Source organism: Chiroxiphia lanceolata, chromosome 7 (assembly GCF_009829145.1).
Source record: "Chiroxiphia lanceolata isolate bChiLan1 chromosome 7, bChiLan1.pri, whole genome shotgun sequence".
Taxonomy (NCBI): domain Eukaryota; kingdom Metazoa; phylum Chordata; class Aves; order Passeriformes; family Pipridae; genus Chiroxiphia; species Chiroxiphia lanceolata.
In genome coordinates, this window is record NC_045643.1 from 18,778,919 (window position 1) to 19,243,036 (window position 464,118).

General features: G+C 39.0%; 11 protein-coding genes and 3 long non-coding RNA genes across 36 annotated transcripts; 6 read left to right on the forward strand and 8 right to left on the reverse strand.

Annotated features, from left to right (window-relative positions):
• Window positions 1–4,217: 4,217 nt before the first annotated feature.
• Window positions 4,218–7,426, reverse strand: DLX1 (distal-less homeobox 1). 2 transcript variants are annotated; one of them, XM_032693274.1, is made up of 4 exons: window positions 6,924–7,426; window positions 6,217–6,416; window positions 5,705–5,858; window positions 4,218–5,409 (listed from the first exon to the last, which is right to left on the reverse strand). In XM_032693274.1, the coding sequence occupies exons 1-4, from the start codon at window positions 7,234–7,236 to the stop codon at window positions 5,339–5,341; spliced, it is 738 nt and encodes a 245-aa protein (XP_032549165.1). In that variant the 5' UTR covers window positions 7,237–7,426; the 3' UTR covers window positions 4,218–5,338. The 2 variants fall into 2 exon arrangements, with proteins under 2 accessions (XP_032549165.1, XP_032549164.1); XM_032693273.1 differs by having other exon boundaries at window positions 4,218–5,858; window positions 6,924–7,425.
• A 3,445-nt stretch (window positions 7,427–10,871) lies between these two features.
• METAP1D (methionyl aminopeptidase type 1D, mitochondrial) lies at window positions 10,872–57,211 on the reverse strand. The gene is made up of 10 exons (XM_032693272.1): window positions 57,122–57,211; window positions 32,389–32,555; window positions 29,942–30,091; window positions 26,086–26,234; window positions 25,382–25,424; window positions 21,475–21,638; window positions 12,946–13,043; window positions 12,322–12,369; window positions 11,357–11,435; window positions 10,872–11,223 (listed from the first exon to the last, which is right to left on the reverse strand). Exons 1-10 carry the CDS (start codon window positions 57,159–57,161, stop codon window positions 11,145–11,147), a joined length of 1,017 nt encoding a protein of 338 aa, XP_032549163.1. The 5' UTR covers window positions 57,162–57,211; the 3' UTR covers window positions 10,872–11,144.
• Window positions 57,212–65,635: 8,424 nt separating this feature from the next.
• HAT1 (histone acetyltransferase 1) lies at window positions 65,636–86,484 on the reverse strand. 3 transcript variants are annotated; one of them, XM_032693505.1, is made up of 11 exons: window positions 86,390–86,484; window positions 85,398–85,469; window positions 82,669–82,744; window positions 80,762–80,882; window positions 75,226–75,405; window positions 74,868–74,989; window positions 74,263–74,367; window positions 73,822–73,928; window positions 71,072–71,223; window positions 69,732–69,848; window positions 65,636–66,030 (listed from the first exon to the last, which is right to left on the reverse strand). In XM_032693505.1, exons 1-11 carry the CDS (start codon window positions 86,394–86,396, stop codon window positions 65,863–65,865), a joined length of 1,227 nt encoding a protein of 408 aa, XP_032549396.1. In that variant the 5' UTR covers window positions 86,397–86,484; the 3' UTR covers window positions 65,636–65,862. The 3 variants fall into 3 exon arrangements, with proteins under 3 accessions (XP_032549396.1, XP_032549397.1, XP_032549398.1); XM_032693506.1 differs by having other exon boundaries at window positions 65,638–66,030; window positions 86,117–86,399; XM_032693507.1 differs by lacking the exon at window positions 86,390–86,484 and adding an exon at window positions 86,347–86,367 and having other exon boundaries at window positions 65,638–66,030.
• Window positions 86,485–88,473: 1,989 nt separating this feature from the next.
• SLC25A12 (solute carrier family 25 member 12) lies at window positions 88,474–137,263 on the forward strand. 3 transcript variants are annotated; one of them, XM_032692577.1, is made up of 18 exons: window positions 88,474–88,550; window positions 89,068–89,121; window positions 93,326–93,468; window positions 98,424–98,539; window positions 107,267–107,406; window positions 110,146–110,292; window positions 111,389–111,527; window positions 112,815–112,908; window positions 113,479–113,563; window positions 119,279–119,363; window positions 119,818–119,976; window positions 123,139–123,191; window positions 123,383–123,463; window positions 131,859–131,999; window positions 133,342–133,480; window positions 135,701–135,859; window positions 136,049–136,139; window positions 136,661–137,263. In XM_032692577.1, the coding sequence occupies exons 1-18, from the start codon at window positions 88,539–88,541 to the stop codon at window positions 136,848–136,850; spliced, it is 2,028 nt and encodes a 675-aa protein (XP_032548468.1). In that variant the 5' UTR covers window positions 88,474–88,538; the 3' UTR covers window positions 136,851–137,263. The 3 variants fall into 3 exon arrangements, with proteins under 3 accessions (XP_032548468.1, XP_032548469.1, XP_032548470.1); XM_032692578.1 differs by lacking the exon at window positions 88,474–88,550 and adding an exon at window positions 88,680–88,697; XM_032692579.1 differs by lacking the exons at window positions 88,474–88,550; window positions 89,068–89,121; window positions 98,424–98,539 and having other exon boundaries at window positions 93,355–93,468.
• A 1,285-nt stretch (window positions 137,264–138,548) lies between these two features.
• Window positions 138,549–167,126, reverse strand: DYNC1I2 (dynein cytoplasmic 1 intermediate chain 2). Of its 9 annotated transcripts, none has more exons than XM_032692583.1 (18): window positions 167,106–167,126; window positions 164,661–164,778; window positions 163,120–163,234; window positions 162,223–162,294; window positions 159,751–159,841; window positions 155,697–155,756; window positions 154,343–154,458; window positions 146,368–146,457; window positions 145,980–146,142; window positions 145,794–145,893; window positions 145,168–145,293; window positions 144,088–144,234; window positions 143,674–143,787; window positions 143,190–143,323; window positions 142,060–142,204; window positions 141,097–141,237; window positions 139,994–140,119; window positions 138,554–139,326 (listed from the first exon to the last, which is right to left on the reverse strand). In XM_032692583.1, the coding sequence occupies exons 2-18, from the start codon at window positions 164,766–164,768 to the stop codon at window positions 139,213–139,215; spliced, it is 1,962 nt and encodes a 653-aa protein (XP_032548474.1). In that variant the 5' UTR covers window positions 164,769–164,778; window positions 167,106–167,126; the 3' UTR covers window positions 138,554–139,212. The 9 variants fall into 9 exon arrangements, with proteins under 9 accessions (XP_032548480.1, XP_032548474.1, XP_032548471.1 ...); XM_032692580.1 differs by lacking the exon at window positions 167,106–167,126 and adding an exon at window positions 166,471–166,646; XM_032692582.1 differs by lacking the exon at window positions 167,106–167,126 and adding an exon at window positions 166,327–166,410.
• Window positions 167,127–167,635: 509 nt separating this feature from the next.
• Window positions 167,636–248,158, forward strand: METTL8 (methyltransferase like 8). 3 transcript variants are annotated; one of them, XM_032692596.1, is made up of 10 exons: window positions 167,636–167,760; window positions 175,231–175,300; window positions 230,023–230,131; window positions 231,431–231,586; window positions 235,542–235,633; window positions 240,246–240,637; window positions 241,203–241,252; window positions 243,731–243,794; window positions 244,127–244,266; window positions 245,115–246,038. In XM_032692596.1, exons 4-10 carry the CDS (start codon window positions 231,444–231,446, stop codon window positions 245,188–245,190), a joined length of 957 nt encoding a protein of 318 aa, XP_032548487.1. In that variant the 5' UTR covers window positions 167,636–167,760; window positions 175,231–175,300; window positions 230,023–230,131; window positions 231,431–231,443; the 3' UTR covers window positions 245,191–246,038. The 3 variants fall into 3 exon arrangements, with proteins under 3 accessions (XP_032548487.1, XP_032548488.1, XP_032548486.1); XM_032692597.1 differs by lacking the exons at window positions 167,636–167,760; window positions 175,231–175,300; window positions 230,023–230,131; window positions 245,115–246,038 and adding exons at window positions 226,186–226,370; window positions 246,053–246,159; window positions 246,257–246,322; window positions 247,566–248,158; XM_032692595.1 differs by lacking the exons at window positions 167,636–167,760; window positions 175,231–175,300; window positions 245,115–246,038 and adding exons at window positions 246,053–246,159; window positions 246,257–246,322; window positions 247,566–248,158.
• On the reverse strand, window positions 186,061–226,148 carry DCAF17 (DDB1 and CUL4 associated factor 17). 5 transcript variants are annotated; one of them, XM_032692590.1, is made up of 14 exons: window positions 225,595–226,148; window positions 224,276–224,379; window positions 222,834–222,924; window positions 221,754–221,896; window positions 220,913–220,991; window positions 220,680–220,769; window positions 218,491–218,598; window positions 217,875–217,980; window positions 214,316–214,458; window positions 212,820–212,929; window positions 212,341–212,426; window positions 189,564–189,772; window positions 187,273–187,427; window positions 186,061–187,076 (listed from the first exon to the last, which is right to left on the reverse strand). In XM_032692590.1, the coding sequence occupies exons 1-14, from the start codon at window positions 225,757–225,759 to the stop codon at window positions 186,776–186,778; spliced, it is 1,890 nt and encodes a 629-aa protein (XP_032548481.1). In that variant the 5' UTR covers window positions 225,760–226,148; the 3' UTR covers window positions 186,061–186,775. The 5 variants fall into 5 exon arrangements, with proteins under 5 accessions (XP_032548481.1, XP_032548485.1, XP_032548482.1 ...); XM_032692591.1 differs by lacking the exons at window positions 186,061–187,076; window positions 187,273–187,427; window positions 189,564–189,772 and adding exons at window positions 207,647–208,372; window positions 209,133–209,288; window positions 210,693–210,788 and having other exon boundaries at window positions 212,339–212,426; window positions 225,595–226,080; XM_032692592.1 differs by lacking the exons at window positions 186,061–187,076; window positions 187,273–187,427; window positions 189,564–189,772 and adding exons at window positions 207,647–208,372; window positions 209,133–209,288; window positions 210,705–210,788 and having other exon boundaries at window positions 212,339–212,426; window positions 225,595–226,062.
• Window positions 248,159–250,416: 2,258 nt separating the features above from the next.
• On the forward strand, window positions 250,417–269,447 carry LOC116789158. Its single transcript, XR_004357921.1, has 5 exons — window positions 250,417–251,874; window positions 252,218–252,341; window positions 262,996–263,169; window positions 264,126–264,223; window positions 267,129–269,447. It is a non-coding gene; the product is annotated as an uncharacterized LOC116789158 (long non-coding RNA).
• Window positions 269,448–278,348: 8,901 nt separating this feature from the next.
• On the forward strand, window positions 278,349–347,227 carry TLK1 (tousled like kinase 1). 3 transcript variants are annotated; one of them, XM_032692538.1, is made up of 21 exons: window positions 278,349–278,411; window positions 304,324–304,442; window positions 308,025–308,096; window positions 313,624–313,699; window positions 316,224–316,270; window positions 316,631–316,717; window positions 317,823–317,912; window positions 318,758–318,850; window positions 320,066–320,176; window positions 321,909–322,045; window positions 323,295–323,483; window positions 330,171–330,237; window positions 333,958–334,055; window positions 337,120–337,201; window positions 337,478–337,569; window positions 337,656–337,745; window positions 338,259–338,428; window positions 339,552–339,687; window positions 342,061–342,172; window positions 342,468–342,575; window positions 345,474–347,227. In XM_032692538.1, exons 2-21 carry the CDS (start codon window positions 304,329–304,331, stop codon window positions 345,648–345,650), a joined length of 2,148 nt encoding a protein of 715 aa, XP_032548429.1. In that variant the 5' UTR covers window positions 278,349–278,411; window positions 304,324–304,328; the 3' UTR covers window positions 345,651–347,227. The 3 variants fall into 3 exon arrangements, with proteins under 3 accessions (XP_032548429.1, XP_032548427.1, XP_032548428.1); XM_032692536.1 differs by lacking the exon at window positions 278,349–278,411 and adding an exon at window positions 278,834–279,132; XM_032692537.1 differs by lacking the exon at window positions 278,349–278,411 and adding an exon at window positions 284,806–284,911.
• An 881-nt stretch (window positions 347,228–348,108) lies between these two features.
• Window positions 348,109–365,278, forward strand: LOC116789141. 2 transcript variants are annotated; one of them, XR_004357909.1, is made up of 6 exons: window positions 348,109–348,235; window positions 349,077–349,827; window positions 350,122–350,251; window positions 352,010–352,105; window positions 361,892–362,268; window positions 363,139–365,278. It is a non-coding gene; the product is annotated as an uncharacterized LOC116789141 (long non-coding RNA). The 2 variants fall into 2 exon arrangements; XR_004357910.1 differs by lacking the exon at window positions 350,122–350,251 and having other exon boundaries at window positions 361,892–365,278.
• A 1,028-nt stretch (window positions 365,279–366,306) lies between these two features.
• On the reverse strand, window positions 366,307–380,950 carry GORASP2 (golgi reassembly stacking protein 2). The gene is made up of 10 exons (XM_032692540.1): window positions 380,817–380,950; window positions 373,349–373,429; window positions 372,400–372,603; window positions 371,906–371,992; window positions 371,628–371,758; window positions 370,903–371,035; window positions 370,656–370,779; window positions 370,221–370,307; window positions 368,133–368,228; window positions 366,307–367,350 (listed from the first exon to the last, which is right to left on the reverse strand). The coding sequence occupies exons 1-10, from the start codon at window positions 380,877–380,879 to the stop codon at window positions 367,031–367,033; spliced, it is 1,326 nt and encodes a 441-aa protein (XP_032548431.1). The 5' UTR covers window positions 380,880–380,950; the 3' UTR covers window positions 366,307–367,030.
• Window positions 380,951–397,393: 16,443 nt separating this feature from the next.
• On the reverse strand, window positions 397,394–429,820 carry GAD1 (glutamate decarboxylase 1). The gene is made up of 17 exons (XM_032693029.1): window positions 429,272–429,820; window positions 427,983–428,128; window positions 426,203–426,265; window positions 420,814–420,975; window positions 419,867–420,109; window positions 417,092–417,182; window positions 412,437–412,549; window positions 410,905–411,020; window positions 410,723–410,802; window positions 410,465–410,519; window positions 409,276–409,392; window positions 409,053–409,117; window positions 405,633–405,711; window positions 403,890–404,039; window positions 403,539–403,646; window positions 402,740–402,829; window positions 397,394–401,134 (listed from the first exon to the last, which is right to left on the reverse strand). The coding sequence occupies exons 2-17, from the start codon at window positions 428,050–428,052 to the stop codon at window positions 400,961–400,963; spliced, it is 1,776 nt and encodes a 591-aa protein (XP_032548920.1). The 5' UTR covers window positions 428,053–428,128; window positions 429,272–429,820; the 3' UTR covers window positions 397,394–400,960.
• On the forward strand, window positions 413,184–416,665 carry LOC116789316. The gene is made up of 3 exons (XR_004357981.1): window positions 413,184–413,407; window positions 414,719–414,786; window positions 416,552–416,665. It is a non-coding gene; the product is annotated as an uncharacterized LOC116789316 (long non-coding RNA).
• A 30,551-nt stretch (window positions 429,821–460,371) lies between the features above and the next one.
• On the reverse strand, window positions 460,372–463,026 carry SP5 (Sp5 transcription factor). The gene is given in 4 exon segments (XM_032693315.1): window positions 460,372–460,383; window positions 460,999–461,813; window positions 461,815–462,095; window positions 462,616–463,026. Coding segments are annotated over 3 exon segments (1,101 nt in total). The 5' UTR covers window positions 462,667–463,026; the 3' UTR covers window positions 460,372–460,383; window positions 460,999–461,044.
• Window positions 463,027–464,118: the final 1,092 nt, after the last annotated feature.

Consider the following 464,118-nt stretch of genomic DNA (forward strand, 5'->3'; position numbering starts at 1 on the left):
GTTATTTAGTATTTTATTATATATTTATTACTATTTATTTGCTGTCTGCTAGCAGCGGTTCTCTCTGGGCTGTCTGTACCTGGTGTATGCGATGGGTTTTCCGTGTTTCAGCATCCCCGTATCTCCCTGAGCCCTTCTAGCCTTCTCATTTCGCCCACTGCTCACATCCTAAATGCAGCTCACACCGTGCTGGGGTCGGCGAAGGCAGGGGCGCGCTTCAGCTCCGCGCGTACCGCAGATGCATACGTATAGATATGTGTATGTTTGTAATCTGCTTTCTTCTTCTCTTTTCCTGTCCGACAGATGGGACAGGATCTATCTGTCCGATAGATAGGGCAGGCTCTGAGAACCATGAGCCCTCGCACAAGACACAGTGACGCGGGATTCGGCCGCCCGGGGCCGGGCAGAGCCGCGGGGAATCGGATAATCCAGGGGCGACAGCTGCCCCGGCCTCCCCAGCACTCCGAGGAGCGCTGGGAAGCGAGGAAGGGAGCCTGGTGGGGGGTCGGGACGATTCCACCCCACGTCCCAGCTCCGAGGGCCCCCCCCGTCGGGCCCGGGCTCGGCTCCCCGCGGGAGCGGCTGAGCGGGGCCGGTCCCGAGGGGGCGGCCGGGGTAAGTGACAGCTCCGCGGCCAGCCCTGTCCGGGGGGGCGGCCTGGCAGCCGCCCGGGCGAGAGGCACCCCTGCCTCCTCGGTGCACGGGCGGGGCCGGCCGGGCTTGTACCGTTGGGAGGCAATTTACTCATTTGCCCGGTGAAAAGAGAAAGCACGAGAAATTCAATTAAAGCGGCTCTGGCAAAAGGAGTTATTTGAGGCATGAATGTCTCCCCTAAAGCTGAAGCAATCATGTGGCATTAGACACTTCCGGAATCCTATAGCCAACTTGAAAAATCCCAGACCCCTTTTTTTCCCTAATTTTTGCTCTGATCTGTAATTTTATCCACATTTGCACTAGTTTGAGCATTCTGGCTCTCCCATCTGAAAGCCTGCAATTACTATATAATTCTTCGCAATTTCACATGTCCTAATATGGACTGTAATTTTTGCGCAAGACAATTTCCTGCTATTTCAAGCATCAACATTGTCAAAGTTGTATGTACATAATAAATGGGAATATCAATGCATAGTTTTTAGCATAACATCTTGACTCCTCGATAATTATATCCGTTCGGAGCCTACGCAGAATTAGCCTGAATTGCATGGTAACTGCTGCTGCTTTAAAATTTTTAAAAATTACTCATAATTTTCCCAAAGATTACCAAGATCTCGAGTGCACAATGTCATCAGCGTAATGAAGAGTAAACATTTATGCTAATAATCTGCAATTTTTTTCATCAGCTATAAAGACAGAGGCTATATAGCAGAAAATTTCAGTCATATTCTGCAAGAGCAGAGCTGCAAAAAGGCTGCTGCGCTCAGAGGCATGTGCATCTCTGGGGGATCTCAATCCACATTTGCACTCTCAGGATATTATTATTGTGCTCGGCTTCATTTTTTTTTTGCTTTCTTTCTCCCTCCCCTATCCTCTCCCTCTCTCACACACTCTCTCGCTCCTCTAACTTTCGTAGCAAAAAGCCGCGTTCGGTCCTTTGGTTTGTTGTAAAGCAAAGACTTGTGCCCAGAGCCTCAGGGACTGAGGCGGAAGGTAAGGGTGGCGACACAGGCTCCTTTCTCGCGGGGGTAGGTGAGTGCACGGGGCGCGACGTGGATGGATGCCCCGCGCGGGCCGCGAGAGGGGGGAAGCACCGGCGACGGCTCCACCGGCCCAGTCTCCCTGCAGAACTTCCCGCCGGCGGCACCAGGGCGAGGAACGGGAGCGGGGACGGCGTGCCGGGCGGCCGGGCTGCCGCGCAGAGCCGCGCCGGGGCATCCCGCGGGTCGCACCGGGGCATCCCGCGGGCCGAGCCGGGGCATCCCGCGGGCCGAGCCGCGCCAGCCGCGGAGCCAGCGCGGGCAGAGCGGCTCGGGGGCGGCGCGGGGACACTCCCTCCCGGGACCGCCGTGGTGCCGGGGGCTGCGGCGCCGGGGAGCGCTCGTTTTCGGCGGTGGTTTTGTGGTGCGCGTTTGTCGGTTCCTTGCGGAGGGGTGCGTTACTGCCCGGTCCCCAGCCGGGAGCCGGGAGGGGAAGGCGCCGACGCCCAGGGGACATGGCACTTTTGCACGGGCATGAGAGCGGCGGTGGCGGCGAGAGCGGGGCAGGTGGGCGGCGGCGGGAAGAGCGGAGAGACCGGCGGCGGGAATTTCTTATCCCCCTCTGTCAAACGAAGGGAGCAAATTCGGAACGCAAACGGGCTCTGATATTTGATTTTTTTTCTAGTTTCAGGGGCCGCTCTGTGCTCTGCAATTAGATTGACATATGTACAACATCCCCAGCCATTGAAAGGGGTTCGCAGGGACACTCCAAGGGGATTTTTTTTTCCTTTTTCTTTTTGGGTGGAAGATATTAAAGAGGTATCTGTTGTTTGGCAATTTTGCTAAGTCTGTCTTCATTACTTCAACATTGTGCATTTGCTAATTTGGAAGCCCCTTCCTATTGACAGCTCTGCTCCATACACCTGCAAGCAATTTGCAGAGCTCCAGTATAGGAGAATTGCAGAGATGGCAGCTCGCACCTATTTTATTTTTTTTTTCTTCGCTTTTCTCAATGCACAGCAAATTTGGCTTTCAGTGCGTTATCTCTTTTGTTAATGCAAAAAGATTCCCTGGGCGAAAAAATTGCTCATAATTACCAGAGAGATGGGGAAACTGCATTAGAATAAATAAACCTGAAATTACTGTAATTATGTTGTGTTTGATGGGCTCGGCTTGTAATCAAGAAGAGAATACAGTGAAATGATGCTGACCCTCTTGGGTTTGCAGCTGTACGCGCACTTTGGGGTCTTTTTTTGCAGAAAAGAGTCATTTTGATCATCATTAAGCTGTGTGTAACCTATTTCAGAAGTGTTTGAAAATGAGGGGCACTTTTTTTTTTTTCCCCAACAAGGAAAAAATATATCCCAAAATTACATTTTGCCATTTACAGACTCATCCATAAGGTTGTGTTTGCCGGGTGACAATTGGTAAAGGTATAATATTCGAAATCAGGACTTAATCATTGTAATGAGGTATTGTTTCAATATAAGCACCTTTGGATTATTCATAGTTTAATTAATATCCTCATTATGAAAATCTTCGAATCAGATATTTGATGAACTACTTGTCAGCAACAAGGCAGAATTAATTAGGCCTGTATTGAGATTAACATTTTCAAATGTACAATTATAATAGCCTCTAACTCAAGACCGCCTCGCTGAGAGAAAACTAATAATTTCTCTATTTAAACTGTTAGCAAGACGTTATTGAATTAGAAGAAGCTAATATATCTTTAAAACGCTCCGAGCTGCTTGACCACCCCGGTCCTGTCCGGTTAAAGGCATTTGTAGTCTCCGGCTGAGCCGCCGCGGGAACTGCGCGGATCCTGCGGTGCTGCGGGGACGCGGAGCCTTCCGATTCCGCTCGGGGCTTCGGGCCGATCGGGTCCGGGCTCGGGCCGTGGCACCGCGGGAAATGCAAAGATGATGAGCGTTTTCCAGGTCGGATCCAACACCCCGCGGGCCACGGCGCCGCGGGTGCGCGCCAGGGCGGGTGCTGCGCTGCCGCGCGTCGGCTGCGCTCCGGCCCCGCGCAGTGGGGAGTGGGTGCGTCTTTCGGGGTGGGTGAGCATCGCCCGCGGGGCTGCACGGCCGATCCGCCGCGGAACCTGCGCGCAGAGACGCGCACGGCCAGCCGGCCCAGCCCCGCCGCTCCCGGTTCCCTCCGCTCTGCAGCGCTTTGCTGACCCCAGCAGCGGCCCGGGCTGAGCCCGGCGCGGGGGGAGAGCGGTGACAGCGGCACGGCCTCGCCGCCGACGGGATAGGCAGCTGGCTCGGCTGTCGGGCCGGGGGCCGGGGCTGTCCCGGCCTGTCCGCATCCCTCTCCCGTCCCAGGAACTGTTCCCGGATCCCCCTCGGCCCGGAGTGATCCCCCGGCTGAGGGTCCCGCAGCCCCTCGCGGCGGCCGCCGCCGCCTAACTCGGTTCGGTGGGGCGCAAGGGGACACGCTGCCCTGTCCGGGGCGCGTCGACCCCCTTACTCTGCGTCACCTCCCGGTTACGGCCACCGCCGTCTCGCCGCGGAGCGCGGAGCCTGGCCCAGGCCCCGCTCCCGGCTGCGCTACGAGACAGGGAGCACGAGTGTCTCTTTTTCCAAACCATAATTTTACTGTCTCAAAGAAACTTTATAACTTATGTACAAAGATTTGTGTGGTTTTTTTCCATTTCCTCCCCCAGATACAAAGCAATAAGTTAACATTCTCAATATAAAACTAAACTTTGACATATAGAACACTAAACACAGCCGAGCTCAGTTTATCACATCTTCCGACTTTCACAAGTAAAATGTCAAGATCTCAGTACACAAAGCATCATGTTTTACAGCCACACGAAACAGAACAGAAATAATAATTAAAAAAGGCTAAATTTGTGCAACATGTTTACAGAACAATAATAATAATAATAAAGAATAAAATATGTACAGTGAGTAGCTCCTGCACGTCGGTTTGTGCATTTCGACTTTGGGCCGGCTTTGCGCGGGGAGGCCGCGCCGGGACTGTGCGGGTGCGCTTGCCCACCCTCCCGGCGGGTCCCCCCCGTCACCGCCTCCCTCGGGGCTCTCGTTCCGTCCTCCGCGCCTTGCTTCACCTCAGCAAAGCGCTCGGCAGCTGCTGCGATTCCACTTCAGAGTACCAAATAATGTGCATTTATTTCCTTTGTTAAATACGCGAGAAATGCAAATCATTCGGACCAAACCTCTCCACACCAGCGAAGTATAAAAGTTATCGTCAAAGTTAAAATCGCATCCTTCCCTCGTGGTGATTTATTCGAGGAGGGGCGGGGGGAACGGGACGACGGACCGTCTGTGGTTTCGTTTAAATTGTGCGTCCGAGCAGTGCACTCAGCAAGCTGAGTTTGTTTCTAGCACTCTCATAGTGGTAATTTAAATCAATAAATAAAACCCCTGTCTTCCCCTTTTAACAACAACAAAAAATATACAGATGGATAGTGAAAGGTACAGAAAATGTCGAGGGAAAGAAGCTCTGGTAAATTGTACAGCTTCCTTCCCTCTTGCAATTGAAGAGACCGTCAGATCGGGGTAGTAAATAAATGACCTACATTTCAACAGACACAGACAGACAGACAGGACAGAGGAGAGGGCTTTCCTCCCCCCCAACATCTTTTTCTGATTGTCCCACAAAGCCGCGGCCGGCGCTCGCTCTGCTCCCAGGCTGTTGTGCGGTGCTCAGGGCCGCTCCGTCAGCTGTCAGCGGTGGGAACCGGCCCGCATCACATCTGTGCTCTCCTGCACCGAGCTACCGTGCAGCGTCCTAATGGCTGGATGGGCAAGAGACCTCCTGTTTGTTTGTTTGCTTGGGTTTCTTTTGTATTTTTTTCCTCTCTCTCTCTCTTCCCCCCTCTTTTAGATTTTTTTCCCCTTTCCTTTTATTTTACTTAATTTTTTTTTCCGTGATAATTTTATTTCTTTTTGGGACGGACAGTGCTTGCATTAGGGGAAAACGTATTTATAATCACATCAGTTGCGGCTGCTGCATAGCTTCTTGGTGGGCCGAAGGATACCACGACGTGTAGCTGGGGATATAGGTGCCCGGGGTCCCCGACGAGGCCTTACCGGAGGCGGAGGTGGTATTCCACACTGGGGGCACGGGTGGCGAGCTGCCCGAGAGAGCCCTGCCGTTGGTCAAGGCGCTGCTCTCCAGGGTGGCCCCTCCTTGCTTCATCAGCTTCTTGAATTTGGAACGCTTGTTCTGAAACCAAATCTTCACCTGCGAACGGGAATGGGGCAGGGCTCAGCATCCCTCGGTACGGTCCAGCATCCCCCCATCCCTCTGGGATCCGACGGATCCCCGCAACCAGCGGCCCCCCAGCTTCTCTCCCTTATTCCCCCCGTGGCTGCTGTGTTATTTTGTGATGGCAAACCACCGAATAAGACACCCTCGCCAACCCCGGCGGGCCCCGCGGGGGCCTCCGCGCACCGGGTGCGCCTCCGCGGCGGGACAGGCGTCGCGCCGGCCCCCGTTGCCCGCGGCTGTGACCCGTCTGCATTACGCGTGAGGTCTCCCACGCCGGCTGTGGGGACAGGGAGGGGACACGGGAGAAGGCCCGGCTTAGTTGGCGCTGTACCTGGGTCTGGGTGAGTCCCAGAGATGCTGCGAGCTCGGCTCTTTCAGGGAGAGCCAGGTACTGAGTCTGCTGGAACCTCCTGTTCAAAGCCTGTAGCTGCAAACTGGAGTAAATAGTCCTGGGTTTGCGGATTTTTTTCCCTTTCCCATTAAAGCGAACTTCCCCTCCTTCTACCACAGTGCTTTTCTCCGATTCGGCCCCTATGAACAACAAACGATGCAGAATAAATAATAATAATAGCAGCAATAGCAATAATAGCAGTAACAGTAATAGCAGCAGCAGCAACAATAACAGCAACAACATCAACAATAACAATAATGAGAAGGAAGAAAAGTGAAGCTCGAGTAACGCTAACAAAGGCTCCGGGCGATTATGGCAGCCCAGGCTTCTTCCCAGAGAAAGTTTGCTATTTTTACAGGCTGCAGTTTAGGTTTAATTACCCTTAATTGCATACATTGTTTATAGCACTACGCAATAAATAATTACGAAGACTAATACGTGCACATCTGGGTTGGTTTCTTTTCCAGTCAGGCATTGTGTACTCTGTGTATTGGTCCCCTGTGATCCTCAGCTTCTCTTGACTAATATTTTGTAATTTAATTTATTTTTTTCCCCCCATAGTTTTTTTTTTTTTTAATACAAGCACCCTTCCTCCCTCCTTGCTTTCCCTCCCCCCTTCCCCTCTCCCCAAAGCCGAGTGCACCTACCTGTCTCCTCTAACCGGGTCTGAGTCAGGCTGGAGCTGTTGGGGTAGGACTGCACTGAACTGATGTAGGGGTTGGTCGAGTGGCTGCTGACCGAGTTCACATAGGGGTAGCCCAGCGGTCGGGAGAAGGACGAAGCTGTGCTGTACGAGCTGTCAGGCTGAGAGTGGCCCGCGGAGTGTAAACAGTGCATGGAATAGTGTCCGTGGGACATGGGAGAAGGAGACATTTGCTGGCTGGGCGGCCCAAACTCCATAAAGACAGCCTTCCCTGAGACGGGGCTATTTAGACTCTCTGGCATGGTGGTCATGGTCATTTCTTGTCGCTTGGTCTGTGTGTGTGTTCTCTCTTCAGCTTGCCTTTTTGGGGTCTGTTGTGTTTCTCAGGACAGGAAAGAACCCAATTTAAGCGGAACAGGGTTTTTCACTTTCCATTCATAAGAAAATGGAGTTTGTCTCTTTGAAAAGTCTAAGCATGATGCTGTAGATCTACACAAACTCGCCTAAAAGCTTTGACTCAGCCAAGTCTATGAATATTCATGAGACGGCGGAGCTGATTGGTCCGCCGTCTTGCATAATCGCTTTGGATTGGTCCCTGGCGCTCGGGGCTCGACCGGACCGCGGTGAGCGCGGAGCGCGGGTCTGGCGGCGCGTCCCCGAGCGCGGCCGCCCGACGGCACCGAGCCCCGCGCCCGCCCGGACCCGGGCAACGAGCCGCCAGGGACCCGCTCCATCGCCGGCCGCCCGCTCCCGGCCGCCCGCTCCCGAGGGCGCCGGTCCGCAGCTCGGCGGAAGGCAGCGCAACCCCCTCCGCCCTTCCCCGCCCCTCGCCGCGCAGGCGGCGCGGAGGGGCAGCGGCCGCGCTCCGCCGGCGCCGCCGGGCTGCGGCGGTTCCGCCGCTCCTGCCCCTCTCCGGCGGGACCCGCGGGCAAAGCGAGCGGCCCCCGCCCGCCCGGCCGGACACGCTGCGCGGGCGCTCAGGGGCTTCTCGGCCCCGGCCCGCGGGTCCCAGCGCCGCCCGCGCCTCCGGATCGCGCCGCCCGGCTCCTGTCGTTATTGTTTTAAAGGGAAAAAACCCAATCTAACCAAACAAAATCGCCGTAAAAGGGGCCAACGGCGCGTTTGAGCTTAAAATGAAAACTTCCGCACGCGTGAGAGGTAAATGAGGTGGGACTTGGGAGATCCTCCCCAGAAAGCCCACGATGAATCCCAAATTACTTTGCTAGATAATTAGAAAGTGTTGATAATTATTTCTTTCATAATTCTGCGGTGTGACTGTAACAGGAAAATGATCTTGTGAAAGTTCACACGTGCAGATGTATTAGTTACTGATTCATTTGATTAAATGCTAGTCTCAAGTGCTCTGATCCACAGCTGAAGGCGGCCCCATTAGCATAACACTGATGTTTAATTTTCATACGCATAATTAGCCATATATTTAACACTAATAGCAACATGCAGCCTTCCAGCATTAAACAGCCTGGGATTTGATCTGGCCTGGGCTGAACTTTCCCGGTTACACCTAGGCTGTCTAGGGTGCGCAGTTATCACGGCACCACATCTATGTAATCGAGCACATTTTGGCAAAGGGAGAACACCAATAAAAGTGAACATTCAAAACAAATCGCGGCGTTGATGTCGTTAGAGGTATTAGCGCCGGCAGCGGGGCTGGGGCACCCCCAGCAGCGCCCGCACGGTGTTCAGACTCCTCCGGGCAGCGACGCTCCGTGAAGCAGTCGGCTCCTGACTGTGCAAAGCTGGCACAACCGAGCCCCTCTGTTCCTGACTTTTTTCCCCCCCCTTTCATTAGTGGCTCTGTCGGTTTTAATTGCTCGTCTCCTGATGCCTCTCTTACTTCCTCTTTCCCTCCATTTTTTTATTTATTGTTTTATTTTTTTTGCTTTGCTCGCGATACGCTAAGTTCATTCTCACAAACTCTCCGAGGCTTGGTGCGAAACGGGCAATGGCGGTGTGTCCCCACACACACGGTGTCCCCTGGCAGCCGGCTCTGCCCCCCAGTCATGTAAGTGACGCCCCGAGGAGGGTTTGGGCGCTTGCCCGCGGAGGGGACGGGGCGCCCGGGCAGCTCCGGCACCTTCGCCGGCCTCAGCCCGACGGCTCCAGGGAGGGGAGGCTGCTCCGTGTCCGCAGGGTCTGCCGTCACCTCCTCCGGCCGGCCGGGCGCAGGCAGTCCCGAGGCGAACCACAATCCCGCCGGCCCCGCCAAAACCCCGCGGACCGGTCGGTGGGGTTCTGCTCACACCCATGCTCCGGAGCGGGGCCGCTGCCCCTCCGCGCATCGCCGGCCTCGGGTAGCGCGGCTTCAGCGGGTGCGAAGGGGCCGCGGGACGCCCTGACCCGCGATTGCCACATCGGGGCTCTCACCGTGCTGGCCCGGCAAGACTTCCTGCGTGACGGGTCTGTGCGAGGCGCTGGCTGTCCCCACACAGCCGACACATCTCTTTAGTCTCGTTCATAATTAGGATTACAAACGTGTGCCATCAATGCCTCCGCCTGGCCGCCACCGCTCTGCAGCCGACGGTAAAACCTGCAGTCCCCCCAGAGTTACCTGAGGGACTCTGGGGTGAACAGCGATTACCAGGAGCTGCCAGCAGTCCCCTTATGCTGGGCTGAAGGAGGTTCCCCCTCCCGGCTGCCCCGTTCCCGTCTCACTCCACGCCGCGGTGAGCGCAGGACAGGAGGCAGAGGGGCAGAGGATGGTGAGAAGCTTGGCACCTGTGGTGCCATCCAGGTGCTCCGGGCTTGGCCAAAATCCACGGGAGGCGTCCCTGGAATGCCTCTGGGATGCGCGGGACACAAGCTGCCCCCAGTGCCCCGCGGAGGGGGAAACGCGACGGAATGTAAGCGAACAAAATACATCCCCCTCCGGGCAGTGCCGAGGGTCGCTTGCGGTTTAATCTCTGTGTGTTTGTAAACTTGGCTGCATCGTTTGTTTTGCACGTTTTATGGCCTTTCATGCTCCTCTTGGGGAGGACAACGCTGAGCGGCTGCCCTGCGGCGTTAGCTGTGTTCAGGGAGGGGGGTCCCCGTTTTTTGAAAGGGTGCTGTTAGAAACTATTAGAGCTGAGAGCTAGCTGTACTTGAGTGAAAGCAAACAGCCGTGTAAAGCTGTAAGAAAGAGGCTTACTTCTGCCCAGGACCACTGAGGGAGCCGGTGCTGAGCTGCCCTGCTTGCCTGAATGTGCTGAGGCCAGCCCTCAGCACAGGACCGCATCCCCCTGCAATGGGGAGCAAATTATTTGTACCAAACCCCACTGCTGCTGCTTTGAGCTTGGGGAACTTCTGGAAGTCATTTATCTCCAACACTATCCTGCATTTCATAGGGCCAGGTCCTGCTCTCATAGCCTCCAAGTTCCAATGCCAGACCCATCTGGCCTGACAGGGTGGTCAGCAACTGCCTAAATTGCAAATCCAACCCTGCACCCCCCGCAGGCCCAGGACAGGACCACAGAGAGCATGGGGTCGAGAGAGACCCACATCTCCTCTGTTTCCATAAAATGCTTAAACTGCAGAGTGCCTTTCCCTTAACTAACGTGGGCACCGCAGAGCAGTGATTACCCCAAACCAGCTAATTCTTCAAGCAGGGCAATTATTGATCCCCAGAGAGGTGTGCTTCGCATCTCATTTTTAATCATTTTTTTGTGCTGTGTAAAAAGAGGCAAGAAGGGGGGGGATTGCTGCTGGGAAGGATGCGGGGAAGAGGCTGCTGCCTCTGCCTGACACCCTCGTGAAACTTTTTTCCATCCTAGTAGAAGTTACAGCCTGGGAAACAGCACTGTGCTAATCGCAGTGAAGACAAATTGACTCCACAGCTCAGCTATAAAGGGAAAATACTACGTTTCTCTGTCCTCTCAGCTGCACAAAGACTGTGTCATCTGATACCTGTTTGTCGCACATAGGATTTGGAAGAGAGAGGACCCGCTCTCTGTCCTTCACTCCAAATAACCCAAACCTTTGCACTTGCAGACTGTGCATGGCTGCTGCAAGGGTCACAAACAAACCAAGGGACTTTTATTAAATACTCACCAGGTAACACACAGAAAGGACTATGTCCAGAGTCGACCCCTCAAGCTGCTTTTTCTGTCCCCTGCAGTGACTCACACAGCACCCATACCCCCGAGAAATTACAGAAACCTCTTCTCTGTCCTGAGTGAAACTGGAAATCCCAGAAGTACAGCAAGTCCCTCCACTCCTTGCTCCATCTTTAGGTTTCTTCCACCAGTCTAGTGAGGATTTCTGCTCCTTCTGAGGTAATCACAACGGTATGTTCAAATTGTGCTGATCTGAAATGCACATTTAGCAGTTATTACGGGGTAAATGCATCCACCACGCATGAAAACTCACCCGTTTGGGTTTTTTTGTCTGTCAGTGATGAGTTCCATGGCTTAGGAAATAACAAAAAATAAAATCAGGCACCTTTTATTGTCTACAGAAATTGCCGTCCATTTATCCTTCAGAATCTTAAATTCGGGGGATCCTTCCATTATTATTGGCTCTGCAGCAAGAAAACCAAAATGTATTCTAAAGTTAGTTGCACTCCTGCGTGGATTGTGAAACAAGCAAGAAAGGAGGGGGGATGTCCCAGCAGGTCCCTGTCCACACAGGTCCTGTCCTCCCTAGGCTGGCACTCTCTTGCCACACTGAAATGTGAACTAAAAAGGAAGATGAAATATCAAGGTAGGAAGTTGCCCATTCCCTTTTGTAAAAGCAGGGAATTTTAATCAAGCTTTAATTAAGACCCCGTGGATAATAACCAAAGCGCCAACCATTTATAAACAGCAGATAGTTTTAAATATTTGAATTTTTTAAACAGGCTTAAAATGTTCATTAAATCAGCAAAACAACAATTTTCTTATTTCCCTCTAATTGCCGTGCCATTTAGCCACACAGTGAGAAAGAGGGTTTTTCCCCCAGCAGCTTTCCACGATTGGAAGTGAGCACCATCAGTGTGCCGGGCGAGGCTCCGGCTGGTTACCGCCGCCGCAGTCCCCAAACCCAACAGCAGCTCTGGCAGACAGCGAATGACTAAGTGCCACCAGGCTGCTCAGCTTCGAGGACATGATCAAATCCTTCTCACCCTCCTCAACCCAAGTGTGCTGGCAGAGTCTTTGCCTTGCCAAAAACACGTGTCAAGTATTAGAAAGATTTGTAAAAAACATTCCATTTTTTTAAATCTTGCAATTTGAAAGCTGTTTCACCCACATGGTCCCTTAGTTATAATTAAAAAAAAAATTATACTTTAGTCTGCTTCCTAAGGGGTCAGCGTCGCCAACATCCTCCTGTCTGCACAGCTATTTCTATATCCTAATAGAGAAATTTAACGGATCTGGGCTGCTCCGTGGGTGCTTTTTAACAGAAAACCATAGCAGAGAGTTACTAACCTATTGTGAACGCCATCCCCTCTTCCATTAACAAATCGCTGTCATTGGCTACAAAAGAAAATAAAAACGTGTTTATGGATCTTGGCTCTTTTTTTTTTTCTTCTTCTAATAGGAAACGCAACCAGCACTTTGTTTAAACCCCCTTTTGGTTCGCAGGTACTGTGCACGCCGGGCCCTGCTATGAGGCCGGAGCACCCGCCAAAAGCGATCCCACCCCTGCCGCAGTGGGACCTCCCCGACGGCGGCTCCGTCCAGGCTGGGGGCTTTAATTTTCAGCAGACATTTTTCTTTGCCCCGTGACAAACTTCGCGGGCGTGGTTCGGGAGCGGGCGGGATGCGGGGCCGCGGGACACGGCGGGGAAGGCGCTCCGCGGGGCTCGGCTGCGCTGAGAACTCCGTTAACGAGCGATTTGTCCTCAAAAATACTCTCAGAAAACAAGGCCGGGGATGCCTTCCAGCTTCCCAGCGAGGAAAGCTCCCCCCCGGCAATCCCCCGCCCTCCTGAGCCGGCAGAGTGCGTGGGTGTGTGGGGGCTCTGCTCGCTTTACCGCCCTCCCTCTCCCCCTCACCGCCGGCGGCGGAGCGGCGCGGGGGGAGGCGGGTCTGGCTGCGGGGGCCGCTTACCGTGGTGCCACACCTCGGGGTGCCCGTGGAAGTACGACCCGATGCCGTGGCCGACGAAAAAGGGGCAGACCTGGAAGCCACCTCGCCGCGCCACAGAGCTGCGGGGGCAAAAATGACACCGTGAGGGTGCGTGCCCAGACCACCACCTCTGCTAGACGGTCCCAGCCCTCACCACCGCATTGCCACCGACACTGGGTCACCACTTCACACCCGCTCCGAAAGACAGCAGCCACTGGAGCAAACACCGGTGAGCCATTGTTAGGTTTCACAGTAACACTCCTGGTAGCAGAGACTGGTAGCAGAGGCTGGTAGCTCCTGTCCCAGCCCTGCTGTCTAAGCAAGATGGTAGCGTGTCGTCTCCCTGTCTTTTGGAAGGTAATCTTTTCCACAGGCACACTGGGAACTAATTTTAACATGGTACAGCACAGCTAAAGTTGCCAAGTTGGGCAGCCAAGGGTCCAGCACACCACTAAACCTCAGCCTCTACCGAGTCCTCCTGAAGTGCAGATCCAGTGCTTGGACTGGGTTTCCTGAAGAGAGGAGGCTCTTGTTGCCAACAGAGAGAATTAAGAGCCCTACTGCTTAATTTTACAATACTGCAAACATTCAGTATGAAAATGTATTGAAAGTCCAGCAAATATGTTCACACTAAATAACAATGTGTTTCTAATGAATTTATCTTACAGTATTTCAGTTCTGCCTGGGAGATCTGCCCTGCCTGTCATGGCCTGCCTCAGGGAGTAGCATCTCTGAGAGCTGCCTGCAGGGCCATGGGTGGCCACTGATCCCTACCCAAGTTGAGAAAACAAATTCCTATCTCAGTTCCTAAAAAGTGGAGGACTGGAGGTATATGGGATATCCTCTGGCTGCTGGGCCACCCCATGTCTACAGGCTTCACTCTTGGGCTCCGTCTGTACTCAAGCAGTGGTGGAGGGAGTGATTTGAGGCAGCTTAGACAGGAGGGCTGCCCACATACAAGCCAGAAAAATGTAGAGATTTGGGAAGACCTGGAGATGGATTGGAAGTGACAAGGAAGCTACTCCTGGCCCTGCATATCATCCCCACACTGTTTCTAAAATCAAACAGGAGCAAGACAGGAAGGTACTTAGCCTGAAGAGATTTCACTTACATGAAAAGCTTCATTTTTTTATTTTGAATCAAGGTAGGCACTAAGAACTTCAGGTTTGCCTATATTTACACCCTAACAAATGCTCTCTGAGAGTTTCACTACAGGTGAAAAAGTTAAGAAACTCAAATAAAGGTGTAAGCTCTTATAGAAATTAAAGCATGTTAAACCCCACCGAGTAGCTCTTATTCAGGTGCAAAGTGGCCTCAGCTTGCTGTACAAAGTAATCCCTTTGCACACCAGGCTTCATAGACCCTGCAGTGCTGGTTCCAGTGCCCATGGGTCACAGTCCCAGAATTTAATGCCATTGCAATTGAGGAACATGCTGCTCCACTACAGCGAAATGGCAATGAGAGAGTAGAGCTGGGTCAATGGTTAATAATGCTGAAGTGTTCAGACCTTAGAGCATGTTTTAACAGGGTTTGTATATTAGCTTTTACCTACCCATTGCTCTGACACAAAGACTCACCACATTTCTTTATTAACTTTGGAGAAGAATGGAAATTTCAGGTGTAGCAGCCCCCAAAGTCCAAAGTACTAGGCAAAGAGGGTTACCAATAAAGCTAGAAATTCGGGCTTCATCTGTTTCTTTTCAAAATTCAGGCTTTTACCTTATACATCATTTATGTTGGAAAAAATCATGAAGGATTATGCAGTGAAAAGTCCTACTAGAGATGGAAAGTACTTTTCTTCCCTGCCTTTCTATCACATCCACCACATCTGGGTCAGAGACCTGGCCCGCTGGCTATGATGATACCGAAGGTCAAGCAAGAAGTACAGGGAATAGCAATGAGTTAGAAAGCCAGATTCCTCAGAAACATACACAAAACGAATGGAAGATCTCTCGTGACCAAGAGCAATGCAAATGATGATTCCCATATGGGTGAAGTGATTCTCTAAAGTGAGATTGGGAAAAGACATCCATGCAACGTGTGACAAAGTTTTATTTCACCTTCTTCTACAAGTCTTGTTTCAAAACCAGAAACAATTCTAATAAATATTCAGCTTTGCTGATGTCCTTACATGGCATCCCTGAAAGAACACAGTCATTTTTTGAGATGTTTTGTATTATTAGAGGATTTTTTCTACCAGCAAAATCCATCTTCTGTAGGAAGACAGAAAGCTTTTTTTTTTTTCTGTGCAGCTATTTTTCTGAGCACCATGGCTACATACTCTCCACTGGGCAGGAGAAGCTCTTGCCCCAGCACTCAGCTGCTGTCAAGGAGGGTAGCAGCAGCAGCAGCTGCATGCTGGGCAGCAGGCACACGAGCGCCAGGCACACAGAAGGCAGTGTGAAGGCAGTATCCTGTCCTCATGCAGTGAAAGAAGTGGTTCTCATGCATTTCAGTGGTGAATTCTGCCACTTTCTTGCCAAACAGCTTGAAAACAATTCTGTTGGCATCAGTACTTCAGTGGTTACTGTCTGTGATCAAAACAGGGGATCCTGGAACTCATAGGGCTTTGACATCTGCACGACAGACACCCATGCCCCTCCTCCTTCCCTCTTAAAAATGTCTACACACAGAGCCTTGGTATTCTTTACATAAAATGTAACGTGGTCAATAAACCTGAAGTGTCACACAGAAAACCTGTGGAGGAAACAAGCTGCAGGTATGAAACTCAGCTGCTTTCAATCTGGTTTTAGTATTTGCATGTCTTTCAAAAGGACCTATGGGGAATTTCTCTCCATAGCTACTAGCTTTACTTTGGAGTACTTAAAAAATCCCAGTGAGCTCTTACCTGCTTGTGGAGTTACAGTAAAAAGCCAAAGCTGCTAATCCAAACTACAACTTGCAAAGGTAACTCTGTAAATGTACGCGTTGGCTGTAACTTTGAAACAGCTCTGAGAGTGAACTGAACTGTTGGTCTTGGTTAGCCTCTCTGGTCTCCAGGATTCCCAGACTGTGGAATCTGATTAAAAAATCAGGATGACATGGAGTGGAGCATTTTTGCACACATTTGCCATTTGCTGCTGACAACATTTCAATATTTTGGTTGAGCACTGTCCAGTTCAGGATCTATCAGGGGTGGCTGTTTAAGGTTGTATTCCAGTTTTCCTGAAAGACAACCTTACAAGATTGCAGCCCCAGCTTCATCAGATGCTTCTTGTAGACAGGCAGTCCATGCTTAGGCAGCTGGAGGAGCCCTGGTTGCAAGTGGGAAAGCAGCAAAGGCAGGAGGCAGAAGTTGGCATAGCTGAGCTGGGCTGCCTGGCATCTGCTGTGGCAAAAGACGTGCCAGTCTGCCACTTCCCCTCACCCATGGGGTATGCATTTCCAGAGCAAAGGCCGGGGCAGCAGAGCCACACCACACAGACAGCATGAAGAGAAAAAAAGAAGTTTCTTCATAATAATCATTGCTAAAAATACTTATTGACAACATTTATCATCACAGACATTATTCTTTGAGCCACGTTGCATGCTTGGGCAGAGGTGAATTGGGCAGGATTAAAAGCTCAATCATTTAGTGAGCCCAGTACTTGATTTTATGTTTTGTTGCCGTGTGTTCCAGCCCAGTGGCTGCGGAGTCAAGAGTGCCTGCAGTGCTGCTCTTCTTTTGCTTGCGGCAAAGTCAGGCAAAGTGTCTGGCACTGGGATGGATCAGAAGTGGCCAAGCTGGTAAAGGAACATCACTAAGGGCCAGACTATCCACCTAAACACATTGCCAGAGCCTCTCCTGTGGTGGTATTGTGCTTCTGAGAGCAGAGACAGGAGAGACAGGTATCAGTTGCCATCTGAGCATCCTCTTCCCATGTTGCCAGACAACAGCCAATTCTCTGAAAGGAGGGATAAGTGTGGAGACAGGCACTGCTGTCCTGTCAGCAGCCGAACGGAAACTGCCACAAAGCAGGAACAGGCAAGACCAACTCTACAAAGCTCTCCCCAGTACTCAAGCCTCCCCTGAACGGAGCTCTTGGGTGATAAATCCCTGCTGTTAAGAAGCTGAAAAGCAGGTTGAAAGAATTTCCTTAGGTGGCTGCCCTGTGCAGATAGCCTCCAGAAGCATCTAAAGGAGCATTTTCTTTTCCTTTTACCAAATTTTGTCACTTTTTCCTCAAGGTAGGTCTGGTCTAGTATTCTTAGCACTCACTGAAGAAAAAAAAGTGACACAAATCCTATTTTCAGCACTGATAGCAACTGCTTCTCTGGGTTCTCTGATGGTACAATGGAAGAAAGAATTTGACTGATCAGACAAGATGGCACAGACTGCTTTGCTACCCAGGATGAGCATCCCGGTGAACTGATTCTCAGCCAGGAATGTTTCTCCCACAGAGCCAGCTTCTCTCCTCAGGGATGAAACTTTATCAAAACCAGTCCTGCAGAGCAGCATGACATGAATGGCTGAAGTTGCTAAACCAATCTGTCTTACAATTCTTGTCAGTGAACACACTTGAGAAACACATAACAGCCCTATGATAATTGTGTTCTTATGTAGGGATCGGATTTTTTTTTTTAATTACAAGTAATCACATTTTTCTTAGATATACTGTTAGCAGAATGGCCACTGAATGGCATATTTGCTTTTTAAAAAAATGTACTGAAAGCAGCATCAGCCTAAACTATATTTACTGGTGATAAAAATATCTATTTTGAATAGTACCATAGTGTCTAATTTGAGAAATCATGAAATTCTACAGGAAAAATATTCAAGTGTTTTCTTCTTAAATAGTAATCCTAGACTGAGGGAATGCACAGGTTCAGGGATTCCCTATAATGACAATAAATGTTGAGGTATAATTAGTAATATTTTTGAAAGCCAACAATTGTTTTTTGAAAGAAAGGTACATTTTAGTTTCAAACTGGAACACAAATTACTGTATTTTTCTTACAATAGTGCTGAACTTTTATTTGAGGTTCTCTGTTTCTGAAAGCAGACATGATGGATTGAAATAAAAGATAATTTATTGCAATGCTTACTTTCAAGTGGAGAGAGAAGCAGTGTAATTGTAATTTACAGTAGCTGTCAAGGAAAATCTATCACAGATGACATTAAAATGACTTATTTTGCCTGAGCCACTTATTGTTTAAATGTGCATAATCTGATAGAAACAGATTTTTTTTAAATCTGCTTTATATTGTTCTAAATTAATATCAAAACATATACTTAGGAGTTAAACATTTTAAACCATTTATTAATACTTTCATCGCTACTATTTTTTTGTAGGAGTTGGAAATTGCTTTATTTAACAAAATCGTGTTTAAGTTTTTTAGCTCTCTACACTCATAACACTTTCATGGACCTAAACTCACTGTCTAAAAAGAGATTTCAAACTAGATTTATTTATATCTGAAGCAGAAATGTCAGAAATGGTAGAAGAAAATGGACCATAGGGCCCAATTCCATTTCCACCGGAGCTGACCAATAGTTTTGACACCTCTTTCAATGGGAGTTAGCAAAGACCCAAATTTAAGCAAAGTAACTTCCATACAATCTTTTATTGCAACTTGTAGCCGATGGGAGAAGGAACTGCTATCAAGGAAGTATTCAGTGTCAGCTACTGAGCTTCCATAACAAAGACTGTATTTGAATACTGACTGCAAACTTACCTCTGAGACATAATTATTCCCAAACCTATTGTAGAAAAAAAATACTCTGATTATTTGCATGTAAGATGGATTCTGTATATCACTTGAGCACCTTTATAGAAATACTGATGAAAGAAACTTAAACACATTTCCATTCTGATGGACCTAAATGTTTTCAGTTTGTAGGTGCTTGTTCTCAGGTATTATATCTAACTCTTCTGAAACTTCAGATTTTGATGTATAAACGTATGTATTATATATTATATGTCTGTCTGCAAGCAAATGCTGAATGACAAATAATCTGAAACACAGAGTTTCACCAAGTCAAGGTGATCCTTCAGTGGAGGCAGTGTTAAAGTAGTTCTAAGCAAATCAGCACATTTAAATCGTCAACATGGTAAAATCTTGAGAAATAAAGTTAATGACCTGCTATTTCATATATAGTTTTGAATAGTTACGAGCTTCGATTAATCTGCTTTTCAGAGGGGGCGCTGACTATATATTTACACTTTGCAAGCAAACTGACCTCCGTACCAACAGAGCAAAAATCCAATGTCACATTCAACTCTGTTCTTTTTATTTCTTCTTCCTTTTTTTTTTTTTTTTTAATACAGCTAAAATTAATGTAGTGAATCTGTAATGAAATGCATTATCCTGCATGGAGATTTATCAGATTTTCCAACTGAATGCCATGCTTTACTAGCACTAGCTGGAGTTCACCTGCATGTTGGTGTGGCGTGTGGCTCTTTTTTGTAAAGAGTTAAGTTGAACACAAAAAAAGGGAACAAAGGTCAGCACCCAGCCGCCACTTGAATGTGAGATTTTTCTTTTTATTCCCCTTGATGTATACTAGGCTCTGTGTTATTAGTCTTAATGATGGAAAATTGTAGTGTTGATACAAATCTTTTTTTCAAAGTAGTAGGCGGGAGCTCCATTTGTTAGTAAGTTTTTTTGTGACTAAAAGCCATGGACAGTACATTTATGTAGCAGTAAAAGGCCTAGATGCTCTTTCCATAGCAGAGCTAATTATTCCTACTGTGACCTTACTGATCTACCCTGTTCCTAGTACATCTCATCTGCACGCCTGTTCCTCTGTGTAGATGGTGTCAGAGAATATGAAAAACCCTATAATGAAACCATTTTCATGATGGAGAAAGGCTACTGGAGTTGCACTTGCTACAAAGAGGCTCAATTATATGAGTAATTGTGATAATTTTCTACATTCATAGCCTTCAATGGGGAAAAAAGAATGAGAGCCACAAAGGAAAATTACTTTAACAAGAAAGTACAGAGAGTAAAAATGGAAGAAGAGACAAAAAGGGGGAAAAAAATAACCAGAAAAAAAGTTTAAAAAATAGATCTGGAGGGAGGAATAGCAAGACAGGGAGAACAACAGAAATGCTCAAAAAGCCTATGTGCAGCTGTGTTGCACAATTAAATTGAATTTTTTTTCTGCAGTTGATGAATGTGACTACTGCAAATGTGCCTCTGTAGTTAGCTATCATTTGTTGTTCCGTGACAGGAAAAGGATAATTACCTCTCAGAGAGAATCAAAGGCTGACATGCCCTTTAGACACAGCCATGAATGCAGAGCTCGATAGAATGCTTGAATAAGAATCCAGTGTTCTGTGCCCCCTTCTACTCAAGAATAAATTTTGTTAAAATGCAAGAGCACCACCAGTAAATTTGTTGAACCCTAGGTGTTCAAAAATATGAGGTGCATCTATCGACTCATCCCATTTGCAAAAATAAAACTACATTTTGAATTCACTTCTATTATATTCATGGACAGTAAGATAGTGAGATATGCATTAAATTTCTTTTCCCAGTAGGGGTCTGATTCAACATTTCCTATGAAAGAACAGAAAGACACTATCCTTTTTCTCCAGGCTAGTTAGCCTATAATTTAAAACTGTCAAAAACACAATTTTATACAAAGTCTTCAATAAAAGCTTCTCAGATATAACCCAAAGAGGTTTTACTAAAGTTTGATTCAGACTCCGTTACAATATTTTTAAAGCTATAAATACATCTAACTGATATTTTGCCGTTCTCTTTTTCTCTTAAAGTATTTGAAGATTTACAAAGAAAAAAAAAAGCAGCATCCTTTCAAGGTGACTAAGCCTTGCAGCTTTTAAGTAATCAAAATGAATTCAATACATGTTGGGACCATTAGCAGTCCAAAGAAGTATCGCTTAATGAAATGTATACGATATACGTCTTTTTCCTTTTTTTTTTTTTTGCAAACATTTTAAAATGATCCATAGGTACCTTCAAAAAACTAAGATGCATTTTTATTCAGAACCATCAGCAGCAGAAGAGTCATGACTGCATTTATGTGAAGGCTAGAAGAGATGCAAAATAGGGAAAAATCTCTGAATGTCAGCTCTTTTTCCCCCGTGACGTTAGCAAGCACTGCTCTTTGTAAGATCAGAAGCTCTCGAGTTAAATATTTTTGCAGTTTTTAAACAAAGAGACTTATTTATGTTGACTAATTCCTTTGTAACATTCATTATTGCTATACAACGAAAACAATGGTTTCTAACCTTCTTACATTCTTAGACAGATGAGGTGTAGTGTCACACAGAAATAAAAAATAAACTAAAGCCCATTGCAAATCAGATGTGTTAATTTAAATCTACCTTATGAATATCTTTGTCTCTTTCTACAGTTATCTTTGCTGACCCTAGTGTAATTCACTTTAAAAAAAATACCTCTTACCCAAGGAACAACATTATAGCTTGGCAGTTCACATACTGATATCAGACTGAAATGATGGTTTTGAATCATAAAACATGTCATCAGCTTTATACCAAACCACCAATAACCTTTGTCCCACTTGCCAGCCCTCCTTTTACTTGTCAATATAAGGCTTACCTGATTGTGTTTCCAATTACAGAGAAGGGAGCCCCTGGTCTGCAAGCTGCAATTGCTTCATCTCTACATTTCCTGGCAACCTCCACTAACTTTTCACCAGATTTATCCACATTGCCCACCAAAAAGGTTTCAGAAGTGTCACCATGGTAGCCATTGTAATACACCTAAACATATGCAGAAATGTAAAGACATTTTCTCATTTTGCATTCAGAAACAGATCGTCTCCTTAATTAAATCCATTCTTTCTAGGAACAAGCTGTATATCGCAACAGATAGACAGGTAAGCTGTATTTGCAAGAATGAGACTGGAAAAGCAGAACATTGCAGAGGAAAAAAAAAAAGCCTGAAAGACTGCAAGGTGCATAAGGGTTGCCAACATTGCCAATTAAAAATTCAAGACAAGCAGAAGCTGTGCATCACTGCCCAGCAGTGCACCAGGCAGTGACACTGCTCGGCTACAGGACACGAGGCTAACGGGGCTGTTTGCGAGAAGACGGGCTGGGGCTGTGCATGGGCTGAAGGGGGCCTTGGGGCTGTCAGGTGCCCACCCATCCTGGCTGCCTGTCCCTGTGGCTAGGGATCTGCCTGCACCCCAGAGGGGCAGGGCATTTCATCCCAGTGCTTGCTGTGGGCACTGGGAGAGCAGCCGGCAGCTAGACCCGTACGTCCACAGTCAGCATTCCCCACTGGAGTTTTGAGGTGGGAGCTATACCCTGCTACCAACATTCAGAGTGAACCCCAAGGAAAGAGTATGGGCCAAATCCACAGCCAGCTGTTGCAGGTTTTCTTTAATCTCATTTTTAAGCTACAATGTGGTGTTAACGTTAGATTTTACTTCTGATTTCCAGAGATGAATTCTGGGAGAATAAATGTACCACTCTGGCACTGCAAAATTTCATGTGCTGAAAATGTAACACCCTGTTGAATTAATTATGTATTGTTTTTGCTTTTCTTTTTGACATTTTGTAGGTTTTAGACCTTAGCTCTTCCAAAATTCTCTGTCGGGCACAAGAAACCCTGGCTATGCACTACAGAGCTGTGCAACATGCCATTAAAATGGGGTTTGCAGCTTTGCACCATGGCAGGCAGGCCCATAATTTTAAGACCAAGCCAAATTTTCCTACAGAAAGACAAATTATAATGGTGCACAGTTTTGATCTTCTAAAACATTTTTCTCCCCCAAACAGTGGGCAACTATGCTTCTACAACTAATTACTCACCAAGCTCGAATGACTGAACTTTTGCCACTGGCAAGCTATTTGTGAAAGACAGACTCACATTCTTTTTGGCTGATTCCCAACTAAAAAAAAAAAAAAAAGGCTACAGACAGTTTATCCCACAGCCAGGTTTGTCTTCAGGCTGAGATGTGAAGAAAATGCAGGCCATTAGGAGCAAGGGGTGTTTTAAAGAAAGGTGAGTGCCAGCAAGGGACCAACTGTGTTGCCACTGCCCCAGCAAAGAGCAGCTGCAATCCCCTGCTCTACACCTTCCTCTGCCAGTCCAGACTACCACTGAATCTCTTTTATTTTTTATTTAATGCCCATTGGGCAGGTTTTAATATACCTAGTTCATACTTAAACTGAACTAGTTTGTTTTTAGCTCTAGCAAGTACAACATACAAACCCCCAGCATTAAACATCATCATCCTGGAAAAGCAAACTCAGACTTAAAACATAGGAGAGCTTAAAAATAATAACAATAATAACAATAATAATAACAACAACAACAATAACAATATTTACTGCAGCCCATCGACTGCAATTACGTATTTTTGATGTTAATAAACTACAACCATAGTAACTGTAACACACTAACAAGTTGTAAGAACCAAGTTGTAAGAAACATTAACCTGATAACAACAGGCTGAAAACTGCACTATGTTGAGGATCCAGTCATGGCTGACCCTACTGTTTCTATCCTAAAACACATTTTAAAGTCTACATGATTCAAGCCAACAAAATTTGTATTTCATCTATAAATTGCTATTATCTTAATTGTGCTAGAATGGATTTTTTTCTTCAGTTAATTTGTACAGTGTCAGGTATTTACACTTAAGAATCTGAATATTAAGTATTTTATAGAACCTGCACACAATCATAAACGATTTGTCATGCAATATTTACTTTGATTTTTATTCTGCCCACCTGTGAAACATCCCAGTTTTGCTCATTAAAAATAATTTAAGAGATCAGCTGGTAATGCTGAAAAGTAGTATTTTTTCCCTCAGCTATTTTGGACTAAGCAATTATCAATCACAGCACAGTTTCATTTTAAGTGATAAAAAAATCTTACAAAGATAATCAGCAATTCCCACCCTTGCAGAAATCTTCACAGTCGCAGAAACATCAAGATTTATTTTACTTTATGAGAGTAAACTGAAAGCAAATAAATATATGTCTTCAAAAAGACCAGTAACATTTAGACATTTATAAAGAAAAGTGGACAAGATATGCACACTATGACAATATAAAAATGTTTCATTTATTTTGTCATGGAAAGTATCTGTGATATGAATCTACACTTTTTTTTTAATCTAAGGCATCATTATTATCCTGACAGATAAATAAAAAAGAAAATGAACCTTAACGAGATACAAAGAAATATGATGTTAAAACCTTAGCTGTTGCAAACTGATTTAGTCTAATAAAATAAGCAAAGAGACACCAGTTCACCAAAGTAAAAATGAAGGCCAAGAATAAACTTCAAAAATGACAGATTGCACTGTGTAAACCTGATAGTCAGAATTCTACAGTTAAAAAATATGGAGGTGGGGAAGAATTCAGAAAGACCAAAAAACAGACCAAACCCAGTTCTGGATCACATGTGAATATACCATGGGAAAAAGGTCACTGACCCTAATTTTAATAGAAAAAATATTTTAGAAAGCTTGAATCTCATGCTCAGAGGTAGGTCTGCTGGAGATTTCTTCACTCTGCCAGTGTGAAAATAGTATCAAATTACCAAGAGCTTCTTTAATGATTTAAAAAGCTTGTTTTTAAGAGATGTTACTCCTTTGTATGTGACATATTATTGCAAAATAATGGTGGAATTCAAAAGACATCTGTGTTCTTATTAGAAATAAACAGTACTTTGGAAAAATAAAAACACACACATCAAAAAGAAAAAAAGCTTCTGCAAGAGTCAAATACTTTTTTTTTCATAAATAAAATGAGAATTGGGCTTTCAGTTCCTGTGCTTTCTTGCTCCTAAGAAAATCCAGCCCGTGTTTATTTAAATAGCTATAATTGACGATTCTCTGGAAATATTAAATCACAGTTATATCACACTATTTCTGTTTCTGCTCAAAAGGTTCAGGGCTTTTATACCAGGAATGGAACACAACACTACCTTTGGGGATTTTAATAAATGTAGGGAACACTGCTAGCAAAAGAGTTGCTGTCCAAATAGACTGACACACACAGGCCAATGTAGCCTCTAATGACAGAGTAAGATAATGTCAGGCCCCACTCAAAATCAGCAGGAAGAGGAAGATCAATCTTGGCAGAGTGAAGGAAAAATGCTGGCTTTCTTCATGTTAGCTCATCTCATACATATCTATCTTCAGCTGCTGCCCAGTACTGTGGTGCTCTGCATTAACTACACAGTGGATCAATAACAATTACACCTTCTCAAAAACATGACACATAGCAGGATTGGGTTGACATTTCACTTAGGCCAACATTGATCTCAGTGCATCTGATTCCAGTCCTAAATTCAAGTCAGGCCTGGGTCTAGCTGGAATAAACACACAGTTAAAAACAAAAAAGGAAACCAGCTGCTTGTGCCTTGGCTCAGAAGTAAACAGCACATCCATCTGTGCATCCCCCATCTCCAATCCACTATTCTTCCTGTTGCTACTAGTGATTCTAAAGTTGATCAAAGACTATTTTTTATATGAATTACTCACCGTGACATCAATGTTGATAATATCTCCATCCTGAAGAGGTCGACTGAAACATAAACAGAAAAAAAATAAATGGTGACAGACAGCTCCCAACAAAGGGAATATAAGAATAAACACCTAATGACATACATAAAAAATCACGGGGTAGATATTTTGTGATGGAGGAAGGCAAAGGCAAACAGACTAACCATTTTTAATGTTCAGCTCTCACTACTTAGAGAACAAGTGTAGCTGAATATAAAATAATGAGAAACAACTACTAGAAAAACATATCAACACATGAAAAATCTACCATTATATTTATTCTTTTTCTCTCACTAGGGTTCATATTTTACTTTTCGAGTAGCTGAATGTATTGCAAGTATAAAAAAAGCCCACAAAAATTCAAATGTATTTATTCCTTAGCCTATACTTATTTTGTTGGATGAAAAAAAATCAGACAGCACTGTTCCCCCCCACATACTAAACTCAAAAGGCATTATGCTATTTTTTTAAGTGCCTGTACAAACAGGATAATATATTTTTTCTATTTCACATACATTGCTATAACAGCTATCAGTATTGTGTGCTAACATGTTCTGCATCTGCAGTATGTTTACGTATGACATTTAGTTCAGCTGAAGTATGTTCAATATTAAATAAAATTTATTAATTTCAGTTTAACATTTTAATTCCCGTTGGTAAAATGTATATTATTTGGGAAATACCTGTCAGGAATACCATGACATACCACGTTGTTTACAGAAGTACAAACAGATTTCGGAAAACCTCCATAGCCCAGAGGTGACGGATAGGCATTCTGTCTGATTATTTCATGATGAACAATGGAATCTATTTCTTCAGTTGTCATGCCAACCTAAAATATCAAACATAACATCCTGTTAAAAAAGCAAAGATAGTTTCTCATATTTAGTGAATATGACTGCAGCCAAGCTTCAATGAAATATTGGATGTTTCAAGTACACTGCTTTGATACAAAACACTACACTGCCTGATACACTTTATTGATATATGGACCTGGTTTTTTTGAGAGAAAAAGGTTCTAAATAAAGCATGCAGTAGAAATGAGCACTCAAGGGTTCCTAGAAACCTAAAATACTGTCTACTTCCTTTCCATCCTTTTTTCCACATTTGCTTTCTCAAAGACACCAATTTCTCATGGCTTCTTGTTTCAGTAGCTGCTATAGAAATGTCTCATTTCAATGCTTTCAGTCCTTTAAAACACAACATTATTTTCCCTTTTTATTTGTAAAATAAAGGATATTAAGTCTTTTAACTGCCCAGTACATTTGCCATAATGTAGTTGTGCATTTTATGAAGTTATTTTCCAGGTATTCTTTAATTTTATAAAATATTTGGCTTCATATTTTGAGGATATTATACTTAGAGTTGCCATAGCCTGGATGATCACAGTGAATCTACAAGCACTTATCCATCATTTTTAGAAATCTTCATTTTTATGTTTGACATTTTCTAGATTCGTCTTTTCCTCACAATTGTACATATTAAAAAAACCCCAACATTCATCCATTTTCTGAGTATCCACGCTTAAAATAACATTATTCTCGCTTTTCTTTTGGATCTGCTCTGTCTCTGAGTCAGTCTGGTTAGAGCTGAAATCTGAAATTTGGTAGGGAAACCTCTCTTATTGAAAAGTACTTTTGAGGGTTCCTCCACAAATTGATTTTGATTTGAATGAGTTCTGAGCCTCTGAAAAGCATACTTTGCACAGATATGAAGATCAGTCTTGGTAGACTGAAGGAAAATCACAGTGGCTGTGATTTTGGAGTAACACGTGGATACAGGTTAGGCTATGGTGCAGGAGACATACTTAGTCATATACTGAAACTCTGAGACCATGCACAGTGAATGCAGCGGAGTGCACTTGTGTACTGTGCTGAGATAAAACATCTGTTTACTCAGCTTGAATTTTGTTCAGCACAAAACCGTCGTTGGGCAGATGAGGAGCAATGAACCCATTCAACCAGGATTTGGGGTTACTGCACATATCCCCTGCTTTGCAGTAGCCATTGCAGCCTCTGTGCTGGGTGGCAGCCACAGCCCCGGCACGCTGCCTGTACTGGATACCGCAGCCATTGGTTCTGGATAAACACAGGTTTATTGCTCCTGCCTTTCCTCACATATCTATCATCTATAGCCCACAGACAAACTGAGCTGCTATGTACCCGACTGGATGCTGGCTGCTGCTGCTCTGCTCAAGGAATTTGATGTGGCTTTCGGATACTCAGCAGACAGATCTGTGGTCTCTGCATGACTTATACCCGGTTAAAAGTTCTGTTTTTAACACTATCTGTTTTACTTTTAAAGATGCTTTTGCCAGCTGGGCAAGGTTGGGGTGGCATCTACTGCGCACCTTGTGCGTTATTTGGATGACGTGGCAATGTGACGGTATCTAACAAAATATTTCCATGTCATACAATTCGCTGCTTTATTCCCAAATTTGTAACTCAAACCCAGGAAAGTTATCATATATAATACCATATTGTAATTTTAAGTTCCACAGGCAGTAAATAGTAATATCAGAACCATGCACCACCCAAACTGTATCCCTCTGTTTCCATGGATTATAATGCACCTTTGTGGTATTGGAAGATCTTACTGCCACTAGCTAAAGCACAGGCAAGAGCCAGTTTGGAGGACTGTGTGCGAGGTGGGTTCATCAAGACAACAGGAACAGGTAGAGGGATGGGACTCTTCAGATAAATTAGGAATGTAAAGTTTATGTTATGAGAATAGCCTAAAAGAGCTTGGTTTGTTTAGTCTGGTGCACAGCTCTATTCCTGTGTGAAGAGAAAGACTCAAGGAAAGGCAGGAAGCTGTTTAAATTAAAGAGCAGTGTTGGCGCAAGACCAGATGGGTATAAACTGACCATGTGCATCATCAGACTGGAAACCAGAAGATGCTCACTGTCCATGAGGGAGGGTTTTGGAGCATTCTCTCAGTCAGGGGAGTCTTGGACAAACTGGCGTAAAACAACGGCCACCACCAGTCTGTGACTGACCCGGGCAGTGGCCTCAGCACTGCAACTCCAAATGCCCCCTCTCTCCCAGTACACAGCTCCTGGATATGTAATTCTTATCTTATACACCTTCTTGTTCCAAAACATTAATTATGTGAGTGTAGTACTTTGCTATTATGTATGATTTGGTACATACCATGAACTGTAACATAAGCTACACCACACTGCATACATGTGTATTTACACATTACAACTAAAGAGTATTTGAGAAATACTGCTGTCATTCAAAACCCACATTGCACCTTGATCCTTCAGAAACATGTATATTCCCTTAGCTTTAAATGAGTAAGTTTTACTGTACTGGGAAATAATTGCACATTAAGAAGTTAAAAAAGCACAAAGCTATATATGATTAAAGCTTCAGGCAGTTTTATTATTGACCATCCCAGCTCCAGAATTAAACCTCTGGGAAAGAGTGATGATAGCTGGAAGAAAAATCCCCTTTTAAGCCAATGGGATTGACCTACAGTCCCCATCTATCTCTGCATCTCATAGCTACTCAACCCATTTCACCCTATCCAGTATGCTATTACATGAAATACCAAGGCAGAGCTAAGAAAGCACTTCTTCATCTGCAAAACCTGGCAGTAGGCTCCTCCCTGTACATTTTAACTTGGGAGGTGTCCCAAAAAGCATACTGTAGAAACATTTCTGGAAACCATGAGGCTTTATTATCAAGGCACTCTGGAAAATTGTGTGGAATTTGGCAGCTGTTTTTTTCCAATGGCATTTCTATGAGTTGCGCCAGATCCCGCAGGATGGCAAGGGGCTGAAGGATGGACAGGAATGGAGAACGCAGACCAGCCCATTGGGCTTGCACACATGCAGAGCTGGAAGGCACGACATATGAGGAAGATGGGCCACGAAATGAAAGGAAAAAATGCAGTGTGGGCGTTATGAGGAATTCACATCATTTGGCACAGTTGAAACAGAGGAAGACTATCATGGCCAGGCTTTGCAAACGAAGATTTAGGAAGGCTCTATCCACACTTGTTACAAGCGCGTTGGTGGCTAATAAGGCCAATACGGGATAGACGTGTCTGATTGCAAAAGGCACAGCAGAAAGACTCCTTAGGTGGTATATTCTGCAAGACACGATTCTTTGAAACAACATCTCAGCCTTGGCCATATTGATCAACATAACTGGTCTACTCTGGCCTCCAATCGGGAGGCCTGGAGACACACTGTCGACAACACTGCTGATGCCTTTGAGAACGCACGCAGGATCACTCTCGAGGAGAAAAGACAATGCAGAGGAAGACTATAGACACAGAGATATTACACCTCAGCCAGCAACTCACCCTAAGTACTACAGAGGTTCAAAATACAGAAATAATTAAACAGGCATATAACGAACTGAATCAAAAGTTAATAGATTATTATTTTTTCAGGATCTAACTTAAACCTGTTAAACTTAAAATGCACATTATGGGAAAGTTTAAAAAAAAAAGGTAGGAACAAAACCCAAATAAGTGAAAGCATAAAAGACAACCATCCTGTTATGAGACTTCTGTAATTGTTACCTTTAAGCCCTTTCCAGCCAGAAGCAGGACATGACGGGCCAACTGACAAGCTTGACGAAGCCCTTGAATCTGATCTTCATTCTTAATTTCTATGTCGTCTCCCCAGTCTGGTACAATGCCTGTCGTCACATAGTCTGGCTTCTTTATGTGCTTGGAGAAAAAGGATTGAAAATGAAGATCAGAAAACTGAGCATGACAATGGGATCATTTTCTCAGATACTGCCTCCTGCTTCATGGCAGCTTGCCCTTTCTGTCGTAGTATCGACCTTCCTAAGCCATCAGGGCAAACCCTCAAGGCTGCCTCAGAATTTCTTCCACTGCCCTTTTGAACTTAACATTGCCTGTTACTACTGACTTACACAGTCTGTTAGCCTTCCAGTGCTGAAACCCCAGATACTGCAGCCAACTTCCAGCACAGTCTAAAGTTATGAAACTGTGACAAAGACTTAAAAATTCTTCATTTTCTTCTGCAAAGAAGGACATTTTCTACAAAAGGCACCTAAACACCGGAAGTGACAGGGCAAACATACAGAATGAGGTGTTCAAAATTTAAACCTATCAAATCCTTAGTTTCTCATTCAGATAAAACTTCTATTAACTTGCATGAGATTGCTTTTTGACTAAGAACCTTAGGATTTAACTTATTTTAACTTAGCGGGTTTTACTTATTAATCTAGTTCATATGCTAAAACTCGTCCATCTACAATATTACACAAGGGTATCCTGATTCACTGTGTCAAGGAAAATGTATTAAACATCATTTTTTCCACACAAGAACATTTTTTTTTCCACACAGAGATGGCAATGCACTCTCTCAGAGAGTCCTGGGCTGTTTCACTGACTGTAGAAGAATCCCCACAGCCAGGCTGATTTTCTGCCACATTGGCCACAGGACAAGCTTTGCTCTTGACTTCACAAAATACAGACTCAAGCTGGCAGGCAGAAAAAAAAAGTAGGCACTTAGGCTGTACTCAATACAACCATACAACAACAGGGTATACGAGTACAGAAGAGTGGGGCAACTAGTAAGCTCTACTGGGACTTCAAATAGGAAGACTATTGTTACTCCTACAGGTATTTAATTTCTAATCTGATAAAAAGTGAAACTATCTTTAGTGGACTTATGTCAACAGAATTTCAGATTTCCATTTCTTTCAAATTAATGGCATATCAACCCTAACAACATCCTACTGCAGTCGTTTGGGCTTCAATTTAGAAAAAAAAAAAACAACCCACCATTTGCTGGATTAGCAACTCCACAGACAGCACCACCCTCGCTTTGCTCTTGGAGGGCATTTACCCAGTAACTGCTGAGACATGACCCTACTGACCTCTATGGTCTATTAAGGGAGAAGCCCAAAGTAGTGTACATTCAAATGTCTACGTGTACAGTTTCATACCAATATCTTAAAAAAGACCATGTTATTTTAGAGTGATTTCTGGCATACCCTGTATAAAAAAATAACTTTGTCCTCAAGTTTTCAGAGTTCATAGACATGGACTGACTTTTAGACAGCCTGAGAACTCTGATCTGGGAAGCCAATTTTTCATTATGACAATATATTTCTCCCTCTTTATCCTGAAAGAAGCATCTAAATACAGAAAATAAAGTTTGTAAATTCTATGACTTTTAAACTTTTGAAAATATATAGAGCATGTAACCCTATATTCTTGCTGCATACAGAGCTTCCACAGCCTCTACATCCAGCATTCTTATCTGCTTTCCTATCTAAAAACTTTTTAGTATTTCTGGCCCATGGAAATACTCTATATTTGGCCTAACAAATCTATAATAAAATGAAAAGCAAAATTTAAAAAAGTACTAATGCATATCCTTAAAAGCACTGTTTAGAAAGAGCACTTTGGTTTCTTTTGGATAAAGGAAAGACACTAAACGGTTAATCTGTATGCTGTAATTAAATAAGGAAAAAAAAGAAAAGAAAAAAAGGAAACCAGAAGTGGAACACATGTTAAATTTGCATTTGCATGAAAAAGTCCCTTTTGGTTCTAAAGTAAATAAAAATTAAAGTATGCTGCAAGGAAAAAAAACACTCAGGCAAAGAGAATTCAAGTTTAGAATGTGCAGTGAGGTAGCAGGGCAGCTGCTAGCAGGTATTGTATATTCCCTTCTTAAATCTGACATAATCAAATAACAAAACCTTCAGCAAAATATAAACATTTTTATAATTATCTTGCTAAAGATTTATACAGAAAAGGACTCAGATGATCATGAATGATTCCTACTGACTTCTGGTAGGACTGTCTATAATTGTCCAAAACAAGAATTTGGACCCAGAAGTACTGACAGATATTACTGCATGTTTATACTACTATAACTGAGCAAGCCCCAGGTTTGAACTCCCTAATAACAAGATACCCCAACATGGTAGACAGCTGAAAACTCTGCACTGACTGACTAACAGATTAGATAACAGAAATTGCAGTACCTTAGGAACTTGGTGAGCCGGAGAAACCACAGCTGGCCAAACTATACTATAAGCAGTGTTCCTCTGTCCCTGAAAAAAGAAGCATCTTTGCTGTTGATTGCTTGACTGCCTGTTCGGGTAGTTACGACTGAACGAAGAAAAGATTATGTGGCAGCCAGTCACAGAACCTGTCAAAAGAGAAGTTAAAAATGGTTAATGTTTTTTTCTACCTCCACATTACAAAATGGAAAGTATGTAAAAAGAAGAGCATCATGTAAAACAAAGCACAGAACTCACGTAGTTGCCAAGGGTAGTTCAAATCTTGTACTGTTACAGAAAGAGCAATAACAAGAAGAAGTGCGGACAAAAAGACGATCCCAAACAATACTTCGAAGGTTTATAAAATACCAGATTGTTTTGGTCTGATGCATTAAAAAGCAGTGTGGGTAAATTCCCCACAGTTTACAGACAGGAGTGATCCTCCAACTGGCCCCAGCTTGGAGAATTTTCATGGTCAAAAGCTGCACTGGTAAAAGTGCAGCTTGGCAAAACAGTGAATAAGGGACAAGAGCAAGAAAAGAGAAGGAAAAAAAAAAAGATTTAATGTTATTTCAGATAATATTTTGGGCTGTATTTTTGCAGAATTGGTCACAGATTTGAACATAATAAAAGTAATGTTGCTCTTTGTCTTGCTGCTCAAGACACAAGGAATGGGGTTCATTTTGTCTTGCCTAGCTGGGCAACAGAACAAACTTCAGGAAATATTTTTAATCTTGACCAAAGACAATTGAAGGGATTAAAAACTGAAATTTATCTGGAATATTTGAATTAGATTGCCATTTAATTCACATGAGAATTTGGGATGACAGTTCATCAGTTTAATTGCTCCAACTTAGTTGTTGGTCAATGACATATTTTGCCCCCTCAAAAAAGAAGAAGAAAAAAAAGAAAAAGGGGGAAAAATGGGCATTGAGGCCCAGAGGTTCTCAGAGACATCAAACCAAAATAATGTACCTCTAAAAATCATGCTAGCATCAAAACAGGGAAACTCAAAAGGATTATTAGCACTGCCCAATTACGCTACAATTACACATAGAGTATATTTCCATTACTCAAATGTTCTACAATCAAAACAGAGTTTTTTTTCTGAAACATTGTTTAACATAATAGTTGATCTGCTTCTGAAAAATGTCACTATGTACACAAACACAAGAGCAATCCTGTGGCAAGTAATCCAGATGAATAATTATTCTTCAGTAAAAAGTTTTTGTTTAAACAGAAGTAACTCAACATTTTTATATCAGAGAAATTAAGAAATTAATCTACTGCATTTTTGTAACTATCTTAAAATGATTTTTTTAAGAAGAGTTTCTTGCATATACTGCATGTTTTTATTTTATTGTACCTTCCTTCCTTTGGATGCATTTATCATGTTTAGATGCAGAAATTATCCTTCCACATGCACACTCATTCATAGACAGCCCTTTTACAGTATTCCAGGACACACAGGAAATTCAAGTTACACACTGTTTTGGAGCCCCAAAACACAGACTGAATGAAGTAGCTGCATCTGGTTGGAAGTGTTCCTGATCGTCTCTCTGCACACTGATTAGTGCTACATTTAGTTACCAGTCTCTGAAAGGTTGTAGAAACTTTTACTCAAGGCAAGCAAATTTTTACTGGTTTTTTTTTAATTGTTGATAAGAAACAAAGTGGAGCTGAAGGGTGAGGCTCAGATCAAGCTCTCAGTATAACCCAAGAACCCCAGCGGAAGTTGCCTGCTTCAGAAGGGAAGAAAGTGCCTCCCAAGGAAGTGGAGCTGCCCAGTTAACAGCGAGCTGGATGCGTTTGGTGGTGTATTAATTAGAATTTAATCAGCAGCCTCATAATCTACTGCTGTCCTAGGGTCTCCTCACAAGGAAAAAAAATCATTGTCCAATTAACAAAAAAACCCCAAACAAGAAAAAAAGAAACAGTCACCTAACCTGCACCTGTAAGTGTGCCCAAAGAACCCAAAGCATCCTACAAACTCCCTGGCTAGTTTGCACTCATTTCTGGAAGCTGGAAGCACAGAATCTGCAGCAACTTTTGGGCCATCAGAACTAGAATTCACTCTGCCAGCATAAGCTAAGGTACCTCTTTTACAGAGCGCAGTGGAAGCACCTTGCTCTTACCACAGCTAAGGGTATTATAAATACATTGAAATCCCACAGTCACTGATGTGGTCAACTAAAGTCCACGTGGACATCAATATGCGAACATCTATTTCAAATGCTCTCCTTGACATCCAGCACACTGCCCGGGCACCTTCTCTACTGTGTCAAAATTTAATCAGGGGAGAAAAGGTGTAAGTGTGCTTGTCAATTATTCACAATATGCACTCCCAAATACACACTCTTAAATACATGAAACCATATTCATGGGTGCATGCCCGTTGACTAGCCCACAGTCAGAAGGGATATCTTTTAATTTGGAATAAAATTTTTACCTCTGTTCTCCCAAAGATACACTCTAAGTGTTGTCACAAAATAACAGGAAAATGAGCTACTGTAACCTGTTGTTATTCTACTAACTACTCATTATAAACCAGATGCATACAAAAATATCTACTACTTGAACAGATGAAATACAACATGCAAATAAATATCACCATAGTATAATACAATTCCTAAATTATATCGCAGGAATTATAAACACAGGACAACTAAACCTTTATCAGAAATATAAAAAATTATAAGAGAAAACGTTCTCCTACAAAGTAAAAATAAAATTAAATAAAACGGCATTAAAATATAATGAAGTTACTGGTTTATAATGAAAATCTGGACTCCATCCATACACTTCCTTCCTTAAGAAAGCCTTCTGATGCCTCCACAGCTCCTTTTCTTTTTTAAGCTCCCATATTCACAGCTAATTCGATATAGCAACATCATCAATCACCCAAGACAGGAACAACTGTCTGTATTCTCCAAGTCTGGCTCAGAGATTCCCTCCACCCCATCCCTTACAACCATCAAAGCTTTTCTCAGTGCCTTTATTTACTTCTGCAACACTGGTGCTCGAGTACATTCTTTTTGTTAAGCTTTCTGTGTGTATTAATTACTGTAAGACAGTTCATAAACATGGCCTTAATGCATCTTCCAGCAGAAACTGCAGCCACCGGAGAGAGCTGGAGTGTGCAGCCGGGCAGCCTGGTAACAGACCAGCACAGCCAGGATGCAAAGTTGACCCTTTACATGTTTATTCTCTGCCCCAACAGCAAGGCTACGTCACCTGCCACGAGTATCAGAATATTTACTATCAGCTGCAGGGAGGAGAATTATCACCAGCACTACTGAATCCCATCAGCAGATAGAATGCAGCAAGCACAGAAATTACTGACAACTGCTCCGCTGACTCGGCAGTGAACCTCGCTGTGCAATCTCAGCGCACGCACGTCCTGCCGGAGCCGCCGGATTCCTCAGCACACCTTCCAGTCCTCTATTTGTATTAACGATATAAATGCGCACTGTGAGCTCTTGTGAATTACAGATGAATTTATCTGGTGTGGAAATTACTTTTTTTTTTTCCCCCCGTTTAAATGAGTCAGTCAGAGTGGCTGAATACGGCATTCAAAATTATGATGGGTGGGAGCATTTTTAAGTGACTGATTTCGCAGTACAATGTGCCCTATATTTATTAGCCTTTTACTCTAGGGCTATTTTAATTGTTATCTGTTCATGCATGCTACACTATATAATGAAATGCTCCCATTTCACTCATAGAGTGGAGAGTTTTTTATGTGTATCTCTATTAATGACCCTTAATTAAGTTGATTTTAGTAATTTAAATATGATTTTCCTCTGGTCAAGAAGTATTTTTAATGGGAGATATTGGAAATGAACTTTCATATAAGCCCTTTTCTAATGCCTCTTATTTAACAGTTACAGCAATTTATCAAGCTACGTTTTCAATGAACGAGGTATGGGGTAGCCATGCAAAAAACCTGTTAATTTACATGATTCATCAAATGTGATTGTTAGCAACCATTTTTTTGGTATTTATTTATAAAAGATTTCAATTTTCCAAGCAATTAGCAAAAGCGTTACCAATGGATAAACTTCATGACAGTTCTAAGCTACAATAAATACAAGGATACATCTTAGGAGACAAAAAATAAATTAATGTATTTTAAAATAATTTAGTCATAGTATCAACAGAAGCACAGTACCAAAATTATTTAGGATTACAAGAATTAACATCTAAACCATTTAGGAAATAAAATCAACTTGCTCTTGATAAAGTTAATAACATCAAAAGCATTGTTCTGTCAACTCTTTTCAAAATATGTGATTTAATCTTTTTTTAAAACTGCAAAAAAGAATGACTGTGGAGACAGCATATACCCATTTGGGGGTAAAACACTAGAGGTCTTTAATTTGGCTTGTCAAGTAATTTTAATATTCTATCATAATTTATCTTCTTGTGCAAATATTCATTTTGCTGAAACCTCAGAGGAACAAAAGTTTAAAGTGAGGTATAAAAATTATTATGGGTAACAATATGTGGAATCCAGCCAAGGCAACTAGGTAAGAATATATGGCTTTTTACTGCTAATTACCAAATGTTCCCATTTTTCAATCCAAAGTAATGGCTGTGGTTTGAAAGACCTTTACTTGTAATCGTAATTCTAACTGTCTAATAAAACACTGACTTTGTAATCCCCCTGTTGCAAAGGTATGCCCAAGCTTCAAAAATAGGATGGGAAAGATTAAAGGTTCTTTCCAGCTCTGTGTAACCTGTGTAGCAGAAGAGCAGCTCACATTTCACAAGCAATAACCTGTGCATTTGCTAAAAAAAAAAAAAAAAAAAGGAAAAAACCCAAGAACAACACAGGGAAATGCCTGAGGCAGAAGTTGAAACTGATTGGGCAAAGTAGAAGGACAAGAGCCCTTGAAATTAAACAAAAGCAAATTCATTCTGTTGACAGATGTTGATTACATCAAAGCCACAAAAGAACTTTTTTTTTTGCTTCCCTTTTTTTTCCTTTTTTGCAACTAATACCTCCACATTTTCTGTGCACTAAGGATATAACGTATCTTAATCAACATAATCCAACACATAATAATTTTCAAATTTGGTAAAAGTATATTGTAACAAGGTCTTAACAACAGGCTTCTCCAAACAAGAGTGTATTCACATGGTCATGTCTGCATACCCGTGCTGGTCACGCCATCATCAGCCCCTTACTTCCAGGGGTTAACTGCTCTGGCAGCCAAATAAAATACAGAGAGCGCTGTGTAATTATGGAGACAGTCAAAGGGCAGACTCTATTTTGAAATCTATTTGCACAGACAAGGTCTTCCAATTTCGCTTACAGGAAACAAGCTGGTAAAGGGGGTCTCCTCCTCTCCAGATGCTTTCCACACGTTTTTCCCACATCAGGAAATCGTGGACATGGACACCATGCAGCACTGTTTCCTGGATTGCAGAACTATGCCATTACAAGAAGAAGAGCAAGTCCATGCTCGTGAGAAATATTTCCTCCTAATTGGACGCATTAGGGGAAAGCAAAACCCGTAAGGACTACTGAAAATGTGACTAGCAGCAATTTGTAAACAGGACACAGCCACAGCTGTCATGATGGTACTGGAGAAGAGAAAACAGAAACGAAAGGGTAAAACCACTCTGTTTTTAATAGCATGATTGGGGAAATGAAATATTCATCAGGATAGATGTGACTTCAGTTACAACAGCAACACATTGGTGAAAACATCAACAACAGCATGCTTATGACTCTGCTCTGATAAACTGAAACATAGGCCACTATCTTGCAAACATTATATTCTAATTGGGATTGTTTTATTTAATTATTTAAATTATCTGGAAATTAATGACAATTTGTTTATTTAACAAAGGCACTAACAGAATTGCTGTTCTTGTTACCCTCCTAAGAGGCAATAAAGCAAAGGAACAGTCAAATGCCGACAGACTCCCAGGGAGCAGAATCAGCCCCTCTGCCGACATCACTGGGATTCCTCTGTGTCACTGAAAAAAGTCAATTTTGGCCCTCAGATATGCTCCCCGCTAATTACAGTTCTGCCCTTCATGCAGAGTGGAACTGGGCAATTTGTTTTGCTGTATCCCAATATAAATCCGGTTTTAAATTTGGAGTAAATTTATAAACTATATGGAAACAGATTCTTTACTTATTATGATTTAGTCTAGACTAACAGACTAAAATGATGAATCTGTGCCTTCTGGAATAGTTCCGTGCTTCTAATTCATTATTCAGTCAAACTTAGGGCCAACAAAATAGCTGTTCTACAAGTTGGTAAACTGGGAAACCACCGAGAATCAGAACCTCTTCTATTTACAGGAAGGATGGCAGCCTAAGGGTACTTCATCCCAATAATAACAACATTCAAGTACCAGTGCCCAGGTCATGACAAGCCATGACCCTCCTCATAGCTCCTTCAGGAAGCTGGCTCGGTGCCACCTTTTATCAGCAGCAACCAACAGTGCAACTTTAACAAACAAGAAGAAAAGGAAAAATTAATATTATATCATTAAAACCTCCTTTGACCAATTAAGCAGTTTGTATATATTTTTATATATATATATATATATGTATGGATGTATGTATGGATGGATATATATACACACACACAGAGAGTCACACCAAGGTAGTATAAGAAATAACTGAGTAAAATTCTGGTATCATTAAACATTACTTTCCCATCGTATTAAAGGATTTAAAGAATGAAGAGTACAATCTAACTATATCTGAATGATATTCATTAATACACCAAAGAAAATGAGTTGTCTGTTACAGAAAACAGGAGCAGGCTGTACAAGCTTAACTTTGAGAACAGGGCATTGCAGTTTTCCAATAGAGCCTTACATGCTAGTGCTATTTCTACTATATTTTCTCTCTCTGATAAAATAACACTAGTAGAAAATAAAAAGACAGTGTTGACTAAAGCAGTATTACAGTAAAATGGAACGAGTCCAGTACAAAAGCTGGACAAAGCAATATTAAGAGTTTCAATCACAGTTAATATCAAGGGAATTTAAGCTCCAGATCACAGCATCTGGCAAGTATCAACTTCTGTGACTAGCAGGAGAAACATTCCTCTTATGTTACTGCATTCCTGTATTGAGTAAATTAATTTATCATAAAGTGAATAAATTAGAATGAGAAACATAACTGTTCAGGCTTGCATATTTAAATACATTTTTCAATCACTTTCTATTTATCCCTAGGTTTTTTAAAAGATCAGAGAAATTACTTTTGCTTGAAAGATTGCTTATTGTATTAATGATTTTGATTTTTTTAGGGAAGTAACAATTATTGTAACAAGTTATGCAGTTTAAAAAAATATCAGTTTCAGACTAAAATAATAAGCTATTAAAATAGTCCTCACACACAGCACAATACCAAATCTTGTTGTTTATATGCACCCACCCACAGCTTTAACATTCATTGAATCCTACTGGGATAAAATCTTTTCAGGTGCTCTGCGAAACAACTGTTTTTCAACTAGCATGTTTATGTCCTACATACATGCCTGAATCAATATTAAATGTTAAAAATAAATCCTATTTTAACCTCTTAAATTTCCACCTGAAATGGAAAAATACGTCTGGATGACCACAAAAAACCACTTCCCACAGAAACCAAGTGGGTGAGCGACACTGCTGAAATAAGAGTAATCTTTGCACAGAAAATTTAAGAACGCTCCTGAACATTGTATCAGGATTTTCTACATAGCTTGACACACTGTAAGAGGACGGGTAGTCAGTCTTTTTCCTGCACAAAGTATAAGAATCCTTGCAGTAAGTATTTTCAATACACCTGCAGCCATATCTTTAAGGACACAAGGTGATTTCTGAATCATAAACCAGTCTTATACCAAAATTAAAAAAAAAAAAGTGCACACGGTTAGCAAGTTTGGGATGAATGGGTTAACTAATTAAGATTATATTACTACTCATTTGGTAAAAATGACAGCTAGCAGTGTTTTTTGATTTGTGTTAAAAGTTTTAATGACTTGTATTGTCCTATTTTCACATGAAAACACAAGTCACGTTAGGACAGTTAAGCCTTTACTGAGAAAACACGTATGTGTCCTTCGCTAGACTGACAAGTGTTAAGGTTAGGGAATTACATCCTATAATTCAGATATATGAGCAGAGAGGTGTAAGAGTTTACAGCTGTTTCTACTAAACTACTGTGGTGGTGGTGGAAATAAGCACCTTTTTTTTTATTTTTTTAAGAAGATGCTCTGCACCAGGAAGACGTTCCAATCAAGTGCTCGCCGCAGATAACTTGTAGCATCCTGATTAAAACATTTATTTTTAAACCTGTCAGTCATTAGTATGTGCTATTAATGCGTAACTTGGAAGCTTATTCATAAATATGTGACACTTGGGTCACTGAATGAATTATAATGATAGAATTATGGTTCAAACTTGGAAGAGTAGGATATAATGTTTGGAAGCTGTTTTAAATATCTTTAAAATACCTTTCACTTATCTTCATGCTTAACATTTACAAAGACCTCTTTCTTACCATAAAAGTCCCTGTTTATCAAACAGTGATACAGGAAGAAGTTGTTTACATTTTCAGAAGTACCAACATACATCACTTACGACAAAAAAAACCAAGCACTCCATAAGAAATGCTCAATCACTGTCAATCATACACACTAAAATATACATAAACCAAAGCATGTGGTGTGAACTGTATTAGATTCAAACTGAACACAGAATTACAACTATAACAAACAAAAAACCAAATAATTACTAGTGACTCACAGGCTGATTTACCAAACTACTGGAAAGGTAGGTAACCATAGAAACCTGTCAGCCTAAATTCAGTACTTTAAAATTTGTATTTAGTTGAAAATGCTGACAATTATGTTTCTATTTGACAAAATCCATACTTTTAAAGGCTTCACTATTTGCTTTGGTACTTAAATAAATGCTTAGAATTATTTCGTCTTTTGGTTACTAATAATTTGCCTTCTATAGCTGATTTTACCCAAGTAAAGATTGCAGTTTACTCTCTGTAATATAAAATGTTAATATATTTTAATATTGCAAATTATTTTCTAACATCTCTTTAATGACTGAAATTAAATAACAGTATAAAACAAACACTTCTGCACTTACTATTAAATGTTTTGCACATAGACTTTTCTACTGCTGCACACTAGCAAAAAAAAATTACTCAAATTAACAGTTAAAGCTGAAATGCTAATAGCCTTTCAACTTATAGTTCTTTTTCACTGACAATTACAATTTGCATAGCTTAAAATTTAATACTATGATTAGTACTAATGTCCTATATTTTACTTCATAATCTCAATGAGTAAAATATTATTTTTGTAGTTTACTGGCTCTTATACTTAGGCCGTAATGTTCAGTGTGTATTTCATTATGTAGATGAGCAATGGATGTTGTCTAACATGATCTAAATGGGTCAACGGTATTTTCCTATTCACATTAATCACCCAGACAGCCACACACAAGAAAAAAAAAGAGCCTTGAAAACTAACCTAGGAGATCTCTTTTTATCACTGACTCTTCCCACTACTCCCACAACAGCAAACACACGCAACAGGAGACGGGAGCCTCGGAAACTGGGGAGCCAAGGTGCTGCTCTCTTGCCAGTGCGCAGCTCCCGCCACAGCCGGTGCCGGCAGCGGGCAGCGCTCCCTGGGCTGCCACGGCCCCGTGCCAAGAATGATTCTCGTCCTGCGAAGTTCAATGGGAGCTGTGTGTTGACAAACTGAGCAAATTTGAATCAGCAAAATTCATTCTTGGCACGGGGACACACAACTGTGCTGAATGCAAAGGCGTGCTGCCCGCTGACGCTGCTCTGGCAGCCTGGTTGTTCCTGTGTAAATACACTTGTCGGAAAACTCCCACTAAAGTCAAAGGACACAGGATGAGGCCATTTATTGCCAATTGTTTATAAAACACATCAAAATTAAGGGTTCTGTTCTCAAGCCATGTAACTACCATCTATGGCCCATTTCATATATGGCATATTGCAAATAAAATGGCAGTTTATAAATAACACACCGCTTCTGTAGAAAGGGAAGCTGTTCTAATAAATGCTAAAGGGAAAGAACATAAGAGTAAAACAGGCAGAAAGTAACAGGATGGTTGTGTACCAAACATTCAGACTCATTTATTCAAAAAATATATTATTAAGATAAAAAAAAAAGGAAGTCATCAAAATTGCCTCAAACACCAAAGTACTGCCATGGCACAAAATTTCTGTAAAGGCAGAGATGACACATTTGATTGTATTATGGGGCAACAGGGTTGACAGAGCTTGCCTGGGAAACCCCACATTGTTTATGCCATGGAGCAGATCCTGTTGGTCATCACAGGGGAGGTCCGAGCTTCTTGGAGATGGGATGCATGGGCTGTGAGACAACAGGCAGTGTGGTGGTGGGACTCCTTACCTCCTCCCTGATCATTGCTGGACATCCAGTGACGGATGGTTAAACTTTACCAGTGACCGCCCTCTGCATCCATCCTTATATCACAATAATATCAACACAGCCATACATATTTCAGTCTGTTTTCTAGTAACAAACTTAAACTCTTGAAACTGGTCTTGGTTACCACTGAAAGTAGCTCTTATTTGTTAAACTGTATCAGTAATAGCAGCACACATAACATCTCTTCTCCAGAAACTATACTGGCCACTCGCTTGCCGCCACTTATTTGCCAACACAATCCCAAATTACTCACTTTGAGATATGAAAACCAATAATACGGCTTGGGCACTGGCCACTGACTTTCTCTGACAGCCTTCACGTTTTCTCTTCCAATCCACACATGTAAATGAAGGGGGACAGGAACTGTGCTTCAGCTTTTAAAGTAAACTAACCATATGGCAAAGCAGGAGCTTTCCAACTTTTTGGACCTCATAAGACTTAATTTGCAACACTCATGCCCTGGACAAGTGTTTCACCAGCACCTAATGAACAACTGGGTATAGCAGGCACCTTAACTGGATGCAGTAACTCATCAGTGCAGAGCTAAGGCATCCATGGGCACTGACCTGGTGGCTAATTTACTAAACAACTACCACCACTATGATGAATAAGGTTCAGTCTTTGTCATGACCTTTCCTAGCCATCAGGAACATGGAGGAGAGGTCAGCATATTTCATTGTGTAACAACCCACGTGCAGGTCAATATCTGGCACATCATTTGCCCTGCCTTGTCCCACAGGATGTACATCAGGAGGAGTTAAGACAACTGACATTCAACATCTGCAAGCTTCTAAAGCACATCTTTGGGACTGGTTCCAGCCCTGCCCATCTGGCCCTTTGCTCTTCAATGAGAAAACATCACATTTAGATCCCAAGAGTTAGCTGGGAGTCCTGAGAGGTAAGGAAGGACCTTTGGTTCTCTCCACTGCCCCACATCCCATGGTCAACACCCCAGCTGTTACTAAGGGAGATTTCCTGGAGGAAATGCAAGAAGCACTCATTAAAATAAAAACAAGAAATCACAAATTACAGCAGCTACTTAATTCCTAGAGAGAAGATCGCGCAGTCCAGTTGTACTTTAGGCAGTGTCTCTCACCTCCAGACCTTGACCTTGCTCCCTGTCACTCCTCCTGATGCACACTGTACAGGTATCAGTCACCCACATAATAGCTGCTTACTGCAGACAGTGCTCCAAGGATGGGTATGGCAAGGCCCATGACAGCCACTCCCCACACAGGCCAACTTAAAAAAAAAAACAACAACCCACCAAAAAAACTTCATTTCTAAACTATCTTCATCAGGTTGTTCACTCACTTTGTACAGTTTACTGGACTATTCCACTGTCTGATTTTCTAAGATAGATACAGTAAGCAAGGGGTCTTTGCAAGACATCAGGTCTCCCATTCCTTTTTCTAGACTGAAAAGGGTTTACATAGCTCTTTTCTGCACAGATAGTAAATCTATTAGAAGAAATAAATGTTTTGCTTTCACAGGATTATCTAACCATCTTAATATAACAGATACTTCTTCAGAGCAAGCACAGTTTCTTTGCAAAGCTGGGCAGTAACCTGTGAAATTCTCTATGAGGAGATCCACTTAAATCAATTACTAATTTGCAAACTCAACTCAGAACTTTTAGACTGTCTTGCATGATTTGTCAAACATCCACCTCAACTCTCTTTCATTGTTATTGTTACAGGTTTGTGGTTTAAATAAACAGACTTGCAACAGTATTGTACACTGCAGAGACAGACTGGTGTGGGCAGCAACCCACAACCTGGATCCACAGTTGGATCTCCCAGTTGCTCTGGCAGGAGCCAGCTGCTTGCAAGTGAGAAAAAGTTCCAATCAGAACACGTCTCAAGTATGTATTTATTTATTTGGTGCTTCAGTTAGATAGAAAGAGCTAGAGAGGCAGAACTGACACAAGAGACAAAATTTGTAAAGACATTCATTACATAGAAAGAAAAAATGTTGCTAAAATTTTCTATTCAATTTGATAAAAAAGGGGCTTTTTTTTACTCTAAGTAAAATTTAACCTGACTGGAAGAGAAGGGTGCATAGCTGTCTGTGTGTCACACAAGGTATGGGCACACAGTGCATTCCTCATGGGGAGGACTGAAAAAACAAATAAAAAATAGGTTAGTGGTAAAGCCATGCATGTGGCAAGAAGTACACATCAGTGCTATTAAAAAAGGGCAGTGATTCTGGGAGCCCCTGGTAAATGTGCTGAAAGTCACCCATAGTGACAGTGACCAAACCTGCAGACCTGCATATGGAAACATCAATGTCTCAATTTTAATTGTGATTATTTTTCTAATTAAAAAATCAGGTCAGTGAAGTTGTTCATTAAACCTCTACCCAGGTATGATTCACAACGCACTATAAATTATTCTGAGAATTATAAAATAGAGCTGGACAGAGAGACTAAATGCCTCAAGTCTGGAGAGAGTGCTGGTGCTTCCACAATGTTCTGCAGAAGCCCAGCCACACAACCAGGCAACTTCTGTGTTTGACTTCGTATTTTTGGTCTGACTCTTAAAAAACCTTGGTTCAACGCCTGATTAAATTCTGACCAGTTTTGGTTCTAAAATATATGAAAGATGTGATCACAGAAGTTACAAGTCCTTACAAAATCATAGCTGAGTCATGTACAGGAGGAGGTCTCAAATCCTTTTGACTCTAAAGTCATCTCCAAATCAGCGGATCAGTCAATTACATAATAAGAATCCTGCTGTATAATTTTATCACAGAAAATGTGAAGTCTATTTCAATCTACTTGCAAGGCCTACTGAAAAGTGATGTGACTGTGAATTTGAATTTTACAGCCCTGGCCACAACTTCATAAACATCAAGGCTCCTGATTCGCATTCAGTAAGCAAATAGCTACAGTAAAGTTGATTCTGACGTGGCTGCTCCCTTGGTAAAGGCACAGCCATCAGAGGTGACTTGCTTGTGCCTTTGCGATGCAGTGGTTGGTAGGGAATCACCACATGTCACACCACAGTGGACAGAAGAGAACCAGTGCCTTATCCCAGCAGTTTATTTTCATATGGCTGAACTTCAGCTGCCAACATCCCACCATTTGCAACCTCCATCTGGTTCCCATAGCTGGGGGTACTGTTGCAGCAAAACTTGCCAAAGTTTATCCAGCAACTATTTCAGTCCACACCTGGTTTTGTGAAGCAGCTTTTACAAAAGACAAAACAGACTCCAAATGAACAAAACCAAGACTGTCTTTATCAAGCAGGTTTTAGAAACAGCCACTTCTGCAAGCTTTGAGTTGCTCTGAAATTAAATTTTGGCAAGAAAACATGTATTAGTTAAGGAGAGTATTCTAGAACCCAAAACTCTTCGACAATATGATGATACTACTAAGAAAGCTGCTGGGACAGAGCTATAACAGCAAAACAATCCTTCCTAGTACAACTCGATCTTTTTGAGGAACTGATTTAAGCTTTCCCAGAAGTGAAATCTTCGCATGAGCTGAGCCTCTGCTGATTTAGCAGAGTGTGTCAGAGCATAAATAAACCTTTATAAACCCAGACAAGTCCCACTACTTTATTTATTTCTTTAAAGAACACCCATTTTTGCCATGACTCACAGGAAGTATGTTAATAATCAGTGCAGAACAACCAGAAATAGGTTGGAAAGGTGAGACCTGCCTAGTCACCTCACAGGTGTTAGTTCAGAAAGCACATGGCAATGACATTAACCCTTGTCACCACTTACTGATTCATCCACGATGCACAAATGTGACTTGATGCTCAGATCTGCACAAAACACTATGGGCAACACTTCTTCTCAGTGTCAAACCAGGATGTCTTTGCAAGATGACTATCCACTTTGTCCAGTGCTGAAGGACCTCAACTCAACAACTCCAGATGAGTTTACAAGCACACTCAAGAGCTGAGAACTCAAGAAGCACATAAGCAGATCTGCAGTGCCTGCAGTATTTATTACATAAAGCATCTCCATTTTACATGGAAGGAAGCTAGGAGCTCATTGTTGCTTTTGTCCAACTCCATCTTCATCTGTCTCTATCAGAAAATCTGAGACTAAACAGCTGGAATTTATGTTAGAAACAAACAATTTCTTTGCCTTTTTCTTTCAATGTTACGCCACATCTGTTGACTTTCATAATTTAAAAAAAATAGATAGGGTAGGACCTAATTTATGTACAAGAAAACACGAAACAGATAATCTGAGAAGTGTATGCATTTCTTCAGAGAGCATCTGATATGCTGTAAGTATTAATGTATAAATTCAGATTGCGTTTATTACTGCAATGGTGCAAAAGAAGCTTCATCTAAAACTGAAACATAGCTTTAAACAGGTTTTAACAATGAATACCTGGAAGTAATACCTTTAAAATGTGAAAGTTGGAGACTTCATACAGCTGGTTAGAGTGGGTGGTTATTTATAATCTAAATTCAAAAGAGAATAGTGCAACTTTCAAAAACACTCATGATAGTTTTCTCAGGCTGCACGCTACAGAGCATGTTTGCCAAAAGACCTCCAAGGAGCTTTGAGGAGCCTTTATTCTCCTTTCTAAGGCTTCCAAGCAGCAGCGTAGTTTGCTGAACACTTGGTTTCCAACATTTTTCTTTTTCTTCAGGAATTAAGAAGTATAGGGAAAGACAGCTACTGATTTGGAAAGGACAAGATCTCCAAAAGGAGAACAAACAAATTTTTCCATACTTTGTTTCTATATCATAAAACATTTTCAGCATTCTCCACTCAAATAATGTTTTCAATATGAAGTATCTTGAGGGAATTAAAAAAAAAATAAACTCAAACTTCCTTTGTCCACCAAGGAAAAGCCAGTTCTCATATGGATAAAGCCCTTCGCCAATGAACAGTTCATTTCTCCTAAATCCTTTAAAAAACAGAGCAATATAATGTAATAGCTATGACAAAATAGAGAATTCTGACACTTTTTATAAGACTAAACACAGCCACATACAATATTTTCCTGTCTGAATTGCATCCAATAAACTACAAGACCTTCCCCTGTGGTATACAGATTTTCATGCATATTCTCTCACATTTTACTCCTACAATTAAAACATGCACTATTCTGGTTACACGACACACCTGATAACGTGAAGGAGACTGCGCTTCAGTTATTATATATGAGTGTGAATCTATTAAAGATGGGGTATTTGTTTTCTGTCACATTTTTAACCCAATGCAGCAAACCAAGATTGAGGCTAAAGTGAATTTTTAATTATCCAAGCTGGATAGACTACATGGTGCTGATGCATAACAAACAATATGCAGTTGTTTTCAATTTATGATTTGACAAAACCTGGGAATTTGATAGCAAGACTTTTATTTAGAAAGCAAGTTCATTATCAGTTTGTTTTGGCTTCCTACATGGTAGCTCACATTGCCACTGGAGGATGCTTAGAAAAACCTATGCTCAAAAGCCTCGAAGAACAGCAAACCAACAGGCCTCAGACAAGCAGGTCTGCTCTCAAGCACAGAGGAGCTTTGCCCCTTTTGTGGGTGTTTTGCCTGTCTGACAGGCAATTCACTCTGACATTTACTGGAGAAGCATCCTGAAGAAGAGCACCACACCGTGCAGCACTGGCTGGCAGCGAGCACCTGAGGCAGGGGATTCCTCAGGGCAGGAGTGCAGGGGAAGCCCCAAAGTGAGGGATGGGTAGATGAAGGGCTAAGGAAATCTGTGCAACGTGGCAAGGGCCACTGAGCAGAAGTGGTACAAAGAACATGAGCTTTGACGGCAAGTGCAGAGACAGATGTAAAGGCTGGGGAGAGAAAACTTACAGCAGTTTAAAAGTGTAAGGTTCAGAAGAAGAATTTGGCAAAACAGAAAAAGGCAGAAAACCTGGGAATTTGGCAATCAAAGCTTAAGTCATATAAAGGGGGTAAGAAACAAGCAACTGAGAAAAAGATCCTTATTATAAAATATGATTTTAATGTTTTGAAACAGTTCCTTTTAAAAAATCTTTAGGAGTTTGTTTTCACTCTAGATAACACCAAAGGAAAGTGATATGACCTGAACTGCTTAACACAAAATATGAGTGACTTTTCTTAAATGGAGACTAGAATCTGACTTCATACAGTGCCTTTCATACTTAGTGTATTATAAATTGCTTTAAATACTGGCAGGCAAACAGCCATTATACACTCAAGAGCTCATACATAATAATACTTAGCATTTTTATAGTGCTTTTCATCTTCAAAGTGCTTTACAAACAACTCATTAATTTCAACCAATGCACCTGCAAGGTAGGTGAATATCTGCATTATAGGTGGAGAAAGACACAGAAAGTTCAATGACTTATCCAAAGCCATGCACACTACCAGCCCCAAATATCCCTAGCTCCTGCCTCCTAGGCCCATGAAGGACCTGAGCCCCACCCTGTGCTAAGATCGTAGGTTCTCTTCAGCCACACAGCTGTAGGAGGACCTGTTTTACTGCAAGGACAGTGGCAACCTAGCTGGAGAGCCTCCCTTCTCCAAAGCTGGTAAATTCCCAAGGACTGCTAGCTCCCTCTAGAATCACCAACCCCAGGAAGTGGGAAGTCCATGAGATGCCAAAGTGAGCCCCACAACATTGGTTCTCAAACTGATTCCCCACCAAGCAGTGAGATGAGAAAGCCGCTGCGCTGGCAAAAGCCTTTGCCTCTCTCCCTATTTATTTCTAACTGCTGCACAGACTCCAGCGCAGGAGATTCCTACAATTCAGGCAACACAGCCCTGAAAGCCTCCAATTACCACCATGATTCAAGAAAACAGCTTCACTCCTCCAGTGTTCTAGAACTATCGAAAACTTGTAACGAATTTTTGTCTATCAAGAGCAGTAACTCTCTCTCTTGCTGGTGGCTGGAAAAAAAATCTTAATGCGATTACACTGCATGATTCCAATTTTTGAGGTTTAAAAATATCTGATATGATTTTTTAAATGACTTTAAAAAAAAAACCCTTCAGAAATACCAGGAATGTCAAACCTAGAGCAGACAAGAAACCCAGAAGGTGTGAACAATATCTGTACTGTGCTACAGTAGACCTTATATTCCCTTACAGAGGGAAAAAGAATAATGAATTTTTAGTAACACTATCTTTATTTCAGATGTTTATTAGTCACTAGATTTAAATAAATAAATCTGAGAATTCTTATCTGTTCAGTCTTCACATTCATGAACTCAGAGCTGTACAAGCTCTCCAGCCACTGTAGCTCCTCCCTGGATAAACAGTTCATGTTTAAAAAACAAAACAAACTGTTACAATAATAGAAAAACAAAAAACCACTTTTTCTTAAGATATCAAAATAAAAAGGTCTCTTTACAGTAATGGTATAACATGTTAGTTAAGCAAACACAAGCAGTAAAAGATAAATGAAACGCAAAAATGTCTGTAGCTAAAAGAGTTCTGCCAGCCTGCCCAATTGACCTGGATATAAAAGCCAGATTAAGGAAGAAAGCAGCTTTTAATTACTCTTCCCCATCTACATTTTTTAAACTTGCAAAGAAAAAAATTAACAAGGTCACGTAATCCAAAACAATATGAAGAAACAACTCCTGATTGTTAAGCAGAAACTACAAGTCCCCCACATTAGAAGAATTTTAGGCTAATTATTCCATTGATTTAAAGTGGGCTTGTGTCTGACTGCCAACACCACGCTTTTTAAAAAAATACGTCAAGTTTACAACTCTCGATGAAAACAAAGGTATATAAGAGCAAACTAAAATTAAAACATACAGGAAATGCAATTAAATTTAATTACATTGAACACTAATATTCATTCTGCAATCATAAGAAAAATTCTAAAACCATTTTCTACATAAAAAAATCCACCACAATAATATTCTACAGCTAAAATAATACACAATCTTTATATAATGCAGCTTTTCCGACAGAATGAAACAGATTTGAGAGTAACATGCAAGAACAAAATTAAAATATGCAATTGTATCCAACAAACTCTGGAAGCCTAAAAGTGATGATGCAGTAAAAAACCACCAACATGGTAACACTAATGCTGCAACATTTTTTGTTATTTTGTTTAATAACTTGTCACTTTATTTGTAAGCAGTAATCAAGACATATTACAGCAAGTTCTGTCTCTGCTTGTGCTCTATTATTCTTCGCTGCTTTTGTTTTCAGTCTAGGTTAAAAAGAATCTTTTCTTCTAATCATCAACAAACTAATACTAGATTTCACTTGGGGTAAGGTATGCTACCCATCAGGACAAGGCAACACTACATAAAAACAACAAAGAAAATAAAAAAAGCAAGAGGCGAGGTCTGAACACAGTTTTCTTTCAATTCCCTTGGGAATCGTGGTTTTATAAGTCTTGAATTCCCGGGCAGAGGGGATCATGTTCATCAGTTACAGCAGCTCCTCTGGGCCTAAGTCCAGGTAGACTGCTTGTCTAAACTTGATGAAATATAGGCGCCATCAGGTAACAGCAGTGGTCAGGGAGACTCCAGAAATGTGTAACTGAAAACTGAAAAATGAAATTAAAACAAGGCTGTAGCCAAACAGCCTCTTTCTACAGGATGCAATAACTGTAAGGTAGAGAGCGTACAACGTACAGACTGCTCCTTGTATACATTCCCTCGCTTTTTCACATATATAATATGAAAGTCAGGCTGGGTACACAAGTATATTTTAATAAACACTGATTTTAAATAGAAATACTTAGGAGAAAAAAAACACTGTGACAAATACACATGGCTTGAATAGATAAAACGTAAAAAAAAGGAAAGCAATTGCCCTGTAACCCACTCCCCCTCCCACTTCATTACCTCAAAATATTTTCAAATTAAATTTTAATGCTAATAAATATTGCTAGGTCAACAGCACTGGGATGTGGTGTCTGGAAGCACTGCAAGCTACCCATCATGGCACATCATCATGTCAAACTCAAAGAGAAGGAGAGGCAGCAAGTCTCTCTCATCAGATATGAATTTCTAACTGCTATAAGAATGTGCTTGTTTGGGAGCCAGAGAGAAGGACGGAGAAAAAAAAAAAAAGGGAAAATTATACAATCCCTCATAGAGAAGATCACTGTAACTAGGGGTCCTACAGGTGGTTCAGCACAGAAAAAGCCTTTTACAGCGATGAAGCACTACTCTGAAATCAGAGATTGCAGTGGACCAGCAGACTGTTACTGAAGAACGCCCAAAAACTCCTGAGCTTTTGCTTAAATTTCCTCATGATTCACAACTGTCACAACCAGAATACTGTGTCTGCTACATCTTAATATCATGGAAAGCAAAACCAGCTTAGATTTCATGACACAGACGTCCACTGCAGATGTAGCACCAAAACAGGTTCAAAAACAGAAGTAGCCTGTCTACAAGGTGACTTCAGAAGAAATCCAGGTCTCTCCAGAATAAAAAAAAATAAAATACCATGACACTATAGAAATATTTTTGGTAGACTCAACCTTACATTCCAACTAAAGCTATACATAGGAAAGTCACACAAGAAATGAGGGGAAGTGTGCCAGACCAGCTCAGTATGGTTTCTGCTGCACAGCTTGAGAACATCCATGACACACAAATCCCAAACTTTACAGACACGTGGTACATTGTTCTTATGTGTGCCTTAAATCCAGCTTCTGGTCTAGATGGGGTAATTCGCTGCAAAAACTTGAGTAAAAGGAATTAATCATCTAAATTTAGAAAGCCACTTCACATATGTTCACCGCTAAACCGCATGTTTGCCTGGTAGCTCAGGAGCAGCAGGCATTAGGGCAGGCTCAGGCCCTGTTTCATCCTGCTGATGCTGTGCTGCCACAAGACCCTCCAGAAATTACTCCCTTGGTGCTACAGTTTCTCCATCCATCAGCTAGTGCTCACCATTTCAGTCCCTTTTGTCTGCCTTAGTTCTGCACTGTGAGCTCTCAGAAGCAAAAAAAATGTTTTATTGTATGCTCACAGGACATCTGATCCTATGACTTTGGGGAGTGAAGCTATCTGCTCTAAATGCAATGTAAGCCACAATTTGAGGTCCATAATTTCTTCAGGGATGACTTAAATCTTCATTCTTTCTCCTCAAGTGCTATATATTACAGTAAACAAGCTCAGAGTCCACCAGAGACCTGTGATACATTCTACAGCTATTCCTGATGTTTTAAGTAACAAACACGCAAGGACCAAGCAGCCAGAGACTTCATGGTTCGATCCTGCACACAGGCTAGGCAGGGTCATCTTCCAGTATAGATTTTAGGAGCCTGTATTTTTTCTTCCTTTAATTTAATCCCTAAAAATTGTGGAGTGGAATCCTTTATTTCATTTATTTGCTGTATGAGTATAGAGGAGTTTAAATCTGTCATTTTGTTCTTTGCAGAACAACACCAAGATCTGTGTGTTGGCTAACACTGCGTCGGTGAGCCCAAAGAGTAAGAGCCTGAACCAACACCTAAAGGAGAGACAAAGTTTGCCTTCTGTGCTGCCCAGAGGTAGCACTGAACTGCACATCTGGAATTAAAATCACAGACATGACTTTACATTTTAGACTTTCCACTCTGTTACATGGTATTGTAGTGAGTCTTTGCTTCTACATCTGCAGTCAGGTAAGGAAATGCCAGAGAAGGACAACAGCCTCTGGCAGGCAAGGTAGAAGTTTTGCATGCAAAGGGTCCTCACTCACAGACACCCCCGTGTCCAACTCTGAAGACAGAGAGAGCACTGAAAAATCCACTTTGGAAACTTGGCAGCAAGCCAAGTCCCCTCTGATGGAGCACCCCATTTTCTTGGTAGACATTCCCAGAGTTTTCTGGCATTTTCCTTCAGGGTCAGTGGTTTATGCAGAAAGCTGGACAAAGGCCCTTCAGCGAATCACCACACCAGGGCGGTGAGCTTCTGCAGATGACGGAAAAGTCTCAGAGCTCTGCGAGAGGAATGGAAAGAGAAAGCAGCTTTTTTCTGCTTAGGGAAAGGTCCACGTGAGCTTTAAGAAAAACTCTGCAAAATGAAAAGTGATACGCGCAAAATACATTTACAAAAAAGTTCAATTTTTGCCTGAAGGATTACAGCTAGGCTTACTTTCTGGCATGTGAAAATGTACCTGTCCAATATACTCATCACAGACTAAGCACTGGCAAACACAGGACACTGATTGGGACCCGGTTACCCAAGATATAAGGCACACAGAGCAGAGGAAGCATTCACAAAAAGCTGAAACTTAAGTACTCTTCAGGAACTTGTCACTGACTTTGTCTCTGTGTGGATTTTTGCTGTAACCACAACAGTGATGCTCCAGCATCAGGTCAATGGGCACCTTCCTAAAGAGAAGAAAAGACTTTTTACATACTAGAACAAATGGCTACAAGAGTAGGTGTGGGTCAGTAAAGCTGTTGATGTGGCAGAAAACCCTGAGTTTCAGCCACTGTCCTGGACATCTGCTAATGACTTTCCTTCATTTAAAGGCAATATTAGCTAATGATGACCAAGAAACCTAAGCTCACAGAGAAACCACACCCTGCAAATCCACCCACAGCCAGAAGTGATAGATCTTGGCAGAAAAAAAGATGCTGTGTGCTGCCAACAATACATTACCTCTCAACTGAAAGAACAATTAAACACTTTATTGAAAGGGGAATATTTTTTCTCTCATGCCTCAAACCATGAAAGTGCATGTCTCCCCCAGAGTTGCTGCACTGTTGAAATGGGAATAATTCCTTGTCTGCCTGATTATTTTCAAGACGGAGATGAAACTACCTTAGCATCATTTAAAAAATGTTGAAATTGTACTACAATCAAATGGTTTGAACTTCCACCATGCATCACTTGCAGCTCATAATGCTAATGTTAAATTCTGGAGACATGAGTCTGTCTACAAATTAATGGAAAATGTGAATTAATATTTTCTTCCAGCTAATTGCCCAGCTCATATATTGCACAGTGCAGCCAAGCACATTTGATCTTGAAAACTCTCTTGTATAAGTTTTCAATCACTTTTCTTCATCCACCCAAAAAAATAAGAATTACAGGACATATTTAATTATAAGTCTGGAATGCCAAGAAACAGTTAGTCAAGTCTCCCCAAAACTGTTATCTGTATATTCTACTGTTAATTTTTTTAAAAGCATTAACTTAGAAGTATAGAAAGTTACTACAGGTAAGAATTAATTGTTTGAGTTGTACATTTCTAAGTTTCTTTTTAATGGTGAAGAAGATACAGATGAAGACACTTCTAGCATTTGAGTATTAATAGTGCTAGGAAGTGCCCAGTACTTCTGGGCAAACTTTGAAGCTGTACTGCAACAAAATCAAACTCCAGCTACGTCCCCCTATTTTTTTTCATTTGCTTTTAAAAAAGGTTTAAAAACACATTTGTGTATCTCATCATTTTACTAAGAGGGGAAAGGAGTAACAGTCTTTGAAAAGTTTTCAAAACAACCATCTCTAAAAGTCTCTGTATTTGCAGAAGAAAAGTATCTCACACCATCTCACATACTGTGGTGCTGGAGACAGCTGTAGCTTCTCCCTGAGTGCAGTTTCCATTTAGGAGCCTGCATACAAATTCCCAGTTCTGCAAGGGGCTTAGCAAGGCACTTAAGCCCCTTACCAGCAAACAGAGAGCCTAGGAACACAAAGTACATATCTAAGAGATGTATCACACCCCATCAATCTACAGTGACTCAACTTTAAAAACCTGGCCAGTAACACGTTACATACATTATTACAGAATACTTCTTCATTGTTGGAGAAGAAAGATCAGAAATCAGCTTTATGCATATTTAACACAGTAAGTAACTCATTTTACAAGGGATGTCTTCTCATCAATTATTTTCCTGTGGCTTTAAGCCCTGGAAGTTCATTACAAGAAATTAGGGGCTTCTACTCTACAGTAATTTACCTGCTTAAAATAAAAAAATCAGACTGTGTTCTGGATGTTTCTTAGTTTTAATTCAGAAAACTGTAAACTCAATTCCCACTTCTATGCATCACCTGTGCAGCTGAACCCACTGCAAGGCCACTCAGAACCTTCTCCTTGGGTTGACAGTGTTTCAATTCTGACATGAGCAAGGCAGAGACTATAAAATAATTTTCCTATGTGACTATCAAAAAGGTACAATCTGTCTTTTTAACTCCTTTCAATCAATTTATTTTACTTTTCAAGTATGTGGAGGAAGTATACAAACACCTAAGATTTCTGCTGCTCAGATGCACTTATGTAGAAACCGCTCCATAACAAAGAAAACTTTTATCATTTATAAAAACATAACATTAGATACATTAAAAAAAAAAAAACAAACAAAAAAGAGGCTACAAAAAAGTAATTTTCCTTCAGTTTAGGTAGAACAGATACCCTTAGGTGAAGAGAAACTAATTTCAACTACTTCTATCTTTCAGTATTTGCAAATTAAATTATACTTAACTGTCCAATGCGGGGAAAATCAGATTTAGTTTAATCAGTCTTGTCTTAACTACGACAGTTTTGCTTTCTTAGTCTCTGGAAAAACATGTCCCCGAGGGAAGCTGAACAAGGTTTGACGCCTGAAGGGAAGGTAGGAAAGCTTAACGAATTTAAATTGCTTGATTCTTTTAACCGGATGACAGGCTTTGAGCTTCTAAGTGCACATGGGGCTGGAGATGGAGGTAGGGCAGGGACACACAACTTTCACTTGAGAAGGCTGACGTGGTAGAAAAGGTGCCTGTAAGAGAACCTCAGGGCACGAGGAACAACGGGACCCGAAAAGCCTTTACACACACGGATGTGCCAACAGGTAACAAGTTCTGCATTTGGACGGGCTGGTAGAAGAAACACGTGTACATGTTATGTCAGATTACTTTTTCTGTCAAACACATGGCAACAGCCAAAATCGTAACAGCAAAACCAGAGCAAAGCACTGCTGTCCGCACTGTGCGGGCCCCCGATCCCCCGCTCCTGCTGCCGTGTGCCCGCCCGGGGGGGCGGCTCCGGCCCCCGTCCGAGCACAGCGCCGGGAACACGCCTTCACGGAAGCCGAGCCTTGACAGCTGCGGGCGCTGCCGCGGGGCCCCGCCAGGGCTCGCCAGGCGCCGCCGCCACACGCCGCTCCCGCCCGCCCGCGCCTCGCCCGGCGGAGCGGTCTGTCGCTGCCCCCGGCAGGCGCGGCGCTCCCCCCGCTCGGACGGGGGCGGGACCTTTCCCTCCTCGATTTCAAAGCCAGCACCAGCTCAGCAGCGGCGCCAGGGCGGCCGGCGGAAAGGGCGAGAAGGGCGGGGAAGGGCAGAGCCCGGGCCGGGCCGGGCCCGCGCCTCCCGCCGGCGGCGCCGCGCACTCACCTGCGCTCCGCAGCGCGCGGGCGGCTCTGGGCGCCGCCATGTTGCCTATGTGAGCCGGTCACGTGCCCGGGCCCGTGTCCGTGGCGGCGGGGCGGGAGCGCCCCCTTCCCGCCCTCGCCCGGACCTGAGGGGGCGCGGGGGGATCCGCTCGCACCTGCGGGTCGGTGTTGCTCAGGCGTGCTGCCAGAGTGCTCCCCTGTACAGCCCTCAGCCTCCTTAGCTCGGCAGCATCGCTAGCGGGCTTGGAAACTGCTCCTTCCGACAGCGAAACACATAGTAGTGAGAGAGCGGTGCCCAAAGCGGGGCTCGGTCCGACAAGAGTTGCAGCCGTACTGTTTCATGAGTGCTGGAGCTATCTTAGAATTTCTTTCCATTAAAAACCAACCACACAGAAAAAAACCCCTGCCCCACAACAAACAGCAACAACAAAAAAGCCAACAATTTTTGTACTTTTGTGACTAAAAACATGAACTACTCTTTATGAACTAGGAGGGGATCTCATTAATGTATATAAATATGTCAAAGGCAGGTGCTAAGAGAATGGTGCCAGACCCTTTTCAGTGGTGCCCTTTTCAGTGACAGGACGAGAAGCAATGGCCATAAACTAAAACACAAGAAGTTTCACCTCAAGATGAGGAAGAACTTCTGTACATTGAGGGTGGCAGAGCACTGGAACAGGCTGCCCAGGGATGCCATGGTGTCTCCCTCTCTGGAGACATTCAAAACCTGGACATGTTCCTGTTTTTACCATCTGCTCTAGGTGACCCTCCTGTCTTGGCAGAGGGGTTGGACTAGATGATCTCCAGAGGTCCCTTCCAACCCTAACAATTTTGTGAACTAAGTTTTTGCTATTACATATGTTTGTAAAGGTCTATATAGAATCTGAAAGCTAATGCCTTTTCTAACTAAACTCATTATTTCATTTGCACGGCCAAACTTCATCCATTTAAAAAAGATCTAATAGAGCAAACTTTTCAGTAGAGCAGCATCTTGCCAAACTTTTTTGGTACAGGTACCACCTGACCTTAAAAAAACATCCAAAGACCATCTTAACAGTGTTGGTGTGGTAGGTTTCATTTTCGGTCAAATAAAAATCAAACTTAACTTCTAATGTCCATTTATCATTTTTATTTTCCAATGTCTTGTTTCCTTGGCTGCATTTGCCTGTATGAACAATTAAACACATTTTGAACTCATGTTCTTATGACTTATCAGAGTGTGAGAATCACTGTTACAGGACATAAACCTAACAGCTGGCAGGCAACTACTAAACCTGAGGGAATCAAATCACCAAATGAAGAAATGAATAGAATGCATGAAGGTAATCATTACAAGAGTAGAGGGAAGAAACTAAAATGTAGAAGTAATAGAAGTATCCTTTCTTACATTCTGACTCACATGTAATGGTCTTTCTCTCCTTACACACATGCACATGTACACATACACTGTTAATCGCTAGGATAAGTAAGCAAATTCTCACATGAGAACTGAGGCTGTTTATCTCCAGATTTATTTAGCTCCTGGTACAGCCATTAGTAGTTTTTAACTTCCCATGTGCAAATTTTATGATTTAGTTACAAAGAATAGACTAAAAGCACAAGGTGAGTGGGAATGCTGGCGTTATTTACCCCCCTGTACTATGGAAAAAGCCTGAAAAAAGTATGAACTTAAAAGTTACATTGCAAGCATTTCTCCCTTTAAGGAGCAAATTCCAAGAGTTCTCTGATCAAAAAAACGTGCTGTGATCCTCTCAGTGGTCCCATACAGACATCACTAGCAAAAGTGCATTACTTAATCAGCTGCCACAGCACGATAGGCAGCCATCATATAGCTTACATCCAGACCACACAGTAGGTTAAAGATCAATACAATACCTTGCACTGCCTCCAAAAAATAAAACAATCCACAGCTTATAGCTACATTCTGCATCAACTGACATGTTTCATCGTTGTTATTCAGTGAGGGGAGAATGACAGAAATTTTCCAGAAAAATAGAGATAGAAATAAATGTAGAAAAAGCATTGCTAAGCTGTTTAGTTACACCTTGTGAGCACCATTACCCTCTGCTCACCATTACCCTCACCTCTCTGGTGAGAGGTCTGCACACATTTCATTTGCAGGGCAGAAATGTGCATGTCTTCACTTGTTCCTAATTCTAAAACATAGTATGGTCTTTCATGAGTTTGAATCTCATCAGGCATCATTTTATCCTGTTTTGTATCTTGGCAAGGCTTTAGGAATGCAGACACCCAGCCATTGGTTCTATAACAATGATGTACGGTGTAAAGCAATCCACATTGTGCTGCTTGGCCTAAGCAACTACATGTGTTTTGGAGTGGATGTACTTGTGTGTGCCTAAAGAGAACAACACACTTCCCATGAAAGTACCCATGTATGATGAGTAGTACACCATCTTTTCCTGATCTGTCACTAAAGGAGAGAAACAGAGCGCCCTAATGTAGCCTGGTCTCACCTTTTCTATTTGAGTCAATAAGCATTTCCTACTCTGTGGAATGAGGCCACTGTTAGAGAAAATGAAGTGAATGCTTGGCTTTTGTCTGCAGCTGTAAGACCCAAATTCCTTATTGTAACAGGCTGGAAACTGGGTGATGGTGTAACAAAATGCAGAAACTGTCGAGACAATACTAGTTATGCTGCTACCACCTTTGTAATTATCTTGTCCTTGAGTGTCAGGCTATTTCACGAATACTTGTAGGTATTGGCTAGTGCTTAGACTGGACCAATTTTTTTGCATGTCAGAAACCAAGAGGGGATCAATCAAATTACGATCGATTACATTTCAAGTGAACTGTGTAATTTTTGCAGTTTCTGGATGAATCTTAAGCCTAACAACAGTCATTATTCAGTGGTCTCTAATTTATGCTTAGATGCAGACTTTCTCCTTTTACGAAGAAATATAAACAACAGATAGAGGTTTTAGGAGCTTTATACCAGTAAAATGGGCATGAATATCTCAGAAAAGAGATACACCACATCCTAACACAGCAAACCTGAAAAATCATACTCTGCCACATTCAAGTTTTGTCACCAAAAGAAAATACATCACTTTTTTCCTTGTGTATAATTGTCTTTTGGTTATATTTGACAAATCCTCTGAAATGTTCAAGGACATGGATGTCTAAAGCTGTACTGAGCTTTAGGTTGAGAGGCAGCTTTGGAGAAATCACTTTTCAGCCCAGGGTATTTTCAACACTTGTCTGTATGTTACGTTGTTCAAGGAGAGTCTTTCACATTCCATCTCACTTAGACTGGCTCTTTGCTGTCAGAGCCAGCATGTTCTAAATGTAGAATCTCAACTTTATTTCCTCTGAAGATTGAGCAGGCTGATATTAAAATAAGCAAAAGATGTGCTAAGGAAGACATACAGGTAGGTTTCTATATGCATGTTTGAAAGTGGCCTGTAACAGTCTGTAAGACAACAGAGTTATGCATTATACACACATGAACTCTTATGTAGAACAATATAGAAGTATGCTTCTAGTTTAAGTATAGCTGCTGGATACTACTGGGATTAGGCTTTGACTTTCCTGTCTAAAGTTGTCTTAAAAGATGATTTAGCTCCACAACAGCTTTTGCTGATGAGACTGGTGCTGTTTGCATCCTGCTCTATTCACAAATACGTGTTCTTTTTTTCAGTACTGGTGTTCATCGGACCCACGGTGAAACAGTTTGGAGTCCTGAACTTGCAAAAATGCCTAAACCTCCTACATCAGTGATACAAAATATATATAACTAGGTAAAGCTACACCAAACTTACATCACAGCTCTAGGGAAAGCAAAATGACAGTCTCTATCATATTAAATTCATTTTCTCTTTTCCACAAAACTATGAAAGTCTTAAAGACATGAACACCCCATACAGCTCAGAGAAAAGCTCAACTGGAAGAAAGAGAAGCATCTAAAAATAGCAGCTATTGAACATGAACACCTCCCTTATTGCCGTACCATTTAGAAACAAAAAAGGGGATGTCAAGCTCTTCCCATTGATCTAGATTTTCTTTATGTTCTATCTCTTCAGCTCAAACTGTGCAACAACCACAAATGGAGCACATACCTCCTGTGTGAGGAATGTTTACAGCATTACATGTTCTTTATTTACCAAAGAAAGAAGCTAGAGCTACTCTCGGAAAAAAACCAGCACACAGTACTGCTCCTGATATATAGATTTTTTGTAAAGGCCAACAGGGAATTCTGAATCCTCTTCCCAAGGCTTTGTCTTCATCGTGTCATTACCAGAGATTCCTTCAATTTGGGTGGGAGCCTTACATTTGAAATGAGCTTTGAAGAGCGGAAGTAGGACATTTCCCCCCTCCTTTCCTCTCTGCCACTACTCTGGAGAATTAAAAATATTTTGAACATGGAAATCTGCTAGATTAATGACCCTTTTTTACACTAGCTTGTTCCATTATAGATGTAAAAGGAAACTCCAATACACAGTTGGTAATCTTCTTTCTTGCAATGTGTGTTGCTGAAGGCTTTAGCATAAGGAACAAAGAACCTGGTAAGCACGTATTTGAATGAGTAGTTATGGGTAGAAACTGGTATTTGCATTATTTTTCTTTTTACATTGTAAAAAAAGATGAGCGATAGGGAGGCAAGCCCGTTCCTACAATTTTCCCACCACAGTTACAAGCTAGTAGGATAGCAGATAGCATGCCCTGCCTGAGCCGAGCTTGCATCTATTTGTTTTGCTTTGTGTAATAGCCTTCCATTTTTACTGGCTGCACTAAATTTTTAGCCTCACAGTTCCAAATACTGCCACTGGTGTGGTCAACAGCTGTTTGTAAATGAAACGTTTTAATAGAAAGAACTCAGGGTAAGATTGAAATCTTTCTGATCATTGGAGGAAGAGCTAGCAGTGTAAACCAGCTGGAATTACTGACAGCATGGGGAAAAAATATTCCCAATGACTTTAGGTTAATTTCTTTTTCAGATAATGGAAATATCGGCAAGACATACTTGCTTATGAGATACAGATTTTAATATTTTACTATGCTGTCTTTTTCAACTTCAAGTCCAAATTATCCTAGCAAGCAATATTTCACAAAGCAATAGCATTAGAGAATAACAATTTTCAATTTGAAAGCTGAAATTCCAAGGTTTTAGGTGATAGGCTTACAAATGTAACAGGTATTCTAGCCCTAACAGTTTGATACTGAAGAAATCAGGTCAGAACTGCGAGGAAAGGTAAAATGGCAAAATATGCATAAGATTTTCAAGCTTTCTGGTGTCTGACAGTCACAAAATATGATAAAGGAAAAGCATAAGGAGCAACAAAGTCTCAGTGAGAGACAAAACAGGAACTGAAAAAAATCTATATAGGCAGACACAAATCCTTCATACAGACATTATGGGCTGCTTACCCTCCTGCTGACATTGCAGAGAGAGACAATAGGTCAGACTTGAATTGCCTAAACTGCCACATAGCAGCTTTGTGTGTTGGTTCATAGGAGGCACAGACATTTACTGCCCAAGACACTCCCTTCAGCAACACACAGACCTTTATTCCCCCAACTGCAGCAGTTAGTGTCCTTAAAATCCTGCAGCCTTTGGTAGCTTGCTTTCTCAGTTCTGAAGCCATAGGTATTCTGTTGTATTTCTTGAGATTATTAGTTGTTGAGGTAGAAGTTGTTTCCTTGCACTAGGTAACTTTTATGTTTCAAAATACATAAAAGGGAACAGTTTGATGCAGGTTTCTAAATCATAAACATTTTTTCAGAGCTTTATTTACCTCTTAGGACAAAATCTTGGATTAGCACTGTTGACAATAGCTTTACATGGAAAGAAAACTTGTGTATTCCAATTGAACTAAACTCACCATTTTAGATACCCTACTGAATTTTCTTGAAGTAGATTCACTGATGCTGTGACCGGATTTGTAAGTGATGGAAGGGCAAACCAGCATCCTGATGCCAACAGCATCTACGAAGCTTTATATATGCTTACAGATCTTTATGTACATTCTAAAAAGAACAATCGAATGCAAAACAACTCTCTTAAATGCTTTATCAGTATGTTGTGCAAAGTTTCACTTGAAGTTTGAGTGAAGTAACTGAAGAACCCAGATTTAACCAAAATGTAGGAAAAAAGTCAGAGTAAATTAAATCACATAAACCTATTATTAATGAGCCTATTATTAGTGTTTCCTCTAAGTTCCTATTAGCATGTAATAACTCAAAAGAAGAACAATAGCAGCTTAAGAAACCTAGGATAACAGATTAAATATTTGAACAAAAGTATTTTTAATCCAGGATTACTTTAGTGTCATATTGTGCCCAGAGAGGGCTCTAATAGCATTCAGCTACAGCTATCCAGTTCTTACACTCCTAACATCTAGAGTTGCTACTAAGCCTCAGTGTTAATTTGTCAGCTCACAAATCCACAAAATTGAACCCTTCCAGTATCTGCTTGCAATTCCTTACAGACAGCTATTATTAGTTCACAGGTCCTATCTCAGCATGTAAAAGTCAGACAACACTAATGCTATCTATGCTATCTTCCATACCACACTACAAAGTATTTGTTTAAATACAGTAGGAGGTCCCTGTTCTTAATTATGTTAATACAGAAATATAAGCATTACACAAAGCTTACTAAACTTTTATAAACAGTATTACACTTTTTTATTTCATAAATATGACTCACTGAACAGCTGGTGTTGCTGCTGTGTGTACTTCAGAGACAAGAATCCTGCAGTTCACTTGTAGGTGAAACTTGTTATCCTCTTGAAAACCATGGAACAAAATATCCGGACTGGCAAGCTAGTATTTTGTGTAGTAGCATTCTGAAATCTGGGTATTTAGTCACTTTTACCATTAATGCACAGTCTCTAAAATGTTAGTTTGAACAGATGCCTACTGAACTAAACTGGCACATGCTCCCCAAGCAGTACCAGAAGAGCCATCGCTGTTTTCTAGCTGTCAAACGAGATTATCGCCTCTTTCTCTTTGCCAAGGGAAAGGATAGTCCAGACAGTTAAGACCACTTCAGGCAAAGTCAGCAGGGCTAGTTCAATTTGCTCATGAAGATTGCTTCAGATAATTGGCTTAATTAACTGTAATGGATTAGGGAGTACTCACATGGCCTTTCCTGGCAGCAGAGCTGCAGGATGGAAGAATTCCATCCTTGGAGTTTCTAGATGTCTGAGAGGCTGTTTATTCCTATCTTTTGTGCTGAGAATTAGCAACAAAATAGTTCCTGTAAATCAGGTCATAAGTTTTGCTGTCCACAGGCCCATCCCAACAGCTTAGAATGCTCCCAAGACCATACTGGAATGAGAAACCGTGCTTGGCTTAAGACTGCACCTCAGTAATTTCTAAAAGGGCTAACAGCCCATTAGGCAGTGCTTCTTCTTGGCAGTCCTACAGTTTCTTAAATGGCTTAAGCTTCTTCGTGAGTGGCTTGAGCCTTAGTGATGCAACAGCTCAGGGAGTGTCAGTGCAAGCTTCCCCAGAGGCATCCTGGACCTCTGTGCAGGAACCAAATTTAAGCACAATTCTTCAGTTCAGCTTTCCCACTTCTGTCTTATCACCAACATCCGAACACGTTTAATAAGAAACCAAAACCAATCTAACAAAAACAGACATACTACTACAATCAGGGAAGGTCTTCTAACAATTGTTACTATTGATTAGTATGATAGATTTGAATACTACAAAGATGTATCATATAGACTAGATATCCTAACCCAGAAAAATTAAAATTTCTAAAAAGAATAGAAAATACAACCCCCCCCCTCAGATTCTAAATATTTGAAAAATATTACATTTTCTCCACATCACATCAGTTGATCTATAAATTCCAGTTTCGGAAGCTGGACTTGAATCCCATTAGGACCATGAAACATGGTTAATAAATTTCAATGATTCTTATTCTGATTAAGTCCTCTAAAGTCTGAACTACCAGAAAAGATAACATAATTTATTCCTTTGAGGGAGGACAGACAGGATATTTAAGAATTAACCTCAAGTCTGAGAAGTAATAGATAGCAGAATAGAATCAAGGAACTATATAAAGGCATTTGCTTCCTACAGATTTATGTTTCTTCCACTAGTAGAAGAGCTATCGGAGTTCCTACAAAGTCTTAGCTGGTTCCCCAACTGTGAGGTATTTTCCTGAAAACTATGAACCTGAAAATTTGGGGGTTTGAAAAAGAATGTGCTCAAGGCACTTTAGAGGCTTAAACAGAAAGGGTCTGTTAGCTTATGGCAGCAGGATACACTTTTAGGAAGGTAAAGAGCCTGTACTCAGGAAGCACACCAGCGAGAGCACGGAACCACCCTCGTAACCTGCTTGTGTGACATTACACCCAAGAGAGCACAAGCCCTACGCTGTACAAGAGTATCCAAGCAGAACAGCCAGAGGAGAATCAAATTAGGACACATTTAAGAGATTGCTTAAATTTATATATGAACTTGCTATTCAGGTATCTATTAAGTCTTGGTGCAAAACAGAAGGGTAAAAGAAAATTCATACAACTGAAGTGACACTGTATCTGAGAATCTACTTTGTTTATTTCAGCAAGAAGTGCCCCCAAACCTAAAGTACAACATTTTAAAATCTACAACACAAAAATAGAAAGTATTCAAAATGCACAGAAACACAAGTCACCTTTAATGTGATTAAAACGTCACATGAGATTTTTTGCAGTTAAGTGGCAATTAAGGATGTGCTTTACAACACTGTATAGAAATCTGCAAGTTCCTGTCCAGGCAGGATCCTCACGCTTGTGCAAGTCGTTCTAGGACTCTTCGGTAATCTGAAACAAGCTGTTGGAAGCTCTCTTCTAACTGCTCACGTTGCATGTTTAGGTCTATTTGGTTCAACTGATTAGTCATCTCCTCTGGTCTTAGACACCTTCTCATCTTGGCAAGTTCTCTCTGTTTTTTCTAAGCAATCAAACAAATAGCAGTTTGAACACAACAATCATTATCAAGAATATGGTATTTCATTAAAATTTATTCAGTTTCAGTATCTAGTTCTTTTAAGATGTCCCTAATCCCAAGTAAAGCATTTACAGTGTCTGATTAGTACAACTCTTCTGTTAAAGCCTTATAGTTTCTGTATTACCAATGAACTAGTGAAGTGAAAAATGGTTTTGATTTTTTTTCCTTAACCGAACAGATTAGGTCTAACAATACACCTACTACTGAAGATGTATGGCATGAAAAACTTGACTGCAGAAAAATGACCAGGATATTTAGTTCTACACTGACATTAATCACACTGGTGTGCCACTATGTGGCTGTTCAGCCAACTAATTTCCCCATAACTATCAAAAATTAATTTTAAGCCTCCTGTATACAGAAAAAGCTTCACAAATTCTTACAAATTATTCAAGTAATAATTGTCAGGGACTAGCAGTAACAATGGTGAAATGAAATAAGATTATTTAAAAGCATTAAGTGTATTTGTACAGCAAGAAGATGAGTTCTCCTTGCTGTGTCACATGTGATATTTTTACCTGTTTCTTAAAAACACTTCAAAATGCTTTTGTATTTCCTTTTCCCAGATATACTTTTATACAGCTGATATCTATATCTGAATATATAGTTCTTCAGGTACTTTTAATTCTTCAGTCTTCTCTTGCTTTGTAAAAGCAGAATGTCATTCAACATATCATTAAAAAAAGACATTATGTATGCCTGGCATCTTATCAATAAATCTTTGCAATGCCTATGGAATCAAGAAAATTTCACCCAACTATTTCTACCATCAGTCTCAAAATTAATCTCCTTCTGTTCTCTAATTTTACAATTATCTCTCACAGGAGTATTTATTTTCTTTCTGTGGTTGATGCTGAGGGTCAGGAAGGAGGAGTGGAGACCACAGTAAACTGTAAATGAGTAAGATCAGAAAAGCTTTTATAATCTCCCACAGATTCCACAGATAGGCAAAGTTCAGTTCAGAAAAGGAGATTCTGTACTTAAGTCCTGATAAGGCCTCCAGGCACATTTCTGCCAACAATCAAGAAACCTTTCTTTGTAGAAACAATGTCAAAAGCAGCACAGATGTTCAAGTTTTAGATTCGTGTTAGCTCTACCTAAGCAAAATGTATAAGATACTCAAAACATGTGGTGAGTTGCCCAAATCAAAATAGAGACGAGTACCTTCTGACCAAACTTCTGTCAGTAGAAGAAAACCTTCTTATTCTAAATCTAAGTCTGCGTAATTAACAGGAATATCTGTTTAGATTGTAAGTATTAGCTCTGAAAAAAGGCTGTCAGCTTTTAAATGCCCATTACATCTGATGCTGTAGTGTTAGACCATCTCTAAGTTCCAGATTCCTGGTAAAAAGCAAGCTCCCTTTGCGTGTTTCAGATAACCAGTTGTTCCAATATCCATTTCCCTCCAAATATACTACCAGCATATCCAGGTACACAAGATTCTGAAAACTGCCATCAGTAACATTTTACATGGGCAGTTTCAAGAGGATTCTTAGGGAGCAAGTTACTGGGCTAGGCAGAAAAGTATATTCTGTTGAAGTAGCAAACCCAAAGTATCAGCACAGCAGTGGTATTTACTTCCAACAGGGATGACATGAAGAACAAAGACATGATCAGGGAGACATGTCTACCAGCACAGTCCACTAATATCAAAATCAAATCATCATCAATTAATCAAAAGCAGAGTTCTTCAGAAATGAAGAAATTTCACAAGCTGCTCACCCTCCAACTACCTTAAAGTGATGCTCTGTTCACTAATATAACAAATCTTCTATTTCCTGTATTAGTATTGCTTATACAGAGAGCAACATACCTGCTGTATCAGTCATTCCAATCTAGTGGTGCCATATATATAGAAGTCCCAGTATGTTTAGCAACCTTGCTAATGTGAAGACTTCAATGAGAATAGATATATTACATGTTTTTCCCCCTAAAGTTTCCACATATAGTTTTATTACTGCTACTGTTAGCCAGGAAATAGCTGTAAGATGCAATACCATTTCTACTAAGGTAGTGACAATTTAGAATTATTCTATTATACAGCACTATTAAAATGAAGCTATCATATGCTTCACATAATAAAATGATACCAGTATTAGAGTATGCAGTAATATTCCTGATTGTTTATTAAAGTTTGCTCTCCCTCCCTCCAAATTACCATCTATATATTAAAAGTTAGTTTAATTTTATTTCCGAAAATTTTTTGAAAACAGCACTGTAACTAAAATTTATTGGAAATTGTTTAAAATGAGTGTATGAGTAAGCTGTTTACTAGGTAGAACTATCACAAACAAGATGATTGTTTCAGAACATGAAACTTAAAATCAGGGAAAAAGGTGTTGGTTGCTTTAAGGATTCCTTTGAATCCTCATTGAAATAACAGAAAAATCAGAAATGCAATATTCTAAAGTAGTAATATTGCATATCTAGCAATAGAAAATCCATTAATTATCCGTGCATTTATTGCATGCAAAGACTGAAGTGGAAACACCTGCTGGAAGCAGTAGAATTGAAGCTGCTTATTGGGAATTTTGCATTTCCCCCACAGGACTTCAGTGCTGAGTGAATGAACTGAAACCATGTAATAGTCCTGTTTGCTGAAAAATCACCTTATTTGTAGTGGACACTCATTGAAATTTAACAAATGAGACAAGACACTCATGAAAGAGAAAATGTATTGATTAAGGTTCTGCCACTCAGCATGACATGGTGTTATCTCCAGATCAGACAAGTATTTAATACAGTGCTGGGCTCTCATTTCTGCTAACAGCCCCCATAATCCCAACATGATTACAATCAAAGTTTTGGTATTGTGGTATAACAGGGTAAGTGCTGCTTTAGGAAGGTTTGCAAGCTAATCGAGGTATTCCTCATACTCTTTTTTCAACAGGATTTTGGTTTGCTTAGCAAGTATCTAATTGATGAGAGTAGCTAATGTGCCAGTTATAGCAATAAATCTGGATTTATTTGTGGTCTTTTTTCATCAAGAGTCAAAGACTGATGCCATTAGCAACTAGGATATAATTTTTTCAACCTGTATGTCAAAGGGTCAGTTTATGCAACACAGACCAACTATACTGAAGATCCTGGAACCCATAATTAATAGGAACTAAGAAAATTACTTTGTATCTAGTTTAGTATTTGCTTGAATTTTACTGCTGAAATTACTGTATATTCCATCTGCACAGAGTTCTATGTTGATTACTTCTAGCAAGTTGTTTTGTTAAGACCTAGCTAACAAGTAGAACAGCAACCTTAATTACTACCTAGTCTGCAGTATAAACTTATTACAGCATTTACATCTTCAAATTTTTGGCTTGCCTATTTAAGATATATTTTTAGCCTTTTCAAGAAATTGACAATTTTTTCCCCTTAAACCTACATGGGCATAATGCCACTTGTAGCTAGATACCATAAGCTTAATAGCAACCTCCTGCTGGAATTGGGCAGGAAACAGTCAGGATCTTCAGCACCGCAATGTACGAATGATCTCTTCATCTGTACACGTGCCAGCTGAACACTGCATAACTAATAGTAGTTGATTGGCAACATAATTGGCATCAACTACATTTATGGAAATGAAAGTAAAATCAAGTATAATTAGCCCTGAAAAAAGTATTAAATGATACTTAAGTTATATACACCTTATAGGGGCCAATCAGTCTTCTCTTAACGTCCAACCGGTAGCTCCTGGACTGTTCCGCATCCCCCATATTTGTTGCACGCAATCGGAGAATTTCATAGACTCGTCTTGTGTGTTGCTAATGAACAGAAAGGAGAATAAAAACCACGTCTGAATGAAGAGGTCACTCAACAGAACTCAAAGTGGAGAAATATTGAAATATTAGAGTAATTCCTCAACCTATCAGAAGACAATCAGAGGCATGGACAGAGCCTCTGTCAAATCTATCCTCCTATCAGCTGGGTTAAACGAATAAACATTCTTCTTTTAACTTCAAAACCATTTTCTTCCATGCAGCCAGTGCCCGGTCTCTCTAAGTGTTGCACCAGCTGCAGAGGTGCTTCAAGGACCTACTGTTAATAAACAGCAGAAAGCCCAGAAACCAGAATCCAAAAGTACTTCAAAGAACTGAAGGACTGGAACTAGAGTGACATTAAACAATATCAAACAGTAGCTACTCTGCTAATTTTAATAATCCCCATATACCTACTGCCCTTCAGAAGGCCCCTGAAGTTCTAAATATGAAAATGAAACAAAAATATTTAAAGTTTTCTGTTTACTAGTGAAGAAAATTAATTAGTAAATGGAAAACCAGAAGTGCTTTTGGTATCACTATCTGATAGTATGACATCTGGGGAGAAAAAAACCCCACAGGTTGTATCTGTATGAAAGCAGAATTTAAGACCAAGTATAAATAAGTTGTTTTGTTTGCTATACTAGCATGTTTTTATACCATTAAAAAACCCCAAACCGAACATTTATCCTTTCAGGTTTAAAATACAGAAGGCTTACACAAACTATACCATTTTCATGAACACATCTGAATATGGCTTCACATTCCCCATCCCTCAAGCCTCAAAGTTTTCATTAAACCACATTCGAATACATTTTTTTTATTAAGCAACTCTGCCATTTCACTACTATACTCACAAACGAGTTTAATAACTTACTGAGATTACCAGCAAATTTAATTTTCAATTTACCTGTTCAGTTCTCCAAGTGTTTAGAGTTGCCTTAGTAGCAGTTGCTTACCACTTAGGTGTTTATTCCCAAAGCAACATTATTTACATAAATACACTTGAAAGACATCAAAACCATGTCAAATTCTATTAAAACAACAGACTTTTGTAAGTAAAAAAGGCATTTATCTAAAACCAATAGCTAGGTCTCTCCAGATACATCCTAAAAAACTGTCAAAATAAGCCAGAGTGTGTAAATTCCAAGTCTCCATCTCTAAGTTTATATTGTTATTCTATTATTTTGATAAGAATATGTCCAACTACAATGGTTCTGATTTAGTACCTTATTTATTTTTAATTTTTGTTGAGCTTCCGTCACCATTTCTTGACTGAAACCCTGCATTAACTTTACTGGGGAAAAGCACAGCAAATCTTGACAGAGCTTTACAAGAACAAAGTCTCTTAGCTTCACATAGTTCTCCGATGGATCTTCAGCTAGAAAGAATAAAAAAAGCCTGTCAGCATTATTTGTTTTCTCATCTCTGGAATGTAATTACAAGGAACTGTGGACAACAAAAGCAGATACAGCATTCATCAGTGTAATACCAAGGTTGTGGATTTGATCCCCTTATGGGCCATTCATTTAAGATTTGGACTCAATGATCCTTGTGGGTCCTTTCTGACTCAGATTATTCTGTGATTCTGTGATATAAGCAACTGTGTTGTTTAATTAGTTAATTTTAAGTACTGCTATCAAAGGTTTAGGTGTTTGACAGCAGACATCAAGCAGGTCACTGAAAGAGAAACTTGTAATATTTGTGTATGCAGTACTGTACAGTTTTATATTATGTGCATTTATAAGAAACTGACAACATACACGTTCAATCCCATTTAACTTCTTGGGGAAACAAGACTACTCTGTGTATAACACCTTTTTTTCTATATCCTCTGTCTATTCTATATTTGACAGAGTGGTAGAACTACTAAAACACAAATAAATTAGGTGGACAAAGAGTGGTGAAAATATCCTACTGTACAAAAATAAGCTAGCTGAAGACAGGTATTGACCACGATTTATAGTCTATGTTAGCAAGGAAGACAGGAAAAGGTAGAAAGACCCAAAGGACACGATTATCCAAAATTAAAAGGCTGGAACCACCTAAGCAAAAGCTGATCACAATTTCAAGTTACTTCCATTTTGCTTAAAATGAGAGCATAGCTATCAAAATTGTTGCTTTAAGAAAAAAACACCAAAGTTGAGAACTAGCCTCAGTTAACATCAAAGTGGTCCCATCCACATTGTTCCTATTTATGAACGACATTGTGAATATATTTCTTTCTTCCTTGTTTGTTTAGACAGGCTCACCACAAATAAGTAGCAGGGCCATGTTTCCCCTCAACCCTCATTTTCGCATGAACTAGCCTTGTTGAGTTTATTGCTAACCAGCTTATACCCCACCTGTGTTTTTCTTTAGTTTTGAGGAACACTGTAAATAGTTGAAATTTGCAGGTTTAGGATGATCAAAAAGAAAAAAAAAAGTTACCAAGGACTGGGATAGAAGTTTTTGCTATCTTTGTCCAGCACTGCACAACTATTTTTTTGGTTGGAGGATGCTTATGATGATTGTATCAGTTAACATGTTTTATGCATGACTGGCCTAATCTCATATGGCAAACCTTATAGCACTTACTCTACAAAAGATATTGGAGAAGGTGCACTAAAGTTAACTCCATTCGTTTGAGCTCAGATTAGTTAAGAGAAACATGAGGCAGTTTCTGTACAGTAAGCACTATCAGCATACATTTTGCTTGTGTCAGCATGACCAGGTATAAGCAGAACAAAATATTTGTTGTAAATGTGAAACTCGGAAGTTTTTTAATACATCCTTAGCTCTTTCAAAGAGGTAAACTCTTTTCAGAAAGGTTAAAGGCTTTACTTCTCAATTTTACATGATACATAACTAAATACCCTGCCAATGTCAGGATTGTCCAGCCGAATTTCCTGCTCAAAAGGACAATAAATAATTCTGTAAGAGCCTTGAATGACATGTAGAATATTGTAAACTTTCTCCTGCTTCATTCCATAAAAAAATTAAACCCTGTTTTAGTGCACATTTACTGGTTGCTACAACCCTGTATTTAAGGCACTGAGCCATGCATATGACAAATGATTTATGCAGTACCATGTTAAGACTTTATTCATCCTCAGTTAAAGCTCTGTACTATTAAAAGGAAAAGTAAATGCATGATGCAGATGATTTTCTGTTGCATAAACAAAGTTATACTTCCTTGGGTTCCCATGAACTGGATTAAAATTAAGAGGTGGATTACCTTTTGTTATGATTATGCTGCAAAAATGCATTATGAAGCAAGCAGTCAATTGTGTTTTAATTAGAATGGGGAGTTATTTCTAACCAAGATGAGACTGCACATAGAATTGAATGGTCAAGTTGTGCTTCAACTATATTTCTTCCTATGCTAGACTTGAAACCACAGGACAGATGTCACACTTGTGGCAATTTCTAGTGTTATTTTTGTTATGCACATCCACCCTTTATCCCCTCTGCCATTTCCTCAATAATCTTTTATTTTTAGGCATTTGTGCACACACCTCTAATATCACAGACGCCTTCAGCCAGCAATGTGTGCTCCTAGAGCACAGGTTCTCTATGGACTTTTACTGTCTGTAAAATTTCATCTTGCACACTAATATTAATATGCTATTTTAGTTAGATGAGTGTGTGCCCCCTGAAGTCTGAGTTTTGGCTAACAGAAGGAAGTTGAACAAGGAATTTGACAAAGCTTGATCTCTTGGCAAACTCAGCTGTGTATCTCACAATAAAATGGTTAATTAGCTGGTAATCCGTTCATGCTAGGGATGGAATTTTCCTGGTGTACTGTTCTCTAAGTAAAGTATTTAAGGAGCTACATTATATACACTTCTTCTGTAAACCAGGGTACTATTGATGCTGGACTGAGCAGAAGCTGAATCTTCAAAAGGCTGTGTAATTCTGACAAATGAACACAGAAGTTAGCTTGTGGGCTAACAACCTGTGAATGCTATAAGTTGCTTGTTAAAAATTTAACACAAACCTGTTATATCAAGTACTGTAGGAGAAGACATATAGTATCTATGAACTGTTTCAAGCAGCTGAGCACCATGGCCTTCTCCTTGGAATGGTGGCAAGATCAGCATCTGACTACAGACAAAGAAATGCATTTTCAGTTCAAATTATGCATTTGCAAATATAAAGTCTCAAAAACAAAATGGTATTTCATTTTAGATTAAAGTATGTGTAGCAACCTTAATGTTAAAATGTAATTTTCGACAGGGTCTTAAAACTGTTAAATATTCCAAACTTGTTTGAGATTCCCTCCGCTTCAAGAGGGAAACAATGAAATAAATCAGTGCATAGACAGCTAATAATGGGGATTTTTTTAAACAAATCAACACCATTATAAACAAGTATTGGGAACTTCAGCAGTTCCCTCTTCTGAAATAAAAGGCAAGGCACGAGTTACACCGCCAATTACCTTACACGTGGCCGGGTTTTGTCTGGGTACACATAGTAATTATAGACTGTCATGTAGCCTACGGTCGCAAAGAGCGTCGCTCCATCCTTATTATACTTCTCAAATCTGCAGATAAAACAGAAAGCCAAGCAGGTCAATTACAGTCGCGCTCCCATGCAGTGTCCATTTTCTTTTCCATTCTCCAACTGAATTTTCAGTGTCAGCAAGCTACTCTGTGAGGGCCCAATGGGTACACCTGCTATGTTCTGAATGTACAATTCACTTAATTGGTGTGCAGCAACTTGGATAAATCAGGCCTCTTTACAGCACTTCAGTGCACTTGCCTATTATAAAGATGAATAGGTGGCAAGTAAAAGAAAACACAGGCAAAGCTCATTTTACTGTTTAAGCCTACATTCAGGGCTCTAACGGACAACAGCATTTAATTCAGCTCTATTCTCAGGCTTTCCCAAAGCATAATGGAGGAAAACTCAAGCCTCATAAACAATGGTTTTTCTTTCCTGGGAAAAATATCATTATACTGCTCCAATAATTGGCCAGCCACAATTAAAATGCAGGCTTTGTGGAGGTAATAAGGTCCACTGTTGCTTTAGAACTGTACTTACACTAGAAAGTAGTTCCATCTTTCATCATCTACATCAATAAAGCTAGCAGTTTCAATAAACCACATCAAGAACGTCTGAAGCCTTTCATGATATTCTCGAAAGCCTGGACATGTCATGTCAGCCTAGGGAAAAAGCCAGGAGAAGTCAGGTGAAACCTATCACAGATGTAAGAGGAAAAAAAAATATGCAAAACCTAATTAAATTCTCGGATATAAAAAAGCATGTTTACAATGCTTAATAAATGGATAAAATGATAGTATTTATATACTATAGTTGAATCATTACAGAGAGTGCATCCTTGCAAAATGAAATTGCATTTGGTTGCTCGAAAGCAGAAGTTTAACTTAATTTTTCATACCTTGTATATCTGGTATGTTATATCTTCACCAGCTTCCTCATTATGGATAGAATATGTGTGCAGCAGCATTCCAAAGGGCTTAAAGTTGACCTCCTTCTCCAGCAGAGACACAAAGTCATCTATGTTTGTGCAAAAACCAGGCGGAATGATTTCTCTAATTTTACTTTCAACATCATCTGCCTGCAGATTACAAAAAGGGGCAGGATCAGTGGAAGATGAGAAAAAACCAGCATTGATGTCATTATTGTGCTATAAGAAATGAATATATGAGAGATGATATGGTCTACCAGTAATTAAAAAAAAAAAAAAAGAAGGGAAGCATTTCTGTTGTTTAGCAGTGACCTTCCAGCAAGTAAAGAAGCTGCACTGGTGAAATCAGAAAGGTCACAATCCAGCCACTGTAAGCATCAAAAAGCTCTTGGTTACAGCATAAGTTAATGAACACTATTATGTTTAGAGATTGCTACACTTGTCCAAGTTTGTCTAAGAGTGTTGATAGCTATTCTGTATGTGGAGCACATTCAGAAGCTAAGACATTCCAGACAGCAATTCTCCAAGACTATGCTATGCAACACAGCCTTGTAGAATTCAGGTTCCCAAACAAGCAGCTTGCAATAACTACTAGGTAATGCAGAACTAAGCAGAGAAACAGGCACAAAGATCAAAAATGTTAGCTCCCAAACAGAAAAGTGACAGCTAGCACACTCTTGCATTCTTGTGTCCCCCTGCTTGAAATGCCTGTCTACAGGATCAGCTGCAAAACACATTACAAACTCAGACAACCACATCCCCCATTCTAATAAAAGACAGTTTTGAAAACAAAGTTTGACACAAAATAGTACAATTTAAGAATACTGTCAGCAAATCTGACCTGTAGTCTAACATACTGTGGAAGACAAAATATTCTGACACCAAAATTTAATTCAGAGATTTCACTTTGGTTATCTGAAAAGTCAGAGACTATCAGCTGAGCAGACTTCATAATCCTTTTCAGACCCCCAGAAGACCACTTGATTGAATACATTTACTACTTCTTTTTAACCATGAATATTTGATGAAGTTTCACAATAACGTATTACTGCTTCTCACCAGGCAATAAAACTTAATGAATTGGTCTCAACTTAACAAAACCGTTCTCCTCAATACAACCCCTAAAAGCCTGACATTACATTCAACAAAATGAGCTTACATTCAATTCAAACTTTCCTCTAGACAATGAATCCAGGTTTTTACTTAATGGAGTTTGCCGTGAGTTCAGCTGTAATGTTTGTATTGTATCTATTTCCACAAGGACGGACACAAGAACACTTTGTGTTAACTTACTAAGCAGCTCTTTCACACCGTTTACATGCATGATGGGTATTAGTTCAAAACCAAGACCCTTGCTACTTAGCATTCAAAACAGGGAAATTAAGATGCTTAGAACAAAATACACTACAAAAGGCTAATACAACATGCTACTAATTCCTGTCCTTTCAACCACAGGCCCTTAAGTAGAAGCAATGCACCTGCAAATGAATAGCACTTTATCATTCAGTTACAGTTTTATTGTAGAGAAAGATGGATTTAGCTCAGCACAAACAAGTTTTATTCTTAATGGTTTGGTACTACCAACATTTATATTTATATTTGGAGAGAGAGCTATTAAGCAGTTAAAATACAGCTCTACAATACTTGGTGTAAGAACCAAGTTAAAACATGTACAGTCTTTACATCCATTTCATTCTCAAAACAAAGATAATTTATTGGAGCCTTTGCTATTCTTCACAGACCAATATTAACTAAAACATTTTCTTTACACTTACTGATTTAAGTGCATTACATAAAATCAGCCATTTTTTCAGAATCAATGAAATACATTAAAAAACATATTTATATGGAATACATTTTAGAAATTACTTTTTTGTTTAAACCATGCAAATGCACTGTTTAAGCAGATCTTAGTCTGCACTGCTTACAGAGCTGTAGGGAACCACAACTAAGAATCCATAGTGACTCATTTTATATAGTTGAAATAGGCATGTAAAAATAACCTAGAATTAAAACAGTATTTCCAAGCATCAGTTCAGTATCTCAGGCTATGTGGAAGCTATCTAAAAAAAGTGAACATACAGTATGAGGTACCATATAAATAATGATTAAGTAATTTTGCTTCCCTTCATATTTGTAACTTTCTTCATTAATGGTGAGCCAAACTTTCATGTGCTGAAAGCCTGTAAGATAACACATCCATCACTGGCTGCCACCAAGGAAAAATCTTACTTTCAAAAAAATAGAAAGGATTAAAAGATGAGAGAGACTTAGCAGATAAAGCACCAGATAATACTTCTTGGTTCTATATGACTAAAACATATTTTCACCTATTGCCTCCTAAAAATTCTCTCCCCTTGAAATGGGATCTGACATAATTGAAGAAATGAAAATATAGTCTTTAGTTACTTTTAGGGTTAACAGGATTTCTCAGAGCAAATCCCAGAATCCTCAGTTGGAGTGGTGGCAGAAGTTTAAGTGATCCAATTTTCAATTAGCAAGTCCTGGAATACTGGAATCTTGACATATCAACAACATAAAAAATAATGTTTCATTAACACCTGTACTTTTTAACAGAAACATTAATTACTTTGTAGGCCCTTTCCAAACCCTTCTGAGGTGCTCATAATCCAAAGACCTACCAGAATTTGTTTACTGCCTTCCCTTGTGTATTTCCTTGCTATTGTTGAGAGGTTAATTTCACTCATATCTTACCAACAGGAATGGATGCATGCAATGACACATAAGTTTCTCTTCAGAAAAACAATCCTGTTGACTACTCCAACAATGTTTAACATAGGCAAAGCCACATACAATGAAGCAATGCAAAACCCTGAATTAAGCCAGCCAAGAATTGTTGAGCTTTCGGTTCACAGAAATGCTGCCTGTAATGTATAACAACCTTCATAATCAGAATCATGTGTGGTGATGACAGGGAATTTGGTATAGGCTTGTAATTACACTTGATTTCTAGTAGGACTGTTTAAATGGGTAATGTCTTTGTACATTGCATTTGAGTCTGGATAATTTTAATATAGAGATTATTCTTGTACTAGCAGGTAGCTATGACATTTGTATACCATGTAGATGCTGTTTCAAAGTGACTGAATTTAATTATAGAAGCATATTTAAAAGCTGAATTTCTCTAACAATTACATGCAGGTATTTCAGTGGGGAGCAATGGAGTGATCAGCAGTATTACATGAAAGAAAGAAAAGTATGCCAATATTAAAATAACACTTTCATTAACTTTTGTATCAAAGTCTATAAACGTATAGACTAGTTGCAAAGCAAGATATATAGAGTTTAGTGAAATACATTTCCTCCACCCTATCATAAAATGCAGATGAAAAGGAAAATGTTGGAACAGCTGCAAATCTCAAAGCAGCAATACAGAGGTCAATGCTATTAATATTTACACTAGAAGAAAGCAGCTTCTCTTCAGATATTTGAAAGAATCAACTTCACCCAAGGGAAAATTCTGTCTATTTTCATTAAACGAAGTGCCAACTTCTGTTCAAAACACAATCATACTCTGCTGAGCCTTCCTCAATAAAGATGGAGCTAAACCATGTTCAGATGTATAAATATGACTGGAGTTCTGTCTCTTGACATTTCAGGACCGTATCTTTTCCTCATGTTCAAAAACATCTTGGAGAAAAAAAAAAAGAAGAGGTATTGGGATAAGTATTTCTGTCAGTCCCTAGCAGGGACTGTAGCAGCTGCTTTAGCAATAATCAAACCAAATTTAATATCACAGAATAAAACCACCTGCCATTGAATGGGCTTGTATGGGTATTTAGATACAAAATCCTAAGCTGTGAATAACTTTGTGGAGCATTAAAACCAACATCTTATTTGTAACCAGTTATGTTAAAGGCAGAAACTGCTGTCCTTTCCTAAACACCATCTATTCACAGCACAAAAATTATCTGTCATGCATGGTGGATAATCTGCCTCTTAGTATAATTATCCTCAAGGAGCAGAGATCAGCAAACAAACAGTTAACTCAGAAAAATAAATGTTAATGTGCATTCAAATTAACATCCTGCTGTAATGACAGCTTATGTTTTAATCTCTGCAAATGCATTCATACTTTAAGGTGGTTAAACTGATGGCAAATACAAATGAGAGCAAGATTGATTACAGCCATGTCTTTTTTTCTACACAGGTTTAGATACAGCAATATGAGCAGCCTATTTGAATGTATAGTGTTAGTAACACCAAGGAAAGCATAGAGTGAGCAACCACATTCTTCCCATCCAGTCAAAGCCTGTAAATGCTCTGAAAAGTACAGAGAAGCCTCCCTCAAAATGATCCTCTTTTTTGTCTTCACCTCAATCCCTTAATCAATTGGAGGAATAATTCTGCATAGGAAACAGGGCTTGAAAAAAGCAATGATTCTGAGCAATTAAAAGTTTCAGTATGCTTAGGACAAGACAGACCTTGTTTACCTTGCCTGTACCTCCAGAAAAGTAAAGTGGGTTTCCATTTGTACAGAAAATAGACTGTCAGTAAAAAGGTGCTATGGTGTGAATTCCTGTTGTGATAATTATGAAATTATACTGGTGAAAGGTTGGACCATTTGATTTTAATATGTTTACTACATCGCCAACAGCTTTCCTTTTTACCTTATTTCCAAAAAACTTCTTAAGATTGAAGAACATGACCTTTCACTCCTAAGATATGTTGCTCTAGCCTTGAAAGTATTTCAGATATTGTCCAGGCACTTAGCCTGTTGAACTAAGTATATTCTAAAACACCTTCAGAATAAAGAAGGACAAACCTTTAAAATTCACTTACCAAAGTAATTCCAATGTATTTCTCCCTTTACAATAGGCCTCTCCTTGCAATTATTTAAATAAACTCCAATGAACTTTGAGCTTAAATACAGCTCAGAATATTCTCAGAATATTCTGAGAGCATATAGACAGTACGAGAGAAAATAAATCTTTTCTACAGGTATTCTATAAGCTCAGAAAACCTGTAGGGAAAAATAGGAAAAACAAACAAAAAACCCTGCAGATAACTGCAGATAACTGTATATCATATTTCTTTAAGATGTAAAGCACACATGATACCTGTCCACAAGTTTATAATCTCTCTTCTGCCTTACTTGTCCTCCACATTTAAAGAGACACACATACCACATCATGAAGTGCTTACAGGAATCTCCTTTTCCTTCTTACTGAATTCTCTGGACTCAGTTAACGTGAAATACAGACTTGTCAAGTAGAGGGGTTTTCTGTGGAATTGGCTTTGGTATTAGCACTTCATGTCTCACTGTACTGCTTGACACAATTTTGATGGCACTGGAGTCAAAGAAGGGGAAAATGTACAGATGAAGTCCAAAGCTCTTTTACAGCTTAGCAACAAAGGAAGCTTTTTTGTTTACTGTTAAATTAAACCATGTTTTGGTGGTATATTACTAAACCTAGAATTCCTGTCCATGCCCAAGTAAACCTTCTAAATGTCATGTCAAAGGTAGAAGCACACCTGCACTTACCTCCACACAGTCAAACTTCTCGTTTACTTTCGATGTGTATTCAATGCGGAAGAACGTCGACAGGTTACCAGCGATGTAATACAAAAGGATCTTCAGCCCCTTGTAGCCAAAAGCAATTTCACTGAGAAAGAAGAAAAGAACAATCAGGAACTCTACACAAAGCAAAATATTCACATCACAGTGCTTTCATCTCACTGGAAGTTCACATCATCTTTCCCAGTAAGGTAAAGTAAGCTTCCCAATAGGAAAAGGGAATCAAACTGGATGTGCACTATCCAGACAGAGACAATGACTTAAACTATTGCTACTGTGTTGCTCCTCTAGTGGAGAAATACAACATGTTTCTGAACTCAGCAAGGCAATGGCTCTGCCCTTACTGTAACAGCTCAGGAGAGATACAGTTAATACCTGAAATAGCTAATACTGTGTTTATGTTTTTTCAATAGCTTTAACTCCTTAACAGGTATTTATATGAGTCGATCAATAACATTTATTAGAAATTACTTTGCAGTGTAGTATAACATTTTGGAATAAACTACTGCAATTTATACTGTACAAAACACAGATAATGAGACATAGCAATATGTGGACAGTTTTTGGTTGAGTTTCTATTTAGTTATCCAATGTCACCAGAACTGAGTAAATGCAAAAAAAAATATATATAATACAAAAGCCTTTTCTACACTTTGAAAATATGAGTTGCCTGAATACAAACCCTATATTCTTATGAAGTATAGAGAATTGTTTTTCTAGCAAAAACCTTGATAAAACAGTAGTGTTCACAAAGTAACAGGTCAATTTTTGTTATTTTAAAGCATAGCTGATTTTTTTTTTACTGGGATTTTTCTTTTATGATAGCACATTCATAATTTAAAACTTGAAATAGAAGTTCCAGAACAAGAATTTGCTTGTTAGTTATACTAACAGATTGGAGAGTTCTCCCATTACTAGAATTATAATTATTGTCAATAATAGCTGCAATAGATGTGTAATAGTGTAACTAATTTATTACAATTTATATACATAGTTAATCGTAATTGGAGTACTCAGAATGCTTTTAAAAAGGAAGTGGAAACTAAGAAACATAACTATTTCAAGAAGTCCACGGAAACATACATCTGGATTTTCCTTAGTAGGTTGGGTTTGTTGTTGTTCTTGATCTTTTTTAACTATGGTCAGATTGTTGAATATCACTCTACTGAAAATATGAAATGACACTTCAGCACTAGGGACAGAGTGGCTGACTTCCCTACAGTACTAATTAAGTCAGCATACTCTAAAAAGAAGAAACAATACTTTTCTACTTTGACTTTAGTAAGGATTTTGACACCATTTCTAAAGCATTCTTTTGGACAAACTGGCTGCTCATGGTTTGGACATGTGCACTGTTCACTGGGTAAAAACCTGGATGGATGGCCAAGCCCAAAAAGTGGTGGGGAATGGAGTTAAATCCAGCTGCAGCTGGTCACGAGTGGTGCTCCCCTGGGCTCAGTGCTAGGGACAGTCCTGTTTAGTATCTTTATCAATGACCTTAATGAGGGCATCAAGTGCCCCCTCAGTCGGTTTGCAGACAACACCAAGTTGGGTGGAATGTTGAGCTGCTGGACTTGGGTCACAACAACCCCACTACAGCACAACAGACCTGGGGAAGAGCAGCTGGAAAGCTGCCCAGCAGAAAAGGACCTGGGGGTGCTGGTCAACAGCAGCTGAACATGAGTCAGTGTGTGCCCAGGTGGGCAAGAAGGCCAACAGTGTCCTGGCCTGTACCAGCAATAGTGTGGTCAGTAGGACTAGGGCAGTGATTTTCCTCCTGTACTCAGTATAGCAGGATTTCTTGTTTTCTAACAATTTGGAAGCAACTCTTCCCTTCTGGACCTATTAATTTGACTATGGAAACTTTAACTTACTCATCTCCAAACACTTGATGGCTGTACTCTGGATTAAATGTTGTGTTGTCATCCTCCAAATCCTCAGGAAAGCGAACTGAGGAGGGGGGAAAGAAAAAAAAAAAAAAAAAAGAAAAAAAGAGCATGACCAAGTCATCAGCTTTGGTTTGTTTACCCACAGATGCCCTGGTAGCTGTTCATGCATTCTTCTGCACAGACAACTTCAGTTAAGAAACTATCTCCATTAGGCTGACACACAAATGAAATGACATCCTGTACAATTCAGGTGCATGTTGTTTGATCTGAGGATGTCAAATCATTAATCAGAATAAAACTGAGAAATTGCCACAGATGCATACATGTATATGTTTCATACATGTATCTCCTGAATATTCTTTATCTTTATCTTGAACACTGAGGACACTGCCCAGCTGGCTATTCCTGCAATAAGCACATCAATCATGTAATCAATGTTGCCTTCTTCTGTCGTTCTTCTCCTAGACGCAGGTGAGAACACTTCACTGTAGATGATTTTCATGGAGAGATGACTGGAAAGGAATGTTTATGTGCATTTATATTCATGTCAAAATTTTGGAGAATCAGCGTGGATACATACAAAACAGCTGCAACGATATTAAACTGGTACTTGTACCAATATTACCAAAACACTTAGTGATTTTTTTTCTTCCTGGTTCTTTACTTTTCTTCAAAGTCTAGTAATAAACATGGCTTTCTCTGGTAATGTAAAAACATTCACTATAATGGCATCTATTCAAACTCAGCAACTTACTGAACAAGCATTTTATTCATGCTTATGGAATTACAGCAGTTGCTCCACAGCAATTATGATAGAAGTTCTTCCATGATTAAACATATGATTTATTAGTGGATGGAATTAGAGATTAAAGTAGGATTTTCTAGGAAAAAAATTTAAAATAATGAGAAACTTGATTCCTAAACATTCTGTGTATTTGCAGTTTAAAAAAAAACGCCTAGAATTGGAAGGGCTGTAACTCTTAACTTAGGTATTAAAGATACAGTTCAGTCATGCTAACAAAGTACAAGTAGCTCAAAATAACTGTTACAGTTTTAATGCTGAATGAGTTGATATTGCATTACCATGAGTATGCAATGTTGCAAGAGTTAATATTGCTATTACAGCTTTTTTTTAAAGCATGTGGAATAATGAACTACAGCTTCATTGCTGCTTTACTCCAGTAAAACCAGAGACAAAAAGTTTTTTTCTGATAATATTAGAGAGGAATTATTCAAAGAGAAAACTGTGAATGAGGAGTGTCCAAGTGTCAAGATAAAAGTCTGACTCTCTCAAAAGCAAAGGAGATGGTTGCTTTTGCCTTCTCAGGTTTAATTCGAGAGTAACAGATTTGAGGTAAAGTAGCAAGTGTTAAAAGAAAGCAAGCAAAGGTGAAACAAAACAAAAACCAAAGATCGATTCTCAGACGAAATTAAGACCCTGAAGATGATAGTGTATGACTGCTTTTATATCCCATGAAAAACAGGTAATGAATGTTTGGTATTTTTTTAAATGGTATAACTTTGTAGCATCTCATATCTTCCTCTTAACACAATTTGTATGTGGAACATCTAAACTCCCTGGAAGAAAAAAAGTGAAAAATTTTAGCTGAAATAGGCAACGGGTACCTTAATTAAAAACCTGATATAGTAGCTCCTTGGATTTCTAGACAAATTTCACTCAGATGTCATTATCTCTAATTCTTTGTCTTTAGAAAGGTGGAAGAGAAAAATAGAACATTCAGTCTACTATTTGAAATAATGTTTCAGAGTAAGAGAAATATTCACAAATACAGTGGCTGAAAAACTTAAGTATTTTGCTTATAACAACATTTTGGCTCACAAGTCACTGTGTATTGAAAATGCTACTAAGCTGTACAGAACAGATTGCTAATAGTTCTGAAAAGTGCTTAACAAGTTTATTACTTCAACTTCCTTAATAAATTAAGGTATATGTACTGCTCAAGGGAACAAATAGTTGAGGGGTTGTAAAGATTAAAAATTAGACAGATACACCTTATTCTTCAAGTTATTACAGCTGCACGTAAGTTTAAGATATAAGCAAGTCCACCAAGAGTTCTGTAATTCTGACTGTATTTTAAGCATCCTAGTAAGCAAATTGGCTAAAGAGAGCAATAAACAGTTCTTGAAAGACTGGTATATTTTCTCTTCAGATTTTAAACAAATTTCACTAAAAATGTCTTGTGTAATCCACATGTCAACGGGGAAGGGCAGCAAAAACCCCAACCCAACAACACTTTTTAGCCTTTTATCCCCCCCCCACTTCTTATCAAAGAAAGAGGAAAGGGAAAGATGTTAAAAGTATATAATTAGATATTTGTAACCCTAAAGAAATTAGTTCTGCTGCTATGGTCACCATGAAGTCAACACATACTTAGGACTACACCATGTCACAAGGATTGCAGAAGCAAAGAATTTAACAAATGCTTCAAGAAAATAAGATGATGTAATTCCAATGCACTCTGGTAACATGGCAATAAAGTGCTGATTATCATGCAGAGATAGGATTGAATTTCTACAGTTCTACTTGTATTCCAGTAGTCTCAGCAAACTAGACCATGTATTTCTTTCTTGAGTTGCATGCTCACATTAACAAGGACATATTAATACCTGGGTGAATTTAAGTATAAGAACATTTCTTAGGAAGGTACTGATACTCCAATATCAATTGTACAGCATTTAAGAAGGGACATTACCTAGCTTCAGCTGAATTGCTTCATTTGTATTACACTTGTATTCAGCCAGCTTCTTCTCCATAGCAGTAAGTCCTGAAGAAAAAGTTGGGTTTTTTAAGGTTTAAGAGGTGTTCAGTCACTATTACTCAAAGATCATATTAGAAAAAGGGTTGTAAAAACTACAGAAAACACACAACACAAACCCACTGAACAAGTAAGATTAAGAAAAGCTACAATATGCTACAATGTGGTAACATGGAGAACATAGAGATTTATCTTAAAACACTTCTCTGGAACTATAAACAAGAACTAGAAAACAGACAAGCATCTCTCCATTTAGTTTTGAGAATTAAAGACATTACCATTAAATTAGCAAGTGTTACAAATTATTACCAATTAAACATGTATTTTAAAATGTAAGTATGAAATTAAGAATTCAATCTAACATGTTATTTAAAAGAAACTGGTTAAGTAACACGTATTAAGTGTTTGCATTAAGTCATTTTCACAAACAAGTGTTCGTGAACTGCAGTGGCATGTAAACCACCGGCAATTATTTGGCTACCACTGCTCTTCCAGAGCGGATGTGGGAGAAAAAAGCAAGCCAACTGCATTTAGTCTGTTTTCCAAAGCAGAATCCAGGACAGAAGACATTTCACTGATGGCATTTTCCAAGTGCTTTACGAACACAGCCTCCCTTCACTCCAGAAGTATCACCAGAAAGCTCTGATATAGCTTACTTCAGTCAGTGAACTTGGGAGTAAAAACAGTTTCGGGCTTTTAATTCCCTGCCCACTCCCAAGAAACTCGCGGACAAGGAGATATACTCCGGCTCAGCACTACCGAGCTCGGGGGCCATGAGCCCGAGGACGCCCCGCAGCAAGAGCACGACCAGGACAGCCGGGGGACAGAGACACGGCCGGCAGCAGAGGCAGCCGCGCTCCCCTCCCTCACACCCCGTACCGTGGACCGTCCCTGCCGCCTGCCGCCCGCCGCCCCCGTCCCTGCCTCACCCGCCATGTCCGAGCGGCCCGCGCAGCGCGAACCAACCCGCGCGCCCGCCCGCCGGAAGTAAGCGCGCGCGAACGCGCTTCCGCTTCCGCCCGCCGAAAGCGGGCCAGGAGCCAATGGCTGTGCCGCGCGGCCCGCGCGACTCGCGCGCATGCCCAGCGCTGCCTCGAGCCCTGCGCTCGCGCGCTCGCTCGCCTGCCCGGCCCCGCCTCGCCCCGCCCCGCCTCGCCCCGCCCCGAGGGAGAGCGCATGCGCAATGCTGGCGGCGCGGGCTCGCACGTGTCCCAGCCCCGGTGTGACGGGAACGTCCGCACGCTCGGCCGAGCGCCCTTCGCCTCAGCGCCTCCCGCACGCACCGAGCGCACGGCCCAGCGCCACGGGCACGCTGCAGCCGAGCAAACAACCAGAGCTTCAGCGTTAGGAAATAAATAAATAAAAACCCGTGTGCTGAACCGCTTGTTACAGCCACCGCGTAGGGGATATTTCTGCCATTTTCTTTTAAGGGATTGGTTTTTGATGCGCTTATAAACACAGATTGTTACTCTGTGTGCTGCTTTGGACTGGGATAGAACGACTACTTTTCTTCCCAGTGGCTGGTGTGGGGCCAGTGGTGGATTTGTGCTGAACACAGGGTTGATAATACAGAGTTATTTCTGTTATTGCTGAGCAGGGCTTGTGCAGAGCCAAGGCCTTTTCTGCTCTCTTGTGCTGCCACACTGGCAGGGAGGGGAGGTGTGTGCATGGGAGGCTGGGAGGAGACACAGCTGGGACAGGTGACCCCAACTGACCACAGGGATATTCCAGACCATATGGCGTGCTTGGTATAGAAAGTGGGGGAAAGAAGGAGGAAGGGGGGATGTTTGGAGTGATGATGTTTGGCTTACCAAGTGGTTATACATGGTGGGGCTCTACTTTCCTGGAGATGGCTGAACACCTGCCTGCCATGGGAAGCAGTGAATTAATTCCCTGTCTGACTTTGCTTGTGTGCATGGCTTTTGCTTTCCCTATTAAACTGCCTTTATCTCAACCCACGAGTTTTCCAGCTTTTACCCTTCCTGTTCTCCCCCCAGTCCTGCTGATGGGGAAGTGAGTGGCTCTTGTGGGGCTTGGCTGCTGGGTGGGTTAAACCACAACACTCTGCAATTAGTATATATTTATGGACTTGCTGAGCAAGACACTCTAGTGGTCAGATGCTTATCAAATGCCTATCAGATGCCTATCAAATAGGCAGATTTCTATCAAAACTGTTCTTGCTGTCAGTTGTGACATAGCATGTGAACTCTGAGTTATATTCAGAGAATTTTTGTTGACCTATAGCCAAGAAAAGTTCTGTTTTCTAGAGAAAATTAGTTGTTTTAAACTTAAGAAAAGTGACTCGTTTTGTGACCACTATTATAAACTGTCAACTACTGTATTGTAGTTTTATATCTCGCTGTGCTATTTGACGTGTACCAGAATCTGCCCTTTTTATATTTTCCAGTGGCATGTGATAAAAGACACCTTGTTGGGGCCTTGAAATAATACAGCAAGACAGAACATGTAGTATTAGTTAAGCCAGGTTTTACAAGCACTTACTGTGATGGAACTGTCCAAATGAAACATGAACTTGTCCTTTCTTGTGGCTGTGGCCTGTATGCTTTTCATTTTGAGATATAACACGAGTGTGCTCTACTGCTAAAGACCCTGTCAGAAGTTACTGAATCCCAGCCAGGACTGATAACTTTGCCTCTGGTTCCTTTGTTTGAAATACAGGGCTACTACTAATTTGCAGCCAAGCTGCCAGAACATCAGTCTATGAACTTGGAACCAACAGGTCAGCTGACCCTTGGGAGAGCAGCTGCATCTGTCACGCCAGAAATGAGATTCAGCATCGTTTACAGAAGCTCGGGTTTGCACTGTGGAAGTGCTGCCGGCAGCCCCCAGCAGGACCCGCACCCGCGGCGCTGGTGCCTCGGTGGGGGCAGACACGGCCCCCAGACGGCTCCAACGGCGGTGTCCGGCACCGGCCGCCGAGGGCAGCGGGCAGGGCCGGGCCGGGCCGGGCGCGGCGCTCCCCCCACAGCGCTGCGCTGAGGCAGCGGCTGCTGCGGCGGCGCGGCGGGCGGGCGGCTCCTCCTCCTCCCCGTCCTCCTCCTCCTCGGCGGGCGCAGCATGGCGGTCAAGGTGACTCTCCCGCTCCGCCGCTTGTGGCAGGAGGAAGCGGGCGGACCCCGCGCGGGGCCGGGGGCGGGCGGGCGGCGGGAGGAGGCGGTGGCCGCCGCCGGCGCTGAGGGAGCCGGCGGGGGCCAGGGGGAGCGGCCGGCGGTGATGGTGGGGCGGCCCGGGGGAGCGGCAGCACAGCCCGCGTTGCCTCCGCCGCCGCGGTGCCGCGGGGGGTGCGGGCCGGGGCCCCTGGAGGTGGCGGGGGTTGTGGCGGAGCCGGCCTGGCCCGCGGGCCGTGGCGGGGCCGTTCCGAGGGGCCGTTCCGGGGCCGGGGCGCCGCGGCTCTCGCAGGCAGCCCGGGGCTGACAGCTGTCACCGGCTCCGAGCCTGGTGCGGTCCCACAGCAGCACAACGCGGTCTTGGCTGGGGTTGGGCCTGTGGGTCTCAAGGGACGCCCCATGGCCGCCCTTACGGCGAGTGGTGTCGGGGCTCTGTCAGTGGCACGGCTCTCGAAGCAGTATCTTGCTTGTGTTTACAGGTGCACTCAGCCAAAAGAGCGGACCCCGCCGAACTACGAAATATTTTTTTGCAGGTAAAAAGATCTGTCTAGTGTTGTTTAAGTGACAGACTTCTGCTTTTTGCCCTCCCAGCAGTTTGCCATGGAATCAAACACATGTTGTGCTGCTGGGATACTTAAAACTTCACTTTGCAGGCACAGTGTATTGAAGAGGCTGTCAGGCATCGAGCAGAAACTGCTGGTGACACAAATCCTGATTAACCATTTCCAAATTATAATACTAAATATTTTTCTGAAGTATTTTCAAGTTTTCTATAAAATAAATAGCTATAACTAAGTAATGTTATTTTTAAAATATACTTTTCCAAGATTCAAAAAAATTATTCTGCCTGTATGTTTTATCTTTGGGGTTTATATGTGTTCCTCTCACAAATGGATGGACCGCTGGCAATGTTTTTGGAACTTAAAATTGATAACTAAAGATTTATGCATTTCATAATATTATCCCTTGTGGGGCCTTATAATTAAGATGTATATAAATAAGAGCATGAAGCTTTTTACACTCCCTTAGTTACAGTAAAGCACAGTCAGAAAGGAAAATCGAGTCAAACCTGTAACTTTGATAATAAGCTATGAATCAGGCCTATGGAATAAGAACAACAACTGTGTTTTAGGTCCATAGTTGGGGCACTGATATTTCAAAATCACTAAAATAGCTTCTTTTCCTTTTCTATTGAGTGTTAACACAGTATATTCAAGAAGGTTTTCTCTGTGAAAAAGTTAAGAATATAAAATGAATATTAAAGCTAATACTGTAAATAATAAAATCTATTATTTTTGACATGTAACTTCTGGTTCTACTGTATTATCTAATACTTTCCACATATTACAAGTAGTCAGAGAGACCTTTTTGCCTGAGAGAGAGTTGTTAGATCCCAACCCTGATTTTGGTGGATTTTTGCTTTTGTATACTGGATTACACTGGTAGTATTGCTGGAGTGCAAAAACTTAGAATGCTGGCATCAAACTGTGACATCCCAGCATTTAATTTCTAGCAAAAAGTCTTCCAACAGCCTGAGGGACAGTCTGGTTTTAAAACAGCTTCTTGGTCTTCTCCATGTCTTATCTTGTTATCTTCTAAGAAACATGCAGATTAAGTTGTGGATTGTTGCATGCTCTGAGGGATGGAAAAAATGAACACTCTTCTCTCTCCCCTTAAGTATTTGAGATTTGCAGTAAAAAGAGCATAGAAAGAAAGTTTATTTTGCATTATATTTGATTAAAATTGAGTTTGAAATTGTGTTTCTGTTTGATGGGTAGCAATTGAACTTAGTTGCAAGCTTCAGAAACATCAAAAGAGAATCATTCTTTCCAAGACTTAAGTTGTAGAGAAATACTGCTAGTGTTGCACACATCAGGGGTCAAATGTGTTGTGCTCTTTGCTGAGAGTGCTGGCCTGTCTGTGAGCTTCAGCTAAAGGTCATGCATTCCTTCCTAAATTTGGCATCCCTTGGAAATGGTTAGAAGGGAAGATGTGAACTGTAGGCCTCATCACCATCCACCTTAATCACAGAGAGTGTACTTAAATTTCCTTCTCTTCATGCATGTCTTCTAAAGAGCTATGTGCCCTCTGTCCATGTAGTTTACGTTGTATTAGTGGATTTCCAAAAGCTTGCTATATGTTTATTTTTACTATTTTTAACTGTTAAAACCCTAACATTTTACTTGCATTAAAAAGATGTGCTATTATTTCTCTGTAATCCTGTAACTATGAAATGCAGGCATTGAAATTCTTTGTCTGTGCACCATCAGGTAGCTTAGGTGTTTGCTAAACAGGCTTCAGTAACAACCATAAAAGAACATATTGGATAACAAATTATCCCTGAAGGATAAAAGAGTTAGGTAGAAACACAGCTGCTAGATTTCTTAGTGAACCTTCATTCTTTTTTCTTAGGGAAGACACAGTCAGTCTTTGGGAAATATAGTTGAATTATTCCCTGCCTGCTGAGTTCAAGTGTAACCTGTTCCAACAAGGTGAAGAAAGAAACAAAAACAAATTCCCTGTTTTAACACAGGAAACTTTCCCCACCACCGCTTAAAAATTACCTGAGTCTCTTGCTCATAGCTTAGCTTGATTTTAAAAATGTAATGTTGATAGTGCCTGTAGGTCTCTTCTGCTTTGGAACTTCTCTCTCTTCTGCCCAGATAAAATCATTGGGATAGAAAACTCCTTTAAATTGAAAACTAACCAATTTTAAAAACAAAACACTGTTTCTGAAAGTGTGGTGGGTACCTAGCATTAGATTGTACAACTAGAGTAGAGGGTTTGTGTGTTCATTTTATGGGATGAATTTTAAAAGTCTCATGCAAATTCATCAAGTGCTTACCCAAGACAGTCTATAAACGTATAGTAAGAATTTTGTGTTATAGCATTCAGGACTGAGGAAAATACAGATTTAATTGATGTGTTATATTTTACATTCATATTTAGTCATAATTTACATTTGCTTATTTTGTGCTAAAAGAGTCTTGATTTAAGTTGAATGGTGAAAAGGTAACCTGAGGACAAATGTATTTACATGCCTGGCTACTTTGTTAGGCCTTAATTTATTGGCTTGCTGCCAAGCTCTTCCAAAATACCATGACCTTCTCATATGGAGCTCAATGTATCTGTCAGTTAATTATTTTTGTCTCAAAATTTTTGTAATAAAACTTCCTGGACACATTTTTTATTGTAAAACAAATAATTGTTTATAATACAGTCAGATAAATTGTTATCTGGAGAAAAAAAGATGATGGTGTTTAGATTTTGACTGTCTTTGATATGCACCTCTGCTGTCATACAGTTGACATATTCTTGAAGATATGCTCAATACTCTGCATGTTTGATGGTCCTTCATACATAACATTTTCTTTGGATTTCATGTCTTGCAGCAGAATTGTGCTTCGTAATGCATTTTCAGTCACTTGTGTGTACGACTGGGAAGAGAACCTTTCAGAGTTGATTCAAGGAAGCCACAATTTCCTTATGCTATCATGTTGGCAGCAGTGCTGAATTAAAGGATTCCTGTCCACTGTTTTTTGTTCCTGTTTTTGTGGAAATAATCTGGTTTAGTTCTGTGTAAATTCAGTAATCTGGTTCACAGTGCAGTCTTGCAAATAGCTGTCATCACAGCTCTAGGGTGGAAGAGGGAGAGGTGATGAGGGGATGTGAGGGACTGGTATTGTGGAAGGGATACAGGAGGTGCTGAAGCAGGCACTGATGCTGGTGCAAGCTCCTTTCTGCCTAAAGTGTGTCCAGACTGAACTGGTGGTGAAACAAGTATGAGACATGAGAATGATTCCCTTTACCTTAACGGAGTGTTACACCTTAACAGGTATTGTGTGTACATCTTATTGTTAATACTGTAATTCCTGTGGGTACCTGGCAGAGTAAGCGTCTGTTTTGAGAGCTGACACTTTCATGTAAAGCTGTGTCAGCTGAATCAAGGTACTGCAGCATACAGTGGAAAAGGCCATTAGTTGAAGTTTGAATTCATTAGCATAGATGTTGCACTTTAGATATTTGGAGGCACCGCCGTTTCTTTTTCTGCAGAGAATGCTTATTTGCTAGGACTTAGAAAAGCGTAACACATTTTTACAAATAAATTAAAAATCATTACTTCTAATGCAAATCAATAATAAAATTTTAAATCTGCCTATGATTTTTATTTTAAAATTCAATGCTAGTAAAATTGAAAGAAATAACATTTCGATTTACTCAAATCCTATTTTTGTGTGTGTGAATTTTTACTTAAAATCATTTGTTTCAGGATAAAAATTAATCTGGAAGTTTATTTCTCACAAAAAGAGAAAAGAAATAATATATGTTTTCCAAAATAATTGTAGTAACTATCAAGAACAATTATTCAGAAAATATCTGCTACTAGAAATGGCAGGAAAACTTACATGCTGTGTTTTCAGCAAATGGAAAGCTACAGCATGGTTGTAATACCTGACAGTTTCTGAAAATATATAATTGTCTTTTAATTAGAAGATATTGATCGTTATGTGAACATATATATTCTGCAGGGATATCTGATTGTTGGTAGTATAAAACTAGTACAGTAACACTGTTAGTTTAATCGAGGACTTTAATTTCAGAGCAGTTATGTGCAGACAGTTGTTCAACATTTTAAGTTACATTCAGTAAAGTTACTAGTTTGTTAATCACCAATAATTAGCATTTAAATGGATTAATCTTTGTTTGTGTGGTTATGTTTTTTTATTTTTACTGTAGTATGCAAGTGTTGAGAAAGATGGTGAGCATTACATGACCCCAGAAGATTTTGTGCAGAAATATCTAGGACTTCATACAGATCCACATCACAATCCTAAAACAGTGCAGCTGTTGGCTGGAGTGGCAGATCAAACTAAGGATGGGTGAGAATTTTGCTTTCCATTTGAAACTTGTAATGCATTAGTACACGCGTGAGTCGTGAGTTGGATAACTTCATCTTCTAAAATACATTATTGATTTTATTACACTTTAAGCTTATTTAGATAAGTTTGTTTACAAGTACAGTAGACTATAGATTTGGGAAAACTGGGAAAAAAAGGTGGTGTTTAACATGGATTTTTTTTTAAGTTCAGATTTGTTTTAGTGACATTTTAATAAATACTACAAATGCCGAGGAAGTCGAACTGCAGGGAAGTTCAGCGTAGTATGATTGCCTCAGAGTTCTTTTCTTTGTGTCTATGTCCATGATTAGATACTGTATAGCATCTTCAGTACCTGTAATTGAACATGAAAATATGGAAGAGCATTCTTATTTCTGTAGTGTGCAATTCAAATCAAACCATTGAGGTCTTTTTTAAAGTGCTGACTCTTAGAAAAGAGAAACATGAATGACTCTACTCAGGAAGAAGGTGTTTGCCTAATGAAGATAAGGTCACGGCACATAAAGCTTTTCCAGTGCTACTTACAGATGATCCTGCTTGCTTCTAGACAGTTCTCTCAAATCAATTTGCAAAACATCTGCTCCGCTGAGGTAGTACCCCCTAACTCATTTGTCTTCCAAGGAGCCTTTTCTTTTGCTGTGTGTAGGCTTCTAGTTTTGGCCTTGAATTGTAGTAGGATGTATGGACATTGTTGAAGTAAATTGACAAAGTTAAAATGGATCAGAGAAGAGGTCAAGAATGCAGAAGTGAGTGGGTATTTGGTATGGAAGAAAATGCTGTTAAAATAGTAAACATTTGTAAATGTATAGATGTAACTTATTTTAAATTGAACTTAAATGTTTTTGTTTCCCTGTGTTCTGCTTTAGAATATTTTATTAATTTACTTATTGTCTTGAGCAGCTTGCTGCACAGTATCTGTGCTATACAAGTGAAATTATATATGCTATATACTTTTTACACTAAATGATGAAAGTAGGATCTTCCGTTTGATGTGTTACATGATTTTTCTTTTTATGAAGCTGCACTACTTTGCTAATACATTTGAATGTGCATGTATTTTGTAAATCTAAATAACCTGTCTCTGTTTCCAGTACATGGCTGCAGTTTGTTGCTCTGTTTCGGATTGGAAAGGATATTTTGTATGTATCTGTTGAAATAATAGTCTATTTGATGACTAGTAAACCAACAAGCTTTGTATCTTGTTCCTCTCAAAAAGCTGTTGGTTATCTTTTATGGTATGCATTTCTTCAGAAAATGTCTTATAAAAGGATCTTTCTTGCAGTAAGAAATCAATAATTTGTTTTATTGCTAGAACAGAACTTTGAGGCATCACTTTTTGTTGCTTTCCCTGTGAATTGAATATAAAGGGATTTTTTGGTTTGTTTAGTGGGGTTTTTTATTTTTTTTTTTAATCTGGGTAATATTTGAAGTGAATTAATCAAATATGGGTAAGTGTGCTTTATCGGCTTCTGTATGGGAAGAATGGGATTTTTATTCTGCACTACCATATAGTCTGCAGTGCAAAATGTTTATCTGCTTGAATACTTGTCTGAAACTTATTTTTCTAAATGTTTTAAATATTTCTCCATAATCTGTATTTCATGTGAAGAATTTGTTATACCCCCATCATCATCAGTTTATTTATTTACTTCTACATTCACATTCTTTCATTTGGGGTGAGTTTTAATATATCAAAATCCACTCACTAATAACTATATAATCTGCATAGAGAGTTTAATCTGTAGCATGAATAATTATTGTAATCTTCAACTGAATTCCAGAATGCATCGCATCTTTCCGAGGACATAAGTTATAAAGAAGTGCAAGGAAGCCCTATTCCATACATACATTTGTAAATTAAATGACAGCCCAACATCATGTAGCAAGTCATTGAGAAACTTTGGGTTCTCTTACAAGATTTCAGTTCTGTATCTACTGTCATAGTCTCTTAGCCTTGCTTGCTCTTCAAATAAATAGTCACAGTGTTCTTGCTTGCTTTCATTGTTAATATTTTTTTATGTCTTTTAGGTTTAAGTTTGGCACTTCACAAAAAAAAAAAAAAAAAGGACATTTTGGAACTGGCTCTCTGTAGGCGTGTGTTTAAAAAAAAATGGTTTTTTACTTTTTTTCTGATAGTAACCTGATCCTTATTTAACTGTTCCAGAGTACTGTTGCCTTCTCCCGTTACTGCAGTACAAGACTGGTTTTCTTTAGTGGAACTCAGTAAGGCAGTTTATAAAACAAAAGACTGTTCACTTTCAAAATGTTTATTCCTCATTGTTAAATATGCATGTTCTTAGCAATTAATGCAATGATCTCTAAATCAGAATTTCACCTAAACTTCCTTGTCTCTTGCCTGTTTAATACAGCAGGATTTCACTGATGCTGTAAACATTCCTATGTCTTCAGGCTGCTGGCACTGGTTTTGAAATTAGGATAAATACCCTCTCTGAATAATGTACTTATATATATATATGTGCCTAAACCAGTTTCTCAATTATATAAGTCAATTACCATTAGTAGGTATTGCAATTGTAAAATAAAAGATTTTTTCTCCCTTCAGGCCTTCAAAATTTCACAGTAGTAATTCAAAATTCTTCATTTTAATTGCTTGTTTCTACATACTGTTTTTGTCATCGTATCATCCTTAAATCTGGAAATACATTCTTGAGCAAAGTTCTGAAGAAAGAGTTGGTATTTCACATAGTGGAGAGTCACAGCAGAGCTATACATAATGTCTAAAAAACTGTGTTGTGTGGGGAAAAATGAACAAAGAGTTGTAGTAGGAAAAAAGGAAAGATAGAGAAGAACTGTAAACACACGGGTTACTTGGTGTGCTTTTGGAGGGTAAAAGTAGAGAGGAAATAAGAGGAAAAGAAATTTTTTAAAAAATGTTACAAATTAAATGAAAGGTGAGTGATTTGATATCGTTATGGACTCTGTAGTGCAGTGGGTTCACTGGGTGATACTTGAGTAGTGATCAGGTGGGAAGCTCCATCATTCCGTTTAATCCAGTTCCTGTTATCTCCCCGCTAATGGCTAATGGAGGATCATGGAGGATATCCCTGCTCTTAGACATTGCAAGTTGAATATATGGAAAGGCAGTTGAATGTGTCTATCTCCTTTTGCTGTAGGCACTGTTTAAGTGAGACCTCTGAAGACGTCTTCTTTCAGGTTCAGGCTTCTACGAATGCGTTCTACAGAGATCACCACTTGATTTTGTCAGTTGTAAAGCTTCCTGATTAGGAATTAATTTGTATGTCAGCTTTATGCTTTTATGTGAGGTATATTTTGAAATTATAGTATTTACAATTGTTTTAAAGGATCATCTGTTTCTTTCATACTAACCCCTTGTTTACCAAGGTCATCCTTCGGATGAGATTGACTTTGCATCCGAAGAACCATTCTCATATCTCTGATTTTTGTGGCTGAAATGCGACACATTAATACCATAATTCTGTATTTGCCAGATCTTAATTATTTTCAAAATCACTATTTTTTTCTGTATTTCCTGTGTAATATCTATATGCAAGGATGTTAACATATGTAACCTTTTTTTAACGTATCTCAATTCTGCTTCTTGTGTACTTTGATAGAGAAAGACTAGATAAAGTAATGAATAGTGTAGCTTGATTTTCTTCTGGGTTTTTTTTTTCTTTGTAGGGAACAGAATTTATACTTGACTCATTAGCACTAAGCAGTGTTGTGTGAAGTAATCACTATAAACTGATGATATCCTTTGAAGAGTACTAAATTCAGATCAATTGTGTACATTTTCTAGGAAAATGCACCATCTACAGTGATATTCTATGTTTTAATAGCATTTACTGAAATAGTAATTTTTTGTTTAATTAAAGAAATGTAATTGAAATTCTTATTGCCATTGATAATTTATTTGATGCTAAAATATATATCCCATCATTTTTTGTGCCAGCATTATCCTTTGTCTTAGCTTAAGGCTTATCTTTCTGCAACTCTTTATGCATGCGGCATTCGGACATCTTCTAAATATTTTGTTTTTCTGTTAGTCAGAATAAGCTGAGTGCCTCTAGTAAAAGTACTTATTGTTATCCTAACAAATCATCTGTGCATTCAAGTCTGAGTTTATATGTAGTGACCACAGGGACTTGGATTTCTCTGCAGTGTTGCAGAGATGATGTGGGAACCTTATCTGGGGCTATCGCTGCTTCCTTATCTTGCACAGAAACAACTTTCCTAATGCATCCTGAGTTGGCTTTTTTCTGTGTAGCAACTGTCTTGCATAAACAACTCAGAATCTTGTGATCTGCTGTTACACTGAAGTCCTTCCCTGCCTTGTCATGTCTGACTGTTCTTGTGTCCAGATGTTCCTACATTCTTTATTGTCCCCAAGTACATGACTTGGCAGTTCACATTATATTTGAGGTGTAATATTCTTTCCGTATGCGTAGTAAAGTTTAACTTTTTCTGACCCTGTTTTTTTTAATGAACGTTATACATTGTTTTAAGAAAATGTATGTTTTGTAGTATATTCCTGTACTTGAATTAAAGTATCTTTTCTTTCTCAGTAGAAATATATATAGTAATACAATGTCAGACCTGTAGATTTCATGGTAATAGAATTTCTGTGTTTTTATATCTTAATTTTTAGTGCTGTGTGCTTACATTTAGAATTACAAAAGTAATGAATTATAGGTGTTCAGTGGGAATTGATTATGTTTTGGTTTTGATGGATATGAAGAATTCAGTTGCTTTATAGAGGAAGAAAGTTGCATGAAGGTTAAGTAACTACTTAAATGTAACAAATACTTTTCAGTTTCTAGAGTCTTAATTATTTTATGTTAGAATTTTATTTTAATATGTGGATCATATAGTTTTCTAGAGTATCAAGTGCAAATGATCATTGTTATTATGAATATTTTTTTAAATCTTTGTAACTTCTGTGTTTTCCTTTGTAGGTTAATTTCGTTTCAAGAATTTTTGGCATTTGAATCTGTTTTGTGTACTCCAGATGCAATATTCATTGTTGCTTTTCAGTTATTTGACAGGAATGGCAATGGAGAAGTAACATTTGGTAAGAATACCTAAAGAAAAACAGTTTAAGAAAGTGATTATGATAGTATCAGTCATAATAATGGTTCCTGACCACAGGTGCATAGAAATGTATATTGTGCAGTACTGTACTGTTTTCCTAAGAGTTTGCATGAGTAGAACTTTTTTTTCAAGTGATACAAGCTTAAGAAGTACACAGAGACAAAATATGTTCTGCTCTGTCATCTTGAATCAAGATTTTTCATTTTCCTGAGGTAGTTTATACAATGATGTTTTGCTCAGTGTCATCCTAAGTGAAATTTTATGTCCTGGACTTTAAACTGCTTCAACAATGGGGGAGTTTTAAAATACATTCTGGATCTCCACATATCTTTGAAGAATTGTCATTAGATACAATAAGAGCTCAATATAGAAATTAAGGAGGTCTAATCTTTTGATTTCCTAGGTTAGTGTTCCTTTTCTTGAGGAGCAAATGTTTAATGTTATGAGTGTAACTTACGACTAGATCATATATTTGAAAAACTAGGAAGAAAATAATGACCTTCAGTTTTGTTACCTTTTTTCCCCTAATCACATAAATTAGTAATCAGACAAAATTCTTTAGACCAACTATACTGCTTTATGATATTGCTAAATAACTGTTATTAACATTGCAGGAGGAGTAGGCTTTATTTTTAAAACTTCATGTTTATGAAAATTAGACAAATCAATGGTAAGAATTTTAATAAAATGGATTGAGAATTAAATGTTATTTCTATCCAAAAGAATAAAGCTCTTAATAAAGAAAATACAAACTATGCTTGGATTTGTAACCACTTGCTGTTTGTACTATTTCATTCGTATGAAAAGTGTTTCAACTTGTTGAAAAAAATGCGAGGGTCGTTTTATGGAAACAAACTGCTTGACTTACGATGTCTGTTAAATTACATCGTTAACTGAAGAGTCAAATACTAAGCAATTGGGATACACAACATCTTGAAAAGAAAATCTTTTAGAATTTACGTAAAGATGAAGTCAGTAAATGCAGTCATTACGAATTGGAGAAACTACTGCAATCAGTGTGACCACGTTAATGATGATGTATTTAATAGTCTCACAAAACGGGGATTTGAACTTCGTAGCTCTCATGAGCACACTTGAAATTGCTGGTTCCATAAATGAACAAAATTGTATACATTTCAAATTTTATACAGATTGCTCAGTCAGACTGAGGATTGTTACTTTTATGAGTGTGTAATTAAATTAAAGTCTAAAAGAACAACACAAACAAGAAAAATTGTAAAACAGAAAATTGCATGTTTTTCTATATCTTGCTGAATTTTTTTAATAGGGCTGATAAATCTTGAATAGGAAATTCCTTAGGGAACTTAAAATTTACTGTTGGTTTCTTGGTTTTTTACGAAATTAATTATATTGCAGTTATTACTGTATGTTGCAACATAACATAGTACATATTTTTTGTGCTACAGTTCCCACATTTACTGCTGCTTTTTTGCCTTTTTTAATTCTTGTTTGTAACATGGGCTGTTTACTTCATATGCATAACATACAGATTAATACATGTGTGAAAAATGGCAGTGACGATATGTGATGTTCAGAATTTGGTAACCCTTCAGGCAATTTCCAAGTCAATCTTCTGGCCTTCAGAGGCTGTTTTATGCATGAGTCCTGCACTCTTTCGTTTTCATAGCACATAAACAGAAAGGCACAGAGTTTAGTTTCATGTGGAAACAGGACAATATAGAAAAATAAGTCTTAAAATTAAAAGTTTTAGTAAATTATTAGAAATGTACTGTAATGGAAGAAGTTTAGACGGTGTGAGAATTGCTGTCAGACAAGTCAAGTCTGCTACAGACTGTGTAATGTATCCAAGTCTGCAGGTAAACCATGTTGGTTATGGGAACAAACACCAGTCAAGATTTTCTAGCTCAGATGAAATGCTCTGTGGATGTGATTGCATTGATGCCAAAGCTAACTCAAACCAGTAAGTCTTGCCAGAAGCAACATGGATTTACTGAGGTTTTCCTGCACTGTGCATCTGGAGCAAGGGACAGAATTAACTTGGATCTGTCTGTTAGACCAGTAACTTGAACCCAACACTGGCCTTGTGTGACATAATGCATTTTCAAAAAATATTCTCATCTACTCAAATTTTCAGTTATCTGGAGAAAGTTAAGTATACTTGTTGAATTTTAGAACTGACTCTGTACTTGAAAGCAATTTGGTCTAGTTGGGTTCACATCTGCTATTTAGGATTTGTTTACTGACACGATTTTGGACCATGCTAAAGCACGTTAGCATTTTACAGTCCTCTTGAGCCTCAGTCTGCCACTTGTCTCTTAAAATGTTGAGCTTCCAACTCTCCAATGATGAAACTATTAATTAAATTGTATTACAGAAGAACTATCTTAGAAGAGGAGCAAGAGTTTATGATTCTTTAGAAACTGTTTTATAGAAATACTTGTCAGCTATGCTATGCTAATCAAAGTACTTGTCTGTGCAATATCATATGTTAGTTGGAATTGTTGAAACATAAAGCCTTCTGTCACTTTAATATCATCTGCTTTCTTAATGCTTTGGGACAGTTTTCCAGGAGTTTTGGACATCCAGAAACCCTGTATGAATGACTTCCATAAATATGCAGTTAGTATTCTGCAGCATTTGTATAGTAGGTTCATTGCAACGAGAAATTGTCCCTACTTAGTATGAGCAAACTGCACAGCGTACTTAGTACACTGGACTTGCTGTCAGCCTGGTGAATAAAAAGCAGTAAAATTACTATTTTAATAACCCAGTGATACAACTGATAGTGTAGTTTGTTACTTTTTAATTCATGTAGAAATAGAGAAATAGGATGTATTTTTCTGATCAAGTGATTCTACATCTTCATAAATGCTTCCTAGGTGAATATTTTATGCAAAATGTGTTGCTGATGAGCCCTTATAATAGTGCATTAACCATAAAATATTTAAAAGGTAACAGCTAAAGCTGATGAAGAAAAGTGATTTTTTTCTCATGCACTGTTTTCTTGTTACGGGTTTCTGTCTGTAGCCAGAGAAAACTGGCAAGTGCTTTGCTCTTTTGATCATGGGATGTAACTGCCTAAGCTGCTTCGAGAGTGAAATATTTGAAAACACTCCATAAAATTTATACTGTTGTACTAAGGAATATTATCTCTCTTCTGTGCAGGTCTTTTGACCTGAATTCAGGTTAAAGCACACCTGAATTTGCTCAGGCTATTTGTGTTTTTCCAGTGTTGAAGCAGATAATCCTTACTGTGGCTAAAAGATGAAATCTGTGACTATGAGTGAAACTTCTCTGAAAAACAGGTTGTCTAACTGGAAGTAAAAAGATTCTTTGTAATTTATCTCTTTGGCACACGATACAATGATCTGGACTGCATCAGTTTTTCAAGGCTTTTCCCAGCTGTTCTTCCTTGTAGACTCACCACAAAGAAAGCCATTCTCTGATAAACTGGAGAATTTCAGAGATGCTTTTTTCGTTAAGTACACATGCAGATACAGATAGAAAGATAGAGCTGAATTTGTTCGTGATTCTTGTGCACTCAGAATTATTTTGGAGATAATTGGAAAATATTTATGGAACTGAACATAAGGCTTTTAAAAACATCCTGCAGCTCAAAATCTAATTACAAATATCTTGCAGAGTATAATAGCCGTCTTCTTCAGAAGTATTGAGGAGGAGGAAAGCAATCAGATGCCTAGTAATGCAACTATTTGAAAATTATATGATATTGGTGAACTGAAATAATAAACATCAATTTAATAGTTTCAGAAGTTGGGTGTACAGTGATACTGAAGTCTTGCCCATCTATTTTCTTAAACCAGTTTTAATCTGGGAGAGAAAGTTCAGGATTCCTCTAATCAGGATGTAGAGTTTGAGAACACTGGAAGAAGATGAGCAAGAAGAACAAGAGGAAGGGGTTGAATATCTGTTGTTATTAGTGCTTTATTTTTGAGCATCAGGAAACATGGATCACTCCTAGTACTCACTTCTCCACCGTTTCTGAAAGGGCAGTTGGATTGAAAATGGTAGGATTTGGATTTAATTGTAAAAGTTCTGCATTCTAAAATATTATTTGCAACCATAAAGGCTGGAAACCTTTTATAATGTAAACAGAAAAATACAATCACATGTCTACAGAGCTGAGGATATAAGAAAAACACTGTATTTTTATTAAGTGTGCTATAAACCAGAACTGCTATTTTTTTGGCTTCCTGGTTGCTGTTAGTGCCTGTTTTCAAGGTGTCTTTTACTTAACACATGCAGATAATGTAGGAAACACCACTTCCTTTTGTCTTTTTTTTTGTTTTGGTATGATCTTTTCAGGCTTAAACCACAGTTTTAAATACATGTGAACAATGCAGGGTGGCAACTCCGTAATAATACTAAGTTCAAAACCATAGTTCAACAACAGGGAACAGAAAAGGAATTTTTTGTTAAGGCTGTCATTAATCTTAACTTTAAATAGATTCACTAATCCTTTTAAAATAAATGTAGAAATACTATGTAGCTATTTCTAATTTGGCTTTTTCATGTCAAATTAATTATTGTATTACTTTACATTTGGATCACTTTTAATATACTTCTGTGGCATCAGGTGCTACAAAAAAGTTTTTCTGCCTTTAACTGTGATTCTTTATTTTAGGCTTCAAAGTGAAAATATGCTATTTGCAGAAATAATGAAAACCAGCAACATAAATGTTAAAATGCATTATGTGCATTAGGCCTGAAATATCTACAAATGGGACAGTAGATTACTGAGTAGACAGAAGAAACTGCAAAACCACCCTGATAAACAACAAACCTTTAGTATGCTTTTGCTGCTACTTAGGACTTGCCACTTTTATATTTTTGTGTCCCTAACAAGCATGATTGATGTTTCATCGCTGGTGAGAAGCAATGGCAAACTCTGTTAACACGTTGTTGGCACTGGAATTGTGTGAGGTTTCCACTCTGCTTCTTAGGGAGCTGCTAAGTCAAAATAAATAATAGGTACTACCTCAAGGTTTACTTGGAGTACTGAGCTCATCCTTACAGTGGGCCACCAACAAGACATCGTAGTGTTTATAATTTAAAGTATTCTTTCTCCTTATATGATATGGAGTATTGCCTAGAAACTTTGTTTTTCTCCTATCATTTTTCTGAGCCTGATAGGTAAGAATGTTTGATGGAGGTTGAGCCAGCCATGTGTATGCTGCCTACAGATAGCTGCTCCAGGCATCTATAATTTGTTTAAAATGGTTGGGTGGGGAAATTCTGCAGCAATCTTGTGAGAATGTGTGTCGCCTTGGAGGTAATGTACTAGTGCACTAGAGTAGTAGGTTTATTGTTCCTGGCACTGATGGTAAGTTGAGTGTGTCATCAGGCTGCTGACTTGTATGCCCATCTGAGAAGAAAATGTGCTCCTGTAAGCCTGGAAAGAAAGTTATCAGCTCAGTAGGAAAGAATTCCACTGTGGAAAGGTGAGCAAAGAGTAGAAGACATTAGTAAATGAGCAGCATGTATTGACAGAGATGATGAAAGCATTCTGTAAAATGTCATACTAAAATGAAAGGCTTTAAAAGTGATTTGCTGTTTGCCCCCTGCAGAATAGCTCTGTTGGAAATTTGAAACATTTGTAGTTTATCTTAATTTAGAAATGTTACTAGGCTTCTGAGGGAGATAAAAAACACGGGCAAGCCCAGCATCTGTACCTTAACGTTACCTGTTTTCTTTGTTGTCAATGCTTTGCTACTACTGTGGGGGAAAAAAATAATTAAAGATTAAACATGTCTTCATAATTCAGAGTGGTGAAAATGCAGGTGATGATCACATTATGTATTATTTCTGAAACGTGATTGTCTGTTTGCTGCTTCTCATCACACAAGTTGTTAGCTGTGGTGATGGCTATTTCCTTTAGTATAAGAGAATAGCCAGCAAAATTGGATTAAAAAGGTATTCTTGATATATTGTGAAGAAAGCACCCATGCTCTTGGGTAGACACAGTAAATTTTAGCACCTGTTGAGAGGTGTTTGAGAATCTCAGATGGCTTTGGAAGATTGCGTTTAGTGTTTCTGTGGCTTTAACTGTGAGTGTGGTGTGGCACTGGCACAGGTTGCCCAGAGAAGCTGTGGCTACCCCATGCCTGGAGGTGCTCAAGGCCAGGCTGGACGGGGCTTTGAGCAATGTGATCTAGTGAAAGGTGTCCTGGCGGAGGGGGTGGAACTAGGTAATCTTTAAGGTCCCTTCCAACCTAAACCATTCTGTGATTCTATGACTGTTCAGAACAAGTACACAATTTTGTCTCTGTACTCCAAGTGTTTCATAAACAAAGCCAACATGGAATTAATTAAGCATTAGATACAAGAGCATATCTTTAAACCCAGACTACTATAGTACGTGCAGTATAAGTCACTGGGTGTAAATGCCTGTGGAAGAGAAATGGATAAGGCACTGAAATTTTCGGAGAAGCAACAGGCTAATCTGGAGACCATTTATTAAAGCTAGTTAGCCACTTCTGGAATTCTTCAAGTACTAATATGCTGAACTGTTGAATATAAATTTATTAATTTAACTTATTTTTATGTGCTGAAGCATCTTGACTTGTGATACGTTGATGACTAGTTATAAATGTTTTTATGAAGATAATAGTTTAAGATTCTTGGTTGTTTAAGTAGTACACAATTAAATGCTGGAGTGAGAGTTATGAAAACACTAGGGGCTTGAGTCTCATTAAAAGTAAGTGAAAGGTCTATATGAACATGGATGGATAAAAAAAGAAATGTTTTAAGAAAAAAGACCTTTTTTTTTTTAACCTTTGTCTAAGGTTAAAAGAAGCAGTTATCGGAAACAAGTGAAAATATGATTTAAATTCTCTGGCTGCTTCAGCACATTCTTTCCTAAGTCTTCATTAGAGGAATTTGGTGTTTATTAGAAATCAGTTATACAGACATGTAGGTAGTTGCTGCTTGACACCCTATTTGTACATTAGTAGCCAAGCCAACAGACCCAGTGAAGGAGGCCTTTCTTCTTCACTGCCCACGGTTCAGTGCTGTTTTGCAGAGTCCACAGTGAGCTGCACTGACCTGATTGTGTTTGTAGTACATGCAGACTCCAGGTAACTTGGTCAGAAGCTGCAGTGAATTAGTGGCAGGTGGGGAATTTGAACTTACAGATCTTGGTTCGTTGATAAATGAAATAGTTTAGCACTGTGTATTTGGTGCTTTATCTTTCTTTTTCTTAACCCTCACCTTGCACATTGATACTGGTGAGTAGGTATGAGTGGACAGTTACAAGTAGTCAGAATAGTTTTTTAGGTTTGTTGTTTACTCTAACAGCTCCTTTTGCCTACCTTGCATTGGAAACTGGTTTTAATTGTAGGTTTTTGACTATACTCAGTGTTTGACCTTTAAATATTTTGACCTTTGAATATGTAATCTCAGTCTAACTGCAAAGCAGATAATCTAGCCAAGGAATCCTACTTTGTATGTGCCTCTACTGAGACACATATATTCTGGACATTTACCTTCCTTTTCTCACTGAAAACATAAAAGCATATAGTGGTTTGCCTAGATTTAATCTAGAACTAGTAGAAAGGCTATTGAATTGAAACAATGAGTGAATCAAGTAGTCTTTTAGCATAGAGAAAGCAGTAGATTTGCTCCAAACAAATAGCTCTTGATAGAGTTATCAGATGAAATTAAATATCTTGTTGCATTTGGTCTTTTAGCATAACTGTTTAAACATATAAAAGGTGTGGTTTCAGCTAAAATATTTTGTACTTTGCTTTAAATTTAAGCTGTATACCACATTTTATTTTGGTTGTCATCAGGTTCTGGGTTGATAAAAACAAACCATTTCAGTTACTATGAGGTAAATTTTGAAAAGTGTTCATATGATATGAGTAGATGTCCAGTTATACAGTTTATGTGGTTGGATAATCTGCACAAAAAACAGGCTTGTTTGCAGCATGGCAATGCTGTGTATGAATAATGCACGCTGTTTTTTCAGATGAGGTTTTTGACTAAATTCAGATAATATGTTTAGCACTGGGATTTCAGTTGTACAGTATACATGTGGAGAATTCCATAATCTGAAATAGCAGGTTTTTTCTTTACTTCATTTAAAAGAGGACATCTCTATCTTCACTTATCTTAAAACATTTTAATAACTGAGACTATCAATTATGTTTTATAGGATTTGATTTTTGTGCTAAGGCCTTATCAAAAGCATCTAATAACGTGCTTTCCGCTGAGTTAATGATACGTTTTAGATGTCATTTCTTATACCTATCTTCAATAGCCATATTCAGACAGTGTGATTGTAATAATGAAGTTTCAATCAAACCATACTTAGTATGACAAATATTGCCTGAGACTGTAATGCAGGTATTCGTGCTCTTGATAAAGGGCCTAATTTGACTCCTGGCAGAGACAGAGAACCACTATTGATTTTTATATCAGAATGCAAAATAGCTCTTATTTGTCATGTATGAGAGAAATTGCTTCTTAATTAAAACAAAATAAAACACTCACTCCAAGGTTTTATGCAGTAATACAAAAAGTATCACGTTGTGTCTCAAATGTGTTCTTATAGGTCTGTAAAGGTTCAGTTAGCAATTATTCTTAACAAGCTAAAACACTTCTTAAACAGCTGCTGAAATCATCATTTGTTTGTATCCTTCCTGGAATGTTTGTAGATTTATTGTACCCCGAGGCTCACTTGTTGTTTTTCCCTCCCCCAAAGCAAATGTCAAAGAAATATTTGAACAAACTCTTACTCATCTTCAAATCCCCTTCAACTGGGACTGTGAGTTCATTCGACTGCATTTTGGACATAACAGGAAGAAGCATCTTAACTATTCAGAGTTCACTCAGTTTCTTCAGGTCAGTTATTAACCTTCTTCGAAAGTAGAACTGAAACTTCTATTAATACACTAATACCATTATAAATTTTGAGCTTATTCTGGTAGTGGTAATCCTTATCTGATACTAATCCTGGCAGTTATGATGAACTGTTATTTCTCCATTGTAAGCAGCATGTACTCATTGTGCTTTAACTTGCATACCATACTTTCAAAGAATAGGACTAAACATACTGTTTACGGAATTAACAATTTTACTGATTGTTGTTACACTGAATTTAGGGTCTACTTTTTCTGTCATAGGAGTTTAATAGCAAAATTAACCTCTACCAGAGAAACTTAGCATCCTTAATATAGCTAGTTGTTGTCAACTATATAACCTCCCATATAGAGGTTTTAGCTTCTGTAACATTTCTTTTAGTTTTATAAATGTTATCCTAATACTTTTCTTCACTCACTGGCGTGCATGCTACCACACATATATTGGGAGTTAAGTCTTAAATGCAGCCAACTTTGCAGGAGGTAAATCTGATTTCCTGAGATGTTGCTGAAACGTCCTCTAGGAATTGGGCTTTAAAGGATTTCACTTGTTGAACTGCACCTTGTGCTAAGCCAAAAAGTTAACAGTTAAAACATTATGAATTGAACATTATACTAGAAAGAAATAAAGGAAGTTGTCAGTTATAAAGGATAGAGAAAGAGGAAAGTAGGAGGAATGTGCATTATAATTCGTGGAAAAGGAGTTGATGGAATTGTAGGTAATTGCACTGAATTCCATAAATTAACATACAATGATCACCTCATTATATAATTTTCTGTCTAATAGACATGAAGAAAAATAGATCGTGCACTTCCAGAGCTGGTCCTCGGTACAAAAAAAGTTTTGTATGTACTGTCTTAAAAGTAAGGAGTGATAATGTGCTTTGACATCTGCAATTATTGTCCAGGATAAAAATAGGTATCACAGAATAGTTTGGGTTGGAAGGGGCCTTTAAAGGTCATCTAGTCCACCCCCGCCTGCAATGTGCAGGGACATCTTCAACTAGATCGGGTTGCACATAGCCCTGTTCAACCTGACCTTGAGTGTTTCTAGGAATGGGGCACCTACCACTTCTCTGGGCAACCTGTTCCAGTGTTTTACCCTCATCATAGAGAATGTCATCCTTATATCTGATCTGAGTCTACCCTTTTTTTAGTTTAAAACCATTACCCCATGCCCTACCGCAATGAGCCCTAAAAAGTGTGTCCCCATCTTTCTTATAAGCCCTCTTTTAAGTATTGAAAGGCCATAGAAAGATCTTCCAGGATCCTTCTGTTTTCATCTGTCCAGGCTGAACAGTCCCAGCTCTCTCAGCCCTTTCTCATAGGGTAGGTGCTCCAGCCCTCTGTCATTTTTATGGCCCTCCGCTGGACCTGCTCCAGCAAGTCCATGTCTTTCCTATGCTGAGATGTGTCATGGTCTAGATCAGACTCTAGAAAAACATACCTAACTGTAGGAACTGAAGTCTATATTGAAATACTGGAGTTTGGCACAGTTCTTTCAAGGCTACAGTATAACTTGATGCTTTGAAGTAACAAACTGTGTCCCATGTTTGACACTACATATTTTAAGTGATCCCAGGCACAAATCTGGGACATGAGTGCAGAAATGAGCCCCCAGATTATTAGTGAGAAGAACCCTTTTGTTGGGAACTCAGAGCAAAGTGATAAATATCTGTTCTGGTTTTATGTTTATTGTTCCAAGATACTGCCGTGTAAGATAAAGTAACCTCTTACTGTCATCATATATTAAAAACCCTTAGTAGAGAAGGCTAGTATGGGTTGCAGTAACTTCAATATGTACATGAATTGGATATTGTTATCCCTTCTTTTAGATCAGGTGGTTTTTCTCATTTGGTTTAATGGCATCTTTTGGGGTTTAGGACTTGGATCAGAGCACATTTGTTGCACCTTGATCTAGAAAACCTTGATCATGAGTTTATGAGAGTTGAGAAATTACTGCAAAGGTGGTGTAAGCCAGATGGTTTGCCCTCTTCTTGCTGTCTGTCAGAACATGGTTATTATTTTAGCAGCTTCTAGAGATCTGAATGACAGCTGAATGTGCTTTTATTGTTTGCTTGAATAGAAGGAAACAACTTTTTCTGGACATAGAATTTACAACCATCATTATTATCTTGAGGTTAGGTTACCACAGTGTGCTTTATATGAAGGTTTTTACAGTTGGTATAGGAGTTTTAAATTGCCTGAAATGAATGACTATTTCTGACATTATGGAAGATAGCTGTTTGGGGCAATCTAAATCTATATTATATAATTTTCACTGTCCTCCTGTTTATTTTCAAGTACTTTTCAATGAGTTAGTTTATAATAGCCCAGTCATATCTCATCTTGGATGTGTAAGAGATCAGCTCACTTCAAGTCTTTAAGATCAATACCAGAAGTTTCTCTAGCAGTATTTAATAAAGAGATAGCAGATAGGAGAAGGGTATATGAAGTTTATTTCTCAAATCATTTAATGAAAGTGTGTGTTTCCTTACAGTTGAATTGAGGCTTTTCTTTGAGAGAGGAATGATCTGTGGATAGAATCAGTATGCAGACTTATTGTTTTAGTTGAGCTAGTCTTGAAGTTTAAACTGTAGCTGTACTGTGGTCTATGTGCACAGACCTATTGGAGCATGAGATTGTGAAATTAGCTAAAGTTTTGTGAACAGTGAGTTACAGAATTTGTTTCTAATCTGCTGTCTCTGAATATTCATTCTAGGAGCTGCAGTCAGAACATGCAAGACAAGCCTTTGCTCTGAAGGACAAAACCAAAACTGGTCTGATAACTGGGCTGGACTTCAATGAGATCATGGTTACCATTCGCTCACATATGCTAACTCCATTTGTGGAAGAAAATTTAGTTTCTGTAAGTGTAAAAAAAAGGCCTTGAGTTCAGCGGGTTTTAGCTGTAATGCTTTAAGATGGTCCTGCTTCTCCCACTTTGTCATCTACCTGCTTGTCACTGCCTTGGTGCTAGAGATTATAAGCTTCATAATAGAGTGGTCAGGGTGAAACATGGCAGCATTCCTTGGCTGCAGTAGTGAAAAGGTTGGCAGTCTGGTTTACATGTTTGAAGTGCCATTGGAAGCAGTTTGAGTTAGTCTACTGTACTTTCCACTAGAGCAGGGTAGACTTTGCTTGGCAAAGAAAGAATTGCAGAATTGTAGAACCATTTAGGTTGGAAGAAACCCTTAAAATCACCAAGTCCCATGGAATTAATTTAGAACAAAAGGATTCCATTTTTATATTTGAATATATGACAAATCTCAGGAACTGGAGACTACTTACAGTTTCGTCCTTTTATATACTCTTGCATTCTTTTCTTTTTCAGATCAGAATTTGGAAAATCAGTATGTAGATTCTAGAGGTAGAATGGTTACGACTGTGATAGTTTGGCAAGATCTGTAGGTAAAGTAATGACATACAAGTTATAAACTTAAATAGCATGAAAATTATATAAGAATGAAATTTAGATAAAAGATAAAGTAATTACTTTTATCTTACTATCTTACCTATAAATCTTGCCTTGCCTTACTAATAAGGCGTATTGTCTTCCATAGAATGTAGATTATCTACTCATTTTAGACTTTGAAGTAGATGGTCATTGATGTATGTGATGCAGCAGTCAGTTAGTACCTTTATCTAAAGTAGCATTTGCATGCATTTTTCTTGTAGAAAATTACCCAGTGACACATTTAGCGTGTCTATCAGATATATTGAACAATAATCTACTTACATGATTATTTCCTAATTGTTTCCTGATGTTCAATTTTTACTACAAAAATAGTATCCTGTCTAATAATTCTCCTCTCATGTTTCCATTAAAAATATCTTGAAATTACAGGAATAGAAGGATAACTTTAATTCTTTCATAATTTGCTCAAATGGATGTTTCTATAATTTGTAATTAGATGTTGTAGAAGGGCTTAAGGCACTTAACTGCATTCATTTAATTTTTAAAGGTAGCTGGTGGAACCGTTTCTCATCAGGTCAGCTTCTCCTTTTTCAATGCATTTAATGCCCTTTTGAATAACATGGATCTTGTTAGGAAGATATACAGTAATATAGCAGGTACAAGAAGAGATGTTGAAGTCACAAAAGGTAAAGTATATTTCCTACATTTTATTAATTTTTTAGTTCTGTCAATTTTGTAATCTGGTGATGGTTAAGGCAAGTCAGAAGCTGCAATGGTATGCAAAGTTAGGGCTTCTTTAAAAGTGTTTTTTTTTAACCGTGAGTGATTTTCATCCTCATAGGTTAGTAAGTATTTTCAGTTAGCTCATTAAAGAAAAGATTCTGGCAGAAGTTGTGTTGCCCTTATTAGTTTGAATGGGTAACTGCAAGTCAGTATATTATTATATATATCTCATTGAAAGAGATGCATTGTTGCTTAGAGATAGAAAGATCCTGGAGAATGTGGTAAAATGGATTAAGTTTTAAGATCCATCATGAGTAATCTCTGCGTTGTTTTAGCTCTAGTTACTTTATTTATTATTAAATCTTTTTTTAGAGAAATTGTATGAATTTATAACCTCATAAGTGCTTACTTGCCTGAGTGGTTTTATGTACAGTTTATGTCTGTTAGTACATGGCAAATCCCTGTGCATGGGAAAGGTTGCCATATCTAAGTCTCGCCACAGGCACGAGCGGATTGCTTCTGTAGTCATTTTATGGTAGATTTTATCACCAATTTTATTACCTGTATGGATGACACCAGTCAAATCATTGTGTGGTAAAAACATGCCAAATTATTTTTTTCTTTTTCCTCTTTGTTTGGCTTATATTCCTGTGCTCTGCGTAGGAAAGCATAAAATTCCTGTTTTCATCCTCCAAATTGTGCTAACAAATTGCCTAGCAATGTTTTTTGGTACAGATGCATAAATACATCTTGTTTGGGTTTGTGCCGAGAGAAAAGGCTGCTGTGTTTTCACTGCTCAGACTTGTTAATTTGGCTGGATGAATACCCAAGCTTGGAGTCATTCAGAACTAGAAGAGGAAGAAGTCTGGACAGGATGGCAGTAGATGAGTCAGTTACCCTTAATGCTGTGAATAATGGACCATTATTCTATCCTGTTCTGTTTTGCAGAACTTTAGAAGCAAGAATCACAAATTGTGGGGGTCATTTTATTAAGCTTTCTCATATGAGGAGTTTTACTGGTTTTGATGAATTCTTACCCTAAATCAGAGTTGCAGAGTCAGATTTGCTCTGTGTTGCAAAGGCCTGTTTCAGGATGGATGTTTTCATAAAGATATCTTTCCCCTTTGCATTATGGATTTTGCTTCTTGGTGATAGACTTCATTTTTATGATATTAAAGTTATTTGTGACCATTTAAAGAGGAAATGTGACAAATAACCCAGTTGTATTTCTATTTCCCTTTTAAATCCAGAGGAATTTACCCACTCTGCAATCCACTTTGGACAAGTTACACCAATGGAAATAGATATTCTTTACCAACTTACAGATTTATACAGTGTTACCGGGTAACATAATGATTATTTTATCATTTTGCAATCATTATTTTTCTGTTTTCTGTGTGAAAACTGCTTAGTTTTGTCTTAATCTTAAAAAGTGTTATGTTTCATTGTATTTCGTTACAGTAATTTGTTCAATGTAAACTGATTTTGGTGTGTGCAGGGGTTTTGTAAGTGGATTGTGTATATGAAGTACAGTTATTAATTGTTCTATTATAGATAATACATATGAAATAGCAAAACAGTATAAAACACAGTACTTCCAAAAGGCTGCAATGCACTGGTTGATGTTTTGCATGGATCTTTAATGCAAACAAGATCTTAGATAGAAATAACTTAACTTGTGTATTATATTCCGTATTACTAGTAATCAAGAACTCGCTTCTGAATAACCCAAGCTCCCTTCATTTCCAAGCATTCTTTATTGCAGTGTAGCAGAGTTCTTAGGCGTGCATTTAAATATGACAGTCTTTTTTTAAACTCAGATGTACTCTGTGGGGGGGGTGGCCAGGAATACTGTATTGAATATGTTTGATGTTTTATCTAACCGTTATTTGCTTTTCTCTACCGTGTGTAAAGGCGTTTAACTTTGGCAGATATTGAGAGAATAGCACCACTGGCTGAAGGTGCATTACCTTACAATCTGGCAGAACTCCAGAGGCAGGTGGGTAGAAGAATAAAATTGTTGAAATTATGGGAATGTTTGCATGTACTTGCAAATGAAAAATAAGATTTATACACTTTTCACAGATTCCTAAGAAGTGAAACATGCTGTGTGTATTGCTGTAAGGATAGAAACAGGGCAGACTATCAGACACTGTATGTGTCTAAACGAGGTATTAGATGTCATATTGAAGAATGGCCAGTTTAGGTACAAGCATGTATAGATACTTGGATTCCTTACCAAAAATACATTTCTTTGGTCCTGAAAAGGCTTTTCACAGGACACATCCCTCCATGAATTTCTCCAACATGAGTCCTTCCCATAGGCTGCAGTTCTTCTTGAACTGCTCCAGTGTGGGTCCCTTCCACGGGATGCAGTCCTTCAGGAATAGCTCCAGCATGGGTCCCCTCTGGCATCACAGCCTCCTTTGGGCACATCCACCTGTTCCTGTGTGGGGTCCTGCAGGGACTGCAGGGGGATCTCTGCTCCACTGTGGACCTCCATGTGCTACAGAAGGACAGCCTGCCTCACTGTAGTCTTCATCACAGGCTGCAGGGGAATCTCTGGTGTCTGGAGCACACCCTCCCACTCCTCCTTCACTGACCTTGGTGTCTGCAGAGTTGTTTCTCTACCTTGTTCTCACTCTTCTCTCCAGCTGCCATTGTGCAGGTTTTTTTTTTTCCCCTTCTTAAATACCTTTTCCCAGAGGTGCTGCCACTTCCACTGATGGATTTGGCCTTGGCCAGCAGACTTGGATCCATCCTGGAGCTGGCTGCCATTGGCTCTGTCTGATGTGGGGGAAACTTCTGTCATCTTCTCACAGAAGCCACTCCTGTACCCCCCACCCCAGCCTTGCCACACAAACTCAATATAGGTAGTAAAAAAAAAAAAGAGTATTAAATACAAAGCTTATAAATGTGGTCTTTTTTGATGGGATGAAATTATTGGCTTAACCATTCATCTGAAATAATAATTGGAGTTTACTTGTTGGCAATCTGATCAAGACAGTAGAAGAGAAGCTCAAATGTATTGGGACTGATGAAAAGAGTAGAAATAAAAGATGAAAAATATCACGGTAGAAAGTTAACCCTTTATTTCACCAGACCTTTACCTTCATGTTAGCTAGCTTTGCTTTTATCATAGTTTCCTTAATAAACATACACATGTGTAGTACAGCATAAGAGTTCCAGGCCGTGCAGTAGGATGTTGACTATAAATAGTTTCTTACTTCAGTGGCTCTTTTAACAATGGTAAGAACTAAAGATATAGGACCAAACATTATGCAGGTGTTTAGGTTAAGTTTAGACTTTCCACCACAGTTACTAGATACCATATTGCTCACTTTCAAGAGTATAGCTTTCAAGTTGTGTTAAAAATAAATCTAGATTTTGGGGCTTATCTTCACTATATTTTTTTGTTCAGCAATCTGAGAGGTTTTCTCTTGCAAGCAGATCTGTCTAATGGTAGTTAAGTTGTAGATTAAATTTTACCTTAACCTTGGATCAGAAGTACTGATGCTATTGAAGCTCTCAACATAATGGGGTATCTGCTGTCCTGCTAATAGAAATATTCTGTTCTGTTCCATTCCATGCAAGATATATTTTAGGGAAATCCTTTTCCTGAAGCATTTTATGGGAGACTGCTCTCACAGGAGTAAATCAGGGGAAGTTAACTGTTAATAATGTAGAGATAATAATGCACTCAAGAAAATCCTTGACACGGTTACACATCAGATTCGGAATGGAAGACATCCATACATGTTGAATTACATGGCTGCATAATCATAATATACATAGGCCAGTTGCACATTAGTGGTTATTATGCATAACAAAAAGTAGGATCTGATCTTAAAAGTTTCTGATGCACAATCTTTGATTTATTTTTTACTGTTAGAACTTCATGAGAAATTGCAATTCCACACTGAGCTGTACATTCTCGATCAAGACAAGAAAAGACAGTAGTGTTCATCTGAACTGGTGCATTTTGCAAGGATGTCTCCACATCCCCTTTCCCCCAGTAATATACAAAGGGAAGGAGGCTATCTAGGTCTTCACATCTCGTATGAACATATGGCATAGTGCTGACTAAGTACGTCTTTGCGTACATCTCAGTAGATAAGTATAATTTTTCACCCTGAAGATTCCCAGTTTCTTCCAATGTCTAAACAAATGTGTCCAATTTCTTCCAGTGTCCAACTCACTCTCTTTGAGTCTGTGTTAAGAGTTTATGGAATGCCTATCAAGACATCCAAGGCTCTGATTCCCAAGTGGGCATAGCCTGGCTTGGGCTGGATTCTGCTCCCTGGCCATAACTCACTTGCACATAGGTAGCTGAGCTTCTTAGAATGAATTGCTGAGCAATCACATCTTGCAGCTTAGCATTTGTGACCCCAGTGATGGGTTGTGTTAAAATGCTGCTCCTGAATTGCAGTGATTCAGCAACCAATTCCCAGGTTGCTCACCGGCCTGGGCTGTTGGGGCAGGAGGACATGCAGCTGGCAGCAATGCCTTTGTCAGCCATTCCAAGCCATGCTGTCTCTCATAAAGTAAAATTCAGATTCCCTACCCTGGAGATGCCATTGACAGTACTGCTGCAGGTGGTCTGAGATAAAGTGGCAGCACAGTGACCACCACTGTGGCCTTTTTTGCCACATCAATGTCATGTATTTGCCAGCTGATGAGGGGTCCCAGGAGTCTATCTGAAAACGAAAGCTTGCATTTATAAAGTCTTTTCTTTCTCAGCTATTGCAAAGAGGTTCCTTTAAGCAATTATATCCACTACAAGATCTAGGATATGTATCAGTAACAGGAAAATCTTGACTTAGTTCAGCTGATATGGTTGAAAAACAGTCCTATACAGAATATAGCAAGTCTTTCATATATAAGACTTTGATTGTATTTTAGTTACTGTTGTTAGAGCTGAATTTGATAATTTGGTTCTCTTTCGAACAGTTGGTCTGAAACACAGTGTCTGGTCTGTTCTTAATGTTACTGCTCTGTTGTCCTTTGTTGTCCTTCAGCAGTAAGACATATCTGAGCCAATAAGTGTCCAAAACCTACTTAGTGGTAACTGTCTTCCTATGGATTCCTGGAGACAAGAATGATGGAATGAATTGACCCAGAAATGTGTATTCAACATTTATCCAGGCTAATAAGAAATATTTTTGATGAAGTTTTGTAACAACATTCCTAACTGACAACTTTAGTTTTAATCAGTGCCTTTTACTCACCTTTCTGAGTAGAAAAAATACTGACTTGATTTATTTTACATTTCAGAATTACCTTCATAGCTTGGCACTGTTATAAAATGAACTCACTGATAAAAATTTCACTCATCACTAGAAAAAAATATACTCTTTTCACAGTCTTGAAGTAATACATTATGTTTTCCTCTTACTCTACTTTCTGTGTTAAGACCAGACAGCAGAAAGCAAAGTAATTCCATTTTCTTTGATTTATAAGGAACAGTCTTTTATTAGACCTTATCCTAAGTGAACCCTATATTAACTTATTTAACTGTATTGACAAAATGAAAGATACTCCTTCATGAAGAGCAAATACCATCCCACTTAGGTCCAGCTGTCCCTGGAAAACGAAACCAATTCTATAATCACTTTTATGTGATTTAAAAATTCCTTTGTAAAGAAAAATCTAAATTTTTACATAAAATCACTCTATATAGATTTAGTAGAAATGAAAATTAGCCTGCTTTCAACCATGTTTACTTTATTGTCAGTTTTTTTTCATTGTGTAAGATTTTTTTAAAGCCTAGCAGCTGAATATCCTATGGGGATGACAGCTACAGTAATTTTCTGTTTATAAATATTCATGATTTGAAAGCTATAGCATTAATTACACTCATTTACATATCCATCTGAAGACACAAGTAAACTGAAAACTTTATGAACACTTATTTAATAATATAAAAGTGACATTTCCTTCAGAAAGAATTTGATTTTTAACATTCAGTGATGTATTCATTAAGATTAATGTCTAAATGCAATGATTAGATTTTGATGAGAGCCATGTGAAGCTTAGAAAAAAAGAATAATCTTAAAACAGCTGAAAGGCAGCAGGTGTGCTAAACTAGGAGAAAATTTTTGTGGAAGAACTAGTTCTGCATTTAAGGCTTTTTGAGGTATATTATTGCATGTGCCTTTCATTTACATGAATCAAAAGGTTTGTATCTATATTTTTTAATTTATTCTTATGGGGGTTTTTTATTATTTTTTTAATAGGAAATTATAGTGGTTTTGAAATATTGAGGATATTCTTCAAATTTATTGCTTCTGTTTGCTTGTAAAAGCAGTACATTTGATTTATGCTTTTTTTATGCTGGTCCACATGTGCAGTGGTGGTGCTACCTAGAATTTCACTATTCCTCTCTGTTTACCTGTATTGTGGGGGAGGAAAATGCCTTGTGGAGGGAAGTGGTTTTAGCTGTATCTTTATTCTGTGGAAAAATTGTATAAAATATAATTCATGTTTCTTTACAGATAATGATCTCATGTTGATCTCATAGGCTTTGGTCCTACACTGTGTATGTCCAGTGTAACTTTATGCAGTAAAGGCAGGTTTTTGCACACGCAGTGTAACACCAGCCCCATGAGAGTGGGTTGCACTGAGGTCCGTGTTGTTTGCAGTGGGTATTTCACTTTTTGGAGCTTCCGAGCGCTGAACGTACCTTAGATCAGTAGCCTTGGTGAGTTAGCTGGGAGGTGTGCCCGTGATAATCCTTGTGAAGAATTCCTAATATGGCTCAGAGCAAAGCCTCCTGTGGCAGTCTGGGTTCTGTAGACATTCCAGCTGTGCTATCAGGAGCACATCTGCTAACAATACAGGGTACTTTTAAGAAAAACAGGCTTATGTTTGGGAATCAGACTTTTGTGTCTGCTTTAATATGGAATTTAACAGTTAATATCTTGGCCCCTTATATGGCCCAGACAGATTATACTGCATAATATAAATAATCATCTTGTTTATGGTTGAAAGAAAATTTGGCCCGTCTTGCATACTTTATAGTACAAGTTTGTGAACACTTACATCTTGTTTATCCGTTACCTTGTTTCTAACAGCCATCTAATAATATGATTATGAGTCTCTGCAGATACCTTTTGTGCAGACTTGTATCTATTTAGAACACTAACAGATTTATAGTAGTATATGTCATTGAAATGAGCGAGGTCAGCATTGTATCTGTAAATTAACAACTGCCTGAAAAAGTCTTGTGGAGAATTCTTTGGGGAATAATTGACTTTCTGCTTCTTTTGAAAACATGAAATGTCATATTTATGCTATGCATTAATGTATATGTAATCTTAAAGTATGTCCTGTGCTGATAGACCCTGTCTGTGAGATACTGAATTCCTTCTGAGATATTTTGAGTCAAAACGGAGTTCTGTGCCTTACAAATTCAACGGCAACAGAATGGAAAATAGCAAAGTTGTTTTGAGTTTCTGTCTCTGTTTCTTGACCACAGTTGTTACTAGTGTGCTGGTTTTGGCACAACCAGGAATATGAAAGGAAGAATATTTTCTAAAAGGAGTATTTGAAAAATATGGTTCATTCATTAGGTGTAATATAGTAATTATTTTTTTCTTCCTCCTTAACGTAAAGCTACCAATTTTTATCAGGTTCTTTCTGTAACATTATAAAAGCCATGTTTTCCCATGCAGATTTTCAAGTTGTTTTTTTTTTTTTTTTTCTCCTCACACAGCAATCTTTTGGACAGTTGGGCAGACCTGTTTGGCTCCAGGTAGCTGAGTCAGCTTACAGATTCACTTTGGGCTCAATTGCTGGAGGTGAGTAATATTTCTGCTTTCTGTTTTCAAGCTTGGGTTAGTTTAACACTTTCACCAGACTATTTGATCTCATCTGAGGTGCATTTCTTGGTTATACATGTGAAGAATTGGATAATGGAACTGTTTTGATTGTGCTACTCCCTTTCTTTCCTTATCACTTGAGTTCTAGAATCCCTCCACAGTCCTTTGAAACTCTACTCCAGTAACAAATTTCCTTATTTGTAATTCAGATTGGTTTTCTTCATTCTACACACCATTTTTATTTAATAGTGTCATCCATTCTCCTTGAGACTTTTTTCTAGACCTTCGGTATTGCTCTTTCTTGCTTCCAACATATCTTACCAGCTTATGTATTCTTTGTGTTTAAATAAATACTGTAGAAAATCATCACAGTAATTACAGACTACACCAACAATGATGTTGCAGAAATAATACTCCAAATGCTTTCTTACAGCTGTTGGTGCTACTGCAGTGTATCCCATAGACCTGGTGAAAACTCGTATGCAGAATCAGCGCTCCACAGGTTCAGTCGTAGGGGAGTTGATGTATAAAAACAGCTTTGACTGCTTTAAAAAGGTTTTGCGTTTTGAAGGCTTTTTTGGTCTTTACAGAGGTAAGTGAATCAAAAAAAAGGTGTACATATATCAAGCTGGTAATTTTCTGTCCCCCCTCCCTTTTTTCTAATACCTCAACAGCTAGTTTCCTATGGGAAAATCAGGATACTTGATTTCATGTACAATTTTGCTTTCATTTCAGAGCTCAATATTAGTCTTCCATTGAGCACCCTTCATCATAAATAATTGCTGGGAAAAACTGGGCATTTTTTTGTTGTTGTTACTGACTTACTCCTTGCTGCTTAAGTTGTTTAAAGTCCTAATTTTTTGGGTGTAAGTGTTGTGGACCTGATTGTGGACAAATTGAGGATTGCAACTTTTGGCTCGAGTCAAACATTGGGAGTGGATTACTGTCTGAGGAATAAACATCCATTTTACTGCAAATATTTCTTTCTTAAGAGACAAAAGACAGTCATTTTGAAATGTACCTGTAAACTGGATACCAGGTCTTATGCCTCATTCTTTTGCAGGTAGTGGGACTTGTTTTATGATTTTATCCCATGAACAAAAATTGCATCCTGCTGTTGAATTATTTTACTCTATTAAAATATCAACAGTGGAACTCAGAAAATTGTAATTTAAAAAAAGAATAAAACTCTAAAATACAGGTTAAGAATTCAGTTCCTTATCAGTTAGACTGGAAGTTATCTAATATCTTGTTTTAGCTTAGAATCTGAAAGAGTTTTTATCACATTGGTAAGGTGACTTACATACAGGGTACATGCTTGCCAGTTCTCTGAAATAGATGTTTGGTTGAATCTCTATTTTTAATTGTAATTTCACAGAACTTAATGAAGTTCACAATTTTCTTAAGGGTCAGTAAGGTATTTATTAATTGGCACACCTTTTTTTTTTGGTTGGAGCAAAGTCACTCACTTCTGTGATGGTCACAGCATTTTGCTTTGTAAAGGACAGTATCTAAGTACATGTGAAAGCCTGTGGATTCTGGCTAAAGAGTGTTTTGTAGTCTTGTAGGATTTTGCTATGAAAGTGAGTAAAGGGAGGAATAAGTTGATGAAAGGTTAATGAAATATCTGTAGTCTCTGTAAATTACATCTTACTGGTAAATTGTTTTCCTTTTTTGTTGCTAAATCTGTCACAAAAGCAAATAGTCTTTGAGTTCCATCTATGAGACTATTTCTATAATGCTCTTCTACAGTACTGTTTTCTTTCTCTTGCCCCCCTGCCTCATTTTTGCACAGGAGCATCTAAAACTGATCATTAATTATTTTTAATTTGGTTTTCTAACCTTTCTCAAACACTTTGAAACTAATGATGATTCCACTGATGAGTTAAAAGCAGTGCTTTACACTAAAGAAACAATGTACTTGTTTGAAAGAATGTCAGTTTGCTAAACTTTTTAGTAGTCTGTTTAGTAATTGTCTTTAAGATTGTTTAGTGTAAGAAGTTCATGTAGTTGTTTTGAAAATGTTACAGTTAATGGTCAGCATGTTGCTAAGATTTTGGATGCATAGAATTAGATGGTCTGTGGAGGTATATTAAACAGCAGAAATATTTATGGTTCTGACATTCCTGAGCTGGATTATCCTAATTGTACTGTAATGTAATGATACATATATACTGTAATGTAATGGTAGTCTACAGTAGTTGTTTACTCCAGTTTAAAAGATAGAACTCAATACATACTGGAAATGTCGTAATTTTAAAAAACTTATAATTTTTGGTCAAGAAAATTAAGATGCTTTTGAGTCCTGGCATCCAACTTTGGAACTAATGAAGTATCTTCTAAAGTCCCTCACTAGACCATGCAGGTCCCAGGTTCTCTGGCACACTAAATGTGTGTGCCCAATGAATTCAGCATGAAAGGGAGTGGAGGGATTGTCTTGTGGTTTTTTGTCTGGTAGCTTTGGGTTTTTTAGGCATTGCTGAACTGGGTTGTCTTTTCGTGGTAGATCAGAGATTCAGACTGGGAGGGCACCATTTCTTTTCGTTATTGTCAGCCCTTCTTTGTATTTAATAACTACTTTTCCTCAGCATAGTAAGTCTGGAAATCGCACAGAAAGTGCTACTTTGGAAGAAAACACTACACTGCATACATTAACTACTGCCCTTTCTATTTAGGTACATTTGTTCTGAGCTTCCTTTTAAGAAAGTAGTATAAAAATTCTGCAGGCTGAGTATTTTTGGAATTTTGAACATTTAAAATTAGTTTTTAGCTATGATTCTTTTTACTTAACGAATAGTGGAAAGCTGCATCGAGACGGTTTTGGTGCTGTAGGATTTTTTATTAGTTAACTGGCAAACACTTTTGACAAAACGACATTCCATAATTATGGAATAACTTTAGGAAGTGACCACATCTAATAAAAATAAGCCTTTTGAGTTTATAGTCTATGCATATGCCAAAATGACCATGGGGAAAATGGATTTAAAAATAACAGATGTAGTTATAATGTGGTATGTTAGGAAGTTAAGACTGCCATCTACTGATTTTTTTCTTAAATCTATTAGTTCTTAGAAAAGTGTGTATGCTTTTGTCAAATGACATTTCATTTTGATAATAGCTATTTTCCAGGAGCAAGGGCCTTGTCAAAATCAGTTTCTATCCACTAATACTTCCTCTTAGTGAGATAAAAAATGCTTAATATGAATAGGGTTTAAAGAAGTTCATGCTACCATGTTGAACTAAAAGGGGAAAATCCTTCATATCCTTAGTTGACTGGAGCCTTCAGAAAACTCAGATTAGTGAGTCAAGTAGAAGTGATTTGATAATTTATCATAGTTATGTGTATATCTCACAATTACTCTCCTGTTTTAAAAAGTCATTGCAAGCCTTTGCATGGGAAAATGATGTTAAGGGGCTAAAAAAGTCAAACAAACTTTTATGTAGTAGGCATATCCAAGGTGTATGTTTGGTCTTTACACTTTTTTTTTTTCTTCTGTACAGCAGCAGTAGCAGGCTTGACTTAGTTGAGGAAGGCAGATCTGGTCACCCTTTTCTTTATCATTTTCAACAGAAATTGTAATATAAAATTGTACTGGTATGAATATGCAGTGCTCTAGCAGCATCTCGTGCTTGAATGCCATCCACCGCAAAGGATATCCCCTGTGCAGAAAGGCATTTCTGTACAGCACTTATAAAATACTAAATTTCTCTATTAGGAAGATAATGTTGCCTTATGATGTCTTTGTTTCTATAGGCTTGTTACCACAGCTGATAGGTGTTGCTCCAGAAAAGGCTATTAAGCTAACTGTACGTATCTTTTTTTTTTTCTCCTTGGCATCCTTTTGTTTTTTAACATGCACAGGATTTGTTTCCTAAAATGTGTGAAAGATGACCACTTACAAGCACTCTAATATATATGTATACAGATGTACTTGATATATACTAATAAGGGGGAAAAATAACTCAAAATAGTGTGTAATATATTGTATCTTTATTAGGTTAATGACTTTGTCAGAGACAAATTTACTACGAAAGATGGTTCCATTCCATTCCCTGCAGAGGTCCTTGCTGGAGGCTGTGTAAGTATCTGTCCTGTATTCCTAGGAAAAATTGATTCTCAGTCATGTGCAGACTAGTTGGAATGGCAGTTAATGAGTGTGCTTTGTCAATTTGAACAGGAGTGTTCTTTTTTCTCCCAGTCACAAGTACTAAAATAAGTACTTTTTCTGTTTGGAAAGTTTTGCATACTTCTGAGTTGTTTCCTTGGAATTACATGCTTAAACTACTTCTTTTGGCCCAGTATGCAACTTTCAGTTTCAGCAGTGGTTTTATTCACAAAGGCTAAAGAGAGGGTGCCTATTCTCCCTTTCCATATGTTCTACTTGGTTGCTGTTCATCATTTGTTTGGGAAGATACAGATATGCCTTGAGAATGGATTATAGACATGATTGAGTTTCCTTGGGGGGCACGGGTGGAGGTGGCTAGAATGGTTTTTAAAAATCTTTTTTTTGCTGAATATTTTAAGAAGGAAAAGAAATACCCTCTCTAACTTGCTCTATGTGAATTTTTTTTCTGTTTGCAAAAATGTGGAAAAAATGAATGATGTAGCCTTACCTTTCAGGTAACAGGTATGAGTGAATTGTCCATTTAAATGACTTTGTATAAGATGTAGCTGTGTTGCTCCAGATGCTAATTACATCCCTCGTCTAAATACAGTTAAAAAACATGCTGTGCTTTTGTTTAGACTGAGGGTTGAAATTCAGTGGATGTTTTAGCAATCTGTAAGTGGTTTGAATTGATATTGATGATAGATTTCTTTTGGTTTTGCACATTGGCTAATTTCATTTGTGGGATTCTCCTACAGTTCTTAACCCTATAAAATGTTTAAGGCTCGAGACAGGTTTCTTTTGTAGCAGAGAACACTAATAACTTCCAGTTGAGTAGGCTGACAGGCTGGTATAAAACCTCCTCAGCTTACAACAAAACCTGGGGCAGAAAGGTTGTTGACCTCTGCAAACTTTTAATTCAAAGAAACAGCCCTGAAGGGAGGCTGCTTATAGTTCTGCCTGATTGAATTTGACAGCCTGGTACATGGTTGAGTCTTCACCTGTCAGTGTACAAAGTTTATTTTCTGAGAAATGTGAGAAAGCAGCTATAATGTGTAGCTAGCAGAAGACTAACCTTTTTCTAGAAAGCTCAGTAACAGAGAAAGCACATACAGGTCATTTATAACAGAAGCTAATATAATTCGTTAGTGTTTTTCTCTGTGTTGTGTTTAAATTCATAATTAAAAACAAACATCAGATAATTTTATTATTTTACATTATTTTGTACTGAAATATATAATATTAAATTCAATCTACATTAGAGGCTTTTCCACTTCATGGTAGGTACTTCTTTTTCAAAGTAACTTCATTGTCTGACTGTAGTGAACATGCAAAATTGGGGAGAAACTGAATTTCAGATAAGCTTTCAGAAATTTGGATGTTTCTGTGAAGCTGAGCAGATTTGTAATCTGTCCAAACACAACACTTTGTTCTAGCTGACTGTCTTAGCTGATATTCTCATCTCCTTTTTCAAGATAATATTCATCTCACTCAATCTGAGAAAATTTTAAACAAAATTACAGAAGAGCTGTTGGCCACAGTTTAGCAACCTGGGGGGTGTTTCTTTGTAACTTCCTCTGGATCATCTGATAATCTTACCACTTGATGACTTCTCTGTCTGTACTGCTGCTTAGTTACATTTTAGCAATTCCACTTCTTCCTAACTACCAGAATCTTTATTGACAAGCTTATGCAGTTAGGAGTCTGAAAGTGTAAGTTCACTGAAGCAGGACCAAGTTGATGTTAGTCTTTTTTATCCTCAGACCTTTTAATCCTCATTGTGACAGCTCTTTTTTATTTTGACTTGCTCTGAAATAGTGTTATCTTTGCAGTTTTCATGTTCATTTTGTACTGTTTTTCTACAAAATACTGTGGGACGTAACCAACAGTTACATCCAAGGAAGTGCCACAAGTAAGCTTACTCCATTTCCTTGTGCAGGGGCACACAAGGCTGTGTGCTTTGTGTTTGAGTGATGCTACCTTTCTTTTTCATTTTTCCTTTATTCTCCTCCTTCTCTCTTTGTTAGTTCAAAATGATGGGTTACTATGGGATTGTTTGGGGTTTATATGTGCCAAAATTATTTTCAGCATCTGGATTTGGGTAATTTGGGTTTTTGTGGCTTTTCTTTACTGTTCAACACTTAAATGTCTTGCTAATAGTGCACTGTAAGTATAGGCTAAATTTAAAATATACTTTTTACCTTGTCATAACATCAGAAGAAATAGCATTATATCTGTATGTAGTTCTCAGAGATGTACTTATTACTGTCTCTGACTGTCAGTTGCCTCTGTTTAGTGTTGAACCATCTCCTCATTAACAGCAGTAATGCAGTTTTTCATCATTTCTGCTGTGGAACTGCTTGCTAATGGATGAGCCAGATGAGCAAGTTGTATTTGCAGCCATTTTAGAGTTTACAGCAGAGGCCTTCCATGCTTTTGAAGCCTTCCCTCTTGCAAGGTGTCCAAAAGCACATTGTGCATACCACATACCACATCAGTCCTCAAACAGCAACCAAAAAAATTCTTGTGAGGAAGTGGAGGCAGCTTGGGAAAGGTTCCAGCAGACATAGCAATTTTCTCCTCTCTGGATGGCAGTGCTGTATCAAAGCTTATGAATGGTGTTGCAGTCTTCTAAGACCCACACATGAGGACAGGTGAAACCTTTACATTAAGACAGTAGTGATTCAAGAGACCTTGCCTAGGCTGTTCAGTATCTCAGCTCTGGAGTGTGTGCAAGCAGTGTTGGACCGTCCAGCAAAGGAGCTGCTCACAGGCGTGGGTCTCATCCAGCAATGCTGATGCCCAAATCATACTCTTTGGCCAAAATCATACTTCTCAGGCTTCAGTTATTCTCAGCTTCTGTAAGCTTGTGGAATGAACTCCCATTTTCATTTAGAGGAAATATCTTGATTCTCACAGCAGTTAGCAAAGACACCTTCCCAGGCAGTGGCCTGTTTATGTGGTCAGCTGCCTGTCGGTTGTCTTTCCTTCCTTACTGCAGGGCAGGGACCTCCCACAGGCAGCCCATGCCCTGTGCTCCTTTAAACCTACCTGCTGGCTGCTGGGCAGTGTAAATGTCACTGGGAAGTGTAGGGTCTGCTCTGTCAGAGCCCAGATATTCCCAGCTGCTCTCAAGCTGTTGCTGTGTTTGAAAACTGCAGAGCAGCTACGTGGGGCAGCTCGGTTACAGCAGTCAGGTCATACTTGTCAATGAAAGGGCTCTGGTCCCTGATGGATGAAACTGATATCCCATCTTCCTACCTTCCTCACAGTATGCTGGTTTGTTAATCATCAACAGGACTATCCACATTTATGCATGTTCAGAGCAAACAATTTCTTTCCCTACTGTTACTGCAATTAATTGAATTACATTTCATTACAATTCAGTGATTAACCTGCATTCCTGCCTTTGGAGTTTTCAGTTACTGGTAGCTTTGAGTTGCAGGGAGACTGAGTGAGGCTTTGGCAGTGCTTTCCTCTATCCCAACAGAGGCCTGGGAAGCAGAGAGTGCATACCTGATATGGACAGTGCTTCCCAAAGGAGCTCACATGCATGACACATGCGAGTACATGGAGAGGGGAAGGTGCTGTAGGGCAACTGCTCATCCCCACCTGGGAAGTGATGTTGAAGTAGACATCCAATGCTGAGTAAATGATTCATAATTACTGTTGCAGGAGACAGAGATGCTGTGATTTTAGGCTGTAATTCCTATGAGTTACACAGGAAGAAATGGATTGATTCCTCCCATCATTGCAATGTGCGTGGTGCTTAGCATTTCGAATGGATGAATCGTGTTGCATCAGAAAGATGTTTTTGCTTTATGCTGCAGGGAGGAAGAGGATGTGGAGTGCCAGGCAGAAAGGGTCTAGGAACCCTCACTGAGGTGTAGGCAATGCATCTGTTGATAATTAGAGGTTGGGATATGTGTGTGTGTGTTTCCACATACATACACAGAGAGGTCCAAATTTACCACTGATTTTAAAAGTTTTATAAACATTAAATCTAACATTTAGTCTAAATGTTTTGATATACTTGTAAAAAATAATTTTCATACATTTATTAATATATACATACATACAAACAAATGGTATATGGCTTTATCAAGCAAATAGGAATGTGTCAAATATTTATTTTTGAAAAAATAATTTAAAATGTTAATGGTTTTGTTTAACGAACACAAAAATATAGAATTATAGCTGTCAGGCTATTTTTCCTTCAAAATCCTGAAGATACTCTGCTTCTTTTATCATACTTTAAACAGATAAAGTTAGAAGCAGAATTAAACTTTACTACTTTATCTTGATCTCTGTTGTGGACATTTAAAATCTTTGAGAAAATGGTTGTTTTTAATAAAAGAGACAGTAAGCTTACTGTAGGTTCATGAAAAATGACAGCTTTGCCTTGAGAAAGAAGTGCAAGTTTTTTTGTTGTTTTTAAACAAGTCTGGTTTAAGTAACATCTTATTTCAGCTGCTTGTATGGGACATAGCTGTAGTCCAGGATGTGGTGGGTTCAAAAAGGAAGGAAGGAAGGAAGGGCTTGAAATAGGCCTCTCCCCCTTTGTAGCATATGCCTCTGGGGTGGAATTGGAAAGGGCAAGAGGTCTCATGTTGCAGGGTCATTTGTGTATTTCCTTCAGCCTTTGGCATGTCATGGGGCGTTTGCTGTGGGATCTCAAACTACATCTTTTCTTTCATAACCTTTGCTGTCAGATTTAGTTCCTTCATTTGCTCCTTGTAGAGTTATTTTACATGACATTAAGGTTAAGTAGAAGCTTTTATTACTGGTATTTTTGATGTGTATGAATAACCTCCATTCTGAAACAAATTTGTCAACCTTTTTTAAAGTGTCTGTTGCAATTTATGTGTGAAGAGAGGTTTTTATGAGGGGGGGAATCTAGATTTAGTGCACCATCTCCAAAAGAAATTCAAGGAGTGCAACGTATACCTCTGTGTGAATGTACACGTGCACATGTATTTAACATACACAGCTGACAGCTGAAGTAAGATACTTTGAAGAAGAATGACACTGATTGCCAGTGATTTGTACAGGAGCATGGAGATTTGTGTTGCAACCCTGCATGCTTCCAGTTCATTTTTATTTGGAGATCCTTTGTGTCACTCTCCTCTGCATCTTCTTCTGCTCCCCAAGGCAGCGCTCTCCTCCACCTCGCATGTTATTTGTCAGATAGATAGTCCACCTTTTACTTAAAAAGAAACCACAAACTAACAAAAAGCAACCCTTGCATACATTCTTTAAAAAATACACGGTGAAAAAGTGAGTTTTCTTGTGTTACATGTTCTGTATTAAAGTCAATGCTTGTCTTATGTGTACTTGTGATGCTGAAGGACCCAACTCATTCGTGCAACTCCCCTGAACACAGCGCTCCTCTTCATGTGAATCAAATCACTGCTGGGCACAAAAGTGTGCTGAGCTCCAAGTACAACAGTATAATAAGTCAAGACTTGGTTAGAAGTACATGTTGCTCATAGGGAGTATTTAACTGGGTATCCAGATAGTTACAGCTCTTTTTGAGAAATCTGCCTGTTGAGAAGTTTGTCAACACTGTAAATACTCAATGTTCAAAGTGTTGATGTAACTAAAGAGCTTTTCAATTGGTTTTCTACTGATAATATAAGCACAGAGGTTTCCTTATATTTTATTTTGCTCAATAACCCAATAATCAAACCATATTTTAATATTGTTGGAATACGTAATTCTGTATTAATTATATAGAATTTGTAACATCGTATATATAATTAGTGTTGCTGCTAAATTATTAAAATGTGTTAAGAGTCCTCTCTTTTCCTTTCTGTATCAGAAGAGGGCTGTTGCTGATTTTGACAGAAAGGTAGGCAGTTGTGCACCTAGGAGAGGAAAATGTTAATTGCTGGAAGATTGAATTCCGAGTAGAAAATAGAAACGTTTACAAATTGGCCTATTTGTGTTTCTATGGTGGCTGTTAGGCAAATAGGAAAAGTTATTTTGGCTGCTCTGCAGGATGTTCTAATTTTTAACATTAAAAATGAAAAATGGAATTTCACATATGCATGTAAACAAATAATGCATATTTAAGAGGCAGATAGCTGGTAATTGTCTAGAAAGAGTGAATTTCTAGCCTAGTGTTGCAGTTTAAAGTTATTTGAATTTTTTTGTGTGGACCATTGTATTATATAGTCAGAACATGCTGCTTAACATTTTATCTACCAAAATTATTTTTTAAAATTATGTAGGGAAATGCTAAACATTTGAAATTGGTTTTCTGTTTAATGCAATACAAACAAAAAAATTAGGTTGTTTAACAGAACTTGCCAGATGCAAATTTTATAAATTGTATTTAGATTGGAACTTTGTCTAGCAAGGCAGCCCCTCTCATCTTGCATGTGTGGGTGTGTGTGACCTGGGAAGGAAAAGGTGAGATGAGAAGGAAAGAGAGACTGAAGAATGCCTTTGGACATGAGTGGTGTCACATAACTGAGTTAACACCATGCAGTAAGTCCAAGGAACAGAGAAAATGGGAATCATTTTGGCTGGTCTGGGAGTTCTAGTGAACTTCCTGATGGTTGCAATAAATGTCCACAAAAATGTAGGCTGTATTTCTGAGAAGTGAAGTGAGGGAATAAAATTAAGATCAACAATACAGACTGATAATTTGAGTGAAAATGTTAAAGACAGTTACTGCTACAGTGGAGATGATTAATAAAAGCGAGGGTTGATCTCTCACTGTTTGGGTCAATGTGCCTCAGTAAAGCTGTAACGGTGCCAATAATGAGTGGAGTAATAAATGTGGTTTGCAGTAACAGGCGGGCAGTGGGCCCAGGAACAGCTCAGTGAGGTACCAGACACGTGGCCAGTGGAGATGTCGATGCTTCCTGAGCCCATCCCATGGATAGTACTGAAGGGCTTGGTCCCAGCAAGAGCTGATGAGGTTTGCAATGCTCTTTTGTCTCTAGTCTAGAATAATTCAGGTTACCAACTCCTAGCTTCAGGGCTAGCCCTGAAGCTCCTAGCCCTAGCTTCAGGGCTAATCTCCAGTTTATTGTGCCTGCTGCTGGAGAGAGGAAGATTGTTCTAAGGCAGAAAGGATTAGTGTTCATTAGTTCTGAATCAATTAGCAGAGAGCACTGTGCATGCTGTCTTGGAGTATCAGCTATTGATTTTACTTCACCACACATCTGCATGGACACACATCCCCCCAACACTACAAGAATGGTTTCTTTCCTGGGCAACTTGGAAGTGGTAAAAAGTTTTAATTGCAGATGGTGTGCATTTGGTTATTTCACTGAAATTTGATGGATTAGAGGGACAGATGAGAATTAAGATGAGCTTTTATATTGTGGAAGAAATGCTTTTTAAAGTTGGCTGTATTCAAGTGGTTATATGCCATAAATTTTAAGGAAGTGGGTTTAATTTTTAAATGAAAAAGGGTGGCTTAGGGAGAAAGGGGGAGAAGCTTAGTAAAATCTAGCTGTTTGGTGATGAACCACGTACTTCTTCAGAAGTGAATGGTAGTACCTACAGCAAACCAGGGAGAAATCTAAACATGTCATTTTAAATAGGTTTACGTGTCTCTGAAACTGAACTGTCAGACTGAATCCCTCTCAAACCTGAAACACAGTTCTTTGAAAGTCTTTGGTTAAAGTGCAGAATCAGAAGCAGCTTTTCAACACTCTTGCCAGGAAGTTTGCAAGGTAGTCCTTCAGTGCTGCTAACAGAGTATTTCCTCCAAGTAAATTCTGTCATGCTCAGCTCAAAGATATGGCTTCTCTTTCTATCTATTTTGAAATGTTATTCTTCCTATTTAAATTTCATATTTTGTTTCCACTTAGGACGATTAAAGACTGCTAAACAAAACTCCAAACACCTTTTCTAATAATTTAAAATTACACCATTACATGCAAATTTACCTTTTAAACAGTATCACTTCTAAATGCAAATGGCATGTCTACACATTTGTGATGGATTATTATTGAATAAACATAAGGTCTTCTTTATGTGTGTTTGATGCTCTAGTAGCATAAGTCTAATGATTATTTTAGTTTAGTATTTCCTGTAATACCTAATAGACAGTTAAACAGAGCCACGACTTCTAGAAAATGATGTCAGGGAGAAGAGAGAAACTGAATTAATCCACCTCTGTGAACTATAAACATGTAAATGTAAAAATTTATTTTGTACAAACGCATGATTTCTGACCTGGGGCTTTTAACTTCCACACTGGTGCTTTATTAAATATCTCTCATATATTTTTACATGAGAATATCAGCCAAAGCAGTGAGAAGTGCAGGCCCTCAGCACCTTGCAAAAGTCAGTACATCACCACATGCTCTTGTAATGCAATTTACTTTCTTTTTCTTTGGGTTTGCAGGCAGGAGCTTCCCAGGTCATCTTCACTAATCCTCTGGAAATTGTAAAGATTCGGTTGCAGGTAGCAGGAGAAATTACTACAGGACCCAGAGTCAGTGCCCTCTCTGTTATAAAAGATCTGGGCTTTCTTGGTCTTTATAAGGTACGTGCTTCTGCTTGGAGTGGCTCCATCGTTTTATGCTAAACTTTTGTATTGTTGAAACAAAAATTGTTAAAAACAAAGACATCTTTTGAATTTAAAACCAATCTCTTCCTGCAGGGCAGCCCCACAGTGGAAAACTGAAGAAACTCACTTCTAAATTAATGGCAGTGGGATACAAAAAAATACTCCCCCATTCTATCCTTTGGGCTTTTATGCCAAGCTACAGGGAGTCCTGTATTGCAGACCTGCTGGCTCCTGGCACTGATCATTTCCTTTGGTGGGGTTTTTTGAGAAGTTTCTCTAGCTTTCCCTGTGCGTTTTTCTTACATTTATTTTGAATCTCTGTTATCTCTATTGTTATCTTTCCAGCAGGATATTCTCTTTGTCTTAATAATTTGATGGCAGTGAAACAGTAGTGGAGTTTAGTAGGATTCAGATTTTTAAGAAGTTAAGTGGTGGGATTTGTCAATAAATTCCACTGAAAAAAGCCCATACTGTATGGTACTTCAGCAGAATGCCAGTCAACAGATTCCTTCCCTGCAGGTGTACTTACTGCCATCATTACAGATCAGATGTAATGGAGCAGAAGCTATTAGTTTTCTTAAACAAGGAAGAGTGTTTCTTCCTGTATGTTCTGCCAGTGCAAGGGGTAACACGTAAATTCAGCAGTTCTATTAGCTGTGCACTTACAAAACATTGCTTTATGTGATTTGTCCATAGACCTGCAATAATACTATGAAAATGTGCACGTTTACTTCCAGAGTTGAAGGGTTTTGTTTTGAATTCAGTAGATGAGATTCATGACCATTGCATTTCCTTACTAAACTGTGCCCATTTCACAGCTTTTTTTTTCTCTTTTTGTTACCTTTCCAGTGCAGCTTCTTTGGTCAACCAGATGATGACCAGTGTGAGGTCTTACAGTCCTCGCTAGTATTTTAAAAGTGCTTTTGTGTTTGGTGGAAAGAATGGCCTGCAGGGACTTGTCTTGCTGCTTCCCTGGCTGTGGGTTGTTGTCAGCAAGATGTAAGGGACTGATCTTTGTCACTTCATTGCCTTTGGACACACATAATGTGTAAAAAGTATTTATCCTAGGTACTGATGTCAGGATTGAGGTCATGTATGGCTTACAATCTTCCTGATTCCAGACACTTGCTTTAGATGTACTTTATTCTTATTTTCAAATTCCCCGTATCTTCTGTTTCCTGAGACATTTTATTTTCTGTGTTATTTATGTGGCAGATAAAAAGAGTTTGTGCTTTCTGGGTTCAGGCTGCTTGCTGGATATGAATTTTAGCCCTATCTGCAGAATTTATTTGCATTATGTTTCTTTTCTCTGTGTCAGGGTGCCAAAGCGTGTTTCCTCAGAGACATTCCCTTTTCTGCAATCTACTTTCCGGTTTATGCTCATAGTAAACTGATGTTTGCTGATGAAAGTGGCCATGTGGGAGGGCTTAATCTCCTTGCAGCTGGAGCCATTGCAGGTAATATTGCAGAATGTTTTCCAAAAGTAATTTTTTTATTCTTTAGTGAGTAACATTTAATATTCATTCAGTAGCCCCATATAAAGGAAGGGCACTGTACCATTGTATGTGATTTAATCTAAATTTGATCACTGTTATCCTTAGTGGGAGGCGATGTAATTTTGATGAGAGCTAATTACATTTGCATAATGTGGATAAACAGCGTAATGCAGCTCAGCAACTTGTAGTCAAATTTGATCTGTCTGTCTCAATGGGGTTTTACTTGTTACTGAGCTCTCAGAGTTGAAGGCTAATTTGAATCTTTGATGAACATAAAATGAGAGATCATAAGAGCTCGGAAGAAAATTGCTTACCTAGTTTGGGATTCTAGAATAACTAAAAGAAACTTTTTTCAAATCTATTTGCTAAAAATATGGCATTAGTTTGTAAAGAAGCTGAAGTTAAAGTATCATACTCTCAAATTTAAAATATTTTAAGGCTTCTCAAACAAGTTTAGTATGAAGACAATATGCAGCTGTAATAAAAAGTTTTTTACTGAATGGCAAGGGGTATAAAAATAGAAGCTGTAGGAACTGCAGTGGTGGATATTTAAACATGCAGCCAGAGATCACCAGGTTCTGCACTGCCAAGAATGAGCTAGGTGGATGAAAACCAGGTATCTGCACACAGCCTCTCCATTGTGAACGATTCAGTGTTGGAATCTGCAGTTTAGAAAAACCCTTGGGCTGAGCAAGACCCTTTGTTACTTGTTACAATCATAAGGAGTCACTATAAACACATCAGTCACAAACACCTGTGTGTGAAGAGCATTTCCCACACTGGACTAGATACAGAGCTTGGCTGCACCTCCTCTGTGCCAGAGGGAAAGGAGACCAGCTAGGAAATGAGTGTTTGTAGCCCTGCTTATTCTTCAGTAGTGCAAAGCTGCCAAAAGTGGAAAATTATTTAGCTTCCTGTACTCGTACAATACTCATATGTATCTTTTAGTATATCACTAACTTGTGTCTCATACAAGACTTTATTTTTAGACTGCAACCTTTACAGCTTCTCTCCATTTGATTGGTGTTTCTATGTTGCTCATACTAAGTGATGAACTCTATTAAAAATGTGTGTAAATCTTGCAGGCCTAGTTTTAGAGTATGTACAGGAATCTGCCTTTCTGAATTGCAGATTTCAAATTCCCACTTGCTCACTCTATTCCTGTTACGCGTGCGCAGCCAAAGAATACAGTCTGAACGGATCTGCCTGCATAGGGAAATCTGCTTATGGTTGCTATTAGTGTGTGCTTGTAGGGTTAACCACAGTGCTTCTGTTTTCTTTTAAAACCTCCTGACTTGGTCAGTGACACTTCAGAGTTTATCATCACCTATGCAAGTCAGTGACTTGTTAAAATTTTTAATTCAATATTAACAAACTGTAAAAGTTCAACAGAAGTCTAAATTAATTTCAGAATTCTAAGTCAGAAGATGGTTCATCTTTTTTAAGGGGATGAAATTTTTACAGTATTCACAAGTATTCAGAAATCTCTCAGATAACACAGTTATATACTGTGGAGTACATTTATGAAAACCTTCTCCTTTCCTTTGGCTGGAAAGCCAAGAGTGGTGCCTTGGAAGTAGAGATTTGTTCTTCCATCATGCTGTTGGTACTAAGCAGACTTGTAAAACACCTTCGTTGTCCTCAGTCTTTTTATGGCTTGCCTACTGAAGTAAGCAGCATCTATTCTCCTACAGAACAATCCAAACAGCAGTACAGACATGTTTCTGTAGAATAGGTGTTTTAAGTAGTAGTTTTCTCATTAGCACCCTTAACAAACGAATGCATAGCATTCAATTCCCAAATCAATCATCTAAGTAACTTGTAAAATATGTTGTAGAGTATTAATAAATGCAGTAAGGCTGCATAACTAATTTTTATATATTACATATATAGCCTCTTTTATCTTGTTTTAAACTACTGTTAATGCCAGACCACTAGAAGATGCTGAGAGATTTGTTGTTGATAGTTTATTCTCTTTACTGTCAGTTATAGCCTTTAAAAGAAACACAAAACTATACCAAGCACAACAGTGTATATGAGCATCAAGAGTCAGAACCTGCATTTCTGGTAACGTCTAACCCTTGTAAAAATCTGAAAGTTTGCAGTTGTATTTTTCAGTTAGAAGTGTTTCATCTTTTACAAGATCCTTTGTGCAAATTAAATGTGGTTTTCTTCTAAAAGGTGTGCCTGCTGCTTCTTTGGTAACCCCTGCTGATGTCATCAAGACAAGACTGCAAGTGGCAGCTCGCGCTGGTCAGACAACATACAGTGGAGTTATCGACTGCTTTAGGAAGATTCTGAGGGAAGAAGGCCCTTCGGCTTTGTGGAAGGGAGCTGGAGGTGAGAAACGGACTCTCAATATTAAGGCTGACCCCAAACCTACAAATTAGCACTTGCTTTGTTAAGGACTCAAATTAGAGCAGCATTTACAAGGTCTGATTGTGAAAAACATAACACCTTGTTAAAAATGTTTAGCTTCTCTCCTGAGAAATTCTTTCATTTAACACTGTGATTTGTAATATTTAACAGCTCGCGTGTTCAGATCTTCACCCCAGTTTGGTGTTACTTTGGTCACTTACGAACTTCTGCAGAGATGGTTATATGTTGATTTTGGAGGCCTGTAAGTCAACTATTTGCTATTTAGCTTGCACAAAACAACTACCAAATTTAAAAAAACAAAACTATTTTTTTCATGCATGGGACCCATTAACTTTGAGCACCTGTACTTAAAATTGCACCATTTAAAAAATCCCCCCCCCCCTTTTATAAAATTGAGGGAAACTTGCATGCTCCTTCTAAACAGATGAGGAAATAAAGAGCCATTTCATATTTATTTCAATACACTAATTTGTATTTCCATTGCAGCAAGATAGTTTTGTCCATTTTCCTCGTGGCACTGGAAGTTAAAAGAATTTACAAAACTATCAGTAAAACTGTAACTTCAGTTCTGGGGTTGATTTAAAATTAAGTAGTGGTCTGACTTCCACTTCACTATCAGAGTTAATTAAGGTCAGCTTTAACAGTCTTCCATACTCAGACAAAAGACTGAAGTATTTAAGCCTGAGTAACTTTATTTACAGTTATTTCTTAGTCTAGATTTCATAACAAAAAGGCTTTTTTTCTTTTTCTTTGTTCAAACAGCAAACCTGCTGGATCAGAAGCTGCCCCAAAAACTCGAATTTCAGATCTTCCTCCTGTAAACCCTGCACATATAGGCGGATATAGACTTGCTACAGCTACATTTGCTGGTATAGAAAATAAATTTGGTTTATATCTTCCAAAGTTTCGAGCTCCTGGCATCACCTCAGTTCAAGCAAAAAGTAGCAGCTGAATCCTGAAAAGATGTTTCAACCTAACGAAGTGATGCGGTGGAAAGAGTTCACGAGAGTACTACTGTATTTTTCCCAGTCAGCTGCATGTGTTCTAGCTGAACTGAGCTTGCAAATCTAACTGCTCCTTTCTAATATTCATACATACCTGCATTTATTTATTTACACACAAGGAACTGATTGAAGCTGTGGTTCTATGCCTTGTTTTAACCGGTGGCATGAAGCTGTAGCCTAGACTTTGCCTTGCACAGCTTGCATTTAATGTTACTGTACATATTGTACATCTTTGTACAGAGACATCAGGGCATCTATACACGTACATTTATATAATGGGTATTGCAGTTCAAAATAGTTTGAAATGTACAGATGTTTTGAAGGCGTTTTGTTAACAATCGTGACAATAAAACATTTAAAACCACTTACGTCAGTTCACTTCTTTGAGTTTAGAGAAACCTGTCCAGTAGGACAACCTGTCCAGTAGGACAACTTCCACAGATTAAAGAGCAGATGTGCCCACTTACTGAATGTACAGGACAGGACACAGCCTTTGCAGGAATGCACTCCAGTGCTAGTTACAGCAAAGGAATTAAAATGCCATGTGCTGGATTGTAAGTGTAAGAGGATACAGAACCTAGATGAGCACAGCCAATATATTATTTTGCAGCACTACTTTGTGACTGACCAAAATCCCAAGCACCCCCTCCCCCCAAAAACATCATGAAAACAGACACTCTGCTCACTAAGAATTCTTGTGCCCAAAGGGTACAAACCATCACATGATGTGCCTGTTCTTTATGTAGTTCACACGCTTCTCAACTGAACAGAGCTGCTGTTGTAAGGTTGAAGAAAACATGCAGGGTAAATATCTGCAAACCAAGCAGCCTGACTGCATGGGAAAGGGGAGGGACACAGACATTTTTAACACACCAACACCAATGGAAGCCTGAACACATTTCACTTTCAGACCCACTGAAAAAAAAAAAAAACCCTCCTGAAGACAGAACTGCTGTTCCTTCTGCCTATGTCTCTATAAACTCCTCATAACAGAACTGAGAGGAGGAGAAACAGAAAAAAAATCCAAACAAAACAGAAAAGTTAAAATACAAACAATGAAGAAACAAGGAGAATACTTCTGGACATAAAGCTGATCAATAAATATAAGCCTATTTCCTATTTTTAAGCATATAAAACCATCTCTTCTGAGAAAACAATAAACTTGTAGCAGATTTAAGAACGGCAGAAACAAATGTAGAATCCTAAGTTAAAGGCATCAATACTGGTTTAGAATATAATTATTACAACTCAGAATATTCATTAAAAACCCCCAAACCACCAAAACCAACCCAAAAGCAAACAACAGGCCCCCATCCCCACTGCAACCAGTCTTGATGGAAAACTTTATAATGTGCTAAGAAAGAAAAAAATTAACCCTTAACAGAAATTGCAACCATTCTGTTTGAAGCCATTACAAAGTTTGTTTTCAACAAAAATGTTAAAAATCAATGAAAAAAATCTTAAGTAAAAATCTAGTTCCTTATCCTTTGGAAAAGAAAAATTTGACAATAGCCTTTTTCCTATTGGCCAATGGTTTTGGTAGGAAGTGGAGGTTGAGGGTAGAAAAGAATTCTGTAATGTGTATAGTAAAACAAAAGGAGCAGCTCCCAGAAACTTTAAACTACTGCAGGGACACAGATTAGAGATCAGGGCAGCTGACAAGTTCTCGTATTTATTTATGAATCAATCTCACCTTTTAATGCACCAATTCAGACAAAAAGAACTTGGTATTAAATATGTATTTCATTAATTCAGGGTGGATTATCAAGTAAGTTTGTAACTACAGACAAGTTTTATTCACATATATTACCCACTACCAGAGTCTGAGGCTTATCTATATATGAACAATGACATTTACTTGGAACATAGGCATGCATATCCATGGGTAGTTTGAGGAGTTCATTAAAGAATGCTTCAGACATTTACTACCTAATGAAGGTTAGTCTGTGTAATACAGAAAGTTTTAGGAACAGAACTTCTACTTTTCAGAAAGATACTGTTTCAGACTGGAATTTTCAGAAGCCAAGTAGCAAATTTATACCAGGTTAGTGTTTCAGCAAAGTAAGTTCCTTGCAAAGTCAAAGTTAACTGTATTAAAAGTTACACAAATCCAAGAATGTGCTTGTAATTTATATATAAAAAGTGACAATGCAAGATCTGATTTTCAGTGATCTTAACATGTTTTCAAAGTCCATAGTTGAATCCATACATTCCTCCCTTAAGCTATGATTTGAACCGACACATGCTTGCACTTTTAGGATTTGCATCAAAATCATTCACAAATCTACCAGTGCTGCCTATTTCCCAGCTCTAGGCCGGGATTCGGGTCGCAGCTTCCTCTTCTGCGTCAGCTCTGTTGGCGTTTATTTCTGCCAGCGTCCGACCAAAGCGAGTCCACTCATCACCACGAGGAACAGCAATTTGCTGTGGACAAAGAGAGTGTTATTTAGACCTAATGATAAATAAATCTGAGCTCACTTTGAACGGCAGAGCACTTAAGTAATAGTCAGAAGAGGTTCTCATAGAAAAGCTTACCTTGATTTTGTGTCACTTTTTAAAACAGTCTGACCATCAATAGCTCTAACTAATAAAACAAGCAGAATTTGAGAATCCTACATTTAAGTATATAATGATATTATTACAAACTTGGGCTATACACCTCCATCTGAGAGACTGCCTCCAAAACTGAAAGCTAATGCTATATCCTCAGCCCATCAATCAGTTTTGTACTACTGCAGTACACATACTTGCAATAGCAACAGCTTCCCTGTAGGAACAAAATCAACACTGCTCCACTGCAGTCACAATTCACATGTGCCACAGTTACAAAGAAGACAAAGTCTCTACAAACAAAACCACTGGTTCTTTCATCTTATTTTGCCAGCCTTACAGTAATGTTTTTCCTTTTTAACAGAGTGACAGCACACTAAAAAGTTATGCTAGAACACCCTAAAAGGAATCATTAATTTGAAAACAAAAATTAAACCTAAAAGTGATTCCTGTAATGACAGGAGAAAAAAAGTGAAAAGCAAGTTGCTAAGTAAAGGACAAAGAAACTCAATATACTTTGCACAATACATGGTATACATACCTCTCCCACATCATATATAACTATTTGTCCCTCTGAATCACCTACAGCAATCTCTCTCCCAGAATGTGTCCATCTCACACGGTTCAGAGCAGGATTGCCCTCCACAGTGATGCTTGCAGTTGGTACCTATGTGGATTTCAAACACATTGCTAAAAATGCATCAGGTTTCATAAGCTGTAGATTACAGAACACACCTACTCCCTCTGTGCTGTATCAAAAGAAGTTCCCAGCGCTTCAACTGATGTGCAGTAGGCAGATCAGAGACTGCACACCATACAAAGACTCAGTGACATGACTAAAACAACACAGTTTCTGTCCCTTGGCCAAAGTTCAAATGTACTCTATCAAAAAGCACATCCGCACTCTTCCTGCGAGAGAGGAGGCACAGACATGCACTGAAGTCAACAACAAGGAGCCCTGGGATCTCAAGAAAGATTATGACAGAGGGCAGGGATGAAATCAGGTGTTTTAGCATGTCAAGTCCTGTCCAAAAGGCTAGAACCAGGTAATTCCAATTTGAAGCCAGGGGCTGGCATATGTTCTACAACTTTCTTCTATATGTAGTTTTAAGAAGGTGAAATTTAAGTACTAAGTATCTGTCGGGTTTTTCCTCTGACCTACCTCCAACAAGTCTTGGAAAAGACTTATACTATAATGAAGTTCATAACTCATGCTGGAAAACCAAACATTCAATTCTCTAAGTTGAGAAACAAATGACACCTTCACTGCAGTATTACCGTGGCAATAGGAACAACAGTGGGGTGTGGTAACAGGTTTGTTCACACTGTTAAGCTATAGGCTGACAAGGTCACAGGGTGGGAGATCTATAATCACTTTCACAACATGGATCAGTGTTACACCAGTAGACGTTTTGCACTCTTGTCACAGGTAAAACAATTATTGCTGTTATTCATTATAAGGAGTCATCTGAGTTGCAACCCTGTAATCAAAGAATGCGGTCTATTACACAGAAGCTACTTGAACTATAGAATATCTAAGAACAACAAAAAACCAAACCAAAACACTATGGTAAACTCTTGCCTTCTTTTTAAGTGTACAAACAGTTTTCCAGCTACATTTGACTGTTAACCTGACTTCCTCACCTCAGTATCATTGTTGAGATTCCACAGGTCAAGTCTGCCCATCCCATCCACACAGGCAAACAAGGCAGGGTGAGTTGGAGACCACATCACATCATAAACATAATCTGAGTTGTCTTCAAAGGAGTAGAGAGGTTTGTTATTCTGAAAAAAAGCAAAGATGAAAATGCAATACCCAAAACCTGCAATTCAAAATTATAAAGCTAAAGGGCAAACCAAAATAGAGAACTTCAATATAACTAAAAAGTAATTCACATTTTGACTTGCTTTAAAAAAATGCCTCTGCAGAAACCAGCCCAAAATTAATGCTATTATTAAAGGCATGCTTTCCAAAGCATGCAGCCCTTTTGCTGGCTGCTACTGTAAAACAATCAATAGCAAGACAACATTTTAAAAGACTGTAAATTTAACACATTAAGAATCTTGTAAATCAAGCCAGTGATAATTCACTGACAGCACTTCAGACTATTACTGGGAGATTCTAACTCTGCTTCCTCTGCTTTGCATTCTTCAGGGCATCAAACTGACAAAGAAGTAATTTTGGCAATGGGAATGACATATTTCAATTGTGAGCCTCATGAAGTTTAACTGACACCAGTTTTGATGCTGTCCCTTAGTCCTCCACAAAAATTGTAGCAAAACATTTGCCTTATGAATATATGAAGCAACTGACTTTACAACATGATTTACATTTGATTACATTGTAATCATTGTTGATAACAAAGGGCAAAAGGGTGAAAAGAATGGATCAGAAGTATACAAATGATGCACAAGCTGAAAGCAAAGCTTTATGTTGTTAACTGTAGTTTTGCTCATCAGCTGCCTCCTCTTTGCAGGACTGCAGCTAAGAACCTCAGGGCTTCACAGGATTTGACTTCAGGTTAATGAACTGCCTTCAGTAGCTTACATTATAGCACCACCTTGTGTCAAGGGCTACGAAGAAAACCACTGAACTATCTAAGTTACCTTAGTTGTCCAAAGCTTTACTGTCCAGTCAAAAGAAGAGGTGACAAAAAGATGTGAGAAGTCTACAGGTCCAACTGCTGCATGGCAGTTGATACCTGTGATTGGTCCCTGGTGTCCTTCAAACATCTCACTGATTCCAGCTTTGCTGTTTCAGAATATACAACCAAGGTTAATTTATTTGGAAACTGTACATCTGCAGACAGAGATAGCACTGAAATGCAATTTAAACATAGCCACAGGAAGATTTTGCTGCTTTATATGGATGTTACCTCACTGCAAAAGGCTTCACCACAGCAGGATCGCAGAAGACCAGGCTTGAAAACAGACCTTAAGTTCAACATCTATTTTCTACTAACCCTCAGTGCCAGAATATATCCCAGGGAGAAGAGACTCATTCAGCAGGTACCAGTCCACGCATTTAACTACATTGTCCTCCAAGCAATAGCTAAAACTTCCATTCACACAAGGAACAAAATCCAGTCTTCAGGAATGAGCATAAAACTCCCACTGATTTAAGAGAAGTTTATGGACACGGGGTTCAGACATAAACCAGTAACAATATATCCCTAATAGCATCCTGTCAGGAGCAATGAAAAAGAAGGGGGGGAACAGATGGGAAAGATGTTACACAGAAGTGATACAATTTTGGGTATTTTGGAACCAAAAAGCTGTGCAGCGGTGATATGTATTTGAGATGAAACCTGGACACTCAATTGTATTTAAGAAAGCAATTGATAAGATACAGTCAAGACAATTTCAAAATAGATTGAACAGCAGGAGAACAGCTAGCCAATTTAAGATTTGTGCGTGATGTTACTGTACAATTATCTACAAAACTGATACGAAGTTTGGAATGTTCTGCTACAATTCAAATGAATAAAACCACAGTAACCTATGCTGTCCTCATCAACACAACTCATAATACCAATTCAATATTCCAACTTCTCCTGTGTTTAATGAAGCTCTTACTCAGGAAAAAGTGTGCACTGCAATTCACAAACAGCTACTTTGAACTCCTTCAACACAAAGGAGGAAATATGCACTTTAAATAATTTTAGGAGTGTAAAGCATGCAGGGACTCATCTTTTCACTATTTTTATTTCCTTTGAATAATTAAAGTTTGTATTCACCTGCCATGACGGCATGCAGTGTACACTGAGCCTTCTTCACTGCCAACAACAAAGTTGTTGACATCTCCAATAGGGAAAGACATGCAGGTAACAGCCACAGCCTTGGACTGTTTGTGAACCAGCTCCATGCTATCCTGTAGTGAGAATATCAGCAACTTAATTTATGAAAAGAAATATTAACACCTACAAAATCATTTAGATTTTGCAATAGGAAGGGGTTTTTATTTCACTTGTATAGATTTGGGCAGGAATAAGGAAGTTTTCTTATTAAAATTGTTTCCACCACTAATAAAGTGCAACAAAAATATACCAAAGGATCAACAGAAAATATTTGATTCCACAGGTGGGTAAATATTTTATCAAATATCAAGCTATTTAATTCTGGGTGTTGGGAAACTGTTGATTACTGTTTCTTAAGTTAGTTAAATTTTTTTACAAAATATTAACCTGGAATAAATACTGTATATATCCAAAGTTATCTTACCTGTGGTTGGGAAAGCATGTCCAGACTCCAAGAGCATATTTTCCCATCAGTTGAGATACTAATCAAATTATGAGCATTCTGGGTCCCAACAACATTCACACAGTACACTGGGTGCTAAGAAATGCAAAATACTATCAGAAAGGAATTTACAGGTAATAACTGGTTCTAACATAGTTAACATACAGTAAAATATACTTCACCTTTTAACAAAGCATAAAAGATTGGACAGATTGTCAAAAGTACAAATACTTCCCTATAAAACTGATACTTATTGTTCTGACACTGCGATAATGCCTAAATGTTCATGTCCATATTTTGGACAGTCAGAAAAATCAATCAAGTGCACTGGACAGTTTCCTAGACATTAAACACATCTCAACATGGCACAGTCCTTAAAGATATTTCACCTCCTACCGTGTGAGCAGCAGCTGAAAGTGGAGTTCTCTGCACTGGGGTTCTCTTATTGCTGCGATTATCCCATAGCACTATCTGGCCTGAGTATGTGCCACCAACCACCAGATTGGGATGAAATTTTGCAAATGTAGCTGACATCACTGCTGACTGATAGGAAGAAAAACAAACAACAAAATATACATAAACTATCATTCAATGACACTATGTCTAAAGAAAATGAGGACAAATATCAGAACAAGTTCTTTGCCTAGATTTATTCAATACACTATTTCAGTGTCCAATGAACTTCAGGATTCACATACCCTTTTTGACCCCTCAACAGTCTTTCTATCATTACAAAATGAAGTTTTCCTTGTCTTTTCTTTCACATGCATACATCTGTATTCCTCTGAGCACAGTTTGTTAGCAAAGGAAGGCCCAATAACCCACAAAATTTTAATAATGTTTTGCCAAATTCTGTGCTTATTTTCTTAGATAATGCAGAAATACATTTTGATACAACAAAGTTACTTCTGCAATCTGGGCTTTGACAGTAACGTGACAACTTGAGGTTAAATTTCAATTCAACTATGTAATTTTCCAAAACAACAGAAAAAAAGTGGCTCTCTCGGGCTTGGCATAATGGAAGAGATTTGCATGTTTTTATCTTTCAGAAAACTATTAGAAAACTTTCATCTGCCTTTTTCTTGATGCATATTTCTAGTTTTCATCCTTGCTCCATCTCCTCAGGCTGTCTTCATTTTATTCAGTAAAATAAGCTGTAGTAGCATATGCAATCCCACTCAATCCCCTTACATGCAAACCTTTGTGGTTCAACCATTACACGAGAAGACTTTTTTGTTTTTTAAATAAAGTAAGAAAATCAGTTCTCAAACACGACTGAATTCTGAATGATGTCAGAAATTCTGAAACAGGATAATGTTTCTCAGCCGCAATCTCTAGCCATCAATATCTGCTGGCAAATAAATGTGGTTAAAGTGAATGCCAGCCCAATGAAATCATTATATTGACAAACATCAGGAAGGTACTTGTCCAAATTCATCATGATAAAATCTTGAGCCTCCCAAGACAGAATCATACCTGGCAGTGAAAGACATACTCTGGGGTAGTTTTCTTGTACTTCATATTCCATACAAGGGCGACCCCATCAGGCTCGTGAGGCGCATCCTCATTGTTGTTGTAAGAGGCTACAAGTAATTCTGGGTACTGCACAGTAAGTGGAAAAAAACCTCAAAGTAAGGAAGATGACTAGCTAATGGTTCAGATAATCTAGAATCTTTGCTTTCTTTCACCAAAATAGGGTTAAAAAAACCACTTTACATCACAAACAAATGAAAAATTGTCAGTTAAAACTGCAATCGTTACTAATTTAGTTCATAAAACAGTATTAATGTACACATCAGTTCTTTCATCATAACTTGCTTCTAACTGTAAAACCCAGTACTTTTAAGTGAGCTTTCTTTTCAGTGGAGCTCGGAGTTACCTTTAAGTAGTCCATAAACCAAAAGCAAATATGCCAAAGACTTTTTTCATAATACAAACTGTTTGCTACTTTTCACAAAAGATTAACAGCTCTGTCTACTTTTTGCAAATCACGGTGAGAACACATTTAGAAATGCAGCCTGTATCAACTGTACTTCTTATTTGAGTCAAATACACAGAACAATTTACGAAGGTAACTGTTTAATCTAAGCATTATTTCTTACCTGAGATGACCAGTCCAAACAACTGACAACACGATGCTTTGACCAACGTTCATCAAAAAACTGCCTGTTTAATGACAGTTTTGCTCCTGCTTGAATCTCTCTATAAAGACAATTAGGAGATATTAATCTTAGATCACTTTTTCAATTAAAAGTATTGGACATGGAAGTATTCAACATTCACATTACCCTTCTTTGTCCTCTAAGTCTCTTCCACTGTAGTCAAAGAAAATGTTGATTTGCTCAGAAAGGGCTCTTTCAACAATCCTTGTGGAGTGATCAAAGAAACTTAAAAATTCTTCAGAATGCAAAATTTGTTGTTTTTCTTCTTCAGTAAGTTCATGAGGGGCAGCTGAAAAAAATTTATACATATGTTTTCTGAACTGCATGCTTTCACCAATTCTTTTCAAGAATGAAAAACAAGTATTTATCATGATTTAAAATAATTTTTACATTTTATATTTTGCTAGCTGATTGATATTTAACAAATTAATTTTAAATTAATGGAACAAAAAGTTAAAAATGTATTGATGCCTTTCTTTACAGCACACTGAGAATGTCTTGAGGTAAACTGTACCTTCTTCCTCCTCCTCTTTTTTTAATGTTTTTTCTTCCTCAGGTTCCACTAACGGTTTTGGTGCAACAACATCATCTTCCTCTTCCTCATCTAAGGAGAAACATTATGGTGAGACTGTCAGTGTTTCTAAAGAGTAACAGTAACATTCCATATGAATCTCAAATAAGCTGATGTAAAAATGGTACCATGCAGCTTAAAATGGTTGTATTTGTAAAATGCAGTCCCCAGGATAACATTATCGCAACCAAAATATCATTGGAATACCGCCTACACCTGGATTTTAGTTGCACTAAATTACGTAGTTGCATAAAGTGAACTAAGACACACAAGAAATTGTAAAGAATCCAAAGCAGAAATCTCTTACAGGCATTCATGATTCCACACAAAACCATGTGGCGGATGCATGTTCTGTGTAACATATTGACACATTAATGCTGCAGAATAAAGAAAAATCAAGTGTCTAAGTCTACAGAGCAGCTGCTTATCTGTGATCTGAAACCATCAGAGTCTAATGGGTCTGCACATGGCATGAAGATGGCTTACATTAGCTTTCAGGTTGCTATTCCGAGAGGCAAATTTTGCTAAGGATAATAGCAGAGAGATTACATTTTTTCTGTCATTCTAGATGCAAGTCTCATTATCTGTATCATGTTTGGCAATGAGAACTTTACAGGAAAATGTGTTTTCCCTAATTGCAATGAATAACAAAATGTTAATGTTCGGGAATACTGACAAGGCTTACGGCACTTTCTGCATTTCTACATTTTATTCTTTGAATACTGTAAACCAGAAAATACCTTTAAATTACTTAGTGTTGTGGAATATGTATTTCCTGGCTTTTCTTCATCCACTTTCTAGAATAAGCTTCTGAAAAGATTCTTTTCATTGGTTAAACAGCTATGTCATCTGCTTATAAGGGAATGGCAGCAGGAGACTGCTGCATGCCTCATCACAAGTAATGAGACAGTATTCAACAGGGACTAGGCTTGTTTGTTGCAGCCTCTCCCTGACCCATGTTCAAAGTTATCTAACACAAAAAGTAAAGGAAAAAAAAAAAATCCACATGCGTGCACACAAAAAGGGTTAAAAAAAAAGGGGGTGGTTAAGGGATGGGAACCAGCTGCCAAGCCATGGTCCCAGCAGCCAGGCCAGCTGACTAGATAGCAACAACCAGATGGTACTGCTAGGATTGTCTCTCTACTATGAGGTGGCAATGGGATGGCACAACATTTTTCTGCCTGACTGCTTCCAATCATGTCTTTCCCCAATGGCAAGCCTGTGCAATTACCAGCACTCCAGGAGGTCTACAGACAAGCCTTTACCCTGCAAACAAAATACAGCTTGTAGGCCATACCAGCTGCCAAACCACACACATAGTGATAGGTTTAAAGAGGTCTGAAAATCTTTCTAACTCCATAGTATAGGCAATAAAAATATAACTGTACCTGCAGGAAAGAAAGCTTTAAATGACACCGTATAATGCACACAATAATACAAACTCCAACTTAATCAAAATGATAATGACGTATGCCAATCCTACATTACTTGAAATTGAGCGATTTTTATGTTCTGACAAGTTTACAGAACTAGGATAAATGGCATGAATGATTTCAATATATGCTCATACTTTTGAACCAAATGGTGAAGGTTAAAATCTTTCCTTTCAAGGGCCTCAATCAGCCACAAAGGAAAACAGTAATCACTGTCTTTTCAGCCAGCCCAACCGCATTTGTCAGCCCTTTCTCCGTCAATGCAGCCAGAGCAATCAACCTGCCAAACATTCAGAATGGAAAAACAATCTGAAAATACAGGGTATAATGCACCTGCCAGTGAAAATGGCCATTTCAAGAAAAGCTAGTGATCTCAGTGACCCTGCTGAGGAGGCGGTGGTGCAAAGGGGAAAGAACCCGTAAAAGAATTCTTAGTGATCTCCACTCTCTTGCACATTGACACTTCCTTACAAAGCATGCCAATTACAGCTTTTGTGCTACTTAAAAAAAATGAAAGCTTTTTTGGGCAAAATAATCACGCAGAGAAACAGAAAGACACTGCTCCTTTTTAGATGGATTCGCATGTACAGCAGACTTGTAACCTGAAAACTGTATAACTTATAGCCATTCTAAAGAATGGAATTCTTAATGTCAAATCACTACAGGTATGAACAATGATTAATTAAAAAATGTAATACGAGTTAACATACATGGATTTTAAGAACAACAAATACAGGACCACATATTCATGTTACAGTGACTTCAATAAAAATCCCCCTCTTGTTCACTCTGCCAATCAATCTTGCAGAATTAAATGATGCCTTCAAATTTACAGATTTGGTTTTGGGTCACCCTGGATACATTATTCTAGCTTTGAAAGTCCCAAATTAGAAATTTCAGCCCAACCCCCCATTAGTCATACTACACTGATTCTAAGTACCATTTTCAGTGACAGGAGTCAACTTCTTGTCAAAGTAGATGGTCAACCCCTTAGTGCTAAGTGACCTTCTAATCTACATATTTTATTCAAAAGATCATATAGTTGATTGCTCCTGCCTTTTAATGTTTGAAACATAAATGGCATATATTATACAGAGCTCTAAATTCCTTCATAGTACTTTCACTGCATACAGCCAGCTGATATTACTGCATTTAAATGCAGGATACAGCACTTATTTTAATATTCTCGAAGTATCAGACTTGAAATTGAACATGTCATCTCACTGATTTATCTGTAACTACATAAAACTAAAACCTTCTGTCTAAAAAAAGAGTCATATGCAAACTTTCTCATTCAGGGATCTGTAGGGGAAAAAAACCCAAACCAAGAAAACCCTACATATACAAGTTCTTGACCTTATTATCCAAAACTAGAATGCTGCTTACCCAAACCTGGGATGCTTTCTCAGAGAAATTTATGATCAAAAAGGAAGCATTAAACTACTGGACTACAAAAGAGGTAAGAAATGTTTGTTTTAATTACTTTTCTTGTGTCTCCTTTATCTTGAATTTATTTGATAACAAGCAAGATGCTGGAATTTGCAAGGAATTGGCATAATAATAACGTATCACCAAAAGACTGAAAGGTTGGACACACTATTTCTGAAAAAGTTCCACATTTATGAAGTCAAGAACCACGATACACTTGTGCACTGCATTTATTTCAAGTCAGCCAGCTCAATTTGGAAACCTTAAGGGAACTTCCTAACTTCATCCTCCTTATTCATTATTGACTGTCCCTACTGGCATTTTATGCCACTTCAATTGTCAGTATACCAAATACAATTTCAGATTTAAAAAAGGCTGCTAAGACTAGGAAAAGTCATAAGGCCATGAAGACAGGAAATGGGACTGTCACATCAACATATTAATGAATATTCATTATAATATGCTAAGGGATTTACACCATATTGTTTCTGACAGGCGAACAGGGGATCTAAGGTTACAAACTGAGCAGCAAAGTAGCTGCTATTTTTATGCAATCTTTAATGGCAACAAATTTCTTGTCAATGAATGCTAAAAACGGATTTAATGAACCACTGAATTTTTACTTTGAGTTAACATCGAAATTGTGATGTATTTTGGCAAGACAGAAAGAAAAGCAGTGCTATAAATTAGGCTGCACCTAGCAATAAACACTGTAGAGTGCAGTTCCAGTTGTCTGAGTAATCTGTTGCTGCAGAGTAGGTTAATCAAAGTTAAATCATCTGTGAAATGGGTGGCTTTTGTTAAGCTGAATGTCTTCATATCAAGTTTTCCCATCTATATTTCACTGTACATTTAAAGGCATGTACTAGATAATACAGAATCACAGAATACTCTGAGTTGAAAGGGACCCACAAGGATCATACACGAATATACAAGGTCTGGTATTATTATTAAAATATTAAAATGCATAAATGCTACATTCATCATAACACCATCCAAGAAGCAAATCCTACACACCATACTGTTATTACTCTGCTTAATATTTTAATTCTATGTCTTGGAGACATTAGCAGACAATTATTCCTCAAAGAGTGGAGCTAATACATTAATACTGTCTGCCTTAATTGTGACAGCTGAGCAAAATCATATTCCCCTATATGCCCATCTTTCTTTGAATTAATGACTTCGAGGACTCAGAACACATCTTTACTGGGCATATTGGTGACTAATTTCTTTCCATGTGATTTTGAACAATATGTTATCAAATCACAAAGAAAGAGATCAAATAGTATAGTAGAGACCAGTGTAGCAAGACGTATAGATAAGAAAAAAAGGATTAACACCAATGATTACAATACTGCGTGTAGTGGCCAAAATAGAGCCTGCAGAACATTAAGATATACCAGAGTTCACATCTGAATTACATCTTTGTTGTTGAAACAATTTCTGCTGCCTGCTAGAAAAAAATGAGTCAAGGAATGGAACATAATTTCAAATGTATTTTCAGATAGTAGATCTGAAAAATTCGTTGCCAAATAGAGGTTAAATAACAGCCCTAATAACCAGCTGACCAACACCAAAATTGAACAATGAGAGAACAAGGAGAAGTGTTACACACAGCATCAGTGAGAAATAGCAGAAAAGGGGATGTCAGAAAAAGGATGCTGTGGAATGAAGCAACCTAAACACCGTATGTTCATGTTATGATCATGACAAGTTACTGAAGTGTAGTAATGGCATACAGACAGAGACACTCAGGCTTAGTTTATCAAGTAAGGGAGAACAGCATCAAGTATGGCACAACACTTTTACCAAGCCAAAAATAATTTAATTGGTCACTAAACAAAAAAGATGGTCATCATTACTGTATGTACAGAATGACAAAACTCACCAAAACAGAAACAGAACATGCCAAAAGAACACGGAAAAAAAAGGACCTATTTTCTCTGCTATATTCCTCATAACAATGAACCATTTCATCATTTCATTTCATTTTCTTTTACGTAACAAATACAGCTGCTACAGGAAAGGAGGGTGAAAACTAAGGTTATTGAAAATTTAAGAGAAAAAAATCAAACCAATAGTGTGAGGAAAAACACCCCAACAAGTAATGCAAATTTACCTTCTAAGTGTACTTTGGATGTGGGCATCTTCCTATAGTGAAACATGTTCATCTTCCTATATGAAACATGTTTATTAACTTCAATTAATGGGGAAGTTTAAGATTCCATAGAGTTCAGTATACAGTGGATGACTTCCTGTGACAAAATACTTACCACTCTACATAAGATTCAACCTATAATCTCAGTGAAACTGACTTCTGGGAGACCCCAATTTTATTGTTTTACAATAAAAAAGACTTAATCTTCCTAAGACAGGCAGTTTCTCAAATACTTCGAGGTCATAATAAATCAACATATTAGTACTGCACTAAAATAATGGAAGTTGCAAGAACTGTTAGCACACCCAAGGAAGCTGTTCATCACCCAAGGAAGCTGTCACATTTCCAAATTAATCTAACTGTTACACCAAATCCAAAATAGGTATTTCCAAATGCCAACTTTTAGCTGAGGACATGAAGTCTCTCCTATTTAACTTACTTGGTATGTGTTGCCATTTCCATAACAACTGGAAACTGTTTTAAAACTAATTTACTTCTACTTCCTATTTATCTGTCCCTGGTGGAACAGACTGGTTGTAGTTTGAATGTTTCCTAATTCAGATTACAATACAACTACAAAACCACTGTGCCACACAGAATTGTATCAGAGAGAACTATTTATTTGGTGTTTTGTTGTGGGTTTGTTGTTTTTATTTCCTCCCCCCCGCTTCCAAATCAGCGTTAGCACAATGAAACCTACAGCACAAGCAGACCTAAACCTGCAGAACAACTGCACAGCATATCTAATAAAACTGCTTCTATCTTCCTTTATTCAAAAGCACAGCTCCAGCAGCATTTTAAAATCTCGAGATATATTAATTAAGGGTCTGGCTCACTTCATTTTATACGGAGGTGTGAACACTGGATCTAACTGAGCTCAGATGCAACTTTGTTCCTGTACAAAGGAGCTATTGCAGGTGTAAATTCAGTTGCAAGCTCCACTTTCAAGTGTACTTTGCAAGGTAACTTTGTTTACAGTACATGCTCTTAGATAAATAAAAACCACAACAACTCAGATTGTGAGAATAAGAATCTATAAGACACATTTTATAGAATTTAAATTTATCTAATTGCACCCGAAAATTCAGCATATTGCTTTTGTCAATTGTTTTTAAAGAGGTCAAAGTTTTCTTCCCACAATAAAAATCTCTTACCTAGTGTCTCCTTTTTTGGAGGCAGCACGATTTACTCTTTTTTTAAGCCTATGTCCTATTTGTGTTGTCATTGTAAAATGTGAACACAGAGTTTAATTATGAATGTATTCATGCAGTCTTAAGACAGATCTCAAAAAGATCTTTGACGTTAATATGATGAAAAGGCACCTGTAAGCACACATACATTAAAAAATTTTGATGGCCCTAAAGAAATCAGTATTTCTAAGGTGGAATGGATCAGGAGACAACACGTATTAGAGAGCTTTCTGGTAAATGTAGAAATAAAGATGACCACCTTTCCAACTGCACTACAGTAAACCTCAACTACAGCCTATCCACTGTGAAACTCAGATCATACAATCCCAAGCAATTTCCACTGTCAGCAGGCAGCAGAAATAAAACTCTTCAAGCACATAAACTATGAACTGAGCCTTCAGATTCCATGAACCTGACAGAGGGAAGAAAAAGAGACCTGAGGGATTAGAGAAAGGAAACGTTAAGCTCATAGGAGAAATGAAAGCAGGAAAACCCTAAACACTTATCTGTGCAGGGATACAGACAAAATGAAGAATGGAAAAGAAGCACAGTTAGCAAAAAAGCATATCCTCTGGCTCTCTGAATAATGAAGTTTGGAAGTATTTGCATAAATACCCAAAAGTTCACATACCAAAGAGCAGGAAAATGCAAAATTATGAATGTAGAATTAGGTACTAAAATTACTAGCAAAGACACATACTCAAAGTCAGTCACATTAAGCTACCAAGAGATTGTGTTGTAGAACTACACACAAGTTAGGTCAAGACTAGTATTTTCGTTTGCAGCTAAATTCAAGTATTTCAACATTGTAAAGCAAATTTGTCCCAACCTAAGTGTACTTGGTGTTGTTGAACCTCATGAGATTCCCATGGCCCCAACTTCTAGAGCTTGTCCAGGTCCCTCTGGATGGCATCCCATCCTTCAGGCACGTCAACCACCCCACTCAGCCTTGTGTCACCTGCAAATTTGCCAAGGGTGCACTCAATTCCTTTGTCTATGTCACTAACAAAGGTATGAAATAACACTAGTCCCAATATGGACCCCTGAGGGACATCACTTGCCACTGATGTCCACTGGGACTCTGAACCATTGACCACTACCCTCTGGATACAGCTGTTCATCCTATTCTTTATCCAACTGACAGTTCACCCACCAAATCCATCTCTCTCCAATTTAGAGAGAAAGGTGTTGTGGGGGACTGTGTCAAAGGCCTTACAGAAGTCCAAAGAGACAACATGTGTAGCCCTTCCCTTGTCCGCTGGTGTAGTCACTCCACTGTAGAAAGCCAGTAGGTCGGTCAGGACTTGCCCTTGGTGAAGCCAAGCCAGTTGTCTCAAATCATGTCCCTGTCCTACATGTGCCAAGTTGTGTGTGTATTCTAAAACGTCATAAATGCAAAATATATCCCATTTATTTATCAGTTGTCAGCTAATTAAGCAACTCAGTGTCTAATCTGAACAGTTACTAGGAGTGTGAAAATACCACGTATTAGTAGTAAGAGTGATGTTAAACAAGATGCAGAATGACAGTTAGCAAGACCTGTATGAATTTAATAACAGAATTTATATCAATTATCTCACATATCAACCTTCATTTACCTTATTAAGTTTCAAGATCACAAATGCTGGTTTTAATTCAGCCAGTCATTGTTATTATAATCGAAGAAACCAGAATATAACTTAGGTAGTAATAAGTTAATCATTCACCTTCCTTTGGCTGAGTCATAACAGGTGTTTGCGTCTCCTTTGTATATGTCACAATTTCTCGAGGAGGAAAGTCAACTTGTGTAATTTTGGCCATTCCAAGTTTAACAGGTCCACGTCTAGATAAAATTAATACAGAGATCAGAAAAAAAAATTTAACTTTATTAATTATTTCATATTTTGCCCACAATAATACCCAAGTCATCCTGTCACAGCACTGCTTAGTCAAACTTAAATCCAGTGAAAGCTCAACTCTGAAGAAGTCACACAATTATGACTAATATTTTATCATTATTATTTAAAATCAGCTATTTATACATCTGTGACAACAAGAAATATGTGCATATATAAATATCTGGACTGTAGGATGTAATTTTAAATTTTTGCTCTTTCTGTTTGACCAGAGTACTGCTACATATATGACACATCCCTATTTTCAGTGGAACAGATCTGCTGACAAGTCATGTTTGTAGAGCAACAGTTCTAGGATTTTAAAGTTTGCAAACCAACCTAGTTATTCTGCAGGAAAAAGCATTTCCTAGTCTTTTAACTTTGGTGCCCTTTTTTGTTCAGCTCTAACACAGTATTTAGAATGCAGAACTGCAAGTTAACCTGAAATTCACACTGACAAGTGATTTATCCATAATATGTTATTCCAGAGCACAATACGGAAAACCTCTGAGCTTTCTGGCTTTAGGTTATGGAAGATCCTATAAAGGTAGATATAGCTAACATCGAACTACAATATATAATGTACTTCCAAAACTGGCACAAAATTAATTCAGCCATTGTAGCTTCCTATAAAAGCTAATTGCAGTATGTCCTGTAATAATACTGCAATGATCCAACAATTTACCTATATCAAATTGAGTTGTTTATTATCTACTCCTTTCCTAAGATAAAAGTGGAAGAGTAACACCTTTTGAAAGGTTTTGGTGAGCAGAATCATAATTCTTAGAGCACAATACAAGTTCTAGTAAGTGCTTATAATGAGATACAGCTTTTATAAACATATTTATAAGAAAAAACGGGAGTTGCTCTGTTTTTAAATACAGTCATTCTAACTTTTTAATATTAAATAAATTACTTCCTAAAGTTTACATTTTGTCAAAGAAAGACTCAAAGGAAAACACAAATAAGTTTTGTTATTAGAAATAAGCATCTAATGTATATTAAATAATATAAAAATTTCCCATTACAAGCAAATTGTGCTACGTCTAGGGACAGTGAATTTCTATCACTTACAGAACAGTTTCTTAACAACAACAACAACTTGAAGTCTTAAAGAAAAAATAAGCTCTTATACTTATTATCCATAAGCATATGAAAGAGGGAATATAAGAAATCTATGCAATACCCCAGATCGGAATCAGAGTGGAGCTGAAGAACTGATGGATCAGTATCCCAATGCAGCGTCCTGATACCCCAGGTTGAACAATCATGCAGCATTAGCAAAAAAGGCCAGAGGTTAGCGAAGCAAATACACACTATAAAATTCTAGAGTTACAGCAAGCTTACAGTTATTTCATTATTCACAAGAAACGAGGCAATGCAACATCAGTTATGGGAAATTCAGCACTCAGTGCAATAACACATGCAGTAATTATACAAGTTAAGAAGCAAACACAGAATTCAGAGCTATCGGCAAAGAATTAAACTATTTTAAAGACTGAAAGTTAAAGACCTGCAAAAAAGGTAGCTCTTATGAAAGGCAAATAAAAATACTGACAAGAACCACTAGAAACTTCACATTCCTTTTAAAATCTGTTCAAATTTGTTCATGTCATATGAAGACAGATTTGTTAACATAATGCAAACTTGCCCAGAGCAGTAAATATGTGGAGGAAACTGTCATATTGGTAAAGGAAATGAGTCAACACATAAGCCTTTTGGTAGTGGGGTAAAAAAGCATTTCCACTGGGATAGAGAACTGCTAGAGTTTCCAAGATGTGACATTGCAGTAATTATGGGTTAAGCACTGCCTTGGGCTTGTAAGTGTCATCTGAGTTAGAGCCAACTCCATTTAAGATACTTAAAATCTCTTAGAAATAGTGGGCTTTGGATTAATAATACGTTTCAAAGTCATGTGGAATAATGAACAGAATGGATCTATTTCAAGTCGCTTTTGTATCAGAAGAAATATGAAGGGGGAAATCAATATTCCCTCCCCCTTCATTTTTAGCCTTCATCCTTTCTTCACAAATTTTCATGTAGTCTATTGGTTGCTATCAGGCTTGGGCAGAATTTTAAAAACGCACTTGTAAGAGATTAACAGATTAACATGCATGGTTTTTTCTGACGTTCTCAGATATTATTATATATATATATATAAATACCATATTTTTGAATAAAGAAAATAAGTAATTTTACATTTTCAACCCATACATGGTAACTTTCCTATAAACCAGGTGCAGAATTCCTAAAAGCAAAGTTGATCTGAAAAAAGTACACACAATGCCATAAAAGCTCATAAATATGAGTGTCATGCACCACCTTGTTCTTGTAGAAAGTATACATTAGAAGTATTAATCATAGTTTAATTAAGAATTACAAATCCACTGTCTTCATATCTAGCAAATCAATTACATCCACAGCAATAACTTCACACCTATATCTCCAAAACCTTTTCATATCTTTTGTGCATCAGAAAACACATGACTTTAGCCTGAAGTCAATTACTTTGAGTATACTCATTTGTTACATCTCTGCTATCATTCTTGACCAAAGAGAATTAAGCTTGGAGTTTAATCTGGTGCCTGAGACTACAAGATGTATATTGCATTTCATGTTCAGTTATAAGCAAAACCAAACCACCACCCAAAACTTCACGTTGCAAAGGGTAACTTAGCTAGAGATACAAATGTTGCATCACCACAATACTTTGTCAAACATTTTCTCAACTTTTTCAATCTCATTTGAGAGGAACCTGGGGAAAGGGCTACAAATATAAAAGGCTCCAACTTGCACCTGCTTAAGATCTAGCCCTTATTGAGGTAGCTTTCCTGCTTTCAAAGCACTCTTTTCACTTTCAAGAGTTGTTGCAGTGGTGCCAGGGACAGTCTGTCTTTTAAAATAGTTGAAGTCAACAAGCAGTGCAGGATAAACACTTAAATGTTTCTCAGAGATATTCTTTTAAAATAAAGATAACATTCTGAGATAAAATTCAACTATTACATATGTACCAAAATGATGTAAACCACTGTTTCTTTAGTTTTCCAGTTGTTTGTTATGCCTTGAGTTAAATGAATTTATCTACAAGCTTCAGTTAACAGAAGTGCCCATTCTTCCACATATGCCTGAACTTCCCTGTATCCAGGCACATTCCTAATGCCTCCCGTATCTCTAAAAAGTCTTTTTTGCTTTTGAACTAGTTCTATGAAGCATCCACTTAGCCAAAAAGTAAACCAACTGTATTAATTTCTAGTCTTGAACTTATACTCTTAACTGAGGAAAAGGGAAAAAACCAGGTTCAAACTAGGAAACAACTCTTTACTGATGAAAACAAAGCAAGACAGATGGAAGTAACAGCAGGAGCAGTCTGAACACTGTTCTACTAATTAGTAAAAGAGTTACTGACAAGATTCAGCACCACAGAAGAGGCCTTCTAACACATCTCATATTGACACGAGTCACCTGTGAAATACCAGAAAAAAGACCAAGTGATATCAAAGAGTCCAACTTTCAGGTTCAAATGTATGGGTATGTTAGAAATGTATGAACTTGTACTAATAGTCTGGGATACTGACACCTGTTTCCCGGGGCAGTGGAAGAATATTATCCAGTGGTCAGAGAATAAGCAAGGGGACTCTTAGAGGGACTCTGTAATGCCTTCAATTTAGCTGTACATTCATACCTCCATGCCTTAAATACCACAATCTTGACACAGATTTAAAGTTTAAAAATGCATGAAGCTACTGAGGCTTAGGGTATGAGTTTTCTCAGGGTTTCATAAGCAAATGTGTGTATACAACACTGTGTTACTATGTTTGAGAACATACAATCAGAGAGCACAGTGCACTGATGAGGTAGAAACAAATTTACTACACCACATGGTGTTCAGTTACAGGTATGTGGCCTATACATACTGTTTCATTATGAATTTAAATTAGGTATGACTGGAAAAAGTTCTTTTCTTTTTAAAAAGTTACCATCGAATACTTCTTGTTTATTCTTCCAGACAGTGAATTTAAATATAAAATTACTATTTAATAAGCAATAATCACAGATTTAAAATAATGAAAATCTGCTTGTTACCCAGTTAAGGAACAATTACATTGGTTCTTAATTACCATGATGGACAAACAAGATCACACCTGGGCACTGTTAAAAAAAAAAAGTTTGGGTTCATATTTGCTGCCTGATGTATTCTCTGTTTTAACATAATGATTTCTACTTAGAAATAGGCACCATAAAACTGCTGTTCAGGTCATTAACATTTTGAATATTTGCAGATTAAGACTGCATATAATTAAGAATGCATGATCCACATGTATACAAGATGTCACTGCAGTCTTTTTAAAAGATATTTCAAAGTGGTCTAAATACTCATTCCTTCTCCAAAACAAGTATTCATATAAAATCAAAAGTAACTGATGATAACTGCTGAGGTTACTGTGCTTTAACTAAATTTCATCCACAATGCATATTCAGTAAATTTTAAGTACAGAAACTTAATTTGCTGAGAAAATATCTTACCGATATTAACAGGCAGCTACTGCTCTTATTCGCAGATCATGCACAGGAAACAGAAGAAATACCCTTTGGAGGTAGTGTTTCCCACCTTATCACCACTTTGAATATATAACAGAAATATTTATCTGACTCTACTCTACAGCAGCCTGTCTCAAATCATCATGTACAAAGAAATGGTCAAATAGATGGGGCAAGTATTGGCAAAGAAAAAAACCCAAAATGACTGTGGCTGCATTAAGATGGTGTTATGTTTTGGCAAAATAAGAGAGATTGCAAGTGCTGTAGTTGTGTTACACAGATGGTTGCAAAGTGAAATAATGAGAAATATGGTTCTGAGTAAGGAAAAATTAAAACCAGAAGTAATGCAAAGTCTGTAGACATTATCTTTTATTAGACCAACTAGGACTGAGGAAAAAGGGAAATACCCTACCATTCATACACACCCTTCTTTAGAAAAAGCTGGAAGAGCCCAGAAGTTGGACTTTTCCGGTTTGCTGCTGTCCCAAGACATTCATTCTACTTTAAACTTGCAAGTTTAAATGACTCCACGTTATTGTAGTTGCACTTCAAATTTTAAAGTAAAGCACTTCTGCAAAACAATCCTGTACACTGTAACCTCATGCTATTATAATCAAGTAATTAATCTTGACTCCTTCTGAAGCTTAATTATTCAAAATACAAGTACTGAGCAAAGCAACACGACAAGGAAAGCGACGTACCTAGATCCAACAGCACCATCGCCGGAGTCCTGGCTCCCAGCCTCACTTGGCGTACTCACGGATTTGGAAGACGGAGAGGTAGGAGGAGGGACTAAATAGTGAAACAGACAGGTATCCGCTGTTACTACTCGCAGAGGTTGCACGGCTTAGGATGTTTTCAAATTAATTTAAAATGAAGTATTAAAAAAAAAAAAAAAAGTGATGGCAAACAAAAAAATACATGGATGAAAATGAACAGCAGAAAGAGAGGGGAAAAGACAATGTTAACAATTCATGCTGGACTTTCATGCAATTGTTTGGCATTTATGCATCTGGGGCGTACAAAAAAAAAAAAAGTGGAGCGAAAGACATTTAAGAGAAAATGAACTGAAAAAATATCTTTAAACTGAAGTTTTGACAAATGATGACACCGATTTTCAAAGGGTAATATTTCCACGAGATCACGTTGCTTAAACATAAAAAAGGATAGTTGTTAATACAGCTTTGACATCAGTCTTTGTTAAAAATTAGACAATGAAAGTGTTAAATTGGCAATGTTGTTTCAAAATATATGATCACTAAAACATGGACCAAAAAGTGGCTTTGTCATGCAGCATGCAGTTATTTTTGTTCTAGTTTGAATCAAATCCACATAAATCTTGTGTCTTACAATAAAGTTTCTAGTGTTGGGTTTTGAGGATGATTTTCTTTTTTTCTTGACAGTAAACAGTCTAGTACTGCTATACTGAAACTTTTTCTTAAGAGTCAGTTCATTTTCAGCATACAGGTGAAGACTGCATTCACACTTTAAAAAGGAACATGTTTTTTGCAACTGATACATAATAGTGAATGATATGCAATCTGATACAAACACAAAGTTATTTTGACATTTCTTTCAACTTTTTTTAGAAATAGCCAGATCTATTATTTAATGAAACTTAGGGTTGATACTTAAGAATCAGGGGGTGTGTTGAAGCTACTCATATGCTTCATTTTTCAGTAATATGTCAAACATTCACTGTTTAGGAAACCTTAAAAAGTACCTTTAATCAACAGAACACAAATTATGTACATAAACTAGTATCTACTCTGTCAAAGGTCAGGCATAGAAGAACTCTGAATTTAGATCTGCAAGATTTCTACAGAATTTCCTGAAATCACAAGTATATTGTGAATTCGAGAGAATTTTTCCATCCCATCCCAAAACAGAGACACGACTTTGGCTGAAAAAAATTCTCCCCTAATTTTATAAAACCCACAGTGAATTCCTCAATTTTCAAAAAAAAATTCATTCTTCCAACAGGAGAGAAATTTTTTTATAGGTTTAGAGTTATATTTTGTTAATTCGCACATAAACATACTCAGACTTCATATTTATATAAATAGGGATGTATATTCTTCAACTCCTTATCGCCATGCACGATTAATTTACCCCAAAGGAAACGCCCACAGGCCTTCTATCGCTGTTTTTGTGCATTACCAGGCGCGCTGAGAGAAATTCTGAGGTCTCAGGACGCGGAGCCCGAGGAACCCGCGCCCAGCGCTGGTGCTGCACCGCCCTCTTGTGGGAAAAGCCATTTTCGGGAGAGCCCTCCCATAACTGAGGGGAATCCCCTTGAGAGACCAACATCTTACGAAAAGAACAAATGAAATTTCACCTACCCCAACAGACGATTCAGCTACAATACCTTCTTGAAAGTAATTTTGGTTCACTAACTTATGGCTTCTTATATACGAAGTACAGTAGATATCAAAATCATACTGACATTGCTGTGGTCCCTCCTCCCATAAGAGAGCTCTCTCTCTCTCTCTCTGGCAGTTAACAGGACAAGAGTTGTCTTAGGAATGCTTAATACAATTTTCTATGAAGGAATCTAACGTCAAGGTATCCACCTCCACCGACAGTGCCAGCACACAAGCTTCCTGCACACCAAGCAGCTCAGCCATGAGTTACCTTCAGTTCAGGGATAGGATCACTGCATCTGCCTGTATCCAGCCAGCAGAAAAGGAGCCTGAGCCTCAGGCATGCTAATTGCGAGGTACCAAGGATATATTAGCTTGATTTAGGATCCACATCAGATCTGGTTATCTTGAAAGGGAACAGAATGAATCCCCTGCAAACCCTCCACTGAAGGGTGTGGTTAAGTAGATGCTCAGTAACCACAACATGCAGGGCTGTGCCCCAGTCCTGGATGTCAACACTCCCAAGCTCTTCACGAACAGCTACTCTGAGCCTAGACAACGACTTGCTTTGAGGACTGACTATTCTGTGGTTTTTGGATCCTCTCACAGATTTGAAAAAAACCAATAGCCCTAAGTTTCTACAAAAGTCTTATCAACTGCCTTGGCAAAACTTTATGCAAGGGAAGTGTTCAACCATTAGTCCAGCAAGCAAAATCAGTAATAGGTCAGAACTGATTACTTAAAAAGCTGTATGCCAGTGCTAACATAGCCCAAATGCACTCTCTCAACAATGCAAAGAGCTCAAATTACCAGAAATTACTGCTGTGGCTGTTGGAATGGAACCAGCAGTAAGAGTGTTTATTCCATGCTTGCTTTTGAATGCTTGAGGATTATGCAAAAGCAATTATGAAAATATAATCACAGATATACTATATCCATAAGAAATTATTATTAGTTATTTACAAACCCAGTTGAAATAGAACTTCACCAATGAGCCAAACTGACAAGATTTAAACCTCTTCAATTTCAGAGTTAAGAGACAAAAAGTGGAGTTGAATTATCACACTCTTTGCTTTCATCTTCCAGAGCAATGTGTCTACATAAAGGCAAAAATCAACAACCAATATGCTGCACAGGTATCAGTCATCACCCTTGGTAGTTAATTTTTATACTCAGCCTTGCTAATGCTCCATCAAAGTCAGTCAGGTAAATGACATAAGAAAAACAAGGGTGTAAAAGATACAGAAAGGAAACATGCCAGCTCCAAACAAAAATACTGGTACTAGAATTTGGCATTATGAAAAAGAGTAAGGAGAAAAAGTACAGTAGAATAATGTGCAGGAAAAATAGGGGGGGGGGAATAAAACACATACATGATATTTATATATTTTAACTAATATACTTCAAATAACACACTAAGGGTAAAACATGTATTTTGCAAAAGAGTGTTATGTAATGTGTACTGAAGCACATCACTTGGCATTTATAACAAAGACCATGAGGACAAATTAGTATTAAAACCAGACATGTACACTCCCCCAAAAAAGTGGCCAGAGAATTTTTATTTTAGATATGTAAATACCTCAACCCTAACCAAAACAAATAAACAAACCACCACCACAAAAAAAACCACCAACACAAACTCCCCAAAAAAACCAAACAAAAAAATCTCAAACATTCATCTCAAACAAATATTAACATTCCTACCAACGGGAGAGTCAGGTGTTAACCCCATGCTCTGAAGTAATGCTTCAGCTTCTCTTCTCTTCTTTTCAAGGTCAGATTCTTCTTGTACAGGAAGAACTTCTTTCTTCTGGTCAGTCTAAAAGTGATTCAATAATTAAGTTATACCATTTAACAGCAATTAAACTTTCATTTATTTTGAGACCTCATAGGACTTTTTTGTTCTTCTGAAACCTATCATCATACAGGTTAAGTATTTGACTCCAGTAATTCTGATGGTCCTTTTTGTAGATAAAGTAGACAGGAATAACAAAGTTCTGTAGCTTTGGAACTGTCTTTAAAAGACATATATAAACATCCAAAAATTTGCCACAATGAATAACACTTCATAAGATTAAGAATACCTTTTTTTTACACTAATGCTAAGCACTGTAAAATGCAAAGACTGAAGAAATAATATTATGTATCCGTGTATGAAAGTGTTTTAGAGACACTGTCATATTGTTACAATTTTGAAATTACAATGACTGTATCAAGGAAAAATAGTTTTCTTTGTGTTATTACCTGCTAGATTTTAAAAAAAACCACTCAAAACCCTACACCTCCCCCTCTTTAATTTAGACATAAGGCAAGCTCTGCCGTAAAAGATGCTGAACACTCCGTATCTTTCCACAATCATTTAACTGCTTTTTTAAAAAGCAATTCCCAAATTTTAGAGCAAGTTCTCAGCTGCTAAACTATTGCATCACATGTGGAATCTCAGACACAGGCAATACATTGTTATGATATCATTAGAACATAATTTGAGATATTTCCCTCTCCTCTTTGTCTGAATCATGTAGTTGGCAGCTGTCCAGTCTTCAGTCATATCCTAATTTAGAACACCAACCAGATTATAACCAAAACACAGAGAAGTCTTGAAAAAGTATCCCCAAACATTCCAGCAAAAGTTTCTTTTATAAGGCATAATCTGCATGCAGGAGAAACAGCAGTAAATCTCTGATTGTCACATCCTTTAGGAGACAGAAATCCAGAAGACAATGTTAACAAACCGAGTCTAACACACAAGTACCATATGCATCCTGAGTGCTGGTCTGACTTTAAAATTCACCCTATGGATGGGTCAAAGAGCACAAGACCATAGCACAGTATTTGTACCATGATAATACTGACAGTCAGACAATTCATATAGACATCCTGTGGACCGTACTTCAGAAATTAGTTAACACCACTCCAACTTATTAAGCAGACCTTTCTGGCAATAGTTTACAGTGATTTCATTAATGATGTTACATGCACAAAAGTAGTTTTAGAAATCAGAACTTTATACCAGTGTAGGATTAAAAACCCCCAGAATTAATACATAGAATCGTATGGACAATTCTAAAGAAAACAGCAGCTGTTTGCTCTCCACAGACAACGGAAGTACTACATTTGTACTGGCACCAGCCATTAAACAGACACTCCCTGAACTACACGTAGGAAATGATCATGTGAACCTAACCTTAAATTTTGGGCAAGTTACATATGCAAAGCCAAACTTCAAAGCGAAAATTATTTCTTACTTCTTTTTTCTTTCTCTCCTCCTCCTTTCTCTTCTTCTCCTCTCTGATTTGAGCCAATCGCTGCTTCTTGCGCTCCAACTCCGCCTTCAGCTCACTTTTGTCCGACATGGCTGAAATGCTGATCAACAGAAATCACATCACTGTTTGGGTTTTGGTTTGGTTGTTTGGGGTTTTTCGTTTGCTGAGGTTTTTTTTAAGAGAGCAGCTTTCCTTTAAAGAAGCTATCCTTAAAGAAATTACACTAGCTTACCACAACCAGAAACCTGAAAAGTCAGTAATAATTGAAAAAAAAAAATCACATTCCTATTTCCTTTTTTCTTTCACTTAACACATTCTCAAGGGATTGATTTAAAACAGACAGAACTATGACACGGTGACAGCATCCATTCTTAAGGTAGTTCTGATGCTGTTTGAAGGAACTACTTTGAAAGAAACATTAGGTACTGAAGATGGGAGTATTTGATTTTGACATAGGATTCTCTACAGCTACAGAGCCAACTGAGACTGAAAACAGCAAGGAGAGCACCAAGACAGTATTTATCTTTCACTTTTCACTTCAACAGCTAAATATTGGCACACTATAACTTAGTATGTAAACTATATATACTTCTACATACCACTGTATGATTCAAAATATTTATTAAGAGATTTAGTAGCATTACTATAAACTACAAGACAATATAAGTACAAGTGTGATGGTCAAAGAAAACTATAAAATATGTGTATTATCAATTTTTGTCCCCAAACTTTTTGTACACCGTTAAGAAATTGGTGGATCTTTTAAAGACAAAAATGCTATAAAAAGTTTTGCTACAGTTAACTCAGATACAGATGAGAAGGTCAACAACAAAAGGTGGGAAACTCCCAAACTTAGAACTTAACAAAGATTTAGAACACAGGTATGAAAAACTGTGTGAATGGACTAAATGGAGACCAGTTTAATTTTACTGCTTTTAAGCAAACCTAAGTCTGAAAAGAAAATGTAGGAGTGGTTCTACAACAACTGAGTGGTTCTACAATAAATGCTTTTTACACTAAGCTTGACACCGAGGACACAGGATTATGCATTAGTAATATAACTACGCACTAATTCAAAATTAAGAATACCTGCGTTTGCATTGCACACCTAAGCACAGACAAGAACGCAAAATGCTGCAAGCCTCATACGTCTACCAGTACTTAAATTTAAACATTTAAGTACCAATAAATAAATACTCTACGGTCGGCTTTCTTGAATGGCATTCCCGTGTCACTTTGGCACAGCACCAGGAAGGCGCGTTGTCACACCGCGGGTCCCCGCCCCGCCCGTCTAGGGAAGGGATTCCCGAGGAGCGAGAGGGGCGCCCGCCCCGCCCCGCCTCCCCCGGGGCCGACAGCGGCACGAACCTGGTGCCGCCAGAACCAAAGCCCCCATCCCAAACCCCATGGAGGCCGCACCGGGGAGCGCGCCCGGCAGCCCCGGCAGGGTCCTCTCCCACACCCGCGGCCCAGGAGGCGGCGGCACTCCCCGGTCTCTCCCCCTCAGGGAGCCCCGGCCAGGCCGCCCCCAGCCCCACCCTGCCGCCCGGCCCTCGCTCCGCAGGGCGAGCCCCAGGGAAAAAGCGTTCGCTCCCCTTGGGCAGCAGCGGCCCGAGCGCGACTCGGCCCCCGCACCTGCCGGTGCCTCCTGCCCCGCTCCGGCCCCGCTCCGCCGCCCCTGCACCCCTTCCGCCGCCGCACAAAGGCGCCGGCAGCGGGAGGGCGGCGGCCTACGGCGAGCGACGAAGGACAAACCGGCTCTGACAGCGTTGCGGGATGCGCAGGAACTTACGAGAACTGCGGAAGAACGCGGAGACCTGTTCAGGAAGACACCCAAGGCGCTGCTCAGCGAGCGATCCGAAACCAATTCACACGGGGAACGAGGGCAAAGAGAGGCGGGGACGGGGCGCTTCCCTGGCCCGGCACCGCGCCCCTCCCGCGGGGTGGGGCTGGAGAAGATGCTCGGAGAACAACGACGCCCGGCATGCAGCGCGCGCCGCTGGGCGTGACTCGACGCCGGCGCCCCGCCGCGAAGGAGCGTGGCGCCGTCGCACGTTGCATGAAGGGAGCTGTAGTCTTTCTGGGGCGCGGACGCTCGGCCGCGGGGAGCGCGCGCGGCGGCCGAGGCGCCCGCGCCTCACGGGGCCCGAGCGGGATCCACTGGGCGGGGCTGCGACCTCTCCGCCGGGGTTGGGTCCCGGGGCAAGGAGGGACCAGCCACCTCAGCCCACCCCCGTCAGTGAGGATCCACCTTAGCTCAGCCACCTCAGCCCACCCCCGTCAGTGAGGATCCACCTTAGCTCAGCCACCTCAGCCCACCTCCGTCAGTGAGGATCCACCTTAGCTCAGCCACCTCAGCCCACGCCCGTCAGTGAGGATCCACCTTAGCCCAGCCGCCTCAGCCCACCCCCGTCAGTGAGGATGTACCTTAGCCCAGCAGCCTCAGACTCCGCCTTGCCGATCAGTGAAACGAATCGTGTCGATGCGGGCGCTGGTTGAACTGTAGGGTTTTCTCTGCGGGCCAGGCGTAGGGCCAGTACCGTAATCACTCCAGTGAGCTGGGGATGAGAGCTGTAAACGCCTGCTGTGCCCTGAGCGTCAGGCGAAGGACAAATGGCCCGCGCAGAGGGTGCCGTGCGGGGTGTCCCGCCGTGGCCTTGGGCTGTCCCGGGGACACGGCGCTGTCCCTCACGGGCGTCGTGCGGGAGTGGAGTTACACCTCGTTCGGGTACAGCTACAAACTGGTAGCAAGTGCCGTTGCTCTTCCCCACTCCTCCTAAATTAATAAGTATATTGTCACTTGCGTCCTGTGGAAACCTGTATCAAAATCTTCCGCCTGTTTTTCCAACTGCTGGGCTGGTGCTGCTGGATGTATCTCACTGAAGTGCGTGACACCTCAGCCTGCTGATCTTCCTGAGCTGTGCTTTCCAAGGCAGAATTAATATCGATGATTCTTGCAACACCCTACAAAGCGAAGCTTTTGGAAGCAGTAACTATTAACTCCATAGCAGGTTAAATTTTCTACTATTGCAAATTGGAATAATTTATTTGCAATCACTGGATCTACAAATAGTTGTGCCTGGTGAGTATATCTTTTGAACTCGTCCTGACAAGCACTGGAAAAAGGCCATGTTTGCAGTCAGCCTTTGTCAGGCTGCAATTCTGCTAGGTATCATAAACTGAACAGGTTGGTTGGTACTTTGCTGGGAGAACTGCCAGGAGAACTTCAACTGCTGCAGGAATCAGTGTTGATTGTTTACTGTCTTCCATGTGAGTCAGGGTTCACACTGTACCTTAAGAAAATTTAGAGAAACTGTCTGTTGTCTAGATGGCTTCTGATCATTGAATAACCTCCATACATTTTGTGAGAGTATGGGTGTTACCATTCAGAGAAACTGTTAAGTGAAAGTGTCAAAGAAAATTGTATGATGTGCAAGACAAGACGTTGCATCTTTCTCCAGAGATGGAAATATGAAGATGATAGTAATGAACTTCCACTAACATCTGTCGTCCTTGAATTTCTTTGCCAGAATTTTCTAATACCACTTAAAGTGATGTGTGCACCTCAGAACAGGAATCTATGTTTTATTTCTGTATTTTACTTTATTTCTTGTCTGGCTATAAAATATCAATTTTGTATTTGATGCTTTCCAGTAATATTTTTTAAGTTTACATTTAAAATTATGAATGTAGGAACCACATATCTCACATTTCTAATTAATTTAGCCAATTGCTTTTTGGTAATTGATCTTCAATACTGAAGTGTATTTCTTGGTCCCAAACCTACATATATATGCTAAAGGTCATGTTATTATTTTTCACATTAGTCCTTCATTTTAGAACACAGAAAATAGAATAACTAATTTTTGCAGCACTGACATTTCTTTGTAAATGATAGCTGTAGTTTTCAAATAACTCTACCCTAGTCAGTGTAGCAGTGACACAAACACCGACAGAGTACTAACTCTACACAAATAAATTTGTGGGGGCTTAGCAGTCATGGATCTCACAAGTAACAGCAGTTTCAGTTTAAGTAAGCTGGTGTATTTTTCATCAGCTGGAAGGCGTGAGGTCTATGGTGGGAGGACAGGCTGGAGAAAGCACACAGGTTGTAGCTGTTCACAAGTGAGCATTTTCTTCCAGCCTCAGCTTCCCCGTGGTGGCATCTTTTGGTGTAGCAAACCCCAATTTTATAATGGCCTGTAAGAATGTGGATCGGTTACACCGTGAGGTGAACTCTTTCAGCACCCAGCACCGGGAAAACAGCTTATAGGGGATTTTATACACCCATCCTGTGCATTGATTCTTGGATGGTCACAGCTTGGTTAAGACATGAACACCAGAGTTCATAGTGATTGTGTACCCATGTAAACAGAACTAGTGTATTACTGAGAAGTTGAGACATGTAAAAGAATGATAAAGGTGCATCAGGTCTCTGCTGCAGGTGAGCAGGAATCCAGACTAAGCAGAGGAAGATACCATTTGATTCAGAAGAGTCTCTACTTTTGTTTTTTTGGAGAACATTAGACTCCTCTGCTGCCTGAATCATAAGGGTAGAGAGCAAAGGCAACTGGGCCATCATCTTGCTCTGTCACCTCCTTGTGCTGCTGAGGAACAGTGATTTGCTCTGGAGCATGAGCCCAAGATCTGTGCTAGAGAGGGTAGTTCCTTTCTCAAGTAACTGCCAGTGCTGTGCTGTCCTCTCTGGAAGTACATGAGTCTAGGAAAAGGCAGCTGGCCTACCTTTCTCCATTGAGGCTCCCTTTTTTCCCCTCATATTTCAGGACAATTAAAAGTTCCTCCTACAGACTTACTGGAATTAAAATAATCAGGAAGATTTTATTTCATGATATAAATATATAACTTTTCTAATATCATTTGTTAGTCTGTGCTTTTGCTTAGAAAATTTGCTACATTGCTAATATAAGTTTCTTTCCCCTTCCCTATTCCTGCTAGATGGACATATTTTTTTTCCTGTTGTATCACAATAAGGTGGTGGTGAATGGGTCCTTTTTGAGGATTACAGAAAATAAGGTTACCAGTTGAAAAATTCCAAGTTCTCCTTCCTCAGTGTGGTCTGTGTACGGTACTCTCTTCTTTTTTTTCTATTATGTGTTTAAGAGAGGAGATAATGACAGCTTCCTAAGGGATCCTGTAATGCACCAAAACCTGCACTAGCTCTGGCTTTATGAGAGAATATGAGAACTGCCAAGAGATCAGAGCAAAGGAAAGGTTTTAAAGTATGTTGTATGCCAGCCTACAGTCTACCCTCAGCTTGAGAACCTGTTTCCCGTTAATCTTTGTGGAAGTTTTGTTGAGAGGGGAGAATATGTTTGAACATTCGTTAAGATGATATCAGAGTTCCTTTTGTATGAATTAGTTAGTGTTACTAGCCAAAAAGATAATAGGATAAATAGGAGAGAGAAAGTGTTAACTTTTTTTCAGGGACTTTATTTAACTTTGCATTAGGATTTAGTTATTTTTCTGTGTGTAAGCAAAAGGGATATCTTATATAACCATAAAATATATTTTAAACTAGAATTATTATGAACTAAGGGACACTAAAATACTACATTTTGCTTAAAGTGAATGCACTTTTCATCCAGTGACATCAAATTATCTCATTCTGGAAATGTTAAATAATTGCCAGATCAAGTACTTAATTATTATTTACAAATGAAATAAGAGCTTTAAAAAGACGAAGTGACAAGACCACAGAGATTAGCATTTAGGATTCCTAGCTTCTGATATTCTATTCTTATCATGAAGTAATATTTATTCTGCTGTAACTGTTAACTGGAACAGTTAAATTTTAATCTTTTCACATTGTTATGAGAATTAGTTGAGCATCAGACAATTCTATTTGATAAAGACTGGTGCCATGGAGTCATTTTACTGCTGACAGAATTGTAAGTAAAGATAGAATTTGTTCCTTTTCTGTATCTTTGCTAAGAAACTTGCTGTGTGGGTTCCTATGAAAAAATTAACAGAAAAAATTTTAAATTCAAACCATAAAATTCCTAAACATAATTTGGATAGCTAAACCCATCTACTTGCTAGCGTAGGACTAATTTTATTTTAATGTTTTATTCTCAAACAGGATTTCCTTTTTTTAATTTATAGATATGTTCTCTAGCCAAGCACGTCATATCGTATTAAACTGTTGATTATATTTTTTAATCAGGATTAATTTTTTCTTTCTACTTTGCTTGACCTAAATTTGGTTACATTAATATCCTGTTATTTAATCTATTTGACAAGTGTTTTGGTTTATGTTTTCTTCTGAGATAGTCTGATCTATGCAAGTAGTTTAGTTTAAAAAATAACGTTTTGAACAAAAGGAATCCGCTTAGGTTTGAATGGTACATCTTTCAATGCCTTTGACTGCATTAGCACATGTGTCTTCAGACAGAAAAAGAGAATAAACCTGCAAAAGGCCTTTTGTAAGGCTTGTAAATGGAATATATATGTGTGAACTTGTAGAGACCTAAGTAAGTGTACATCTTTCCCATGACATGTGATTTTGAGACTCCAGAAAACCATAAAACAGTGAAATGCACACGTTTTCTAATGGTAGAAATTTAAACAGCCATTTCTTTCAGTTCTTTAAAGGCTGAGAGAAGTATACAATTTTCAACAAATAAAGTATATTTTGCTGGTATGTGTGTGTATAACTGGATACTCTACTGCTGGCAAATTTTTATTCAATAACTGCTTTTAAACATAGGTATCATCACCACGGGTCCTGATGGCTGTTAGTACTCAGATTTCTGTTGAGTCAAATCTGTTGTTCCTGTCAGAAAAAGTTTTATAAGAAATGAGCCTGTTTGTCTTAGAGAAAGCAGTTTGTGGTGTTGTTTTGTTAAATTTGCTACTGGAACCTCTTCTCTCTGGAATTTTTAACAGGAGATTAGACAGCTATTACATGTTAAAGAACACTTATTCTGCTAAAGCAGATTAGATCTCTGATGTCCTTTTCAAATCTGTATTCTGAGAGTGCTGTGAGTACAGAAAGAAAAAACTACCAACTCATATAGTTTTTCTCATGGAACATCTTGTGAAACAGCCATCTGGACTTTTCTGTGGCTTTAGAAGTTTACAATCAAAATCTGCTACTCTGCAAAAAATAAATAATTTGAAAAAATTAAATTCTTCAATTACATTATACTTGCAGAAAAAAACTTATAAAAATAAAACTTTTTTAAATAATATTAAATATATGTTTATAGTTGGGGACTTGCACTTATTTTACAGTAAATAGAATATGTTCAAATATTCTTCTGGAAAAAATCTACACGTATAATTTGGCATTTCTTGTTCTGCATAACATACACAAAGCACCATCTAACCTGTTAAATTTTTTTATAGCGCTATGACAAAAAGTAAAGAGCACTGGTTTTGTTAGTATTGTGTATGCCAGTAATGCTACCAAGCTCTAACACATTTGCAGATCTGTTTTTATGAGCAAAATGTATTTACAGCTGGTATTAAAGTCGGTGGAAGTATGTGCTATTTAAGCAATATTGTCATTAATCAGGAAAATTATTTTTAATTTCACTATAGTTATAGAGAATTATATCTTTCTTGCATTCATTCCCCTAAAGATGACTGCAATTCAGAAGTGAGGCAAAAAACCCATTATAGAGGCTGGCTTAAATTCATTGTATATATCCACAGCCAGTTACTGATCAGCTGCTGTGATTTATTTATGACAGCCAAAAGAAAGTAAAAAATACAGATCCATGAGATTTTATAATTTCCTGGTTTTCATTTTTATGTTTAGTGATAAATCTAGCATTTTGTAGCATTTCTTTCTCGGAGAGAAAAAACCTTGTGGATAGTTCATAGAACAATTCATCTTAAAAGGACCATTTTCACAGCTCTTCTCCCTGCTCTGGAATTGTGGGGGCAAGTGACTGCAGTCATGTCTTGAATTTCACCTTGGTGTCACAGGAGGAAAAGTGGTGCTTTGCCACCAGTAGTTTTTGCCACTGGTTACTAGGTTACAGACCTATCTTTATTTTTTTCTTAGTCTCAGTTGTTTAGTGTGTCAAATTAACCATATTTATTTCAATAGCAATATTTCTTACTGCTAAAGCTATGTGATTTGATATTTGAAAGGAAGCCTTTTGGATGGAAGGCATCATATGTAATTTGGAGTGTTATTAAAATCATATCTGCATGGCATAGATCATAACTTCATTACTAACAAAGAAATCAATAACTGAATCATACCTGAGTGGTTTATGAGCTTTTCTTCCTGCCACATATCAGAAACTGACAGTTACCCTTGTGATGCAGGTCTAAAGTAAGGATGGCAAATACTATCCAGTTTTACAGGAGTTAATTCAAAATCAGTCACAGATACTCAAGTGACAGTTAAGAATTGCCCTTCAATCTCCTAGTTCCATGATCGATTCAGAAGAACATACTAGTTTTCTTAAATATCAAATAATATTTAGGAGTAAGCATTTTAAATGACTGCAAAGTCTGAATTTGTGAGGTTAAAAGATTATCTCCACAGGGTGGAAATTTCTGTGGGCCATTGTTTGAACTCCTGAAATGTACTAGAGCAAATTTCATACTTATTTCCATTGAGAAGGCAAATTACTTTTCATAGAAAGGGATCAAAAGCATCAGAGTGGATATGGTATGTTAATAATAGGAGGTGGGACAGTGAGGGTAGAACTGATGGGACACTTACGGTTCAAGGAATTCAGCACTTTTCATTTATGCTGGAAAAAATGTAAATTATGTCACCCTCGCCTCCTAGTGCAAAGTTATCAGACAGACATCACTAAGTGATATCTCTGCCATTAAAATGAATGGAATGTTATTTCCTTCTATTTATTTCTTTTGGAAATCTTGTGATATCTTATTGCAAATGAAACAAAAATCCACATATAATGGCGTAAGAAACAAAGGTTTGTCTGTAGTTTCAATGCTGGATTATTGCTGTTCTATCTCAAAGCTAATTGAAATCCAAGATGTTTGTATCAAAGCTGTAATGAGACACCGGCAAATACCTTTCTGCCCCACTGGAAATGTAATCTTTCTATTGAACACTTTGTCCTGGAAAACTCCATCTGCAACAGGAATAGGCGTTTTGCATTTGAATCAAGGAGGTCACTCCTTTGGATCAGATGATACAGTGCACACTCCACTTGCCTTCAGATGAAATTGATCCTTTGCTGCCTTGAGCATGACTATGCATTTTTTACACCTAATTATCTTGTTGTTTCATATAGATGAATTTGGAATGCTGACACTATCACCCCTTTCTGATCTTTGCATATATCAGTGAGACAATGCTCTGAAAAGCCAGATATTCCCTGCATCGGAATACTTTTAAAATACTCAGTTGCATTTCTTTACTACATAAAACAGAATAAGATCACAGTGTTTCATTCATTGATAGAATGTTTCATAACATTTTCCTCACTTGCAGCGGTAAAGCAATAGTTCTGTGTATAGTTACTCAAACTTGTAGGCCTCTAAACAGCTAGAGACTAAACTAGGTATTCAACGTTTTGGTTGTTTTACTCATAAATAATGCCATTGACTTCAGTGAAGAGAGGCAACATAAAATTGAGGGGCAGTTGCAATGTGTTCACTCTTAAGTGTTAAAGCTTCCATTAGCTTTGGAAATGTGACTTGTTTTTTGGTTTGTTGTTTTTTGGTTGGTTTTTTTTTTTGGTAATATAAGGTCAATTGCACTGAGTGTATGTACAAAATCATTATTTCCTTTTTTCTTTTGTTTTGACATGAATATATGCTCTTAGAGTTTTCATTTCACATCAAGTGTGTAGGTTATTTGTACAAAAAATGGGAAGAAATCTCTAACTATGGAAGGGATAGTGTGAAAGGCATAAATAGCAGCTAGTCTCTGCAGGTATGAACCTGTTCTTATTTAAATCAATGAAAATTTCAGTGCCAACTGCAGTAAATGCAGGATCAAGTCCTCAGCTCTTTCTGAAAATCAATTAGATGCATTCTTATTAGGTTTTCATGCCTTTGAAAATCTATCTCTAAATTACTGATGGAAACCGATCAATTAGATCTCTGAGATCATTTTATTAAAATAAATTCCACAAAATTATGTAAAATGAAAAGAAATGCTTAAATTTACTGGCTTTTTATTTATCCAAAAAGAGTGAGCTATATCTAAGATTGTCAAATCACCTTGTTTTATTTGCTGAAGCGTGTAGGACTTAACAGAATGCTGGTGTGACTCTGTATTATGAATTGTTTCTGCACTGGAAAGAATAGTGCTGGTGGTAAGAAGCTGAGTGATTAGAAATTGCTCTGTCAGGCCTTGGACTGAAATACCTTTTAAATACACTTTTTATATGGTGCTGTAGCAATTGAAAGTTCTGATTCAGTGCCTGCTAAGAAAATATTGGAAATGCTTTTAGAATTTTCTTAGCCAACTAAAGTTTAGTAATAGTGGATAACAAAAAATATAATTATTAGGAAGATTAAGCAATATTTAATGCAAAAAACTGTGACTTGTTCTGATTTGTATCTGTTTTGAATCTTCCATTGTTCACAGGAGATTCGGTGGTGGCTGAAAGGTACATGACACGAGCTGCCGGGTGGTACAGCGTGAGGTTTGCATAAAGGTAATTTTTCCATGTCTCCCATCTTCAGCTGCTGTCTTTCAGGTGAAATAACCTATTTCTTTAAACTGTGTTACTGTTTTATATATATATGTGTGTGTGTGTTTATATATATATGACCATGATGTCATAAAATGTCATGTTATACATTATGCCACACTGTGCTGTATTTACCTAGAGAACAAAATGTTCTTTCGAAATCTTACCTAGTTATATAGATTTTACAGATTTAAAATTACAACATTAACATCTCTGTTATGTAATTAAGCTATATTTTAATTAAGATATAAGACCATCTATTTATTATTATAATATAAATTAAAATTATGTAATTGAGGTAATGTATCAATACATGCATATATTATGTATGTTAAGATGCACAGTTCATATAATAAAGATATTGAGGTTATTACTAGTTTTATCTAATCAATTCAGATACTGAGTCAAGTCAAAAGATATTCTAAATACCGTACAACTTAACAAAAACAAACTTCAGGAGGAACTTCAAAACAAAAAAGATTGGAAGTGGTATTTGAGATGTTACTATATCATACTTACTTACAGTTAGGAGGATAAGAATTAAATGAATGGAAATAAGGAACTATTGCATTTGCCAACTGTATCTGTATATATTTGAAAGCCTGATCCTCAAAAACTACTGAGTGCATTCTCTTCCAACTAAAAATGGTAAAAATGTAACTGTTAGCCTGAGAACAAGCCTGAGAAGTATTAACCTAGAGATAATTGCTTTAAAAAGTTATTTTAAGCTAATGAAAAGAAGATCATAGAAGAAAAGTGCCATTTCAACCGTGTAAGGGTAATAATACCAGCTAATGCAGCAATGTGTTCTGGCAAAAATAAATAAGCATTGCAAAACCTGATGTGGCCAGTATGGAATACAGAAATATATCCAAGTGAGTAAGCATCAAATGAAGGATTATCCCTACTTGTGGAGAATCCATTCCAGCAAGAAATTGAACCATGGACTGCTGCATCTGAACTCCATAAGACTCCCTAGAGAGCTAAAAGTGAATGTGCAGATTCTGTCATCAGTATGCCAAAGATCTCTGCACTGTACTGTGATGCACAAAGGTAAATGTTCCTGAGGTTTCCCTTTTTAAAGGACTTCTTTCAGAATAGTAATCAAACCTCAATGTTCTGAGTTTTTAAAACTACAGCTAAGTTCTCTTTGCTGTTGCTTTGTATGTGAATGCAGGAAAGAAGTTCTTATTTTCTGAAGGTTCTAAAATAAGAGCAAAAATATTGAGGTGTTCTGAAATGGCTTGAAAGGTAAATAGAAGGTTCTAAAATGTTACCAAATGTGCAGGCTAACCACAGAGAAAGAGAAAGAATAAGCATTTAAAGCAAAATATTTTATTCCATATTTAGCTTGAATTGGAAAGAGACTGTCCAAAGCAAATAACAGAAAGACAACCAGATGTGCAAAACTATGTGTCAGAAGACTGGGGAAGTGTGGAGGATGAAAATTCTGAGATTCCAATATAAAGATGTGAGGAATAAATTAGAACTGACTTTGTACTGGAGGAGCTGCCAAAATGATGATGCTAGAATATATTGATGCAGGAACATCCTGTATGTGTTGCATATATCTCAAACAACTTCCAGAACATCATGCTAGACCACTCCAGAGCAAAGAAATTATCCATGGATAGTGAGTTGAAGAGAGAAAAGATTTTTATGTATCTTTGTTAATATAGTATAGAGAACAGAACTGGTGAACAAGAAAATGACAAACTGGGTATTCTAAAGATTATTAACTGTATGAGCTAAAATGAACACCAAGAATGATAATGACCTCAACAGTCAATTATGGGTGTTCAGTAGTTCTAAAAAAACCGTCCTAACACATCTCAAATAGACACACTTAAATGGACACATACAAAATCAATAATCTCCTTAAAAACTGTGGTGAAAAGCACAACTGTCTTTTACTTGGACACCTGTTTTGTTTGGAAAAGGATCACATTATGAGATTCTGTCTCTGGCCTCAAGAAATAATGTGATCTGTAGAACTGATACTACGAAAGACTTTACAATTTTACTGGATTTTTGTAGATTTGTGTTCTGTATTTCTCCTTCCACATGTTCAGATGGTAGGCTCACTACAATGTGTTATACTTCTCATATCATCAGGAAACCTGTGATAGATATTTTTTTTAGTTTAGAAACACTTGTTTGCTGATTCATTCTGCAAGCCTTCCCATCTTGATTTTGATTCAATCTTGTGTACAGCTGCATAAAGATGTGGAAGTAGGGTCTATCATACACAAAACTGTTCTGAAGAACCAAGAGATTTTAGCAGAATATCCCAGCAACCAGAACTGTGCAGATGAGTCCACTTAAGATATGGTTAAATACTTTTTGCCAACCTTTAATGAAAAACACTGTTGTAAAGCTGACAACAACAGCTAAGAAATATAAACATATATTTAAGTCAATGAAAACTAACTAATTAGATGAGCTCTCTGACATCAATGTGATTTGATTATAAATCCAGAAAGGAAGCTTCATTATTATGAAAGCTTTTCAAGTGACATTGTAATGAATTGCAGCACATCTTTGCCCATGCTTTTTGACCCGGTGAAACAAAAAAAATCATTTTGTTTATTCTATAACAAATGGCTGCATGTGTGTGATAACACTGTAATAAACAGCATTGACTTGTGGAATGTTAAGCACACTTTCTCAATGAGATTTTTCATTATTTCAAGCAAAGCAGATGTATTCATTATTTCATCTTTGGGTGGATATACAAATACTTTTACTGTAGAAATCTAGGCTTAAGCCCCTTAGACCTTCAGTCATACAACTCAGTTGAATTCAATACAGTGGACATTTTCTGCTGTCCTCAGTGAAAAGCTTTCTTCTTATTATATTTGTGTTACTGATATAAATTGGCTCACGGCTCAAGCACAGAGGGTAATAGTGAATGGGGTAACATCAGACTGGTGACCTGTCACTACTGGGGTGCCACAGGGCTCCATCTTGGGCCCTGTGCTCTTCAAGATCTTCATAAAGGACTTGGAGACAGGAAGGAATACTAAGCAAGTCTGCAGACGACACAAAACTGGGAGGAGCTGTTGACTCCCTCAAAGGCCCTGCAGAGAGACCTGGATAAATGAGAGGGCTGAGCAATCATCAACCATATGAAGTTCAACAAGGGGAAGTGCTGGATTCTGTACCTGGGATGGGGCAACCCCAGATGTACAGACAGACTGGGGAATGAGATGTTGGAAAGCAGTGCCATGGAAAGGGACCTGGGGGTCCAGGTCGATGGCAAGTTGACTCGGCAGTGCCCTGGCAGCCAGGAGGGCCAACCGTGTCCTGGGGGGCATCAGGCAAAGCATCACCAGGTGGTTGAGGGAGGGGATTTTCCTGTTCTGCTCTGCACTGGGGCTGCCTCACCTTGAATATTGTGTGCAGTTTTGGGTGCCACAATATAAGAAAGATATTAAGCTACTAGAGGGTGTCCAAAGGAGGGCAACGAAGATGGTGAAGGGCCTTGAGGGGGAGCCGTGTAAGGAACGGCTGAGGGCACTTGGTCTGTTCAGTCTGGAGGAGACTGAGGGGAGACCTCATTGCAGTTACAACTTCCTTGTGAGGGGAAGAGAAGAGGCAGGCACTGGTCTCTTCTCTGTGGTGACCAGTGACAGACAGAAACCAGGGGAATGGCCTGAAGTTGTGTCAGGGGAGGTTTAGGTTGGATATGAGAAAGGAGTTCTTCTCCTAGAGGGTCGTTGGGCACTAGAACAGGTTTCCCAGGGAAGTTGTCACAGCACCAACCCTGACAGAGCTCAAGAAGTGTTTGGACAATACTCTCAGGCACATGGTGTGACTCTTTGCAATGGTCCTGTGCAGGGCCAGGAGTCGGACTGAATGATCCTTGTGAGTCCCTTCCAACACAGCATAAATAGGGGTTCTAGTCAGGAACAAGGAATTTGCTGTACAATGGACTATAAAATAAAAAGCAAAAGGATTGTTCTTCATTGGCGCATCCAATAATCCAAGTACAAAATAGATTGGGCAGAGGTAGGCAGCTTAGCATTAAGCTTAATTTTTAAAAAATCCAAGACAGTATTGACTAGTATAATAGATAGTGATTTTAGTTTATCAGTGAAGCACTGTAAAGTTTTGGTAAGCATCAGGGAATAAGACAGTTTTAAGGGAAGAGCTCCGGAGATCTGGCAAGACTGGATCCCAACAGCTTAGGCAGCTGCTTAGGCAACTGCTCATAAGTCTGTTGGTAAGGGACACTTAAATCAGGTCAAATGTTTGTATGTTTTGGCTGACTTCTTTACTACAAATAGAATACAAAGATGAGTCCTCTCAAACTGGTAGAAGCTAATGCATGGTTAAATATACACTAAAACACCTGAAGGGCTTTAGATATGTCTTTGAGTAAGTGTTAGTTAGATTTTATTGTTATTTTATTATCCTTTTAAGGCATCAAAAATTAATTACTACCATTTAAAAGCACAGTTGGTTCCATCAATGCATACAAAATGATGGCAACATAAAGCTGCCCTGCTAGTTAATTCATATGAAAAAAATGTGTTCATTCTACAGTATATATATACATGTATGTATGTATGTATATATGTATGTACCTGCATAAACTTTCTCACATGTAGACACACACAATAGTCAAGGCTCTTGTTTTCAGAAAAACTTTCAGTCTTACAACATTTCTAAGCTATTAATGTAGAATCTTAATTAGGTACTTAAAAAGTTTTTGTTAATTACAATTTCGAACAATGTGTCTAGAGTTAGGAGAATATTCTATCATCAAAATTCTTTAACTGCCAATTTTTTTCTGTATGCTTGCACACAATTTCTGAACTGATATGGGAATTATTGATTAAAGACCTACAAGTTTTGATTTGTAGAAGGTCAAAATAGTTCACAGAGGTTGGACTTCACACTGAACTTTCTGGTAAGGCACCTTGCCCTGAATTTCATCCTTAGAAATCTCATTAGCCAACTGTGAAAAATAGAGAGGGGAGAAATAAGACACTTCTTGTTCTCTAGTGCTCTCTTCCCCATGCAAGAGGAATTAAAGTCAAATGTGACATAGCAGAAGATAGTAAAAAAAATAAGAGGTTTTGAAACAAAAATCTACGTCAACACTCCACTCTAAAAGCAGAGGGGGCAAAATGTAAAACCCCAAATCAAGTCTCAATTTACCATGTTTTGAAAAGAAAATAGATGGTTCTGGAAAGTAGATAAATGCTAATGAGTCTATACCATAACCCTCATGGTAATTTTGTAACTATGTATCAGGTTATTAGGTTTATCTCCAAAATAATTGTGTTCAGGAGAGTCTCAGTAAAATGGTGAGTTCACTAAGACTTTGGGTGCTCAGATAAACTTCTAAACTGCAGTAAGCTTGTCCATATACCCCAAATTCAAGGCTTTGCTAAAATTTCTATTCAAGAAACACAGATACTAAAGATAATCTTTAGTATATGTAAAAATACCAAGCAATTATTATCAGTGGCCCTAAGATGACACTTTTTTTAATTGAATGTTCTCTGAAGATTTTGCAGGTGGTAACTGAGTATCTCAAGTATGCTATTTTCTAGCAGCAAAACCAGCCCTACAACAGGCTCAACTTAAAGGATCAGTTATTCTTAATAATTGAATTTCACAAGATAATCATAACTTTGTAATCAACAAAATGCAAAACCATAAAATTAGTCATTGTAGTTAGATAACCTGATTTTAATGTCAGAATAAATTGTTGTTCATATAACTAACTGAACAAAAAGGGAACAAAATTAATTCTTACCCATCTTTCTATTATATACATCTAGTTCAGGAACTCCAGAATATTTACCTCAGTAATATGATACTATCTTCCAGTTACTGAATTTAAACTTTTAGATCAAGTAGATAATATTTATTTCTCGTTTGTTTAATTACTGACTCATTATGGTATTTAACTTATTTTGTGTATATTATTTAATTAGAAAAATTACTAAAATTTGGTTAAATGATCTGTTAATAATTACATTTGAAAACCTCTCAGTGCTAAACTCCCTCAAATTGCCTTCTACCCACAGTATTTCTTGTGTGCTTACTGTGGAGTCTTGCTTTGGTCGTGAAGTTTCCTGCATTATGATGCAAACTTCTCTCAGTATCTCAAAAGATTGCATTTTCCATAGGTACTGTAGGTTGACAGAAGATAACAGTCTGCCAACTGGCTGGAAATGATTTCAAGTTGCACAAACCTGCTTTATCAACAAAAATCTTAACCCCTGTTTAAATGTTCAGAACATGTAATTCAAAATTAAAGAATGTGCAAAAGACTGTAGAGACAATGAATTGCTAAAATAACTGTAACGATGCACAGTTCTACACTCACTCTTTTCTCTCTGCTGAAGGACTCCCCATATCAGGCAAATCACCACCCAGCAAATTCTGATGAGAGTTTTTGTTAATTACGTTTATGTTACAAGATGTGCTATGACAGTTCTATATAAAACCAGTACATTGCTTCCATTATAGTTGGACATTTGCATTAAACTACAACGAGTTTCCTTCTTTATCTTGTTCCTGGCTTGACACCAGTAGCTTTCTTGCTTTTTATTAGTTGCAGCATAACCTGAAATAGAGGCTGAATAAAGTAATTGACCAAGAATATAGCTTCAAATAATATTGTCTATGTGCCCCACTCTGTCTTTCCCTTTTCTGTCTCTTGCTAGGGGAAAAGCAGTTATCTTCCTTATGCTAAATCCAGTTTCTATCCACAGCAATCATGTAAATCTTGGCATCAGTCTCACAGCAGAATAGAAAGTCAAATCAGCAGGAAACTTCCCCATAAGAGCAATAGGCAGCCCCAGGAGGAAGAAAAAAAAAATCACAACAAAAATATCCTCTCAAACTCTTCTATTTATTTCCTTTCAAAAATACGAGTTCTCTCATTAGAAACACTTCAGGTTTTCTTGTATTTTTAAAGATAATATGCCTTCAAAATATAACAACTCATTGTTCAGCAAGCCTGCCAGCCTTTCAAAGCCTTTTATTTCAAAGCTTCTTTCTGAATAAACAAATTTATAAAGAGAACAGATTGAAGTTTCTGCTTCTCCTAGTGTTTTACATAGAGGCTACACAAGCTGTCTTCTCTCAATATGAGTCAGACCTTAAATTATAAAGTCACTAAAAATTGTTGGATGTAGCTGGTGGGATGGGTTTTATATCTTTTACATACAGACTGACTCTAAAGCAACAAAAATATTCTTAATTGAAAATTCAAAATGTTAGAGCAAACCCCCAAAATATTTTTTATTATTACAGTCCTAAATGTTAAAAAATATTATTAGTAATTTGATTAGGGATGTTTTAAATGTTTAGAGATAGGCAAAGGAAGACTAAGTGTACTACAAATAACTATCATATAAATATGTCGATAACATAATAAAACTATGCATGTGGTTTGTAATATAATTTTAATTTGTACATATTGGACTGATGTACAAAATGTCTTTTTATCCAGTTATTACATTCCACAAGAGCTGATTTCACTTCAGAGTGAATTAGTCCTTTAAGGCATTAGGAGGAATTGCCTTCCTCATACTAAACTGAGTTACCCTCCCAAAAATGAGAGATTAGTTACTAGGTTTATAAACCAGAGAAAACATATTCAGAGATATAAAGATTTCATTTGCTAGAGCAGAGATTCAGGGAATACAAATATAGGAATAAAATGTCCTTAGAAGAAATGGAGAAAGGAGTTTGGAATAAGAAGGAAATGTTAATTAGTGAATGGAGCACATGTAACTCAGTAGCTTGGAAAGCATAATGTTAGTACGTACAAAATAATGTGAAAGAAATGGGAAAAAGTGTCTGAACTCTCACAGGATTGTAGTCACCTCTTCACTTAGTAAGAAGACATGGGAGTCGCTGTGGAGATCTCAAACCATGTGTAGATTCCTTGATAGAGCTTCCTATAGTTAGTACCTGAGTAGCAATTGAAAATCAGAAAGAGGTTCAGAGTACACAAGACTCTCCGATGACTGGTGTAGGCTTGCAAAGGAAGAAATCGAAAGCCACACTCTATGTGATTCTGTGCCAGAATATTTGACTTCTTATTAAAAGCAGGTACAAATGCAGTATGGGTACAGTCAGAGACTGGAATAACAGTGAACTCTGAAGTCAACTAAAATCACTGGGAGCAATTCTTACTTAAAGATACTTTTCTTCAAAGTGGAGTAACACTACTGTGGGGGATTTGAACAGCTGTTGATGTGTCAGTGGCTGACTGCCTGTACTGCCTGTGAATTTTATGTCATTTATTTGAGGATAGGATAGCAGTGCTTAGGTCTGTATGCAAACTCAAATAGTGCTTATGTTTATACACTTACAGTCTCATGGATAGGCAAATTCTTCCCAGGCTTTTGCAGTGCCATTGCCAGGGTCCCACTGCTTGGTAGCTAAGAAGAGTTCATCCAAATCCATGTATAACAGTGCCTTCTTTGCAGGGCTGCAGTTGTTAATTCCAGTCACCAGCTGTATAGTTATCAGTACATTTTGAAAGCTGCTGAGGTTCTGTTTTGCAAGGCCCTTGCAACTTCTTACAGTATGCAATAAAGTGAGGACAAGATTTATCTCTCATTTTACATTGCTACAGATTTTAAGCATACTTTTCAACATGGAAATGTATATTTGCAGATGCTACTCTTATTAGGTGTGGAGACCTGTGAAGTGATGGTATTGTTTTGCATCATTGTAAATGCAGGAAAAAAATTGCTTTATGGACTAACTGTCCAGCAAACATCTTAGTTCACTTCATGAACCTCATCTGTAATTTGTAGATTATAACTAAAATGTAATTTTGAAGCTTTTTAAGCGTAAAACAATATGAAGAGAAGAAATAGTTATAAATGGAGAAGCCACGGCATGTCTACAGCAAGTAGTCCATTTCTGAGTCCAGGCTGAATATGTCAGGGAGCAATGAGGGCTGGCTGGGAGCGACGCAGGCATGGAAATGGCAACCAGGTTCAACTGCTGAGGCAGGTCGACAGTCATGCTGGAAAGTCAGTCCACAGGTCATAACCCAATCTACTGAGGGTTACAGTCCTGTGCTTACTGGGCAGGTCCTTGGTGATGGGGTCAGGCAGAAATCAGGCCAAGAAGTCAGGTCCAAGGGGCACAGGTAAGCCCCAAAACACCCAGACTGAGCTTAATTAGAGCCCTTGGATTTATGGGCAGGCATCTGGGGGTGAGGCTGGTCAGGGCCGCTAAGGCCTATTAGTGCTCAGACCTGTCTGGCATGGGAGACCCTACCGAAGGCATGTACCATCACCAGCACAGCTTGCAACCGCATAGGGGTACACAGGCTTCTTTCCCACTCAAAATGGTTAGGGCAAGCCATTCACTCCCTACTTTTCTGCCACCCATCTATACTCAAACACAGGGAAATACCCAAGAACATCCCTTTGTCCTGACCACCCTTTTGGGACGCAATAAATAAATCCAAAACAAACCTAACCTGGGCAGTAGCCGCAGGTGAGCCAAAACCAAACCGTTCTGGCCCCCGGACCCACCCGGGGCTTGGGTACCTCCCATGGCCCCAGCCCAGCCAAAACCCTCCAGCCCCCCAGAAGAACCCACTATCTTCCCTGGCCTTATCCTCCCCCACTGTGTTACCACAGATCTTCCCTCGCACTGCTCTCCTGCGACAGGGCTGCCCCGCCCGCCCTCCCGCCGGTCTGAGGACCCCCATGGCTTGGCGGCCGCATGGGCACAGCACAGCCCGGCGGCCAGCACGTGGTGGCCCCACAGTGCAGCCCTGGTGAAACCAGCACATGGTGGTGTCTGTCCTTGTTAGTATGGCGGTGAGTATCCCTGCCTGTCACACGGGAGACTGGGTTCAGTTTCCCGACGGGGAGGTTCTCCTAACACAACACTGAACTACAAAAATGGCATATTTGTTAAAGTTTAATGTGTTTAAACATTTTTAAAAGCTGAAGTAGATAAAAATTTATGTAGTGTTTAAAAAATTAGGAAATTATATGCTGTCTGAAACTGTCTTTATTCCAACATGAACAATGGTAAATTTGGACTTGTAGTGGGCTCTGCAGCTTTTACAAGAGATTATAATAGAAAAGCTCATCATTTTTGACATGCAATCAAAATAATCTACTATACTTATTCTTCTATAGTAGTAAAAATATAAATATTGTTTATATCTGTGATATTAATGAATGAGCATAATACATTAATATTTCAATTATCAGAAAAAGCTATAAGAGTAAAGTGCCAGTAGAGACTCAGACTGCATTATTTAACACTCTAATTTCAAATTAAAAAGTCATAGAGTTTAGACAGTTTGCTTATAAAGTACGTCTTCATGCCTGTGACAATAATGATTGTATCAGTGTGGAGATACCCAAATTGGCTTTCAGTTAATAGGTAACACTTCAATCAAATCAGCAAAGCTCAGCTGTTTCTTTCAGAAAGCATTTCTTACTTCAGGTTCCTTTTTTTCTGACAGACTGATAGTAGTCTTTTCTGGTTGCTAACCTAATTCCTAGTCTAGTGCCATAAATCAACAGAACTGTGCAATCAAATAAAGATAGTAAAATGCTGCCTTCGGGGATAAAAGGAAGACTTGGTTCAAGTGATATATCTCTTTCTAAGTGTGTTTCTATAGCTTTTCAAATAAGACAAATTCTGCATTTGGATTTCCATTCTGCGTTTCCTTAGATTTCAGTAATGATTGCACATAATCCAAAGCCAAATGTTGTCTGTATACAATATATTTGGTAGAGTTTGTTAAAAAGTCAACAGATACATTCTGATTTAGAAAAAAAATAACCCACAAGTTTGTAAAGGAAACATAACATTTTATGAAGTTACCAAGCAAACTTTTAATTTCTTGTTTTGAATTAAAAATTTTAGACTAAAATTGGAGTAATTTTTATGGAGCAACTCTTCAAAGTGCTGAATTACCTCAAATCCCATAGATCTCAGCAGCTGGTAAGGGGGTTAATCAGCTAGAGAAATCACAGCTCTAAAAAACTGAACATTACCAGAAAGTTTATGTGTGAACAACTAAATTCTTCTGTCTAGTATACTGCATGACTGAGTCATAACCTGCAAAATCAGAGCAAAATTTAGTCTCAATCTTGTTAATTTTTCATGGCTATAAGTGATATAAGCATAAAATTAAGAAATTATATGGAAAACATTTTTAATTAGGTGATGTCATTCATGTCATTCATATCATTCATGCTCTCGTTTTTTAAATGAGAACTGAGCAGGAACCAGTATAATATGTTTGGGACTTACTGGAATTTAAACTCATATGCAGAAAACTTGAGTCTCTTTGAGCAAGCCATAATGAAAATAACCCCCCAACCTATTTTTATATCAATATAACTATTAGAAGGAACCCCACCAGGGGGACGGGCAGATTTTAGCAGTATAATAGTACTTTTATTCTGTGTATTTTCTTTACATAGTTGATCTTTGGCTTGATTCATCAAATTTCAGGTTTTGTTTTCTGGCTGCTTCAGTATTGATCCTCATATCAGATTTATCTGCATTACTACTACTTGTCATTGTGGATTCCACCTCTGTGCCTTCAGCAGTCCCTCCAATGGGCCGCAGGACTTTAGTGTTCTCTTCTAGGGGGCGCTTCCAATGGGGCCTGCTTGCCATCCACAAAATAAGTAAACCAAATATGACAAGCAAAAGACCAAGACAGTTGACAAAAGTTGCTTCTGGTGGGGATGCACTGTATGCAGGATCTCTCCTTTGAAAGAGGAAAGAGAAAGGAAAAGTCAGAAAAGATTGTTTTAAAGACAATCCTGGTCCAAAACCAGCAGTCTCCTGCTGGGTAGTCTTTTTAAAACAAAACAATGTCCCAATACTAGATGCTTATTATTATGCGCAAACAGAAGTATAGTTTCCAATTAATAACTTCAAAAACAAGTGGAAAAAATACTTACAATGAAAATAAAAGCTTTTCTGTGATTCCCATGAGAGCGGCTGCAATCACTGTTGCAAAGATGGTAAGACCCGAATAAACGTGTATTGGCATGAGAAGTGCTCGGAGATAAACTGGAGCAAAAGGGAGCAGAAAGACAGCAAAACCGAAGAAGAGCTGAACATAAAACAGATTTATAGTTAAAGTTATATAGAAAACAAGCTGCACTTCTCAAGCAGAATAAAAATAATCATAAAAATTCCATTCTCAGATGTCTTCAGGTAAAAATTTGAAAATAATTGGCATTTCTATTTTTGAATGTGTTTCCCTTCAAAACCAAAGAATTCTGGATTAGCACTTAGGAAGCAGACATCAAATATTTTAAAAATAATCCTACTTAATACCAGTGTCCAAACTTATAGGTAATGCTAAAACTGCAACCAAACTAAGTACTGAAAACACAAGTTTTCAGTGTCACTAATACAGTAATATCTTAAAGGTCTGAGTAGCTACTTTTTTACAGTTTCTTCAAGTCCCGTTCTCTGCTCCTGTTACAGATTTACACATAAATGAAGATCAGAAGGCAGTCTAACCTTCTGACTTGAGTGGATTACAAAATTTTACTTTTTTAGAGTTTTAGTTAAATTAAAGTACATATCTTCAGAAGGGGAATGGTCTCTCAATGTATCAGTCAGATGGCATTTACAGAGAAGAGATGTATGGGTGGTGTCAAGTTATTGAGAGGAGATTAGTTCTCCCATTAGCACTATTTTCATGATGGAAAATAATCCATCGTGTCACTTGGTTGCAGTCACAGGCTTGCCCAGACATACTGAGGTTGCATCCCTTCTTTAATTTGTTCTACCATTACTCAGCCCTACTGCTAAATTAGAAGTACTGCATGAATTTGTATTTCATCTTGCTTTAACTTCCTGTCTTAGTCCTTGTTTTGTCTTTCCATGACAGATTAAGGAGCCCGATACTTTCTCCCTGAGAAGCTTTTTAATACACTGTAAAATCAAATCATCTCTTAATCTTCCTTAGATTTGCTAAACAGTTAGAGCTTTTTAAATCGTGCACTGGAAGATAAGTTTTTCCAACTCTCAAATTACTTTTTTTTCCTGGTCATTCTTTTTATATTTAAAAAAAAATTATCCCATAGTATTTCATATTAGTTTTGCTAATGCCATATTTTTCTTATTGTCACAGCTTTGTGAGAAGTCATTTTGAGATTCATGTAATTTTTGAGTACTTCGTTCCAAAGACATTGTTTTCCAAGATACGGTCTACATTTTAAATTTCTGCCCTATTCTTAAATGTATGTCTGTATGCTATACTGTATTAACATACATTTGACATAAATACATTTACACTATTGTTCCTGGAGGCAGAGTATGTGAGCATAAGACTGACATGCCATTTCCCTGAAATAGCTGCATTATTAGGACAAAGATTTTTATAACATTGTTCCTTCTTATTTGTACCCATTCCATTATGTTTTTCACCTATAGAGAATATACTCAACAATGCTGCAATATGCTTTCTATTTTTCTAAGTGTTAAAAACACTATTTCAACACTATTTCCTGTAGCTCCTAGCCTGAGCAGTGAAGGATAAAAGTCCAGAACACAAACCCCTCAGCTGAGGATTTTCTGTATGTGTACTGTAAATGTCAGGGCATGCCTGGTCCTCTCTATGCCAAATGCAAAACATGTTAAGTTAGCTCATTTTACATTATGATAACACTAATTCTCTGCCAATGGGAGCAGTTAAAAGCATGCCCACAAACATCTGTCAAAGTTTTGCTGATTCAGGAAAACTGCTTAGCCAGTAGTAGCTCATTCAGATGTCAGATCCTTTAGATCTCTACTGCTTCCTGCAGCACTTGTTCTGCTGATAAACAGAACAAGGCCAGAAAGTGACTACTTAAAATTATGACAGCTGAAAAAAAAAAAACCAGTTACTTCATTTGAGACATCCTTAATAAAAGCTCTCACTGTATTTAAATGTGCTTCCAACAAACCGAATAACTTTAACTTCAGGAGTTAACAGAGCTTAGAAACACACTACTGTGTAACTGTACAGTAAATAAATGGTCACTATCCCAGCAAATAAACAAAATATGCTTTAAGATGCATTTTTCTTCAAAATCAAGGATCCAGTATTTGCACATTTACATGCTAATTTGCCAAATCACAGTGTAAAATGGCTATCCCAGTAGTTATGGTGTACTAGGGAGGGCCTATTGTGCCTAAATTACCTGAAACATTCCTCAAAGTTACAACCCATTTATAAATACAGTTAGATTCTGACCTGGAGAGAATAAAATATAAGAGCAGTCAGCCCGATCCAGCTGTGCAGACTGTACATGTTAGGAATGTTCTGGGCATTGTGGTATTCGAACGCGGCTACCATAGCAACGATCGCAAGAATCATAGCTATGGTGTTTAATCCAGCGTGTATGAACTTCATTAGAAGTTTGCTGCACTTCCAGGTCCAGGGCAATCTGTACACAATAATAGCTGAAGAAAGAACAGAAACAAGATTTTATGCCTTATAACTTCTCTCAGATGTTAAAAATTATGCATAATTCACATAGTTCCATTGTTAATTACAGAAAAATCCAACCTTTAGTCCTCTGTAAGTCTATTAAAAGGCTTTTTCTCATACACATAGTATAGCATATTCCGAATATACAACTGAGGTTTAAATATAGCTTTTAGGGAGACTTTTTCCTAATTAAAAGAACCCAAATTTAAGCATGTTTCAAAAAAAAACCAAAACAAAAAACAATCCAGTAAACAACTTGGTGTCATCTTTTCCTTAGTCATTAAATTGATCTGACGGATTCTGCATAGGATTTTGATTGTTCTCCTACTAGTCAGATTGGAGGAATAGAGACTGATTCTTCTATTTAGAATATCTCACTTTTGAGAATGTGTGTCAGATTGTTTTCTAATATTTATTCTCTTTGCCAACTTTGGATAATGCTATTTTCTAATTATGAAAATATTTATATGACTGTCTATTGCATTGATATTAACACATTTGCTTTAAATGGAAAAGTGCTCTTCGGCATAAGGGAATCATAACCTTTCTTGTAAGAGACAAAAGCATTTGGCAAATACAACTCTTCCACCACTGGTAGATGAATGTAGGGGGGTTTTGCCTATAATTGCATTAATAACTGTAGCAGATAGTGTTTAGTCCAGTCTGAACAAAACAACAATCCAGTGTAGGATCCAGTGATCCAACACCAGATGGTCCATAAGAATAACTTAGTCTAGAGCTGCTTCTTGCCAAGTTTTCTTCAAGATCCCCCCTACCCCTTCCCTGCCACGACTGTCCCCTGCCTGTCATATGATCCAGGTGCTTTCTACAGCAGATGCAAACAGGCCAGATTAGATCAATGAAGCCCCAGGTACATCTGATTACAAACTAGGTAGTAATTCTGGATGTGTGACAGCACATAAGTATGTTTAGATAAGAGGGGTCAAACATGTATGAGGACAAGTGATAACCTGACCAATAAAAGCTAATGTCCACATCCATAATGTCTTGGCTGAGCAAAAAGCCCCATTCAGTGATTCATCACATCCTCATTTAAGGTTTCTACTTTTTTAGGCAAAAAGCATAGATTATAAACAGAATATTCTTTCTGTATGTAGTGAAGAATAATAATAATAAATGATTAATTCATTTCAAAGTTCTGTTTACACTTTTTTTTTACTTGGACGCATGCCAGTAAATACAGTACTGCACTAAATAATTCCCAAAGAAAACACTATTCATGAGTCAAATTTCCAGACTACGATCAGATTTTAAATCAATGTATGCTTTTACATACTGTGTGAAAACATAATAGTGGAAAAGTGTCCCTTAAAATATTTAAATATATTCAGCATTTAGGCAGTTCTCAGCTTTCTACTTTAAAAAGCAACAGTAGTAATTCCTAAAAAATCAGGAAGAGAGAGACCTTGTTTTTAGGAAGGTTTTACTGTCTTATGTAAGTATGACTCAGCACACCAAGCTTACAATCACATCCAACAGTTTCCCAAATGTTAAATGGTAATGTTAGAATCATAGAATCATTAAGGTTGGAAAAGACCTCTCAGACCATTGAGTTCAACCACTAACCTATCACTGCCATGTTCACACTAAACCATATCCCTGAGCACCACATGTAGATGTTTTTTGAACACTTCCAGGGACAGTGATTCCACCACTTCGCTGGGCACTCTGTTCCAATACCTGACCACCCTCCAGTGAAGAAATTCTTCCAAGTGAATGGCACTGGTGCAACTGGCCATTTTCTCTTGTTTCTTGGGAGATAAAATCAATCCTCACTAGCTACAATCTCCTTTCAGGTAGTTGCAGAGAATGATAAGGTCCTCCCTGAGCCTCCTTTTCTCCAGGCTAAATGACCCCAGCTCCCTCAGCTGCTCATCAGACTTGTGCTCCAGACCCTTTACCAAGCTCTTCTGCCCGTCTCTGAACTAGTTCCAGCACCTCAGTGTCTGTCTTGAATTGAGGGGCCCAGAACTGAACACAGCACTCGAGGTGCAGCCTCACCAGTGCCCAGCACAGGGAGAAAATCACTGCCCTGGTCCTGCTGGTCACAGTATTTCTGATATAGGCCAGGATTCTGTTGGCTGCCTCGGCCACCTGGGCACACTGCTGGCTCAGTTCAGCCAGCTGCCAATAATATCCTGCATTAGACTATTATTGAATCAACTTAGTGCTGATGATAATGATTTCTAATTTTGTAAAGCAGGTATGTCAAAGGGCCCCAAACAAGCCTCAACATCCCATGAGGATATTCCCGGTAAATCCTCCTTACCATATGGCCCACGGTATTGTCAATCATTTATTCAAAGTGCAGCAGAGTAATGGACTCTGTGTGTCTTAAAGAAAACTTCATGAGCATAGGTTTTCAGTCTTAGTTTTCAGTCTTTGATCTCAGACAGTCAAGTCCAGGCTAAAATGTTTCTATAATATTTTTCTGGTTTCATCTAGTTGATTTAACTTCAAAAATCACTATCAAATTCACCAGTCCCTTGTCCACATAGCCTCAGATCTCCATCTGAGCCTTGAATTTTCTGGGCTGTTTCCCATAAACGATATGATAGAAAACCACAGAATACAGATTAATGGTCTGGACACTTGTTAACAATACCATGCATTAGTATGTTACATGCCACAGCCCAGGACATATGCAAGGTAGTACAATTTGTTTTAATCCTCTTTCTGTGAGGGCTATGTACGAAGCTACACATTGCAACTTCTGCAGATCTGACTGTTTATCAGTGTGAAAAGACACAGTCTATTTCCCCATCACCTCTTCTGTGTGCTTTTCCCTGCCTTTCTCATAACTAGTGCTTTTTTGACCTGCCAGAGGAAACAAGACAATCTGGGGAACAGAGGGGAGAAAAGGAAGATTTGTCTTTCAGTAGTACAAGCTCTTAAAACTTACTCAGATGTGATGTGTAATTTCATCTCAAAATTAAAGCCTTGGTTAAAAGCACATACACAGTTACAGAATTTTTAGTGGGTACATAGTAAAGCAGCCCTGTGAATAACTTTCTCTAGGTACAGCATCTCTAGTACAGTTAAGTCATTTAATACTCTAGGGATCCTAGACTGAACTTTTTCACTAAGATCTCACTTCTGTTTTGAGCTGATTTTAAAACACATCACACAGGCCAGAGTGATCTTGCAACATCTTTATGTGGCATGGGACACCTTTCTTTGACAAACGTACACGGCAGAATTCTAGAGTTGGCTTTCTAGTTATTTCTGGCATGTGCTTCACGTGCTGTAGGAAGTGTCACAGATTACTCATGAGATGCCTTCCACCTTAGCAGGCACACAGAATGTCTCTGTGAGTGCACTGGGGCTGCATTGCACAGCACCTCAAAGCTGTCAGAAAGGAATGGTCCTCTTCACTCTGCCTGTTTCCTCTTCTGCCTTCTTGGCTGATCCTGTTGCTTACCTTTGGAAAGTTCTGAATGCCCAATAGATTCTTTGGAAACCGCTTTAACACTAGAACCAAGAAGTGTCCATTTATGATTTCAAAGGAACTTAAACTAAGCTCATCAAGAGAGCAGCCTCTTCACAAGTTGCCTCTGATGAGACCCTCACAGGTCACCAGTCATTTGCCCTTCCAGTTCCTGAGAATTCTGCAGCCTATTGGATGTTAGGAGCTCCGGCATTTAACTATCTTTCCTTTGAACAAATGTTTTGTTATGTTTGAAGCAAAAGTAATCATGTGTGTCAGATAGCTCAGAGCAAGCATTATCCTTAGCTGTGATTTCAAGATGAAAGACTATGCTTGCTTTAAAATAGATTTACACTCCTTCTCCTTGCTCTTGCACATTGTCCACCATCTCCCTTCTCCCATCTGCAGCAGTTCAGAGACCCTTCATGCAGGTAATTCAGCTTTTTATTTGAGCAAAAAATGTACTTGGGGGGTGGGGTGTGGGGGGTGTGTGTGTGGGTGTGTGTGTTGATTTTCTGCTAATTGAGTTAATTCAGTTTATGCATCTGGCAAGGGCCAGCTGTCTGACAATGGCCAGAGCTGGCACAAACAAATGTGTATGAAGATAAAGTCTTAGTCAAGGAGAAAGCTGAAAGGGAGAAGTAGAGGAAAAAAGTAGAAATATTTCAGCCACAGTGATCTGTTGGACTGTCTCACCCACGTAGGAAATTTCATCCACACAGATGAAGTTTGACTCTATAAAACCACATGGTGATGTGGTAGACTTGGATTTTTCCTTCTCTTTTCTGTGTAAGCACTCTTAAGTAACATTCTTGTTGTATTCCTTTATTAATATACTGCTGATGTTAAGCTACTGATGATGTTAAGCTACACCCTCATGTATTAAGACCATTTAAAATACAAGTTATATGATATTTATAAATCATCTATGATGAGGAATATTAATTTTTCAATTACCTTCCAAGATTTAGTGTCAACCTACAACTTTATTGTCTAGAACATACATGTGACTCATAAACAGTAGAAGACTGATCTGAGAATGGGAGACCGACTACCCCACCTTCCTTGTTCTGACTCACTCTTTTATTCAATCTTCCACACCCCAAAAGCCACCACGCTGCTCCTCTGCAACAGAGATTGTCACCTCTTTGTAGAAAAAAAAGATATTCTTTTATAAGGTGAGTAATGGGAAATTCTCAAAAACCATTTACACCACATTATATCTTGATGGGTTTCTTAATTATTCTTACCAGAGGACTAATCATTCACAGGCCAAACATGAACTATCATGTAAATATTCCTTTGGATCATGTCCTGAGTCTGCAGTCACTGTTCAACAATTGCACATGTGAATTTATTAACTTATTTAACCCATTCTATCACACTACTATTCCTTCAAGCTCTTCTTAAAACTCATCTTTTCATCATGTTTTTTTCTTATTTTCAAAAATGTTGCTGTACTAATATGCACACAGTTTTATTGCCTGCGTTTTTCTCACTTTAAGTCTAGGAAATCTTGTGGACAATTACTGTGCACTGACAGTGTTTTGTCAGGTATCATTTACCCATAGGTGCTAATCCACAAATATTAAATCTTAATATTACCATGCCTACAGCTTTTCCACTTGATTGACAAGATATATACAACACTTTTATTAGGGCACATCTACTTCGCAGTGTGCACATTATATTATAGTCATCTCTTCTACCTCCTACAGACAATACAATATTTCTATCCTTTGTATAGACTAATAAACTCAAGAAACAATTGGTTTTGTTATTATTTAAAATCCTCCACAAAAATTTAAGCAAGATTTTTTTAGATACTCCTACTTTTAACTACTTAAAGACTTGTGTTTCTTGTGTGTTTCCAAAGAGGTATCTGATTTCCCAGTCTCATCCAAATTACTTTGAATTCAGTGGCAGACTTTTGTCAGTCAAATTTGAATCAGATTCACAGTGGTATCTTATCTGTTGATATTTTATCTGATTTACTACAATACTCCTTCAGTGTCTAACTTTGCTTTTCATGTTATATAACAGGATTTCCTCCGTAAATAATGATCTAAGTGAATTCCTTGTATATGTGGGGGTTTTTAACTATGGTAAACCTCCATTTACTTTACATATATCCTTACCTACAGAAGGTTTGAGACAACACCCTTTCTCTGTGACACAGGGAAAAAGCTGAGTTTCAGAGGAAAAAAAAATAGAAAATACATAGGAAAAAGCTGCAGAAAATCTCTCCCTATTTTCTTTAAAAATGCTATACTTATATAAAAAACCCAGTAGCTTAAGCACAGTAAGTAGTATAGATCTCAGTGAAGTCAACAGGTGAATTTCATTGCTTATTTATAGCCTGAAATTACACTTCCTATTGAGCAATATTTTGTAGAACAAGCTCGAAGTACTGTTTATTGCTCAATAGTACTTTGTAACTTGAAGCCACAAAACTGAGAATACCACCACTCCCAGTGAAAAAAAAAAAATTTACAGTGTACGTTCAAATTACAACATTCCCTTCATCTCCGGAACTAGACAGCCTTCGGCATCTTCCAACCTCTTGACTGGCTGGGCTCCTGCTGGAGAGCAAGCGAGCACACGAGATGCATACATGTTCCACTGAAATGAATGCTGGACAAGTCTTCTGGCTGGATGAATGCAATATATCATTCAGTAATGAAGCAAATGTAAATAAGGTTATTAAAAATTAAATTCCAAGTTTGTCTAGATAAAATTTGAGTTTATATTCTATTACAAAGAAGAAATAGTCCTGATTACAATTATACTGTAAGTTGCCAGAGGTTCTTCCTTCCTTAAAAACAATGGAATCTTCTCTATCCTCTCCCCTCAAAACTCAGTGGTAATATTGTGGGAGCATTTCAACTGTTCTATGCAGTATTTATTTGCCCTTCATGGGGCGATTACTAATGTTTCACTTAGTTCTCTGCATACTGAAACTAGCAAGATTTGTGTCACCGAGTTTATAAAAACATTACGGTTGGATGCTGTTCTCTCTGTCAGATTTTCCCATTACTTTTTAATGCCATTAGCATAAATTTACACTCCCAAATTTCAGGATTTTAAAGGTACAGTGTAGTGATGTTATTTTTTGCAATATTTAGCTCTGGTTAGAATATATTCACAGGGCAGAGAAGCACTTCTGTGGCGCTCTCTCATTATCTGCATTTCAAACTTTACAGAAAGCATTGTATATTTCTTTCCTAAATTGACAGTTTAGCAACTACAGTGTGTCTAATTTAGTTGATTTATTGGAATTACCCAACTATGCCAACAGCAAAACACAGTTCCAACTCCCGTATTCCTGCTGGCCTCAAGGAACAACCCTTGCACAGAAGACCCAACACACTAATTGGTGGGATGGAAAAAATGATACTGTTCATTTTCTAAGTGTAATGGGAAACAGTTAAATGTCAGTACAAGGCTGAACTCTGTGAAGTCAAATGTTCATACACTCTATAAACAACAAAACAATACAAAAAAGCAACACTGCATCATAATAATTGCATGTTATTTAGGCGACAAAATTAAAAATTAATTTAAAATATATCTTTTACAAAACAACTTATGCTAAGTCTGGGCTGAAGAACTGCATTTTAATGGTGCTAATGGTGCTACATTTTCTCTGGCACAAACCCCATTCCTGGATCAAGCTTCTGTGGTATTGAACTTTCCTTTCTCCTCTCGGGACATGGGAGAGAGCCAAAAGAGAAACTTTCCTAGGGCAGCATTTCTGGCATTTAGATTCTCAACCTGCATAAATTCAGGCTGCCTAGGAAAACACACCTCTCAAATATTACTCAAAGTACACAGCAATCCTAGGCCAGGGTAAACAAGGTCCTACAGGAAAAAGAAAGCCCAAACCGATACGTAGCAGTTTTAGCTTATTACAAGGGACTCTTTGTACCTTCTCGGGGAGTGCTAGCTTCCCTGAACCGCTCCGTCCGTGCACCAAGGACCAGCCGCAGCGCTCCCGCTGTCACCCGCTATCGCCCGCGGGCCGCCCCGGGGCTCCGCCCGCCGCCCCCCGCCAGGCTCCTCCGCAGCCCCGCGCCCACCCGCCCCGGCCCTCTCCGCGTCAGCCCCGGACCCGGGCCCCCGACGCACCAATGCCCTGGATGAAGACGAAGCCCGTGACGACGAGGACGGGGTGCCAGTTGAACTCTCCCGCGCCGCCGTCCCAGCTCAGCCCCTCGCGGTAGTGGAAGACCCAGACGAAGGAGAGGATGACGGACACGAAGCCGACCAGCAGCGCGGAGGCCAGCAGCGCCAAGAATCGCCCGTAGTCCTCCATCTTCCGCGCCCCGAGTGCGGCAGCGAGCGCCGCGAAGTAGGGGCGGGCCGGCGGCCGGGCGGGGTCGAGGTCGGGCCCGGCGGGGATGGGACGGGACGGGACGGGACGGGGAGCTGCAGGGTCGGGAGCAGGGCAGCACGCCGCGCCCTTCCGCGCCCTTCCGCGCCCTTCCGCGCCCCTCCGCCCTGTGCGCCGGCCGCCCGGCGTCCCGCGGCCGTCTCAGCGCTGCTTTTTACGAGGAACGTATTGCCATTTTTTTTTAAAAAAGTTTTCACAAGCTCTGAGTGTTCCCTCGGATTCAGAACCGCGCCTTAGAAAAGAATTTTCTCTGTAAACCTGTCCCTTTCCAGGGTGGTGGCCCCACTGCGCTCCCCCCAGCAGCGGAGTAAAGGAGCTGATGATAGTCGGGGGTTGTTTCGTGGGGGAGCCTGTAGTGGACGTTGGGGAATTTAGAGACCTGCCATAAAGATAAGCCACTACAGCCATAAGGACTTACAGATAAGGCAGGAGCGCTGCTGTGACGAAGAGGCAGACAGAGCATACAGAAAATATAAGAGTTGGAGGAGCGCACTTAAAGATACTGATGGATTTGCCTGTACTTGGAGCACGGCTTGCCATCATGATCGTCCCCTTCCAACTGGATTCGAGTGCTGCAAATGTAGAACAGATGCTAACCAGTTTCATATATGGAGTCTGGCCTAAGTATGCAGAAGGATGTGGACATTGTTCTGTTGAATAGCGTAAATATATCAAATGTCCAGTAGCTAAGAAGGGGAGTGCATGAAACTTAAGACAGTTCCAAAAGGTATGGAAGGACCCATTGCAGGGAAGTTAGAGAGGAAAAGAGAAGGAAATAAAACAGAATTGCAAAAGAGACAACAGGCAGCACCTGCCAGAAATATTACATGATAGATTAGACCAGTTTTTTCAAATCATGTATTCAGTCACTTTTTGCTTTGCTTAAGAACATTCAGCTGGCTCTGAAGCCTGTCAAATGCAGTAGTGATACTGAAAAGCGACAAACAAACTTGTTAACTCCTATTTGTAGGTATTAAAAAGCAGCATGCTGGATGTTTGGAGGACAGCTCCTCTAATCAAATGTGCCAAATGACAGACAGACAGGGCTTTTTATTGCATATTACATATTCATTAGATATTCTCGCTTAATACAGTGTCATTAGTTTGCTTTGCATAGTCACCCCCCCATAGTCACCACCCTTGTTTGGTCCTGCTGAATCTTCTTCATTGTCTTGACCTCAGTTCTTGAGCAGGCACAGCGTCATTGTGTTTCACCACCAAAACCAGTAACGTTTGTTCTTTATCTTATTTGAGTTTGCAGAGCTTAGTTTGCATCCTATTTGTCTGAGTACATCCCTCATCTAATTCTCTAGGATTTCTCTAAGATTATATTGTTCCTTATTTGGGCATTCCGGAGTGCTGTGAACAATGTTTCTGTTTCTCCTGTCAGTAGGAGGCTATGCCCAAACATATATTCAGCACTACTTTCTGGTATTTGATTAGCTTACTTTTAAAATATACATATAGTATCGAAATACATATGATATGACTTAGAAATGCATTAACTGATTGAGAGAAAAAAATATTTTTTTTTACTCTGGCTAGTCTTTGAGCTGTCTGGTATCTCACACTCAAATTGAGGCCTAAAAAAATGAAAGGAAACAGTTTTATGGAACTTAAAATAGTTTCAGTAGAATACTGCCAATTCAAACACCGTACTTATGAAAGTGCTGGAAACATCTACATAGAGACATGAAGACCAGGCCAGATTGGACGAGGATGCAAATATATTTCTTCATTATTCTCTCTAATCTCTTAAAAATAGATGCTAAGCTCTGACATTTTAAAGAAAAGCTTCACTTGGACATCAGTTGTTTACAGATGTTTAGCTTTAATTTGCATGGATTTGGTGTGACCTGCCCTCAGGATTTAAGTCGTTGCTCATTCTAGTCACAATGGGAACTAGAACTGATAACACTGATACCATGAAGTTTCACAAGTCACAGCATCTCTGAGAAGCAAAGATCTGAGCCCTGAATCTTCTGATGAATGCACTTCCAAGGACACTGTGATTAGCTTATGAGGCACAAAGGTCGTCTCAATATTATGGTCATAAAAATTTTACTAAGTTTTTTATGGATTGTTAAATTCTTTGTGTGCAAACCAGCATATAGTAAAACCATAGATCTGCCTACTTGTGCACAAAAAATATCATGTGGGTTAAACAAAGTGGTACTCACCATCTTTTGAACAATCAATCTTTGTTATATTTTTTTAAAAAAAAAATATACTTAAAGAGTATTGTAAAACCTTCAGATTGATGTTGAAATTTTACAGATAGCAAAGCATTGTTTTTATGGTACTTGTCAGTTCCATGCAAGGAATTGCAAAAATATTACATAAAATTCCAAAAAAAGGATTCACGGGCTCCAAAATGTGTCCATTCTTTTCCAGTTATATGGGGTGGTCTAATAAAATTACTCTTGTCTCTGTAAAGCCTAAAAACTGATGCAAATATTTATTTTGATTTACCTTCTATGAACCTAAATCTCCCAACTGCAAAATACTTCAAGTTCCCACTGATTTCAACAAGCTTTCATTACATCCAGTACCCCAACAGTCCCATATAGAAACTTTCTACCCAAGTGGATTTTACTTATACCTAAAACTGTATTTCTCAGAAGACTTTCATGAATTCCTATAGCTCAAACCAGTTTACCCTGTTAAGCAGCAAATAACAAGATCAAACGCAAAATTTTATTGAACTGAAAAATGAGACCCAGTTTTGCCAACTAACCATGGATGAATTTTTTTGAAAACAGAATTGAAGAAATGTGAAAGCTTACAGATTGCTACATAAACCAAACCAGAACAAAGTGCAAAATAAATTCTTAGACAAAGTGAAATGTTCTTTATGGAACATCTGTAATACAAAGAGGATTAGTAACTCCTACCTGTATTTCTCCTTGTTTCCTGTTCTTCTGCCTCTTCTTGCCCACCTGATGCAAATGTCAGATTGGTCTTGAATCAGAAGCAATCCTTAGCACAGCTACAATGTCCAAGTGGATTCCATGTTTACATGGGAGTGGGAACTCAACGTGATACAGCTGACTGCTGAGGGCTGAATGATGTATTTGATAATCTCTTTGGAGAGAAGGGCAGGATGGGCACTCTTTTAATACTCAAAGCAGATCTTATCAAGAAAAGTCAATCCTTCCTTATCTTTTCATTTCCTAGGCACTGACTGGGAAATTCCACCTTGGCGTCTGTACACCTGTGCTTATCAAATACAAATAGAATCATAGAATCAGCTGGGTTGGATGGGATGTCTGAGATCATCAAGTCCAACCCTTGATCCACTACCGCCATGGTTGCTAGACCATGGCACTAAGTGCCACATCCAGTCTCATCTGAAAAAACTCCAGGGATGGAGAATCCACTGCTTCCCTGGGCAGCCCATTCCAATGCCTGATTACCCTTTCTGTAAAGAATTTCTTCCTAGTATCTAACCTAAACCTCCCCTGGCACAGCTTAAGACCATGCCCTCTTGTCTTGCTGGTAGTTGCCTGGGAGAAGAGACCGATGCCCACCTGGCTACAACCTCCTTTCAGGGAGTTGTAGAGAGTGAGGAGGTCTCCCCTGAGCCTCCTCTTCTCCAGGCTGAACAACCCCAGCTCCCTCAGCCTCTCCTCATAGGACTTGTGCTCCCTTCACCAGCCTTGTTGCTCTTCTCTGGACCTGCTCCAGCACCTCAATATGCTTCCTGAACTGAGGGGCCCAGAACTGGACACAGCACTCCAGGTGTGGCCTCACCAGCGCTGAGTGCAGGGGAAGAATCACTTCCCTGGTCCTGCTGGCCACACTGTTCCTTATATAGGCCAGGATGCCATTGGCCTTCCTGGCCACCTGGGCACACTGCTGGCTCATGTTCAGCTTCCTGTCAATCCAAACTCCCAGGTCCCTCTCTGCCTGGCTGCTCTCCAGCCACTCTGTCCCCAACCTGTAGCGCTGCAGGGGGTTGTTGTGGCCAAAGTGCAGGACCCAGCACCTGGTCTTGTTGAACCTCATCCCGTTGGAACCAGCCCAACTCTCCAGCCTGTCCAGGTCCCTCTGCAGAGCCCTCCTGCCTTCCAGCTGATCGACACTCCCCCCCAACTTAGTGTCATCTGCAAATTTGCTGATGGTGGACTCACTCCCCTCATCTAAATCATCGATAAAGATATTAAACAGAACTGGGCCCAACACTGATCCCTGGGGGACACCACTAGTGACTGGCTGCCAACTGGATGCAGCACCATTCACCAGCACTCTCTGGGCCCGGCCCTCCAGCCAGTTCCTAACCCAGCACAGAGTGCCCCTGTCTAAGCTGTGGGCTGCCAGCTTTTCTAGGAGTATGCTGTGGGAGATGGTGTCAAAGGCTTTGCTGAAGTCCAGGTAGACACATCCACAGCCTTCCCCTCATCCACCAGGTGGGTCAGACAGGACCTGTCCTTCCTAAACCCATGCTGGATGGGTCTGATCCTTTGTCCATCCTGTAGGTGCTGTGTGATTGCACTGAGGATGATCTGCTCCATAACCTTGCCAGGCACTGAGGTCAGGCTGACGGGCCTGTAGTTTCCCAGGTCCTTCTTCCACCCCTTTTTGTGGATTGGCATGACATTTGCCAACTTCCAATCATCTGGGACCTCCCCAGTGAGCCAAGACTGCTGGTAAATGATGGAGAGCGGCTTGGCGAGCTCTTCCGCCAGCTCCCTCATCACCCTAGGATGGATCCCATCTGGTCCCACAGACTTGTGGGGATCCAAGTGGCTCAGTAGGTCACTAACTCTTTCCTCCTGGATTACAGGGGGGCTATTCAGGTTCTTATCTCTTTCAACAAGCTCCAGAAGCCAGCTGTCCTCAGGACAACCTTTCTTACTGTTGAAAACTGAGGTAAACTGAGGTAAAGAACTATATTTCCACTTGTGTCCATTAAAGAATGGAGGTTTTCCTTGCCCCTCCTTTTGCTCTTGATGTGTCTGTAGAAGGACTTTTTGTTATCCTTCACAGATTGGTGAGATTAAGTTCAAGTTGTGCCTTTGTCTCTCTAATTTTCTTTCTGCATGACCTAACTATATTCCTAAACTCTTCCTGAGTAGCCAGCCCTTTTTTCCATAATCGGTAGGCTCTCTTCTTTACCCTAATTTCCTTCAAAATCTCCCTGTTCAGCCAGACCAGTTGTCTTCCCTGCCGGCTTGCCTTTCAGCACACTGGGACAGCCTGCTCCTGTCCTTTCAAGACTTCCTTCTTGAAGCATGTCCATCCCTCCTGGACCCCTTGTTTTCAAGGGTTGTTTCCCAGGGTACCCTCTGAACCAGTCTTCTGAATAGGCCAAAATCTGCCCTGCGGAAGAACAGTGTAGAAGTTTTATTGATGGCCCTCCTTGCATCCCTGAGTATTGAAAACTATTATTTCATGGTCACTGTGCCCCAGATGGCCTCCAACCACCACATCTTCCACCAGCCCCTCTCTGTTTGAGAACAGAAGGTCTAGTGGGGCCCTATCCCTGGTAGGCTCATTTACCAGCTGGAGCAGGAAATTATCCTCTATACACTCTAGGAATCTCCTAGACTGCCTCTTCTCCGCTGCATGGAGTTTCCAGCAGACATCTGGCAGGTTAAACTCACCCACAAGAACAAGGGCTGGCGATTTTGAGACATCTGCCAACTGCTTGTAGAATAATTCATCACCCTCATCATCCTGGTTGGGTGGTCTGTAACAGACTCCCACCAGCATGTCAGCCTTGTTGGCCTTCCCCCTGATTTTGATCCACAGGCACTCAACCTTATTGTTACTGACTTCAACTGATTTTGTTGAAGTAGAAATGCTGGAAGTAGGCTGCTTTAGTCCACAAAACAAAATATTTCTAAGACAGTCATAAAATCAAGCCATCTTCCAGGCAGCACAAAGAAGGGCTGTGGCATTATAAAGGGCTAAACTAGGAAGAGCGTGGTGTCAACATTCAGTTTACTAGATCTCCAATGTCCCAGAGCATGGAAATGTGCTGTGACCATGCTGCAAAGTGCATGTTAGAGGCAGCCAACACACACGTTACATACCCAAGGTTGAGACTAACCTCAGATATAATCAGGAAAACTGCTCGTGTATGAGTCTAAATGTGGAGCATCCAAGTAAACATGTTCACAGAATAATTTTCCTGTCTGTCTGCTGGCAAACAGCTCTCACTGGGGGCTGTCTGGAGAGCCTGCAGTCCTATCATGTGGAATGCATTGCTTCTCCTGCAGCATCTCAAGCAAGCCAGAGCTCTTTAACCACTCAGTGGAGTAATACCAGTGAATTTTAGATTCGCATTCCATGTTTCCTTTTTCTCTTCCCGAGAAGAATGTGCACTTACTCTTCCTTAAAAATATATTCCCAAGAGCTCAATTTCCTTCTCCACACAGGCAGGAACAAGGCATTTGTACTCCCAGTTTACTAAACGACTTATTAAGCTATACCACGCAGTTCTCAACAATTGCATCATTGTAATTCTTCACTCAACTAGGATACCTAGTTCTTTGTATTAAAAAAAAGAAACCCAGCCTATTTTTGCAGTTCATGTAATCTTTTGTTAGCCGAAGAAAACGCTTTAACTACTTTAAATTTGTTCAATCTATAAACATTAGAATGCATTGACATAAAATTGTTTTGGAGCTCCTGAAGGTTATTTGGGTCATCAGTTTGTAACTTCAGTAAAGCAGAAATAAATACTAAAGTTATAATTGCATAAATGCCAAGTGTAGCAACCAGAGAGCTTCAAGTGATCCTCTCTGAAAATCTAAGACTGTGAAATAGCTGCAAAAAAATATGTTCCCTTAAATATCTCTAACATTGATTTAAATACTGGAATTCTTGTTTCCTTCTTTTAGTATTCATAACATATCAGTCTGTGTATCAGAGACACCTGAAATCATATTGATTCAATGCAATTATTATTGGTGAGCCATTGCAACATACATATCAGATCAATTCACACATCTTCCAGGAAAAAAAAAGCTCTTTAAAAGTTGTGTACTGTGGCTGTAGCAATACTTGGCGGTCAGGAAAGAACTCAGTTGCTATTCCATGTTTTTTTGTGGTTCAGACTTAGAAAACCACATTTTTACTACCTTTTCCCCTTTTTTGTTCTTATCGTTTAGATTTTGTTCATTCTGGCAACAGCAAAAAGCTTGTATCGTACAACACTACATGAAATCCAACGTGACTTCACTAGTTTGTGATCTTTTTACTTCCTAGACCAACATTTTGCCATTTGCAGGCAGAGTGCCCAGAGATCTTGCTTTGAGCAGCTGACAGCAGTTCCTCCCAACTGTTCTTTCAGGAAACAGCCTACATGCCACCCTATGCAGATGTCCTTTCTAGCAGGTATTCCTATTAACAATTTTTATCATAACTGGGAAGCAAATTAATTTATTAGTTGTTCCATCATGTGGGATAGCTGTTACAGCTCCATAAGGAAAACAAATCTCTTGCTGGTGAGTTTTTGGCAGTCTTCAGTTAACGTTAAGTAATATAAATGGTATTTTTCTCAATAACAAAAGGAAAATAAAATACAAAATGGGAATAAAATGAGCAAGAAACTGTGCTGCTAAAGTAACTAGACATATCCAGAAACAAACAAACAAAAGAATAAAGAAACATTTCTCCACATTGAAAATGCAGAAAGTTTGGATGAAATCACCTAACTGGCAAAAGTGAGTAAGATCCCTTCAACTCTATGTTTGAAATACACATTTGAGTCTTTATTCACATTAACATTTCACATATATATTTACATCTCTCTATATATGTATATATAATCTTCTCCTTGCGCATCTAGTGCTAGTGAAAATAAAAGAAGCATGAACTTTTCAGCTTTGATCTTTTATTAAATTGCATTTGAAATAATTAATTGAGGCTTTATCTGCAGACTCTGGAAGCCATGGCATGAGTGCTAAGCACCCTCTGAAATACACAGGAAGTAAGGGAACTCACAATTTCATGCCAATAGTTCCTTAGTCTGACTTTTGTAAAACAAAAAACTATCAGTAAATGGGTTTCTTGATCATTAAGCTGCTGCCTATGAGAAGAAAATTTTTGTCTTCTCTATTTTATTAATTTCTGAATTTAGAAATGGGAAATAAAACTACATTTGAAAAAGTTACTTCTGTTTTTTCAAAGCTTTTTTTCCCCCTCTTTTCTTGTACTAATGTCACATTTTGGTGTTTGCAGATAATTATGCTGGGCATGTGCACAAGAATATTTTTTCCTCTGTAATGGAAACCACATGGGTTTCCTCGGAACTTTTCCACTTTACACACACTGTTACTCTTTAGCATACTGAATTATTCAGATTGTGTAAGAGATTTCCAAGCATATAATTTACATTATGAAAAAGAGAAACCTAAGTGCTCTAGAATCATCATAAATGGACATCAAAATATAGGTCTACAAGTCAGATTTAATGTATTAATTCAAATTATCAATTTGACACTGCACAATAGTACACCCCTGCCAGCAACAGTGACCAAAAAATGCCTACATATGAAGTCTCCTGGCAAAGTAGGTTTTTTCTGGTGGATGAGTTTAAAAATGTAACTTGAAGTAAAAGCAGCTGATTCAAGTGAGCTGCCACCAAGCATTGCAGGTATTTTTATTTGGTTTAGATAGAGTTATTTTTTTAACAGTGTAAAAAAGTACTGGTTTGTGGTCAGGATTTTCCTCCCATTTAAATAGAAGTTTATTTTTAGAATTTTCTGAGTCTTTGCATAGGTACAGAAGGCAACTCACAGCTTGATTCTGTTTCTTTGGTGTGTTCCAGCCCATTAGTAAGTAGGGTGTGAAGACAGAAGTGCTCAGGCCTAATTACTGGGGATTCTTTATTCTTAAATAGCTTTCAAGGTGTTTTAAAGCAAAATACTCCTGTTTCTGAATGAAAATGTCTATGTGTGATCTTCCAGGATGGAACATCTGCCATTATCTGCAGTGCAGCAACACGGTGAGTGTTTAGAGTGATAGAATTTCTTACCTGAGATCCCATAATCTTCATCAAAGTCTGGGCTGCCTTTTGGTCATTACAAATTGCTGCATTTTTGGATACTGATGTGCATTTATAGATTTACCAGACTATCAATTCAGAAGTCTGTACTAATTTAAGAATAAGCCACTGGGAAGTATAGCAAACCCTTGAAAGCTAGAGCTGATCTACGTGAACAGCACTTGCAGTATTTAATAAACAATGAAGTTTAAATGTCTTTTTCTAGGAGGAACTGCTTCAATAACCCAAACAGAAGTGAGCATAAAATGTATCTTAAGTAACTGCTTGAGATTTGGGTCTTCTGCCTTATAGACTCATTACCTTCATGTATTAGTTACGTAGTTACTTATAAAATAGCAGGTAATGGACAGGTGTTCTTTCCTGGACACTAAGTGAAAATTTATGGAAGCCAGGGTGGAAACTACGTGTTGCTGCTGCCCTTTATTACTACTGCTGTTTCATTATCTTCATAAATGTCCATTTCGTGTTGTTTTTTTCTTTCCACAATTATAGTTCACTTTTTCTCTTGCATTACACTTTTTCTAAAAACTCAAAATAGAAAATTTTTATCATTCTTCTAGAGCTCTTCTCCGCTGCATCTTCTAGAATGATCCATGTTTAATTAGTAAAGCTTGGAGTAAAAAGAATATTTGCATTTATAATTACCACGGTCATGATGATGGTGGTGGTAGTGAGAAATCAGATGTTGGTCATGCCCTCCAAGAGCTATTCTCCTGATCCCATCTTTGGCTTGCATTTGGAAACACTCTTTATCACCATGAAGTCTACAGCCTGAGTTTTGTTGTGGGTGCTTTTTAATTTAAAATGAAAGCCCGCATTCTGCAGATTCTGAATATACCACATGGCACTCCCATGCATCAGGCAGGATGCACACAGTGATCAGGGTGAGCAGCTGGGAGCTTTGGCTCAGACTCCTGACAACTCCTGACCCTTGGCACAGGGAGAACCAGAGAACTGCTATATGTATCTGTAAAAATATATATTAAAAAGACAGTAAAATACATAATTGATTAATAGTTCTCTTTAAACCAACACATACACAACCAGAAAACCTGCGTGATTTCATTTCTCACACAAAAACAAGAGAAGGTTTTTGTCTAAGTGGTTTAATGGTAACACTGCAATTTTCATGCTACATATAAAATTTATCCTAGACAGTTTTATATACTTTGTTTAATTGACAGTCTATATTAGAGTTGCATAGGTAAAACTATGTAAGACAGATCACAGCAGATGGCAGATAATCAGTAAGTCCACATCTTTCTCCTTGATGTCCAGTATTTCAATCCTATTGCTGAAGAGAAGCAATAAATGCTGCACCTAGCATTAATGAACTGGTGAATACATGAAGAGCCATTATGGACTACAGGCAAGTGTACAGTGTTACAAAGAAAAAAAAAACCCCAAACCTCTTGTAGCAGTACAAAATGTTATGATTAAATCCTGCCAGAAAAACAGTAGCTGACTACTTTCTATGTATGGAGTCCTTAAATAACATCCAAACTGAAGTCTCTGTAGTTGTTATGGTTTAAATATATTCAAAAGTTCTCCCTCCTTTTTTACAAAACACTTTCTGTTTTTTCATGGCTTGAACATTAATCATCTTTTGCAGTATCACAGACCATTTGGTAAACGTAACAACTGAATCTCCTGTTAGGCTTCTGTTCTATATGTAATACAAGGTCTTTGTCGAAGTAAACTTCATGACTATAAGTCTGAAATGAGAAAAAAAAAATTGGATTGTAGTCTCTATTTCCACAGCTTGTTAATATCCATACCATTTTCCATGAGGAACAAAAAATATTTAACATTGGTGACCTCCATGATCAGGCAGGATTTTTGTGGGGATACACAGAGATTGCCCTTCCAGATAAAGGACAGCATTTTAAAACTTTGAGAGGTTTCTCACATACCTATTTGAGGCATCTAACTGCAATTAGATGCATGTGATTTAAGATACCAAGTTGCCTACGCAGCCAGTGATAAAAGAGGTGCAAAGGTGGTGAAAATTTCAGACCATCTAAGCTGGATGTCCACCTAAACTTGGACTGTATGAACAGCCCATTCCATCTCTCCAAATACACACACAGGGAGGTCCATGCTTAATTCTATGCATGAGTAGTTCAACCTAAGATAGTGAAATTATTTACAAGTTGTAAAGTTAATCTGATGAAACTAGCCATAGGGTGAGTATTTAAGTTGATAAATACTTCAGAAATACATAAGGACAGCCCTTTCCCCAGCCAAAAAACCCAAACGAATCAACAAACAAAAAGAATAATAATTTCAAATAATGGAGATTTTCAGATAAATGAGCTACTGTCTGATGGAATACTTACAATTTTAGAGTTTGTAATTATTATTTTATACAAATCTCATCCCTATTTATATATTTGCTTCAAATCTGAACAAAAATGGCAGGTAAACGAGTATAGGGAAGAGACAGTGTGAACAAAAGACAGGAATTTTCCTCACCACATCCCAGGACTCCCGGAATGGAATACTCTTAAGGAGAATCCCATGTTCATTACAATGAAAATCAAGGTGAGCTCTTCCATCAGCTCCTATCTGAGTAACTGCCACAGTGGATAATAAATCCAGTTCATCTTCATAATCCACGATTTTGAATGTCTTAGGAAAAACAAAACCTCAGGTTTAGAAATCAAACGTAAATTCACATTCCCCTCCACCTAAATTGAATAGCTCTTTTTTCTTTCTGGTGAAAGCAGAATTGGAAAAATTCTACTTCTTAAGTCTTCTGGTCTGACAAAGAAAACTGTGGGACACTGATACCCAACAGGCATCTTTCCCAACACAAGTTGTCCAGTGTATTTCAGTGAAATTCCTTAAGCAGGAGAAAATAAAGTGATATTCTGAAGAATTATAATATGCAAGTAGATGTATTTTTATATATAACATACAGGATATAGAAAAAAGGTACTTCTAAAGTAGCAGAAGATATATATTTAAGCTCTTGATGCAGACATGGTAGAGACAGTGTAGCTTAAAACCTTTACTGGTTTTGAGAGGATGAGCATATTAGGGTAATTCCATTCACATGAATATTTCTATGTTCTGTTCAGAGCTCTCTCTTGCTCCATGGAGTGTGTCAGTGAAGAACTGAGACCAAAATGTAAAGACTGTGAACTAACTTAATTGCCTTTATTTCACTGTGACATACTCTTTAAATTCACGCCAGTCTTTTTCTTCCATAGTGTAAAAACATCTACTGGAATCCCAAGTAAAGTGTAACAGCAGGGGAAAAAAAGAGTGTGCAGACTATTTTTATTATGGTTAAAAGAAAAATTGGATAGAAATGAACTGCAGACCCTTAAGGGTTATATTGGACTGTGCTGTAGTTTTACCATAGTACAATCTACTTTCTCAGAAAAAAAGAAGTGACTACCAGAAACTGATAAATTTTAACTGTTGTGCTTATGACAAGTACAGCTCCAGCTCTAGATAGAGAGCTAAAAAATATTTTTCATAACCTCCTGAAGACTCAACACCAAAGCATGTGGCGTTTTCATTCTCAAGAAGCAGTTACTTAAAGGAAAAGTGTTAAATACCTTTTCCTGCAATCTAATCAAAGTAACTGGGAAAGGAAATGCAGTTTAGAGATATTACATCAAAGACAAGAGGAATCTAAAGCAGAGGAAAAAAAAGAAATTTCTTTAATTTCATAAAATGCTTTGTAAGGAGCATTTAAAGGAGATATTTGAATGGAGAAAAGAGTAATGGTTTGTCACATTAATATCTCCTTTCTTTGCCACTGAGGTCACATGGAGTTATGATGGTATCGTGGGGCACAAGAGCAGTTCTTGCAAGAAAGAGAAAATCCATAGCTCAAATGTCAACTAAGGGGAAAAGATGACAGAGCATTTGAAGCAATTAGAAGTTGAGAAGACAGATACAGAAGAGGAATAAAGAACTCAAAGACATACATAGCTAATGGTTATACCCACTGCACCTGAAACAAGAATGACTTCCGGATAGCTAAGCATCTAAAATAATCCATGAAGTGGTCTTACTCACTGCATCAGTTACCTCTTGTTCTGGGTCATCATCCAGCAAGTTAAAACGCTTTTTCACCACTCGACCAGAAGCTGTTACAGTAACAGTGTTGTTCACCTTTGGAGAAACATAGAGAAGTGTCTCTAGACTTCAGAGCATTTTAGTTTCCATCTTTTTGACAATTTCCTATATTTTGCTTTCTGAGCTTGTTTTAATCTCTCAGACCTTGTTTCACTCGTTAGCTGTGCATCGCCCTAGTGCTGCTATGGCTTCTTTATGAGGCTTCATGAACTTAGTGACTTTAATTGAGGTATTATTAATATTTACTCATATTCAGAAGTTCTCAGTCCTGTAGAGGTGGCAAAGGTTCTCAGCTACCATAATTTTTAGAACAGAAGTGTCAGAAACTAAGATGCTGGAATGAGAATTGACACAGCAAAGTCACCATCAGCTTGTTTCTTAAACTCTTAGTTGCAGAAGATGGGAAAAGTAGCATCTTAAACCACCACCGCTGCTTCCACTGGGTTCTTTTCCACAAGAAACATTCAAAACTGGGTTATCAATGTCACAATGGAAGTCAAAAGGAATAGGCACAGCACAAACAGGATTAAAACTCATATTTCTTTGTTCTTACTGTAACAGAAGTTACCCAAACAAACCCTAAAAAACCAGTTTGGCAAGTCATTAGATGACCTAGCTTTCAGTTTCTGAATTCAATGGAAGATTTACTCCTGAGTTTGTGTAGATTTTTAATACACAAACCTTTTTCTGCAAAAGCTTCAAAATTTTAGTATGACCGATTTCCAGGCATCTTACAGTACTCAAACTAAAAACCTGCTAGTAGGTAAGACATAACCTTGTCTGCTGAAGCAAAATGACAGTTCCAGCCATTATAAAAAAATTTTCTTCATGAGTGTGCTCTTTCACCGTTTTGATGTTAGATTGTCTTTGTGATTTTACATCACAAAAGACTTCACAAAACAACTGAGGTGATTTAAGAGCTCAGTCCTACCAGTAGGTTTAGATCATCTCCTCACCACTTGATTCTGCCTTTCTGCACTCTTCTGATCCACTGATGATTCAGTTCTGTTCTGCTCCAGTTCAGCTCAGCAAGCAAGCAGACAAGCACTCACCTTTTCTATTATTGTAGTGCACTGATTTGGCTCACCAAGAGTTAGCTGAATGCCAAACCTGTCACAAGAGAGTGACAGGTGTGCACGGCCAGGAAAAGAAACAGACTTTTGGAAGCAACGTATTGTCTTTGCTATCTTATGAAGACTTACCCCTAAGTTATGAGGGACTTGGAACATTCCTAGCATTTGTATGATCAACTTACCTGAGCACCAGAGAGGCACACAATTATCACTTAGTGGCGCCTTCATTTGAAGGAAATCTGTTATCATCTATTAAGTATGTTTTATATCCATGATACATGTGATACTGCACACCATAAAGAATGCTGAAAACTAAAGAAAAGACTGGAGGTTTCAGAAATCTATCCTGAAAATGTAACTGTTTTCAAAAATTTTTTTAAACTCTGATGATGACACAGAATGTCTTTCAATAAATCTTGAATAGAGCCCATAAAACACAGTGATTACTCATATATGCAAAACCCCCGTGTATTGCTCAAAATCATACATTGTGATCTCAGACACTAAACTCACACAGTTTTCTCTGTTGGCTACAATCGTAAAATCTTCTGCAATCTCCATTTGATCTGTACGATTTTTAACTTCCTTAAGCTTCAAGACTCTACAAAAGAAACAGAAATTACAGTCACGTATTCTAATCTGCCTACTACAACACTTCTACATAATCTTTTTAAATTGTGTACATAAAAACATCAGAAATAAGTGTAATGGAAATCAATTATTTTTGTAATTTATGTTTATCAATGACATTTTAACACAGTGGTCCTTGAACATTTTTCATATAAAAATCTAGACTCTGGCCTCCAGTGCCCATATTCATCACATAGAAATCTGCAGATGTTTCTACCAGAAATTCTGACAAATTTAAGACATTTTACAGTTTCTATAATTTAATGAGTGCTTGGGCCTGCAAACTGTCAAACTACTGAATTTGTGCAGTTATGCAACCTCTGCTCTGATGAAAATAGGATTTGAAAAAAAAAAAAGCTCATACTTTATCAAATTTGGTCCCACGTGGATTATTCTACCTGACATATCTGGATGGAAATAAATCCAGTCAGGTTCAAGTGAACAGCATTTCATATCCTGTATGCCATTTTTTGCCTGAAGAAGAAAAGGAATATTAGTATTTTGAAAGTCTCACAGATCTAATTAAAGAGGAAATACTGAACTCCTCACTACATACCTCTGAAGGTTTTTAAGTATTGCTCCTAATCATGACCAGAAAGGATGGCAGTGGAACAATAATAATAACAACAATAATAAAAAGACTCAGTTCCAATTCTCAAGACATTCCATGGAACAGTTTTAACATTTTTAATATGCAATAAGCAATGACCTTGTATCTTAGCTATATATAGTCCTTTCTCTCTTGAAACTAAGCAAAATGAAGATTTAGTCTACACTCTGCAAACACATCAACAATTTCAGCAATCTGAATATCCAAGACATGGGGTGTATCAAGACATGAGACAAACATTAGCACAAAGTCTGACTTGAGCTTCAAACCTCAGGCTTAGCCTCTTTGTGCAAATTATTTGTGGAGCATGTAAGCCTGGGACAGCTCGTGATTTCAGCAATCAGATGCAAGCTGGTTAAAACCTTGGGACTCTGGCAGTAGCTTTTTGTTGGTAAATTTAGCTGACATTGATCATTCAAATTTTCAAACATATGAACCCACATAGAAAAAAACAGATAAGAAAGGATTGTACATATCCATTTTAATCAAAATTGATCTTCAGCTAGAGTTGTGAAACAAAAGTTTTGAAAATAAGACATAGGAGGGGAAATCATTGATTTGATCAGGCTAGCAAAAGAGATAAGGACATCTACAGATGAGACTTATTTAGTCAAGAACTCTGAACAGGCCTAGAAGCTGCTTGTATTACAGAATCTTCAGGTCAACTCCAGGTTAAAAATAAAAGCCGAGATAGAGAGCTCACACAAAAGAATATCTGATGAACAGTACATAAAAATAATTAGGAATGGATTATACTGAGTCATAAAAGCTTTCTAGGGACAGAGAGGGATTAAACTGAGCAATGAAGTCTTTCTAGGGAGATTGAGAAGGCAAAAATCAAAAATAAACTACAAACATTAAGGAAATTTATTCTGCAATTTCTTAAAATTTAAAATAATTCTTTACTCAGCTTTTGGTAGGCTGACTACGCAGAAGTGCATTAAGATGTTACCATGCAAGGAATCAGGTAATGAGACTTAACTTTTAAGTCACGAATACAGTGCTTTGTAGACCTGACAGTGCCACTATTATATTGGAATGAAGAAATTATGAGAAGCAGTACTAATTCAGAAGGAAACATTTTACACATGACTCCATGGGATAGCTGATTTGATACTCTGGGGTGATCCCTGCAAAAGCACCACATTGGAAAACAAGGGTATTATTACCTCAAATGCTACTCAGAATAAGAGATGAAGACAGACATGATACACATTAATTTCAGAGAAGCTGCTATCTGAATATATTACCAAAGCATTGTCTTTCAGAGAACAAATATGGAAGACTCCTTTATGTTTTTTCTTGTTAGGTGTGATGATATAATGCCAAGGGTAACCTCCAATTTGAAATGCATTCTCCAGAGAAGATGCTTCAAATAGCAAAGGTGGGGTATCTGCAAATATTCGGTAATGTTAACACCATTAGTAGCAGAACAATCATAATTCCATTGATCCTTACAATTCTAAATTCCAATAAAGCTACTAATTGTTCAGAACTTTTGAAGACTGGTGGAAGTGCATTGGCTGTGAACTTTTTTCCAGCACCAGCTATGCTACCTCAGCTAACATCCAAGCACAAATCTGCAGCTCCCTGTGGAGGGTTACTGCCTTCTCAGACGTTGATGCTGAACTGCTCTTCTAATACCTTTGACTTACATCACTCCAAATGAGCTGGATGAGCAAAGACATAGCAAATAATTAAAATTAATCCAGTTCACCTGACTGAGAAAGGATGTACACATGAACAGATCAAAAGACCATATCAAAAGGGTCAATATTCTCTTGGGAAAAATAGCCATAAATAGCTGGAAACAGCAAGCAGCAGTCTCAAATAACAGCATTAAATGCAGAATCTGAATATTCTTTCTCCTTTTGTGCAATACAACAAAATAGTGTGGACCACAATGAATGCAATCTATAATCAATAAAAATATGGAAATTTTTGTAATTAATGTGTTTTTAGTTTTCCTTTGCAGTTCAGTTGGGATAAATTATAGAGATGTAATAAGCCATTCTTACAAGTCCTCTGTTTAGTAAATGAGAGAAGCATCTTTGAACGAAATGGACCGCACAGAACTTTACAACTTCTGACAACGAGCTAAATTAAAGCCATTTCTACAGCTGCCATAACTGAATCAATTTTAGACTGAAGATCACCTCTTTCTAACAATACAAAGAAAAGCTGGGGAAAATACCTGGCAAAATCTGCAGTTACAAGAGGCATTTAAACTGGCAGAGTATAAAAACACAAACTGAATTTCTGTGAGGAGAGCAATGTTCTTATCTGGACTCCTGTGTGCCAAAGGTTTTATCCAAATTTAGACTTGTTCTTATCCTACTTAGTCTAGATAATTATCCAGGTTCTAGCCAATGGTGCTGAGATGTCACATGACATGAGATACTATGTTTACAGAGCGCTTCTCGCTTCTCTCTTCTTCCTTTGTTCACGTTTCCAGCATATAGATTGAATGGAATTAGTTCACTGCCAATGGAAATGAAGTCTTTCCTGAGCTGGAAAGTGGCTAGTTGTCTAGCTGTCTTTTGGACTAACACATAGGAAATGGGAGATTCTGTGCAAGATATAACAAAGTTATAAAAAACTCAGGTATCTGCTGAAAATGTAAAGAATATTGAAGATGGAAGCATAAGCAGAGGACCTACTGATATTAAAATCAGTCAGAAAATGAAAAATGAGTTAAGAAAATTTGTTAACATTTAGTCCTACCAACTTTTAAAATAAAATATCTAGCAAGGTTCCTCAAAAATTCTGGTAGATGGACTAAATGATACAATTAAATATGTGTATGTATGGTATGATTAAGTAGCATATCAATCCTGAGCAGTACAGACTGTTGATAAAATATGCCTTTCTTTTTATGTTCATTTGGCAAAGATTTGCAAGATCATAGCCACTTAAACCACTGTGATAATGTCACTCTGCTGCCTCAACTCTCACTTTCCTGCTGTGTGTCACTCGCTCTCATTGCTTAACACCCGTTTTATTGTTTGCAAGTTCTTTCCCAAGTCTTGCCAGTTTTCAATCTCCAGTTGAGCTTCTTTGTTCACTTCCTTAAAACTTTCCAGACTCATCTAAAATAAAGTCATAAAGTAGTTCATGGCAGCATTAATAAGTATTTGCTCTAAAAAAAAAAAATCTACAAAGTATCTTCCTCCTTGATTTACTGTATCCTCTAACAGTAAATCAAACTAGTTTTAAGTTCTGGACCTTTAGAAGTTACATAATGAAGATTTATAGGTACTTTTCCATTCCTTCCACTGTGACCAAAATCAAAATCCTCACCAGTTAACAGTTGTAAATGAAGTGGTAAGTACATAGTTTTGATCTCTATACACTTCTTTTTGGGTATCTCACAGCATAAAACCAGTACTGTAATAATGGCCATCCCTTCAGGCAATTTCTGTAGGGAGGCTAGGACTAAATAAGAAGGAAAATGACACACAATTAAGTTATAGTAAATACAAGCCTAAACTCTGAAATAAGATCTTAAGATCTTGCTCACAAGAAGCATTTGGCCATCTTGTTCTTAGAAGAAAACAACTCGAAACCCACAGAAATACAAGTATCTGCAAAGAGCAGCCATGGCAAATGTGTGTCATGAGTTCAAAACTTCCACAAGCTCTTGCACAGAATTCAAGATCAAAAATGTTGTTTCCAGTACACTGGTTTTAAATCTCAAAACTAAAAACTACAATGATCTATAAGCATGTTTTCCACAGGGCCCATAATATTAAATGGTGCTTTCACAGACTGAGAGAGAGAAAAAAAGAGGAAAAATTTCCCTTTGCAGAAACTGAGACATCAATTATAGCAACCTATTACTTTGTGTTGATAAAACATTGCATTTTAACTGAAAGCCTTTACTATGTAAGTCTGTATTTTACGTATTTCCTCATTTTTATGTAAATCTGGATGGTTTATTTCTTATTATCTGCCAGTTGAAGAATATAAAGATCAAAAGCATTTTTTATGTGGACAATCACCTGTAAAAAACATTTAATAGAAAAACCTTCAAAATTAAAGAACTAAAAGAATGCGTTCTTTGATACTTGTGAAACCAACTTTTTTTTTCTTTCTTTACTTTTTTTTTTTTTTTTGCAAGTGCCTTGAGTGTGAACTTGTGAGAATGTATTTTTGTTTCAAAGAAAGTCTCAGTCTTTGGTCACTCATTAAGAATCTTAGCACCAAATTCTAATCTTAAATGCACCAACAGAAATCACTGTCTGATTTCAGAGAAATTATAGTCGTTACACAAAGCAGAACATTTTTAAGTTAATGATTTAAGGCATAAGAATTGTTTTTAATAATTCGTTCTCTTCTCAGGAGTTAATTTTACTGAAACTGGCACATTTCTGACAACCTAGAATTACCAAAATGCAAGTCAGACAAGTTGTATTCAGTTTTCTTAAATTTCCTCTGCAAATTAGATTAAATATTCTCACATGTTTGCTTACATACCATGTACTGTTTCTGGGTGCTACTAGCAGCTATCCTAGCCCTTCCTCTTTCCCAAGAGCAGTTTTGTCTCAGAAATGAGGAAGAAGTTTTCATTTCATACATTGCTTATGAGGTTTTTCAGATAGCTTAGTTGCTGTAATAGTTTTCTAGGTAGTCTTATATAATTATAATTGTAATTACAACTAAAGCAAAACACGTTTTTACTATAATGTAAATCCAGAAATATAGCTATGGCACAATATAAGCAAAGTAATTTTAATTTTCTTGGTGTGAAATAAGTAATAATTACATCATAAAAGCCACCAGCCAAGATAACACAAAGATCATAATTACCTGTTATTTTAATGTTACATGGAAGACCAAATGGATACTTTCCTACAACTCCCACCTGACCATTCCAGTTGAATTCTTGTCCCAAATCAAATGGCTGTTCCATGAACTAAAATAACACAGAACAATTTAGCTTTATCGATGCATATTTACTTACTGTTTAGTTTTACTGCTCCATTGCTACTGCATTCTTTATCCTGTTAGATACTTCTCGAGGTCTTATTTTTGAATCAACGTTCGATTTTTGATTGGAAGGATATAAACTCCAAAGGCTCCCTGCAGTTCTGTTTGAGATCAATCTTCCACACCCACCAGTTTTTGGCCTTAACAATCATCTAAAGCTACAGGCTAGGTGTGTAAAGAGGAGCACATCTGGTCTAACGTTTACATAACTCCTCTGAAGTGCCCCTCTGACCCCCTCATGTTTTGCCACCTGTAACTAGTGCAGGCAGAATTTTCTAATAGTGTATCCATTTACATGTTCTGACTATAAATAAATTTAGGCAGGAACTCTATCCTTTGACACAATCCCCATGTACCTATACAGCATTATGTGAATATTTATGACTTGTTGCCCCAAAATAGCACGCACTGTATGAAAACTTTTGTATTTCATTACCTGTTCCAAAATGGCCTTGAAGTTATAGAGTCTGACCAGACCCACGCTATACATTACAATCAGGATTCCATTAGAAACAGCAACATCTGTCACACTATTACCAAATATCTGGAATAAAAGGAAGCAAAATGCATTCTATTAGAGAAGAAATAATTGAGACAATGAAAAATAGTGACATTATATCCTTAATTTTGCAATCACTTTCCTTTTTTATTCTGATCAAACCCTATGATCAGTGTTTTAAGTTCATGAAGTTTTCTGTAATTTACCTGTGCTGCTGAGTTTCTGTAATACTTTGCACTGCTGTAACACCTAAGGTTAGATTAGTCATAATCTGCAAGCGGATTCATTCCCTAATCAGTTCTCAGTATATCTTTATACCATGCTACCCTGATATTATCATACATGAATAGATTATATTATCCAGCACGTCACAAGAATGTTAGCAGAACTAGCAACTCAATCTACAAGTCCTGATTTCAGATCTTCTTTCTTTATCACCAGGGTAAAATACTAGTCTAATCACAGCTCTTTGTACAGCTGTACCAAAACTACATTATCCAGCTGTCACAGAGTACAGGATCCTCTCTGAATCCAAATTAGACACAACATGAGAAGCTTTTAATAATTATGCAGTATTCATTTGTGCCACTGTTTAACACATCACTGAGAAATCCCCACAAACTAATTCTTCATATTTAATGAATAACAACATGTGATGTTTGTAATTTTTCCAATAGGTATGCTTGGAAATGTAGTTTTCATTTCTTTAATCTGACTCACTATGTGAAAAAAGCAATTAAACCAGTTAAAACAGGCTTAAAAACAATTAAAAAACATAAAGAAACCCAAAAGCTGCAAGACTCCTACATCTTAACACTATCAGTGATCTTGTGGTCTGTTTGGTTCTGAAAGATATATTCAATCCTGAGACTTTGCCTTTTATTTAGACTTATGGCTCTTTCAATACATTTGTTAGCTTAGGTCCCAGTGTCTTCCAGACACAAACCTTAATAGTCTTCCAACTCTGAAGTCTACTTTGTATCTTTGAGACCTTAGCCACTCTGAACTCAGAATTTATTGTGTAACATTTCAGTAAAGCTGATGCATGAGGTGCATTCTGCAGTGTTAAACAGTAACCCTAATCTAATCTAATCTAATAGTTATATCAGGCTTGGCATTGCATTCACTGGTTGCTTCTACTGCTGGGTGTATTCTCACATCCCAAATTCTGCCTTGCCATTATTCCCAGTTGTAACAATTTCTCTCATGAGTACTCAGCACAGACACAGCCGAAGCATTACTCTTTCAGATGTTTTGCCTACTATGACCGTGATGAATCTGGCATGCCATTCCTAACCAGATTGAGCATACCTTTGATACTGGTAATATTTTTTCCAGTCCTAAATACTGCAAGAACAATACACAATGCCCCCAAACTTTCATGGGCCCAAATGAAAAAGTTTAACCCCACACCTTCTCTTGCTAGCCCAATCCCAATTACAGCCTCAACCCAACCTAGCACCAACTAAAACTCACTCATAGCTCTGGACCCTAAACGAGACTGTGCCTCACAGAACCTTGAAGAGAGAGTTTGCATGTTTTTACTGTTTCATTTGTAAGTTGTATCCAGGGTTTTCTTGGCTTAAAATAGAACAGTAAAACTTGCCATCTACCTCGAGGCTTCCCAGTATACAGACTCTTACTTACAGGTTGCAAACTGAACTCAGAAAGGTTGTTTGCTCTTGACTGGTAAATCAAGACATATTTACATTTGTTATCCATTAACAGTGATAACAGAAGTTTGAAAAATTTGTAACTGTATAGAATTCATAGACTATTACTAGGACAGGGTCAGAGGCACATCTGTCTTTCGTTAAAGAGGTGAAAAGAAGTCTACTTTAGGATTTCCTGATTCTTACGATTGCTCGAAATAAAGGCTAAAGTCCCTCTACATGTCAAAGAGTAACCCAATAACAGAATGCATTTGCATTTTCTCTTCTGGTCATTAGAATTAAGAATCTTGCCCCCAGCACCCCTATCAGAAACAAGAACACTGTTGCTAATTAATGTTTCAGCTGCTTGTACAAGTTGTAAGTATGGCTTCTGAAATTCTGAAACAAGTGCCTAAACTAGGAACTGTCATAGAACTACAGTACGGATCAACTTTAATGGAGAAATTAACTTACCTTTTTGTTTATTTCTAGCATTCCAATGAAAGAAAGAGGTAAAACTTGGAATACAGCAAGATAAAACAATACAGACTGTTGTATTCCTGCCTGGAAAAGAATATGGAATATAGTTATTAATGGTAGGACACCTTGATCTTCTGCCATAATAACAAATTATAATGTCTCCATCTTTGTACTTGTACATTTTTTTGATCAATATTGTAAAATTGACGGTTTTTGAACAAACATACCTGCCGTGCTGCTGCAGGGAGCTTATTCTGAATTGTCTTTACAACCATTACCTCTTGAGGAGTATCCCAGCTCAGATACCTATTTGTGACAAGAAAGGCCTATCTTAATCACTTAAAAACCCATTCATTAGTAAATATATTATTTCACATAAAATGTAATCTACTATAACTATGCAGATGCCTATGCCCAGGCAAACTTCAGTATTTGATTCGAAAGAGGTGCTCGAGATGTTTGCTGTTTGCAATAGTGCAGAACCCACGGAAGTAGGGATGGCTTATTTCATACAGGATTGTGAGAAAAATTTGGAAAGCACGAACACTTCCCATCTTAGTTTTTCTCCTTCCTTTCATAATCACCGCCTTCTTATCCTTCAGCCTAAAGGAAATAATTTCTTCTGAGAACTGAAAAAAAAAGCAGCAGTTTACCAGAAGCAGTAACTGCTCTGCTTTAAAAGAGCAAAATGGAGAAGAATGTTAGCATGTTCAAAACAGCTCAAACTTTAAATGTATTTTTTGTCTGTTTGTTGAGGTTTGTTCTACGGCTCTTAAAGCTCCTTTCCTGGTATGTTGCCATTGCAATATTAAAGGCTGTAAAGTTGTCAGAGAAAAGCAAATAGTAGCATAGGTTTTGTGGAACCTGATACCAAATTTAAGACTATAATACTTAAGTTGATAAAATTCTTCTACAGGTAAGAGCATGCAGGAGCAATACTCCAGGTAACGTTCTAGACTAACAAACCTGTAGTTAGCCAGAGGATGGTACTAAAATAAACATGACTTCCCTTCTCCACTATAATACTAATGAGTGTTAATTATATAAAGCCTAGTTGTTGTTTAATACCTGAAGGACTTGCAACAGGAACCAGCAAGGTATATTTTTTCCAGTACTTCTCCACTATCGGCAGAGAGACGTAGAAGCCAGTTCTGCACCGTCAAGACTATCAGGGAAGCTTTATAATCTGAGGGACTTGGTAACATTTCCCCCTGCATAAAAAAAAGTTATTAGAAAAATATTTGTACCAGGAGGATACATAACATTTGGACACAGTCAAAAGAACACAAAACTTAATACACATTCCTCAAAAGCTAAACGAGGAAAGCAGCCTGCTAATGGCATCAATATCTCTAAGATCATGTCCATGCCAAATAATCATCTATCACATAAATAATCTGTTGTCACACTTTTTGCAAGACAGTTACCTTTTCTAGAAAAGACATCTTCTAAAACTTCCTTGCCTTGCAAAAAGTTAAGTGTAACTGCTTATTGATCTATTTGATACCAGTCTGGAAGAGAAAATTGTTGAAGTATTGCAAAATAAGACATTCAATGGTAACTCAACAGTAACTGCTAAGAAAAGTATTTACACTGCTTTATTTTTATGCACCTCAAGGATTGGCCTAATATTTCTAAGATCTGTGGACGCTGGATGGGAGAAAAACTCCTTGTGGGGGAGAGAAATTATATAATATATTAGTTAGAAACAGCAGAACAGATTTTGGGCAGAGTTGCTTCAATGGGCCTTCAGTGCATCTGCTTTTTTGTTTTTTTTAATGTGAACAGATCTAGTGAAAACTAAAACTCCCAGCTACTGTCCTTGCTATTTAAAAAATAAAGAAAAATATAAACAGAATCTATTTTGTAAGGAATTAAGAGTTAGTTGCATAAGCATAAAGGCATAAAATCTTCCATGAACACTTACCAAAAAAGCATTTGAATGCACTATTGAGAAATGCAGAGAAGTATACCTCTAAATGTTCAGTTAATATAAATCAGTACATGTTGCAAACCTTTAATGACCTAACTCCATAAAACATTGAGAAAGTAGTTTGCAGGGAAAGAGTGCTCTATTCTAAACATATTTCACTGAAATATATTCGTTTACTATTTGCACAACAATGCTCTAGTAAAAAATAATCTTACCAGTGGGCATTCCAATAATAAAGCATCTTCTATTTTTTCTGACTTAGCACACTTTGATTTTTGATAAAGTATTCTTGGCGCTTGTGCAATGCTAGAGGAAAATGATGGATAATCATTAGTCTGTTTTGTAGACCACATTCTATCAACAAGTCATTTCATACAGTCTTACAAATCCTGCGTTTTCCTTAGGCAGATCAGAAATCTAAACATCTTATTTTTACTCTGTAAATATAACTGAAATTTCTCTCAAAATAAGGCCTAATAAACAATAGTTAATATAATGTAACATTTAAAAGCTAACCTTCTCTATATCTTCTGGTTTGGTGTTATGGTTTGGGTAGGGGGGTTGTTTGTTTGTTTTGGGGTTTGTTTTTGTTTTCTTTTAGTAACAAACTTAATAGTAACATTCTTCCTTTAGTGATATACATTAAAAAGAAAGCATATTTCAGAAACTAACGATCATCCTGGAACCTTCCCCTCGAGTTCTTCCAATGTTGCCTTTCATAACATAAAGGTTCAGATATTTTTAAACAAACCCTACTAACTAAAATGAAAGCTTTGTACTGTGCATAGTTTTCCCCTCTGGAAGAGGATGAGACAAAGATAAACCTGAAAGATGTTAGACAGGTTAACCCAGTACTGAAAGCATTCAGACAATGTAGGAATAGAAGTAGATTTAGATCTCAGCTGTAAGTGATAGATTAATTTAATTAACTCTCAGTGGTTTACACTGACAGAGTAATTTGTCTTCTATGTATCATATGACTTCTATGTCTCAAAACTGCTCTGACCACAACTTACTCAGCAGTGCAGTTCTCCAAGACCATGCTACTTCCCTCACAGGAGGGACAGGCAAGGACAAGGGCTGGTGTACACAGATTTCCCATCCTCTACCCTGCCATATGCTGCCTCCTAACCTGTGCCTCTGTAACTGATGATGGAATAAGAGAGTACATCAGATCAGAGAATTGATCTGCAAAATACATTAGCAAAAATCACTATATGCTCTGAATGCTGTACTTTCACATGAAAAATAATTTACCTATTTTATACAGAATTCATAGACATGAGGCTTGTTACATTGCCTGATTTTGTGACACACTCTAGTACACTGCTAGTTACCAGACTACAGAGAACTTCATTTGGCTTTTCAGTGCCAGATTATAAAATGGTGATAATCTTCCACTCCTATTAAAGTACTCTGAAAGCTGAAGTTAATACAGTAAGATCAGACTTTCTTTTATCAAAGCAAGTGTCACATGAAAATACAAGGGCATCTAAATGTAATTCAACGGAGATTTACGCACCTGGTTATTTCTTGTTCCTAGGTAAATTCCACTCAATTCACAGCAGCTATTTGAATGAGTAAAGTTAACAACATGTCTAACACAGAATCACAGTCTCAAAACTGTCAGGGTGCCTTGTAATTGTAAATTTATTACCTGCTAATGCAGCACTGGTAATTGTCCATGTATATTCTTCCTCTTTCATACGCAATAGGAGATGCAGAATGAGTTGTCCAAACGTTCTTGAATTTAGTACTTTCCTGAAACACAGTAGTTGTAATAATGATGGCTTTTGTAACAAACTTTGCTTCTGGAAAATATTTTATTTGGCTCCTGCAGCTTAACAACTTACATGAGTTGAAACTTTATAGTTGAAATTATAAAAGAGATTCTTATTTGGTTTTTTTAAACCAAATTAAAGGACCTTTCTTAAGGAAAAATTGTCTTTTTTTTAAACCAAATTAAAAGATTTTTTATTACCTATAATGGACAGCATGGGTGAGGAATGTTCTGTCATTATCTTACCTGCATTGAAGCTGGCAACTAAACTTTCATGGTGACTTTTGAAATCAAGAACTAAACTCCCTAGAGTTTAAATATGCATAGAATTCTAATTCCATTTTGCCAGCCGTGTTTGGTGTGAAAGGCAGAAAAATGTGTTTGCAGTTATTTGCAAAAAGTGCCTGAAATGTTAATGGAATAAACTGCTTCCATAAAAGTTTCTTGCATGCATTATAAGTATCAGTAGCTTTATACCATTAACAAAGGTTCTAGTCTTGCAAAAAAAAAAAGTGTAGGTCAAATGTACTTATTTTTATTTCAATAAGCTTTGCATGCCCATTGATCTAATTACATTAGAACACACTTCAGCTGACTTCCAAAAAGTGTATTTTCAATATAACATAACTGCTAATTCCCTTCCACTTCCAATGTATTCCTATCAACTATTGCGCGGGAGCAGTAATCATTTTGATTAAAAAAAAGTTCAGTTTCTAATTGGTTTAATTCCTTTTCTTATTATAGCATCAATTCACTGATTGGTTAGGGTTATGTTTACCTGAAGAACTCTGCTGATTAGCTTACTTAGTTGTGAGAACTCCTTCCAAGTTTAATGTTGACGCTCTCTTAAGCACTATGAATTTAATATTGGTATTAAATATGAAGCCATTTTAGGGAAATAAGTGATATAAAATCTCACAAAAGCTTATTTATAACACAAGTATTAGATTTACGGGTGCTTCTGTAGTTTTTGCACAGCATAATCGTCTCTACAATTCTAGGTCTGAGACTCGAGAAGTAAATTTAACCATTTCTAACTCTCTTCAGTAAAACTGCAGATTTTTTTCCTCCAAACTTGTTCGCCAGCGTGACCAGGGACTTCTCAAACACCCGGGCTAAGCACTGACACTCAGCCCTCCCTACTGAAAGCCGGTACCCGCAGGGATTCAGCCAGCGCCGAAACGCCCCGCTATTACCTGACACATGATCTTCCTGAGGAGTCCCAGGTTTTTCCTGTGGGCGACACCAGCATCCCTGGCATAGAAGCCGTGGGCCCTGCGGGCGAGGACGCGGCAAACGTTGTGAGGGCCGGGCGTGCGGGGGGCGGCCCTGACTCGGCCGGGGGCCGCCTGCGGGCACATTCCCGGCCGGCGGGGGGGCACCGCCTTCCTGCCCCGCTCCCGGCTCGCCTTCCTGCCCCTCTCCAGCCTGGCGGTGGGAGGGTCGCGCAGCCTTGCTGGGCCCGGGCCCGCCCCGGGTTTCTCTCAAACCCCCGCGAGAGGTGAAGCGAAGCGGGGAAAGGCCCGAGCGGCCTCTTGCTCCTTGACTCCCGAGAGACGCACACCGAGGCCTCCCTACGGGGCTCCGCTCCCCGCGCTTCCCCCGCCGCCACAGCGCCGAGCTCCCGCAAAGCAGGCACGAACAGCCCTGCGCCGCCGTCGCCTCCCCGTGGCCCGCCGGGTACTGTAGTTTTCAGGGGCGGAATCGCGCGGCGCGCCCGGACTTCACCTCCCGCCGCGGCTCCCCGGGCCCCGCAGCCGCTGCCGGGGCCGGCCGGGCCCCGCGAGTGGTGGCGGAGCGGGGCCGCTCCCGAGTCGGCAGCGCTGCGGCGTCGGCCAGGCACAGCTCGGAGGACCGGGCAGGAGGGAGGCGCTGCGCGGGGGTCGGGGAGAGCCGCCGAGCTGCCCCGGGAGCTCTACCCCGGCCGGGGTGGCACCTGCGGGCCGCTGGCACCGGCCACCACCCCTTTTGGGTACGGCGGGGTGGGATGGAGCGTACCGGGACTTGGGGGAAGGTTGGAAATGTTAAGGGATTTGTTTAACCCTGTTTAAGACTCCAAGGCCAACAGCAACTCCTTAAGATGGATGACGCTTCAGTTGTGTATTTTTAGAGCTACATTCCAAAAGTTGTCACAGTTATCAGTCACTGCTTGCCGGCAGAGCAGCTGAAGTCTGCGGAAAAACTTCTTTCCCTTGCTTGCCAGAGGCCAGGCGCCCGCATGGGGTAATGCGGAAGTTGCTGATATTTTGTGTGTTTTGTCCGTGTCTGTTCTTCGGGGTCTCTGAGTGAAACCTTTAATCTTCACTGATACTGTAAGCAAAGAGAGAGGCCTTTGATTTTCTGGTGCTTTACAGTTATTTGATGAATTGAGTTAAACACACAAACACGGTGGTTGCAGTTGCTCCTTCAAAGACCTGGGTAGGACAGTAAGTGCATCCTGCCCGGTGGATCTGCAACACTGCCGGTGACTTCAGAGCTGACAGGGCAGGTTGTAGCTAAGCCAAGTCCATATGGACACCCAGAGTCTTGCAGGAATGTTAGTGAATGAAGTGCTTCAATATAAATTGTAGACAGTAGTAAAATTCATGTTGCTCTATCCCAATTCTCATCATCTTTAATAGAAGGAAAACATCGTTTGTGTTGAGACAAATCATCTTTTGCTAGACAATACAGTTAAATGTTCGATATTTCGTACAAAATAGGATTAAAAACAGTTTAAGTGATTGCATTTGGAGGTTTAGATGCATCTTCACTGTGCATGTATATGTGATGACACAAAGTCACCACAGCTCCTTTTTTTTTCTCTTCTTTTTCCTCCTTCCTGTGTAAGCAGCAGCCAGCAGAGGGTGTGCAGGGTAATGGGTAACTCTTCTGTGATTCAAGTAAATGTTTTCAGAACATCAGCAGGGTTTATCTCCTGTTCTCTCTCTCCCTCTACCATTGTAGAAACTATTTCCTCTTTCTTCGACTATATTTGACAGGCTACCTGGCAGCTGGTGTAAGAACAGGCACTTCTCACTCAACATTTGTGTACACGTGATTAAAACCATATGTGGTGGCGTTGATTTGTTTGTTTTTATCTGCTTTGCTTTTTAACCAGTGTTAACCGTGTTGTCTGTATAGAAGTCAGAATAAATCAAAATAATTTTTCTTTTGTTTTTCTCTTCTCCTTGGGAGTCAGTGCTCTGCAGCAGTTTTACTGAAGTTGCTGTATGCCCACAGGGAGGTCTGCATCATTCCTGGTTATTACGCACGAGGAAGAAAAACAGTTGAAAATTTTAGATCTGCTGAGTTTGAAAAGTTGTGAAATATCCTATTGTTTCAAATGTGCATTTTTTTTGGAAGTATATAATTGAAAAACTAATCATGAAACCTCAAGAGGGCATGATTAGTCACTTGGTAGAATAGAATAGCAGTAAGCATTCAGTTGATGAATGAGTCTGGTTGACAGTAGTCGCCCCCATCCCTCTGGATTTGAAATATTAAGAAATATTAATATGTATGTATTTTAAAAATAGCCACTGATAATTCATAGTTATACCTTCTGTGTAACCATTATCTTGAAAATTTTTTTCCTTTGTGTCCATGATTGTCACTTGCATCTGTTTTGTGTAAAGTGTTTTGAGTTTTGGTAGTGTTTGATGGTGATAAAATAGATCAGCTGTGCTTTACAGGAGAGTGTTGGGGATTAATGGTCAAATGTCTAGATAAGCTTCTAGGTGCCAAGCAAAAGTGACTGTATGAAGTTAATTGTTTCCAGAATACTTTTCTGTCCAGGAATGTAACATAAGCTGCACATACTGTTCCTAGTATAGGCTATTTTTTTCTTTATAACAGAGGCTCTACAAGTTGGCTTAGTGATTGGAGATGGAAAAAGTTGTTGTATTTGTAATTGGAGATCAGTCAAATGTCAAAATATTTTCGTCTAGTGAGTTCATTAAATTAGCTTCTTGGACAGAAATAAAAGGTTATTTCTGTTCTTTTTGATTTGGTTTTTTTTTTTTTCCCCACTGACATCTCCCTCAGAACTGATACTTTTAAAGGATTTTACTCATCAGTTAAGTGGTTTACATATGTTTTGGGGTGTAATCTGCCATTAAAAAACATTAAAACAGTTCCTTTCTCCTGTATCTTTATTTTTGTCTCTGTGGGTGTGACTGCTCCAGGTTTTAATGGCAACATCAATTAAAAATGTATTCTTTCAGGTGTAGCTTGCATTTGATGTGTATTCATTCTTTTGCATGTCCACTTTCAAAAAGCATTGCTAAAAGTGCTGTGTTAGCTGGTTTGAGGAGAGGAGGAGTTTTAAGGCTGTTTCTTAAAATTTCTCAACTAAACTGATCTATACTTGTAACAATGACAAAATTATAAAGGATAAAAGGCAGTACTCCACAGGGAAAAAAAGTCTTCCATGTTGCTTTTCAGCATGGTTATCAATTGCATTGCTTCTTTAAAGTTTTTCTTTTCCTGAAAAATTGCTATGCTGCCACAAAATTTAGCCATTTTTAATGTAATTCAGTTTAGTGTTAATTTCTTTAAAGACGAAGATTGAATTGCTTTGAATAATAATAAAACTTAAACTATTCCTGACTGTGCCTCTGAACAAGGAAATAACTCCTAATTCTTTTAGGCATTTCTTACTGTCGTGACTTCAGGGTATGATCATGTTACCTGACAAAGAGAAAGGGTGTTTGCATGTTTCATTAACAGAAATCACTTAGAGAAACAACTGAGCAAGGACTTGCTTCTGAAAATGTTATTTAGGTTTCCAAGTAATTTAGATGCTTTTTCAACTTTTAGTAGCCAGGTTGTCCACTTATCTCATGCTCTGTGGATCACTTTTAATTCTCAGGGATATACATGCATGTCTCCAAGGGGTTCATTCACATTTAACACTGGATGCAACAGTAAATTTAAATTCCACACCTACCTCACTCTCTTTGCTTTTTCCAGAATTTATCAGCTAAAATTGTTCACTTAACACTCAAAGGATTACATTTTCATAGAAAGAGTTTCATATCTGGATTTTACTGATGCAAGATCATCTTAGTCATCTGACTATAATTACCATCTGTGCATCTTTTCATGTTCTTATTGAGATATTTAGAAAGCCAAAAAAAATTATGTGACTAGCCTAGCAGCTGAATCATATTTTATGGTGAATATCAATGCTAGCACAGGAAATGCAAGATACTAACTCAGATCTTTTCGAATGATTGAAGAAGGAAGAGGATTTGTAAACAGTTTGCATTGTAATAATGGAATCTTTATCCAGGCATTACTGTAATTTAATAATAATAATTTTAGATCAGATTGAGGTTTGGGGTTTTGAAGAATTTTCTATTTGTTTTTGTTTTCAAGAACATTCCCTTTATGTAAATTACACATTTTGCAGAAATTGTCATAATGTCTTAATTTTCATGTCTCATAATTATTATTATATCCCATATATGTTAAGTTATGCATTGTGTTATGAAAAATGCATACATATTTTCAAATACAAAGCATAAACAATTTGTAGTAATTGAAGTATAAACTGGAATTGTTTTAGTTGCTGAACCACATTTAAGAAAAAAAAGCCATAATAAACTTGCTAACATTAGAAATTCTGATTTTTTTAATAGGACAGCATGATATATTTTCACTGTATGGCAGTGCCCCCATATCCTGGTAACATTGCAGTCTTATTAGCCAAAATTAACAACAATTTTATTTGGCATTGACAACCATAAGGTAAACTTCATTTTATTTAATCTTTCACAAATAAAAAGAAATTTTAATCTTTTTTCCTTTTTTTTTCTGTAGGCTTAAGTGAATAAACAATGCCCTTTTTAAAGCATGACTCATTCAAAAGTACACCTTAAATGAGTAGCTGTTAATTTAATTAGTGATTCCTTTGCCAGTTTTTGTAGTGATGTGTACAAATTAGTAATTTTTGATTCACAGTACAAGATTTGTGATCAAATAGTACTATTTTCCACAAGATAAAAATCTTCTTTTTGTAACCAGTTTGAACACAATGTTTTCTAGTAGTGTCTTGTGCCTGTTCTTTTGTAACTGCATTTTGTATTTCCAGTGCATTAAATTTGTATGTGTGGTTTTTACAGAAGCAGCACTCCAAAAAAAAAAAAAAAGGAAGGAAAAAAAAGTAGGACTAAGAATAATTTTTAAAGTCATGCAGAGCATTTGAAGGAAAAAAGAACAAAGGCACATCAGGATAAAAGTAGTATTAAGAGGTGTATTTAATTTTATTCATCTCATTAAAAGCCTACATTAATGAGAATATGCAAAAAAACCCCAAAGAAAATAAAAACCCAAGAAAAAATGCTGGTATGAGATAAACACACTTGTTATCTTTCATTACTTGGACTTTCTTGATATTGTATGAAGAAATTTCAAGTAAAGTAAAATATAAATGTAATAGAAAAATTTCAATCACTTTATAATTTGCATTGGTAGAAATTTAACGTTTAGGACCATTCATTTCAAAGAGGGTATTACATAGAGATCAGAAATTTTGGAAGGCTTTCTGGTGCATAATGTTTACACTCTAAAAATAAAAATCTTTCATTTCCTATCTAAAAGCATAAAACCAGAGTCACACATCTAGAATGAAGTCTTTTGAAGATGATGAGTGGGGTGAAAAAGTCAGTCTTGGTGACAGAATGTACCCACTAGAACAAGTGGTTTCTTTACTGATCATTTCTTGCTTGTCTTTGTCAAGGTGCAATATCAGACTTGGATTATTGTTTTACCGTATATTGCTTTTCTTTCCCCTGCCTGATAGGACTTTGAAATGATACCAAATAATTTGTCCTTCAGTTGGTTTCATTCCAGCCTACTCTGTGATTATTTGGGTTTTCAGCGCACTGAAGGGATGTTGCTGTTCCGAAAAGCATTTCAATTGAACTGTAGTAGATTATTATTACTAAAGCCGATACTGGTGCTTGGTTATTTGACCCGTTTCTCATGTAAGCGACATAAACAATTAAGTTACAGCAAAATTGTAATTTGAGTTAAATGTGTTTTCAGGTCTCTGAACAAAATGAATTTCATTACAAGGCTTTCTGCTTTATGTCTGAGGAAAAGCAAGATGCAACACAGGCACCAAAGTAATAGACGACCAGCTGCTCCACTTGGATCACGGATTTTAACTGATCCTTCTAAGGTCTTTGAGCATAACATGTGGTGAGATGTTTTTTCAAGGCTGATTTTCATATAATTTTGTATACTGTCTACTATGATGAATAATGACGTGTGCGTGTGTGTATAAAACAAGGTACTGCCAGTAAAGACATGTAAAGGGAGCACTAGAGAAAACTTGAGATTGTCACAGGTAATCTGACTGTTAAAAGTTCTCAATGACTTCTTTAAAAAGCTGCTGAGTACGTAGTTAGTCAAGGAATGAAATGCAAAATGTTGTTATGCATCAGTAATTAATTAAGAGGCAGAAAGTGTAGCAATAAGATAGTCCATATTATTTATAATGGCAGAAGGTTACTTGTTAGGTACCTAACATATTGGGGAAACCCGGAATTTTTCTTCGTATAGTTCATAACTTAAAACCAAGGAATATTTGATGAAAAGTGGTGAATTTAGAAGCTATACAAGAAATTACTTTCTACATAAATTTTAAATGTATTTTTTAATTGTGTCACTATTTTTGATAGCAAGGATTTAGCAATATTCGAAAAAGAGACTGGAAGTGGCTAATAATAACCGATGGGTAACATAACATAGAAGTAACAGATAACAAGTTTCAGGCCTTAAGCTTACTTCATAGAACTAATCTACAGTTCTTATAGTTTCCTCAGAGGTGTCCTCTGCTGTCAGCTGTCAGAGAAGTTTACTTGACAAGGTTGTGTTCTGAAATGAAGTTTCAACTTGCTGTTTTGTTTTTTTTTTTAATTACTATTCTTTTTAGTAGTCCATTTTATTTGTTCATTGGTCCACTTTGCTTTTTAATCTAAATTATTTCTAAAGATTCTCTAATCAAATTCTGATTAATAAAAAGGTCTTAAGAATATGACACAGAAAATTGTCCTCTGGTTAATGAACTAGCATCTTTGTTACTCTTTTTAGTCTCTAAATTTGGACTTAGCTGATTAGTTAACTAGATCTGCCACCTGTTAGTGTTTTCTAAACTAGGTGTCCCCAAGCCATGGTCCCCAACACTTACCATCTTAAGGCCAAATTTGGAGTTAACTACTTCCATACATTCCTTGGTCAAGAAAGCTGGAAGCTGGCTGATTATTGTGTTAAGAGTGTAAAGTTAATCTGTGTTTCTTAAATCTATAAACACTGTAGTTCTTTAACATATTCCAGGCTGAGTGCTTTCTGCTAGGTGTTAAAATCCTTTACCTGTGTAAATGCTGATTTAAATGTAGACTATGTAATCAAGGTAGGAAAAGATTTTAAAATCTTTTCTAAAAGATCTTTTAGGAAAAGGACATCCTTTTTCTGTAACATTGTATCTCAATGAAATTCAGTTTTGGGATTGTTTTTCTGGTTGTTTGGGTTTGGTTTTTTTTTTTTTTTAATTTCCCTCCAAAAAACTGATCGTGTGTAGCTTCAGTTTTTCCTGCTAGCCTTTGGTGACAGTCTAATAGAGTTATCAAACTATGATGCAGATGGTTGGGATGGATTGTGAAAATGAGAGTGAACGGAACAGTGTTGTTCAGAAAATGGATCTGCAGATGAATCCGTGTAGCTCAGAAGGGAAAGCAGGTGAAACTGAGTTGAAGTAGAGGTGCATGGAAGTTGTGATGGTCCTGATAAATCAAGAACCTGGCTATGAAGAGGTGTAGGTCCTTGGATCTGAAACTCACTGAATTGCCATGGTTCTCACTAGGGAGATAAGGGGGATTAGGATGAGGGGTGGTAGTGCTGAATAGATATGCAGGGTGAGCATAAGATATTCATCTTCTCTAGCGTTGATGTATGATATCCTTTTGTTTTCCACTCATCATCTTTGGTACTTGATGCTTTGTCATTCTTTTTGTCTGTGTGTGAATTGGCAGAGAGCCAAGAGCTGCTACCATTGCTGCTAGACATACTAAGCAGATTAAATTTGAGAACTAATGCTTTAGATGTTTGCTGTGGTGCTTTTCTGTCATTTCAAGAGAGAACTAATGAGTAAGGTTAAACATTGGAGCAAAAAATGTCTGCTTCTATTCAGGTTAGTAATTGGCATAGTTTTCACATTATCACAGAGATAATTAAATCCTATGTTAGCAAACAAGTTACTGGAAAAGGACTAAGTTGAATAAACTGAACTAAAAGCAGCATTGTTTGATCTTGTATCAGGCCTACTCATGTTAACAGCTCCTGGTGTGGTTAATATGGATAGCTTGCTTTGCTGCTGTCAGTGTTCAGCTTAAAACACTTCTGTACTTAAACACTTCCGTGCTTAGGATTCTCCTGTGTCCTGTATTTCTGCCAGCTTGTATTGCCTCATTTGAAGCATCCAAACTGTGTAAATAGTTTGCATAAGAACTATGCTATGTAGATTTTGATCTATCCTTTGTAGATTTTGATCAGGAAGTGCTGCTGCAGTCATGTTGTTTGGGATCTACCATACAGAAATTTCTAGGAAAGAGCCAAAAGATCCTTCTTCAGCTTTATGAATTTCCAAGGAAGGAAAAAGGGAAAAAAAGGTTGTTGAAGATGGAGGGCTTCAGGCACCCTTAAGGGCTCTGACAGACACACAATGATAGATTAAAATTGATCAGCTGAAGATTATACCACAGCAAGTCATCTGTCAAAAGGGCTGACTGTGTATTCTTGCCATCTGAATAGTCCTTGCTTTCAGCTTGCTGGAGTAGGCAAGGTCAAAAGTGGTGCTAGCAGTGAGGGAAGCAAGTCTTTCCAAGAGGATGACTGCCTAGTAATGCTTTTGGTCATTCAGTTTATTCTAGTGCAGCATGTCTGTTAGAGCCGTGACACTGCACAGGAACATTTGGTATATGAACAAATACAGGAAGGGGAGAGGCAACCTGCTGGGGACAATAATGAGAAATATTTCAGTAGAGATGCGGAAATCAAGTCTGAGGCAAGCAGACAAATACATACCAATTAGTCTCCCACAATTAACAAAAGAGGAACAGCGAAGGTCTAAGAATTAAATTACCTATACATCACCAGGTACACAACAGGAAGATGCCCATTAGCTTTTAGAGACAATCAGCTCTTCCCAAGTTGGCACCTTGTCTCTTTTCCCATAGTAACCAATGGAATTTTAGTCATGGGCTTTCAGTTAGTTGATTTCAGTAGGATTAGGATCTAATAGATTACTTGAATTATATTATTTAGTTTAATCTGTTCAGACTGAATGATTTGGAGGGACAACTGATTGGCTTTTAAAAACAGCCAGCAGCACATTTTTGGGCACTTCCCATTGCAGCCTGATCCAAACACAGAATCTGCAGGGAATGCAGTTTAGTCATCCCTGTCAGATCTGGGCTTGGTTCTGTGATGGTTTAATTGATTAACATAACATTTGGTTAACCACTTTATGCAGATAGAGAGGACATAAACTTTGGAACCATTGTAGCACTACTTGTCTTTTCTTATGTATGTCTCATTCTTTTTTTTAAAATGTTATTTGTCTCTATTCCCCAAATAAGTAAAATCGTGTTCATCAATTCCACTGGTTCCAGTTGCGTAGGTGGATTATGCTCCCTGTTTCAGGAACAGCTGATTTCTTTGCTAAATGACCTCAGTTCTTCATCATAAACACTAGTAATGCGAGAAGTTTCTTGCATTAGGTGTTTGTTGGTAGGTCTATTATATTCAGCTAAACATGGTTCTAATGGGACACTCAAAATACGTTCCTATACACACACTCAATCTACAAGATATATATTAATCCTGTTATCAAGGAAACTACTTACTTCATACTACTTCAGTCTCTTTGCAGTTTGGAGATGTTTCTGAATCACTTGAGTTTTACCTAACTGGTGATTAATTCTTTTCTATCATACACTGAAACTTTACCTGTCAGTCTCCTTGTGGTCGTTTGATTGCACTCAAAAAAAAAAAAAAGTATTTGAGACAGTATAGCTAATTTGATACTGTTTTTCCTGGAAAAAAAATATTGTGGAAAATCCTATGAAATAACTGGTTCTTCAACTGCCTTTTTCAGGGACCACATGCAATGGTCACAAGAAGAAGAGGAGAGTGCCAAGAAAAAAGCAGCAGAGAACTCGCTTGTGAAAGTTCAATGGGAAGACCAAGGTAAAAAATTCCTAATGGCATAAAAATTCTTATTTTAATGCTGTTTATGAAAACATTTAAAATGGCTTTAGAATCTAGGAACACCCTTTTTATTTCTACATTCTCTTGTCTGAATTTTTTTGTTTGTTTTGGGGTTTTTTCCCTTTATTGCCTCAAAAGATCTCAAAGTGTGTTTTTCTAGCAATTCAGTTACTTATTTGAACAATTTTGCAATTGGGGGAGCAATAGGCGCTATGTAAAACAAGTACATCAGTATGGTACGGTTGTTCTGACTCCTTTTGCAGTTCTTCAGAATGAAACTACTACACAGGACTTTACAGAATCAGAGGAATGAGTTTGCATCCAGCTATGGTGCTGGGGACAAAAGTTCCCATGTACAGTGTTCAAATGCTTTTTAATGATTAGTAGACTATTTAGAGAGCTTGTGTTTGTGCATTGCACTGTATGTCAGTTGAGCGCCATGAAGGTTGCACTGGTCCCAGCTGGTCCCACCTTGCTGTCTTTGCCAGGCTGAACTGGGAGTGCTTCAGGAAGCAGTATGTTCACTTTGTGGGGAAGGTGTTCCAATACAATGCAGAGTTTGCACTGTAAATGATTAATGAATTTTGTGCCTATCTTCAGAAGGGAAATTTAATGTGTTGTGAGTTTCTGAAGAATGATGGCTCTAGGTTCAAACTGGCAAACTAAACCATAGACTGAACTCTAGGGTAGTTATGTATGCTAAAGCTGCGGTATCAGCTTGATAGTGTCATAGAAGACTAGATTCTTAATTTGCTATAGTGTTAGAAAGATATTCTGAAAAAAATTTCTTGGATATCTTGGACCTCAGTTTACTTAGCATGTCTTGAATCTGTCAAATTAGATAGTGTCATTATGATCCTGTGCTGAGTTTCACTGATATAACTAAGGCACATGTTGGAGTTTATTTGAATTACCTGAGAATGTGCCTTGCATTTGTGCCCTTCATCACTCTGAATGCTCTGGGATTGTCAGCCTGCCTTTTTCTGTTACCTCTCACATTCTTTAAGTACAATGTTTGTTTTTCAAAAATTACATCTAATATTTTCCTTTGGTTTGTATAAAAAGCTGAAAAAGAGCTCATAATTGAAAAGTAAGCTGTGTGACCATGTAGCTCGTGGAACCTTTAATTCTTCATCTACAATCAGTTAGAACTTAGTTTGTGCTGGTGAGAAATGGAATAATTAGGCATTTGTCTATTGCCAAGAAATACAAGAATCCAAGGACATTTCCTATGAATGCCCCTCTGTTTAGAACTTGAATAGGTAAGCACAGCTGATAGTGTTCCTTCAGAAAGCTTCAGCTTCATTCTGCAAGTGGAAGTACATTTTGGCCTATTTGTGTAAACAATGAACTAGACTGAAGCTAACGAGCAGGTTATTTTGGGGCCTTGAAAACTACAGTAAGGAGAAAAAGACAAGACAGATTTCAACAGTACTATTATATCACTAAAATAGAATAGTTCTGGTGGGCCTTTTTAAGGCAAGAGATGTTAAATTGAATGAACTCATGATACTACTTTTAGGAATTTGATTTACTTATTAGCATGTCTAGTTTCTTCTCAGACATGCTTGCTAGTGTTGGAAGATTCTGTTAAGGGGAAACATCAATTGACAAAGTAAGGGATTTTTTTTTTTTTTACTTGGAAGTTTATATGTTCTTTAGTTTTGCCATTTTTACATGCTTTGGAAAATTTAGTAGGTAGGCTACTTAAATATACAAAATGAAGCAAAAATTTGATAATAATGCTGCATGCATAGCTATTACACAGTGGTGCAGGAGTGACCAGTGAAACAATGCAAAATGAAGTGTTCTTTCACTTGAACCTATGTAATTCCATACTAATACAGTTTGAAAAGCTGACTTTTGGTATCTCTTTCCTTCATTTCTGAAATCTGGAAAACTTGATGTGAATTTAAGTACAAGGGTTCTGAGCAGACTTATAGAAAAGTAATGACTGTAACAAGGGGTGATAATAATTTAAAAACCTTTTGACTAGAAGGGGTTTTTGTTTTTATACTGAAGCTGAGCAGTCTGTGAATGTGCAACTTACGCTACTGAAATCTGATATATATGACCTCAATCAACTCTGAAATTACATTATAGAACAAGTCTGTGCAATTACTCTGCATGACCAGATCTGGCCCTTTAATAATACAATTGGATGTATTACATGTTAATTTTAAAACATTATGCAGATTTCTAGGACAAGGCATACTGCCACCTCCTTCCCACTTCCCACTGCCTGTCTGTACCTCTAATGATAATTCTCAGGAAATAATATGTTAAGATTTAAATTAGAGTAGTAGGAGAAATGCACCATATATTTACTCTGTGCACTTTTTATTGAAAAAATTAATGGGTCAGTGTGAGTGGGGACAAAATTAAAAAGGCAACACATTATATGATCTACACTTAGCAAGAGATGTCAGGGCTAACAAGATACTTTTGTAAATGCTTTGGGAATGAGGGGGAAGACACCCAGGAAAAAAGACTTAGTTTGGTACTTTGGTGGAATAAGGAAGGGAAAACCATCAACAAAAGAGACATTGAAAAAGCTGTAGTTCTTATCTTTTTATCAGCCTGCCTTTGAAAGGGTTAGCTGCAGTCCAGTGGCTAGCACAATTAGTGCTGGTGAGAAGGAGGAAAGATTGTTCTGGAACTGAGAAAGAACAGGTTACAAAGTACATCCATAGAGTACATGGATGACTGGAAAAGCAGAAAAGAGAATATTTACTTTTTTAAAGAAGGGAGGTGGGAAAAAAAGAAGAGTCAGATAATTAGTTTCGGTTCCTGGAAAAATACTGGAAGAGTACATCCAGAGCTTGCAGACACTGGGTTTGAAAGAACAAAGGAGATGAATACTGGCCAGCAAATATTTTTTCAAGAATAAATCATGTAAAATCAAGCTAATTTCCTTCTTGGAGAAGGTTACAAGCCCTGGGGATAAGGGAAAAACAGCAGACGTCCTGAAGTTTATCCTTAGTCAGGCTTCTGACTTGCTTTATTTGACATTTTCATAAGCAAGTTAGGCAAGCGAGAGCTAATGAAACTGCTTTTGGGTGAGTGAATGCCTAGAGAGATCCTTTCAGAACAGAAGGCTGTGCTGGGTGAGGAGTGTTTTATTCTGTGTCCAGTTCTGCTTGGTATTTTCATTAGTGACCTCAGGAAATCGGAGACCTGAAGATGATATTAAGTGAAGAGATGTTTAAAGTGTGGTAAAGGACAGGATTAAGATTCAGAAAGATCTGGACAAATGGGGGGAAAAAAGAATTTGAAATATGTAAGTTTGCTAAAAATAAATGCAGAATACTGTGCTTTGGAATAATTCCTTGAAAAAAATACTAGGCTCTGGAACAATTGGCTAGGTAGTCATTTTGCAGAAGAAGATCTGAGGGTTGTGGTGAATCACTAGCTGAATCAGCAGTCATGCTGTTGCAAAATGGCAAGCTGGGAGTTATAAACAGGATTACAGCCTGTGAGCCTTGTAAAATACTCCTTTTGCTCTGCATTGATAATGCCTTTACCAGAATACAGCACTGAAAAGTAGTAAATCAATTGGAAAGAATCTAGAGAAGAAGAATTAAAATTATCGAAAGTCTGAAAATCAGGAGTTACATTGAAAAAAGAAGAGAGGTTTCTAGAAAAGATATTTAATGGGAGACATAGTAAAGCACTTCAAATATATAAATAGGTGTTGCAAAGAGAAAAGTGAGTAATCTCTGCTTTATCTACTTGGTTAATGGGACAAGAATTGCTGGACCTAATTGCAATACAGAAATTATAGTTAGGTAGTGGAAAAGATTTCTAACTGTATTGAAAGTTAAGGACAGTAATATATTACTGAAGAAAGTTGTTAAACATATATGAAAGGTGGTATTTTAAGAATAAGTTGGAGAGGTCTTTGTGGAGAAGGGGTGTGAATTCCCTGACTGAGTGAAATCCCTTCCAGTCCTATTCCTTTACATTCTAACATTCCATTACAATCTTTTGTGAATTAGAAGATCTATTGTAAGACTCGGAAGTGTTTCGAAAGTAAGAAAGCCAGTATGTTTCTTCTGACTGTATTGTTGAATGGTTAAGCATGAATTACTGTCTATATGCTATGCAGTAGCATCTATCACTCATGTTCACAGAACTGGATTTCTAATTGCTGGGGTTATTAAGAGAGCTGCCAACAAATTTTGCAATTGATCACGGAATTTCATAAAACATAAAATTAATTTCAATTTAGTATTTCTTAAATAATTGAAAAGATGCATTGCTTTTATAATGTGAGACAAATGAAAGGTTGAGAATCTTCAGATTGCATGTTTTGGTGATGCTGTTCTATTATGTCACTATATTAAAAAAAGTGATGCAGAAAGCCTGTCTGCCCCTTCCTAAGTGACATAAAATCTAATTAAACCTTCATAGGAATAATTTTGAGCACAGATTAAGGTAAATCCAAAATCTATATGTTTTTATTTAAAAGTACGATCTGTGGAACCATGGGTTTTTAAACTGTATATTTGAGGTCTAAATTCCATGTTGCTTTAGAGTATTTTGTAGCTAAGCTCATATTCACCAAGGTTTTGTTCTCTTTTAATTTCAGATAAATATGAGAGAGAAGCCAGTAAATATTGGAATGAATTTTACAAGACCCATAAAAATAACTTTTTCAAGGATCGTAATTGGCTATTTCTGGAATTTCCAGAAATTCTTCCAGAAGAAAAGAGACAAGAATTGCGAAGAGAAGAAAGATCTTCAGAACACAGAAAAATAAATAGTACCAACAGTTTTTCACACAAAAATGAAATGTTTGATGAAGGAGAAAAATACCGGAAGAAAAATTATCGAGGTGGTTCTACTGCTGTACAAGGATATGTATATAATAAAAACCAAGCAGAAACACTTAGTGAAAATCCTCAGGGTAAAAATTGTGGAGAAGAACTTGACAGGCTAGAATCTTTCCCTGGAAGTGATGCCACTTATAGAATATTAGAGGTAATGCACTGCAAAAGTTCTACTCATCATATAGAGCTCCACTTAATTGCTCAAAAATCTGATAAACATGCTTAGTAAGTATCAAAAAAGTGAGCATTTAGAATTTAATACTATATTCATTTATGGCAGAAACTTTCACAGAAACCTAGCTTATGGACTTTGTTTTTCCTTTAAAGTTTCTCCCAAATCAGAACAGGGCTAGATAATCAGATTCCATTGTCATTGAAAGTTGGGTTTCTGATTTCCTAAGGAAACTTATATTTTTAAGTGCTTTGTCTAAAAGTGCAAGTAGTTGACGTATTCTTGCCGAATGGTGAAACTGGACAAGAATATTGCATTTTCTTATGCAGTTTGAGAGATGGATTCTCTCAACTTTAGAAAGACATTGAGGAGAAACATGATCATATAAATTATTTGAGAATTGTGGTATGAGCTGCTTATACCTTTTCTGTCCAACGTACCTTCAACTTTAATGGGTCCTACGTGCCAACTAATTTAAGACAAAAATAACAAAAAAGGTTTTATTTGCTTATTTATTTTAACTTTGTTTCTCTTCTGGTTTTAGGTTGGTTGTGGAGCTGGAAACAGCGTCTTTCCTATTTTGGAAGTTCTATGGTACATTGTGTTGTATTTTCAAATATGAGAGTTGTATTCTCATCTTCTTCATTTTCTCCAAATTTTGGTGCTAGACTAGTGCTGCAGAAAGCGTTGAGTGGATCATTTTACAGCCCTGAAATTTACTGTGCCCAGATCACAGATAATGTTGGTAGCACCATATACAGGATACTCCTCATATTGCTTAATCTTGGTCTTGAGGAGACCATATTTGCTGACAGAGTTTTGGCTTCAGGTTCATTCAGGCTGATTTCTTGTAGTTAATCTCAGGCAGGCAAAATATTCTCTTGTCTTACATGTCACTGTAAAGCTACCAGGTATCTCTTAAAAAGGCCAAAATCAGAGACAGTAGATAACGGCATGTGATCTACGGGAAAGAAGTTGCATTGTTTCTGAATTGGCTGGTGTACTTTGTCACATTGCCTCAGGTTTTAGTGTCAGGGAAGGCACAAGTCATGTATTGCATTACTTAATTCACTGAAACATCTTAATCCACTTAGCTTCCAGTTTTAGAAAAAACTGTTATGACAGCTTGTCCTCCCATCCATGTAGGCAGGAAGGTTTTATTGGAAAGACTATGTATGTATCAGGGGTTGAAATAGATTTCTTTTTAGTCATACCTTCAAGAGTTTGAGTACAGAACAGTTCATTATTCTGCAACTGAATTTTTATTGCTAGTATCACCACTATACAAAAATATTCCATTTTGCAGATATGGAAACACAGCAGGAGGAATCAAGTGATGCACCAGGGTCATCCATGAAACCTGTGATAGCAATACATCTTCATCCCACAGGAAATACTTTACTTTAGACAGCATGTAATGAAAGGGGAGCCCTGTTTCATATGAAAACTTTGAAAAGTAGCACTGTATAGGAAAAGATATCCTGTAGCTGTATTAGAAAAGATGAGACAAACTTTTATGTTTTCCTCACAGGAGGCATTAGTCATAGATTGGCATTTCTGATAATTAAGAATCTACTCTTTGGATATTTTTCCTGGTGATCTCTATTTTTATGCAAATCCTTCAGTCGATCACATCAGTTGATACACTGAAAAACTACCTCATTTGTCTTGTATATGACTGAGTGGAAACATCTCTTACCTTTTAGTAGGCCTGGCTTTATAGAACGCTTGCTTTTACTCTGAATTTAATAATGCAGAAATTACCTTTTGTATGCATATAAAAAGAAGCCAGTGTCAAGCATGAGTGTACCCTGGCTACAAAAAAATTTTTCACTTAGGTTTGTAATGTAACTTTTAAAACTGCTTCCCCCTGCCTCCCTTAAAATTTAAGTTGCTGCTTTTTAATACAATGCATCATGAGAACACCATCCAGATCAAGCTGTGTCTTTGTTTTAGGTTGACTTTCTACATAGCTCCTATTCTGCTCTAAAAAAAAAAAAGAAATAACATTCTAACAAGTCAACTAGGAAATCAGCGTAACTTTTCCCAAGAGACTAGCTGGGTCCAAAGCCTAGCTGCTTCTCATTGTCTCTAATAAATATCTAAATTCATCAATTCTCATGATGGGCACAGAGCTGATAAAAGTTGTGCTCGGCAGTGAGCACAGAGTATATTTTGTTCCAGAACTGTTCTCCTCTTGAGCCCTCAGAGAAGTCACAGTATACACTCAGCTGTGTATACTGTGAGATCTTATAGGCACTGACAGAGTTTATTGATTCCCTTCTAAAGAAGCCATCCGTCCAAAATCTCAAATATGTTTTTAAAAGAAATTAATTGATTATGAGTTGATCATGAGGTCATCCCTCAGTGGGTTTTGAGTGGCTTGCTCAGTTTATATTAAATGAATTTTTCAGAGGTGAAAAAAACCTCTTCCTAGAATTGCTATTATATGATAAATGGTACAAGGAAATTTGCAACTGGCTTAGTCTTGAATGGGAAGGGAAGAGAAAACAGTGCTACAGGAAATTCTTATTTATCCTGGCTTACAAAACAAAAGGGATAATGGAGGGAAACAACCAATACTACTTAATCTAATCAAAAGCACAGCAAGGTGACACATGGAAACCCAAACATCTACAGAACTGGATGATTTTTGCAACACCCTACCCCTGCCCAAATCATACAGCTAATTAAACTGCGTGATAGAGACTTAATGCAGTGCTTCTGTAAGAAAACGTGACCTATTAACGTGCATTTATGCGTTACAACACCAGGACATTGTCATCAGTCCTGACAGCCCTCTGTGACCTTCTTTCTTTTCCTTTTTGCTTCCTCCCTGACAAGGCTCTAATTCTTTTTATACTAACTGCCTGTTGGTATTCTTACAAATTTGTCTGCCCTGTTGGTTCATTACAACCTATGTGGCTTTCCACGTGCTAGACATCAATAAGGCATGCTTGATCAAACCTGTGGAGAACCCCAAAGGGCCCTCTGTAGTTCCATGAACACTGATGTAGACTTTCATCTTTTACAATAATAATTTTTTAACTGATGTTGCTTTTGTTTTCTTAGCAATACACCTGGAACCTTTCTATACTGTTGTGATTTTGCTTCAGGAGCAGTGGAGCTGGTAAAGGTAATTCATACGCTCGCTTTAGAGTACCTTATAAACCTGTAATTCAGGAGGCTGCCAGGAAGCCATCTTCATGAAAAAGAATGTGATGGCTTTGACAACTTTTAACTGAAGTTTTCAATATTCCAAAGAACAAAGTCTTACTGTATGCAGAGAGGAATGAATACCATCAGTGAGCTTGCTTCTCAGCTTGAGTAAGATACCAGACAGAATAGGCTTTTATATGAGATGTTTTACAATGCAGAATAATTGAAGAAAAAAAGTTTCTTGAGTCACAGTAAACGTATTAACTACTACTGTTCTCTCTGTGCCCCTTTTCATCTTTTTTCTGACAGTCACATTCGTCCTACAATTCAGCCTGGTGTTCTGCCTTTGTTCATGATGTGTGTGATGACGCTTTACCCTATCCTTTTCCAGATGAGATCCTGGATGTCATTCTCCTTGTCTTTGTGCTCTCTACTATTCATCCTGACAGGTAAATGAAGACTAAAGGGCAAAGCAAATGGGTTAAATCTCTCTTTTCACTGGAGGTTTTCAAGAATAGCAAAAGAAGATGATGAGTCTTTAATTTATTACTTAGCAAGCTACAATATGTATAAAACAAGGTATTTTAAATGCTGTTTTCCATTTTCAGGCTTCAAGAGAAAAGCTTGTCAGGCTAATTCATTAGTGAGTCTCCAGTCTCCATCAAAATACAAGGAGTATATTGTAACTAAACACAACCCTATTAGAAGTGAGGGATTCAAAACAACTGCAAATTAAAAACCAGACTAGTCTTCTAGAAGGAATTTATTTTTAGTGATCAAAACTAAATATTCATGACTTAACAGCTTACAATATGTTGATATAGACTTAGGTTGCTGATTTAGCCACATGCAAATGCTTATATGCAGGCCTTTTAAACCAAAATGCATCCAGAATTTTTTAACTTGTTTGGATTAAGAAAATTTGATCTAGTTTTCATGTATAGTGTTATGTTGGGTACTGTTAGCCTTTACTAATGCCTCTCTATGTCTAATGAACCAAATTTTATGACTGTTATGGCTGGCTGATTGTGAAAATCCCATTTTTTTGACGGGAAAAATGTATAGGAGGGCATAAGTTAAACTGCTTGACTCTTCCTTTAACTGGATTATATGAAGGGAAATACATGCTGTATGTGTGATAATACATTTACTACACTAAGAATGTCATTAAAATGGGCTTGGCAAACAGAACAGTATTTGCCTAAGTCTGAGAACTGTTTCTCTGCTTAAGTTACTAATGATTAGCTTTACAGAAACCCTTTCCCATATATGATACTGCTCCTTCCTGTTTGTTCAGAGATGAGCACAAGTTGTGCAAAGCCAGGGTCCAGATTCCAGAAACAATTCAAGCAGTAGACTTCAGATCTCTGTGACTGCCATGATGCTGCCAGGAAGATATTGGAAAATAGTGTTTCATTAATTAAATCAGTCACTTTGCCTGTAGAAGCAGTATTCTGCGTATTTCTGTGTGTCTTTTCCTATTAGTCTTTTAAGAATGTGTTTGAGTTTTTTTGTGGTTTTTTGGTTGTGTTTTTTCTCTCAGGGCTGACATGGATGCTTTTGTGTGCATATGTGTGTATACACACATAAAAATTTCCGTGTAATTATCTGTGTTGTGAGACCCACTTTCCAAAGCTGTGTTAGTCATTACTGCCATCTCATAGAATTAAAATGACTGCATAAAGGAAAATGTGATCCAGATTCATCTTGCTCAGTATATATTTTTTCTGGAAACTTTGAAAGTGAGAAATGAAAAAGAAAACCAAGGGAACTGTGATGCAGAACTTACATACTTGGGAAAGATGGAAAATATATGTGAGAGGAACACATTTATATTCAGAAAATTGTTAGTGATTTCTCTTCAGGCTGTTGTGCTTAGTTTTTGATAATTGCTACTCTTGTAGTAAATTTTTAACACACTTCAATTCTGCTAGAAGGCACCTCTAAGATTTGGTTGCAGAATTGGAAGGTATTAAACTTTCTTCAAGCTATATAATTCATGTCTTCTAGTTCTACTGGATGAGATTTCTCAGAGCACTTTAACTTTTTATGCATGTACATTTTTTCCTTTGTGCACAAAACTTAAGTTTATATAGGCAAAGTCTGTAATTCTGGGCACAACTACCCGTCTTGAAGTGTCTCTTATTCTTAGGTGGTGCTGCCTTTTCTGTCTGTGGCAGCACACTTGGTTGCTTATGTTTGCAAATATCACCAGTATCCCATCTATTTTCTAAGGATGCAAAGGGTTGTAAATAGGTTGGCTAAGCTACTGAAACCTGGAGGAATGTTGTTATTTCGAGACTATGGAAGATATGATACAGCTCAACTTCGTTTTAAAAAAGGTAATTCCTGAATGGCTTTGTAGTTCATTGTTCATTTTAACTTTTTTGCAAAAAAAAAAGTGACATGTCCTTTTGCATTACTGTCCCAATTTCCTAGGTCATTGCTTGTCAGAAAATTTTTATGTACGAGGAGATGGAACCAGAGTATATTTCTTTACCAAAGGTATGGAAAGTTATAGTTTCATAGAAAGGGTTAAATTTCTCTGAAGATTGAATTATAAAAGCTTATCTTTAAACAAAAATTTAAAGAAGGTTTTATTGGCTTTTTTAAATTCTCTGCTTTTAAAAAGACCAAAGCTAACTTTTGTAAGAAAATAATTTCCTTTATGTGTACACTTGTTGCATTTGGGGTCTTGCAAGATGGCTTAAAGACATCACCGGCAATTTCTCTTTATCTAAGTGTCCTATGTCTAATGGTATGCTCAGATTTTGTTATTTAAATATGTACATGATTTCTCTCTTAAAATTGAGATAAACATGCTTGGAAGGAGAGTTTGTAGCAGCGCTCTGATGTTTTGTTATGCCGTGTTGGTGAATCTGAACTGTGAGGCTACTCTTTATACAGGAGCTAAACTTCAGTTCCTGCTTATGTATACTATTCCTCATTGCCTGTCCACTCACTTGGTTCAGCTGGCAGACAGCTTAGACTGGTATATTGTGAAATTGTGAAAGTGAGCATCACAATACTTATTTTTTCTTTTTCTTTTTACCCTCTGCAACCTCGGCTGTAAGCAATAGAGATGGATCAGGATTTATCCCAGCCTTAGTAATTTTAGAAGTGAGAAGAAGGATCTGAGACATATATAGGAAATCACTTGAATTTAAAGAACCTTCTCAGTTTTTAAATATGTTTCATGCTTCCTTAAGACAAAGAAGCTTAAGGTTTTCCAGTAATGACTGACAAGAAGGAACTAATTACATATATTTAATATAAATGTATATGTGTGTGTATGCACATATATATATACACACACACACATGTAATACATGTGTATATATATATATAAACACACACACGCACATATATATATATAAGGCATAAAAGTCTGGATTGTCATTTGGCAGGTGCAATAGCTTTATCTGGGTGTAATAGGTGAACAGTGACCAAATGGCATTTGTTTAGTCAACTCTGGCATATTGAACCCTGTGAAGAAAGGGTATCTATGGGTGCCGTGTGTAATAACCAATGTGGTTTGGGCCTCAACATAAGAATTTTTACTGCAATGTAAATCAAGAACTGTGAGAATGAATTTCTAATAAAAGACTTCTTAGAGGCAGTGTCCTTGATCTTTCATATTGCAAAACAGATTTAGTTCCATTTGGTTGAACTGAAGGTTGTTAATTGCTACATTCTACAAATTACCTTTTTTTTTTTAATTACAATAATTCTTCTTATGAAAAAATAGATGAGGTATGGAACATGTTCAACTTGGCTGGATTAACTGAAGTACAGAATTTAGTTGATCGGCGATTACAAGTAAACAGGAAGAAAAAAGTGAAAATGCAGCGAGTTTGGATACAAAGCAAGTTCCAGAAACCATTGCTGTCTCTGCATAATCCTGAAGAAACAACCAAAAGGCACCCTTATAAATAATTGTACTCCAGAAATGTAGTACAGCAATGAACTCCAGTAACGGAAGCAAATTGGAGTACGTATATTTCCAGTAAACGTTGTGTTAGCCACTGAAAAGGATAAATATATTGAACTGAAAATTAAAACCTTTTCCCTAACTTTCTTTTCTTTATAAATAAATATGTGTGAGAAAGATCTGGGGTGGTGGTGGGGAAGGCCATTTCTCACTTCTGCTTTATACATGATAAAGGGATATGCATTAATCTTTTCATAGTTGTGACCAGGCACTATTCTACTTCCTGGAATAGGAATAGTCAATAAGTGTATATCTCATTCCTGTTGAAATTCACAATATGTAAAAAGTTTTAGACTGAAGCACGATTTTTTCAGAGATTTAGAGAAACAGAATATCTCTTCTCACTGTTACTACAAGCTGCACTGTGTTAATTTCTGAGTCATGTCTTTTTTAACCACTGTGTGTCTTGCAACTGTGTTTCCTCTTTTGGGGAAAATTTTTTGGTGCATAAATAATGAAGACAAAATCTCTTTCTGATTTGCATGTAAGTAATTATTCCACACTAACTGCATGTGACACACACACGTATCATACTAGTCAGTGATTGGTGTCCTCCACTGTGACTGACTTGTGCTGTTGAAATGTCCACTTTTCATCTACGTGCTCATGAGGAACATGCCAAATTCAACTTTCTGTAACACCTTAGTGACACATATATTCAAAGTGCGTAGGTTGTAAACTGAACATGTTTCATGTAGAAAAGAACTACCAGAATGCCAAAACAATGCTGAAAAAAATCGTTAATGTTTGTCTGGATAAATACAAACATTATTTTTATGATATGTTAGATATGCTAGAGCGAGGAGCAAAAACAGTAGTCCAGAGTACATTTTATTGTTATTGTTATGGGGTAATGTAATCACACTAAAATGGTAATCTACCTGGCAGCTGAGATATTTTTGTCGTTTACAGATAGAAGTTGCTTTCTTAGGGATTGAATATTAGAAAGAAAACACAATATTTTGTATTGACCGGGTGGAGATACAGTAAAGGACAGGACTACGGTAGTACTTCAAATGCTTTTAAGAAGAAAACCAAAATGCAAACACTGTTTTCAAATGCAGAACATGATACTGAGGCTGTTGAGCTAGTAGTTAAAGATGCCACTTCTGCTACTTAAATGGAATTTTAAATCACTTAACCACAAGAAGAGGACAAGAAACAGGTGAATGAATAAAATAAATCTCTTCTTTCAAAAAGGGTATGGAATGCATGTAACCTATAACATGCAGCTTTGAGTGCCATTAATACAGTGACACTCTCAAAGTTTCTTCTTGCTTTTGTTTTAGTCTGAAGAGTAAACATGTCAGAGCTGACAACCATTGTTTTTTTTTTTTTGCAAGTTGTTAGCTGCTAAGCTAAGTAGAACTGATTATCTTGTAGAAAAAAACCCAGCTATCTAAACGTGGATATCAAGTAGCTTCATCGTCTTTAACAAGATGAGAGACCTGCTTAATTTCCATAAACCCAGATCTGTTTCAAGAATGAGGTACAATAAAGGGAGTTGGAAGGTAGGATCTGATCCTGCATCTTTGGTATATTCTAAACTACCATAAGACACTGTTTTATTAATTAAGAGACTCAGGAAGCTTTGGTTAGCAATGGCATTGTTGTAACCAGCGATAAAACTCTTGTGGTTAAAACACAGCTTAAACCCTAAGTCTTAAAAGACTATAGTAGTCTTCATGGGAAATACCAATAAATATCTGCTTATATTTTAATTATGTTGCTACCCTGTTTAATAATTGTGACTTCTGAATATACAGCTCTTAGTATAATACAAATCGTTTTCACTTGTAGAATTTTCTGGGGCCGGTGACGGTGATAAGCTCCTGAGCATCATGCAGTCTTACTCATGTATGTGACGTAGATTTTCCATGTGTAAAGGCTAATATAATGTTTGCTTTGGCACTCACGAGGATATGTTGATTCTGGGAAGGCTTTAATATGCTATGTTATTAGTTTAACAAAAATGTGACATCAGAAGAAACCAAAACCTGAATTTTGAATGGCCTTAAGCGAAATTGTTTCTCTTCTACAATTTGCAAAATAAGTGTTGGCTGTCTCTTTGAGAATAATGTGCCTGCTTTAGAAGTAATAAGATCAGCTACTATTTATAAATGTAGAATGTCCGCTGTCTGAACAGTTGTAAGATTCATAAAAGGGGAGTGGAAATGGAAAAAGACATCATTCCCAATAAGAACTTCTGAATCTGAGTAAGACTTTCAGTATTTTGGTTTCATGACATGTCAGTTTTTAAAAAGCCTTATCAAGGACATGTTTTCCCAACTAATACAGATAATTTGGAAGTATTTTAAAAATTACTATTGCAATATTGTCAAAAAAAAGAAAAGAGGTGCAGAAAACTATATAGGAAGTGCAGTTTAAAATGTCTTATTGTTAATTAATTTCTGGAGGAAAAAAGAAATTAGTTTATTGCGACCAAATGTGCCCAGTCTAGAAAAAGGCTTTAAGTTTCACTTTTGACATCTAAAGTTATTTCTTTACTCAGATACATACCTAAATTAACTTATAGAAGTACCCATTCTATAAAAACATTTTAATTTATAATTGCAAATTTTCTTTAATTTTTTTTTTTGTTGTTCAGCATGACTTCCTAATGGCAATTATAAAAGGTAATCTTATTAGAATTGAGCTTTGGCTTCATTGGCTTTGGCTTGCTTTCTCAATAGTGTGTACTTTTTGCCCATCTCCACTGATATTGTATTACATTTATATACATGGCCACTTGAGAAGGGTACTTATTGGTCTAGACCTTTCTTAGTTTTGAAGCAAGTGTAAGACAGCTATAAAGAAAGCAACCAACCTTTTTGTACACTAATTTTGAAGTATTTAGTCAATAACAATTAGCTCATATAAAAGAAGATTGGGGTTTTTTCCCAGCAAAACCAAGGCAAGTGCTTGTACCATATCTACAAATCCACAGACTCTGAAAGACAACCAAAATGCAGGTCTGATGAGGAGACAGCAGAAACTCTAGCAACACTAGGGAAAGTTTGTTGTCTTGGAAACTGCTCAGCTAATCTCCTGATTCTGCTGTTTATTAATGACTAAAAATTTATAACTAACAACCCCAAAATTTATATTAAACACCAGTGGATATCACTTAACATAAATTTTGCTACTTCATTTTCATTTGTAGTGTGAACTTTATTCAGTGTTCCAGTGTACTCTTTGATCTGTTGACATAGGGCTTATTTCCTTTTTCCTGTGCATAGTGGACATTAAGCAGTTTTCACAGGAGCTATATACACAAACATTTGCAGTAAAGTTTGCTGGCTGAGTTATTGCTAGGATTGAAGCAAGAGAGTTTTATTTCCTTCTACTTTTTGTTTTTGTGCGAATGCAATGAATTATAAAGATGCCAAATTATATACAGTGGTGTTGGGTGCATTTTTTTAGTTATTTTAGATCAAATATCACAGGATCATAGAACAGTTTGGGTTGTAAGGAACCTTGAAAATCCTGTAGTTCCAACCACCCTGCTGCAGGCACAGACACCTTCCACTAAACCAGGTTGCTCAAAGCCCCGTGCAACCCAGCCTTGAACGTGAGTATGCTGTCTGTGATTACAGACAGTTCATATATAAACTATTTCTTCTCCATAGAGTCTCTTCATAATGGGTGATTGAACAACCTTGGAAATAAACCCTTTATACATATTATAAAAATGTTAAATATTGCTATTGTTAATAATACAGGTCACTTTGCCTTTCAGTATGTGTAGACTTCTTTCCATGTTTGAAACAAGGATTGGACTTTGGGGTGACCATCCTTCACCCTTTGCTAGTACCAAGCAACTAAAAAAGGAGAATTGTCTGATTTGAAAGCAAGAGCCATACATACAGGAAGGGAGGAAAATGAAGATGCAGCTCAAAGGCAAACAAGAGAAGGAGTGAGTGTTTCCTCTGGGAACTAGGATAAGAGGAAGCTTGGATAGACTCACCAGAAAGAACGAGATGCAGAACGGAACAGGGAACTGAGGAACAGAAATCCATGGGCACCATATACGGAGAAGATGTGTAACAGGAGGCAGTGTGGCAGGGTGAGAACACTGGGCCTAGAAATGAGTGGGATGAAATGGTGGAGGCAAGAAGAAAAAGGGGCCTATCTGTCACAGAAATTAGGTGAAATCTGGGTAAACAAAGAAACTGGGTGTAAGGATTGGAGGTAGAACAATGTATCTTCAAAGTTTTTATTCTTCCAAGTGGTATTGTATTTTCACATCATGGTGGAATATTACAGGTTTTGTCTTTCATCCATATGTGCACAATCTATTTCAATTCATTAAAATGATGGAATGTTTCATTTGTTTTAGTTTGTGCTATGCACTTGTTTGCAACAGTGCAAGCAAGTGTATGATACACCTGCTTTTGCTTTTTCCTTAGGGAACAATGTTTTACCTTCTTTCAAGTAGAACCCCATAGTGACAGAAGCTACATTCCTAAACTCCTGGGAAGCAAATACAAAAGAATAACAGAAGTGTCTCCATCCTGATTGTGTTCAATCAAGGTAGAACAATTAAATTTACTCCATATGTTCTGATGTTGTCCCATTTAAATCAAGATCATATCTGCAGATTATCACATCGAAGTGCCTTCCCATATCAGTTTCTGTTATACTTGCATCTGTTCAACAGAACTTAAACCAAATTTGTATAAACTAGAAATAAAACTTAAGGGAAAATAGCAGGATAGGCTTTATTATTTTAAAATACTCACTATTGCAGAGGAGCACTTACCCAAGGGGCAGAAAACTTAGCTTATTTGAGGTATAATGTAGGTCAAGAATACTAAAGCTAATAGCCATGTTCTGAAGCTTTGTATACGTAATGTTAGCCAAAGATATCTTGTCAATTGTGAAAAAGAATTTAGCAATGAGATAGTCTCATTTTCAGATGATGTTTTATTGATCGGGCTACTACAATTTTGAAGGGAACATGAAAGATTAAGAAAGCAAGTGAATTAGCTTAATAATGGCTAAAACCCACGGATGACATATACAATTTAATAAATAATTAAATTAAGAATAATCTAGACATTTTAATCTAGATTATTATTTCCTAGTGTATTGATACTAAATGAAATTTTAAGTTCATTAAAAAAACAGACTTAGTATGCTGCTAGTTATAAAAACAACCAAAATGTTAAAATCTGTAAGTATGATGTAAAAATAGAATGCTCTATAGCTACTGCATAAATCCAGTGTATAGTCTTCTCTGTAGTGTGTCCTGTTCAGCTAGGAAAAAAAATGCAGTAAAAATAGATAGCAGAATTTTTCCATGTGTCTAGGAATTTTCATATGAAGACATGTTAGGGAAATGAATGATAGACAATGTGCGAATGGCGTATAATGTTACATTTTAGTATTTAGAAGGTCTAGTTTATACCGTTACATTATACAAAAAGCAAGGTAAATTAGTCAAGTTGGCAGGCAACAAACCTACATTGATAAATGTATGCAACGTGCCCTTAAAAACACAAGGAATCACAATGTTCATGAGGCTAAAAGATTGATGAGTTACCAAAAATGAGTTGTATTAGATTTTTCCATTTTTATTTTTATATGTGTGAAAGGGAAAATTTGCATATTTACTGTTAAAGATTTTAAAATACCTCCAGTTAAAAACCAAAACAAACCAAACACATCAAAACCAAACAACAATCCTAAAACCTTTTTTGTTACTTTTTGTGAGGTCCTAACATTGCTCAGCAGTAGCGCTGGAGAACAAGCCTGAATACAGAATGGGTCTAATAGACACAGTTATCGAATTAAGAAAAGATAGAGGGGAAAAAGGTAGGAAAAAAAGAGAACGTACTAATTAGTATGACATGTAGTCCTGTAGCAATCATAGAGCAGTTAGTATTTTACATAGAATGACGAATTCAGCTCAGTGCTTGAGAAAGGAAGAGAGACGTCAGTCTTACCACACTTCCCCATCACTTACAGCTGTAAACTGGCACGTGGACAAGTCAAAAGCTGAAGAATAAAAGTAATTGGTTTGCTAAAAGAGCACACAATTGATTAATTATGCTTGGGTGAGACTGGCTGTTTTGGAGGGTCTTGTTGCAGAGACAACATTAATTTTTTCTTTCTTTAGTGTCAGGCACACTCTAGCCTCCATTTCCTCTGAGATAACAAGTGCTCTTTAAATGGAGAAGCTGCATCTTTGAACTTGAATAAAAGGATTGTTGTGTAGTGTAGGATTTAGCAGATGGGGTTAGAGAATCTGAACTTACCACTAGTCTTTTATTCTACACTAGGAAAAGCTTTGCCATTTGTAATGGCTCTGTTTGCTACACTCGCTATTAAGCACAGTAGTCAGATGTCGTTCTGAGGAATTGGGCAGCTTAGCTTCCAATGACATTGATTACGCTCAACAGTGAGAGTATGAGAACAAGTGGTGGGTGGAGAAGTGAAAAGGCAGTGTGAGGCATTTCAAGGAGGAGGTTTGCACTCCAGCACTTGCATGTGGGTGACAATCCCTCAGAGAAACAGGTTTTACTCTGAAGTGGAGCAGAGTTGAATCTTCTGTGCTCACTTCAGGTTTAATCTTCATCCCCACAAACTACCAGTGCAGCCTGTAGTTAATTGTGCATTTACTTGAAAATAACAGTAGCAAGAAACTGCATTTTTAGAAAGGAGCTGTGATTTCAGAGGGAGAGACCCTGGCATGTTAATCCCTGGCATAAATGGGTGTAATTCTCATGACAATGCTAAGCCTGTATACACATGGGCTGAGCTAAACCCAAAGATGGCACACAATGCTATTCAAAATCAATCATTTAATCCTTTTGAAATTTTTGTGATCTAACAACCAGAGATGTTTGTGTTAAGAAAAGATGGTGTGACAAAGCTGTAGTTGTCACTGACCGTGACTTTCTTTAAGATACAAATTATGACAAACAAACTCATGATCTTATTTTAGATAAACATTTCATGTTTTTATTCAAGAGTGAACATTAGTGAATTGAATAAACCCTCAGTGATAGTTACCAAACTCTGAAATAAGATCTAGTTTTTAAATTGGAAACAGTCCAAGCAAGCTTATACAAAAAAAGAAGAACAAAATTATCCTGGCAATAAGTCTACGTTTTATTTTACTGAAGTTTATGAGGAATCAATATAACCAAAACCAACCTTGAGTTTAGTTTCTTTTTCTTTTGCATGTATATATTTTAATACAAATAAAAGCAGATGGAAAAGGAAACGCATAGTACACAGTCTACAAAGCATACAAGTATTATATCACTTAAGATATGTAACAAGCTTCTAAACCACACTCTTCTCTTCTTGCATCAGTTGGCTTGAGACAGTATCAGAAACAGTAAATATTTATTTTACTTTGAAACAATGTTAGTAAAAGGCCTTGGGGTTATTCTGAAAGAAAAAAAAAAATCTTTGAATCTTTGACCCAAATTTCCAACATAATTTATGTCACTGTAAGTCCAGAAGACTCTTGAACTCTGTAGAATGTCCTCAAGATGTAGATTAGTTGCTCGCAACTGGAATCCAAATTAACTGGCACCTGTTCTGGTTTGGGCTGGGGTAGAGTTAAATTTTCTTCACAGTGGCTGGTATGGTGGCATGTTTTAGATTTGTGCTGAAAACAATTTGATAATACAGAGATGATGTGAGCAGTGCTTGCATCCTGTCAAGCTTCTGTGCTGCCCCACCAGTGAGGAGGCTGGGGGTGCACAAGAAACTGAGAGAGGACACAGCCAGGACAGCTGACTCCAACTGACTAAAGGGATATTACAGACCATATGGTGTCATGCTCAGCATGTAAAACTGGGGGAAGAAGGAGAAAGGAGGACATTTGAAGGGACGGCATTTGTCTTCCCAAGTCACCCTGTTGTCCTGGAGAAGGCTAAACACTTGCCTGCCCTTGGGAAGTGGTGGATGAATGCCTTCTTTGGATTTGCTTGCATGTGCAGTTTTTGCATTCCTTATTGAACTGTCTACCTCAACCCCTGAGTTCTCTCGCTTTTACCCTCATGATCCTCTCTCCCATCCCACCAGGGGGAAGTGAGCAAGTGGCTCTGTGGTGCTTAGTTGCTGGCTGGGGTTGAACCAGGACAGTGCTTAATATTAATTGTAAAGATAAAAATGCAAACATAGAAGTACAAAAATACTTTGTTCACTACTCTTACTTTGTTTAAGAGCTGAAATTTGGTTTGGGTTTAAGATTCTCACATACCTGTGTTTATATGTTTGTGTAGGATATCCAGAATTTTTTATCCTACAGCATTCTGTAATGGCTAATAAGTATTATGAATCTTAGCAACCAACCAGATAAGTATGATAGATTAAAGTAAGTGATTTAAAATAAAGTCCTTAAGGCATGTTTGTATTTGTAATGTTTCTCTCTCAAATACTTGCAAAAGTTCCTGTGAGAAAGTATGCCTATTCTTAAAAGACCTTTGAAGTCCAAAATAACAAAGTGAAGATTGAAAAAAAAAAAAAGACAAGAGGGGAAAAAATGGCTTTTTAAATGCATTGTCAGAAAGTGAAAATGCATATTTATGTTTTCCTATGTTTTTAGCTTTCATAGAAATTGTGTTATTTCATCACCAAAAGACTTTGCATAATGGTATGTGATTCTAAGGAAATACCAGTAAAGCAATATAATCTAAACTTATATTATGCTTTGGGCTTCCACTTTTTTCCAGTTGTTCGTTCTCCTTTTCCTAAACCAGTCCATCGGATTAAAAAAGAAAGCAAACATAATGGCACTCTCTGAAAGCAAAAAATTGTTGAAGTTAATGCAGGCAAATATTAACTGTTTTTTCCAGTGGATTTTCCTTCCCTGTGTGAGATCAAGAATAGGGCAGTTATATCTGATATGTTACCAGCCAATTTCTTAGTAGAGGTATACTATAGGTGTGGTTTGGATACTTCATATCATTTTCACGTTCTTGTTTCCAGCTACCCTACTTTCTATTTACCTTAATAAAGCTTTTGGAGATTCTCAAGTGGGGAGTGTAAGTAAGTATTGCTTACATATTACTTACATTATCTGAGTATTACTGGTTATATTCGTAAAGTGAATAAATACAAATTTTAACATAAGTATGCATGTGTGACCATGTCTAACCATGTGAACAGTGACAGCTTCAGGCTTCTTGATTTCCATGCCCAGCTTGCTTGGTGAGATCAGCAATGAACGTGCAAACTTTCCCCGGGGTAGCCTAGAGCGACCTTTTTTATCTCTGACAGTGCTGCCAAGTGTTTCAGTATTCTCTGATTTAAAAACAAAACAAAACTAAACCACAATGAAACAGTTATTGCCAAATCTAAGCCTGAAGGGCTTAGATTATATACTTACATACGTATATACATATGTGTGTGTATGTATAAAAATAAAACGAGAGCATAGAGAACATCAGCAGGCTGGGAGGTAGAGAAATGGAAATTGGCTGGCATCCAATTAAAGAAAGGTCCAGGCATGAGAAAAAAGAAATTCTTTAAATAGGCATTTAACATAAGGTAAAAGAGAACAGCTGTTTGCTTCGAACTTTTTCCTAAAACAAATGGTTGTATGGGACAAGAAGTAAAAGAAAAGTTAGTAAGGGTCTTTCTGTTCTTAGTCTGGAAAACTGTGTAAGCCAGACTTTCACGTTCAGACTTTCTAAGCACTTTTATGCAAGGGGCCTGCTGGGGATCCACATTCTTCTGCAGTCAGGATGGATGCTGAGTCATCAGGAAAGCTGGCCATTTGGTTTACGGTTTCTAAATATAGAGGTGAACATTTAAAGCCCTAATCTGGGAACAGTGGACATTCGTGTGCAGCTTTGGTGACATGAAGATTTCATTTGTAATAGGCTTGTATCAAAACCAAAGTTGTGCTTCTATTATGTGTATTGCTGACGAACTGTAGCTCCTATGACAAAACCCACTTAATTAAAATTTAAAAATTTTTAAAAGAAAAATAGAAGAGTGATAAGTTTCAGTTTTTGCTAAACATCAGAACTCTGTCAGGATAGCTTGTGTATCTTTGCTCTATGCAGAAGAGGTAGAACAAGTAGACTTTGGGGGAGGGAGCATAAGAGCAACCTAAATTAAGAAAGGAAACTCAGGTTAAGGTTAGAAGTGGTGAATTTTGACTCTTCAATTGGATTTTAGCTATTGTGTTCAGTGGGTAAGGAATATGACTTTGTGGGAGTCTGACTGGAAATTGTCAGTTTGCTGAATAAATATTATCAGATATTTATCCTAACATTACCTTTGCAGTTGGTATAATATACCAACATTCAGTAAGTTGGTGGGGTGGTTTTTTAATTTCTGGTGAACTTCTGCACACTAGGTTTGTTGGTTTGTTTGTTTGGGAACTTTGCTACAATAGGACCTTTGATATTCAGTGCTTTGACAGAGAATCAGAATTTAAAGATGCATTTTCACTTTCACTGTAGATGAATTTTTATAATCCAGTGTTGCATAGTAGGAGTTCCTTCTTAAAAAAGCAAGGTTTTACATGGGTGATTCAGTGTTTTATTTTGACAGCATTTCTGTGCCTTCTGCATAGATCCCAGCTGAAGAAATGCTTGCTGAGTGCTTTGCCACCTGAAAATGTGGGGCAGGGAGGGAGAAATCCTGCCTGGTCAACAGTTATGTCAGTTTGGCTAAACACGTGCATTGCCGACAGTGGTGGCGTGGCTCTGCCAGGGCAGGCCCAGGCATTGCACCTGCTGTGCCACCGAGGTGCCGTGACTCACCCCTGGTTCCCTCTGTATGGATCTGCTACTGCAGAGCTTGTGCAGCACAGGTGCCATCTCCCCACTCAGCTATCAGTGTCTTCCAGGACAGTGAGTCCTTCAGTAAGCTGTGAGGTCCAAGAGGTATTGTTCTGGCAGGCCAGGTGTGGCCCAGGGGCACCAGTGCCTGGCTCTGCTTTGAGTGAAGAAAGTGCTTCATTATTTAGATTGCTTACAGTGCAAGCAGGCAAAACTCTTGGTAACTGAATTAAAGAAAGAATATCTAGTAAGTGGATGGCAGCAGAGGGAAGACTGTTTTGAGGAAAAATAGGGGTTTTTTCTTGAAATTTTGTGTCAAATTTTCATCCTGAGTATGTACAGTATGTTTTAGGAGCTACTTTTGTAGCTGAAATAGCTGGAAACAGAAGTTTTAATAGGGTGCAAAAAACGTGTAGCTGTGTTAAGCGACAAAGCTCTAGCCATCGCATCCAACACGCAGTGCTTTTGTACGGTGGCAGTTCATGTGCAGCTGATTCATCAGTCAAAAAAAAAAGTCATTACCTTACTATAAGATGTGAACTTCAAAATGAGACTCTGCCCTCATTTTCTGTGAAAACTTTAAACATGCAAAGTTTGAGGTTTTAAAAGTTAGCGAGCCATGCGTGAGTTATAAAACCACAAGTTAGCAACTCATGTTAAATTTTGAAAAGACTGGTTTTTATTTGCTTCTAGCTCAAAATTAATTTTATCTATTTCCTTCCAACTGGTGTAAGACTAAGACAGATGATTTTACAATAAAATGGAGTTTCTTGACAGTATTACAACAGCATGATGAGAAGAATCTTTTTCTGATTAAACTGGGATGGAGGATTGTTCTGACACTTGTCTTAAAAGGTCTGACCTTGGCCACAGACATCTTGTCTGTTGCTCTCATGGAGTTTCTCAGCAGCATGTAGGTGGAGTCAAGGTCTCTGGGCTCCAGAAGACAAAAGCTTAGGTGACCTCCAAGTGTATTTCTGCTGCCTGGGATAGATATAAACAAAGCAAGAAAGTCACGGTTTATTCCACTAGGAGAAAAATCAGTAAATGTTTATTATCAGTAAATGAAAGTCCATTTTATCAGGACTTTCTAGCATGTTCTCTGGAGAGGACTGAATGCTTCTTTCAATTATGCATGGTATGCTGAAGGTATTCATTTGGAACTTTATTACCAGTCTTTATTATAATTCTCTTTATTTTGGGTGCTATCTTTGCACAGAATCAAAACCAGAATGTGTCTCTTCTTCTTAATTGAATTTCTTACTGTTATTTGTCTATTTTCTACCTACAACATTAAAAACACTAGTTATTTCATGCATGCTACCATTAATATATAATGGATGAGACCTTGGTACACTTAAAAAAATACAGAATACAGCTGAGACAGAAATATGAGCTGAATTATTGACTGTGTAAAATATAGCCACAATTTCAATTAAACTCTTAACATTGTGTGACCAGTTGCTGTGTCTCATTTGAATCTTATGTGAAAAGAAACATGGAAAATGCAAAACATTTTCTGTATCCACAAAACTGCTACTGCTTCTTTCTCCAGTGGAAGTGACTCCCCTCTGTCTTTAACAGTGAGCTAAACCCGGTAAGGTAGCAGTAGTTCCCAGTAGTATCATTCAGTTTTTGTTTTCTTGTGGAAATCAGTGCCATTTTCAATCAGTCTTTTTTTTTCATATGAAGGCCCTGAAGTGTCACTCATCCCAGTGCTGCTCTATGAGTTGTGGTGAAATTAAATTTCCATAGAAAAGGCAAATTTTGTGAGTAACATATACTTGCAGATTTCTCTAATGAATGTGCAATGCCATAAAGGGCCCACAGCAGCTTCCTAGTCAGTGGCTATTATTATGGAGCATTTAATTTGTGCACAAGTATAGTCTTTCTTGTCTATATATGTCTCTATATGTCTCTTATATGACTAATATAATATAATATAACGTTTTTTTTCATGTGATTCCTAAGACCTTGCCTCAAAATTGGTATAACAAATATTGTTCTGACCAATAGGAACCAAGAAAAAAATTGGCCACAGGCTTCACGAAAGACAAGATCTCATCATAAAGAAATTTCATAGTCAGATCTAGAGCTACTGTGCATAGCTGTTCAGGTAGATCTGTTGACCCTTGGATGAGTGTAGTATCAAGAGTTGTTGGGCTGCATTTTCTGGGACCTTCTTGATATTTGTGATTTTACTCTTCTATATAGGAAAACATAGAATCTTTTGGCAAAATGAAAAGGAAAGAAAAAATGTTGCAGCTTGATTATATCTGTATTGTTAGACTTGGTTTTTAAATTAGTTTTTAAGTTCTTCTCAGAAGTGCTTTAGTAAAATATTAATGTGGGTGTTGAGCAGTCACAGGACAGAAGCAGTCCAGAGTCTGTATCTGCTTCATACAGAAAAAGCCTGTAATAGAATCAGCAGAATGCCTTAATACAAAGAAGTTTGAAAAGGAAACTAAACTGTTCTGTATTCTCATTTATTAGACAGGGAGAGGGAACTGAAGAGTAACCTTTAAGGAACTCAAATTGCACCTGAATAATTTGCATTTAGAAAGGATGTTCCTTTCGTGTTCAATTGGTTTATTGAATCCATGTTAGATTCCTGTAAATGCTACACAGCTTTGCATCTCCAGTATTTTGCCTAAATGAAAGACTAACCTTTGGAACCTGGCTTGGCTATATTACATTTTTGTTTAGTCTAATAGAGGTGATGAAAGTCATTGAACTGAATAGCACACATTCCCTTGGTCCTTTAGAAGCAGCTTTAACAATAATCTCACTTGGATGTTCAGAATGACAGGAATTAACATCATTCCTATACATTGGAACATGCTTCTGCTTGAAACAGCCTTCTCAAATGCATGTTGCTACAAGGGCAGAGTGTGGAGCGGAAGAAAGAAAAGCTGAATATACTTTTCATTCCCAAGAGAAATTAAAAAGAAGGCAAGTGCTTTGAGTGGTGAGCAAGCATGCCTTCATTTTGATTCTACTGACCTGCCATAAAGAAGTGAAACAATGCTCATTTTACTGAAAAAAAAACCACTTTGAAAACGAGTGTCTTAAGGAGCTGTGGGGTTGGTGTGAATGTGGACTGAGCTCATTTTGTTCCTTCAGTGTACAGAATATGTTGACAGTAAATTCTTCCTGCAGATAGTGGTCATGAGAAGTTTTGCCTTGAGGGTTAAACAAAAAACTGTATTAGAAGTATATGAGAAATCTTGCTGTGTATGTGGGACCTCTATATAATACACCTATTTCAGTCCCTTTCTGTTTCAGCTTTTTCGTGAGATCTCTCAAGTATCTTGTACAGAGTCTTTATGGGCAAGGTAGTATTTAACAAGGTGCTTGAGATCTATAATGTTTTGGGATTTGTTTGTGATTTTTATGCAAAAGCAAAATCATAATGAAATCAGACATTAATCTAGTTTGTGAATTACACTGAGAAGTGCTTTGTGGAAAAATACCCAAATCACTAACAGAGATTGGGGATTTAATATTCTACATTAATATACCCAGAACTAGACACATCAGATTGTAAGCAGCATTTTTGAGTTTATTCATAGCAATAACTACTTTTTTGTATTAAGGGAGGGTGATAGTTTGGTTCTGATCCTGAAAAACAGGAAAAAGCTAATGTCTTTGTGAACTCTGCACTGACACTCTCTTTAGGGGAACTTTGCAATAGCTGTGTAATTGCTCTTTTGAGTCAGAGTCTGGGATCTCCTGAGTTATTCTGAATGTGTGCTAGCCTCAATTATTCCTCTGGTCCCCAGGTGGATTTTTTTCTTCCACTGCTCTACAGCATTCCTTACCCTTTCCCACATGAAGGTAGAAGGGCTAGAATTTGGAATGACAGTACTGGAAATTGAAAGCTTCTATAAAAGAGGAATCATAACTTTTGCCCAGAAAATCTCTATGTAGTCTTTGCTTTCATATTGTTGAATCCCATGCCAAGAAGCTACGCAGTGAACAGTTTGCCATAACTAAGCATCAGGACCAAATAACAAGAGCCATGGATAAGATAACCACCATAATAAAGGTCCACTAAAACCATATATAAACAAAGCCTTCCCAAACAACCTGGATATTTTGTACCTGTCACATCAGCAAAAAAGGCATGGCTACAATCCTTGAATTCAGTACAGCTGCTTAACTGTAATTGGTTATGAAGTTGTGTAAGAAATCGTCCCATCCTGGTGAATAATCATCTCATCTCGTTCATTGTTAGTTCATGGTTGGGTTAGAGTGAGGGTGATATAATAACACACAAAGCAGTAACTTTAGTACCTAAGACTTGCAGCTACCACAAAATCATGCTGTGTATTCTCAGAGGTGGAGGATACAGGCCATCTGACTTCTGTTCTTTGCTCTACCTATTCAAAGAGTAATAAATTGATATCAGTATTCTACTCTATTTTCTCTAGGCACTCCAAGAGTGAGATTTGGAGTATTTAAGGGATCTACTAAAGTTCAGAAATGAAACATAGGTTATCTAGAACAATGGATCTTTCTACAGTAATAGCAAGGCTTGACTATGTGAGAACAGAATTTTCTTTGGAAACAGTTCAGCTCTGTCTCAGAAACTACAGATAAGGAATGTAAGTACCATGTTTGTGTGCATGTGTGTGTAAAACAAAATAAAAATTCCAAAACAAAGCAAGTTGACTTGCTCCTTCCCAGCTCCACATAGACAGAATTGTAGAACTGCAGAGACAACCATTGTTCTTTAGGCAGGCTGTATGCATACATGAAGCGTGGTCAGGAAACAAAATAGAAATACATAAAAAAATAGAATGGAAAAAATAAACTAATGTGCAGAAATATCTTGCTGCTGTTCCGTTTGTCTCTCTATATAGTGTAAATAAATTAGTATGTGCAGTTGACCATGAATTATCCTTTACCCTCGAGGGTCTAAAAACTTAATTTGGAACAAGTTTGACAGGGTATTTCACAACTTCTTTGGATTTTTTTTTTTTTTTTTTTTACTTTTTAATAACTTGGCATATGAATTTATGAGTGTACTGCGGTACTATCATCAAAAAGAAGATCAAAATAGTGACTAGAATAAGTGAAAAGGAGATAGAACTGGCACAAAATCTGTATGGAACAAAGAAGTTACATTTATTATTCAAGTACAACTCCCATTGGGAACTTGCATAGGTATCATATAAGTCATGATGGAATAGGTCCTCTAACGAAGGACCATTATTATGAGAAGCAGGTAGTCTCCATTTAAAATAAAAAGCTAGGCACAATTATACTGGTTGTTAGCATGCAAGCAGCTAAAAGAACCCTGTGTGTTATTAGGCACTAACCCTTACTACGTGAAATGGAATTGTCTGATAGGAAAATTGGGTAGGACTTTCTGTGGAAAAAAATGCAAATTGTGGATAAAGTTATCTGTAGGAGTCTTATGACTGATATTAATGGTTTAAGGTTAAGTTTTGTTGGCAACGAAACAAATATTTTGGCTGTTCTTGAGGTCTGTGAGCTTTATTAAGTACATGAATTACAAGTAATCTGATAGCATACTATGTTCTCTTTGCTTCCCTAGGATCCTTGAACCCGTCTCATCTGAGACAGGCATTGCTTTCACTGTTGTTTCTATGACAGCTGAATGTGAATGGTGAATGTATCTTTGGAAGGCAGAAGGTGAGGTGCATTGTCTTTTAGTGGTCAAGCCTGATAGACATCCTTTTTTATGTGTTGGTATTGAGTTTTATATAAGATTTTGCAAAAGTGAAAATGAGTTTTCCCTAGAGAGAAAGATAAGAAATAAAGGATTAGGATATCTCTCCATACAATAACTCCTACTGTGAAATTCTAGCCCTATTTGTAATGCTAGGTTAATAGTTGGAATTGATGATCTTAAAAAGCTCTATGATTCTAATAAGAGCTTTGCTACTGACTTCAGGATCATCACAGTTTTACTCCTAAGGTGCAGTTGTGCTTTTCTAGGAAAGCTAAAGTATAAAATACAGCTTCTGCCAGCACACCATCAATGCAATAGGAAGGGAAGAGGATAACATTGAATTACATCCATAGCCAATAATAGCTGCTGTGAGCGTCCTGATGATCAGTGTATTAATGTTAGTCATCAGCTTTTTGGGTTTGTATAAGATTATTTTCTTCAAATCTGAATGAAGTAGACTCAAGATGATTTTGAGTTCTTTATGGAACTGTAGTTAGTATATTTTTTTTAAACTCTTTAAAGAATGTCAGATGTGGTAAAGCTTCTTAAATTTTTATTAATAAAGCACACCATTTATAACTAACTAAGTTTTGAAGCCCTCCAAGGCACTGTTTAATTTTTCAGCTCTCTTTTTTTGGTTCTATCTAGTTCTGTTCCTATCATCAGGTCTTGCCTTTTGTAAAGTAGACATTCTCATGCACACATTTCTGGGACATATTGTGCACATCATGAAAGAAGGAAAATGACTCTTGATTGGGATCCCAGTCTTCACTGACCCACTGCTCAGTGGATATTAGATAGTGTGCTTGGCTATCAGCAACATTGTAGAGGGTCTTTGGCCAGTACATTGCCTACAAGTCATGGATTGAAGACTGTTCCTTCATATATTTCAGGCAGAGCTAACATACTCTTTTTGATAGGGCTGTTTTGATGTCAGCTAAGAAAATAACTCTTTGATGTGTTTGCATGAGAATGAATCCTGTAGATAAAATTATATTGCATAATAGTTTCCTGCAGCTCCCCAGATACTTATTAGAGTATTAGGAAATTTAATTCAGCCTCTCCCTAAGAATTGAGATCTCCACTTTGTACTTCTGATTGCTTCTCTCAGCTCAATTAATGACATGGAAGCACTTGTTCTTTCTCTGAATAGTGTCTGGGTGCCTCCTGCCAGAGCAATGGAGATCACCTTCTGCTGAGCTTATAGATATATGCAGGAATAGAGCCATAATGGGTGCTTCAGCGCACTGTGTAATATCCTCTTCCAAATTAAGGAAGCTCTGAGACCAGTCAGTTTTTCCCTGCCTGTATTTGATTGCACACTTAAAATCAGCTGACTCTCAGATCAAGTGGTGCCTTGTAGCTTTAAGCTCAGCAGTGGCTGTTGTCTGTGTTAGGGAATTTTTCTGTCACTATAAAAGGCAAAACAAGACTAAAGATACTAAAGATGGCCCTGGAATTTTTTTGCAATGATGCTCCCTGAGAAACTTGAAATTTCTTGATTGCAAATAGGAAAACTCTTGAAGTTTCCTACTTGGTAGTACATGGTAGAGAGAACTTGAGAAGGGAAGAAAAGGGTTTAATTGAATACTTTCCAAAAATAAAGTGAAAAAAAATTATGTATATCAAATCAGAAGGAAATAGAATAGTAGGGTGCGGTGACAAAGTCCTCTTACAATCTGATAGTACTCAAAACTGGGCAAAGTTCTGCATTGTGGTATTAGATGTCAACATCCTGAGATATTCAGCTTGGCACAGTGAGACCACTTCATTGCCTCATTTCATGCTGGTGTGTTTCAGGCTATGTGCTGAATATTTCCAGTACTTGGCTTTTTATACTATGTGCAATAGATTAAATTTTCCTATTTTGACAGGGAATATCTTTAGCAGGATGCCTTGAAATGCCTTAGGGATTCAAGCTGTCCCTTAATCAATGCTGCAGAGGATGCAGTTTTGATTTTTTTCCTCTAATACATGAACTATGACACTAGATTCATCCTGGCATACATCTGCCAGAGCAGACTGAAGGCATTCAGTTAGAGACACTTCATGACCAGCATAGGGCCAACAAATAGGAGGCAATCTAAAAAAGGGGGATTGAAATATAATATAGATGGGAAATATAAGATATCTCAAAATAAGGTCATAATGGAGGACATAAATTGCACATCTATGCAGACAGCAACAGGACATCCTCAAAATATCCTACAGTATCTGCATACTGATACTGACTTTTACAAATATGCAACAGATATGGATTGTTTCTGAAAAGAACAGCTATGGGTCAAGATGTAACATAACAGAGAAAACAACTCTGCAAATATAAATATTTATTATTAGTGGAGAGAAACTGCTTCCTACTAAAATTGGCAAGAATGATGAATCCAACCCTCCTACTATTTATTGGAGAATTAGAAGGCTAATGAGGTGCAGCGAAAAACCCTTTTCTGCCTTCTAGAAAAATCAGCAAAGCTGACGCTGTCAGACCATAATGAAGAATATTCCAGCATATTGAGAGCTACTGGGCTGCAGATCCACCACTAAAAATCTCCAGTGCCTGATACTGAACCAAAAAGAGAAAAACACAAAATGAAAATTCCTACATTACCTGAAGGACATGCAGAATTCTTTTCCATCTGCATTTTTTGTGATTGTTAATACTTGTGTGAAACACTGCTGGACTGCCATAGAGCAAATTACAAGCAAGAGGTGACTGTGTCTAGTTTGATCTTTGAGCTTCTTTGATTAGATGCAGGTAAGAGTCAATGTCATCTCTACATATTGTGGCATGTTTAACATCTGCTGTTCCTGCTGGTTTGCAGTTTGAGTCCTTAACTTATGACCTTTTCTTTTTCTTTGATTTAGCCACTGATTACACCCCAGAAGATGTGATTCATTTGAACTACAAAATCTCTGCTTGTTGTGGTACTAATAAGCATTGTGCCTACTGAAAGCTGTAGCAGAAGAGAAAGGGAGGAGGCCTAACATGCCTGACACTGTCTTTTATCTGTGTTGCAGCAAGGGGAGAAAGAAAGATGTACAGGAATTGTTTTATCATCATGCACACATATACACACACATAAGCATTTTTATTTGTTTATCTAATCTCCTGGACGCTTTTTCAATGCCTGTTTTAACCCTTTGTTCTTGAAGTAAGTAAGGAAAAACTATATGACAGGCATTTAATTTTTTTCTTTCCTGAGAGCAGCTAGTGTCCCTTGTGTTGAGAAGAAAATAGTACCGTGTGGAAAGCTAAATTTCAATTAACACATCAAAGGGCAGTTTGTGGTATTTTGCCTATAACTAAGGCTTAACTGAGTTGCAGGACTCTGGGAATTTTGTGTTTTCCTATATGCTCACTTACTGCATTCTTAGCTCTCCTACTTTTCTAGTCTTCCTCTGCTTCTCCAAATGGGACTAATGAAAGCAGTATAATCTTGTCGAATATGGTTCTTGCTGAGGAATTAGATGAACAGCTGCTGGGAACAGTCTGGGAATACAATTTGGTGGAAAAAAAGAGATGAGGTACAAACAAATTCCCTTATGATGCCATTCATTCTATATGCAGTATTATACCAGAGGGTGGAAAAATGGGAAGGCCTAAAATTCAATTTCAATTTGAGCTGGTTTAAAAAGAAGCAATTCTACATACATTGCAGCCACAAAAACATATATTTATAGGCACAGGCTTTCACTTTGTAGGTAGAAACTGCACAGCTGGTTGTGTACATCTGGTTTTTTGCATGCATAAGAACTTACTTTTACAGGCAAAACTATTGTACTTTCTTCTCAGTATTTCCCAAACAGTTATGCTAATTCCTACATTATCTAGTTCATATCTCTTCTTCGTGCTTTAAACAAGGTTGGGAAGGGGAAGAAAACCCTGCATTTTGGCATGCAGGACAATCAAAAATCCAATCCAGAAAATTAAAAAGTCATTGGTATGTGTCAGTGTTCCTGCAATATCCTCCCACTCACATTTTTGCATTGTAAAAATCCAGCATGCAGTTGTTGGTTAGGACTGGAAATTAAAGCTAATCCCCTCAGTTGCCTTATGCATGTCATACACCAATTGAAGCAATGGCATTTTGCTTTCTTGTCTTGCTACTTCAGTGAATTTCTTCTTGGGTCCTTTACACCTGGGAAACACACAGAGAATTAAACACACCTCTCTATGGAAATGGGAGAGCCAAACACAAGAATTACGTTGATCTTGGATAAATTATCATTTAATGTAGTTCTAATAATTCCCACTATTTTGTAAAGTTTGGTGGGGATCTCGGTAATATAGAACATGCTGTGGCCTTTGGCCCAGCATATTTTGAACGAGATTTCCACCAACTTGTTTCCTTTCAACCCACTAATGGCCAGTAGCCAGTAGTAGGAGTTGGATTCTTTTCTTGATTGGTGGGTTAGAACACATGGAAACCCTCTTATGCTGTGTATGTTTTGTAAACTACAAGCTTGGACTGAAAACAGCCATTTTAGAGTTCTAGGAAAGTAATTTTAAATAAATACTTCAAAATATTATTCTGGAACTGAATTTTTTCCAATTTTTTAAAATTGGAAGAGGCCTTCTTGGTAGTGATGAAGAAAGAAATATGTATTTTTAAAAAATAACTCTTAGAAATCATCTAAAAGTTTAACAGTCATGAAGACTTCATCCTAAATGACATTTTGGTTTCTTTAAAAGGGATTGCATTAGCTCTCAGAATGGAAGTGTCACCAGATCAACTGTAACTATAGCTTGACACTTTGTGCTTCTGTGCATGTGCACAGCTTGATATTATCTAAGTACTGGTAACAGTGATACCTAAGGCTGCCCTGGATAAACACAGGTTTCTGATGACAGCATCTTAAGTACAGGAGAAAAGCTCTTGTGCAGTTTACATTTATGATACCATCATATCCCTGTGGTGCTGACAGAGCTTCATTCACAGTTTTTCGGTGAGTTGTTTTTCTGTATTTCATGTATCACTTCTCTTTCTTGGTGAAAATCATTGATATTTCTTCTCTTTAATAAAACCAGATTAAAATTAAGAATGAACATCAAAATACCTTTTACTAACCTCGTTATTTTAAAAGAATTCAAAATCCCAATTTGACTTCTTAATGGTTGTAAAATGTATGTTTTGGACAGTAGAACTGTATTTTAAGAAATAAAGTAATAAATAAAGAATATTTTTGACACATTTATGTTTAAAAATTGCTAAAGTTAGTTTACTTTATTTTTTTCATTTTCATAGTTATTTTTTATTTTATGTGGAGGTTTGTTTTATTTTACTAAGGCCTTGATTCACCACAACAGTTGTACTGCCTAATCTATAGCAACCAAGTTAAATGAAACAGGTTCTCCAATACTGAAATCATTACAGGGGAAAAAAAAAAAAGGAGGTCCAGTCCATCCCTGTTGTGGCAGGAAATGGGTAACTAGGTCATCCCTGACAGATGTTTGTATAGGCTGCTGTTAAAAACCACAAATGAAGGGGATTCCACAACCTCTTAAACCTATTCCATCTAATCTAGACTTTAAGTTGAAAGGATTTTTTGTTGTTGTTTCATTTTTTATATGTACTCTGCTGCATAATTGTTATAATTCAGGTGGGTACAAAGATCTGTTGACCATGACTTTCTGTATGCTACCTTTTAAAATACACATTTTCCCTCTGGTCTTCTTTTTCTGAGGAAGCCAAGCCCCATTCCTTCAATCTTTCTTTGTAAGTCATATTTTCAAAATAATTTACCATTCTTGTTGGTTTCATTTCAACTTCATCCAAATTGCTGAAATTGTTCTTAGAGTGCATTGCCCAAAATTGCACAGAATGCTCCAGCTGAGGCCTCAGCAACACTGAAGACTGAAAAATAATTAGGTCCTGCATCTGACATACTGCACACTCCTAGTACATCCTGGAATGCAAAATGTCTTTCTGCAACATCATCATGTTGTTGACTAATATTTAGTTTGAAATCCACTTGAACCTTCCTATCCTTCTATCATCATCAGGTTATATTAATATACTCTGTTTTATTTTTGTCATGGGTAGTACCTAATTTCTCTCTGTCTAGTATGAGCTTGTTGCAGTTATACTGTTTCTCACATTAGCTAAATATTTTGGATTCTGATCTGCTTTCCTATGTATTTGCAACCCTCTTCCAGATTTTTTTGCAAATTTTACAAGTTCAGTCCCTGTTTTATTATCCAAGCTGTTCAATGAAAAATTGAATAGAATAGGATGGATGAGAAATCCCTGAAGGATGTTACTGCAGTGCCATCCTACTCTGTCAGGAAACTGTTGATAAATACTGTTTGAGAGAAATACTTAACGACTTGTGTGTCAACTGTTACTTGAATTTGTCTACACCATTTTTTTTGTCGCAGGCAAAATTAATGAGGACCCAACTAAAAGCTTTGTTAAAGTACAGATATCACATTTACTGCTTCCTTCTTATTCAATAGGCCTGCTGCCCTTTCTAGGAAGGAAATTGGAGAAGTTTGACACAATAATGATTCTAAGATTACATTTTAAAATCTTACTACTTAACTGTTTTCTGTCATACTGTTATCTTCGTGCCTATACACTAACTGCCTAATAACCTAGGATAGTATCCCTCAGAGATGGATGAAGTTATTTATGAAAGTTAGGTCAATTGAACTTTATTTCCTAAGACAGGCAGCACTTCCATCCTTTCTAGTCTTCTAGGACCTTCCTTGCACTTAATGAATTCTCAAAAACCCCAAACCAAAACAAAAAACCCCACCACAACCTCCCTTCCCCCTGCATCATCATGCAGAGATTATTTTATCTTTTAAGTGCTCTGGGGTAATTTTTAGCAGATTTTCCTGTGGGAACACAGTTTATATGATCACACGTATGACCAGTCAGACCACACCATGCCTTTTGAACTTGCTGTTCACTCTCCAACTGAACTGGACTGGGTAGGGGTGGTCTCAAAGGTACTACATTTCTATAGATCTTGTGAAAATGGGCAGGTAAATAGAGAGTCTTCCATGGCAACAAGGAACTCAGTGTAAATGAAACCCCGATATCAGGCACTGGAAAACTCACAGAAGAATGTTATGAATATTCCAGCCATAAATTTCAGTCAGACTTTTTGCTCTGGGCTAATGCAAACAGGAGACATAAGGCTACAGGGAGGCAAGCTTTATCCACTGCTTTCTGAACTACGTGTTTAAGTCAGCAGGATTGGAAACTGGCATTTCTTAATATTGCTTAACCCATTCCTTCCCTTTTCTGGTCTGTGTGTCTTGGACTTTAGTAAATTGCTTTGCATGTCAGACGCTAAGATATTTTGTAGCTATGTTAGGCAAAAAAGAGCATTGAATATTTCAGTCTTCTCTGTGTCACATTATTTCCTGCCTTTCAGTTAGATACTGGTTTTGAACCTTTCTTTGTCTGCATTACTTTGTGTATGTGTGTGTGTGTAACCTTTTATTGACTTTTAGGTCCTTTCCTAGATTAACTCATTTTGCCTCTTAGCCTTCATGATTTTTTCCCCCTGTGAGTATACTATTCTTTTAAACTCATTTTTAGTCATTGGTTCTTGTGTTCACTTTTTTGTGTCCTTCCTTCTTGATTTTCACTTAACCAAATAGCTCCTGATGAAGCTTTGCTGCTCTCTTGCAGTGCTTACTTTGTGTCAGGGTAGTCTGCTGCTGTGCCTTTAATACACTTCTTTCAGTAACTGTCAGCTCTCCTATGCTCCCATTTCCTTATGAATTTCTTCCAAAATATCTAGCTACCCATTCATTCCCTAAGCCAAAAAAAATACGCTTTTAGAAGCCCATGCTCTTTCTGTCAGTCCATGCTTTCTTTGGCATCATTAATTTTATTGTTTTGTGATCAGTTTTATATCTTCCACCTTTGTCTTAGCAGGAAGTATTAACTGATGAGCTAAATATGCAAAACTGCCTTTCATCTCCTATTTCCTCAGCTGTCTGAAATCTCTGTACCCTGAAAGAAAGGTTGTTCCAAATCTGCTGACTACAGGGCTGTTATCTTTTTCTTGGAGGTGTGTCTGGACAGAGTAAGGGACAGGACACTGAACTGGGTGGGTATCAGATCAGATGGAGCAAAGCAGCTCCCCTATTCCCAGCACAGAATGGGGCAGCAGACCAGCTGCTGGAAGGGAACAGAGGCAGAGAATTTGTAAATTAGAATACTGTTATTTTAATACCTAATATTTCATCATCTATCAGGCTTATTGTTGATGTTTTGTGGCCAAAATTTGAAGGCCTTATTCAACAACCACCAAAAAAGCAAACCAACAGTGCTAAATTGCTATGACTTTTGCCTGAAAAAAAAGCATCAAGACATGCCCCATTGCTATTAGAAACCACATACAGACATGGCTCTCTGCAAACACTGACTGTCTCTAATGGCTTAAAATCAAAGGCAACAAAATAAGCTCCAGGCAAGACAGATACTTCAGGAAAGGAGATATAAGGTGTAAAGAGTGAGACAGAAGTATGAAAGATGTGTGGAAAAGCAGGAGCTTAAAAAAACATGGAGAGGAAGCCTGGCAGATAAGAGAGGCCTATTTACCTGAGAGCAGCATTGTAAAAGGAATAGTCTGTGTGTAGGAAAAAATTGCAGGGAAGAGAAGACAAGAAGATTGTAAGGAGCATGGGAAGAAAAGAAATATAATAAAATGAAAACAGGTGAGGAAAAAGAAAGTGAATGTTGCATCCATCAGGATGGTTTTTTTAAAATTTTTTCACCAGGGAATATTTAAAATCAAATATTTTTTATTAAAATGACATACACAAGAAGAGACTGTAAAACTGTCCTTGATTCTGACTGGAATGTAGCTAATAATCATAGTAGCTAGAGCTGGAGTCAAGAGGAATATTTCTATAGCAAAAACCCCAAAAAACAAATTCCATTTGATTTTTCTGTTTGGTTTGAAGGGAAGCTGTTTGCAGGCCTCTCGGAGATTTGGAGCAAAAATCATTACAGCAGAGCTGGATCACTGGATCTGACGGATGGTGATGGTATCAAAGGTATAATAAATGCAGTTTATGACAATTACATGTATGATAAAACTAGATCTGTGCTTACATGGTGTTTGTGTCTATTTCTTAAATGTAGGCTTAATGTGATACCATTGTTTTCATTTTAGCTTCTCTGCATTTTGATATACTGGTATATTTAGGGAAGATATTTTTGCTACTGTATTATTTTATGTATGTTTTTGTTACCTTGCAACTCAGAGTTGATAGCAAGTGCTATATTAAAAAAATTATAAAGCATGTAGTGCAATATATAGCTCAAGGAAACAGCTCTAATTCAGTGAGCCTCAAAATAGATTTAATAAAGATCAAAATAAATTCTTCCTATAAAAATGTTATTGCGCTAAATCAGTTTTAGAAAACTTTAACTAAACTTGAAAATTAATGTTTGTACAATTGCAACATTCCTATTTGCTCACAAATAGAAATGCTTTGTGCGAATTAGGTGCAGAAGCTGTTACGATCTGAGATGGTGTTCTATCACAGCAATGAACTTCCTGTCACAGTCACTGGGCATTTTACCTTGTAGTTCTGTCAAAACTGCATTTTGAATCTTCTGAGCTACAGAACACAGACTGGAAGATTCTAGTCATTATCCAAGCCCAGAGTGGCCAGGAGCATGTTGGTCTGATACATGTACTCAGCTGTGTCAAGAGAAGGAAGGACAGAGGAATTTGAGCTACAAACTTCCAGCATTCATCAAGACAGAAAACAGTATTTTCTTCTCCCAAGTTATGTTTTCCCAGCATACTGCATTCCATCTGACCTAGAAATGTCATCAATACATCATTTTGATTATGAAATAATGTAGGCATTTTCTATACAAACTACTGTACCAGTGTGCCTATTTAGTTATAAGAATATTTTTCTACTCTGCTAGTTAAATCAGATTGGCTGCTGGTGTTGGCAAAGTTATAGGGGATGTGTATGTCTTTCTATATATGGGATAGTTGAGTGTATGTGTACACATATTTCTATGTATAAAATTCATAAATATTGGCAAATATACTGGCAAATATACAATGAGGCATACTGTAAGGGCTTATGCTTTAAGAAAATACTGCTATAGGTCTATTATCCAGTGCTAGGATGACAGGGAACTAACAAAGAATTTGAAGCTTTCTTAACAAACAAAACCTCAGTTTCACTGGCATTAAAAATAATTGATGGGCTAAATAAAAGGATATTAACAAGTCTGGGTTGCTCTGCTGTCTTTTGCCAAGGCCAAGAAAAGGTAAAAAGAGGAGACGTAATACCCTTGTTGGGCGTATTTTAGAACTCTTAATCAAAAGTAGTCAATGAAGAAAAGAGATGCCAAAAGCATCTGGAGCAAAAGCCCTAGCGATCTCTGATTTCTGACATTTCCCTGGGTTCTAGCTGATAGAGACTGATTTAAGTTTGGAAGCATATAGTTTAGTACTTTTCCAAGGATGTTGTCATTTATCATAACTCTGGAAAGTCTTGACTTTCATTCCTAAAAGTACAAGCCTGCTAAATCAAGTTCCTCTTCTACCTCTAATTCCTCCAATCATCTTGTGAAGTTGAGGCCTTCCTTCTAATTATTGACATAATTAAAAAATGGTCTTATTTAGAACCCAAATATAAATATATGTTATTCATATAATCAGTTACCTTATGCGGTCAGTCACTGCGCCTCGATATTGCAGCATCTGCTGCTTGCCTGAAACCTAAGCCAGCTAATAGCAAATTGATTTTAGTAAGACATACCCAGTTATTAAGAACATGTATTATTTGATATTATTAGATACATATCTTTCATGAGGACACCAAAATGTATTTGGTGCCTATGAGCAATGAAGGTGAGGGTCTCAGAATAGGGAAAAAACTGTAATGTCTCTGGTCCCACAATCATAGCATATTCTTCCTCAAGAACATCTGGGATAAACTCTGGATTTTACATGTAGTGTTTGAAATTATGTCTTTGTTCTGTAAAGGATATATGTAAAAGTTTTCTAACTGACATCTCACCTGAGCACACAGTTATCTTTATAGACACCATGCAGATGTCTCCAAAAACTCACTCCCGCTGCCATCTTCCTTATTGTCACTATTCATGAATTCCTTTCTTTAAATGCTTTCGTTCACTGTCCACCGGTTAACTTCCCTTAACTTCCTAGAGATTGTGAACTTACTGTGATAAAAGTTTCTTGCACAAATAATTCCAGTGGCAAAGTTGAAAGCTCTAGGAATTTTAATTTTGGGGAATTTCGTTGCTTAGCTTTTTTATTTTTGTAATAAGGAAAACTCATTATGCTTTTCTGTTCCTCAACTGTCCTCAGAGAGTTACTACTGCAATAAACCTTGCTAACTTCCATTTGACACCTTCTTATGAGAAAAAGGCATTTCACTCCTCTCTGTTCTGATCTGAATTTTGAGGTCATCTTCCTTAGAAGTTAGCAAAACTAAATGAGCTTTCTGGGGCTTCAGCTGGAATGAAGTTTTCCCATGTAGGTAGGTGTGTGACACCTTCATCATTATTATCCAGTGCAATCCCACTGAAAGGGGACTTCCTTATATCTATATATCTACTACTTCAAGTTATTCCTAATGTCAATGGTATGCAGTGTTTACATAGGAAAGCTTGATAGCAGACTATTCTGTTCCTAAAAATTAGAAGGCAAAGAGAAAGATTTAATATTTATTATATGTTTTTTAAAGAGTAATACTTACTAAGTACTATTTGAGTTTGATTTAGTTTTGAACATTTTGGGCAGGTGACACTAACTGACTGCTCACCACTGTGAGAGAAAGGTCATCTATCTATTTGGCCACTGGAACATAAAGTTTTATTGCAAAATAAAGACAGGGCATTCAAAGAAAAGCATTATGTACATTTATAATGCTATTTAATAAGGGAAGTATTTTGAAATTTCTGAAAGGTTTTATTGAAGATGTTCTCTTCTGCCATGATACTATTAAATTGGTAACACTGAAGCAATGTGGCTTTCCAAATAAATCAGTGTCAGCTCTAACTCACTAAGAAAGTAGGTTTTCTATGAACTACAGAGGGGAAGTATACCCAGCTCCATGTATTTTTGAAGTTATATAGGTTGTGTCATCTGGAGATGATCTGTATAATTCACACTCTGCTTTCAATCTACATCAACAGCTCACAAAACCAAGACATGCAGCTCTGCTATGTTACAAAAAGTAGACCCAACATGTATTTTGCAGCAAGTACTGTGCTGTCGTGGGGAGTCCTGCAGTACATGCCACTTCCTCTTGGTCCCTTGGTGAGGTGTCTTCTAACACATTACAACATTGCAAAGATCTGATTACTATTCATAGTGTTAATATATGACACCTCAGCATTTTTAAACTGCACGTCTGATAGAAGAAGTAATGAATCGGATCTTCTTCATGTCCTGGTTCCCCTAATCAAAGCAAGTGATGCTTTATTTAAACAGGAAGTCTCAACCCTATTGGTGGAATGACTTCTAGGCAACAGTTTGTAAGCAAAACTGGCAGAAAGAATGCTTACTTATGTATGTTTTTGTAAGGATAGCAGGGGTTTGTATTAAGTAGATGCAAATGGTTATAAACAAAGAGACTAAATTTCTTTAACTAATTGCTTCTTACTTGGCAGATTTTAAAAGCAGCATGCTGCAGCAGAATATACTCATGAGGAAATAAGGTGCATGCTCACTTATGCTATTGTATGGATTGTGGGATTATGAGTATGTCAATTTGGTTTTAACCTCCCAAGAATATTCTATGCCAGCTGCTAAACATTAATATTGCAGTCAGAGTGAACTAGCGCTGTTTTACTTTATGCCCATGTACTGGCAATTTCCTGGTATAATTCGCTTAGGTAAAATCTGAGAAGTTTTCTTTCAGATCAAGTCTTTAAAAACAAGTCTTAGTTGACTTCTCTCTGCCAAAAAAAAAATGTATAGCTGTTACTAAATATATGTCCTAGAACAGACTTGTTTAGCAAGAAAACAAAATAACTTTTACTTAATACCAAATTGCAAAGAAACTTGCAGCTATGCTGTAAATTTGTGGGAGGTGAAGATCTTAGATAATTTGACAGATGTCACTTTAAAAAGAAGATACAGAATTAGTAATATGTGTGTTGTGCACAGAGCTGCAATCCAGCATTAGTAATCTATTCCTGTCATTCTCAAATAGAGGGGAAAGTAGGTTAGTAGATGGCCAGGATGTCTCCACACAGCAACCACAAAATGAGTGCTAAGGCCTGACTGATGAATATATTCTTCATCTATGCAAAATGCAATATATCTGCAACCCTTTATTTTTTTTAAATAATCAAAAGTTATTGTTATACCTAAGTTGCACTTGTAAATTAATAGGTTTTGTTCGAAAACTGACTTTCCATATCTCTCACGTTCTCAGTGATGTTAGTTTTAAGGAAGGAAAAACTGAAAAATGTGTTTACAGTCAGCTAAGTTTTCACTTTAGACTCTAAACTCAAGGCAGAGAGGAACGTTTTCAAAGATGCCCAGGTCTGGGTTGGTGCCTAGCTGCGTGGGTGAGGCGAGTGACTGGTGGTGGGCCTGGCACATGGCTCCTGCCCGACTTCCAGTTCATCTGATGGGAGCTCCTGCTCAAGAAGGCTGGCGAGCAAAGCCCTCTCCCTCGGGACATCAGCTTCTCCCAGGTTCCTCCGACTCTCCGCCGCCACACCATCCTGTCCGGGAAAAGAAAAGCACTGCGTTGCGGCAGGCGCCTGACAGCGCGCGGAGGAGATGCTGCCGAAACACCGCTCATCTGGACCGTGCCGGGAGGCGCCGGCCCAGCGCCTCCGCTGCCGCCCGCACTCCCTGCGGCCGCGGGCTGGGCTGGCCTCGCACGGCAGCACGCCGGGGTGGTGCCGGGCGGCGCGGCCCCGGCCCCGGCAGCCGCGCGTACCGGCTCCGGCCCCGCCGCCGCTCCCGCCCCCGCCGCCCCGCCCCGACAGCACCATGGCCGTGGCGGCGGGGCGCGCGAGAAGGCGCGGCGGCCGGCGCGGAGGCTCGGGCGCGGGCGGACCGTGCCGCCGAGGACACCCGGACGGAGGGGAGCGCCGCGGCCTCGGGGGAGCCGCCTCCGGCTGGGCCGTGGCGGCCGGCGGAGCGCTGCCCGCGGCGCGCAAGGTGGCCGCTGGGCCGGGGGGGAGGTACCGCCGCGGGACGGGCGTGCGCTGGGAGCGGGGTTCAGCCGGGGGGCGGCTGCGGGCCGGCCGGGGCAGGAGCGGGGACAGGGGCCGCCGGCGCGCTAGGGCCGCGCCGCTCAGCGGGGCCGGGGGCAGGTGCGTGCGCGGCGGGCGCCGCTCCCCTCCCGCCGCCCCTGGGCGGCTCCGGCTCGGCTGGGCGCCGGCGGAGCGCGGCGCTCGCTCGGCTCGCGATCGTGTTTGCGCATGACCCCTCCCCGCCTGCGCCCTCCCCTCCCCTCCCCGGCGGCAGCGGCGGCGGCGGGGAAGGTTGGCCTCAGACACAGGCGGCTGCTCGGCGGCGGCGACGCAGTGCAGAGGTGCGGGCAGGTTGAGCTGGCCCCGCGCCCCGTCTCTCCCGCGCCCCGCCTGCCTCCGGAGCTCGCTCCCTGCCGGCGGCCTCCGCGCGCCGGTGTCGGGCCGGCCCCCCGGCCATGAGCGCGGCGCTGGGTGTCCCCCCGCCGCGCCGCCTCCCCCGCCGCCCCCGGCGGCTGCCGGGCTCCAGGAAAGTAGCTTGATGAGTGTCCAAAGTAGCAGTGGAAGTTTGGAGGGGCCGCCATCTTGGTCCCGGCTCTCCACGTCCCCACCGAGCCTGCAGGGCTGCTCCGCGGCAGCGGCGGCCTCCCAGCTGCACGGCGCGCCGCCCGGCAAGGCGCCCAAGGAAGGTAACGAGCGCGCCGCGGGGCCGCGCGGGGGGCCCGGTTCTCGGGGAGGGGCCCGGTGGCCGCCGCCGGAGGTCGGTCCCGGGCTGGCGGGGAGCGGCGGCGAGAGAGGTCGGTACCCCCGGTGGCGGTGCGGGGTCAGCGCTGGGCCCGGCGGCGGTGAGCGGAGCCTCGGGCGCTGGGCGAGGGGGCCCCGCCGTCCCCGCCCGCTCGTCAGCGCGGCGGCGCCTCGTTGTTCCCCCCCGCGCCGGGCCGCGCAGCGGGACCGGCCGCGCTCCCTCCGTTCCCGGGCCGGCCGCCGCCGCTCCCGGCTCGGGCGGCCGCTCGCCGCGTCCTCCCCGAAATAGGCTCCCCTCCGCCAGCCGCCAAGTAGAAGTGCTGCGCCGGAGGATGCGGCTGTTGTCGCTGGAGGGAGTCGGGCACTTTTGGCATCATGGAGGTGGGAAGGAGAGAGGGGCCGACACCGGAGGTTCGTCCCCGTGGGGAAGTCGCCCTCGGGGGCGGCCGGTTTTGCGGCCAGAAGTGACAGGGCGCCTTGCGGCCGCCACGGAATGACTGCAACTTTCTCCTGTCCTCCATCACGCCTTCGATGATAATATTTTTCTCCTCCCTCCCCTGCTCCTCCCCTCTTGTGTTACACCGACAGCGACAGCAGGGTGTTGTGGGTGTTTGCAGGGAATATCTGTATGAAGGTTATGAGCAAACAAGTCCCTTCGCTATTCCCTTTCGGGTATTGTCTGCTTTTCCTCCTTGTGTTGAAATGTGTTGCCACAAGATGTAGCAGTTATACAGCTAGTGAATTGCTCGGCGCTTTTAGCTAAAATAACTACTTGCTGAACGCCGGTTAGTGGCGGAGGAGAACTTTTATGCACAGATATTTGCATACCGAGCAGTTGTATAATTTTACTTGATTTGCCCCAGTTTAATGATTACCGTGTAGCGTTTCTTGCAGCATCTGCAAAACGTCATTGCCCAAGCAGGAAACTTGCTAACTTAAAATAGAAATAATATCAAAGACGGGGAGTCTTTGTTTTTCAGGTCTTCCTGTAGCCACTTGCTTGCTTGCTTTTCGGGTTTTGTTGGGGTTTTTTAGGTTGATAAGCGATGTAAGGACGTGGTAACAGGGATTCGACATCCTGAAAACGTATAATGCAGTCCGGTTTCTCCCATTTTCCACGCCAGTAGTTGTCAGACTTGTATCACTCGGTGTCACTTTTGCACACGCTCCTGCAGGTAGATTGACATGAAATGCTCTAGAAAATACCTGGGAAGGAATTATGGTATATGTTAAAGATGCTGAGTAAAGTGGCAGGCATTTTGTGCTCGTCTTCTCTGGGAAACTGAAGCTCTTAGAAAAACGACAACCACCAGCCAAATTCATAGTTTTGAGTTTACTGAGAGTAGGTTTCTTCGGTGTTGCAACTCTTGTTATGAATATGCGTGCATATAATATGTATACATAGGATATTTTTGGGTGTATTCAAATACTTGCTGTACAAGCTTGAAATTACTATTGCAACATAAATTACGTATCTGTTTATTTTAACAAAAAATGGTGATCCATGACTACCTCTATTTAGACAAGGAAAAACATTTTTTTGTGAAATTAATTTTTAACGTGATGATAATGATGCTTCTTACAGTTTTCTTTCTTATGGCTCATGCTGTTGGGTTTTTCTGGGTACCGTAATTTACATCCTCTGATACAGGTTCAGGGGTTACAGAGTGATTAAAACCTTGGTGTTTGCTTGGTACTATAATGTGCTGTATTTGCACGGTGTTCCTGGGTCACATTACTTGTATGTTCTCACTAGGTAGCTCTGTTTGAAAATCAGCGTAAGCTGCCAGCCATGCTTGGGTTTATGTTTTGCGTTCATGCTCGTGGGATGTTATCAGCACAGCTTACTTTGTGTATGTACATTTTACAGTTAAGTGTCTTGCCTGAAAGCAGTAGGCTCTGAAATATAAACACGTCAGTATGTTCATAGACACTGGCTTGTGTATGTGAAAGAATGATATTGGATCAAACTAATAAGCGTGCAAAATTTGCAGTGCAGTGTGTTTATAGGAGCCTGTGCCATCATCAATTCTGAACTTGTGACACCTTGTGATGTTAGTGGAGGTTATGAGTTTTGGAGCAGTGCGCAGGGCTGCCGGCCCATACTGGATCAGCTGCATCACTGCTAATGCCTCAAAACCTGGGCCTGTTTTGAGTGGGTAATATTTACAGATACAGTACGCTTGGCGCTTGGGCAGAGCTTGTCGTCCGGCCTGGTCTTCTCATTTGTGGATTCAAATCCCTTTGGTTGGCTTTTGTGAGAGTTATGTTCATATTGCCTTCAGATATGCAGGCCTTCACTGAGTGTATCGCGCGTGCCGTGGTTAATTTGACCTCACCTGTGATCCACTGTGAAGGTTTGGTATGAGCCCACCTGTCTCATATGGACATTTAAAGGTTCTGGTTTATTAAGAACGGAAACCCCCAGCACCCTGATTTAGGATGTCCCAAAAATATTCTCTGAATATGTCATAAGGAAAAAGCAAAAAGAAAAGCTCACATATATGTAACTATTGCACAAAGTTATTTGAAAAAAATAATTGCAATGCTGTGCCACTATCAAAAGAGACTACTTGGAAAATACGGGTGAAAATAGAGAAAATAATACTTTAGAAATATTTCAGTCTTTTAAAACGTGCTGCAACGTTGCAGCAACGTTTTCTATTGGATGTTATCTTCTGTGTCTTTACTTAGAGTGGCATTATTGCTTAGCTGTATTGATTTGAATATATGTTTTAAGGTTTTAAAATGAAAGCAATGTGATGGACTTGAACACAATAACATCTGTACACTTTTATTGTATAAGAACTGTCCCTTGTTTGCATTTTAGTATAGCTTCTAAATGCCTTTCATTCTGTCAATTGTTGTACATGCCTATGACTTATTTGTGGTATATGTGGTCACCTATTCAAGAGTCTGCAATAGATGCTATCAGGAATTTAGGAGGACTGTTATGCAGTATTATTTTACATACTGTATGTTTGATTCTGTAGATAAATCTTGTGCCATAGTTCACGTAATTGCAGTCACTCAACTTCCTGTTTGAAGTTTCTTGACTTTTGTCTGCTTTATGTGTGTAACTGAAAACACCAAAGCACATAGCTGGAAAGTGCTGTTTCTTAAAAGGGGAATGTTCAGGCCATTGCTGACAAGGCAGAGTCAGAAGAGATTTCACAGATGGGTTTAGGGACTGTAAAGGTCACCTAGTTCCAACCCCTCTGCCATGGGCAGGGACACCTTCCACTAGACCAGGTTGCTCAAAGCCCTGTCCAGCCTGGCCTTGAACACTTCAGAGATGGGGCAGCCACAATTACCAGAGGGTCAGCCTGTTCCAGAGTCTCACCACTCTCACAGTAAATAATTTCTTCCTAATATCTGATCTAAACCTACTTTCAGTTTAAAGCCATTGTCTCTTGTCCTGTCCCTCCATGTAAATGTATCTGTCCAGCTTTCTTGTTGGCCCCTTAAGGTCCTGGAGGGCTACTCTAAGGTGTCCCCAGAGCTTTCTCTTCTGCAGGTTGAACAGCCCCAACTCTTTCAGCCTGTCTTCATAGTAGAGGTGCTCCAGCCCTCTCAGCATCTTCGTGACCTTCCTCTGGACTCCTCCAGCAGATCCACATCCTTATGTTGAGGCCCCTGAGCTGAACACAGCTCTCCAGGTAGGGTCTCAGCAGAGTGGAGTAGAGGGGCAGAATCACCTCCTTCAACCTGTTGGCCACACTGTTTTGATGCAGCCCAGGACATGGTTGGCTCACTGGGCAGTGCTGTAGTATCTGGCAATCAAGCATAATGCTTTGTAAATTATTTTTTGTGTGTGCTGTTGGCTTTCAGCACTTCACTAAAAGCAAAATAGAATGCCAAATAGAACTTTGAATTACTGCAACAGGAATGCTAATTTCAGTTTTCAAATTTGAACCCAAATTGATATATGATGGCAAAGTGGTAAATAAACTTATGACATGTATTTGACAGTCTTTGAAGAACTAATGTTGTAGGTATAGCAAATTTTGTTGCTAACATTTTTTTTCCTAAAGTTTGATAAATGTCTCATGTTTGTCTTTATTGTTACCTAAATTGGGATGGTGGTTGTCTTTCTGAGCATAAAGGTACAGTTTATTTCCTCCTTAAGTTTTCAGTCTAGAAAATGTTTCTAGGTGTCAGGTTATGTCCCCTATGCTACGTACAATGTATTAGTCCATCGACATGAAAGCTACCTGAACCTTATTAAAACTTCCAGGGTTGTTGTTTTCTGTTGTTTGCTTGTAGTATAAAACCTCAGCTGCTTTATTTGCTTTATGAGTAAGTTCTTAGTAAGTTGTTTTTTATTTTTCAACTGTAGATTGAACATTTTATGAATTTGGCCAGTTTATAGAGGAGCAGACAAGAATGGGAACACTTTCAATTTAAAAATGGTGGTATATTTTTACTCAGAATGAGCAAAGCAATCATAAAAGGTTATTTAGGCTGGCTGTAGCATGTTGCATGTTGTGTGAGACCTAATGTTGTGCTGCTAGTGATACACAGAAATTCTAGCTTCTGCCTCTCTTGAAGATGAGTTTCTCATGATAAGATGATGCTTATGCCAGATTCTTACAAGATCTTGTAGCATGTCCAAATAAGAAATGGGAAAAGATGACCTTTTTTAATATGGATCCTTGTTTGAATCTGGTTTTCTATAAGGCCGTGCTGTAGCGAATAGAGCAAATTAGTACTTGGCTGATTGTTTTCTTTTAATTCTGTTTTAAGCTGCCTAGAATGGAATTTCCCATTAACCTATTCCATTTTAAATGGAGAGAGAATTGATATCTTCAAGGACAGGCTATATTTATTTATTATTATCTCCATTCAAATAAAAAGCTTGCTATTTCTCTCATTCTTTTTTTCCCTATATGTTTTCTTCTTGTTTGCCTTTTCTTTCAGCAAGTAATTTTTTTTTCTTAATCAAACTGAAGTAAACTTGCTTATTAGTAATAACTGTGGTCTGCAATTAGTCTTTAGTCTTGACATTTCTTTGGATTTTCTTAGAGCCTGGTAATCCTAAATGATTGCAAAATACTGTTGGGACTCCTGAGAAAGACTACTTTATATATATGCATCATATATATATTCTATAGAATTTTGCTACCTTAAGAATTGAGATTATGGAAATATGACAAGCTTAAATAATCCTTTATACTTTTTGTATTCTTGGTATAAGGTTGTGTTTTGAAGTAGTACTTGCACTTTAATCCCATACTAAATTTTTTGCTCCCATGCTGAGATTTTTACACAAGAAAAAATGCTGAAGTTAGTAAATTGTGTTTATGAAGTAGAGTATTTCCTGAACTGTAGCTAAAAAGCATAAAAGCACACAAGTGGGAGGAAGAAAAGCTTTGTATTTATGAACTTCCTTCTGTTTGGCTTGGTGTGTTTCAGCTGTAAAATAGGAAAAGGGAAATTTAGTTTGCCGGGTTGCTCTGAGTGGATATTAAGGTGGGTAGGGGAAGAAGAGTGGTCAGGGTTTCTGTTGAGAATGCCAGTACTTCAGTTGTGATCGTTGGAGAGCAGTTAAACAGAAGCTGGCTGCCATAATAGAACCCAGTTTTTTCATGAGGGCTTGCAAGTGGAAAACTCCTAATAGTAGCTGAAGATAACAAGGAAGGAGTACTGCACTTTATCACTTTAGGTTCAGTACTTAATGATCGAGTTCTATAGCAGTAGGGAAGTGTTAGCGAGTATCAGAAGGTATTTTGGATCCTACATTTCCTATCATCATGACTCCATCCTTATTGAGATACTCCGTTTGGGATAGGAAGTAAGGGTCTACTTCCTTCCCAGTCACCTTCTCTCTGGAGGTCTTACTCCTTTCTTTCATTCCTGAGCAGAATGCTGGGATATGCCAACAGAAAAGTCCTGGCAACCAACCTTTCCCTGGTGAGGATGTGGTAGGTGGCAGGAACATTAAAGCTTGTAAGCTTTAATCCACCTCAGTCAAACTTAGTCTCAGAAGAATGGAGCAGAAGGTCCTAAATGAGGTTGGACATGCTGAAGATGCTGGGGGAAGGCTGGGACTGTGCGAGCCTTTGGGGTCAGTCCATGCTGGAGGGATTGACTGAAATCAGAGTGACTGTATTACTAATTTTAATCATGACTTATATCAGTGAGCAGGAAACCCTGATTAAATAATTGTTTTTAATTTTATTTTGCATTTGTGCTTAATTATTTTTCCTAAAGAAAAGTTGATTCTAATTGGTCTAATTTGATCATACCTCTTGCTAGGCGGGAGGATACACATCTATATGCATTTATTTAGGTAGTTATGCAGCTTAGATTCTTAATGTTTAAGAAACATAATTCCCCATGCTTTAGACATCTTTTAGCTTACTTTGTTAGCTAAGTAAAATGAATCCTAATTGTGCTACATACATAGAAGAAACAAATATATCCAAATGTGTTTTGCATTTAAACCAGATTAAGTAGAATTGTCTGTTGTTTGTAAAATGAGTCATTTTTTTTCTGGTCGCTGTGCCTTGTGAGATTTGGAGTTAATAGATCAAATCCAGTCACCATTCCTTCTTGTTCATCATTTGGAAAAGAAAGCCAGCCTTTCCTCCTTTCTGAATTGTCAGTTGCTCTTTAGCAGCTCTGAACCAACTGTTGAAATGGTTGAACAAATGAAAATGGCAGTAGTTGTTGCCGGTGAAAGCTGATCGAGTGCTTCAGAACTCTGATTCAGGCGGCTCACCAGCAGCTTCCCATGATGTGATGGTTTGGCTGCCAGCAGAGCATTAAAGTTTATAACATTTGGATGTGTTTTTCCCTTGTACGAATTTAATAGATCATAAACTTTAAACCTCACTGTAGATTCTTATCGCTCCAAGCTTAGCTTAAACATTTAATGCTGCAGTGTATTTTTAAAATACACAAATAAGAAAAATTATCCACGCTGTGCTCAATAGCTTTAGCTGGAGAGGCTCCGAGGCTGACAGTGTCCTCCAAGGATTTAGAGGGAAAACTAGGGGTTGTTGAGTGGCTACACGACTGTGATGGGAATCTGGTCAATTTAGAGTGGGAAAGTTAATTTACTGGAGCTTTTACGTAAAACAGAACATCAGAGAGGAGGTTGGTATTCCCTAGGACCACCTCTGCTTGCTGAGAGGTGGCAGCAGGAGCATTAAGCAATGTATCTTGCCTGACCATATCTGCACAGTTTTAGGTGGTGGAAACTTAAAGGCTACAGTGCTTTCTTTATAATGTCCTTAAGAACAAAGCACTCTGTACTTCAGATTTTAAGAAATGAGAATGGTGGTAAGACACTCGAGTGCCTTTTACAGGAAATAAAGCCTGACCATAATTATTTGGGGAATTGGCAAGTACTAGATTCCCTTTCTATGGACTTCTAATAGATCTATACTTGTAAGAGAAAGAAAAAAATATTTTTTTTGAGGAATAACAGGAAATCCTGATGCTTTTAGAAAAATCTGTTGTATGATGCACCCAACCTTTTGGCTGTTTAATTTTCAACTGTACCTTGAGCTGAAAGCATTTAGATACTTCAATCACCGTGTCTTGCAGCTGTAGCTTTTGGTGGATTGCAAATTTTTTTTCTTTTTTGTAAGTAATAGAACTTCTAAACTATATGCTTAAGGGCAACAAATTGGAAAGTAATGCTACAAATAAATATATAAGTTACTTTTCATAAGTCCTGCAAGTCTGAAAGAATATAATTTAGATGCTGATCTTCAGTCTCTGGGTCTCTGACACCCTTGGGATCATGTAGATTTAACAGCAGAGGTATTTCCCATTTCTGTTCTCCGCTATGGAACTCATTGGCCTCTTGATTCTATGGAGACAGATTCAGATGATGCTACAAGCAGGATTTGTGATACTTCTTTTTTTCACTCCTGTGGCTTAGACTAATCAGGCTGGTACACTGCATAGCTGTATTTGGTAAATATTGTTTTTTGTAGTTAATACTTGTTCTCACGTAGGTTCCATGTTTTGTCCTAAATTTTGCAGCAGTACTTTAGCCAATTTTTTAATGTGTGCACACTAATGCCCTCTTTCTGGCTAGTTTTGTCCTCAGGGACGTTATAGCCTTTGTTATTTCTTAGGTTATTCCTAGTAAAAGTGGTGAGAAAAGTAATGTCCTTTAATAAGTTGATAGTTTCATTATAAAGCAATTGAAAATAAAATCCACACATTATTAATAATATTCATTTCAACATCAGTAGAATGTCCAAGAGTGGTGATATCTAGGGAGTGTGATTATCTTCTTAAAGTGATTTTTTAAACTATGATAATGGTGATTATAAAGAGTAGTTTTGTCAGTATTACTAGATTTTTTTGTTTGTTTTTTTTTTTTTTTGTTTGTTTGTTTGGTTTTTTGGGGGTTTTTTTTGCAAATCAGTTATTCCTTGAACTGGTGGCTGTTTGGGAGGGGTTGCTGTGTCTTTGATACATGTTTTAAAAACTTTTTGATTATTAATGTTGCATTTTAGTTTCAGTAGTTTTATTCACAGTACTGAACTATGATAAGAGGCTCTCTTGTAAGTTTTCTACAGACTTTAACTTCAAATAATGTAGAGTAATTGTTGTTATAGTACCTTTTTTTTTTTTAGTATTATGAAGGATTATTATGAGGAGTGGGATTTTAGTATTTCGGTTACCATAGGATTCAAATAGAAGCAGTTCCTGGAGATGCAGGTTTAAAATTTTTAAATGAGATTTTGAAAACACTTTTGCTGTGCATGGTATTGCCTCCGTATGTGATTGCTTTTTTGAAGTTCATTGCTTATTTAATTTACTTATCAGATTACATATTGCCTCTTTATAATTAAATTGTATTGTTAAGTGATTGTGATACAAATAATGCCTAAGAGGAGTTACATCAGTATTCAAACTAGGAAAGACAAGTATCATGTTGGTCCTCCTTGTTAGATGGTATTTTGTATTCTCCATCCATAGATGATATTTTTTCAGTTGCTTGTTTGATACATGCTTACATGTCCAGAACGTGCAAGTGGTTAGTATTAGGGAAGAGGCAATTTTACATGTCCTGCATGTACGCACTTTTATATGTACACAAAATGTATATATTTTGTTTTGTTATTAGGAATACTGATGTTGTGGTTAGGACCCTGCATTCCCCAAAGCAGTCTCTTAAACAAGCTAAGCTTACACAAAGTTTTCAACTGCTTGTTAGTAAAAATGTTCTAATTTTCTGTTGTTTCTTATTACATACTTCTTAAAAACTTGCTTTATTTTTTCAAATTTGTAATTTTGTTAAACCTGATGACTATTGCAGATGTTACAAAATTTGGCAGCTGGATTAATCATGCCAGTTTTGCCATATCGTGAATTTTAGCTTTTCATATTGCAGTTCACTTTTAAACAGATGAACAGAAACATGTAGAGTTCACAACAGCCTAGTTGTGTGTTAGATTATATATTAATATTGTATTTCTTGTATTTTATCTCTATTTGTTATACTTGCAACATATATAATAATTTGGGTATGAAATATTGAAGCAACGACAGTGAAATAATTTCCAGTAAATTACCTTAATAGCAATGGGTTTTGGGTTTTTTCCCCCTCTGTATCGTGTAATTGAAAGTTGACCTGATTTGTTCTCCTGGCTAAATCACGTGTTGTTCTCTTGGAGCCTTTCACTTGTTTTTTTTTCTTCTAGAGAAGTGCAACCAGCAGGCACCAGTCTCTGCCAGCATCTAACACTACCTTCCTGCTTTTTTCCTTAAATCTTTTTCTTTAAGTTTGAAAAAAAAAAAAAAAGGAAAGAACCCGCTATTTTTACTTTTTTGTTGTTATTCTTGTGGTTTTGGAATTCCATTGTTCTAAGGGAAGCAAGTGATGAGGCAGCAGCACCAGTGACTGTCAGAAGTTTCAGAATTTGGCAGTGTGCCACCATCCCTGCTGTCTCTGGGTGGGGTGTGTGCTCTCTCCTAGATCAGGTCGCTCAACCTGCCTCCTCCCACTGCCAGTTTCCCTTCGTGACTGGTGCTGGGCCGCAAGGGTGACCTCCAGTCTCATCCTGCTCCTCTGCTTCCCCTTTGCTTCTCTAAACAGTGGTGCCCCTGCCCAGCTTTTATTTGTTTCTGCTGTTAATATTACTGGAGGGAGGACAGTCTTAGATAAAGGGAATGGGTCGATGGGGTAGGAGCGGGAGCCTGCCGGATATTTGATCTCCCATCTTCCGCTGGAGGTGCGTTGGGTGACACACTTGCGAGTCTCTCCTCCTGTATCCCATGGCACATCACCATGTGGGAGCTCTCCCGCTGTAGTGCTGACAGCAAGGGTGAGTGCTTCATGCAGTTAGGAGTTCACAACCACAGGTGCTTGTGTCTGGAAAGACTGGAGAGGAATGTTGGTTTATCTCAAGTGTCAAATCTAGTTTTAAGATTGTTGTGGGTAATGGTCCAAATTTTGGAGAAATAACAGATTTTGTTAGTATTTTATTCAGTCTTCAGTAATGGAAATTCCCCATACTTTTTAGGTTTAAGTCAAGACAGGTTATTAGAAATGCTTTGAGTCATTGAATCTATTGAGTTTGTTGTGTCAGTGATCCAAAGGTAGTGAGTGAAAAAATTTATTTCTGAAAAAATAAGACATTTTTAGTAGGAGTTTTTTCATTTGGTAAATAACCATGTTAGCATGTAATACTTGCAGAACAATATTTTATTATGTGAAAGCAGTGAATTAGTGTTTCAAGTAACTACTGGTGTGACTAGCTATTAGGGATATAAAGGGTTTCATTAGAGACTAAACTGATTTTATTTTAATAGTTACACCAAAACCTGCCTGGTGTACTCAGTTGACATTTGCTACCTTGTATTTAGAAGTTTTCCTGTGTGTAGACACTATCACGTGTCCATATTTCCTGTGGCAATGCAGTAACCTCAAGGATGTGGCTGCCACCTCTGCGGGCACATGGTGTGTGTCAACCCTGCTGGCGGCGGTGGCTCCCACTGGGCACGGGCAGGATGAGGAGGGTGGCCTCCCAACTCAGCTGCTTGTGCTTCTGGGGAACTGCTGTTAGTGAAACTTCCTCCTTACTGATGTATTTTTATTGCTGCTTTGAGTAGTGCTTGTGTTTTTGTCACTGAGATAGCCACTAAAGCAGCCGGCTGAGGTGGGGGTGTGGTGTGTGTGTCAGGTACCCTCATGCACCTGGAGACTCATCAGGGCCTTTGCCGTGTCTGACTGTAAAGGCCCTGGTCTCATTTGGACTGTTTGCCTTTTCTCACTGATAGTGGTAAGCCTGGTTTGGTTCTGGATCCTCTATTAAGTCCATCATAGGTTTGGTGATAGATGTATTCAGTTCTATAACATTTTCCGTGTGGTTAATAGATACCCTAAAGTCAGGAGCGTGGATAAGTTGTGTTAAATGTGCATCCCGATTTGTCAGCTGTTAGTAAAGTGTGCTGCTGCCTCCTGGTAGCACGGTCTGTTCTGTCTCTCTCAAATCAGCTGCAGGAAGTAGGCTCCATGAAACCCACTTTAACCATCCAAGGAATTTCATGGTCCTTCCCTGCCTCTGGTGTGAGCTATTTTAAGGAGAAATCCTGCTCTATCATCTTGGGGAGGGGATGTTGAATCACACTTGTTTTTGTTTAAATTATGCTTGCAGTGGTCCACAGAAGGCAGTATAACGTCCTTATCCTTTAAGAAGGAAAGGGCAATAAGTACTAGGAGTGTTCAGGTGCTTCCACATGGTGCATGATGCTAATTACACAGAAGTATTTTTACTGGTGTCTTGAAGTATGTTTTGAATATATACCTGACAATATAATTTTGGTTTTCAGTTTGCAGTATCAAAGGCTTATAACTGCTCTTTCCAATTTCTGGTTGCCCTCAGGGCTTTAACTGCATTTACGTTATGAAATTTTATTCACATGATTGCAGACTTTGTTCTATGAGGTTCACTTAGCCAGCGAGATGGACACTTCTTAGGAGGGGACGGTGTTGAAAGGAGTGAGAATTCCTTCTGTTTTTTTCTAAAACTTGAATGAAAGTGATAGTATAGCAGAAAAGAAAGCTGGTTTAAAATTAGGCAATGAACGCTGGATAGGAGAAACGCCTGTAATGCAAATTTCTTTAATGATAATGCTGAGCAACACTAAAACTGAATTTTTGACAGATGATTACATAGGATGTTTCTTTGTGTGTGAACCAGGCGGATTCTGAGTTTTTAAAAATGTTCAGTACTCAAAGTTGCAACTGAATTCAATGTATGCTCCTAGTATCAACAGGCTTTGTAGCTGTGCTGTAGAAAGAAGGAGTAAAAAGTTTGAAATACTTTTCCCACGTAGCCTTAAATTTGATTTTTTGCTGATTCACATGTCTTTCATACAAGTCTCACTTTTTCTCTGCCTGTAGAATGGGAGCAATGCTGCAAGGTCCCAGGAAAATGTAGGTGTAGTCATTAGCAAGTCAGCTTTGTGTGTGTGTAATTTGTGTAGTCATGTTCTGAGAGGCTCCTCCCCATAGGGGACTTTAAAGAAATGAGTTTCTTCCCCTATGCAGTGAAGTTTGGATTGTCTTATCAGTTCAGAGGCTACTGTTTGAGTTGTAAATTAAAAAAACCCAACAATCAAAACCAAAAACCCCGCAAAAACCTAAGGAACAGTATCTAGGTGTCTGATTCTCTGAGCACCACCTAGGCAGGGTGCCTCCAAGAGGAAACCATCTCGCAGGTAACACGATCTGCTCAGCACAGGGGACAGGATCCCTGATACATGAGCTGTCTGGTGGTGTGGTGGTTTCTGGTGGATCTTGTGATTCTGGAGTCTAAATCTCTTAGCTAAGTTATTTCTGTTTCATTTTTTTTGTAGTTTCTATGCTGAGTGAGCCATACAGTTATTTTGAAAGGAGGAAATTGATGGTGTTATTTGAGGTTAATATCTTTTCCTTAAAATGGTTAAAAAATAGTTCAAATCCCAAAATATTTAATGAATCTTATAATTACAATTAGTGGTGAATTCACTGTTCCAGTTTAATCTTAGATGTGTAATGAGGTTGTTTGCATGTTTGATGTTAAAACTATATGGAGGTTGAAATTTTAGTTGATCACAATGTAGTGAATGAAATAGATTAATATATTTGTAAAGACTCTGGATTTTATTTTTTTTTTAAATTTCTTATTTGTAACATATTCCTTGCCATGTAATGGCAAGAACAATATAGGTTAAGATTTATGTACTGTGGTCAGCCATTTATGTCCTGTGTGCTTTGGGGAGCAGAACACTTGCCTTGAGGGTCAGTGGGCTGGCTGTGCTTGGGAGATTTTGAAGATCATGGGGATAGAAATGGCAGTAGGAGCTACAGAATTAAGGAGATTAGGAAATTCAGGGAATTAACAGCTGAAACACACTTCTATTGACACAAATACAGCTTTCAAATACTAAATGACTGGTATTGTAACTCAGAAAAATAAGATAAATTTATTCTATTAAATTTTTGAGGGGGTTTGGGCTGCCTTTCTACTCTATGGATAACTTAAAAAAATTATTTGGGGAAAAGCTGCACAACTTATATTTCTTCCTTCATAGTTTACTTTTTCTGAGGAGCAGGGGTGAGAACGAAAAGCCCCGTGGTAAGAGACATTGCTTGCTCTCTTCCTGCTCTCTAGGTGACCTCCGCTTTTAACTTCTTTTCCACTCCTTTCTCAGATATCAGAAACTACTGTTTATTTTTGATATGTGCAAGAGGCCTGTGCCATTTTAAATTCTTGCAGAACAGCCATTTCGTGGACTGAGGCGTTTAGAGCTCTCAGTTTGTTTCCTTATAACTGAATGCAGCAAATGAAATTTGCTGTACTTTCTGGCATCTGTCTGTGTAGATGTTTCTTCTTCAGGACTGCTCCTTGCTTTTAGTCCTTTTCATCATGGAAATGAATGGAGGGATGGAATGTAGCAAGCTTTTGTTCAGCATGGGATACAGTTTTTGAGAGTATCACAAAACTGGTGTTATCTTGTGACCTGTTAAGTCTGCATCACCCACATGTGACCCATGAACTTGCAATGTGCTTCTCCCTGCTTGCTACCTCTTCCCCAAGGGGACAGGGAGCATCTGGTTTTGCAGCTGAAATGGGCAAATTCTGCTGCTCTCTTTCTGTTTGGATACCTTTTACAGAGCTGTCTGGAAGCAACAGTAATTGCTGCAGATTTCCCTACATAGATGGAAAGGAAATTGGTAGAGATAGGCAGGCAGCACGTCACCTGCATATGTGCAGCCCAGGCTGTTAGTTTTTATCTCTCTTGACATAACGTTGTGTTCAAGGCAGATGTTTGCTACCTAGACAGGCAGTCTTTTAGTGTTCTGCCACAGATGTCTTGTGTAACTTTGTCCAAGATGATAGGTACTTTCTGTAAAATATAAATAGGCTTTTCTTACCTTATAGGGCGATAGTAAGCGTAAACTTGTCTGTGTATTGTGTATTTGTTTATTGATCAGAGTGGGAGTAGTACAGTATAATACATCAACACTGATACTGCTCAATGGGACACTAGCGAGGACTTTTTTATTTTTGATTGACAAAGGCAACCCAAAGGGGCACCATCATATTTTCTTTTAACCTTTCTTCTAACTTGGTAGCATATGGTTATGAAACAATGCATTTACTGTTGTTTTTTCTTAACCAGAACATTGTTTTTAACTCTGAAGAAAGAAAAGTTATTGCTTTTGACCTTACAACTGTGTAATAAATCATTCCTTTCCAGAAGAAAGCTCCATGGGACCTAGATGTGATTGTTTAAGGCTTTTTGGGAGACTTTAGAGAGGTTAGTGTCACATTTATGCATGCATGGACTATAGTGGTCAGAGATGACAAGAAACATGAGGAGGATGTGTTAGTTGACTATCCAGTTGCTGCCAAAACTGACAGTTGTCTGGAACAAAACTTTATTAAAAGGACTTTAAAAGAGGGCTTTGTATCTCTGATTATTCCATCACTGTAGCAGATGTTCAAATCAGATGCTGTCATTAAAAATGAGTTTTTCTGAAGATGCATTTGTTCTACAGTATGTGTTCTAAATAGACTAAATGCTTAGAGCAGTACTTTAGATTATGAGAGACAACTAGTCAATAAACCTGGTCTCCAGTATCACTGTCTTTAGCATGACGAGTGCAAAATGGTCAGTCAGGACTATGTTAACAAACCTACTTGTTTCTTTGAAACACTGGCTCTGACAGTTTGCTATTAAATGGTAGATGTTGATGGTGTTGAAAAGCCACCAAAATCCTTCTGCCAAATCAGAACCTGCTCTTTGCTTGCTCTTTGCAGTTCAGAATAATCTAGAGAACAATTGCAAGTGAGGAATCCAGGCCTTTAGAAAAAGCAGTTAAATGTGACACTTGGGATTACATAGCAACAAGTTTCAAAGGAAAGAATACCATTCCTTGTAATGAACACATTCAGGATATCACCTGTGTGGTTTGTATGTGTTTAGTGTTGACTTCTTTGTTGGGCTTGTTCTGCGTATGGTATTGTAGCCAGCAACTTAAGATATCTGGTTTTAGCAAATTCTTTATTATTTAAACTCCTAACTGTGTGAGTTCAGAGTAAGTCTTTTAAATTAGGGCATTTCCAAAAGGGATATTTTTCACTGTTGCTGGTTTTCTGTAGTGTATTTTTTGTGGTGACTTTTCTGTTTTGTTGATATAGGAGGGCTCTCATGATGGGGAAAGATCTTGCAGTTTGGTATTTTGACACAGGCAAGTACACTCTGATCTTGCATAATATGGTTTTTAAGAGATTAGAAGGGAGAGGGATTTTGTATGTGGGGAATTCTTCTTGCAAGTGGACTGTTCTGCAGTGGGGCACAGCAGAGGTTTCTTTTACAGTGCCTATGAACCGATCTGTTGAATTCAGTAGTTCAGGTGTGCAAAGGAGAGGAAAATACAATGATAGCAGTCTTCAAAATGTAGCCTCCTCACTGCTGTTGAGGCAACTCCAAGATAAACAGCATTTGAGATATTAGTACTAGAGATTCATAGAATCATCAAGGTTGGAAGAGACCTTGAAGATCATCCAGTCCAACCATCAAACCAGCACTATCACTGTAACCCCTAAACCATATCACCCAGGTTCAGATACCTCTTAAACACCTCAAGGGAGACTACCACCTCCCTGGCTGATGAGGTCCCCCCAAAATCCTCCAGACTAAAGAAACCCAGTTGCCTTAGCTGCTTCTCATAAGACATGTTTTCTAGACCTTTAACGAGCCCTGTTGCTGGACATGCTCCAGCATCTCAATGTCCTTTTTAGTGAGAGGCCCAGAGCTGAACGCAGTACTCAAGGTGCGGCCTCACCAGTGCTGAGTACAGGGGGAAATGTTCTTTCAGTTGTCCTTTTTCCCTTCATTCCCTTAATTTCTCTTTATTCATCACATTAAGCATTATTCAACAGACTCAGGAAGGACCTTGTCGTGGTTCTGTTGCTCATAGCAGTATTTGCTATGCTAACGCTTCCTGTACACAGTGCACATGGAGTTATATTAAAAGTTTCGGAAATGGATAGGTAGATGCCATGTTGAATGTTCTGTGCTATATCTTCTCTTTATTAATTATTCCATACTTGCCAACTCCTATCACTAATATGAAAAAAAAACCCACTGCAAAAATAATGGCATAATGATTTCTGGAGCAAGATGAGAAAAATTTGATTAGTGAAGAATCCCTTCAGGAAAAGCTAGCATAAAGAAAAATTTGGCTGAAAACTGACTCGTTGTATGTTTTCACATGGCAAATAAAAATAAATGTTGACTTATTTTCTGAATAATGAACAAGATTGAAATGAGACACACCATGTCATTGTTGCAAAAAAACTTCAGTAGCTTTCAGACCCATCAGCACCATTAATTGTTAGACAGACTTCAGTCTTGAAAGCTGTCATAGACATGCACGTTACCATTTTTTAAGTTTGGAACGTAATTTTTAATGGTACTCAATCAGTTGTTTCTTTTTTTTTCCTTTACAAGTCTTTCTGTTTCCTACATTAATGGTGGCACATTGTCTTTCTTGGGTACTGTGGTACAGCTCAGACAGGTTGTATTTACATCTGTGCAGTTGTTGTCTATGGTGTTGAAGGAAAGCGCAATTATTTGTATGCAGTACATAGGGGAAATGCTGTCAGTCAGAAATATCTGAGTTCTTCCTTGCTTCAGGAGGCCCATGCATTGCTCTTTAGCCACGTGTGGCTTTCAGCAATTCAGCTGTACTTCCAGCCGGTAGGATTGGTAGAGGGCCTAGTCAGAAATGAGACATCACTGGATATTGCCTTGGACATAGTTGCATGCCTGGTTTAGCCCCGGTTACAATAGAATAGACCCTAGGGAGCTGTTGTCCTCTCAGTTGTATGAATCACTCCCTGAGCTCTGAATGAGCCTTTCTGAGTGGTAAACCATCCTTGTGGCATATACCCACTCACAGGAGAATATGTTGTTGGTTTGTGGCCAAATCAAGGCATTGGTAGGGAACTTGTAAGTTCATCTCTGCCTCTGCTTCCTACAGCCATCTGATGAGACACGTAATCCTCAAGAGATCCTTAGATTATAGCGCCCAGCTGAAAGGCAGGGAGAATTAAACATTCTTAAATTGTTACCCACAAATGTCTCATTACCCACAAATGTCTCCTAGCCGATCTGGAGATGGCCCAAGTGGTTTATTCATAAGTCTTTCTTAAAGGTGTTAGCAGAGGTTCACTTAGGAACATATTTCTCTGTAATTCCCTTTTCTTTTCGAGACTGTTGGCCAGAAAATTGAAATCCAAAAACTGGCAGCACAGACATGAAGTCTAAAGATCATTACAATTTTTTTTAGTGTTAGAGAAATTATTTCTGTTGTAGAATGATTTGCAGAAAATTACTTATCTATCCAGCAGCTAAAGTTTTCTTTGTTTTAGATCAAATTTCTGGACTGCTGAACTGTTGGGAAAAGTGAAATAAACAGTGTTCAAACAGCATTTTAAAAAAGTAAACTACAGTAAATTTAAAAAGACTTGCATAAGGAAATAGACTGCTGCATCTTGGGGAGAGAAGGGTCACAGGAAATACTTTCCTGTTCTTTCAACACCAGAAGAATTAATTTTGAATGATGGAGTCCAGGTAACCCAACAACCTATCCAAAATGCACTTCCTTTTCAACTCTTTAGTTCATGGGAAATAGGTCAGAAGTTTACTGTGTTTGGGCTTTTTTTTTCTCCCCGTCAGAAAAACCTTATATTCTCTGCTTTGTATTTTAACAAGTTTGCATCCAGCAATTATCAAACTGTAATCAGCAGATATAAATTTATAATATTTGTCAAAAACTACTGTCTTTTTATGTTCATAGAGATTTTTTTCTTATACTTTGTTAAATTTACCATAGTTGTGCTTTTTTAGGCCAAAATTTTCCAGTTAGATTTTTTTATCCCACAGGTTTTATGGAGATTAAAGCCTAATCTATCTGCTAATTATCCTGCTTTTTCCCTCCTTTCTTTTACTCTTCAGCCTCCTGTCAGCAGTAGTCACCTTTTGCTTACCCATCTTTCACTGCCTGTTCTTGTGGACACAGTCTTTCTCATTTTAGAAGGATGAGTTAGTGGAATAAAACCTCTGTTTAGATTAGTAAGAAAAGCATGTTAAGTTCACCTAGGGACCTTAGTAGTGGTAGGGGGTGTCCTTGTTAGGAAACAGAGGTGTCTGCTGTGTTACTTGTTTCAGTGTTCTCAGGTGCTGAGAGATGTTGTATTTTCACTGTGCTTTAAAATTACTCTTGATTAATTAAATGGAGTCTCTTCTTTCCTGACCCTGGGCTTAGATGTGTCTCTCATTAGGATTTTCTGATCTCTTACAATCTTTTCAAACAGCTAATTTCACTTGAACATGAGTTCTACCCTTTTCTGTTTCATCAACTGCCACTGTTTGCTTTGGCTACAGTGAAGGTTTTCAACTTGAATGTAGTACCCTGAACTTTTTCATGTTACCTGTTGTTTGGAGGTTATAGTAGCTATGTAGTCCTCTGTAAAAGAAGTTAATCCTGTTCATTGCAAAGTCAGTCATTTTAAGTATTTCTAAATTTCCAGGTTTAACTTTGTTACAGGACTATCTGTAGCTGTTAGTTAAGTGTTTTGGAAGAGCTGGAACGCTGGGACGTTGGTAAGCAATGTCCTCTAGGCTTTGGTTATGTAGCTGTTGTTAGAACGTAAATATAGTTTTGGGATTTTTTTGTTTGTTTGTTTTACTTTAAATCTCAGAGTTTGTCTCTTGCTGTCTGCCCTTCTGACTGCTGATATCGGTTGAATGGGACCTTCTTGACTTCTGAGGCCGCGGTACTAAATGACTTCGGGTGATGATGTTACTTCAAAGCCTTCTGCTAAGGATGGGCTGTGTTTTTGCTGTTACCTTGAAATTGAACTCTTCTCAAATTAAAACTGCTTGGCTTTATGCCATCATACTAACATCTCAACTAGTTTTCTTAGCACGTTAGTAGTTCTCAAGGCTGTTTCCAATTCTATTTTCTGTGACTCCCCAAAAAGCTGTGGAAGAGAAACTATTCAAGACATTGTTTAGCAGAACAGGTCAACCTTTTGGGGTTTTTTTTATTAATTTCTCAGTCTGACAGCCCAAATGTTCTACTTTAGGTTGAACAGGTGTCATTTGTTCCAATTTACAAGTCACAATTTGCATTCACTCCATACAGTTTGATGTTGTAATGTATTTTGGTTTGTCGTGCTTTTTCACTTGATTAGGTTTATATTTTAGTGCTCCCTCTGTTCCTTCACTGACAACTTGTTCTGGGTTGCTTTATTCTCCATTGGCTTTTATAAGATACTGAAGCGTATATAAAGTCTAATCTGGAAGAGACCTGGATAAACATGATGGTGACTTGCTAACATTTACCTAACTACATAATACCAAATAGTTTGTTTTCTTGGAGGCAGAAGTATTAGCTTCATTACCTTATTTTCCTGGAAATGAAAAAGTCCTTTCTGGTTGGTTCCGCAATAAGGGAAGTCCAGAGTTTCAGAAAGATAAGAAGGAAAAATGAAGTTGAGTGCACAGTTTGTTTTTGGTCTGGGTTGATTTTTTTTTTTTTCCCGAAACGAAACAAGACAATAGCTCAATTAAAAGGAAATATACGTGGATGCAGAGGCAACATGCATCTTCGTGTTGATGAATGAAGAAAAGTAGTAGTGTGGCCTCTTTTTAAGAAACTGCTCAAGGGTTTAAAAATCTGGTTGTAGTAATTTTCTGTAGTCTGTTTTGCATTCAGTATTTTAAAGCTTTCCTTTTACCTGCTGATAAACATGTATTCTAGAATGGCAAGAGCTGTCATACTCAATTGTTACAAAATTAAATTATTAGAGCATAAACATAATGAGATAATGCAGTTTAGGATATTCCAAATTGAAATAAACTGTTACTTAAGGACTTTAAGGATTGCATTGCAGTGCTGTTAACCACTGGTTTCTATACTTGGAGTGGTTACCAAGCTCTAAGTCTGGTTTGATACCTTTAAAGGAATCTTGATTTTTTTTTTTTTAAAAAGGAAGGGGGGCAAAAAAAAAGCTGCTTTCCAGCCTCCTTTTCCTTCTGTTCAAAATGTGTACCCCCCCACCCCTTTCTTTTCTCACCCCTCACCCTTTTAGCTATATATTAATTAGAATTACTGATCTAAAGTATGCTACTGTCAGTGAAGAGACTACATGGTGGCAGTATTATCAATGTTAATGTGAAGTGTTCCTAAAAATACATTGGGCATAACTTTCATACTGTGTGTGTTACCATAAAATCTGAGCACCTAATAGGAGCACGTCAGGAAATTCAATTTACATTTGGGCTATTGTTGAACTGTCCATTTCTATTCAACAGATAGGTCTCTGTGTTGAAGTATTTTGCTTTGGCATTAAAAGCTATATGCATATAAATGTGTTAAAGAAACCAGAGCAAACCAGTATGGCTTTTGCTTAAGTGAAAGGTGGTTTGTGCTGGCCTTGAATTCAGGAGAGGGGGGCCTCAATCTAATCTGGAGAGTTGTTCTAAGAAGAATCTGGCTTCTGCATAATGAACTTTATCTTCATTGTAGAAAGCTGACAATGTGTGAAGCTGTTGATCTTTCTTCAACTCAAAGCTGTAATTGATTGCCAGATAACAAGAGTCAGTTCAGGGTAATAAGAGATTCAAAGATAAACACTGAGTCGTGGAGCTTGATTCCATATTTAGTGGAGAAGAAAAATATGTCTGATCTGTCAAGCCTTTGTGTTTGAATCTTCAGCGCTGCTATGTGTAGTCTAGCTGTGCTCAAGATAGAGACCACAGTACAAGAGTATTACAAAAGATGCAGTTTTAGAAGATGAAGACTTGCAGTTGCAACTCTCTGCTAAACTTTTTCTCCCAAAATGTCAATTTTACTGAGGTATGAGCAAGTATTTGGTTAAATAAGTAGATTGTTTGCAAGTATTTGTCTATTTGAGGGTGGGGTGCCTTGGAGTACAGGTGTAGTTCACTTCATTGTTTTCTGGTCACTGGTTCTGAAAAAATCAAACTACCATGGAGAATCCTCTGAATCCTGACATCTCTGTTTTGCTAAGGTAGAATTCAGTGTAATTGATTATACCAAATGCCATGAAAAAGCTTTCAAGTTGCTTCTCTGATTCATAACTTTGGCTTTTGACATACCCCATTGCTTAACAAATTCTCAGAGGAATTTGGAGTTCTTTTCAAAAGAATTCTTGCTGAAAGTGTCCTTTTCAGGACAAGATACCTGTATATTTTATATTACTTTTTAGAGGAGAGGCTGTGTATGGTTCTGACAAATTAATATGGAGAATACCACCAATCTCCAAAACCACAACAGCTAGAAATTGTTGGTAATCTGAAAACCCCAAAAAACTATTAGACAAAGCATTCAAAAATCTGTGGTGTTTACAAGAAATAAAGAACAGTAGTGTTTATAGGGCTCTTCTGTGAATTTCAGTTAATCTTCCAAGTCTCTTTGGAATATGGTACAAGTTTGAATGGCAGTAGGTGGTAGCAATACCAGTGTTTCCTTGAGCATCATGGTGTAAATAATGCTGTAAGTAGTTGTGTAATGTGATTGCATGTCCTTTGAGTTAGTGAGTTGGCTTTCAGGTGTAGGAATAAAGTTAGTTCAAGTAAGAAGTCTGGGTATATTTTCAAAACTGTAAGTTTTGTTAGTCTTGTGAGCAGCAAGGCGTTCAATGAGCAGGAGAATTTATAAAATCTGGTGTTTGAGAAAATTATATGTCACATATAATATATAGTTTCAATAATATAAAAAAATTTTTTTTGTCCCTAACATGAAGTGCCTTAGAGCTGACAGTACCTTTAAAAGTAGATAACTTGTGCTGAGAACTGATTGTACAGAACTGTGTGGTTTTGAAGAAATTGCTGTGTCAGGGAGTAATTTTAAATTATAACATGAATGAGCAAGGCAGTTCCTGGGATTCTTCCTGGGATTTACTCTCTGTTAAAAGAAGGTTTGGATCCAGCTTTTCTGTCTTGTCTTTCAAATCAAATCACAAAGATGGCAGAGTATGTGTTACTGTTTGCTTCTGGATATTTAACAATAGCAAAACCCAAACCAAAATAAACCCCTCAAAGATAGCAGCAAAAATAGTAAAGAGAATATAGTGCATTCATTAGTGTATGTAGGCTCCAAAATCTGGGCAAAAAAAAGAGGGGATTGTATTTCATCTGTGCTGTGGATTACCCCTCTACCCTGCTACATCACTGACCAGTGAGTTAACCCAGGGGTGCTGATCTATTTAGTGCATTACTATCTACACACAGTACACGAGACCTGCAGGAGCATTTTATTCTGCAGTACTTCAGATGAACCTTAGCAATCCACAGTGATTTTTGCTTTCCCATATTTCATAAAATAAACAATGTAAGATATGATAGTATCTGTTTCTGTAATGTGCACATGGTTTTGTAATTGCTGGAGTTACATCAGTACTTTTAAGTAAGCTCTGAACTTCTGCAGGTGTTGACTATCAAATAGGCTAATAAATCAGAATATTGCTAGACCTGTTTCATTAAATGGTTTACTTTGGTAAACAAAAATTGTTTTTTTCAGAGTGGCATGCACTTAAACGCTTACTGTTATGAAGGAAAATAATGGTCATTTAAACTTGCCTGACAAATCTGGTGTGATTAATTTTTTACAGTTTTTCAGAACAATACTTTCCCATTAAGGTAGAGATTACATATATACTAGAAGACTGTACGCATCTGCTTTAAAAAAAAAATCCTTGCTGCGCAGTCCATTTTTGTGTGTATGAGAAATGTACAATTTGTAATAGAAACCCTTGAAAACACATTTTAGGAAGCAAGGATTAAAGAGAATTCCCGATTGTTCTGCACTAAGCATACACATAGTAAAACAGTTTTTAAGCCAGAGAGTTTACAGTCTAAAGTATGTATAAATTGGAGGAATTTTTACTAAGCAAGTTCAGAAGCAGCATTAAAACTGCAGATAAGCCAGCTGCAGTTTCAAACTGTGTAATTCCCCTGCATTGCTGGAAAAGAGTCCTCCAGCTCTGTATATGGCTGCGTCTGGGTAAACTCCCTGTGTCTAGAAACAAAATGTGGTATCCTCAACCTGCCACTTGTGGTTTGATTTTTTTCAAAAGAAGGCTCTGTCACCAACACACTTCCTGAATGTCTCCCTACTGTTTGTGTCTTGGTGTGGTTTCCTTCCATCAGAGGAGGTCTGTTACCAGGCCCCATGATAAAGGAGCACTGACACCACACTCACCATTATCTGCCTTCCCACAGGAACAAGGGCAACTTGAATTAGCCAAGTAGCAGAACCACTGCTCTCCCTACCAGTGGAAGGTGGGGGGGACAGAGGGAGGGAGTGGTTTGCTGCATGGCCAGGAGTGGCCGCAGTGTCTGGTACAGAAAGATCTGTCAAGTTCTTGAATTCTAAAGATTTTGAGATACCCAAGAGCAATATAAGAAAGTGTGGAAAAAGCTACATTGATACCTTGGTTGTCAGAATGCTTAGGTGGTGGGTAGAGGTGCGCAGTAACATTTAAACTCATGAAAACAGAATTCCAAAAGCTTTTTTTCATAGCACCATTCCTTTCTGAACTGTTGTGTTGTCCTCTGGGACTGAAAAGCACCAACGTATTGTGTCTTAGTTGAAAAGATTGAGACTATATCACTATGTGGTACTTGAGGCATATACTATTAAAATAGTGCATAAAGACTTTAACCTTAATTATCTTATTTAAAATAAAGCAGCTGAAATGTTTCCAATTGAAGATAAACTGAATGTTCAAGTAGTTGAAGAGATAAAAACAAAAAAGAATGCAGTTTGTGTAAATACGGAAGACTATTTGTCTGGATCATCTTTCAGACTCATTAAACAGCCGTAAGTGATTTAAATACAAATTAGAAAGCTGCACATCATGTTGCAGCCTACTCATGTAGACTGAGCTCATCAGAAACTCCTTTTGTTCCTCCATTTCCTTCCACCTTACTTTCCCTGCTGATTCCAGCAGCACTGCTTTACTCCGTTTTACAGGGCACTGTCAAAACCACCGCTTGCACAAGGGTCTCTGTTTCTCTTTGGCTCCTTTTTTGTTGCTGATCCTGCTCCTTCCTTCTCTGCCCTTCAAGCCTCCATATAACACTACGTTCCCTTGCATGTGTTGAGGACTGCGATCTGCCTTCTGATTTTCTTTTTTTTCCTGTGATTCCTACTTGTTGATCTTGAACATTGATAGTCTTACCAGTTTAAATATATGGAAAACAAGAGCATTGCAGAATGCATTGCAGAATTGGGAGGTTTTATGCTGGAAAATATTTTGCTCCTGTCAGCTAGTTTTTAATCTATAAATAATTGCCTGGTTGGCGTATTGCATACTGCAGACTCTGTCTCTTACACACCTCTAACAGGTTCTGGTTTTCACCAGAATTGACAAGGCTATTCTGATGCATAGAACTTCCCACAAATTTTCTGTAATTAATTGAGTGCATTGGTTATTAGGTAACAGATAGTGAGTCATTGTTAAGTTGAGGATATAAATCCTTTCTTTGCATAGGCCTGTGGTATGTTTGGCTTTTTTGTAGAATACTCCACTTCAAATATTAGGAAATGTGATGAATTTATGTATCTTTTTCAGGAGCAATGGATGAGCTTCATAGCCTGGACCCAAGAAGACAAGAATTGTTAGAGGCAAGATTTACAGGAGTAGTAAGTGGCAGCACTGGGAGTACTGGAAGTTGCAGTGTTGGAGCTAAAGTAAGTCCTGAGAACAGTCATTCAGATCTGCCGTCTTTGAAATACTTATTTGTCTCACACTGTCTCACTTGCATATTGTCCATGTGATTTACTTGAAAAAGCACTGCGTTGGAAGAGGCTCTCAGAAAAATCCTTGTTAGTCTGTTATTTTGCTTTGAGATAGGATTGTTTATCCTGAACTTTTCTATGACATGGACATTGAATTGTTCTTAAAAAACAAAGAAAGAGCTTATCTAGGCTCTTTTGTGGTTTTGCTGTAGTGCACATGTGATCAGAGATGGAAGATTTTCCCAGTATTTAAGTTGAGTTGTCCCTTCTGTAGTGGGCCATCTACTTACTGTTCAGCTTGAAACAGATACAGGGAATGTGGTGCAACCTCTGTTTTGAAGACTGAATGTTTTTGATGATTAATACATCTAGATTAACAAATGATTTCAGCATTTCCAGACATTTGTATCCTTTCATTGTAGACTTTCTGCAGTCTGTCCATTAGTATCTAAGCCAGGATACACCACCTCAGGAAGAACCTTATGAACATTGAATAGCGTAACTTAATTACCTTCCATATGTTGTATATTACCCTTCAGTTGATACCTCTGCAAAATAAATTTGCCTTTATTGCAAATTCTATTCAAGTGACTAGCTTCAGCATCCAAGACTGATTTCTGCAATACTATTGCCTAAACAGAGGTACTCCATTTTGTATTTGTGCATTTGAGTGTTCTTCATCAAGTGTAGTACTTAATAAACTGATAATAAAAAAATGTAATTCTTATTTTTTAGGCACATCTCCCTCATGACCAAAGTACTTCTGAATTCTGTTTCCAAAGTGTTTGCAGTGTCCTTATATTTGAAGTATTTTACACAAACTTGAAGTGTTTTTCACATCCTATGCTGTATTGTAGTTACCAGTACAGATTACAGAACAAAATACTTCCTGATAGCAGACATTGATGAAATTTCTGGAGACATTGATGACTATTAAGAAACTATAAAGAATTGAAATTATTGTATAGTGGTCTTGCATTGTATCTTATTTTGTTTTTGAGAGTGACATGGAGGTAACTGTCACAAAGCTGTAAAAAGGTGACCTATCACTTGTTAGTTCCATCTTAACCAAGAAATGAGTTAAATATTAGAGGAGGGAAATAGGTTGGATCGACAGAGTGAGGTTGATGCACTGTTTAATTGCCTTCTCATTATGACTGCAAAAGTGTATACTTGCCATATCTTATGATTATAATTAGATAGAGACAAACAGTAATTCTGGCCCATCTTTGTTTATTTATTGCTTCGGTTCTCTAGTACTGCTTACTCCTTAAATTAATTAGCTCATTATAATAGCTCAGGTAGTCACTCATTATTCAAATTACTATTTATCCTTTTCATTGCTAGATCTGTACCTTTTTTTAGCTTCATTTAACTTCTAGTTTTTGATACAGCTGTTTTGATCCCTGGCCTTGTTGCCAGTTTACACTCCTCATAATCTGCCTACTACTCTGTGTGTAATACATTTTCTTTAAAAGGCATTTTCAAGTTTCTTGGTGTTCCTCTTCTTTAAACGTTGATCCCTGTGAGTCACTGCTTATATTTCCATAAATCTGTTCAAGTCTTTTTTTGTTGTCCTTTGTTCAACTGATTTCGCTGTTAGCCAAATTACATTCCAGTTTCACATTATCAGTTTGTTCATCCAAATTAGCCAGGAAAAAAATTAAAATAACTAATTTCCTTTTTCACTCTGCCATATGAAACATAAATTTCTTGTCCCTGATGCATTCCAAGATCTGTATCTCATTCAGTTGGTTTCCAAATGGATATCTAGATAAAGTGATTTTAATTCTATCAAATACTTTGATAAATATTTGCTGAAGATACTACTACCAGTATTTTCTGGTAGATGCAGATGCTCATCTAAGATACTGTTGTTCTTACCTCCTAGTCGTGTGATTTATTACACCATCAGTAAAATGACAATTATATCAGTTTTGTTTTTATTTCTTTTGTGACCATACAGTGTATCCATGCAGATAAAATGAAGTGTAATAGCTGATCTGGGCTGTGTTTGGAAAATGCTTTTTCTTTTAAATACAGTCTTTAGTCTTGGTGGGGGATGTTCAGAGAGGCTTATCTTATTTTTATTAAAAAGACTGATAAAACCTTTTTGAACTGATGTACAGAGGTAACTGGGGAAATATGATGTATAAATACGATATCTGTTGGTCTGCTTTCACTTTGAAGGCCAAAATGAGGAAAGTTCTTTGTGTACAACCCCAAATCCACATGTACCAAATTCTTGTTTTCCTAACCTAGCAAGACAATACAGAACTTGCAGCTGCACTTACTTTTTATTTTTTGAAATATTCTAGGTCATTATATTCTTCTAGTAATTAAATTGAGATGGACTGTTATTTATGAGGACTACTGTTTTGGAAGCCTAGCCTTATCTGTGTTTTGCTGAAGAGGTTTGGAGTTGTTGGGGGGAAAAGCCCATCACCTTCAAACTTTTTCAGTAAGCAAGGCTGGAAATATGAATATAGGTTAGATTGTTGTCTTAGCTGACTCCAATGGCCAGGTACTGAGACATTGCAAGGGAGAACTACATACAGGCATTTCTGTACTAGAGACCTCCCTGTAGAGGGAACCATACATGGAAATTTTGGGGGTTTAGTTAACATTTCTCTAGAAATTTTGATTCAGAGATGATCTAGTTATTCAGATGAGTGTCACAGATGAGTGTCACAGATGAGTGCTCTCCCGCAAACTGACACAGTACTGGAATTTAATGCTTTGAAGCAAACAGTTTGCCTTGCAACTAGTTGTTTCACTTCAAAGTATTTGTTCTGCCTTACTATATGGAGGAGAACAATCCAGCATTGTAAGAAAGGACGTTTTCTTTTAATAGAAAGATGCTCAGCTGATGATGACTCTTTCATTAAAATGCCCTTGTTGCCATGCTCTGTTCAAAAGATCTCTGAATAAATCAGCCTCAGTAAATTTCTAAACAAACATTGTAATTTGGGACTATTTCACTATTGGGGGCTTTTTTTTTTTTTTCCTTCCCTCACTAGTGTGAATTTATTATTTTGGGGAAAATAATTTGTTTTAAGAATGTAGAGTGATACTGTCAATACATTTTAATTTTCTGTCACTGAATGAACTAAAAAAAAAATCTCTACAATAGCCTATTATCTGTTGTAGAGAAAATTAAACCCTCTTTTTTTCGAAAATTGAAAAATTTTAGTAGTCTCCAGCACTTTCAGCAATATTGGCTTTTTAAACCCATTCTGTGCAATCATTTGATGTGGTATTTCATTGCATATTTTGCTATTCTCAAATAAAACTGAAATGGTTTTGAATGTTCTGGAGTTTTATTTGGCTTAAAAGCAATCAAAATTCAGAATTTACTGTGCCCTCAAAACATCCAGCTGTCAAACTTCTTATCCCCCTTGCAAGTCACAAGTGCTCTGTAGTTAACCAATTTTTCTATGCAAGCATGAAATGACTGTTACTTGTTGTGAGAATGGTGGATTAGCTGTTCTATTAATCTGTATATAATGTTGACTATTTTATTTGTCTTGGTAGGCCTCAACAAATAACGAGAGTTCAAATCACAGCTTTGGAAGTTTGGGATCTTTAAGTGATAAAGAATCAGAGGTAAGTTAAGTATATGGTACAGATTCATTATTACCTCAGAATTTAAATGCTAATAAGTCCTATTTTTGTATTCTACTTTGATGCCTTATTTTGTATAGAAGCTTTTAAAATAAAATACAGACTACTCGGCTAGATAGGAAAAAAAGCAAAAACTACTAAAAGACACCATCTCTTGGAGGAGGAAGCATGACTGGAAAAAAACAGTTTCTTTGGATTTTTGGTCATGAAACAAGCTGCTTCTGCTTCTTTATTATCTGTCCTCATGCTGTGAGTGTACATGCATCGCTTGGAACTGAAAATGCTTAAACAGTTTGCTGTCTTTCATTTCATAAGTAATAAGTGTTTCATCAGCACAGATAAACTTTGACTAGTCCTTGGCTGAATCTTAGAAAATACTCTGAAAACTAGTTTGTTATGTTTTCTTTTAAAATATGGATTTATTTCGAGGACAGACAGTAGTCATCACCTGCATTTGTAAAAGCTGCAGTTGTCACTGTATTTTCTTACCTGAGACCATTCTGTAATGCAAAAAAGAATTCATACTTTTATTAGGTTTTAATGTGCAGAGCCCAGACTTCCCTTGTGTAGAAGATCTTCCTTAGTGATGAGCATTGATATTGTTGCAGTAGTGCAGCTCTTGGGATTCACCTATTTTGGGGTTGGTGCGTCCCTCTTGAGAGTTTTGTGGGGGTACATCAGACATTGCACGGACAAGGTTATACCCACTCTAACCAAGAGTGTATTTCTAGCCTAGGCCAGACCTGTGTTGGAGTGTGTGTCATGCTGGAGGGAAAGTTGTTTGGAATGTGCTGTTGATGTTGTTTTCACATATCAAAGCTTTACTTTGGGGCTTAATTGTTCATTTGCTCGGTTGCTACGAAACACTGTCTGATGTTTGCTTTGATACTGGGCTGCCCAGCAAGTGAATTTAGTTGGTTCCCAAAACTGATACCTTATTTATAAAAGTTCTGTTTGTGTGATTTGTTTTCCTCATTGGAAAAGTGTCTGCTGTGGTTTTTTCCCCCTCACCTTTCCCAACTGGATTATGCATTCAGCTGCATAGACTATTTTCTTAACCAGAAGATTCTGTCTGCCTGTTGTTTTTATTCATGGCTCTTCGTAGAAATACTTTGGGCAGTGATGCAGTCCTGATGTAGTTGTGGGAATGGAAATGTGCTGCAGTAGCCTGAAGGCTATGATGCATTGTTGCAATTCCTTGATAAAAAAACTTATCCTTGAGTATTTCGGGGATCTCAAAACACTGACTATATGTGTAATAACTTTTTGGTGTAGGAAAATGTTATTTTAGAGTTGTATACATGAGATACAAAGGCAAGGTTTTTCTGAGGCATGTAAATTTGAAAGTCTCTGCACAGTGTTTTAACCTCAAGAGAGGTTTGTGCTTCTAGGTAGGGATAATAATTTAGTTTTTTAAATATTCTAAAACTTGTGTTCTAAAATAGAAATAGACTTCTTTTTCTAAAATATCCTGCATAGAAGTCCAGTGCTCCACTGCACAGTGCAAGATGAGTCTTAATGACATTGAGTAGTGAAATATGATTTCTTGACTTTTTTAAATTGTAATAGCAAATATGTTTGTAAGTTTTTACAGTTTTGTTCTTAAAATTGCATCTGGCTACTTATATGCTGTAATACTATAAAAAGTATACTGTAGTTCTTCATTGCGGGATTTTTTTGTTTTGTTTTTTCTTTGTTTTAATGATGTGACCTTGAAGCTTTCACAATAACAGTGATGGTAGTGTGAAAATACAAAGACCTGCTCATTCGGGAAGCAGTGCCATCATTTGATGTTGAGAGAGCACTGTTGTATTACAGTAGGTTTGGGGAGAAAAAAAAAAAGAAATGCAAATCTCGGAATCATTGAAATTAATTTCCAGCAAGAATGTCAGTTTCTGATCAAATTGTGATGGTACATTCATGTCACTATTATGTGCTTTCATCATGAAGTGGCATGTGAAAAGAGAGTGAGTCTTTCATACTTAGTTTTTAAAACAAGGAAGGCTTCCCACACACACCACTTTTTGTTTCTCTGGTGTGATTTTTTTTTACTTTTTCCATAAAGTATTGCAGAAAATGCAACTGTTAGAACTATAGTCTCTTTTTTTTCCCTATCTTATGGATGTATGAAGATGGGCAGATTACTTGAATAATAGTTTTAATAGAGGTAAACTTTGATCTGCAAAATAACTTGAAACCAGGCTTTATTCTGGATTCAGTACAGCATTTTGAGCAATAAACATTAGCTGAATGTTTGATCTTGATATCCAGACCAGTACTCCAGTTTCTTTTTAAAGGTATACGTTATTTTATTAAATGCTTTGTTGCTGTGGTGCGTGGGTCTTGAGTGTTTATTAGCTACTTGTAGTTAAGATACGAATCCTAAATTGGCTACCTCAGGTTGTGAACAAGTGCCTATGATAGTCTTCCAATATTTTGGACTTCCCTACCATTCCTCATGAAAATAGATTGCTCCTCCTTGTTTTGATTGCAAATACATTCTTTTATTTATAACTAGTATTTTCTGTTCTCTGTAGATAGTGAATTATTTAGGGGAGGACAGCTTTGTCTGTGGCTTGATTTGTCCAGTTTGATTAGTTATTTAAATGTTTTGCTCAGCTTACTTCTCGCTGTTTAGTTGCTACAGATTCCAGTAGTACCGAACCCTTGTTATAAATGTTATTTCAGAAGTATCTAAAGTTTTGATCTCATTAGAATTTAAAATATGTCACAGGGGAAAACAGCACTCCTGTATTTGTTTGCTGTAGTTGTAAAGCTTTAGGGGGAGGGTAGGATTTAGAAAAAAATGATGGTAGAAAACTAGGGACTCGTTCATTATGCATATGAAAAAATCTTAACAACTAAAACATCATAGCTTTTAAGCATACTAAAGATTTAAGTGTTGAGATACAAAAAAAATAAAACGTTTAATTTTACTGCACATTATTTTTTTCTTCTACAAAAATAACTTCCTGAATTATGTTGTTAACAGTTCTACAAAAATGATAAAGAATATTTAACTATGTATAAAATACATAAAAATACTTATCTGAGTGTTTATTAAAAGGAGATTAACTAGTTCATAATTGGTTCTTAGAAATGTTTACTTTATAAAAGAGGATGTGAAAACCCAAGATTTAAAATTATAAATGTAAAAAGAAGACTCTGGGAAGCACAGTGAATTGAGGGGAAAACTAGGATCAAGACTACTATGTGTGAAACTCTGCTGATGTGCCAATCTGTGTGTGACTTTAACAGAACTTTACAATCTAGCATTGGATAACCTCAAAACTGTTTTGTCTTGCTTATGAAATAGTAGGATTTTAATCTAAATCTTGGTTATATATAAACACTTCTGAAGTGACAGAAAGCAGCTTCATTTATTAGGAGAATACTCTCCGACTTCATTAGTCTTCAATTTCTTGTAATTCATATGATTCCACTCATTAGGAAGGATTTTGGAGAATATTTTCTAGTGATTGATGTATGCTGTACATTACCATGTGAATTTTGTGCTTAGGAAAGGTGAACATGACCTTGTTGGGTAACCTCATTAATAACCTCATTAGTGTGCTAATACTTTCTAGTTTGGAAGGTTAAATTAAACACTGAAAGAAATCAGAAGAGCTTAAGGAAATAGACATTTATGAATTATTTGAGTTTTAAAACTATAAACCTCTTTAAATGTCTGGTTTTTAGATACAAGTCGCAGCAGTTGGAAGCTAATTTTGGTGGGGGAAATCTTAAATGTTTTGTCATTAATTAGCTTTTAAACAAATTTTTTTTTTTTGCTTGCTATGATAGGTAAAACTGACTACATTAGAACGTAACTGCAAAATTAAAAGTTGGAAAATAAGAATAACATCAAAATTCTTGGTCAGGTAGTTTCGATTTTGCTTATGGAAAAATAGCTTAATATTACCTATTTACCTGGCAGTAATTGCAAATTATTAAAGTAGTATTTCTAATCTATGCGTTCTGCTTTTAGAATTGTACAGTCTTGAAATAACTTCATTTCCAGGAGTCTGTGTTGTATAGTTTGCTAATGTACGATAGCACTGGAAAAGATGCAAATGTATTTAATTTGAACTTAATTTGTAGCCTGATAATACAATTATATACAATGCAGTTATAATTGTAAAACTTCCAGAGATGTTTTTATGAAGCTATCCACATAACTCTTGTAACTTAAATACATGGTATAAGTAAGAAAGACCTTTCTTGTTCTGCTGGTTCTTTTATAGACTCACAATTTTCTACAGATCACAGGTAGCTTAAAGTGGTTCTTGCCGAAATAAATACTGTAGAATATTTGTAGTAAATTTATATAAGAAGATATCTGCCTGAAGATTTTTGGGAATGAAACATCCTTGAAATGCTTTTAGTGATGGTTGAAATTTGAATTGTGATATAATTTGCTGTGTTGAGAAAGCATATTTGGAGCACAAAGTGACATACAATAAAATGATGAAATGATCATATAATGAAAAAATGAAGTATCTGATCACTGATCTCAAGTTTAGTCTAAAATATTAGAGACCTTTGATTTATTGATGTTAAAATAGTTCACGTAATGGCTCCTGTGCTTTCTCCAGTTACATATGAGGCACCATGAAGACTGAATACACACACAAACTCAGAGATGCAGTATGTTCTTCTTGAACCAAAGCAGTTTTTATCATTTAACTTAAACTGGGGAGACTAACTGGTTTGAATCCTCAGATCAAAGAAGAGCAAATATAATTTAGAGATGCTTCTGATCACAGCCCTTTCTTGTTATCTGTGTTGTACATGCTGATTGTAATTTCTAGGCAACTGTATATAAAAATTTACTTTAGAATTATTAACAGATTTGTATTTTTTCACTTATCATTGATGGTTTTCTTACACTTACTTGAGATAAAAATATAATGGGGAGGGGAGGATGACACTTTACAAGTGCACAGATATTAAAATTTTGAGCAATTGCTATCTATTTTTTCCTCTTTTTCTTTCTTTTTAATCCTAAGCAGATTCTAGAAATCTATACAGTTTTTATTAGTTTGGAGATGTTTTCTGCACTTCTGAAAATGTGCAACATTATTGGCTTCCTATTGAAGCGCTAGAACTTTAAGAACCAGATTATTCGCTTAAGTATTAAGCTTTAAAACACCCACACTAAAATATGGAGATCTCGATAAAATGTAGCCATAAATGAAACAAAATTAGATGTTCATAAACCCTGGAATGGATGAAAAGGTATAATTGCTTAAAAGTTAATATGTGGAATTACCTTTTGGGAAATAATTTAAGAATTATTTCGCACTTTCTTAAATATCTCTTCTAGCTTGTACTTACCTGATTGACCAAAGATCATATTATCTACTTTAACTACTATCTGAAATTGCATGTCTACTTAATTGTGAAATCATGTTTTATGAATGAGGATTTAAATTTATTTTGCAATAATATAGCAGTAATATAAATAAATAGAAATGCTGTTGCATCATTTTCTTTTTGTTGTTTGTAGACTCCAGAGAAGAAACAGTCAGAACCTTCCAGAGGAAGAAAAAGAAAAGCAGACACTCAGAGTGAAAGCAGCCAAGGTAAACTAAATTGTAAATTACTTAGATAATGATTGCATGTAACAAAGTTTTGACTGTTAACCTGAAAAATTCTGTGTTTTTGCTTGCATAAGACAGGTGTTAGGTTTTGGATGATAAATTACATATTCTCCTCCCACTCCCGTTTATCACTGAAAGGAGTGGGCAAGTAAAACATGAATTGACCTGGTAATAACTCAAAAGAATCATGAGCTGCTGTATCTATAACTTGCAGCTGTGATACAACTCTGTGTTCTTTTTGAGAATTATAGCAGCTCTTCTCATGCAAAATACCTTTGTGGTTTGTATTTCTTTTCAGTAGGTAAGGGGGAAAAGGGGTTACAGATTACAGTATCTGATTGCTTGGTTTACAGGTATATACAAAAATTGAGTTTTATTCTTCCTTTTCTATGGAACACTGTGGTTGTCTAGAGAGATGGGGAAAGAGGGATGAGGCTGATTTCTAATTTAATATTTACAAAGTTTATTTTTTGTTGTTCCTCTCTTTAGTGTGACTTTTGGGGGAGGAATGATGGAAATTGAACCTCAAGACAAAAATTCATCAAAGGGGAGAGGAAATAGTTCTGATAACATCAGTATTAGCTTTTTGTTTTATTCTAACTGAGCTAGAAAATGTCACTACAGATATATATCAATGGGCTCCATATCTGGAAGTCTTCATCATGCAACGTGCTATTATCAGAAGAATTATGTAGTTTGACTAAAATTGATTTCTTTGTGTTACTTTGTAGACACCTGCTTTGTTCAAAGAACCTGAATGGAATTTCCTATTTCCATTGTTCTAATAGCCTATCCTTCCTGTTACTAATAAGGATTGAAATTAAAGATGATGGAAGTTTCAGGAACTTTTTAACTTAGAAAACATGATTTTAATGTCTTATAATTACTATTTTACTGTCAGCAGCAGTGAAACTAAATAGTCTGCACTGCAATGTTCTCAAGGCCTAAGAAACTGCAGCCTGTTGGAGTGATACAGTACAGTTGAAGCACAGCAATACTGCTATTGTGTTGAAAAAAAGAAACGAGATCAATCTCTTGTATATTGCATAGCCAGGATATTGACTTCGTAATATGTAAAATAATCCATAAATGTTGAAGAAAAGTATTGTTTAGAAGATGGAGGTAATTGGAATGTGGAATAAAATCAGTGTAAATCTATTCATAATTGGCTGTGCCAAAATAATTTGATGTATTTCTTCAGTACAGAGTTCTGTTACATTACGTCAAATAGATTTTTCTATACTGAAAAGGAGTGCAGTCTGTCTCATTTATCTGCATGAAAGCAAATTTTAATTTGATAAAATGATGCATGAGAATTAAGCATGAAGACAGGAATCACTAGCAGAATTATAGGGTAGGTAAAGAACTGGCTGGAGGGAAGTAGCAGCAGTATGTACACCAACTGGGTAACTATTGGAGAAGTTAGCTGTGTGCTGTTTAGGTCTTTGAATTATTTTATCTAATTTTTTCTGTTAAAAGTCTTTACACAGACAGGACTGACAAATGTTTCTGTTTCTTCATGTTATTTCTTAGTGACACAGCGTTATGCAGCAGTGCCAATATACAGTCACATTGGACTAGAATTCATCAGGGCTGGAACAGTAGAAAAGCTTGAAAATCTTTGCTAAAAGGTCCAGAATTACATTTTTGGATCTGTAGGCAATGGTCTCCTAATTTATCGCAAAAATTTCTTTCTATAAAGTAAAAAGCTTTGAACAATAGTCCATTTCCAAGGTGTCTCCTAACAGGTAGTGTCGCCTGTACAAGAGACAAATACAGTCTTGAGATTTATTGGTCATCCTAGGGCCAAATAAAAGAAAGCATTTGTGCATTAGGTAAGGTGTAGGAATGGCACATATGGGTCAGGTCCTCAAGTTGAAGAGAGAGAATTCAAATTACTGCTCCTGAAGTCTCAAAATATTTGAGATAAAGAAAATTCTGATCTCATTCACTGGTGTTTATTTCCCTAGTTAACCCTGTGAGTTACCCAATTCTTAATCAGGTTAAGAGGACTGGAAATACTTGTCATCATCGATGCCCACACTGTTATTGACACTTAGGGAAATCCTTGGGCAGAACATTTGGGAATAATAACTCGAGTAGAGTATATAATGCTAGTAGACTTGGTTAATTCAGTATTCTGGAAGCGGGTGGACTTTGAGATAGTGCTTGAAAAGGGGAGGGAGTTAGAGCTAAAGGTTTGATCTGTAGGATAAGAGATGAGTTTCCTGTTATCTGGAGGAGGTCTAGAGTTACTGCTAAGTCTACACTAAGGTGGTTTAGGAATTGAAGTGTGACTTAATATCTGATTTCTCAGTGAATGGAATATGCAAATCCCTTTGTTGTGGCCAATCCTTTAATTACCTGCATAGGGGCATCACATATTACCACATCAAAGAAAACCAATTAACAAGTGGTAAGATTTTGCTATAATTACTTTATATGTAAAAATGTAAGGCACCTCTACAAGTAGTTTATTTAATCCATTCTAATGTATTTGTTGCAGGAAAGAATATTGGGGGACGTGGTCACAAGATTAGTGACTATTTCGAGGTAAGGATTTTGTGTATTTGTAAAATTTACTTTGGTTTTAAAATTTACTTTTATCTTGTTCTGGATGCTACAGAATTTTGTTTGTAATGAATAGGTCTCGAGAGATTACACTTTTTTTCTTCATATAAACTTCTTGAGTATTAAACCTTGAAGTAGAGACACAGTCATCTCAGTGCAGCCTGAACTAAAATACAAAAACCAGTTTATTTCATGCTTTTCTTTAAATGGCTAAAGGCTACACTAATAAAAGTAATACAATCTGATTTACAGATTCTGTGTACAGATGAACTGTATCATTCAGTAGATGTAGAATGTATTTTGATAAGATTGACTAATTGGAGGGCTATATCTACTCTACAGTACCAAGGTGGAAACGGCTCTAGTCCAGTGCGAGGTGTACCTCCTGCAATCCGATCTCCTCAGAATTCACATTCCGCTCCTTCTTCTGTAAGTTTGTGAACTTCATCACTGCTGGACATAATTTTATAGTCTAAAAACAGGATAATTGAAAATAGTCTATATTCAAGGGAAGAGTTTTCAGAGGAGGGAGTCCTTGGAAAACGTTCATTCTTTAAACATTAAAAAGAAAAAAGGATCAAACTAAGTATTAAAACTAAATTTTTCTGTTAACACTGCGACTTTGTTTTATTAAATGTCTTTTTAAAATACAAAGTAATTATGTAAAATGTTGAATAAATGTTAAATGTTATAATGACATCTATTCATAAGTCTCACACAAAAAAGAGGAGGATTTTTCTTACTTGTGAGGAAACTGAACCCCTAACTTGGGACTTTAAAATCTCAGTTTTTGATAAATCATAATTTTTAAAAAATAATTGAATACCTAATTTACCTTTAAAATTCTCTTTGTTGGTCATGCTAACTCATTTTTTTCCCTTCTCATAAGCACGATTTCAGTGCTCAGCGTCCCCACGTGTTATTCTAAATGGCCAAACAAATTTTGCCAGTTGCAGAAAAGATTTGTTTTCTCTGATGGTAGACCTCAGCTTTTATTCCATGTACTTTCAACTTCAGGCATCCTCTTGTTCTTGCCAACAGTATGGAGTGTAATACAGATTGTGGAATTTGGCTTGAAAAAAATCTCATTCACACAAACTATGTTCATTAACAGGATTTGTGTTCTGATCTGCACTAGCTTCCCCTTTCTGGTTCTCCCATGGGAAATAACCACTCCAAAAATAACTCACATTATTCATGAGTTGTGAAAGCTCAGAATCAGAAAAATAAGTCTGTGTAAGACTGACATCACCTTATGTCAGTCTTGTATTGTCTTAAATCTTTCAGTCTGTTTCCCAAAAGTGACAATCCTAATTTTCTCAGTGAATATATTGCATCCTTTCTGAACTGCAAGGGATACATATCAGCATAGCAATAGAACTCTCAATGCAGTGCTGCAAGTAGTAGCTTGTGTAATACAGATACCTTGTTTCTCTGTTCTTCTGGATTTTTTCTACCACGAGTTGTAACAAGGCTATGTTTATAATTAAATATTACAGTTGCATCTAAAATATTTCATTTTCGTGCCTTTCAGGTTCGACAGAATAGTCCTTCTCCTACTTCATTAGCTTTCGGGGACCACCCTATCACACAACCAAAGCAGTTATCTATTAAAATTACTCAGGTAACTTTTTGAATAGAGCTATTTTATATCACTTCAGACCACAGAAACAAAAAAAAAGGTAGTTATGTTCATTTCATTATCTTTTAACTTCTAAACTCTTAAAAGCTTTCAAAAGCTTTGCTTTTTACAACTGCCAAAGCATTTTCCTAATAAGTTCAGCAGCTCATAATTTAAATCTCTCTGATTTGTTTTGTATTCTGCACTTGCTTGGCTTCCAGCATTGCTCTTCATATGTACTTTAAATGACCGTGTCATTTGGTAGATTTTAGCTGTTGTGTGATCTTAGAAGTAGAGGCTGCTCTTTCAGGCACTATTTGAATTGACAGCTGCCATTGTCATATTGCATTTAAAATCTGACATTGAAGAAGAAAAATGAGGTGGTAATCAAAATGATCAAGACAGAGTTCTGACGTGGCTTTCAAAAGCTGAAAGCAGCTGTTTTATCCTCTCTGCCATTTCTGTTGTGATCTGTTCTATCTTTCACATGTTAGTCAGAACAAGGTAACTTTACCTGTTGACCCAAATATAGAGAATTTAAAGTAATTCGTTGACGTTTATGTTCTTGCCCTGTTTTATATGCTTTTTTAATGAACAATAACTTCTCAATTAATTAAATCTTTTGATACTGTTAGTGGTTTGTCCCAACTGTTCATGGTTGCCCTCACGAAGAGGGAAAGTGGTTTTAAATTAGAACCTTCCATGACACTTCCAAAATGCATAAAAATAAGATGTGCTGGTCTTGTTGAATGTTTTAAACTAGTTTATTTCTCTGCCTAACAAACACGAGAAAAATAATCCTGTAGTTGTTAAAGGAAAGGATAAATATTTGAAAATGTTCTTTTTAGACTGATCTCACAATGCTGAAATTAGCTGCACTAGAAAGTAATAAAAATCAAGACTTGGAAAAGAAAGAAGGTCGTATAGATGACTTACTCAGGGTAAGTGTTAGACATGGGGTAAAGGTTATTTGTGCAGAACAACAGACAGTGAATATGAGGCAAATATTTTAATTTTCTTTTTTAATTACTGTAGGGTTACCTAAATAAAAAGGTATAACAAGTTTTTAATTTCTGTAAAATTTTTTCTTAAATCTAAGAAGTCTGTATAATGAAATGTATAAGGTGTTTTTTCTGCTTCTCTGCTATGACTTGTTAATGAGTAAATATGTTTATAGACTTCCTGAAGGTACAAAGAAAGCTGATGCAGTTAGCAAGCAGTTGATTAATTCCTTGAGTTCATACTATAATTTCACCTAACAGGTGTTTTTTGGTTGTTCTAATTGAGATTAGCAGTTACCAATGGGACAACTGTTGACAGTTTCAGAATGGAAATGATTGTGATGCAAATTATTACAGGCAATAAATAACTACTTTTTATAAGAAAACTATGCTATATTGTGCTCTAAGCTTTTTGGGGAAAAAAATCTTAATGCTTGTGCTCTTGAAAGAAGTGCTGGAGAGGTGATATATAGCAATATGAAATACAAAATGAACCTGTATTTACAGGCTGTAGTCTGCTTTGTGTTTATATGTGTACATACGTATGTAGAATGCATACAAATATTAACCCATGCAATCATATATTATGAAATGGTACATGTAGACTGTTTGAACACGTGTTCAACAGTATGGGATAGACAACCCTAAACACTTTTTAAAATTTTCTTTTAATCAAAATAATACTGCTGTGGGATTTTAAGGTTAAATATAATTGGAACATAGGGAATTTGTTAAACTTCCCACTCAAATGATTGAAACTTTTATCATTGCGAAGTTTTTGTTTCCTTTGAAATTAAAAATGTTAGGATTTCACATGACTTCAGCAATCAGATATAAAGAATCTGGAGATAAAATTAAACTTACGGTTTAACACTGGAGAGCTGGAAAAGAGATAGGTTCAGAGCTTTTATGTATTACTTGTATGCTGAATGCTTTGTAATACAGAATGCAGGACAGTGTACAGGAAATAAAAAAGGAAGCAAAGCATCCTTCTATAGATTGGGATAGATCTGTGAAATGAAATTTTTGTAGATAGATGTTTATGCATGTTCCTTACTTTGGTCATGTGAAGGTAGATACCTTTATTTTCTGTGAGAACTGATTAAAAAAATAGTGTTTCAATATATCTTTTCATACTTTGTATATATCTGTTAGGCTAACTGTGATCTTAGAAGACAAATAGATGAACAACAAAAGCTACTTGAAAAATATAAAGAAAGGTTGAACAAATGTATTTCAATGAGCAAGAAGCTTCTAATTGAAAAGGTAAGCTCACTGCTTTTAAAATATTTTTGATAAAAACTGGGAGATTGCTCTAGAACTCCATTATGATTCCTTCATTTTCCCTTCAGCTTTTTCACATTAGTCTCTTGAGAATGAAACTATCCATGGATCTCTATCCGTGTGTTTATAAACCTGAATAGGAAAAATAAAATGCTGAGCCTTTTTTAAGATCATGGAAAATGTGCCCTTTTAAATTTAAGGATTTTCCCATCATAAGTAATTCAGCTATAGAGAAGCATAAAAGATAAGAATTTAGTATGTGATGTAGTTTCATGGACAAACTGTAAGATCGCAGTGGATTAAAGAATTTCTAAACTTAATCTGTTGGGAAGAGGAGACTATTAAAATCTCTTTGTGAGACACTTAAGTGGCTGAGATAATTTATGATGTAAAATGCCATGTTAGCTCAGAATTAATGGAAACAAGGAAATGAAGGTGACTGTTCACCTTCATACTACTATGAAAGAAATACTTATTTGAAATTTAATGCCAATTATATTTCAACTAGCAGCAGTTTCTTAGAAGACAAGGATACCTTGTTTCTCTCCCTCTTCTTTAAAATAATCTTATTAAAAAAAAAGAGAAACATTAAGAAGAAGTGAATAGAAAATCAACTTATTACAAATTAGGATACAAAAAAGTTTTAAGATAAACAGCCAGATCTCTTCCCTAATGCTGGCTGCTGGCTGCTGCAGTCAGATACAAGGACACAAACTGAGCTGTTGGAAGATTAGGGAGAGTTTCCTCACTAGCATGTCACAAATAAATTACTGCAGTTCTTTTAAGTTCCATTGTGAGGGGAATGCAAGGAAAAGATGCATCGGATCTGTTCGACGTGATAGTAGGTGGGTACCTTCAGACTGAGAATATCACAAGGGCCGTTTGTTGTGAAAGGCCATGCAGGCCACTTCCTCATTCTAGGAGTCTGTTTGCACAAAGATCCTTCTTTCTGTCAACTTCTGACTTTTTTTGTGTGTGTGTGATTTTTGGGCCATAGAAATTTCTTATAAAGCAAGCATTTGTAACAATTAAAGGAGTTTCCATTCATCAAGTGTTCACAATGCTTTTTCTTCCTCTGCTGAAGGAGACTAGGCAGATTCAATTGTTTGTCACATCCCAAGGATTCTAGTGGTATCAGTGACTGATTCTGAGAAGGGCATCTGCTTCTCTTACTGCAAGTGAATATCTGCTTGCAGTTAAACCTACCTACAGTCCATTCCCACATAGACGTCCCTGACCCAAGTCAGTTTGGTACAAGTAGTAACATAGATGCTCTATCAAGGAAGTTTCCAGGCTAAGTGTAGTAGGTGCACTCCTTCTGATATCTAAGTTGGCTCATTTTTTATAATAGACCTGTACAGACAGAATCTTAATTATATGCCTGTATAATGGTGATGCTCTGTCAGTTTTGCTGTATTTACAAATAAACTGTTAATTATGAAGAGCAGTGAACTTTATAGGAAAACTGAGCCAAACTGAGATTTATTTTTTTTGGTGCATAAATCATCCTTAGTACTGATTCTGACAACTGCAGAGTTTGAGTTCTGTAGAAATTGAAGTAAATGGAGTAAAATACTACAAGATATTTTCATTTACTCTCCTTTTATCCCTGCTTTAGAAGGCTGTTGGAGGAAAAAAACCTGAGTGTTTTATTGACTTTATGAACACTTTAGTGTTACTAAATATGAATTTGTTGTTGTTGTTGTTTTCTTAGAGCACACAGGAGAAGCTGGCAAGCAGAGAGAAGAGCATGCAAGACAGATTACGCCTGGGGCATTTTACAACAGTTCGTCATGGTGCTTCATTTACTGAACAGTGGACAGATGGCTTTGCATTTCAAAATCTTGTGAAGTTAGTCAATGCTATGTTCTTAAAATTCTCACTAATGTTAGTTCCCTCTAGTGGATTTTTTTATTACTAATGTTCTAGGATTGGAGCAGCTTTTCATATGTTGTGTTTTGCTTTGCCTTTTGAAGACTGAGAATACAGTACAGAACTCCATTAGTCAGCTGAGGGAATACTAAGGCTGTGTCTTTGAAAGACAGTTTGGTTTCACTTAGTTTTAACTACCCTTAGAAAAACGTGAATGTAGTAAATAAGTAGCACGTAATTATTCATCTCATCTCGTAGAAAGAGCTATAAAACTAGTCAGTGATTTTTCAGGAAGCTAACCATGTATCACTGGTGGTCATCGGGGCGGATGAGGTCTGTGAAGTTCTCATTGGTCACTTATATGTGCTGCATCATCACAGTAGCAGTTTTTTGAGGCATCCTGCTGCTCCTCAGTGCCACGAAGGAGGAGTGACAAATCTGGCAGCCTCAGACAGGGTTTAGTGCAAGTGGATGGGGGAGAGCAACCACCTGGAAAAGAGGTGCTGCAGCAGGTATTTCAGCAGAGATAGGGCCAAGGGAAAGGGCTCTGGGAGGCAGTTGGAGATGGTGGTAAAATAATTACACAGTACTTCAAAAGGTGTTATTTGATAATGAATTTGATTCAATCTTTGGAGGTATAGATAGATACAGAGAGAGGTGTTTAAAAGGTAATTCACCAAGATTTTAGTTTTTGAAGGGCAGCATGTAGTCTTAGCATTATGTGATTGTTTTAGAGAAACAATGCCCTAAGCAACCTTAAAAACAGAGACTGTAGGTGCGTTTTGCATAAAAGCTGTAATTGTCATACAACCAAACCGATAACTTACTTGGCAACAGTCAGATCGAATTCAGTATTTGGGCTATAAAAATCAGGTGCAATCTCTATTGATTCTGTTATGGGGTTTTTTGATGGTATAAAAGAAGGTATCTACTAGCTCAGATATATATTTTTTTTCTATTACTAGTGCAGAAGTGATGTGTAACACTTTCAAAAACACAACAAAACAACCCAAAACAAACCACCACATATTTAAAAAGTAAATTGTGCCATAGCTTTAGCAAAATGTTTCCACCTCATGAAGAACACCGGTGTTCTTTTTCCTAGGAAACATTTTCACACATACAGTAAGTTTTCTAAAATTTCTAAATGCCTTACCAGTTAAAAAGATAGTTCTTTAAAAAATGCAAATGGATCAAACTTTAATAAAGCTTTTTTTCGGGTTTACAGGCAGCAAGAATGGGTGAATCAACAAAGGGAAGACATTGAAAGGCAAAGAAAGCTCCTGGCCAAGCGAAAGCCTCCAACTACAAATAATTCTCAGGCACCATCTGCCAATTCTGAACCCAAGCAGAGGAAAAATAAAGCTGTGAATGGGGCAGAAAACGATCCCTTTGTTAGACCCAATTTACCACAGCTGTAAGTTTAACATTTCAATCAGTCTTTTACATAAATTCTCAGATATTGTCTGTGTGCGTTCTATTCAAATAACAGCATAAAAAGACACTCAGTATATTCAGCAGCTATATTCTCACTGAGGACTTGCTGATGTTAGGGAAATTTGCACCACTGTCTATGAAGTTGTTGTACAATTGCACAATTTATTTTTGGTAAAGTCATCAGAGAAAGGACCATTCTGTGTTTATGCAATGTTCCTTATGTTTTCCTGATCTAGAAGTGTCCTTATCCTGGCTTCCTTCTCTTATAATGTCACTGATACCTTTTGAACTTTTCCTCTTCCACGTTGGTTTAAGAGCTTCTCCTTTAGTTAGAGATCATTTTTGTCCATGTAATAGTATTTAGTTGACAAGAAAAGCTTTTTTTGGCCTTTAGTATTTGAAGATGTGTCTAAAAACATATGGAAAAAACACCTTCTGAATGCTAGATCGTGAGACCAGCTGTCAGAAGTTACTGATCCCATTTCACATATTGACAGTGTTGAAATGTTTTGTCATTGAAACATAAAAATTGAGAGCTATTAGAGAACTCTCTTTTTTCAAGGGATATTTTTTTCCTGCAGGCAGAAGTAGTATAATTCAAGACACAGAGGTGTGTTCTTGACATTTAATTTTAATATTTTATGAAGTTGCTGCTTGAAGGTACTTGTTATTGCCCTGATGCTAAGAGGCTGCAGCTGACAGTGTATCTGTTCCTAGTTTATTTTTAAATAAAAAGTAAGTAACTAGGATTAAAAAGACTAACAAATTAATCTGTGTTACTCTGCAGAAGTAAGCCATGTGTGGTCACCTGTCACCTTTACTTGTGGAGGTAGTAATTCATATCTCCAAGGTTGGAGGGTCTATAAATTATTCCGGTTAGATCTGCAAAATAGATACGTTTGGACCATCGGGTTGAAGACAGCTGCATGTGTTTTGCATAATGCATCATTCTTAAATTTCACATTGTGAAGTTGTTTTGCTGTGACAAAAATATGAAAATGCAGTAGTAAGGCTGGCAATGTAAGCAAGTCTTGGTTAGTGTTAGTCCTGTGTTTTGGCAGAGAGCTGAAGGGCCATTGCTCAGTGTGATTCTTTAGTAGTGCTTAATGCCTGTATTTCTTCTTAGACCATAATTAATGCTTCTGAATAGTACGGTAAATATTACTGTCATGTTAGTTTGAATGTAATCCCTCCTGTTATTAGAAGTAACATTTAAGTAATGGGAAAGACCTGAAAAATTACACAACTCCTTATTTGCCAGCTTTTGGCCAGTTAAATTCCCATAATCTTATTGCTGCTTTGAGAGGTGATAAAATATAAATTTGGGAAAAAATACAGAAGAGATGTTTAGGACAAGATGAATTCCTGATAATAAACTTCAGAATATTTTGTGGTGTTACACAGTGTTAAATCATTTCCAATTTACTAAAGACTCTTCAAATTTTCATTTCATTTGGCTTAACCCGTTGCATGTTAAGTGGCACATGAAAATGCATGCTGGTTATGGAATTGCCAAGAGAACAATCAAAATTGCCCTTTTTTATCCAATAGTAGCATAAGCGTAAGCAGTTATTAAATCAAAACTGTTGCGCCTTTTAAGTATCCTAATTTGATCATTATATAATCCAGATATCAGATTTACTTACCTGTATGATAAGCTTATAAATTTTGTTTCAGACCTTTGAGAAGATCTGTAATACATCTTGGAATCACAGAATCATTTAGCCACATTATGCTCTTAGGCCTTTCCTTGAAAGGGTTTTTTAATGTTTGAATTTGGGATTTGTTATAACTTTGTGTACTAATATTATGTATTGACTCCTCTCTGCTTCTCAGTACAGAATTAAATGTTTTGAGTGTCTTGGCAAAACATTAATTGTGCACTTCCATTTTAGAGTAAATTTGTCATCTGCTGTACGTGATTCTCTCCTGTTACATTGTGCTTATCACTTTGTGCTTATCATTACTTCATCTTAATTGGTATAGCCAAATGGAAGAGGTTCTGTTTATATGAAGCATGAGGAAATGCAGAGCTGCTTGAGATTAATGAACTAAACCAGTATTAAATCAGTACAACATATATGCAAGTGATCAGACAGGTCTATTTTAAACATACAAACGACTTGCTAGAGGTTGTTACCAACAGGTGTCATTACCACTACAGTGTTTGCTTTAGAAAATGTCTCCAGCTTCTGGTATTGACAAAATGATTTATGGCTTTGTAACAATCAGTAGTATTGAAGCTTTTTCTGAAAACAGGTGTCAACTATTTTGAAACAGACTGGAGGTGTTGCCTGAGGCATTCCTAGTCTCTGATGCACATATAAAAGCCAAGTTACTGGTATAAAAGTGACCATCTTGCCAGTATCTTGTGAGTGTGGGTTGGTGTTTTAAGTAACATGCAACAGATGAGTCTAAACACTGTCCTGGTTTTCCATAATTTTTTCCCCTTTTGTGGCCTAAGCCAAAACTAAAAAGTAGTTTCAATTTTGAAAGTTTTCTACTGAGCAAAGTAATTTTATTAGTCTTATATGAAAAGAATAAATTGAAATCTATTTAAAGAAAAAACATTTATTTGAAATAGAGGTTGCCTCCTTAGCCCTGGAAAAAATCTTGTTTGAAAACTATTCCAAATCCTTTGGAGACATGAGAGGTGAGTCTTTGAGATTATAATGCTAGTCCTTCCTCTGCAGCATCAGCTGTTTCAGTTGTATTCACTTCCCAGTCACCTCTTCCAATCTTCCCAGTTCCTCAGTGGTAGCCTGCATGCATCCTTGTCCCTGCATGCAATTCGGAATAGGAGAACAGAGAGAGCTGGCAGAGTTTGTTACTGTAACTGAACAAATGCATCATTTAGAGGGAGCATTCTGTTCTGTATAGAACAAATAAAAATATTTTCAGAAACTTTTTCAGACTGAAGTGCCAACAATGTGTCTGGGCTTTACTGGACAAGTAAAGACAGCTCCTTTCCTGGGGCAGTTTCTTTCTAAGGCAAACATGGAAACAATGCGTGAAAAGACATCGTGAAAGGTTTTGACTTGGTCAGTATTTGTTCATCCTTGTAGAAACTTGGGGAACTAGAGCGAGAATAACATTGGACCAGAAAAAAAGAGCTTCAGAAATTGAGGCCAAAAACTTGTATTGGATGTGTATATGACTGTTTGGGAGCATGGCTGCATTCTGCTGTACCCATGTATCCAGGATGATATTCCAACTAGGAGAAGAGATGCTTGTAAATGTACCAGGGTTGATTATCGTGAAAACCAAGGAATGCTTAGCCAATTTGGTTTTTTGTCTTGTCTGTACCCACTAGTAAGAGTGTTTTGCTCATAGAAGAAGGTTTCGTCTGAACTTGTGAGGAAAAAGTGAAAAGAAGACTACTTATGTCTACCCATGCATATTGTGTTAAAATCTTTGCTAATTTGAAAAAAAAAAAGTTTGAATTGGTGATAATCAAGCCTTTCAGGCCAGGAAAGTGGTTCACTTTCTTCCAGTAACAAGGAAAAGTGGCACATCATGGCCCTACGCATCACAGGAAAATTATACTACACAGAGTATGTCCAGTGCGTTTTTGGGAATTTCAGGAATTCATTGCATGTGTTTTAGAGTTTATTTGGCTACTGACAGTTAAAATACAACATTTATTGCACAGTAATTTCGAGCAGAAAAAATACATGGTCAGGACCAGATTGTTGCCACATTAATCCATGCAACCTCTTCCGAGCTTCCCTTCCCCAGTGCTCCTCAGATTAGCCTCAGGCCTGACTGTCCAACTTAAGATGGCAACAGCAGCAGCAACTGTTTCTGGTTGACATCCCTCCCCTGTGCTCCTCAGCCTTTCTCCTCCTCATCTGATGAGACCCATGTGTCTCAGGTGAGGGAGGAGCAGTGCCTTCTGAGGGAAATGATGGTGTGTTGTAGGTGACTTGGATGGGGCCTGAGCAGCTTGATCTAGTAGGTGGCATCACTGCCCATGACATGGCGGTTGGAACTAGAGGATCCCTTCCAAACCAGACCATTCCATGTTTCTTTGATTCTGCTTTCAGAACGTGTCCCCGGCATGCCACCGTCCTGCAAAAGGTGTGGTGAGTGGATGCAGGTAGAAAGTGGTGGACTGATGGGAAGCAGTCTCTTGTTGCTAGGATGTTTTCAGACTGTACAGTGGGCTGGTAACCTCTAGCCAGAAAACACAACATACACACTTTCATTGCTTTACTGCTATTTGTTGTGTGCTATTTTAATATAAACTACAGTATCTTTATAGATAAAAATAATAATAAACTAAAAAAACAGTAAATGTTTCTGAATATGAGGGAATAAAGTTTTGTTTTTCATAACTAAATGAACGAAATCAAAAGTGACTATGTCTGTGTACAGTTCAGTGTTTTTATATGCCTTCCTCCAAAATGTGGTGGTCAGTAATGACAGTTGCAGATTGCTGTGAATCATGCTGTGCCTCTAATAGAGTTAGATTTGTAAGGAAATAGAAAAATGGAAAACAGTCATTTATTGGGATATAGCATAGAAACATGAAAAGGGTGACTTTGAATCTTAATGTTTTCAGTATGACCTCTAACTTGTGCTCTGTGCTCAAGAGGGCTGTTTCAGAACTTTTTGAAAAGCAAGAGCTGTCTAGGCACTTTATCATAACTGTGTGAATATCTGAGGTTTTATAAATAGGAACATTATTTTCTGTGTTGCATTAGTTTTTAAGGGGATCTATGGTTTTAGGGCTCTCAGTGTTCATTGAAAATTCTGGTAAGTTGTGTAATAAACTTTACCTTTCCAGTGTGTTTTACCTGTGGCTCAGCTTTGCTAAGTCACCTAAATGCATACACTTTTTCCTGAGAAAGACAAACTGTGCACAAACCTGTAATTTATACTGCAGACAATAATCTGGAAAGAACAGTATTCAACTTTGTACACATTGACATTGATCCTTTGTCTTTCTTAATTGAGAACTTAATCCATGTTAGAGTAGTTTACTGTTTTAACAGAAGTATTGAAAAGGTGTCAGGGATATTGCTGTAAGTTGTCTAGCATGGGCTTGTTGCTCTCTTGGATAGTTCTAGCAAGTGTATTAAAGCAGGAATTAGAGCATTTCTTTCTTAGGTTTCTTGCTGTTGCTTGGACTACACAGAAAATGCATTGCCAGCTTTCCTAGCTGTTGAGACACCCCATTTCACATTTAGTTTAATTTGCTATAAAAAGAACATAGATTATAGGTACCAAAATCTGGTACTAAGAGACCTTTTACCTTTCTTGGAGAGGTAAATTTCCTCACACTGTTGCCTTCAGAGTGTTTGGGAATGTCTATTAACTGGAATACAAGACTGCTTTGATTCCCAGTAGGAAAAAAAAAAACCAGGGTAACTTTGTATGATGCTTTGTAAAAGAAAGTATGGCTTCCTTCTTGGATTCTGACAGGATGTGATGATGGGTGCTTTTGTCGCCTGATCTGAGTGTTTTCTATACATTACAGACCAGAAGGTTGATGAAATAAATGCAGTCTTGTGAAGATGTTTCTAGTTTCTTGAAAATACAGATGTTGTGGTCAAAAAAGAACCCAGTAATTTTACTGATACTTGGTTGAATCAGTCTTCTATCTTGGTCAAATCAGAAAATGGGCAGCAAAATTCAGTATTTATAATATCAGGAATGGGAAGGGCTCTGTGAAAGCTTCAAGACCACCAGTTTTTATTCTAATAAGATGCACTCCTTTATTAACAACTTTTGAGACCCAGTAAATACAGGAGTTAGAATTCTGAAAACTATGGTGAACTTCAAGTTTAAAAGGGAGGAAGAAGTCTTATAGTCTATTAGATTTCTGTGAATTTTATTGAAGTTAGCATTTGTTTACCTCTGGGGAAACTACTGGTGATAATCTTAAGACATTCTAGTCCTTAGACTTGCAATATGAACAGCATCTCTAGCCTTCTAAGCACCTTGGGTAATTATCTTTCCAGTTGGTAATTGAACTCAACGAAATATAGACTTTGTGAGAATATATTATACTGTTACTTTTAGCTTTGTATCATGCAAAAAATATTAAATATAGGCAAAGCAATAAAAAGTTTAATTTTAATTTGTGTGTAGGGATTTGTGTGAACCCTTTCAAGGAGGCCATACCTCTTTCTCCTTCCCCATCCCCTGTTTTTCTTTCTCATGTGTGGATGGTTTCTAAGCTGGAACTTAAGTCTCTTTGGTTTCTTTTCTTTGGTCGTTTGTCTTCCGTGTCTTTTTTGTTCATTTGATGGATCCTACCTGCAGTCAGTTTGCAGGCTTCTTAGTTACTAATCTTTATGAACAGTTTAGATCCCCTGCATGATAACTGACTTCATGTCCTCCTGGATGAGTCTATGGGCAGTGAGGGACCACTGATATTATTCAGGATGCACCTAGGTAATCTTACAGGCTATCTGAGAGAACAGATGCAGTGGGAGAGGCAATTAATATTCTAGAATACCAAACAGAGAGGCATTCTGTAAGTATGTTTTGGCCCTGAAATTACAAACCAAGATGTTCAGATGATTAAAAAATGTACTTCTAGTATTGTGGTACTAAATAATATAAGATACTGTATATACCGTAGTATTTAAGTAAGAATGCTATTGTTTTGTTTGCCACCATATAAAAGCTTTAATTACATGATTATTTTGTTTTTCAGTTTGACTCTAGCCGAGTATCATGAACAGGAAGAAATTTTCAAACTTCGATTAGGACATCTCAAAAAGGTATGGGTTTTTTTGATCATGACCAAAACCATAAAAACCAGGACTACCAGAATAAGGAGAGGGCTTGTTGAGAGCTGTCTGATCAGAAACTCTAATACTACAATTGCTGTACAGCTTTATGCCTAATAGGGATTTTAGTTTTCTTTTTCTTTTTGTTTATGCAACTTGCCAGACAAAAAGAAGGAGGGTAGAAGTGAGAGGAGGGTAGAAGTGAGAGGAGGGTAGAAGTGAGAGGAGGGTAGAAGTGAGAGGAGGGTAGAAGTGAGAGGAGGGTAGAGAAGTGAGTCTACATCTACAGTGTAACACTGTACTGATTCCTTAAATCCTTAAAGCAGTGGTAACAGTGATGACACCACCAATACTGCTCTTCCCTTCCTACTTCCTGAGCTCTTGTTTCAGAGCTAAGGAAGAGGAGTCAGCGAAGTTTGATATATGGAGATTTTGTGTTAGTTTTTTGACTTTTAAAAACATTCAATTTATGAAGCATTGTATTTTTGAATGAATGTAATGTTTTCATCATTTGCAATATCCACTTCAGTTGTTTCAGTTAGCATATTACCTATCACAAGAGAATATAATTTTCCTACTTTTACAGAAAATCTTTTCTCTGTATCTTAAATTATTTTTGCAGTCAGATATTTTACTCCAGTATTTGACTTTTGAAAAAAAACTTTTCTTGAAGCCCATCATTCTAATAAATCTGTGTAGTGAGATAATTATGATATGAACAAACTATTGCTCATTCAAGCAAAGCCTTTGAGGAGTAATTTGTAAAGAGGAATGACAGTTGAAGCAGACAGAAATGCCTCAACAAGAGTGAAAGAAAAGTACCTGTATGTGCTGCATAGTACTTGAGTTGTTCAGTCAAGACAGGTCATAGTGTTTTTCCCCTTGAAATGTTGCAAGAGTCTGTTTTGGGCCTGTTCTCATCAAATGTACAAGACACCTCCTATAAATCCTACTCTAGTAAACTGAACTGGGTCCTGTGAGAATGCTGTTACTGTTTTTAAAGAATATGGCAAGAAAATACTTGAATCTGCAGTAGGGAATCTGCATGTAACTTGTTGGCACTAGTGAAGTAGACTGCCCTCATGGTTTGTCATTGTTAATGCTTTAGGAGTAGTACCAGCTTCACATGAAATTCTGTTAGGAAATTCTATAGGTTTTTTCCCATGCTTTAATTTTTTGAAGTCTAATGGAAATTTGAAGTGATAGATGAAGGAAGCTGTTACATAGTTGTTTAATTCTGGAATTTCAGTTTCACCTTGAGCATCAGTTCTGGAGTACTTTACATAAGAAGAAAATTCCTTGACTGAATGCCGGAGGGGAAACTATTTTACTTCTTAGCTAATTATGTTTGAGTATATCTGAAAATAATAATAAAAATACTTTCTTGCATCTTAATTCTTATGTGTGATACAGATTTTGTCATTAACTAAGGAAAACAATTTTATTACCTTCTTTTTACGTGGCTGCTTTTCTTTCCTGGTGCTTCTTTGCTAGTTAAGTTTTTTCCTTCCTTCCCTCAGCATATGCTGTTTTGCTCTCTGCTCCTCTTCCTTTTCATTCTCCAGATGCTTTCCTGGTGCTCTTATTTTTGGTGCCCTGTACATGCTGCTACCACCAGTTTTCTTTTCCTTCTGCTACCCAGGAAATTCTTTTCCAGCTAGTGGCTTTGGTCCTGGAGAGAGGCTCTTGTTTTCTCACTTCCTTTTATATAGCAGTGACCTGAGGCAGCTAAGCTGGTTCATTCTTGCTTAAAGGTATTCATAGCCTGAGTGTCCTAAATAACAGCTGGAAACAATGCAACCAGCCAGTTCTCTTTGGACTAACATTGGCCTATGAACCACATTTTGAGAACCACTGAATAGCATAATATATGAACAAAAAAGTCCAAAAGAGGCATAACTGATGGATTTTTTTTTTTTGTCAGCCTTTGGGAAGAACATAGACAATTGTGTGTGTATAAGTGTGTGGCCATTGTTGTGGGGAGAAGGACTAGAATTCTTTATGAAGGACTACTGGGTTATGAGGAACTGCCTGTCATTTCAGGATATTTAACACAGAACTGCAGGGAAGCATCTAAATATAAAAAGAAGAGTATAATGTCGTATAAACAGGAAAAAAACCCTAATTCTTGACATCATATTTTAGGAAGAACAAATGGTCCACCCAGATCTGATAGCAGATTAGAACTACTTAGTCCAGCTTTTAAATTATTAGGAATTTAATTTCATTTTCTGAATGAAGATTCATCTCATGTCTTGTTTTTGGATGAGAGTTTTTTCCATGGTTTGTGGGGAGGGTTTCAGGATATCCACTGAAATCATCTAGTTTGGACTCCTCAACTCATTGGATATGTGGTCATTTAATGTGTGGTTTAAATTATCAAATGCAGTTGTTGTTTCAGAGTATGAGTTTATGATATACAATGTTTGAAAATACTAGCTTTATGCCATTTTCTCTCTACCCTGCTGACTTCTGCCTCCATCCCCTAGTGCTATGACTTGTTGCCCTGTTGCTTTTACCAGCACCACCAAGTCGTACAGTCACACAGTAAATTCTGTTGGAGAACTGATCTAGCTTCTTTCAAAGAGAAAATATGTATTTTTTTGTGATGGTAGTGTCTTTTTTCTATTTTTCTTTCCTCCTTTTTTTTTTTTTTCTTTTAAAGAAAAGATTGATCAGTATTCTGGTTTGATTTACCATGTGGCTGTGCAAGAGATTGTGCCAAAATCACAAGAGATGATGAGGGGCACTGCTACTAAAAAAAATATGTATCAGATGCCAGGCCTTTTTTTTCCTTTTCAGATAGAATAATTCCATAATTACAAGCTTTCTGATACGAATGAATTTTGTCTCCCCTTTCTTCAGACTTTCAAGTTCTAGGGGCACTGACTCTGAAATCTATAGTAACTACAGTGTCTTTCAATGAAGTATATTTTTCAGTTTGAGTATAGATACATAGATTTCCACAAATTAGGCATCATGAATTCTTTTCTTTTTTAGAGAACCTGAATAAAAAATTATTTTGTTGTTCTCTGATATGTAGCATAAAGATGAGATAAAATTAAGTGCTGAAATTAGTTAGGGAATGTGCCTCCTATCTGATATGCTTCTTTTGAAATCGCACTTAAATCTTAGGCAACACACATTCTGCATTTGTTATTTTAATAAGATACAAATGGGAAAATCTTTTTAAATTAGATTGGTTTTCCTGTCTTGTAGCAGCACCTTAAGAAGATTTCTGCTGTAATGATGTACTCTTTTCTTCTTTTCGTTGATTTGAACTTCAACCTCAAAATATTTTAAATGTCTTTTCTTAGTATGTTGGTTTGTACAAAATCTGTAACTGCACATATCTCATTTTTTTCTTTTTTGGACATCAATTTCAGACCGCTTCCCAGATAATTTATCTCCTTGGCTGAGGTACAAAACCCAGCTGCCTCTTATTTCAGATAGCATCCCTACAGTGCAGAACAAAACTGTGAACATCTCATTACCTGTGGGTTCATGAACAGAAGGGTTTCTTGAAACAGGCTTTTGCCTTATCTTTCTGAATTTTTCTAGCTTTAAGAGAAAAGCAATGCTTTCTTCTAGTTCGGCAGGGTTTTGTGATGTAATGTTCCTTCATCACCACTAGTATTGATGCAGGGGTAAAAATACTCTTTTCAAATGGGGAGTAAATGAGCTTTTATATTTCCTTCTTTTCATTTGCAGGAGGAAGCTGAAATACAAGCAGAACTTGAACGTTTGGAAAGAGTTAGGAATCTTCACATAAGAGAACTGAAAAGAATAAATAATGAAGATAATTCACAGTAAGATACTGTCTGAATTTTGCATGTCTGTTTTTAAAATAATGCTCTAAAATTACACTTTACAGAGAAGACTTGTTCATAATTTTTTTTTGTTCTCTGTGTTTATGTACATATTTTAAACAGCAATTTAATTGAAACTTAAAAAATTAGAATTACTTATAATTCGGTAAAATTATTATTGGTTTTGTTGAATATGCAAGAAATAACATATATATATATACACAGCTTATAGTGGAGAGCTAAAACTTGCTACACCATATTACTAGGGTAAAAAAATACTTGTAAGAGATCCTAGTGCAATTCACTTAGCTGACAATAATGCAAGAAAATGGCAGGGAAGTTTGCTGCGATTTTGTGCAGCAGTTAAAATTAGTTTTGGTTTTATGGCACTGTAATTTTATTCCTACTAGGTACAGGTACGTAGCAGGAAAAAGCCATATTACTTTAAATGTTACTCTACTTCACCTTGAATAGCAGTGTATCATAAAGTTAAATTGTTATTTAATATTAACTATTACTGTGTAGATTTGAAAGTAATAATTATGTAACTTAAAAAATTAAGTCTGTTTTCCATGATGATGCATACAGACACTAACACTTCATTTTCACCCACACTTTCAGCTGGCACTGTTGTTTAAAAGGAACTGATTCTGCCTCTCCCTGCCTACTTAGCCCTTTTTCTGTGCTTTCGATGGTATTTCTTTACTGAACAGATACTGGAAATTGATCCAAGTTAAAACCAGCTCCTGTGGTCAATATTTTTCTGAATTAATTTTAACCCTGGATCAATTGCTTGGTCTAGTTCTCTGCCCCAGCTGCAGAAATGTTTATGCTACCATGGGGAGAGAGGGCAGTGCAAGGGTGGAATGAGCCAGGGGGAAGGACACGATGGGACTGGACTTCTTGCCTTCTGCACTAGGAAATGTAAATGAAACAGTAGCCTTAAGCCTTCCGGATTTTATTTTTTACTTTTTAGACACAATAGAATTATGTATACACTAAAACACTAAAAGAACTAGATGTGAAATTTTGCTCAACTGTTCTGATGGTCCCTGTACCTACCCTTCAGTAATGCAGAAATTTTTTGTTACTGTTTGACTTAAGTGCTGATTTGTATCTAAACTAGTGTTGTGTTTTGGATATGAAAAGTCATGGGTGTTGATACTTACACATTGATGGCAGAATCTTTTTAAAGTAAGTGTCCTACAACAAGTAAACAAGCAGGTTAAATGACAACTTTTTTTAAATCTTCAATGTTTGCATTAGAAGCAGGGATTTTTTTTTTTAAAAAGGATCCTTCAACAATAGGTAATAAATGGCACAGAAAAATGATGGGCTTTGACTGTGTAAATATTGCCTGTGTGGGGGAAATAATGTCCAAATTACAGTCGCAGTTGAAAACAGTTACAGGAGGTGGACAAGCAGGATACTGCGGCTTCACTGCTCACTCTCACTGTCTGTAGTCAATGTTGACACATTTTATGGTCCAGAACAAAAAGCTTTAAACTGTGTTTTCATGGTTTTGTGGGAGTTTAGAGAAGTATTTACAAAGTGGCCAAGCCACAGTTCCCAGTCATCCCATAGAAGAGAGAAGCAATGGAGAAGTAATTTAGGTGTGTTGCCCCTGCTGTCTTTCCTGACATGTCTTGGCAATCTGGCTGTTTGGTAAGGGAGAGGGTTCTGAGGCAAAGCAACTGTAAGGTTCTGGCTCAAATCCTGCTGAGTTCTCAGCTTCCAGCTGTGGTGTAAAGCTAAACCTGTTTTTCTTATTCCAGCAGCAAATCCATCTACATATGGGTAAACCTGTATGTCTGCAACTGTACTGGGGTAACAGGACAAGTTGAGAGTGCAGGTTAGGGCTTCCTTGTCTGTGTTTGGAGCCCATGTGATGTTGGGGTGCAGGTTCTTAGCCATGGAGAGCCACACAGAGTAACAAAAGCAGCAGTGGAGAGGGAAAGTGGTAAGATTCACAAGATTGGCCCTACTAGAGGCACATGGGTAATAGAAGGACCAAGAATATATGAATCTAAATTTGTTGTGTGATTTTAAAGAGTTGGACTACTGGTCACATGACATCAGTTGCCTAATGATGCTACCTCAAAATTTGTTCTCTCTTCTACACTGAATGTGTTAGTAACTGTTAATGGGTTTTTAAAAAATTTTTAGCATTGAAGTATGTATCTTCATAGTGAATGAAAAGGAAAACTTTACATCTAAAAGGGGCACAGTAAGCAAGAATATGTGTCAACCCTCAAATACTTGACTACCTGTGACCATACCTCCAAAACTGTAGGGAATATGGAAGGATGGGATGACCTGTTGACAGACTAGCCTTAAACCCCTTCTTAAAATTTTCTATGGAATGTAACTGGCAGCTTCCCTTAGATTCATGAGTATAGTTGTCTCATTATTGTACTAAAAATGTGATGAGTATTCACCTCTCTTTGCCCTGATCGGATGGGAGGATATATTTTGTCTTCTGCATATTTCAGGAAAGAGAGTATGGTCCTTTTACTCTGTCCTGCAGCATCATTTTGTGTTTGGAAGGAGTGTTTTCTTTTTGCTTTTGCTTAGAATGTGAGCAGATATTCAGTCTTTTGGTGTGTTTTCCCCTGTATCACTGTTTCTGATTTAACTTCTTAGTGTTATATAAAATCTTATTTTGTGAAAAAGAGAGAGGAACAGGCCTGGTCATGTTTTGTGTGTAACTGGAAGAATATCCTTCTTGACTATTCTAGAAGAGTGAAGTGTGAGACTTCTCTAAAAATTGGCACAACAAAAAGAGACCCCTTGTATCACATGTTTAAATTTAAGCATGCTTTTCTTAACATGTTTCGATGACAGTGTTGTGATAGCATTTGTACACTAAATAGTCAAAAGGTACTGAAATTCATCATGTTGTATAGTTGTACCATAGGGTTTCACATGGTGTAATGTTGCTTAGCATATTATATGTAGCTTGTAAAAAGAAAATTCTATTTGATAAATAATACTAAAAGATTTACATTGTGTATTCTCTTTGTGTACCTTAAATAGAATAAAACAATTTTTTTTTTCTTTCAAGATTTAAAGATCACCCCACATTGAATGAACGGTATTTGTTACTCCATTTACTTGGCCGAGGTGGCTTCAGTGAAGTATACAAGGTAGAGTTTGTTGAGCCTGATAAATCTGGTGTTTGAACCATGTACATTTAATTTTCGGGGGATGGAAAGGGATTTAAATAAGTAGGATTGTAATGTGGTGTACTCTTTAAACACTGGTTGAGCAAACTTCGATTAACCTGTGGAGTGTAGGTGTCATTACAATAGACTTGTCAATAGACTCGTGAATTACATGCCAGCTTTTTCCCTCTCTTTATTGGATGTTGCTTTTATCACCTTTCATTATAACTTTCCCATAATTGTGTGTTTCTTTTTTAGGCTTTTGATCTTTATGAACAAAGATATGCTGCTGTGAAGATTCACCAGCTTAACAAAAGCTGGAGGGATGAAAAGAAAGAAAACTACCACAAGTAAATATTAATGACTTACGCTTCATATGTTAAGCTTAATAGCATTTTATTGATTGTGGAAGGTTAATGTATCCATCTTCTTTTAGACATGCCTGCAGAGAGTATAGAATACACAAAGAACTGGATCATCCCCGAATAGTTAAACTGTATGACTACTTCTCCTTGGATACAGATACGTAAGTAAAACTTAGCCAGGATTTTAAGGTGCAAGGAACATGTGGTGGTGTAATGGTTTTGGGCAGAGCAAGAGCTGCTGCAGGGCAGCTTCGAAAGGCTGCCATATCTTAGGCTAGTTTCCAAGACTAAACGACATCAAGAGCATTACTGGCCTAAGTGTAGCCCCTGGTGACTGTCCTGCACCTCTTTGCATGAAATGTGTCACATCTTCAGGGATAATTAGGGTGGTTTTCTTTGGAGAAATGTGTCTACTAAAAATAGAGGGGTTTTTTTAACTTAACCTCTCACCAACATGGGTGCGTTTGCTCTTTTAGTGAGTACGAATGTTCTGATTTATGTCAGTTTTCATAAACTAATAGTTACACCATGTTCTATGAACAATTTAATTCATATAGTTTAATATTCAGGCAACCATTCTTAAACTTGTCAGTATGAAACTAGGTTGTCATGTCTGTTTCTAATTATGCAGTGTGATACGTTATTTAATTTTGTCTCTCTGAATTCTGCTCTAGGTTTTGCACGGTGTTAGAATACTGTGAAGGCAATGACTTGGATTTCTATCTCAAGCAACATAAGTTGATGTCAGAGAAAGAAGCTAGGTCCATTGTAATGCAAATAGTAAATGCACTACGGTATCTCAATGAGATCAAGCCCCCTATTATACACTATGATCTTAAACCAGGTAAGTGAGAAATGTTACGATTGAAAATGTAATTTATTTTTTATCCTTTATTTTGTTTGTAATTCATGCCTCAAAAAAACAAAATTGTCTTGTGTGTCAGGGTTATTGTAAACAATGGAAAAAAGTGTGTACTTTTCTTTCTAGTTTCATTGTCAGAGTGATCTGCCTTTTCTGTGGAAAGTGATTGTTATAACTTTTCTACTTTGCATTATTTTGATTTGAATTTTTAGGAAAAAAATCATATAGGTAATAGATACATGCATTGGTACTTAGCAGTATAAACAGATAAGATCGTTAGTTGACTCAATGCTGATATGTAAATAATTTTTCCTATATGTTTTTCTTAACTTGTGAAGGATTGAAATAGGTAATCAGTCACTTTCAGCATCCCAGCATAAGCACTCCGAAAGAGGACTTTACAGAAGGTTTTCTTTACAATGAATAATAAACATTGTTATAAACAATGTATTCTATCTTGATTCCATGGCCTTTGTTTTACCACCTTGCATGAATCATGCTTGTATTCTTCATGTGCTTTAGTCTGCTGCACTTCCAAGTGTAGGGTTTGTAAAGTAACTCTTAGTGCCAGGTTGTTTGCTTAGTGCTGTATAATAAATTGTTCATACAAGTTTCTCTTGTCTTATGGAATTGTACAGAATGTATTCTTAGTTTCTTCAAATAACTGTTATATCAAGAAATTATTGTACAACTTTAAAACATGGAGTAAGATTTGTAGTATCACAGCAATTTCTTGCCACAATTCTGTGGCATGTGCAAGCCCTGAAACGTAGTGTAGGATTCGTTCTGGCAGAAAAAGAGTGAAACTTCATGGTAACTGGTATAATGCTGCATTTTGGTGTCTCATCACTATATTTTTGTGTTTCTTTGCTGACCAACCAGCTCCCAGCTGAGAGTGCCATTTCAGATCATGATAACCCAGAGAGTTCCTGAAACTGCATTGAAACGTTTTATAGTCAAGTTACTCTAGACTTGAGGATATAAAGATGATGTAAAGTTGTCAACCCTCATCAAGTTAGATGTTCTTAAAAATTGAACCTGGTTTTGAAAATAAAGCATTCTTTAGCTGTTTTGAGGTAATTTTTCTTTTTTTCCCCCTGAATAGGTAATATCCTTCTTGTAGATGGAACAGCATGTGGAGAAATAAAAATTACTGATTTTGGCCTGTCCAAAATAATGGATGATGATAGCTATGGGGTGGATGGAATGGATTTAACTTCACAGGGAGCAGGAACTTACTGGTGAGGCCTGGTTTGATTTTGCTTTTTAGACTTTGGCTAATGGTTCAGATTTTGTAAATGCTCTCTTATAAAGCCAATTTGATGAGAGAACTAGGACTAAAAATATTAACATGGATGACAAAGAAAGGGGTTTGTGCAGTACTGTTAATGCTGATATTCCCAAATGTTAGAAGAGTAACATAATAAGTAAGATAAGAGAGTCTGAGTGTGTGTTGTGTATTTTTTTTTATATATGTGTATGTGGTGTGTCTGTGTGTATATAGAAGCGTGGAGATGATCACTGTGATTTAGAAACATGGCTTCCTCTAAAGAAGCAGGTGTTTAATTGTTGGCTGCTGGTGGTTGAAGACATTTGACAGAGCTATGATGATTAAGTGTGGGTGCTTAGTACTTGGAAATCGTAGACCAGGGATTACCAATAGATAATGCCCTTAGGACAAAAGAGTATTCACTCTTCCATCCTAAAGGTTAATGACAGCTCAGCAGCTGTGATTTGGTTTTTGTGTGCATTTGGGTGCTTGTCCAAAACACTGAAGTTCTAGAGCTGCCCAAGAACAGAAATGGCAATAGGCATTTCATTGCTTACAGAAAATCTGTTTTTAGAATTTGCTCTCTGAAGATGCAGTTTCTTCATGGCACAGTAGCCCTTTGAACCTGGGTACATGGTAGCCGTGTCAGGTGGATTAGAAAGTCTGTATTGGCCAAGTTGTTACTTGTCAATTCATTTGCTTTTTCTCTCCTCAGTGTGCCTGTAGTAAGATCAGTCAGGAGCTGAAACCTAACTAAATAGAGAAACCAGTGTCATTCCCATTTGCTTTGCAACTTTTCCCGTATTCAGAAGTTGCATGTAATAAAGTTTTTGCCTTATCCTTAAGGGTTTTTTTACTGTAGGAAAGTATGTAAAAAAAATTGGCCTTTGGATTTGAATCTAGAATGCCACAGGCACTAGTAGCGCTGTAAACTAAGAGTAAAAAAGATTTGTAACCATTATAGGTTCACGATGAATCTGCATTTCTAAATCATACTTTCTCTGAGCCCTAAGTCATCATTGAGGAGGAAAATACTTGGAGTGAGTTTGAGATGGGGAATGAGTCTGTTCAGAGTACATTGCACAAACTGTCAGCAGCATAGATCTGGAAGGGATTTCTTCACTCACTGTGTCTAGTTACCTGCCTTTCCAGGCAGTTAGGTCACATAATCTCTTTTGTAAACTTACAGACATTTGTATTAAATTTAGTTAGTGTTTTGTCCCCAGTAATCTGATTTGAAGTGTCTTCTGTAACCTCAGTTCTCTGATCATTAGAAACCTAATCCTCTAATTTACAGACTGTGTTTATTTGTGGCCAGTTTATGCTTGTTTGTTCCTGTGCCAACACTGTCCTCCCTCAAGTAGTTTCTCTTCCCAGTAGTTGCTCCTTGGTGTTTTTATAGCCTTCACTTCTCCCCCCCCCCCCAAGCTATAGGCTCTCCGTTCTTCAGATCATTTTGGTAACCTTCTTTGCACTTGTATCACTTTAAGCTCACTTTTCTTGGTTTTTGTAATCAGAATTGTAGACAAGTATTCCAGAAGAGAGTGTTTGATACTGTTCAAAATTGTTGCTTTCTTAACTCATTTTTCTCCTTATTTCCATTTCTACAAATATTTCTTCAGAATTTCTTTTTTAAGTCTTTCATGTTGTTGATGAAAGAATGCCTGGTCTGACTTGCTCTAATAGTTTTTATGCCTTTTTCAATTTTAGATATTACGGTCAATAATACTTCATTAAAATTGATACATTTCGAAAGTTTTGTTTGCTTTTTAAAGGAAGTTCCGCTTCATCAGTTCTTTTCTAATTCAGGATTGGCACAGGAACTTCCTCAGCTTTCAGTTCTCTGAGTATTCCTACAGGTCATAGGGCTGGAAATAGCAATCACCTTTGTCTATCATATACCCCTCTGGGTAACATCATCGTTTTTACTGAAAACTTATGTAAAGAGTCTTTAAGCCATATCTGCATTATCTTTGATTCCTAACCAGGCCTTGCTGTAAAATGCCCTGTTTGGCTCTCATCTTTCCTTGCCTTGATAGATTGAGAAAGTTCATATTTAAACTGGAGTCCCAATTAAAAACAAAGTGATAGTTGGCAATTTAGGTAAAAAAAATGCTTGTATTTGTGCTTGTGTGAAAGAGACCCTCTGTTTGACTGACTGTACAAAACCCTGTAATGTCAGTTTTGATGGGTGTGCAAGGTGTTGGAATGCAGATCATAAGGCAACTGTAGAGTTGTCAGAAGATCAGAGATGTGTACCTGAGGTGTCTGTACAGTTTGATAATCGAACATGTTCTAGTGATGCCATACTTAAAGACACTGAGATGCATGTTTTGTTTTCCAGGTACTTGCCTCCAGAGTGTTTTGTAGTTGGCAAAGAGCCACCAAAGATTTCTAATAAGGTTGATGTATGGTCAGTCGGAGTAATCTTTTTCCAATGCCTTTATGGTAGAAAGGTAAGGAAAATGTTTGGAAATCTAAAGAGTTTTAGTGTAAATGCCTGTTTTCAGTAGACTGTGAATTACAGTCGTAACAACATGAATTTCCATGGAAAATTACTTGTGTTACTTTTTGGCGGTGTGCATTGATAAGAATGCACAAGAAACTAGAAAATCTTGCCTGCAACTTTTTTATTTGCAGAATGGTTAGCAGTTTGTATTAACACTGCAACAACTTACTATGGCATAAATACTTACAAAATCAAAGTAGTTGGATAATTCTCATGAAGAAAATCATGTGCTTATTTTTCAGCCATTTGGCCACAATCAATCACAGCAAGATATTTTACAAGAAAATACAATATTAAAAGCCACAGAAGTTCAATTCCCTGTCAAACCTGTTGTAAGCAATGAAGCCAAGGTAACTTTTAATATCATCTCTGAGTAAAACGTTAATCTTAAAGGATTCAGCTGTAAAATTGCTGTTAACCCAAGAATTTTGTCAGACATAGTAACTAAATATGTAGAAAAACATAAGAGAGCTAGTATTTTGATATTTTTATTTAAGCAAGCTTATTCTGGGACTTTTCAAAACCATGTACTTCAAAGCAAGACTATATATATATTCCAAAAATATGCAAGTGGTTTTAAAGTAGGCCACCTCAAAAATTGTCTGCTTTGCTTTTACCCAGAGGACCTTCTGTGTCTCATTCAGGCTGTCTCACTAGAAGTTCTTGTGAAATACTTCTGCTGATACTAACAAGCTCTTTCTGAAAATAGTGAGTGTTATTCTCTGTAGCCTTATTGGCTTGAAGAACTATTTGACTGCCAAGTACCTGGAGCATATGACTGCTAACACTTGTCCTGTTGAAAGGTCATAGTATGTGTGTATTAATTCAAAGCCAAGTTTGGAAACATGAATTCTTAATCTTAAGAATCTAGAAGGCATTGTGATACTGATTCAGGAAATAAAACTGCCATACTAGTTGATCTGCCACAAAGGTGTAGATGGCCTTCATTTAAAAGTCTTAGTAGTATCAAACTCCTCAACACAAACTAGCTATTCAGAAACAGATTAAAGTGGTTTCCCAAACTGCTGTGAGCATCCATAATACAAATCCAATTCTGTGAGTGTGGAAGAAAATGTTACCTGTGTGTTACTTGTTTGTAAAAACTCTCCTTATTTTTGAAAGATGTATTCATGACCAGATGCAGAAGATGTGCTCTTTGAAAAAAAAAAAAGCCAAGACAGTCAAATGCCTGTTCAAGTTTCAGCAACTAATTAAACATACTTAGATTTGGGACACAAGCTGCAAAAAAATTAGGAATGTTAAGATTCAGCTTCTAAAGATTAAAAGGAAAGAAAACCTATTACTAGAGGCTGTAACTTCCCAAGAAAATAAGTCTTTGGGGTACATAAACCTGCTGTTACAACTTGTGGTATATTTCTATTGGTTATATTTTCTAAAAGTAGTATTAGTGAGAGAGTTGCAGTTAAGCTTATGAAAAATTGGTTGAAGAATTGCAGTTATTACTGGGTTTTTATTTTTGGTTGAGGTTTTTGTTTGCTGTTTTTGTTTTTTCACCCCCATTTGGAAAACCTGTTTCCCTCAATTGCAGTTGACAAATATGCATCATGTAATTGATAACATTACATGTTAACAGTTTATATCCCTGTCTTTTAACTTTGCATTTTTTTGTCAGTAATAGTTTTTATACAGAGGATGTCAGGAAAGAGTAGGCAGTTCAACATTGAGAAGTGGCAACTTTTTGCATTCTCTGTGTATTTCATGCTCTGTTTGTTGGAAAGACTAAAATAAACTTCTGGTCTTCTTGTCTCATATTAACATTGCCATAATTGCTTTAAGAGAGGGCGAAATTATTCTCTGGTGGAAATGCTATAAAACAATTTCAGACTAACTTGCACATGCAGGCCATTTATGATGACTGTGTAGAATCCAAATTGGTTTTAGATTTATAGGCCTGGCAGTTGGAAAAGAACACCTTGTAAACTGAAATTCTGATTTGGAAAACATGGCGATGAAGTAAATATGGAACCTGAAAGGATTCAGTTTTCAGATTGCAACTGTCCTTTGATCCTCCTCGCCTTTTCCTGTTTTGTGCAGTGGTCTCCTTTGCTTATCATTAGTATGTCTACAATGCCACAAAATCATTAAGTATCTTAAAAACATTATAGACGCAAACTGTTACTCTGAGGATCTTGCAAATAAGTCTTAATAGTTCATTTGTTATGAAGGATTTATTGTGAAGAATTTGCTTAAAATTTATAATGTTCAAGAACATGTGAATATATATTAACAGATGTGCACAATTTTTATTTTGTACCTTTTTCATGCTGGATATGTAAATGAAATTCTAGCAGGATTCTTTGGAACTTTTATCACTTCTTTTTTCCTTTAATCTCCATTTTTTAATTGGAGCAAAGAACAAAGAGCTGAACAGATTTATCAAAGAGATATGTAATTCTTTTAAATTAAGTTCTAAATTAAGTAATAATGTTCTAATCAGTTCTGTAGCAATAATAAGGATTTTCTATCATTAAATGTTGAAGCCCAAGCTCTCAGGAGACCAAATGTTCTGTGTGTGCTAGACATAAGACTGGACAGAAACTTTCAGCACAGAATGATTGGCATACACTGCATGGACCTAAATGTAGGATAACAGTGTGACTCAAGAACAGTCCTGAAGTTAGCTACAGAGTTTTTCAATTGATTAGGTGATTCTAAGCAGGTGAGATTGAGTTTTTCCTGGGAAGAGAGTTTCAGCAAGGTAGTGGTTTCTTAAATATTCTTCATTTTTGCTATACTGCATTATGGCACATGTGGAAATGCCTGTGTTTTCAAAAGTCAACTGAAGTGTTGAGATTCTGTCCTTGCATAATCTCTCTACTTTTCACCACTCAGCTCAATGGTTTTAGAAGCTCATTGGAGAAAGTTAAAGGTCTACTTTTTTATTCCTCTGACACTTGCTCTTGGTTTTTACTAGGCTGTTCAGGCATAACACATGCAAAATTCTAATTGGGTGAGGTGCACATTTACTTGTAAATGTAGTTCCTAAACATGGAAATATATATTTTAAATGTGATTCTTTTAAACCAATTAATTTACTGATGTTTTTTCATTCTGCCATGATGTTCCATTTTTTCATTGGGCTTAGCAGTAAAATGTCATTTGAACTGAATGACTTAATAACAAGGATTTGTTTAAAAACTAGTTTATCCAGAAGGACTTGCATATTTGCCTGAAAGCAGAGGTAAGTATTTAGAATGCTGGTGTAACTTTTTACATTTCATTTCTAGGCCTTTATTAGACGCTGTTTAGCATACCGAAAAGAGGATAGATTTGATGTCCACCAGCTGGCTAATGATCCTTATCTTCTCCCTCACATGAGGAGATCGAATTCTTCAGGAAACTTGCACATGACTGGGCTAGCAGCATCCCCTACACCACCTACTTCAAGCATTATTTCGTACTGAAGTTTCTCCAGCCGAGGAATGGGATGATACCTTTGTGTAGTTTCCTGATGCAGACTTGAGCTTGAAAGCATTTGAGTGTTTTTACACAGGACAAGTTTGATAACTGTGTTTTCAGACTGAAGTCCTCCTACATAGTGTCATTTGTATGATTGGAATGGATCATGGACTGTGAATAAATGTACCCTTCTGAGAAACACCGTTAAACATTGAAGGATGACACTTCCTGTTACAACTAGCAGGTATACTGTGTTTAAGACTGAAGAAAAGGTTTTTAGTTTTTTTCTGGGGAACATTGTAAATAATCTTTTTAATACTTAAAATACATTTGGTGGATACTGGAAAGTTCTAACATGAAGGGTAGTTTTTCATTATTTAAATCTAAAAGAGTAGTGAGTAAATTTGAAAACACAGGAAAAATTTCGTGCCTGGTTATTAACTAAATGAACTGCCATCTTTCCAAGACATTGATCTTTTGAAACCAAAGTAAGGAGTGTGAGACGGTGAAAGATGTTCTGTATCAGATTTCTCAGTTAAAAGTAGAGTATTTTATTTGGCAACTCAGGCTTGTACCTCCAAAAATGTGGTGGTGTTTCATGAATTTAGATTGGAAGGCTGATATGAAATTCCTGGTACTTACTTCTCAAATAGATTGCTAATTTTGAAATCCATTCAGTTTTCTAAAAATACTACACTTGCTGTGGTATCAAAACTTGTGAAACCTTCCAGGCTTCTAATAAAAGCAAGCAACAGTATGAAACCAAATGCAAACAGGTCATGTATAATGTTCTATGCAGGAATAATGATAAATTCCCTTCTAGCTCTATTGTAAATTGTTGTACAGATGTCACATTTTCAGTTAAATTTCAGCAACTTATTCCTGTACAAATGTTTAAAGTATGGCTTTTTCTAATTGGATATTGTATTTTTTTTAAGTCTCCCTCAAGGCGCTTTTAATTGCTGCTAAATGATGTTGCTTTTACTTTACAAAAGAATCAAATGACCTCCTTAAGGTGCAAGTCAACTGTACGTGTCAGAGAGATTGAGAGTAGGCAATCTGTTAACAATCAAGGCGTGTCAAACAGATCTGTGTTGGCAATATACAGTACAGTTCTTTAACTCAGTTTATTGCGTTCTCAACCTGCAGAGCGCATTGATACTAGATGTAGAAGTTGCTCATGGTTATTCTCTATTTCTGGAAGTTCCTATCAACAAGGAAATGTTTCTTGTGGCTTGTACAGATATTTTAAAATGTGAAACATTTTCTAACTGCCTTGTATGGTAGAAACTTATTTTTCAGAACAGTGTATCTCTCTCCTGTTCACTATTCTTTTTACTATCCCATTCTTGATGCTGAATACCTATATGTAATTTTGTCCATGTTGCAGGAAGAGGAGGCTGTATTACCACAGGTTTTCATTTAGTATTGTACAGTTAAACTGTTGCTCTTGTTTCTGATGTTGCAAGCCATTTTGTTTTCATTGTATATAAAGAAACGTTAACTGTCTCTTTAAGATGCTGCTGAAATTGTAGAGAATGTAGCCAAAACAGTAATAAACAATGGCAGTTGAAATTTCAAAGTTTTCATGGTGTGTTTTTACATTTCAACAGAGGGCAAATCACATAACTGTATCACTGAGCTGCACTTAATTATTTAAAGCACACTCTTTGTAATTACAAACAAAAGACCAATAATACAATAATTAAGTAACGTTTGGAGGTGAAAGGGGAGGATTCCATGAAACTTAAAACATCTGTTGTATAATGAAACTTCATTTCACTGAATAGATCTCACAGAAATAACTCTTAAGTATGTCAGTGATCCTTCTTTAATTCTTAAGCTGTGGAATAAAATTAGTTTATAGAATGACTAGAAAATTAGGCTCAAATAGAGAACTGGCACTACATCCTTTTCACTCTCTATGGCACGAGACAGAGTGCAGAGTGTGAGGAGAATGCTATAACTGTAAGCTCACATTAGATTTCATTCCATCTTATTCTGCACGTGTCACTAACAGAATTTAAATCAACTGTTTTGCCTGAGGAAAATATGTACAATTGTGTGACTATTTTTATTTCTCTGGAATGTGGTATGGTTACCCTTGGAAAAGGTAAGTTAGGCAATGTATCAGAGAACTACTTAAATAACTGAGAATTTTACAGCTACCTAAAACTATGAAGGTTTATATACAGACTTGCTTTTCCTGTGGTTAGGATCTGGGAATAGGCTGTTGTGGCAAAGTACATGACATTTGCTTCAGCTTTACAAGTGCATGTTTCTGAAACCTAACACCCACTTTAGAAAAAGCTTCCTACAGATAAAAAAGAGTCACCATCTCCTCTTTTGAATCAAAGTTTGATGTTTTACCTCCCAATACGCACAGTTATGTTTGTTTTAACATCTTGCAGTACTGTTAATGAAAATTTTGTATCCCCACATGTAGTCATTCTGTGGTCACAGGAAGATGTCTGAGTTGGTGTGTTTGGTGACTGCCATTCAGCAATTTGTGCTTGGGATAGAAGTACCCTTGAGGCTGAGTCTAGGAGCCTGAGTTCTGGATCTAGGAGGAGTTCTGGATCACTTCTAGGTAATTCATGTATCAGCTGTTCAGTCTCTATTTTACTCTCATTTTACTGATTTCACTGTGTATCATCCATCACTAGGTTTCCTAAGCTTTCTCCTGATTTAACGGCAGGTAGACAGAAGAAACTAAGTTGAACTTCATCACGCAGTTTTTAATGAATCTTGGAAGTAAAAAGCTTCCTTTATTTTAAATTCATGAATACTTTAAATGTCTGCATTTAATGGAAGACTGTAAAATATTGCATTGCCGTATAATTAAGAAAAACCCTTTTACATATGAAACGGGTGACTGTGAGAGAAATTCTGCACTTGTAACTGATTGTAATGCTACAGGTCCTTGCAGCCAGAGTTAATGTTGGTTGGCTTGTGCCTGGAAAGCAACCGTGTTTTGGCACTATTTTATTTTACTTATATTAGCACTGAATTTGTTCAGATTTCACTGTGGAGCACTATTCACTTGGAACTTGGTCTACACCAGTTGATAGGTACCAGTTCCGTGGAGGGTGGTTAATATTTTAATTTTCTGAAAAATGCTTTTAGTGCTCACAAGTAGTCAGGAAGAGCATCATGGCAGCTGTGTGCTTGCCCAGGCACTGCTGACCACGCCTGGGACCACGCAAGTGGAGCTCCGTGCTGCTGGGACCCCCATGGCAGCCCAAGCAGGTGACTGCGTGTTTTAAAATCAGCAACCCTGGAAAGGAAAGCATGTCCTGGAATTTGAAGCAACCTGAGTGCTCCTGCTCCAGCTCTGATGTCTCCCCAAATGTGAGAAAACCAGGCATTTTTCTCTGAAGGCAGAAAGGGGGGCCACCAACCTGACTGGGTCTTTCTTCCCTATCCCACAGCTCTCGCAGCCAAGCAGGAACATGACACATCCAGCCTGGGGAGGGGATGTAGGTCCCCGACAGCGCTGCTGCTTCAACCTTGCTCTGGATTTCAACTTTACTGGGGCTGGAGCTGCTGCTGTTGGTGCAGAAGAGCCACAGCACAACTGGGCCCAAGCTGGGCAGGTCAGCGGTGCCCCTGCTGCTGTGTTGTGTAGCACAGTGAGACAGTGAGGGAAGGAGCCTCCCAGGAGGTGAGAAGTGTCTTTGGGTCATTTATTTTTCTTCAAAAAGCACTGAGGACTTTCTGCTCTGTTCCAAAAGTGGGACATTGCATTGGGAAGGTTGACTGGAGAGCCTGACCTGGGGGTGGGGAGAAGGCCTGGGCAGAGTGTCAGGACAGGGACAGCCTCAAAATTTAGAGGAACTGTGTTTAGAGTTTCCTGATGCTTTCTAAAACACTTCCATGTTGCAATTGATGTTTAAAAATACTTTTTTTTACATGCCATCTACAGTCAGAGAGAGGACTCTGGTTTCATTGGCAAGGAGTGTTGGGCAGCATGGACTAACCATTTCCCGTGCACAGCCCCACACTCGGTGTGCCAGCCAGCCCAACGTGTCGCTCTACCAACACATCACTGGCACCAGGGCATCCCAGCGTGATCCTGCCATGGGCTTCTGGGTGTGACTACCCTCCTGAGGCCTGGAGCATACCCAGCTCCAGGGAACCATGGACTGTAGAGTTGAGGACTGTGTTGTATTTGTAGGAAAGGTAAGACTGCAAATATTTTCAGAGAAGTTTTGAATAATCCAACAGTTTCATGTCTTCGTGACCACAGATTGGTGAAAGGAGTCTAATGATAGGGAAACTTGCTGTTGGAGAAATTAGTTTTTTCTAAGTAATCAAGTCACCTTGCTATCTTTTCATTGTGCTATGTTTCCCAAGCCAGTAAAATTCTGTGCATAAATCAAGGAAGAATGCTTTCCTTAGAAATCTTATTTTGTATCTAGTGTCTTGAGAGCTAATCAGATATCATTAAGAAATTACGTGATGTTTGAATTTCAGAATTGTGCAGATATGTGAATATCTTCTGCTCTGCAGAAGCATGCACAGGGACTTTGTCTTTGAAGAGTGAAGGAGATCCAAAACCACATTTCGTATATCCTCAGAGGATGTGCTGCCATCAGACCAGCAGGTCAGCTAGCAAAGTGAAGTGTTTTACTTGCTCTTGTATGGAAGCTATGCCATAGTATTTAGTGAAGCAGAACTCTCCAAACCAATGAAAAAGTGTTTTCCGGGAACACAATGCCATAGCTTCGTCTCCAAGCCCCTGTTCCGCTATTATTGCTGTTGTTGGGCTGTTGTACTCCCAGTGTTAAAAACAAGCAGTCTCTGGCCATCACCCTTGTGTTTGCTGTTACTCTTGGGAAACCTGTTTACCCATGTGCAGGGTTTGAATCAGCTTTGCAGTTGGCCTGGGGTTCTGGCTTCCTGTTATTTTTAGTATTGATGTATGGGGGAGTTGTGCAGTTGTCGTCTCCAAGACTCGAAGGACAGTCCTTAGCAGAGTCTCTGTCTTCAGTAAGGTCTGGGAGCAGCAGCTACAGCTCAAAGAGGCATAAGCACTATCCAGTGCTTCAGCAGTTAGAAGTGCCTGTCAGTACCTTGCTGAATCAATATCCTAGTTTATTTTTGATGCTGAAATACTGAAATATTTATAATTCCGGACAGATTGAGGCTTTGTGCACTCTCAAACCAGCTTTTTCTAAATATTGTTCACTACTAGAGAACTATAATACCTTAAAATATCAATGGTATGCAACTTTATGAAAGACCATGTATTATGTTAAATACATTGGCTGTATGTACAAGCATAGGTTTTTTTATGATTCTATTTGAAGGGATAAAAGTGCCACACACATCTACAAGTCAATGGCCTTTATATAACACATGCAAAGATTGTATTTCACAGTGTAGCACTGCTAGGTAAAATCTGGCAATATGTGTCTTCCGTTGCCCAAATGACTTTTAACCTAAATTTATACAGTTTCTGCACACCTTTCACTGCAATGGAATAACTGGAACTGGGGCTTGTAGAGAAAGAGACCCTGTGTTACTTAAATACGTATCTTTTATCTCTCAGACACTGGCCCTGCAGCTTCTAGGACAGCTAGGCTGGGACCGTGCCCAGGAGTGCTCCAGTATGTCACCATGCAGCCACAGTATGTGATGCACGGAAAATGCATTCCTAAAATGTGCAGTGCTTAACAATTGGATAGATAGCAAAGATTCCTGTAAGAATCAGTGCAATAGTGGGGTGATGCGTGCAGCGCCTTGAGAAACACTATTTGAATACACAGGAATGTATTTTGCATCATGACCTCTATCCTATTAATGCTTCCAGAAAAGAGTTCTCAAAATGCAAGACGAAGACAGGAGAGATTGTTTCTTGTGTTTTGTGGCTTAACTTTTTGGGACACTCTTGACTTTAGCAGGCCTGGAAGGAAAGCTAGAAAAGGGAACTGACCCCATTAGCATTGATGAAAGCTTTGCAGGACAGAACACCAAGAACTACATCGCTTTGTGCATGTGTGAGCAGATCCAGTAGATCTTCACTTGCCTTCATTGGTAAAACAGAGGTTTCCACCAAACCAATGGAACTCGCAAGGATTTAAAGGACTCAAAGAAGTAAAACGTCCCCCATGCTCCCAGAATTCTGCTGTCGACCCCCTCTGCCCTTGGGCTGAGCACAGCAGAGGAACAGGACCTGCCAAATGGTCGCATACATGGGGTTGACTTAGTGAGATGGTGCAGCTTCTTTCATTCTTCTGGATTTGTCCCTCTAAACAGCCACATGAAGAGTTATTGCACAGCTTTGTACATTTGCATGATGTAAAACTTTCTTCATGACAGAAGTAATCACCCTAACCACTGCACAAATGGTTTGTTTCAGGCTTGCAGCTGTGGCTCATTGGCAGCTGGCAGAGCTCTCATCAGTGATTTGAGCACTGGAATACCTTCCCTGCATGTCCTTCTGTTGCAAAGCCAGGTAAGTAACATATTAGTTGGCAAACTACACATGAGCTCTTGCCCACAGTGAATTTGGAGCATCTTGTTCCATTGGTAAATGTCAATTCACATACATTTGTATAAGATCACAGAATGTTGCTTGTAGAATTATGTAAGGTTGTATCAGGTGCTGAGCTGATCTCATAAATTGTTGTCTTAGAGGTGTCAGATGTCAGGACAGTTTTATGATTGAGCCCAAACATGTTCCAGTCTAACAAATTAGCATATCATAAAGGTTATTGTCCTATCACCCACTTAACAAACCCTGTATGGATAAAATAGAGTTACTCCTCTGTCATCCTTTATCATCTGTCAGAGTTCCTATGTTTTTAATGACCCTCGTCCTTTTCCACTTATACTTTAATATATTGGTAAAATGAAAATCTTAATATGTAGGTAGTACATTAAGCAAAGCATGATCCTAATGGTAAAAAGACTGTTTTTTTCTCCTTATCTTGGAGACCACTGAGAAGAATTCAGCTGAATTACATTGAGCTTTTCTATTTTGGGGCATGCTTTGATGTGTTCTGTTAACATCAGGCAGCGATGTGAAGGCCTCTTTTTTTTTTTTTTTTATGTTCTGAGTGAGGCAGGTCGTGTTTTTCTCCCTTCTGGTTTCGCAAAGCATTACTTAGGTTGCAAAGGATTTTACTGGTTTTGTGCTAAGAAGCAACACAAATGGGGCACAGAGATCATGAAGAAAAGCCAATATGAACCATTCCTATTTGAAAATGGGGAAAAGCAACCAGGAATCAGGTGGGCAAGGCTCCAGACAGATGGTGTGACTGAAATGACACTTCAGCTGTGTTCATTTAGATAACTTGCATTGTGTCCAGAACATTTTCAGACTCTGCCACTCTGCACTGGGAGGATAGAAGGTGAATTGCTGTAATGGCCAGTGGCATAGTTTTATGTTGTGTTTCATATTTGGACATACAGAAACCAAACCCAGGGCACAAGGGGAGAAGTAGTGGTGCCTGAATCATCACAACTTTGGTGCTTATAAATTAGCCTCCAGCTAAAATCAGGGAAGTGTATCAAAACTCAGCTTACCACTGGAGATCTGCATCAGACACACTGCCAGCAGCCCAGGGAAGGAGGCACCCGGTTTCCCAGTGCCCACTAGATGGCAAAGCAGGGTGCTCTACTGAGACTGCTAAACACCTGCTTTACCTGTCTGCACCTCACGCTGGCATGACACAGAGCGTGGCCATGGCAGTATCAGAGCCGCAGATGCTGTAACTGAGCGGTCAAGACTGCTCATCCCTTTGGGATATTGGATGAAGGCTCCTCTGCCTCTGCCTCAGCAGGCAGAGGATTTAAATACTAAAGACTCTAATTTTCCTAGAAATTGGCATGGGGAATTGGAATTCAGAAGCATTGGGCTGTACTTGTCTATTGACTCAACAAATGCTAAGGAAAACATGTTTCTCTTATAGCTTATGTAAAACAGGAGGAATAGTGTGTAACAAAGTGTATTGGTTTGAGACAATTTGTGTGTCTGGATGGAAAAATGCTATTTTATGGCTGCTGGACTAAAGTCACAGATGGTGGGAGAATTATGGTGCTCTTGGTCTTGGTTCAGTTTAACATTCCTAGCTGGAGATAGGGGTTTTTCAGTCAGTGTGAGCAAACCCAGGGCTCACCTCTGAGCCCTTTGCACCCACAGCCTCCCTTGCCTCCAGACCAAGGAGCACTAACTGTGTGCTAGGTCTCATCATCTGGTGGACCTGGGTGAAAATGCAGCCCTGTTTTTGGCTGGGTTACCTCTCAGCCAGGAGCAGAAGCTGACCTGAGGCCCCAGGCAGTCACAGGGGTGCAGGCACCCGTGCTGGGAAGTGCTGGTGTGAGCACCAGTGGGCGTAGCGAGCAAGGGGAGAGACTCTTCTGGAAATGGCAGCATCTTAGCTTGGTGCAGGACAGGTCTTCCCTTTCAGCTCAGGTTGCTCTGCTGCCTGCCTGTCCTTCCCCAGAGGCAGACTTATCCTCACAGCTGGACTCTGGCTCACTGGCTTTCCCTCAGGAGGAACATCTCTCCTAATGGGGACAGTTGGCTGGCTACCCTACCAGTGTTCTCAAATTTTCATTGTGTAGACATCTTGCCAGACATTCACAAACAACTTCCTTCTCCAGGCATGATCCAACAGTGTGCTGTATCCAACTGAAACGACAGGGGAAATTCAGACACAATGCAATAAAGCAACTGGAATTTGTTTGTCATAAACCCCAAGGGCATGTTCTCATTAAAGCAATTAGTTGTATCCAGCAGTTATGTTCTTTCATGTTTGCATTACACCCCTCTAAACTGCCAGAGATTAGGGTCTGCTTTCAAGGTTGTCTCTGGGTCTCTGCTCAGACTGACAGGGAGAAAACTTTTCAGGCAGGGCTTGGAACAAAGAGCATTCCTTCACACAACAGCTATTAATCTTACCCTTGCGGATGGTATGCTAACTTCATTCATGGACTGAAATCAGTCATGGGGCAAAGGGGTGAGGAGAGATTATCTCTCACCTGACAGACAACGAACAGCACAGATGTTGTGCAGCAGCAGGCAAAGCCACTAGTAGGAGATATAGGAAACATCCCTCTGCAAGTCAGCACCACTTTCCACAGGGCCCTCAGGTAGCTGGTTAGTTTAGTGTTGCTTCTGTGCTATCACACAAATGCTTGACCAAGCAAATGCCTTTTTAGCATATGAGAGACGTAGCACACGGGCCATGCTGGGCTACGCTGTCCGATGAGGGATTGCACAGAACCAAAAAGAAACAGTAACAATCACAGCAGCCACCATGGAATTCTGGGTGCTACCAGCATATAAGCCCTCAGTGCCATTTCTGCATAATTATCTCCAGGGAGTAGGAGTTACAAAAACCCACCATCTTTTTTAAGCGTTCCCTGACTAAACTAATGTAGGAAGAACCTGGTATTCTAATTATCCCATATCCCACGGTTACTAAAGTGTAGTTGCTCTACATCCTGCATGAATTCAAGCATCTGAAGCTCATATCTAGTACTGCATCTATGTTCATTATCCTTTGGACACCCAAAGCTAAGGCGACACTGAGCATCGGATGCCTTTGCACACTGTGACTAAGCAATTACATCTGTTCTTGGCAGATACATACCAACCCAGGATGCAAGTGTAAAATGCTTTCATAAGTGAAATAAACTTTAATTTTGAGAGCAGTAAAATTCTCACTCAATCAATAATCCTTATGTGTGGTTAGATTAATTAATAGTATTTCTGAGTCAAACAAAACCACTGTTAAAGGATTAGCGAAGACAGGCCATTCTAGGCAGCATGTTTGCACTCACTGTGCTTTTAGAAATGCTGATGATGTTTTCAAATCTTTGCCTTTTCAGATGTGGCTTCTTAACACTGAATTTTTAATCAGACTTAGAAGGGAAAGAGGTATTTTCTTCTTTCCTACCCCGTTCCTTCCTTTTAGAATTGTCTGGTGCAGAAGTGCTTGTTTAAACCCCACCTTTGTCAAACTGAAGAGACATCCTCATTGCTCTTTTGGACAGGTGCACTGTACATGGCCTAAGAGTAGACTTTTCTTTCAGTGGGCAGAGAACTGGCTCTGGAGGCATTTTCTCCAGGAGAAAGGAGTGGGTCTTTTCTCTTTCTCAGCTGAACCCCTTGGTAGAAGACACAGATTTAGGGTGGCTTTCTAGAATCCTGCTGAAATTTACTAGTAACTGGACTGAGTTAGAAATAATATTTGCTACCAGATTTGTAGTAGTAAACATAAAAGTTTATCCCAAAGAGGGTGGATTAGTAAAGACATAAAAGTTTATCCCAAAGAGGGGTGGATTAGGTCAAATGCTTGACCAAGACTGGGGAGATAAGACCCAAATTCCTGCTAACTTTGGTGGTTTGCATTTAAAGAAAGAGAGAGAGTCAGACAGACACATGCACACATTAATACAGCCATACAAGTGCAGAGGACTAACCTAAGCATGTTTTGTCTCAAAGATTCTGAGCATTGCTACAGGGAAGGTGATCAGAGGAGAGGATCCTGTGGAGGAGGGGCAGAGCTGTTCTGAGACAACTTCCTGCTCCACTTTGAGACTCGTGTTCAGTGTTCCCTTAGCTCCCTTCCTGGAGAAGGGATGGGTGGGCATGCATGAAAAAAAAAGGGCACAGAAAATCTAGTTTACATAAGAGGCGTGCACCAGGTCAGCTATAAAAGGACCTCTTCCCTCTCTCTTTTTCCTCTCTTTCTCTTTCACTCTCATTGTTTGTCTGAGCTCTGGAACATCCATGAGGCAGGACCAGCAAAGGACCTAAGGACTGATGCTATTCTTTGTTTTCTTCTATTGTTTTGCTAGGGCAAAGCTCAGCTATCATATTCTACTCTATACTCCATACTGGAATTTATTGTGGGAGTGGGGACCTTGTAGAGGTGTGTTGTGGCTTGTTAGCCAGCACCTTTGAGAAATGGTATGTTGTGGCCTGTGAGTCAGCACCTTCGTGTAATGGTGTGTTGTGCCTTGTGTGTCAGCACTTGGATTGTGTGTTGCAACTTGTGAGCCAGCACCTTTGAGGAGTTTGTTGTGGGAGTTGAGAACTTATTGAAGTGTACTGTACGAAATTGAGGGCTTGTTAGCCATTATCTTTTGTGGAAGTGAATTGTAAGAATTTAAGTTCTTGTTAGCCAACACCTTTTTAGTCTAAACAGGGGGCTGGTTGCTGGAGTTATGGAAACTGTACAATAAAAGTATAAGAGTTCCTGATACATGGTCTGGTGCCTTTGTTCAGCCTGATGAGAATTTATAACGAACATCATGCCCAGTATCGATGGGTTGTGACAAGAGCATATTGAAAATATACTGCCTCTGGCATGTTAAGAGTATAGGAATCTGTGTCAGGGACTCCCTCCACATGTTGACACAGACTCAGCACAGGAAGCTGAAAAGTGAGCTGGGACCTCTGGACTCTCACAGCAATGCAAATATCAAACATAAGCCATTGCTTAACCAACATTTTTCACTTACAAGGGGTGAAGTGTCAACATGTGAAACTCAAGCAGACAGGTCCTTAAAACTGTTGATCTTATAGGAGAGAGAAGTATTAGATGCGGAGAGGATTGCAACAGTGGAAGCAACAGTGGATTGCAACAGTGGAATTCACTGTTTGTGAATTCGTATGAACTATATTTAGAATTTGAATCCAAGCATAATTAAACAGTGCTAATGAGGCAGAGGGAGTTATCTTCATTTGGTGTATGATTCGTATCGCTGATTTCCTCATTCATTTTTTCCTAGTTTTAAAGCCTTCTTGTTCCAGTGAGATTAGAGGGTAAAAGATACCCTGCAGAGAGAAAGTATGTGGCCTGGAGCTAAAATTCAGTTGGAAGCCTTTTAAGGGATGCTGCTTTCTTGATAGCATCAATAACTGACAGCAAAGACACCTGTGAGCATGTAACCAACACTCAAGCAAGGCACTCTTTTTGCAGTGTCCCCTTGAAAAAATGCACACAATATTACAAAGACTATAATGGGGAAGAAAAGTCCACCCTTTCCAGTGAGGGAAACAAAACACTGTAAGAGTTTTAATAGTTGTAGGTATATAATCCACCATTATCAACTAAAGTTTGAATTCTTTCTCAAGAATATGCTCCAACTCATCCAGGAATGTGAAGCTTCCATAGGAACTCAAGGTGACATTTTATGGTGGGCAGGTCTGGGTGGGAGATGGTAATGATCTTGCCCAACTTAAGCAGCTCTGAGCCCATAACCAGAGCAGCAGCCTCTGTTACAGCTCTGTGCCAATAGCTGATTATATTGCTGAGCAGAGGACAACAGCTACCTGTAGCTGCAGGGGCTGGACACTTTCTTTGACCTAGTCAAAGCCAGTAAAGAAGTGCAATAGGCAAAGTCAAGTCACCAAAGTCCCATTTTTGCTTTTCAGTTGTGTCTTTGGTTGGACTCAGGCTCCTTTTTATTATGCCTTAAATAGATACAACTTTTTGGAGGTTTTATTCTACATCTGTTGCCGCAAATGGCAGCAAAATCAGCTGTTTCCTGAGAGGTGGCACAGTAATGACTATGACTGTACATTTCAGTGCTGCCATGCATGCCAGGGTGTTTGTACTTATTGGCTCACAAGAGTGCTCAGAAGCATCATTCACTGAAGACTTTGCTGTGCATCACATCCTAGTGGAAGTGCTTGCAGCCAGCTGGAATCTGTTCTCAATGACTGCCTGTAAAGATTCTCCAAACCCTCCACCCTCCAACGTGACCACCACTAACCAAATGCCTGTCCACCCACTGAGCCAAGCCAGTTCAAAGAGGAGCATTACAGTGTCTGTGAGCAAGCTCTGCTGGATATGAAGAGGATAGAGTGAGATGAATCCCACAAAACAGCAAATGTTTTTCATCTTATTCCAGTAATTCAGTACAGGCTTATTCTTTGGATTGCTAAACCCAAGACTTTGTTTTGTCCTTTTCTGGAATGGGATTTGAACACTTTCCTGCTAAGACTGCTATGCAGATTAATCTGAGACAGAGGAATTATTATAAGTATTTGGTCTCAAATTCCCTTTAAATAATTTCACTGGACTATATCACCCTCTGTAAACACCCTTCACTCTTTTGGAGGCTACCTCTCTTGACCACTTAGAGCCCTGTTGCTGTTCCATAAGGTGAGATTTGCAGCTGTCCTTCCCATTCACTACTGCCTAGCTGAGCTGTTCAGTCAGCCCTCTGGCTACTCATTCATAGTCAATAATATTGGGTTTAACTTTCCAGCTGAACAGATAGTTTTAGAAGTTGTTCTGCACCCCAAAAAATATCTTCATCTGCTTACATATTTCACAGAATGGCGTGTCTGCTCTTGTTGCTTTTTCACAGTAATAGTCCAAGTGTTCAAGCTCTTAACGCTGCCTTGTTGTTGAACAGCAATGAGAAACACCACTGGTAACCAGAGCTGAGAGCAGCAGCAAGTAGAGCCGCTCCACTTGTGAACAGTCCAGAGACACAGCCACTTGTCCCTTGAGCCCAGCTGAAAAGGTGCTCTTTTGGAAAAGGAGGATTTCTTTCTGCCTGAGCTGTGAAACAGAAGTCCTGACTGGCTACAGCCATAAAAAAATCCCATGACTCTCAAACTATCAGTGACTGAAGTCTTATCAAATTTGAGAAGTCTTACCACTGCTTTCTACTGCTTGAAACATATTTTTCAATTATATTCGTTTTTAACCATCTTAGCTTAACTGCTGAGGAGTCCCACTGTCAGGATTAAACAGATGTTTTATTTCCTGCGAAAGGTGGGTAAAATAATAATCACCAGCTCTGCCTCATTGGCTGCCATGTGGTCTGGAAAGGTGCCATATGCCCAGCACTCAGAGACTGCTAGCAGGCAGGAGGCTGGGGGCATTATTTATTATTTGCCTAATCAATTTAAATACTATCTTTCTTTCAGAAAGTACATTTCTAGTCTTTATAAGGAGTAATGTAGAGGACTCATCAAGCACCCTCCTCTAGTGAAGTGCACCTTCTGTTTAAACAGCCAGTATTCTGCTTGCACAGCACATGGGGCTAGAAGGAAAGACCTTGCACTTGAAACTGCACTGTGCTCATGAGCTGCTCTCAGCATCGCAATCAGCTGTAGAGGTTGTTCAAATTCAGCCCCGTATGCAATAACAACAGTTTTCTATTAATACTTTTGAAGAATTTCCTTGAGGAGAGTGTGGTACCTCTCCTCCAGCATGCAAATGGTGTGAGCACAAGCAAGCTGCTCATTGCTAACCTGCCTCTCGAAAACTGCTGCTGCACCTTCACAGTGACAGGATGTGGTATCTCAGGTGTCAGGCCTGGGGCAGTGTCTCCCACTGGCTGACTCCTGATCCTCTCTGCAGCCAGCCCTCATGTTCTACAGGAGCTGCAGGGCTCTGAGGTGAGCACCGGCTGCGGCTGAAGGGCAGGGTGACCAGGCTGTGCAGAGCATTCGAGGTAGTGCATGTGGGTGGTGACTTGCTCTCCTTTCTTGGAAAGTCAGAGCAGAAGTAGTTCAAAAAGCACGAGCACTCATCACGTGAGGATGGCAAATGAGGAATCCTAGGCAAGAGGTGACAGTAGGACCCCTCTGCTCTGTGGAATAGCCAAGCAGAGTGCCAAATGCAGTGATTAGTAAGAAGAAAGCCATCTGGCTTCTGTCCTTTAAACAGCTCTCTTTCAGCATCTCTCTTCCTATACACCACAAGAAATCTCCCTGTGTTTTTAGCAACCCTTTCTAGCCTTTCTGAATCATACTGCAAGGCCCCATCTACAAATGACAGGGAGAGTAAGGTGAAGAGAGAAAAAAGGGATGAAGATGATATAGTGGGCAAGAATCTGAGATGCCTTCAGGCCTTATCTTGAAATACTACCTCTGTAGCGCCAGTTATGGCAGCAACCACCAAGGCAGCAAGTCCTTTAGATCTGGAGCTGGTAATGTACTTGTTGAGGGATGGTGTTGAGTTTTTAGAGGCAGAAGTCTGTAGGCTGACAGGTAGGCATTGCAAGGACAGGAGTAAAGGCTGATGCAAGCACTTCTGAAAATTGATGAGAGACTGGGGAGCAGACTATTAATGAACTCCAGCAGTGGGCATCTGCAGGTAAGGATGCACGAGCATGCTTCCGTATGAGTGACGTGTGGCAGTTTCCAAGGAACATTTGAAAAATATTTGGTTCACTTCCTCAAAGTTCTTAATATTTCACCCTGAATTTGTCAGTCTTCCTATCCCTTTATGATGTGTACTTTTAGGCTAAAAATATTCAGAAGCACAATGCAATCCATAAGTACATTATTTTTGTTACTTTTTTTGTAGTTAGGAATGAAAATGGCCAAGAACTGGGTTAGGAACAGTAAGTTCCTTTTCATTATTAAACAGTTAGTGCCCAGAGAGCAAGTGTGGTTTGGGGTTGTGGGGTTTTTTTGTCTTCTCTCTGAATAGGTGTTACTGGTAAAATGAGTAAGAAATCTGTTTCAAATAAAAATGTAACCTTGGAAAAAAGGCAGCTTTTTCACAAAGTCATTTATTTCCAGTGCCCAGCATGTTATTTGGCAATATACAGATTTCCAGTTGGTTTCTATTTTCTTAGAAGTTGTGGTTGCTCTCTTAAAGGATTTTACCAAAGCACTGTTATATGTAACAAAAACGTATCCTATTGTCAGACTTCTGAGCCTTAGTGAAGCAGTGTCACTGCCTGGGACCATGCTTGTTCTGTTTCATGTGAACACATATTTACCTGAGGGAATAAACAGTATTGTGAAATAGCTTCTCATATTTTTTCTTACAGTTCTTTTAGCATCATAGCTGATAAAACTTGACTGATGCCTAGTAACTGTTAATACCAAGCTTTTATTTGTAAAAATTGCAACTTCTTTTTACAAGTTCTAATGTTTCTTGAAGAAGTTGCACTATTCCTCTGATCTAGCTTCAGTTCCCAGATTCTTTCCTTAATTTGTGTAAACACTAGCATGTGCACAGCTCCAAGCCCATAAAAAGGGTACTTAGAAACACTAGGATGGGAAGTTTAAAATCTTCAGTTTGTTTTTAAATATTATTTTGAAGACTTGCTAAACAAAATTTCAGGGAAAGTCAGCTTGAAAGATAAGAGTGAGATTTGTAGCAAGATGGTCACCGCTAAGTCTTAGCTACTGAATTGTCTATATTCTCTCTCTGTACAGTACCAACAACTGGAAACTACTTCTCTTATGCAGGTGAAAATGTAGCGGTGTTTGCCAACAATTTGCTATTTGTGTCTATCATTCATTTAGGAGCAAGAACACTGAGATGAACCGTTTGTTCATGAAGGCTGCCAGCAGAGGATGTGACTGATGAACTGTGAGGGCTGGGAAGAGATGTCCCAGGGAGCAGGGCCCGGGCAGTGCTGTGTCCTTTCTGCACACGAGAAGGTCCAGACGAGTCGAGTCTCAGTGAGACCCATTACATCCAGTGCCCCTGATCAAACCAAAGCCCATAGGCCTACATTGCTTTTGCTAATACCATAATCATCCATTGCAGGCTTTTCTTACATAACTAGCAAGTCTATGTTGACTACAGGCTTTGCAGCTTGAATTCACTCATGCTTCCTATTTTTTTAGCTTCTGTTGGAGTTTCACAGCTCACCTAACCTGCAAGGGCCTCGAACAAAGTACGTGAATATGCACCACTTGCTGGCAGAACAAACAATCCTCTCAGACAACAGGATTGTTATTAAAACGGGTTGTTTTGTTGGCAGAATAGGCTTTCCCTGTTGCCAGGGGTTGCCCAAGGTGAGCTTGACCTCTGTGGTCTCTGAAGCTCTCTCTGGTGGGTGAGCTGAGCAATGCTGGAATGCAGCATTTAAGATGGATTAACTGCGAACTTAACACAGGAAACAGTTCAGAGAGAGTAAAAGTATTACACTGCACAACTAAGGATGAAACATAACTTTTGATCCCATAGGACACAAGTTCCAAGGCTGAGAACATGATTATTTGATAAGAGTCACGGTCATCTTGTCAGTGCAAGTAATGTTTGCAGCCTCCTCTTAAGGCAGAATTCTGCCTTTCCAGGTGCAAGGAAGGGCAGTGGAGAGGCAGGCATGTGGCCAGTGAAGAGATGGGTCTGCATTCTCCCACTGTGAGGGGAGTAACAAAACCATGGACCCTACCTCACCCTTTCCACCCAGAGCAGGTCCCCACATGCCAGGTCTGTCGCCTTTGAACTCTTAAAGTCTTGATGCAGTTTCACGTGCATCGTAGCACAAACCCTGCATTCTGGTACTAACTTCAGCTGAAATCATTTGCACAGGTACCGGTCCTAAGAAACACCAGTCATCCACCCAAGTGAAATTCTGAATTGCTGGCTGCACTCTGGCAACATAATGTATTCACACGGCCTAAGGATCAACATGAATTGGGGTTTCTGGAAAAGGATATATCTGTTCCTTGCTCAGCTCACTAGCTCTCTAGCCACCATCTGCAAATCTCTTTGATACTCTGTAAAATGGCAGATTACTACCCTTTAAGTCTTTCACCAGTGCTGCAGGGCCAAACTGCTAGAGATTCACCTGAGCTACATGGAGTTTTCTGTTTGAGGTAAGTGGTTTGTTTGGTTTCGGGGCTTTTTGAGCTTAGTATTGCACCTTAAATATTCCACTTTTAAACTGTGCTATGGCAGGTGTTGGCTCTCTGTTACACTGCAGCTAAAAACCCAGTTTCTACCACAGATGTTACAGGCAAATCAGTTTGAAGATTTTTGTTTCCTGAGCTAAACTACCATTTATTAGCTAGAGTTATTACTAGAAGGCACAGCACAGTGCATGACACTGTGCTGGGCTGCACAAATATGTATTAAGCCTTGGACTATCATGAAGAATGTAGAGAGTAGGATTACAAGCATGACTTAGTTATGAACTACAGACACTTAAAAATGAAGAAATACTTTTGCAGTCTGATTCTTGCCTACCATTACAGGATTCAAATCTAAAATGCAACAGATTCTATGTGTCTTAAGTCCAAATGAAGAACCAAAAACTCTGAACTTAGTGCCAATGAGGCCTCCATGTTATGGAGTGATTGTGAATACATTTATTTGACTAGTACAGACAAAGCCTTACATAATTGAGGAAAACAGAGCTCTACCCTACAACATCCTTGATCCTTATCCTGCCCTTTCAACTTAATTCGATAATCAGCACTTACATCACAGAGAGTTTGGAAATATTATCCAGGCCTCTCCTTCAGCATTACACTATGTCAAACGAGTCCCTGCCTGTAAAGATCTGCTTTCTTCAGAACTTTCACCCAGCCCCATGGTTAGCTTGGCTTAAGTCAGCAAACACTCAGCAAAACTGGAATTTGGAAACAGCTTAAGCTCAGCCCCTTTCTGCCTTCAGATCCATTGGTTTTACAGTTCTCAAGCATCATCATTCAGCATCCAGCTGGCATCCATTTGACTACAGTTGCTGCTGGAGGAGTGGGAACCAACCACCATTGTTGCTGAGTTTTATCCTGTAAATTCAGCCAAAAGAAACTGGTGCACGCCATCTCGTGGCCCTGCACAGCTATTTCCCGGGAACGAATTGAGCTCCAACTGTGGCAGGGAGGTTTAATGTGAACAGAATTTAAAAGATGGCTGTCAGCGGCTCAGAAACAGCCCACTATATGAAACTTCCACCATTAGCACTTTGTCCACACTCCTGCCATGACCTTGCAGCCTGAGCAGCTGTTTCCTGTAGCAGCAGCAGAGCATCAAGCTGCAAAAGGCACCTCTTCCACATGTGCTCACACACTGCTGAGACAGCCCTCCCCTCACAACCAATACACTGAACACCACAGCCCCAGAGCAGCCTTTGGTGGAGCAGGAAATTACCTTATGCATTTCAGAGTAGGTCATACACTTTAATCATTCTTGATTACATGCAAGGTTGGGAATGTTCTTGGTACATCTGTCTTCATCTGCTCTCAGTACTTGTTAAAGAACTCTATGTGTCAATGCTTTAAATAAAGCTAATGTGTCTCTTCATAACTGTTCATTAACAGCTGGCTACATGAACTCATGGAAACATCAGCTGTCAGTCCCTTGGTGTATCTTAAGTTCCTATTCCTTCTTACTCCCCCCTTTTTTTTTTTTTGAGAAAAACAAGTCATTAAGAGACCCTTGCCAGAAGTGATTAAGGTGTGATTTCATCAAGTCTAGTTCAGGGAATTAAAAAAACGGGGAGAGTTCAATTGTGTGAATTTAAGGTCTTTGCTTCTATTTTAAGTAGTAAGTTTCTGACTTAACAATGTTTATGACTTTTCAGATGGGAGATTAAATCTGCACCATTAAATCATCTCCAAATTTGAAGTCACATTACCTTTAGCAGAATTGCTGATGGCAACATTTAAACCCTGTCTCACTTCCACTGCTCTCACAGCTATCAAAAGGCTGGATATATAGTCAGCAACAACAGGACTTAAAATAGCTACAGAAGGGGCAAAACTTCAGACTAAGCATCTTATTTTGCCTGCTACTAGAGACAACTGCGCAAGACCTATGAAAGTTTGCAGCTTGCTGTTGGAAAGAATCATACCAGACAACTTCAGATGTTACTCCAGAGGACACTGTGCCATACTGTAAGAACAAAAACAACTACCCAAGGATTATAGTTCAAAGCATCTGATTACAACCAGCAATTGTTCTAAATATACTGTGTGATGAAAATTCTATTTTTACTGTTCTTGGGTTGGAAGTGTGTAACCATGTTGCAGAAAAGACTGTTTAACCTGTGAGGCTCAATGAGGCCTGATACTAACACAGTTGCTCTGTACAGAGGAAAGAAAAGAGGGAACATCCTTCTCATGTTGAGGTTTAATTCTAAGATATGTGACACTGGATTTACAAAGGTAAATAAAAATACATTCTGAGAAATAGCAAGTGCCCTATTTAGCAAGGCAGAAGGATTTCACACTTCAAGCAGCTGAGAAACTAAACTGCTCACAGTATGAAAAAAGTATTTAGGGTCTGTCTTTGACACATGATTTTGCCATAACAGGGGATGAGGAATGTGCAGTAGTGGGGCAGAAGAAAGACAAATACTTAAGTGATAAAGATGAGACAAGACAACAGGTATTAGATAAGGCTTCCACTTGAATTAATTGAGACATTATTACTATGATCAGCAGTCAGATGGAACTACTATTCCAAACACTGATCAGGCAAAGTACATTGCCAAAATGAATTACACAGCTGTTGAGACAGGCTTTAGCTCCAGCCTGATGATGATATGGCTAAGTTAGCATATGCTTGTAGCAAACACATATAAATGAAATCCCTGTAATATAAAAGGACTGGAGTGGTACAGAAAGTATTCCACATTAACTGTACCCGATACCAGGAGCAAAGGCTACCACCTGGAGTACAGTGCACACAACAGTTTATACAAGTGTATCATCTACAGTTATTCTACAACTTTCATCCTAAATTTCAATTTAAAAAGCCAAGTGTGAATCACATGCAGGCAGATTTCATGACTCATTGCTGCAATGGATTTAACCACAAGTGCTGATCCTGCCTGCCATTAGGATGTCTGGCATTCCATCTTGGACCCATTCCTCTGGAGGGGAGCCCTTTCACAGATCTGTGCTACAGAGAGCTGAGCTAAAAACAGTTAAATGAGACTTCAGGAATTTAAAAAAAATGTGATATTTTGTCACACAAAGAATAAAATTCCAGGAATTTATTGCTGTATGTATGCTTAATCCATTAATTCATCTTACAGTAGTCATGAAGTGCCTACTGTGTGCTACATTTAACATTCCATGTATTCCCTTCCAAATGCCATTTTACAGTGGGCATATGAAACAACGCAGCAGCAGTCACAAAACATGGCTTAAGCATCTCTCAGGTGCTTAAAGACAAAAATTTGTGTACAAGCTGAATAATGAGATGTCAGTTAACAGGTCACTCAGCAACTTTAATAGAAATATCTTTAGGTGGAAGTTTTGCAGCGTTAAAATTTACAACTCAGACTAAACATTCTCATCCCACTGTAGTAACAAGATATTTGCAAAGAACAAGAACTGTGGTACGTAAATGTCACACGCAAGACCCGCTTCATTTCTATCGGAAGCAAAAATTGCTAATTATAAGGAAGGACAAGCCTAGCAGGATAAGGCTGTCAGCCTATAATAAAAACATAAACCTCCAAGTTTGGCAGTGGAATTCTATTTTACCACCTTGACTTTTTTTTTTTGGTAACATACAAGTACTCTTCCTCCCCTCCCACACTTTATAAATCCCCTTTTATTTTTATTATACCTCCATATTATTTACAGGACTCCTAAAGATTAAGTACAAACTAGTATGAAATTAATGACAGCTTGCTTTTCAAATATGTATCCCATGGCTAAATAAATATCAAGCCAATCCAACAGAGTGATCTGGAGTTACGATTCAGAAGCTTGTGCATCTGTGACTCCAGTTGTTTTCTCATTAGCTGTGGAGGATTCATTTGATCTGTCAACAATAGTTGCCACAGAAGTTGGAGCAGCGCTATCCAAGGTGAGCGTAGAGGTCTGTTCTACATTTACAGTAGTGCCAGGGTTGATGAAAAAGCTTCCAGCTTGACTGATAGAGGGAAGCAAATCTGTAGGCACTGCAGATGCCTCTGTGACCAAAGGAAGCACCGGGACACACTTGGGTGGCATTGCTGGAGGTGTCATTCCCATTAGATTCAGAGGCGGCAAGGAGGGAAGGGGTGGCAAACCTAAAAAGAAAAAGAGGGGAGAAAAAAGGCAGTGAGCTGCTGCATAACACAGACAGATCTGGAGAGACTCTCTGTTTGCTTAAAAATTTTACGTTCTCTAGTCTCCTATTTACCCATGAAGAGGAGAAAGTTTTTTGAACTTAGCATGAGCATGATATGTGTGCAGCACTGACCCAGCAGGCTCGTTTCAAGCCTGATACTTTTCAGATTTCAGAACTGAAGAATCAGAGTAAATTCAACATTGCTTGTACCTCCCCAGAGGACTAGGTATTTAATGCATAAATACTGATGATTAGGTTTTTCTGGCCTTCACTGAAACTGCCAGAAACAAGAAGTTAACAAGAACCACATTCCATATAAGCTTCCAATTTCTTTTTGTTTGCTCCATGTGCACCTTCAGCAGTTTTGTTTTACTCAAAACTGTAAATCTAGTATTAGTTCATACTTCTGGCATTCAGTCAGGGAGCTCTCATCTCTGCATCTAGCATACAAGGAAACACTTCATCTTTCTTCTACTCATAAAATGATATACTTTCACTCTTGGCACAATCTCTTCCGAGATCGTAAATCAGGTAATAGAAAACGAAACATCTAAATACAGACACAAGTTTAGAATTAGTTTATCTAAAGACATATTCCTTGTCTACCTAATCTGGGCACTAACTCCCATCTCAGGAAAACATTTAATTTATCCCCTTCAGGACTCTCTCAGATGGCTCTAAATTAGAGTCTCAGGGATAAAGGACACTCTAATTAGTTTTTCAGTTTGCAGAAGTACATACCAGGCTGTATGATTTCTGGAACAATCTGTGGTGCAGGTAAATTAAGTTTGGACAGATCAGCCAGGTTAGGAAGCCCTGTTGGTAATGGCATCAGACCTAAGAAGAGTAGAAAAGTTACAGCTGAAAACTTAAAATTGTTTCTGAGATCTTATTGATAATTTAAAACATTATATATTGCTTTACATCTTGATTATCATTTTTACACATAAGGATGCAAATTCACCTGAATTTCAGTTTTTAAGCTGCACAGTGAAAACAGATATCTATTGCAGAAAGTCTGGACTAGAAAATACATAATCCAAAACCTTTCATATTTTTTCTGAGGAAAGTAGATTCTTATTTCAAGGAATCAGAAGATTTCCATTCCAGGTTCCACTTCCAGTAAAGGTAGTTGTTTCTCCGCAGCACTGTACCAGAAGCCCTCCATTTCCAATTTGAATGGCAGACAATAATAACAGCATTAAATACACAGTATTCCCTGATCCTTAATATTGATTACTGTATTATTAGTTTTTTCTACTTAGTTCATAACTAGAGTTAAACACAAAAATATATGTAAAAAGGCAAGACAAAGTAACTTTCAACGTCAGGAAGCACTGAAAGTAGAAGAGAAACATACGATGAATGCAACACATGCCCTTCCATCATTGTGTTTGCTATGGAACATCTTTCTTCTCCTGAATTTCCCATCCTAGAAGAGCTGCATTTCTGGGACAAGGGCTCTATTCTTACTTTGCCTTTAGTTCAAAGAAGGCTAATTCAGAAATAAACTGTTGGTACCACAGTATTAAGACAGAGAGGAGAAAAGCCTTAAAGCAAGGGCACTGTATAGAGATTTTGATTAAATCCCAGCCACTTTACCTATCCATGAATTCATTAGCCATGAAGGCTGACAATCTGACTCAGAGCCTTCAGCTCAGCTACAAGCAACTTTGAGCTTTTTTTAAAATCTGAAAAAAGCTGAACTTCATACGAATTCACTCAAATTTTAAACCTCTTATGTATTTATATGTCCATGCAAATTACAAGATATGTTCTGATTTGCTTTCAAAAAAGCAGTGATACTATTCAGAGAAAAAGGTGAAAGGAAAACTTGGATTTGCCGATTTTAGGGAAGGGGTGGATAGGTGGCCAGGGAAGAAAATCTTTATCTGCTTAGAGAAAATAGCAAACAACTACAAAGTTCAGCTTCTGGTAAAGTTCTCTGCCCTTGTTTGGATGCACTGAGCTCTACTACCCGTCTTTTCTATGTTAGAGAATGTACCCGCAAGCATTTCTTAAAACTTTTGGACACATCTTTATCTACTTGTCTCATAGCATGCAAAACATAAAATACAACTCCTTTAGTGTTCTGGAATACACAACTGAGTCCTATACGAGCGCACCAATGACACAGCAAAATCTTATACAATCCTTATTTTACCCACTGTAAATAATTCTGGGATACTAGTGCTTGAAATGTTCATGATTATCAGGAAAGAACCATTTTGTAGACACACTCTTACTTTCATTATACCAGTTTAAATGACTATATAATTCAGAAACAGTAACGGTAACATAAATTCTATATTGTTAGCCCTTTATTTTTATTAGGAAGAGCAACCAAGCTGAGTATTAAAAAACAGTTTCCTAAAATGGAGATTTTATGGGTGAAGGGAATGCAGAATTAGGCAAGACAAACCTTCTCAGACCTCTGATGTCTAAGTGCAAAGGACACACTGAAAACTGCATCTATTTGCAGAAGTATTTTGCAACATAAAATTTATGAACTACAGAAAGTAACAATATATCAACTCAAATGTTGCAAATAGCAAAGCAAAATCTTCCTGAGAAATCCGGACTGCTGCATCAACTGTGCAGGAGGCCTAAAAGGTAAACATTGTAAACTTTGTTGCCAAGTCAGTCCTCTGTGCTACAGACATGCTGTGAACATACTGTAACAAAAATAATTGTAGAGGTTGTATAGAGATCTTTAACATGAAATATGTTAAGTTGTATGAAGTTATACGTTCCCCAAAAAGCAGTGGAAAAGACAGCTCTCTTAAAATTTTTGTTTCAGAAATATTTAAAGAAATTTTACCTACTCACCTGGTAATGTAGTTGCTGGGTTAACTGGTGGCACACAGGTAGGGGACTGACTGACTTGTGGTGGTAATAATGGAACTGTTGGAACACCTGGTGAAGCACACAGGGAAACAACATTAATTTTAAGCACACAATACTTCAGCTCCCTTCCTCAAGTAATACAAATAAATAATAAGACAATTACTATTTGCCTTAACTATAAAATGCTGATGAAGAAAAAAGTACTCTAAATAATACACATGGCACTTCTGATAGAAGTCGTTTGCAACTATTCTGTGAGCAAGTAAGGCATAATTCCAGTACTCTAGCCTTTGTTGTTGAGACAAGTTTAAGAGAAAATGTTATTCTCTTTTGCCTTTTATTAAATTAATCAGAAACATCTGTGAGAACACAAGTCAGAACACCCATGCATTTCAGGTCAGTTAAGTCAATACCAACCTGTGCTGAGAACATTACTGACAGTAGTTGAGGGTGAACTAATAGAAAGTCCTGAAAGACTCTGCTCAAGGCCTGCTGACCCAGGAGGGAGGGTGGCTGAGGGATTAACTGGTGACAGCTGAACCTTATTGAAAGGGAAAAAAAGTTACACCATTAGGGTTTGTTTCCACAAGAACCAATAGAAGCAGAAAAGCAATATAACATCATAATCTATTTTTATCAAGCCGAAGGAGGAACAACAACTTACCTCTGTGAAGCCATCTTTGAGGGGACTGAGAGATGCACTAGGCAACTGTCCTGGGAGAGAAATTTTCTTTCCCTCTTCAAATGGGCGTGTAGGTATCCTATGCAAATATCCATAGCCAATGCCACATCCTAGGCTTTTAAAATAGGAACATTTAGAAGTCAGTGAAGTGACTTTATAACTACAGACTAAGCAACCTACACATGAATGACTCAAGACACCAACAAGTTTCAAGGTAAGTTCTGTACAACCTTGCCCTCCAGCTTCAATGTTGCCTCATTTTCTGTGGAGAAGTAATCAATACGAGACAACTGAAAGGAAACTCTGTAGCTTTTGGCAATGAACATTCAGCACAAAATAAAATTAATTATTATTTAGACCAAGCAGATATACCAGGCATACAGTGTGGAATTTGACTCGCTGTTACTTGCAGTGCTCTGTTCTGGCAAGAATATACTACAGGCTAATGACTATTTGGAGCCTAATGCCGAAACACAGAGCGCCACAGTTGCTATTTCTGCACTAGCTAATTTACTGAGTTACAACAATTTTGACTTATCAGTTAACTGCATCTGAATTCCAAGTAAATATATAATTTATTACAGCAAAAACACCTTTGCCATAACAACGCTCTTTTCCTATATTTGTAGAAAATTTAAACCAAGCAGTTTTTAGGCTGGTGCTATAAAATAGTTGCCCCATGCCTCTATAACATATTGTCTCCTTACCTGCCTTCTCCACCCCAGGCAGAATTTGGAGTAATCACCACTTCTCGACAATTATCTGTATCTGTGTTGTACACATAAAGTTTTAATGGCTTTGCTTCATGTGTTTCAATAAGGGAAAAGAGATCTTCAGACTGCAAAATGAGAAAAATTAATAAGGACTTTTTTCTCCTTATTTTACTATTTGACATTAGATCGATCATTCCAGTCCCAACTTTCTGTAATAGAACCTTGTAACAGAACCTTATTTAAAAATGAAAAACTTATTTTTATATACTTACCTCATTCATGACGGTATCTGCTCCAATGATATAGTCACTATGAGGTCTAAGTCCAGCTAATGCAGCAGGAGAATTTGGCTCCACTTCCTAGTTTTAAGATGGAAAGTTACAAAACACTAGGTAACTGTCAGGGTGTAGCAAAACAGTTAGGTGTGCACTTCACACAAGTTTTGAGTCAGACAAACTGGTCAAGTTTTCAACACAGTTAACAGGCTACTGAACAAGTGAAACAGGGGCAGTCCCTCTTGATACTGTTCTGGTATTGTACAAAATACAACAGCTCTGAGTATTGTACAAAACCACTGATTTAAATACAAGACTTGACAATATACTTAAAGACATACAGATCTAGTTCAAAAGTCTTCCCAAAACCCATGAAAACCGATTAGTTTGATCTCATGACTTGTTAGCTACATCCCTTGCAAGTTAGTTTTCAATAGTAAGATAAAAACTGTAAGCAGCAGTAACAAAAGTACTTCCAAGTCCATACGTACCAAGACATGCCAGACATTTTCATTGGCCCCATCAAAGCTGCAGAAACGAATGCTCACTCCCAGAAGGCCCTGCCCACCCCACATGTTGCTGGGGGTCACTGATGTTTCTCTCAGTTCCAGTGTTTTGCTACTGTACACAAGCATTTTTACAGGTTTTTCAACATTTGCTTTCAACAGGTCTTTGAGAGTGTCATTGTCTTTATTCTGCGAATGGTCAAACAAGAACTTGGGTTAGTGCCCAACAGAACAAGCATCCAGTTCTACAGCAACACTTTTGTATTTCAAAGGTGTTATAAACACTGTATCAGAACAGGTACTTTCAGCTACTCTGTAACAAGGTTCCAGTTCCCCTCACAATTCCAGAACACAATTCTGGCAAAACCCCGGGATTTCCCAGAAAGAGGTCATGCCTTCCAAACATGAAAGCACTTTAACTGATAAGATGCACCTTGCAGCTTTTCAGAGGCTTTCTTGAATCCAGGCATACTGCTGAAAGAGGTTACCCACACATCGTTTCCTCCACTGCTATGAGGGTCTGAAAGCTTTCCCCCATGCCTCCTGCCCAGCCAACAGCTTTTTCAATCAACCTGTTTCGACTGAATGGTTTGAGAGCTCTCACAGGAGCAGTTTTACAGACAGAACTAGGGGGGCACCAGCACAATCCCCCAGTGGTGGATCAATAGGCAGTACTATCTTGGTGCACATGTCTGCAGAGAGCATGTCTGTCTGTCTGTCTGTCTGAATATTTATTTTCCAGCTAAACTGTTGGCAGAACTGTAACTAAAGGGTGAAGGAAATTAATTTCTGATACAGTTCATCTTTCTAATTTTAAACTAAGGAGAAATATTTTATATGCATTTAAATTAAACAAATGCATTGGTTTACCTACAAAAAACAGATTCTCAACATATTGTTCATATTAAAAGTTATAAAATAGCAACACACTCACCAATCTTGAACCGTTAATGGACACAATAAAATCAAAGAATGGCTCCAATCCAGCTCTATGCCCCGGTGAGTTTTCTTGTACCTAACAAAGTTAAATAAGAATTTAATATAAGTGTACCAATGTTGATTCATAGATTTGAATTATATTTCTACTTTTGCCATCTGTAGTTCTAGAAGCTACTAATGTTTGTGTGGATGATTTTAAAATATTCAAATACAATCTTTAGGACAAAAAATCCCTCCCTAAAAAAAAAAAAAAAGGAAGGAAGATTTCAAGAGAATTAGTAATTTATAAATTAAGAAATGACACAACAGTAGCCACTCCCTGGGAAAAGCACTGCTTAACAGCTGCAGCAGTTAAATTGTAGATACTTGTTTTAATAAAGGAGATTATGGTCAAAGAACAAGCTTAATGAATTCTGAAAAAGTTGGTTAAAAAGCACTGTCTTTCCACAGAAGTACCAACGTTGGACCTTGCTTTTTATCTTCTGCTTACTAAAGGAAACAGAGAATCACATCTGTGTAAGCGTGGGTTGTTATCTCATGATTAAACACGACCTGCTGACATTCTTGAGACATAGAAGGCATCTGTACAACCAGTGATTCATTAACATATCATCAAGTTTGCAAGAAAAGAGATGAGGAGCAATTTTGCAGCCATGGCAGCTCAAATAGTTCAACCACTCCACTAAGACAAGGCTGAAGTATTGGATACACACTGCTCCCACAAGCTAAAAGCATGCTTTTAATTCCAGATAGAGGAACTGAGAGACATTTTGCCAATGTTTTTTTCCTTATTACGTGCATTGCTGACAAGGAAAAGTAACTCCAGTATGGCTGTCAGACTTTTCCTACAGCCTTTTTAGTAAAGACTATTTGTAAGCCGATTCATTTTACCCACTGGCTTTTTCTTTTATGTACTACAATCACCTTCAAAAAGATCTAAAAACTGTTACCCTTTACAGTGTATTTTCTTACATTACATGCTATTCCACCTGCCAGAATTGGTACAAACCTGCTTGTTTGTTCAATACCGGTCTGATTTTGGAGGAATTGAGTTTTCTAATATGAGTTATCTAGAACAAAATACTGAGTACTTGAGACTTTCCTGCTAAAGAAAGGTTAAACAGTTTCATGAAAGGAAAATTAAAAACCTCTGGTTTGCTATGGACATGCTCCGTAATTTTAATCTCAGGCCTGCAGTTTCTCTTGTAATTAAGTCATTCAAAACATCCTCTCCTCTGATGTAGTTTTTTGAGTAGCAAATGTAGGATGAGCTTATGCTGTTTGTTGCTCTTCCCTCAGTTTAGAGGGGTGACATGAAAATACTCTAATAGCCTCTTGACATATAGGAACTTAGATTTTGTGTTTTTAATGAGCCTGACATAAAGGCTTTATACCAAAATTAAATCAGCAGGTGGTTTCAGAACTTACTGGGAAAACAATTTTAAAGACACAACATGTCTTCTTAAACCTCGGCATTAAAGATCAGTGAATCCAGCAAAGTGATGCAATTATTCTCCTAACACATCAGATTTTTAGGACTGGATATATGTCATGGCCTTGAAATTATGAAAGGCCAGACTTCGTCTCATTCAGAGATTTTCCTCCATTTCCAAATGAACTTCTTTAAAAAAAAAAAAAAACAAAACCAACAACAAACCCCCTGCGCTCTGATACAGTATCCCTCCCCTTGACCTCCAAGAGACTATATCCTGAACTCTGTGGACCAACAGTGGCCAGTATTCAATACAGTAACTTTTTGAAAGGAGACTGAGTATGTACAATAAATGAGAACCACGTACGTTGAGCATCCATCAATGTAAAACTGACTGACACCTGGGATATATAATTCACTTAGAATACAAAATCTATAGTCTGCCCCAAACTGACAAAGGGACTGAGAGAGTTTCCAAGGTATAAATGATTGGTTTCAGAAAGTATGTTCAGATGTTGAACACCTTCCCCCAAATCTATCACAATCCTGAACATCTCTGCATGGTTTGTTTCTAAGTGGGCATGTAAAAACCACCAGGAAGCTGAATCTAAAAGAAATCAAGCCCTTATAGTTGCATCAATCATACAATGCACCTCAGAAGCAGGTAGCTGCATCCCTTCTGTCATCAGGTTTCCTCATGCTGCCATGCATAGGGTCAGTCACAAAAAGTTTCCTATTTCCCTGGCTTACTTCACTGACAGAAAAGCATGTTTATACCTGGCAGTCCCAGAAATGCAAACCAGAAATTCCAAGTCCACTCCACATGGAAAGTCTCCTCCTTAAAGAAGTGACATACCCAGCCCTGCACAACAACCACACCGACCCCATACAGTTTTTATGTCACACCACCTTATTTTCAGTCAGCTACCTGCACAATTCATCACCATCACACAGTGCCAAACACACAACACAGCTCTCTGCTCCAAGCTCTGTGGCCATAGTTCTCTTCCAGGAGCTACAGCAACAAAGGATAACCAGGGACCTTAGAAAACATAAGGGCACAAAAATCTTATTATTCATGGAAATAATAAAGATTCCATGTACACATCCATAAACTCTGTGCCTCCTGAGCAATCTGGCTTTATGCAGCTTTTCTATGTGCCAAGTAGGTAATTAGTAACTTGCCGAGAAATAATCAAGTAATACCATTTACAGCAGATCCACTGCAGGCACGATACCATTCATGGCAGTTTGGGATGCCTAATTCTCTCAAAGCCAGCTGTTACTTCAGACATACAAGTTACAGACCCCTGTGGGTAAATGCCATAACTGTCTAACAGTAGAGACAAAGAGTGGCACAGACAACACGGAGATACTGTGGAGCTGCACCACCACAGCTTTTTAAGAGCAAATGAAGAAAATCTCTATCAAAATGCTGAATATCAGTAGCCAGAAAAGGGCCTCATATAGTGCTGCAGGAATTCAGCTTCTCACCAAGAGGACAGCTGGGCTTCTGAGTACATAGATTACACACTGATTTCACTTTTAATTCACTGTCAAGAATTAAACAGGAAAAAGGTTTCAAGGTCAATACACTAATTTTACTCTGCATTACCAAAAAGACTTTTTTTTTGTAAATACATGAAGTTTCTCTTTGCTGAACACTGTTCCCAACACTATCACTCCATGCCTACACAGTACATATTGTACATTACAATTATAAGAACTCTGCTCAGCAGCACAGTGGTCACAAATTCAAGCCCCAAACAAACAGGGCAACCATAAATGGAATTAGGAACTAAACCCCTGATTTTCAGAGACAGATGAAGGCTCTCATCACTCCTGAAAGTCAGATAACTTATACTAGTTTCCATTTAAACTTTCAGAAGCTTAACTTCAAGCACAAAATACACAAATTCCAAGAAGCAGAAGCTCTGGAGTTTTCCTTTTTTCCCACATAAGAAACACTTCCTAGTATTTACTTTATTAGCAAAGAAATACTGAAAGGATTTTTTCTAGTTCTTCGACCTACTCTATAATTGGCAGTAAAATTTCATTACATATCATGTATAAGCAATTCCTGTTAGATCTGACAGAATCCATTTTATTTCCATCAGCTATTTTAACACATTACACTTCGTAACTGTACTGAATTTCTTGATGAAACACCCAGTTTTCAAGAGAAAAAGCTTCATAAGTTTTTTGGTAAGAAAACAGATTCCCTATATGTAGCATAACTTTTTATTTTAGCACAGAGAATTTAACTCAAGCTTTTAAAATGTGAACCTCCCTTAAAAAAAAAAAGTCATCACTTCATGCAATATGTGTGTATCACTATCACAACAACTGAAGCACTGAAGTAAGAGTTAGAAATCTAAACATTGGGCACTGCTGTTTGGTATCTTTTAGGGGGAACACCACAATATACAGTAGCATACAAATCTCCCACAGATAAAAATTCTTACATAGAATCTTAGAATCATTTAGGTTGGAAAAGACCTTTAAGATCATGAAGTCCAACGACTAACCCAGCACTGCCAAGTTCACCATTAAACCATAACCCCAAGTGCCACATCAACACGTTTTTTAAACACTTTCAGGGAGGCTGATTAAACCATTTCTGTGTACAGCCTATTCCAATGCCTGATCACACTTTCAATGAAGAAGTTTTACTAAAATCCTCTTGTTCTGTCACTTGTTACTTGGCAGAAAAGGCCGACCCCCACCTAGCTACAACCTCCTTTCAAGCAGTTGTAAAGAGAGGTAAGATCTCCCTTGAACCTCCTTTTCTCCAGACTAAACAACCCCAGGTCCCTCAGCCGCTCCTCATAGGACTTGTGCTCCAGAGCTTCTCTGGATATGCTCCAGCACCTCCATGTCCTTCCTGAATTGAGGGGTACAGAACTGGACACAGCACTCGAGGAGCAGCATCACCAGCGTTGAGTACAGGGGGACAATCACTGCCCTGTCCCTGCTGGCCACACTACTGCTGATGCAGGCCAGGATGCCATTGGCCTCCTTGGCCACCTGGGCACAGGTTGGCTCATGTTCACCCAACTCTCAACCAGCATCCCAGGTCCTTTTCTGCCGGGCAGCTTTCCAGTCCTCTGCCCCCAGCCATGGGGTTGTTGTGACACCATCTATTACCTGAAGAAACTGTCAGGTCATTACAATAGCCTGGGCAAACTACAGCAGTTTCACATTGCTGAACAAGAAAATTATTCAAAGTTTTAGTTCATTGTGTTTTGAAGAGCAGAAACAAATGCATATTGAGTAACACACGGAGTCAGGCAGTTGCTAAAATGAGCCATACACCTTATGTTAAAGGAAACTTATGGAGGAGAGGAAACAATGGCGAAAATTCCTACAGGTCAATAGCAGTGCATGCTACCACCCTAGCAGGCACCAATTAAAAGGAAGACTTATAAGCACATTACATGAATCAATAAATGGAAGTATAACAGCAAAAGCACACATGATGAATAAAAATTCCAAAAATTCCAAAGAATTGTTTCAAACAAATGACTAATTGCTAGGTCCACCTATGAAGAGACTTGGGCAAGGAAAGAGTAACTTTCTCTCCCAAAAAGAAAAGAAAAAAGAAAAAGCTACATTTCAATGTCTAGAACCCCAAGAGTGCAGCCCAGAGCAACTTCGTCTGTCAAGTGTGCACATGACGAAATTGCTTTCCCTCAACAGTGCTTCAGTCCTGGAATGCTCCTATTTCCTGTTACAACTGCACTGGTGATAAAGCTCACAGTGAAAGTAGTACTGCACTGAATACCAGCAGCCAAAAAGAATTAAGTAATCTGCAAATATTACATCAGAAATTAACGACAGTATGGTTCACTTGCTGCATATATTTCTGCTCCTGTTTAAAGTGAGCAGAGGATGAGACTTTCTACTAGTTTTGTAGGGAGGTAGCATGTGCAGTCTAAAAGTCTCACTTTTAAAAAAAGTGTAGCTCGCAACAGTCTCAGTTTGCTCATCACTGGTAACTTGTACTTGGCTCCTACAGCTACTGAACAATGTTAACTCTTTGTTTCATGGCCATTCAACATTTATTTTTCATTTATCTGCCTTACCAAACCAAATTCTTCCCATAATTGAAAAGATTTCCAGACATTTCTCTAATTTTCCAAGAAGTAATGAAATCTTTAAACCACTATATATTATTTACAGAAGTTTGGCATTATGAAAGAAATCTGATCTTATTCAAATTAGATTTGGAGTACTGAAAGACTACGGCTCTTTTCCTTTTACCATTCTCATTTCTCTCATTAAAGTACTGAGCTCAGACAGAAAACATAATTGAGAATAAGTAGAACACACCAGCAGCATTGCTCAACCCCAAGATCTACCAAAGGTCAGTGCCTGCAGACAGAGCACTTGTGCAGAACTCCTCCAACAGTGCAAGCTGGACGCTGGCTGTAACAAACTTACTACAGAACACCAACTGGAAAATTAGACTTGGAAAAACTACATTCACCTATGCCACATGCATTGCAAGATAAACATTCCAAATTATAACTGTTAGGCTGGGATCATGATGCAATTTATGGTGCCTGTGCACAGAAAAAGAATAATCATTCATTATTGCAGCATCTGAAAATACCAGTAAGAAGACAAGGTAGTGAAAAACAGAGACATCAGCCTGTTTGAGACAGCAGGCAGGTCCTTTTCTGCATTTAATGTAAATATGGGTGTCCTGTCGGAAATCAACTTCTTTACTGAGCATCTATCAATTACATTTACAAAGACTGGCAACCAAACATTGCTACTTTGGGTCACAGTAAAAACATTACAACAAAAAGGTGCTTAAATGAAAACAAAAGGCTCCAGCTCCAAGCAAGACTGTGAGGGGGGGAAAAAAAGGAGATTCTACTTCATAAAAGAGTTGTATCTCAATTTATTAAGATGCTTTAATCAAACAGTATGAACTGCTAAGTCTGATGTAACTGATATTCTAATTGCAGAGTACCTACTGGTTTTACAAGTCTAAAAAGTAAACAGTTAATGAAATTTACACTGTAATATGCTAAAAAAGAAAACAAGTCTGCCAGCAAGTCTGCATGCAGAACGGTTTTTCTGGGGGAAAAAGAGTAGACAAAGTGGACTGTCATATATTAGCAACACTGGATTGTTATGCCTCATGTAAATTTTAACTGAATGTTTGGATTTGATCAGAAGATCAGTATTTGCTTCTCAGAAGCAGAGAGCTGATCCGAAAGGGTCCGATGCCAACAAACACACCAGCCCACACGGTGTCTGCAGTGAGCACACATCTCCAGCTACAGAAGTAGAAGCACTGTGCTGTGGGCAAGGCTGTGAGTGACCCCAGCAAAGTTCCTGTACTCCAGTGCCTCAGATTCCACCACACGACCTGGGTACCATCCCTCTCATTGAACGTGAAACAGATACTAAAGAAAGGGTTTCCAAAAGGCTGCTCTCAAAACCTTTAACGCAGCCCAACAAAACAGGCTTTTTTGCACACAAAACCAAAGTTTTGTGGCCGCAGCGTGAACAAAACCAACATAACTATGAAAAATCACGCCCCCACTAGGGATGCAACCTTTATGGGGGCCGTCTGTCATGTGAACACCTTGACCCGGCACACCGGAACTCCTGCGGGGGAGCAGCACTACAGTCCAGCCCAGTCCACGGCGGAGCGATGAAGACAATCCTGACGTGTTCCCCCGGGCGCAGCCAGACTCGGGCGGGCCGGGGTGCGAGAAGCGTTTGCCAGAGCAGAGGCCGCCTCGGCCTCCAGGGCTGCCCAGACTCAGCATCGCCTCCCGCGCTCCGCCCTGGGCACACACCGAGGCGCAGCCCGGCGGCACCGCTCGGCCCGGAGAATTATTTATCCTGGACCAATTCCTTCTCCAGGCTTCCCACACCCGGGAGCGGCAGCGCGGGCCCGGCTCACCCCGCCGCCACCGCCGCCGCCGCGAGCCGCGGGGCCGAGCGGGGAGCGCCTCCGGGGGCCGAGCGGGGCGGCCCCGCGGCAGGACAGGCCCCGCGCCGCCCTTACCCGCAGGACGTGGTAGCCCTCGGTGCCGCCGCCGGGGATGTCGATGCTCTGCGAGGCGCCCATGGCCGGGCCGCGCCGCTGCCGCTCCGCGCCCGTCGGGACGTGGCACCGCGGCCGCTCCGCCCCGCGCGGGCGGGGCCCTACGGCGGCCGCGAGCGGACGCGGCCCGCGAGGGGACACGGCCCGCGTGCGCCTTCCTGGCGCCGTGTCGCCCCCTGGCGGCCCGGGGTGGCGGTGCCGGGCGCGGGGCGGGGGCGCCCCGAGGGAACAGCGGCTGTTTGTGGGATACCGAGTGTACCTGTGGGATACCGAGTGTATCTGTGGGATACCGAGTGTACCTGTGGGATACCGAGTGTACCTGTGGGATACCGAGTGTACCTGTGGGATACCGAGTGTATCTATGGGAGCCGAGTGTATCAGCGGGGGAACAGCACATAAAGGGGGCGGGTCGTGCCTCGTGCTGCCTTCCCTGCTCCCACAGCTTTTCCGGAGCTCCGAGCGACATGGGGCCGCACCGGGAGCGCCTGACACCGAGCGGTGATGGGGCTGAAGCGAAAGGATCAGTGCCCTGGTACAGGGCGGGTCGGGCGGGGAATGGTGCCCGGGGGAGGAATTTTGGACTAATCCGTTCCAGGGCACGCATCGCCCCGCAAACTGCAACAAGATAACGGGGCAGGGTCTCGCTGCCGATCGCGGGGTGTGTGTGGTGACACGCAGCGGGCACAGACACGCCCGTGTCGGGACAGCCGCTGGCTGCGGGAATGCGCCCCACGTCCAGCACAAAATCCAGCACTGAGCCAACATGATTTGTGCAGTTGGAGGAGGCGGACGGTGGATTGTCCGGGAGCGCTGTGGATCTAAGGTTCAGACAATCTCTTTCCCTCCGAGAGTGTCCCTTGTGACTGGAAAGCTTTTACGCAGCCTGCCCTTGCACACCAGTGCCTCTGAATTCCTATCCCACGTAGCTGCAGAGGGGTGACCTCTTTAAGCGATGCTGCTGTCACTGGTTTTCAGAAATGCAGAAACAGCATTTATTAGTGAACTGGAACACAATGTTAAAGATCGTCAATTGAGCAGGGAAAGAATATTCAAATTAGCATAATTCATTTCTTTGTATTATCTGTATATCTCTGTATTATCAAAGTGCTTTACTGCTTAATAATAAAAGCCTCTGTGCACTGTGCTTGAGATTTACCCCAGTACTGTCTGCAGAGATGACCAACGCCCTTTCCACCCTTGGCCACCTCACTGTGCTCAGGTGCTTCCACTGGAGCAGACAGACAGTGTTTCTCCAGGCACCCTCATCAGGCATGGCCAGTTCTGGACTCTGCACACCGGTTCAGGTGTGTTTATCTCCCTATGCAGTGTCTCTCCTCATCACTGCAAGAAGAAATCAACTCTAGGATTCCCAGAGGCTGCAATGCAAAGGAAGAAGGCAAAGTGAATAATATGTAAATAGACTATATCTTTCAATGATTTTTGTGTTCTTAATACAGTATGAAAAATTTGTTACAGTGAGCTGATAAGTAAGTTAAAAACTATACCAGCTTAAGCAAATCTCATGCTTCCATTAACATGTCATTTAGATTCAGGAGGAAAATCCCATCCATGTTCCTTTCTTTCTTGCTAGTAGAGGTTTATATATACAACTGTGTTTCCTAAAGGTGGTAGTGGGGAAACAAGGCAACAGAGATTTTGCAGCTCTATGAGTCTGCTCAGACATTAGGCCCTCTGAGACCCAGTCAAGTACCACTGCACCAGTAGTCAGTTTGTCTTATTCTCACAGCACCAAAGAAATTTTTTTCCCCCTTCCTCATGAGATCTGTAGAAGTTTCATGCCTGCATGTGGTGAACTTAGAAATGGGTAGCCATGTTTTGTTCTTCCAACCAGCCACCAAGAAAAAAATTATCACAGGCAAAACCAGGAAAACCAGTGAAGTCAACCCTTCAGAGAAATCTGAACCTGGCCTCTCACTGAAGACATAAACTCCATACATCACTTCAAGACCTGAAATTCTTTTTCTTAGGAACTTCTGCTTTACCACAGCATCTCAGCTTTTCATCAAAATGCTGTCACCCTTTCTGGGCTGGTTCCACCTCAGCAAAGAAAGATGTTCTCTGCAGATGTCCATCGATTCCCATTAAGGGCTGAACTAAAACACCATATTTATTTGAAGAAGTATCTTTGAACTTGGTCCAATGTTCTGTGGCAAAAGACTAGTCTGTTAAACAAAAAAAGAGAAACTTCAGAACCCTCGTAGGTGAAAAAGAAAAAACTTACCTGGGAAATAGGAAACAAGCTTGCCTGAAAGTATCACATAAGACCTAATGACAAGAAACCCCATTTGCAGAAATTAACTAACAAATATTACCTACCTGTTCTTTTCTGTGCGTATCTCAGCAGCTGCATTTCAAAAGTAATTAAAGTTAATGAGCTGTGCTTTGTGGTAGAATCATGAAAACTTAATTGGTATAATTAGTTGTGAGATAGCAAGTGCATCTTCCTGGCTAACAACATGTCATCATTTGATAAAGAATAATAATGAATTTAATAAATAAATCAGGGCCCTTCTAATATGTTAATAAAATAATGAAGTGGAAGGCACACATGTGCAAATGATGAATTATTAGTTTGGAGACTGCACACAGTTGTCTAAGTAAGATGGATGGGGAAGTGGCCGTCTTGAAACTGTCAGCTACGGCTGCTGGCTAAAATCCATTTTGCCATAGATGAAGCAGCCACTCTGACCTTTGCAGAGAATGCAGTGTAAACGCTTCCAGCAGGAGCCAGCATCCCTTCTGCAGAGCAAGATATGCAGTGGATGAATAAAAGCAGCTACACTTTCTTTTCCCCTCCCTAAACCCTTCTGGATTATTGGCGCTGGGCAAACAGGAACGAAAATGGACAGAGAAACCCAGGCATGTGTAGCAGGAAGGGAGCTGCTGAAATACAGTGTACAAATCAGCCTATTTGACCCAAATCATTTAGAGGCTAAGACAGGCAGAAAATCATGATTTATTGTAGAGACGGTCTTAAGCTCAAACATAAACACACACACCAGAACAAAAGCTTCTGAGACATTATTAAGAATCAGTAAATAGAATAATTTTAATTAATGGGTGCCTTTAAAATTAAATTAAGTGAATATTGCCAGAGTTATGGGAAGGTCTGCAGTAATAAAAGTGACTGTTCCAGTAAGCAAACACTGAAGGAAGGATATAGTTTTAGGCAGAAATAGAACAGCAGTGTCCAGTGACTGAGAAGAAGATGGGTCATAAGATAGCTCTTAGTTGTAACATCTTTTATCCTCTAATCAATGTATGACCTCATTTATCCCTGCTATTAATGTATTGCCCAAGATGAAGAATTGCAGGTCAGAATACCTGCTTGTTGACTTTGGTCCCAGCAAAGCAGGACTGGGAATGGAAGGAGCCATAAAGAGTCTGATATATGTCTAAGTTCAACTCATATGTTAACAGTGCCCAAGGAGATTTTTATCTCCTTCGCAAGCACACAGGGAACAAACTACAGCTACTTGGAAGGAATCCACCTGGCTGTGCATCCACAATATTTAGAACTTCATATTAATAGAAGGCATAAAGCACAGACCCTTCAGCTCTACAAAAAAAAAAAAAAAAGGTAGTTCTAGCTCGCATAAATGGCTGGTAAAAGCCTGCTAACACAGAGAAGCCATACAGCCATCCGTTAGGCTGCAGAAGTACTCACATACACTTCCCACAGTCTTAGTTTAGGAGCAGTAGATGCTTTGAAACTGAGAGAATCTAAGAAAAAATAAGTAAAGTGGCAATGGTCAGCATGTGTGCAAATGTGAGAGGTGTGAGACTGAACCTGTTCTTGACCTGCTGCTGGGAACAGCTGGGAAAAGATCAGACCCTATCTGAATGTAAAGAAAAATTAACAGTGAAGCATTTTGAATGGAAGCCAAGCATTAGTGAGCCTCAGACCAAACAAGTGCCTGAAACTCGGCAGGCTGTGATTAAATACTACGGTCTGATGCTCTAAAAGTTAATTAAATATGGGAGTAATGTGGGGCTTTTGTAAAGCTGGTTTTATGGCCATTAGTTGTTATGAAGTTAAACAGGGAATGAAGTGCAAGAGAGGAAGGCACTAGCTGGACAAGTTGCTCTCAGGCATAGTTTTCCCAGTGAATGCTGCAGGGCTGGTCCCCCCCACTGGTGCTCCACAAGGCACAAAAAGACCATGCCAAACTCAGAAAGCTTAGTCATGACTGCTTGACACTTCTTTAACCACTATAAGTATCCATCAATTTTCATTGCATTATTGTTGGTTTACACTAATGTTCAAGGAAAGGGCAGGAGTTTCAGTGAGACAATTAGGAGTGACTTGTATTCGGCCAGGAAAGAGCAGGAGCTCACAAGCCTTCAGCTGAAAACTCTAACTTGGTACTATTGTGACACACAGCAATTTCCTTCTGTGATGGGAGGGAAGGGCCCCAATGTCAGCAGGATCAGACCCAGCACACTGCACCTCTGTAAGGAGAATGCTCAAGTGGCAGATAGCTGGCAGAATTGCTTTCTGCTTTTCCCCCAGAGCTCCCAGCATGGGCACGTATTAGAGCTGTAGTCAGTGTGGTCATGCTCTGGTTATTATCAGGAACAGTTCCTCTGGCTGCTGTAATTTGCACCAAGGACTGCAGATGCCATCAACAGATCAGAGAATTGTAAAGGTAATCTACAGTCTTCTTCCCCATGCGGGTTGAGACCAGAATCAAGGCTGTTGTTTCAGAAACCAGAAACTCAGTAAAACTAATTTGTGGAGGTTCTATTAATAGGACACAGGAAATTAACTAAAGCTTTCATTAGTTTAATTCGTAAAAGTGATTGACTTGGCTGTAATACAGTTAAACTATGCCTGTCTTCCCAAAGCTGGTGAAGACACAGTAGCTCTGAATTAGACTCTGCTAAGTAGTTTTCACACAAATCTGGAAGGGGCATAGCTTTGACAATTAAAGGTATTATAGCCATAAGTTTCTGACAGAATGGCCTTTTTATACAATTTATACTTGCTACAGGAGTTTCTTCTGAGACTCTAAGATTGAATGAAAACTCTAAGACTGATTAAACTCCAAAATAGTCACTTTCTGCTTCTATAAAACTTAGAAAATATGTGCCTGAATACTGGTACAGGCTCAGTAAAATCAATGTCCTCACTTCTCTGCCTCTAAAAGTTGTTACTTTAAACTTGCAATCCTTACTCTAGCTTGTTGTCTCATATTATACAGCCATCAGACTCCAAATTCTGGTCTGAAGCATAGTGTTAAGAATTTTTACAGAGTGTATGACTAAGAACAGGCATAACAGAGGAGAATAACCTTTAAATACCTGTATTCACAGTAAAAGATGCATTGGTGAATGGTTGAGAGAGGGCACAGAGTTTATGACAAATGTCAGAATGTTTCAAAGATTCACTTGATTACTAACTAGGAAATGACACAATGTATGTGAAATAACAGAGAATAGGTTTCCTTCACCGCTGAAAAAGAAGCCTCTTTAAACTATATTGAGCTGAAAACAGAGTTCATTATAGAAACACAGATAGAATCATGATTATGGAATCAATTGCACAGACAAGGTTCTGGCAACCCAATTTAGGAATTATAATGTGAGTATTTAGGAGGCTTAATAGGCCTGCTACTTTTCAGCTGTAGATAGCAGCTGGCTTTGGGAGTACTGCAGCTAGGGATGCTGCTGAAGAAGGGTTCATAATGGAAGATTAATTAAGTAATTTAACCAATTCATTATATGATACTTACATGCATTGTCAGTCATTTTTGACCCAAATGGTTAGCCTAAAATCTGGAGTTTTAGAAACTGCTTATACTAAGAGACTTTGTTGATAGTTGAGGATTTGCTGCTGCATTGCTTTTTATTTACTAAGGATGTGTTAAATTCTGTTTTCTTAAACATAATAAATCAAATGAGAAATTTTTTTGCTCACAGAATCCATTCTGCAGTGTCTTGGGTGTTCAGTACTTTGTACAGTGATATGTATTATTTCAGTTTTAGTTCTATAAAGTGCCTTATGTTCTTTTATCTTAAATTATAGAAGTCAGCTCTATGCTTTTCTTCATCTAGAGCTTTTTTAGAGTCCATTATCTAAAGATCAGACTGAAACATAAATGACAGGTGTCGATATACATAAACAAAACAAAACAAAAAACCTACTTCTGAGTTTCCCAACTCAGATTTTATGGTTTAAGATAAAGGAGGGGTAAGATAGAGAAGCAAATGTACACCCTGACTGTATTATCAGTCAGATTCTGATGAAGGATGTTTAGAGCAGCTGTTGAAGAAGACTCTCCTGGAAGAAAGCAGTACAGGAGAAAGACTTACACTAAAAAACCCTGTATTTAAAAATGGGTCATATATTAAATCCTCTAGTGTCCCACCCTGAACAGTGCCCCATTTATTGAACCTGCCACAAAGGTCCCTCTTGGCAGAAAGTCCAGAACTTTTCTATAGGCCTTTCAGAGTTATTGCAAACATGCTGAACATTAAGAAGAGAAATTACACTTGTCTTTGAAGACTCGACCAGACAGAAATGCCAAATACAATTCTTGAGTATCAGGGATAAAATAAACCCCTATGAGAGTTTCATCCCCAATATCTGATTTTATAGCTTTGGCCTTCATAGATTTGGCTGTCAGAGTACAGGAGCAGTTCTAAAAGCCATAAGAAACAGAAACTGCCTATGTGCCAAGGCTCAATCACCAGAGAGTTGCCTCTCCCAGATGCCCTGTCATTGTCTTCTGTATCCCAAAACACAGAAGAGTGACCTTCTGAAACCAGACAGTCTATAAATGCTGTTGTATGCTACAGGTGTGCTATTATGGGGCTGCTACTACTTTGTCTCACCTGTGACAGGTGAATAGGGTGAGAGAAGAAGAAATACTAAGGTCCTAGAGAAAGAAGGAATAAACCAAATATTATCATGAAGAATTTGAGATAAACAGGACAAATATTGCAGTCAGACTCTGGATTAGGGATGATCTGAGCCATAGGCTACACACGTTGCTCACAATACTCCTCTTCCCTGCCCACAGAGCTTCAGCTCTCTGACAGCCCTCCTAAGTGCATTCATTAGTCACAGAAGGGCACATTCCTCCGTCTTCTGGACAGCTACAAACTAAGCACCATTAGCCTCTTTCTAGCTATGCTTGAAACACTACATTGCTAGCTCAAAGAAAGCAATCTGCTTTAGCCTCAGGAAAGGATCTTTTTAGTCTTTGTTATATTTTTGAATTGTTTTCATCCTGACATGTTCTATGAAAGCTTCCACAGTTATGCATTTCTTAAGCTATTCTTAATCCTCCCTTCAGAAAAAAAACCAAAAATCCCCAAGAAAACCAACATTCAACTCCTTCTCCTTTACCTTTTCTTGCCCTGAGAAGTCTTTCGTGATTTATTTTCTTCTGCCTCAACAGCTGATAACTTCTTTTCCTTCAAGCCTCAAGGAGAAGGATTCTGTCTTCTACAACAAGGAAATGTATTTTTTGAGCTTTTTCCTTATTTATCACGTCTATGACAGCAGAATGCCTCTGCTGGGACCTTGTGAACATTATTTATTTTGAGATTAGATTTGGAAGTTTGAATACAATAAAACAAACTGGTAACATAATATATGCCCTGGGAGTGGCAATCCTCAAATAATCACCTTAAAATCCTAGTAAGAATGCTACTGGATAGCATTATTCTGTAGGTGGAGTTCTTTAAAGCCAGATGACCTTCCTCTTAATGAGCTGTTGCTGGAACGAGCAAATAAAATTGATTAAGAAGAGAGGGAAAGCCTGGGATATAATCAGATCCTGTGAGCCTAGCCATATAGAAGTGTCAACCCAAAGCAGCACCCTACCTTTCTCTCAAAAAGTGGAATTTCTGTCCTCTCACGTGTACTAAGGAGAGCAGGTTGAAGCTGGAGCTTAGGTTACTCCTTCCTTTGCTGGCTATATCTGAGTGCTCTTGGCACCATTTCCGAAGAGGAAATGCTACAGGACTTCCAGGGTCAATTAGCAAAACCAATGAGTTTTAGAAAAAGTGCCAGAAGTCACTTCCACAGCTACCTAGATTTGTTAAACTAAGTTAAGGAATAGATTATGACAAGAATCAACCGTGCCTGGACAGGCATCTATTTGATGTGGTTTCTGTTTCACTGCAGGCAGGTGGAGCTCTTCCTGCTTTCTGCAGCAACTGAGGATGTCACCCACGTGTTGAGCTTAAGAATCAAATGAGCAGTTTGTCATCTGAAATCACCGCACTGAAAGCCAAACGACACAGAACAACTGTGCTGTTCTGTGCTGCCGACGAGAATGATTCAATGGCCCTGGCTAATGCCACCTGATTGGGTGCATTTCTCAGCAAGCACAAAGTATGGGAAACAGGAGCTGGTGAGCTCCGCTGGGATGTGCTGGAATATGTTTTATTTATTTTGAGATGAGATTTGCAGGCGTCAATGCAATTGACACAACTGGTCATACAGTACCAGCTGGAAAGACCCAGCCCGTCTCTGAAGCTGACCCTTATTCCTGCTGGCACTGACTCCTCTTCTTGCTGTTCTGGGTACATTACTATTAGAGCCAAGGGGTTTTGAGTCCTGCGAGGACCAGAGTACCTCTTTGAATGCATGGATCAGCTCTGTGCTCTAATACACTGTGAAGAGTGTGGGGTTATTCACAACAATGACTGAACCCTAACGATTAGAGGGCTTCCTTTTTCCTGACTCATAGGGGTAATGTTTTGCCCTGTGTCAGAGAGAACTGGTGTACAAAACATTAAGTAGGACTTTCAAAGATGTTTCTGGAAGATGCTTAATTTGTTTTCAGGGACAGACATTACCTACAAAGTGTATTTCTTTGAGTGCCTTCTTTTGATATGCTGTCAGACTCAGTGAACTATGGGGAAGTTCCATGTGGCTTTTAGCTCTCAGCACAAACTTGGATGTTGTCCTAAGCCCAGGCACTGCTGGAACAGGGATTTGGGCTGAGAAGCTGTTGAGAAAGATGCAGCAAAGCAATATCAAGGATAGAAAGAGTTAAATGGCTGAAGAAAATTGAGAACAGATGATCATTTTAGATTTTTACTATTTAAGTCAGCATGAAGGGGAAAAATTACAGTCACTATAAAGAGTCTAACAAACAGAAGCACAGAGGAAATTGCTGCAGCCAAGAAACGAGCAGGGGAAAGGCAGTTTACCCACCGGTTTTGATGGAAGCCACAGAACTGCTTAGAAAAGGAACATAAGAGTACTGCAAGAGCCAGAAATTGCAGGCTAAGTCCCAGATCCAGCAGGAACTGAACGAGGCACAGGCTCACAGTCACAGGCCTTGGAGCAATTCTCAGCTCCAAGTCTCGATGTGAGCTCTGTCCTCACCCAGACACCTGTGTGCACAGTTTTCCTTCCCTGCCCTTCCTTCCAACTGCCTTCTCTCCAGCTACTGCTTCTCTTCAGTGACTACTGAAAACTCAGTGGGAAACACAAAATCTACTAACTGGAGGCTGTATGCAAGATTTAGAGTTGTATTTTTCACACCAAAATATCAGAGGCAGTGGGTCTATTTCCATTATAAGTCTTCATTTTGTGCAAGGCCATTTTGTCTGTTAAAATATAAAACGTAAGATTCGTAGGGGTTTTCTAGCTCATTTCAGTTTAACCTTGGTTTTCCTCATTGTACCCTCCCTGGTAAAACTGGCTACTACCTTTTGCTTAGCCTATTCACGGAGACTTAGCTGGGAAAATGTGATCTGGAAAGTAGCAATTTCAAAGTCTGATCAGTGTAAAAGGCAGCCAGAGTGCAAAGTTTCACAGACATCTTTGAACAGTGATTCTTATTTGTTACAGTTGTTTCTTTTTATTTTTTTAATGCACCATTCATTGACTTAACTCTGTCATAATGACAAACAGATATCAGGGAGCTTTTAAAATAATTACTGCAATATGGATAACAGTTTAGAAAATCCCATTCAGTTAAAAAAAAAAGCCCCCAAAAACTCAACCCAAACCACAGTTTAGTTTCTAGTTCCCTTAATAACTTATGATTGCAAATTGTTTAGTGCAAAATGTTAGTAAAGCTGCTGAAACAGATGCAAACCCAATAACTTTTAAAACAGCAACACAATTTTAAAAGAGTGCCTTGGAGTCAATACCAGTCATTCATGAAGAAGTCCAAGTACATCAGCCACAGATGACCACATCTCCCTACCTCTTTAATATTTTCTGTTTTTAGAGAAACTCCTGACTCAGTTTAAGAGTTTTCTAACGGCTAACATCCATCAAAAATCTTAAGGTGGTTGCAGGGAATGATTTTACTTCTCCATTGTAAATACACAAGACAATTCTTTGTCACCTGTGAGATATTTCTGGCATGTTTAGTATTATATTTGTTAAGGCCAAATAAATATAAAAAATTGAATAGATCTAAATCTTGAAATTGGGCTCTTCTAATGTCTGGGAAAGAGATGAAAATATTTCATTTTGTCTCTGTTTGTTGGTTGGGGTTTTTTTGTTTGTTGTTGTTGTGCTGGTTTTTGTAGGTCTCTAGATTTTAAGGTAGTTTAGATTTTACAATTTTACTAGCCAGGTCTTCCTCCTAACCCCCCCAAGTGGAATAATCTACTCCCAATTCCAGGTATGTGCTAAGGCTTCACCATCACATACAGAAGGAAAATAGAAGACACCAGATACCAGGTTCATTCTCATTCTTCATCCTTAGAGATATTCCAAAGTGATCTGAACATGGAGTAGGCGGCTTGGACAAGATAACCAATGTATTCACAGAGGAAGTACAGTGCCCACCATTCTTATACCATTAGTGCAGCTGTACCACAGCAGCAAGGTTTGGCATGTTGAAGTTTTGAGGTGTTCAGCTGTGAAATATGAATCTGAAATTGTAGCTGGAAACGCAGACGCATATTGACAAAAGGGATGCAGGGCATCTCCTGTGGTCACCCTGACCTTATTCTTCCCCAGAGTGCTCTATTTCCTCTACTATAGTCCCATTTCTTTTAGAATCAGGGCAGTACACCTGGTTCTTCTTCATTAAGTTTTGTCTTAATTTTCTTTGTGTAATTGCACTAAAATTCAGTAGCATCACACCAGGGTGAAGTGACTTTTTTTCTTTTTTTTATGTCAGGTTCTAAACTACCTCCTTATTTATGCTCTTAGGTTTTTCCTGATCTGTTAGAGTGTCATCAACAGATTACAAAATTGCATAAATTAGGAATGTAATTTGTCAATGGTTACCTGGTTTTTTGTTGTTGTTTTTAAATTGCAATCTCACTACATCTCAGGAATTACAGTCAACTGCAAAAAAAATGCAACCATTACTGAACCAGCTAAAAGCAGTTCAACAGTTGCATCTTGTAAAATACAACCACATCCAGAGACTTACAAATAATACAGGCTCACAATACTAGCTACAGTTACAATGTGGCTTATAGAGCATAGATAAATATAAATTAAATTATAAAGATCTTCAATTTATAAGGCAGTTTAAAAGCTATTTGCAGGGTGTAGTGTGTAATGAAAGCAGAACAAATGACAGCTAAAATATTTATAACATTTTATGTATTTTTATACGTATATTTTAGATCTATTATTTTATATTTTTTTCTTTGTTTCTTATAGATCAGGATATTTGGTCTGATGCAGAGATATATACCTAGTCCTCCATGAGAGGATTCTGCTTTTCAAACAGTCACTGATTTGTTAAAAAAATTAGTGAAAGTGTGCCTCGGTTTTAGTGGACAAGAACCTACCAGATCACATCTCTCATTCACAACTTGGCATAAAAGCCTGATTTTATAGTGTAATAGGGAAACAGGACTCGATTTTTCTAAATCCTGGGTATTCTTTGTTGTAACTGGTGAACAGCTGCTCAGATTGCTGAATTTGCATTTCAGGGAGCACATCAGACTCAAAGCAAGTAGAGAGAGAATAATCTGTTAGCTCACATTACTTGCTTCTATGACACTATTTCTATACAGTCTATTTTTCACTGTTTAACTTTGCCCTTTGCCATTGCGAATTATTTTAGTAATGAAACATATGTTATTTAGCCTAGGAAATCAATACATAATTCAACAGACAGCAACCCTATTATAAAATTAGCCTGATTTAAGATGGCTAAACATAAGTAAACCAAGTAGGTAGAAGAAAGCTTTACCTCACTACACAAATACTCTTAGCATCCTTTGCTGAATGATGTAGATTTTTAAAAAGGCTTTTAGTGCCTATAGTTGTAATGAAAAAATATTGCCAGAAAAATCTTGTGCATTTAAAATTATATGAATAGGTAGTTAGGGACAGGTAAATATTCATATACATTTCTATGTATTCTTACAACATGACACACTCTGGTGTCTATTTCAGACTGCATGCAATGAGTGTCACTTGCATAGTGTCAAATTATTTCTTAGCTTCTTCTGATGTTTTACTACTTTGTAAATTATTCAGCCAGATGTGTGCTGTACATTTGCTTTTTGCCTGCTGGACAATTTTACTATTTTGAAATCAGCCCTGTGTGACTCTTCTTTCGTGTCCCACCACCGATCATTTTATCTCTCTTTCCCTTTTCATTTGTACTCCAGAAACCTGACAAAGTCAGGGTGTTAGAACAACCTCACAATCCACTCTTCCATTCAAATATTGATGTAAAAGACTGGTTTGGTAGCCTAGCAGAGGACTTTCCTTGTACACTCTCTCTCCCCTATACACACGTGTTTGAAAGGATCTATTGATCCATTCATTAGAAGGATGAGAAATATGCAATGCTGGGAAGATGGATATACAAAGCATTACTTATTTCTAAAATGTTGTGGATGTCCTGTAACTGAAGAATAATTTGTTACAAGCATAGAGATGTACGTTTGTATACGAATTATGCTCATTTAGAAATTATCTGGGTAGGTAGACAGACAAATTAGTAGTTCACTGCATAAACTGAGGACATGGTCCCAAGTAAGGGCCCTTTATCAAAGCTCTTTTAATTACATGTCTTTGCTAAAAGATAAGCGGAAGAGGCATTCCCGTTGTAAATTCAAGGCATGTTCATTTTTCTGAGAATCCAACCAAGTCTCTATAATATAATGCAGTGATTTCAGTTCCCTCTTTTGACCACTTTGCCAGCTTAATGATAACAGCTCTGGTCTGAGCTACAGTGTAAATGAGAGAGACTTCAAACTCCCCTGAGAACCTCTATTCCACCTCTGGCCTGCTTCCAGTACAGCAGTAATTGTACAATTATAGCAGCATTGTATATAGAAAATTAACATGAGTTCTTAAGTCATTCAACAATAGCTAAGCATAATTATTTACATTGCAGTCACAGAATTTCTGGGAGGAAAAAAAAACCCTAGGCTTTTTGGAAAGGAAAATTGTAGCAATTACTGGCCTAGTAGCTTTCTTTAGAGTAATGTTGATGTATTCAAAAGGAAGAAATTTTGTTAGATTTCCTTTGAACTGCAATACAAGCTCTAATGCTGCAATCAGTCTGCATGAACTCACTTCAGAAAGCAGAGGGAACTGTCTGATGGCAATTACAGTTCTCACTACCAGGGAGCCAGGTCAAATTAGCAATCTGGGACTTCACATCATATCTTGCAAAAAGACAGACCTCATGCTTGGGAAGACAAGAGAATATGCATTGCATTATACCATAAGATAAAACTAGTATTTAATTTATGCCTACAGAATAATTACATTCGCTATGACTGAGTAAAAGCAGCAACAAATACTCACTGATATGGAGTGTATACAGCAGGGAAACTAAACTTGATTCCTTTGTTGTGTGAAAAAAACCCCACACCTCTTCTTGAAAAATATGTAGAATAATTGAAGAGCCATGATGATGCAAAACAGTATAAAGAAATATAATACCCCTGAAACATAACATAGTCAGGTAAAAGTAATATACATTTGAAGTGCAACTGAGATAAGTGAACACACCAAGTTATTGCAGCAACATACCTACTGGCAGCAGTTACAATTAATTAGTTAAAATCTTTTTTTTTTCCCAAAAATGGGAAATCCTGCTGTAATCAAACCTATGGTTCTTTGGTTCAGCACTGTTAAACCCAGCATATGGAGGTCTCACTCCCCTGCCCAGTGAAGCTTTATCATCCTTTAGATAATCAAGAGGTGTGTTAGTGTGTTTAGTGACTGTCAGAGCTGTGCATGTGGCAGGAGAGTGAATTACCTGAAAGAGACGGTCAATAAGGGCCTCGTCTTCTGAGGATGCTCATAGCTGGACAGTGCAACAAGGAACTGCAGAAAACTTCAAAGCAATGGAAATAAAGACTTTATCACTTACAATCTAGTGGTAAGACTGGCCCTATGCCCACAAGAACAAATGGAAGTGTTACCCTGCAGGAAACCTTCCCATAAGAAAAGGAAGAAGCTTAATTGAGATTAACGACCTTTTTTGCTGAGGCCCATGGAAAGTCCTAACAAGGCAATATGTTAAATAGTGAATGTAATTTATAATATGTGCAATCTTTAGGTGATATAAAGAGCACCAACCAAAACCGACACAATGAGAAATGTCTTATGCCTTTTCTCACTTTGCTTTTTTAGAGATAGTTTCACCTGTCCAGTTTAAAGTTAGCATTTGAGTTTCTATTTTTTGGAAGGCCAATATGCTTGATTTATACACCAGCATAATCAAAACTCTTGATGTCAGACCAAGCAGACACTGCTTCAAAACAGCTTTCATTGTGGTCACAGATGATAGGCTTCTGTACATCTAAATTAAAGTAATTGTATTTACATTTGTTGATTTTACTTGTAGTGACATTTTTTCTAAGCTTTATTGATGTTAAACTTAGTTTTTCTCCATTTCCTACCACCTGCATTGATCTTACATATTTTTTGCTCACACTGTCATGACACAACACCTTTCCACATAAAACAAGGCCAAAATTTTTTGTTCAGTAGTTCCTGTCTCAAACAACTGTTCTTAGACAGACCAGACTGCTGGCCTGTTAAAAGGTATATAATTTAAGGATTTCACACGATAGAGATTTAATAATTCATATAAATATACAACACACACACATACTTTCAAAGGTAAGGGAAAATAATTTACTATTTTCTTCATGGTATAGTTGTTTAATGTTATATTTCAAGAATCTCTGCAGATGTCCTGAAAAGAGCTACACAGAACCATCAACATCGTGCAAACATCTGACACACACTGAGTATGTAAATGCATATACATGTTCTTCTCATCTATATCAAGAAATATAAATACAGTCACAAATACACATACAAAGTACATTTATCTGAAATAATTACATTCAGATGCTGAACAGATTACCTTATAAATAGCAGAAATAAATCAAGGTCTGTAATACTTTATCTTCAGACTTTTCTGTTATCATCATTACTGAACAATGCACCATTTTTCCTCAGTAGATAGATCTATTAAAACAGAGAACCAAAACTTTTTTCTTTCTTTACCAGGTCTACTTAAAAACTTCTGCTTGCATCTTCTCTTCTAACCAAAATTTTAATTTTGCTTTGTCCAGAGGTCTGATTCTTTCAAATGACCTAATGAAACACAAATGCTTCCATATTATGCAGCCATTCTTCCTTTTAACCTTTGCTTTCACGGAATGCTTGTGTCTTCTCATCTCTTCACTAGCTTAGCTGCTGTTCTTGAGCAAGCAGTACTCCCAATTCAGGTATCATCACCCTAAGCATAATTGTCACAATTTGCAAGTTATAAAACCCTACTGGAGAAATCCAGACAGGTGTAATTCTGTTGACCACAGTGAGCTGTACCTAAGTACAAAAACTCTTGTTTGGTCCTACCACTTTATTGAACAGTCTGTGCGTAACCTGAACATTCCTTAATACTCACACAACACAACCATCTTCCACGATTTTTAGTGCTTTACATTATACCATTTGCATGCTACACTAATTGACTTAATAAGTTTCTTTGCAGCACGTATTTTCTTCATGAATCGTTTGCTACTTAAAATTTTTAACTTGGAAAGAAAAATGTTCTTAAAAAAACTCATGCTACATGAAGGATGCTCATCCTACTCTAAAGCAATCAAAATCAAATTTGTTCCATACTGTAAAAATCAATGACAGTTCTATGGATACTGCATAAAGCACCAATTAATCAGAATTTGTCTATATAATAAAAAATTATTATTTTATGAATTCAAAATGTACTCTTATTTTTCAATATATTTGGTATACAAAAAAAATAATTAAAAATATTTTATCTCACATAAGAGAATGGCAGGTTACCCCAAAATATGGTCTAGAATCCAAGATTTTTGATCACCATTTTCATGTTATACACAGTACTAATATCTCAATAGTGCTGTTCAAACTGACCAAGGTTCTGTGCTTGTGGCTCCTCCTCAGTCTGTGTTGGTACAAGCTCACATTCAATTCACAATTAAAATTAAATACTAGTCGGAGCATTTGCCTTACTATTTTTAATGTGAGGGATAATGTTGTATGGCTTTTGTCTCATATTCTTAAGGAAACAAAAGAGCTCACAAAAATTATATGAGACAAATTATTCAGTTTTAAGATCAACTTTTATTGAAAAATTAAAAGTGCATTGCATAACTTCTTTATAACTGTAACATTTCTTAAACCACAAAACAGAGATTCTGTTTAAAAAATCTCTTCATATTTGTCACCATTCAAAAAACAGAGTATGAGCTAAGTCAACAATGATTTTAAAATCCTGGGTTATTCCCAAGGCCCCTGGTTCTGTTAGTCTGCTGTGAATGACATAATTTAACTATCTTTTCTAAAAACTACCTTTAATTACACAATCAGAACTTTTCTCATTCAAAATCAACAGCTGCTGTTCATTTTTATCCAGTGGTCAGTCTTTTCCAAAATTATGTGAGTTAATAAGCACTGCAGCTACATGTTCAGCTAAGATCTTGCCTATTGTTTATTTGATCTGAATTCACCCACACAAATTTATGGTGATGTCCATGTGATTTTTAAAGGCAAAATTGCTACCTTAGAGTATATTTTAAACCTCAGAAAAACAAAGTTACTCACCTGGAATTGCAATGCTTTGCATTAGTCAATACTTCTGTATATCCATACATCCTGATCTCTCACGGTCAATAGTGTACGGATTAAAAAGCAGGAAAATTCCAGGTAAACTTTAGTCTGAGAAGCTGTGGTATATTACTCAGATGGAAATTACCTACTAAGAAGAAAACAGATGAGTTTTCTCACTGACTATAACTGCTCTGCTAAATCAGCTCACCAAGTCACTAATTAACATGAGCCCAGTGCCTATGGAACATGGTACATGTAACAGGAAAACTCTCCAGAATCTGATACTAGAATTAAAAGCTTTGCAAAAAATCTAATTGTGGTCACCTGTGTCAGGACACAACACTGCAGAATGGCAAGATAAAATGCAGAGAGTAGGAAGATAAATTTAAGTCCCCTGTCTTTGGAGAAAATACCTCTTCATTAACTGTCTCACTTCCAAAACAGGCAGGAGGAGCTCCATTATTCCCACCTAGCTGCAAAGAATCAAGAGCAATAGGTAGAACCTCTGATTTTTGACCTTGAAAACACAAGATACTCCATTAAACGAAGAAGCAGAAATTTTAGTGAGCAAAACATTATATATGTACTGAAGAGCTCTAGATCTATTTCTGACTACGTCACAGAACTGTCCAAGGCCTTCCGTAGCTGCCTTTTGAACAACATAAAACTGTGACAGAGACCAGATTTCAGGCAGAAGTCTGTAAATCAAAATACGATGTATCTCTTCTGTACTCTAAAAACAGCTATAATGAGAGATCGTCTAGTTTTGATGAATATCTGGTAGCTATAAAGAATGGCATTTACTATTACGGAAGTTTCCTAACTGCTGAAGTCAATGTTCTTGCTGACTACTTCTGTACTGCAGGCCTGAGGTCATGCAACATGGATGTTTACATCAAGAAATATTAAGTATTGAATACAGAGGTCAGATAATAGGGTTATAATTGAGGAATATTGAGGTTTACGATCAAGAAGGCAAGAGACCAACTACACTGTCTTGAGGAAAATAACCTAATGAAAGAAATACTGTACCAGTAAGGTTACTAGGATTTAATGACATAAAAAGAACAATGTAGATACTATTTTGAAAGTCATACTCATGAATCTAAAAGACAGTGAAAAACTTATAATAATTTTTAGATTCAACTCAATTTCAACAAAAGATTTTGCAGAAGGTTATGGAAGAGGAATAAGCAATAATCCTGTGAAAAGCTAGAAAGGTTGTGCTATACAATATGGCATTTACCATAACAGCTTCTTCTCCCTGTGCTAACACAGTCAAAAACGCGAGACAGGATCCTCAGAAGGACACCAGTGGGACCTGCAGGATGGAAATCTCTCCTGGCTGTAGCTGTCCTTCCACAGGACTGATGGGGCCAGAGAGGCTGTGAAGACTACATAGCATGACCGCATTTCATTGAACATTACTAAAATAATTTAATTTTGTTACTGAGGTGGAGGGGTGGGAGAAAAAGCAATTAATTACTGGCTTGCATAGAAGGTAGCCACAGAATCATGTATGAAAACACTTGAAATTAGCATATTCCATTTACCCCCATGACAGTAACTCAGTAGACAGAGAATTATTGAATCTCCCTTTTGTTCCATTACTCTGCTTCCAGTATGGACTTTTCCACTTGGTAGTATTGATTATCTGGTGATTAAAATTGAACAAGCTGCTGATGAATCTGGTCTCTATAATTTGAAAAGCCTAGCCAATTGGAAGTGTTGGGACAAGCTAGCTGTAGTCAAAGATACTGACATTACTTTGGGGTCTTATAAGTTCCAAACAGACAGTTCATTTCAATAAAAGAATGATGCTGGCTAAAAGTCCCACCGAATTCAGTTAAAATGGTCATAGAGATCAGTCCTGAAATAAAACTCAAAAACAGGGGCCTTGGTTAACAACCAATATTCACTAGAAAAGCATTCAGAACACTGGCATTACAATAAATAAAACTGAAAATTCTAATATTTCTAATAGATTAAAGGGATTTCATAATTTGACAGTCTATACACAATGTTAGAATTCCTTATCTTCAGTAAAATTATCTGTAAGATATTATTTTAAGGGCACTAGGATTTAAATGAGTGTCAACTAATATTTTTGTATTTTTTCTTTGGCTCACAAAGACACTGAAATACCATAAACATTATTTAGAACTTCAATAATATATAAATAGGTTACATTACAAATGGAAGAAAATACAAGACAACTCTTCAGCATGGTAAATCTCTGCATATAAATAAGCAAATATTTCAGATACCTACAATTCAACAGTTATCTTGCTGTAAAACTATTACATTTAAATCCTTTTACACAAATTCATTTAACAATAATGTACACAATCTACACAAATTGACCTCTAAAAATACAGCAATAATATACCTGTTACAATGACTCTGCTACTATTATCCCCTGATTTGACACTAAAGGGCAAATACAACTATCTTACTCAAAGGTGCTGTCAGAGATTGCTGTTTTGTACGTGAGAAAAGCACCAACAATAAGATTTAATACTGTTATACATTTTCTTTAGCTCCTAAGAATCTACGTTTTAGAAATGTTTCTATATGCCTATTTCTGTCTGGCAGAAAAACCTGTAGCACATTATCCACATAAATAGTTGTTGAAGGAAAAAGTTAATTCTCTTAAAGTGGAAAACATGCTGTGGCTTAGATCTAAGCTTATAACCACTTTTTATATATATGTATGTATATATATAATTATATATATTTATTTATACTGTACATATATACTGTGCAGAGTTCTTAATTTGCTATTTTAGTACTTATTAATTTCCTGCTGACTACAATAAACAAGACCAATGTAAGAGTCAATAGTACTTCAACTTCAAGATAATACATTTTCCCTCAGTAATATGATCTACCAATACATATATATTTCAGTAGCCTATTGTTGTTTTGTTTAAGTATGTCTTAGGAGATTGGAATTTACAGAAAGAGAATTTCCTTAAAACATGTTCTGCAGAACTGGGTTAAAAAAATAGCCAGTGCTGGAAAACAGTGAATTGGAGAAATAAATAATTAAACCACTGCACTACAGCTCCTGCCCCAACCTCTCTATTTCCTCAATGAGGAAGTCAATGTCAGACTTAGTTGCTGCTGGGTTGGAGATGACCATTCGGAAGAAGTTGACTTTGTCACCCTGAGGCTGATACCCAACCATGGTAGTACCTGACTCCATCATCAGTGCCTTGATTTTCGGTGCCACCTTTATCATTGAAAAAAAAAAAACAGAGAGAAAGAGAAAAGAAAAATTTATTTTTTCTTTGTATGTCACAGCATTTCTTAACTCAGAAAAAATAAACTGACTGCCAAAAAAAGGCACTAATTTTTATTAAAAATATCTGTAACAGAAAAAGTTTGATAAACTAAATATGTAGGATTGGATATGTAAAGGAAAATTGACAACAATAATATCCATCTTTTTGATTAACAGACTAATAACATCTTAGAGTATTCACTATGTAATAATTTTATCTATTAAATATACACATCGTTTCTTCGTGCTAAAGATTTTGTTATGAAGAAATGTTTTCTGCCTCTGTATGAAAACCTACTCCAGACCTTTTTGAAGGTAATGGATATTATGAGTATTCTCAAAGCAATTTGTGTGAAGGTGACAACAACAGAAATTTTTCAACAAGATCTATATCATAAAGAATATTTTCTACTAACATAAGCCATGGAAACCTTCCAGTAGTTTTGCAGTACTTTGCATTTACCACAATCTCACTTCCTCGCTTTAAGTTACAAGGAACAATGTTCTGACGGTCTTAATACTTGGTATTTTCTAAGCCCAGTTTTTCCGTCCAGACCTTCTTTCTCCTGCTCTACTCTCTGCCAACCAAGATCAGATGTCTGGCTCTTTTGCTGTTTTGTAGGAAACTTTATGATGTCCTCTAACACTTAACAGGGTCAAGTCAAACATTTTATCCCTCTTGCCACTTCATACCTTTTACCTCAATCTTCCTCTATTCTCTGGGTTTTCTGGCAACTTTTTTATCTAACATGCCATTGGGCTGACCCAGAAATTTCTATTCTCTTCTGTTCTCTTTCCCCAGTGTGGTACAGATTTAAAATCCGCTACAAAACCTCCCAAGTTTGCCCATTTTTCTCCCTTCCCTAACACATACACAAAAGAGCAATTACTTCTGATACCTATAAAATTATTCTTTTGTCTCCTGAATGTACTTCATTTCACTTCTGTCTGTCTAAAATACTACAAAATTAATGTATTTTGCTTCCCCCAAGTCCTAAGTAACAGGATACTTTTCCTGGTGATGCTTCTATGTTGTCTTCGCTTCCCTCTTTCACTTCTTCTAATACATTTATCACAAGGTCCTCCAAAGGGTATTAATTTTCACTGAAATGCATTAATGCATTGTCATTTAAAATCCAAATAAAGACCTGAGGAGGACTTACAGGTTTCCATGTGCTTTACTTGTCCAAGTATTTTTAAATATCTGCCCTTCTGTTTCTCTTGCTGGTATGCTGTCCCATCCAAACAAGACTGCAATGTCTTTAGGCCTAGCTGCTTTTTGAAGATTTGTAACACTTGCGAGCACAGAAGTGATACAGATCAAAGAATAATTGACCATGTTCTGTACCTGGTTCTATAGCGAACACATGACTTCAGCCTCAGTATAAATAGGAGACAGAAGTGAGCAAATATCAAGGTCATGATGAGCAATGGAGAACTGACATCTCAGCATTTGTAATATGTGCCCACACACAGATACATTATTTTTAATAAATAGACTACTTTGGGTTGAAAGAGTATGTTACGTTTTTATATTTAACAAGAGACACATACCCTGTGTAACTTTTCTCTTCTCTCATCAGAGTCTGGCATGCCCCTGAGACTTGGAGGAATATACCAAAAACATACATTTGTATGCTCTGGCTGCAAAAAGAACCAAACACATACATCAATTGAAAAAAACCCAACAATACAGGTCAATCCCACGCTAAAGGCTCGTCAGCAGTGTATTTTAGCACAGGCATGAAAGACAAAATATAGTATTGACTTTCTCAGTCCCGCATGTTAAACTGAAAGAAATGGATTGCAGTTCTGCTGCTTGCATCTGTTGTGTTATATTCCATTCCCTTTACATTGTCCTACTTACAATATTTAGGGTGTTAATGAAGTGCAAATGCTTTTCACCTTCATGCAGTTTCATGAGGAACTATTTTCCAGGATCACAACAGAAGCAACTCAATTTTCCTTTCCTTAGCAAATGTAGAGATGAAGTATATTCTATCAACCAAGGGTTTATGCAGTGTCACTAGCAACAGAACATACAGCAAAAGAGCAGATTCTCGGTTATGTATGTAATAATGTGGAATCTCAGCATGAGGAGCTTGTATTAAGGTAATCTTCATGCCCTAACCTGAGAAGTCCTTTGCAGAAGAGAAGAGGAGATAAAACTGACATTTGTGGTACAAAACCACATGCATTTAGCCAAAACAATGCCCCGATGCCAATAGTCATGTAGTTCTTTAGGAAATAAGAGCAGTTTTGCATAACTGGCTTGACAAACTGTGAGAAGTGTGAAGACTGTTTTTGAAATTCCATCCAAATTTGGCTCCTACATACATAAAAGAAAACTTACCTCCCCTTCAAAAACCATCTCAAATTCTTCTCTGTTTTTGATTTTAGTGTAGAGATATTCTGCCAGCTCCAGGCATTTGTTGATCTGATTTTCGAATCCTACTGTACCCTGTTTAAAAAAGAAAGAAAGTATTAATCATATGGTTATTTTTTCTCTTCTGAAGCAATCATCTTTTCAGATAGGCTTCACTTTTAAATACTTTCGGTCAGAAAACATTTAGCAGTATTATTTCTTGTAATTTAAAAATACAGTTAATCAATACCACAAAAGTGACTAAATTTGACCTCTACTTGAGACTTATAAATTAAATAAATGCATTTCTGGTTTTTGAGATAAACTTTTGTTATTTACCTTTGCTTTCCACATCAACCAGAATTTGAAAATGTCCACATGTCTACCACACTGTATTGCCTTATCTCCAGTGTCATAGGAGACATCATACTGTTTGTCTGGCTGGAAGAGGTAGCCTGCACACATTTGATTGCAGCCTTGAAGTATACCCTGTAATGAAAAACATGTACTTATATGACTTACATAGCATATGTACATAAGAAACTGTGTGCATCAATAACGTATAAAAAAGTATTTCAAACATAAACAGAAGAATTGTTCTTTAATGGGACTTATTATAACATACTGACTTTGTTTTGTAAACTCGAGCCATAAAAATAATTTCATAAGCTAAGGTGATTCTCTTAGATGTCCCTGAGAGGTCATATGGTTTTACACACCTACACACCCACACCTCAGATTAAAAACATTCTCAGATTAATTTGGATACTTAGTTTGTGATATTAGCTTTGTGCACTTCAAAGGCTATGTTCTTAACACTTAAATTTCTAATTTGTTAAATTACACACTGGAATACAGCTGTGGTCTCTCAGTGCAACAGAGGGACAAAATGAAATGAAAAAACTGAATTGAAGGTTTCAACTTTGTATATTGTCTAGCTTTATGACACTTAACACAAGTGACAAATATAGGTACAAATCACCTAAACCAGACATTTTTTGCTTACAAATAAATATGGCTCACAGACCAATAGAAATCTATGGATTACCAGTAAAAATTGCTGAAGGAAACACAGAGGAGCAAATTCCTGTATGTTACACAGAAATCTTACACATATGACATTTCTAAAATGGTTTGCATCTCCTTTAGGGTTTATTGGTGTTTTTTGGAGGAAGCTCAAAGAACTGATAAATACAAAAACACCTATCAAAATTCTCATATAAGACAAAAACTCTTGCCAAAATCCTGCCATAGCTAGCACAATAAGCATGCATGCCACTAAACAAAGGCTAGTGCTTCTCTCCAATAGATGTGTTTTATAGAGGGAAATAAGTGCTGCAGTCTTCGCTTTAGAGATGGATCGACTGGAAGAGCAATGGCAGACCTAGGGCTGGAACTCACAACTCTTCCATGCTAGTTCTATACACAGGGATAACTTCTTCAACTAAACTCTTCTAATAGCAATTGACATGCCAGAAATTAGTAAACAGTATAATTAGTCCTATCCACAGATAATATGACTTCTTTTTTTTTTTATTGTCTAAGGAAAATACTTATTGCTTAAGAGAAATAAGACACTGGTTTTGCTTTCATTGCTGACAACAAAGAATCTAGATGAAAGCCCTAAAATACAGAGAGAGTCATAATAAAAGAAGTATGCTTTCTTTTCAACAGAACTGAGAAACTTTTAAACCACTGTGTAAGGTAAAAAAAGTTGGTTTTTATTTAAGAAGTTTAGACTGTTACTAAGTACTGAGACCAAAGGTGTATGTTCAGTATATCGTAGAAACAGCAGGGCAGGTGCTCAGATGAAGTATATTAGCATGGCTCTATTATTGCTATTAGAATACGCAAAGACCCAACAGCTAAAGATCTGATCCATATTGCCTACAGCTTTAACCAAAAAAAGCCCCAAAAACCCAGGAAAGATAAAACAACTTCCTAAACACAATGTAAATCCACACAATTATTCCTTCCAAATAAAGTTCTGAAATTAAATGGATTTTGCAATACCCTGTGAAAAAGTAGGGCTTGGTATTTACTTTTTTTTTTAAATGTTTAATTATTAAATATAAAGCAGACCTTCTCCCGGACAAGAATGGCAGAACACTGTAACAACACTCCCATCATCTTGTGTGGATTCCAAGTGACTGAGTTGGCTCTGCAAAAAAATTACACATTCAGATAGGTCTGGAATTCAGAAACTTAACCTGAAGCAGTCACCTTTGTTTTCTGCTTTCAGCTGGAAATATATGGAGTTTTGACCATGATGATATCAGTATGGAGGTTATTGCTGTCGCAAGTGTCTTCTTTCCCAGCTATGCTGTCCAGGAAAGGAACTTTTTTGCGTTAACATTGCAATGTCAGACTTGTGATTAATTTATGTTATTACTGATATCAGCTAATTAGTATCAGATTAATTAGTTGATACAGTAACATCTCCCCCAGAAGACTCCACTTCTAGAAATAGGACTAACAAAAATAACAAAACCAGTTTGATGTGTTCTCTCATTTCAAGGTACTGATGGGGAAAGTGGGGGTGTCAGAGAATTAAGGGACTAATATGGATTCTGGGAAAATACACTTCTTTGTTGAACAGCTGCTGGAAAACTAGCAAGCAAATGAAAAGACACTCTCCATCCTTATCTGCTTTCCCAGCTAGAGCCACAGTTCTAGCTTGTTGAGCCCATGGACTGCTGAAAGGCTCTAAAACTTTACATCAGAATCCTAACATTCTGTATGTAAAGCTTAAAACTTTTTACATGTAAATACAAGTGAATGCACAAGATCCCCTAATTTACTAGTCAAACACAAGAGATGTTCTGTATTTTTAACATACTATCCTAGATGGCTTAATGATGATGCTAAAATAAATGTGCCAACATTGCACATTCATTGACCTCATCGCCCTAAGTAATTAATTGCCAAATGTCTCCTTGATTCACTGCATTTTCCACAGAAGGAAATACCACGTAATGGTATTTCACAGACTATTCATGTGTTCTTACAATGTGGTTGAAAGAAAATTAAAAGGTATTTCCTCCTCTTTTACACCTTGCTCTCAGAGGACACAGATATAACCACAGTTCCTCCATTTTCAGCAACACAGTGATATCTTCACCCCAGTATGAGGACCATTAATTTCTAGATACGATTCCAACCTCTGTCTGCACTAGGTTAAACTGCAGCACCCCTCAGTCAAAAGAACATTGCAGGCTGTGCTGTACCTGGGCAGCTCACCATCCCTCTAAAATCTCCTGCTTATGTGGTGCAAAACAGCAGATACATAGCTCAGACTTAGGAGGCACTTATCTTTCAAAAAACTTCACAAATAGTTCAGATAGAGTAATCAAGAAACATGAATTTATCTAAGAGCTGATTTCCATTTTAAAAACACCATTTCTTCGGTTTAGCACATTTATTTAATTTTCAGGGTTCCAAACAAAGACAATTTTAAGTCACTCTTCGCAAGGAGCATTAGGTTTATTTTAACATGAAGATGTCACTCTCTCCTCGGTGCAGCCAGCCAGCCAGAGGCTATCCTACTACAGGCAATCCCAGCTCTGCACCATGGCAGCATGCCAGTCCTTCATGCCAGTGTCTCCAAGCAGGCCAAGTATGACCTGAGTGTTAGCAACAGACCCCAGCTGGGCTCATGACAGGCAATTACACAGTACACGTGGGTCCCATCCCGTGTTTGAAGATCCGTATAACTGACTAGGAAAGAAATAATTTCACGCATCACGGCCTGCTGCCTTCTCTATTTACTTAAAATTAAAGCCTTAATTAGCACCTCTGGGTTGACCTCAGGTCAAAAGAGGTGTGCCAAACTCCTATGACCAAACCTCTGTACCTTAAGAAAATTATTTCACAATGCTGGCCTTATACTAGACATGTTGCCATGAGTGACTAGCAAATTGGACTGGGCAGAGGTTGATAGGATTCTGCTACTTCAGAGTGCTCCTGCCACACCACACGCTGCCGTCCCCGTGACAGAAGGGTCTGCGTGGTTTTGCTGCCAGTCCTTCTGTACACAATTCTTTACATTGTATTTATTCTTCACTTACTGTCTGAGATGCCCAACACCAGGAAAGGTTGTTTTCCCTAAGGAAGAGCATTACTCACTGTACTCATTTTACATCTTTACGTGGTGCTCAGTACAGTTGACTCAAGGAAGCAATTTGGTGCTAATTTAAGAGTACACGGGTAGAGCTTGCTTCAAATATTTTTTGATTCCCTGGAGTCTAATATCTGCAATGATGGAAAACAAGTTTCTGGTTCTCCATTGCTTTTCTGATTTCTGTTCAGATGGGCAGCATTTCATGATAGAGTAGTTTAAGAGGAAATCTAGAGACATCCATGGGGTTATAAACACAGTATCTTCTACAGGCTTGTCATCACTGGATATGGGAACAACTGTGCCAAAGGCTACACCTGGAATGACTACTGAGTCTGAATTGTAAGGACCAGTGAGAGAGTCATACTTTCACTCCGCCATCCCTATCAACACGAACGCTTTGTCTCAATTAAATTGAGTTCAATCAATTATCTGTTAAAGACTGGCTTCTGGTCTCAGTGGGCATCTTGATAATCTGGCTTATGTACCTGGGGACACCCGTGTGCTCTTTTCTGCAGACTGCACCCTGGCCTCTACAAGAGTTTCCTGCTTGTTTCATGTAACTCACAGGCCCCTGTGCTCTCAGACATGGTGAGTATCAGTGACCCTTCTGGCCTCCCTGTAAATGACCTCAGTCTTCTCCCTGGCACAGCAGGAAAGGATCAGCTATTGTAGTCTTTTCCAGCTTTACAGGTACTGAAACGTGCCCCTAAAAATTGCTACTAATTCAGTCTCCCTGTGTTCCTCTCATTATTGTATTTTTAAAAAAAGTATTTTTGTTTGTATATATATATATAAAAATATATATATATATATACACATAAATACATATATATATAAAAAACTTTCATTTACAGAACACTCATTTTCAGGCAGAAAATACTTTATTTTCTGAAAAAACTGCAAACATCTTTCAGGAGAGAACCTTTACAAATTCCCACCATGTCATGGCTTCCCGTCATGAGTATCCATGCTCAAACACCTTCCCTGGATTCCTCATTTATTTCTGCTATTCTCAAAGCTCTACATTTCAGAGGTTGTCTAGTTCTCCCACTTCATTTTTTCCTCAAATCCTTCTTCATCCTCTCCCAGACTTATGATCCCTTCAAAGATATGCATAGAACAATTTTCCTTTCTTTTTGCCAAGTAATATCCTTATCCCCCTTCAAATCAGCTGAAAACTTACCTTTCACACAATGGTACATCACTGTTTTCTTCTGTAGTATTGTTTCAATCTTCACAGTCTAAACCTTTCCTGTCTGTCTCACTTTTGTTTAATTTAAATTCCTTAATGTAGCAAATTAATATTGTCATGAATTTGTGAAGTGTCATGTACCTTATGAAGGTACTTGCATAACAGTATTACAAATAAGCACACGTAGTACCTTTCTATTCCATTCAATTTATGACGATGCTTTCGGGACATTAAGAGTCCACCTCCCCAGGCAGCCTGGAAGAGACAGAAAAAAGAGAAGACTCATTTTTTTGAAAAAGCTCAACATATTTAAGATTAATCAGAATCTAGTAATAAATATTTTAATTCAAGAAAAAACACGTGTAAAAAAAATCCTTTTTTGCCTGAATAGCAGCACTTTTTTAGTTACTTACATCTACATGGAGCCAGAGGTTGTATTTTTCACATATATCTGCAATCTCCTGTATTGGATCAAAGGCTCCATATACTGTTGTGCCTGCAGTTGCATTTACAAAAAGAGGAACATATCCCTACAATAAAAATAAAAATATTAAATATAAATGCCAACCTCTTTCAGGAAAAAAAAAAAGGGAAAATAATATCAGAAACTTTGTTATCTCATTTGCCAGCCTTAAAAGAGTTTTTCTTCCCATGTGAAAGGTACACATAAGCTAAGAAACTAACTAATCATATACATGGTAAGAAAACCTCTGTTTTTATTGTATTGTAACTTCACAAAATTAACTAGTTAGAAGATAAAGAATATTATTTTGTCTAATCTTTTTCAGTGAGGAGATTCAAACGATGTTAAAAGACTAGCAATAGCCAAGTAAAGTTGTGACTTTTACAGCACTATAAGGGAAAATTAATTAAATGTGATCAGTAAGTTGCGATTTGAAGGCCTGAAATTGTTCCTTTAGTCCTTATCTACTAATAAACAGAACAAAGGAATCCAAAACAAAAGCAATAAATGTGGAACTATCAGATGAAAGAAAGACAATTTTGACTTAAATGAAATAAATGTGAACTGCAATTTCATAGAGTGCTCAAATGTAAGGAAGTCAAGAAATAAAAAATTAATAATCTAGATTGCTCTAAGTTCTTTACTTTGTACAAAATTAATGGATTTTTCACTGCAATGATTCAAGAAATAATAATTAATGCATCAAAAAATTAAGCTTACTGGCTATATTTACCAACCCTGCAGCCTCACACAGGAAATCTATATGATTTTTTTGGAGTTCTATAGAATTTTTTATGGTTTTGGCTAAAGTCTGAATTTTGGAAAAAAGTAGCTTTAGTTTCGTGTTCTCATGCTTTTTTCCATATATTTCCACAGAAAGTTATTTTTTAAAGTCATGAAATATGAATGTGGTTCAAGAGTTCAAAATACCTTGTTTTTAAACAGAAAATGAAAACCTTAGCAAGACATATAGATAATTCCCTAAACAATACATGAATGTATAATTAAGCATCTGAAAATATTATGATGACATTTATATCTCATTATAATGTGTTCTTTAATGTCAGCCCTCTGGCTTCAAAGGAAGGAGTAATTTTACTAGGCCAAGCATTTAAGGACTAGTTTTTAAGAGCACAAACCTTTTGTTTTGCTTCCAGAATTTTTGCCTCCAAATCAGCTGGTATTATTTTGCCTCTGTAATTATCATAGAAACAGAAAGACAAAGAAAATTAAAGAATGCATATGGAAATACTACCTACAGCTGAAATACTTTAATAGGATTTTCTCAACAGGCCATTAGTAACTTGACACACTGTACTGAATCAGTCCTTAAACACAATACAAAAAATTTAACAGATGAACACATTTAATCTATCAAACCCTAGCATTCACCCTACCTTTCATTGCATTTTATCAAAATCACATTGTCTGTTCCAAATCCAAGTGCAGCTCCAGCTTTCTTTATTGAGTAGTGACTCTGCAGCAAACATATGAACATTAAACAGGATGGTGGTTTAATGATGAAGTATTTTAACAACATACATCCATAAATTAGGAATTAGCAGTGTATTAAGCTCACATGCTCTGAGGTAAAGAGAACCAGCTTAGGGACTGCAGCCATGCCTTTGGTTTTGACTTCAGGGAAATACTTGTAACGTGCAGCCATTATGCTGTACATGTTGGAGATGGCTCCTCCTGTGAATGAATAAATGAATGAATAATAAAATCGTGATAATGAAAAAAATGCATATTATACCAAAGACATACAAGTCTCATTTGCATAATGCAGTGAAAGTGGCAGTGAACTATGAAGAAGTATATTTCTGAAAGGCACACACATCTGTCTAAATAGCATAGGACAGACCCTCTGGAAAGTCACAGTGATAGTCAGAATTTCCTATCTGTCACCTCTTTCAACTGCTAACATTTTCTAACGCATTCCGAAAAAATTCAGCTTTCATTGTGCGGCTTTTGCATGTCAACTTCTTGTTAGCAAGAACAACAGCAACTTATCAACTTGTGTGAGGCTGGAGAAACGTCACATATTGGATGAATATATCCCATCTTACTGTAGACATAGAAGTAGATGGCTTAAAGGTACATTTCTACAGCTGAGCTAGTTATTGTAAACTTCCTTAGGGTCAGTTATGGGAAAGGCACTTCACAGGCTACAATTCAGCTAATGTATTTTGACACTTACTTTTGGAGAATTTGAATTGAGAGAAATTTTCTTGCTGTTAAAAAGAGCCCTGGACAATTAGGTCAGTTCTTTGATGCAGACCTCAAGCTTTAGGGACCTCAAGCTTTAGGAAGATCAATCTCATCCATAAGTCTAGGACAACATCATCTTCTAATACTTCTTACTGATGAGAACACTGAGAAAGATCTGTATTTTTCTAGCAGATAGGACTGGACATCAAGCAAGTGTGCGTTCCTAGACTTTATGTGGGCTCTTTCAAATGGAGGTGGTGTTGGCCTTTATCCTCTGCAACAGGATAGTGTCCCCTCATGCCAAACCCAGAAAATGGAATTCTGCTGGGTGCCCATGTTGTCCACACATTGGCTCAGGACTTCCACATGGCTTATCATCAGTCATTTCTGTCTCTGCTCACTGCCTTTATGTCACTTTCATGGGAAGACACTTTATCTTGGTCTTTATATGGGAATCATACTTGTGAACTCAGTCAGTTTATATCCCAGACAATATGTCCCAGAAAGTGACACCACAGCCTTTTCCTGACTCTGAGCCCAAATCCTCACTGTCCACCAAAGAAGTCAGAACATGATTTTCAAGAACTATTGGTCAGCAGGAGCTGTGATTGCTCAGCACCTCCAGAAATGAAGCCCGCAAAAGGACTGTTTAAATGCCCAACTACGCACCAGCACTCATGATCAAGTCTTAAAATGTTGACCAGCCATAATACGTAGCCATATTCCGAGATAATTTTTCCCCCAGCTTTTCTGTGGGATGTTTAAACAAAACATTCCTACTTCTAAATAACTGAGTCATTGCTTTGTGTTGTAGATTGTCTGGATATTCAGACACAGTTTATGTTTATTTTACCTTTTGAAGTTTTAGTCAAGCCATAAAAACAGAGAAGAAAAACTCACCAGGTGAGAATATTCCATCACCATCTTTACTTGACCATCCAATTATCTCTCTCATCTTTCGAAGTGTTATTTGTTCCATGAGGACAAAAACAGGGGCAATTTCATAGGTAAACCTGCATGGATAAATTAAATAAACAAACAAACAAAATCAGATACAAATTCTAAAAACACACAATAAACTCTCAGTCTATGATTCTTTGTAAATGCTCTAGATTTTCCTATAAATTGGGGTCCTGATACTGCAACCTTTACCCAAGCAAAAATCCTCAGGAAAACAGTACTGGTGAATAAAAACTGCAGTATTAGTTAGTTGCAGATTTCTATATAGTGAAGGTAAGACCTAATGTTCATCATCATAGCCTGCTGACTGCTGTACAAGACTGTGTAAAACACTTGTTTCCCAAAATGCCAGTTCCACACTTGTGGAATAACATACTTCCAAATCTTTACAAAAACAGTGAACTTCACTGAGCTAAACACGACCATAATTAGAAGTATTGAGCTAGGGTTTCAAAGTCTAAGTACAATTAATTATGTGGATTTATTTTGTTGATGATCTCCAAGGACAACTTATTTCTACAATACAGTGTGATCAATAACTGTCAAGAGTAATTATAAATGATGATTTTCTAATTACCAATTACCGAAACCAAGTCAGCAGTCAACTACTGTATCCACTTAATGAGGGAAAAAAACATTACATAGCCTGGTATGCCCTGATGTCACAGTCAGATACATGGATGGAAAGTGACAGCCATACAACCACTTTTGGTGATCAAGGTACATGGATAAATTGCTACTGCTGTAAACAAACTGCTTGCTCTGTATGGAAAAAAAAAAAAAAGGGAAAAAAAGGAAGCAGAGAGAAACAAAACAATCAGCTTATGATTTCTAAAGGAGGCTATAAGAGTATGACATCCTGACACTTCAGATTTGACTGATGTCTTCCACTTGAATAATTTCATCAAAATGTATGTGTTGTCTCTTTAATACCAAAATGATATTTTAAGAATAAGTATGGCGGACTTGAAGGAAGCAGGTGATATTAAGAAGAAAACAAGTGTCTGAAAAAGCTTGTTTTTTATTTACAGTTACACTGGTTACTTAAACAGTTAATTTTTTCTTCAATCCTTGTGTGTCCTTAGTCCATTAGAGAAATACCACCACCATTTTTAAAACATTCCTTTAAGATTAAACACTTGTAATTTCTTTAATTGTTGTAATTGCTATTTCCAGAAGCCAAAATAATACTTATTTTGCTTTTATTATCATTAGAACTGCCAGAGACAGTTGAACACTGATCTGAAGTTTGGGTGCTGCCATTATTTACAAACAGACAAAATTAATGAACCAACGTCTGCTAACAGTGGGGAGTTTTGGTTTGGTTTGGTTTTAAGCACTGCAAGACTAAAACATACTCCAATCTTTATTTAGGCAGAATGATCAACTGAAGTCAACAGGAACTCGGCAGAGCATAGATCACTGTAATTCAATACAAGATATGTTTAAGTCAATATGAATTTTTTCCCCACAAGTTTAAATACTTTAAATATTTAAAATTTTGAGTTTTGTCCTGAGACCTTGCACACTGATCCCTACATAATTTCCAGGAGACTTATAGGCTTGTAGAAAAAATATATAACATTAAGCAAGTTTTTTGTATATAAAATATCAAGTCTTCACAAGGGGAATTTTAATATACTCAAATACAAGTAAAATAGTATTTGCTTATTTTATTCTGTAATTATTTTCTGATTTTCCAAAAACTGACAGGAAATAAAAGCCAGTGCAGCTGTATTAGATGATGGTTGTGATTTTACAAATCACATCTTGCTAAAGTTCACTCAAACCTGCTTGTTTTAAACTTAAATGATTTTGAAAAACTCAGGTAAAGCCAAAAACTGTGTCTGGCTTAGAAGGGATGATCCAACTTCAGAATCAATCTCTTGACAAAAACACTCGCTAGATGTTTCATACAGCTACAACCTTTACAGGCAGTTCTATGAATTAACTAGAACAGTCCCAAGTGTCAGATCTTTACTGATAGAATAAATGAATGGCTTTTTTTAATAGAAGCCAGTGCTGGCTTCATTCTGCTCTCATCTAAAGAGCAAATCACTTTATCAGACCAAATCATTCTAGCTACCTGTTCTCCTGTTTGCCAGTATGTAAAAAGCATTCTGAGAATAAGCATAAAGCATTGTACATCGAGTTTCCATGCTGTATTTTCATAAGCATATATGCATAATACTGAAAACACCAATATAATTCTCATGTTCCAGCTAACAGTGGGCACAAAGAGAACTTCCAGATAATACTATTGCTTTCTAACCCAGTTGGCTGCTGCACGGTGAGAGAATGCCTTGTACTGCAGAACCCTAGAACTGGATGAATAATGGCAGCTTCCGAAATTTCCACCCTGAAGGTCTCATGATTAGTGCTATGAATAGCACATTGATGCATTATGTCCAAGTCAATGGGGGAAGCTTATTATGTTTAATTTTATATATTATCTTCACAATGACATTTAAGTAATATTTTCTAATGATAATTTAAATTTTTAATCTGTAAAAGAAAACACTTATTTTTGATTGTTCTTAAACATTTTAAGTATTGTTTATCTGCAAAAAAGAAAAAACAGCAAATGGAAAACCTTCTCTGCCATAATTCAGTGCTACTGTCACTTGTGTGCAACGTGTTTATGTAGCTGAAATAGGTTAGAACAGTTTCTAGGTAAAGGTCAAAGCCTGCTCTTGTGTGCTGGACCATTGTTCAAAACAAATAATATGTTTCCCAGAGCTCACAGAGATGATTTTGGCTATTTTTAATAACCTTCTCTGTCAGTTCTTTGAATCATATTTTACAAGCATCTTGCTTTAGCCTTACTTGCAACTACTGTTATTTGAAAGCACACCATGTTGACCTTGCTTTGCTGAAAAAAGAAAGCCAATGTATTATTTTGCATTTACTAGACCTTACACAAGCAAACAGATAGTAAATTGTCACGCTCACAGAGAAGTATTTTCAAGATATGTTCTTGTTTAAAGTATTAATGAGTCAGAAACTAGCTTTACAGAACTAGCTCAATTTAAAACTAAATTTACTTTTAAAACAAATAAAGGAAAAAGCAACCTCAATTAAAAGAAGAGTTACTCTTTAAGAAGTGAATGAATGAGTGCAGTGTTCTTAATACCGTTGGCAATATTTCCTAAACCTGTCACAGTCTGCCACAGAACCGAATTCCGTTGTGTCCTATCAAATTTGTGTAATTTCACTGCTTACAAAATTATAAATAAACTGGGATAAGTAAGTTAGTCAAAGGGAAAGGGGTATTCAGAAGTACGTTTTTGTCACAGAGAAACAACTGTTAAGCAAAGTTTTCTTTTAGAAATGTGATTGGAATTTTTTTTCACTTTTAATTGTGCTGTTTAAAAAGGCATTTAAAAGCCTGTAAAGCATTTCACAATACTCATTTAATAATCAAAATATATGTTGCTAGGTTTTCTTTCCAATTAGCTTTTAAATTTGAATGTCTCATACTAATTTTTACCAAACAGAGAACTAAATCAGATGATTATTACAAAGAGCAGGCTGGTTTTGGCTGGAGCACCCTAGGTGTTCTTTATTGCTGATGTCACAAAACAGGCACAGTTCATAATCTATATAGAACTGTTAGTAGTCAGGTATATTTAAGAAACCATGTACTCGTGGATAGGCCAGTGAAAATACTGTTCCTTTCCAATCTGCAGATACATTTTCTGTGTTCCGACAATTAGCAACGAACTACCCAAAACAGAGGTAGCTTTAGAGTTAAAACACATCCCATACAGGACTAAAAGAGAGCAACCTTTGGACTCCCATTACATTTTTGAGCATATAGATATCAAAATTTAAACAAAAACTGACTAGAAGGTTCTTTTGTTTAGGGGGGGGCTTTTTCCATTAATTGCACTCTTTGTTGCAAAAATGTACCTTATGTTGACCTTCAGTCTTCATTAATTTTGAGGTCACATTCGAATGTTAATTTTTACCTTTTTATACTTCCACTTATTCACTTATACACAACTTTATTATTCTCAGACTAAATCCTTCATTATCATCAAATTATTTTTCAGTGTTACATTTTTAATCATTTTGAAGCCACCCAGAAGCCATTTCTTTACCAGCACATAAACGGGAGAAGGTGTTGCCTCAAGCCTGCTATCTCTGAAGTCAACAGGAGAAAAAACAATAAACCTTTACATATTTTGTATTCTAGTGTTAATACGTGGATAGTTGTAGAATTACTCAGTCTAGAGACAAAGCTTTAAAAAAAAACCCAAAAAACCAAAAAACCAGAAAAAGATAAAGAAGATTGGTCCAAAAGAAAAAAAATTTTCATGTTATTATATTAGAATAATCATGTTTTGCTTACCGTGTACTCTGGGATATTTGCATTTCTATTTATCAGAAATGTAAAACTGTTCAGCTTTGTATAACTATTTTCACTGTATTACTGCTACATTAAGAAAAACATGAGACAGTTTTATTGAAGATGCAACAATCATCATTTAAATATGAAAATTATTCATGTCTGTGACAACACATATCTACCATGATACACGGCAGCCCCTGTAAGCACCAGTCACAGACGCTGTTGACGAGGCACTCCTTACATGTTTGTATTAGCAGTTGATGTCAGCCACTCCCCAGCCAAGCCAATAATGTCCAGTCCTGTGGACAACTGATTGAAAAAGCGAGGATGACCTGGAATGAGAATTGAGAGCAATTTAGAACAGACTCCAATGGTGTTTCGCAGGTTTCAGTTTCAAACCGTCCAACTATTCTGACAGAAACGACAGGTTTTTCAGTCATAAAACTTGCAGCAAAGTTTTCAAAGCAAGTCTTGCTTATGGGGAGACCCTTAGCCAACATTCACGGATGTCTTATTACAAACTTGAAAAACCGCTATGGTGGGAGCTCCTGGACGGAATCATTAGAGTTTAAAATTTAAAATAAAAACCTCAGAGCAGACTGAGCCTGCAAAACACCTCCGGGACCCGCACAAGGTTAGTCCATCTCCAGAACCCCCTCCCAACCTCGGTCGTGCTATGAACTCGGTCGAAGTTACGCTGTGGGGGACCCTCGGCGGAAACAATCTGCAGGTGCTGGGTCCATTTGCATTCGAATGAGGAAACAGAGGAAGGCTCAGCCACTAGATCGAGGACTGCAGGAGTGAGGGAGGGGTGCGAAGGAGCCAGTCGCTTCCTGAGCTGCAGGGCCACGGGAGCAGCGTTCGCGAGGTCTCGGCGGGAATATCCCAGCGTGGCACGACCCGCTGCGGCGGTGTGAGAGGGTCCTCCAAGACCTCCTCAGCTCGGTCCCTTGCCCACTTGGTTTAAAAGCTAGGATTCACTTCCTTAAACAAAGGATTTGCTGTAGAGCCGAAGTAAATAATATTCCTGTATTTCAGCCGGAGTTGTTTTAACAACTTTTATAAGCAATAATGTTGAGTGCCTACTTTCCTAGCATGAAACGAAGAAATTTCTAACACCTGATAACGGGCTTTGAGGGGAGGTGGGAGATGTCACGATTTAAACCTTCTCTCTGCTCTCTGGGAAAGGACACGCAGATAGCACACGAGGGACAGCCCCCTAGAGGGGGGTCAGCGCTCGACGTCTAGAGGGACCTGTCACGTCGCATTCGGCTCAACGCTGGGAAAATCAGCATCTTTTGACATGAAGAAGTAAATGCGAATCTGCTTCGAGCGATGTCAGCAGGAACCTTTCGGAGCCGTGAGCCTGCCGGCGCTGCCACATCGCGACAATTCCCGAAGAGGGTGCGCCGCGCCCGGGCAGCTCTCGCCCCGGGGAGCCAGCTGCTCAGGGCTAGAGCCCAGAAATACCACCATGGCATAGCTGTTTGCTTTACAAATCAGCTCTTCTCTCCCTTGCCATCACGGACTGAGAAATTATCTTAAGCGACATTTCCCTGACCTCCCAAAGCTGTTAGCGAGCCCACGGTCTCCTAAGGCTGTGCTGCAAATTCAACACCGGTGGCTTTAAAGGGAGCTTCGCCTGGAGAGAGAATGTGAGCCCCGGGAGCCTGGGAAGACAGGGCGTGTGTTCTGGGCGTCGTACGGTCCAAGCAGCTCTTTAAAGCTGCACCAGGTACTGCTTTGAACCGAGCTCATATCTGGTCGATACCTGCCTCTCAGCTCCCGGGGACAGGTCCTGCCGGTCCCACAAGAGCTCCAGGGGAGGCTGGGGTGAGGGGAGGAGGTAGCTCGATATGCCGGGGCGATCGATAGCGGAGTAAAGGTGTAAGCACGCAGAGCGCAGCCACTCTGGCTCAGCTGATTGTCACCTGTTCAACAACCCACGCGTTTGGAAGCGAAATGTGCTCCCCTTTGATTAAGGGTACAAAATCAAAGTATGCTCCTGACTCCTGTGAGTAAATCAAACCACCATGTAAATAGGGAAAAAAAAAAGATAGGACGTCACATCAGTTTCAAGATTTTGTTCCTTGAATGCACTGCGTTGGGTTTTCGCAGCTGCATAACTAACCCCCGCAGAAAGCTGTGCCTCGCCCTTCAGGAGCCGTGGCTCGCAGCAGCCCAGCCAGAGACTGCCAGGCAATAGCCTCCCTGTACGAGCTCCCGCCGCTCGCCACTCCAGCTCCGGGGGGAAACTACCGCCCGCTCTGGGCGCTGAACAGAGCGGTGCTCAAGAGGGCAGCTGGCCCAAAACATCTGAGCAAGACTGGGGAGGGGAGAAACGGCACCCGCTCCGTTATCACTCCTGTTCCTGACCTGCTTGGGTATGTAGAGCAGTCAGGGCTTTTTGCCAGCAGAGATTTCCGTGGATACAGATGTAAAAGGCCAGATAGCCTGAAAGAGCCTTAACTTTGCTCTGGAGTCTGGCTACAGCTCACTCAGTAAAAGAAGTGATTATAAACCGGTATTTCTGTCTGATTCAGAAGGACCTGGACAGGCAGGGCTCCTGGGTAATGGGCTGAAATCCACAGGGTTCTTTTATTGATGATTCCTAGGATTTCAGTCTCTTTTTCATTAAACGTCTGATGAACATAAAGAAGAAAAACTGCAAATTCAGTGTCATTTATGCTCTCATTTACCTAATGATATTGCTCCCCGGAGATACAGACAGCTCGCATTTCATCAAGTGAAAGAGATTATGTCTTAAAAACTTGTTTCTGTGCTCTGAAAACAGCACGGAGGTCTACCCGTTGCTCCAGATAGAGCATCAGTAACTAAAGTTTCTGAGCAGAGACATTTCCAGTGTCCATAGACAGCCCTGGAGCCAAGCCTCTGGGCAAGCACGGTCCCGGATGTGGAGAGGATGTGGGCTTACCTCCATGAGCTCAATCCCTCTCACTTCACCGCGAGCCTGAGAAAAGTCCCAGGAGAGACTAAGTAGTGTGCAAAAACCTACCTGTCCTCACTCCGTATTTCAGCGTGTCCCGGCAGTCCACCAGAATCTGCTCCAGGGACTCAGGGTTGTCCGAAAGCTCCAGGTTGAAGCCCTCCATGCCCTCCAGAAGCTGATGCGGGTGGTGGAAGTCCAGCACTTTGGTGGATCTGTCAAATGTTTTTCTCACGTAGTTGAGGAGGATGTCCACAACCTCCAGAAGGAACTGCATGGTCTGCTCCTCACCATTCTTGGAGGGCAACAAATCTGTGGGGCAAAGCAGCTGTCAGCATTTGCTTTGGGAAAGAGAAGCGGAAATGAACCAGCCTCGGCTGCCTGAAGTGCTTCAAGGACCTGGAAGCTGTGGCCCCAGCGCAGCCTGGCTGCAGTGAGGCAGGCTCCCAGTCCCTCTGGCCCGGCAGGGAAGGGTGATACGAAGTCACCCACGGTAACAGCAGAGGCACCTCTATGGCGCCTCTGTCAAAAAGTTCACCCTGCAATGCTAACGCTATGCAGTGCGAGGCATTCACTTTCCTTGGTCTGAAAGCACCCAAATGCGCACCTGCCCTTCCCCTGCAACGTCCCCACCTCTGTCCCACAAAAGGATTCATTTCCCTTCCCTACTCTTGTCAATGGCCCCGTACCGGCAGTCACAGACCACTTCATTGCTATTTTATTAAGGAGGACATAAAATATAAAATTACTCTCTCCCCGGATGCTGGATCTGGAGTAAGCCCAGAAGGACTGCTGGAGCTGAGCTGCAGAGGATCAGTCCGAAGTACGTAAAACTGCACTTCAGCAAACTTGTACACATTGTCAGTACAGCCACAACAAACACAGACACAGAGCTTCCTTCAAAAACGACCAAGCAAAAGCACGGTCTGAGTGTGGCTGCACTTCAAGGGAGTCGAGGGCAACACTATTAAGGGACGTGCCTGAGCTGAAGCAAGGAAAAGCTGTAAAGTGTTTACCTCTGGCATACAAATTGGAGAAGTCTGTCTCGGTGCGCCGGAACCTGGATTCCTTCTCGCTGTTCTCACAAGCCAGCATGCTCTTGGAGGACTGATGCCTTTCTTTCAGGGAGCTGACAATCCGGCTCTTGTCTTCTAGGCTGTTGGTCCTTTGCAGGAACCCTACATTATTATTGCAAGGTGCACAGGTCAGAGTTTTCTCACTTCCCAACATGTTTAGAAATATCTAAAGCAGCTCTCTAGACAGCAGTTAAAAGCGGTGTTAGTTCTAGATCTGACTAATGAGGTCAGGAATAAGAGTATTTATGGAGGTTATTTGCCTCCAGGAGGGAGAGTTCAAAATGCCATCAACTGCAAAAACGCAGCCATGCAAAAAACAAAATTTCGTCATTTAGTGCAGTGGTAAATTCTTATTAAGTCGATCAGACAGATTCCACTTCAGTAATCAGCCACTGGAAGAGAGTTCAGGATGAGTCAATGCTATTTCAGCCTGCAGGCGAAGTTTATGGACCTAGCAGACAGGGGCAATGATGTATGATTAAAATCAGGGCCGTTTTCAGTTCTCCTCGTGGTGCTCTCACGCACAAAAGGCATGAGAACAAGCAACCATTCTGGAGCAGCCATCCTGAGAGTGCCAGAGCTCTAAGAACACCGGTAGCACCCACCTTCCTATTATCAGTACATACTAATGTGGATTTTCCACGTGAAAAGATGCTTTGATACTAACAGTAATCATCCCCGGGGGTTTTAGGAGCTCCGCTCTCACTGGAGACACATCTCTGGCGCCCAGGACCGAACAGAACTGCCGTTGTTACGTGTGACGGCAATAATAAACCCACTCACCCCAAGAATTGTGGGTGTGAGCGCCACGCAGGGTCTGTGGCGAGTAATGAGACCCGTCTACTTTAACAAGGCAGGGAGAGCAATTAATTTTCCGGATTTGATCCATTAAATCACTGATGCCTGGTAAAACACGCATACTGTCGGGCTTTTCGTCATTAAAGAAAGCATTGAATTTTGACCTCCCAGGTTGCAGCAAGCGCGTCTGTATGATTGGAGCACCATGGCGGCGCCGGTCTCCTTCATTCTTTATTTTCTTTCAAAACAAGTAACAATCGAAACCAAGGCTCGTCGCGGCTGGGGATATCCGCCAGAGAGCAGGGCTTAGCAGGGAGGAAAACCAGTGTTGTGACTTCGCTCACTCACGTTCCCCGACGCCGCTTCTCGCCAGCGCCCTCCGCTTTCCGGCCATGTGTCACTGCTCTCCGGAGTCCCATCGAGCGCCCACAGCCGGCCCACCCGGGCCCCCTGTAGCTTGGACAGGCATAAGGGCTGCACCTCCGTGAGAGAAAAGGGAGGGACAGCGAGTCGCTGGGCCAATAGCTCCCGGCAATGATACCTGTGCCTCGAACCCTACTGCCAGCCGGACAGTCCCTAAGGAGCACCGAAAACGGAGTACCCGGCTGGCAGCCCCTTCTGCATCAGCCGGGCGCCTAAACAAGTCTTCAGGAAGGTTGCTTGCAGGCAAGTTTGTCACGGTCATACTTTCAGTGAACACCTTATGTGTTGCTGTTTAATACTGATCTTCTACTAATAAGTTTATTTTTGTGATGCTTTTATGAATGCGAAAAAGACTATTTAAAGGAAACTCCCTTCGTGCACAAGTTGAGAGTAGCCGTCCAGGATCGATAACATATATATATATATATGTACTTATGTATATATTTTGTTTTGTTGTTACTGCTTGTAACAGTCCTTGCAGCGATCACCAGCTCCTGCAACAGCTACTGCTGTTCACCTGCTCATTAGGAGGAGCAGCTGATATCGAAGCAGGTGCAGCGTAGACTGAATTACGGAGAGATCCTCTTTCACCATTTCGCTTCGTTTTGCTTTAATTTTCCACTCTTCTTTTTTCTAGGCGCCCGGTGGCTCAGAGGGAAGAGCTCCGCGCGAAGAGACGGCTGCAGGAGCAGCGGCGCACGACTGGCGCTCTTCTCGGCCTGCAGAGGAGACCGTGTCTCGGAGGTTCCGGTGGGAAAGGAGGAGGCAGCGCTTCAGTAGCCGAGAAAGGCTGCAGTTGCCTCCAGTTCGGCTCGCATCGGGCCCAGCGAGGCAGTGGCTTCACTGAAGGGTCTGACCCAACTATGCGCCGGGGCACGGAGCTCGGCCCTTGCCCCAGGGACTCCGTGCTGTTCTTCCCCGCGGAGCTCCTCGGCCCCGCTGCCGTGTCCCGGAGCCGGCGGGGACCAGCTGGGGCTCGCAGCGCACGGGGCCCGTCAGTGTGCGCCGCGTGGGGCCCGCAGGGCTGCGCTGGGGCGGCTCGAGGGCGGTGACTGGAAGGAAAAAAAAGCCTGAAAGGAGGAACTCGCTGCCGCCCGACATCAGCCGGTCCGGCTGTAAGTAACGTGCCACTCGCCCAGGTCCCTCGGCCACGGCAGTATCACACGGGCTGGAGAGTCGGTACAAGGGGGAGCCCGCGGGGCTGCGGCAGCCCCCGCTTTGGGGCCGTCGGACTCTTTCGTTTCTCGAGCTCCTCCCTGAGAGGATGGGGGACATTCTCCAGCGCCGACCCACACCCCGGGTTGCAGAGAAGCGCGGCGGCCGGCCCTGGAGGGCTCCTTCCGCGCCCCAGGAGCAGCGCATGACTGTAGCCAAACCTTCCATCAGTATCCTGCGTGAAAAGTGAGGCCACTGTAGGAGAGTTCCAGTAAGTAGCAGCCTACGAAATAGTGTCCACGCTGCTTCTCCTGCCGCAGCGGAGACTGCAGCCTTTCCCAGCAGTGAGTCTGTCCCGCCGGTGCGTTTTCATCGATGCGCTTTAAGAGACCGAGTTTTCAAAAGCCGAATGAGACCAGACTGGCGAGGGAGTCCCTCGGTGCGCAACGTGACCACAAATTCAGCGTTATTGCACATTAGGCCTCGTACAAGACAGGCATGTGAACCCCTCTCGGCCTCGCAGCTCTACGGGGACCCTCAGCTTCCGAGTCGGGGACAAACCTGCCGAGTCCCGGCGCACACCGCAGCCGTCGGGGAATGCACGTCCTTGGCGGCTACAAGAGGTCCGGGTCGCCCCCTGCGGCCAGGGTGTTCAGCAGCACCTTCGTGACTTGGCGGCATAAATCCCACGGACGCCGGAGACGAGACGAGTTTATAACGGCTGCTTTTGAAAGCCCACTCTGCCGCGTTGCTCGCTGGGCTTGGAATCATCAGCTGGCTGTGGCCAAACAGCTGAAGACGCACCTGAGCAATCTTACTACGTCAGTGTTTCCACTGCTGCCAAGTAAATGTTAGCAGGATCGGTCCTAGCAATAATAATTGCCGAGGTGGGAGTGATCCAGACACTGGGGGAAATCTGCCCATACTTTGCCCACCGTGACAGTTCATTAAACCACTTTCAAATAGCTTTGAGTTTGGTTGGTTTGGGGTTTTTTTGTTGTTGTGGGTTTTTGTTTTTGGGTTTGTTTTTTTTTTTTTTTTTAAGTGTATATGTGCAGAGACGAAGAGCGTGTGGGTGTGGCAGCGCACGGGCTCTTTTCAGGTCCTGGCTTTCAACCGGAGAGGAAAAAAGCTAATCCTTAAATCTGTCAGTTATTTAAGAAGAAATTACATACATCTTGGATACGTAATTACTGGAAATGTCAAACACATAATATACAATCTAGGTGGAAGAACCAACTCATTGTTCAAGACCTGCCTTTTCTTGAGGTCAATCCTCATTTAAAGTTTGCATTCAAAATTAATCGATTTCTGTGTGATACAAGCAGAAAGAACAATTCTGAGGTGTCTGTTTTACTATAGCTTTGAGACTTCACAGTATTTAGGGTCCGGAATGATGTCTTGTGAAAGGTAAGGACAAGGATATAGTCTGAATAGTCAAACATCAATTCATTGAGCGTGTTTAATTAGGATTCTTGGCAACCGTAATACTTTATATATTTACCAAAGGCAACCTTTCCTGTCTGTCTTTGTGAAGGCCTTCGATTCAAAGGGAAGGGCTCATACAAGCAAAAACAGTTGTCGTGATCGAATCCAACTATTCCAAACCACCGTCACTATTCAGAGTATATTTTTAGGGTAAAAGAGAAAATAGCCAGTAAAGGAAAACTGAACACCAAACCCGAGACAGAAATACAGCAGCACTGCTTGTTTTGAATTCCCTTCACAAAGCCTTTACTACACTCCCTTTTGCCTCAAATACAAAATGGTGGGATGTTTCATTTTCAGTGTATTTGATCTCACTGAGAAGCTGCTATGTCCCTCTGTAACCCCGGTAGTCTAGCAACATGGAGCAAGCCTAACGGCGCATTACTTTATCAGTTCTGCTTGCCGGGCTAAATTAAAATGATGGTGAAAAAGCCCATTGCTCCAGCCACTGAAGGGACTGGTAGGGAAACGGTCCATTAAACCCAGATCAGGAGCTATTTATAGAACTAAGCGACTACTCGTTAATGTCGCCAGCGGCTACCAATGAAATCTCTAACAGACACAGGGCTAAGCATTCGCACTCCGATCCTTGTCCAGTCCAAACTTCCAGGTAATAAAACCTTTAGTGAATGAACTTCGACTCGAGCAAGTAGGGAAAGAGATTTAAATATACCTTTGCTTTGAAAACAGGTTCGTTTCTCTCATGAAATAATTTCCCTAAAGAGGTAGAGGGGGAAAATGGGAAATAATTTCTGTGCATAAGGGGTATGGGCTAAACTGAATTATTCTCCCGATCAGAAAATGAAGATTTGACTGTTAGTCTCCGAAAGCAAAGGCGCTACTGAGAAATCTGGAGAAGGAAGACAGCTTGTTATCTACAAATGAATCTCTTGCTATAACGTTGCGATCTGATTGTGCATTTGTTTCCCTTCTGCATTTCATGTGCCTGCACGCTGACTGGCTGCCAGCGCTATCTTACCAGCACAGCAAGCTGACGAATTGCTCTTTAATAAGGCTCTCGTTAATCTTTTCCCCCCGGAGATCCGTATTTTCTAGTCAGATAAGGTTGAAAAATTTCAGACAGTGAGAGGCGGCCAAACTCCCTCCCCCGGCGGGCCCTGCTCTTCCCTTGCCTGGGGCCCGCACCTCCCCGTGTGTGGCAGGAAGGGCAGCGGGCCCGCAGCCGTCCCTCCCCCTGCGGGCAAAATCCCGGCCAACGCAAACCCAAGGGAGGGCACAGCGGCGGTCCCGGGGCCGCCGAGCCGAGCCCGGCCCAGCCGAGCCGAGCCGAGCCCAGCCCAGCCCAGCCCAGCCGAGCCCAGCCCAGCCGCCGTGCGGCCCGCAGGGGGCGCCCGAGGCGCCGCTCGGTCTCGGGGCGTTCAGGCGGTGCTGCCCCCGGTGCTGGTCCCCCGGGCCCCCCCCGGGTGTGTTGGGGTGTCGGACGGGGAGGTAAGGGGGCACTTACCGCATATCTTCAGCCCGATCTTCCTGGTGCACCCGTGAGCCACACCGCACCACGAGTCATAAGCTGGAAGAGAGGGCAGAGTTGATCCCCTGGGGCAGCGGGGTTGCCCGGCCGCCGCGCCGCCCCCCCCGGATCCCCCTCATGGCCCCATAGCCGGGAGGAACGGCTGATTCCCGAGCCCAGTGGCGCCCGGCGCGGGGCAGCTGAGGCTCGAGTATCAGCGAGGTGACATGCTGGCCCGCCCAGAGGAGAGGGAAAGGCACCCGGGACTCGAACATCTCATCATTTACTGGCGGGGCTCCAGGGAAGTGGCAGCTTAAAATAAAGTGGCGTGAAATGGGGTCACAAAAGAGTTCAGGAATTAATTGGGTGAAAAATAGTATTTGACTAGATGATCGGACTTGCATGACTGAGCCCCGGACGGACTGACGGGCCGCCGACGGTCGTACTAGGACGGCACCGGTGGAGGGGATAGGCTCCTTCCCAGTCCCGGGAGCCGCGGCCCAGACACGCCCCAGCTGAGCCCGAGGGAAGCGGGCAGCGGGGCTCGGGTAGAGGGGACAGCAGCCGAGGCCCGGGGCACCGCCGAGACCCTCTGGCCCTCGCCCGGGGCAGCCGCAGGTCCGGCAGCGCGGGGGGCACTGACCGGGCGTTGCGGCGTGAGGGGCGAAGGTGTCAGAGGGGCCGGGCCGAGGACGGCTCACCCGGGCGGGCAGTGCAGCGGCCCGATCCCTGGGAGGGGGAGCGGGGAAGAGCCGCGGCGCTCCCGTCCGGGCGGAGGAGCCCTCTCGTCAGGGGCACTGCCCGTGCCCGGGGGCGGGGAGCCCCGGGCGGGCAGGGTGGGGAGCTGCTGCCAGCGGTTATCTTGCTTTGAGCCGTGTTGCCAGTTATTTCGATTTCTGCGTGTGACACCTCAGTCGAAGGCAGCAGTGCCTGTCACCCGTGCCTGGAACAAGACCCAGTGCTGCCTCTCGCCCCCTCCCCCGTATTTCCAGATTCAGAATAATGACAATAATGACTCCGACGCTTGTGCCTCGCAGCTCTTTCAGGGTAAAAGCTATTTCCTGCTCTGCTGTCCCTGACAACCTTTCATTTCTTACTGTTGCCCGCTCTTTGTCTCTGATGCTATATAGCATCGAGCCTCTTTTTTTAATTTTTTTTTTTTTTTTTGGGTAGGCGACGGTCTGAATTGCCTAGCACGGCTATAAACTGATTCTCTATCCACCTGCAGCAGCCTTTGCTTCCCACTCACACCTCAATAACTCAAGGCGAAATCAGAGCAATTAGGAATACAACGCTTTGAAAAGCTGCAATTAGCATCCAAATTTCGCTTGATTACAGGCTTCAGCGTAGGCTGAAAGGAAGCTGCAGCATTAGCATTTATAAAATGTAGGGGGGGGACATCCACTTTAAGGCACTAGTGTAGCGTCGCCCTTTAAGGGATTCATTTGCTCCACACCTCTTACAACATACCGATTTTTTGGCCATCTGGATGGTCAGTTTATTGTCTAAATCTCTCAAATGCGGCTGTGGCTGTAAGATAAAGACAGCGCTGGCCGCTAAGGTGGGCTTTTCCTCACAGCGTTTTATTCGCCACGGAACAACCTCTCCCATTCCCAGTAGGAAGATGGTTTCTTTGTGTAGAGCACTTTCCGCACCTTGCCTAATGGCGCGGAACAGGGCTTCACAGATATAATATTTCGTTTCGAAACTGGTCTTTCTGTGTCTAAGTGGAGAAAGCCTCTAAAACACTTTAAACGAGGAAAATATTAAAACCTACTTGTAGGTCGTAAATTAGGTGGGGTGGGGTTCGGAGCATCGTTGGAGGACGAGGGAGCGGAGGAAGCCATCCCTTCAGAAAAGCCCCAGTCCTCGGAGCCCGGGTTTCCTCGATATTCCTCTGAGAGGTGGGCAGCAAGGAATTTGCTGGAAGGAAGAAAAGGCGGTTTTAGCAGTCTGGTCTCCTGGAGCACCACACCGGAGTCCCGTCCAGACGCCGGCGGGCGGCAGCTGCGCAGGTCCCGGGGCGGCGGCAGGACGAGCCGGGGCCGGCCGCACCGGGAAAACGCCTCGACAGGCTGAAGAGCAAAATTGTCCCTTCGCTGGATGCCAGGGCGCTACCTCCCGCGCCTGAATGACGGATGTAGCAGAGTATGAAGTCTATCGCAATTATATCGGTGGCCACTGAGGTGGGCAATTATATGGCTCGCGTCAAGTGCAGACCAACGTGCAAAGCGGGCTTCGAAAGCATCAGCCCAAATGACCTACAATCCCAACCGAAACCCGCTTCTCTGTGTTACCAAACAGACGCCAGGCTAAGCATTCAGGAAAGACTGACAGACAAACCCCTGTCACCATAAAGGTGCGTTTTGCCCAGGTCCAGTGACAGGCGCCACACACGTGTATTTGCACACACATGTTTCAGTAAATCGGGGCCGGTACGTGCTCCAGCACTAACCAACGCTCTCCCATGCCCGCGCTCACTTTAGCTGCGCAAATGGCAGGAGAGGCATGTCTGTCTGGGGAAAGGAAGGTGCTGGACCAGCCCTCACTCCTTACCAGATGTTCAGCTCTTTCCTGCCGGACACGGCGCTCCGATAACCAATACAGGGTCGCTGATCGAAAATTGCCGGGTCAGTGCCCAGCTCGTCTCTTTGTCCCCACGGCTACCTGCGATTTATTTTCTTCCCCTTGTACAGAAAATGAAGGTCGGGGTAACGAACGAATGCCTTCTTTGTTAGCGGCTTTTTTCAAGTCGGTGGCTACCTATTCATTCACACCCGCGCGTAAACGCAGCGGATCAATGATTTCAATGGAAAACAGGTATCTAATTTCTTTAAGACGAAAAAGAAAAAAGCCGTAAAACAGAAGAGATTTTCTAGACAATGCCTGGAAGTGAAGTAACAGGTTAACACGATGTCTCAGGGGCTAGCTGTATCAAAATGTCCGTTATTCCTCTGTAGGTACGACAACGACCCAAACCGATTTTAGGGAGGGAAAAATGCTCCAGATCCTGAAAGAGGTTCCCAAAGGCTTGAAAAAATAGGATGCTGTTTAGAGGACACTTACCGAAGGGGCGAGCGGACACTCTTGCTGCCGTAGTCCAGGCAGGCAGGGCGACTCTAGCCTGGGAGCGACCCGCCGCTTATAAACTCTGCCAGAAACGACGTCGGAATACCAATCGCGCCGCGGAATTTAATGCGAGATGACCTTTTTTTTTCCAGAAGTGCTCGGATTTGCTTTTTTAAAAGCGTGAATCGCCGGTTGATCTGCTTCGACGCAGGCATGAGTCACAGGGCTGCCGCCACCCCCTCCGCGCCGCTCCGCACGGGGGCTGGGGACCGCTGGGGCGGGGACGGGCAGCCCCCCGGCCCCGGCGGCTGCCGCTGGTCCGCTTCTCCCCGGGGCGGCGGCGCTGACTCCCGCGGCGGGTGGGGCTGCCCAGCCGCGGCGGGGACGGCACCCCGGGCAGGGGGTTCTGCCGCGCGAATCCCTCGCTGAGCCCCCCGTGCGGACGGAGCCAGAGGCTTTTTCTAGACAGCACTGGCTTGCCCCGAGGTCGCCGGCGGTGCTAACAGGCGGCAGAACACCGCACACACCGTCGCACCGCTGAGGCGACGGAGCCGAACTCCCGCCCCGACAGTCCCCGCGGCCCCGGCACTCCCCCTCGCACGGTGCGGGCCACGAACGAGCCAGGCGGGGTCCGTGTGAACTGTAGCTTAGCAACACCCCCCGCCTCCTCTCTGCCGTGCCGAGGGTCTGATGTGTCCCGCTGGCTCACCCCGCGGTTTCCGAGGCCGGCTCGCCCCGCTCCCCGCCAGAGGGTGGCAGAGGCACGGGCACCGCCGTAGGGGAACACCTGGATTCCTGTGACCTGCCCTGAATGTTGCCACTAAATTACGATCTTATACCAGACATCCCTTTGCTAAAACGAGAAACATTAAGGCAACAAGTTTTCTGTACCCCTGACAACCTCAGATCTGTGTCACTCCATCCCACACCCCAAACACGCTTCGCCAACATTTTGCGGTGGTGACCACGGGGCTATATTTCAGAATGCCGCGGTAGCTACGCAGATATCTAAACCAAGCCCTTTCTCAAAAAGATGTCACGTCAGGGGCTGGGAGGAATCCGCAGTGAGATGGGAGGAGGGGAAAGAGCCCGATGGAGCCACAGAATTCCATCCCGTGAGGGGGGTGCTGGGCAGCGCAACGAGCAGCAGGGACATGTCCTTCTTGAAGGACTCAAGGGAAGAGCAAAAACTTACAAGCCCGTTTTTTGAAGGAAATCGGCCAACTGACAGGATTAAGTAGTCAAGGCGATTGCTTTGTCGAGCACAATTACTGTCTAGGAACCAGACGTGTAACAAAAACACCGAGGGCACGAAGACCCACTTTTAAACATAGCTTTACAGGTATTAATGGCCCTAGCTAACATGACCTTTTTCCATCTATTCAGGCTATCATTGGTTTCAACCAATCGGGCAAAACATTTGCTCAGTGCCGAACGTGAGAAATAATACAACTCTAGCCAACTGCCTTTATAACCGTAAACAAACAGTCATAGGAAATCGTGGCAGGATTGCAGTGCAAAAAGTCAATGAGAGATCACGCAAAGAACTCTTAAGCCATCAGTCACTGCGAGACGCGACCCGGCCTGGTCTTTGCCCGGCAGGCAGACAGCACGGGCTCTTACTCCTTCCCTTCTGGCTTTCCAGAAGCGCGTGTGTCTGGAGCAAACAGCCATGGTTTACCACGAATATTTACATCCTCGTAGAATCTGAAGCCCGCCAAGGGAAGGAGCCAGACAATGAAGGCCAGCGAGCTTTCCGTGGCACGCTGGAAATACGACTCGTTCCGGTCCCCCGAGCTGCCCGGCGGCGCCTCCTGCCCCTGCGCGCCCCGCTCAGCACCGCGGACAGCGCCCGGCCCCGCGGGGGGAGAGGCACGGCCGGGGCTCAGGGAACAGCCCCGCACGGCCCCGGGCGGGTGCGCAGCCCCCTCGCTCCCTCCCGGCCGGGCAAGAACGTGCCGACAGTGAAGCCCCCGAGCTCGGCCTCACTCCTGCCCCGCGGCCCCTCTGGGTGTCGCTGTGTCTCAAGCCCAGACGCTGCACAGAGCCCTGCGCGGAGCCCGCCCGCCGCCGCTGCGGCTGCTCCGAGCCTGGGCTGGCCGCTCTCTGTTCGTCCCGACCCCGCCGGCCACAGGGGGAAAGCAGCCGATCCTGGGGCTCCGCGGGTCCCTGCCTCGCTCATCTACAGCGTGGCTGTACAGGACGCATGGAAACGCTCGGTAACTCTCGTTTACAATGGACCTCTTTGAAAATCCGACCGAAACTCAAACCACTCCAGCTCCGGAGACTTCATTCAGAACTCGCCACACCAACTGAAACCTTTGAAACACCCTTGCCAGATGCAAACGCCCAGACGAGGCCACTCAGAGAGGTACCGGTTTCAATGAGAGAACTGAAAGCCTTCCCCTCCAGCTGTGCTACCTAAGCTCTCTGCTCAACCACTCTCTGTTTTCTCTTTCCCTGTGACAGTCCCTTCCCTGAGGCTCGAGTGCACTCTAGGCACAGAATCTCTTCGCAAGTTGGAGACCCCAGAAGACTTGGCTTTTGCTTTGAACCCAGGTGTTTACTGCAGATATGAAACACAGGAAAAACCCCTGTCACACAGTATCAGCAAGACATGCAGATCTGTAACTCCCTTAGCAGAAGCTTGTAAGCAGCACATCAGTTAGAACTCACTTAAAAAGCCAGACTATGAGGTATCTCTTAAGTTCACCTCCATCGACAAACTGGATGTGCTAAAATATGGATCTTGAGTACCCTGGGTGGACACAGGAATGAAAGTGATGCAATAAATATCTTTAGCAACAAAGATCAGTCAATGACTATGCAGTGCTTCTAACTGTGGACATATAAACAATGACTGTAAAGCAGAAGAAAATTGTTTATTATTTGTATTGCAGCCTGTCATTTTCAAATGACTTGAAAAGTCATCGTGTTCAGAGCTGCATACAGTATTTTAAGAGACATGAGCTCCTACTTCCTACACTGTAAGGAGTTCACAATGTAACTACATGCCAAGGGAAAATCAAATAGAGAAAACTGCAATGTGCCATAATCTTTCCTGTTTCTTCGTATTCTGAACTATAGTGATGTTATTTATGCATTTATCTGCAGACAGGGCAGTAAATTTGCCTTCTGGTGATTATTATGATTGTGGGGTTTCCCTTCATGAGTGTTCTCTCTTTGTTGCCTTTTAATTGCCATTTTGTGTGGATTGTGAATATTTTAGCAGGCTGGGATTAGGCAAACTCTTTCTTTAAAAGTACATACAATATTATGTACAACAAACACCTGTGATGTTCCTGAACTTGTGGGTTTGTACTTTTGTCTTTGCAGCCTGCGATTTTTTTTTTAGTAACACATTTATAATAATTTGTAATTCAGTACAGAATTACAAAATATGTTAATTGCATCAGGTATCTGTTTCCTTTCCTACCATTTCCAGTATGCAACTATGTCTCATGTACCTGAGTCTTTGATAGACTGGAATAATTTTAATGATATATTTTCTTAACTCTTGACAAAGAAAAATTGGAAAACTGTTCAAAACTAACTGTTCCAGAACTTTTTTGGCTATCACGTTTAGTGCTTAAAAATACAGTATAAATTATTGCATATCTATAAGGGAAAAAATGAACATGCTAAGAAAATAACAAATTATGTTTTAATTATTTGCCCCTCTCCAGAAAATTCTACTAATGCAAATTTGATGAAGCCTATGGATTTACACTCCCATTCTACAGGTAACTTTCACTGTTTTCTGTTACTTGACAAAAATTTATTGAAGATAAATTATATGTTTTCTTTGGGTTTTGTGATCAGTCAGTAACTGATGTACCCAACTGTCCCATATTTAAGGATCATGTACATCACTTGAATTTCAAAGATAGCTCAAGATGAACTGCCAGCCAGAACACCCAGCACTGCTGTGATGAAGGGCATTTAGAAAAGTCTAACATGAAGCACATTGTTTTACATACTTTGCGGGCTTCTCATTTCAGGATGTCCCCTTCCTGATCCATGCTGGCACGCCTTGCTGTCCATTTTGATCTCCTTCATTGGGAAAAAATCCCAAAGGACAACACACATCCTGAAACAATAGCAGCAAGAAATCCCAACTCTCAATACCCCCAAGCAAACATGGAAAGAAGCAAAGAATCCCCTTACTTCCAAACTGTAACAAAATAAAACCTTATTTATCTAGATGGATAAAACAAAATTACTTAAGTTGGAGAACTGTGACTGTAGCATGAAAAAGTCACAAAAGTGATAGTGCACCCAGTAAGTCTATTCTCTACCAGTTTTAGGACGTTGCAACTTCTACCCCGTGTTTGAAAGAAAATTTATTTCCCGCCTCCCCCAGTAACCCTGTAGAGCCAAGACACATTATGCCTGGATATATTTCCCCTTGTGATATGTTGTTATATATCGTTACATGTCTCACTGAATTATATCTTCTTATCCTGTAGGAGGGCATCACTTTGCAACAAGACCATTCAGCAGTTTCAATAACTTCCTGCAGGAGATCATGCAGTTTAGCTCTCCAATCTCAGAACAAAATTGGAGAGCTGGACCCTGGGATTTTTTAATACATGATTTGTTTAAATTAAGCATATTTCATAAATAATCCCTAGGAAACAAGAAGCTTGGGGTTTTCTGCCATTTTTAAAAAACACTTCTCAAATCATAACTCAAACTCAGGTACAGGCTTTCAAAGTCTAAAAGTTTTTGGGATCACTACAGTTATGAGTTTAACTAGGTTTCCTTTCTTTCCTTTTTGTTTGGTTGGTTGGTTGGTTTTGTTTTGGGGTTTTTCTGGTTGCTGTTGGTGGTGGTGGGTTTGTTTGGTTTGGTTTTTTCCTTTCTTCTGTAGTGGATAAGTCAGGTTTTGCCTCGATAAGTTTGTTAGTTCATCCTGAAAATAGTCTTCAGTACTAGTGAAATAGTAGACTTTCTGCAGCACCGTACTTGAAAACCTTCACTCTTATTGTTTCTTTTTTAGGTACAATATTACAGAAATTGAAGTAAAAAACTCTTCCAACAAGGAAGGTTAAGTGCCCCTGATTGAAATAAGAGTGGTTTAAGCAAAAAACCAATACCTAAATTTTTAACAAGGTGCAAACAAAGCACAGAAACATGAACAGGATGGTATGAACAGCTACAAAGTTGGACAATTGTCCCATGGTACTCTGGAAAGTTAAGATATGAATTTGTCCACCGGAAAAAACAGATGGGCAGGCAAGAAAAAAATTCCTTCTCTTTGTTAGATTGAGTAGTTCATATTCCCTAATGTGAGTGGATTTTATTAGGACTCTCACAATGAACAGATTCCTATTTTGAGGTGATGGAGGAACGTATGAGCTTTAAGCAAAGCCATCAGCTGTTACACGTGTCTCCCTTTTCAGTATGAGTATGGAAGATTATGAGAGCATTGAGGGGCATTTTTAAGGAAAAAACCACTTCTCCCAGATCAAGAGATAGGTGATTCAAATTGAAGACATGTACCAGTCAGAAAAAATGAGATTAGAGTTGTCATGTTACAGACATATATTCCAATATATTTATGTAATAAATTCCTGTCCTCTACTTTGACCCTTCAAAACTTCCCTGCAAGCACACATTTACCTAATGCTTTTGACTCATCTTGCTGCCACCTGAAGAAGACCACTACAGGAAAAAGCAGAGCTGCTGTCATCTGGGGCAGCATTAGCAACTCAGCACTAGAAAAAGAGACAGAACTCAGCCATGCTATCTGTAACAGTTTAGCCACAAGAAAGTTTTTTTAGAGTTAGTACACACAAGATAAAGAACAGCACTGCTTTGAACAATGCATCAAGCGTAATCTCTCTCTTCATAATCTTAAGGGATACTTAGTGTTTGCAAGAGTTTAAAGGAAGTGTCTGGGAGGAGATTCAAGAGAGTACAGAGGATAGTGCCCCGCTTTCCAACAGCTCTGTTCTCTCCAGGACAGGTAACAAGGCTACTTGCACTCCTCTCCAACTACAATAAGAGAAGACCAACTTGGGACTTGACTCCTCAGCGTTCTTCTACCAGTCATCTTTTCTCTTCAGAGATTAACAATCTCTTTAAACAGACATCTAAACTCCACTGAAAGTAACATGAACTAGCAAAAATGCTGAAAGATTTGACAGATATCCACACTCAAACTATTAATGCCATACAGAAAAGCTTAGAGATGCAATTCCATCTTAGAGATGTAATGGCCTCTTCCTTCATAGAAAATTCTGTTCAAGGGTTTTAGGGATCTGAAGACTGCTAAAACAAACAACACATAGCTTTTTTAGGATGTCAAGGAGTCCAGAATTTCCATCTCTAGTATCTGAGATGTTAGACCTGGCTTGTGTATTCCTGTAAATTGGCGCACAATGTCTTCAGATATTAACAGAACCGTTACTTGCTAGAGGCAGGCTATATAAAACACTGCAACAAACTGCAGTCTGTAAGACTGGTATGACTGTATTCTGGTTATTGGCTTTTAACATGCTGAAAAAAAATTACTGTATTGATTTGTAAGTGAATAGGCTCTTCCACAATACACATATAGCATGGAATCTCGGTGGGTGAAGGATAACTGCTGAGAGTTTTAAGAAATTAGTGTTCAAGTAGAGGCATTACAGATTGACCTGCTACTTTAAAATGTTTTGGGTTTTTTTTTACAACAGTCAGTTTAAAATGCATATTTAAAAAAAAAAAACAACACAAAAGAAACCATTTGAAACCCAACAATTACCCTTCTCTTTCACTTTGCATTAATTCCCTGCAGAAGAACATGAATATGCTGGTAATGACAGAGACTCCAGGAAGGACCTTAGATACCACTGAGATATGGAGACATTGTACCTTGTACCAGGATGAAGAACTGGAGAACTGCAAAGGCACCACTGCAACACAGGAAGGTCTCTTCCAGTAAAGTAATTTGTCTCAAAACCTGTGATTTCATGTTCTTTATGCTGCTTGGGTTAAACGAAGAAACAGACACTGCAAAGCTAAGCCCTATTAAGAGTCACAAGGACTTGATAAGCATCTTCTCTGTCATATTTATCCAAACAGATCTGCATCAGGAATTACTCAAAGGAAAATAACACAACACAGAGATACCACTGGAGCCAAAGGCAATAAGAAACCCATGGAAGTTCTTTTATATAGGCACATCTATCTAAGCATGAGAATATTAACCTATTATTTCTCCAAGACTTATAAACGTTATTAAATAACATTTAGACACATCATTGCTAAACAGAGGTTTTTCTTACGCTAAGGTAAAAGACAGATATACTCTGAAAATCATGGCACGAAATAGTTATTACGTAGTCTTAATACCAGGCCTTAGAATTTCTGTGGTGAAAAGCAATACTAATTTTAATGTACTCATGTGTTTAATATGATATGTTTATTGTATATTTTCTTCTGCTTACTCCAGAACAGCATGTCAGTTATGTTTGGGTTTCATTAGTTGACTTTACTGAATGTGATTACACTTACTCCAATTCTCCATCCTCATATAACTGCAGATTTTGTACAGTAAAATTCATACTATTTAAAACCCCCAAACCTGTAAATACAGTAAGAGTCAGGTATAAGCCTTACCTGAAGTAGCATGGCTTAATCAAAGTATGTTCTCATCACCTTAAGACAAGAGAGTTGCACTATCTGTCAAGTTAGGTGCATACCTTTTGGCATGCATGTATATCCAAACTTCTAAAAGTATTTTAACTTATTATCTATTTCTTTTAGCATTATAAAATGGTTCACTTAGCCCTCACCATGTGGACACCAACTGATTTGAGGTAATACATATGGCAGACATCCGACATGGATGTCTGCATTAAAAATGGCAAAGATATTAATACAAAATGTAAACCATCTTGAGTTTATATATCTGATCTATTCTTGACATACTCGACTAAGTGGGAATTTGACTCTCAAGAGCATATCTGAATCAGTTTAAAGTTTTAATGCCAGTCCAGAAAAATCAGCATATTTATAAAGGAGGAAGAATTACTCCCAGCCTATGATTTTTCCCTGTCATTATTAAAAGCATGCATATGAATTCATTTAGTTCTTCAGCAAATTATTTTCTCTTAGAAAAATTTTCAAATACAAAACCAAGCAATGGGAGGTGAATGATGTGGACACTAAAATGAATATTCGTAATTCAGGAATCAAACCTCAGAGAAGTTATCATTTTCACTTCTTTCAATTTAAGTGAGAAGGGAGATGCTCCACTTTTATTTGGAAAGCAGCTGGCTTACTTATCTTTTATCCATGTCTAGAAAATAAACTTTTGTCCTTTCTACAGCCTAGCTGTGGCTAGAGAAACAATTGAATATCTGTGGTAAATTTACTCAAGAGTCTCAATCCTATAATCTCTTTATGCAGACTAAACTCATCAGGTGTGCGAATTCAAACCTCCCCAGATGGGTATGAACATTTCACACCACAGTGACAGCTACCATCACTATTCATGTCATCTCAGTCTGTAACTTTTATAAATGTTAACAATAAATTAATATTAAATTGGTACAAGTCACAGTCTTACCAGTTATGTAGATTTTCTGATCAATTTTACAACTGGCACTTATTCAACAGTGCTATATGGTTTATCTCCAAATCTGGACAAGCGACTGTCATTGAAGTTACATATTTCTACAAAGATCTCAGGTAAGGCTACTCTGTTGAAGTATTCTTAAGACCTATTTCATTAATGTCGAGGCTATACAAATCACAATCATTTTTAGCAAGAAGTGTTTTTATTTTAAGGCAGCATTTCTGACACTCAAAACTACATCAATGTTTTGCAGATCAGGGAGTTTCATATAATCATGCTGGTTTTCTCCTGTACAAGTGCTGCAAAGGAACATATGAGATCTAATACTTCTAAAATACTATATTGTGGGGAGAGGCGGCGGGTCTGCTGAGCCCTTAGAAGTTGACGAGCTTAAAATATTGGATGGTATAAGGCCATTCCCTGAGAACAGTGAAGTTAATTAACCGTTCCTATGGACAGAGCAGCCTTGAGAAGATGGGGGTTGACTGGAAAGATGATAAGCAGTGCAAGGACAGAGATGTTGGCTGTGTTTCACGGTTGCAGGTGTTAGTGCTATGGTGTTTTGTAGAAATTATGTTTACAGAAAGTGTGTGGGAAAGTGTGGATTAGCTGCCTCAATAAAGCAGGCTGCTGCGCTTAGGCGGCAGACTACTCTGGTCTCCACTCTCTGGGTGTGTGTGTCTGCTTTTTCTACTGACCAAACCTAACAATACGATAGATATCCCATGACACTATGTTTTGCTCAACTGATGATCTGTATCACAGTTTCCAGGTAACTTGTTGCTACAGTGGGAAAATACTTCATCAATTACTTCTGCATACATCAAGTTTGCATGTGTCATCAAGTTTCAAAAAAGGAATAATTTTGCAGGTCTAAGTTTGAAAATATTGCAAGGACTACAAAAATTCTAAGACCTGATATTAATGTTAGTAAAGACAACTCAAATTTATAAGAAAATTATGGTTAAACAGTATACTTCAACAGTATACATTGAAGATTGTTGGAGAACCAAAATCATCAACTGAAACACCGTATTACCTCCACACTAATTTTCCTCAGAATCTTCAGAATTTTCTTAATTTTCTTCATCATTACTATTTGATCAGCTAGTACTTTTTGTGCTGCTATTGCTGCTTTTATCACTCATTTCTTCATCATCTTCACTCTCCCCACTAATGAGTTTCTGTGTGGTTTCTGTAATAAAAATACACATAGCACAACATAGCTCTAAAATCAGCACAGCTGGTCACCAGAAAATAACTCATTTATGGGAGAATACTCTGATGAATTAAGCCACTGGGGCTTCTTTGTTATTCCTGTTTCCTGTTGCTACACAGTGGCAAGAGAATGGAAGATTCCCCCTCTCTCTATTCCCTGCCCCAGGTGTCTTTATATCTTAAACTGATAAAGGACTAGGACGTCTTGATCACAAATAAGTGGTGTAAGCTTAAGTTAATTTATGAGAAAAGAAAATGTACATCTAAACCAGGTTTGGGAGTATTCAAAGATTGATTAAGCTGATATTTGTAATTTCTTCCTTCTCAAATTACAGAATTCAAAGGGACTTCCTCAGGTTAACATCCCTCAGAATAATACCCATTTCATAACAAGCATGGCTTACATTTTGACACAATTCAATTGCCATGACCACAGGTAACATCTCAGAGCACTATCAGATGTCATTTTATGAATGTATCTAGAGCAGTTTAAAAACTGATTTCCTTTACTAATTTTTACATGTTCTCTGCTGGAATTTTTCTGGCGAAGTACTAAAAGAGTTTTCTTGAGCATTCCTCTTCCACCTCAGTGTAGGGTGAGCCAGATTATTTTAAGCTCTTTACTGATGCCTTGGACTACGCTAGGTAATATTATATTGAGACAGTTGATGTGACCTCACATGGTCCATTGTTCTGAGTTTAGAAGACTGTTCCTACATTTGTAAGATTTCCGACTCTTTTCTTCCACCCTTATTATACTGTAAATGAGTACTTGCAACTGAACATTAACAACTAGAGAATGTTTACTTTGACATTATATAGACCACGGCTACTTAAAACTTAGAAAACTCAGAGGTAATAGAAGTATGTTCTCAATTACTGGTTTTTAAAATACAAAGTCAGGTTCTTGTTGGTACAATAATTGTCAATGTTTCTATGTAAAAGGCAAGAGCATCTCTACAATAAATATTGTAGTTGAGATTCTCAAACTTACCAACACCTTTTTTTCAAGAAGTGAAAAAAAACTGCTTGGCCTCAGTATTTTCTGGTTCATAGATCAGAACTGCAAGCTGCCAACATAATATTACAAACGTGTATGATGACAAAATGAACAGGAAAAAACACCCAGAGATAAGTCTGTCTGTTAATGTTCATGAAAATAAAATCACATAAATGAAAAAACTTACATATACATAGATCAGAAATGAGTATTCATAGCCTGAAGAATATCAAGTTTACTGGTACAACTCATGGTCTTGGGTAGATTTTTCAAGTAATGACATCAGTGGAAAGACAAATTACATTTAAAAGCAATAAGATCATAAAGATCTTAAATAAAGATCATATTTATGATACAACTATCATATAAATTAAGAATAACAGACACAGAAAATTCAGACACCAGGTTAAACCTGAAAGAACCCCAAAAATAGTAAAACACAGAAACCCTTTAATATTATTTCACATACCACATGCACCACAAAATGAGCAAACCCAATCAAATTCAAAATCTCACACAGAAGAATAATTTGAGGTAAAAACTGCCCTAATAAAATACCTCAAGATTATGTTAGACAGAGGCAGTGTAACTGTAATTTTTCACAAGATGGTAAAAAATTCACTGGTTTTGTTAGAGCAAGGTGCCAGTATTTTGAGTTTTGCCATCCTATCTCCCCTTATCCATTTCCTTCTCTACTGCATTTTCTAAAAATACAATTGCATGAGTTGAAATGAAGGTTCCCTTCCCCACTCTAAAACCAGTGCATACAGGAGCTTGTGACCAACTAATGAACAGGGAGCCAGGAGAAATCAGCTGAGGTCACTTGGAGACAGCAGCAACAGAGATCAATGAACACAATACTAAAGCAAATTACTCAATTAACTGACAGCAATCAGGCAGGAAAGAAACAATTGTAACCCAAACAACCACGTGTCTGAAGCTTTCAAAGTTTTGCCGCTTGGCAAACACAGCAAAATATATAAATATATTTCTATATCAGGAGTTGTCGCTGTGAAATCATAGGGATAACATAGCATGAGTATTTTGCAGGATAAGCCAAAATCACATGTAAATCTAGGTCTGGGAATGAAAGGCTGTTGAACTAGGAAAATATTGCTGCTGACAAATCTTGACAAGAATTAAGAACTATTCATGGTAGAACTGGTGCCCCATCTTACCTGAATCCATAATTCCTAGTCATGCTGTTGTTATTTTAATAAAGGAAAAATTACCTCTCTCAACAATTCGATTGCTGCCATAAGTTTTCCCTCTTCATTTCTACTTTTCTCATTGCTACTTCCTCACCACGTGATATTCATTCCAGTGATTCATCACTATTTTGATTTTCAGTAGTATTTAGCTCAATTTCAACACCAAGTTCATTACTGACTGCTTTCCTAAAGTTTCTAGATTCTTTTTCATCTGAAGTTAAAAAGTAGAATAATCTGTTAATGACAATAGCAAACAACAGCACTTGCAGGGCATTTTCACTCTAACTCCCAAACATTTATTCATGAATGGTGCTCACTGATAAGGTCTTCTTGTACGCAGTTAAAAATATTTTCTATTTAATGATTACACAAAAAAAATGTTCCTTTTTAAAAGTTACTTAAAAGTTTATGGACTTTCAAGATAGTAATATTATATCTGAGTAAATATTTAATAAACTCTTCCTTCAAGAATGCAATGACACTGAGATTGTATCTCCCACTTGCACAAACTCAAACAGCTAGCTAAGTCTAAAGAGTCCAACACTCTCTTGTCTATACACCCATCTGATTGTACATGCAATCCTTCTGGTGACAGATAGGACAAAAACCCAAACTAATATGTTCCTCAATTACCATGTTTTTTGAGCTTAAATCACTCTTAAGATACAAACAGAAGTTTACTGGGCTTGACTGTGTCTCAGTGATATTAATTTTACCAGATTTGTCACATAAGATTCAGATGCAATGAATTTTGTAAAAGAATATAGTAGCAAGAGGAGAAAAAGTAAAGGAAATTTAAAATTTTATCTTATATGAAAAAGTAAAAAAAAAAAAGTGCAGACCAGAAAGCCTCTCTGTATTCAGCCTAGGCAATAGCAGATCACGCAGACTGAAGCTGCCTCATCTGTCCCACCAGTATGTTCTGGACATGTATCATGAATGAGAAAGACAAGTTGGGATAGAAAACCTACAGTTCCTGGCATATATTGCTAACCTGCAGTTGAAGACTGTGGTCATGAGCAGGTAAGGGAGGAGCCACAGAGGTCAATGTCACAAAATTTCTTGCTAAGCATTTCTTCCCAGTGGCCATCTGGTTTTGAGGCACAGAAATATTCTACATAGTAAGCACTCATCTGGAACTGACAGCATCATTCTGTTCTTTGACACATATTAAATGATGGCAACAGTGGAAATCATATTTATTGACTCTGCATACCTGAGCAGTTCCATTACCTTCCTTGATTCTTTTTTAAAGCCAGATATTTACCTCCCCTTTTTATAATGGTTCAAGAATGACACTGAAAACCTATTTAAGCAACTGAAAGCGTTCCTAACAGTGAGTGTATGAAGGAACTATGTTAAAGCACAGGGAAAGCTTATTTCTGGTTATTGAACCTTCAAATCCCCTCAATTATTTGTCATTTGAAGTCTTACAAATAGATCAGTATTATTATCAGTAGCTTCCACAAACACCATATCGCCATCGGCATGATCAAATCACACAGTATGTTGGTTATAAGAGTGGTGAAAACAGTACTCCAGTAAATAAACCCAGAGACAGAAGATTCATATGTGAAAATTCATGCTACAGCTACAAAATTCAGAGAGTGATCTGGTTTTCTACAGAATTTCCTTTCATCTTATAAACGCAAACCAACAATTTTAGAAGTCCAATTGTAATAGTATAGGGACATGATAGAAACAAGTTTCTTTAAATAGAGTTTAATAGCCACCCTCAGAGTTTCTGCATAATGGTGCCCACTCCAGAAATGTATTCCACTTCCAAATGGCACATGCTGTTACTACTTTTGCCTCCATATGGGAAAAGCAGCATGGTTGGAGGTACACCTTCTCCTGGAAATGTTCTGGATGCTGCTTCATTAAGTGCATATGGTACCTGAGCAAACTCTATCTGGGGAACCCTTGATCACTGCAAGGTAGCAGGGCTCATAAACAGAAAGGTTGTATTCATTATGTGTCACAATTTTTGTAAACTGCATATATTGTTTCACATTACACCACAGGCAAGCTCTATTTTTTCAATCCAGAACATGCCTATCTCGTGTGCGTACGCTTTTCAAGGGAGCCTACCTGGAAAGACGTACAAACGTAATAAGCCCCAATATCAACACATATAAGCAATGCTAGGTCTATAGTTTTAAGGAATACAGAAGTTCCTTGTCTGAGCAAACAATTTTAAACCTAATAATTTTAAGCGTAAGCAAAATACAGAGGAAATAAAATAACTCATTAATACTGGAATGTGTTAACCTACTGTACACATTACAGTCACACAATCTTTCTGTACCAGAGCTTAATGATAAAGAATAACTTTTTTTTTCTTCTTTTTCTTCTACCTTTCTAGAGCTACTTTTTAATTAATTATATATGTACACACATGCACAGAATTATGTGGCTCACTCTCTTTGCAGAAAGAAAAGGCTTTCTTAAAAGATGTGGCAGACAATCACATTTCTGATTAGCATTGCATCAGAATAAATCTAGATGTACACCCCAAAGTCCCTAGCGTTATCTCAAGTTACATTAGCACAAATAAGTTGCCAGCCTGGTAAACGCAAAATAAATTTTTTCAGAGAGTCATAGAACAAGAAGGTGAAAAATACCAAGCTTTCATATTACCTGAACCAAGAAGACACACCAAGATAGATATTTATGTTAGACAACAGGAAAAACACCCCACACAACTTCACTATGAGGGTTGCCAAACACTGTAACAGGCTGCTAGGTGAAGTTGTGAAATCCCAGTCCTTGGAGATACTTGTTTCTTCAGTGGCATGAAGCCCTAAGTAAGGTATCTCTCTTTTGAGTAGGGCATTGGACCAGAAGACCTCCAAAGTCTCTTCTGATAAGAAGATGTGAATCTGTTAGAGCAGGTCCAGAGTTGAGCCACAAAGATCATGAGAGGGCTAGAGCACCTCTCCTATGAAGACAAGCTGAGAAAGTTCAGGTGTTCAGCCAGGAAAAGAGAAGGCTCCACAAACATTTCACAAATGTTCTTTCAACTATTGTTTCTAATTGTAATGAATTTACACATTCTACTCAAAACAGAAGCATATTTATCCATATGCTTCACCGGTAGTAATAATAAAACCATTAAAAACAATTAAAGGACGAGTCACAGAACATGATGTTGAGTTCCCGTAATGTAACTTACCAATACTAATAATATTATTTTTATTGATGTAAATTACAGTGGTGGCAAGTGAACACAGGTTTAAACAGTTCATCCATGCATTTCCAGTCTTTCAAAATTAATTGGGTGACAAATTATTGTATTATTGAGCTCTAATTGCTTAAAAAGCATGTAATAGCTTTGTTTTACAAAGCATGTAAACGCTGCAAAACCAAAGAATATAGTGTGGTACTGCTTGAATTGCACTTCTGAAAAGCAAATTCAAACCAGTTGTTTTACATTTTGTTTCACCTGATGCAATTTTGTCCTCAGCTCTAATATTTCTTTTACTTGAAGCTCTATGTTGATATTTTTTTAAGTTCCATTTCAGGTATATACTACCAGACTGTTCAACTGCATGCTTACTTAGATTTTCCTGATTAAATAACAAGTATTTTAAAGCAAATACCATTATAAAAGTTAGCAATTGTTAAATAATTTACCTGATGGCCCCTAAATACATAACTTTTCATTTGTTTGTTTGCTCCCAAAATAAAGAAAGTAACTTTAAAAGCATTATTTTTCTAGTCATAGTATTACTATATCCCCGAGGTAGTGAAAATTTGGAATTTTTAAATCTACTACATGAATATTCAAGCAATGGAATTTAAAATCATTCAATTAATCTATTGCCTCAAAGGAGGTGTTGTATTTAAGTTCTGGACCAAGCTAATGCTTACCTTCTTGGTCTCTGTCCTTTTTAAACAACTGTACCTAATAGAAATCAAGAAACAAAAAAAATTGCTCACAGCAGGCTATCAGAATTTGTCCAATCAGACATGCAACATCAAAACAAACCGAACACACTTGCATTTTTCCTTTTAAAAAATCTTGGGACAGCATGTTTTTACTTAGCTTCCGTTACTGAAGCAATTAATCATATTGACTTAATGTCTAACTTAAACAAGAAGAAAACACAATAAACAAACCAAAGGAAACAAATCATGACTTCAGTGTTTTTCCACAAGTCCCTGAGGTGGGCTTCTTCCTTGGGGTCTCCATCTCTATTAAAGTCATCTATCAGCAAAACACTGACTACATGCTCACATTCTACCCAATTATGTAAACAACCTCAGTATGTTCTTGTGTCCCATTGAGATCACTGAACCTTCCATGTGCTTAAATGAATCTCTCTGTGGATTCCTTAGTAAGCAAACCATATAAATGCAACAATCATGCTCTTCAGCATTTATGAGGTGCTAGAATTTGTAATATCATTTTCATTGACCTCTGATTTTCCACTGTTAGCAAACCCTCATCAGTACAGAGGGATTTTGTAGTACCAGCTGATCACCACAACAAATCAATAGGACAACGTATAGATATTTTAAAACGTGTCTAATATCTACTCTTAGTCATTAGAGAAACAAAAATAAGCTTCTGTTTTTAATGTCCACATTTCTTACTCTAGAGCCATTTCAAATCTTATTTGGTACATCTTATTAAAATAATGTTTGAGACTATCACAGTTATTTCACACCTTGCATACAACAGGTACCTTGGCCCATCCCATGGATAACAGGAGTTAAAAACTTGTCTGGGAGAGAACAGACAGGATACAGCCCCTCCTGATTCACTGAGCTATTGTTGACATTCAGGAGAGCAAGTGGGGACCAGGACCACTCTAGAAAGAGTGAAGCTGTAGGCCATGCAACCCCTTTTCCTCTGTCTAGCAGATCCCAAACCACGTAATACGAAGGGTTGTTTGGCATTTTATGACTGTAAAATGGTGAAGTTCTTCAATATGAGGAGCAGCAGCAGTATTTAGAGCTGTACATACAGAAAGGAGTGTGAATTCAAAGAGATGTATTGCACTTTCCCAGGTACCTAACCTCCAAACACCCTCCAGTGGCTACAAAAAACTACGTTTTTTTCTTCAGCTGTAGCTACAGCATCACCTCCACAACTACATAAAACCGAAATCCGAATGCAGAAGTTGGAACAAAAAGGTTAAAATTTGACACATCACAAAAATTATGCCCAGAGCAGTAAGTACCATACTTAACCTACTTTGCCCTTCAGAATGTGCACTTTTTATTATAATTCTAATTTGGTCCACTGGGTGGATTGCTTGTCTTTTATCCACTAGGCTTGATCAAATCAGTGCAATAGAAGAACTGCTGATGCATGAAATGATAGGTCAATGTAACCTTGTCATGGAGTAATATCCCTGCAAATCACAGTAAACAAACAAAACTATTAATTTTATTTGCTCCAGGTATTAGGCATAAATTACAAAACCTAAAGCAGGAACATTTTAAGTGCAAATATAATATATTGCCACATACTACTATATGAAAAACTCAGATATCACCTTAACATACAATATGGGGGAAAAGCTTTTACCAATAAATGGTGGTTGTAATGGCACTAACATCTATAAACAGACTTTCCCAGATCAGTATAACCAATGGCTTTATACAGTGAAGGCTTTCTAAAAAACTTTCATCACCAAGATGTGTCTTTCTTTTCTTGCCTTGTCAATTACTGATGTCTCTGGAGTAAGTTCATCTAAACAGCTGGCACACTACTTTTAGCATAATATTTACATATAAATTATCTCCTTTTTGCAATTTTTATTTTTAATTAACCATAACAAAGTTAGCATTACATTGTTAAAGTTTCCATGTACTTAAAAAGAGATTTGTCTATGAGATGATTCATGATCATAGAAGAAAATAGTCTGTAGGACAAGTGTAAAGGTAGCAAAAATTGAAGTACCACCCCAGTAGTTACATGCTAAGACACCATCATATAAAACATATTGGAAATATTAATGTGGGATTTTATTCTTAACAGCATTAGATTTTCTATATGTACCTCACTGTGCATTGCTATTTGTACTAAAATCTCTGTTCAAAACTTTTAGAATAAGCTACATATATGTTTTTAACCATATATACACATTCTAGAGACTATGGCTGGTAATACAACTTACAGAAGCTTACAAGGCTGGTTGTGTAATTCTGAGAGTATATGCTCGTAATTGTTTTATGTAGCAACAGTAAGTTAAAATTTAAAAGGTATTTTTAACTGGAGCCTTCGATCTTGAATGGCTTGTTGTATGTGACAACTGTATAGAGAACAAATTACACGTACTAAGTATCTATTGTGTGCTGAACTTCTGAATTGGGTGAGGTTTTCTTTCTTTCCTAAGATATCCTTAGCAAAAAGTGTTTTTTACAAGAAAACACAGAGAAACTATTTTAAGTTTAAGGATCAGTGAATGGAAAAAAGATACATGATTATTTATGTGAGACAATAATGTTTAAAATGCATGCTTGAACATAAAAAAATAGTGCAAAGTAATTTTAAATCTGAAATACAGTATTTATAGTTATACACTTAACATTGGAATGAGGTCTTGAAAAGATTTGATCTTTTATTTGGGACCTGTGAGGTAACACGTTATCATGATAGATATCTCAAGTAGGGTACTCTTGCCAAAGCAATTTTTCAGTGGACATGTCAATCTACACTCTAAACCGCATAGACCACACTACAATGCCAGTTATAGTTTTAGGCAGGGCCTGCCTGGCCACACAAGAGACAAGACACAAATATTATAATATTTTTTTAAAGCTGATAAAAATCAAAATAAAAATATTAGTTATTAAAATATACTAATTATGCTATTATAGCTTAGTACCAAACACACTTTCCAATGTTTTAATAATAGACCTGGAGATTAGAAACTCTTACTTAAAAATACTGCCACATTATCTGTTGTGACAGATACATCATAAGAAAACACAACTGGACTGATCACTCCTGGTGTTCCAAAACCTGAAAAATAAAATAAAACATAAAGAAATAATTTTAAAACACATTTTGTGACCATATCCACATAAGTCTAGTAGAGATCTGAAGGCTCCTATAAACAGAGTCAGCTGTTTTTCCTTTAATCTTAGGCTGAACGGGCATGTGACACAGTAGTCATGCAAAAAAATACTAAGAACATTCAACAAAAAAGTCTGTAACTTTGGTCAAAATAAAGCTATCTATTTTGTGGTCAGTCTAAGGATACATTAGTTTTCCTATAGCATACAGATTAGAAGCTCAGGAGCTCTATAACAAAAACCAGAATTCCTCAACATGCGGTAGCTGTTCATCCTTGAAAGCAACAGACCAATGTCTCTCTGCTCTCCTTGCCAGTACTGGCATTTATAAATGTTTTCCCCTTGCTGTTCTCTCACTTTGAAGCAGCTAAAGCAAGCTGTGTTTTCTTGCTGGGTTTTGGTCTCCCCTCACAGAAGGCAAACAGCTGTAAGGGAAGCATGATGTTTTATGTTGAATTCCATTGCAGGGCCAGACACTTCTCCTTTAAGAGTCAGAGAAAGTTTTTCCTTTAAGTAATGAGGAGCAGAAAGGTCTTGCGTAGCAAGTTGCTTCAGTATTGTGTGTATTATAGAATCATAGAATGTTTGGATTGGAAAAGACCTTAAAAATCATCTAGTTCCAACCACTCTGCCATTGGCAGGGATACCTTCCTTAGACCAGGTTGCTCAAAGCCCCATCCAGCCTGGCCTTGAACACCTTCCAGGGATGGGGCATCCACAACTTCTTTGGGCAATCTGTGCTAGTGCCTCACCACCCTCACAGTAGAGAATTTCTTCCTAACATTTGATCTAAACTACCTCTTTTAGTTTGAACTATTAACCCTTGTCCTCTCCTTCATGCCCTTGCAAAAGTTCCTCTCCAGCTTTCTTGTAGGACCCTTTAGGTACTGGAAGGTGCCTCTAGATCTCCATTGGAGCTTTCTCAGGCTGAACAGTCCCAACTATGTCCACCTTTCTCACTGGCAGAGGTGCTCCAGCCTTCATCATCTTTGCAGCCTCTCTGGACTACTCCACAGGTTCACATCCTTCTTTTGCTGGGGACCCAGACTGGACACAGCACTCCCAGGTGGGGTCTCGCAGGAGGGGAGCAGCGGGGCTTTCAGTGGAGTGAAGAGAAGGCAGAAACAATGCACACCACCTGAGGGAGTGGTGAAATTCAGATGTCTCATCAACACCCAGATGTGATCCTTCTTACTCTTCGACAATAGATAGAAGAGGCCACTTAAAACAATCACGGCAGCTCAGCATAGATGATTAGCAGACTTCTTAATGTATGCCTATAACTCTGCCTCTACTTAAGAGTTGTCCACATACTGCAAGCTCCAAAGCTGGCAGCACCAGCACATGGCTGCTGCTTTTGCCCCTGCCTTGTTCTCACCTGCTTTTACTTTTTGTACGTTGGGCACTGGTGAGACCAGTACTCCCTCCTGCTGCCCCAGGTAGGTTATTTTACAGCTGACTCATACAGGTAGATTGGTTTAAAGACACATTGCAGGTGCTGGCTCAAGAGTAGGAACAAGCAACTAAATTAGAGAAGAAAATAAAGAAAGACAGTAGTAAGTATTAATCTGGTCTAGGTAGCACAGACTTCAACATTGAACATGTCTCTTGAAACAGATATTCATCATCTGAAGCACACGGGAAGCTCACCCGTTTCATTTATCCCAAGAAAATAAAGTATGAGAAGGGCTATCACTTTTCAGATGGTAACATCTTAACCATTTTCATCTTTTGTATGGTGCAATAAAGGGACAAGATAGAATTCAAGCTATCTGCTTGTCTAATCACAGTTTATATTTTAAATTAAATCAGCTTTCAGGTATCAGGCATACAATAAAAGGTTTGGAAAGCAGTAAAGCCATATATTCCAACTCACTCCTTTAACTCCAAAGTTTCTACTAATGGGAGAAAATCTTCTCTGACTTCACACAACCAGCTTCTCATACAGTGACATGTACAGCCTAGGAACAAGCTGTGAGGAGAGAGCTCTAAATGGAAGTTTTGGTGCATATCTGGCCTTCAGAAACAAAGAACCTGGACAACACCAGAGCTTATCCCACTGCAGTGAAAGATGAACAGGCCATGTTACAGAAATAAAAGCTAGGAGTCTTGATAGACATGTGCATTTTAAAAAAAACAACCAATAAAAAACCCGCTAAGGATCTGGACCTACAATTCTGTGATACGAGTTTCATTTGCGCTGAAAGATCTGAAAGATGTCCAGTATTCCCGTACGGTTTATTTCCTCCAGTCCCACAGCTACCACCGTCCCAGAGCAGAGCAGCGCCCGCTCAGCAGGGCGGGGCCCACCTGAGGAAAGCGCTCCAGCGGCCACCGGGTCCCGACGCCGACCCGCGCCGGCCGCGCTTTCCCCGCCGAGCAGCGCTGCCTCGGGCCCGGACCCGCAGGGCCCCGGGGAAGGCGGGCGGCACCTGCCGCCGTCCCGCCGGGGCGGATCTCTACAGTGCGGGAGCGGCTGCCGCCGCCTGGCCCGGGGAAGAGGGGTCGGGACGACGCTATCCCGCGGCTGCTCCGGGCGGGAAGGGTCGGCTCGGATCAGAGGGGCGGCTGCGACAGGTTGTGCGCCTGGGGAGCGCGGTGCGAGACCGCGCGGCAGGGAACGGCCTGGAGAATGGGAAAAGGCATCGCTCTGCGCCATTCCCCAGTTTTAAAGGGCGTCCGGGACCACTGAAACAGTTTATAAAGCCATCACGGCCACACAAACAACTATCAAAGGATGTTCAGAGCGACAAAGTGTAAATCCAGTCATAAAGGGATGAGATAAATCTGCGACGGATCAGCCGATCTGTGACTATTAAACACAAGAAACAAAATGCGATTCCAGCTCAGGAAGTTTCTGAGCACTGTTCCCCAAGAAGCTGAGAGGCCATGCCAAGGGCAATGTCTGTTTTATATATGCCTTATTTTAATCCACTTTCCTTAAGCATCTGTTACTGGGAAACAGGCCTCTAGGTTAAACAGACCTTTGGTCTGGCTCACAATAGTTGTGCATCTCCATTATGTTTACCATTTCCCTGAGAAAACCATTTCAAGCACCTCCATTCCTGTTTGCCAAAGGAAACCACGTGTAGCAGAGGCTCTTCCTGCATTCTGGGACTCCCTAATGATTATGTGGTTGGCTCCAGGACCATGTGCAGTTCAGCAGCTCCCTTATAGCCTTACACACACACTCCCCTAAAGGCACTGAAATGATTCTAAACAGATGTAGCTGGGATACTGTGAGGTCTTCCCTGAGAGCATTACAGCAGAGTGGATAAAGTACTTTGACCCCAGAGGGATGAATCAGAGCCCTTCAGAGAAGTTAGAAAACCTGAAACTTGGTGGAGAGGTGTTAATACAAGCCTAATTACTGAGGCCTGAAAGCTGGAGGTGGGAAGATGTGATCCTACTCATGCTGTTCTGTTGCCACAAAAAGTTTGGGGATTACCTGTGTTATCTGACATGCCACCTATCCCTGGGCAGGTCTTCAGGGCTGACCCAATCACTTTGTAAACCTTTTCAGACAAAGTGTTGCTTATTACAATCTAGTTGAAAGTGAATTCCTAATGACCTATTTTTAAATGAAAATAAACTTGGTAAAAGTCAAAATGGGAAAAAAGTGTGACTTTACACACAAAATTTTAGAATTTATTTGTAGAATTCACATATTCAAAATACTTGGTATTAATCATAATTAATATAGCTCTTAGTGCATCTCACACTAACAAGCATTAGTGATATATTCAGATTACTTTGTTAGGATTAATAGGGGATTGGCTTTCTGATCAGCAATTAAAAAAACTGTTGCAGCTTCTAAAAAAAGTATCCTTTATGACAGCCAAGCTGCTGAAGACAAAAATTAAAAATGCTTATTTTATGACTGGATTGTAACCAGTGCATGAGAATATGGAAATTCTGCACATGGAAAAGGAGAACAAAAGTCAGGTCGGCACTTAGTCTGTCTTTGACTGACATAAAACTTCATGGCTTAACCAATGAGAAGAACATCTCCTACAGGCAAAACTCAGATGAGACTATTTTATGCTTTTCATTTACCTTTTGAATAAAGATGATAGAGAAAATGGTATCACTCTAAAAATGCTGTGGAATCAGCCGCAAGTCAAGAAGTTTGGTTGCTTTGATTAATGTTTTGCATGTGGCATTGAGGTGGTAGGAACCTGGTCATTCTACAGCAAGATTTCCTGAGAGAGGCTGCACTTACTGCTTTTGAGATCAGGAGACATAGTCTATTAGTTTTAAAGACGTGAGGCACACCTGTAGCTGAAGTAATCTTGGTTGGATCATTTATCTTAGATTCTATTTCATAAAATGTGCTTTGTTGTATGCTATGCTTTTCTCTTACAGCTTTAAATAGGAAGGAATGTTTTATAAACTGAAATAGATAATTAACAAATAATTAACACATAGCTGGCATATGCTCCACAGGTAGAGGCCGTGCTGTGATCTAACAGTCTGGCTTTGGAAGCAGGATAAGGACTGCAGTGCCCCAATATTATTATTCCCAGACAGAGAGGAACAACTCCTTAACCAGGGGCAGTAGGTAACTGCAGCAGTTCCCCTTGAAGGGTAAAGTTCCTGTTGTCAGAGCATGCCCAGACAGCTCAGGGAAAATAGAGCCATGTCCCAGCGCTTCACACCTGCTCTGGGGTGGCTCATGTCCCTGTAGGGCACACAAATACTGCAGCTGTTTCTGGACCTTGTGCAGAGAAAATAAATTCCACGTGCCCATACTCGATGCTGTCTTGCAGATCTGTACAAGAACCATGGGGAATCTAAGCCTACATCATCATTCTAATTGTTTTTACACCATCTAAGTTTTCATCTTTGATAGTGTGTGTATCTTAATTAGGAGATGGTTCTCAAGTGTATTGAAAGCAATCAAACAAACCAAATAATTGTATAATTCTAATACATCATTTTGAGTATTCAAAACATCTAATTGCTGTAGCTTATTAAAACAGGCTTAAACTTACCCTCCTCCTTCCCCTTTCTTGAACATGCTCACTAAGCGTCAGATGTTCCAACATCTAGATCAGAATCTAGATCTCAGTACTATAGCTGATACCTGACACCTATTCTAAATTAAGTCTAGCATGAATGAATACATAAAATAAAAAGACAAAGGATATTCTGAAGTACTTAGGCATGTTATGAGGAATTATTTTAATGTAACATACTATTCTGCTTTACTGACTCTTTAATATTTAATATTTCTCAGCAGATTACAAGTGTGGTTCTAATGAGAAAAATAATTGAATGGTAAAACTAGAAGGCAATTCCCACATTAGTCTCAGTGAATCCAGCACTTTGCAATCACTGTATTTAGCTTAGGAAACATTCTTCATGTGGGGAGAGAGCAAACCCCATGAAGGCAATGCAACAGCTGCATCCTGGAGCACCCCGCAGAAAACTTTGGGTTATACCACAAATTCTCCTAAGTTGTGTAGGGAAACTGAGGAAGTGAAGCAGCTAAAAGCTTCTAAAAGTTCTTGGGTATTGTGCCTCCCCCTCTTCATCCAGGAAGCAGAAAGGACTCCTTCCTAGTGTTGATAGTTGTGAGTGCAAGCAAAGCTGGCACATGAAAAGGAAAGGTTACCTAGCTGCTTTGCCTTCTACCTCACCCTCCTGCTTGACAGAAGCATAATGATCTTCAGATCCATGAACCTCTTTTTTCCACCGTTGTGGGAAAAACATTTAACAAGCCCTTCCTCTGATGAAAAAACACCACTTCCCTGTAGACTGCCAGGATGTGCTGAGCATGTTTAGTGTTGTTCTTTGTATATTCACGATCCCATTGGGGTAGCAGAGTTACAGTTTCAGTGTTCACGTGCAGTTTTAAAGAGTGTTACAGAGAACCTACTTCCCTTAACAGGATTGCTCACGGTTCTGCTCTCTGTAACTTAACTATTCAGGCACTGAACACAGCTTTGATTACAGCACTGTGCACGTAGCTTCTCAGTGTCATTATACAATTTATTTAAGCATTTTATTAAGAAGCTCAGACATAGCCTTAGGCCTCATGTAGGCACATAAGAAGATTTGGTTAATATTTTGGAAATATAAAAGTATAATCTTTGGCTGCTTAAACTCTTTCAGTTCTTTCAGAGCAAATTAACAGTAAGAAGGCAGTGGAGCCCACCTGCTGAAGGGTCGGGTAATGCTGCAAAGAATGGACTTCCTATATTGGGCTACTAAGGTGCACAAGCAATATTTTATGACATGTAAAGTAAGCAGATGTCAAGTGTTTGGCTGTTCTTGCAGGATTCAACAAAAGCAAAGCACCACCACTATTCCTGCTCAGAAGGAAAGCTAATTATTAGGTGTGAGGGGAAGAAATGAAGTCATGTACACACTCCTTTGGTATTAACATACAATAGCTGAGACACCTGACATTCTCAGGCTATGTTATCTTCCTGTTCGATCTTTGATGAATGGATAGTGTGCATTTTCCTTTCTCTTCTTCACACGTGGATCCTAGACTCATGAGAGCCGTATGAAATAGGGGGAATGTGACTGACATCTCCTTTCCATTATAGATGAGACGATCTGCATGTGGAGATCACAGGCACACCACCTGACCCTGAAAAAAAGCATGTGGGATATGACCCCAAGTGAAGATATGGGCTTTGGCTATAAAATCTCTTTTAATTTGCTTTATATTAGAGTCTGTTTTGAAGTGTGCTCTGTGCTGTCTGGTTCAGTTTAAAAAGGAAAATGAAAAATGTTTTGAGTAGTAACAGATTAATATTGGAATGTTGTTTAACAGCTCAGTACTATTATAAGAAGAGGGACTAATAAGAATATATTGTTTTTGCAGACAACCTTACCTTTTAAAAATACAAACATCTGGGTACACACTGTGAAGCTGGTGTCATGGGTATTGCAAACAGAAACTTTTAAGTTGTGAAAAATATCAGTTAAGGCATTTGAATATTATTTTTCATTTGAATATAAGTATCTCATAAAAAAAGGGGGGTTATTTTTCATTTTTCCCCCAATGGTTCATCATTCCTCATACTAAATGCTATGGTGATGTAATACCCAGTTCAGGACATCTCAGTCACTGTCATGGTAAATGCCCATGATTCAGCGGCGACAGGAAATTACAAATGTAATAAGGATTGCATTTTATGATGGGACAGGTTGGCAGGAAGGGCAAAGTAGGATGTTGCCTAAGCCAGTTACTTGCTCAATATTGGCATCAACGGCCAAAAAAGCCCATGGCTGATACCCCAGAGAAGGGAGGTTAAGATGAGCTACCTTGGTACAAGGCTCATTTAAAAGTGCCTCTATAATTGTGCAGTTACGTACACAATTTCACAAATTTTCCCTATTTATGAATTTGAGTGGTTTGCTAAAATTATTGAATATCACTGAACCGTAAATTGTACTACTACAATGGAGAAATCTGAACATATACAGACACTCTGTGCAAGGCCTCTGCACTCACATGTTCAGAGAATAGTGACTTCGTTCACACGTGGTACAAACTTCCCTCATCCTTAGGCTGGTCCTGGCCACTGACTTCAGTACATTGCAGCACAGTCACTGCAGAGGAGATGGAGACCTACTGTGTACCTACATGCCCTTGAGTGGATATCCCTAACCCTGCTCAGTGAGACACAGCCTCTGTGCACAGCCTCACACTGGGCTCTTGTTAACTGGGTCAGGACATGATGGGATTTTGTGTGTATTTAAGTAAATGTATGACACAAAAGAAATTAAGAGATTATGAGAATTAAAACAGCATCAATGGCCTCCAGGTTATAGGTCAAATCTCACTACCAGTAATCTCTCACTGACTTGTTACAGTCAAAGGGTCAAAATACATGTTTTCTCTGGTTTTCATTACCCATAATGAAACATCTTTGACTTCAAATCAACTGGGAGTAAATATTAGCAGGGAATAAAACCCTAAACTTATTTAAAAGACCTTTTGAATTACACATACATCTGCTAATTTTCTCTGGTCAAGACTATTCCTTCAATCAGCCAAGGGCCTTGGATCCTTCTTCTCTATGCTGCACATTAACACTTACCTGACAAGAGTGAGGCTTGCTGGTTGTTGAACACTTCCAGGTCCTCAGTGGCTTAGACAATATTTAAATGAAAAGTTATTGAAGGTACCTGCAAAGCAATCCCTTTGGAGGAAAACTCAGTAGTCTTGAAGATTTAGGGATCTTGTTTGGTAAGTATTTTTAAAAAGGTCTTTGAGTTGACTATCATGTGCCAGAACAGCAGACCCCACATCTTTGCCACAGGATTCACAAGATTCTCATAAAAAGTGTGAAATAACTGGAAAAACCATAACAGAGAAAAAAAAAGATTCTATAGCAAACCATAAGATCTGACAATAAGATGGGAATTATACTTTTGTTTCTTACCACTCACTATGAGAATATTAAAAATATTTAAAAGTGCCTTGATAATTGTGCAACTACTTGCAGAGAGATACAAATTTGCCCTATTTATGAACTTCTGAGTGGTCTGCTAAAGTCATTGAATATCACGGAACAGTAAAAGGTACCTTTCATCTAAGAGTTTCAAGACATGAGCATTTTATATTCCCTGTTTCTTCAGTATTCAAGACTAATACTAGATAACGAAAATTTACAAACTGAAATAGTTAAGTTGTAGTTACTTTAAAATGCAATCTCTCAAAATCTGCAAGTAATACATTAAATATTTCTTTCAAAGATTACATCTATAATCTAGTATGGAAGAAAAAATTACACAATGATGGTGTTAGGAAAGACATCTCCCAATATAGTTCAAAAAAAAATTATCTTACCTTTTCTATAATAGCATTTGGGGAGATAGAAAACATAACTGTATAAATTTGTTGGATTATTGCAATGAAAATCTGGTCAGTCAGGACCAAAAGGTGAATTCTGCAACTTCTCTCAGGTGAAAGTCTTATTCTATTTGGCCCTTAACTAAAAATAATTTGATTAACAACACATTAAAAACCCCAAAACTATATGAAGAACAATGTTGGTAGGTTTTTTTTCCTAAATGTTCTCTGCTTAGAAGTTTGCCCAAGTGTGAAAATCACTTTTCAACACAGAAAACAGACCAAATTCCATTTTTAACCATATCCCATTTTTTGGTTGAGATTAGTTAATATGAATTAACCACAAGACGAATTAGTTTATATGATACATCTATTATACCAATGACATTTAAGTTTTAAAATCAGGAAATGAATTGACCTTGAACAGCATATGTACTCAAAATTTATAATTAAGAATATTAATCATTTAATTTTATAAAATGAACAGCTGTTCTAGTTGATTGGAAACAGCTAAAAGTATAAAATATATTTTGTGAATGCAAAATTAAAAGTTAATTTTATTATAGAGTGCAATTTGCCAACTAGAAATAAATTCTTGAGATGTAAGCAATATATTTTTGTAATGCTCTACCCATACGTCTGAAAGGTCATATGTATATTTAAATGCCATACTACTAAAGAGGTTTAATGATTTCAATTGAAAAGCTATCATAGGATTTAGCTATTTACAGATGAATATGAAACAGCTATGATGGATATACCCTCTTTTTCCAATGAACTATTTAAAAGCTTTATGGAGAAATAATGTTTCCTTAAGTATTTTTTTAATATTCTAAACTTTTACTTTTACTTATCTTGTGTCCTAAGTCCCAATTTTCTGCCTTTTTTTTGGTGTGTGCTGTTCTCATAGATTAAGATTTTCATTATCCTTTGATACTACGGTTTTCACTTAAATGCATCTCTCTCTCATGACAAGTTTTTAACTAATTTTGACCATGTGTATTTTTAACCTGTGCACTTTCATGCTATAATTTGGTCATTACACAGATATACAAGGTGTATAGGCTACAATATGCCACTGTTTTGGTTTTTTTTTAAATCAGATACCACCACTCCCTTGACATGGTGCTGGCACTGCCTGGGCGATGGTCTTTTGCTTAAAACCCGAATTACTTGCAGGCTCACACTTAAGTGAATGGTAAAACTTTCAGGATTTCGTTACAAGTTGTGTCTTGCAAAATGAAGAAGAACCTAAAATAGCCTGGCTAGACCACACATATATGCTGGGCAAATTCAGTCTGTCTTCCAACTGGAGAAAAATCTTTCCATAATGGTCCAGCTTAGAAATCATCACATCTATGATTACCAGGCTATTTTCTGCTAGTTACACCTGCTCTAAGAGGAGCAGTTCTCTAGTTCTTAGTCAGGCTAAACTCACAGCAGAAACCATCTAATACATTGCTTCAGCTCACGCTAATCCTTCATCTTGATCTTGGCACTTACTTAGCAGTGAAAGGCCATTACTACGTGGCAATTACTCTATCTTGTAAGACACCTTTTGTACTCTGTTGTTTCTTCTGTACTGCCACCAACAAAGGCACTCTCCACTACTGTCCATTTTAAGTAGTTCCAATCCAAACAGGGAACTGAAAGACTATTTAGTGAAACAAACTCTCTTACAAAGAAGTCCTAAGTTCTCTAACTCTACAGTCTTAATGTAACTTAATATCAAAGAAAGGGAGTAGGTTGTCACTGTATGCCATGAAACATTTTAAAAAGCAGAAACGTTATTCCTGATTAAATATTTAAATCCTACATCAGTAGCAAATGGGATGTGCTTTTGTCTCAGAGACTTTTTTGACTAAGGACTTTTGGATCAGTTCCATTAGTTATTTCCTGCCTTGCTGTCGCTCAATCTGGAACACTAAAGGTATCTTCTACTTAATATCCCTCAATAACATGCTTCTAGAGCCTAAATCTTTGGCAAAGGAATGCTAACTAATGAAGCTAAACATATTTCTCACGAGGTTTTCTATAAAGGACAGATTATAGAAGATTCTTCAAGAGTAAAGAAGATAACTGCTTGGTTATTAATTTAGTAAGTTGACCCTAAGAATATGGTGTGGGAAATTAATTTAGAATCATAAACATTAAAATATTGTTAAGGAGCTGTACCACAGTAACTGTCCATTAACTTCTCATTATTTCAGATATGAGGGTTCTTTTGGTATTGTTTCATCTCATTATTCCCTGAGAGAACAGATTCTTGGCAGTATTTGACATACATACAAACTCATCAATTTTACACATCCTGTCATCACAAACATTTATCAAGCTGTGTTTTTTCTTGATTCAGAAATCCATGGCAAAGAGTATCTCTATCAATATGGTTGTGCCAAAGCTTGTTTGACAACTGGCGCCAGAGGATCTCACCTGAAGCTGAATGGTTCCAGATCAGTCCTGCTGAAGTTTCAAAGGCACTTTTTATTTCACTGTCTCATTATGTAATCAGAAAATTAAGTCAACTTTGTAAAAATAGGAAGAGCAAATAACATATTCTCTATGTTAAAATGCAAAGTTTTGCAAATTACTGACCAGGTTGCTCCCTTGTTTTGCTATACAGATTTCAGTTAAAAAATAAATAGGGAACTCATTGCAGTAAAAAAGGTCATTATTTTAAAAGAAATATGCCTAAACTCATACTTACGTGATGCCTAGTGAGAGATAAGGAACCCTAAAAGCTGTCACCATCTAACAGGTACTTTTAAACAGTTTTGGGCCAAGTATCTGCCCCTCTGCAGGACACTGACTGCCACTTCATCCTACTAGCAGGGTAACAAATATCTCACCCTTATAGTCTGCAGTTTTACGGAACGTTAGTATCCGGGAAGCATTTTTGGCTCTGCTGTGCCACAGACGACCTCAGGCCAGGAATGGCTGCTTATGACTGGCCCTGTGGCCTGGACCTCTCTAAGAACAGGCCACAGTGCACAAGATGTGCATTGACACTGACTGCTGCCCACCTCTGCTCAGTCTGTATCCCAGTCTGCAGAACCTGACCTGTACATTCACTCCCAGTATTGGCACCACGCATTTCTCTTTTCTCTCTCACCTTCATGCATAGGAAACAAAATACTGACAATAACTAAAAAAAACCCCAAACCCACCAACCAAAGCCAACAGGCAGGCCGGTCCGAAGCAGCTATGGGGATTTTAAAGGTGTTTACCATGAGCAGCTCTCAGGTCACAGTGCGCTCGGCTCGGCTCGGCCGCCACGATGGAGCCGGAGCCGGAGCCGGACCCGACTCACCGCCCCAAGCGGGAAATGGCGGGAAGGGGCCCGGGGGAGGATTAAACGAGACCGACGCGGCGGGACCGTCCCTGCTGACCCCGGTGTGAACGTGTTTATTTCACGCTGCGGTCGCGGGTCGCTTTACAGAAACATCTCATGCTGGTCCCCGCGCGGGGCCGAGGACGGAGGGGAACACGCGTATTCAAACGTAACTATTAAATAACCTGTACACAAAACTTCAGTCTTTTACCCTGAAAGCACGGAGGGCCGGGCCCTGGCGCCCACACCGACGCTGCCACCTCGCCTCCGGGTGCCCATAAGCTTCGACTCCCGCGGCCGGGCCAGGCCGACCCGCTCTCTCCCCAGCGCCCGCGGCCTCCGCTCAGCCGCGCTCCGGGGCGGGACGGGCACTTGTCCCGGGACGGTCCCGGGGCCCTAGGAGCGGCCAGTCCCGGGCCTGAGGGTCCGTGGAGACCGCTCGCAGCCGAGGTCCTGCTCGCCGGGCCCGACGCGAGGCCGAGAACCGGCCGCCCTCCCCGCCGCCACCGCCGCCCTGCCCCCGGCGGCGGGCACCCCCAGCCCGGGACCCAGCAGGGGCGGCGGCCGCCGGCGGTCCCGGGCCGATGCCGGCGGTCACACGTCGCGGCTGTCCTCCCGCTTGACGCCGTCCGCCGCCGCCTTCAGCTTCTTGTTCTGGTGTGTCTTGACGTGCTTGGCCAGGTGGTCGCTGCGCATGAAGCGCTTCCCGCACTCGGGGCAGACGAAGCGCTTCTCGCCCGTGTGAGTCCGCAGGTGCCGCTGCAGCTCGTCGGAGCGGGTGAAGCTCTTCCCGCAGAAGAGCCAGTTGCAGACGAAGGGCCGCTCGCCCGTGTGCCAGCGCAGGTGCGCCTTCAGGTGCGAGGTCTTGCCGTACACCTTTCCGCAGCCGGGGATGTGGCAGATGTGCTGTTTCTTCTTGCCCGGCTCCGCCTCCGGGGCGCTGCCCGCGGCCGACTGGCAGTTGGGGCAGCGGCAGCGGCGGCACCTCCTGGCCGTGGCCGCCAGGGGAGACTTGGTCTGCAGCAGGGCGGCGATCTGCGTCTGGTACTGGGCGAAGTCCGAGTGCCCCAGCACCAGGCTCCGCGGCAGCGCCGCGGCCGCGGGGAAGCGGTGGCCGCAGCCGCCCGGAGCACTGGCCTGCTGGATGCTCCACCAGGGGATGTCCTCGGGCGGCGGGTTGGGCGACAGCTGCCGGCAGGGCTGGGCGGGCGGCAGCAGGTTGGAGTACCCGGGCGGTAGGGCGGCCTGGGCGGCGTAGGGGACGTAGGCGGGCGGACAGCTGGACGGCAGCGCGGCCATGGAGGAGGGCAGCATCTTGACGGGGGAGAACTCGTAAGGGTAGGAGGGGTCGGCCGGGGGGGTGGGGCAGTTCGTGCGACCCCCCGAAGGAGGGTTGCAGGTGGTTCTTCTGAGGGGTCAGTCCCAGGCTGGGATGCGGCGGCGGCAGCCCCCCTGGGGAGTGCGCCGGCATCTCGCCGCTCCACGGATGGAAGATCCTAGAGGGGGATCCCAGTGTCGGGTCGTAGGAGACCGGCAGGAAATCCGAGGGCGCTGCGCCCGGCTGTCCGATCCGGCTACAGGTAGCGGCCAGAAGAGCCAGGGGCGAGTGCTTGGCCAAGTCTGGGGAGGCGCTGGGGGTGCGGTCCTGCGCAGGAACGGGAGAGATGGAAAGAGGGAAGAGAGCCCGTTACTCGCCGCCCGCCGCCGACCCGCGGGAAACTTCCCGCGCCACTGCCCGTGTGCGGACGGGCTCGCCCCGCGCTCCCGCACGGCCGGCAAACTTTCCGAAAACAACGCGCGCCCAGCGGGCAGGACGGGCCCGGCCCCCCCGCCCCGCCCAGACCGGTGCAGCCGGCCCCGCCACCGCTCCTGGGCTGGGGAAGCGGCTGCTGTGGGCAGGGGCCAGCCCCCGTGCACCTCAACCTCCTTGCCACGGAGCACCGTGCGGAATTACTGCCGGGCTGCTGGTGGGAGAGGGAAGTTGCCGGCCCGAGGAGCCCGAGCCCGGCCTCCTCACTCCCGCGGAGGTCGCCACCTACCTCTGCGGGCCGCCCGCGGGGTGAAGCCCCAGGAGGGGGGCGGCTGCCGCCGGCTGCTCCCGCGCAACGCGGGTCACAACCGCGGGACACGGCGCCCCGTGAGCCGCACCGGGCGCGGGTACTGACCTGGAGGAAAGCCTGGAGGGAGTCGTTCCGGAGGACGGCCACCGCGGCCATGGCTACTGCGCCCGGGGCGAGGGGAAGGCGCCGGGGCACTGCCGAAGCATGAGGACGCCGAGGGGAAGACGAGAAGCTGCTCAGTTTCCTTCTCTCTCCCCCTCTTCTCTCCCGTTCCTTCTGATCTCTTCGCCTCCGTGCGCGTCTCACCCCCCCGCGCTGCGCGATCTCCGCGGACTGTCTGACTGCGCCAGGATCACCTCCAAGAATTTTGATAAGGACTTTGCTGGGGCCGCCAACCAGTCAGAGGGAAGATTTATGGCTTTGAAGTTTGCCGCTACCAATCATCAAAGAATAGCGGCTCTTTCAGAAGCGAAAGCAAATCCTTTGAATCCACAAAGCTCCTATGGTGTGTTTGTTGGTCTGATAAAGAACTGATTATTAGGGGGGATGGGAAGGGAGGAGATAAAGGCGGGAACAATTAATGAACGTAATCACTATGTGGGAAATGTATATACACAAATAATTGGATTTTCTTGATCAAGGACCCGCTTACCCGCCTAGAGACCCTCGCCTTGGATGTGCAAGACACTGGATTCCCCCCTCCTTTTTTTTTTTTTTTGGCAATTAAGGATTTGTGGCAAGCCCTAAAGTGACAACGTGTCTGTTATCGCTCGGACAAATCTGCCTCCGGATCCCTCTGATAGTGTTTAATGACCCTAAGGTAACAGAACACAGCGAGTTCACCTGATCGGGGCTGGTCGATCCCAGCCGTAAAAACTTCCCTGGAGTAATTGTCGGTGGTTCCTCCCCGCTCCCTCCCTCCGCCCGCCCTTCCCCCGAGGCTGAGGGATATGCCCTCGATATGACTCCGCAAATAACTGCGCATTTTCTCCTCTGGTAGCGGGGTTTGTTTTCGCTTCGCTCCGCCAGCACTGCCCCCTTGTTAGCGGGAGCCCCCGCCTGGCGCGGGGCCAGGCCAGGCGCCCAGCCGGGCCCGGGGAGGGGCAGCGGGCTGCCACAGGCTGCAAGCGCTCCCTCAGACAGACACCGACAAACTGGGCAGCCGGGAAACCGAAGGGAAAAGTTTCCTCTTCCCTAGCGGCAGTCGGGTACGAAAGACGTAGTTCCTTTAAATGAAGACCGGAGTCTCTCCTGCTGGGCCTGCTGAGCTGGCCTGCCTGTGCCGGGGGCGAGCGCGGGTCCGGGGCTCCTCGGGAACACCGACGATGCTGCCTGGTCTCAGCCTCACTCGCTCGCCCACCTCCTGCCACAAAGCCTAACTCGGCCCCAAGCGCTCTTGCTCCCTCACCTCGCACCTTTCGGCCTCTGTCTATACGTGTCTATGCGTGTGTATGAAGGATCAAACCTTCTTTGCGTTGGACCATGTGTGAGGCTATTGACCCTCTAACCAGCACCAGGCACATCTGGGTCGCAGCTTGCCGCCACCGCCGGCTGCTGCGCTCAGTGGGCCGCAGAGCTGGCGGGACCCCTCGCGCTGTGCCGCCCCGC

Bases quoted from the DNA above. Each gene is read 5' to 3' on its own strand.
- METTL8 (XM_032692597.1), top strand. From the start codon at position 231,444: ATGAATTTCATTACAAGGCTTTCTGCTTTATGTCTGAGGAAAAGCAAG. The intron at 240,638-241,202 runs GTAATGCACTGC...TTCTGGTTTTAG, and splicing joins CCACTTATAGAATATTAGAG to GTTGGTTGTGGAGCTGGAAA. The intron at 244,267-246,052 runs GTAAATGAAGAC...CTATTTTCTAAG, and splicing joins TCTACTATTCATCCTGACAG to GATGCAAAGGGTTGTAAATA.
- HAT1 (XM_032693505.1), bottom strand. The intron at 74,368-74,867 runs GTAAGTACAGTT...TTTTATCTGCAG, and splicing joins AGATGGAACTACTTTCTAGT to ATTTGAGAAGTATAATAAGG. The intron at 69,849-71,071 runs GTACTAAATCAG...TCTGTTCATTAG, and splicing joins AAAAATTAAAAATAAATAAG to CAACACACAAGACGAGTCTA.
- DCAF17 (XM_032692590.1), bottom strand. From the start codon at position 225,759: ATGTGCCCGCAGGCGGCCCCCGGCCGAGTCAGGGCCGCCCCCCGCACG. The intron at 221,897-222,833 runs GTAAGATTATTT...TTTTTTATGCAG, and splicing joins TATTATTGGAATGCCCACTG to GGGGAAATGTTACCAAGTCC. The intron at 218,599-220,679 runs GTAAGTTAATTT...CTTTTATTCCAG, and splicing joins TGCTAGAAATAAACAAAAAG to ATATTTGGTAATAGTGTGAC.
- GORASP2 (XM_032692540.1), bottom strand. From the start codon at position 380,879: ATGGGCGCCTCGCAGAGCATCGACATCCCCGGCGGCGGCACCGAGGGC. The intron at 370,308-370,655 runs GTTGGTATTGAC...GTGCTTCACCAG, and splicing joins CAGTAATGTTCTCAGCACAG to GTGTTCCAACAGTTCCATTA. The intron at 367,351-368,132 runs GTATGTACTTCT...TTTTCTTTTTAG, and splicing joins TCCAGAAATCATACAGCCTG to GTTTGCCACCCCTTCCCTCC.
- DYNC1I2 (XM_032692583.1), bottom strand. From the start codon at position 164,768: ATGTCGGACAAAAGTGAGCTGAAGGCGGAGTTGGAGCGCAAGAAGCAG. The intron at 145,294-145,793 runs GTAAGAAATAAT...CTTACTGTGCAG, and splicing joins GTTTGGACTGGTCATCTCAG to TACCCAGAATTACTTGTAGC. The intron at 144,235-145,167 runs GTATGATTCTGT...TCTTCCTATCAG, and splicing joins AGTATGTCTTTCACTGCCAG to TCAGCAGTGATGTCAGCTAC.
- TLK1 (XM_032692536.1), top strand. From the start codon at position 278,985: ATGAGTGTCCAAAGTAGCAGTGGAAGTTTGGAGGGGCCGCCATCTTGG. The intron at 317,913-318,757 runs GTAACTTTTTGA...TGTTCTTTTTAG, and splicing joins TATCTATTAAAATTACTCAG to ACTGATCTCACAATGCTGAA. The intron at 337,570-337,655 runs GTAAATATTAAT...ATCTTCTTTTAG, and splicing joins AAGAAAGAAAACTACCACAA to ACATGCCTGCAGAGAGTATA.
- METAP1D (XM_032693272.1), bottom strand. From the start codon at position 57,161: ATGGCGGCGCCCAGAGCCGCCCGCGCGCTGCGGAGCGCAG. The intron at 26,235-29,941 runs GTAACAATTACA...TTGATATTTTAG, and splicing joins TGGCTGGAAAGGGCTTAAAG to GTTGGCATGACAACTGAAGA. The intron at 25,425-26,085 runs GTATTTCCCAAA...TTTATGTTTCAG, and splicing joins TGTCATGGTATTCCTGACAG to TCGACCTCTTCAGGATGGAG.
- DLX1 (XM_032693273.1), bottom strand. From the start codon at position 7,236: ATGACCATGACCACCATGCCAGAGAGTCTAAATAGCCCCGTCTCAGGG. The intron at 6,417-6,923 runs GTAGGTGCACTC...TGTTGTTCATAG, and splicing joins GACCCGGTTAGAGGAGACAG to GGGCCGAATCGGAGAAAAGC. The intron at 5,859-6,216 runs GTACAGCGCCAA...TCCCGTTCGCAG, and splicing joins TGGGACTCACCCAGACCCAG to GTGAAGATTTGGTTTCAGAA.
- GAD1 (XM_032693029.1), bottom strand. From the start codon at position 428,052: ATGGCTTCCTCCGCTCCCTCGTCCTCCAACGATGCTCCGAACCCCACC. The intron at 410,803-410,904 runs GTGAGCTTAATA...TGTTTGCTGCAG, and splicing joins TTCTCTTTACCTCAGAGCAT to AGTCACTACTCAATAAAGAA. The intron at 404,040-405,632 runs GTCTGCTTTATA...TTTTCATTACAG, and splicing joins CCATTCTTGTCCGGGAGAAG to GGTATACTTCAAGGCTGCAA.
- SLC25A12 (XM_032692577.1), top strand. The intron at 119,364-119,817 runs GTGAGTAATATT...GCTTTCTTACAG, and splicing joins TTTGGGCTCAATTGCTGGAG to CTGTTGGTGCTACTGCAGTG. The intron at 123,192-123,382 runs GTACGTATCTTT...TATCTTTATTAG, and splicing joins AAAAGGCTATTAAGCTAACT to GTTAATGACTTTGTCAGAGA.